This window comes from Meriones unguiculatus, chromosome 1 (assembly GCF_030254825.1).
Source record: "Meriones unguiculatus strain TT.TT164.6M chromosome 1, Bangor_MerUng_6.1, whole genome shotgun sequence".
Classification (NCBI taxonomy): Eukaryota; Metazoa; Chordata; class Mammalia; order Rodentia; family Muridae; genus Meriones; species Meriones unguiculatus.
The window spans coordinates 60,962,397-61,454,300 of NC_083349.1; the positions used below are offsets into that span (position 1 = coordinate 60,962,397).

Here is a 491,904-nt window from a genome sequence, read left to right on the forward strand (position 1 = left end):
TAACAGACCTTTGGGGTTCAGAAGGAAGGCACTTCATGAGCAAGAGGGAAAAAATTCTCTGGCAAGAATGATAAAGGGAATCCAGGATTTGAATATCCAAGCAATACTTTGCTGCAACATAAGTGACATCTCCAGAGTAACTGGAGTTATGTAGGTTCTGGGGACGCCTCCAAAAACATCTGCTTCTCCTGGCAGCCTGCCACACTGCTGCCTAGCACGCCAGGCCCAGCCCAGCCCAGGGTACAGGGAACACTGTGGCTCAGTTCCACGGTGGAACACTCGCAGAGGGTAACTGGAAACAGTGCTGACTAGGACTCTTCTAAATCACCCATGACCGAATAAATTATCCGTTCAAGAACTCTGAAGAGAAATGACTTAAACGTAAGAAAGTGACAGTGGCTGCTTCATGGTAACTCGCTGACAAAATAAAACACAAACAAACAACCCAAAACAGAAAAATAACTTGAATGTATCTGAAACATTCTCCTCCTCCTCCCTCTCTCCCTCTCTCTCTTTCTTTCCTTCTTTCCTTTTTTGAGACAGGATTCTACACAGTCCAGGATGGCCTTGAACTCAGCTACATGGTAGCTGAGGATGACCATGAATTTCTGATTCTCCTGCCTCCATCTCTTAACGTGCTGGAGTTATAAGACTGAATTCTACTCCTCAACAATGCTGTTAAACACAGAATTGAGTGATAGCAAGCCCTTTCTGGAATGAAACGAAGAATAAAGAGCAGTAAATCCTGTGATGTGGCCACAGGTACCGACTCCTTAAACTTCTGGCCTTTTGTTTCTTCAGTGCCGGGGACTGAAAGCAGAGCCTTGCACAAGCTGGACAATGCCTTAAGCTTAGACTCAGGCCAGGGCGATGCTGAGCGGGTAAAGGCACTTGCCACCACGCAGGACAACCTGACTTCAATCCCAGGACCCACAGGGTGGAAGGAGAGAACCGACTCCTGTAGGTTATCCTCTGATTTCCATATGCTCTGATCTTCATGCCTGCAGCCTAGCCACCCCCCAAAAAAACAATGGAGTTCTAAAAAGATAACTTCTTTAATTTCTGTAACCCAAGTGTGGTGGCACATGTTTTTAATCCCAACACTTGGGAGGTGATGACAGGTGGATCTCTCTCTCTCTCTCTCTCTCTCTTTAACAGATTTATTTATTATGTATACAGTATTCTGCCTGCATGTGTGCCTGCACGCCAGAAGAGGGCACCGGATCTCACATGTGGTTGCTGGGACTTGAACTCAGAACTTTTGGAAGAACAGTCAGTGCTCTTAACCTCTGAGCCATCTCTCCAGCCCCAGGTGGATCTCTTGAGATGGAGGCCAGCCTGGTCTACAGAGTGAGTTCTAGGACAGTAAAGGCTACACAGAGAAATCCTGTCTTGAAAAGAACAAAGCAAAACAAAAAAGATAAGTGGACAAATTTTGTAAGTCATCAACTTCACAGAATCTTCTAGGAATTTATTATAAAAAAGTAAAAACAAATGAACACAGACATATATACCTAGATGTGTGTATGTGTGTGCTTGCGTGTGTGTGACTGTGTATGTGAGTGTGCATGGGTGTGCACACCGATGTATAAGGATGTTCATGTTCTGGGATGTTATTTAGTTTCTGGAGTGCTTGATTAGTACACAGGAAGCTCTGGGTTTGATTCCCAGCACACTTGTACCGTGGAAAGGTTCACGTGTAATCCCTACACACAGGAGGGCAAGGCAGGAGGATCAGGAGTTCAGGGCCATCATCAGCCATATATCAGGTTCGGGGCTTAGACTGAGTTAAATCAGACCTTGTTTGTTTGTTTTTAAAAGATTTATACAATATTCTGCCAAGAGGTGCCCAGACCTCATTATAGATGGTTATTTATGAATCACCATGTGGTCGCTAGAATTGAACTCAGGACCTTTGGGAGAACAGCCCGTGAGTGCGCGTAACTTCTGAGCCATAGTCCTTGTTCAAACAAAAACAAAAGAGATGTTCATGATTAACTTTGAGTAAAAAAGATGATATAAAATGCTGTATCTCTCTTTCTTGAGACAGGGTTTCTTGTGTAAGCCTGTCTGTCCTGGAACCTCAATCTCTGACCAGGCTGTCCTCGAGCTCTGCTTCCTGGGTGCTGGGATTAAAGCCATGTTTCCCCACCCCCTGGAAAAATGCTATATTCCACATGGTCTGCTTTTCCCTTTTATTTTATTTTTATTTTTGCGGTAAATCTCACTGTGTATCCCTGGCCACCCTGGGACTCACTGTGTAGACCAGGCTGGCCACTATGTAGACCAGGCTGGCCCAGAACTCATTGAGATCCTCCTGCCTCTGCCTCTCAAATACTGGGTTTGAAGGTCTATACAACCATGCTGGGATTTTTAAACTTTAAACATACGTATCACATATGTCCATATATGTGTACAGGAAAAACATGAATGGCTACACTGCTCAAGGCTAACCGCGGCTCCTGTCTGATTGGGCATTGTCTTAGTCACTGTCCTATCGCTGTGAAGGCAACTCCTGTCAGAAAAAGCATTGATTCGGGGCCTGCTTACAGCTTCTGAGGTTTAGCCCATTATCACAGCAGAAAGCATGGGGTACACAGTCAGACCTGGTGCTGGAGATGCAATTAAGAGCTAAATCCTGCTCTGAAGGCAGACAGAGAGAGAGATGGAGAGGGAGGGGGGAGGGAGAGAGAAAGACTGGGCCTGGCATGGGTTTTTAAACCTCAAAGCCCATCCCCAGTGACACACTTCCTCCAACAAGGCCACACTTCCTGGTCCTTTTCAAATAGTGCCACTCTCCGTGACTAAGAATTCAAATATAGGAGCCTATGAGGGCCATTTTTATTCAAACCACAACAGGTGTTATAAATATTTTCTTTTTAAATTCTAAAAAAAAGGGGGGGTGGCTGGAAAGATGGCTCAGTGGCTAAGAGCACTGGCTGCTCTTCTGAAGGATCCAGGTTCAATTCCCAGCACCCACATGATGGCTCACAACTGTCTGTAACTCCAGTTCCAGGGGATTCAACACCCTCACACATACACACACACATACACACACACATACACACACACACACACACACACGCAGGCAGAATGCCAATGTACATAAAAAACTTTCTTCTTGTTTTTTGTTGGGGTGAGCACCATGGCTGACACGTTCTCTCTGAACTGGGCACATCCCCGGGACTGAACACAGGTGTCAGGGTGGCAGCAAGCCCTTTTCCCACTTTTCTTTTCGCCTGCTGTTTTGCTCTCCAGTTTCTCAACTTTACTTATTTCTGCTTTCTGAACTGACTACAGTGAATGAACACCTAATGTCTTTTCTGCTATTAAACAAAAGTACTGTAAGATGTGTTTCTAGAGAGTAAGTGTGAAACCTCGACACTATAAACCCAGCCATCTACAGCACATCAACCAAAGCCCGAGGAGGCGCTGCAACGCCGAGCTCTACCCGGAGGCTCGCTCCGCCTGCACTGTCCAAGCCTCCATTCAGTGCCTCGGCAAATGCGGCCTACTGAAGCCCTGGCCCTCTCTTTCTAGCAGAGACCCTGACGCGCTAATATGTGCTTTCAGCCTTGGGGGCTGGCCTGCTGTAATTTGCTCCTCCTCGGGCCATACATTAAATTTGTTCAGAAGCTGTAAAATTGCTCATGTGGTAGCAGTTGAAATGACTTTCCTGCAAAGAGCTGCGAATTGCTAAGACTCACAGGCCATGGAGAGGACTCACCAGCACAGCCGCAAACCTGACTCCAGGGTCTCACAGCCTGGGACAAAAATGCTAAGGCTGGTTTGCCCAAAGCCCCCATGTTTTAAAAGCAGCGCTTCTCAACCTTCCGAATGCTGCAGCCCTTCAATACAGTTCCTCATGCTGTGATGACCACAACCACAAAATTATTTCACGGCGACTGTATAATTATGACTTTGCTATGTTATGAATAGTAACATAAAGCGCTGATATGTGGGATATCTGATATGTGATCCTGTGGGGGTCGCAACCCGCAGGTTGAGACAGACTGTTTTAAAGTGACTAAGGCTCACAGGCTGACTTAGCTGACTAGGCCCAAAGTCAGGATTTCTTAGGTGCTCTTACGGGCGATGAGGCCCCCGGAAGCCCCAGGGAATTCTGGGAATTCTCCAGCCAGGCTTGGTTTTGCAGTCCCAGGCTGTGCGCACCCCATTTGCCCTTTGCATTTTGCTTGCTTGCCCCTTAGGGAAGAGGAAAGCTGGTAAAACTGGATTTAAAACCAACAAACCAGGCCAGGAGTGCGCAACTATAATCCCAGCACAAGGGAGGCAGAGGCAGGAAGAGCTCTGCGTTCCAGGCCAGCCTGGAAAGTGAGTTTCCAGGACAGCCAGGGCTACACAAGGAAACCCTATCTTGAGCTCCCACCCCACCAAACGCTCACAAACCAGGTGTTTGAAAAACTGACCCCGCTGAGCAGCAAGCTGTAGGCCTGTGAGCGCGGTGCTAGGGGAGCTCAGGCAGGAGGACCTTGAGTTGTGGACTAGCCTTGGTTATACTTGAGTTCAGGGCCAGCCTCCGGTATATAGCAAGGCCTTGTCTTGAAGAATAAGCAAACAAAAAAATTGATACGTATACATACATATATATTTGTATTATTTGAAAAAAAATGCACTAAAATAGTGTTTCTTTCAAAGTACTTTATTTCTTTAAAAAAATTATTTTTTGCAGCCAGGCATGGTGGCACATGGCTTTAATGCCAGCACTTGGGAGGCAGAAGCAGGTGTATCTCTAAGTGTGAGGCCAGCCTGGTCTACAGAGTGAGTTCCAGGACAGTCAGGGCTACACAGAGAAATCTTTCTTAACAAAACAAAACAAAAACAAGGGCAGAAGTTGGTGTTGAATGCCCCGGAACTGGAGCTGCTGGCCTCTGTGAGAGATATGCCACCTTGTGAGGGTTCTGAGAACTGAACCCTGGTCCTCAGTGAGATCCTAAGTGCTCCTAACACTGAGCCATCTCTCCAGCCCTAGTATTTTATCTTTGGCTTCTCTGAGACAAGGTCTCAGTGCCCTGGAGCTCGCTACACAGACCAGAATGGCCCAAACTTAAGAGTTCTCCTCCTCCTCTGCCTCTGAGTTACAGCGTCTGCATTGCCTGACAAAGCTTTTTTCTTCTTGATAGTCTCTGGGATCCATGCTGAACTAGACTTTACAATGTAGTCAAGGACTGTCATAAACTCTTGATACTCCTTCCTCTACCTTCCAAGTGCTGCAATTACAAGCGTATACCACCATAGTTGCCAAAAATCCATGCCATGTACCATGATCTGGGTTCTATCCTTAGCACAAAAAAAAAAAAAAAAAAAAAAAAAAAGGGCGGGGGGTGGAGCACAGAATCTAGGTAAGGCCTAAGAAAGAAGATAGAAATGTATGCACTTACATTTTAAATTGTGACAGAATATACATGGCATAAAATATATCTTCTTAACCTTTGTGGTTTTAGACAAGGTCTCTCTCTTTAGCCCTGGCTGTCTTGGAACTCTTTATAGAATAGGTTGTTTCAAATTCACAGAGATCCACCTGTCTCTGCTTCCTTAGTACTGGGATCAAAGATGTGCACTATCATGCCTGGATTAATCATTTCATTACATTAAAAAAAAGAAAAAGATTTATTTATGTATACATATGAATACTCTATTTGCATGTGTGCCTGAATGACAGAAGAGGGCACCAGATCCCATCATAGATGGTTGTGACCCACCATGTGGTTGCTGGGAATTGAACTCAGGACCTCTGGAAGAGCAGCCAGTGCTCTTAACTGTGGAGCCATCTCGCCAGCCCTCATTCTTTTTTATCAACCACATCCTACTTCTTTTCTTTTCCTTTTGGGGGGTTTTTGGTTTTTTTGAGACAGGGTTTCTCTGTGTAGTCTTGACTGTCCTGGATTCACTTTGTAGCCAGGCTGGCCTCAAACTCACAGAGATTCGCCCGCCTCTCAGCATGCTGGGATTACAGGCGTGTACCACCGAGCTCGGCTGCCACTGTCCCACTTCCTACGTCCATGATTTTGACTAGTCTTAACTATTTCACCTGCACGGAGTTTCCTCTACATGCATTTGAAATCTGGTTACTCTTAGATAATACAGGCTGCTCTCCAGAAACGTACCTTGGCAATGTATACATTTCTATCTCCTACAGCTACTGGAATTGTTAGTTTTAATAGGCAACTTAGCACTTTCTAGAACCACCTGGGAGGAGATTCCAATCAGGGCTTGCCTGGGTCAGGTTGGCCTGTGAGCACATCTGTGGGGTCAGTTACAATTACATGAACTGAGTTGGGCCGGCCAGCCCATCGCGGTTGTGGGTCCGGGACTGTGTGGTGTGGGCGGGGCCGCGGCACGAGGAGGCACGGTTGTGGATCTGCTCTCCCCCCTGCCCCTGATTGTGGGTGTGGCTCTCTGCCACAGGTCCTGGGACTGTGAGCTAAAATCAACCCTCTCCCCCTCCCCAACTTGCTTTTCTTTCGTCAGGGTGCTGTATCACAGTGACAGACAGGAAACCGGGACAGCTATTTTCGTCCTCCCTGGGTGGCAGAGCATCGGGAGCCAAGGGAGTGCTCACCTGTGTAGGTGTGATATGGCTGATGTCTTCAGATGCCAGCTGCTTCAGCAGAGTAGTCTTGCCAGCATTATCCAAGCCCAGGAGAAGGATTCGCACCTCCTGGTCTGGCGCACTTTTCAACTTGCGCAAAATGGAGAGCAGGCCCTTGAAGAATCACGAAAGAGACGCGTTACTTGGGGACAGTGACTTTGGTGTTAGCAGACAGCAGAATGACTTCCTGATAAAAGCTCCTGGTTATGGACAGCTTATTTCTTTATTTCTTTCCACTCTAACACCGTCTGTTCCAATCGCTTCCTCCTTCCAAGTCTTAGCAGAAGTGGTGTGGTAAAAGCAGTGTGGCCTGTTCCTTGTCCTCCTATAACTCTGGCTTAGCCGTCATCCCAGACCTGCAAGGGTGAAGTGCTACCGAGCCGTGCTCCTAAAGCCCTGGAGGTATACTTAAGATTCGAACCCTTATATTGGACCAGTCACTGCTCAATCCCCAGGGTCAGAGTGGCGCTTGCCTCTTGCCAGTACCTTAGACAGCTGCTAGAAACCCACCCAAGTTAATGCGCGACTTTCAAGTGGTGGCTTCTTTCTTTTGTGCTGACAGCCCTCGTGTAAACATTGGGAATGTTCCTAAAACCTGTAGGGCTCTCTCGAAGAACTGTGTGGCAACCACCATCACCACAAGTGACACAGTAGACTCTCTGTGTACTAGGGAAGTGACAGATCGACAACTAGGGGGGCAGCAAAAAGGCCTAACTACAAAGAACACTGTGCCGAGGTCTGGGCGCAGTCAGCCTCAGCCTCTCTGTAAATCTAGGAGAATGCTGGCTGCTAACAGAGATTAAAGACTGTGACCTGAAGTGATAAGAAGAGAAAAGGCCAAGTAATGTAGCTCAAAGCTGGTTGTTTGATGATGGTAAGATCATAAGAGTTTAGTCACTTGAGAGAGACAGAGAGAGAGATTGAGAGAGATAGAGAGAGAGAGATTGAGATAGATAGATAGATAGATAGATAGATAGATAGATAGATAGATAGGTAGAAATTGAGATTTAGCCAGGTAGTAGTGATGAATGCCTTTAATCACAACAATTGGGAGGCAGAGGCAGGTGGATCTCTCTGAGTTCAAGGCCAGTCTGGTCTACAAAGTGAGTCCAAGCCAGCCAGGACTACAAAAAGAAAAAGTAGTTTTAAAAAGCTGTACAAAGACACAAACAGGCCTTGTGAAACGGCAGCTGGGCTCTATAGTTAGGTTCTATGTGTTTCCACTTATGTTCATAACTTCATCTTTACAGAACAGGTGCATAATACAGAGTATCCCTGATTTTCTGACGAAAGCTCAGATGTAACAATTAGGTGATTATAAAAGGCTTTCATGATCATAATTTAACCAGTGTTTTTTTAAACACTTAATTAATTAAAATTTTCCAGACAGGGTTTCTCTGTGTAGCCCTGGCTATTCTGGACTCCCTTTGTAGACCAGGCTGGCCTCTAACTCACAGAGATCTGCCTGCCTCTGCCTCCCAAGTGCTGGGATTAAAGGCGTGTGCCACAAATGATTTTTATTGTGTGTATTCACGTGTGTCTGTGCATGAGCACGGGGACATGAGTGCCGGTACCTGGGTACCTGTGGAGGCAGGAGCTGGGTCTCCTGAAGCTTCCAGGTCATTTATGTGGGTGCTAAGAACCAAACTTGGGTCCTCTCCAAGAGCAGTCAGTGCTCTAAGGTTGTTGAACCATCTCTCTATTGACACTTTTTTTTTTTTTTTTGTACTGGGGACTGAACCCAGGGCCTTACCCATGCTACCGACCTATTTCCTCGGCCCCTAGCCCTGCTTTCTTATTAAATGGCTTAAATTTTTTAATATACTGTTTAACTGTTCTGTCCTGCAGCTGACAATCCCAGACCAATGAGGTATGGCTCAAAAAGAACCAAGGGCCAAGAGTGGTGGTGCTCACCTTTCATAATTCCAACACCTGGCAGGCAGAGGCAGGCAGATCTCTGTGAGTTCAGGGCCAGCTTGGTCTACAAAGAGAATTCCAGACCAGCCAGGGCTATGCAGAGAGACCCTGTCTCAAACAAATAAACAAACACAAATAAATAACAAAGCTGGGTGCTCACCTGCAGTCCCCTCATTCAGGGGCGGAGGCAGGCAGATCTGATTCCAGGACACCCACAGCCACTATTTTACGGGCATTTTATCTAATCTCTCGGCCACAACACAAGTTTCTTCAAGTTGAGCTTAGAATTTAGAATTCTATAAAATAGCTGTGTTTGTTATTCAGGCAAGAAGTCAAGCCAGTGTGTTGATGAAGATCAAATAATACTTCTGTGCAATAATTCTCAGCGATTAGGCCTTTGGACGATGACCCTGGAAGTGTGCAGGTGGGTTAGCACCTCCCTGCCTGTTTGCTCTGTGGCATCTGTGCTGGCCTGCTGAGGACCACCCTGATTTCCAGAAACAAAATGGAAAACTTAGTCCAGGACAGACAAATGTTACGCCAAAAGGTTTAGGACAGAGGCGGAATAAATTTGAAACCAACAAAAGACAGGCAGGATTCGTTGTTGTTGCTTAAAGAAAGATGTATTTTTGCTTCTATTTTCGTCTCATGCAACCCCGGCTAGTTTGGTTCCATCCCTTCTTTGGGCCACATTTATGAGAAGTCTCCTGGGCCACTACCGGCTCAAAACACTTGACCTTCACCCGACTTTTATAAGAACCCCAGCAGGACAGTTGCAGAGTATAGATTAACTGTCTCAGAAGAAAACAGACACAGCAGAGAGCTGGGACATTGCACAGACATTCATACACACACACACACACACACACACACACACACACCTGTTGAACAGCTCTGGCTGTCCTGGAACTCTCTTTGTAGCCCAGACTGGGCTCGAACTCACCAAGATCTGCCTGCCTCTGCCTCCGAGTGCTGGGATTAAAAGTGTGCACAGGATACCTGGCTGTTTCTTGATTTTTTATTTGCTATACTGAAACCATTCATTTCTATTGCACCCCTTCAGACATATGGGGACTGGGATACAAAAGGACCAAGAACAGGAAAAAACAGTGAACTCATCCTGAGTCCCTGACTGACTGCAGGAAGGGTCTTGCTAGCTCCTAAAATACCCTTAAAAATAGATATGCACATTAAATGACACAGGTAAAACTTTCATGCATTATCCTCTAGTATAGAAATTGTCAAGGAAAAGCCTAGTGTCCTTTTACAGAAAATATTTTACTATTTACAAAGTTTAAAACAAGCATTTTCAGTTTCTCATCAAGTTTCTCCTCACTAAGAAACCACTGAATAGGGCCAGGGAGGTGAGTCAGAAGGGAAGACAGTATACTGCTCTAGCAAAGGACCTAGGTGTGAGTCTTGCACCAATGTCGGTGGGCTCTGAACAGCTCCAGCAGCATCTGGTGCATCTGGCCTCTTAGGGCACCTACACCCATGCACACACCCACATGGAGGCATACACATACCCACATAATTAAAAAGGCAAAAATTAAATCCTAAAAAAGGAAAGAAATCACTGGATACCTATGCTGTTGCCTGAACACCGAGCTTTTCTTACATACTCCTAACACCTGAAATTGAGCAATGAAGGAGGAGACAGCATTTCTTTGTTGTGACGAGGCGAGCCAGGGCTTTGCACATGTCAGGCAGGCATGCCAGCGCCAAGCTTCATCCCTAGGCCCTCCTTTGTTTTTGTTTTGTTTTGAGAGTGAGTTCACTATGTGGTCCAGGCTGTCCTCAAAAGGGATGCTGCCTCAGCCTCCTGGGTGCTGGCATTAAAAGTGTGCCCACCACACCTGCCCCTGCTAATTTCTGCTCATTAAAGGAGTAAAGTACAGCCCAGAGAAGAAAGAAGTCATTCTAACCATAGGCACCTTTTCTTAACCTAGGAGTACAGAATGTGGTACTTCTAATTTCTAATGAACAATATTCCTTATTAGGTAATAACATCAGATGTTTCACTCTTCATTGAAATGACACAGAAAGAGAGAAAGTTCAGCTAATATGTTCTTCCTCCCGGTAAAATGAGACCTGGCTCTTCAAGCCCCGCCCAGGGAACACAAGTGCTAACGGAACACCTCATTGCATTAACCCACGCATCCAGGACAGGGATCACGGGATTACCGGGCCTTGCTAAATAGAGAAGAGGATTTTTATAGCCAGCAGGGTTCTGCCCGAAAGGTACAGAGTAAGCTGATTTAAGAGGATAGGTGAGAGAGAGCAGACAACTCCACCCTGCACTTGTGTCTCCATGCTATGCTTCCTTCTAAATGTCAAATGGAAGGATGCGTTCATTGCAAGTGCAGTTTATGATGGGGATGAGGTTTACTGCATAAAGACAATGAAATTAATTGTTACAGTGGAAGTTTGACCCAAACAACATTCATTCAGCTGTCATTAACGCCCACAAAGTGCTCCAGGCCGAAGAGGGGCAGAAGAGCGGTGATGGCTACGCAGGCTTATCCTCCCGGGGCAGCGACTACAGGCAGTGAGAAGCAGGAACGCCATCAGAGGTCTGCCTGGCACCAGCTTCAGCACGAACCAGGCATCTGTACTTCCGCCGGGCAGAGGCACCCTCACTCAGCCACCAGACATTTACACAAACGTCTCTACAACAGACCTCGAAGAGGTGCGCTCTGGACTGCAGAGTTTATCTATTTGCTTATTCTATTGATTTATTATTATTATTATTATTGAGTCAGATCTCTCTATGTGGCCCTGGCCATCCTGGAACCAAGGCTGGTCTTGGCCCTACCTAGAGTGCTGGAATCAAAGGCCTGCTCCTCCACTCTTGGCCTGGACCACAGATATTTTTCTGCCTCAAAATCCATTTAAACTCAACTCAAGGCACAGGCATTGGCTCTGACCCCCAAAACACACAAACTAGGTCATTCAGAGAAACCAAAGTGGAGGGCTAGAGGAATGTGCTGACACGTGGAAAACAGCATGACCCGGAGGACAGCTAACGTTTAAGACTGCAACACCAAGCTGCTGAGCGTGAGCACTCCCTGAGGAGCTCACTGGGATAGACTTCAGTTTCATTTCATCTAACAGGACCCTACTGATGGAAAGGCGGAACCTCGAATTCCGTTTCCTTTCTTGTAATCATTTTTTTTTAAACCACATTTGTTTACTTAACTCACGTGTGTGCATGTGTGTGTGGGTATGTGCTTAATACAAAGTGCTTGCGGAAGCCATTGGCTAGCTTGCCCCTTCCACCATGGGGGGCCCGTGATACCAACAGAAACTGGGTCATCGGGCTGGGAGGCGAGCCCCCTTCAACCATGGGGGGCCTCATCGGGTCTCAGACCTTGTGTTCTTTCTCATCATCTTTCTACTAAATGAAGACAAGGATTGTTCCCGAGGAACACAAGGAACTCGGAAGAGTGGGGTCCCGCTCAGCGGAGGCCTGACACACAGGAGGCTGCTTCTAACCTCACACTGTACTCCGCTGCCCTGCGTGAGAAACCCACGAATCCACACAGAAAACGAGAACAGTGATCAGATCTGAAGGAAACAGTAGGGATTAAATAAGGTGATGCTGTGAGGATGCCTCACAGAAACCAGGCAGACCTGCATTGTTTGTTGTTACATGTGCGGAGCTGGGGGCAGACATCCTGCCAGTCCTGTATTTTTCTTTCCTTTTGAGGCTGTGTGTGTGTGAGAGAGACACCTGTGCATATACTAGCGATTATCTGGGCTTGGTGGTGTACACCTTTAATCCCAGCACTCAGGAAGCAGGGGCAGTAGATCTTTGTGAGGTCGAGGCCAGCCTGACCTACAAAGTGAATTCCAGGATAGCCAGGGCTACACAGAGAAACCCTGTCTTAAAAAAACAAACAAACCATACATACATACATACATAACTCTTTTATTAGGACACGACTCACTTACTTGTCCAGGCTGGCCCTGAACTCACAATCTTTCCTCATCAAGCTTCAGAGAGCTCATACGACAGGGATGGGTGACCTTGGGTATATTTTCTCTATTTAGTTTTTTTATTTTGTGTGTGTGTTTTATTTTTATTTTGTGTGTGTGTGTAAGCCTGAGTGGGTGGATAGGCACGACCTGTGTGCAAGAAGCTTTGGAGGTTGGAAGAGGATGTCAGAGCCTCGGGGGTAGAGTCAGAGGTGGCTGTGGGAGCCAGGAACTGAGCCGGGTCCTCTGAGAGAATGGTAAGCTTTCAACTGCTGAGCCGCTGCTCCAACCCATTTTCTTTTCTTTTTCCATCCTGTTTTCATTATTATTTAAACTTTTCATGTGTGTGAATGTTTTGTCTGCAAGTACACAGGGCATCACTTAACTGCTGAGCCATCTCCCCAGTTCTTCCTCTTTTGTAACTATATTTTTTCATTTAACATTTTATTTTATTTTATTTTATTTTTTGAGACAGGGTTTCTCTGTGTTGCCCTGGCTGTCCTGGACTCTTTGTAGACCAAGATGGCCTCCCTGAGTACTGGAACAGTTTCTGATCTCAAAAAAACTTAAATGCAGTATAACACTGGACAAAATTCATATATGTACTGGGTGATGGTGGTGGCGGACACCTTTGATCCCAGCACTCAGGAGACAGAAGCAGACAGATCTCGGAGTTTGAGGCCAGCCTGGTCTACAGAGTGAGTTTCAGGACAGCCAGAGAAAACCTGTCTTGAAAAACAAAGTTGAGTGTTTATGACAACTACACGTAAGAAGAAAGTAGTCTATAAATGGTTGCTCAGTTGAGTTCATGGAAATAACAGTGATTTGTTATGTGCCAAATTCCTACCATCTTTGTATCTTATCAAGAATGGCTGAACACTGCCTACAGTGGGGGTTGGGGCTGGGCAGATGGCTCAGCAGTTTAGATACCGTTATTCTTTCTTGCAGAGAACCCGGTTCCATTTCAGGCACCCATATAATGACTTAGAAGCATCTGTAACTCCAGTTCCAGGGAATTCGATGCCCACTTTTGACATGCAAAACCCTCATACATATAAAATAAAATAAATCTAAAAGAAAAAGATTTATTTCTTTATTTTACATATGTGTGCTCTATCTGCATGTACACCTTCATGCCAGAAGAGGGCATCAGATCCCTGTATAGATGGTTGTGAGCCACCATGGGAATTGAACTCACGACCTCTGGAAGAGCAGAAAGTGCTCTTAACCACTGAGCCATCTCTCTAGCCCAAACTAAACCTTAAAAAAAAAAAAAAAGACAAAGACAAAACAAACAAACAAAAAGAATGTGATTCCAAGGCCAGGGTAAAACAGCTGACCTTAAATGTTCAGAGAAGCTCAGAATGTTTTTGTTTCAGTCACTCAAATATAGATAGAAGAAAAAGCATTAGCCATAGCTGAAAATTATTTGTTTGTTTTTTGTTTTTCGAGACAGGTTTTCTCTGTGTAGCCTTGGCTGTCCTGACTCCCTTTGCAGACCAGGCTGGCTTAGAACTCACAGAGATCTACCTGCCTCTGCCTCCCTAAGTGCTCTGACTACAGGCATGCGCCACCATGCCCAGCCATAGCTGAAATTTAAAGGACAAACTGTGATGGTTTGAAAAAAAGCACCTGACCCCTAGGCCCATATGTAGGACTCTCAGCCACCTCTCCAGCACATGTCTGCCTTCATGCCACCATGCTTCCCGCCAGGGTGATAATGAACTAAGCCTCTGAACTGTAAGCCAGCCCCAATTAAAAGCTTTCCTCTGTAAGGGTTGCTGTGGTAGTGTATGCCTTTACTCCCAGCATTCAGGAGGCAGAGGCAGGTGGACCTCTGTGAGTTTTAGGCCAGCTTGATTTACAGAGTGAATTCCAGGACAGGCAGTGCTACAATGAGAAATAAAACAAAGAAACAGAGTTGCCATGGTCATAGTGTCTCATCACAACGATAAAACACACACATAGCTCACTTTTCTTTCTTTTTCAAGACAGCGTTTCACTACGTATCTCTGACTGTCCTAGAACTTGCAATGTGGACCAGGCTGGCTTTGAACTCACAGAGATTCACCTGCTTCTCAGGTACTGGGCTTAAAGGCTTGTGCCACTATGCCTGGCATAGTTCACGTTTCAATTGTGCAATTAACCATAGGTGCTCAGGGGATACTAGATGTGACACACTCATGGCACTGACTGTTTAAACTCACTGTTCTACTTCCAGTTCTAAGAATAACTTATACCTTTGAAGAAAGAAAAAAAATGGATTTGTAAAATCACATAATCTCAAACTAATTTGCTTTAGTTTCTTTTCGTCTTTCTGTTTTTATTTTTTTACACAGTTTTCTCTGCACAGCCCTGGCTGTCCTGGAACTCCTTCTGTAGACTAGGCTGGCCTCAAACTCACAGAGATCTGCTTGCTTTTGCCTCCCAAGGGCTGGGACTGCAGGCATGCACCATCACCCCGGACTCTTTTCTTTCTTTCTCTCTCTCTCTCTCTCTCTCTCTGAGATGGGGCAGGGGGTCCTTAGCAAGCCTGAAACCCCCCATGCAGACCTCTAGTTGGGGTACCCGCCTGCTCCCGCCTCCCAGGGATCGACCGTGTGGACCACCATATTCCACAGCCCTGGCTCCTCACTGTTCACTTAAAAACATCTGTCCTGGGGGCTGGACAGCTCAGCGCTCCATCTGTAATTCCAGTGCCCGGGGATCTGATGCTCTTGTCTCACCCCTGAGGGCAGCAAGTATATGTGGCACACATACATACATACATTCAGGCAAAACCCAGAGTACATAAAACAAATAAATCCAATTTTTAAAGATAGTTTTAGAGCTGGAGAGATGGCTCAGAGGTTAGGAGCACTTGCTGCTTCTCCCGGGCACCTGGGTTCTATTCCCAGCACTCACAAGGTGGCTCACAACCACCTGTAGCTCCAGTTCCAATGTCAGAAACCAGGAACTCACGTGGTACATGTACATACATGTAGGCAAAATATTCACACATAGAAAATAAAATAAAGAATAACAAGTTCTTGCTCCTCTTGTAGAGGACTGGGGTTTGGTTCTCAGCACTCATACAGGGTTCACAACCCACCGCAGATGCCACGAGGTCCCCTTCTGACCACCAGGCACGCCCACAGTGCACACATATGTGTGCAGGCAAAACACTCACGCATACACACAGACATGTGTGAGTATACGAACAAACTCTGTTCTGAGCACTGAGTACTACCGTGGTATCCAACAATACTGTATACACACAGTCAATCTGTTATATAGTTATATACAGGGCCAATCTGCACCTAGAGACAGGAGCAGTGGTTCACTGTTGTGACCTGTAATTATGAATTAAGCAGTTGTGAAATTACATCTACTCAACTGATAAACTGAAGAATGTTGGTTGCCTCTCATGTTCCTCATTTACGACAAATCTCATTTTCTCTTGGTTTGGCATGTGGTTCTTTTAAGGGGATGGCTATTGGGGCAGGGTCGCCCTCTAGCTGAGCCTGACCTGGAGCTAACTGTAGCCAAGGCTGGCCTCTTAACTCATGGTGATCCTCTTAACTTAGCAGCTAGAGTCCTGGGATTACAGGCATGAGCCACCATCCAGCCTGGCAAGCCTTTTTAATTGCAGTTAGAATTATTTTCATTAAACTTAAAATTATCTCATGTAGCCCAGGCAGCTACTAATTTGTGGTCTTCCTCCTCTATCTCCTGAGTGCTGAGGTTACAGGTATGAGTGATCTTAGCCACTTTCTCAAATCCATTTTTTTTGTGTGTGTGTAAATATTTATACCTGTACTCATTTGTTAAGATAAGCTTAGCCTTTACATGGGCAGCTCAGGTATAAATAATGAAAAGAAAACACTTGTTAAAATCTGTTTAGCCTGAGGTTAGAAATAACTGTAAATACAACAAGTGTTAAATATGATTGACAACCTCAGATTAAATAATTCCACTTAACGATTTGACAATGTAAATTGACTTGAGGAGGCGGGGTCAAAATTCACTTGCTCAATAATTTGACCAAAGTAGATATGTAATTTTCCTCCTGCCCATCTATTTTCATCTTCTCCTCCTTCTACCTTCTTTTTCTTTCTCCCCCTTCTTCCTCTTTCTTTCTTCTCCTCCTTTCTCCTTCTTCTAAGAAGGTCTCATGGACCCCAGGCTGGCCTGGAAATCATTACATAGCTCTTGAACTCCTGATCATCCTGCCTCCTTCTCTGGGATTATTGGCAGGCACAATCACATTTAGTTCTATGCAGGACTTCATGCTAATCAAACCTCTACCGACTGAGCTATAGCCCCAGTCCTAGCTTTTTCTTCTTAAGTCAACAGAAGCGGCTCAATATTTTCACAAAAATAATGATGAGGGAAAGCAACAGTTAACTGGTTCGTAGCAGTTAGTAAGCCAATCAATCTACTCTAAAAGCCTTAAAATCAGATTTTCTTTGACTAGCTCTAACTAGAGCTAGTTTCTCCTTAATTAATTTCCCCTTAATTTCATTTTTACTCTCCATCTACGGGATACGAAACCAACAGGGAGGGTGGCTAGATATTCAGCAGTCATCAGGACGGACACTCTCAGGGAGGACCAGTGTTGACTTTCTGATGTCCCCTGGCCGAGTAACTCCACCCGTCATCTGTAACTCCAGTCCTAGGCGACCAAAGCCCTCTTCTGGCCTCCACAGGCACCAGGCACACTCATGGCACACAAATATATGCACGCTAAACACACATACACACAAAATGAAATCATTTTAAAAAAAAATCAGCAAGGAGCCAGGTGCGGTGGCACACATCTGTAACCCCAGCACTCTGGGAGGCAGAGGCAGGCGGATCTCAGTACGTTCAAGGCCAGCCTGGTCTACAAAGCGAGTCCAGGACAGCAAAGGCTACACAGAGAAACCCTGTCTTGAAAAACAAAACAAAACAAACAAACAAACAAAAGATAATGGTGTCTTGGTTATATGAGCGCACTAGCATACTTCATATTTTAATTTAAATTTATTAGCATTCTATGACTTCATTGATTTTATTAAAATTAGACTAATGAGAATAAAGAGTCATATAGAAAAAAAATTGGGATCAGCGAGTCCAGGACAGCCACGGCTACAGAGAGAAACCCTGTCACAAAAAAAAAAAAAAAAAAAAAAATCAAAATTCTACCCCCTCCCCCCAAAAAAAGAAAAATCAGCAAGGAACTATCTCGCCCAATCTGTCGCACACCGTAACTTACAATTTACAAAAGCTTTACTTATGGTTAACGGAGAAAAGGCTTGCTTCAAACTGATGCTCACTTTGTACAGTTTCTCTCTCTCTTTCTCTCTCTCTCTCTCTTTTTTATTTTTTTATTTTTTTGTTTGAGGTGAAGACCTTCGGTCCTCATGTGGCCACACGCGAAAGAACGTTGCAACAAGTTTGAAGGAAAAGCTAGGACACGGGAGGCTAATTTGCTTCTATGAACGTGGAGTACATACAGAACGAAAGACGGCTCATCAACAACCATTAGATCTTCACAGAACTTTCAGCGAGTTAAGTGGGACTGCAGGAGCGGTCGCAGAGCCGTGAAATCAGGCATCCGTTCCCAGCGGAACCTTTTAATTGTCGCGGGACCTAACTCCCTACACACCTCCCTCGGAGACTAGAGCATCTAGGAAAGCTAGGTTACATCTCCCGGGTGCCACCAGGGTAATCTCAAAGGCAGTGGCGCCGCGCCTCTCTCCCGCTTCTGGCCGGGTCTCAGAAGGACCCCACAGCCCTGAGGCGCCGAGAGGTCGACTCCGCAGGAAAATCTAAGCCTGTGCGCCGGGCCTGATCGCCGCCGCTCCCGAGCCGCCTTCATCCCAGTTCCCAGAATGATGATGGAGCCCAGGCGCCTTCCCCGCCCGCCAAGTCCTTCCTCCAAGCCTTGGACCCATCGCAAACCCCTCCTTGCTCCCCAGGCCTAGGCCTCCTTCTACAGGCCCACTTTGGGGGCTCCCCCTCCACCCCCGAAACCGATCTAGAACCCCCAAAAGCAAGGCGAGCGCCATCCCACGTCCTCCTCGACTTCAAGCGCAGCGCCCCGCCTTGGGGACAGGAGGGGGGGTGACTGGTCAGCTCCTGAGGGGACAGAGGCCCCCACACTCACCATCCTCAAGCCGAGTCCCTCCTCCTCCGCCTCCTCCTCCTCCTGCCTCCCCCGTTACCAGGGGTAACTGCTGCGGCGCCGCCCCTGACGTCCCTCGCACGCACAGCGGAGAAGCAGAGCAGGGGATGGGGCGGGGTTCTGTTCCTCTTTACCTAAAGTGCGCAAGCGCGCCAAAGCGTCCGCCCATTGCGCGCGAGGACTTGGGAGTGGCGGGAGGCCCCGGCGGACAGGCGGGCGGCTTAGCGGGAGGTGCAAAACCGCCCACGTGGCTGGCGGGAGCCTGAGGCCTGTGATTGGCCGGGGAGGGGGGGCGTAGGGCGAAGGGGGAGGTTGCCCGCCCAGTTGCGACACTCCAATTCAGCTTTCCCAGTCTCCTGCGCCTGGTGGCAGTAGCCCGGGTGCATCCCTCTGGGACCAGGTAAGGGGCCGCGGGTGCAGGCCAACTGCACCGCTGCTTGTAACCTCCGCGTCTCCGAGGGGAGCCCGACTCTGCTCTGTTGGTGCTGCCAGGCACTGCGTGCTGGACTTCTGTATGCACCAGCCGCGTGGCCGAAGGGACAGACCAGAGCGCCAATGGACTCCTCCCTTTTGACTCCCGTTGTGCCAAGCTTTAGGGCGCGGGAGTTATGGGCTGCGCCCCTATCTCCACAGTCTTGTTAGAATCCAAGATAGGTTGGGGGAGGTCTCCTGAGATAGAGCCACAGGAAGGTTGGGGTCGCTGGCATTGGGGTTAGCCGACAGCGGGAGTGTTAGATTGCCTGGGATCCGCTGGATTTTGCTGAGCCCTGTTGGAGTACAAGCGCTGCCTCCCCCTCCTCTCATGTACAGGACCACGGGAGAGTGAACCTTGCCTTTGTGCCACGTCAGGTTCTCCACTCGGGAGACGCCGCACTGGGTGCAACCTGTCTTCGTGGAAATTGCATTCTTCCTAGTGGAATGCTTTTGATACAAAGTTATTTCCTTACAGCCCTGAAAATTGATCACTGTGGGGAACAGAGTCGGGACAGGAACTAAGTTGTAACGTGTTTATTTCACATTGTTGCTTTTAAACATTTTGGCCCAGGTAGGAGTGCCGGCTGCCCTGGGGGCTTGGGCCGGGTAGGCAAGCGCTCTGCCACTGAGCCACACTGCATGCACCTCACCCCCGAGCTGTTTCTATCTGTTGGTAAACAGCAGATAGTCTAGGCAGAGATACTCCGTTACCTATCCCACAGGTGTCGGTTCGCCGAGGACACAGGGCAGTTTCTGTCACAAAGGAAGTGCTACACAGTATTCATAATTTAACCTGGGCTTCAGGCTTTATCTCTCTTTCCACCAACCTTGTAAGGCACAGTTTTCCTGCATGGGTTTTCAGTTTGTTGTTGTTTTGGGACGGAGTCTTCCTATTTAACTCTGGCTGGCCTGGACCTCGCAATGTAGACCAGGCTGGCCTTAAATTCACAGATCTGCCTCCTTCCTGGGTACTCCTCGGTACCGGTATTAGAGTGTGAACCACTATCACTATGCCCTGCTAGTTTTCAGGTAGCTTCACAGTTGAGTAAAGTACTTTTTATGACTTTAAAGATATTAATGTTATGTTGTAAGTGTTTTGCCTATACTCCACATGAGTGTTTGGTACCCTGGAGCTGGAGTTATGGATGGCTGTCAGTCACCATGTGGTGCTGAAAACTGAGCCCTGTTGTCCTCTGCCAGGGCAACACTTAGCTGCTGAGCCATCTCAGCCCCAGAACATCTGCTACCCTCATTCTTGTATCAGGTGCCTTGGTGAAGAAAGTCAATACTGAATCTTGACTAAAGAAGTACAAGGTGATAGTGCTCATCTTTAGGCAGACGCCTTTAATCCCAGCACTTGAGGAGGCAGAGGCATTTGGATCTCAGAGTTCAAGGCCAGCCTGGTGTACTACGACAGCCAGGGCTACATAGAGAAACCCTGTCTTAAAAAAAAAAAAAAAAAAAAAGGCGGGCAATGGTGGCACATGCCTTGGATCTCAGCACTTGGGGAGGCAGAGGCAGGCGGAACTCTGTGAGTTCAAGGCCAGCCTGGTCTACAAAGCAAGTTCAGGACAGCCAGGACTTGATATATAGAGAAACCCTGTCTGGAAAAACCAAAAGATAAAAATAAAAAGGTATACAGGATGAGCAGTTAGATTAGAGCCCCTCCCTTCCCCCTTTCCCTGTCTACTGATCTGCGGATCTGCACACCGGGCTCTTCTGGGAAAAGGCAGATTTTCTTCTGGTGGTATTACATTAGTCATCAGTTGCTTTGGAGCCAGTTGAGAGTCTGAGCTTGGGCCTGGGCCTACTGGTTTGATTATTACTGTTGTTCTCTAGCCTGCTCTAGGCAACCTTGACAGCAGGTCACTATTTCAGTTGTCTTTGGTCTTTCTGCTCTTCTCGAGTTTTGAACTGCCTGGATCTCTCAAGTTCTAGAGCCTGCTGGGCAAGTACTGTATCTCAGAACTTTGCCTATGGTTCCTTTCTGAGCTTTGATACCATTTGCTAGACGAGATCTGCTTTCTCTAGGAAGGAATTGTGTTTTGTTTTCTTCTCTTGTATTCTCTGTCTCACAATTGCTCTCTTATTTAAAAAAAATTAATATTTATTTATTTTGTGTGGGTATGGGTGATAAAGTACCATGTGTATAAAGTGAGGACATGGGCACTCCAAGGTTTGGTTGAGGAGAAGGGCTTTATTGTAGATTTGAGGGAGAGCACACGTAGAAGCATCTGGAAGAGTTCAGAGCAGGGAGAGAAAGTAGTGCATTGAAGATGGCCAGCAGAAGAGAGGGAGAGGGGAGATAGAGAGAAAGAGAGGACCAAGAGGTCAAGGGAGCGAATGGCCGAAACGACAGGGTTATATAGGAATGAGGAGCCGGAGGAAGGCAAGCCTATGAGCTGGAGAAGCTTAGTGTCGGGGTCAGGTAAGAGCTGAGAGAACCACAGGTACTGAGTGAGCCTGGAGGCCAGCAGACGCTTTGCTAATAGACACTACTGGTAGCCCTTTGTCTTCCGTTTGGACCGGATGTGTCTTTGTGGCATCTGAGGACACCTTGCAGGAGTCTGTTTTCCTCCTCCCACTGTATAGTTTGGAGAATGAACAGGTTGATAGGCTGGGTGCCAACTGCTGTTGCCCACCTAGCCACCTTACAGGCGCCTCCCTCCTTTTTTGGTTATAGTTTCAGTGTGTGCCTCAGGCTTGTCTGAGCTTGTTTTAGAATAAACAAACTTTTTCCTTAATTGAGTTGGTTGGTTGTTTTTTTTTTGAGACAGGGTCTCACTGTGTGGCTCCGGCTCTGACTCCGTAGTGCTGACATGGAAAGGGTATGCCTCCACTCCCAGCTTCCTTTTACTTTTCTGTAAGTGTTTGCCTGTGTATGTGTACGTTGCTTGAGTGTCTGGTGCTCAGAGGTCGGAAGGTGTTGGATCCCCTGGAACTGGAGTTACAGATGGTTCTGAAAACCACCATGTGGATGCGGGGAACTGAATTCTTGGGCTCCTCTGCAAGAGTGTTACCACTGAGTCATCTGTGGTGGTTTGAGGGAGAATGGCCCCGTAGGCCACCAGTTGGTGGACTGTTTAGGAAGGATTAGGAGGTGTGGCCTTGTCGGAGAAGGTGTGTCATTAGGGGTGGCCTTTGAGGTTTCAAATGCTCACACCAGGCTCAGGCTTCTCTCTCTGCCTCCTACCTGTGGATCAGGATGTAAGCTCTTAGCTATGGATCCAGTGCCATGACTGCCAGCCTGATGCCACACTTCCCACCATGGTGGTCATGGACCAAACTTCTGAAACTGTAAGCAAGCCTCTTCTTTTATTTTTTTAAGGCAAGCCTCTTATTAAATGCTTTCTTTGGTCAGCTGGGTGTACACCTTTAATTCCAGCTCTTGGGAGATAGAGACAGAGGCAGGCAGATCTCTGTGAATTCTAGGCCAGCCTGGTCTGCAGAGTGAGTTCTAGGCCAGCCAGAATTACACAGAGACCCTGTCTTCAAAAACAAACAAACAAAGGAGGGAACAAAAAGCTGCCTTGGTCGTGGTGTCTTTTCATAGCAAGAGATCATCACTAAGATACTGGCCAGCCCTGGTGTGAACTCTTGATCTTCCTGCCTTTGCCTCCCAGACACAGGGGTTCCTGGCATGTGGTTCCATTCCTGCACTTTTTTGTTTACTGAGCGTATGGTGGCTGTGTGCGTGTGAAGGGCTGTGCTCAGCGTTGGGTGTCTTCTTCAGCCTCTCTCCCTCCCCTCGCGCCCCCACACCGAGCGCTTCTGGCAGGTATAAGCATGAACAGCAGACAGATCCCGTCCTTGAGTCAGGGCCGCTCACCGGTCCTGGAGCTTGTTCAGCTACACCGCTACGCAGCGAATTCCCGCACCTTCTTCTTGGGCCTCACCTTCCTGTCCCAGCACCAGGGCTACAGGTGCATCTGTACCCGGCGCTTTACAGATTGAGCTATCTCTTTAGCCCCTCTTTCTCTTTTTTAAAGTAGAAAATAAAATGTAGTGGAGAGAGACCTGGCTAGGTGAGTTAGGGTCACGGCCTTGTGGCCTTGTTGGATTTTCCAGGAGCGGATTGGTTTGGTGTTTACCTTTCTTTCTGCCAGAAGCCTTTGGTCTCGGCCATGGGCTCAGCAGATGTCCCAAGGAGGACTGGGTGTAGCTTGTGGGGGAGGAGGCATCAGGAGATCACATCGAGCTTGGTACTGGTAGAATTGATAGTTTGTAACTGACGTCAGGAAAGCTCTTACTGTGTGACCAAGGCCAGTTCTGAGTTTGACTTAGAAGTGCCATCCTTGATGTCAAGAGACCTCCAGATAAACGGAGACGTACTTCCGACTGTTTTCAGGGGGCATGTGAGAGACAGAGAAGTGACTGTTCTAGTCGTGGTCGCAGTACTAACGGTCTTCACAGTCTGTCAGGGAGGCAGGTACCACACACACAGTAGCTGTGGGTGATAAAATCCCAGGATGCTGGGGACAGAAGGACAGAAGGATCTGAGGTCTACCTGAAGGCGTCAGGAAACTTTGCTCTTCGGGTGGATGTTTCAGATGCACAGTGTAAATTTGGAAGGGAACATTATGGTTTATTAAAAACAAAAACAGAAAACAAGGTCTGTGTGCCTTGACCTCAGTGAAGGAAGCGAACCCGATGACCTCAGCTCAATTCCCAGGGCCCACACGATGGAAGAAGAGAACCGAATCCTCAGTGCCATAAGCAGAACCCAATGGGCCATTTTGGTTGGAGTGAAACACGAGAAAGCCAAGAGAAATGCAGATAGTGGAAGCCTGCCTTGTCAGTTTCCAAAAGAAAACAAGGACCCCACTGGGAACAGGGCGAGAAATCATTTATGTGACATTCTGGCCATTAATATACATTCTGCTCATATCTTAAAAGTCTGAGTGAGGCTGTATTAGAAAGTAATTAGCTAAATTGTTTGGTGGAAGTTTGAAAACAGGGTAACATCTAGGCTGTGTTGTGGTTACTGCTCTCTGATCTTAGACCTACAGAGAGAGAGAGAAAGCAGGAGGGTGAGAAGCAGAGGGTGACTGGCTAATCCCGAGAAAGTAGCTGTGTAATTGTTAGAGACAGTGCCACTAAAGAGAAGCCCCTGCTCCTTTCACTGGGATGGATAATAAGAAAGATGTCTCAGGACAGTTTCCCCATCAAGGCTTCACTTTGTTAAATTGCAAATTTAGTTGCAAGGAGAGAGCCCCTGCTGCTTAGAACAACCACTTCCGGAATTGTTCTCCCAAATTTGGTGGCCAGGGCGCACAGAGACCGCAAGGCTGGGGATGGAAGGAGCCGGACTAGCTTGAACTCCATGTAGGATTACCGTAGTCCTTGTGGATTTCCAGGCCTCCAAAATGCAAGAGTGACAGGCTGGGAATGCTTATGCCAAGGCTTTAGAAAGCTGCTGAGATCAGGCAAATGTCGGGCCTGTCTCCTGGCTAGCCTGCGCCCTTTCCACAGATGATTCTCTGGCCCACTCCCCAGCCCCTCAGGGTGAGGTGGGAAGGCTGAAGGAGACTGGGCACCAGCATGTATCTCTCTGCTTCCTGACTGCAGACGCGACGTGCCTGGGCACCTCGCTCACCCTCCTTGCACTGTGTCTTCGCTGCCATGGTGCTTAGGCTGTGGTAAAGAGTTTCTCTGAAGGCAAGCCTGGTGAAGAGCAGAGAGCTTCTATTTCAGAATGGCCACTTTTCCTGTCTCCCTGCTAGGTGTACCATGTTCTGTTAGCTCTTGGTGAGCTCTCATTGCTGAGTCAGACTGTGCTCCCCTGGGGCAGACACTGTCTCCCTGAGTGTAATCAAGCACAGGGCTGGCCTCTAACATGGATCCAGGAACATTGGCTGGCAATTGCTTTGTTTGATCACTATTCCTAGGGGGCCCTAGACCATCACAGGAGGTGCCTAGGGTCTGACGAAAGTGGGCAGTTTCTGACTGCCAGGGCCTCTGGAGCAAACTTAGGGGTTGGCTCTCATTCTTCCTTGTTCCTTAAGTCTGCAGTTTGCGCATGAACAATATGGAGGCTGACCTGTCTGGCTTTAACATCGATGCCCCCCGCTGGGATCAGGGTACCTTCCTAGGGCGTGTGAAACACTTTTTTAACATCACCGATCCGCGTACTGTCTTTGCATCAGAGCAGGAGCTGGACTGGGCCAAGGTGATGGTGGAGAAGAGCAGGTGAGTGGGTGGCGGGGGAGGGGCTGCAGGTACCAGCACAGCACTGCTGGGATCTCTAGGGGAGGGAGAACAGTAAAGGAGCTGGCAGGGGTCTCGGGAAGGCAGGGTGGTCACTGCTGGTGTCCTCGGGTGACAGGATGGGGCTTGTGCCCCCCGGCACTCAGGTGGAACAGCTGCTGTATGCTAAGAAGCTGTATGACTCGGCCTTCCACCCTGACACCGGGGAGAAGATGAACGTCATCGGGCGGATGTCCTTCCAGGTCCCCGGCGGCATGCTCATCACAGGCTTCATGCTCCAGTTCTACAGGTGAGTCCCAAGATGGAGCAGGGGCCAGGCTAGGCAGGGGACCACCTGTCAAGACAGTTCTGATAAATCGCTCACCAGATACTGGGCCCTGTGCTGAGTTCTTGCATGAATGGCTGTTTTGCCCTCTCTGCAGCCCAACACATAGGTGCTGTTGCCATGTCCCTTTGCTAGATGGTTCTGGAGGCTAAGTAACAGTTCATGACCATAGTCAGAACCATAGGAGCCTGATGATGATGGAAACAGACCTCTGTGAATCAGTAGGCTATCCACCCTAAATCTATTATTATTATTATTATTATTATTATTATTATTATTATTATTACTATTATTACTAATGCTACTGCTATTTTGGGAGTCTCTCTATGTAGCCCTGGCTTACCTAGAACTCTGTAGCTGGAGTTTTTTTCTATTTTGTGGGTTACTTTTTCTCTCTTCCACCCTTCTCCAACCTTACTAACCCCCTAACACTAGATAGGAGAAAAAAAAAGGATAGAGGAGAAGGGGAGTAAAGTTATCATTAAACTACTTCCTACTGATTAGGGGCGTTCCTTGGGGCACGTTTGATCTTTGCCGTCAGGAAATCTAATTTCTTCTTGTTTCTTTGCCCGTGACTACTTGACAAACCGCAACCAACGGCAATCAACCACCAACTGGCCAACCACAGCGAACCTACCCCTTGGTGCCCGAGGATTTACACATCTAAACAGTTCACAGAATTCCGAACATCACACACTCACAGAAGCTAAAACCACGCTCCTGCCAGGGCACACGGCAAATCACAGTCACCTGCTGGGAAGCGGCCTCTTAGCCCCGCACCTGGCATTACAGCAAAAACGTAGTCCAAAAAAATACCATTTTTGTGTTTTTAAAACCAAAGTTACAAAATTCTCACTACAAAACTCTGTGTAGATTAGGCTGACTTTGAATTCACAGAGACTCAACCTACCTCTGCCTCTAGAGTATTTGAATTAGAGGATTAAGTCTTTTTTTAAAAAACTCTTATCAGGCAGTGGTGGTGGTACACGTCTTTGATCCCAGCATTTGGAGGCAGAGACAGGCAGATCTTGGTGAATTCAAGGCCAGCCTGGTCTACAAAGTGAGTCCAGGATAGCCAGGGCTGCTGTCTCAAAAAGCCAAAATTACATTTGTTTATTTTATTGTGTGTGTGTGTTAAGCGGGGGTACGTTCTACAGTGTTTGTGTGTGAGTATGTGCATGTACGCCTATGTGTGTGCAATTGTGCATGCAATTGTGTGCATGTGTGTGAGAGTATGAAGGTCAAAGGACAACTTAACAGAAGTATTTTCTCTTTCCATGTGGGACCTTGGGCTAGAACTCAGGGGTTTGTGTTCCAAATGTGACATCCGAGTGATAAAGGAAAAGGCCTTTGGAAGTAGCATTTGGTGTATGACGCTCTCCCTCCTCCCTCCTCCCTCCTCCCTCCTCCCTCCTCCCTCCTCCCTCTGAGTCCTCTAAGCCTCAATATTCATTTACTTAGTTGATGGTGACGCCTTGGGCCATGCACCAGGGATTAAGGACGTCAGGGTGTCCCCTCATAGGGACACAGAGCAGTATGGAGATTGGGAAGTGGTAGGTTGGAGAAGAATTTTGAGACATGGGAACAGGACACATGGAATGTTTGTCTCAGGAGGGGCAGAAGAGGGCCAGAACAGTTCCAAGACTAAGAGCATCTCAGCAGAGCAGGATTTTGCCCCTGTGTGAAAGGAAGAGGGGTGATTCCAGGCAGAGGCCTTGTCGCATCCAAAAGCCCAGGGTCATAAGGAAGAATGGAACTGCAGGTGCTGGGGTGCCCGGCACACCCCAGCCCTCGCTTCCGTCTCCCCTGCTCTCCCTTGCTTGTAGGACAATGCCTGCGGTCGTCTTCTGGCAGTGGGTGAACCAGTCCTTCAATGCCTTGGTCAACTACACCAACAGGAATGCGGCCTCCCCCACGTCCATCAGGTAGGAGACCTGCTGTCCTCTTGCCTCCCAGGAACAACCCTTCTGCTCTTGAACCGACATTCCTTCCTGAGTGGCCCCTCTGGCCAGGTGGCCGGGCTGCCTTTTCCCAGTGTTTGAAATATTCAGACCAACTGAAAGTATCTTTGCCCCAGACCATTTCAAACTGTCCATTCATTTGACTACTATGTTCTTTTCTTTTTAAAAAGATTTATTTGTTTTTACTTTTTGGATTTAAATATGTTATTGTATGTCTGTGTGTATGCACCACATGTGTACCTGGTGCTTGCAGACGTCAGAAGAAGGCACTGGATCCCCTAAAATTGGTTGTGAGCCACCGTGTGGGTGCTGGGAACCCAACCTGGGTCCTCTGCAAGGACAGCAAGTAGTCCTGAGCTTTAGAGATAGCTCAGCAGTTAAGAGCATGTCCTGTGGGCTGGAGAGGTGGCTCAGAGGTTAAGAGCACTGGCTGCTCTTCCAGAGGTCCTGAGTTCAACTCCCAGCAACCACATGGTGGCTCACAACCATCTATAATGAGATCTGGTGCCCTCTTCTGGCCATGCATGATGGCCAGGCATGCATGATGATGATGATGATGATAATGATGAGCATGAGCATGAGCATGTCTTGCTCTTCCAGAGTGCCCAAGTCTAATTCTTAACACCCATATCCAGTGCTTCAGTTCCAGGGGAGCTGACCCCTATGGGTGTGCAAGCATACATGTATATATACATAATTTTTAAATAAAAAACAAAAACCAGGCTGGGCATGGTGGCTCACACTTTTAATTTCAGCACTCAGGAGGCAGAGCAAGGGGATCTCTGTGGTTTCAGTCCAGCCTGGGCTACATGGTGAGACCCCATCTTAAGAACAAAACAAAAAAAGTGCACCTAACCAATGATCCATCTCTCCTGCCCCAAGAGAGTGTGTGTGTGTGTGTGTGTGTGTTCTTTGTGTGCTGTGTTTCTGTTTGCCACATGTGTGAAGATGCCTGCAGAAGCCAGAAGAGGGAGTAAGATACTTTGGAGTTGGGATCACAGGTGGTTGTGAGTCATCAAGTGTGGGAGCTGGGAATTGAACTCGAGTACTCCAGAAGAACAACAAGTCCTCTTAACCACTGAGCCATCTCTCCTGTTCCAAAACCTTCCTGAGTGTGTAACACATGCCAGGAAGGCTCTAGAAGCTTGCGATCTCTTGACGAGTAAGACACAGCTTGTTTAGGATGTAACAAACTGGCAGGCAGACTTCTGTGAGTTCAAGGCCAGTTTGTTCTGCATCGCAGAAACATGCAGAAAAGTCTGCGGTGGTCCAGCTTGCCACTGCTGCCGTTACAGAGATGCATGTGTGACAGGGCAGTGAAACAACAGTGGAGACCTGTTCAGACAGGCCCCCCGGGACGCCCCTTCTGTAGAGATGGCATCCACATGGGCCCTGGAAGAGAAAGGGTTGTCTTAGGGTTGCTGTGGTGAAACACCAGCATGAAAAGCAACATGGGGAGGAAAGGGTTTATTTCACTCACCGTTTGATGTAACAGTTTATCGTCAAAAGCGAGGAGGGCAGGAACTCAAGCCCGGGGCGGTCGGCAGGAGCTGATGCCGAGGCGAGGAGGAGTGCTGCTTAGTGGCTTGCTCCCTCTGGCATGCCCAGCCTGCTTCCCACCTAGGACCACCAGCCCAGGGATAGCAGCACCCACGGTGCACTGGCCCCTCCCCCATCAGTCGCTAATTAAGAATGTGCGCCAGAGGCCTGCGGTGGCCCGATCTTATGGAGACGTTTTCTTGATTGAGAGCCCCTCCTCTCAGATGCCTTTAGCTTGTATCAAGTTGATATAAAACTAGACAGTAAAAGAAATCGGGCATGTAGGAGCCCAGAAGGGTTCTCTAGACAGGGAAGAGCAATATATATGTATATATATATATATATATATATATATATATATATATATGAGAAAGTGTGACGTGTTTAAGGCACTGAAAGAGGACCAAGGGTGCTAGGCATTGAGTGATGGGAGTAAGGGGTCTGAAGTGTCCTAGAGACAGGTCACACAGGCCCTGAAGCCCCATTACTAGAGCTTCTCACTCACGCCCCAGGCCTTGCCTGAGCCACTGTGGATGTCACTTCCAACACCTATTCATTCATCCATCTGGCATTTCTCTTCCACTAGGCAGATGGCGCTCTCCTACTTCACAGCTACAACCACTGCGGTGGCCACTGCAGTGGGCATGAACATGTGGACAAAGGTATGTGCGGCTGGGGTGCTGTGGGCACACTGGCCACCAGAGGGCAGCAAAGTTCTAGAGAAAACAGCTTTCTATGCTCAGGAGTTTGAGGATCCCAGAGTGGATGACGGGACATATGTCAGTAGCAGTGTTCAATTGCTTCGCTTCTGTATAATCCAAAGCCTTCTCCACCTTCATCTTCCGCATGAGTTTGAATGACTTCTGTTGTTCCCTCCCTGCCTTCAACAGAGAGCTCCACCCTTGGTGGGCCGATGGGTGCCCTTTGCCGCTGTGGCTGCAGCTAACTGTGTTAATATCCCAATGATGCGACAGCAGTGAGTACAGGGAGCCGCCTTGTTCTCCTTCTTCCCCACAGGGTTAGCAGGGAAGGGAAGGAAGCCAAGGCCATGAGCTTCCTGGGACTGAGCGGTACAGAGAAGACTGATGGGCCCAGCCTCTGAGAGGTCCTCAAGGGCTGCCATTCCTCTGTAGTGGCCCCAAGAATGGAGGGTGATTTAGATTTAGTGTATCTGGTGTTGAGTGAGGTGGGTTAATCATGGACCTATGGGCCAGCCAATTTTTTATTGGTTGTGCTGGGGATTGAACCCAATGCCTTGCGCAAGTAAGATAAGTGCTCTGTACCTAAAGCTGCATTCTAAGCTTAGATCCTGTCTAGGTGAAAGAATGCCAGAGCTGTGAACTCTACCCCAAACTCTTAGGACAGCTTACTGGAGGCAGTGTGGAGAACTGAGCACTTAATGCTCGAACAGTATCCAAATGCTCTGGGGGAAGCAGGGAGGAGACAGGTGTGGCCCGGAGCCTGACTCAGCAAGGGGTAATACAGAAACCGATGGTATCTTACAGGTTCTGGTTCCATCTTCTTTTTAGAGTGGTTTTTGTTTTTGTCTTCAGAGAGAGGCATGCACTCTGTATCCTTGGCTGACTTGAGAGCTCACTATGTAGACCAGGCTGGGCTTGGATTTACGGAGATCCGCCTGCCTCTGCCTTCTGAGTTCTGGGACTAAAGGCATAGGCCACCATGCCTAGATAAGGATTTTCTGGCTAGTTATGTGCATGTGAGCGCAGGCGCCCACGGAGGCTGGACTCAGTGGATGCCCAGGGAGCCGGAGTTACAGCAGCTGTGAGCTGCCCTAGGTGGGTGTTGGGAACCGAACCTGCATCCTGTGCAAAAGCTGTGGGTGCTCTTACATCTCTGCAGGGCTGTTTTTGTTTTTGAGCTCCTGTTGGCCTGGAGCTAATGGTGGAGGCCAGGCTGGCCTTGAGTTGCAATGATCTCCTGCCTCTACCTCTGAGTGCTGGGAGACCAGGCAGGGAGCCATAGTCACTCCTCTGCTTGGAAAGCCAGGCAGGGACAGGAAAGTAGAGTGGAGAGATGTCCACATGCCATTCTGCAAGCTCTTCCTTCAGCGGCTGCTATGGCAAACCCCCATTTGCCAACAAAATGTGGCTGTAGTTACAGTGATGGCAGTGGCATCAGAGATAACCAGTCCTTATGTCACTCTTTAAAAAAGATGTATTTATTATTTATAGTCTTCTGCCCGCATGTGTGCCTGTATGCCCGAAGAGGGCACCAGATCTCACTATAGATGGTTGTGAGCCACCATGTGGTTGCTGGGAATTGAACTCAGGACCTCTGGAAGAGCAGCCAGTGCTCTTAACCTCTGAGCCTCCCCCCCCCCCCATGTCACTCATATTCCAGAAAAATACAAAAAGGAAAAGAAAAGAAACTGGGCTCGGGGTGCAGCTCAGTAGTCTTCCTTGTCTAGTATGTGTGAGCCTCTGGGCTCAGTACCCAGCACGGCGAGGAGAAAGAAAAAAAGAAGCCATTCTGGGCTCCAACAGAGGGAAATCAAGAGGGCAGCTAAGAACAGAGAAGCTGCTGTTTGGGGGATGGATTACAAGTCAGGCTCCGGCTCAGAACTTGGCCAGTAGCTCCAGTAACTCTCAGTAGCCTCCATGAATTAGGTGCCAGGATTATCCCCATTCTCCATGTGAGGAAGACTGAGGTTTGAGAAGGGCTAAAGGCCATTCTCAAGGTCACAGTACGATCTCAGCTTCAGGAATCTGCCAAGAGAGCATGGATCCAGGGCTTTCTTCTTAGCCACCGCTCATGATCGCATCTGAGATCCCGTTCGCTGGAAGGAAGAAGGGAGGCTGAAGGGCCAGGCTGCAGGAGGGCGCCTCCTCCTGCATCAGTGCCTTGATGCTGGAGACCTGACGCATCAGGTGCCAGGCAGATTCCCAGCCCCTACTTCCTAAAGCCCGGAAACTTCCGTTTGTTTAGGGAACTCATCCAGGGCATCTGTGTGAAGGACAGGAACCAAAATGAGCTTGGCCATTCTCAGGTGAGTAGAGGGAAACTTCCCCCCTCAGGCCCTGTCCCCTCCTAGGTGGTGTCACACGTGACCTGTGTGCCCTTACGGGTTTGAGAACACTCCCTCCCCCGTTTCTTTGTTCAGACACGCTTCCTGCATCATTTCAGGTGGGGCGGTTGGGTAATGCCATTGACTCCTGGGGGGTCACCCCACCCCTTTACCTGCTAGACTTGGCCATCCCCTCCGCCCCCACTTCCCTCTGTAGCGTAGCCTGTGTACTCTAGATGATCGATCCCTGACGACTCCTCTCTGCCCTCAGAGAGCTGCAGCTGTGGGCATCACCCAAGTGGTTATTTCTCGGATCACCATGGCAGCCCCTGGCATGAGTAAGATGGGAAGGCCTCCTTTTTGGGGGGAACCCTTGAGTGCCTAGTAGCACCTAGTAGAGGCCTCAGTTACCTCGGCTTTCAAGTGGGAGGCAGGACACCTTCCCCAGCTGGTTTCGGTGAGAGCTGAAAGCCCAGGGGAACCACGTGGTCTTCTGTCAGTTCACCTGGTTTGGGGAGCAAGTTCACGTCATTTAGCTAATATTCACTGAGTAATGTGGGGTGTCTGGGAGACAGCGGCAATGGGCAATGGCTCACTCTTGTTCCCTGAAGGGCAGATTGCAGAGTAGGATACAGGTCTGTTTGCGTGAGCCTGCAAAGCATTTTTCATTGTGAGAAGGAGGCTTTGGGTCCGGTGGTGGTGTGTGCCTTCTCCTGCTGGGGGCCGTGTTTTCGGGAAGCATGGATTCTCTGGGGCTTGGGGGAGAGTGTAGGGATGCCTGTGCAGCCTGTTTCTCTCCCAATGGCAAGTATTTTCTGGAGCTTCTGGGAGATGGCAACCCCCTCAGGCTGTGACCTGATGGCAACAGTGGGGCTCGGGGAGCGTGCCATTCCTCCTCTCAGCCCCCCTGTGTCTTCCAGTCTTGTTACCGGTCATCATGGAGAGGCTGGAGAGGCTGCACGTGATGAAGGTAGGCGGGCTCTCCCTGGCTGTGGTCCCCCAGAAACTGGGCCTTCTCTCCTTTCCCACCTTACTCAGGCAGAGCCTGTGCCAGCCGCTGCCGGCCTCCATTCCGAGACCTGGGCTGCGGGGAGCCGGGAGAACCTCTTCTCCTTCTCAGGGCAGCAGGTCCCAGCCTCTGGCTCAGCTGGTGGGGTAGGCACGGGGCCTGCTGTAAGGTATCCGAGCACCTTGTCAGTCTCTTTATCTGTTTTCTTTTTTTCTCTGTCTTGTGCAGAAAGTGAAAGTGCTGCATGCCCCGCTGCAGGTCTTGTTGTGTGGGTGCTTGTGAGTATCTCGTTGTGATGCTTTGGCCTCTTTGCCGGCGGGGGTGGGGGGGGACACCCACAGCCTGTCTTCTGACCTGTTCAGAAGTGGTCAGGCTGAGCACATGCCGTATCCTGGCACCCAGATGTCTGAGCTGGAGTTCTTCCCCCTCTCCCTCGGGTCTAGAGCAGTTTTAGAGAAGAAATAAGAACGGGGGGGGGGGCATAGACTGGTTGTGGCTGTCGGGCATCCCAGCCGCACATGGCACACGTGTCCTTAGGAGCGTGCCCTGGCTAGATAGCGTCAGTTATACCCTCCTGCTGAGAGCTCTTTTCCCTGTGTGGCACAGGTGCCTGTGACCTTGGAGTCTGCTGTTTACTCTCCTCGTTACGTCACTATTTTCTTCCCCTGTTTGAATACTGGTGTGAAGTGGAGGTTGGAGCGATGCGGGAGGGACACACGGGTTTTCTGGAATAGCTCTGTGGCGGAGTGCTTGACCAGTATGCACAAGGCCCTGGGTTCAATTCCCAGCCAGGGTGGTGGCACACAGGTATGTCCTTTCAGCAGAGGCAGGAGCAGGAGGATCCATAGGTCAGGGCCACCTCAGCTATTCTTGCCTGTGGTCCACACAACCCTGTCTCAGCATAAAACAGGAGAGAAGGGCTGGAGGGAAGGCAGGCCAGGTGTGGGCTCAGGGACATGTCCCTAACACTCTTCTCCTTTTTTCAGCCTCCTCTTCATGGTACCAGTGGCGTGTGGGCTCTTCCCTCAGGAATGGTATCAGCCATTTGTTGCCTGCTTTATCAATCACTCTGCTACTGCTCTCCAACTGACCTGCTGAGAGAGAGGGATGGGCAGGAAAGAGAATGTTTCTAAGGTCAAGTACCCATCTGCCTAACTCTGGCCTTTTAATGAGGGGTGAAGAGCACACCAGCCAGGTCTCTGGTGTTGGGGAGAACCCAGGAGTACAATTTGTTTCCACCCAGTACCTTAGAGGGATGGTGGGGACAGCAGGAGGTTTCCTGACTGCTAGCTGCGCGTTAGCAAGGTCTCTTTTGGATCTGGTCTTTAAAGCTGAATAAGGCATTTAATCTGCTTTTTCTGGCTGGTGTTTGGGTCTGTGTATGGACCTCTGCCTCTCTGCTTCCTCCCTGTTTCCTGGAGGGGAGGGTGGGAGAAGGGATGATGGGAAAAGGACATGAGCCGAAGGTCAGCTGGAGGCCGGTTCCAGGAAATAGGGTAGCTTGTGTCTGACCTGAGAGAGTAGCGTTCTCCACCTTCTGGGGTTCATTGGCCATCTACCGGTCACTTCCTGTGTCCTGAGCACTGTGCTTAGAAGCTTGTGGAGAAGACACGTGCTTAACCCAGGAACTGTAGTCCATCCAGGTAGAATGAACTAGAGGTAAAATGTAACATTTAGTCTGACAAACAGAGGCCGATAATAGTTTTGGCTGTGAGAATCAGGAATTAGGTGAGCGTGTAGTTGGAACTTGCAGTCTCACACTGAGGGTAGGTCGTGGGCTTGAAGCAGGAGGATCAAGAGTTCAAGGCGAGCCTGGGATATATGGACCCTAGCAAACAAAAGAAGTTAAAAACATTTTTGTTTTGTTTTTTCTCCAACCCTGTCTCGAAGAACTTAAGAAAAGGCCTGAGGAGATGGGTCAGTCGGTAAAGTGCTTGCCGTGCAAACCCCAGAACCTGAGTTAGAACACCCGGAGCCCACGTAGAAAAGCTGCGGGCAGTGGTATATGCTCCTAACCCAGGGTTTTCCTGGGGCAGGTAGATGCCTGAGGCTCACTGGCCAGCCAGCCTAGCTAGGTCAGTGAGTTTCTGGTTCCGTGAGAGACCCTACGCCCCTCCCCCCCAATAAAATAGAGGACAATTGAGAAAGGCACCTGAGGTTGCTCTCTGGCCTTCAGTTACACGCGCACACACACACGCACACACACACACACACACAATGGAAGGCTACTGTTAACAATCAGAATGGTGTCTGCTGTTTCTTTCTGTTGCTGTGACGAACACTAACAGCAACTTAGGGGAAGAAGGATTTGTTTTATTCGCGGCTATGTGCTGTGTGTCTATCTGCTGGTGTTAGCCAGGGCCATAAGAGGGCCTTGAGTTATGGGCAGAATTGAACTGCCTGACAGAAGCCAGCTCTCCAACCCCAGGTGTTTGGGTTGTTTTCTGATTGGCTAGTTGGTGTGTGTGTGTGTGTGTGTGTGTGTGTGAAGCAGACTAAATTTTATTCAGTGTGGCCACACTGGGAAGAAGGACAAATAGATCCAGTGAGTCCTCAAGTCTGTCTTTGGGGTCCTGTCCTGTAGAACTGTGTGAAATCTCTTTCAGGGAGACAGTTCCCAAGGGGGGGAGGATGCATTTGGCTAATACATCTGTGTTGGGTGGGAACTCGAACAGGAGCTTCAAGCAGAAGCCATGGAGGCTTGGTGCTTGCTGGCTTGTTCACACAGGCTCATGCTTCGCTTTCTCATAGAGCCCAAGGCCACCTGCATAGGGAGTGGTGCGTCTGTAGTCTGCCGGGTGCTCCCATGTCAGTCAGTAATCGACAGTTCCTCACAGATGTGCGCACGGGTGAACTTGATAGAAACAGTGAGACTCTTCAGGTGATTCTAGGCTTCGTAGAGTTGTGAACTAGGATGGGCTTCTTAGAGGGGACATGTGGGATGGGCTTTTTTTTTCCGCAGGGTAAATTGCTGATTATCTTAGGTAGTAGCACCCTCATAACCCGCTTCTGGTTTCCGTTTCAGCGAATTACCAGTGTCCTATCTAGAACCAGAGCTACAGAACACCGTTAAGGCCAAGTATGGAGAACAAGCCCTCTTTGTCTACTTTAATAAGGGTCTCTAAGTGCCCGAGCCTGCAAGGACCAACCCTGGATGGACCAGCTTTTTCCTGGCAGCTGTGCATACCTGTGTCCACATTCCTCTTGCAGTAAGGTCTGAGCCAGGCTAGATTGGAAAATAGAATAGGTGGGTGGGGAGGGGACTCCTGTTTCTATATAGGTACCTAATTTATTGGACCATAGAACAAAAGTTCAAGAGGGGATGGAGGTGGTGGTGGGGTGTAACTCAGTTGGGAGTGTTTGCCTAGCACCCACTCAGCCCTGGACCCAACCCTTGGCACGATGTGATTCAGGCATGGTTTTATACGATGGTGATTCTTGTACTTGGGAGGTAGCAGGAGGTTAGAAGTGCAAAGTCTGGGGGTAAGTGGTGGTGCACGCCTCTAATCCCAGCACTCGGAGGCAGAGGCAGCCAGATCTCTGTGAGTTTGAGGCCAGCCTGATCTATAGAGGGAGTCCAGGACAGCCAGGGCTGCATAAAGAAACATTGTCTGGAAAAAAAAAAAAGTTCCAAGTCAGCCTTACCTACATGGGCAATTTCAGGCTAGCCTGAGTTAGAGACAAGGGATGAAAGACAGAAGTATTCTGTCGGCTTTGTCCTTGACTCCTGTTCCTTGGGTTCAGAAGCCAAGGCCTTCTCAGGAGATACTTTTATACTTACATAATCTGGAGTAATTAGGAAACTTGTGAATCTTTTCCAGTCAAGACCATAGATGGACTAAGTCCCCTTCCTCTTTCCTCCCACTTCCTCCTTCCCAAGCAAGGGAAACATTTACCTATATGATTCTGAAAAGGCTTTTTATCATTTATTTTTATTTTATGTGTATGGATGTTTTGCCTTCATCTATTGTGTCTCTGTGTACAGTGTCCACAGAGGTCAGAAGAGGGTGTCAGATCCTCTGTAACTGGAGTTACCACTGTGAGCCTCGTGTGTGCTGGAAATCAAACCCAGGTCCTCTGGAAGAGCAGCCTCTGCTCTTACCTGCTGAGCTATCTCTCCAGCTTCCTATCAGGAAGAGAAGAGGGACTGGTGTGTAGGCCCTTAGGAATTCATTCTTCCCTTCCCCATTGTGCCCCAACTTGGATACCTCATTGGAAATGTTGCTGGATCTGAATTTTCAGCGTTTAGAGTCATTTGTACTAAAAAAGACAAACAGCTGGACAAATACCAAAGCGACTGTCGTATACTGATAGGAAAGAGGTACCTCTGAGCAGAAATCCACCAGGTCCAAAGAAACTTAAGAGTGTATGGGGTCGGGGTGGGGGTGCACTTCTGTAATCCCAGCATTCAGGAGGCAGAGGCAGGAAGATTGCTGAATTGGAGCCTAGCCCGGTCTACAGAGTGAGTTCCAGGGTCACACAGAGAAAAATCCTGTTTTGAAAAACAAAACAAAACAAAACAAAAAAGTGTACATAGTCATTTCACCAAATTTTGTGAAGCATCAAGTTCTATCCCTTCGATAATGACTTTATTCTGTCTTGATCCATTTCTGGGACCTTTATTTTGAGAGAAGTCTCTTCTCTAATTGCCTTCTCTGTTTTACAAGTCCTTCACTGTGAGTGAAGGCACCTGCCCCACATTCCAGTGGGAATCACATCCTGGCAGCCTCCCTTCCTCAGCCCATTCGGTCAGATACCAAAGAGCCTGGTGTGTGCTGATGGGTCAGGGAGCTGTACTCAGATCCCTCTGAGAAGAAATCCACCAGGACCAAAGAGCCTCAGGAGACACAGCAAAGGGCAACTTTAGTTCCTGCCTTATTCCTTCAGCCTTTGGGGGACTGTGGCTTACCTGGGGCCAGTGTGGATATGAATTTTGTCTGGCAAAATTTGTGACCTTGTCCAAACTCATCATTATGAACTGAATAAATGATTTGAAAGAACATGAAATCTGTCTGCAAACTAAGCTGCTAGCTCCTGATGAAAAGCAGGAACCACAGTCTGTTTGGCTTTGGCCTTGGCATGCCAGAGGATATCACAACTATAAGGGAGCCTGCCTGCTGCCCGGAGACCATCGTTCAGTCCCCTAATGAGAAGAACTCACTCGCCTGTCCTGATGTTCCACAGGTCTACCTGTGGGATATGTGTTGCCTTAGGGCTGAAATCAGTGCACCGTGGCTCAGATTCACCGGCTCCACTGTTGTCTTTGTGTGTGTGTGTGTACATGGGAGCTAAACATGCTCTTACACTTCTTAAAGGATTATAAAAAGAGAACAAGTAATGTATGAGACATGTGACATTGTATATGTGTCCTGTAGACTTTTAACATCCGCTTCCCTACCCTGAAACTGGCTTTTAGGAACTAGGCCCTCAGGACATGTCTTTAATTCCAGCACTTGGGAAGCAGAGGCAGATGGAGCTTCATGAGTTTGAGGCTACCTGCTCTACATATCTTGTTCCAGGCCAGCCAGGGAAATATAAAGACCCTGCCGTGACGGGGGGAAAAAGGAAAAGCAGGGTCACCTGAAGAGTGAACACCCAGGTGGAAAGGCTTACCCTAGCTTCCTGTTCTGTGGGTCTGAGGTGGAACCTGAAGATGCAGTTGTACCCTTCCTGGTAACATCATTTTGTTGATCTGATAGCACAGTTGCACTGAAAGTAGAGTGCATATCTGATGCTAAGATCTCAGCTGCAGTTTAATCCCACGCCCATATTAAAAAGTAAAATGTAACCTACATACCTTGAAAATGATGTTTCCTTTTTGATGGAGCCCAGGCTATGCAGGCCTCAGCCTTTCACCCCAGACATGTAAGTGATGAGATTACAGCTGAGCAACTCCATTCATCCTTTTAAACTCCATGATCTAGTAGCTTTCAGTCCAGTCACAAAGTTGTAGAGTTGTCCCTACTGTAATCTAGAACACCTTCATTACCATCAGCAGCCACACCTCATTCTGTCAGACCCCACCCCTTCCAGCCCTCGTACAATTGCTATCTCCAGATTTGCCTGCTTTAGACACTTACTGTCAATCAAAACACAGAATGGGCCTTCTGTTTCTGGCTTCTCTCTCAGTGTGTTTCCAGGTTTCCTTTATGTTCAAACGTAGAAAATGTGATGTTGGCTGGTACATGAGCAGAAAAGTCTGTTTTTCAGCCAGCTCTGGCTTCAGCTTTTCTATTCCAAAGACAAACTGGAAAAGAAACATTAACTTGAGAAAACTCCCACTGGAGCCTCTGGAAAGAGTGGCCCTCACTGGAGCCTCTGGAAAGAGTGGGCTTCACTTAGCTTTTTAGATCTACAAGCCTCTTGGCATGTCTGTGCTCACAGATGATTTTTTATTTTTGAGGCAGGGTCTTTCTATGCAGCTCTGGCTGTCCTGGAACTCACTATGTAGATCAGGCTGGCTTCGAACTCAGATCTGCCTTCTGAGTGCTGAGATAAAGGTGTGCACCACCACTGACCAGCTCAGATCATCTTCCTTTTCAGATTATGTCATGGTTAGGAGAACTTTGAGATGAGTTGATTTTCCTTTGAAGTCCCAAGACCTTAACATCAGGTACGTGTACTGCTTTTGAGGTTGTCCTTGGGTACGTGCACGGTTATTGAGGTCTATTTTGGGTACATGTATGGCTGTTGAGATCGGTCATCTCCAGTCCAGGGCACTTTGAATGCATGTCATCCTCCTTTTCTAACACCCCTGCCTTCTTTGAACTGGCCTGTAGGATGTTGGGAGGCATTATAACAAATAGGAGGGCTTTGCATGGGAACCACTAACCCAGATGTGAAGGGTTTTGTATTTCTTTTTACCGGTAACTTTCATATAAACAGAGGAAATGAACTAGAGTCTCCCATTGGTGACTGTGCCTGGCCACAGTTAGGAGATACTGTGCCGTGAAAATAATTTGGCTTTTGCCGACCGGTCAATCTTTACTTTTCTAAGGGGCTTCACTTGACAGATGGATGAATGAACTAGAGAATGACAGAGATACCAGTTGCATTTTATAGCCCCTGTTAGGGGGAGATTAAGATAGAGACAATCCCAGCATGTGAGAGGCTGAGGCAGGAAAATTACTACAACTTTGAGGCCAGGGAGTTACTTAGCTTCTGGCTAGCATGGACATGGGGAGACCCACATAAACAAACAAACAAAACCCCTAACCTAATGCATCCTGTAAATAATTGAAGTCTAGTCTTAGATTTCATTCTTTCTTTTTTTCCTTCCCTCCCTCCCTGTATCTCTTCCACTTCTCCTTTTCTTAGGTCCATACTACGGTCTGAGCTCAGGGCTAGCCTATGCAAGCCATTTATCACAGGTACATCCCCCTCCCAGCTGGACAAGTGTTCTCAAAGGTGAAGCTGCTACACAGTAAATGATGTTTGGGTTTGTGTGGACTGTCATTGCGGTGTGTGGATGGGGTTTGAGAGCGTGGAGGACTGGCGACTCTGCTGGGCATAGGGAAGCCATTTCCATTTAACTGGACGATATCACGAGTGAAGCGGCGAGTAGTGGCTATCAGCTGTTTCTAAGGAGAGCCATAAGAAATATTGTACTGGAAACATGAGATGGCAGAGCACTGTCGCTAACAGAGGTGTTATTTAATAGGGAATTCAAATTCTAAGCTGCTGCATGGGAAGAGGAATTGAAAAAGGGATTCTGATAATAGGGCTGCCGGTACTGAAGTGCCTTCGGCTGCAATTGTTTCACTCTTCAGAACTGCACCACCTCTTTTTTTCCTCACCCCTAAACCGTGGGAACCGAGCACTTCCGCCACACTCAAAATGGCTCCACGCCGTCCCCCTTTTCAGCGCGTCCGGGCGGTCATGTCCCCAGACCTCTCTACTTCCGCCACTCTCTGCGGGGCGGGGCGCACGGCCCTCCTGTACACCTCGCAGCATTCAAGATGGCCCGGCTTCCTCCCACTTTTCATTGGCTGACTCACCGCAGCACGAGGTGGGCTGGGGCTGGTAGGTGACACACAGCTATGGTGACCAATGGACGAAAATTAGGAGCCAATGAGGCAAGAGAGCTGGAGACCCTCCTCCGCATCTGGGAGGGCATTTTGCCTGGGGCGGGGTGGAGCCCAGCCGGAAGCGGGAGGGGAGAGCGAAACAGGAAAAGAAGGGAAGAAGGAAGCAGAGGGAAGAAGAGAGGGAGGAGGAGGGGTGGCGGCGCCGTGGCGGAGGAGCAGGAGCAGGAGGGGGATGGAGAGGAGAAGGCTCCTGGGTGGCATGGCGCTCCTGCTCCTCCAGGCGCTGCCCAGCCCCCTGTCAGTGAGGGCTGAGCCCCCGCAGGTAAGGGGAGGCGTCTGGGCCAGCTTGGGGGGGGGTCTTGGGTGGTCGAGGCCTGGCAAGAGGGAGTCTCAAAGAGGGTTGTTTGCAAAGAGTTGTGCGTTTTCGGAAGGGACGCCCGTGTCTAGCGGGGATAGGGTGAAGGGGGCGTTGGTGTCTAGCTGAGGGACACCTGTGACGATTTGGATGTCAAGAAGATGGCAGAGGCAATGGTGCCAGGCAACTTGAGGGTCCTTTGAGAGAGGGTAGGTATGGTAGGTGCGCTGGAGGCACTCTTCCTGGATATTGATGCACACTGGCTCATGTTGGGCTTATTTCTGCTCCGCAGTGGAATCAGGAGCCAGAGACGTGTGCACCAGCGTGTGGATGGACCACAGGCTACTGAACTGGCCCCAGAGGGAGGAGGGCCCAGCAGGGTATTTATTTCAGGCTGGACAAAGGAAAGTTCTGAGGGCGTCCTGGCCCTGTTTTTGATGCTGGAAGGCATGGCACGTTGGTGGCCTGTTGGAGGTAGGGTTCTTGGAAGATAGGAGGGATGAAGTAGTGGAGTGGAGCTGTGAGAAGCCCGGACACACACCTAGGCTGCCTGCCCTGGGAAGAACAGGTCCCTGGTGCTCATCCAAAGCGTGGTTGTGATAGCAATATCGGCAGCAAATGGAGCACCCCAGCTTGGCCTGCTGGGTGGGTGGCTTGCTCTTTGTCCAGGCGGAGAAGCTGGCTTATGCTGATTCTAGCTCTGGCGTTTCGAAACCCTAATTGAAGCGTTACTCTTGGTGCCAAATTGGGTGGGGTGCCGTAGGGGGAATCACCCCTCCTCTGTTAAAAACTGGCAAAGCTTCTATCATTTTACTTTCTTCACTTTGTTCCCATCATTGTCCTTTTTTTCAGAAAAGCATTCCCAGGCACAGGCAGCGTGGGGACAGCCTGTACAGCATAGCACTTAACTTCATGTTCTGATGAAGAGCAAAAATTGTTAGCCGAACACTCGCCTTTCCCCTTAGAGCTTCAGGGCAACCCTTTCGCCTATGCATATTGTTTTGCTCCTGAGTATCATCTTCCTAAAGCAGAAAACACAACCCGCAAATGATTGAGTTTTGTTTTGTTTGAGACAGAATCTTGCCCTGTAGGTCAGGCTGGCCTTGAACTCAAGATCCTCTGTCTTCACCCACCCAGGTTCTGTGACTTGATAGATTTTTTAAGTGAGTTGAAATTCACATAACAAAATCAAGAGTTTTAAAGTGAATCACTCAGTGGCATTCAGTACATTCAGTGTTGTGCAACCACCACCGCTATCTAGTTCCAAAACAGTTGAATCATCCAAAAGAAAATCCCGTCCCCATTAACCAGTTACTCCCTGTTTCTGCCTCACCCCCACCCTCCTACCCCAGGCTCTTTACAAGCACCAATCTGCATTCTGCCTCAGTGGATTTACCTGTTCTGGATAGTTTGTGTAATGGAATGCTACAGTATGTGTGGCGTCTTTGGTGTTTGGCCTCTGTCACTACCATCATGCTTTTAAGGTTCATCCACTTTGTAACCAGTAATCCCCTTTGTGTATATACTACTTATTTATCAGCTTATCTGTTGCTATGCCTTGTCGGGGATGGGAGTATATCTGGGAAATAATGTGTGAAAGAAACAGAGTTCATTTTATGACCTTTCATATAGTCTTTCCTAGGGTAGTTTTTAGCCTTTGTTGAAGTTCTTTGTTTTCTTAGTTAAAACGATAAACTGGCAGGAGAAATAAATTTGTCTCTTAGAAATGTTACAGCTCTCAGGACTGGTTAAGCTTAGGTGTGGACGGAATAGCATACGGAATGAACTTGCTTTCCCGTTTCTTTGGGTGTCTCTGAGGGTGGTTCCCGGTAGCCATCCAATCACCCTGTTAGGGGGCTTGACTTAGGAGTGTGTGAAGCCTCTGCAGGTGGGCTGGCCGCTAATAAGAACTGGATCCTCCTCTTCAAGGAAAAGGATTGGAAAGTGGGAGATTCCACCACGTCCTGGAACCCCATGAGGGTCTTGGGTGTAAGGCTCTAATTACAGTGCATCAATCACAGACTGTTTTCTTACCACATTTCTGGCACTTCCAATACTTACTCTGGGGACAGGGTGGCTTTTGTACTTTGTTCCTTGTTCCGTTTGGTTGGGTGTTAGCACTGGCCGCAGCTGTTGTGTGGTGGCGGACAGTTCCTGCAGAGAGGGAAAGTTTTCTTATGAGCTGCCCACTCCTTCCTAGCCTTCCCATCCGTCACCCCAACACCCTTTACACTCTCGTCTCACTCCTAATCCCCCGTGTCCTCCGTCCAATCAGTCACCAGATATCTATGGTGAAATTTGTGTTTTGGTGTTTAACCTTTGGAATGGAAGCTGCAATATAATTATTAACTTTGAATCTAGCACAGATTAGTCAATTTAGAGTTTTTTGGGGTTTTTTTTGTTTGTTTGTTTGTTTGGGGTTTTGTGTGTGCAAATCAGAAAGGGGAAAAAAGTTGGAGAGAGCATCTGTCAGGGAGCATCCTGGGGTCTTTATTTCTGTAGCGACCCCCGGATTGCTCAGGTGGCATCTTGAATTCTTTGTGGAAGGTGGTGTGGGTACCTCACTGTGTCTCCCTCCCTGAAATGTCTCTGTCAAATACCATTGTTTTCTGTTTATTTTTTACAGGGTTTAGCAGTCTAATGCCACAACCGCTGGGCCGCCTGGTAGGGATCTGTTTTGTCAGAGGGTATGGGGGGGGGGTGAGGGCCATAGTTTAGACAGGGTTTTGTTAGCTATAGCCCTGGTTAGAAGAACTCATTATGTTGTTGACCAGGCTGCTGCTGAACTTTCTGTGATGCCTCTGCTTGTAAGTGTTGGGGTGCGGGGTGCACCGCCTTGCCCACCTGCATGCACATTTTACATTTGAAATGTGTGTGCATTTGTAGGTGGCTTTTCCTATCACCAGCTTTTCACTGAACAGTTGTCTCTTGCCACACAGACCAAGAAAGTTCATCAGCCTAGGGACTTCTGTAGGTAGGAACTTCTCTGTAACTCTCTCATAGGGCATCCGTGACTCAACACGTGGGATTCCTTGAATCGGAAAAGAATAAAAAGGCTGCATTTTGCAAACAGGAAGGCCTTGGCATTTGTTCCCTCCAGTTAATTTAGGCTTGAGATGACGTAGCATTGCTTTCCCTCGGATGATCTGTAGATCCAACCAGATTACCTGACTATGTTGTTAAAAATAAGGTTTTAGTAGAAATGTCTGTGTCCATAAGGTGATGCGGCCAGTGCTCTGGGTGCAACCTCCAGATGCCATCCATGGAGCTTCTCAGCAAACTTCAAAACTGAGTTTGATTGGGCCCTGTTCTTATTTTTCTCACTATGCCTCTCAATTTCATATCACCTTTACCCCCCCCCCCCCATGTTATAGATTTTATTTTAGAGCCACTATTCCATTTCCAGGCTGCAGACTTGGTACTGTGGTACTAGGTACCTAGTGCTAGGTACTTGGTACTAGTATCCTTGAGTACTAGGGTATGGGAAACACCACATGCCCTGTTCTATCCTCCACACCCTCTGTCTCGTTGTTTCGAGGTACAGTCTCATGTAGTCCAAGCTGGTCTTGAACTTGCTGTGTAGTTAAGGACAACCTTGAACTTCTGATCATTCCAAACAGTATTTCAGGGCAGTCACTATCATAACTTCTTGTACAATGGTAGGCCTGTGTGGCTTACAGAACGTAGCCTCCTTTTCCTTATTTCCTTAGACTGTTTGGTATTCCAGAGTTAGCATTTTATCGAAGATCATTTCTGAGTTCCTGTAAATCCTCCTATTGGAATTTAGTTTAGTGGACATTTCTGAACTCCAGCAAGGTTCTGGGAGTCATCAAAGGTGGAACAGAATCCCTTACCTCCAGGATCTGGCAATCAGCGGGTCTTGGGAGAATAGCACACACATGAATTAGAACCCAGGGGGATTGTTGTGAAGTGGGGGTGCAAACATTGGAAGAGGGAATGTTGGACTGTGCTCGGGGAGGCGGAAGCTGAGCAGCCAGGGGAGTTCCATAGAGACTAGGCATTTCACCTGCTGTAAAGTTTGCTGTGCAGGACGGGCTCTGGGGGTCAGAAAGTGGGCAGAGTATGATGGGAAGGAGACGGGGCGGCGTCTGGCGGTGACACACGGCTCGTGTGGAGCCCTTGAGTGTAGGTGTGCAGAGTCAGGAAGTAAGATGACTTGGACAGTGAGGCTGTGCAGGGCGGGCATCTGGTCTCAGGCTGCACTGTCCAGGAGCTCTTCCCGTGATGTTGGGGGTGGCCTCTGTCTGGGCTGTGCAGTTCAGGAGCTGCTCAGCACCTGTGTTTTGGGTAAGGTATCTCTGAGAAACTGAGTCTGTAACTCTATTTAATTCTTATATAATTTATACTATATTTTCACACCTTTTAAAATTTGCATAAAATTCAAAGCCAGCCTGGCTTATATGAGTCCTAGGCCAGCCAATGCTGTACACAAAACAAAACAAAACAGAAAAAGCCCTTACATAAATTTCCTGTTTTCGTGTGGTCGCAGAACTGCGTAGCCCTCTAATATTTTAGACTATCTCCTCACCCTCAAGAGGAAGCCCATAGAAATTAGCAGTCCCTCCCCACCCGCACCCTTTCCAGCCCTCAGCAACGACGAGTCTGTTTGCCTAGATCTGCCTGCTCTGCACATTTCATATAAGGCATAGCCCCCGACTGGCATATCTTACCAAATATCATATCTTTAGAGTTACCCTGCGTTGTAGCATGTTTCTTTTCTGTGTGGTGTGTATGTGTGAGGTGTGTGTATGTGAGTACGTGGGTCTGTGTGCCCATGCACACGTGGAGCCCAGAGCAGGAGGGTCATAACTCTCCATCTTATTGCCTTGAGACGTTCTACTGAACTGAAGCTTGCCTTGGCTGTGCTGACTGGCTCGCGAGCTCTGGGGTCCTGCCTGTCTCCTCTGGCTAGTGCCTGGGTGTTGACTCACACTTTGCCTAGTATATCATATGGGTGCTGGAGGTTTGACTTGGGTCCCCTTGGCTACAGCACACGTGTTCTTCCTCAGTGAGCCATCTCCCCAGCCCCACATTGTGTGTTTCTATGGCATGAGTGCCCATAGTTTATATTTATCCATTTATCAATTGGTCATTTGGGCAGTTTCTGCTTTGAAGCCATTGGGGATAATGTCATGGGGACAGTGATGCAGACATTTTTGCGTTATGCGCTGTTTTCCTTTTCTCCCACATTTACTCATTTCTTCTGTGTGTGCATACATACACGTGAGTTGCATGTGGACGGGCACAATGGCTGTGGAGGTCAGAGGGCAACATGTAGAGTTGTCTCACTGATGAGTCCCAGGGGTGAAACCCTGATTGCCAGGTTCAGTGGTGGGCACCTTCACCTGCTGAGCCATCTTGTAGCCCATTGATTATTTTATTTTATTTTATTATTTCTTCTGGATTCCTTGTAGCTAAGATGCCTGCAACTCGTGGCATTCCTCTTGCCTCAGTCTCCCCAGTGCTGGGGTTATAAGTGTAAACACTGGCTTATGTTTGCAATTCTGTGCTGTGGGTCAGTTGGCAACACTGGATAACTTTTCAAAGAACTGCCAGGCTGCTTTCCAAAGTGGAAAACACGCTGTTTACTCTATATTGAACATAAATATGTTACATTTATTACAAAAATGTCAATAAAAAATACATGTAGCTATTGACTACATAATGGGCAGTGCGCAGCGTCCAGCCCATGGGTTTGGCACAGGCTGACCCCGTGTTGGGGTCATGGGGTCGTGATGTCTGAGAGAGAAGCACAGTGTGGAGAAGACTTTTAGCACAGGCTGAATGGTTAAACAGAACAGTGATCATCACTGTTGTTATTGGTGGCCCTTGGGGTGCATCATGTTTGGTACGTTGGTGGCAACTGCCTTGAGGGACTGAGGTCTGGAGTTTAACTTGACTTGCTTGAGACTGCCGTGTGTCTGGAGTTAGGTGTTCCTCTTGGTAGTGACTGTGTAGACCACTGTTCATGGTGAGGCTGAGCTTAAAGCAGTCATTCCCAGCTAAGGGTTATTTTGCGCCCTCCAGAAGACATTTGTAGTGTGTGGAGGTGTGTTGAGGGCGTCGCTGGCATCCAAAGTGTGAACCTCCGGGAATGCTCCAGCTGTTCCACACTTGCTCAGGACAGTCTCTTGCACCCAGGGCTTGTCTGGCCTGAGGTAAGAAACCCTTTGGTTTCCAGCATCTGCAGTTTGAGGTGAGGCCTCCCACCTGGAGGAGCAGTGTGTGGGTTGCACGAGTACAGGCGGGTCTTGCTGACTTACTGAGTTGCTCACTTATTTTGTGTGTGCATGCATGCTCACACAGGCACACTTGTGGAAGTCAGCAGACAGCTTAATGGGACTTGGTTCTCGTCTCCCAGGGAGTCCTCCTTCCCAGGCTGCCCTGCCGGCAGGTTTTAAGTGGGGTAGTTTGGTCAGTGATGCCCCTCACCAGTCAGCTTTGTTTTGTCAGCCAGCATTAAACACTTGGATGAAACGGTCTTTGGTTTCTGGTTCAGTGAGCAGGTGACGACCCCTCCCCCGCCTCGCCCAGTCTTGAACTTTCTACCCTCTTGCTTTGATCTGCCTTTGTGGTTTCAGTTTAACAACATAGTTTGGTTTTCCCCCAGTGAAAGACGGATGGCCAGTTATTTCCTTTTCTCAATGTCCTCTGTGGTCCCATAACCAACTCTGAGCTGAGTCATCTCTTTTCCTTTCCCCACTCCAAGGCTTGGCTCATCTTTGGCCATGGGATCACTGGTTTGTTCTCCCGCATACTTAGCTTGGACAGCTGAGTGGAGAGCCTCGAGTGGTCTCAGCTCCTTTGCCGCAGGAGAGGCCAGATGTCCTGGGTTTGGGCTGAGTCTAAAGGAGAGCCTGCGTTTAGGCTTGGCAATGCAGCTTGTCCCTGTTTGGAGCCTACAGGCAAGTCTTTCTGGGTGCTCTGGATACCTTTGGTGCTCTGGATAGCTTTGGGTTCAGAACTCCAGCTGCTTTATGAGTGGCCAACCATACCCCCAAGAGAATGTCCATATTGCCTGCCTTCATTCTTATAACTAATTTGAAGGGCCATCTGTGACCAAGACTAATTGTGTGACCCTCAGTGATGTGATTCATTTTCCATTTGGGGTACCATTAGGAACCCCGATTTCATGTTTAAAAAGCACAGCTGAGAAAGACCAGAGTTGCAGGAACAGTGTCTTTGAGGACCTGTGGCTTCAACTCCACTAGGTGGAGCCGGGTCTGGCCCCAGCTGTGGGATGTGGAAACCACAAACACAGATAAATCCAGAGCGCTGCGACCTGGGAGGTCGAGAGAGCGGAAGAGAACCCCATCCTATTGGACCTGTGGTCTGTTGAGCCAGTTTTGGGCATTCCTCGCGTGGATTAAAATAGGTCACCTTCCCAGGCTTCTAATAGCCAGTGCTGCAGCGAGCAAGCCTTGGGGGCCCAGGTTACCCAGGGACAGCCTTGGCTCAGTTTTGTTTACTTTTGGTTTTCTTATACACACTACACTTTCTTTTTTCTTTTTTCTTTTTTTTTTTTTTTTTTTTTTTGTTTTTGTTTTGTTTGTTTGTTTGTTTGTCAAGACAGAGTTTTTCTGTGTAGCCCTGGCTGTCCTGGAACTCCGGGATCCACCTGTCTGGAACTCCTAACTGTTGGGATTAGTGCTGTGCACCACCATGTCAGGCTTTGTTCTTTCTCTTTGTTTGTTTTCATAGTAACTTCTGTGGGAAAAAAAGATGCATTGTATATCTCTCTTTTTTTCGTTTGAGACAGGGTCTCACTGTCCTGGAACTCCTGTGTCACCATGGAGATGATCCTTCCTCTGTCTCTAACCCTGAACGCTGGGATTAAAAGTTTGCACCACTGTACCAGCAAGCCACCTGGGTTTCGTACATCTTTCCCCAGGCCGGTGCTGGCACGGTGCCACAGCCGTTTTGATTCAGAAACTCAAGAATTTTATAGACTTGAACTTTGAAAAGTTGTTTTGGAAAAGGTGAAAATAAAGTATAAGCCGGCACAAGAATCTTGTGGTTTGGAAGGGTGGGTCCTGGAATAACGTTACAAAAACATGTCTATTTTGTTTTTCAAATATCGAGCAAGAGGCGTCTTGTGTTGTAACTCTTTTCTTACACGTTCTTTTAGCTTGGAAGCCTGTGTTCGTGGGGAAAATGATCACACTCTGCGCATTGCTACACATGCGGTTTGGGGTGTCATCCTGCAGTTTATCGTGTTCATCTTAAATTTTTGTTTATTTTGTTTTGTTTTTGAGTCATATCTCTCTGCAGCCCTGGCTGTCCTGGCACTCACTGTGTAGACCAGGCTGGCCTCAAACTTAGAGAGCTCTGCCTGCCTCTGCCTCCCAGATGCTGGGATGAAAGGCAGTTCCACCACACCCAGCAGTCTACCTGGCAGTCTGACCAAACACAGGCAGCAGGAGACCTGAAGCTTCTTCAGATCTTTGTGGTTGGGTTGGGAGCGCAGCAACTATGTGTCTCTCTCGGCATCAGGATGCAGGGCCAGGGTGGTTCTTTGGGACTGCAACATAGAGTTGACTAGGGTGACAGTTTGAGCCTGCCTGCTCCTTTCTCCCTGTACTTGCAGTGGGTGGGAACAGAAAACCTGCAGCCATCCCACTTGGTGTCAGTGAGCCTGTGGCTGGCCCTCCACTCCCTAGACAGTCACTGCTTCCTCTGAGCTTTAAGAGACTTTTTGTTTTTTTTTAATACTGATGGTTTTAATTCCACAAAACGGCCTAGGGCGGATAATAATGAACAATGGCAAATAATACAGAAATCCGAAAATATTTAAAGCAAAAGTGGAAGAGTATGGTTTGGTGTCTATCTGGTGCCTTTTCTGCCTCTGCTATGACTTTATAGATTTATATAGGAAGAAAGGAAGTCCAGAGAAGGCCTTGCTGGAGCAGGAGGGAGGAAGAGTGACTTAATTGTGACAGTTGGAGCCAACCTCCATATCACCTGCCCAGCGTTTTCTTCAAGGACCACATGTGTAGAAATTTACATGGTGATTTACTTACATAAATAGTTTCTATCATGAAGCCAGCATGTGGTTGGGGATGCAGACCCCCGTCTTCCTGTTTACATAGCAGGCGCTGACCCCACTGGGCCATCTCCCCGCCCTCTGAGCTTTTTAAATGCCCTTATGCTGTTGCTTTATTCAACCGCTCTAGAGAAGAACAGTTTCCTTTCTGTGTTTTTGCTGGACATAGAATTGAGAACAGTAGGGTTGGCTGTATGGTGCACTTAAAACGTGGAGTATAGGGGCCACACAGCTCTTGGAGTGCTCTTGTCTGTTTTTGTTCCCACCAGCAGGGCATGCATGGACTCATTGCCCCCCTGTTTGGAAGATCCGCTCGTCACCTCTCTGCCTTCCGTGTGCCCTTGGTGGCAGGCCTCTGCCTGATGCCCAGTGCTGGCAGCTCGGGGCAATTTCAGTTGACTTCCTTGGAGGCCTGTCCCTATCTTGTTTGCTTAGCTCCAGTCTCCTTCCTGTCTACAGTTCTCAACTCCCAGGAACAAGGAACAGGGTCACTCAAGGACAGCAAGCCTGCACTTGAAGGCTAGACATGCCTGCCTAGGTGCTAGGTGGTCCTTAGACACGTGAGGCGGGTGGTGGCAGAGTGGAGTTGGCTCCAGCTGTCACCGGCAGTCATGTGTCTGTGTTCCCACACCCTCCAGTAAGGCCCTCACTGACTCCCTCTCAGTTTTCCTCCTTCTCCTTCTTCCTCCAGAGTTTCATACTTGGCCCAGGCTGGCCTTGAACTTGAAACAAGCTTGCTGCCTCAGCCTTCCAAGTCTTGGGATTATAAGCATGTCTCATCATGCCTAGCTCCATCCAATCGATTATATTCTTGGGCCTGACAAGCTGTGTGTGTGTGTGGTCATTGAAGATGTGGGAACAGTTGGAAGCCTGTTGCTAAGAGGGCAGGTTCGGGAGCCAGACTACCTGCACCAGAAAGCAGCTCTACCCCACCGTCCATAGAACATGGAGCCAGCTAGTTAACTTGGCTCCCTCATCTGTGAACTGGGAATAACGAACGTGCTGCTTATAGAATTATGGTGGAGTTCACGCCACATAGTGAGTGCTTAGTGTTGGCCTTCCTTTGGGGAGACTGTGAAACTTCTCTGTTCTCGGACCCAGGACCTGATTTCAGTGGAGTGCCTGGGATGGGGTGGCGGGGTGGGGCGGGGTGGGGTTGTCACTGTGAGGACCACAGCCGGTAGACTAACGATTCAGGAGAGGCAAGAAGGTAGTGAGGTAGTGAGGTGCAACGTGACTCAGGAGCTGCTGTTAGTTTAAACTTCGGGAGTCTCACCCCAAGTTCTTTTTAGGCATATTTAAGCACAGCACAATTTGGTGAAAACTTTCCTGGTGAGCATTAACTCAATTCCATGTGCACAATAAGGCTTAAGACATGACTCCATGGAAACCCTTTGTAAAGGACCCGTGACATCTCCCATGAGGATGGGCCCTATAGATTGACTATGTGTGGCAACTTCCATAAAGACAGGTTCTATGGATTGACAAGGGCAAGGGCATGATAAGGGACGGTTGTGGCTATTAACCCACTCCTCTCCTCTGGGCTGATAACAGGCATCTGGTTGTGTATCAGATGAGAAGTGTTTTCGAAGCTTTGTTTGCTTCTTTATTTCTTAGAGATAGGGTCTTACTGTATAGTCTCTGCTGGCCTGGAACTTGCTCTGTAACCCAGGTTGACCTCAGACTTGCAGTCCTCCTGCCTTGGCACCCTGGGTCCTGGAATTACAGGCATGTACCAGCACACCTGGCTCACAGGCAACTGTTTTCTAATAATAAAGTATGGAATCGATTATATTCTTGGGCCTGACAAGCTGTGCTACACAACACGGGCCCAATACATGCTATTCTTTCTTGCACCCAGTAGCCCTTCTTGAATGGCAGAAGGGTGACCTGGTCACCCAGTGGGGATGGGTAGCATATGACAGGCATGGGAGCATGTAGGGCTGAACCATGTGACGCTGTCAGCACTGTGACACAGAGGTTTCTGCAGAACAGCTTTGTTAAGATGTAATTCATAGACTGTAAAGTTACCCTTTTCAGGAATATGGTTCTGTGGTTTTCAGTATTTTTTAAAGGATTTGTTTATTTATTTATTAATGTATGAAGAGCTAGCTAGCATGAGTTCTTTCTTTAGGTAGATATCTTGAGTAATAACTCGTTGATGCTTGTGTCCTTTAGCACATATTTAGCTCATATTTCTCCTGTCTGTCTGTCTGTCTGTCTTTTAGCTTTTTGAGACAGGGTGTCACTGTGTAGCCTTAGCTGGCCTGGAACTCGATATGTAGATCAGGCTGGTTTTGAACTCACAGAGATCTGCCAGTTTCTACCTCAGAAAGAATACTAGGATTAAAGGCTTGCAACACCACTCCTGGCTATTATTTAATTAAACAATTATATGTGTGTGTGTGTGTGTGTGTGTGTGTGTGTGTGTGTATTATCCTTTGAGAATTCCATACACATGCACAAAGAAATACAGTATCAACCCCATCTTCCCCTCGACTCCCTGATACACTCTGCTTTATTTTGCATTCATCAGCTGATGGCCGCTAGAGCTGTTCTGAGCAGTGCTGCAATGAACGCTGATATATAAGTGCTTATATAAATCTTCAAGCTCCTGGCATCTAATCCGAGTTGCTGGATCAGATGTTGTTGCGGTAACTATGTTTAACTTCTGAGAGCTGGATGGATTGCCTGGGAAACAGCTGCATCCCCCACACCCCAGCAGCTGTAGATGAGCTCTGTGTCTCTCATCTCTTCCCAGACCTACGAACACGTGGGCCGTTCTGTTTTGTTTTGCTTTACCATGGCAGAGGGGTACTACAGTTTCTCCTTGTGGTTTTGATTTGCGTTTTCCCAGTGACTAGTGTTGACTTTCGCTATTTGTTTTGGTTGGCTGTTTGGGTGTTGGCACTGATCTTTACATCGTTATTTTCCCAGTGCTGAGAATCAGACCTAGGACCGCACACATGCTAGTCAAACTCTCTGCCACATATCCTCAGTTGGTCGTTTGTGAAAGTCTTTTGGAGAAAGACATCCAGTCTTTTGCCCATCTTAAATTCCTTTATCTGACAGAGGGACAGTGATTTTTTGATTTTTGTTTTTGTTTTTTTTTTGAGACAAGGTCTCACTATGTAGCCGTGGCTTTCCTGGAACTCACTATGTAGACCAGGCTAGCCTTGAACTCACAGAGATCCACCTGCCGCTGCCACATGAGTGCTAGGATCAAAGGGGTATGCCACCATTGGCCATAACAAATCTTTTTTAGAAAGATGAGAAGTTTGTACTCAGTGTAGCCATCATACTGCACTGTATCTTAAGGAATGAACAATAATTTATTAATATTGTAGGAGAGGATCTCATAGATGAGAATTTAAGAGCTAGGAGTAAACATTGTACTGCAAAATTGACCTCATTGTAAGAACTTTCCAGTTCTCATAAGCAATGGGTTCTTATGCTCTTCTGACTTGAGCTTCTGTGGTTGTTTGTGTGGATTTTTGTTTTGTTTTGAGACAGGGTCTCCTATGTAACCTAAACCTCTAGAGTGCCCTGGCCCCTCACACATGACTAGGATTAAAGATGTGCACCCCACGCACTGCACCCGGCTGGGTTTCACCTGAGCAGGCCTAGGAGTATTTTAATCGTAGTGAACTTTCCCTCCCCCAAACACCTCCCTTGTCATTTTCCTTGCCACAGACATCTTTGTCCACACCTTGCTTACTGGACAGTGTGAACGATAAACTCTGGACTTTGCTCTCCATTGCTAGTGTAGAAAGAGCTGCCAAAGAATCCTACTCTTTTGTTTTTTGTTTTGTTTAGTTTTGTTGTTTGAGACAGGGCTTCTCAGTGTAGCCTTGGCTATCCTGGACTCACTTTTTAGACCAGGCTGGCTTCGAACTCACAGAGAAAATAATGCTGTGAGCAGATGTTAAGAAAGGGATTCTTGGGGCCCTGTGTCTTTTATTTTTATCCTTTAAAGATTTATTTGTTATTATTTTGTGTGTGTGAGTGTTTGTCTGCATCTGTGTTTGTATACCAAGTGTGTGCCTTATGCCTGCAGAGGCCGAGTAGAGGGGTCAGATACCCAGATGGTTGTGAGCTGCTTGCTGTGTGGGTGCTAGAAAGTGAACCCAGGTCCTCTGGAACAACAGCCGGTGCTCTAACCCCTGAGCCATCTCCAGCCCTGTTATATGATGCTGCTGCTGCTGCTGCGATGTGTGTGTGTGTGTGTGTGTGTGTGTGTGTGTGTGTGTGTTGTGAATGTGCAAGTATACACATGAATGTAGAGGTCAGAGGGCAGTTTTCAGCAGGTGGTTCTTTCCTTGCCGCATGGATCTAGTGATTGAATGCAAACTGTCAGGCTGTGCAGCAAGTGCTGTCACCTGCTGAGCTGCCTTATTGATCCACAAGTCTTGATTTTGGCTGGACTCAGAAGCAGATGCTCTCAGAGTGAGGCTAGCCTGCACCTCTGGGCATTCAGTTTCTGGCATTTTTCTTTGTCTTCCTTCATTCTTCTAGCTGCACATTGAGCATATCCTGTCCCTTTTTCTTTCTCAGTACATTGATTCTTCAGAGAAGTATGCTGGTGTTTGTATCACAGGACACAGGTGTCACAGGATGCCGGATCCTGGACTTGAGGGCCTCCTACTTTCTTTGCTTAAGGGCCTTCTGACGGTATATTGGCAGCTGTCAACATTTTTCGAGAAGATGGGGTTTGCAGACTCCGCTGGTGCTTTTGGGCTTCAGATGACAGGGCATGGTAGTACCTGTCAGTTCCAGAGCACCCACCTCCCCGTAATCAGGTTGAGAACACGCAGCTCAGCCCCCACAGCGCAGCTCTGCATTCATGCTTTCTGTCTCCAGTTCCCTGTGATCTGTGACAGCCAAGCAGGCGCACTTGGCTGGATCAGGACATCCTGCCTCATGGAGAAGGCTTACCTGGGCCACACCACCCTTCCACCTTCATCCGTAGCAAACTTGTGTGCCGGGCATGCCTCATCCAAAGTGTGAAGTTCAGGGTTGGAGGGCTGGCACTTGCTCTCAATCATCTATATCTCCAGTTCCAGGGGATCTGACGTCTTCCAATCACTTCTGTGGGTCCCAGGCACAAAATATTGTGTATTTATATAAATGTAGACAAACACTCGTACCCACCTAATAAATTAGTAACAGTTTTTTAGATATGAAGTTCGTGTCCATCCTCCACTTAATTCCTTTCTGACAGCCAGCATCTGGGGAGGAAATGTCCAGCCTCATTCCTGTGTGGCCTCACACAGGCTCCTTAACTCTGAGCTGCTCGGCACAGAAATGGCTAGCCTGGGAGCGGATGGAAGTGAGGGGGCGCAGAGAGGCTAGCTGGTCCAGGTCTGTGGTGAGAATGAATGTCAGAGCTGGGTGCAGCCTGAAAGGCAAGTCTCGTGGACGTCAGTCACTAGAATCCTGCCAGGAGACCTCTGTCCCTTCAGCTAACCTGCACGTCTTCACATCTGTTCTAGCCTTCTGGCAAGCAGGGACAGTAACACCCCGAAATGGGCATGAAAATAGTTCATAGCTTTTCTGTCTTCAATGAGTTGATCCTCTACATTCTCTTGACTTGTTTGAGTTCTTGAGGGACCACGGTGGCTGGGTGTGTCTCATGGGGAACTGTTCCTTTTCTGCTGTTTTGAACACAGTGACCCTGGAACAATTTTGTTTCTCAAGAGTCCGTCAAAGAAGAGTCATGTGTATAAAGGCAGAGAAGTTGGCATCTGCTAATCTGTTTCAGAAAGAATAGTTGCTCTTTGGGAGGGAATGCATTTTTCAAAGATTGTTTCAGGATGCTGGAGAAATGGCTTCATGGTCAAGAGCACTGGCCAGTCTAGCAGAGGACTAGGGTTTGACTAACATTCACACGGTGGCTCACAGCTGTCTGTAACTGAGGTTCCAGGGGACCTGATGCTCTCTTCTGGACTCGGTGGGCACGTAGGTACAGGTAGGCAAAGCAGACACATGAAAAGACATGCTGAGCTTTGGGATGAGGCCTGGCTGACTGCTTCTGCCCTTTTCATAATTTGGACCCTGAAGAAGGTATTTTTGAGCTGTGGAAACACAGGGCTCAGGTGGTGCTGTGGCTGGCTGAGCATCCCTTGCCCATGCTGGGCCGACCTCTCAGTTCCAGCACCCTGAATTTTTGACCATATAACCTTAGATCTGGGATAGATTTCCTTACCGCTCAGGCAAGGGAAGGCATGTGTAATAGATCATTAGTGTAAGATGCAGGAAATGAGGGACGGCATAAGCTGTGCTTCCGGTTTGACCCTATTTAATTTCACCATCCTTTGTGCTAAAAGTCGCCTGATTGTTACCCACTAGGACTAGGAGACAGCTTCACCCTGTGTCCCATAATGAGAAAACTGTGTGAGGAAGTTAGCTCATGTCTTGGTCCTACCGTGGGAATGGGAATTTTGCCTCTGAGATGGTTTAAATGGTTGTAATTCCTTAGGCGAGAATTAAAGCTGAACAGACAGATAGTGAGACTTAAGGCCTTGTGGTGGCACAAGCCTGTAATTCTAACACTTGGGAGGTGTCGACCGGAGGGCTGGAAATAAAGGTCATTCTCTGTTAAGTAGCACGTTTGAGACCAGCCCGGGCTACACAAGAATATCTCAGAAAACAAATTAAAAACAAAAGGCACACACACACACACACACACCGAAGCTTTCCCAGCCCCTTCATCAAGCTTCCCAAACCCTGGGTCAGCTTCAGGGACGCCCTGGTCTTGTAGTGGTTTGTCGGGTTCCTGTGGCTAGGAAAGTGTTACCAGCACTGATGTTTAGGGATTTCTTCCTTCCTCCTTTTTTTTTCTCCCATGTGTAGTATATATGTATGTATGTGTTCATGTGCACATGAGTACATGTGGGTGTAGAGACCACATGTGTGCACGGACTCCCTAAATTGCTCTCTGCCTTATTTTGTTGAGACCCAGACTCTCACCAGACCTAGATCCATGAGACTCACTGAACCTGGGTTACATGGGGCTTTATCAAAAAACCAAAAAGAAGCACACTTTGCCTCCAAGTTGCCTCGACCTCAGCAGAGGAGACCAGCTGGGAGGAAGGAGCCAGAAGGAACAGGGAGCGGGTGGAATGCCGCTAGGATGCTTTCCCCAGACGCTGGGACCCACCCCTTTCCTTGGGCCAGCCACCATTACAGTTGCATCCCCACTGAGGAGTGGGCCACATTATTTTATCTTGCCCAAAGTTTGCATAAAAATGAAAGAAGTCAGGTTGTTGGAGCCCAGGAAGCCCTGTGGGCCCCGAGGGCGTTCAGTTTCCTGTGGCACCTGGGTGTGGATCGCAGTCAGTGTGACCTGGTCCCTCCTTTGTACCGGTCTGTTACAACCCTTTTATTATTTCATTCAGTGCTGCAGTTGGAGCCTAGGGCCTCACACTTCTCATGTACTAGGCAAGAACTCCATCCCTAGGCAAGAGCCACATCCCTGGCCCTTTCATTTCTGTGTGGGTTAGGAGGCGTGCAAAGGATCTGCAGACAGCTTGCTAATTTCCACGTAATTCTTGGTGAAGAGCCTCTTTGGTTAGACTTGAAGTATTCACAGGTCAACAAAAATACCCATATTTTGGGATAAAACTAGACTCTTCTGTCCTTCTTGAAGCTCAGGTCACAGCTCCTGGAAGAGTCACTTTGTCATCAGAGACATCCAGTGTCTTAGGAGTTCCAGAAGCTCTTGACTCAAGACGGGATATTCCTCCCTGAAGGGAATGTCTGGGTCTGATCTTTCCACTCCAGAAGGAGTCTCTTGTTGGGCTGCAGAAGTGGAAACTGTTGTCAACCAGGTTTGGCTTCTGCAACTTTGACCTCTCTCCCCCTTTAAGACATTGAAATTAAAGCCGGGTTGGTGGCCCATGCCTGAAACCCCAGCACTATAGGGAGGCTGAAGCAGTGGGACCACTGAAGGGCGTTCTCGCTACCAGGTGAATTCCAGGTCAGCCTGGGCTACAAAGTGAGACCTTATCTCAACCAAAATCAACAGACAACCCACGGAGGCTGAGCGGTCCACCTGAGTAGCTTCCTGTATCCTCCAACCCTCGCACTTAGAACAAAGCGAGCTCCAAGACCATATTGAGTGGCAAATACAGTGAGCACAGTGCACTGTGGCCTCGGATACTGAGTGCAATGAGATCGGTGGGCCTCCTGTCACGTCCCCATCCAGGAAGATGGACCGCCATGGGAAGGGACACTTGACATACTCCCGTGTGGATAGCCTTCAGCCTGTGGCCACCAACCGACCTCTGCTTTCTCTCTCTCTCTCTGGCTTTGTTTCTGTTCTTGTTTGAGACAGCTCTGGCTGGCTGTACATGCCAGACTGACCTCAGACTTCTGGTAATCCTCCTGCCTCTGCCTCCCAAATCCTGGCATTGCAAATGTGCACCACCATGCCTTGATTCTTGCCTCTTCTTTCTCTCTCACGTGCTCTGTCTGTGTGTCCATCCATGCTTGGCTCTGGCACAGTGTGCTCATTTCCCCCACATAAGCCCCACTTAGGTTCTTGCAGCCACCTCCTGTGCCATTTTGCCCCTCAGTAGCTTTTAGGTTGCTGTCTCTTCCTAATTATTAGTCAGTGCCTGTGTTTGTTTCAGTGTGCGATTGACTTTGTCCAGAACCGGGTAACTAAACGTTCTGCTTGCTTTGGCAGAAGATATACTAAAAATATCACACACACATCCCCCAGAGCTAGAAACTTGGTCACCACAGTTCCTCCAGGTGGCTGGAGGCAAGAATAAGTGTGAGATCACAGATGAGGCTGGGTGACAGCTATAATTAATAACAATACTACTTCTGTGTGTGTCAAAACCATTTTGGAGCCACACAGGCCTGGGTGGAATGCTTGTTCCTGTGAGGTGTACATCCTTGAAAGAGTTAGCTCATCTTCTAAAACTTAGGCTTTCTCGTCTGGGACGTTGGAACTCTAGGTATCTGCTGGAACCTTTCTTTTCTGCATATCATTTGATGTGGAACGAGTGATTACATATCGAGGCTACACACTGTTTCCCAGCCACCTTCCGTTAAAACCCTGGAAGAGGAGAGGAACCATGGGCTCTCAGGATGTTGTGGAAGGAACAAGCCACGTGACTCGCAGAACTCTGTGTTGGAGGTATATGATTCTTGCCTCAGCAGGTCTGCTCTGCGCCTGCCCCTGTCCAGCTCCTGGACACAGATAAGCCAGGATTCTTGGTTTCTGGCAGCCAAGCAGTGCTCTGCAGAGCTGCTTGGCAGCACTCGTGAATGCGTGTCTGGGGTTGGAATCTGCCCCCCAGCATTCCTCATGATAAGCACTTCAGGGCTGTTTTGTTGATACATAGCTTTAGGCTCATCGTAAAAAGATGCCCTCTCCCCCAACTTTTGTGGTACTTGTTTTTTTTTTTTTTTTTTTTTTTTCTTCAAGCAAATAAATGGGGTCTGTGCCCAAACCCTAGAAAGATAAAATCTAAGATGGTCCATGCTGCCCAAACTCCTAGAAAGGAAGCAGTCATGAGCCTGTAGCAGCATCACCTACCCTGGAAGCCTGGTAGCTGTCTTGTTCTGACAACACTATTTCTTTATATTTTTTGACTGCAGTGTAGACACTCCTAGACCTCTGCTATCCTGTCTAACCTTGGTGGGTCACATGACCTTAGTTCCATAATGTCCCAGAGAGGCTAGGCCCAGGAATGTATCTAGCTTGGTTCCTGTATGGGCTCTGTTATACATTGAGAACAAATAAGAACCTTAGGACTTTCTCAGTCATTACCTCTTAGAATTCAGTTCACTAAATCGTGTGCCAAGGCCCTGCCTCTACACTGCACATACTGCTGTCATCTCCTGTGTGGGATTCTGCAGCACCACTGGGCTGTCTGTGTACACATCTGCTTGGCAGTCACCTGCTCCTCTGTCAAAGGCCAGCTCCAACAGTGTGTTCAGCAATCCAAGGAGGGGATGTGAGGTCGCTGATAGAGGTAAAGCAGGCACACACACACACACGTGGATGAAGCAAGCTTCAAGTTCCAGCCGCTTTACGTATATACATACATTTGGTGGATGGAGCAAACAGTACTCCAACAGTACTTTTGCTCCCACAGATGTTATATCCCAGCAAAGTCTTTCAATCAATACAAAAATCACAATGTGGTCATATTCTGGTTTTCTTTACATGAACGGTTACAATAAGTATATGTAAGAAAAAAACATGTTCCCCAATGCCCTGACATGATCAAATGTTTTACATATTATGGATAAAAAACCAAATTATTCTCAAGAACCCACATACATACGTAACTAAGCAACCTGTTATAGATTAGCAAGAGTGTAAGCAAGCAAGGTAATATTCTCAGGCAGTTTCTCTTACTGGCAGGTTGCAATTGCAAAGAAAGGATCAATTATTTTATTATTTGTCTTAAAAAATAATCTTATAAAAAATTCTAGAATTATAGATCTAAGCTTTTTTCTTTTCTTTCTTTTTTTCTTTCTTTCTTTCTTTCTTTTTTTTTTTTTTTTTTTTTGATACAGGGGTTCTCTGTGTAGCCTTGGCTATCCTCGACTCACTCTTTAGACCAGGCTGGTCTCAAGCTCATAGAGATCCACCTGCCTCTGCCTCCCGGAGTGCTGGGATTACAGACTCTGCTTCTAGCACAGCTATTAAGAGTGTGCCTTTCTAAACTTTAAATTGTACCCCAAGATTTTCTACCTCAAAGCCATTAGCTTCTTAACCTGGGGGCTAGAGAGATGATGGCTCAGCAGTTGAGAACACTGACTGCTCTTCCAGAGGACCAAGGTTTGATTCCCAGCACCTACATGGCAGCTCACAAGTATCTATAACTCCAAGATCTGACACCCATGCAGGCAAAACACCAATGCACATAAAATAAAAATGAATAAATTGTAAAAGTAAATAAATAAAAACAAATTAAAGACCACACCTTAACCTAATGCTACTAATAGTCTACACCTCTAAATCCTTTCTGAGAGTGGTGGATGAATCATTCATCTGCTCCAGCAGCAATGCTTGAAAAGTTCAGTCACATTATAGATGCCAATGACATTGCCCAGTGAAGGGCTGAAAGGCCCCTTAGAGTTTTCTTACAGCTCATAGATTATGAGCCAAACTCTGCAACAGCATGACATCCTCAGGATACTGGCTTGGGGCTCTGGTTATGCTAACAGGTGGGCCGCATTTCATGAGTTCTAAACTCTTGCTGTTCCTCTTGCATGACCCCAAGCAGTCCTCACAACTACTTATCGAATTCACACGCTCCCCCCTCTGCCCCCCCCCCCCCAAAATCTGGTGTTCTGGTATCTTGACTCTTGTGTCATTGAAGCCAGAGCCTTCATTTGAAATCTCTTTCCCACAGCTAGCTCAATGCTCAGTACCTCAGCTTCAGCCACTTAATAGGGTTACTCACACTACATGATGGGGTTGTGGGATTGAGGAATTGGTGAGGTGGAATTCCAGAGTCTGGCTCATACTTAGGATAGAACAAATAACCAGCTCTCTGTTCCTACTCCAGAAGTGAAAATACCGATGTATAAATTGCCTAGGAAAACACTGTCAAAAGGCTTAGATGGACCACATGAAAAAGTGAAGCCTGTGACTATATGTGCTGTTGCAGTGTGTCTTAAAATAGGAAGTTAACCAGAACCCGGGGTAACGTTTTTGGCAGTGCTGTCTTGGGTCTCTAGGGAGGAGAGCGCTGAGTCAATAGAAGGGCACCCAGACAGCGCTCCGAGGCCGTGAGCAGTGCTTAACTTACGGCATTTTGACATCATAATCCTGCTTAATTCTAGTTTAGTGTGACTTCCTTTTTTTAAGTTGGTAAATTCAGCATTTAATTTAATTCTGCATTGACAGGAAGATGACGAAGATCACTTGAAGGAGGACTTTATTTTTGGCTCATGGAGTATGAGCCTGGATCACTTGAGAAAAGTATCTCCCAGCCCCACCTCCACGCTGGCAACAGTAGCCATCTTGCCTCCTAAATCCTAATGGACTGGGTTGTGGTGATATTTGTCACTAGGTTGTGGTGATATTTCTAGGGCTTGGCACAGGGTGACCTCCCCTTCCTGAGAGTGTCTGAATTAGCTAACCCCCCTTCTTTTTCTGTCCTCACCCCCGGATCTCGGTGCTTAGGGAAGGTTAGTCACCAATGGGCTGAGGCAAGAAGTAGGTTAGTGTGAAAAATTGTCAGCGCTTTTTCAGAGCTGGGTAAAATGCTGCCTTGTGCTCAGAAATGTATAATCTCGCATGGAGATGCACCCAGACAACTGCTGATTAGAAAGAAGCCCTGTCTGGGGTAGATTCCATAGCAGGATGGTTCGTGAGGAGAAAACCAGTCTGTGATGCAAGACTTGCAGATTTGCTTCTTCCCAGAACCCCGCTGATGCACGTTGTTTAGAAATGCTGGGGTTGGGGATGTAGCTCCAGCTTGCCTAGCATCTGTGAGGACTTGGGTTCTGTCCCCACCACCACAGGTGTGGCACACTCTTCTAAGCCAGAGCCAGGAAGGTGGAGGCAGGAGCGTCATAGATCAGGGTCCTCTCCAGCTGTACAGTGAGTGAGTTTGTGACCAGCATGGGCTGTGTGAGACCCTGTCTCAAAGAGGGGTGGTAGGGGGAAATGACCAGGCCTGTAATCCCAGCACTTGGGAGGCAGACACAGGAGGATCAGGGCATCCTTGCCTGAATAGTGAGTTCAAAGCCAGTGTGTGTTACTCAACTCCCCACCCCCATCAGACAAAGAGACATATGGAGTAATCCTGTAACCCATCACAGCAAGGTGTAGGAGTCGTTTAATGGCAGGCTCCCTGGCCCTGACAGCAGTGCCTGGCACGCTGTGGGTGGTCAGTGGGTGTGGGACAGGTAAAGGGGAACCTTTACATCAGGGCGGTCTTTCTTGAGAACTGCAGGTGCCTGTCTGTCTTGTTAAGTCGGTACAGACTAGAATTGTTCAGGAGAGACTGGAGACATACTTCCTACAGTTTGCTTGCCAAAGTCAAATTGTGTTTCACATGTTTTTCTGGTTCCCAGTAGTTGCCAGGAAACTGAGGAAATGGGGGGAAGGGGTTGAATGACGCCTCACTGGTCTTTGTAGCTGCCGAGCCGTGATGACCAGTCTCGTCTGCCTGGCACTGTAGCCTGCTTGCGAGGGCATGGGATAGACTGAGCGTGTCCTGAGAACTCGTTATTTGCCCTCTGGGCTCCAGATACGCACAGAGGCCACCACTTGGTACATCATCCTTTTCTTTCCTCATAACAGTAAGACTGAGGTCTGTTCTTACATGAGCCTTATGTAATGGCTCAGCCTGCTTGGCATATTCGTTTGTTAGGAGACTGGGTTTGACCTTGACTGGCAGCTGTGGCCTGTAGCAAGCACACTGTGTGTCTGGTTGGGGTCCGGTGGTTAGGCTGCAAGTGTGGCACCACACTGTAACAGTCAGGGCTGTGCATGGCGAACCCCGTAGCTGGGGGTTTGAGATGGTAATTTACAGAAATCCTTTCTGACCTCTGTGAGTCATGCCCCGCAGTGTCAGTGCCATGGAGGCCTTTTGGTATCGCTGAGGGGAAAGAATGGCAGGGCATTAGACAAAGTTAAACTGTATGGATTCTTGAGTTGAAAGAATGTAATTGGCTTGCAGTCTGTCACTAAGAAGTGACTTTGTTTCCTTTGAAAGCCTTCACAGTCAGCTCTGAGCCCTGGGAGTGCGCTGTAGCCCAGTGGGAGAGCCTTGTCTAGGATGCTGAGTCCATGCGTTCAATCTCAGATTACACCCAAACACCCAATAGTTATTTCTGCAAATCCATACCCAACCGTGGAGCTTGTGCTAGCAATGCATCTGCCATGCGTTTGGTGTAGGATTCAGGCCTGGGGAGCTCTCTAAGCACTGCTGCTCAGGATGAGAGTTGGTTGGCCTCAAAGAACAGGCAGCGTCAGGCCAGGATGCCGACTCCAGCGGCTTTGTTTCCTGGGCAAAGCTTGCAGGTTTTCTCCGAGAACTGACTTACCAAAAGGGAGCAAGGCAGATCTGCGGAAGCGAGCTTTTCTGAACCAGGAGTTGGTTTAAATATAGCTGAACTGCATTACTGGCAGCTCGGAGGGTGTGGTGGGACTTGTTGTACCCTTTGTAAGACAAGTGAGGAAAGATGCTGGCACCTGGGCGCACCCAGTTTGTTTATGAAATATAAACTCTCCTGTTCAGCAGGGGGCCCAAAGCTGCAGCCAGGGTTACTACCTAAGCTGGGAGAGGTGCCTCTCCAGGCCGCCTCTGCATTTGCCTCTTCCCAGAGAGAGTGCTAAACGTGCTGCTGTTTATTGAGCATTGCCACTGATTGGGGGGCAGTGTGTGTGTGTGAAAAGTTCCTTGGAAACTGACCTTTCACCAGGCTTGAATTTCTTTCCTGAGGAGAAACAATACCTTGGGAACCCGTCCTTATGCAGAGACGCGCAGCTCTTTAGCTTCCCAGGCCTGATTTCTCGGCCAGGAGCCACAGCAGAGCAAGGGGAGCTAGCAGGCCCCGCTCTAGGTTGGTCCCGGTGTCCCGGGCTCACTGCACATCCTCAGTGTTTCTCAGCAGCTGTCTGAAGTTTTTCTGCTGTGCCTGAACTGATGTCATTTCCCCCTTGGCAGACAGCTTGGGCTGTGCTGCGTCTGAGATATGTCACGAGAAGGTGGGGGTGGGTCGGGGCCGGGCGGGGGAGGGGGAAGAGTAGTGAGGAGAGCAGGCGGCCTGCCCTGCTGGGTCCCAGGACTCTGTTTACTGCCTCATCTCTGCTCTGGAACACCAGTGAACTGAGGGCACCGGCTGAGAGGCCAGCTCACCACGGGCCATGCTCACTGCGAGACCCTAACTGTTGCGAGCCCTTTGTTGCTAACGTTAGTGGACGATGCGCGTTCAGGATGCCTTTCCTCTGGGGGCTTAGACAGGTAACTGACCGGTTCTGAGAAGACCGTCGATCGGGCTGGGGAGGGAGGAAGGGCGGGAGCTGTTATTGTACTACTGCTGTGAGCAGAGGGCGTGTTTTAAAAAGCGTCTTTGTCCTGACAGGTTAGGTCCCACACAACATTTCCAGCCGTCTTTGCTTGCTGGTTGTTCCTAGCCTCCAGAGCCATCAGATTCTCTACCCCCGGTGTCCCTCAGGTGACCCTAAGGCTGTCCATTTCTGATTTCCCATTAGCAGCCATGAGGCTGTGTGTACAGCTTTTGTGGAGGAAACTGTTGAAGAGTGAGGCAAAGTGGGGTTCTTGCTAACCCCTCTTTTCTCCTTCTCCATTTTGATTTGGTGAGGTAGGAGAGATTTCTTCCCAGTCCACTGGTTTTGAAGGGACTGGGGGAGGGGTGAACAGAGGCTCTGAGCTCCCTGCTTAGGATGGCAGCTTCCCCGTCTTTTAACATGTGCTGTGCTGCTGAGGTACCCTGGACACCTCATGGGGCTGGGGTTGGAACTGCTTGTTTTGGCCCCGCTGACCGATGTGCAAGGCAGACAAACAGACCCCTGTGGCAGAGGCTTGATGGCTTTGTGGGCCACAGTTTTGGTGGTGGTAGTGGTGGTGGGGGTTCAGTTCCCGTTGGTACCCCAGTGTGGAATGAGAAAACAGTAGCAAGGGACCAGCTGCTGTCCCTGAGCATAGATGTCCGCCGCCCGCCCTGCCAAGTATTTGTTCCAGGGCTTCTGAGGGCCTGATCCCCCCACCCCCTCCTTGGTCTGAGAGGCGTGTCTATATCGGAATGTGTAACTGTACCCTGCAGGGACAGGCACACGCACCCTCTGCAGCCTGTCCCCAAGGGAAGCAAAGCCTCTGGTGAGCTCAGACCCCAGGTCTCAAAGGGAGCCTGGAGGGCCAGTTGGTACTCTCTGAGCAGAGTGCAAGGTGAGCGGATCTTCCAGGGTTTGCCAGGACTTCTTTAAGAGTGGCTTTGGGAAAGATAACCTGAAGCATGCTGTCACTGCTGTGTCACATCACAGTAGTCTTCTGATGCACTTGGTATAGTGGCAGCCTTGTGGGGAGCACTTGCCGGTCCCTGAGAAAAGTTGCCTTTAAGCTGTGTGCTTGGTAAGATCTGGAGATGCTGAGCAGCGCTGGGAGAGAGTGAGTGGATGAAGCGTCCCCTTCTGTCTGCAGCGGGGTGCAGTGGAAGACAGGAAGAGCCAGGCCCATGCAGCCTCCTTCAGGGCACCCCTATGGGGCGAGCCCCATATTGGAGATGCAATTAAAAATATTTTCTTGAAGAATGTGTGTAGAACACTAATACCTTGGCTGGCATTCAGTAAGCACAGAACTTGTGTGTGTGTGGCGCGCGCATGCGCTGAGAGGGTGGGACCTAGCGTCTCGCACAGGATAGGCAAGTGAATCGCTGAGCTGCAGCTCAAGCCCTTTAATTATTATTTTTATTTCTAATCTGTATGTGTGTGTGTGTGTCTATGTAGATATGTGTATGAATGTGGGTGCTCACACAGGCCAGAGGCATTAAATTCTGGAGCTGGAGTTATAGGTGCTTTTGAGGAACCCATTGTGGGTACTGGGAATCAAATCCAGGTCCTGTAAGAGCAGCACAACTGCTGAGCCATCTTTCTAGCGCCATTCACTCACTGTTACAGGACACATGACTGTGGTGGTACTGGAGCGAGAGGCAACAGGCCCCTCTGTAGAACTGACTGTCATTCAGCACCTACCACTGTGCGCTGACAGAGTTGAGAGGACAGTTCTTACTCTACCAAGACAACTTCGTGTTACATGCTGGAGTGGCCAGGAAGTGAAGGCCTGTGTCCTAGAACACCAACTCAGCTCAGAGAATGAGGTGGTGGGAAGCATTGAATTGAAATCCACAGAGCATCCTACATGACCAATCAGTCTTCTAGGCTGGTTTCTGAACAGATTCCTGGCAAAAGGCTAGACCAGAGGGAGGGCTCCTGAAAAACCCTTATACCCTCAGATTCTGCAGTTCAAACCCTGCCTGCTAAAGTGTTTGTAGCTTACCTAGTTTTCTGTATCTGACAGTCCTCTGTTGGAGTCATGTAAAAGCCAGCTGTCTAAAGTAAAGATTCCTTGGAGATAACCCGTGGGCCCTGGGATTGAACTCAGGTTGTCAGGTTTGCACAGTGACTACTTCCTATACGCAGAGCTCTCACGTACTGCGAGCAGCCCGGTGCAAGGATGTGAAGATACGAGGTCCCAGACACCTAGTTCCATTCTTCTCAGGTGTCATGAAAGTCACCGAAAGTGGGGTTTGTTCAAATGTAGATTTTGTAGATTCTTGTGGGTTGCAGGCATAGTATTTCTGTTAAGTTGTCCCGGGTGTTCATGATCCAGATTATTTCTGGCTATACTCTGAGAGACTCTGGCCTCCAGGGTTTAGAGACAAGACAGCATGCTGGCGCTATAACAGGAGAATGCCCGGGAAGAAGGTAATGGAGGGTAGTGAAGCTGCTGCACAGGCCAGTGGAGGGTGGACATGGCAGGCCTTCCTGATAAGATGTTCTTTGATCTGAGCCTCAACCAATAAATAGTTTACCAGACATCTGAGCTGGGGAAGGAGCATTCCAGACAGATCAGGTGAATCTTGGGATTGAGTTTGCCTGATACAAAACAAGAACCCTAGGCTTACCAGGGGTATCTTTTGTAGAGTCAGAAGGACCCGGTAAGGACCTTCATCAGTGGATGGATGGATGGATGGATGGATGGATGGATGGATGGATGGATGGATGATGGGTGGGTAGGTGGATGGGTGGATGGGTGGATGGATGGATGGAAGCATGGCCTGACTTCAGTGTCTGTGAAGGGCAAGTGAGCCACAGGATGTGTGAATTCTTTCATGCAATGGACAGAGAAGATTGCTCACTAGAAGCACAGTGTTGACCAGAGTACAGTGTTTAGAGGAGCTAAGGTATAGAAATTTCCTAGATGTGCTGCCATATACCAGATTTTAGGCAGAGCACACAGGCACATTGTCCTGTTGTCTGGCTAAGAGAAAATCTAGCATATATTACAGGCAGGACTTTTGGCCACTTTATTGGGTTCTTTTATCTACCACACCATCGCTTCCAACTCCCCCAGCCCCCAACACTAGGTAGGAGAGAAAGAAGGCTAGAGGGGGATGGGGTACTGATATGATTAGACCACTTTCTGCTAATTAAGGGCATCGAGTGCATTGGGGCAAATTTGGTCTTTGTTGTCAGGATATCTCCCACCAGCCACCCAGCAAACAGCAGCAGGAGGAGCAAACAGAAACCAGCAACAGCAGCAGGTGGAAGTGGGTGCCGGGCAGAGCCTTCCCTTCCAGGGCTCTGGCACTATATAACCTCTGAAGAGTCTCCAGAATTCCAAATGTAAACCATCTCAGCTGACAAAAGACATGGCCCCTGCTAGAGCACGAGGCAAATCGTAGTCAGCTAGTATGGGCAATCTGAAGCAGCCCCGCATCCCACAGCTGGGATTAAAACAAAAACACACTTCTATAATATTTCTATGTTTTTAAAGAAACCAAAACCTCTCACTCCAGCAGCAGGTCCTCGGCCTGCAGATAGGAGTGCATTCGAGTTCATGATCAAGTTAGGAGGCATTGACTTGGTAATACTAGAAGATTCTTAGCATCAGCACTCTCTATCTGAAAAGTATTGTGCAAGTATAGTTCAAAGTAGAGGCGAAAGTGCTCTCCTAGCCCCTAAGAGGTTCACAGTCTCCGCTAGAATAAGTGTGTGGGTAATGGGGAGACTCAGTAGGTACAGATCCTCCTCACGTGACCTTAAAGGCGACAGGTGGTGTGACAAGATGACCCTTGTGCAGACCATAGTCCAATCATGCCAGCTGTTGGGCAGTAGATGCTGTTGGCTGTATAGGGTGACCAGTTGTTCTAAACAATGGGCTATAGGCCAGTCCCTTGGAGACAATAATTTACATTAAAATACTGTCTTCTATGGAAGAGGCCCACTGTGCCCCAAATTTTTTACATCATGGTCATGGCATGGTGAGTTATCTTTGACACTAGAAATATGTTGTCTCCAGTGGAACTGAAAATAAGTCTTTGATCCTCTCGGAGTTTTTTGTCCATGTTGTAATTTGTCGTGACAAGAGGCATGGGAGGCCAGCTCCTGGCCTGAGGGGCTATTTGTAACCTTTTTAAAAAGTTGAGAGAGGGGAGGGGTGGTTTGCTGTATTGCCTTGAACCCTTAATCCTCCTGGACTCTTGTAGCAGGACGGCATAGGCACCCGTCATTGTTCCCGCTGCGGGTTGCATTGCTGAGTGACTGGCGTCTGCAGGTCCTTCTTGGTGTGATGCTCATGGGCCAGACAAACAGTGCGGAAAGCAGTTACTCCTCATGTGTGAAAGCCTTAGGGGCTGGGGATGGACTACTGGTTAGAGCTTAAAGCAGCCGCCCAGCACTTGCCTGGGTTGGGTCCCCAACATCATAAGCACAAAACAAGTGACCTGAGCACTGAAAAGGCAGTGATGACTCCCAGGCCAAGCTGCACGGAGAGAGCTCTGACAGGGGATAAGGAAGAGTTAATTTACTGACCTCTGGCATTGGGATTGCTGAATATTAGCCAACGTTTGTTTGGGGGGGGCCGGAACTCTTTATGACTTCAGGATCACCACCATGTGCGAAGGGTCTTATCTTCCTGTTACCAGCGGAGAATGGAATTCAAGAGGTCAAAGTTCCAGTGTCCAGATGAGTGTAGTGGTCCCTTAGCACTCTGTCTCTGTGCTCCATGGAGACCAGGCTCCGCCTCCTCGTCACCCTGACCCTTATGAGCTTAGGCTCTTAACTCCTGAGTTCAGGGCAAATTGAGCAAGCTCCAGCTGGGAGGGGGCCAGCTGTGTATTCTGCAGCAGCCACCAAGGTGACACTTGTTTGTGCTGTGGGAGGCTGAGCCAGAATCCTTATCTGCACAGATTCTAACAGTCTTGCGCCAGCCAGGGGAGCGCCCCTGTTCTGCCCTGCAGGGGTCGGAGAGGAGGCTGTTTTCCCAAGCCCCCGTGGGTTAACGGTTGAGGCCCTGGGATGCTGTGCGTCTTAGAGGAGGGTGACATGTTCTTTGTGACCTCTCATGAAAAAGCAGTAGAAAGGAAGAAAGGGCCCCATCTGTTGACTCGGACTTCTCTCTGGGACAGAGCCAGTGACAGCAGCCACTTCCTCCAGTGGCTGCCCTTGACTTTGATCCACCTCTTTCCTTGAAGAGGTAAATTTTACTCTATGAAAGCAGCAATTTGGTTATTTAAAAAAAGCCTGACTTGGTTATATTTAAAAAGCTGTAAAATTCCTTGTCTTGAAGAAATTTCCTCTCATTTCTTAGCAGACTTCACTGGTCTTTTAATTCTCCATCTCTAGCAAATCTTGCTGCTGATCTGTAAGTTGTGGGTTGAAATAACCCAAAATGTTGACCTGCCTTAATTTGTGTCACCTATGGACACTGCTCTTCTGGGCAGAGTTCGAACCCTGGGCCTAAAGGGAGGCTTCCGTTGCTGGAAATAGTGGTTCAGTCCTTCGAGGTGACTGCTGGGCACAGGAACCTAGGAGACTGAGGCAGGAGAATTGAGAGTTGGAAATTAGCCTTGACTATGCAGTAAGCTAGAGGCCAGCCTGGGCTACGTGACGAGACTGACTGGGGGGGAGGGAAGGAAAACAAAATAAATAATGATATTTCTGTATTTCTTTAATTAGTGTTCTCTTTCATGATATACATTGCTTGGTAGATTAATGTGTATATCAATGTCAAAATGTATTATGAATCATAGTTACAAATATGTACATGTAAAAGCTATAGCTTTTTCATTCTCTGTGTCTATTATAGGGAGTTTTGAGCAGTAACATCTAAAGTAGAAATAGACAAGAAAATCATTAAGAATTAAAAAGTGAAGCTGAAGAAATGGCTCAGAGGTTAGGAGCACTGGCTGTTCTTCCGAAGGTCCTGAGTTAGTTCAGTTCCCACCAACCTCATAACCATTTGTAGTGAGATCGGGTGCCCTCTCTGGCCTGCTGGCTCACATGCAGGCAGAATGCTGTATAAATAGTAAATAAATAAAAATCTTAAAATAAAGAATTAAAAAGTGGGGCTAGAGAGATGGCTTAGCAGTTAATTACACTGACTGCTCTTCCAGAAGATCCAAGTTCAGGTCCCAGCACCTACATGACAGCTTACAGCTGTCTGTAAGTCCAAGATCTGACACCCTCACACAGACAATTCAGACAAACCACCGATGCACATAAAATAAAAATAAATTGAAGCAGCAGCAGCCGCAGCCTGGGCCCAGCTCAGCACCGGCTTCTCTTAAAAAAAAAAAAAAAAAAAAAAAAAAAGTTAAAAAGCCAAGTGTGGTAGCACAAGCCTTTAATCCCAGCCCTCAGGGAGGCAGAGGCAGGCAGATCTTCGTGAGTTCAAGGCCAGCCCACAGAGAAACCTTGTCTCGGAAAAAAAACAAAAAAAGAATTACAAAGTAAATCCTGGTCAGTGACTTAATTCTAAGTCATTCATTCAACTACAGAGAAGAGTTGCTCCCCAAGAGCCACAGCCACTCTGGGAAAGGATGTTTGCTCTGCAGATGGCTGGGGTGTGACGCTCTAGCTTCTTTTCCTGGAAGCGGCAGAGGGTTTACTGGGACTGTGTTTTGTCTAAGGCTTTGTTTCTCTCTGGCTTCATATTTATTATTGTTTGGCTCTTTTGCTCAACACACATGATTTCAGGAGCGCCCGCCGGACTGTGACGCAAGGTCTGTGTCGGTTTCAGATAGTGCCTAACTTAGTACGTGGTTTTCAGTCAAGGGTGTGGAAATCCTGGTCACCCACCCACCACAGGACACCCCACCCCCACCCCGGTGTGGCTTGCAGTGTAACAGGAAGGCCTGGGATAAGCCGGGGCAGACTCCAGCAGACATGGAATGCGTGTGCAGCTACTCCGCCACCTCCAAGTGAGGTTAGAGTAAGCCTGTTGTGGCTGAAGAGCCAGGGGCTCATTCCTCACCCTTCCGGGAAATGAGATTTCTAGGCTTTAACCTGGGGAAGTTCTCTGCAGGCTGCTGCTTGAGGGACCAAGAGTGCTGGTTCGGGTTCGGGTCGGTGTTCTGGAGCATCTTGGCTGCATAGTCTTTCAAGTCCAGGGCTTTCGGGTGGGTTTTTGTTAAGAGTACGCGTGATACTGACCTCAGTTCTGCCCTTGGGGAGTTCACAGAGCACAGAGTGCGTAAGCCAATCAGGAAATGAGACTGAATAAGCACAACAGCTCTTTAAAACTAGGGGCAGTTTTGTGAGTACCCCACCCCCATGGCATTTGGCAACGTCAGACACGGTTGGCTGATTCTGGGCTCAGCGATGGGTAGGTGAAGAGCTCTAGGGAAGAAACTCCTAACACCAGTCTGCTGCTGTACTGAGGGGGTAGGGCCATGGGCCCAAGAGAGGAGGCTCACAGTGTAGCTAAGGCTGGCTTTGAACTCACAGCCCTCCTGCCTCGGTCTCCCCAGCACTGGAATGGGAGGCTGATTAATAAAGGGAAGGCAGATGCACCCTTTCTTGCTTCCTGAGGCTCCTGTGTTTATGACCGGCCCAAAGACCTGGCCTCTTACATCGATTGCCCCCTTAATCAGCAGGGACTATGTCTCATCAAAAACCAACAGCTGTTTCCTGTGTGTGGGAGGAGATACTGCCAAATCCTTCTACATCTGAAATCCTGCCTCTTTCCCTCTGTGATCTGGGTATATACCTCCTTCGGGCCAGATCAGGGTCAGGCAGCAGTCACTTTCCAAACCACAGTATCCTAGTTGAATGCACCTGACTCCAGTAACAGCCCGACCCTCCACACTTACCATTGCAGGCTGTTTTAACCTCTGCAAGTAAGGTGTCACAATTGAGAAAGTATGTTATTCTTTCTCCAGGGTTGGAGTAGATACTTGTCTTGAACAGTTTTGAACTTTTTGATACATCAATCTCCAGCCCTGGATTAGAAGCCAACAGCAGTACTACCCCCTCAGTACTGTGCTGTGTCACATCTCATTCCCCAATTTTTGAGATAGGGGCTGGGTTGAGGATACATACCGTGCTGAGTGGAGGATTATGATTAAGGAATGAGATGTGACTAGATGTTTCACTGCTAGTGACATCATGCCAGTGACATCAAGATGGCCTTCATAGCTCAGGCCCCTCTGAAAATTATGGCTTTTCTTTCTGGACAAAGAAATGGGTATTTGGGGTTGAGAGAAATGACTCAGTGTTTAAGAGCCCTGGCTGCTCTTTCAGATGACTTGGGTGTGATTCCCAGCACCCACATGGCAGCTCACAGTGACTCCAATTCCAGGGAATCTGACGGTCATGCATGTGGTGCACAGACATACATGCAGGCAAAAAGCCCACACACATAGAAATAATTTAAGGCCAGGAGGGAGAGGTATTTTGTCCATGAGCCATTTTCAGTTTTTAGGATTCAGTGAAGTCACCGATGAACTGGGTGGTCTCGGGGTTGGCTCCCTCAGGGGTGGTGTCTTCCAGGGGACAAGGGCAGGCTGGTGAAGAGCTTTGAGAAGCTTGAGTGCCCTACACGAATGTGAGTGATGTAGCACACATGTGACCTTATATGTGTGTACATGCCAACATTTGGAGAAACAACCTCAGAGGCTTTGCCATGGTACAAATCATTAAGGGGTGGGAGGTGATGGGAAGCCGAGAATACCTCAGCAGTCATGCACAAGTGAGGCTCTGGTTCTAGCCCCTGCACCACACACTACTGAATTTTATTGATTTATAGTGTATTTGTGAAGGGGCAAGATGAACTTGACCCTTTCTGTGTCTGTGGTGGGGGTGCACACGCAGGTAGCCGTGTTTGGAGGATGGAGGCCAACCTTAGAAGTTAATTTTCAGGACCTATCCACTGTGGTTTTTAAGATGGAGCCTCTCACTGAGACCTGGGCACAGTGAGTAGGCCAGGCTGGCTGGCCAGAAAGTTCAGGGATTCCGTACGATTGCAAGCATGCACCATGGCGCCCAGGTTTTAACCCAGGTGCTAGGGACTGAACTCAGGCCTTCACATTTGCACTTTACTGACCGAGCCATCTCCCCAGGCCCCTCATTCCCCAATTTTTGAGATAGGGGCTCATGTAGCCCAGACAAGCCTCAAATTTCTCAGAGGATGGTCTTGCACTACTGATCCTCCTGGGATTGTAAGGGTTTGTCGCCATGCCTGGTTTCATGTTGTGTTAGGGATTGAGCCCAAGGTTTGATGCATGCTAAAGAAGCACTTTCCCAACCGACCTGCATCCCCAGCCTGAAGGTGAATATTTAGGGATCTTTTCAGCAACAAAACTGAAACAAAGCAGGCAGTGGTGCCACAGGCCTGTAATCCCAGCACTTGGGAGGGAGAGGCAGGTGCATCTCTGAGTTCGAGGACAACCTGGTCTACAGAGTGAGTTCCAGGACAGCCAGGGCTACACAGAGAAACCCTGTCTTGGAAAAGAAAATAGCTTTTTGTTGATTTTTTTTTTTTTTTTTTTTTGGTGGTAATATTTTGTTTTACTTTTTGAGACAGGGATCTCACTGTGTAGCCCTGGCTAACCTGGAACTCACAGAATCCCCCTGCCTCCGCCTCTTGAGTGCTGGGATTAAAGACCACATGAATGCTCAGCTTTCTCTCTTCTTTTAGTCTTGAGAGTTATTAAAGTGCCTGGAAGGCAAAGTCCATTATCTGCTGGTTTTCTGTCAACTTCCAGCATAAAAATTTAGGATTGCATTAAATTTTCTCTGCTAGCGTTTCAATGTTAGATTCAGGAAATGCTTCCTAGCAGTGTAGTTGCTGAAGCTGGGTTTCTTCTTTCTTTATAAAAAGGAGAATAAGTAACAGGTAAAAAACCTCCAGTGGGGCTGGAAAGATGACTCAGCAGTTAAAAGCATTGCCTGCTTCTCCAAAGGACCTGGGTTCAATTCCCAGCACCCACATAGGGACTCACAACTGTCCGTAATTTCCAGTTCCACACACAGACATGCAGGCAAAACACCAACAGACATAAAAGGAAGGAAGGAAGGAAACAAAGAAACAAAGAAAGACCCTTCTGTGTTTGACACAGGCAGCCTGGTTCTCTCTGGTGAGGTGGGAGGGACCCTGATTCAAGAGGACTGCTCCTCCTGCAGTAGAGAGCGGCTTTTTGTCAGGTGCCTGTCTGACGGGAGATGCTGCTGTGAGCTTCAGTGTGGGAAACAAGAGGTGCTGCTGGTGCTCAGGTCTCCCCAGCCTTAACCTGAGTGAGCAGGACGCAGGTAGAGATAATCATACCTAATCCCGGCACACGTCCCCACATGACTGAGTCGAGCAAAGGAGACATGGGCCACAGGCGTGTGGTGAGGATGGAGCCACGTGCTGCTGTGCTCTTGCTTTTTCGAGAGTAACCAGCAACGTGGAGTTTAAAAAATAAATATGTTTTTAAGATTTGCTTTTGTTTATATGTGTAAGTCTGTGCCTGTCTGTCCAGGTACTCATGGAGGTCACATGAGGGCATTGCATTGGTTCCTCTGAAACTGGAGTTACTGGCGATTACGGGCCTCCTGATGAAGAGGCTGAGAATTGAACCTTGGTCCTTCTGGAAGAGCAGCAAGCGCTCTTACCTGCCAAAACTTCTCTTCAACCCCTGTGTTTATGTTCTTATCTAATGGTGCTTTCCCTCCCCTGCCCTCCCTTCCTTTCCTTCTTTAAATGAAAAATAGGGGCTGGGATGGTAGCTCAGTCAGTTAAGTCCCCTGGCACCTATGTAAAAAGCCAGATCAGGGGCTGGAGAGATGGCTCAGCAGTTAAGAGCAATGGTTGCTCTTCCACAGTACCCAGCTTCTATTCCCAGCACCTACATGGCTGCTCACAACTCCAGTTCCGTGGGCTCAAACAACTTCCTCTGACCTCTGTAGGCACCAGGCACATGGGGTGCACATACATGCTTGCAGGCAAAACATTCATATACATAAAATAGAAACAATTTAAAAAGATAAAGATACCATATGAGTCAAACCTGCCCGGTGTGTTCAAGAAGTGCCCTGCCTGCACCCCACCTGAATCCCTGCCTGCACCCCGCCTGCACTCCTGCTTGCATTCCGCCTGCACCTTGCCTGCACCCTGCTTATGCCAGCCCTCTGCTCTTCAGATGAGCCCTTACTAAAAGGAGCCATACTTCTTAGTGGCAGAGCGGGCTACCTTGAGTTGGGCTGCCTTTTCTTACAGGGGTTTCCACGGGTGGAAGAGTGATCCAATATGCTATGCTGCGTCCCTGCGGCCAGCCAGACCCCACAGGGCTGTGGCACAAGGGCCTCACCAAGTGAACTTTAAGAAAACCTTGGGGTATGTTGCAGCTTCGGCTTTTCACTTTGGGATTTTCCTATAGGGTCAGGTGACTCTGTGAGTTTGTTATCCGTGTTCCTAACAGCAACACAGGAAATGAATTTTAATCTCTCCGCTTGCTGCTCCGTTTGGTGGCTGTTTAATGAGGTCCCAGTTATGATGTGGCCTCGGCACTCACAGTACTTGCCAAGTAGGAGCTGCCTAATGAATTCGTCACTTATTCTTAAAATGTATGCTTATGGTTTATTTTATTTTATTTTATTTTTTATGAAATGGGATAGAGGGCAAATAATTTAACACGCCCTGATTCTTAGTCCGTGCTTTTGTGGGTAACTGTTGGGAGTGTTGGGAGTTTAGGAAGAACATTAGCCCTCATCTGTCTTGGAAAGCACAGACTGTTTAGCGTACGCTCACTGCACATCCAAGTGAGCGAATTTCAACCGTGAATAGATGTGACATGCATGACCTAAGGAGGGTTTTCATTTACTTCTTTAAGTTTATTTTTTAAATTTTGTGTGTGTAAGTGTTCACCTGCATACATATTTGATCATCACACATATGCCTAGTCTATCATCACTCAGCTCAGAAGAGGGCATCCAATCCCTGGGACTGGAGTTAACAAACCTCTGTGAGCTGTCATGTGGGTGCTGGGAATTGAACCCCAGTCCTCTTCAAGGGCAGCAAGTGCTCTTAACAGCTGAGCCATCTCTCCAGCCCCTTATTTTCATTTTTAAATGTGTGTGTGTCAGACAGTTTTGTGTAGCCCAGTCTGGCCTCAAACTTGCTATGTAGAGAAGGATGACCTGGAACCCTTCATCCTCCTGCCTCTGCTTCTCAGGTGCTAGGATTGCAGGCTTGTGCCATCGCACCTGGCTCAGGGAATGTTTTTGAAAGAAGAGTTTTCAGTCACTGACCCCAGAGGTTCCCACTCTACCTTAATAAATGCCGAGGAAGGGGAGGGGAGGGGAGGAGGAGAGGAGGAAGAGGAGAGGATGTGGGAAAGTCCTCAGAAGGCTAGCACACATCTGTTCCCTCAACACTCAATAGTGTGTCACTGGCTCCAGGCTTTGGTTTTACCCATTAGGGAGGGGCCTTGACTTTGTATCTAGAGAGTGAAGACCGGGGCAGAGCCCTTAAGGGGTGAACCCACAGTCAGACTTGAGCTGTGAGACTGAATCTTATCAGGCTGGCCTGCTGCCTGTCAGCAGAGCTCACTGATTTATCCCAGGCTGTTTTTTTGGGGGAACTGCTGAATTCCACCAAACAGCTTAAAAATCCATTCCCAATTCTTCTGTGCACACACAAGTCTGAGTCTTGGTTAACATCGGAGCAGTAGCTTGTTCTGTCAGAAAGGATGAAATTCACCTTTGCTAGCAAAGCTTAAAGAGTAATTGTCAGGCATGGTGTATACTGTGGAGGATACGAAATTAGTGTATGACAGTCTCGCTATGGAAGAAAGGAAGATTAGACTAATGTGCGGGAATCAACAGTCCAGGACCCCTGCTTGGTTCTTCCTTCTCCCCCACTGAGAGGGTTCCGTGAGCACATTCTCACTCTTCTCTTAGCTTTTTGCATAGCCGTAAAAATCAATATTAGGGATGATGACATGGTCGTAACTTTCTGGTTGTTAAGAATACAGGTAGCTGGGCATGGCGACACACATCTTTAATCCCAGCAAATGGAAGGTAGAGGCAAGTGGATTTCTGTGAGTTCAAGGCCAGCCTGGTGTACAGATGTCCGGAATTATCGAGGGACCCTGTCTAGACCCCAACCCCTGCCTACAAAAACAAACCAAAAAAAAAAAAAAAAAACAAAACAAAACACTAAGTAAATCCATATAGCTTTGGAAAATAATTTTTATAACCACCTATTGATCTTTTGTCAAGAACTTAAAGGGCTCGCCCTGAAGGGTCTGCGTTTTCGGGATTGGAAGATTCTGCTTGCTGCCTTTTCTTGTTTCTCATCTGTCTTATGGGAGATTTTTCTTCTTTGGTTCCAGTTCCTGAATCAGGAGAACTCTGCACCAGTGGATGGGCAGTGCTAGAATTAGTCTGTTCTCTAGAGGGCTATTCCTAGGTTCAAGAATGGGAGAAAAATTATTTTATTGTTTACTGTGCAGTTGGAAAGTAACTGAGAGTTTCAAAACTATCATTAAGTCTTTTCAAATCTCTGTAACCTAAGGGAGAGACTTGCTGAGGCCATGCTCCGGGTGGCGTTGGAGGGACTGTACAAAGTGTAGGCGCTCTGGCCTCTGCTGAGTCCTTGAGATCCAGTGCACCCACCCACACCCGCCCTCCCCAGGTCCCCGAGAACAGCCAGTGTTGTGTCTTTGCGTGTGCTTTGGCTTCCCCAACCTAAGAGCGGCGTTCATCCAGCATCTTGTTCTTCAAGGCTTAATTCAGATGCTGCCCTCTGGCATTTCTCTGTGCTCCATGTAAATGTCTGTTCTCTTTTCTGTTGCATTATTCTTGTAAAGCTGATTAATGAGGATTGTGTCTAAAATCTTCTTTGTTGTGCTGTTCATAAAATGTTCCTAGATATACTTATTCCCCCCCACCCCCAAATTTCATATTTCAATGTTCTGGATTTTTTTTTTTCAGTTACCTCTAAATATTGCCTCTCTTCCCCTCTCCTTCGTGGGCATTCTCTTGCTTTCTGTTTCCATGTTTGTTTGTTTTTCCTAATTCAATAATTGCCACTTCGCTGGGTAATTTTCTCAGATACACTCTTTTGTTTATTAATCCTTTTTTACTTTGTCAAATCTCTGTGTAACCCCTCTATTGAAGTTTTAAAAATTCTATTTATTTATTTTATATGGGTAGGAAGTCTGCATGTAGAGGTCATAGGTCAGCTTGCAAGTGCTCTTGCCTTCTACCGTGTGGGTCATGGGGATGGAACTACGGTCATTAGGCTTGGTAACAAATACCACTGAGTCATCGCCTCAGCCCTGCATTTTAACATTTATAGATGATTTTTTCCAAATCTATCTTCTCATTCTTGCTCTGCCCCCCCCCCGCCCCCAAAAGACACGGATTGCTTTATGACTTTGCATGTCATGCTTGCTCAGGGGCCATTCTGACCTCCGTATCATTGTAATTTGTCCTGCCGAAACAAGCATTGGTCACTAGCTCTCCTTTGATAACACTCTTTTCTCAGGGTGTATTCTTTTCTTTGGGGCTTTGATTATTTGAAACCACCTCTTCTCTTTGTGTGTGTTCATGTGCAGGTGAGCAAATGTGAAAGGGTGTGCATGCACCCGTGTGTGTGCACATGGAGGCAGAGAACAACCCTGGGTAGTCTTGGTTGGTCACCATTGTATCCTCTTGTTTGAGATAAACTCTCTTTTGCCTAGAACCCCCCAAGTTGACTGGCTGCATGAGCCCCAGGCACCCACTTGTTCCTAGATGCCCAGCCCTGGGATTGCAGGTGCCCCCTCGCAGATCTGCTGGGTTTTACCTGGGTTCTGGGAGTGTACCCAGGCTTTCACCACTGGCTGCCCATCTCTTGTATTCCAGTCTGTCTTTCTCCCTCCTTCCCTCCTTCTCTTCTCCCTCCCCCCTCTCTGCTTTCCTCCCTTCCTTTCTTTCATATTCTTTTCTGTCTTCTTCCTAGATAGGGTGTTAGCCTGTACCTTAGGCTATCGTTCAACTCATAGTGGTCCTCCTGCCTCAGGCTCCTGAGTGCTGGAATTATAGGCATAAGTGGCCACACATGGCTGAAACCTTTTACGTCTTCTCTGACCAATTTATTATCATAAGTTCTTTTTCCTTCCAGCTGGTATCATCCTATTATTTGTTGAATTTTTTAACTCTTGTTGATGATGGATCACGTTTTTATGTATCTTGTATTTTACTTGCAAAGTTATCTTCAGTAGAGCATTATTTGTGGGACTCTTTACTGTGTGTCTTCGTCAGTTTCTATCACTATAATAAAATACCATGACCAAAAGCAACTTGGGGAGGGAAGAGTTCACTTCAGGTTTCAGTTCCACACCACAATCCATCATAGAAGGAAGTCGGGGCAGGAATCTGGAGACAAGAATTGACGCAGAAGCTGTGGAGGGGAGCCACTTACTGGCTTGCTCCCGTGGCTTGCTCAGCCTGCTTGCTTGCTTGCTTTTCTTTTTCAGTTACTTCATTTTTTACTATTTCACAGTTGTAGCAAACAAATCAAGGTACACACAAGGTTTATTTCACATTAATATATTAACTGGATTTGTGTGTGTGTGTGTCAGATAAATAGGGAATTCTCTTTAAATAACCATGTCCTCATTTTTTGTGTCCAGACCAGGAACAAGAGCAAATCTTAGTGCATCCAGGGGCTATGAAGCTTACAGAGGGGCAGGTCACAGGTCACATGCTTGGAGGCCCTCATTCCCAGACCACAGGGCCCGATGGGGAGACATATATTCTCTATTGCCCCCTCTTGTAAAGGGAAGAGGAGAGAGGGGAAGTAATTTCCAGAAATGCTAGCAGAGGAGCCGAAGGGCTTCCTCTCTGCCACAGTGGTTTTACCTCTGATGCTACCAAACACTGAGAATTCAGGGTAAAATTCCCAAAGCCTGGAGGTAACCGAGAGAGCAAGTGTGGCAGTGTGCTGAGGCTGGAGCATGGCCAAAGGGGATGAGCCCAAGAGATGGGGTACAAGGGCTGAGGGGGCTAGACTGCAGGGAGGAGCTGCTCAGCGAGGACAGGAGTCATCCTGCACTGCTGAGAGTCCCAGGCAAGGTGAAAGGGAAGCTTGGTAGAGCAGCCTCTCACAGGCCAGGAAGAACTGGGCCCTCCCTCGCCTCCTGGAATCCCAGACGCCCCTCTGTGGGAGGCCCAGGAAAGGGTCATCAGGAAGAGTCAGGGAGGAGGACAGGGTCTGCTGGGTCTTCTTGTCTTCTGGGGGGCCAGGAGGGTGGTAGTGGTGGATGGTGTAGACAGTATGTGGGTTCCCCGGGTTGTAATGGGTGATGGCAGCAGTTTATGTAACCTTGGCCTCAGCTGCAGGAGAGGAGAGGCCACCGGGGCTGCTGACTGGAGGCTTCGTGGGCCCAGGATAATGTGCGGTGGGAGCTGTAAGTATCCCATGGTGTGTGTGGAGAACAGGGTAGCCAGGAGGGCAGGGGTAACATTGTTGTCTGGTGGGGGAAGGACATAGGTCCAGCTGGGCCTGTAAGGACACCTATAGGCTCCATTGAGGATGGCACCTGGAGCATCTGTTGCCAAGCTCAGTGGCACCCCCTGCTGTGAGCCTTCTTAGCCACCTCCTGCTTCAGCCTTCACTGTTTCCGTAATGAAGTTCAAACCAAACACTGCTTGACCTCACAGTCCATCAGATAGAACAGCATCATGAAGGATTGTGTGGCACCCCTCCCCTTAGGCAGAAAGATGACCCAGTACTGGGTAGGGGAGATGGTGTTTTCTCGGTCCCTTTGAAGGCCTCTTGCATGTACTCCATGTTGATGAGTGTAAATTTCACATGATCAGAGGAAATTAGGATGCTCTCAGTGTTTTTGACAGTCACTCCACCGCAGTCTGTCCCACAGAGCTCCCAAGACCCCCCCAGCACCCAGCCTGCTTTCTTAGGGTACCCAGGACCACCTGCCCAGGGGTGGCAAGGCTCACAGTGAGTTGGACACATCAGTCATCAATAAAGAAAATGCACTGCAGTCTTACCCACAGGCCAGTCTGGTGGCAACATTTTTTAATTTGACTTCCAGAATGACTCCAGCTTATGTCAAGTTGACCTAAAACTAGCCAGCACAATTGACCCCTTATCACCCTGACACACAAAAACATCACTATTCAACTAGAACCTTTATTTCTCATTTGTCCCCCAAGATGACATGTTAGCATCACAATATAAAACACTGTGCTTCTGGGCTAGATTTCTTTGGGATTTTGTATTTCTTTTGCAAGATGTCACAGCCTATTGCTAACCTGAGAACTCTCTGCCAATAATTCTCCAGAAGTCGGTTTTCTCCTTCCACCATGTAGGTCCTAGGGGTTAGCTCAGGTTGTCAGGCTGGGCAGCAAGCACTTTTATCCACCAAGCCATCTTGCCCTTCCAAGAACACTTTTTTTTTTCCAGAGACAAGGTCTCACTCTAGCCAGTCTCGTGACCTTCCTGACAGTTGGGATCAGGCAAACACCACCATGCTCAGCTATGGAATAATTTTTGTTAGTTTAGTTTCGTGTGTGTGTGTTTGTTTTGTTTTGTTTTGTTTTTTGAGACAGAGTGTCTCTGTGCAGCCCTGGCTGTCATGGACTTGAGCTGGCCTCACAGAGATCTACCTGCGTCTGCCTCCTGCATGCTGGGATTAAAGGCATGTGCCACTACACTTGGCCCTGGAATAATTTTTTATTACATTTTTAGTTTGAAGATTTTCAGACAGTGTATATTCAGGACAAGTCTCATGTTAGTTTGAGGGAAAGCTGTTAAAACAAGTTTGATCACATTGTGAACCCTGAAGTTGTACTATTTACTGGGGGGAAAAAACAGCCCGTTTTTAGTTGTGGTGTTAACACTCACCTTTAATCCAAGAGCTTTCTGCTGAAATACTGTAAACAGGATTAAATAAAGTCAACCATAAGTGAAGAGGCTGAGCAAGCGACCAGTTGACAGGAAGTGAACATAGGATTATTAAGAAAAAAAAAACAGCGGAGAGGAAGACGCTGTCAAGAGGATGAATGGAGAGCTGCACAGGAAGTAGAGGGGAGACAGTCAGTAAAGGAGGTCTTTAGACAGTGTGGGAGAAGGGAGCATTGCTTCTTGGACCGCCAGCTGAGGAGCAGGGTCAGCTGGGTGCTTTCTCTGCCTCTCTGAGCTAGCAGGCTTTCACCCCAGCCTCTGGCTCCCGAGTCTTTCTTGGTAAAATCGAAGGATTGAGACTTTGATAAAAACAGCAGAAGGCCCTGTGACCACGGATTTTTAAAGGAAAATTTCCCCCTCTCCATTCAGATCTTTTTCATTACCACTTTGTACTCTGAGCTTTTAAATTTCTTTTTCTGATCTGTATTTTCCCTTTGAGGGTCCCATCTCTTTTTCATATGTGTTTGTATTGTTTTGTTAGAAACACGTTCTCACTATGTAGCCTTGCCTGTCCAGGAACTTGCTGTGTAGACACACTGGCCTTGAGCACAGAGCTTTACCCGCTGGTGCCTGCTGAGCTCTGGGATTGAAGGTTTGTCACCACGATCAGTGGGTCCCATCTTTGTATACTGGGCCTCAGCTCCATCTCCCTGTTTCAGGTTACCCCAAATCATATAACTCACCCACTTTGCAGTGTAACTGGAAAGGTCTGGCCTCATTTCTGGTTTCTAGTTTCTCTCTAATTTTTTGCTTCCTGGGGAATCTTCCTTGCAAGCTCAGCTGTATAATTAAAACACTGTTGTTATGTAGCCAGTATTTCATAGGAGAACTTTTGCCTACCTGTCCTTATTGTGACAAGAGGAAACTTGCCTCCTCTCCCAACTCCCTGCTCATTTCCATAGCTGTAGCATCCTGCACGCTGCCTGGCATCTGGTTAATGTAAGGGGCATTCGGTCATAGCTAAGTGATGTGGGAGGTGGCTGCTGAATAGTTCCACTAGAAATTTGTTCTCTCTGCGGGGAGAGCCAGAAATGGGCACTCCCATGTCATTCCTATCAAATAGCCAAGACAGCGGGTGTCCTGTACACTTTAGCACTGGTGAAGGCCGTCAGTTTTCCTGGTTTTCACTCTTACCCTTTATAACTTGAGTCCTTTCCTAAGGATGTGATGATGACATTGGCTTCAGCCAGCTGCTCCCTGGTTTTCCAGCCCCATAAATTGGCAAATTAAAACCACGCCTGAAGAACCGTTTCTTCCCAGTGTCTCTTTCTTTGCTGGCACTAAGAAAGTGCTGATGTTGATTAAACTGACCTTTACAGTGGCTCAGCTAAGAATAGCAACTACTATAACAACTGTTAAGGAGGACATGGTTAGTCCCACAGCCTATTGCTGCCACCAAAGAAACAAGATAATTTTTTACATCTGTGCAAAAGATGCCTGTTCAGCCTTTTGCCATTGGAAGAGTGTTCTCAGCAGTCCCATGCTGACCTTGATTGTTTCTTCTTTGTACCGCTGTGTTTTGTTTGGTGTCTCCTGGAGCTGGTCAGAGTCTGTGTAGCCAGGACTATGTGCGTGGCCCTGTAACAGATCTGTAGATCACCACTGCTTTCTTAAGGTGAAGACCTCTGTGTAAAAGCACTTCTCAAAAATGTGTATGGGGGGTGCTGGAGAGATGACTCAGAGGTTAAGAGCGCTGTGTGCTCTTCCAGAGGTCCTGAGTTCAATTCCAAGCAACCACGTGATGGCTCTCAACCATCTATAATGAAGTCTGATGTCCTCTGCTGGCCTGCTGGCATGCATGCAGGCAGCATGTATACATAATAAATAAATAATCTTTAAAAAAGTGTGTGTGTGTGTGTGTGTGCGCGCGAGCAGTGCTCATTACGGCCAGGAGAAGGTTCTGGAAGTACAGATAGTTGTGAGTCACGTATGGATGATAGGAATTGAACCTTTGTCCTCTAGAGGAACAGCCAGTGCTCTTAACCACAGAGCCATCTCTCTAGTCCCAAAAGCACTTAGTTTTTACGTTTCCTTTTTGATATGCTCTGTTTCTCTTACTTTTTCTTTTTCTTTTCTATGTGGACTTTTGGCTGCCTTTCCTGGACAGGATGGCTGCATTTTTTGTTGTTGTTGTTCTTTCTTTCTTTCTTTTTCTTTTTCCTTTCTTTCTCTTTTTTTTTTTTGAGATTTTATTTTTATTTTATGTATATGGGTTTTGCCTGAGTGTATGTCTGTGCACCATGTGCCTGCAGTGCCTGAGGGAGTTGAGGGTAACTTCAAACATGTCAACCTGGTCTGTCTCCTTGTATTGTCAGGCCCTGGCTCACCTAAGCTCCCTACTTCTCCAGCCATCTCGTAGCCAAGGGAGTTTGCCTGTTTGTGCTGGAACTGTCTTCCCATGCCTTTCCTGTAGTTACAGACTTTCTGATCATCCTCTTCATCCCAAGGGAAGCTTGTGTCCCTCCCAGAATCCTGACCAGGCCATCCTGATTTGGCCTTCCCTCCTCAAAGCTTCATCGCTTTGAAGCTTTCAGGATTTCATTGCTGGTGATTTCATTGCCTTCTGTTAGGCTGCATGCTGTGTGAGGTTTGTGTCCACTCAGTCCTCCTCCCCAACTCAAGGCTGTCAGTAGATGTTGCAGAGAGGAACGAAGGCCTTGCCCGCATCCCATCCCTCTCTGGGATGAACTTGTTCTTCTCTCTGCTGAGTCAGACTGTAGCTTTATGAGGTCAGAAGAGCGGAGTCTCAGGCATGTGGCTGCTCCTGCAGATGAGGCACACTGGTCCTGGCCACTGTCGTTTCCATGAGGTGAACCCTTAGTATTTTGTCAGCTAAGAATGGAAAAATAGCAGTAAGGCATCGCTCACCCAAGGAGGCTGAACGCTTCAGGGCCTGCATGCAGCCGGGCTTGCTGGATTTGCTTCCAAACTTTGTGGCTGTGGACAAGAGGCATGGCCCCTTTGGGGCTCAGTTCCCGTCACTGCTTACTTGTTGTTTCTTTGACGTCTCAGTGAGGACAGTGTAGAAAGCACTTAGAACAGTGCTGGCACCAGTGCTCGCCCCGGCCCTTACACTCTCCCTCAGCTCACCCTGCTTCCTCAGAGAGCTCATTGGGCTGTCGACTCACAGTACCATGTGGTATCCTGCCCTCAGGAGAATCACAGTCCATTCCCCAGTTCACCACCTGGAAAAGGACGTGAGAGGGAGCTTTGCCATTCAGTCCTGGGCCTAGACAGCGTGTGGGTTCAGCGTGTGGGTTCCGTGCTTGAAGGGCCTGGCGGGGAGGCGGGGAGGGGCGCGGAGAGTGCTAGGAATTTCTCATCCAGACCTTTCCATTGTGTGCTCTCTACTTTCTCTTGTATGTGAAGTGCCAGGAGGCCACAGCGGGCTGTCCTGTTTTTATGAATGCCGGGGCAGGACAAAGTGCTGTTTGGATGGTCTTCCATGCCTAGCAATAGTCACGGCTCAGAGAAGAATGACGACAGGAGCAGCCCATCAGTCAACCTCCCAAGGCTGCATTCCTAATAAACCTCAAGCAGGAATGGGCTTTGAACCCAGATCCAACTCACTTTTAGCTACTCTTGGGCTCTGGGTGCTGAGCCACCGAGAGGTCTTTGGACCACCCCCTCCGAGGTGATCTGTGCCTGGGCTGCTGCCAATGGAGCACCGAAGAGCACCAGGCAGCATTCCACACCCTGGCTGCTGGCTTGAGAGGAGTCATGGGCTTTACAAGCTCTTGCATTGGCTCAAGGATGCTGTGTCGCAGGTGGGACGAGGCAGTGAGCTTGATGAAAACTGTAGACAGAGCCTGCACTAAGAGTGCACAAGATCTTCACTTTTATCCTCCAAACCCAACCAAGCAATCAAAAAAGCCTTGAGATCAAAGATGTTACAGATCCTTTTTACTAGCCCTAGGGCCATCAAATCACTTGCCCAAAGTCTTACTCCTCTGACGTGACAGAGCTGAGATGGAATCCGAGCCTGACAGGTAGGTCTCTTTCCTACCGCAGGTCTGGCTGAAGGGGTCTGCTTCTCTTCCAGGCAATTCTCCTTCAGTCTTCCCTGTTAACAGCCTCTGGCCCACCCCCTGGCTTCATTACTGCCTGCCCCCTTCCCTTTCCCATGCTGCAAAGTGGCCTGTGCAGACCGCAGGGAGCCTGCATTTGAGGGGAGCTGGGCAGTCCGGGTTAACGTGGGTTGCGGAACTGGGTCAGGGAGGCCAGGGCAGCTCTGCAGTGCAGGCAGGCAGCAAGGCAGAGTGGGGTCCTGTTTGTAACAGGCCTCTTGCCTCGGAGTGTAGGAGAGGCAAGAGCAAAGCCGACACCGCTAGGTCACGAGGGTGTCACTTGCTTAAATTTCAAGTGTGTTCGCTGCATGCCTCACGTAGGACCAGTTGGCTACCTATGGCTGCTCTGATGGATTTTCCCCAGGGCAGAGGGGTTACTGGATTCATTTGCTAGGCTAGAGGAAACATGGCCTGTCATAAAATGATGTGCCTGCTTTGAACTTGCTTTTGTAAACTAGTGCCGAGACAGTGGCACTACAGGGCTTGGTGAGCTTGGAGACCGAGATGTCCTTAGGAGAGGAGTGGTTTGCTCTGAAGCCAGTGTGGCTGGTTCTGGAGGATGCCTCAGCCCCAGCTCTGTTTTCTCCTCACACAGTGTTTCTGAAGGGGCCTCCAGCTGGGCAGCTAGCTACCTGCTAGATGGCTTTCTTTGCTTTCAGTGGGCTCAGGAAAGCAAGAGCCAAGAACCCTGCAGTACTATGAGGCTCTTATTCACCATCCTTGTCTGTGTTTCCTTCTGAACTTGTTTATCCTGAGGCATAAGAGTCCTTTTCTAAAGATTAACTTTGTTATTATTGTGTATGTGAGTGCAGGCATGACATGGCACAGCACACATACATACAGATGTCAGAGGACAACTTCGGGGGGGCATGCTCTCCTCCCATCATGGATTTGGGGGATCAAACTCAGGTTGTCAGATTTGTGTGACAAGCATTTTTAGGCATTGAGTGGCCTTGCTGGTCTGAATAGAAGACTTTGAAGGACTGCGAAAGCCTGAGGGTGTGTGGTAGAAACTGGCACTGGGGAGGGATTTGGTCTACGCTCTGCCCTTTCTTTGTCTTATCTCTGTAGCTGCAGGTACCTCCTTAGCTGCCTGGCCTCTAGACACAGACACTCACCAGAGTGCTTCGTTGATGCCTGTGGCAGTGTTGGAGCCGGCCGAGTGGCTTAAGTTTCCCCTGGTAGCCGTCTGCTGGGCTGTGCACCGTGGGACAGTAGCTGCAAAGGCAACCCTCCCAGTTGCGTTTCTTTGCCTAAGCAGGGCTTTCCTTCATAATGCTGAGCTTGTTAAAGATAGGAACAATGTTTTCTTTATCTTTGTGTTCCATTTACCCAAGATGGTGCTTGGCACAGACTGATATAGTAAATGAAACGTTGGGAGCCAGATACGGCAGGTGACGTGTGTGAGTTTCATCATACATTTGAAGTTGCTCAAAATATTTATTAGCTGAGGTTGGCTTAAGGTTAGCTAGTATGTGATTCATGTGTGTGTGTGCGTGTGTGTAGAAGCTAATGTGTCTGTGCACACGTGTGCATGTGAAGGCCAGAAGCCAACATTAAGTGTCTGTCTCCGTTTCCCTCCACTTGTTTTTCTGAGATGGCCTCTGGCTGAACCTGGAATCACCAAATCAGCTAGGCTGGCTAACCCGAAAGCCCTAGCTCCTGTCAGATCCTTGGTGTTTTGATACGCCCCTCCCTCACAATGTGCTGTCACACCCAGCTTTGTTATGTGGGTTCTGAGGATTCCGACTTAGGTCCCAATGCTTATACAGCAGGCCCACTGCCAACTGAGCTATCTCCCGTCCCTGCCTCCGCTGAGATGTCCCCTTACCCTGTGTCCTAGCATGGCTTGAGCTCAAAGCAGTCCTCCTGCCTCAGCCTTCTGAGTTTTAGGCTTACATATGTAGCCACGGTGCCTGGTTGGTATTTCAGATCTTAAGCATGAAATATGTTTAAAAAATGTTCACCCCCATCCTTACCCCCCAGTGCAATGACTAGAATCTGTCATAGAATGTAGCACTGTCAAAGTGCTACATTATTACTCGGTGAGCCCCTTATGAAGGTGCCCTGGCAAGGGACATTATGAATCCTGCATCAAGTCAAGACTCTGACTAGGTCATAGGTAAAAGGGATCTAACCCGTTGAATGGCACTAGACCATCTGAGTGGGCTTGCCACCCTTTTTCTAAAGGGTGAAGACTCTGAGAAGGTTTTATGGGTTGTTTGTTTATCTGTTTATTCGGGGGAGGGGTTGTTTTGCTTGTTTGTGACAGGATCTTGTGTAGGCCAGGGCGATCTTAACCTCTGACCCTCCTGGCTCCACCCCAAGTGCCAGGATGACAGGTGCGCGCCACCGTGTGTGGCTTCTGCAGTGGTGAGACCGGGCACATGGTTCCGTGTGTTCTAGGCAAGCACTCTGCCCGCCGAGCTGCCTTCCAGCCTGGGTTTTGCTTTCAGACCAGCGTTTGAATCTTACTGCAAACAGTCTGGGAGGGAGTTTGGAAGGGAGATTGCAGTGACTGACTAGATGGTCGTTCCAGAGTCCTGTTTGCACCCAGTATTCTGGAAATTTTCACAGAAAAGTGATTTCATCTGCTGTTAGCCCCAGAACCATCCCCTTCCTAACAACTGAGTTGGACCCTGCGTATGAAGGCCTTGTCCTAGGACATAGAGTACAGCACCCTTCCCCTGACTTGTCTGAGGGAAGCCTCGCTTTTTACCATGTGGCTGTGTGTGTTATGACCCTTCCCTCATAAAGAAGCCTTTGTTTCTCTCAATTCTGCCATGGTTGGGTGGTTCTTTTTTATCATGTTTCCTTAATGGGATAAATACTGGTGCTGGTTGGGAGACAGACAGACAGATGGCCAGCTGGAAGCGGGTCGGGGACAGACAGATGATGGCCAGGTGGAGGAAGCGGGTGAAAAGGACAGGTGGGTCCAGGCTGTGGTGTAATATGTTCCATTGCTCCTTGATTTTGTAGGATAAGGAAGCCTGTGTGGGCACCAACAATCAGAGCTACACCTGTGACACAGGACACTGCTGTGGACAGTCTCAGTGCTGCAACTACTACTATGAACTCTGGTGTAAGTCCTTGCCCAGGGGGTTCTTGGCGTCCCAGGGTCCCGGCTACTGCCTCTGCTCCTTGGGAAACCGCGGGCTGGCCAGCCTTTTCTGATTCTCTTGGGGACAGTGTTGGTGAGTAGAATCTGGTTCCTGGTTCCAGACGTGATTCCTTTCTAGAGGAGGAGGGCTTGGGCCCCCCCTGGGCACGGTGGGCTGAGGACTGGGGAATGCAGCCTGCGCCTCTCTGGGGGTCCTTAGGCAGGGCTTCCACCTGACACACTTTGTACCTTGATCTTCTTAGAACTCAGACAGGACAGAGTGGGAGGATGGTGTCCTTAGGGCAGAGCAGTCCCAGGTGAACAGACAGAGTGGGAGGATGGTGTCCTTAGGGCAGAGCAGTCCCAGGTGAACGACGCTGCAGGAGTTCCCACAGCCGTTTCTCAGAAGAAGCAACGGGGCCGTTCCCCAGAGGATTCCCATCCCTTACCTGTACCTCTGCATAAACGCAGATGTGGGACTGACCTGTCAGCCCATGCATGTCCTTCCCCTTTCCCTTTCTCTCTCTGCACCCAGTCCTCTCAGTCAGAGAACAACTAGAGGAAACACAGATTAAAACCACAAGAAGTGTGTTTTTCAGCACTTGGGAGGCAGAGGTAGCTGAATTTAGAGCTCATGACCAGCCTGGGCTACATCACAATTTCCAGGCCAACTATATGCAGAGAACGGGTCTTAAACAAACAAAAACCAAAAGAAAAAAAAAAGGTTGACCTGGAAAGGAAATTGGACTCCTGGCTGGGAAGTCTCTCTTTGTGTGAAATGCAGTGGTCTTTTAAAGCCAGCATAGGTGGGCCCTTTGAACAGGACCTCTTCCTCACCCTCACCCTTCCAGGACTGAGGCCACCGACCTACAGGCATTCATTGCAGAAAAGGACAGGGCTTCGAGATCCATGCTTATAAGCAATGGCGAAAGGATGGGGTGGGGCTGAGAAACTGTCTAAAGAACACCAAGTCCGAGCAGGTGGACTCACTGGGTTTAAATGTCTTAAAATGCAGATAACCACAGGCTTCAAATTCTGCCTCCCACCCCTTGTCAAAACAAAAGGCGAAGTCTTGGGCTGCCAAAAAACCACAGAGCTCCAGCTTGTTTTTCTGGGGCCCAGCCCAGCCGGCATAACTTATGGAAAGAAATGGAGTTGCTGATGGCCCCATCTCGGATTGACAGAGCCTCCTGGGCTGGGGGTGGGGGGGAGGGGAGGAGACTCAGTAGCCACCAGAATTGGGTTGCCAAAGTCAGTGCCAAGAGGTGGGCCAGTGGCAAGGACTAGGGAAGCAAATGGCAGGGAGATTGTCTGAGGAGAGGGGCTCTGTCTCTCTACCTTCCAGTCACAGTCAGCTAGAGAAGGGAGGAGGCTCAACAGAGCGCACACTCCTTTGTACACATCTCAAGGCTCTCTAAGTTCTGGAGGGAAAGGGACCACAGAAGGAGACATTTCGCAGGCTGTGCCCAGCGGTGGCTTCTTGGGCAGGAGATGCCCAGTGCATGCTTTTCTGTCCCTCTCAGAAAACCCCTTGCTCTTATTTGGGGGCCTAGTCTTTGTAAGAAGTATGTAGGAGGAGGCTTGAGGGTTGGAATGAGCTGTGAAGTTCTTAGCAAAACTGTACTTGCTGTTTTGTATTTTTTTCTTTTGGTTTGTTTGTTTGTTTAAGACCCGTTCTCTGCATATAGTTGGCCTGGAAATTGTGATGTAGCCCAGGCTGGTCATGAGCTCTAAATTCAGCTACCTCTGCCTCCCAAGTGCTGAAAATACACTTCTTGTGGTTTTAATCTGTGTTGCCTCTTACTGCCTTTCGGTGTCGCCAGGCATGCCAGAGTATGTCTTTGAGTCGGTTTCCCACCTCCTGCTCCCCTTTCTGTGGGAGAGGAAGAAACGAGCAGGAATCATTGGCAGGGCCAGACCAGGTACCTCTTCGTTTCACAAGGAAGGCCTGGGGGAATGCCGTTCCCACCAGCCCTTCAGCCTAAATTTACCTGTGTCCCAAAGACTGACGTATGCACCTTCTGTAGACCCGCAGGCACGCGCTGACCTTGAGTTCTGTCCAGCTGGTTTTCAGTGTGCTGTAATCTGAACCAGTCCTTGGGCTGTGCGAGGTGAGAGCTCACACTCCTGTTTTACCAGCGCAGCAGCTGAGACCCCAGAAACCTGCATTGGTGCTTGGATTAAGTCTTCTGCCAGGCATTTAGCAACCCGATTTCCAGGGGCCTGAGACCTCAGTCCCTTAGCAGAGGTTTGTTTACACACGGATTGTCAGGCCCTGTTCCATTCAGGTCTGAGCTAGACCTGAGAGTTTGCAGTTCTAGAAAGCTCTTAATTGATGCCATGGCCTCTTGTGTTCCAGAAATGGCATGAGGGAATAATTCTTATTGTGTTTTGTTTTTTTTGGGGGAAGGGGATGGGGTGGGCAGGGTTCCTCTGTGTAGCCTTGGCTATTTTGAACTAGCTTTGTAGACCAAGCTGGCCTCGAACTCGTAGAGATTTGCCTGTCTCTGCCTCCCCAAGTGATGGGATTACAGGCGTGCGCCACCATGCCCAGAATGAGGGCATAATTCTTGCACTGGGAGGTGATCAAGCAGAGAGGAGATGGCAGTGTGAGCTGGCAGCACAGAAGTGTGGAGTCCATGAGCCACAGCTGCTGGGTCTTGTTCAGAAGGAATTTGCTTTGGCCAGACAAGATCTGGGCGCTGTGAAGGGAAAGGTGGCCTGTGAAGTGGGCGGTAAGGGTAGATGGGGTTTATACACGAACAGGAGACTGCTGTCAGCCAGGGCATCAAGAAATCTGTTGTTTGTGGCCAGAAGTGGTGGAAGTGCCCTCACTCCCCGCTTCTGGGGCTCCAAGGGCTGGAAGGAAGAGGGGCACCCATCCTTAGTGTCTCAAAAGGCTTCTACACATGTTTAATTTCCCTGAAACAGGTCGAGTGAGGAGACCCCAGAAATTCAGGTGTGCCCTCAAAGCCAAAAAGCCTGACGCCAGGGTTCCCAGTTCTTGTCTGAGGCTCATTTCCATTCTATGGACCACATTTTCCTGGGAGAAGTCAAAGTTGGATTTTCTGTCCCTGAGCTAATTCGGAGGAATTTTACTCAAGAATCAGGTTTCCCTGATGTGAGTTTCAGCTGAAAGAAAAGGCGGTGGGACTTCCCGAGATGACGTCAAAGAGACTATTAGCCAATCCACTTAATGCCAACCCTCTAATACCTACTCACTTTGTGTCTTTAATTACTATATGAGAAGCTGACTGTATTTGTGGGGCACTATATGATGATGTTACGGTTTTTAGCTCTTGAGCACACTGACTGGCAGGGAACCTCCTTCTAAGCCCTTGTTGAAGCACAGCTCTCGAATGGTCCAGGCCCCAGGATACTGGCAGGATGGTCAGAGCAGGGCAGCTCATATCAGCGGACACAGCACCTTGTTCACGGCAGGGGCTCAATAAATAGGAGTGGCCTGTTTTTTCCACAGAATTTTGCCAAGAACAGAACCTAGAGGCAGACTTTGGACTTGATCCTAACCCATGTTTTTTATGGAGTAGTTTTAGAGGAGGGTCAAAGAGGATTTCAAGAATCCATCCCATCTGTGCTCATGCCTGTAAGAGCAACAGCTGTACTAGTACGCCGGAGACTGCACAGTCCACAGGCATGGCTGGGAGGGCGTGTGTTCTCCCCATTTTACACACAAGGGGAATAGGAACAAAATCTCCAAGGTTGTAGGTTATTGAAAACTGAGGTTTGAACCTGAGCAGCTGTGGTCACCCTACAGGACAGTTGCCTTATAGTTTGGATGACGTCAAAAGCCTGTGGAAATCTTCATCTCCCAAATTCAGAGCTTTTGAACAGCACCAGGGCAGGAGTCCCTGATGAGAGCCGTCAGAGCCAAGGGAGCGACCCTGTCACGTGAGAGGAAGGGAGCTAGCTCACTACAGTATCTCTGGCTCCCTGGCACAGAATTTCCTGCCATCTGAGGAGTGGTGCTTTCCCAAGGCTGTCGTGACCTCTAGGGCCCATGACTCAGTTCCTACATGGGACTGTGATTGTTTTTAAAACCCTGTTTTCTGTTTAGCTTAGCATGACAAATGCTCCGCACTGCAAGATCATAACTTGGGCAGGACTGAGAGTAGAGAATTGCCAAAAAATTTGAGGCTAGTCACAGTTATATAGCAACACCCTGTCTGAAAAAAAAACAAAACAAAACAAAATAAAACAACAACAACAAACAATAAAACCTATGTCTTTGTTTCTTAAATCTAGCTAAAATATTAAAATTTAGTCTAACCCAACTGGGACTAATCTAATATCCCATCCCTGTCTACAGTCAGTTTACAGCCTTTGCTAGCATGATTCCTGGGACAGCCCAGTGTGTAAGGGCCACAACAGCCTGCCTTCCCACCATTTCTCTGTCCCTAGACGGACTCCCAGTGTGCTGCAAGACGCTGTGTTTTTCCTTGCTCTGATCTGCACACAGACTCCTCCTGTGGTCTTAGGTTAGAGACTAAGAGGTGGTTTACCCAGTTTGAGACAAACTGGCCACCACACAGCCTCTGCGTGGTGGAGTTAGTTTCCCTCCTCCTAATGTCAAGAGGGAGAATGCGGGCCAGGGCTGCCAGTGTGACTCGCTGGCCAGCCTGGTCCAGCATCACAAGGAAAAGGAACGAAAGAGAAGGGGAAGTCGGTGTATGCTTCACCAAAGGTCTGCGTTTCATTCACTGCTTCCCCTGCTAGCCTTTTGGTCTTCCTAGTTTTTTCATTTTGTGTTTTTTGAAAAAAGAAAGCGCTTCCAATGCTCCATCAGTTAAGTGGACCTCAGCCTTGTTCTAGATCAAGAATCCCTTTAAGATTCCTCATGAAGTTGATGAGATGGCTCGGCTGTTAAACTGCTGATCCCAGACTACCGTGGTGGAAGTAAAGAACCAGCTCCACGACGTTGTCCTCTGACCTTCATACATGTACTGTGTGTGAGCACAGAATGTAATACAATTTTTTAGAAACAATTCTTGGTAAATACTTAAATCTCATATAGAAAACCCTGTAAGCACACTGTGGCAATCAGAGCAGGCTAGGTTTTGCTGTAGGAACAAACATGTCCAAGAATTTGGTTTTGTTTTTTTTCAGACAAGGTTTCTCTGTGTAGCCCTGGCTGTCCTAGAACTTGTTCTGTAGACCAGGCTGGCCTCCAACTCACAGAGATCTGCCTGCCTCTGCCTGTACAAGATTCTTTTTAAATTTATTTATTTTATGTATGAGTGTTCTGTGTTCATGCACACCAGAAGAGGGCACCAGATCTCACTGTAGATGGTTGTGAGCCACCATGTGATTGCTGGGAATTGAACTCAGGACCTCTGGAAGAGTAGCCAGTGCTCTTAACCTCTGAGCCATCTCTCCAGCCCCGCATATCTAAGATTCTAGTGACCAAACCCAGCAATTTTTGTTTGTTTGTTTGTTTTCTCACTCTTACTGTGTGTCCGTCGAAGGTGGAGTAGGGGCTTTGATCCCACTTGAGCATGTCTCAGAGCCTGGGCCAGAGTCTCAGAGTCTGGAATGCCAGTGCCAAACGATGGAAAGTTTTACACAAACATTCTCGTCTCTAAATAACATGCCGCTTTAATTTCTGTCAGTAGATAGGATTTGTCTCATAACTTCCCCCAAGCACGCAGAGCAGGAAGGTTGGGCCTGCCTGTGCACCCAAAGGGAGAGAATCAGGAAAAGCGGTGCAGGGGAGTTTTGTTTGTTGAGACAGTGTTTCCCTACATAGCACAGGTTGGCCCTGAGACTGGGGCCCTTGCCTCCATCCTGCAGGCATGCCTCACTACACCTGGCCAGGTTTTCTTTCCTTCACCGTTAAGCTTAATGCAAATGTTGTAAAAGCTGAGACTAATGCCTTGGATCATGTATAGCACAGAAAATGTCGAGAACGAGGAATACTGGGGAAGTGACTGAAGTAAAAATAACATTACATGCTAACGTTATTTTCTAGAGAGGGAATGGATGCACTTTTAATGCTGAGCTGTGAGGTGGGGTGGGAATTGGGGAGCAGAGAGCTTTGCAGTCGTGAGCTTAGTCAGCATCTTTGAGGTACCAGGTTCAGTCCCCAGGGAGAAATGATGAGGTTGCTCGGCAGCTGAGAGCATTTGCTACTCTTGGCAGTGACTAGAGTTCAGGTCACAGCTGTAACTCCAGCTCCAGGCAACCCAGTGTCCTCTTCTGGGTCAGTGAGGTGGCCTAGCAGGTAAAGGCACAGGCCTTCAAGGCTGACAGCCTAGACCTGACACCCAAACTTGTTCTCTGACCCCCACGAGCCATGAACATGCCTGCACACTCGCACACACACACACACACACACAGTCTATATGTCTATATCGGTATAATAATATAAAAACACAAATGCAATGTGGAGACAGTTCAGCCGACTTGTGCTACATGAGACCCTGTCTCAAAACAAAAACAGTGACAGTAAACCAGACAGTGAACAAAAATATCTCCTCCCATTCCCATGACCGCTTGTCTTAAAATTATTTATCAGATGAATTTTTGAGGAAAAAAAACAAAAACCCTCTTTTTACTATAGAGACATATATGTATACCCTGGGAAAATTAGGGGAAAAAAAAAAAAAAACAAACCAGGACCTGAGAACCAGTGCATTTCACCAATAGTGGCTTCCAGATGCCCACCCCCACTAGCTTACTTTAAAAAAATTTTTTTTGGCCTATATTTTATTTATTCGTCTTCTGGGTTTGTGGTGCTGGGATCTAGAAGCCACCTTGCCCACACTAAGCAGGCACTCTACCGCTAAACTATACCCCAGTCCCCACCTGGCCGACTTTAGGAAAGATTTTGCTCTTGTTAGTTCTAATTATGTGTGGTTATGGGCACATGAGTGTGGGCCATGGGGTTGGAGCTGTGGGATCACATGCTATGTGGGTCCTGGGAACTGCGTGCTGAGTTCTGAGACAGGGTCTCAACAGGTGACCCTGGCTGGTTGGAACCCCCCACGGAGCCCAGACTAGTCTTCAGCTCCCGGTCTGTCTCTGGCTTTGTCAGGGCTGGTGAGGTGGCACAGTACAAGCACTCGCCCTGCAAGCCTGAAGACTTGCTCCATCCCTGGAACCGTAGGGTGGAAGGGGATCCCTGACCTCTCTGACCTCTTGCCACAGATCTATGGCATGCACACCTCTGCCTTATACACACATTATACACACATATGGATATTTAAAATTTGTTTGAGAATTTATGAGTGTGTATATAATGTGTTTTAATCAAATGCACCCTACACATTACTTTTTAAAAATAAATTTATCATTAAAAAAAAAAAGCCAGCTGAGAGGTGATGGCACACACCTATAATCCCAGCGCTCAGGGGACAGAGGAATGTAGATCTCTTGTTCAAGGCCAGCCTAGTCTACAGAGCAAGTTCTAAAATAGCCAGGGCTACATAGAGAAATCCTATCTTGAAAAACCAAAAACTGAACAAAAGAAAAGAAAAAGCCAGTAAAAGTAAAACTAGTCACTGGTAACTTTTAAGTTGATTTTTTTCTAGTTTCATAACTTAAAAGAATAAAATAATTGAAAAAAGCTTAAATTTCTCGTAATGCCATCTCTTTTAGAAATGGCATTATTTGGGACTGGAGAGATAGCTCAGTGGTTAAGGGCGCTTGTTGCTCATGTGGAAAACACGGGCTCAGTTCCTTTCCCAACACCTGTATGGATTTTCACGATCATCCCTCTGCAACCCTAGTTCCGGGAGAGCCTACATCCTCTGAACAGCAGGGCAGCAGGCACAAGCATACACACATGTTTAAAGCCGTTACTCCTGTGTTTTTCCTTCAGGCTTTCTTCCATACGTATCTATACATGTTTAAGCAAAACTGGAACATTAACTTTTCAAGGTGCTTAAAAGCCTTCTCTGTCTACATTTCAGATTTGAGGTGTTCAGAGAGAGTGGGAAATAGAGGGTGGGGGTTGAGGAAGAGGCGGAGGCTGCCAGCGGTCCTCTGCCTGCACAGCTGAAGGGGTGGGGAGCAGATTGTCCAGGCAGCGGAGATGGAATTGTACCGGATTATAGAGGGGCAGGAAGTCATTTACACTCTCTAGGGAAGAGCGGGGCCTGAGGCAATTAAAACTTTTCCATCTCTCTGCTTAATGATTGTAGTTCACAAAGGCGCACTCGTAAGGAAAAGCCCTCTTCTCGTCCCTGGTCGGAAGAACCATAAGAATACATTTTGTTCACGATCTCTCATTACTGCCCTCCACATGCAAACCACAGAGCCAGCCGGGGTGCTGCCGTGGTGGCCTCCTCACCTGGCCACTCCCTTCCTTCTCTCCCAAGCATCTTCCATTTTGCGTGTGTGGCTTGACATAGAGTGACAGGCCCGGCTGTCCGCGCCAGCCTCAGGGCACTGTGTAGACCTTGTCTAAGAGCCGCCGTCCACCTCACTGGTCCTCACTGGGTGTGTGCCTCTCTGTCTTGCCTCCCCAACCCCCAGGGTTCTGGCTGGTGTGGACCATCATCATCATCCTGAGCTGCTGCTGCGTCTGCCACCACCGCCGAGCCAAGCACCGCCTTCAGGCCCAGCAGCGGCAGCATGAGATCAACCTGATCGCTTACCGGGAAGCCCACAATTACTCAGCGCTGCCATTTTACTTCAGTATGTACATCACAGGTCACGCTCAGGCGCCTAGTCACACAAAGCCCAGACCCAAACGCTTCCCAGTGGCCAGGACCCCGGTGAGGGGTGCCCTGTCATTGCCCCACCTGGGTCTGTCACGTAGAGGGTCACACAAGTGGCTCAGGCTACAGTTGTGCTTCCCAAGCCTCAGGGTCATTCCCAAGCTCACAGCAGCCAGGTCTCTGCTCCTTTAACAGGCTCATATATATTCACACACATATATGCATGCATACACACATACATTAATTTAGAGTCTTGTGTAGTCCAGACTTACCTCAGATTCCCTATGGAGCCTGAGGATGGCCTTGAACTGGATTTTTTCAGGCACATAGTTACTGGAAGTGTGATGCTAGAGGCTTGGGGTGTAGCGCTTGCTGGATCTGGCGCTCAGCAACCTGAGTTCCACCTGTTTGGGTTGTTGTTGTGCCTTGTAGGGTCTTCATGAAGGGGGCAGGTAGAAGGGTGGTATTGGGACTGAGAGCCAAGGAACTTGGTGGCTTAACTGTCCTCTCACGTGATCCAGGGAGGCCCAGCCAGGCAGCTTGTCTGAAGCCACCTGGCACATTATACAAATTATAGTGTCGCAAAGGTTTGGACTTCCATAGCTAGAAGGCTTAGTTGCTAGAAGGCTTAGTTGCTGAGCATGTTGCCTTATGTATATAGTAAGTGCTCAATAAGTGCTAGCAGCTTCAGGTTTTTTGTTTGTTTGTTTGTTTGTTTGGAGACAGGGTTTCTCTGCATAGCCTTGCCTGTCCTGGATGTAGACCAAGCTGGCTTTGAACTCACAGAGTTCTGCCTGCCTCTGCTTCCCAGAGTTCTGGGATTACAGGCATGTGCCACTGTGCCCAGTTAAGTTTTTTTTGTTTTGTTTTGTTTTTCCTTTGAGATTTGTTTATTTAATATTTATACAGCATTCTGCCTGTGCACCGGAAGACACCAGATCTCACTGTAGGTGGTTGGGAGCCGCCATGTGGTTGCTGGGAATTGAATTCGGGACCTTTTGGAAGAACAGTCAGTGCTCTTAGCCTCTGAGCCATCTCTCCAGCCCTCTGCTGGGGTTTTAAATGAGATGACCTGCCTCAAGGCCTTGGTCACATTCAGAAGGGAGCCCACCTGACATGCTTGTTTTTAAGGAGCCTTCATGTCACAGCCTCACTCACCCTTGGCTGTGACCCAGCGCTCCTGAGCTGGGTTTTGACTTTCCAGATCATCTTGAGCCGCACTGTAGTGAAGGAGGCCACACCTTCTCTACAGTGAAGATTTCAGACCTTCAGGGGGAAAGCCCGGAACAGGAGACATCTGTGGGGCTAGGGAAAGGATGTAGAAGGCTTATGTTAGGGTCCTTGGCCGAGGCCTAACAACTGGTAGAGGGTAGAGTCTGAGCGAGAACTGTGGGGCCAGCACCAGACAGATCCCAGCCACCTGTGTTCCGAGTCTCGCGCACCCTCTGCTGGCCTCTGTGGGCACTGCAGCTGAAGCACCCACACCCGGAGATAGTTCCATTACAATTCCCAGCAGCAGCACAATGACAAGTTACGAAGTAGCAACAAAAATGATGTCATGATTGGGGTCACCATAAAGTGAGGAACTGTATTAAAGGGTCGCAGCGGTGTTAGGGGGGGGTTGAGAGCCGCTGCTCTAGGCCTCCTCCCCTTCCCACTGCTAAGAGCCAGAGCCGGAGCCAAGGCTCGAGGGCCCCAGGGTGGGAGGGGACAATGGCATGTGTAGGGGGAACTTCGCTAGGATGCTGGCCAGTGCAGTAATTTCTTCCCCCCCTCCCCCCCGCCTCCCCGTTGTAGGGTTTCTGCCAAACTATTTACTACCTCCTTATGAGGAAGTGGTGAACCGACCTCCAACTCCTCCCCCACCGTACAGTGCCTTCCAGCCACAACAGCAGCAGCTGCTGCCTCCCCAGGGCAGCCCCGCAGGCGGCGGCCCCCCAGGCGCTGACCCGCCCCCGGGCTCCCAGGGAGCACAGAGCAGCCCTTTGTCTGCGCCCAGCAGAAGCAGCACGAGACCCCCGAGTGTCGCTGACCCTCAGTCCCCCGAAGTGCCCGCCGCCGGCCCGGCGGCCACCAAAGCCCCGGGAATGGAGTCGGGCGACTCCGTGGCCGGCCGCGGGGAGCTGGCCCCAGGGCCCTTCCTGGACAGGGATTCGGAGTGTAAGGAGGAGCTTCTGAGAGATTCAAGTTCTGAGCACGGTAGCGTGCCCCCCGACAGCAAAGACAAGACCCCCGGCCGGCACCGCCGATTCACGGGTGACTCGGGCATCGAGGTGTGCGTGTGCAGCCAGGGCCACCACGATGATGACCTCAAAGAGTTCAGTACGCTCATCGATGATGCCCTGGACGGGCCCCTGGACTTCTGTGACAGCTGTCACGTGCGGCCTCCCGTGGACGAAGAGGAAGGGCTCTGCTTGTCCTCCGAGGACCCGGCCCGAGACCCCGGGCCACCCCCCCGGCCGGCCGCGTGCCTGCTGCTGAACACCATCAATGAACAGGGCTCTCCGCGCTCCCAGCGCAGTGGCTCCCCCAGCTGAACAGGCCCTGCCTGCACCGGAGCGCGCCAGAAGCCAGGGCAGGGGACACCCACAGAGAAGCATTAAGTGACTTTCAGAAGTGGGACGGCCACTCTGGCCTTTTATTTTATTTTTCCCTTCTGTCCCACTTTTCCCACATCTCCAGGTACAAATTTGGGGTGTGGGTGGCTCCTTCCCCCCCCCACAAAAGCACAGTGTTGTAGGAGACTGAGAAGCTGGTTCTGTGACTCATTCCGCACCCCTCTTTTCAGACTTGTAGCTCACCTACCTGCTTGGCTAAGAAACATGTGTTTGGAAAGCCCTCAGTGACTGGGGTTGGCATTGTGCTATAAGCTGGGTCTCAGGACGGAGTGGATTTGTAAGAAAACCGTGTCTCAGTCTGGGAGAGACAGTTTATCTTGGCCCCAAGTAAAAAAGGAAACCCTCAGGGGCCCCGGGTTGTCACCTATGGCTGTCACCTATGCAGAGCTGGCATTGGTCTAATCCTGTGGGAGTGGGAGAGCCATTGGACAGGCTGGTGACGATCTTGTCGCTCTGACAAGCCCCAGGTGGAAAGTACACATCTGTGCATTGTAGAGGGGTCCCTTCCCAGCAGGCCTTGGCCGGCTTCAGCCTGGTAGTTCAGGTGCAGAAGGTTATACTGTGTTCTTTAAAAACAAATAGCAAAGGCTAGCTGGAAACCAGACTGCATCGGTAGGCCAGCAGGAATTCTCCTCTAGAGAAGGGAATCTTGTAGCTCTCCCCTAGACTGAGTTTCCAAGAGTCTGGCTACTGTGGGCAAGGAGGAGAGTGTGTGAGCAAGCCTGGGCCTTCTGGGAATGGAGGCTTAAGTCCGATGGCCGGTGAGATACAGCCTCCGCCACCTCTGCCCTTCGTCTATGCCCACGGGTGATTGGTGGTCCCTGCCCATCCTGAGCAGTCTGCAATCTCTGTCTCCTCATCCTCTGTAAGCAGATGGGCTGAGGGAGTTGTGTGTCCTGGGCAAGGCAGCCTAGTAGCCTGGTTCTCACAGTATTTTCTCTTGAGTTTGACTAAGCCTGTTGTTGGTGTATTTGTTTGTTTTAAACTGACCACTTAGAAGGAACACTTTGTTTATCTGTGGTTCTTGTGGCTGCCCCCTCCCCCTAGCCTGTTGGAGAGGCCTAACTCACTTTCCTGTACAGCCTGTGTAAAGAGTCCCTTGGGCAGGAGGTGACAGCCATCTCCAACAGGATGTCAGGGCCTGGGCACTATTGTCTGGCTCCCGAGACCCCATTGAGCTTTGATAGGAAGAAGAAGCATAGAAGCAGCTGAGACAAACATTCCCCACCCAGCCCTGTCCTGCAAAGAGTTGGGTTCCTTCCCTGCTCTTGAGTGACGATCATAGACTCGGCACCGTCACTATGGTGAGAAAGGACAGAAGGAAGGAGAAAGTCCATATAAACACACATCCAAGGCTGGAAGGAGAGTGCACGTCTGCATTCGGATGCCGCAAACCAAAATCCTCCTTGAACAAAAGTGAACTACACAGTGATGTTGGATGATGTGGTGTGTGTGTCCGTGTGTGTGTGTGTGTGTGTGTGTGTGTCCGTCTGTCCCCTAGCCCTGTGTTCCTGTGAAGATACTTTGAATGGTCATTCTGCTCACATTAACCACAGAGCACGTATGGCCCTCTCAAGGTAATTTATTTTACGCATTTACTGTTTACTGAACAATTGTCTGACTGTACTCGGGTGTCTTCAGCAGCCTTGTTGCCGGCAGCGCCTGTGTTCGCCAGCAACGCTGCCCGCCAGGGAGAGGCTTCTTACTCAGCTCACCACTGCGATTTGCACATTGCTCCACGGACACTCAGAGGCCTGCATTCTGTTCCCTGTACATGGAAACGTTCTGAACCAGTCCCCCTCCCTCTGCTGCTCTCAGACCGCTTGACTGAGTCTTGAGTGACAAGCGTGGACTAGCCGTGGCCCAGACATCTGCCTGCCCAGGATCACCAGGAGTCTCTGGCAGACACCTTGGTGCACCACAAGCGTGCCCCTCCTCTGCCAGGGTCCGGAGGGCTGGTGTGTGGCCAGAGGGGCCCGAGCTGCAGCCCCCACACGCCTTTCCGGCTGCCTTCTCGTTAAAGTCCCACTCAGCTCACTCAAGTGTCTCAGAGGAGAGTAGCTTTCCTCTAACGAGCCCCTCCTTAGCTAAGTGGTGGCGATGAGGCGGGGCTCTGGCCCCCGGCAGGGGTGCCGGCCCGAGAGCGCCCACCGCGATGACGGTGCCGCCGCAGCCCGGCCCCTGCTGCTTCGGGCCACCCTGAGATAGCCCTGGAGACAGTGAGCCGGGGTCAGGGACACTTGGCTGAGTCAGGTTTCCAGGTGAACAGGTGGAGGTGGGCAGGCAGAGGTCTCGGTGCTACGGTCAGATCCGCAGCCGCTAACACATTCCTGTGTGAGGCACATCCCTGTCTGTCAGCTGTTGTGAATATGTGTATTTTAAGCAATAAGATTCAGCTGCCCAGACTGCCCTGGGCGGGTCTGGGTGTGTTCTGAAGACAGAGTGGCTCTAACCACTGTGAGAAAACCCTAATAAAATCAGTCCCAAACATCCTACTGCAGTTTTCCGTGCCACACTTCGTCCCATTTACTTCCGCCTCAGACTTCCGCCGCAGACCTCCATACCAAGACCAAATGGTGTGACAGAGCAGTCAAGGACAGGGTCCTGGGCTGGCAGGAGGAATTGCCTTCAAATGCCTTTTCTGTTAGCAGATACTTTGTGGCGTTTCTTAAATATGTTTTAAAAAAAGAGGACCCCAAAAAGCAGAGACAAGTTTTTTGCAGATTCCCCAAAGCTGAATTAATTAGTTTTAGGGCTTTAAAAATTTTTTTTCTTACTATTATTTAATGTGTTGGGTGTTTCTCCTGTGTATGACTCTGTCACATGCACGCAGTACTCATGGAGGCCACAAGAGTGCATCATGCCCTGTAACGAGAGTTGCAGATGGCTGTGAGCAGCCGTGTAAGTGCTGGGAATTGAACCCAGGTCCTCTGCAAGAACAGTGCTCTAAACTGCCAAACCATCTCTATAGCCCCAGTTTTAGGTTCTTTTTAGATAGGGTCTCTCTTTAGCCCAGACTTGCCGGGAACTTCACACAGAGCCCTCGCTCACGGTCATCCTCCTGTTTCAGCCTCCTAATGCTGGGGTTGCAGGAGAGAGCCACCACACTCTGCCTTTAATGCCGAGTTGTTTTGTACCCAGCATACGTTGGAAGCTGAGGAAATGTGACATAAGCCAGAGCCAAGCACCCCATTCTCTGCAGGTGCATACCTGTGGGGAATAGCTCACAAGTGAGAGGTGCCTGGCAGAGGTTCAGAGACCACGGGAGTAGTGGGAGGCCACGCGAGGTTTGAACTGTTGAGTCAGAGGACACTGAACTGAGAGCAGCTTGCTGCGGCTGCTGAGGAAGGGTCCCCGTCAGGACTTCTCTTGAGGTGACTGCAAGTGGCAAAGCATGACGATGTGCAGCCTCTCCGCCCTCACAGAAGGGGCGCCTGCCTCCTAGGTGTGCTCGCCACAGGCCTACTCCCCTGGCTAGTGGCTGCAAGTATTGTCCTCCTAAGCCCGAAGTGAGCCCCGTTATATTTGAGAGCTTGAGTTAGCTAGGCATGGCCTTCGTCCCTGTCATTGATCCTGGGCCAAAGAACCATGTCCTGGCTTCTAGGTAATCCACTGAAATAGTTGCTGTTCCCTTACTACTGAACTGCTAGGCCCAGGCACTGCTGCTGAAACCACACTAGCTCATAAGGACAGTTGATCCGAAGCCGCTGGGAAGCTGAGTTCAGTGGTGTGTGCCTGTAGCCCGGCACACAGGAAAAGGCAAGAGGTTCATGAGTTTGGGGGGCCACCTGGGGACACACAGTGTATTCCGGGCCAACAGGAGCTATCAAGACCCTGTTTTAAAACAAAACTACCAAAAGCCCATGAAGAACTGGAGGTGCCCACCATTCCTGCTTTCTTAAAAGATAATATCTGAGTAACTCTGAAAGAAAATGGCTCAAGTCTTTGGGGCCACTTGTTCACGTGCACTTGATTTCAGCTCTTAGAACACTGGGTCATGGGAGTTCCTTTTTTAGAGGTATGATGAGTGTCTCTATTGCCTCAACTGACCAAGTTCAGGTAGAGATTGTATTTGCCCAGAAGCCCAAGACACCTCACTTTCCTGGTTCTAGTCTTCATTTTTCAGTTTCCTGGTTTTAGCCATTGAGTAGAAACTCCCAGGATTTGACTCTAGAAGAAATGGAGGCTTGGCTGAGTACTCGGGGCTCCTTGCTGAGGCCCCTGGAGAAGGACCTTGGGTTGGAAAATGTTTGAGTTTCAGGCTCCAGCAAGTGTCTGAGCCTTCACAGAGTGTGCCCAGTTCACAATCCCAGCATTTGGGAGGTGAAATCAGAAACTAATAAAAGCAGCAAAAAAGGAGGCCATGATTGCTGCTACGTGTGGTGGAGGATGCGATTTACTGTAGATAAAAAGGGGGAGCATAGCCAGACGGAGCCAGACCATGTGAGGAAAGGAGGGGGGGGGGGAGCCAGGAGACCAGACCATCAAGAGGCCGAAGGCTGAAAGGGCTGGAGTAGACATAGACCTCAGCTGTTTGTACCCAGTTAGAGACCTAACAAGAAGGATTAGAAGTTCAAGGTCATCCTTGATGATACAAGGGTCTTTTTTATATAATATATTTTTTATTTATTATAGTTTATTCACTTTGTATCCCAGCTGTAGCCCCCTCCCTCATCCCCTCCAAATCCTGCTCTCCCTCCCTCCCTCATCTCCTCCCATGCCTCTTCCAAAGTCCACTGATAGGGGAGGACCTCCTCCCCTTCCATCTGACCCTAGCCTATCAGGTCTCATCAGGACTGTCTTTCATAGTCTTCTTCTGTGGCCTGGTAAGTCTGCCCCTCCCCCCCCATCAGGGGGAGATGATCAAAGAGCAGGCCAATCAGTTCATGTCAGAGACGGTCTGTGTTCCCATTAGTAGGGAGCCCATTTGGAGACTGAGCTACATCTGTGCAGGGGTGCTATGTTATCTCAATGAATGGTCCTTGGTTGGAGTATCAGTCTCAGAAAAGACCCCTGGGCCCAGATTTTTTGGTTCTGTTGCTCTCCTTGTAGAGCTCCTGTTCCCTCCAGGTGTTTCTATCTCCCTTTCTTTAATAAGATTCCCTGCACTCTGCCCAAATTTTAGGTCTGAGTCTCAGCCTGTGCTTTAATACCCTGCTGGGTAGTCTTTCAGAGGCCCTCTTACCCAGGGGTTTTAAGGCCATTTTCTGCTTTAAATGTGACAGCTTCAAGATACATGCGAATGCGCGCCTACGCAGTCACAGACCTGCAGTATTTAATGAGCACCTGCTGTGCTAGGCATTGGGAATGCAAAGATGCATTCAGGACGGACACCTGGAGAAGTGGTAGACCAGCATGTTAGCACACAGGCGAGTTCAAGGCAGGCTCTTCCCTGGTAGGGTCCTGTGGGTCACCGAGTGCCAAGCACTGAAAGGCACAGACAGGCCCAAGAAGCCACCGGGAACCCTGAGTGTGGTGTGGAGAGCAGCATCCGGGAAGTAGCCAGAGATGAAGCCGGCAGGTGAGTAGACATACAATGTTCCAGTTGCCTTTGTCGGTGTTAGTTATTGGCTCTTCACACGAGGTGGGTCTTGGTTAAGCATTTTCATGGTTACATTTTCTCAACCGTGAAGCCTGTAGTCCAAGGTGTAACTGTTCCTGCTCTGTCAGCGGGAGGAGGGGACACACTGGGAGGGCAGGACTAACTAGGCCAAGATCACACAGCTGATAGGTAGCAGAGAGGGATTTGAAACCATTCAGTTAGCCAGAGGCCAGACAGTGACAGAGGCTGCCGTGTGAAGAGCTGGTGACATCCCAAAGGTGAGAGGAAGCCAGAGGAGGCTTGGCTTCAGTGCGAAACCTGCTGAAAGACGAGGCCAGGGCCGTTCCCTCAGCTGCATAGCCAGGGCTCACATCTTCCCCCCTACCCCAGGCATGAGCACGGGTCTTCAGGTCAGGGTTAGCTCCCACTTTGGCTGGGTGTGGTGGTGCACACCTTCAGTGCTCCACTGAGAGGTTAGAGACAAGTGGATTTCCGTGAGTTCTAGGCCAGCTGAGGCCGCATAGTGTCTCAAAAAACAAGACAAACATACAAAACAACACCCCCCCCACAACAGCTGGGCAGTGGCACACCTTTGCTTCCAGCATTAGGGAGACCGAGGTGGGGATTTCTGTGAGTTTGAGACCAGCCTGGTCTACAAGAGTTCCAGGACAGCCAGAGCTACACAGAGAAACCCTGTCTCAAAAAACCAAACCAAACAAAAAAAAATCCACAGAAAATGTTAACTTCCACAAGGAGGTGTGACCCTTGGAAATGGTCAGAATCTCAGGACTTAAAGTTGTGTGTGTGTGTGTTCGTCCTCCAGAGGAGGTAAAAATAGAAATGTCAGTATTTACAGGGGTGGGCAAATTTTTGGTTGGTTGGAAATCTCTCCTCCCTGTAAGCCTGCTACCTGCACTGGAAAATGCTACAAAACACCTGTGTGGGGACCACAGACTCTCTTATGTTCGCTGCCTGCTTCGTAGCTGTCAGCACTGCCTGGCCCTGGTGTGCAGGTAAGTTCTGGAAGGCTCCCTGACAAACCTCCCAGCCCAGCTCACTTCTGAGAAGTCTGTGCGTACCCCAGGCTCTCCATAATTACATCCACATGTTGCGGGGGGAAGTCTGTGGTCACCTGGTCTATAACAACTCCAAATTTATCTCCATCACGTGTGAGAGACTCTCCTGCCCACACGGGCCTCAGAGCGGGCAGCTTCTGTGGAATCTCCACTTTATGTGTGGGAACAAGGCAGTTCAGGAAACCAGTGGGAGGAATAGGGTGGAGAACTCGGGCTGGGAGCCAGGGACCATCACCTGAGTATTCCCAGTCTTCCTTGCTGCTGTCCCCCACTCTGCTGCCTCTGACTGGTCCCCCGTCATCTAAAGGTGGATACTTCTGTGTGTGACCACAGAGGACAGTCCTCATTTTGGGTTTTATGGCTACTAGAGGCCTCAGGAAGCACTACACATATCCTCTCTGGGAAAAGACCTCTCCCTCTAGAGGACCCTGTGGGAACCATTTTCGAAGGGTAGGAACGGGGTGGGGATGATCAGTGAGGGTGGTGGCTGTTTTATCTGTTTTATAGCAAATTTTAATTACTATTAAATGTTCAAAGGTTTTACGAGCTGCTTCTTAAACAGCCAAAAACAAAACAAAACAAAAAACCCACTAAATTAGTCCCAGCACTCAGGGAGGCAGAGGCAGGCAGATCGCCATGAGTTTGAGGCCAGCCTCGCCTACATAGAGAGTCCAGGACATCCAAGGCTACACAGAGAAACCTTGTCGAAAAAAAACCAAACAACAACAAAAACCACAACTATATCATATCGCAAACAGGCAATGAATACACAAAGTGGACTGTTTCCTGGCATTCTACACATTAGCTGCCTCCCGAACATACACAGGGCACTTACTGTTTGCAAGCATGTACCTACGCCAGTGCTCTCAGCGACAGATCCCATGCACAGCAGTAAGGCTGCAGCGAAGCTGAAAACTTCCTGTCTCCTAGTGACGCTGTCATAAACGGGAACAAACCCACCTGGATAGACAAAATGCCATCACATTGCACTTGCCCAGAGTGCTCAGTGAGGCAGCGTTCTAGCCAGTATGTAGGCCTGCTGTGTCGTGGACTGTCCTACCCACTAGGCTATACAAATACACTGATGTTCACACACGTGGAAACTATTCAGTGACATGTCTCTCAATGGTGCCCTCCCCCATGTAATGATAAGAACATGTAATGTGAGCTGGGGGCTCACCCCTGTAATCCCAGCACTCAGGGAGGCAGAGGCAGGGGGATCTTTGTGAGTCCAGGACAGCCAAAGATAGCCAAGAAACCCTTTCTTGGAGTGTGGGGGAAAGAACATATAATGTGACTGAGTTATCTCCTAATTGTTCAGTGATGTCCCATTGGTAGCTCTTGGCAAGTCCTAAAAAGTATATGCCACTCCAGAACTAGTGTTAAGCAGTGATTTACCATCACCCTGTTCGTTAAGAGTGGTCTGAGGAGCAAAGGTAAATATGGGGGGCTAGGGGTGTGTCACAGTGGTAGAACACATACCTACCAGGCATGAAGCCTGGCACGGAAGGGAGGAAAGAAAGATGGGCATGATGGTGCCTGCCTGTAATTCCAGCATCCTCAGCTATGTAGAGAATTTGAGGCCAACCTGGGTTGCAGGAGTCTCTCAGAACAAGCAAATGACAAACTGAAAGTGCGTCTCTTTCTGCATACTGCCTGCTTATCAGCACTGGACCTGAGATTTAGGGATAAGACTCCCAGGTCAGTGATTTACGAAATTTCATAGTGTCCTCTTGTGCATGTGACCGATTTGTCATGCAAGAAAATGAGAAGGCTCAGTCTCACACTCGGAGAGGAGAGCCATGTCCTTGAGATATCAGCAGTTAGGACAAAATCCTGGGCCCTGACAACCAGGCTCAGCTGCCTGTCTTCAACAGGCCACTCAAACAGACCAGAAATAGTACAGAGCAGAAAGAAAGAGATTGCCCCACCGTGAGCGGCACAGAGGTCCCGTGACACATTCTCACCGAGCCCATTTTTAGGGTCCTGAGGTTTAGGTTTAATAAGGGCAAGCGATCTGCAGAACCAAGCAGTCCTGGCCAAGGTCCCACCCGCCTTGCTCGCCTTGGTTTCAGTCTGTCCTGCCAGTGGTCCAGTGGTCACAAGTGGGCGAAATCTAACAGAGAGACAAGTTCCTCCTCTGGCTGGCACCAGCTGCCACCCTCCTTCTCCTAGCCTGAGATCCTGAAGAAATATAAGTTTCTTGGGAACCGTTATTTCAATGGAGGAGTTCAATTTCAAAGAAGGAGTCTGAGATAAGTTGTGGAGTCTCAAAGGGGCCCAGAGATTTGGTGATTCGGGTCAGTGGGTAAAAGTCTTCCAGGCAGGTGCAAGTCTGGGCAGCAGTCAGAGCTCATGAGATTATTTTCTCAAAGGACAGTTTGCCCTGCATGGTGGCCCATGCCTGTAATCCCAGTACGTGGGGAGACAGAGGCGGGTGGATCTCTCTGAGTTCAAGGCCAGCCTGGTCTACAAAGGGAGTCCAGGACAGCCAAGGTACACAGAGAAACCCTGAGTAGAAAAACAAAAGAAAGCTCTTTTCAGGAAAGCTCCTTTTCTCCTGTGGGAGTTCCCTCAACTTCCCTTCGTAAACAGCCAGGTGGATCTTAGTCTTGCCCTGTGGCCTTCCCAGAGTCTTCCAACCCACTGGAGGGGAAAGACCTCACTGCTAATGATTTGACCCTGTTCTGGCTTGCACCAGGGATCTGGGGGTGTGACTTCTTTCTAGACTAAAAGTCAAAGGTCAGTTTCTCCCAGGATGTTTGGGACTTCATGTGTAGGCTAGCCAGTGGCAAGGTTTAAAGATGCTGGATTCCAGCTGAGAAGGATCAATGTACTTAGCGCACAAAACTTGATGGCAAGCCGGAAACAGTAGCACAAGTGCGGGTGATCATAGTGTACGCCTACCAAGAGAGAGGAGGGAAGAGACAGCTTCGAAGTTTAAAGGAATTAGCTCTGTCTTCTAGTGAGCAGGCATTTCTGATTCCCCGAGTGTTTTGAATGGGGAAGGGAGAGAAAAACCAGGTGTGGCCGCTGAAGGCACCTATTTAGAAATCATCTCTTAGTGATGTTTACCTGAGGGAGAGGAGGAAGGGGCCCTACCCATCCTTGTGGACCAAGATGGCATTACTCTGAAGGGCCCAGTCTGAGTTATACATGGTCACAAAGCCAAACCTACAAAAGATGTGGGTTAGAGGAAACAAGATCAGTGGCTCTGCTTTCAAACAAACACTCAATCTTGCTAGTACTCACCACCTTCGCCCTGTGGCCAATGCCCCGCCCCAGACTCTTCATCTGTTTCCGAGGCTGGTCCAAGAGCCTCCTCCCTAATTGTTCTCCATGAAGCAGCCAGGGGGAGCTTACGGAATAACAGTTCATCTGGGAGTGATGGTGTGGGTGAGCCTGTAATCGAGGCCAGCCTCAGCCACACAGCAACTTCAAGGCTAGCCTGAGCTACATGAGACCCTGTCTCGAAATAAAAGCCAGTCACGTTGCTTCCCTTGTGTGTTTATGCTCTGCTGGTGACCTCCTCTGGATCTGGGGTAGAAACTGAACACCCTGCTCTTTATAAAGGCTCCACAAGGGCTGGTCTGTCTCCTCCACCCCCACCCGAACCATTCACTGTCTCAAACATGTTGATCTTGAGACCATTTCATCTGCTTCTCCTTCAATAGTTGTCCACACCCTCACCTCCACCCCCTGGACTCGACTCCTTGTTTCAAGTGGCCGCTCTCTCCTGGACCATTCTGGTGCAGCATCTTCAGTATCATTGATGACAGAGTCTTTACCAGTCTGCGGTTTCTGTCACTCTTCCCCTGAATGTTACCAGGCATCTGGGGTTCTCCTGGGACCACTGCGGCCAGCAAAGCAATGATCCGAATAGGGCAATTTTGGGCCATCACAACTAAGTACTCAGCATTGACTCAAACTGTCGGAGTCTGACCCCAAGTGGTTTATTTTAAATATATTTAAGCACAGCACAATTTGGTGAAAACTTTTCAGGTGATAATTAACCAATCCCACGTGCACAATAAAGCTTAAGACTACATTGCCAGGCAGGGAGAAGGCCTTTAACACCAACGCTCTCAGTTGGATTGCTGTGAGTTCGAGACCAGCCTGGTCTACAGTGTGAGTTCCAGGACAGCCAAGGCTACACAGAGAAACCCTGTCTCAAAAAACAAACAACCCCCCCAAAAACAAAGAGACATGACTACATTGAAACTCGTTGTAAAGTACACATGACGTCACCCATAAAAACGGAGTTTATAGACTGACTCCATATGACACCTTCCACAAAGATAAGTTCTATCATTTGACAAGCTGGGATAAGGATCAGGGGAGGATCAGGTGTGGTCTTGGCCACACAGATACTGAAAAGGTCACTAAGCTTTTAACCTTGTCTCTCCCAGCCTCTGGGCAGATAACAGGCTCTAAGCATCCCTCTCTGTGAAGGGACCACCCGGGTGTTTAACATTCCTGGTTCCCCTGTTCCTCCCACTCAAGTTTCCCTGTCCTGAGTCATCAGTGGTGCACAGTAGGTTCCATTAAGTGGTTTGGTTTGGTTTGTTTTGTTTTGAGAGGCGGGCAAGATGCCTCATCAGGCAAAGGTTTCTTGCTGCAAAGCCTGGTGTCCTGACTCCTGTCCCTGAAATCTAGGTGGTGGAGAGAACCGATCCCCAAGAGTTGTTCTTTCACACACACACATCTCTAACACACAAGATAAATTAGTACATATTTGTTGATGATTGGGGAAGGAAGCAAAGAAATAATAGGCAACTCAGAGACTTTTACTGGAAAATATTTAATTTATGTGTTACCACCCTTTATTGCTGCAAACTAGAAAATGGGACAGGAGGGAGAAGAATGTAGAGAGCAGTGGCAGTGGCACCTCTGCTGTTCTGCTGTGTGGCTCTGTCCGAGTTATAGTGCTAGCACAGCTAGGTGCTAGCTTCAGCCTGGGCGTTTTTCCATTCCTGGCGCACTGTGATCTTCACTTTGAAATGGTCGATCAGAAAGACCACCTTGGGGTCACCCTTCAGACAGGGCAGCTTCCCATCGTCTGACACACCCAGGTCAAACCTCTGCAGCAGCCAGGCCATGAAGAGGAAGAGCTCCTGACGAGCCAGCACCTCTCCGACACAGGCGCGGGGACCAGCTCCGAAGGGCAGGTAGCTTAAGGTGGGTGTAATGAGATGGCTTCCCTTTGGATCTAAGAAGCGCTCTGGGGACAAAAGGAAGCATCAGCCAGGGCCCAAGCTTTTGCCCAGAGAACCTTGGCCTACTTTTAGGACATGAGGAAATTAAATATTGAGGAAGGATGGGGAGAGAGGAAGAGAAGTCACCAGGAGGAAATGCTACCATCCAAGGGAGGAGGGAGAGGCCTTTTGGGAGACAGGTGCCTGCAGACTTCCACAGAATTTGAAGAGAGGCCTGGAAACCCAGCTGTGAAGAGTTTGGCTCAGTTTCCAAAGGAAATGAAATGACAACAGGCCTGTGGGGCTGCAGCCACAAGGTTTCTGGTAGCTTAGCAGGAAGGAGTTCCAGCCTGATGGAGCAGACTCCAGGCTGGCTCTGTAGCCCAGGGGCCAGGATGGGGCAGACTCACCAGGCATGAACCGATCTGGCTGGTCCCATTCCTCCTCATTGTGATGCAGCGCCCACAGATTGACGACCACATTTGTGTCCTTGGGGATGGTAAACTCTCCAATGCTGACCCAGACAGGGAGATGAAAAAGAAACGCTGTCTTCCCCTTCTGGCTCAGCCCCAAGTCACTGGGGAGGGGGCCTCTATGCCCTCGTTCTCACTCCTTTTCCTCAGCCTCTGGTTTCTGCCAGGATTGCATCTGGATTCAGTTTTATCCACTGGTCAAGCACTTGCCTATCCACCTCATATATGTGGAAATTTTGCTTGTCAGCACACAGGTATCTTGGAAACTGGTGTGTGTGTGTGTGTGTGTGTGTGTGTGTGTGTGCGTGTGCGCACACGTACACTACTGCTGTCTGATTAGATTGGAACATTGATCACTCTGTCTGTTAGCTCAGACCCATGTCTCCAGGGATAGCAGGAAGTTGGGAGGGAAGCCACATGGATCTGCCATTTGGTGGTTATCAGTGGGAGGGTGGTAGGGCAGGGTGACTGACAGCAGCTAACCGCAGCTAAAGTGGAACATGGACGGGGGACAAAATTGGCTAGCTGCATCCTAAGCTGGGTGTCTCGGGAAGACAGGCATACCGACAGTCAGCAGTAGCCCTGTGGGGGATGAGCATGGGAGCCACCGGCCTGATTCGAAGCACTTCTCGGATTGTGGCCTCCAGCATGAGGAGGTGCGTCCGGTCGCTGAAAGTCGGTGTGCGGCTGAAACCTATATTCTGATCAATCTCCATCTGGATCTTCTTCTTCACCTGTGGGCCAGAACAAGGTTGTATGACCATGTTGTTCAAGTCTAAGAAGATGGGCACTTTGCCCCGTGGTCACACCCAAGAAGGCGCCAGGGACGGCGCCCATCTGCCAGAAACTGGCTGGTTGGGTTCCATAGGAAGGCGAGAGTGAGGAGATGCGCACCTCAGGGTGGTGCAAGAGGAAAGCCACGATCCAGCTCAACACAGAGACGGTGGTCTCTATACCCGCCCCGAAGATGTCTGCCACCGTGGCGAGGATGTGCTCATCTGAGAACATGTTTGAGCCCTGGGCTTCACTGGTGTTATTATTGTCTGCGTTCATCTTCGCTTGGATCAGAATGTCAGTCAGGTTAGAGACGGAATCACTGTTGAATTTCTCCTGGGGTGAGAGACAAGGATGACGAGGCTGCTCCAACATCCCTGCCAAACCAGAGACAGCAAGGCCCCTTGGACCTGTGAGTTTGTGGAGGTAGGCGATAGCAATGGGTCTTCTGTGCCCTTCTAAGAACCATTCAGTGTTTCACTGTTCCACTCCCATTCTTTAATAGGTCAGCTTCTCGTAGTCACCTAGTGCATTCCGCCTGCCTGCCAGGTTTTGGAGAACTTACAGGGTCCAAAATGCCCCCCAGGCCTGCCCCCCACCCCTCCAACCCCACATTCTCCTCTGCTCTACCGCTCAATTACCTTGCAGTTTTCCAATATTTCAGTCAGTATTTGATCTCGAATTTTTATATGTCTCTTTAACACTTCCAAGGCTTTATTGGGAAAAATCTGGAAACAGAAAGAAATGTCAAACCCATCTATCCAGCTAGGAGAATCCTTCCTTGGAGGCAGACCTTAGCTTTCTGTTTAAGGAAGTTCCCACAGCAACCTGGACCTTCTGCCAGAAAGGCAAGATGACAACAGAATGAGATTAACCATGGCCAAGAAGGACACTTTAAGACAATGGAGGACAGGGTAGACTTCTCTTGCTTTTCCAAATTCAATTCAGCACCAAGCCCTCATAGCCATGTGCCCTCCCTCACCCATAAGACAGATGTTTGACCTCCCCACCTCCCCAAGGGAGGAGCAGCCCTGCTAGGCCACAGAGGAGGACATTGCAGCCAGTCTTGAAGATACCTGATAAGCTAGGGTCAGATGGAAGGGGAGGAGGACCTACCCTATCAGTGGACTTAGAGAGGGGCAGGGAGGAGATGAGGGAGGGAGGGTGGGAAGAAGGGTGGAACTGGGAGGGAATGAGAGAGCAGGATACAGAGTTAATAAAATGTAACTAATAATAAAAAAAATAATAATAAAGACAGACAAGCCGGACATGCTGGCATTCATCTTTCCAACAGAAGCAGGTGGATCTCTGTGAGTATGAGGCCAGCCTGGTCTACAAAGCGAGTCCAGGACAGCCAAGGCTACACAGAGAAACCCTGTCTCAAAAACAAAACAAAAGAGACATTCTTGAGACTGAGGACTTGGACACGTTCCTCAGCTGGGTTAAGCCTGATTTTCTCCTGAGCACCATGAGGATAATGTGACATATTTCCATACTTACAGGCTGCTTACTGCTGGCACATGACAATTGGAAAATAATAAGAGCCATGAATATTAAGATACAGGATTTAGGCAGGGCAGTGGTGGTGCTGACCTTTAATCCCAGTACTCAGGAGGCAAAGGCAGGCGGATCTCTGTGAGTTTGAGGCCAGCCTGGTCTATAGAGCAAATTCCAGTACAGCCAGGGCCACACAGAGAAACCCTGTTTCAAAAAAAAAAATCTAATATCTATGCCACCTATGTCTGTCTGTCTGTCTCTCTATCTGTCTATCTATCTATCTATCTATCTGTCTGTCTGTCTGTCTATCTGATAGATCAGCTTCTAGTGGTTACCTTTTATGTACTAGCCACATGCCAGGTTCTGGAGACCTCACAGTGTCCAAAATGCACCCCAGGCCTGCTCTCTGACAGCTAGCTAGATATAGACATATAGATGATTTGAAAAAGAGATCCAGCAAGGCATCAAAGCACATGCTTGTAGTCCTAGCACTTGGGACTTAGAGACAGGAGGATCAAAATTTTAAAGTTTCCAGGCATGGTTGTGCATGCCTTTAGTTCCAACACTCAGGGAGGCAGAGGCAGGCTGATCTCTGTGAGTTCGAGGCCAGCCTGGTCCACAAAACTAGGACAGTTTAGGACAGCCAAGGCTATACTTAGAAACCCTGTCTTGAAAGACCAACCAACCAACCACAAACAAATAGAAATTTTAAATCCAAACAAATTAAAAAATCCAGACAAACAAAAATTCAAAGTCATTCTCAGTTACATAGGCAAGGAGAGGCCAGCCTGAGCTACAGAGCAGCCTGCCTTGACCCCAGTGAAGTGTCTGCAGTTTTTTGTTTGTTCGTTTTGTGTCTGCAGTTTCAAGGGGCGGAACAGATGACTGTAGGATGACTTGAACAAGAAAGATGGTCGTGGAAACTGAAAGTGCCGGGACACTGTTCCAATGGGATCTGGAAGTGGAGATGTGGCTTCATTCTCACCTTCAACCAAGGGAAAATGTCCACCAGATTCTCGGTGCCCAAGCTATTCAGGATGCTCTCTGTAAAGGCCTTTATGGCGCTCAACTTTGGATCACTGTGCTCATAAGAGATGCTGAAGCAGAGGGAACAGATGATGTTGATGACTGACATGAAGATAGGCAGGGACAGGTCGATGGACTCCTCATTGTGTGCTAGCAGCCTGTCACACAGTGAGCTGGCTTCCCGGCATACTGAGGAGAGAGGAATCAATCAGCCCTTCTCACCTCTCCACCAGGGTCCATTTGTCCAGGGATCAGCACAGAGAGCTGATGGCCACTAGATGGCAGCAGCCGCTAAGAAATGGCTGGACCCAGCCCCCCAGCATCCTTTCCCAGCTCCCCAACCTTCTGTTTGCCCCGGGGCTAGCTCTTACTCACTGATAGTCTCCAGCTTCTGGTCACCATCCCTGAACAGGCCAAAGGTGCTGAGTGCTAGCTTCCGGTGCAACTGCCAGTGGCTACCAGAATCGGCAAAGGCGATGCCTTTTCCTTGGTCCGACAAGAGGCCTAGAGTCACCTTTGGAGAGCAGGGAAGGAAGGCTGTAGGGATTAACCGCGGGGATCTCTGAGGCTTCTCTCTCTACCTGGGCGCTGTGACATCCCTGTTCGCTTGTAGGGCCTAGAGTCCTGCTTACAGTTCCATGAAAAGCAGTGTAGTGAGGAGACTGAAGGAACCCTGAATTTGAATGCAAGAGCCCTGGGGTTCAATTCCTTAGTAGGGTGCCTGCTGGGCCTCTCTTCTTGGGCTTCTTCCCTGGAGAGGCAGCTAGGAGTGGAATGAGTGAGGCATGCCTGTGCTAGGGGCAGGGAGACTGAGACTTCCCAGATAGTCCTTGCCTCGCCTTGCTTCCCCCAAGCTGCTTAAGCCACAGAATCTACACTCGTTTTCTTTTCCATTCTACTGCTGGCCTGCATTGGGAGACAGATTGGTTATCCTCCTAGGTTGGACATAAGCTTGAGCTATCTCCTCTGAAAGGTCACCAGGGTCTAAAGTCTCCTTCTTAAATCTGTTAGGACCAAAGCAGGAATGTTAGGAAGCGTGCACCTGTGGAGGTTACACGCGGGCTCACAAATCACACCACGAGATCGGTTCCACGTGGGAGGTTTATTAGGGGAAGGGAGAGAGAGAGAGAGAGAGAGAGAGAGAGAGAGAGAGAGAGAGAGAGAGGGCAAGAGTAAGGAAGAGAGAGAGAGGAAGAGCAAGAGAGCGGAAGAGGAAGAAGAGAGAGAGAGGGGAGGGCTCCAGTTCTCTTATAGGGTGTCCCAGGGCATGCGCAGGTAGTTCCAGGTGGTCAGCATGTGGTCTGGGTGTCTTCACAAATGCCTGATAACTGGTCTAACTGGGGCTGCCTGTAGAAGTGCCTGCTTACTGATCCCAACAATATCCCTGATTCCGAAAAAACCTACCTGGCCAGCCTTTTTTATTCTTATTGGGATGTGGGCAGTTGGGTTTGTTGTTGTTGGAGACAGGTTCTTCCTGTGTAGCACTGGCTATCCTGGAACTCACCCTATAGACCAGGCTAGCCTCGAACTCACAGAGATCCACCTGCAGAGCTCTGCCTCCCAAATGCTAGGACTAAAGGTGTGCTGCCTGGTCCCTTTTATGCTTTTGCTTCTAAGAGGAACCTAAAACCTGGGGCAGCCTTGTAGTTGGACAGCCACTCTGGACTAGCCCAAGCTCAACAAATCAGTTCTGGCTTGCTCAAAGCTAAGGCAGCGTGCTCTGTGGGGGCAGTCAGGGGAGCACCCAAGCAAGGTCATGGGAGCATGGGTAGCATTTGTAGGATGGCTACCTAACAGTCAGCACAGTGTGGTCAGAGGCCCTGAGATAATACTCTATGTCCCTGCCCCCTGTCCCCATTCCCTCGACCCCTGCGATATCCCACAGCTGTCTAAGAGCCAAAGCCACAGGAGCAGGGAAACTTCAGTCCTAGCATCCCACAAGGCCAACTGCTTCTCCTGACATCTCTTCGCAGAGGAGGTAGCTACTGCCCTCTTTGCCAACAAAGGTAACAGTCATGCTTCTGGAGAACATCCGCTCTGGGTCTGGGCAGAGGGCTTTGCCTGCACATTCGAGAATGATTATCATATAATCGAGGGGAAGGTGAGTGCAGGGAGGGCTCCCCAGCTCTGCTGGCCCCTGCACCATCCTACCAGACAGCCCATTCAAAAGGTCTCCCTTTTATCTCTCCTTCCCAGTTTAGAGGTGGGGCAGGTCTTAGAGAGTGGTCCCACCAGTCTGATTTTGGAGGAACTGTACAACCCCAGGGACTGAGCAGGAAGGGAAGGAGGAAGAGTGGGAGGAGGAGAAGGAGGAGGGTTGCCACTGCTTACCATTTGGGGCCTACCGGAGAATTCTTTTCCCTTCTTGACTAGCACTTCCCTGGCCAGCTGATAGTGGCCAATGATCACTGTAGTTGTGGTTCCCAGGCGAAAAGAAAAGATGGGACCATATTTTTCCTGCAGCTTGAAGAAGTTGACATGCTGGTGACCACGTCTGGGGAGAAACGGCAGGCTGCCCACCAGGGGCAGGAAGGGGAGGCTCTTGGGGAACTTGGTACCAGGTATCTTTGACTTGGGCCAAAAGAAATAGGCTATGATGAGCAGCAGGAGACCCACAAGTTCCCACATGGCAGCTGGGTGGATGCGGGTGGCTAGCTTTGGGGTGGAGCTGCGCAGCTCCAGCAAGGAAGGAGGACTTTTAAAGGCACTCCTGATTGTCACCTTGAAGTTGTGTGTTATCTCTTGGCCTGTGAAAGTTTATCTTGGAATGGGATCAAGCCTAGGAAGAGGAAAGGCTTGCCAGCCTCCTCTCGGGCTGGCTCAGCTCCCTGGAGGAGGTGGCTTCCCCTCGGGCTTGCTCCTGCGTTTATGGATCCTCCCAGGGGCAAACGGTATCAGCAGGAGATCAAGGTTTCAGAGTCTGCGTGCTGTTATATCAAAAGTGCTGCATAGAAGATAATGTGGTTGTATCTAGCCAAACCTGTCAGAGATATTCAGTCTCACTAATAGTTGAGGAGCTCTTTAAGGTCACTCTGTATAAGGTCACAGAAGACAGTGATGACAAGAACCCAGAAGTCCCACGTGTTCATGGCTGTTCAGGTATGCAGAGCATCAGTTCAAGAGTCAGGTTTCTGTTAAAATTTAGCTTGGTCGTTTTTTATCTACACAGTCTTGAGTGGGATATATAACCTTTTCTGAAAAAAAAAAATCATTTTATTGTGTTACTATATATAAAACATAAGATGCATCATTTAAAATGCTTTAACTTACAAAGTGATTCCAGGACAGCAAAGCCTACACAGAGAAACCCTGTCTCAAAAAACCAACAACAACAACAAAAGACTTTCACGAAGGGCTGGAGAGATATCTCAGCAGTTAAGTGAACTTGCTGTTCCTCCAGAAGACTCCATTCAGTTCCCAGCACCCACACAGCAGCTCACGACTTTCTGTACTCACAGCATTCAGGAGGCAAGTACATGAGGGTCAAGCCAACCTCAGTTTCACCAGGCGTGTGAGGCTACCCTGTGCTATGAGAGACTATGTCTCTCTCAACAGCAACAGCAAAAAAAGTTTACCTTTAGAAGCATAAAGCTTGTGCATGGTGTTACACAACTATGAACAGGAGTCACTTCTGAAACTCCCATCATTCCATGTAGTCACTGAAGCCGTGTGCTAACTCTCCAGGTCCCCCCTCCAGATCCAGACACCTCTAGTCAACTTCCTGTGCATGAACATGCATACTTCTTGTTTTAGTTTGGTTGCTATTGCTGTGATAAAGACCATCACCAAAAGCAACTTGGAGAGAAAAGGGGTTGTTTGACCTACGTAGCCCATGGCACAGTCCACTGAGAGAAGCCAAGAAAGAAGCTGGAGGCAATAACTGAAGCAGAAACCATGGAGCAGTGATGCCGCTGGCTTACTCCTCATGGCTTGCTTATCCTGCCCTCTTACAACACAGAATTATTTGTCCATTGGTGGCACACCCACGTCCATCATTAACCAAGAAATTTTTCCCACAGATTTGCCTACAGAACATCCAGATGAGGCAATTTTTTAGCTGAGAGTCCTCTTTTCCCAGATAGGTCTAGGTTTGTGTCAAGTTGACAAATATGAACTAGCACAACCTCGACAAATTTACATTCAGACACATCACTGTTACAACATAACCTTTCCTTTCTCGTTCATCCCCAGGACCTCATATTAATATTACAAAATTATATAAAGCTGATATAACTTTTAAAAGTTCCACAGTCTTTCAAAATTTTGACATTAAAAAGTCTTAAGTTTCAGCCCAGGCATGATGGTCCATGCTAGTACTCAGGAGGCAGTGACAAGCAGATCTCTATGAGTTTGAAGTCAGGCTGGTCCATACAGTGAGAGCTCCAGGCTAGCCAAGGTTACACAGTGAAACCCTGTCTCAAAAAACCAAAACCAAAACCAAAACCAAACCAAACCAAACAAACAAACCAAAAAAAAAAATGAGTCCAAAGATTCTTTAAATGTTTCATTAAAAGTCCAAATTCTCTTAACTGTGAGGTGCCCCATAAAATAAAAAATAAATTACGTAACTTTTTTACTCCAAGAGAGAAGAATCAATCAGGGCAGTCATAATCAAATCAAAGCAAAACTCAAGACCGGAAGTGTAAAGAGCCTGACTTCTGGCACGCACCACATTTGGGGTTCCATCTTGCATCCTGTACTCAGGCCAGCTCCACTCCACAGCTGCTGCTGTACTTGGTGGGCATGCCACTGTTTCAGGATATTCGACCACACTGTGAACCCAGAGATGGTGTTGCTTGCTGGAAAACCTGGTTCTGGTCTTGGTGTGGCTCAGTCCTAGCATACACCTTTAATTTAGGAGCTTTCTGCCTGGTGTTATAAACAGGAATAAACAAGGTTAACCCTAGGTCAAGAGATAGAGCAAGCAACCAGTTGAAAGGAAGTGAATGTAAGGAAAACAAACAAACAAACAGAGTAAGATGAAGTCAGGAGGATGGATAGGGAGACACCAGAAAGCAGGAGGGAAGAACTTCAGTTTTGAGGATTTTTTGAGATGGTGTGGGGAAGGAAGTGGCCTTTTTTCTTTTGGAACATTGGCTGAAGAGAAAGGTCAGCTGGGTGCTTTCCCTGCTTCTTTGATCTAGCACCTAGCAGGGTTTTACCCCAGCATCTAGCTCATGAGTCTATATTGGTAGAATCAAACATTTGAGATTTTGTTCAAAAAATGGTAGTTGGCACTCCAATGTGTGGCACAATGACATAAAAATCATGCTAGCTGCTGGCAAACTGAGAAGCCATAAGCTTTGGTTAAGTCATCTGGGAAGTCCCAAAGGAGAAAGTTAAGAATGGAAAATACATAATACAAGGTGCTAGGACCTTATGTGATGCCACTTTAGATGACTTGAAAATAGGAGCAGAAAACGAAAAGCTAAATGACTTAACTGAACTTGACTCAATATCAATTATGATTAATCATTGCCATTTTGGTATTTTATATTTTATCTTTAAAAGCCATAGTGCATTTTTGTATCCTCTCAAAGAAAAAAAAGATTTAGAGATACAGTAAAAAGAAAAACATGAAAAGTGGCTTGATAAGCTATAAGCTTTAAAAGAACAATTAGAGAGACTTATAAATAAAAAATGAGAAAAATACTCAGACAGAGACAGAGGAATTTAGACAAGGACCTACCATGCCACTGAAACTGAAGAAGAGCAGCCCAGGGTTGTTAGAAAACCAACCTTAGTTTATCCAGTTACTATACAAGACCTACCAGGAGAAGATAGGCACCCCCAAGGTTATCAAGAAGTTACATATAATCTTATAGACATACTAGATTTGAGGAGAGTTAAGGAAGTAATCACTTCATATGGTGTGCATTCACCTTGTGTGAAGCAGATATTATGTTCATGGGCAACTCAGAACAGCATTATCACCCAAGACTGAATAGATTTGGCAACAACAATATTGGAAGCTGGTCCTCAGTTACAATGGCAAACATGGTGGAAAGAGGAAGCTAGGGCCATGGAACAATGACATAAAGTTAGAGGTGTTAATATTTCCCAAGATCAGTTGCTAGATGAAGGCCAATATGCTGAGTTACAAAGGCAGTATGAATTGGATGAGCATGAGTTACAAAGGCAGTATGAATTGGATGAGCATGCCCTTGTGTTATGTTGTTTAGCAGCTTTAACTACTTGGGACAGGGTTGAAGAATCAGAAAAGAGGTCTGAGTCATTTATTAAAATTATGCAAAAAGAAGCCTTCAATGATTTTTTTTTGCAAAGATCGATTTTAGCAGTAAATAGAATAGTATCAGATTCAAAAGCCAGACAAATATTAGTCAAATCTTTGGCTCTTAAAAAACTGCTAATTTAGAATGCAAAAGGGTGATTAGACCTTTAAAGGCAAGATCAGCATCAATAGAGGAAAGGATAAGAGATAAGCTGATATGAATCTCACATTTATGATGTTATTCTGATAGGAGAAGTAATTTCTAAAAGTTTTTAAGAAAAATCAAAATGTCAGACGTTTTAATTGTGGTAAACCAGTTCCTTTGAAAAGGGATTTCAGGCAAGGCATTCATAGAAATAATGTTTTTTTCTAGAGCTACTCCAAAGAGAAGGCCTTCTGGAGAATGCAGAAGGTGTGGCAAAGGCTGACATTGGACTAATAAATGCAAATCACCAAGGGACAGGCACAGTAGACCTTTGCCATTGAAAAATGCCTTAGGGACCCTTCCACAGGTCCTGACATCAATTTTGATTTAGTTCCTTGTCAGCATCAGAGAAACTCATCCACAGAACAATTAAAAGATTTAATGCCTGTTGTTAATAACAACACTCCTCTGGATGTAATCAAGGTCAGAACTGCTGTGGAATTATATTAGACTCCAGAGGGCTTCTTTACCCCAGCTAGTTCCCAAACAATCGAGACAGAAACAACTTGGATTTATAATAGTGTTAAAGCACAGTAACTGGGCAGGTACCAACCCTCTAAACTATTTTCCTATTTTCCAGCTACATACCCCATGCTTCTTGTTTTGATCATTCCTTTCTGGTCTGCTGCTGTTCTATCAGCCCAGCCTAATGGCCACATGCCCATGGTCCATACTGCCTCATGGTGACTTCCTTCTCTCCAGCTTCCTCTCCTCCTGCTGTATCTTCTGTTTCTTCTCTCTCCTCCTCCAGGTCTCATGGTCCCTCTGAGACCCCAAGCTCAGGAACCTAAACTCCACCTACTTCTCTTCTGCCCAGTCACAGGCTTCAGCACTTTTATTAAACAATCAACTTTAAATTAGGTAGAGCAAAGTTCACACAACAAAAATTGGTGTACATGATGAGGATGTACTCCAACCAGATCTTGGGGGCCAGTATTTACATTAGATACATAGTACCAGACCAACCCCCAATATAGACCAGCTTCAGTAGATAAAACAAAAAACTCAGGAGAGACTAGAAAAAAATGTATTTTGGCAAATTGCTATAAATGACCAGAATCCAAAGTTAAGAATATAAATAAATGGCATTGAAATTGAAGGGTTAGTAGACACAGGAGAAGATGTAACAATAATTTCACCAAATTCTTGGCATGCAGACTGGCCTCTTCAGGAGGTAAATATTCAGCTTCTAGGGATTGGAAATTTATCTCAGGTTAAAAAAAGTGCAAGGTGGTTAAGTGTATAGGCCAGAAGGACAAATAGGAAATTTAAAGCCATATGTGGCTGATATAGCAATGAATTTATGGGGATGCAATTTGTTGTAGCAATGAAAAACACGGTCCTCCAATCTCAGAAACAAACCATAAAATAAAGAAGGCTTCTGAGAAAAATATTAAAAGGTATTATTAAGAACAGTCACAGATTTTCCAGGTTATCCAAAAGCAGGACACAACAGCTGTTGGACTTTCCAATGCCACACCTTGAAAATGGTTAGCTGAAAAACCTCTGTGGTTAGAATGATGACTTTATTGCAGAAGAAAAATCACAGTTACAGTGCCACACCCACGCCAGTGTCGCCATAGTAGCATAAGCTACAGGGCGGGGGATATGATTTCCCCGGAAATAATGCCCCCTGGAAAGTCCCTGGCAAACTCATCCCACTTGGAAAAGAGACGTGTTCTGAGATTTCTACGCTTCTTCAGTTGTGGCTCTGGGGCTGGAATAATGAATTCTTTGATCTTTCCCTGTGACACCTGAAACAGCACAACTAACTTTATAAAGAAATTTATTATTAGTAGATTGTTAAAGGCTTTAATAAAAATAAGTTTAAGGAAAGTAATGAATTAGATTTAGTATTAATAGGCATTAAGAATAGTAAAATAACAATAGGCTCCTTCTTAAGAAATAATAGCATGAGAGGTGCAGCTGGCGGGAGTTTCCCCCTCCCTTCAGTGCCTTGTTCCTAGAGAAAATCATAAATCTTGGGCAGGACATATGGGAGGAGGGTTAACAAAGGTGTAGTTAGATTTTGATATAGAGAGGGACTTTGGCAGGCATCTGACTTAGCTCCTGACTTTCCTCTTCATTGGTTAGCAATAATGAAACTATATTTGAGGTTTCTTTTCCTTTGTTTGCTCTGATCAAAAAGTTTTTAGGCCAAGATTATTCGTGGGTACTGCTTTATGTTTGACTGCATTTTGAGTTAAAATGTAAACTTTGTATTCTTGGTAAAAGTCTGAATGTTCTGGGAAGTATGCCAATTTTAAGGTGCCTTTTGTGAAATCATTATAAAAATACTAGCTTGATTTCAGTAAAGTTGCAGCAGAGTCAAAACCATCAAGGTGTCTCTGTCTGTCAATTCTTCGCCGAAACCGTGTCTTCCTGTCTAAAGCCTTGTTCTCCTGCGGACGACGGGAGCCCAACTGGGCCGGTCCGTGGCATTACAGTTGGCACAGGAGCTGCTAAATACTCAACACATGGAGGCATCCACCAGCCCATGAATTCCCCTGTGTTCATTATAACAAAAGAAATCAGGAAAACAGAGGATGTTACCATATTTACAAGCCATAAATAAGACGATTTAGCAAATGGGCTCTTCACAGCCTGGAACCCCATTGCCTTCTTCATTACCTACGTCATGGCCTGTGATAATAGTTGATTTAAAAGATTGCTCTTACACAGTCTCTTTGCATGAGCATGGTAAGGAAAGGTTTGCTTTCTCAGTGCCAACTTACAATAATGGTTGATCAACAAAGAGATATCATTTGAAAGTCTTACTACAAGGAATGCCAAACAGTCCTACCTTGTGCTAATATTTTGCAGCACAGTTATTAGAAATAATTCACACACAGTTTCCTTACTCTATAATTTGCCATTATATGGCTGGTTTAGATGCAGATACCTTAGAAAAAAAATGTGTGATGAATTAAAACAAATTTTGCCTTGCTGGGAATTACAAATTGCTCCTGAAAATATTGCTAAGAGGAGATTCTGTCAATTATTTAGGATATAAGATAAGTTTACAGAAAATGCGACCACAGAAAGTATAAGTCAGGAGAGATCAATTACAAACTCTTAATTATTTTCAAAAATTGCTCGCAGATATTAACTGGCTATGATCCACAATTGGATTAATTACTCAGGAGCTAAGTACTTTATTTCACTTCTTATGAGGTGATAAGGACTTAAATAGTATAAGAAAATTATCAGCTGAGGCTGAGAGAGAATTGGCTCTGGCAGAAAAGCACAGGCTGCACAGTGGGTCACTTGGAGCCAAAGCTGGAGTGTATTTTAGTTATGTTGCTTTCTACTCATTCTCCCATGGGAATTCTTAGACCGTAAGAAGATAATGTCTTATAATGAATATTTTTAGCATACAGTCAGAGTAAAAAATTTAAAACCCATGTATAAAATGTATAAAAATTAAAGACCTATATATAAAATGTTTCTCTGGTTTTTTTTTTTTTTGTTATTGTTTTGTTTTTGTTTTTATTTTTTTAGTTTGGGATAGGACCTTTGTTGAGCTTATCCACCCGAATGAAATGTCTGTACAAAACCAAATGGTTGTTACTATAACTTCTGGATCACAATTAAAATCCAAACAATTAAAAACAAACAAACAAAAAAAAAAAACAGGCAACTCAATCAAAAACCTACTACTTCAGAATCAATAACTTCTTTGAAGCCACAGTAACACTTAAATATGACTAAGCCTCGAATACAGAAATTTGGTTGGTTCTAAGGCTAATTAAGCCTCCAACTTGCTCAAAAAGAATTGCAAAAAGGCAAAACTGTAGTTTTCACAGAGATACAGTCCATGGCAATCAGCAGCACCGGACAGCTGTTAGGAATATTTAGAGTCCCGAGATAATAAGAGATCCTTAGACGGTCTTCTGTTGTCCTTTCTTCCAGTCAGAGAGTTGTGGCCAGCAACTGTAGCCCTGATCAGAGTCCAACTCTTCATCTCCTCGAATGGCAAGTTGAAAGTGATAAGGGGTAATACACTTCACCTTTAAGCCTTTTGATGCATTTCCTGCCAACGCAAGTGGTACTTTGTACACAGCAGTGTTTGCACTCACACATCCCATGGCTGGTTGTTCTAGATTTCAGGTGTCGATGTTTGCAGCCACGGGGAACTGCAAGCCAGCTCACTGCGAGCAGAGCGGGAAACCGCCTTTGTCTTGGCCTTTCTGGAGTCCTTCCCAGTCCTTTTTTTTAAATTTACATTTATTTTTATTAATTATAGTTTATTCACTTTATATACCAGCTGTAGCCCCCTCCACCAGCCTCTCCCAATTCCACCCTCCCTCCCTCTTCTTCTCCTATGCCCTTCCCCCAATCCACTGATAGGGGAGGTCCTCCTCCCCTTCCATCCGACCCTAGTCTATCAGGTCTGATCAGGACTGGCTTCATTGTCTTCCTCTGTGGACTGGCAAGGCTGCTCCCCCATCAAGTGGAGATGATCAAAGAGCCAGCCCCTGAGTTCATGTCAGAGACAGTCCCTGTTCCCATTACTAGGTAACCCTCTTGGACGCTTGGGCTTCTTCTGTGCAGGGGTTCTAGGTTATCTCCATGCATGGTCCTTGTTTGGAGTATCAGTCTCACAAAAGACCCCTGGGGTCCAGATTTTTTTGGTTCTATTGCTTTCCTTGTAGTGCTCCTGTCCCTTCCAGGTCTTTCTATTTCCCCCTTCTTTCATAAGATTCCCTGTACTCTGCCCAAAGTTTGATTATGAGTCTCAGCATGTTTTGATACCCTTCTGGGTAGAGTCTTTCAGAGGCCCTCTGTGGTGGGCTCCTGTTAGAAGAGGAACCCTCCTCCATTGCTGGTGGCAATATAAACTTGAACACCTACTTTGGAAATCAGCCTGGAGCTTTCTCAGACAGTTAGGAACAGCGCTACATCAAGATCCAACTATACCACTCCTGGGCATATATCCAAAAGATGCTCGAGTACACAAGGACATTTGCTCAACCATGTTCATAGCAGCTTTATTTGTAATAGCCAGAAGCTGGAAACAACCCAAATGTCCATCAATGGAGGAATGGATACAGAAATTGTGGTATACTTACACAATGGAATATTACTCAGCAGTTAAAAACAAGGAAATCATGAAATTTGCAGGCAAATGGTGGGAACTAGAAAAGATCATTCTGAGTGAGGTATCCCAGGAGCAGAAAGACACACCTGGTATATACTCACATATAAGTGGACATTAGACATATAATATAGGATAATCATACTAAAATGTATGATTTGTACACCTAAAGAAGCTAAGCAAGAAGGTGGGCCCTGGGTAAGATGCTCAATCCTCATTCAGAAAGGCAAACAGGATGGATATCAGAAGAGGGAGAAAACAGGGAAAAGAACAGGATCCTTTCCAGCTTTACCTCCAGCCATCTAGACTGTGCTGAAGCTCAGACAAGCAAGGAAGAGACGAGGCCAGGTGGACACACAGCGAGATCTCAGCATCCACTCCTCCATTGTACTAAGATTCAAACTACCTTGTTTTGGGTTTTTAAAAAAATGTTTATTTTTTTATGTGTACTATGAATATTTTTATGAGTATTTTCCAGCATGAGAGTAGTACAGGTTCATTATACTTCTGCGAGAATAGAGCATCAGACCTTCTGGTATTGGAGTCAGAGATAGCTGTAACCTGCCCACAGTAAGCCTGGCCTGTCCCCATCAATCATTAATCAAGAAAAGGCTCCACAGACTTGCCAATCTGATGGAGGCAGTTCCTTAATTAATATTCCCTTCTTCTCAAATATGTCTAGGTTTATGTCAAGTTGGCAATAGAAAGGAGGAAATTCACCCCAAAGTTCTATCAACTCAGGTCCTCTGCAAGAGTGGTATATACTCAACCCACTGAGCCCTCTCCTCAGTCTAAGACCATTTTTTTTTTTCATTGATATCACTATGAAACTCAGGATGGCCCTGTTCTTGAAATCCTCAGCTGAGATTACAGGCATGCACAACCCTGGCCTCTAATATCTGTGATTTAGAAAAAAAATACTTGTTTATTTTTATGTTCATTGGTGTTTTGCCTGCATGTATGTCTGTGAGGGTACCAGACTCCTAGAGTTTCAGACAGCTGTGAGCTGCCTGTGGGTGCTGAGAACTGAACACGGGTCCTCTGGAAGGCTTAGCCACCAAGCCAGGTCTCCAGCCCACATGTCTGGGACTACAGGTGGAGGCACAAACCATTTGGTGTTGGTTTGCTTGTTTTTGCCTGGTTTCGCTCATGTATGAGAATTTTAATTTTTGATAGCTGAATAATATTTAATGTCAATACACACCACATTTTCTTTACTGAGGCATCACCTGACAGGCCCCTAGGATGAATTTCTGCTTTTTGCTTTTTTTGAGCAATGAACATTCTGCTGTGAACATTGGTGTATACATTCCTGTTTGAATCCACATTTTCATTTTTCTCAGGAGAACTCCTAGGGTATACACTATTCTTAGATTCTCTTAGCATTTAAACAATATTTATTCTTATTTATTTATTTGTGTGTTTATTTATATATATTTATTTATATTTATAAATATGTATTTATATTTATAAGCATATAAATATAAATATATATTTATAAATATATAAATATAAATGTATATTTATATTTATAAATATATAAATATATTTATATAAATAATAAATATTATTTATATTTATAAATAATAAATATTATTTTTATTTATTTATTTATTGTGTTTGAGAGAGAGAAAGAAAAAAAGAGAGAGGGAGATTTGTCATTTAGGCCTGAAAAGGCTGGAAGAGCTCTTTAGACTCCCTAGAGCTAAATCTCAATCAAGTTAGAGGCAGTTGTGATCTACTCAACATGGATGATGGGAACTGAACTCAGATCACTAGACATTGTAAGGTTTGTTTTTCTCCTCTGTTAAATGAGAAAAATAATGGAATCTATTTCTCAACGTTATTGCATTTTAATAAGCTAATTAATGAATGGTAAAACATGGTGAAACATAATAAATGCACATTTATTATTTATACATATCATATTCTACCCAATGGACTCCTTGGATTTTATTGGTAGATTGCCCTTAAAACACAATCCTTAGCTTCTGCTGGAGAACCTCAGTTCAACCTGCATAACAACAATTCAATATTTTCAGAGAATTCACAGCCCTAAGGGAATGGGCATTCCTGGTGCCAGTCATCATAGAAGGTGGTTTCCTCAAACAGGAAGCCAAGCAGAATTCTGCATCATGCAATGTAGCTCAGGGTAGACTAGCAACATAGCACGGATGGGACTCTAGATTCAGTCTCCAGGACCACAAAATAACAATAAGCTGGTGTGGTGGCACACACCCTAAGTCCCAGCACTTTGGAGGCAGAAGCATGTGGATCTCTGTAAGTTCAGGGCCAGCCTGGTCTACAGAGTGAGTTCTACAGCATGGGGTTACACAGCAAGATCCTTTCTCAAATGTAGCTTGGCACGGGCAAGGCCTTGGGTTCTACCTCTAGCACCAAATAAAAGAGTAGACCTGTCCTGGCCTCTATGATATACTCTTTAATAATGGTCATAATAAACATGGAATGGGCCTCATTTAGGTACACTGTGAAATGGTATTTACTTCCAGCTCTCTGATTCAGCTGTGTTTTCTGCACTTTCCACGTGTGTCTTGTATAGTTGGTGATATAAAGAAGAGTAATGTACTGGACAGTTTTACAAAATCCTCATTTCTTGCTTATGGTTGGGGTGAGCTGTCTGGAAACCATCTTGATTTTCCCTTTAGGAGTAGAAAGCAGCCCTCACCCAAATCTCCAGCCCTGGGCCTAACATTTTTCAGTTCCACTGTCAAACTTTCAGCGATCGTTCATTAGGTCTAGCCAGGGCACGGGCCAGACCCACCTTTAAGGTACTACCATCACTGTCTCCCTCTGCTGCAAGATGCCAATCACCTCCACTACAAGGTTGGCCTCCCGGCTTTCCATTTAAGGGCTTCTGAGACCAGTTCAAGACAGCCATTGCATTCCTCTGTCTCACAGACATCCCTCCCCCAACATACTTCCTTGGCTCCCTCAGGGCTGGTCTCAGCGCTCACACTGTTTTTCTAACCTTGCTCACTATATTGTCCAGGCTGACTTCAAGCTTCAGAGCTCAAGTTGCCCTCCAGCCTCAGCCTCCTGAGTCACTGTGACTACAGGCAAACAAACCTGGCTCCTGTATTATTTCATTTTCAAATGTGGGCACCGGGTTTGCATTCTTCCCTTCTACTCTGGCCCATCCTGGTTGGCGTTAGGATCAGTGGAAATAGTCAGCCAGCATTCCAGACTCTCGGTTCAAAGGCTGTCCTTGTGGGGGCTGCAGCGATGGCTCAAGATGAAGAGCGCTTGTTAAGAGGACCTAGGTTCTGTTCCCAGCACCCACGGGCTGGCTCAGCCCTTTGTAACTCCTGTTCAAGGAGACCTGATGTCCTCTCCTGACCGTCTAGGGACACACATGATGCATATATACATGCAGGCAAATACTCCTACACATAAAATAAGTTAAAAAAGACTATCCTCTGTCTCCTCAAATTCAAAGATTGTAATATTTTACTTAAGGAAATGGAAGCCACTAAACTCAATCTTCCTCAAAGTTCCTGTTGTCATTTGCTTTCCTATGATCCTAAGAGTGAGGGAAGCTTTCCTAACAGTCCCTTTCAACAATTTGACACAATGATAAGTTATTGGGCATTTTTTACGAAGACTGTGCACTTTGCTGTTTAATGCTTAACAAAGGCTATAGGAGAAGTGATAGCTATATTCATGCCCCCCTTTACCGTTAAAAAGAAATGGAGACAGGAGAACTTAACGAAGGTCATGCAATTGGCTAATGATGCACCAGGAAGAGACAATACAAAACTCTTAGCTTGCTCTGTCTTCCTCCATTACGTCTTACCGTTCCCCTCCTTCCCTCTCTCCTTCCCTCTCTCCTTCCCTCCCTTCTTCCTTCCTTTTGCATTTTATTCTTGTTTGTTTTGAACCCGAAACCTCAGATCTTGTGCATGCTAGGCAAGTACTCTATTACTGAGCTATATTCCCAGCTCTGGAACTCTTAGCTTTTAATTGCCATGCTCTTCTGCTTTTCAAAACACATGCTAGATTATTTTCTTATCCATGCTTTTGGAAACAATTACTCCAGTTGCAGGAACCTGTTTTGCAGAAGTTATACGGCATGAGTGCAACATCAGTTATGTGATCAGTGTTGGCCATTGTCAGCAGCACACTTCCTAGTCAAAGGAGTTGGAGCACAGTGCAGCCAGTGGAGAGGAGTACTCTATCTGCTTATATGAAAATAGTTCCAGCACACACATATGCACACACACAGGCCCACACACATACCTACATACCAGTACATACACATAGGACTTCAGCCCTTCCCTCATTTCCTTGGAGCTTATTGCTTCACACCTCTCAAAGAATGTTTGATTTGTCTTTTTTTCTCCTGCATCTCATAATTATTCTTTCTGCTTTCCTCTCCTCAGCTAGTAAAAACTCTCAAAGTGCCCCCCTCATTTGGTTTAAATTGATTTGGACAAAGTATAAGTCAAACAATATTTCCTCAGAATAATGACTGTGGACTTCAAAGCTTAACATTAAATGCATTACTTCAAAGGCATTCGTTGTATTTCACAGCAGCATCATGATAAAAGAATCCATCTAGATAGAAACAGAATCTAAGGCTAGCTGAGAATTTGAAAATCATTTACCCAGTGTCCTTATTCTGTAAAAAACAAACAAAGTGAGACTTAAAGATTAAGCAATTTGCACAAATTTACTAGCAATAAAGCTAGAAATTAAATCATTTTTCCCCTAAAATGAAGTCTATCAATGCTGTTTCCATTGGCTCTCTTTACTGAATGTTCAGGCTCTTCTCTTATGCTCTGTGCCATGGTGACGTGGCAAAGCTGAGGCGCTATAGAAAGTTGCCATGTTGGCTGTGAGGCCTGAGAGGAGCTTAGGTGTTAGCCAGGGCTCTGTGGAGATGAGGAAGGTAGTGATGGCAGGCCAGAAGTTCTCCCACAGGTGTCTGCTTAACATTCACAGTGACAGACTCATCCAAACCCCACCTCATGAAACCACCAAGCCCGTCACCACTTCAGCTCGACATGTTTGTAGTTTCCATAAAGATCCTGAGCAGCCTCCATGTGAGGGCTCCTGGAAAACAGGACTGAGAAGGGAGACTTCCTTTTCTCATCTTTAGGGACTTTGGTCTTTGACACATCTCTTGACTTCTTCCATATGAATTTTAATTTCAGTCATCAGATACAACAGAGCAGGTCCAAAAAAAATCAGGACACTGGCTTAGCACCTCATGTCCTCAAATGCTCCTTTTCCCACACAGGTGTTGTATGCCAGGTAACCCTGCCTCCTCCCACTGGCGGCTGCCTCTCCCTGTTCCCATTAACAGTGGGTAGGGTGCGGTACTTTAGCAATAAACGCTGACACCTAAAAGGAACTGGCATGACTCCCTAGCAGCCCTCCCAACGCCTTCCCCAGCTTTTGAAGGACTATGTTGTGCTTCATAGCCCCGGCAGACACTCGCTTTCCCAGTTCCTGCGTCTTCCTTTTCATTTAAGCTTACAGGTCAGCCGGGCACTTGGGGGCACATGCCTGCAATCCCCCAGGAGACAGAGGCACGTGGATCTCTGTGAGTTCAAGGCCAGCCTGGTCTACAAAGCAAGTTCAGGATATCCAAGGCTACACAGAGAAACCCTTTCTCAAAAACAAACAAAACAAAACAAAATAAAACAAAAGCCTACAGGTCATTGCCCTGGGAGCCAGACAGCTCCCACGACACTCTGAGACTCCTGAGGTTATTGATTCAACTTAGACATAACATTTTTTATGTCCTGTTATTAGTGAATCTCCTTTGCCTCATGTTCCCAAAGAAACCATAAACACTCACCCCTTCCTAGACAGCACTAAGTATCATTTTTTATTGTAGGGGAACCGCAATTATCACTCACTCAACGCAGCTGATCAGGAAATCACTGGCAGTACAAACGCCCTGGAAATGTTCTTTGGTTTGTAGACTCTGCCTCTAGGGTGGATTTACTTTCTAGTGACTGCATCATGTGCTCTCAACCAGAAGGGAAAAACAAAAACAAACCCTGGGATTGAAGGAATAGTTTAATGTGAATGGCAGGGAGGAAGCAGTTGAAGTGTGAGCTGGCATCCCTGGAGAATGGCCCTCTCCTGATCCCTGATCCCTCTGTAACACACAGACTCAAAGGCTGAGTGGCATTGGGGCTTGAGTGCTTTTTCTTTTTTCTCTTCTCTTCTCTTCTCTTCTCTTCTCTTCTCTTCTCTTCTCTTCTCTTCTCTTCTCTTCTCTTCTCTTCTCTTCTCTTCTTTTCTTTTTGCCAATGTGTCAAAAAAGCTTTATTCCCCATACAGACTCATGCTTTTTTGCCAGCTGCCTTTGAAGCAGCTGCCTTCTGGGCTGGAGCCTTCTGACCCTTCTGCTCCTTCGCAGGAGGCACTGCCTTCTGACCTGCAGCCTTCTGGACAGGGCCTTCTTGCCTGGTCCTGTTGCCTTCTTGCCTGGGACTTTAGTTTTGGCAGTAGCCACTGCTGCAGCAGCTACCCCGATGGCGGCCTTAGCAACAGGTGCCTTTTTGGGAGAAGCTTTCAGGAGAGCGGCTCTTTGGAGTTTCTTGACTTCAGGCTGTTTCTCATTTTCTTTGCCTTCATGACTTTGAAACGATCAAAATCTGTCATCTTGGCTTTCCTTTCTCTGGCATCAGTCTTCTTGGCCCATCTTGTGGAGGCCCATTTTGTACTGATGTCTGCCCCCTCCAAGCTTTTTGTACATACTTCTGGCTCACACGGTGTGGAACTGAGGATGAGGCCGGTGAGCTGCAGGCACTTGAAAGGCGTGGCCTGTCTCCTCACCCATGTGCAGTCCATCCGCCAACGCCCTGTCCTCATCAATAACATCTACAATCGTGACCAGCTTTCCAGAGTGAGGCCCAAAGCAGACGGAGGCCACCTGGCCGACCTCCACGGAAACGCCTGAACACCATGTTGGCGGTGTCCGGTGAGAAGTTTGAGGGGCATTTCAACCTCTGAGTCCCAGTGCTGGAATTCCAGGAAACAGCTGTGGGAGGGACTGATGCCCCATCTTGGGTATGAACACTGAGAGATTCCAGACTCAGAATCAAGTTGTGGGACAGTCTTGGCCTGAATTGTTGAATAGAAACACGGCCTCACTTAAGTCTCTCTGGAAAGAATGTTCTGCTGGAGATGCTACAGAGGTGCCTCAGGTGAATGAAGGGTTTCCTTCCCAGTGGCAGCAATGATTTTAAGATTTTTAACTCCTTTGTCGGGCTCAGTGGCATATGCCTGTAATCCCAGAACTCCAGAAGGCAGAAGCAAGTGGATCTCTGTGAGTTTGAGGCCAGCCTGGTCTACCAAGTGAGTCCAGGATAGCCAAGGCTACACAGAGAAACCCTGTCTCAGAAAGGAAGGAAGGAAGGAAGGAAGGAAGCAAGGAAGGAAGAAAGAAAGGAAGGAAGAAAGGAAGGAAGGAAGGAAGGAAGGAAGGAAGGAAGGAAGGAAGGAAGGAAGGAAGGAAGGAAAAGAAAAGACGAAAGATGTTTAACTCATAGTAAAACAGCTTATAGAGCTGGTGTTTCTATGTGGTGTGTGCTTTCCAGTGGAAGCAAAGACTGGAGCTCCAGCTGAAGGCTTCCTTACACCCACAACACCTACACGGAGGTGAGCGTGCCTGAAGGCTTTTCCAGACTCTTACGCAGCAAACTCTTCCTCTGGGTGTGCTTTCTCTAGAACTATTACTAAATCTCCTCTTACGTGTTAACAGTCCAAGAGCAAAGAGGCAGACCCTGGAACCTTTCACCACAGACACGGAGCTTCTCACCAGCGTGAGATCGCATAAGGATTTGAGATGGGAGCTACAGGTGGAGGCTCTGCCACCCTCAGCCTTTCTAAGGCTTCTCCATGGCGTGCTTGTGTCTATTATGTTTTAAAATCTTTACCATAGCTATCATACATTTATGTTTATTGACTTCGCTTGTGTGGTCTTGCCAGTCAATATGAAGTTCTAAAAGAAACAGTTGTGGGGCTGGGGAGATGGCTCAATGATTAAGAGCATGAGCTGCTCTTCCAAAGGATTCAATTCCCAGCACCCACATGGCAACTCACAACTGTCCGTAAGTCCAGTTCTAGAGATCCGATACCCTCTCACAGACATAAATGCACCAAATGCATAAAACACCAATGCACATAAAATAAAAATATTTAAAAAAAGAAATAGTTTTCACAATTATGGAGTTTCTCAGCTGTGGGGATTTTCTGACACATGAGATCTGCTTTCCCACCCAATGAGAGGGTCTCTGCCCATGGGGCACTTACAGATAGCTTTCCTATTTGGCATGGTGACATAGAGGCCAGAGTGTTACATATCTGAGTGTCTTCCTGCATGTATGTGTGTGCATCATGCGCATGTTTGGTGCTTGCGGAGGTCAGAAGATCCCCTGGAACTGGAATTATGAATAACTGTGAACTACCATGTTGGTACTAGGAACCCAAACTAGGTCCTCTTATCGTCTGAGCCATCTCCAGCCCCATCAGACTTTTTAATTTTAGACGTACATGTATGTATATGTGTGTGTGTGTGTATTTTTCATTTATGTGTATGTGTATGCATCTGAGTAAATGTATAGCCATGTGTATGGGTGCCCACGGACGCCAGAAGAGGGAGGGCCCCAGAAGCTGGAGTTATAGCAAGTTGTAAGCTGCCTATTGTGAGTTCCAGGAACTGATCCTGGGTCCTCAGAAGAGCTGTATGTACACTTAACCTCTGTGTCTTTTCTCCACCCTCTTCAATCAGACCTTTGGCAGAATAGTGTGACGGAGGCTGGTAATTTACTTTATTCCTCATTTATGGCAATCCGGCCTCTGAGCCTGCCATACTATTGGATCTGCTATTAATAAGGTCACCAGTGACCTCCTCATTGCCAAACGCTTTGGCTCGCTTTCAGACCTCCCTTCATAAAACACGTCACTAATGTTATTGATGATTTGCTTTTCTTCAGCCCTGTGCTGTGACAGGCAGCTCCATGTTCTTTGAAATTCTTTGATCCTCTCCTCTGTCCCACAGATGTCTACTGTATGTCAAGGTTCCTTAGTCGGCCCTTGGCCCTTCTCCATCAGCACCCCCTTTGCATGATCTTACTCCATCAAGGTCTTCACCATCACCAATATTCAACATCCCACAAACAGGAGATCTACCGACCTTCACAGAGTTTACCAGACTAAAGACCCTTATGCTGGAGACGCCAGCCATTGGCTCTCAATGCCATCTTCACCAACAGTTTCTGCACTTGTGCCTTGTTGGACTGACTGAAGCAGGAGAATTTAGCCTGCCGAGAGTCAGTCCTCAGAATAGTGGAAGTGGGGCTGCTAAGATGGCCCAGCAGGGAAAGGTGTCCGCTGCCAAGCTTGACAACCTGAGTGCAACCCCAAAACCTTGAAGGAGAGAACTGACTCTCGAAAACTGTCCTTCGCCCTCCTCCACATGTGCCATGACCCATGTGTGTACACACACACAACTAAACACATCAGTGTAGCAAAAATGGTAAACCTAGTGAAATTTCCTGTTCTTAGGGCCTGACCTTAGCCTGTCATTAGAGACGTAGGCAGTTGACTCAGGTGCTGACAGACACGTGATAGAAACCTATTTTCCAATAAAATCAAAAGCAGAGTTTTTGTTTTGTTTTGTTTTTCAAGACAGGGTTTCTCTGTGTAGCCTTGGCTGCCCTGGACTCACTTTGTAGACCAGGTTGGTTTCAAACTCACAGAGCTCTACCTGCCTCTGCCTCCCAGAGTGACGGGTGCTGGGATTATAGATGTGTGCCACCGCACCCAGCTAAGCAGATTATTTTTTATTTAATTATTTATTTTGCGACAGGTTCTCACTGTGTAGCCCTTGCTGGCTGGAACTCACTATGTAGACCAGGCTGGCCTTGAAGTCACAGAAATCTGTCTGCCTCTGCCTTCTGGGTGCTGGGACTAAAGGCATGTGCTACCATTCCCAGAAAAAGCAGGTTCTTTAAATGATTAAAACAACTGATAAATTTGTAGCCAGACTAACCTACCTATTTAAACAATGGTGATAAACATTAAAATCAGAAGCGACATGGGGTAAACCATCCCCTAATGGTTGCTTCCTAGTCTGCTAAGCTGTGGGTAGGCAGCTCTTCCACAGAGACCCGAGCCACCACGCCTTCCTCACTGAGGTGAGCTGAATCCATTCAAACCACTGGAGACGTGTAGCCAGACACTACCATGGCAACGGCTTGGAGCGCATACAATTTCATCCTTGCAAAGCAGTGAGCGTGGAAAATAAACCTCCCACACGCTCTGTGAACCTGGCCTGGCCCCACTGCCTGGTAATGAAACTGATGAAACTGTACAAGTCTTTTTGAGTAAAAAAAGAAAAAATCCAAGACAAGGCTGGGCACGGGGCACATGCCTGTAATCTCTGGATTGAGAAGGTAGAGGCAGGAGGATTGGGAGTTCAAGACCACCCCTGTTATAAAGTAAATTTAAAGACAGCTTGCCTCAAAAAAAAAAAAACCCAAAAAAAACCAAAAAACAAAAATCAGCAACCCAAAGCAACCCTCCTCAAGACAGCATCACCGATTAGCAAACAAAACATGTTCCAATCTTTTCATACTTGTTATTGTCACTAGAGCAAGATATTAAGAACAAAAGCAAAACAAAAGCAAAGCAAAACAAAACAAAACAAATTTTCAGCTGTGATTTTGTCCAATGCTAAATGTCACTTTCAGATTTCACCCATTCACTTCCCTTTACAGTCTCTAGTGAAAGTAGCACTCTTGTTATTATAAAATACGCTAATTACTTTTTTGTTTTTTTTTTGTTTTTTTTTTTTTTTTTTGAGATGAGTTTTCTCTGTGTAGCTTTGGCTGTCCTAGAACTCACTAGACCAGGCTGGCTTTAAATTCACAGAGATTCGCCTGCCTCTGCCTCCTGGGTACTGGGATTTCAGGCATGCACCACCACAAACTGGCCAGTAATTGCTTTCTTAGGTAGGTAAAATGGTATTTTGATTTTATTTTAAAAGTTGTATTTATTTATTCTGTGTGTACGGATGTCCCACCTGCTTGTATGTCTGTGCACTGCTTGGCTCTCTACTGCCCATGGAGGCCAGAAGGCATTGGGTTGTCCGGAACTGGAGTTACAGGCGATTGTGAGTTGCTGTGTGGGTGCCAGGGATTGAACCCAGGTCCTCTGCAAGAGCATCCTGAACATAGTCCACGTACATACATGCAGACAAAATTTTCATACACGTAAATAAGATTTTTTAAAAATCTGAAAAAAAGAAAAAAATAAATTGGGGCCTTTTACTAGTGGTTGCTGGACAGTAAGATGATAATAAAGGGACCCTATAAATCACTATAGGTCTGCAAATTTTAAGACATTAACTACCGAAACCCACACAGAAAGAAAAAGATATTTAAACTGATTTTTCTAAGATGTTGAATTAATACTTCTCCAAAACAGAAAGCACCAGAACATACAATGCTGTTGTGATTTATTTCAAATACTGAAGTTATGTGTCTGTGTGTGGTGTGTGTGCCTGTGTGTGTTCATGTGAGTACAGGTGCCGGTGGCAGCCAGTGGCATTGTTTGCTTCTGAAGCTGGAGTTAAGGTGTCTGTGAGCTGCTTGATAGGGGTGCTGGGATTTGAACTCAGGTCCTCCGCAAAGGAAGTATGTGCTTTAACCACTGAGCCATCTTTCTAGCCACTGTCTGGATCCTTTTTTTGTCCCCATACATTATGTGCTGGAGATTTTGTTGGTCTTCAGTGAGGCCATGTTGGGAGGTTGGACCTTTAACAGATGGGATCTAGTGAAAGGTTCTCTTGTCTATCAGAGGAGTGTGTTTGGAAGGGTGTGGGACTCCAGTCATCCTTGGCTTCCTCTTTTGAGAAATGCCTGAGGGCCCTCACCAGAACCTTTACAATTCTATTTGAACTTTTGGCTTCCAAAACTTCGAGCTAAGAAACCGCTTTATAGCTGGGCATGGTGGCACATGCCTTTAATCCCAGCACTTGGGGAGGCAGAGGCAGGGACATGGCTGAGACAAGACCAGCCCTGTCTACAAAGCGAGTCCAGGACAGCCAAGGCTACACAGAGAAACCCTGTCTTGGAAACAAAACAAAACAAAACAACAACAAAACACCTCTTTACAAGTTATCTTACCTTAAGTATTTTGCTCTAACATTGAAAGCAGGGCAAGCCAGGTATAGTTCAAGCTTACACTCTCAGCAATTAGGAGGCTGAAACGGGAGCAGCGTGAGTTTGACACCAGGCTAAGTTAAAAGTGAGATCCTTTCTTAACAAATGAACAAAAATAACCAAATGTGCCTCCCCCAAGTAAAACCCCAACAACAAAAAGACTAACACAGATGATTTTACTAATGAATCATTTAGGGGGAATGATACTGATTGTCTTTAATTTTTTAAGAAAATAGATGGTGGCACACGTCTTTAATCTCAGTGCTGGGGAGGCAGAGGCTGGTGGATCTCTGTGAGATCCAGGCCAGCCTGGTCTACACAGCGAGTTCCAGGACAGCCAGGGCTACACAGAGAAACCCTGTTTTGAAAAGCCAAAAAAGAAAAAGAAAAGAAAGAAAGTAGACCCAGAGGAAAAAACTTAACTAATTGTGTAAGGGGAACCACACCAAAAGCAGATAAGGATAGTCCCTTCTTTAAAATATTTATGTCTAAGAATGCTTTGTCAGATGCACGTACGTGCGTGTCTGCCCGTGGAAGTGATAAGAGGGAGGCATCGCCTTGGAACTGCAATTACTCCTGGCTGTGAGCCGCCACATCATAAATCCCTGGAAACAAAACTGGGTCTTCTGCAAGAGCAAGTTGTATAACAGCAAATGTCGCCGTATGCTGGCAACTACAACTGGGTTGATCGCTGGCAATTGCCATTATAATGTTTCTTTTTTTTTTTTAAAGATTTATTTCATGTATATAAACACTGTGTTTTTCATACACATCAGAAGAGGGAGTCAGATTTTATTAGAGATGGTTGTGAGCCACCATGTGGGTGCTGGGAATTGAACTCAGGACCTCTAGAAGAACAGTCAGTGCTCTTAACAGCTGAGCCATCTCTCTAGCCCCCTCATTATAATGTTTCTAATAAAGATGGAAAAAGCCTGATTGCTCTCAATAAAATTACCACAGCCTCAGTCTTGCTGTGGCCTCTCCACCCCTCGCCTGGCTTCATTCCTCACAGCCACACTAGGTGCCCCGGAATAAGCAGAGGTGCTGACAAGGGCTCCTGACCAAGGAGTCCGTCTCCAGTGCCGAGACAAAGATACTTTAAGGAAGGAACACACGGTACAGACAAAGTATCTCTCATAAACGTGTACTCAATTCCTTCAAAAGTACAATCCAAACACTTCTAAAAACAGTTATGCCTCCTGACCACGTGGTCTCTATTCCTGCTATGATGGAAGCACACTGCACTGCCGGGCATGGTGACACACGCCTTTAGTCCCAGCAATGGTCTCAGAGGCAGGTGGATCTCTGCCAGAGCCCAAGAATCCCAGGCACGTAGTCACGACGGATGCTGGCGCCGGAGGCTGCAACTAGCCTTGACCACCTGGATAGATTGCTTCCTGAGACTGAGAACCACCCCCCACCTGATCTCCCACCTGACCAGAATCACGAGATAGTCTCCCATCCTTCTCCCTCCAATTTTTTACTTCCTTATTCTTTGAGTTTAAAAGTAAAGCTTTGCCCCACAATAAACGGGACTTTGACAAGGAAAACTGCTTGGTCCCGTTCTTCTCTCTTGCCCGTTTTTCTTTCAGGCTTGGTCCTCTTCGAAGACCCCACGAATTACTAGTCCCACAGGCGGGTACAGATCTCTGTGAGTTCTAGGCCAGGCTGGTCTACATAGTGAGTTCCAGGGCAGCCAGGGCTACGTACAGAGACCCTGTCTCCAAAAAACCCACAAAACAAAACAAAAGCACGCGGCACCGTGTGCTGTATAGAATTGTATGGAGTATGTCTGTGCGACTGGTAATAAGAGGTTTGTTAATAGCACCGTTTCCATGTGTAAGGTGTGTAAGGTGATAACATTTTTAGGGATGGCAAGGTGGCTACACGGGTAAAGGCGCTTGCCACCAGACCTGACAACCTGAGTTGAGGCCCCCAAACTCACGTGATAGGAGAGAACCAACTCCTACAAGCTGTCTTCCAACCTCCACAGCGCGTTACAGTACAGAAATGTCGACACGCGCACACTAACTAGTAGCAACAATTCTGGAGCTCCAGTGGTACATGGCGTCACACCACATGCACGACTTGTGTATTGCACACACGCATATGCCTGTGTGTTAGAATAGTTTAGTCATAAAGAGTAAACATGGAAATACGGCACAGCGCAGATGAACCTTGAAACATAAAAAGCCAGGAATACATTTTTAAAAAAATCATCATTTTACTTATGTGTGGTACCTAAAATAGAAAGCAAAAAAAGAAGTTTCCAGGGCTTGGAAGGTCGCTCAGAAGTTAAGAGCACGCACTGCTCTTCCATAAAGAACCCCAGTTTGATCCCTAGCACCCACAAGAAGCTGCTCACGACCTTCTGTGACGTCAGCTTCAGGGGTCTCCAGTTCCTCTGGAGGGCACCTGCACTCACGCGCACACACACACACAATTAAAAATAGTAAGAATAAATCTCTTAGGGGGCTGGAGAGATGGCTCAGCAGTTAAGAATAGTTGCTGCTTTTAAAGAGAATCTAGGTTCAATTTCCAGAACCCACATGATGGTTCCTAACCACCCCTAACTCCAGTTTCAGAGGACCAATGCCCTCTTCTCCTTGGGCACCAGGAACTCATGTGGTACACATACATACATGCAGGCAAAACATTTACAAAATAAAATGAATAAAGCTAACTTTAAAAGCAAATTTTTTGTGTTGTTTTTTTGTTTTTTTAGACAGGGTTTCTTTGTGTAACCCTGAGTGTTCTGGAACTCACTCTGTAGATAAAGCTGGCCTTGAACTCACAGAGATCCACTTGCTTCTGCCTCCTGAGTGCTGGTGTTAAAGGCATGAGCCACCACTGCCTGGCTAAAAATAAATATTTTAAAAAGGCAAATAATTTTTTTTAAATAGAACTTTCCAAAAGGAGAGAGAGAGAAGGTTCTGGAAATAGAGATTACAGTTGTATAGCATTACTTAATGTTTTTAATTGTACAATAAAGATAATGAAAATGACACATTGTATATATATATATATATATATATATATGAGAAATATGAGAAAGTCACATTTTACTGTCTTTACAATAGTCACGTATACATACAATAATTGTACACATGAATGATCTTGGTAGCTTCTGAAATTGTAACTCAAAAGACTTGCTGTCTTAGTTACTGGTCTCACTGCTGTGACAAAATGCCTGACAAGCAGATTAAGGGTTTGTTTCAGTTTAGTTTGAGAGTGTCCATCATGGTGTGGAAGTTATGGCAGCTAGGACTTAAAGTGACTAGTCCAGTTAAATCCGAGAAGCAGAGAGCAGTGAGTGCCCACATTCAACTTATTTCTCTTTTTTCTTCAGTCCAGGACTCCCATAAAATTGCTAGCCACAATTCCAGGGGATCTTCTCATGCCATCATGCAGATTAGCCTGATGGAAATAATCCCTCATGGACACATCGGACACTAACCTGATCTAGGTAATCCTTTGCAGACAGGTCAGAGGCTTAGTTTCTAGGTAATTCTAGGCGCTTCCATCTGACAATGCTAACCATCACAGTTGCTAACGAACCTTTCTTTTTTTCCTCCTGGCAAATGAGATCACAAGATGGCTCCTGACGTGCATTCCCTACAATTACAGCGGATACAGTAAACCCATGCGACACAAGGGTGTCACAAGGGAGGAAAATGTATTTTTATGGTGTTATTAGAGTCCTAGAAAATTGCAGGTTTACAGCTGGGAAAGGAGAAAGGGCACAGTCATAACAAATTTAGACTTTGAGCATGGTTTATTGGGACTGTAACGTTTTTTTATCTAAAATATCTCTGTTGTCATGGTGCATGCTTTTAAAACACCAGCTCTCAGGAGCTAAGGGCAGGTAGATCTCTCAGCTGGAGGCCAGTCTGAGGTACTTACTGAGATCTTGTCTCAAAAACTAACAAACAGAAGTCTGAATCGGCTCTACTAACAATAGGATTAAGCTATGGAGTCAGTGTGATTGTCACCTACACCAGGCTAGATTCAAGCAAGTTAGTGATACTACTAAAGGAACATGTATAATGGGTTAATTCATAAGTGTGGCAAGCCCTGGCTATTAAGTTGCCGTGCCTAAAAGATGGCGCCCGCCGGATGTACTGACTGCTGATAAACAAGTCCATGTTTGGTCAAGGTGAGCGTTGCACTGGCCCATTGGCTGCTTGCTGCAGGTCTGATGAGTGAGCGTGGTTGGCTGTGATTGGCTGATGTGGTTGCCTATATAATTGGGAAGGGCCCGGGGTATGGGGGGAGAAGAAGCTTGCAAATGCCCGAATAAACTGCTTGAGGAAGAGCTGGTGGTTGCGTCTTTCTTGCTGGACGAGACAGGCGAGACAGGTTCTTCTTAACCTTGTGTCAAGCTTTAAGAAGAATAGTTGCTGGAAAGATGGCTCAACGGTTAAGAGCAAATATTGCTGTTGCAGAAGACCAACAGCACCCAAGGCATGTTCAACAGCTCACAACCACCTCCAACTCCAGGGGATCCAATGGCGTCTTCTGGCCTCCAAGGCCACCTACTGGCATACATACACACCCACCCCAACCCTCCACGTATTCAAATGCACAAAAGTGAAAATAAAATAAAGTGCCTGGTGATGGTGGCTCTCACCTTTAATCCTAGCACTTGGGAGGCAGAGGCAGGAGGATGTCTATGAGTTCAAGGCCAGCCTGGTCTAGAGAGTGGGTTCCAGGACAGCCAACACTACATAGAGAAACCATGTAATGAGATCTTGAAAATAAATAAAATAAACTGAGGATAGAAATGACTCAGTGGTTAAGAGCACTTGCTGCTCTTCCGGAGGATCTGAGCTCAGTTCCCAGCACCCACACTGGGTAGCTCACCCACACCTAGCTCTGGTTCCAGGGGATCGGACACTCTCTTCTGGCCTTCACAGGCACCTGCACTCACACAATGCACAAACAGAGAAGCAGGCACATACTTATAGATAGAATAAAAATTAAAAATAAATCTCTCAAGAAGCATATGAAACTATAAATAAACAAGAGTACAGCAAGGCCACTTGACATATAGTAGCTTTGTGTGTGGTTTTAGCAGTAAGTCCTTCATGCAGCTCTCAGCTTGTTCTGAACTTTTTGGAGTAGGAATTTTCTCAGATGAACTATTTTCTTAAAACAAACAAACAAACAAAACCTCTACAGCACCTCAATTCTGCATTAACTTTTCAAGTTCTATTAGTATCCTTTTCTTTCAAAGGTCCAGGTAGACCTCACTTGGCCCCAGTGCTTTGGACTTGTGGCACCGCAATGCCCCGAACTGGGAGCCTGTGGAAGAACTGTTCTTGTCATGGTTGGGATGGAAAGAGAGACAAAATGGGACCAGGGTCTCAACATCCCCTTAAAGGCCACACTCCTCCATGACCTACCATCCTTCTATTACGCCTCACTTCCAAGGTAATTATAAGCAGGGTTTTAATTAAAGGGCTATTCATAAAGAAAACTTTTAAACGAGAAAAATATTGGTGATGAGTCTGGCGGTGGGGCACACGCAGGTGGATGTCTGTGAGGTTGAGGCCAACCTGGTCTACAGACTTGAGTTCCAGTACAAACAGGACTACACAGATCCTGTCCTGAAAAACAAAACAAAACAAACAAAAAAAGTGATGTTGACCTTTTTTTTTTCACCTTAGACATTTGAACTTATTTTTCTTTGGACTGTTTGGGTCCTTTGCCAATTTTAGCAAAATATCTGTTAGAACCGAATGGAATCTCTATTTTATTTTTTAGATGTGGCCTCAGGTATTCCATGCTGGCCTCATCTTGTCATACGCCCGAGGACGACCTTGAACTTCTAATGCTCCTGCCTCCACCTCGAGAATGCTGGGATTACAGACTTGTGCTACCAAGCCTAGTTTATGCAGTGCTGGCTATAAAACAGATGAGGAACCTAAGACCCAGGGGTTGAGTACTTTCTAGCCAAAGCACTGTTGGGGGTTGTCATCCAGCTCTTCAGACTCCAGAGATTCACCTAAACTATAATCTATCCGCGGCAGGGTGGCTTGTCTAGAACTTGCCGTCCTTCCATGCTCATCAACTCAGCATTTAAAATTATTTTAGAAAGCAGTTGGAGCTAAGCGCATGCGGCCCTACCTCTTCGCATGATTGGACGCTTTGCGTCTCTTTTGGCCCTAGGGACTCGCCGTTGTCCGACTGAGTCGCTCGCTAGTTGATACGATGGCGACTGGTACGCCGGATTCGCAAGCACGATTTGGTCAGTCGGTGAAGGGGCTTCTCACGGAGAAAGTGAATACTTGCGGGACCGACGTGATCGCGCTCACCAAGCAGGTGCTGAAAGGCTCCCGGAGTTCCGAGGTGAGCGGACCGTGGACTCTCTGGACCCGGTACTCCCTGCTTTCGCCCCGGTAGAGGCAGCGCATTGCATCCTGGGGAGTGTAGGCTTTTGGCCCAGGCGCGTGTTGCATTCTGGGTGTGTTTCTTCAGTTAAGGTTGAACGTCTGTGGCAAGAAGGCGGATTGTGATGGGAATCTCTGTTCTAGAAAGCGGGGAAGAAGCACGGGCGGACGAAATGAGCTGCCTCTCCTACACAGTGCCTGTGTGTGTTCGGGGGCGCCTGTAATGAACATCAGTTCCCTTTCGAAAGGGCTTGGCGTTCCTCTCAACTTTCAAGATTCCTTTCACCCCTTTGTGGGTTTATTTGTATTTCTGGCCACGTTCTTCATTGTTTTTTAGAATAGCGTTTTCCTTTGCCCTGTTTTCCTCTCTCTTTCTCCATCTTCCCCCTGATTCTATGACTGGAGTGATTTGATGGTATGTACACTCGGCCTGTTGAAGTAGGTATTTACCCTAGAGAAAGTGTGTGTCCGTCCACAGACATGTGCATATTCATATGAAACAGCAAACCCACATGCTCATCGACAGGTAAACGGACAAACGAAAGGCAATGACCTCATCATTGGCATGAATTTACTGAAGGGAGAGTCAGGATGCAAACCTGTCATCTGATCCCCTAGGCCAAAGCAGGAGGCCTAAAATACAGAAGCAACTGTTTAGAAAACTAAAACCAAAAAAATTGAAGCGCATGTCCATTTTGCTAGATGAACCACCCAGGCACGGCTAAGACTTCCAGTTCTGCCTTTCTTGAAATGGAGGCCTATAAAACAGTCAAGAGCCTAGGATCTTTTTTAAGATTTCCATGAAATTCCCCTGCAGACTTGTTCATTATCTTGATTTTCCTTAAGTTAGTAACACTTTTGTCTTAGCTACCCATCTTCAACAGTGTTCTTAGAATAGCACGTCTCACTTTTACACACCTGTTCCCCATATAGTTGCAGTAACGGCACAGTATGTTCTCAGTTCTTTGGATTTGTGTGTGACTGTTCACAGCATGTGACTTACATTAATTTAAACCTGCTGTGTAGCTAGCTTTTACTGACAGTGGCTACAAAACAAAACAAAAATCCCAACTATGTAGGAAGTGCTTGTCCTTACTGTGTAACACAGCTGTTGAAGTCTCTGCTGATCTCTGGTGACATGCTCTGTGTGAGGGTCCATTTGACACACCGCTTTTAGGATTCAGTGTCAAGGGAAAGTCTGAAAAAATTAAAGAACTGTTACATTGCTTTTTCCAAATATATATTATGCAAATCATGGTTTCTCCTTTTGACACTATCATAGCTTCACAGAGTTCCTGTGCAGTTTTGTTGGCAATCATGTTGAATTTTTTAGTGTGTGGTTTATAGATTCTGTATCATTTGTAGGAAATGTCTGTGTATGCAAAATATGACATACATCATACAAATGTAAATTGGGGGAAGAGATACTATAAATATTCTTAAACTTTTAAAAGGTCGGTTTTGGGCCAGTGAGATGGCTCAGCATGTAAAGGGGCTTGCAACCAAGCTGGGCTGTCTCAGTTCTGTCTATCCTGAGACCCGTGTGGTGGAGGAAAGAATAAACCTCTGGAAGTTACTGTCTAGCTTCCACAAGTATGCCAGGGTACACACATCCCCCTCTCCTCTTCACAGAATAAATAAATAAATAAATAAATAAATAAATAAATGTAATTAAATGTGTTTTTTTTTAAGCCAAGTATAGTAGCACATACCTTCAATCATAGTACTTGGGAGGCAGAAGCAGGCAGATCTCTGTAAGTTTGAGGTCTACAGAGTGAGTTCTAGCTTAGCCAGGATTACATAGTAAGATCCTCTACCCCCGCACCCCAAATTTCTAAGAGATGGTTTTATTTAACTCTAGTATGTATTGAGCACCATAATGAATTTATCATTACATGGTACTAGTTGGATAAGCTACCAAAAGTCACTGCCATCATTGTTTGCCCCTAATGTAGCCTGTCCTTTCCCATTCCTCATCTTTGTATTTCTCTCTCATATGAGCATCTTTTCTTGTAGGAGAGTTTGAGTGTGATCTCATTTAAATAATATGGATTAAATCAAGTTGAAGTAAGCCTCACATAATTTCACAGTTCTCCAGACTTTGTCTTCATTGGATTTCTTCTATAGCTCACATAGCATATCACCTCTGCGATTTCCTTTACTAGTTTATGAGGTGGTTGAGTGTCACAGTGACTTTCTAGTTCACAGCTTTTATTTAACAAATAGTTTCAAATGTCTGCTTTGTGGCAGGAATTGTTCTAGTTTCAAGGGAGTCAGTCCAAGTACTCAGGAAGCTTAGTATTTTTGGTGGTAGTGGTGTTGGTCTTGATGATTGAACCGAGAGCCTAATTAATAGGAGGCAAGTGCGTTATCACTGAACTGTACAGCCCAGTCCCAAAGCTTCCGATGAAAATGCAGCGGATTGCTGGATATGACAGTGTTTCCTGAATGCCTGTAACTCTAGCTTTGGGATTCCTGAAGCTCCCTGGCAACCAGCCTGACTGACTGGTAAGCTCAGATTTAGCGAGAGACTCTGTCTTTCAAAGCAATTACATAGAGTGAGTGAGTAAAGAAAGATAACCTGATGTCAGCCCTCCACACACACACACACACACACACACACACACACACACACACACACACCCTACACTCAGCCTTGAATAGTGATGACAGTGATGGCCAGTGCTGCTAACTCCTCTTCTCCTTCTCTTTCTCCTCCTACTTCTCCTCTTTCTCCTCCTATCTTCTACCTTCTTTCTCCTCTCTTCTTTCTTTTCTTCTTTGGTGGTGGGGATCAAACTCAGGACCTTGTCACATCGTGCAGTCACTCATCTCTCCTCGTCTCTCCAGGAGACCTCCGGTCCTTGAGCTCTTCCCATGTTCCTTCTTCCTTTCTCTCATAACCCGAGACTTTTTTTTTTTGAGACAGATTTTCTCTGTGTAGCCCTGGCTGTCCTGAACTCTGTAGACCAGGCTGGCCTCAAACTCAGAGATCTGCCCACCTCTGCCTCCTGAGTGCTGGGATTAAAAATGTGTGCTGCCACTGCCTAGCTAACCCATAGACTCTTCAGTCTGCCCCCATTTTTCCTTTCTCTTTGGAACAGGGTCTTTTGGAGCCCAAGCTAGCACAGAGCTCACTGTGTGGCTGGAGATGACATCAAAGGTCTGATCCTGCTGCTTCTCCTCTAGCATGCTGGGCCATAGGCATGTGCCACCATCCCAGAGTTATGTAGTGTCGGGTAATGATCCAGGGCCTCGTGCACCCGAGGCCGTCTACTAATTAAACGCCATCAGCCCGAGTCTCTGTTTTAGATTTATATAATTTGTGTGTGTGAGTGTTTTGCCTGTGTGTGTATGTGCACCGTGTGTGTGCCTGGTGCCTGCAGAGACCAGAAGAGGGCATCGGATCCCTTGCAACTGGGGTGTGGGTGGTTGTGATACACCCTGTGGGTGCTGGGAACTGAACCTGTTGTCTCTGTAAAAGCAGCAAGTTTTCTTCCCCCCTGCACCATTCCTCCAGCTCCCCTAAGCTTGTTTTTAAAGAGTCAGAAGTTGGTGGTCCAGCCAAAGCAGTTTTGCAGACTTCTCCCAGGCTGTACTCGTCAGAGCTGTGCTCAACAGAGCTCAGTTGCTCTGGAGTCCTGACTCTTCAGGAGCGTGTAGCTGTGGAGCTGCTGCTGTTGCAGTGAGGATTTTTTTTTTTTTTTTCTCGGAGCTGGGGATTGATCCAGACCTGCCAGGCCAAATCACCATCCCTTCTTATATTTTCTTATTTTGAGACAAGGCTCACTAAGTTAGCCACCCTTACTTTGTAGTCCAGGCAGGCCTTGAACTAGTGAGCCTCTAGCTTCAGCTTCCCTAGCAGCTGGGATTACGGGCCTGTACTACCAGGCCAGTCTCCCTGGGGGGAGTCTTGATCATAATGCTTTATTTCTGTTCTCTAGCTACTGGGGCAGGCAGCTCGGAACATGGTACTACAGGAAGATGCCATCCTGCACTCAGAAGATGTAAGAAACCATTTCCTTCATGAGTGTGTGTGTGTATGCATGTGTGTATGTATGTGTGTATGCATACATGTGTTTGTGCATGTGTGTATATGTATGTGTGTGCGTGCACGTGTGTGTGTGGGGGGGGGTATGACCGCAGGAAAGTGTATCATTCTGCTTCTTTCTCTGTTGTGCAGAGTTTAAGGAAAATGGCAATAATAACGACGCATCTTCAGTACCAGTGAGTATGTCCCGACCTGCCATACCCTTACCTCAGCCTGGCCATTTCTCTTGTGTGTCAGCACATCTTTCCATAGGGGCGGAGCCTGGCAGAACTGTGCTACCACTGCATGGCCCTGGGAGACACTTGATGGGTATTTGTCCACTCTGTGCCCAGTGTGGTTCCTGCCCTGGAGGATGGGGCGGGGTGGTAACTGGCTTCCGGCATATAACACAGTACCAGCAACACAGAAATCATTCAGATCTTGAAAGACACGGACAGCACCTTTGTTGTCATTTTGAAGAAAACTGTAATTGAATTTGCCTTTTATTGTATTTTTTTCTTGTCTTGTATTTTATGTGGTTGATAAGATGCTTGCGTACCTATTGGGATCATATGTCTGAGAATTCGAGTCCTGATAGCTAATGCTGAGGCTGTGTCTTAGGTGTGTACATATTAAATATGTAGTTATTTGGCTGCAGGTAATTATACTAAGTTTAAGTGTATTCTTTCTGCCTGTGTGATCTGTTCATGCTAACTTCTCTTGCCTCACCATGTCTCTCTGTTTCTTTTCTTCTTTCCCTTCCTGATTTAGGCAAGAAGCTATTCAGAAGAAGTAAGTGACCTCAGGGATGGTGGGTGGGGCAGCCTGAAGCATGTTGGGAGTGACCCTGCTGTGCCCAGGATCTGTGAAAAAGTGGTTGACATGTGTCTTTAAATGACCACTGTTTGGCATAGCCTGTTTCGGATGTAAAGAACAAGGTGTATTTTAAGGGTGTACATGGTTCACTGCCTTTAAGTTCTAGAAGTGACAGGGGGCAGAGGCCCCTTGGGAACACACACATCTGTTTATATTGGTAATAATTTGTAAATAGAGCAGACACACTGAAGTCACTAAATTATCTCATTTTCTTAAGTTTCATTGTGCTAGGTTTTTGCAAGCCTTTTTTTTTTTCTTTTAATTTAAGGCCTCTTACTATATGGCCCAGACTAACTTGAAATTCACAACCCTGTCTCCACTTCCTGAGTGGTGGGATTGCAGGTGTGTGCCTCCATGGCCATCTGCACAAACCCTTCTTCATGGTTTACTTTCTCCCTGACCTTAAGATGGGATCATATTGAGTTTCCATGGTGGTCTCGAACTTTTGGGTTCAGGTGACCCTCCCCTGGGTAACTGACTGGCAATTGTGCCATAGTACCAGACTGAGTTTAAACACTTCTGGGCCCAACTAGACCGAGGTCAGTTTTGCCTTAGACTGATCAGGCAACACATTAAAGGAGACATCCTACAAAGAAGTGTCTTTCCTGCTCATTTCAGACAGTCCTGTCCTCTCTTTTGGTTTCTAGTGTTGAACAGTCACCTGACCTGCAGGACCAGTTGAGTCGGTTACTGAAGTAGCGCGTCAAAACAGTTATTGACTTCTCTGCCCGATGCCAAGGACGATGTGTCTTACACAGCCATCAGGCTGTGTGCTTGCTTTCCATTTTCATCTCCAAAAATTCGTCTAGAAAAGACTTGTGGAAAGAAGTCAGGTGATTGAACTTGGAATCACTGGTTAAATTGCATTAACCTGCACTCTTATCAGATATTTAAGTTGTTTCATATTAAAATAAAATTCTTAGGTTCGGTTGTTAGCACTGAAAAAATTAAAAGACACCTTAACTTGTTAAAAACTGTATTGGCTAACATGATCCTGAAGCACATTGCTGTGCCTTTTTTTTGACAGTATGTCCCTGTATAGCCCTGGCTTTGAACTCTCAAGTGCTGGGATTACAAATCACCACAGCTGGCCGCCGAGTAACATAGAGTCTCAGATACTCGGGAGGCTAAGCAGGAGGCTCACTTAAGCACAGAAAGCTGCGACCATCCAGGGCAACACAGAGAGAGCCTGTCTCCAAGAAGACAGGAGATAGAGGGGCGGGTGTCTATGTGAGCGGTGAGAATGCTTCCTATTTAAAAGATGTTTAATCATTCGTTCAAGAATCTTCATTTAATGGACACAGGATGTGGATAAAGTCTGCTGTCTCCTTGCTCACTGCAAGTTCTTATATGAAACTCAATCCTCTCTGGCCAGCTGCGGCTCCTTGCCTTGACCTTTGTTCCTGGCTCCTTTCTTTCTGTGACTCTTGATTAAGTGACCTTCCTTGGTTCATTTTGTAATCATTTATAGCATTCCATTTCCTTCACATTGGCAGTAAAGTCATGCAAGTGGATCTGCTGATAATTAAGTAAAGTCATGAAATGAACCACATAGAGAGACCCAGTCTCAAACAAAACGAAAAGGATAAAAACGTATAAAGCCAGTGAATAGTTGTTAGATATTAGTTTAAGTGTCACCTCAACCATTAAAGTATAAATTAATAAATTTATCAGTGACTCTGACATGTATAAAATGAATTAGATTTGAAAGAATTCTCTCAGCTTCATGTAGAAAATTTGATCAACGTAAAAATGTCTGGCTCCATTACAAAGCTACCATTTGAAGGAATGTATCCATATCAGTTAAGAGAGATAATCCACAAAGTGTTAAAGAAGGAGCCCTTAGTGTGGCATTTGATTGTGGTACCGTTCCTGTGACTTCTACAGTCTGTCAAAAAACAATATAAACATATAAAACATGACCAGCATATAAAACATGACCACTAAAAAAAAAAATGCTAGTGAGATGGCTCAGCAGTTCAAAACACTTCTGCTTTTGGAGAGGACGCAGGTTCAGTTCCCAGAACCCACTTCATACAGCTCATAGCTTTCTATAAATATAGCTCCAAGTGATCTAATGTCTTCTTCTGGACTCCTCAGATACCTATATTTGAATACAGACACATGCTGATATACACAAATAATTTTTAAAATTATTAAAGCAATTCATTTGCTAAAGAAAATGTAATTTTCATCTAAGAATAAAAAGGAAGATAAAACAAAATTTAGACCAATCATTTATGGATGTTGATGTTTACTATTGTTCGGTGTGTGGATGTCTTGCCCGTATGTCTCTCTGTCTGTACCACATGTGTGCAGGACCTGAGGAGACCAGAAGTGTCAGGTCTCCTGGGGCTGGAGTTATAGACCATTGTAACCCATGATGTAGGGTCTGGGAATCGAATTCAGATCCTCTGGAAGATCCAAGTGCCCTTAATTGCTGAGCCATCTCTTAAGCCCCTGAAGACTCTTAGGGATGCTGGCTACTTTTGAAAGCTCTATTTTGTTTTTGTTTTTTAATTACAAAAAAAAAAAAAAAAATTCAAGGTGGCCAGGGCTCTGTAATGAAGCATTATCTCAGATTTTCCCTTATATTTCTTTGTTGTCTGTGTGGGGGTGTGCGTGCATGGAAGTTGGAGGAATAACTTATGGAAGCCCTGGTGGTTAGCCTCAGCTCATCAGCCTTGGTTCCAAGGGCCCTTACCTGCTGAAACATCTTGCCAGACAAAAGCTCTGTATCATGAAACATGGTTCTGTGTGCTTAACCAAAATCTGTCTTCCCGGTCTGTCTTGCACTTGCTAGCTCAGTAATTTCTCAGGCCAGCATGTGGAGATAAGGGAAGAAACAGGAAAATTTCTATATATGCTCATCTTTTTTGTTTGTTTTGTTTTTTTTTAATCTTAAAAAAATCAAGGTGCGAGCCAGGCTTGGTGGTGCACACTTTTAGTCCCAGCATTCAGGGAGGCAGAAGCAGGCAGCTTTCTGTAAGTTCGAGGCCAGACTCGTTTACAAAGTGAGGCCAGGACAGCCACACAGAGAAAGCCTGTCTTGAAAACCAAACAAACATAAAAGGTGGTTTTTCTTTCTAATGTTTAAGACATAGTTTGAAATTGTTTCTGACATGAACTCATGAGCTTCCCCTCCCTCCTGAGGGAGGAGCAGCCTTGCTAGGCCACAGATAAGGACATTGCAACCATCCTGAAGATACCTGATAAGCTAGGGCCAAGCGGAAGGAGAGGAGGATACCCCCTCTCAGTGGACTCAGAAGGGGGCAGGGAGAAGATGAGGGAGGAAGAGGAGGATTGGGAGGGAAAAAGGGAGAGGGCTACAGCTGGGATACAAGTGAATGTATAAAATTATTTAAAAATAAAAAAAATTAAAAAAAGACATAGTTTGATAGGAGAGCTCAAATAGAAAGCCTGCCCTTCAGCAGAGCTGATACATAGAACACAGGGGCTGTGTTTGTGGCCCAGTGGTGGGTCCCTGGAAGGCATGAAATCCAAGGACCACTCTTGAACAATAGGTAGCATCCTCAGCCAAAGCAAACAAACCATGGCAGCTGAGGCACCAACCAATCCAAAATCAGCCCAGTGTGGCAGATGCCAAGGGAGAGGACTGGCAGCTGGTAAAGCTGATAGTGGTTTGCCTATTGCGGTTTGTGTGGGTGTGATTATCAGGTGATTTAGACCACAGACGGAAGATAGTGGCCCAAGTGAAGCTGAGGACATGCTCTCCCTGCCTTCTGGCTCAGACAAAGCTGTCTCTAACAAGGAGAATGTAACTGGTTCAAAGAACTCGTTTTAAGGGGAGAATGTCTTGAAAAGTGATGTTCAGGAGAGCTTTTATCTAAGTGCTAAAAATTACTCAATGCTGATAAAAATGGTCATTTTTTTAAAAACACAATAGTTAAAATGTCCCAATATAAAAATATTCCAGCAAGAATTGCCAGTGGTCTTTTTCTTAATGATTTATTTTTATGAGCATTGGTGTTTTGCTTGCATGTGTGGCTGTATAAGGTGCCGGATCCCCTGGAACTGGAGTTACAGACAGTGGTGAGCTGTCATGTGGGTGCTGGGAATTGAATCCTGGTCTTCTGGAAGAGCAGCCAGTGCTTTAAACACTGAGGCATCACTCCAGCCCCTGGTTTGTTTTAAACATTTAAAAGAAAACTTTACATTTCTTTATGCATGCATGTATGCTTGCCATGGTCTGTGTGTGGAAATCAGAGGACAACCTGCAGGAGTTGGTTTTCCTGTGGACTCCAGGGATGGAAATCAAGTCTTCAGTCTTGATTTCAGACACCCGAACCCACTGACCCATCACACTGTCACTCTAAACTTTCAATAACAAGAACAACAACAGGGAATTTGCAATCTTACTAGATGGATTTCAACCATTTTTTGAAATTACAAATGGAATTGAAAACATAAGACATCTAGTTAGACATTTCTGTTTAGACATCTTTTCTTTTATACCTCAATATCTCCTTATCTTGATGAATGGGAACATTTGTTTCATCCACAAAGCAAAGACATACAAAGAAATGCAAGCTGATTAAGACGGCATAACTGTAAAAACTAAAAGCGTTTGTCACACAAGCCTAATTCTGGGTTCCCAGAGCCCATTGTGGAAGAGAGAACTAACTTGTGCAAGTCAGCTGTTCCCACACGTGGGCATGGTGCCCATGCTCATATGCACACAGAGAACAATTTAAAAAGACATACAGACGTAATGGCTGGAACAGAAATACTTTGTTTTGTTTGTTTTCATTTTTTTTTTCAAGACAGGGTTTCTCTGTGTAGCCCTGACCTCTGTAGACAAGACTGGCCTTGAACTCACAGAGATTCACCTCTGCTTTCCAAGAGCTGAAATTAAAGGCATGTGTGGTTATAGACAATGATGAAAATCCCAACCATTCCATTTTTACCAATAAGGACTCAGGAGCAAGATCCAGCTAGCTCAGAAAGCTAGAGAAAGCACCCAGCTGACCTTCCTTCTCAGCTCAGGTCCAGATGGAAAAAACCCAAAAGCCTCATTAGTACAACTGACAGCCCAGGAGGAAAAAGCCAAAAAACCCAAGGCCAAAGCCTTGCTAGTTCGAAGCCCAAAAAGCCAGGGAGCTGAGGAGCTGAAGCCTAAGCTAAAGCCAGAGTTTGAGCTAAAAGCTCTGCTTTTTCTCCACGCTGTCTCAAATACCCCTTAACTCAAAGTCCTGCCCACTCTTTAATCCTTGTCAGCTGGTTTCTTGCTCTGCCTCTTGACCTAGGGTTAATCTTATTAACAGAAAGTTCTTGGATTAAAGGTGTGTGTTAGAACTCAACAGCACCAAACAAGAAACAGGGTCTTACAGTTCACAATTTTGGGTTTCCAGTGGGATCAAATATCCTGCAACAGGCATGCACGACTGCCCTGCCCAGCTCCTTTTTAAAATCTGCCACCTGGCTGGCAAGGTGGCTCAGCAGGCAAGCCCTACCACATAGTTCTCTTCCTGCCCCACAGTGTGGAAGTAGAGAAGCAACTTCCTAGAAGTCCCTCGGCCACACGAGCACCAGAGCACCCTCGCCTGTAAGTATAGAAGATATGGTGTGAGCAAAAGCAGTGTGAGGCAGAGTGGCAGCCCATGGGAACTCAGACAGTAGTCAACTGTGAGGTAGTAGAGTGGGCACGCTTTTCTACATACAGCTGGACAGTGGCCACACCGTGATGGGTTTGTCCCTGAGACATTCCTGAAAAGGCAAAGCCACAGGGAGAGAGAGCCAAGTCGGTGTTTGCTTGGGGCCCGGGTGTGGAAGAAGGAATTTCCTATCAAGGGCACACACAAGCAAGCACAAGCTTTCTGAACCAGAAAGCCGCTTTCTTGGGGTATTTTGAGACAGGCTTTCCCTTTGTAGCCCTGGATGTCCTGGAACTAGCTCTGTAGATCAGGCTAGCCTCAAACTCAGAACTCTGCCTCCTCTGTATCTGTCTCCTGGGGTGCTGGAGTTAAAAGGTTATGGCTTCGTGCGTTTTGGTTGTAAAGTGCCTGTTTGTTGCACTAAAGAAAGGTGAGTATCATCGATGTAAATGATACCTCAGTGAACGACTTTGTGAGACTGATTAAGGAAAGGTGATTTCATTCCACAAGGAGAAAAATCTATGGCTGCTCATTTAAGGCACACACAGAATTTACAAATGAAACTCAGTGGATCAGTAAAGGAAGATGTCAACTAATAAAACTATTCTTCGGGATGCAAGGACTCAAAGCCACCAAAGTGACAGGACCCAGAGGTGTGTAGAGTTTAGCCAGCTAGCCAGGGTCTTGCAAAGCTCTGAGGTTGTCCGTAGGCCAGGGGGCGTGGCTTCGGCGAGCTGCTCCGAAGAGGGATTGAGGGGAATTCCGGGTTCAGGAGCGTGAGTCAGTGAGTGTCTTCCCTCTGGCCTCCTGGCCAGTCCCCTCTGACCTCCGCCTTCCCACAGGCCCTCAGCAGCCCCCATCCTGTCCCGACCTCTGGGCGGCCCAGCTCGTTTCTGGTGCCTCCCTGCCTTCCCGGTTCCCTTCCACTCCGCCCCCGTGTGCAGCTATCCCTCCATCTTGGCCTCGGGCCCCACTCTCAGTGTAGGCACCCCGTTTAGTTTCTCTTCTTCCTTTGCCAGTGGCTGCTCCCCGAGAAGCTGAAATCCACAAGGACGTTCAGGTGAGGGTCCCAGGGAATGGCTGCGTGGGATCGCTGGGCCTAGAGAAGAGCTGCCAGCAAGAGGCTTGGGCAAGCTGGGGAGGCCAAGGCAGGCCAGACCGGGCCACGGGGTTAGAGTTTTGCCTTGAGCAAAGGCCAGTGGGTTGTAATTAGGAGCGTAGTGGAGCCTTCTCTGCAGGAAGCAGGTCCAGTCCTTTTTCTCCTGGCTTCTCATTTTGGCTTCTGTGTCAGAATTACTACGGGAATGTACTGAAGACATCTGCAGACCTTCAGACTAATACTTGTGTCACCCCAGCCAAGCTGATCCCCAGGCACATCCGGGAAACTCTGCAGAACATACATGAAGATGTTACTTCAAGGTAGAGGGTGTGTTCTTTCCCCTTGAAGCCTCAGACAGTAGTTTTCTCAGACTGGTCACTAGGGAACTTAGCCATCTCTGCTGGCCATCCTGCTTGCCATATCTATGGTAACACCCCCAAAGTTCTGCACTGAGCTGCCCATTCTCAGCTGTGGGAAGACCCACAGCTGAAGACCCCTTATCTGGGTGTCCCTTGTTATTGCAGGATTCATTCAAGCTCCCTGGGGCCTGACAGACATTAAAGTTTGTTAATAGACTGGCTCAGGCTTTCTAACCAGCCACAGCTCCTGCTAGCCTTGCCTTTCCCTGACACAGTATTGCCTACCCAGAGAGCAGTTATCAAAGAGGGTACCTCCCCCTTGCCCTCCCTCACCCCACTGAAGTCCTCCTTCAGTCACGAAGCAGACCCCTCCTGCACTTCTCCCTGCTGGCACTCTCTGTAGTCATGGTTAGCATTTTTTTTCCCTCCATACTGTAGTTTTTTTACCTCTCAAGTTACAGTCCGTACACCTGGGGGACAGAACACTTTTCCTCAGTTGTTACAGACCTGAGTTCGAATTTTTCAGCAGCCAGTGCCTTAGATGTATCTACTCAACCAATATCTTAGATGGTTTACTTAAGTCTTGCTACCTTGCATGGTGCCTATGACACTGTGCTATGGCAGGCATAGCCCCCATTTAGTGGGGAGACAAGACAGAAGGATAGGTGGACGAGGGAAAAACAGAGGGAGGGAAGTATAGATTTCATATTTGAGAATTTTCTAGCCTCTGTTTTTAATTATTTATTTATTGGTTTTTTGAAGCAGGGTTTTTGAGACAGGCTGTCCTGGACTTGGTTTTGTAGAGCAGGCTGGCTTCGAACTCACAGAGCTTCTCCTGCCCCTGCCTCCACAAGTGCTAGGATTACAGGCCACCACTGACCTGCCTAGCCTGTTGTGAAAGCACACCGTTTCTGCATCTCAGGTATTATGGCTGTGGTCTGGTTGTTCCTGAGCGCCTGGAGAACTGCCACATCTTGGATCTGGGTAGTGGAAGCGGCAGGGATTGCTATGCGCTTAGCCAGCTGGTTGGTGAGACGGGACACGTCACTGGAATAGACATGACTAAGGTCCAGGTAAGGCAAGGATTTAGGGGAAAGGAGAGGTTTCTCCAAGTCATTCTTTGGGGCCTGAAACTACTTCCTGGTTTTCCTCAAGGTAATTGAAGCAGGCTGGGTTTTTGTAGCCTTCATTTCTGCCTCGAATAACCTAGAAGTTGAGGACATTGGTCAATCAGTAACTGTCCTGGAGAATTCAGTCAGAGGTCTAACCTGATAGAGGAGCTTGTGATATCCCTCTGGCACTTCCTCTTCTTCATTCTTCTGCCCTGACAGATTTGCCACAGGAGAAGACTTTCAGGGCAGGGAGCTTCTGTCCTAGGCTGTTGGAATCCTTAGTGTCTCAGGAATCTTGCATATCTATCTAAAATAACCCAGGGTAGGGAAGCCTATGGCATTAAGAATAGGACAGGTTTTAGAAAAAAATGCTTTATTTTTGAAAGATGTTGATTATCAAATCTGTATTTTTCTTTCTCTAGGTAGAAGTGGCTAAAGCCTATCTTGGGTACCACATGGAAAAATTCGGTTTCCAGACACCCAATGTGACTTTTCTTCATGGCTGCATTGAGAAGTTGGCAGATGCTGGGATCCAGAACGAGAGCTATGATATCGTCATGTAGGGCAGCCTTTCCGTTATGCGTAAAGCCCGTTTCTTTTCGAGTACCCAAATGCTGCCACTTTTTGACTAACTGACTCTTGTTTAGGGACTAAACCAAATCTAGCAGGTCTTTGTAAAGGAAGGGAGTGCTCTCTGTGGTCCATTGCAAGGTGTGTCTAGTCTCTTAACACAAAAACATAAACTTCAAAGATCGTGAGTTTTTCTTTACTGCCCCTTGGCTGCACATCTTTGGGTGAGTTCAGAAGAAGGCAATGTTGTGTTGAGTGACAACACATCCGCCCACCAGATGAAAGCTGGTGTATTCCCCAAACCAGCCAGACGGCAGCATGTGCTCCGCTTCTCTGTGGCTGTGGGTCTTGAAATGACAGGGACCTATTGTAAGAAATTGGTATTGGAGGATTTCCTTCTTATGTGGGCATCGGTGGGTACCTATCCAGACTTTGGTGCTAGAGCCCACTGCACACCGAGGCTATGTGGTAAACACAAAATAGCCAGCCAGTTGCTCCCAGGGCCGGACGAACAGAGCACCCCATCAATTCAGACCCAAGAGCTGATATCCAGAGCTAGGGTAGCCATTCAAGATGTGTGAGGCTGCTATTGAGAGAACTTAGCAGACTGTTTAGGGTTTTTTGTTTTGGTTTTTTGAGACCGAGTTTTTTTCGTGTAGTCCTGGCTATCCTGGAACTCAGGATGTAGAACAGGCTGGCCTGGAACTCACATAGATCCTCCTGCCTCTGTCTCCCAAGTGCTGGATTTAAAGGCATGTGCCACCACCACCTGCTCTAGCAGAGTGGTTTACAGTGCTTTTTCTTGCAGGCAGAATGAGTTCACCGTAGAATAATGCTGAAAGCTTAGTAAAGGCGGGTCGCATCGTTGTTGATTATCGCTGGGTATGGGGCACTGCAGCACCGAGGTGCTGAGCCTTTCTGCACCCAGCAGCCGCCGTCTTAGCATCACCTCACACACTTTGCTGTTTCACCACCTAGTTGCTTTGGCTATTGCGCTACTGGGCAAAAACAGGCTTTACTGTAATCTTCTAAGACTACCATCATTTTTTTCCTGTCCTTTTGTTTGTTTTGAGATGGGCTCTTACTACGTAGTTAGGGCTGGCCTGGAACTTGCCATGTAGGCTGATCTGCTTACCTTTGCTTTCTTCCTAAAGGCATGCACCACCACATTTGGCAATGACTGCATCTTTCTTCGTCTTCTTTTCCTTTTTTTTTTTTTTTTTTAATGGCAAATTATGGTATCTTGCCTTTTTCATTTTCCCAGAGTCATTGTTAAATCATGCCAAGGTGATGGGACTAGGCTGTGTTCTTTTCTTTGGATGCTGGGAATTGAACCCTCAAGAAACATTTTTTCCATTGAGTCAGCTACACACATAGCCTCAAATGAAAATGCTGGGAAAGCACTTTTGAGGAGCTTTGTTCACCTGGGCCTTGAACGCCTTGCTTGATAGGCATCTGAGTGCAGGTTTTGTTGCCTGGTGAACCTGAGGACAAAAGCAAGGATCATGCTTCATATTCAGTCTTGCACATTTGTATACACTGGCTGCTTAAACAGTTTTCCTATCGCCCTTGTCTTGGGGGAAGAGATGAGTATGAGGAAGAGAGGAGAGTCAGGAAAAATCAGGTAGCCTGGTTGGTAAACTGTAGGTACCTTTTGGATTTAAAGGACTTAAATCCTTCAACATCTGCTTTTTCTTTCTCACTTTTATAAAGATCCAATTGTGTTATCAATCTTGTTCCTGATAAAGAGCAAGCTCTTCGGGAGGTGTATAGAGTGCTGAAGGTAAGGGGAGGAGGGAGATAATCCTTAAACAGCAGAGAGGGCTGACGAGGTTATGCTGTCTTTTGGAACTAAGACTTCAAATTCTTGATTTATTCATTAAATTAAGAGAGAGCTAAGCTGGTCATGCTGGAAGATCAGGAGTTCAAGACCTTTGCCCTGTAGAGAGTTCAAAACCAACCTCAACCATTTGAGATGCTTTTTCAAAAAACAAAAAAAGGATGCAAAAGGTGAGGTCCAGTCAGGTGAGAGTAGTGCCCTAGGTAGGGTTTATTTTCCTGTCAGGATGCAGGCCATTGGACCGTCCACATGTTTTCCTTCTGTCCTGTTGTTCCTGGTCGCTATTGACTGTGACTCTCAGATAATACCTACAAAGTCACCAACCTACTCTGATAAGTTTCTATGAATTTGCCTTTTCTAGAACAGAGAAACAGGACAGGGTTTCTCTGTGTAGCCCTGTCTGTCCTGGAACTCACTTTGTAGAGCAGGCTGGCCTTGAACTCACTTGCCTCTGCCTCTCAAGTGCTGGGATTAAAAGCATGCCCCACTACTGCCTGCCTTTATTACCATAACTTCTCAAGGGCTAAGACTTAATTCCATGGACGTCATCTGTCAGTTGTATAGACACCTTGGGCTGTATTCTGTTTGGACTCACTAAAAATTTGGGCAATCTGAATGTATTTTAGGGGAGAGACTCATGTTTTTCTCGCCTGTGTTCTTGCTTATTTAAAAACTTTTTAAAAAGATTGACTTATTTTACACGAGTGTTTTGCCTATCCACATACCTGTGTACCACGTGTGTGCCTGGTGCCCCCAGAGGTCAGAACTAAACTTACAGATGATCGTGAGCCACGATGTGGATGTTGGAGACTGAACTTGGTGCTGCTGCATCAGTGGTTCTCAATCTGTGGGTCATGACAAATTGAGATCACATCACACATCCTGCTTATCGGGTATTTACGTTATGATTCATAACAGTAGCAAAATTACAGTTATGAAGTAGCAACAAAATAATTTTATGGGTGCCGGGGAGATTGCTCAGCAGTTAAGAGTGCTTGCTGTTCTTCCAGAGGACCTGGGTTCAATTCCCAGCACCCACATGGCAACTTACAATTGTCTATAACTCCAAGATCCAACACCCTCACACAGACATACATGCATATAAAATACCAATGCACATAAAATAAAAATAAATAAAATTTTTTAAAAAGTTAAAAAGATAATTTTGTGGTTGGGGTCAGCACAACATGAGGAATTTTATTAAAGGGTTGCGGCATTAGGAAGGTTGAGAACCACTGCTCTGCATTCTTGTTGTGTCTACAAGAACAGCAAGTGCTCTTAAACTGGGTTCCTGCTTCTGAGTTTCATTATGCCTGTGTATAGTGTGTGTGCACGCGTGTGCGTGTGAGACCAGAAAGAAGGTGATATCAGCTGTCAGGTGTCACCCTCAGTAGCTTTCACCTTTATTTTTTGAGACGTGGGCTCTCACTGAATCTAGAAATCACCAAATTGGGTAGGACTCCCAGCTGATCAGATGGGACTTACCCATCTGGGCTGGGGTTGTAGACGCAAACCTAGCCGGCTTTTGTGGATGCTGGAGACTGGGACTCAGTAGGTACTCCCAAAAGCCGGCACTGTACCTGACCATCCATCCGTCCAGCCCCTCATTGGAACATTTCCGCAAGTGTAGCAGTGCTCTCAGAGGACATTCATCCTCTCCTTGTCCTCTCAGGCTTCTCCACTTTCCCTTGATCTTCTTGAGTTTTAGAAAGCAATTTTATGTTGGATAGGGCACCAGAGAATAAAATACCTTGTCCCTGTGTGCTGATTTTAACAAGGGAGGCAGCTGTTATTTGTTGGAAGGTCAGCTTGGTCAGTATCAGCTCAAAATACTGGGATTTTGAAACTGATCTTTTGTACTCATCAATTTTTTTTTTGCCTGTTATCTAGGGCCATTATAATCTTTAACCTTGCTCAGATGCACACTGTTCTCTTTCAGCATGGTGGGGAACTCTATTTCAGTGACGTCTATGCTAGCCTTGAGGTGCCAGAAGACATCAAGTCACACAAAATTTTATGGGGTACGTGTGCTCTTGTTTTATTCATATCAATGATTATTGACTAGTGTAGTATAAGTTCCAATGAGACCACTGGATGGGAGAGCAAATGGCCCAAGGCCAGGAGGTTCTCCCCCTTTTTTTTCCCCTGCCACTCAAAAGCAGGCCACTCAAATGAGGGCTAGGAGATGGCACAGTGGGTAAAGGCATCTGTGGTTCCTGGCTGGCAATCTGAATTTGATTCCTGGAACTCATGTAAAGTTGGAAAGAAAGAACAAATTGCATAGAGTTAGTCTCTGACCTGCGCCCTGCATGTGTGCACACACACACTATAAATAAACTGTTAAAAAAGTGATGTGATCTTAGGCAATTTCATTAATCTGTTATTGTTTGTTAAACTGTAAAATGAAAACAGTAACAGACTACTTTTAAAACTATTTTGAAGAATAAATGAGATTGAGTATTTATTCCTTTGTTGCTGTTTAAGGCTCTCTAGAAATTGAGATAAACGAATACTCATGAACGTTTAGGCTGGGAGTGGTACACGCCTGTGCTCTCAGCTCTCTGGGGATGGAAGCAGGAGAATCAAGGCATATTCAAGGCTAGCATGGGCTACACAATGAGACAGGCTCAAAAAAAGCAAATCTTGTTTTTAAAATAAATTGTGTTAAGTTTTTCTTATTATACAATAATATAAACCAGTGATCTCTGTGAGTTCAAGGCCAGCCTGGTCTGCAAAGTGAGTCCAGGACAGCCAGGGCTACCCAGAGAAACCCTGTCTCAAGGAAAACAAAACAAAAACACAAACAAAGAAAAACTGAGTTTGATCCCCAGAATCCTCATGGTGGAAGGAGAAAACCACCCCCTGAAAGCTGCCATCTGGCCTCCACGTGTGCACCATGGTCTGCTGTCTACACACAGAAAACCGAAAAGCGTGTAAGCACATATATAAGTAACTAAGCCAGCTATTGAGGTGTGCACTTTTAATTCTAGCCCTCGGAGGCAGAGGCAGGCAGATCTCTGAGTTCAAGGCCAGCTCTGCATGCAACAGTGGTTCTCAACCTGTAGGTCACAGCTTCTTTGGGGGGCAAATGACCCTTTACAGGGATCGCCTAAGACTACCAGGGAACACAGATATTTACACTATGATTCATAACAGTAACAAAATTACAGTTATGAAGTAGCAACAAAAATAATTTTGTGGTTGGGTGGTCACCATAACCTGAGAAACTGTATTAAAGGGTCACAGCATCAGGAAGGCTGAAGACCTCTGACAAAGAAAGTTATCATCACTATTACTATTATTTGTTTATTTTAAGACAAGGTATCATGTAGCCCAGGCTGGCCCTGAACTCCTCACTGTACCAATGCCGGGGTTACAGGTGTACGCCACCCTGTTTGGTTTTATGCGGTCCTAGGGATCAGATCTGGGACTTTGAGCATGCTCAGTAAGCACTCCACCAGCTAAGCTACACCCCCAGCTCTTGTGGTTTTGTTTTCTTGAGGAAGGGTCCCATACTTGCCCAGGATGACCTTGAACTCTTCATCATCTTGACAGTCTTCACATGCTGAGATTATAGATGTGCACCACCTTGGCCAGTTAGGCCCTACAGCTGGATACTGTGTTCTGGTTAATTGTACAGGCTATGTATGTCCTCAGTACTGCTTTTTATATTGATTGCTCTGTGATTTTTTTTTCTTTTAAGGTGAATGCCTGGGTGGTGCTTTGTACTGGAAAGACCTTGCCATCATCGCCCAAAAAATTGGATTCTGCTCTCCTCGTTTGGTCACTGCCAATATCATTACAGTTCAAAACACAGAACTAGAAAGTGTCATAGGTAGGAAACAGCGGCAGGGAATCGGCAGTGTGAATGGTTTCTGGTCAGTGGTTAGTTTATGAGTGAGTCCCACCGGGAAACTGCATCTTCTCCAAGTGTCCATTTTGTTTCTGAGTGTCCACGTCCAGCCCCTCCCCCAGAGGGATATTTAGTAAAGTGTTTCGAAACCAATCAGTAAATGGATGGAAGTGCCCAGAAAGAAGGTTGATGGCCGGCAGTGAAGAAGGTCACCTTCCCAGTGTGTGCCACACTTGGCTGTTGGCTGCTGCTGGGTGCCAGAAGTGAGCTGTGCTTGTCTGCTTCCAGGTGACTGTCGCTTCGTGTCTGCCACATTTCGCCTCTTCAAACTCCCTAAGACAGAACCAGCCAAAAGATGCCAAGTTGTTTACAGTGGAGGAATCACAGGGCATGAAAAAGAGCTCATCTTTGATGCGAATTTTACATTCAAGGTAAAAAAAGAAAGAAAAGAAAAGCTTCCCACTATGACATGATGGCAGTATGGCTCAGTGGTACAGCACTTGCTAGCATGTGCAAGGCCCCATGTGCCACTACTGCTGCTTTTGTGCCCACCCCTTCCTCCTAACTCCCCCAGCCCAAGTACCTTCCTGGATTTTGAATTTGACCTTGACTTGCTTCCCACTATTCTGATGTCTGTTGGTTTGTGTAGTTTTGTTTTTTCCTTTATCAAAGTCTCCATTTTACGTGCAGTGGAGTTTTATGCCTCCTTCTCTTGACCAGTGGTTCAAAGGTATAGAAATTAGCCCTTTAAGTAGTTAAAAAGATCTCTGGTTTAAGATGTGCTTCAAGTTTGGAGTTTCTAATAAGAGCACATTATCTGGATGAGTGAGGCAAACTCTGTAAGATGCTGCAGCTGCCATAGGGGGCAGAGGCTACCTTCAGAGTGCCTCAGAAATCGGGATGTCATAAGCACGCTGCTTTGTGTTCGGTCCTATCCATTAGGGGTTTGAGTTGTTTTTCCTTCCATGAGGACTTTGTCAAATGTCTGTCACCTGAGATTCACAGCTTCGGGGCTACTCTGATATGTGACATATGTGGGCCATATCCTTGAAGGCCACCTGTCAAGATTCTGCATGGCTGTCAGACCCTCAGGATCACTTAATCTCCCAGTGAGCCCAGGCAGTCCTGCCATTCCAGCGATTCATTCCTGCTCCATGCATTCCTTCAGAAAACTTACCAGACTCCCTTGTCTTTTGGCTTCTTTCTCCCTTTGGGCTGTGTCCTACTCTTCTCCAGCCTTCTTGACCCTTCCTCTCTTTTCTTTAGACTTTAACCTTTCATATTCAATGTTCTGCAATTTTGGGGGGCCATCAACTGAATTTCTTTCAATCTTTGTCGTAATCCAGTTTACAGACAGGGGCAAGACGCAGGCTCTTTTTTCCTGTGGTTTAAGAGTCTACATACTTGAGTTTTGTTTGTTTATTTATTTATTTGAGACAGGATTTCTCTGTGTAGCCCTGGCTGTCCTGGACTCCTTGTAGACCAGGCTGGCCTTGAACTCACAGAGATCTACCTGCCTCTGCCTTCCAGAGTACTAGGATTACAGGTGTGTACGTTACAATACCGGCTGCATGCTTGGGTTTTCTTTCTATGGCTCTTGTCATTGTCTTGAAAGGAGGCATTTGGCTTTTGTAAGCTGACAAAGAACACTGTCTTTCCAAATGCTGTCATTTAGGGCTTTTGTGGCTACTCTTTTCTTTTCATTAACTGATCTTGGGTATTTCCACCCCCTCTTTCTAAGCCTCCCTTCCCACCCAAATCAGGGTCTTACTATATATATAGCTCTTGCTGGTCTAGAACTCACTGTGTAGACCAGGCTGCCCTAGAATTCAGAAAAATCTGCCTGCTTTTGCCTCCTGAGTGCTGGGATTAAAGGCTTGTGCCACCACCCTGGCCTCACTACCCCCACTCCCACCTCACCCCATTTCTTGAGAGGCACTGACAACTGCTTCAATTGTACCTTCCCTGTCAGTTTTTAGACTGCTTTTATCATTCAATGGCTTATCTGTCTTTGTTTTCCTCTGGCTCTTCCTGTGTTTTGATTCCTTGAATTTTCTTCTGTTTAGTTTGATGAGTAACAGGTGGCATTTACCCCCACTACACTCTTTCCCACTTTATCTCGAAACAGATTTCTGTGGTGTATAGGACACTCTGATCTAGCTGACACCCCTCTCAAATGCTTGAAGTTCTCACTCTGTAGAGGTGCATGGTGGGACATGGGTGATGCTGAGGAGGCCAGGGGTTAAATTTATTTTTATAAAATTGTGTTTGTTTCTCAGTTTCTCTCATACCCCAGCTATTACCCAAATAATTGAAACTCTGTTATATTATTTGTTTAATAAGCTTCATGGTACAGCAACTGAGCAGTTTTAATCTGGTCTCAACCCTCTAAGCTGGTAAACCCAGATATACTTACACTTTCCCGCCCTCCCCGCTCAGCAGCGCCGTTGATTATAATAGAGTTGAAAACGCCCTATCTCCTAGACAGTGGGGGTTAAAGGCCTGCACCACCATGGCACAGCTTCTCCTTTTTTATGTGCATGTGTTTATGTGAATGTGTGTGCATACATATGTGGAGGCCAGAGGTCGATACTCAGTGTCATTTTAACATCTTGACATTGGTCAATTGACCATCTGTAAATATATATGAAATTAATTGATGGTCTGAAGATGAGAGACTAGCGAAGGCCTGGGGTGGTGCGTTACCCCCAAAATGCCACTCAGTCATAAGCTTCTGGGTATTTACTTTCTCTCTCTTCCTTTCTTCCTTCCTTCCTTCCTTTCTTTCTTTCTTTCTTTCTTTCTTTCTTTCTTTCTTTCTTTCTTTCTTTCTTTCTTTCTTTCCTCCCTCCCTTCTTTCTTTCTTTCTCTCTCTTTTTCTATTTTTTTTTTTGTTTGTTTTGGATTTTGTTTGCTTTGAGATAGTCTTTCTGTGTAGCCCTGGCTGTCCTGGTTCTGTAGACCAGGCTGGCTTCAAGCTCACAGAGATCAGCTTCCTGAGTGCTGGGACTAAAGGCGTACGCCACTACCGCCTAGCTTAGGATATTTTCTTTCCAATAGGATTGAAGCGCTGGGCTGGCAAGACGGCTCAGCAGGTAAGGGCGCTTGCCTGTGCAGACCTGGCGATCTGAGTTTGATTCCCAGAGCCCATGGAGGAGAGAACGCATACCTCAAGATTACCCTCTGTTCCACTAACCCCAAAAGAACAAGAAAGAGCAAAATGGCATCTTTTGATACTCATTTTATGCTGCCCTTTAGGAAGGTGAAGCTGTTGAAGTGGATGAAGAGACAGCCGCTATCTTGAAGAACTCACGTTTTGCTCAGGATTTTGTGTTCACACCCACTGGAGCCGCACTGCCAGCTCCCCAGGGAGGTTCTGAATTAGAAACAAAGGTTTGTTTGACTTTCAGTTCCCTTCTTCAAACAGGTCCCTTAAAACGACAAACTACAGGCTTACAAAAACGATAGCTTTCTTTGCAGCTGGCTACCACAACTCATTTCTAGGCTACCTGTGTGCATAGATGATTTGATTTTGTTATATATATATAGTTGTTTTTTTTTTTTACTTAAAGATTTATTTCTGTTTTATGTGTGTGGGTGTTGTGCTCAAATGTACGTCTGTGCACTGTATGCAATGCTCACAGAAGCCAGAATTCCTTGGAACTCAAGGAATGGTTGCCACAAGGGTGTTGGGAATAAAACCTAGTTCTTCTGGAAGAGCAGCCAGTGCTCTTAACCACTGAGCCACCTCGTAAGCCCATAAATTCATTTTTCCTTTAATTCCTAACCACAAGCCAATAATAACCTTTGAGATTTTGGGATATCTGTGAATCAACTGAAGGTATCTATAAGGCCCCTACAATTGTGTTTATATATATAATTTCTTGGGAAACTATCTGTTGCTTTGATCAAGTTTTCAAAAGGGTCCATATACAAAAAAGAGTTACCATAGAAGCACCTTACATGCTGGACTCAGTACCTCAAACCCATAATCCTAGCGACTAAGAACGAGGGGGAAGCAGTAGTTGAATCCAAGAGTTTAAGACCTTGGGCAATAAAGCAAGACCTTGTCTCAAAAACGAAACCGGGTGCGAACACTTGCAGCCAGTGCTAAGCTGTCTCTCTAGCACTAAAAAGGAGCTCTCACCTTTGATTATTTATTCAGTTATTATCTCTGTGTGTGTCACAGTGTGACGATGTGTGTGTGTGCGTGTGCAGAGGTTAGAGGTCAGCCTGTGGGAATCAATTCTCTCTCTTTGTCAGAAGGTGTTCGGGAATAAACTGGCCCTCAGCTTTGACAGAGCACCTTCACCTGGTGAGCCATTTTGTCAGCTCCCCATCTTAAGCATTTACAAATGTGTAGCTCAGTGTCATTTAGGTCACTCACAGGGTTGTATAACCATCAAGACTCTTTACTTCCAGAACTTTTGCGGCCTCATCCCCGTTGAGCAGCCATTTCCCAGTTCCTCCTCCCACTGGCTCTTAGCAGTGGCTCATGGTTTTGACCCACGGGTCCGCCTGTGCTTGAACTCACACACACATGGCCTTTTGTATCTGACCTTTTCACCTGGGTTTCCAGAGCTTCTTCACTGGGGCTGTTCTGCTCTCTCCGAGTAGGGCTAGAACACTTGGTTTATCTGTCCCCCACCTGACAGGCATTGTCCTGCTTCTTGAAGATTAGAAGCAGTGCTGTTAGGAGCGTGAACTTGCAAATACTTGCTTGACTTTCTGCTTCCAAAGATGTTGTGTCGATACCTAGAAATAGACTTGTTAGCTAGGCTCAGTGGTGCACATTGTAGTCCCAGCACTCAGGGAGGCAGAGGCAGGTGGATCTCTGTGAGTTCGAGGCCAGCCTGATCTATAAAGTGGGTCTCAGACAGCCAAGGCTATGCAGAGAAACCCTATCCTCAAAAAAACAAAACAAAACACAACAAGACAAAGAGTGGAATTGTTTTTTCCACATTTCTAATTTTTGATGGCTTTTGATGTTGTTTGTTTTGAGACAGGGTCTCACTATGTAGTCCTGGCTATCCTGGAACTCAGTATGTAGACCAGGTTGGCCTTGAACTCACAGAGATCTGCTTGTCCCTGCTTCTAGAGTACTGAGATTAAAAGGAACATGCCACCATGTCTGCCAGATTCCTAGCTTGTAGAGAGTGGCAGGCCTGTCCTTCACAGTACCTGATCAACTCTGTATACCAGTCACCACACATGACAAGAGCAAGGACAGTCTGACTTGTGCTTATGCAGAAGCAGGTGATCTAAAAAGGCCCTGGGCTGCCTTCCCTTATCTACAGTAGCAGGCTCCAGCAGAACAGGGAAAACAAAGGCGGTCATCCTTAGTGTGTTCTTGCCCTCTTGTCAAGGTGGCCAGCCTTGTCCCTGAGATCTCTGATGTCAGTGACTCTGTCCTTATCACCGCTTACCCCCTTCCCTTATTCTGTGAACATCTGGCCCAAGTCTAGTCAGTTTCTTCCTTTATTGTCCTTGTCTCCTTCAGGGTCATCTGGCCTAGGAAAGGAACTGGAACAGACAAGCCACTAACATTGTGTGTTAAGCTAGCAAAATATAGGCTGTAAAAGTGCTCTCCCCCGTCTCTCCTGCCCCACGATGTATAGTGGCTCTGGAAGCATGGATGGATGAGCAACAGCTCCTTGTGGCCATGCAGCCTTCTCAACATTTAGGGTTTTTTTCCAGAACAGAGCAGTGCAGACCAGTGCATGGCCTATGCAACAGCAAGCAGCTGTGCCAAGAAAGATTTTCATTGCATATTTTTCTGGGACAGGGTTTCTCTGTGTAGCCCTGGCTATCCTGGGACTCAGTCTATAGACGAGGCTGGCCTTGAACTCAGAGATTCACCTGACTCTGCCTCCTGAGTGCTGGAATCAAAGACATGCACCGCTACCACCCAGTGAAAAGATTTTTAATAGAGGAAAACTGGGAAGACTTCCCTGAGACTGGAAAGTTCAGGAGCCAAAACACAAGAAAAGACAGATAGAAACTGAAGAAATCAGCCCTCCATTTCATTGCCTGGATTGGCATGAACTTCTGATCCCCCCTGTCTCTACCTTCTAAATTCTGGATTACAAACATGGACCACCATGCTAGGTTCACATGGTTACTGAGGAGGGGCTAAGAGGGAAAAATCCTAGGAAACAGCCATGTGGGCTGGTCTGTGTCCGTGTGTACACGTAGGTGGGTCAGTAGTGCCCTCCCTCTGGAATACAGACTGACTACATCTCTCCTGCAGCCCCTTCCTTCCTCTCCCTTCTCATGACAGCCACCACTGCCTAATAATTTAAAGCAGCCAATAACAATATGTGTAGCCATATATGGGAGACAAGCCAAAAATGTATAAGAGCCTCAGTCTTGAAGCATTTGGGACCTCTAGTATTTGGATAGGGTCCCTAGATGCCTGAGGGCATAACGGGGGGCATAACTTCTGGTAGAAGACGTTTTGGGCCCCATTTTTAAATTAACTTTTGATTTTTTTATATATTAATTACAGTTTATTCATTTTGTATCCCAGCTGTTGCCCCCTCTTTCATTCCCTCCCCATCCCACCCTCCCTCACTCCCTCATCTCCTCCCAAGCCCCTCTCCAAGTCCACTGATAGGGGAGGTCCTCCTCCCCTTCCATCTGACCCTAGCTTATCAGGCCTCATCAGGACTAGCTGCAATGTCCTCCTCTGTGGCCTGGCAAGATTACTCCCCTCTCAGGGGAAGGTGATCAAAGAGCCAGCCATTGAGTTAATGTCAGAGACAGTCCCTATTCCCATTACTAGGGAACCCACTTGGACACTGAGCTGCCATGGGCTACATCTGTGCAGGGGTTCTAGGTTATCTCCATACATGGTCCTTGATTGGAGTATCAGTTTCAGAAAAGACCCCTGTGCCTGGATTTTTTTGGTTCTGTTGCTCTCCTTGTGGAGTTCCTGTCCTCTCCAGGTCTTACTATCTCCCCCTTCTTTCCTAAGATTCTCTGCATTCTGCCCAAAGTTTGGTTATGAGTCTCAGCATCTGCTTTGATACACTGCTGAGTAGAGTCTTTCAGAGGTTCTCTGTAGTACACTCCTGTCCTGTTTCCTGTTTTCTCCTTCTTCCAATGTCCATCCCATTTGTCTTTCTGGGTGAGGATTGATCATCTTACCCAGGGTCCTCCTCCTTCCTTAGCTTCTTTACGTGTATAGATTTTAGTATGTTTATCCTATATTATATGTCTAATATCCTCTTATAAGTGAGTATATACCATGTGTGTCTTTCTGCTTCTGGGATACCTCACTCAGGATGATCTTTTCTAGATCCCACTGGGCCCCATTTTTTATACTGCAGAGCCTGTGACATTTCATTCCAAATATCAACTAGTCCAAATTTTGCTTCATTTATTAGATAATAATTATATCTCTACTGTTTTGAAATGTTGTCTTGTATAATCTAATCTTTTTTTTTTAAAGCGACAGTATTTGATTACATTTTTATTTTAATTTCTGTGTACATGTTACGGTCAAAGAACAATTTATAGGTTTCAGCTCCCTCCCTCTTTTTAGGATTCTTTTGTTTTGTTTTTGTTTTTTCAGGACAGGGTTTCATTGTATAGCCCTGGCTGTTTTGGAACTAGCTCTGTGGACCAGGCTGGCTTGAACTCAAAAATCCCCATCTCTCCTTCCTAAGTATTGGCCTTAAGGTGTATGCCACCACTGGCCAGCCTTTTCAGGATTCTGTTATTGTTCTTCCATGTACCCTTTACTGTGGTCTCAAAAATTATCTTTCTTCAAAGTTTTTCACTTTCATGTTGTTTTTACTTTATTGTAGTTTACGTCAACATACACTTACATCAACATACCAGTAAGCCTTGTGGCATTTCCCCCTGCAGTCTTTAAGAGAGCCAAGTTTATTAGAGATCCGCTGTGAGACCGCTCAGTGTCTGGGGACTGATGCAGCGTGCCGAGGGAGAGGCAGACAGAGCCAGGTCTGTACACAGGGTAGTTTACTGATGGACTTATGGACAGAAGTGTGGGCCTAAGCAGCAGCAACACTGGTTGGAGCCCCAAAACGTGGGCCAGAAAGAGGACATGTATGAGGATGGAGACTGACGTGACCTTATTCTAGCCGGAGTGACTCCAGTTCTCTTAGGAGTCTGCCAGAGCTGTTGCTGCACCCCTGTGCCAGGCTGTACTGCTGCTCTCTGCATGCCCTAATGGCTCTTGTCTATTATCACTTGTTAGAAAACCACTGTGGATGGTGATTTGTGGGTGTACCTTGGGAAACAACCACGGTAGTTACAGCTGGAGATGGCTGCAGTCATAACAAGCCCAACCTTTTGCTGTTTCGAGACAGGGTCGCACTTTGTAGTCCAGATTTCCTAGACTTCACTATGTAGACTAAGCTGTCCTTGAACTCACAGAGATCTGCCTGCCTCTGCCCACTGCCCCCAACCCAGTGCTTCGATTAATGAGTGTGCTACACCATCAACTCCAAGACCAATCTTTTTTTTTTGGGAGAGATGAGAGATAAAGAGATAGAAAAAGAGAGCAGCAGGAATGGTTTCTTTTTCCAAAGCCAATCTTTGCACAGCATTCCTTATGACCCTTTCTGTCTCCTGTGCCTTCCTCTGCCGCAGTGCACCCTGGTCCTACTGGAGGCTACAGCACTGTGCTGGCGGTGCGGGGAGGTTGTTTGTTCAGCTTGTGAAGAAAAGTCCACAGCAACAGGAGTAGTGCTGTGTGAGAAGAGACAGGGCACATGCAGACAATAATAGTCAGCCTTTCCTGCTGGAGTCACCAGGACAGAATCCTAGCATGCCTCCTACAGAAAGGGTACGGAACTAGCTAAGCACTAATTTAGGTTTGCTAATAGCCCCGCTTTCAGGACACACACGCACACCTCAGTGGAGCCAAAACCAACTAAAGATCACAGTGATGAATGGAAACCTAAATGCAAATTTCTAATAAACAGTGGCTATAAGTCCAGGGCCTAATGGGATTAATATGAACCATGCTGGAAGAGCTGGAGACACCTCACACAGCAGCAAGAAATAGCTGATCTAGGGGACCCAGGTCACTGAGCACAGGCACTACCACATTGTCTCCATCTCTGCATTTATTTATTATTTATTTTGAAAATGATTTTTTTTTTTTTTTAAAGACATAGGCTCACCAAGTAGCCCAATCTACTCATTCTCCTGCCTCCACTTTGCCAGGTTCGAGATCAGGGCCGTGAATACTTGGATTCAATGCTTACAGTGAGTGGAATAGCTGCATGGTCTGTCTTTGTCTTAACTCTGTAGACTCTTTGCACAGCTTGGGCGTGGATGGCCTTTGGGACAGGCCTTACAACCCCCAAGCATTCATAAGGATCAGAGGTGGCATCAAGGTTGTTCTCCAGGGACTTCAGCCTAGCCAGCCAAGGCGAGCTTCAGGCTCTGAATCAGTTATTTTAATAAGCGGTTCTTTCTGTCTCCACCAAGCCTGCTGCCTAAGGGTTCTGTGGCAGATCGGAGTGCCATGATGTGTTTGAGTGTCATCCCTAACAGCATGTCCTGGGAAGCTGACGGTCTGGGTGCTGTCATTCTCCAGCCCTTTGACGGTCTCCCTCAGCTGGAAGACTTGGTGAAGCCAGGAGGCGTTTTTTTTCACTGTGCCATCCACAATATCAGCGCTCCGTACACTGCCCGGTCATCAGTGCGCTTGACTTGCCTCATGTGCCAGTGAAGGTATCAGGCATCCCTCAGCCTCTCTGGCATTCTGCTATCAGGGCCAGACATGTCTGTAGTAGGCTGTGCTACAGGGTAGACACTTTGCCTTCTCTATGACCTAACTGCATACCTCCCATTTTCCAGAGTCAGTTAAACCCCATCCCACTCTATGCCCTGAGGTGGTGAGGCAGCTTCGTAAGTAACTGGGCCCCAGACTTTCCACTGCCTAGAAGTAGTGAGAGGTCTGCCCTCTGATGGTTCTCTGGAAGGCCAGTTTACACGGTGACCAATGAAGACTCTGTGTGCTCTCCAGTTATGTCCTAGGGCATTGTACACGGATCTATCCAGTTTCAGCCCCCTCCAGAGATTTGAGCAAGGTACCTCCTGTTTCTGCCAGAGAGCCCAGCTCATGCCATCTGTAACCTGGAAGAGGGGTGCCCAGAATTTGCACCTCAGCTATCCCTGTACATGTCTGTATGTTCTTTGCCAGCGGGAGGTACAGGAGCCTTGTATTTCATCTTCTGCTCTGCCTGGAAACAAATGAGTCTTATCTGATCTTGCCACCCCATAGGAAACTCCTGGGTGGCCTGGGGCCTTGGATTTTGTTGGAGTTGATAACCCTTTGTGAGAGGAGATATACCTTCATCCTACTGAGTTCTGAAAGAGACTATAACCTTCCTTTTTTCCATGTGGGACCAGATCACATTAGCTTGAAATGGGGCCCTAAGTCACTAGGCTGTGACAGGAAGAGACTGAACAGGTATTCCCGAGAAAGAACCAAACGAAGGCAAAGTCACAGAGCCAAGGTAGGGTGTGCCTTTTTATCTGATCCCCAGGTAATGTAGGTACCTCAGCATAGGTGCTAGGCCTTACCTTATTTAGTTCCCTATAATCCACAGCCATTCTCCAAGTTTTGTGTGCCTTGTTGGAGGTACTGTGGGAAGGCATTGAAGTCCCAGCCCGCTCTGCTTCCTTTGCTGTCTCTCTAATCTTAACATGTCAGTTCTGTTTTGTTCTACTATCCATCTAAAGGCAGTAGGATGAACCGGGTCCCAATTTGCTTCCCCTCTCATTACCATCTTGGCTCTTTGAACCTTGATTCCAAATTCCCTGCAGGAGTCCCATGCCTTTCCTAATGGAAGAGCACCCGGGAGTGCCCTCCAGGATCAGGAAGCCTTCCAGCAGTCAGCACCATACTATTGATTGCTCTGATGGAGTTGCCCTGGTGGAGCATTCTGGGTTGCCTTGGAGCCATGTGCTTTCAGTGTCCACACATCAGAGAAGAGTTCTTTTCTCTGTCTCTGAGAACCAACTAAACAGTCAGCTCCATGTGAGGCTCAGGTCATTCTACAGCCTTTGCTTCGAGGTATCTTCAACCCAGGGAGTTGGTATATCCATCTAGTTTTGCCATTACTGTTGGATTATAGAACTTCCTTGTCTTCCTAGGAAATGTTCTTCCTTGTGTTCAGGCTTAAGATCTGCCTCAAAGCCTCACAAGACTCCAGCATCCTGTGGGGTGGGGGGAGTGTGTGTGTGTGTCTTTTCCATAGGAGAGCTGCCACTAAGCAAATCATGTCCTCTTATGTTACCCTAACCTACCTTCCATTTCTTTTTTCTCTTTCTTTTCTTTTGTTGTGAACAGAGTTTCTCTTTGTAGACTTGGCTGCGCTAGACTCGCTTTGTAGGCCAGGCTGGCCTTGACCACCCTTCATTTCTTATCTCTCTCACTTCGATATGCCCTTTTCCCCTGGCAGACTTGATGACAAATCACATTCTGCCGAGGCCATCGTTCCTCTGTCCCAAGTTGGCAATAGCCTGTCCTGTGTCAGAAACACCCTGTCAAATGAGGAGGGGAACAAAGAGGACGATAATCTTCTGCAGGAGTGTTTTTGACAGCTTGTGTTTGTTTTTGGTTTTTTTGAGACAGGGTTGCTCTGTGTTGCCTCCACTGTCCTGGACTTGCTTTGAAGACCAGGCTGGCCTTGAACTCAGAGATCTGCCTGCCTCTGCCTCCCTGAGTGCTGGGATTACCGGCATGTGCCACTATGCCCAGCTCCTCAGCTTGTTTTCTATTCTGCCTGTAAAAATGTCTTCATTGAAGCTGGGCATGGTGTCACACACCTTTAGTCCCAGCACTCAGGAGGCAGAGGCAGGGGCTTCTCTGTTTGAGTTGGATCTGAGTTCGAGGCCAGCCTGGTCTACAAAAGCCATGGATGTTACACAGAGAAACTTTGTCTAGGAAAAAAAAATACCTCTTCACTCAGTCCCTGAGATGGAGGCATAAGTAGTTTGCTGCTGCTCAGTCTTGCAGCCCCCTGGGCTTTCTCTGGGCTTTCCTCTTCTGTGTGCCCCTCCTCCCACCCCCATTCAGTCACGCCTCTCCCATGCTCACTGTGATCCAGTCTGCAGCACAATAATTTCTTTGGTTGTGGTGGGCACCATACAGGTTCTGCCTAAGGGCCAGAAGAGTTGGCAATGTTATTCATTTCCTCAGCTGTATTTTGAGAGAAATGCCACAACCTCCATGTTCCACCCATCATTTTCAGACTCAGTGTGGCAGTGTCTGCAGGGTCCATGGACTCTACAGTGATACAATATTAGGGAGTGGACAGCCCTCCAGCATTGGCACATGCTGTGCCCTGTTGCTGGACTCTTTACCCCTATAAGGTCAAGGAAAAAGCAAAGCTCATAGGCAGAGAGTCCCGGACCTCCACCATCAGCCTCAGTTTCTCTCTCAGGCCTCTCTCCCAGGTGTGCTACCTTGTGTATCCACACTCACTGCAAGACAGCCCCTTGGAACTATTTCTTAGCCCACTCCTCGCCTCCAGCCCACCCAGCAGCAAGCTAGGGCCTTATGTTTGATCTCTTGTTTTCCCATTTTCTAAGTAAGGTTGGAGGCAGAGACAGAAGTAGAGACGCGCTATCTCTTTCGAGTCATAGTTCTTCCAGTTTTGTTTGCAGCCAGCTGGACATCACGATGGAACAGCTGTGTGACCCAGAGATACAGCCTCACACTCCGGAGGGGGAGGGGATGCTTATTATTTTTTTTAATGGGAGAATTTGATGATAAACCGTGGTGTACAGAGAGTGTGGGCAATTGTGTATTTGTCCTTTTCCCCTTCCTCCTCTCTTTCTTCTTTCTCCCTCTTTTCTTTTCTCTTTCTTTCTCCTTCTGTTCCCCCCCTTCTTTTTCTTCTTTTCATTTCTGGGGATTGAACTCATGATGTTTTGCATACAGGGTAAGCAGACTTGGTTGAGCTGTGTCCCTAGCCCTCTGTCTTCTTTTTAATCCTGACAAGCAAAGTTTCCCTATTTCATTGTTTCATTATTGTTACATTGTGCCTGGGTGAGAGACATAAGCGGGAGGACCAGGAGTCAAAGGTCATTCTCAGCAACATATTCAAGGCCAGCCTGGATGGTAGAAGACCCTGTAAAAAAAAACCAATCAGTCAGTCATCAGCGAGTTACATAGTTGAAATGCAGCAGCATCTGAAATGATGCAAGCAGGACTCCTGCAAGGCCACCTGGCTGCAGCGGGTAGTAATGGTGGTGGTAACGTGAGCAACAGGTGGACTAATTTAGAGATGAGTTTGACAGAACAGCCATGTGTTCGAGGTGCGGTGTAGTCCTTACAGTGCCCTTTGTGATACTCAGCCCACGCATGAAGAAGCTGGGGTGCAGGGAGATGAATGTCTTCATCCACGGCACATGGCTAGAAAGCGAATTAGAACTCACACCAGCTTCCAATGGGCTCTTTAAGCATCTCACTGCATCCCTGCGAAGGGGTGTTTGCCCAGATGCCCTCTACTCTCATTTCACCCTAGTCTTTCAGGACCAGAAACGTTTGGAATGATGTTGGCATGTCTTCCCACTAGTAGATAGGGCACTGGAAGGTAAGATGGGTATGGAAAATCATTCGTGTGTGTTTGGGTGGTGCCTGCATGTGAGTGTGTATGTGTGTGCACATGCAGAGACTGCAGGTAAATGTCTGGTGCCTGCCTCCACCATTCCCCACTGTTGTTTAGAGAGAGAGAGAGAAAGAGAAAGAGAGAGAAAGAAAAAATGAAAGAGAGAAAAAGAAAAAAGAAATGGAGAGAAAGAAAGGAAAGAAACAAAAAGAAAGAAGAAACAAAAAGAAGAAACAGAAAGAGAGAGAAAGAGAGAGACAGAAAAAAGAAAGAGAGAGAGAAAGAAAGAATGAAAGAAAGAAAGAAAGAAAGAAAGAAAGAAAGAAAGAAAGAAAGAAAAAGCCGTTTTGTTTTACCAGTGAAGACTCATGAGCCAGATGCTGGGGTGAAAACCAGCTAGCTCAGAGAGGCAGAGAAAACACCCAGCTGACCTTCCTTCTCAGCTCAGGTCCCAGAAGGAAAAGGATGGACGAAAGCTCCAAGCTAAAAGCTTGATAGCTCAGCTGATGGCTTAGTAAGAGAAAGCTAAAAAATAAACAACAACAACCAAACCCAAGGCCAGAGGCTTGCTAGCCCAAAGCCCAAAAGGCCCAGAAAGCCTTAGAGCATATGCCTAAGCCTAAGCCAAAGAGCTAAAACAAAAAAAGCCCTTTCTTTTTCTCCACACTGTCTTAAATACCCCTCAACTCAAAGTCCTGCCTGCTCTTTAATTCCTGTCAGCTGGTTTCTTACTCTGCCTCTTGGCCTAGGGTTAACTTTATTAGATCCTATGTACAGAAAGTTCTTGGATTAAAGGTGTGTTCTAGGACTAGCTGAACCACACCATCATCACCTCTTTACAATAAACAGAAAGCTCTTGGATGAAAGGTGTGTGATAGGGCTCAACCACACTAAACAAGAAACAGTGTTTTACAGTTCACAATTTCAGGGTTCACAATGAGATCAAATATCCTGCAGCACTCCACCCTATTTTTTGTTTTGAGACAGGGTCGTGCACTAAACTTGCAGCTCACTGTTTCCTGGAGGAGTGAGCAGTGAGTTCCAGGGATCCTCCTGGCTCCACCTTCCCCAGTGCTGGAATTACAGGCATGTGTAACCATATTTGGCCTTTCATGTAGATGCCGCTGTCTGAACTCGGGTCCTCACACTTATGCAGTGAGTACCCACTGAGCCATCTCCTGGCCTCTGGAGATCATTTTTGTGAGTCAAAGAGAAGCATGGCTAACTCTGCTTAGCACGAGCCCCTGGTGCTCCTAAGAGAAAGACATGCAATGGACGTGAGGGCTCAGCGGCGCCAGCAGTATCCCCGAACACAGGTTTTAGTCTGCTGGACAGGAAGTCCAGGTCCAGGGTGCCTTTTTGACATTAGAAGGGTGGAAATGGGCTGGACAGATGGCTCACTAGGTAAGTACACTTGCTTTTCTTGCAGAAGACCCGGTTTGGTTCCCAGCACCCACATGGCCACCTTCAACCTTCTGTAACCTCAGTTCTGAGGGATCCGGCCTCCTGTTCTGGCCGGTACAGGCACTGCACATCTGTGGCACCCAGACATTCATTCAAAGAAAGCACCCATACACTAAAATAAAAATAAATCATTAGCAAAAACGAAAGGTGGGGCCTGAAGGCGAGCAAGGTCATGGCCCCCATTCAAATGAGGCTACCAGTGTCTTGAATGTAACAGCCTTCCATGCTCCTGCTGGAATGTTCATCGTTAACAGGGTATAAACTAAAACTGTATCACTCTTCAGGTGACTTGGTCATGCTCTGGGTTCTCTGTCTTTGGGCCCAGTTGGCCCTTGGTCCACTGGTGCCCCTGGAAGAAGCAGCTCACTCAGAGGCAAAAGGAGGAAAGAGAAAGATAGTTGTTCCTCCCAAGAGCACGGTACTCTGCTCTAAGGTCAGGGTGGCTGTTGGTGGCCATCTCTAACCTGGACATTGGCAGCTGTACTGCTATCTCCAATTTAGCATTCTTATGTAATATTTCCAGAGAATACGGCACAGGAAGGGAAGTTTTAGCATTTCAGGATTTTAGTTCCAAAGGTAAAAGGCACATGCTTTGGAGAGTTTCACAAAAGAGAGCCAGGTGAAATCAACTCTCCTGGCCCAGCAGAAAACTCTCTTTAAGCAGGGTATGGTGGCTTCTGCATTTAGGAGGCTGAGGCAGGAGGATCACCATGAGTTCCAGTCTAATCTGGTCTACAGTGTAAGACTGTCTTAAACTACCACAACAAAAGCCACTTTGGGGCTGAGGTCTGGTTCCGTCGCTGGAGTTGTTGCCTGTACGAGCCAAGCCCCAGCCTTGGCCCCAGCGCTCTCTTAAGTGTCATAGTGAGCTGAAGGCCAGTCTGGGCTATGTGGAACCCTGTCTGAAAACCAAAGCAAACAAAAGCTAGTTCCCCCTACCTTGAACAGTCTTTAGGTAAAGGTTGCCTTGGAGGAGTGATAATCTAATTAGAGCTTCCAAAAGAAAGGGCCATCTTTTGTTCCTTAGTTTGTAGCCCAGGCTGGCCTCCAGCTCACCAATGTAATCATGGATGAGGAGACCCTAAGGTCTAGACCCTTCTGCCTCTACCGTGACAATGCTGGGGGTGGGGGTAGAATTATGTGACATGAGGCTTATCTTAAAAGGTCATTTGAATCCTAGAATGGGAATGCTGCTCTGAGGACTGGATGGTTTGGTGTGTAACATTTTATCTTCCGCCTTGGTAAATCAGCCCACATCAAACAGAAATATTAGCGTCTGAGCCCTTCAAACCCCTGGCCCCTTTCATTCTGGTTTGCCTTTTGACAGGTTATGATCAGAGATCCATTCAAGCTTGCAGAAGAATCCGACAAGATGCAGCCCCGACGTGTGCCTCAGGGCGCTGGAGGCTGCTGTGGCAAAAATAAAAGCTGCTAGATCTCCAGCTGGCACGGAGCCCACTGGGCTCGAGAGGGTGGCCAAAGAATGGGTCACATCGACTTCTGAACCCGCTCTTCCCCGGTGCACAGAGTATGGGAAGACGGCAAAGGCACCACATGATTACTGTCAGGAATGAGTGATTTTTAGAGGGTGTTAATTTAAAAAAGTGAGATTCACCTGTTTTTTCTACATCACTATTTCAGAGTTCTGGTGCCACCTGGTGGTGAGGAATAGAACTAGGCGCCTTAAGGTTTACTCAAAGGCATCAAAATTGGAGGATGGTGAGAGGACATCTTTCTGGCTTACCCCAGGACACCTCTGGACATTTCTCTGTCTTTACTCAGGAAGCTGGGTACTTACTAAATTTATGCTAACTATGCTAAAAGATTGTCAAGTCAAATTTGGTAGGCGTACTGTCTTCAAACCTTTTTTCCCCCTTTTCTGTAATTGAATGAAGAAATGAAAAATAAATTTGACTTCAGTTAACCCTGATGATTGCTGCCACCCTGACTGTCTGTAATATGTCTTAACTGGTGTTTTTGAAGAAAGGAGAGCTAAGCAATACAAATAGGATTTCTCTCTCCTTGTAAGATGCTCTTTTGAAACTTAGGGAAAGGCTGGGTTTGCTTCTAGGACCGTGTTAAGGAAGTATGAGCACTAAAGGAAAGGCCAGTGGTAGTTAGTTGAAGGGACACAGAAATCTTGGTCTTTATCAGGGGGTTGATAATTCAGACTTACAGCCCTGGGGCCGGCATAGTTCAGCTGGTAGAGTACTTGCCTGGTATGAGGGAGATTCTGGGTTTGCTCTTCAGTACCAGGTGACACCAGGTGACGCAGCTACACACACCTGAGGTCCAAGCACTTGCACTCCGGAGATAGAGGCATGAAAATCAGAAGCCCCAGGCTCTCCCTCCTCAGGCACACAGAATTTGAGGCCAATCTGGGGTGCTGGAGAACCTGTCTCAAAATGAACGAGTAACAACCTTCAACCATGGAGGACTTTGACAAGGAAATCTTGATTGGATTGAGCTGCAGGCAAAAAAGAGCTTGGGCAGTAGGGGAAGAGGCGGGGTTAGCATGGCCCAAGAGGCTTTTAATTAGGAATTTGAGAATATCTAAGCCTGTAAAACACTGGGATGGATTCTAAGAGCAGATTCATCTTTTTATTTTTTTAAGATTTATTTACTATTTATACAGCGTGTGTGCCTGCACACCAGAAGAGGGCACCAGATCTCATTATAGATGGTTGTGAGCCACCATGTGGTTGCCAGGAATTGAACTCAGGATCTTTGGAAGAATAGCCAGTGTTTTTAACCCCTGGGTCATCTCTCCAGCCCCAGATTTTTTTTTTTTTTAAGAGATTTGTTCACAATGGGAATCCCAAGAACTCTGAGTACTCTCCTCCTTGACTTTCTAGACAGTTTTTCCTGCTCTGCTTGTTTCAGTAACCTTGATTCTACTCAGGCTGTTGGTTCCAGGGCTCCTTATGTGCCCAGTTATAATCCATCACAGTGCAAGGCTGGCAAGGCTGAGCACTGTGTCTCCCCGAGTGCAGGATGGCCCCTTCGGAAGGATATGATAGAGAAAAAAGGTGGCCTAGCCATTCTGTTGATTACACTTGTCTTTCATTTCTTCTTTCTTTCTTGTATTTATTTTTATTTTTATTAATTACAGTTTATTCACTTTGTATCCTCCCTGTAGCTCCTTCCCTCCTCCCCTCCCAGTCCCACTCTCCTTCCCCTTTCTCCACCCATGCCCCACCCCAAGTCCACTGATAGGGGAGATCTTCCTCTCCTTCCTTCTGATCCTAGTCTATCAGGTCTCATCAGGAGTGACTGCACTGTCTTCCTCTGTGGCCTGGTAAGGCTGCTCCTCCCTCAGGGGGAGGTGGTCAAAGAGCAGGTCAATCAGTTCATGTCAGAGACAGTCCCTGTTCCCATTGCTATGGAACCTACTTGGACACTGAGCTGCCATGGGCTACATCTGTGCAGGGGTTCTAGGTTATCTCCATGAATGGCCCTTGGTTGTAGTTTGGAGTTTTTTTTTGTTTTTTACAGAAATGAACACACTTTTTTTTTTCAATTTTTTATATATTTTTTTATTTTTTATTTTTTTTTATCAGTTACATTTTAGTAACTCTGTATCCCAGCCGTGTCCCGATCCCTCATTCCCTCCCAGTCCCTCCCTCCCTCCCTCCCTCATCTCCACCGTGCCCCTTTCCAAGTCCACTGATGGGGGGGACCTCCTCCCCATTCATCTGATCCTGTTTTATCAGGTATCTTCAGGACTGGCTGCAAAGCCCTCCTCTGTGGCCTAACAGGACTGCTCCTTCCTTCGGGGGTGGGGAGACCAAAGAGCCAGTCATTGAGTTCCTGTTAGAAATAGTCCCTGTTCCCCTCACTTTGGGAAACCAATTGGTTATTGAGCTACCACAGGCTACATCTGAGTGGAGGTTCTAGGTTATATCCATACATGGTCCTTGGTTGAATGTCAGTCTCAGAAAAGACCCTGTGCCCAGATAGAAATGAACACACTTGCTGCAGGCTAGGGAGGTCTAAAATGGAAGGTCTAAATGGTCTCCTAGTCTTTCAGTTCCTTTAGTTCTCTGGTGGCAGACTCCACTGTGACAACAGAAGAGGTGTTGAAGGTCCAGGCCCCACCAGCCACTCTCCTCTTGTGGGAACCACAGTGCCCGCTGCCCGCTGCCAGTCTCTTCATCTTGGTCTTGCCACAGAAGGAGCGAAGTGTACTTGGCATGTTGGCTGATCTCAATTTTCTTCACCTGTTTCTAAGGGAGGCACCGCAGTGGTTTCAGATTTACTGAAGATCTCAGCTTTCTTGGTGCATTCAGCCCTGATACTGTGACTGGGGCCTAAGCCTGGAAAGGTATTCGATTTTTTTCTAAGCTAAAGGGTGAGGACCAGGGATTAGCCTTTTACATGCCATTCTTAAGTGCTTTTAAGAATTTGTGTGTCAGGCTGCGCTCGGTGGCGCAGGCCTGTAATCCCAGCACTTGGGAGGCAGAGGCAGGCGGATCTCTGTGAGTCCGAGGCCAGCCTGGCCTACAAAGTGAGTCCAAGACAGCCAGGACTACACAGAGAAACCCTGCCTCAACAAAACTAAAAGATTAAAAAAAAAAATTTGTGCATCGGTGTGAGTGTATGCTGTGTGTGTCCAGAGAGGGTTTTGGATTCCCCTACGCTAGAGCTACAGGTGGTTGTGAGCCACCTGACATGGGTTCTGGGAACCAAACTCAGGTCCTTTGCAGGAGCAGCAAGCACTCTCAACTGCTGAGACATCTCCCCAGCCTACCAACTTTAACTAAAAAAGGTAATTTGTATTTATTTATTTGTATGTATTTGTGTGTATATGCAGCCCACTTGTGGTCTTGTGGAAGACAAAGGAAGGTGCCCTGCTCTTTGCTCTCTGCTTTATTCCCTTGAGACAGGGTCTCTCATTGAGCCTAACGCTTGCTGTTTTGACTAGGGCGCCTGGGTGGCCGGCAGCACCTGGAGCCACTGGTTTCCACGCCACCAGTGCTGGGGCTGTGTAGAAACGTGTGAAGCTGTGCTCAGCTTTTATGTGAGTTCTGGAGATTCTACCTCAGGTCCTCATGCTTGGCCAGGAAGTGCTTTACCCATGGAGCTGTCTTCCCATCCCCTGACATCATCCAGAATGTTTTGCTTCAGAAAGAAGTCAGGCATTCTTTTTCTGTTATTTGTTTTTTGTTTTGTTTTGTTTTTTTTCAAGACAGGGTTTCTCTGTGTAGCCCTGGCTGTCCTGGAACTCACTCTGTAGACCAGGCTGGTCTCAAACTCAGATATTCATCTACCTCTTCCTCCCAATGCTGGGATCAAAGGCATGTGCCACCACTGCCTGGCCACATTCTTTTTCTGAGACTAGCATATTTGATATATTTTCCAATAAAATGTATATTTTAAGAATTATGCTTGGGGAGGTAGTTCAGTTGGACAGTAAAGTGTGGGCCACACAAGTATGAGGACCTGAGTCTGTATCCCCAGGACTCACATAAAAGCTGAGCATGAAAGGAGTCATTGCTAACCCCAGTGATGGAAATGCAGAGGAAAGGCAGACCCCTGAAGCTCACTGGCTGTCCATCCTAGCTGGATGGATGAGAAACCCAGCTAGGAGAGGCCCCACCCCAGGGCCAAAGCGGCAGCAAAGCTTCTTCCTGCTGGTGACTCTCGCCCCCCCCCCCCCCTTGAAAGCCACCGTGGTTGTCACTGATGCACACTCCGATGGGAGGTGTCTCCATGACTGATGGGAGAAGTGGTGCCATCTACCTAGTCTTCCCTTATTTATTAAGGCTGCTGTGGGGGCTGCAGAGATGGCTGGGTGGTTGAGCACTCGCAGCTCCTGCAGAGACAGGGATTGGCTTCCCAGCATCCACATTGGACAGCTCACAACCTCCTGGACCTCTAGTTCCAGGGGATCTGATGCCCTCTTCTGGCCTCCTTGGGCACAGCATGCATATTGTGTGCAAACAGCACACACCCACATACCCTTAAATAAAAATAAAAATGCGTAAGTCTTTTATCTAGGCACTGCCCTGTTCACTGGCTGCAAAAATGTAATGTTAGGAACTGGTAGGCCAAGAGAACCAAAACAACTCAATGTGGTTCTAAACCCTGTGGGCCTGTGTCTTGACCCCTCTGAGTAATCAAATGTCTTCAACAACCTATCCCAATTTGGGCTATAAAAGGGCTCTTTTAAAGATTTTTGTCCTAGGATCCAGTAGACACAGTGCTTATGAATTCTGTAAATGTGTAGGCCAGAGGTTTACTTTGGGTGTCATTCCTCAAGCACTGTCTACCTTGTTTGTTTGAATTGGGGTCTCCAGTTGGTTTGGAGCTCGTATGCACACACACAGAATTTATTAACTTTATATGTGTGCTGGGGACCAGCTCAGGCCTTCATGTTTGTGTAGCAAGCATTCTGCTCACTGAGCTGGCCCCCAGCTACCAGACTGGCCTCATTTGCAAATGTGAAGCTGGAATTATACAAGCCTAAAGCTAACCTGTGACATATCTTTAATTCATTACAAGTGGCAGCCAAGCAGGCTTGTGGAGCCTCATGGGGGGCCTCTTGGGAGGGAACCACAGGGCTGGAGCCACTTATGGTAATTTGACATATAGCTCAGAGGCTGACTGTGTGGAGGGAAGTGGCCTGGACGGGTCAGCCTCTGTTCCGGGAGTTAACAAGCGTCTCCCGTATGGCTTCCTTTGAGAATACTAAAGGAGCTTCCTTTAGAGCACACAGCACCTCAAATGTCAAGTGCAGGGGAGGGAAGGTCCGCACAGTAAGTGCAGGATGACTGTGTGGCTTCTGGGCCTACCTGTTCATCTTTTATTAACTGTCCTTACTCTCTTTTTATCAATTAACCTTATTATTCCTTTCAACTAGATCTGCCTACAGAAGCAAGGAGATATCTTTTTTCCCCCTTTTAAATAATGTAGCAGAAAGTCACAAAGTCAGTGCAACCCTTCAGAAATGGCCCTTTCTTGTGGTGGAGTTCTGTGTGGATCCAACCATGCCACACAGCCAGAGTGCATCCTTACTGAGAACAGCTCTCCTACACCTTCTTCCCAGTGCTGCTTTTGCAGATTTCATGGAAGGAGAAGCCGCACTGTGGAAATGATCTGAGTGGTGGGGCTGCTGTCAAAGCGTTGGCACCAGGACCAGAACCAGGGCTCCTGGTGCCTCGCCCATTGCATCAAGTCTTTGGTCTCCTCCAGGGGCTTCCTAACTTAAGCAATAGAGTAACTGCTGGACCTGGTAACTCTGGCCTCTGTCCCCAGTTAGTTTTGAGGCTGAGCAAAAGGATTGAAAGGTCAAGGACTACCTGGCCTAAAAAGTGAGTTTAAAGCCAGCCTAGGCAACTAGAGTGAGACCTTGCCTGTAACATAAAAAGAGCTGGGCTGTAGCTCAGTGTATTGCATTCTGTAACACATGTGAGGCCCTGATCCTCCATATGAGGGTGGGGTGGGCTGGGAGGCCTGAGGGGGGGGGAAGGGAAGGGGAGAACAAGATTTTAGAAAGAAGAGCAGTGATCACAGCCTCAGCGGAGGAGGAGTGTGGTCTGGTGATGATAACTCTTGCCATGACAGATTACTGTAAGATAGAGCTAGGGAGATGGCTCGGTTGATAGAGCTCTTGCCACGCAAACCTGAGGCCCTGAGTCCACACGGAGGTAGGTATGTCAGTGTGCCCTGTGGCCCAGAACTGTGGAGGTGGAGAAGGGTGGGTCTTTGGGGCTTGCAGCCAGCCCAGCCATCAGTGGGCTCCAGGTTCAGTGAGAGGCCTTGTTTCAAAAAATAAAGTAGAAAGGCGATTGAGGATATTGATCTTTGTCCCTTCCCACACACGAACACACACAGATGCGAACACAGACACACTCATGCACATCCCTGTCCACAATTACTATAATCTGAGCATACTGTTTGCCTTCATCTGGAACCGTTCTGCTCTAAGCTTTAAATTGGGGTGATTATTAAGAGTATCTTTTCTTTCAAAAGAGTTCTGTGCTTGGGTGATTTTTAAACATTTGTAATTATTTACATGTATGAGTGTTTTGCTGGCATGTATGTAGGAGCACCATGTCTGGTGTCTGTGGAGGCCACAAGAGGGCATGGGATTCCCTGGGACTGTGGTTAAGCTGCTGTATGAATGCTGGGAACTGGACCTGGGTTCTCTGCAAGAGCAGCATGGGCTCTGAACCCTGAGCCATCTCTCCAGCCCCCTACTTTGTCTTTTGAGAAAGGCTCTTACTCTACAAGATGATCTTCCTGTCTCAGTCTCCCTAGGGATTATGGGTATGTGGTATGACACCTCAGCCTAAACATTTTTAAAAGCTTAAACAGAATATATCAGGAAGTCTGGCCTATGAAGAGGAGTCCAGGCCAACCTGGGAAACTGCATGCTTGGTCTGAAATTCCTAATTCCCATTGCGACCCTGGGGCCCATCCATACTTGGATGACAGGCAACTGGGGACAAGAGCCTGTCATCCAAGTATGGACTTCCTGAATGGAAGCTGTGGTGTCCCATCCAGCCTTTGGAGACTCTTGTGAACATATATTGGTCTTTGTTTCTGTCCTATCTGTGCCTGGAGAAGGAGCATGTCCTAACTGTGAGGGGCAGTTTACGTTAACGAAGCTTTGTACCCATAAAGTGATGGTTTAATCAAGGATGTCTGGAGACATGATAGTGGCTGCTTAGGATCATAATAGAGATGACTAGAGACATGCACAGCACTAACATGCACATGCTTCTCCTCCAGAGGATCTGGCTTTGGTTCCTGGCACCCACATACGGTGGCTCACAAATGCCTCCATTTGCTGGGTATCGAATGCCCTCTGGCCACTGAGGGCACCTGCAAAAATGTGTTGCGCACAGACTCACATGGGCACACATATACACACATTTTAAAGGATTATATATAACACATTTTAAAGGATTACATATAATGTGGAGCTGAACATTTCCATTGCTTAATAACATATAGTGTCAAATGTCACAGGACAAAGTGTCATTTACACGTTTGTGATGCTACTGGAGTAAGCAACCCTCCCCCCACCACACATGTAAGAGCAGAGCGCACACAATTCTGTACAGTACATGCTGTCTGAGAATAAGTAACTATGATCCTGGCTTTATTGATTGTGTGTGTGTGTGTGTGTGTGTGTGTGTACATATACATTTGAAGCAGGTTTTGCTTTGTAACCCAGGCTGGCCTAGAACTTACTATCTTCTTGCCTCAGCTTCTTGCTTTTTATTATATTTTTTGTTGTTATTTTAAAGTGTTCTCCTTTTACTTACTAAAAAAAAAAGTCTACTGGAAGACAGTATGTTATGTGAGTCTGGTGGAGCCTTGTATCTCAAGGTGCCGATGAGAGGCCACACAGAGTGGCTAGCCCATACCAGGTGTGTCTGTGTAAGTGCACTTGACATTTACAGAGTGATGAAATTACCCAGCAACTCATTACTCGGGGTGTATTCACACCCTTAAGTTATGAAGGAGAAAGTGCTTTGTAAATTGCACAGGTGTTTTCTACTCAGTGGCAGGAGTTCATATTTGGGCCAGGCACATGCATGGTCAGGAAATTGCTCGCCCACAAGTATGAGGACCCGAGTTCGGGTTCCCAGCACTATGTAAAAGCCACGTGTGGAGCTCATCCATAGCCCCAGAGCTGGGAGTGCTGAGACAGGTGGGTCCCCGAGCTCATTGTTCAGCCTTGCTGAGCCTTAGGTTCAGTGGAGCGTGACAGGGAGACAGTCAGCGTTGTCCTCTGGCCTTTAAAAGCATATGTATTCTCTATTCATGTGTATATTCTCCCATACAAACATGCACATGAAATGCATACACCCACAGGAAACAAACAAATGAAAATGAAGCCCCCTAAATTTCTTGTCCTGGTACCTGCCAGGGCAGTCTTCCTATGAAGTAGTTCTTTGAGAACTTCTCTTGACTCCTGACTCCTACATGGTAAAACCTTACCTTTGGAAACTTGGTATTCGACCCATCACACAGACCAATCCCAGCGATTCCCAAAGCTCCCTGCTGGCCTTCTTCATGGACAATGACTCTCCAACCACACGCTGCTTTAAAGTTAGCGTTGTCTCTCCAGCTTCCCCCTCTCTCCCATTGGCTAACATGGCTTTTCGTTTTCCTCTCCATCCCTTTGTTAGGATTAAGATTCATGTCACTCTCCTCTAGTCGTATGTTGAACCATACTTTTTAGTGTGACTACATTTTAAAATGGACACTAACCCAGATTTGGTGGCACAGGTCTGTAAATCTAGCCCTTGGGAGGCTGAGGCAGGAGGATTGAGAATTTAAAGCCAGCTTGCACTAAATAGGGTAATTCTGTCACGAAACAAAACCAAACCAATTAAAAAAGAAGAGGAAGAGAAGGCGGGTGCAAAGGAGGAGAGAGAGAGAGAAGAAAGAGAGGAAGGGAGGGAGGAATTTCTGGTGAAGTTATAAGGGTTGGGTGCACATAATCACAGTAGCCCAGGCAAGTGCACCTTTCTTGGAATATCTTGGAATGCATGTGTGTGCATGCATATATGTCTGTCTGTCTGTCCTTTCTTCCTTTCTTTCCTTCCTTCCTTCTTTCTTCCAAGACCGTTTCCTTATGTAGCTCAGAATGATTTCAATTTGGGATCCTCCTGCCTCAGCTCCCAAGTGTGAGATAACAGAGAACTCTACTACACCTGACTTAGAACCTCTGTTGTTCAAGGAACAACCTGAAGACCACGATGCTTTCCTCAGTTTTTAAAAACAACTGAAATTTTAACTTACAAAAGAACATTTTCCTGTCTCTTCTCAGTAACAATGTCCAGAAAATACCTAGAAAAAGGAGGGAAATGGGAAAATCCTAAACAAAGCCTGCAAGGCCTCTTGAGAATGAAAGTGGGCTGCAGAGTTTACTTTAACTGATTGTTTTTTATGAACTGTGGTGAAGATTTCTCCTTTTGCCCAAAAGGCTTCTATGTATTTAAACAAGTGCATAGTGTCACTTCTGAGAGATTCTGGGCCAACAGAATGGATCCCAGGGCAAATTCGTGTAATTTCAGTGTTTTCCTAGTTCCTGGCTTTCCTCTGAAGACTGTGTTCTGGTGGCATTCAGACGTCATTCAGCAGCAGAACCTCTATTATGTTCAAAGCCTTGGGTTCTAGCCCCCAACCCCAAGTCCCATTTAGAGCATTAACTTTGAATACTTTTCTACAAACCACCAAATTTCAGGACAAAAATCTCCTCTATCAGTTATACCTATAACAAAATGTATAGAAAATCATTTGTATTTTCCTTGTAATCTCTTAGAAAATCCAATGTATCAACCTTGGAGAGACAGTTGGGTCTGGCTACAGAGCTAATTCCCGAAGCTGCAAACTTGGGAGTTTCCCTTCTGCTCGGAAGAAAATTGAGCTGTCATTCTTCTATTTTCTAGTGAAGGATTCTGGGAGGAGAAGTTTAGTTAAGGAAGGTATTTGCAGGGAGGTTTTAGCTTAGCCTGAATGACTCATTCTATGTCAGGTAAAGTCAAACCGGAGCAAAGGTTAGACATTGGTGGGCACCCTTTATCTCAGTCCTTTTGGCTTTTTATGGGTGAAAATATGGTCAGAAGTTAGGGTTTTGTGGTGGTGTTTTCCCCTCAAGATTTCCAAGTTCAAAATTTCCTATAAACACCATCACCCTTGCCTTCTACCCCTAGAGGGACAGGTTGCGACGTCCGAAGTTACTGACTGCAAACCCACACCAGCAACTTCTCTCTGAGGAAAGAGCAAGTCTCTGAGCTTAAAAAGCCTCTGAGCCTGAAGGACAACGTGCATGGAAGGAAACTGCTAGGCTCAGGTGTTTAGACAGCTTGTGTGTCATGAGAGGACCAGCCCACACCCACCACTGAGTGTAACGGTCACTCAGCGATGGTGCCCCTGCCTTGTGAGTCTGAAACTGGCTTATTTTGTGGTGTCTGCTAGGAGGTGCTTTTCTGTTTTGCTCAAGCCTTGAAATTCTAGCTGGCTTCTAGATTGCCAAGACTGCACTTTCCTGACCGTTGCTTACTCGGTATTCACAGGAAATGTCTGTAGGTCTGGCAAGCACTCCTTCCTGTCTCCACACTCCCAGTTCAAACCGTGCATTCAATATTTGAGAACCTCTAACCTTCTTCCCTATTAGCCCAGAAAACACTCCTGGTCACATTTTCAATCAGCTGGGTGAAAAGGACTGTGTCTGTCCTTAACCCTGTCAGACAGCCAAGAAGCCCAACTTATAAACTGTAAATGCCACTCTTATAAATGCACAAGAAACCTAAGAATTAAATTTTCATATGAGCTAATTTTCCCACTATAGCAGTATGAGAATTGGGAAGTACGAGAAAACACCAGAAGTCAGAGGGCTAGGACTAGAGTTGAACATTTATTTAAAATAAAGTAAAAGCTCCTTTATTTCCTTAACAGTTTTTATGTGATGTTTTGAGTATCTGTAGTTGCTCTAGGCCTTGGTGATGTAACAGTGCATGACAGACACAGTTTTTGAGAGAGGACAGGTTATCAACCAAATGAATAACTGTGAAAAAACAATAAAGGCCATGTGGAGTGTGGTGGTCTTCGAGCACAGCCTTGAAAGAGGGCCATGCTGGCATCTAGAAGTTGGGTCCCTCCCAAAGAAAACAGCAAGTGCAAAGACCTCAGGGAAATCCCCCTGCAGTGACTGAGGAACAGTTAGGAGAGAGGCTGGCGGGGGCAGAGCTTGCAGAACGATGGAGGCCTTCCGGATGCCTGGGCTTTTACCCCAGGAAAATGAGGATTCAGGGGAGGGCGCAGGCAAGGACCAGCAGGTCCTGATTTGACAAGTCACTAGCTGCACGGCCGGCGGGAAGGGAAGAAGCCAGACATAGAGGAGGAGAGACTGGGAAGGAGACCACTAAAATGAGCCCAGGAATGAACTGTCCTGGAAATTATAAAAATGCTTTGGGTGTTGACAAAAAGAATTGTGATTATGGACTACAAAGTAGGAAACATTTTTTAAGGGCTTAAGTTGTGAAGCAGAAAGTTCGGCTTGGCAGCCACTGTGCTAGCACATCTACTCTTGATGCAATGGACTTGAGAGGTCTTGGTGATGCACGCTCCAGAGTCGATCATCTCCAGACCTGGCAGCATTTGGCCAGTGTATTTCAGAATAAGCTTTTATGGGCCTTCTCAGGGTGGTCTCTCCCTCCTAGTTCCCAAAATTGCCTGAGTGGACTTAAAAAAAAAATAGGTCCCGTCTCACTCTGTGTTTGTAACACGACTACAGGAGAATTGCTATGATTTCAAAGTTTGGGAAGCAGAGCACACTTCTGAGGGTTTATTTACTGAGGTGTAGAAACTATTGCAAGACGTCCGTGAGGGCCGGCAGGTGGCGCCACGTGATCGCGAACGGCTCAGAGGCGCGGAGCCGGCGGGTCGGCGGCGTTGCTAGGGCCACTCTGTCGCCGCGAGCCTCCCGTGAGGAGCGGCTTGCAGGAGCAGTGGCCGGGGGCTTGACCAATAATCCGATTTGGTTTTAGGCTATGAGCCCCCTAAGCCTTCTCCAGTCGGCTCCGGTGCTCCCAGAGCAGGAGCGCTCAGCCCTGTCCGCACCGACACGGAGCCCCGTGCTGCCAGGCCCTGCAGCAAGGACCGCGGCCTCGCGCCTCAGGGCGGTATCGCAGGGCTGCCGAGCCTAGCACGGGGGAATCTACTACAGAGACCCCACGGGGAGCGCCGCACCCGCGGACCGCTCCTCTCCATTGGCCGCCTGGAGGAAGACCACGCCCCCTCTCCTACAGTGCTCATCTTTGACTGGCTGTTGGGTCCGGGATGGCCACGCCTCCTCCCCTCGCATACACAAGAGTCACGCGCCTTTCAGTTGGAAACTTGGCATGCTGAGGAGGACAGTGGCCCTCGTGTCCCCGCCCACCTCCCGTGCCATTGGTGCGGCACGCCGAGCGAGACCACGCCCCCATTCCAGCCCCCTGGCTGGGAAGGCGGGCACCCGCTCTTGATTGGCTGGCCGGCCTGCCTCTCGCGGGCGAGGCTAGCACTCCCCTCCCTGCCCTCCCTCCAACCGCGAGCCAGGGGGTTCCTCCGCTGGCTCAGTCCGAGTCCGTGTCATTCAGAGAGGCGGACTGCTGAGTGCGGGGCGCGGACGCACGCTTCCAGTCCTGCTCGGGCGCCGCTGCCTGCGCTCGCGCCGCCGGGTGGGAAGGATGAAGCCGCAGCTGGAGCAGCCACCCTATGATTGGCTGTGGCGCTTGTGAACCCGAAGTAAAGATGGCGGGCGGGCAGGCAGCCGCCGCACTGCCCACTTGGAAGATGGCGGCGCGCCGCAGCCTCAGTGCCCGGGGCCGGGGGTTCCTGCAGGCAGCTGCGGGCCGGCTGCTGCCGCTGCTACTGCTGAGCTGCTGCTGCGGCGCGGGCGGCTGCGCGGCGGCCGGCGAGAACGAGGAGACCGTGATCATCGGGCTGCGGCTGGAGGACACGAACGACGTGTCGTTCATGGAAGGGGGTGCGCTGCGGGTGAGCGAGCGGACCCGGGTGAAGCTGCGGGTCTACGGGCAGAACATCAACAACGAGACGTGGTCCCGCATCGCCTTCACCGAGCACGAGCGACGCCGGCACACGCCCGGCGAGCGCGGGCTGGGGGGCCCCGCGCCTCCGGAGCCGGACAGCGGCCCCCAGCGCTGCGGCATCCGCACCTCAGACATCATCATCTTGCCCCACATCATTCTCAATCGCCGCACGTCGGGCATCATCGAGATCGAGATCAAACCGCTGCGCAAGATGGAGAAGAGCAAGTCTTACTACCTGTGCACGTCCCTCTCCACGCCCGCGCTGGGCACCGGCGGCTCCGGGGCTGCGAGTGGCGCCGTCGGGGGCAAGGGTGGCGCGGGGGTGGCCGGACTCCCGCCTCCCCCGTGGGCCGAGACCACCTGGATTTACCACGACGGCGAGGACACCAAGATGATCGTGGGCGAGGAGAAGAAGTTCTTGCTGCCCTTTTGGCTGCAAGTGATCTTCATCTCGTTGCTGCTGTGCCTGTCGGGCATGTTCAGCGGCCTCAACCTGGGGCTCATGGCCCTGGACCCGATGGAGCTGCGCATCGTGCAGAACTGCGGCACGGAGAAAGAGAAGAATTATGCCAAGCGCATCGAGCCGGTGCGCAGGCAGGGCAACTACCTGCTGTGCTCGCTGCTGCTGGGCAACGTGCTGGTCAACACCACGCTCACGATCCTGCTCGACGACATCGCGGGCTCAGGCCTCGTGGCGGTGGTGGTCTCCACCATCGGCATCGTCATCTTCGGGGAAATCGTGCCCCAAGCCATCTGCTCCCGACACGGCCTGGCGGTGGGGGCCAACACCATCTTCCTCACCAAGTTTTTCATGATGATGACCTTCCCCGCCTCTTACCCAGTTAGCAAACTGCTGGACTGCGTCCTGGGCCAGGAGATAGGCACGGTCTATAACCGGGAAAAGCTGCTGGAGATGCTCCGGGTTACTGACCCCTATAACGACCTCGTTAAGGAGGAGCTGAACATCATCCAAGGGGCGCTGGAGCTCCGCACCAAGACGGTGGAGGACGTCATGACGCCCCTCAGGGACTGCTTCATGATCACTGGCGAGGCCATCCTGGACTTCAACACCATGTCCGAGATCATGGAGAGCGGCTACACGCGAATCCCGGTGTTTGAGGGCGAGCGTTCCAACATCGTGGACCTGCTCTTTGTCAAAGACTTGGCCTTCGTAGATCCGGATGACTGTACCCCCTTGAAAACCATCACCAAATTTTACAACCACCCCCTGCACTTTGTTTTCAATGACACCAAGTTGGACGCAATGCTGGAAGAATTTAAGAAAGGTGGGAAATCTTGCTGTGTTTTAACTGATTTCGCTCTTTCTGTCTCTATCCTCCTCCCTCCCTGAGTCGGCCACCCCCAGACCCACCCCCCAAGGAGAGTTGACCGGAATTTCTCCTCCTCTTAATTGCAAAGTTGAAAGGGTGGCGTGGACTCGGGGACTGACTGAACTGGTGAGCATATCTAGGTTTCAAAGCCCAAGACTGTCATTCCTTTTTCAGACCATCCAAAACAAACAACCAAACAACCAAAACACAGGCATTTTAATTTCAATGCTTGAACCTTGCCCCCCTTGGGGGATTCTGGTCTTGAGGGATCCACTTCATTCATTGGGTCCTGAATAGGTTGACGAAAGTACAGGCTGGCTCCCTAGATGCCCTTCCGTTACATCTGATCACAGACATTTGGAAGACATTTAAGTACCCTTTCAAAACCCAGTGTAATCCTTTTCTCTTCCTTAAACATGCATGTTGACGTTTCAAAGACTGGAAGTACAGTTTTGATAGATTTGTTTTTAGCTATGTGGCATCCTGCAGGGAACTGAAGAAGGTCTTTGAGGGTGGGGCGGGGGTAAAGAAAATACCATTTAAAAAACCCACGTTATTTGGACGTGACTTCTCTAGCTGGAAAAAAAAGGGGGTTGTTTTGTTTAAAGGAAACTCAGTTATTACTATATAACTTGGAACGACTACAGGTAAATTAACTTTTATGAGGCTATATCTGTCTTACTTTCTTCACTGTTCATGTTTATCTGACAGCAAGTAAAACTTCCTAAAGCAAGTGTGGTTTTGGCAGAAAGCTTGAACCTGTGACACTGTTATGAATAACATTCTTTATTGTGATCTATTTCTTGATTTTTCCCCAGTTTAAAAAGTGTTCTTCTTTTAACCTTGATCCCTTGATAAATTAACATGAAGTGATTTATGTCTCCAAATGAGCTGTCCAGGCTCTCGGGTGTTAGCTGGGAAGAGGCAGAGGCCCAGTGTCTGCCTATGAGCACTCACAGCACATCTTTTTTTTTTTTGCGTTGTGGTGTTGTCTGTCGTATTTTGTCACAAATAGGTGAATAGCAACTTTGAAAGTTCCCAGTAAATAGCTGGTGTTGTTGAAAACCAAGGGATGCTGAGTTTGTCACTGGTGCTTGGCACGCACCGGCGTTGCAATGTGTGTGTAACCTTGCCTGACCTGAAAACTAAGTTCTCATTCTTCACATGGAATGTCAATCACTAATGGGGTCGCTACCCTGACAAGGCCGTGTGTACCTGGTGATAGCTCCCTGGGGGGGTGACTTGAACATACAGCGTGTGTGCGTGTCCTCACTCCCTTTTCTTGGATGAATGGTGTCCTCTCTGGAACAGGACCACAATGCAGTAATTTTCATATTAAAAAAATAGAGCAGAATGTGCTTCAGGGCTTAGTAATTTGCATTTAAAAGCAGGAGGAGAAAAAGAAAATGTCCAGTATCTCTGGCTACAGAGCTTTTGGGGTACCCGTTCACTGCCAAGCTGTTTATTAGAGCACTGAGCTAGTGTCTTCCTTCACTCTGCAACACAGGGAGGTGTCTTGAGGATGCCTCTGAATTCCCAGTGCTGGCACAATTTATTGTGTCTGTTGTTGTTGTTCACATTTTTGCAAATCACCTTATAGATTGCAAACACAAGGCCGAATCAGACATGATGATGTAGTTCCAGGTGCTTGGGAGGCAGAGGCAGGATGATTGCTTGAGACCACGGTTCCACATAGGCCTCGTCATTTAAAACAAAAACCAACAAGCACTAGTTCGTTCTAGTCTGGACCCCGGCTAGAGGCTTTTCTTTACCTCTGTATCTTCATTTTTTAAGAATTTAGTTGTTTCTTCCTACTCCTGCTCAAAGTTTAGGAAATTTTACATGATATTTGTCATTGGTTGATTGTGCTTGAACCAGTTTTCTGTGGCTGATTTAATGTTTTTAAATTTAATTTTAGGAGGAGCTGTTTTCCCCTCAAAATCACCTCTCACTGATAGCCCTGTCTCTTAAGGGTCTGGCGAGGAGTTTCTGTGTAACTGACTCTTTGGAACGCATGGCCCTCCTGCTTCAGTCTTCCAAGTGTTGGGATCACAGGTGCTCATGCTGCAGCCTGGCTGGCAGTGCTGCCTTTTGAAGGGTGTTCTTCAAGTGGTGAACTTATTGGTTCTAGAAAAATAACAGAATACTGCACTTTAATTCTTATCCAAGGACACGTGCAGTGTTTGAGTAAGAAGTCGGGTAAATGGAAGATACATTCAGTCTACTAACATATTCTGAAAAGCAAAGACAGTGCAAATTGGATAGTTAAGCCATGTTTTTTTTTTTTTTTAAGGGAAATGCATTTTTATTTTCAAAGAACGTGATACAATTAAAAATATACACTTTAGGTTATAACCATGAATGTCCTTGGTTGGAGTATCAGTCTCAGAGAAAGACCCCTGTGCCCAGATGTATTTGGTCCTTGTGGACCTCCCGTCCTCCAGGTCTTATTATCTCCCCTCTTCTTTCATAAGATTCCCTGCACTCTGCCCAGAGTTTAGCTATGAGTCTCAGCATCTGCTTTGATACACTGCTGGGTAGAGTCTTTCAAAGACCCTCTGTTGTAAAGCCATGTTTTTGAATGAACAAAATGGCTATTTGTTACTTAGTTGCATTCATTAAAATTATTTATCTAATTTCACGTGATTATGTGTGCACCTGAGCATGATGTATGTGCACCGAGCACTTGCAGGACCCCTCAGAGGCCAGGAGAGCTGTCAGGTTACCTGGAACTGGAGTTACCGGTGGTTGGGGCAACAGCCATGTGGGTGCTGGGAAGTAAACTCGGGTCCTCTGCATGAACGTAAGTGCTTAACCACAGAGCCATCTCTTTAGCAATCTGGGTTTTTCTTTCAGAAAAAAGTTTATGAAACCACATTCAACTCTCAAAAAAAAAGAGAGAGAGAGAGAGAGAAAAGAAATTCAGAAATTGAAACAATAACGTTTGTATTTTGATAGCAATATATTTTGACAAAAATAGGAAAATATATTTTGTATTTATTATAGCAGTGATCTTCACAATACTCTTCATACTCTGGAGTAATATATACATTCTTTCACATACTATAAATGGTGCTATGTTTGTTTGGTACACTAACAAAGTTGTAATTAAACTCACAGATACTTTTAAAAGCAGGCATTAATATATTGCCCAGATATTAGTTCCTTTTAATGTACGAGTTACAGTCATCCACCGGATTTTCTTTTCATGATTTGCTGATGTAGATATAACTTCTTCTCTTATGTATTGGAGATTGAACTCATGGCCTCCATGGTAGGCAAGCCCTTTGCCAGTGGGCTACACACTCAGCTCTGTGAAATAACTAAAAGATTATTTAAAGTTTATTCACTGTGTGTTTCTATGTGTGTGTGTGAGTGTGTGTGTGCAGAGATCAGAGGACTTCTTGGAGGAGCTGGTTCTCTCCTTTCACCCTGGATTTGAACTCAGGCTTGCCATCTGTTTTATGTGTATGCTGAATAGCACATGGTGTGTGGGATGCTCTGAAAACTTTCTTCTCCTTTTTTTCCTCTTATCTCTACGTCTAAAAAAACAGAAAGAGAACAAAACCAAGACTCCCCAGTCCCATTATAACCCCAAACTGGTTAGATCTCATTGTTTATTCCCTTTATATCTGAGCTGGTGTCTGTTGTTTTTCTTGTCACTGTTGAGAATCACTCTGATTCGTTTTTCTCTAAAGTGGTGGAGCAAGAAGGTTTGGGGAATTGGAAAGAGATGCTGCAGTAGTGTAAGCGTCTTGAATGTCTTCTTTCTAGTGGCTAGAACTTTTAAACCGTCTACAGGTAGCTTGTAGCTTTGCTTGAGGGGGGAAGGTAGTAATGGTGCTAATTTTGTAGTTTAATCATCATGGTTGTAGTAAAGATAGTTTTGTGCCTTTACTTACTGTCTTGCAGGCACAGAGCTGAAGGTTCTTCTGTGAAGAACCCTGTTGAAATCTCATGATGTCTGAATGGAGTGTCATCCCTATTTGTTTTTTGGTTCTTTTGAGGCAGGGTTTCTCAGTGTAGCCTTGGCTGTCCTTGAGCTCGCTCTGTAGACCAAGCTGGCTTTGAACTCACAGAGATCCACCTGCCTCTGCCTTTTGAGTGCTGGGATTCCAGGTGTGTGCCACCACTGCCTGGCTGTTATCCCTATTTTACCAATAAGGACAGTTGAGGCTTAGATTGAATCATTTGTTCAAGATCACGTAGTAATTCACCGACTTGGGGCTTTAGCTCATGTCTGTTTAGTCTACATGCTGAACTACTCCTTTAGTCCCAGAACACACTGTCTTAATCATTCTCTTAGACTAGCTTCAAATACTGATTTTGCATGATTTTCAATTTATTTATTTTATGTATGCGTGTACGTATGGAAGTCAGAAGAGGGCATCATGTTCCCTGGAGATGGAGTAATGGATGGGTTGTGAACAGCCACGTTGGTGCTGGGCACTGAACCTGGGTTCTCTACAAGAGCAGCCAGTGCCCTGATCCGCTGAGCCATCTCTTCACTCTTCAGCCCCAGTGTTTCTGTTTTAATGAGTGTGAGATTTGGGATTTTGTCAAAACATTGCTTCAGAGCCTGTTGGGCAATAGGCTTCTACATGTATTTCCGTGAAAGGTGTGTTTGTTGCTTTTAGAGCCAGTGCTTTGGTGATAGTGGATAGGGGTTGATGCCCTCTTTTTAAATATTGTAATATACTAATGCTTTTGCTGTGTAACCCTAATACCGAGAAACTATTTTTGCAAGAGCTACACATCCAGCACTGAGATCCCTGAAGCAGAGGTTTTACAGTAACATTGTTGCTTCAGTGCTGCTTTAATGGTTGCTTTGCAACTGTTTTCTTTTGATTCTTTTATGTGTATGAGTGTTTGTCTGCATGTATGTCTGTGCACCCACCACATGCGTGTCTGGTGCTGGAGGAGGTGGTGAGCCTCCATGTGGGTGTTGGGAATCCAACCCTGGTCCTTTGAAACAGCCAGTGCTCTTAAACACTGAGCCAACTCTCCATCGCTACAGCTGTTTTCTAATGGCTAAATTATGTAATAAAGCTTCACCTGCTTTCTTACCTGCTTCCCATTTGAGAGTCACACAGTAATTTGTGAGGCTCAGTTTTCTGTTTCAAACTTGATTTTGTCTTCATTTTTTTGTTGTTGCCATATTAATGCATGGCCGCTAATGCGCACCCTTTTCAAGCCCCTTCCTCGTAGCTCCACCAGTCATTACTTTTGTAGTTGCTTATAAATCTAAATAAGAAAATAAGCTCAGAAATTTGTATTAGAAGATTATGAGAACTCTATAAAGCTGTCTAAAGCAAAATAATGTAGCAGGAAGAAAAGCTCAACAGAAAGCTGCTTGTTTTGTGTCTAGAAAGCCCGTCAGGCTCCTCTTTTACCTGTCATTACCTTTTCAAAAGACTGTGAACTCCCAGTTATCTACACTGAAGTGACTTTGAAGAATTAGTAACCAGTTCTTGCTCTTTTCCCCCCCTTCTTTCCTCTTTCTTCTTTGTAACAGTTGCATTCCATTGTTGCAGGAGTCATGGTTTACAGCTGTGTAGGACTTGGGATTCTTTTCTGCCTGTTTCTTAGAAACAGGCGAGCGGGCTAATGTTCCTCAGAGCAAGGGTGCATGTGTAATTGCCATATAAAACATCAGGTATGGACTGGGGAAGCAGCTCAGTTGGACCGGTGCTTACCTAGCATGTATGAAACCCTTCGTTCAATCCCCCAAACCATATAAACTGGGCATGGTAGCACACATTTGCAATCTTAGCACTTGGGAGGTGGAGGCAGAAAGGTCAGGAGTTCAAGGTCCTCCTTGGCTACATAGTAAGCCTAGCCTGGGCTATCTATGTACAAGTATATCTCAGAAAATAAACCCATTAGGTATATATTTTTTTCTGTAACAGTCCAGTGAGTCCTTGTCTATTACTATGTTAAGAACGTAATATGGGAATTTTTTTTTCTCTTACCAAATTCAGTGTTCTACTTGTCTAGAATGTAGGAGGATATTTTAAAATTATGTTTAAAGGCGTGAATGGTGTCAAAAGGGGTGGATCTATGTATTTCTGTGATCTTGTTTTTTGTGTGTGCACTACCATACATTAAACTATTATAATTTTGCATGATTGTCTAATGTAACTTTGAGAGATCAGATAGTATAGAATCAGGAGTGAGAAGGTGCACAGCTCAAAGATTTTTCTAGTCTAGTGTTTGCTGATGTTTTTACCAGGTGACAAGATTTATCTGATCACGTATGAAGGGACGATTCTAGGCCTCCCTCAGCAGCTCCATGACCTGTAGGCTCTGGGGCAGGGGCTGTGGAATCCACCACTGTTAAGTTAGGGGAAGGCCTGGGTGGCAAACATGGTTCCTTAACCCCTGGACTAAAGAAAGTAAACCCTGGAAAGGAGAGTGTTTGGGGCCATACCTCACTACCTAGGCGTATCTACTGGACCAGAACTCACATCCCTGACTTCTAGGCTAGCGTTCTTTCCACACTTCTGGGCCAACCCTTTCGTTCCTTATTCAGAGTTAAAGGTTAGCCACATCACTGAGAAATCAAGTTTTCAGGCTTGCCATTGGTTTTGATCTTGGGACTTTGATGTCAGTATTTTAGATATCTTGCACTCAAACAATCGTCAACTGCCATTTTGTTACATAGATAATAGGTCTGATTGTGTAATCGGATTATATGTTGTGTTTTACTTTAGCTTAGTTGATAACTGAGGTTTTACTTTATTATGTAGAGTGGGAGGGTATCTGGGGACATGGGTATTGCTCTGTAGATTGCTCAAAGCCTCCTGCTGTTAAATATAAGCACTCCTCTTGACTTAGTGACGTATTTTCTCCTTAGTTGGTTTTTCTTTTAGAGTGATGAAGGTTGGATTTAGGTCTGTGAGTAGAGGCTTTTTGGCTGTTTTCTGCTCATAGTATATTCTGTTGAGATGTTCATCAGGGCTGGGTTGTCACACAGTGTCAGCGCTGGCTTGGGAACAGGAGATAGGGGGCAAACACTGGAACATACATTGTTAAGCCAGATTAGGTGATGATGGGTAATGGCAGTGCCAAGAACTTCCCCTGTTTTGATTTTATTTACTTACCTATTTGTTTTCAGACTTGATGTGAGATTTATTAGTAAATAACGACAGACATAGTGGGGTAACAGCACAGGGTAAGCTGTCAGGGGTATAGAGTCTACCCCATGTCCACAGCCCACAGCCCTCAGGGATGAGCTGCTTCTCAGCTGGGGTGTCTTCAAATTCATCAAATAGGGAGCCCTGCTTCCCTGAGATGTGGATCTTCTGGTGGCAAGGCAACTTGAACTTGGCACTACACAGGACCTCAGTCACATGTTTCTTATTCTGCAGCTTGGTGCAGATGGACCTGATGACCTGGTCAGGTCACATGCCCTGGGGATTTCCGGTAGCACTCACATACCTGTCTGGAGTCTAGCACTGAGATCAGATACATGCGGACCCAGCAGAAAACTCTCCCACGGTCCCTTAGGAGAACCCGTACAAGCAGCAGGCTGTGTGCACCATCGTGGAGGCTGCTCTTTGCAGCCACCGCACACTAGACCCCATGGGGAAGAGTCCCTGCTGCCTTAACCGCCCATAGCCTTCCCCTGTTTGGTTTTGCTGCCACTGATCATAAATACGGCACTGACTGGGGTCTGTCTGCACGCTGATACACAGTCAGACTGGGGCCGGAGTGTTTTGTTTTGATTTCGCATGCTGCAGGAAGAATGCCACTTGTTAATGTAGTTGAGTCAAGTAGGCTTCTCTTGGATGTGCTTTGGGTAGTAACTTACCTCTTTGGCCCAAGTAGAAAATGGAGATTTTTTTTTCCACAAAATTATTGAATCTTCCTAAAATTCAATTCCCATTTTAATAAATAATTCAACAAGAATACATTTACCGTGAGGGAATATTTTGCAATAAAACAAGATTAAGTAGATAAATCAGTTCCTAAAATACTGGAATTCCTAGAGAACTGATAAAATTAGTTAAACTGAGAAAAAATACCTTGAAAGGCCAAGAAAGAAGGAATCAAAGATACAAAGTTTACTTTATATCTCCGTGGATAACATGCAACAGTATTTAAGTTTCTGAAAATTCTACTAGGATGTTCAGTTTCATTTCCTACTCAATGGAGAATGGAGATGTTTTACAACTCATATAATATGCAGTAAACTAATGTGAGTCAGGCAGGGTGATGCATACCTCTATTTCTAGTGCTTGGGATGCTGAGGCAGGAGAATGGTAATTTCATTTCTACCTGGGATGCATCGCAAGACCTTGGTTTTAGAAGAAAAAAAGTGAAAGTAAATGTAAAAATGTTTCTAACTGGGCCTGGGACTTAATGCCAAGTTAGTTATCATTTATATTATAACAGTACTTTATTGGTAATTGTATTCATGGCAGGAACAGACTAAGTTCATGCTACTCTAACAAAATTCCAGAAACTGGTGAATTTGTAGTAATCCTCCGAGTTCTCTAGGCTGGGTTGTCTAAGATCCAGGCATTTGGTGTCTAGTAAAGGCTTTTTTACTTTGTCCTGATATAACAGAAAAGTGGCAGGACAAAAAAGAGCCTTAGGCTAGCTCTCTCAAGCCTGGTGATAAGGGCCTGAGTTATTCTTGAGGCCACCCTTATGACCTGCCCTGCTCTGAGGGCGCCAGCTCTTAGTACCCCCATGGTGGGGATTAAATTTCAACATGAATTTTGCATGGATGCAGTTCTTAGTCCAGACTGGAGATTGACAGGCAGGGAGAGCATAGCACAGTGACTTATAGTGCATTAAATGCTAGAAACTGGATTTAGTGTAGTCTAGGACCCTCTCCCTGCCCACCCTGCCGCCGCTTTCTTTTTTATAAAAAAGTTTTCTTTATTATCATTATTAGTGGGTAACTAAGTGTGCATTGGCACAAATGTGGAGGTCAGAGAAGCTGGTTTTCTCCTTCCACCATGTGGGTCCGGGGATTGAACTCAGACCGCTTGGTGGCAAGCCTCTTTACCCACTGGCCATCTCACCAGCTCTTTTTCAATGTGATTGAATTCTGTGCTTGCCCTGTTCAGACTGGACAAGCTGGCCACAATTTATTACATGTTCTATTTTCTCTAAAGTACAAATACCAAGAATACAATAATCACTTTTTAACTGTAGGTGATAGGAAGGAATAACAAAGACACAATGTCTAAAGCAAGTTCTCATGGATTTTGAAATCTCTTGAATGTCCCAGGTTTTAATACAAAAGGAAATTCTCGGATTTGCTGATAAATGGTTTCAGCATTGATTATATCAAAAGTATAAAAAACAGTGATGTTAATACGGCAAGTTTGTGTTACTTAGAGCAGTATAATTGTGACACTTTTGGGAGACATTCAGGAGTCCTAAAAATATCCTTTGCCTGAAATCTTTATTCAGTGATTGAAGAAAAGAAAAGGGTCATGTTGGCCTTCACATTCATGTACGTTGTAACATTATGTATGAATGATGAAATGACACTTGAAGACAGGGCATAGAGGGGAACATTAAAGAAATTAGAGATGTCTGCTAATTACAATCATTTCATGATAATTTTGAAGGCTGTGTGAGAAATGTAGGGTGATTATTTGTAAGGATTATAGACTTGTAAAAATATGCACATGCCTAGACTAGAAGGGGATGTGAAAAAAGTAAAAGCAGTTGATGGGTATGGGTGGGGTAATCATAGTTGATCTTTGCAAAATTCTGCTTCTTAACTTTGTACAATGATACACTTGGAAAAAATCAGATGTGCTAAGAACATGATGTGTCTCGGTCTTGGAAAAACTCACCTTTACTCCTGCTAAGAAACTCAATATTACTTCATTTCCCCTTGGAGTATTTTATTGCTAAAACAAATAGGTAGTTTATGCCTTTAAGTGTGTAAGTCATGAATTTTAGTGTATTCTCAAGGTTGTATAAGCATTACTGTTGTCCTTTCAAAACATTTTCATCCTCGGTCATAAGAATCCCCACACCCGGAAACAGCCATTCCCCACGTCTGCTCTCACAGTCCCTGCTACCACTATCTGTTTTCTATCTCCGGGTGATCCCGTTCTGGACATTACATCTAAATGAAGTGCAGCCTCAGGCCTGGCTCTTTTTTCTCAGCAGTAATTGCATTCATGGTCCATTCATGCTGCAGTGTGAATCAGCACCTCACTCTTCATCTCAAGGATTTAACACATCTTGTTTATGCATTTATTTGTGGAACGACATTAGTGTTGTTTGCCCTTTTGCCTTATGCCTTATGCCGCTGTGAACATTGGTGCACAGGTTTTTTTTTTTGTGTGTGTGTGTGTGGACATAGGTTTTCAGTTTTCTTGGGTAACTGTAGCAGTCATGTGGTTACTCATTTGTTAACTTTCTGAGAAATTTCTAATCTCTTTTCCAAAATGACTGTCCCATTTTATTATTTTTGCCAGCAGTGTATGAGGGTTCCAGGCTCTATTTTGTTACTCTTCGTAACCCCCCCTCCCCATCCTTACAGACATTCTGGACAATGTGAAGTGATATTTCCTTGGTTTTGATTTGCATCTTTGTAGTTATAAAGCTGTTGAACATCTCTTCCTGTGTTTACAACCACCATCGTATCTTTGAGGGAATGTCTGTGTAGTTCCTTTGCCTGTTTCTTTATAGTTTTAAATTGTATGATAATGTATATGTACTCTGTGTGAGTGTGTGCATGTGAATTCAGGTGCTTACAGGGGTCAGCATCGGATCCCCTGGGGCTGGAGGTACTGATATTGTGAGCTGCCTGACATGGGTGCTGGGAACTGAACTCCAGCCACCCTCTATAAGAGCTCTTTATTTTATTCTTTTTGTTATTAATTATTTTATTTTTATTAATTACAGTTTATTCACTTTGTATCCCCCCTGTACCTACCTCCCTCCTCCTCTCCCAATCTCATCCTCTCTCCTACCCCACCTATACCCTCCCCCAGTTCACTGATAAGGGAGGTCCTCTTCCCCTTCCCTCTGATCCTAGTCTATCAGGTCTCATCAGGAGTGGCTGCATTGTCTTCTTCTGTGGCCTGGTAAGGCTGCTCCCCCCTCAGGGGGAGGTAATCAAAGAGCAGGCCAATCAGATCCTGTCAGAGACAGTCCCTGTCCCCATTACTATGGAACCCACTTGGACACTGAACTGCCATGGGCTACATCTGTGCAGGGGTTCCAGGCCATCTCCATGAGTGGTCCTGGCATATCAGTCTCAGAAAAGACCCCTGTGCCCAGACTTTTTGGATCTGTTGCTCTCCTTGTGGAGCTCCTGTCCTCTTCAGGTCTTACACTATCTCTCACTTTTCTCATAATACTCTAGGATAAACATACTAAAATCTGAACGCCTAAGGAAGCTAATAAAGAAGGAGGACTCTGGCTAAGATGCTCAATCTCCATTCATAAAGGCAAAGAGGATGGACATCGGAGGAGGGAGAAAACAGAGAACAGGACAAGAGCCTACCACAGAGGGCCTCTGAAAGGTTCTACCCTACAGGGTATCAGAGCAGATGCTGAGACTCATAGCCAAACTTTGGGAAGAGCTCTTTTTATATGTGGAATGCTAGTCAGTTGTCAGCTATAAGATATGTAAATATAATCCCATTCTGTAGTTACCTTTTTACTTTGAAACAGGAAAGTCTTTGATGTTAGTAAAGCCAATTTGTCAGTTTTCTTTGGGCATACTTTTGTGTCATGTGAAAGCACAATTACAAGATCCACAGTCGTGAAGATTTAGGCTTATGATTTCTCCTTTGAGTTTTACAGTTTTAGTTCTTACGCTCAGGTCTTTAATCCATTCTGAGTTAATGTATACAGTGTTAGGGTTCACTTTCATTCTCTTGAGTATAGGTATCCAGTTGTCACAGTACATTTATTGAAAAAGACGTTCTTTCTCCATTGAATTGTCTTGACATCCTGTCAAAAATTAGTGGTCCATAAAAATGAAGGCTACTTCTGAGCCTCAAATTCCTCTGCTGATATTCTGATGCCGACACCATACTTTCTTGGTTCATGTAGCTTTGTAATGAGTTTTTAAATTGGGAAGAATGCACCTTTCAATCTTCATGGGTCAACTTCTCCATTTCTATTTTTTAAAAATGATGCTTTTGGTAGGGATTGCCCTGCATCTGTAGATCCAGGAGAGTGTTTTACCTTGATAACAGAAAGTCTTCATCCAGTAATAGGAAAAATCCTCTCATTCATTAGGTCTTTTTTTTCCTTCCATATACAATTTTCCTTTTGTAAAATTTATTCCTGAGCATTTGCTTTGTTCTTTATACCACAGTAAATGGAATTCCTTCATTAGCTTTATTCTCTGACTGTTCATAGCTAATGTGTACAGATCCAAGCAGTTTTTTTAAATTGATCTTACCTTCGTAGATTGATCTTACCTTCTGTAACCTGTTGAACTTATTAGATAACAAATGTTTTTGTTTGGTTGGTTTTTTTCAAGACAGGGTTTCTCTGTGTAGCCTTGTCTGTCCTGGACTCACATTGTAGACCAGGCTGGCATCAAACTCACAGAAATCTGCCTGCCTTTACCTCCTGAGTGCTGGGATTAAAGGCATGCACCACCATGCCTGGCTAACAAATGGTTCTTAAAAAAATGTTTTAAAAATTACATGAACTGAGCTGGAGAGATGGCTCAGCAGTTAAGAGCACTGACTGCTCTTTCAGAGGTCCTGAGTTCAATTCCCAGCAACCACATGGTGGCTCACAACCATCTGCAATGGAATCCGGTTTCTTCTGGTGTGCACGAAAACAGTGTTCATATTCATAAAATAAATAAATCTTTAAAAAAATATATGAACTTCTTGACTTGGAGAGATGGCTCAGTGCTTAAGAGTACTTGCTTCTCTTGCAAGTACTGCTCTTGCCTAGACTCAGTTCCCAGCTCCCATTTGTAGGCTCACAGCCAACTTTAATTCTGGTTCTCTTCGGACACCAGGCATGCATATATGTAGATGCAGGTGAACGCTCATACACATAAGAATAAAACTTAAATATTTTTCAACAGCATTTGCCTTTTTTGGGGGTTATCTTACATTGACTTGTTTCATTTAATTACAGTAAATTTTACATTTTTCTTTAAAATTTTAGGCATGGGGGATATTGCACAGTTGGTAGAGTATTTGCTTAACATACATGAAATCTTGGGTTTGATCTCCAGCACCATGTAAAACAGGTGTGATGGTAATTCCTGAACTTAGAAGTGGATGCAGGAGGATCAGAAGTTCAAAATCATCCTTAGCTACATAGCAAGCTTGAGGCCAGCCTGGGGTACGTGATGGCTAGAATTAATATCTCTAGTGGCTCTGCAGCGGTCCAGGGATATGTGATGAGTTCAGAGAGCAGTCCGGCTGATAGCCACCTTGTTTGACAGTGCCTTCTTCAGGAGGGTTTTCTTTCTGAGAGGCTAAAGCAGCCCTGGCTTAGCCCCTTCACACTGCGGGCAGCAGTGGCAGTGTGCTGGACACCAGTGCCGTGGCCAGCATTTGGCTTTCCAGCTCACTAGAAACGAAGACGGACCTCTGCAGTTCTGAAGTGAACTCCAGCGCCTCGTGCATGCCGGCAAACACTCTCAGAGCCACTTCCCAGCCCTCTTTTTCTTCGCTTTTCTCCTTCCTCCCCCCCTTTCTCCTTTCCTTCCTTCCTATCAAATGCATGTGTGTGTGGGGGGTTGTAATCTGAGAGGGTCATTGTTTTCCCATTCACCAGAGACAGACTGAGGGCATCTTCATATCTTTACCAGAGTGCGCAAAGCCTCAGTTTTTCCATTTGCCAGTCTGTGATCCTACAATGTGCTGACTCAGAGCCTCTTAGAGTGGCATTTGGGTTTACATAGTCCTGACACTCAGGCTACACTGGGGACTGTTTGGGCAGACTTTATGGTGAAAAGTAGGAAGAAAAACAGCTAGAACAATACAACATGCTCTGCCATCTCTTCTAAATTGAGTTTCCTTTTGTCCTTGATTTAAAGCTTGTCAGGAATAATGTCTTCTCTGCAGAGTTGATTACTGAACAGAGAGCTCAGCTTTCCATTACCTTCTGCATTGTGTGCTGTCACATCAGGATGTCCTTGAAGACTTGGGGTTCCAGAAAACCAGGGAGGTACAGTGAAGCCCTCTGACTTTTGTGTGTATGAAATGAAGGGATTTGGGTTTGAGGTTGCATTGATTTCAAAACATGTTATCAGATAAACAAAGTCCAGTTTATTTTAGCCTGTCTGGAATACAGTTCTTTGGTACGATAGCTCCGATGAAAGGAAAGATTGGTGAAGGAGCTCAGCTCTAAGAAGATGTACTTTTAGCATAAAGCTGTGCAAGGGGATAGTTGAGATTATGGGAATGGATGTGTCCATTGGTCTGTAGAAATGACCGCTGCAGACACAATCAAGATTGTGCAAAGGAGACAAAAGGGTAAAAGCTCTGCTATGGAACCCCGTGCTACGGTACGCTTAGAAGTTTCTAGACCGTCTTACGCCGACTACCAGAATAAAAATACCTTTTAACCTTGGTAAGGACCGGGTATTACTTTAGTTCTATAAAATCTTGTATGGCTTCATATAAAAACATGATTTTTTTTCCGAATCCATATAGCAGCTTTCTGTTTAGTTGCAGTCACATGGCATAAGGCACTGTGGTCAGTGCTAAAGAACACAGGACGGCGGTCCCGTCAGATTAGAGTGGAGCGGAGGGACTCCTGCTTCTGCTTCCGTTGTAATGTTGTGGTGGGCCGTGCTCACGTGTTTGTGTTGATGGTGTTACAGATGCTCCCACTGCACCGCCAGGCATAGGGAAGCATACACACAAAGCATGTAGTACCTGTCTGATAAAGAACGAATATGGTCTTGGTTGTGTGTTTATTATATTTCATGCCACTCATTTAGCATGTATTCTTTCTTTCTCTCTCCCCATGCCCCCATCTCTTTTTCCTGGTTATTTTGAGACAGGGTTTCTCTGTGTAGCCCTGGCTGTCCTGGAACTCACTCTGAGACCAGGCTGGCCTTGAACTCAGAAATCTGCCCCTGCTGGGATTAAAAGCATGTGACACTACTGCCCAGTACTAGAGTAGCTACTAAAATGTATCTTAGTTTGAAACAATGTATGGTAAAGCATTGTGCTGTGTTCTGCTGTCAGCAACCTCTCACATCTCATTTACACTCTTTCTCGTGATTGCATTATGCTTTTTTCATAGCTTTGATTAAATATGTTTTTTGAAAAATTCACACATGTATATAATATGTTCTAGTTGCTGTCACTTCTCACCCCTTTCCCACCCTTCTCTCTCCAAGTCCCCTTTTCTCATTATGTCTTTTTGTTTTATTTCGTGACCCACTGAGTTTAACTAGGGCCGTCTGTGTGGCAATGGGTTTGAAGCGTCTCATTGGAGCCTGGTGGGCTCATCAGTGCTACTCAACTGAAGACAATGATTGTCTCTTCCCAGAACCCATCAATAGACAATAGTATAGCTAGGTTTGATTTAATTTTGTCTGTTTTTGACCCAAAAAAGCAATAGGACATACTGTGTGTGTGTTATTCAGGATGTTTGTATAAGTCACTTAAAGATGTGATTTTTTTTTTTATTGTATTCTTGTCACAGGACAAGTAAGCTATCATGTAGGTATCTTTACTAAAATCTTCCTTTAAAATACAAGATGATGATAAATATACTTGTCTGTATTCTGTTAGCTAACTTAAGGAACACAAGCGGTTTAGGAGGAGAAGTTGATGTTTGCTTTGCTGACAGACAGCATTGCCCCTACGTATTACACAAACAAGCATTTACTATTTACTCCATTCCTGGCTACTTAAAAGTATGTACCAGGTTTGACCTGATTCCTGGATGGTGAAGCCTACCAGTTAGCACAGACCTTCTGGAAGCATATTTGTGCCTCCCCCTGGAACAAGAGTGGATTGTGATGTGTTGAGATGATGGAGGATGTGTTGGTTCTCCAGCACATCCGAAAGGGGTGAAGGGACCACAGAGGCTGAAGCTAGCTTGCTGGCGAAAGAACCTTAATTGGTTTAAGCTGGCTTAGCTCCCATTAGCTAAATATCCATCGGTTCATGCTTTGTCCATGACCTGTAAAGACCACTCTTTAAGCCAGATATTAGAGAAGATGCAAATTTTTGCTGCCCTTTCTACAAATGGCAGTGATGTCCCTACTTGTGAGGCCCTAGCTATACTGAATGTTATAAATATATCCATAAGGGTTACTTGGTCACACACCGGTTCAAAGGTAAATAAAGATATTTCTGGCAGAGTTCTGTATTGTTAGTAATCATTACCTATTTCTCCTTTCTTTTCTTTTCTTTTCTTTTCTTTTCTTTTCTTTTCTTTTCTTTTCTTTTCTTTTCTCTTTCCTTTCCTTTCCCTCTCTCTCTCTCTCTCTCTCTCTCTCTCTCTCTTTTTCTTTCTGCAAGATTTCTGAAGAAAAATAGCTAGTAACTTTCTTTTCTTGCTCACAGCTTCAGCTTGAATTCTCAACAATCTGGCTTCAGACAGTCTTAGCCAATGATGTCACTGGCGTCTTGGTTGTCATCCTTCCTAGCTGTTTTGGCTCCTTCGCTGAGGTTGGCAGTAGCTGTGGGCCACTCTCCTCTCCATCTTGGCTCTCACAGTGCCTCTCCTCTCCTCTAGCCTCTCTCTAGCCTCCCAAATATTCCTCCCATCCCTAAGGCAGCATTTTCTGAGGTTTTTGTCCTTGTCGCTCCCTCTCATGGATTTTCTCCATGTTCAGAAAGCTTCCTTTGCTTTATTTATAATCTGTAAGCTTTATTGTGTTTTCTAATAAAGAACTATGGGCAATACAAAGTCAAGTTAGACCCATTTTCTGTAATGTGCTATATATGTGAATTTATACTGTCATATCTTTGAATCTTGTTAGTGATTTGCTTTTAAAATGCTTAAGTTTTTTTTAATTCCCTTTGCTACCATCTAGGCCCTTGGAATTATTTTATTTATGCCTGCTATGTTTTATAAATTCCACAAGTGCATTTTGTTTTCAAATTAAATTAATGTATTTTTTCTTTCTTCTTCCTATGTATTTTTCCATAAAGGCTTGTAGTGTAACTCAGCCTGACCTTGAGCTAGTGACATTCCTGCCTCTACTTCCTAAAGGCTGGGATTTTAGGTTTCCATCTGTATGCTCAACTTATTAGTCCGTTTAAAATGAATTAGTGAGGGGTTCTGTCTTTATCTCACTTGATTCTTGCACAATTTCTAAGGTGATTTCCTTAATTTTGTTTCATGAAGCATGACTCAGCCAGAGTGATCACCCTTGAATATAGCATTGAACCAGATGGCAAAAAGTTTCCTGTCTTTACAGAGATAATCAAGTTGGAGAAAAATAATGTCAAGTTGTTGTGGGCCATGAGGTGGAGCCCCTCCAGCTCCACCCTTCCTTCTTAGCATCTGACTCCTGCTCCTGCACACTGCTCTTTCTGCTGTTTCGACAGCACAGCAGATACTCCAGCTTGTTCCTTTGTAGCCACTTCTCCCTTTCTCTGGAATGTCCTTGCCTGAGAGAGCATTGTAGCTGTCACCCTTTCTTAGGTCAAGTTTTCACTCAGAGGTCACTCTAATGAGGCTGTGGCATTCCCATCGAAAATTCCAGCCCCTTCCCCAAAACACTTTTGTGTCATTGTCCTTTTAATTTTCCCTCTTTACACACGAGGACCTGGCGCAGGGAGGGAATTGTTGAGGGAATAACACTGACAGGTGGTGTGACTTGAGAGCTCTTTGTAATACCGAGGATAGTGGTAGAGTTGGCCCAGAAGGTAGCGGCCATATGTTTAGGATCCAGACACTTCCTTCTGCATCCTTTCCCTAGTAGTTCCACTCCAGACACTGTGATCTCAGAAACCAGTTAGCAACTGAAAACATAGAGTGTTCATCCAAACATTTTACTTATTTAAAAATTGTGGTAAAGTATCTATAACATCAAGTTTTCCATTTTAGGTGTGCAGGTCAGGAATATTAAAGGCTTTCATAAGGCTGTGCAACCTTTGTAAAACTTTCTGAATCTTGCAAAGTGCAAATTGTATGTCCATTGAATATTGAGTGCTTACTTGCTCTTCCACATGATAGTTCCCCACAAAAACTACTATTTTGCTTTCTCTCTCTCTCTCTCTCTCTCTCTTTTGTTTGTTTTTTGAGGCAAGGTCTTACTATATAGATTTGGCCTGGAATTTGCTATGTAGCCCAGGCTAGTCTAGATCCACCTGTCTCTGCCTCCTGTATGCTAGGATTAAAAGCATGTGCTACGCCTCCTGGTCCTACTTTCTGTCTCTGACCATCCTAGGAATCTTATAAGTGATACTAAATAGTATTTGTCATTTTGTGTGTCTTAGTCCACTTCTCATCATATCCTTGAAGCTCATCCATGTTGTGCATGTGTTAAAATTAACTGAGTAGTATTCTTTTGAATGGGTATAACCCTTTGGTGTGTCTGTCTTCGTGGACGCTGGGTCACCTCTGTCTTTAGGCTCTTTTGAATTATGCTGCTATGAACTTGAGCATGGGTATTCAAATATTTTAGTCTCCATTCTTCAGTTCTTTGCAGTACACATCTAGATGTGAAATTGTTGGGTCATATGATAATTTCTATTCTGTATATAATTGCTACACACACACACACACATACACACATGCATGAATGCACACCCATGTAACTCTGGCTGGCCTGGAACTGGCTATATGACCAGGCTGTCCTCATACTCACATACTCACATAGATCCTTCTGCCTCTGCCTGCTGAGTGCTGAGATTAAAGACATGTACCATTTCTCCCAACTTAAATATTTTAAAGTAATTTATTTACTGTGTATGAGGCACATGTGGAGGTCAGTGGACAGCTCGGGGCAGTCTGTTATCTCGTTCCATCATGAGGGTTTTGGTTATCAAATGTCAGATGCCAGATTTGGCAGCAAGCACCTTTATCCAGTGAGTCATCTTGCTGCCCCCACCCCTTTAATTTGGTTTTGGTTTTTGAGACAGGGTTTCTCTGTATAGCTTTGGCTGTCTTGGACTCGCTTTGTAGACCACATTGGCCTTGTACTCAGAAAGATCCACCCACCTCTGCCTCCCTGAGTGCTGGGATTACAGGTGTGTGCCACCAGGCCCAGCCGTTGCCCTGTTTTTTAAAAGATTTGTATTTATTTTATGTGTTTGCCTTTGTGAATTTGTGTGTGCCAGGTGTGCAGGAGCTCTTGGAGGGCAAAAGAGGGGTCAGATTCCCAGGAACTAGAGTCACAGGTGGTTGTGACTGCTGTGTAGCTTCTGGTAACCAAACCTGGGGCTTCTAAAGAAGCATTAGGCACTTTTAATGCTGAGCGATTCTCCAGCCTTCCTAAATATTTTTAATAACAAAAAATTATAAAACAGGAACTGGAGAGATGTCTCTATAGTTAAGAGCATTAGTTTTTTCAAAGTCCAGCACTGAAGACTGGTTAAATAGCTCTGAGCATACACATACCACAGAACAGTTTAATCACAAGACTTTAATTTTATTAAGACAAATAACTACTTTGGGTGAAAAGAAAAATATTATTTCTTTTTTTAAAAAAATATAATTTCAACTTGTCTTGAAATTCTCTAAGGTGGCAGGCATCTGTGGTCCCAGCTACCTAGGAGGCTAAGGCTTTCTTGAGCCCATTTTGGACAACAGATTGAAGTGAGACCCTATGTTTTACTTTAAAAATAAAAAAAGAAAGAAAAAAGAAAAAGACTACTAAGGGCCAGAGAGATGGCTCAGTGAGTAAAGGTGCGTGCTATGAAGTCTGAAGCCGAATTCCATCCCAGGACTCAATGGTAAAAGCAGAGAACTGATTCTTGTAGCTTGTCCTTTGACCTTCGCAAATGTGCACTCTTACAATAAAGGTTAAAAAAAAAAAAAAACTTGTAGGAAATATTCTGAAGTGTTAAAAAATGAGATGATTGTTGTCCTGATTGATTTTTATGTCACCTTGGCACAAGCTAGAGTCATCTGAGAGGAAGGAGCCTCAATTGAGAAAATGCCTCCATAAGCTCAGACTGTCGGCAAGCCTGTAAGGCATTTTCTTATTAGCGATTAAAGGGGAGGCCCAGCACCTTGTGGGCGCTGCCACCCTTGGGCTGATGGACCTGGGTTCTATAAGAAAGGCTGAGCAAGCCTGTAAGCAGCATCCCTTCGTCCTCTGCTTTGTTCCCACCTCTAGGTCCTTGTCTTGGGTTCATGCTCTCACATTCCTCAAGGATGGACTACAAACTATAAAATGAAATAATTCCTTTTAATCTCAAGTTGCTTTTGGTCATGGTGTTTTATTACAGTAATAGAGACCTCAACTAAGACAGTCATTAAATTCATTGCGTACATGTTTGTACGCCCTAAATTAACTAGGCATTTATTATTATTATTATTTGGAAAAAATTAGTAAATGTTTTCCATCATTCCTGTCAGCTCCTGCATAGAATCTAGACACTGCTGAGGGCTTGAAGAGCTCTCCCTTCTCTGGGTCTAGGCCCTGCCTTTATCTGTTATCCAAAGCAGTTACTCCATGTCCACATGGCGCATAGCATCAGTACCCATGTGTCTGGCCAACACCTGCTCATGCTCCCGTCCACCTGAGACTCTGCTCAGCCTTTAATTCCTAGTTAAAATGTCATTTCCCCTGAAATGGTCCTGGAACTAAGACCCCTTCCTTACCTATGTAAATCAAAATAAAATGAAAATTTTATATTTCTCTTTTAAAATTTTTATATATTTTAAAAAATTTTAAGTGCAGTGGTATTTTGTCTGCATATATGTCTGTGTGAGGGTGTCAGATCTTGGAGTTACAGTTGTGAGCTGCCATGTGGGTGCTAGGAATTGAACCCAGGTCCTCTGGAAGAATAGTCAGTGCTCTTAACCGCTGAGCCATCTCTCCAGCCCCAATTTAATATTTCATAATTCTTTTTAGTCTTTAAAGTCTTCTCCTTTTCATGACTATTATATTTACCTGAAAGATTCCTTTTCGTTTTCTATATTAGTCTCTTACTCTCCTCTGCAACCAAAGTTGAATAATACAGTGAATTCCTATAAACCGTTTTCCTAGATTCACCACTTGTTAAGATTTTATCACATGTCTCTTCATATATATATGTTTGTGTGTGCGCGCAAATACTTGTATCTTTCTTTCCATACTTCAGCATGTATTTTTTAGTAAGTAGAAGGAGACTGGAGAGATTGCTGCACTGGTAAGAGCATTTGCCGTCAGCATGGTGGAAGGAGAGAGAACCGAATTCTGCAAGTTCTGACACACACACACACACATGCACACACATGCACACACACATACACATACATGTACATACACTCACATGAATAAGTAAATGTAAAATAAAAAGTTAAGTGTCAGAGGTTTTCCAGTATTTAAAGCAGTATAAGCGTATTGTCTGATATTCAGCCCATATTCTCTTGTCTTACCTCTTTAATGGCTTTTTATCTAGAAAAGTTCTCTGCCTTCTGTCTTTCACTACACTTTCCCCCGTTACCTCCTCTTCCTTGTCTCCCTTTCTCTCTTGTTTGTTTGTTTGTTTGCTATGGTAGGAAGACACTGACATGTGATTTGTAGAATCTAAGCTAGTTAATTTGAATAAGGTTTTGCAGTCTGGAGTTGTGACTGCTTTACAATCAGAATTAAGGTTTGTTTTGTTGATTGTTTTTTTCAGGAATACCATGTTATAATGTATATAATAATATACATGTTATATACCATGTTTTTCTCTCTTAAAAAAAAGTTACATGCTGGCTGTGGTGGCACCTGTTATCCCAGCACTCAAGGAGGCAGAGGTCGGTGGATCTCTGTGAGTTTGAGGCCAGCCTGGCCTACAAAGGGAGCCCAGGACAGCCAGGGTTACACAGAGAAACCCTGTCTCGAAAAAGGAAACAAACAAAAATTACATTGTGTGTGTGTGTGTGTGTGTGTGTGTGTGTGTGTATCCCTCCCATGCATTGGGGGTCACATTCTCTCCCACTGTGTGGGATTGGCAGCAAGTGCCTTTACCTGCTGAGCCATCTCACCGTCCCCCTTCTTAGTAAGTCAGTAATTTGGGGAATGATAGTTTGAGATTGAACACATGTCCTGTAAACGCCACAAACTTTTATCCAGTGATTTGGTCATCTTTTTCTCTGGAAAAAAGTGTCTTTCTGTAAAGTTTCATGTTTCTGCTGTTGTCTAAATTAGCTGTGTCTTGTGGATGAGGGAAGAAAATGTAGTAAATGCATTTATGCATATATGCACAAGAGAAATTGTGTAGTGACAGGATGAGCACTCGGAGCTGAGTTTCCTGGTTTGGGGGGAGGTAGGTAGGACAGTCTTGAGGTTGGATGCTTGGGCCTTAGATGTGGCAGGCAAGCGCTCTATGACTGAGTGCCCTCACACTCCAGCTGCCTCTTATTACATGTAAAGGAATGTGAAATGGATATTTATTGCCTCCACTAGAGGGGAACTTCTCTTCAAGAGAGTCAAAGTGGCCCACTCCCGGGCCTGTCACCTGTCCTTCAAACTCTGACCACCTGGCTGTGGGGTTCCAGGCTCTTATCTCTCTTGCCTTCTTATTTGCTGTTCTTGGCTGGCTACACTTGTCTTTCCTTTCCTTCCTTCCTTCCTTCCTTCCTTCCTTCCTTCCTTCCTTCCTTCCTTCCTGCCTTCCTGCCTTCCTGCCTTTCTTTCTTTCTTTCGTTCTTTCTTTCTTTCTTTCTTTCCTTCCTTCCTTCCTTCCTTCCTTCCTTTCTTCCTTTCTTTCTTTCTTTTTCTGACTGTTAACATGATCTGGATTCTGCAGAGGAAGCCTTTCCCACTAACCTTCATCCTGAGTTCGTTTCTTTGGTGTGGCAACAGGACCCTGCTCATGCCTCAGAGATCTTGGTGCAGGTGTTAATTTTTCCTGTGGCTAACCATTGTTTTCAGTGGTATGCTCTTCTACTGGATCATGAACTCAAGGGCAGGAATCTTGTTTAGTTCACCTTTGGGCTTGCCACTTGGAAGTTCTCGATAAATGCTTGCTGTATCAGCTAAAACATGCCAGCTTTGTGGCCGTTGGTTGCTTTACCAGACTGACAGGGCTAAGTCTCAGGCCTTTGAGTCTTGTCTGACAGCTTCCATAAATATCTGGCCCAAAGTACAAACAACAGGGTAGAAAATGGAAACCTATTCTACCTGCTATGCAATACCTCAAGGAATGGAGGGGAAAGTCCTTGTAGTGGTTATGAAAAGCAGGAAGAGTTAATCGGTGCTAGAGGGAATAGTCAGCAGTGCTTTAGCAATGTAGAAAGGAGGTGTTTTCAGGACAGGCCTAAAGGAGGGCAAAGGCTGTGGTGAGGGTCAGGACATCTCAGTGGGAGGGAAAATACTGGAAAGGCAGTGTCAGGGAGGTTGTGTTAGGAGCGCTTTGAGCTCCTAATGAGCAGATGGCCATTCTTTGTATATGTTGATTGTTGCCCAGAGCCCTTTTGCTTTTCTGGATACCTAAAAGCATCTAGTGATACTAATTGGATATCTGAATTGACAGAGAAGTTGCTTGTGGGGCCAGGCCACTCACTACAGAGGACTTTTAAAGTCCTATGCTCATAGGTGTCCTAATGAAAGCTTTTTTTTTTTTTTTCCTAAAGTGTGTTCTCCCCAGCTTGTGCAGCTCCAGTGAGCCCAAAGTCTTGCCAGGTGCACTAGGTGGGTGTTCCCTAGGGGAAGTACATTAATAATTGAATACCTCTGAGGCATTACTTCAGTGTTTGTGTAGCCTTGCAGGAGTTCCTTAAACCATTTGATTTATAACTGGGCTAGGACCTTAAGCACTTTTGGGAAAGGCCTGGGGACTTTGACATGGTTCTTATTTTCCATCTATTTACTTTTCAGACAAGGAGTAAAAGCCTACAACATGCTAACACAGGTACCAACCTGAAGAAAACAATGTTGTCTTCTGAGACAGGACTGGACATTTGTCCCATTTAATATATAAAATCTCTCTTTTTCTTTAAAACACTAGTGAATATATTTATTATCATGTGTTAACATATAGTAATTATATATATAACATATGTAGCAATGTCTCACTGAATGCCAGAATTTCTCGCTCATGGTAAGAGTTGATAGGATGGGAAGAATCTCCACGCCACTGAAGAACTGATTTTTTTTTTTTTCCAGACTAGTAGTTTGCTCCGCTCTAGCTACTAACTTCACTGCCATGGATTCCTCAGTCATGTTTTGTAATCCCTTCTTTGGCATACATCTTAATCTTTTTCTTACTGCTTCATAGGTGCTATAATCCTTTTATAGTTCCATGGGTTTTAAAATAACTCTATAAAAGGCACAGTTCTATATTTAAGAGCCACAGTTCGTGTTGCTCTACAGTTTTGAATAGGTTCAGACAAAGCTGTTGATTTAGAATGCTTTTTTTTTCTACACTTTAGAAAAATGTATTGGTCCCCTGGTGTTTTCTCCATGATGCTTTTAAAATTATGACCAGACTTTAAAAACTGAGTGGAAGAAATGTACAGAGTAATGCAGCACACACACATGCATACAAGTGCCCAGGTCTTTCATAATTTTCTATTACTAAGCTTAAAAATAACTTATTTTTTTAAAAAAAAAAAAACCAAAAAAAAAAAAAAAACCCAGGTGTTTCTTTTTGTTGAGCACAATTGTTGTTCTCAGGTCACATATGATTTGGGGTTAGAATGTGCCCCCCAAGCTCTGGTAGGTGAGATGGGAGGGGGAGGGGAAAGGGGAGGAGGAAGAGGGGGAAGGAAGTGGTGTCTGGGTGAGCTAGGATTTGACAGTTAAGTACATGTTACGTAGGGGAATTTGGGTGTGAGAAAGAAACAATTACAGGGAGATATGATAGTGAGATGTGTCATTGTATGTACAAGGAACATGAGTGTGACGGCTAGAAAGTGTGTGTGTATGTGTGTGTAGTCCTGAGAGGTAGGGTGTGGATGCCATACGGCGTGTCTGGAGAAGTGAGCAGGGTTGGAGCAGGTAAGCCTCTTGAGGCAGTGCTCAGGGTCCTAGCATTTCTCCTGGGAGCAACAAAGAGGACTTCTGAATGCGTGACATGGGGATACGTGAGTGTGGCATGACTAAATCGCCCTTTGGAATGGTTTAGTTTCCTCTGTGTGGAAAATCTGTAGAGGAGGAGGGATGCGAGAGACAAGTGTTTGCCAAAGTCTGCTGAGAGTGTTCTGGCACGACGTAGAGAGATGAGTTGATCTGAAGACTCTGACAGAGACCCCTCTGAAGTGGCACTGAGGGGCAGGGCGCTGGCATTTTCCTTAAAACCTCACCAGAAGGGTCAGTACTCAGGGCTTATGTGCAGACATTTGGCACCAGTGTGCAGACATATGGCATAGTAGTGTGCAGATGTATGGCACTAGTGTGCAGGCGTGATACATGAATGTGCAAGTGTATGGTGCTAACATGTGGACAGATGGCATTGGTGTACACACATATGACACAGTGTCTTTTTAGGAACCATGGTGTCAGTCTGGAGAACTCGGTTTTGACTGCTTGCCACCCGACCACTGCAATGCCCAGCTCTTGTGCATTCAAGCTGACTTGTGCATTCAAGTCATATCTGACAGCAAACACTGCCTTGTCAGGCTCTCTAGATGTCGTTTTAGTCACTGATGTCTCCATCCCATTTGGCTGAGGATAGGTCTGTGAGTAGTGTATCAGTCTGCTCGTAATGGAGATATTGATATACTGTCCAGTCAGGGTCTTAGCTGTGACCATTTCAGTGCCTGAAATGTGATCATGTAGAATGCACTGTCTCACAGAGCATCAGTCTTGGACAGTTAATGATGCTGACTTTGGTGGGAGAGTCTCAAGGAATAGCTTCAGGCTGTTGTAAGTAGACAACAGCCCACTCACAGCCATTGTGGCCATTACGTGGTGGCACTTTATGAATGAGGGGACTAGAGGTGTTGCTAGGCAAAGGTGTCCAGGGTGTACTCAGTTGTTCATTAATTTGGAAGAAGGAAAATAGTAAGGTAAAAATGAAAAATTCATAAGCATTGATGTTTCTAGTTGATAAAGAAATCAGCTAAGTTGGCCCAAGCCCTGCTTGCTGGAAGCCATGTGAAAGCCAATGTCAGCGTTCTCAGCTGGGCCCTTCTCTTTATGCTAACACCATGTAGTCTCCGGCATGCTATGGATATTTGTTGGAAAGCGAGTGTGTTCTTTTGAAAGTGATTTGGGAAACTCAACTCTGATGCAAAGGAGATATGTGTTGTTGGTTTTCCCAGCCCACTAGTTGTAAGACAAGTGTTGCATTCACAGAAACTTTAGAACAGGCCTCTATCTTTCAGTGAGGGCCGTGTGCGGTTCCTCTTCTGCAGTATTCATGTTAGTTTCTCTTGGGGCAGTGAAGGCTCTTTCTTTTCAGCTCAAGTCACTTTGAGCATTCTTGTTAAACTCAATTTGGCTATCGTGTTATGTTTTGTGGTTATTTATCCAAACTTCTTAGAAATAAATTTTATTCTTTTAAAATGTTTCTTGGATCTCCTTTTCAATAAGCCTGCTGGAATTTACTGCCATATCACTGAAGAACATGAGTATTGGTTGCCCAAGGAACCATGTCTAGCATGACATAACATGCGTGGCTTCTGATGGAGGCTTCTGGGATGTGTTTTATAGGTTTGTAGTCAGGACAACTGTGACTAAGACATCATTCTGAATTTGAACAGAAGCTCTGCTGGAAGTCTATAGGGTTGCCAGTAAGGACTGGTAAAATGATGGTGATGCCATGGCCAAGTTGGTAGCTGTATTACGTGGAAACAACTGGGAATTACAGCTGGAGTCATTGCCTACTGATGCCATGCAAAGGAGGAACAAAACGCTGGTGTGTGTTGAGTTACCTGCTGTCTTGAGGAATTGTACTGAACTTTAAAATGTCACCTTTCCACCTACCAGCTATAGGCTGAGGCATGAGATTTCTCAGTAAAGAATTACAGAAAATAAAAGTCTAAAAGAGAATCCTATTTTCAGGTACTACTTAGATTATTACTTAAAACTTTTAACCTGATGAAAGGGGAGAGTGTTTAGGTGCTAAGAGCTCCCTTTATTGAATTTTCACGGCATTCTGGTACCTGCTTTTTTTTCACTTGCCATAGTCTTATGAAGTGGTCACTGCTAGTTCTGGTTTAGTCAGGACAGAAGCTTATAAAGACCAAGTTATTTGCTCAGGTTACTCAGCGAGTGGCAGAGTTAGAAGTGCTCATTAAAGTACTCCAGGACACTGAGCCTTTCTGCAGTTCTGCAGATTAAATTGTGTTGTTATTGTAGATGATGATGTTGAGACAGAGTTTTATTATGTAGCTTTGGCTGGCCTGGAACTCACAGAGATCTGCTTGCCTCTGCCTCCCGAGTCCTGGGATTGCAGACATGCAGCACACCATCCCCAGCTTAAAACTGTATTTGCAGTTATCATCAATGAGTGTGTTTTTGTAAGTTTATGAAGCCACTAACAAATATCTGTAAGACATCAAGGAACCTGATGCAGCTTCATCTTCGGTTTGTGCTGCGGCACTGTTCTGAGGCACCTGCTCAATCGCTGTATGCAGTGTGCTGCTCTGTGAGGTGTGTGTGGGTGATGCAGCGTAAGGAAGCCCTGACCCTGTGTTGTCCACGAATGTGCAGCGTTGTCTTCATTTGTAGGGAGCACAAATCTGCCAGTATTTACTGGCTAAACTGGTATTTTAAGACAGAGAACACAGTGAGGTTGGATTTTAAAGAGGGATCGCTTTCTGAGGAGTGTCCTGAAGAACCAACAAGGCTTCTGCAGGAGATAGAGGGGTAGCAGGGCTGTTTCCTCTTAAATGAGTGAGCAAATCTAAAGTGGAGAGAGAATTTGGAGAAAGACCGGAAAGCTAGACAGATCTACAAAGGGAAGGTCCTGAGTGCTAGGGTCTCTAGTTTGAACCTTGACCTTTATGTACCAGGTAATATTTTCCATCAACACTTGCCAAGCACATACTATGTTCAGTTACATTTTTATAACATACGAGCAAACTATTGTTTTGAGAGTAATATGGCTTTCCTTCTCACCAACATCAGCTCTTGTAGCCTTCCTTATATTAGAACTTCTTAGACATCTAAGAAATTAAGCACTAACCAAAGAAAACCATCTTTTTAAAACACTGTTTTCTGAGTTGAATTCTGTCAGTGTGAGCTATATTAGACTGGGAGACTGCTCACTTTAGCACCATAGCTGGGTATCCCTTACCCACAGTGCCAGGGACCAGAAGGGTTCAGGTTTTGGAGTTTCTCAGATTTTGAAGAATTTAATAGAGTTTACTGGTTGAGCATTACCAAAACCCCAAAATCCAAACACTGAAACCTCAAATATCTTTATTACTTTATTACTTATTTATTTATACTGTGTGTGTGTGTGCGTGTGTGTGTGTGTGTGTGTGTGTGTGATGTACAGGCACCACAGTGCGTGTGTGGGGGTCAGAGGGCAACTTATAGGCGTCAGTTCTCTCGAATTATATGGGACCCAGGGATCAAACTCAGATCATTTTATTATCCTGTGCTCCATTTAACTGGAGACCATCAGTGGGAATGTGGACGAATGCGCCAAGTCTGCTCAAGACAGCTTCACAACCTTGTGGTAGAAGTGGGAATGGAGTGTGTAGTTCAGGAAGCTGCAGTCTGTGGGGTCTGGCTACTAAGAAAGACCAATAAAGGAAAGTGTCTCATGGTCAGAAGCATGGCCTTGGCCACAGTCCACAGGCCTCAGGCTCTACGTCCTGGCCCTCCTGCTTCACGGCTGCAAGGCAGCAGAAGGGCCTCATCTCTGACGTGAGAGGGTGGTAAGACCTTCTAGAGTCGGGAGTGGACAGACAGACCACCTAGTCCACAGGAAGGGCCCGGTGTGGCTTAGTGACAAAGTGCTCCCTAAAGTCTTTGAAAAAAACCACTTGTGTTCTTTTATTTGTAATTCATTTGAAACTTTTGGTGCACACACATGTGTTTGTGCATGTATATCATTAACACAGGATCTCATTTTGTATAGCCCAGGCTAGCCTGGAACTCACTATGTAGTCGCATGCCTCCATTTCTTGAGTGTTTGGATTTTAGGTATAGACCCCCATGCCTTGCTTAACCTGGTGGGAACTTTAACCTTCTACTTTGATGTGCCTGTCACTGGCACATATTTGGCAGGCTATGACTGAAAGGTTGGCAGAGGGGTACTAACTAAAGTGTTGTGAAATTTTCTGGGGTTACATGAATGCAGTTCTGTAAAGCAACCAACATTTAACTACTGAAGCAATGCTGTGCTCTTCAGCTGTGTCTTAATCACAGAGGGAAGCTGAAACATGACACATGTTCCCCTCCAGCTTACTTGTTATTTACTTATCATGCTGAGGATCAAATCCAGGGTCGTGCACACGCGAGGCAAGCTCTACTACTGAGCCTCATCCCTCCGTCTGTCTCTGTTTTGAATACGGCCAAGATTACAGTGTTGTACTTTGTTTCCCACGTGATATGTCTGAATGTGGACATATCATTTCTGAGTAGCTCACAGAAACATCCTGCCACAAGTATCAGCCTCTTCATGCTTCCTGGCTGCCTCTTGTCCAGCAAATGATGCGACCTAATGCAGACAGCACCATGCTGGAGCCATGCACTGGGTGACCTGCATCGTGTAACGGAGACTCGGGCCTTCATGATGACGAAAGGTCTCTTTCTTACAAGAAGCAGCTGTGGCGAGGAAGAGAGAAAGGCTTCCTGTGCTCAATGACTTACTGTAGTTTTACTGTAGTTTTTGGCAGAGGTGAGGCAGTTTCTCTACTAACTCCCTTCAAGCGTGTCTTATGAAAAATATTTACCTTTTTTTTTTTTTAACAAAGGGAAAAAATTACTGGAAGCTATAGTCTGTACCTGGAATCTGAATGTGAAGTGTTTGCTTAGTTTATGGTCTCAGCTTAGTTCCTAATGTAAGAATCATTCCAGGGTCTGTAAAATTGGGTTAACTTAGATGAACTCTTGTTTATTTGTTTTAGATTCATTTATGTGTCGGATGGTTTTGCCTGTATGGATGTGTATGTTACAGAGTGACTGGTGCCTGTGGAGGTCAGACAGGCTGTTGTAGTCCTTAGAACTAGAGTTATACATGCTTGGGAGCCACTGTGTGAGTGTGATGAATTGAAAATGGTGACTGATTGGATAGCTGTTAGAATGAGATTTCTGTTTTTTTCGAGACACCTGCCTCTGTCTCCCAAGTGCTGGGACTAAAGGTATGCGCCATCACCACCCGGCCAGAGTGAGACTTTTAAAACATCAGTAATATCAGGCTGGAGAGATGGCTCAGAGGTTAAGAATACTGGCTGTTCTTCCAAAGGTCCTGAGTTCAATTCCCAGCAACCACAATCATCTATATTGAGAACCTGTGCCCTTTTCTGACCTGCAGTCACACATGCAGACAGAATAATGTATAAATAAATAAATCTTTAAAAAGCCAACAACAAAAACCCCCATCAGTAATAATGGGAATTTCTCAATATCATATGCATTGTATGTATGCATGCTAATTGTGCAATAAAATACTTGCACAAAATAATTCTTTTTTAAAAAACTAGAGAAACAGAATATCTTTTCAGCTATTCTAGATGAAATAATCAGAGGTGAATAAATCTACAGACGAATACCCTACTTCATTTCTTCAGCTGACCAGAGTTTGCTGTATGGATTACAAGACACTGTACTTGGTAAAGAAGTGGCCTGGTAGCATTTAATTGTGCTTATCGTCATTCAGTAGCTCTTCACTTCTAAAAAGATATCATATAGGTAAAGTACCACATTTAGATGGGCAAAATTAAATCCTGAGATTGTATCTAAAGTTGAATTAGTTCAGTGAAGTCTAAACTTCTTTGTGAGAACTTTGGCATAGTTTCACCAATTGTGTGAAAACACCTTACATTGTAGAATAAATGGTAAGGATAAGTAAAATGAAATGAAGACTGAGCAGTTCCAAAAATGGGAAACCTTTTAAAAAGGGGCTGGAGGTTAAGAACGAAGACTGAAGTTCGAGTCTTAGCACTCCCAGGAGAGCTCACACCTGTCCACAGCTCCACCTCCAGGAATCCATTGCTCTCCTGTGGCTCTGTGGGCACCAGGCATGCATGTGGTGCACATACACAAGAGCAGCCAAAACACTCATACACATAAAATAAGAAAATGTTTTTAAAGGGGGGGGAGCATGCCCCCCCATACCCACCCTCACCCGGCCTGGCTGGAATGTCAGCAACATCGTGGCCCCTTCCCCTTCAAGCGGCTATCAGTTGAGGTCCAGATAGCCATCTACTGGAAAGTAGACTCTTTAAGAACAGCTTTCCTCTAGACAGCCAATATCGTGTTTGTTCAGTTGGCTTGTCCAAACAATTTTTCTGTGTTTTCACCGGAGCAGTATCAACTTAGCATGAGGATTAAAGCTGTCCTCCTTCTGCTCTATCTGCCGTTCTTAATTAGAACCTGATGACACAGGTCAACTTTGATTCAAGGCTGATTGTTGACGGGGAATCTCATTCTTATTGCAGACATTTGTATTTATTTATTTTACTTTTTAATTAAGCAGATTGATTTTAAGCATCTGTATGACAAAAACATAGGGGAAAAGAGGTCTTTTTTTTATCAATTAAACCTTCTGTGGAGTCTATATTGGATGCTAAGAAGTATATTAAAGTTCCTCCATGTTATGGAGAGGAGGCAGAGCACAGGCGAAATGGTTTAAAAACAAATGGAAGGTGGCAAACACTCAAAGGCACAGGTACAAGTGTGGGAACTAGACTGGCTATTTCTGGTCTTGGAGTTGTTTCTTAAAAATTAGGCAGATAGGCCCTTGCTCTACTTTGCTTTCAATAACAGAAAAAGGCAAATATTTATCCACCTTTCCTGCAAGTAGTGGGTGTCTAAGTCCCAATCTTTTAAACAATATTCTGCAAGTGTTTGTTGGGTCTGCCCTCGGGGCCTTTACAGTTTGCTAACTTTAATGAAGGGTAATTTTGTAAACAACATAATGTAACATTAAAATTACTTGACATACACAGTTAATTAGGGCTAATTAGATGTTAATTGAGAAATGGCAGTAGTCTTTTGCCAGGTGGCCTGTGATTGACCAATTCCTGGGGCTAGTTAATTCGCCAAATTCAGCCTAAGAGATATGAAATGGTAGAAACAAAGCTTGTCTGTTGCTTCATAGTTTCCAGCCAGGTTAAACTTACTTTCTTTTCTGTCGCTTAGTCTTCCCACCGTTTAAATGCCTAGAGGAGCCTTGTTAGGATTAAGTGAGTTGTGTATTGAGGTTTAAATATGCCACCTCCAAATTCAGGTAATGAAACATAAAGGTTGTTGGTCTGAGAATCTTAAGAGGTGGCACCTGTAAGTGGCCGTTAGTCCACAAGGTTTGCTCATGGGTGGGATGCAGGTGCGCATAAAGGAGTCTGGAGCAGCTGCGGCCTCTCTGCTCTTTTGCCATGTGAAGTCCAGCCATCCTCGGTCCAGGCTGTGTTAACAAGGGAGACTGGCTTTCGCCGGATGTGGAACTTGCTACTGTCTTAAGCTTGGATGCTATGGCTTCTAGAACCATGGAAGTGAGTTTCTGTTCTTTCCAAATTGTCAACTATTCCATTATAATAGCACAGAACAGGGTGTGTGCGGAGCATCTGGTGTTAGTTCTCAGCTAAGGATGTGTTAGTCTGCTGTCCTCCAGCCCTCCTCCTACCCCCTCGCAGGAGCAGCCATTAGAAATGAAACATGCAGGCTCTCAACCCCCACCCCACCACAGCACCTCTCCTCCTTTAGGGTGTGCCTCTTACTGTCGAGTTGAGGTATGTCGAGTTGAGGTAATTTAATAAGATTACAGACATTTCATATTTTCTATTTTTGGAAGCCTAAATCAGAAGAGTGGCACCCTGCTCCCCCCCCCGTGTTGTCTGCCTCCCTCATTGTTCTAATAGTTAATACCTGCTGTTCCCCTTAACTGAACTTATTAATCTCAGTGACAGCTTCATTAGAGAGGGCCCGAGACGGCATTGAATCCCTGTAGCACTGGCCCTGAAGCTTGTTTTTCTAAAGTGACAAGTCGGCAAGGTTGGGTTTTTGTTGTTGTTTTGTTTGTTTGTTTGAGACAGGGTTTCTCTGTGTAGCTGTCCTGGAACTCACTATGTAGACAAGGCAGGCCTTAAACTCAGAGATCTGCCTGCTTCTGCCTCCCAAGTTCTAGGATTTAAAGGAGTATGCCACCACTGCCCAGCTTAAGTTGGGAGGGTTTTTTTTTTTTGTTTGTTTGTTTGTTTTTTTCTTCTTTGAGACAGGGTTTCTTTGTGTAACCCTGGTTGTCCTGGACTTGCTTTGTAGACCAGGCTGGCTTCGAACTCACAGAGAGCCATCTACCTCTGCCTACCTGGGTGCTAGGACTATAGTCATGTGCCACCGTGCCCAGCAAGTCGGCAGTTTTATGGTGAGCAGGCCTTGATAAGTTCTGTCTCTGTGAGGCATTTGGTTTGAAGATGATTTGCGATGTTCTTTGAGAATAAAAGCAATATTTTCCAGAGGTTATTTAAGAAGCAGAAAACCCATGTCTACACACTGAGGTTGCTGAAGTTTCTCCAGGATTCTCTAAGCCTTGAAGTCTGTTGTCCTCTTCGGGAAGATCATTAGGTGCTGACGATGTGAGGAGATAGGTGCTATTGTCACAGCGAAAGCCTTCATTCTTGACTCTCATCGTGCTTGAATGAGAAGTCCAGCTTCATGTTAAGCTGAGGACATCGATGATACTGAAGCTATGAATACACTGACCACGAAGACCTATGCTTTGACAGTTGGAAGGTTTCTTGTTCACTTGTCAAAGATTTGTTTGCACATGCCCGGTGGTGGTAGCAGATGCCTTTAATCCCAGCACTCAGGAGGGCAGAGGCAGGTGGATCTATATGAGTTTGAGGCCAACCTGGTCTACAAAGTGAGTCCAGGACAGCCAAGGCTACACAGAGAAACCCTGTCTCAAAAGACCAAACCAAACAAAAGAGAGAGAAAGAAAGAAGAAATATGACATCTGTATGTGTCAGCTTAGATTGGAAGTGGGGAGGGAACCTCTGGAATTAATAAACTAAACTGTTTCCTAAAAAAATGTTAGGGAATTAGATAATTATTTGGATGAGAGGGTGGTAGGACTTACATTTTTTAAAATTACAATTTATTTTGTTTATGCACATATGTGTATGGAAGTGAAGGAGCAACTTGTGGGAGTCAGTTCTTTCTTGTGGGACCTGGGGTTTGAGCCCAGGTCTTCAAAATGTACAGGTGCCTTTGCCATCTTGTCGGCCCTAGGAATTTTAAAAGTATTCATTTTTGCCATTGTTCCCGATAACATGGGATGACTCTTATTTAAATGGTGCCTTTCTGTATAGTTTTTGTGACTCAGTATTTGTGCAGACTAGTTTTATGTTAACTTGACCCAAGCTGTAGTCATCTGAGAGAAGGGAACCTTGGTTGAGAAAATGTCTCCAAAAGATCAAGCTTTTGGCAAGTTTATAGAACATTTTCCTGGCTAGTGATTGATGGGGGAGGACCCAGACCATTGTGGGTGCTGCCACCCCTGGCCAGGTGTTCCTGGGTTCTAGAAGCAGTCTGAACAAGTCATGAGGAGCAAGCCAGTAAGCAGCTCTCCCCTGTGGCCTCTGCATCAGCTCTTGCCTACATGTTCCTGTCCTGTTTGAGTTCCTATCCTGACTTCCTTCAGTGATGAACAGTGATGTGGAAGCAGAAGGCAAATAAACTCTTTCCTCCTGGAGTTAGCTCTGGCCATGGTGTTTCATCATAGCAATAGAAACCCTGACTAGGACAGTATTACAAGGATTTTGCATGACGGATATGTGGTAAAGACTGGACTGACAATTTCATAATTCTTCCTCTGTCCAAGGAGTTCGTCAGGAGATTAATCAAGTTAGGAGTAAAGGAGATCAAGATACATGTGCTCTTTGTCCTGGAAGTTTCAAAGGTAGGCATCATTACCTTGAGAGGCCTGGAAGTAGAACCTGTGCCTGGAGAAGTTCTAGGAGGTGACTGGCCAAGGAAGTTGTCTTCCTTGGTAGAACAAATGTCTAGCATCAAGGAAGTACCTGCAGAGTACAGAGAACTATGTGAGCTTCAAACTAGTGGGTCTTTCCGGCTCTGAGAGTCCCTCTCTTCAAATTGAAGTGATATTTACATACCATAAAAATCTACTCCTTTTCACTATCCAATTTATAGTAAATTATAGAATTGTACAGCCCCCCCACCATCCCTGCTTGGGAGCATTTGCTGTATGCCTGGAAGTCTTCTCCTCTTGGTTTACAGCCAATCTGCTTGCATCTCCAGCCCCAAGCAGTCACTGATCTATTTTACAGATCTATTTTATCTACATATTTCCTGCAAATGCAGTCTTTTTTCTGTCTGGCTGTTTGCACTAGGAGCAGCGGTTGGGAGCTAAGGCATGTTTAGGATGTGTCAGTAGTTGCTCCTTTTTCTGATTAACTCTGTCCCGTGGATCAGGCACTTTGCATTTATCTACTTGATAGTTGATGGGATTTGTCTTGTTTTCAGATTGGAAGCATTTGAAGAATGCCCCTGTGGACATTTGCATACACGCTGGGGTAGATACGTTTTCATCTTTCTTGGGAAGATGTCTAGGAGTAAAATTGTAGGTCTTAGAGTATGTATGTGTGTACTTAATGTTTTAGGAAATGAACTGTTCCCCAGAGTGGATGTGTCATTTTCCAAGCCAGCAGTATTGGAGGGCCCTGGTCTACAGAGTGAGTACATGACTGCCAGGGCTACACACAGACACCCTGTCTTGAAAACCAAACAAACAAAAATTTTTGGGAGTAAAGTGCTCTCGTAAAACTGGAACCAGACATTTCAGTACAGTTGAGTCTGTCATCCTCTCTCTCTATAGATTCTGGCTGTAGGTTTTACTGTTAGGAATTTAGTTCGATTTTAGAACCTTTTTTTGTGCAAGTACATACTTACTTAGATTCAGTGTATGCTTGTTTTTCTTTTTCAAAAATGGTAGCTTACCTTAGTCTATGCATATGTACAGATTCAGCTCATTCATGCTTACAGCTGTTGGTGACATTTTAGACTGTTCAGTGACGTTCGTGTGCTTCAGTTTTCTTCCTCTTTACCGTTCTTGACACTCATTGTCATAATTGCTGGTATTTCTGTGAGAGTAAGCATGTTTTGGCCCTTGGTACTTGGAGGCATTTTGTGTAGTCGCTGTTTCCTTTGAGTTCTCTCTGTCTTCTCTCTTACACAGGGTTACCTGCAGACATTAGTGCTTTATGGACAAGTGTTTTTTCATTATTTACATGTTTTTCATGTTTATAGTATTGTTCCTTATAGAAGGTTTTACATTTTTGTTATCAGATCTAACACTTCCAGCTCTTGACCGTGGAACTGCTTAGAAAGGGCTGCCATGCTTTGAGTGCACCTATCTTCTAATTCAGTGACCCTTTATCATGGGACATCAGGACAGCTCGGTGTTATGCTTTTCTTTCAATACTACATGCAGTCCGCGCTGGCCTCAAGCTTGCCGCACACTGCCCCCGCACCCTCCGTACCAGGACTGCAGTCTTTCATCTTAGGAACTGTGCATTGGAGAAGTTAGTCCCCAAGAGAGGCATGCTCTCTTGGTAGATCAGTTTTAGTTTGAAGGGAGAAATGGCAACTTCCCAATGACTCATTAAAATTCTGCCTAAACCCCAGCACTCTGGAGGCAGAGGCAGGCAGATGTCTGTGAGTTCTTACATAGAGAAACCCCTTTCCAAACAAAACAAAGCAAGCAAACAAGAAACTCTGGTTAAAAAATGCATAGTGTGCAAGTGTTCCACGGCAGTAGTTCCACCGCCGCTTTCCAGTTGGCGCTATGATTTTTTTCCTTGAGACCGCGAAGGCTGTGCTGCTGGTTCACCTGTGTTCTCTGTTCATATGCAGGTACAGAGACGTGGAGAGCTGTTGTCTCGTTGGTCTTGTTGCGCCCTGAAAACAACCAAGTGTTAAGCCCAAGGCCACTGCAGTGTTGTCGCTTGTCAAGCGTCACACTTGTCAGAGCTGTGGAATTGAGCTGCCAGCATGCCCTGCTTCATCTGGCAGCATTCTAAGTGCCTTGGTGGTAGTGGCACATCTTGTCATCTTAGATTCAGTAAAATGTGGACAATTGGCTCCTCACTTTTGTACCTAGAGTACTCGGCACAAAGAAGAGAAAGGGCCTTTATGGTCCTTGTGTGCTCCTGTTTTTTGTGGTCCTGATTGCACTTGTTTTTGCTTTTTTTTTTCTATGCCAATGCCAGGTTAATCTTCCAAATGGTGTTTTGTTGTGTTTTTTTATTAAATCATGGTAAGATAACTTTTAAAATAATTTTAAAATGTTTATTATTTTATTTGGTGTGTATGAGTATTTTGCCTGCATGTATGTTTGTGATCATGTGGGTGCCTGCTGCTCATGGAGGTCAAAACCGATCATCAGGTCTCTTGGGACTGGGGCGACAGGGCGTTGTGAGCCACGCGTTAGTGTTGGAGAGGAACTGATTCTAGGAATGTGCTAAAGGTTTTCTGTGACTTGGATGGAGGAGTTGGGAGTGTGCGGCAGTGTTTGGCCTTACAACATAGCCTGACCAGGCTTCTCCCCTAGAAAATGAATTTGAGACCTATAGGGCAGCTTCATGTCCAAACTGGAACACAGTTATATTTTGGTCAAACCAAAATTATGGACTAGTTATGATAAAATGCGTTTTAATGGATGAACGTAAGTTCTGTTTTGGTCATAGAACCTATTGCATAAATGAGCACAAGATGCTGCTGCTGGGTATGCGGCTTGGAGGTAGCATTTGGGGGTGTTGGTCCCCATCCAAACATGAGTCAGTAGTGATGTATCAACAGAAAATGTTACATCTCACTGCATCTAAAATCGGAGGAGCCAGTGGTTTTGTGCTATTCTGCGTTAAAGCATTAAGGTGGAGACAGCTGTAGGACTGGGGCCAGTTCTAGGAGAGGGATTTTGGCATGCATTTAGAGTTAGTGAAAGGACAAAAAGCCACTTAGGGAAAACCAACTGAGAGAGTATTTACTGTGGAGATCGCAGGGTTTGAGGGAGAATATAATCAAGTCATCAAAAAGTTGTAAAGGAAGATTTGTGCCGCCGTGTGTGTATGTGTGGTGATTCAGTTAAGACTCAGTGACTGTGGAAGACTTCTGATGGCACGGACAATGCTAAATTTCCTTTCACTGGAGGTGTGAAGGTCTTAGTTGAACACACAATGGGTAGTCATAGGTGGGGACTAATAACTGCCTCTTTTCCTCAAATGGAAAAGCAAGAAGCTTGTCAGGTGGTGCTGGCACACACCTTTACTCCCAGCACTTGGGAGGCAGAGGCACAGAGGCAGAGGCAGAGGCAGAGGCAGAGGCAGAGGCAGAGGCAGAGGCAGGTGGATCTCTTGAGTTTAAGGCCGGGCTGGTCTCCAGAGTGAATTCCAGGACAGCCAGGGCTACACAGAGAAACCCTGTCTCCAAAAACAACAACCACACATGCACGTACGCACGCACGCACGCATGCAAGAAACTCTTAAGTTGGCTCTCAAATTTTAGGATGCTGTATTGACAGGGACGTGCTGTCACCCCTGTCATTGTGCAGCTGAGTGTGATCATGTTTGAGCATGAGCAGGGAGATGTGCTTCAGTTGTGCTTGGCACGGAACTGGGCAGAGTGGGGTTATGAACGTGCAGGGTGCCTGCTGGAGCAGGTGTGCCCCGATGAACTCTGTAAGCTGAGATTAAAAAGACAAAAGCCCTTCACAGAGCGACAGCACAGCGATTAAACCATGCAAACACAGAAGCACTTGGGAAGTAGGAGGAGCTCTCTGCTAAAGTCTCCATGAAATTAATTCTTTAGCACACAGCATTTGAATGTCTTGTGCTGGCACTTCTCTGGATCATGGTCAACAAACCACTGCACCAAATGATTAACCTGTAATGACTCTTTCCAATGGTAAAAGTCTTTGGTATATCATCTTGTAACAAGTGGCAGGCAGTAGTTTAGGTTTATGGAGTAAGAGAAGCAATGTATGGCCAGTTAAAATGATCTAGGTGGATTGTAATTGGTCCCTCTGGACTCCAGCCACCACTTAGAGGTTCATACTTATAATCACCAGTTTGCAACATGTTTTCTCTGGGGAGAGAAGAGCCTCTTCTGGTACCTCTCCAGTGGCACGTGGGCCATTTTCAGCCTTAACTTCCACTTTTGAAAGAACCATTCTGAATTATTGCCATTCTTGAGAGGCAGGAAATTCTGGAGAGATGAATGAGAGCAGCAAGGGTGTACATAAAGTCAGTAGCAGACTGAAGGTGTGGATGCTGAGAAGGGTAGTGAAGCAGCCTGATCCCTAAAGAGACTGGTAATTCTCCACACGAAACACAAGGGCAAGGGTTCAAGGGGGAAGAGTGGCAAAATAAAAAGAAGGTTAAGATCATGAAGAACTTTGTAGATTTACGCAGAACTGAAGACAGACAGATTCCCACAGACGATGATTGCGTGTGCATTAGGTGCCCACCTTGGTGCCTGCTACACTGTGTGTTCTGGAGCTAAGCAATGGTGCTTTTCAAGCCTCCTATCATAAGCTCTAAGGAGGCAGGGACCATGTTTGTCTCTTTGACTCTCAGTTTGGGCCATATAATAAGGGTTTGTTAAAATACTTTACATAGGAGTTCTGGCCTTCTTTTTCATTGTGCTACTTCTGTGTTTTAGCGTTTTGAGAGATTGGTAACCTTATCATACAACTTGTCCAGGTTATTAAAGACCACCTCATGTATGCTCTTGTGTCCCAGATTGGCCTTGAACTTAGTATGTAGCTTAGGGTGACTGGGAACTTCTGATTTTCCTACCTCCAGCTCCATAGAGCTGGGATTACCATCACAGACTCAATCTGGGGTTTCATGCATGCTAGGCAACCCTCTGCCAACTGAGCTACCATCTCAGCCGTGCTTGCTTGTAATTGGTTGTCTTTGGATTTGGAGTAGAAGGAGGCTCTTGTACTACTCTCCATACTAAGAAAATTAAAGAGCAGTTGCCTTGGTGGGGCCTGGCTGGTTCTGCATGTGTTGCCTGTACTAAAGCTTTGATTAGGAGCTACTTGTCTGGCTTTAGGGCCTTTTTTTTTTTTTTAAAGATTTATTTATTTATACATATAAGCACTCTATTTGCATGTATGTCTGCATGTCAGAAGAGAGTATCAGGTCCCATTATGCATGGTGATGAGCCACCGTGTGGTTGCTGAGAATTGCTCTTAACTGCTGAGCCATCTCTCCAGCCCTGCTTTAGAGCCTTTTAGGCAGTTGTGTTTTTTTTTTTTTTTTTTTTTTTTTTTTGTTGTTGTTTATTTTTTAAATTTCTTATATACTGTTCTGCCTGCATGTGAGTCAGTAGGTCAGAAGGGGGCCCCAGATCTCGCTATAGTTTGTTGTAGACACCATGTGGTTGCTGGGAATTGAACTCAGGACCTTTGGAAGAACAGACAGTGCTCTTAACTGCTGAGCCATCTCTCCAGCTCTAGCCAGCTGTTTTTTTTTTTTTTTTTGTTTTGTTTTGTTTTTTAATCAGTGTATTGATTTTGACTCTTAAGATGCTTGAGCAGCTGGAAACAAGCAGTTCTTCTTGAGTATATCAATGTTTGTGTTTAGAATTAGATGGCAGTTCTTGCAATGTTTAGGGAATACAGTTTAAGTTCACTCCTGCACTTTAGTGTAATTTTGTGACTTGAATTTATACTCAGTAAATTTGTATTGCAGGCTAAACTTTGGAATGTATGAAAAATTAACGTTAATAAGGTTAACTTGAGCCAGATGTGTTGACACACACCTTTACTCGGGAGGCAGAGGCAGGTGGATCTCTGTGAATTTGACCCCTGCCTGGTCTGCAGAGTTGAGTTCTAGGACAGCCAGAGCTACATAATGAGACCCGGTCTTGAAAACAAACAAACAAACAAAGTAAGTTCACCTAAAGTACAGAAAGTCTGCAAGGGAACAGAGGCGCTAACTGTTAAAAACTAAACTCCGCATCCCCATTCTGGAGATGGAACCTGTAGCCTCAGTTACGCTTGGCCAGTGCTCTGCACCCTCAGCTCTACTAAGTTAGTTGTTAGTTTATCTTTTTGAGACAGGATCTCACTTTTAGTGCTGGCTGTCCTGGAACTCACTATGTATACCATGCTGGCCTTGAACTCATAGAACTATCCTGATGCCTCAGAGTGCTATAATTAAAAGTGTGTACCACCATACCCAATCACTACTTAGCTTCACTTTAGTTTTTACATTTATTTATTTTCAGTGTGTACATGTGTCAGCATACATGTGGAGGTCCAAGAACGAATTGTAGGAGTTGGTTCTCTCCTCCAGCCATATTGCTTCTAGGGAGCAAACTAAGGTCCTCAGGCTTGGCAGCAAGTGCCTTTACCCACCAAACTGTCTCACTCCTACTCATATCTAAACGACATCACATAGTCTATGTGTTTAATCATTCCAACTCAAGGTTTAAAAGAGGAACTGAAGGCATGGCTCAGAGGTTAAGAGCGCCAGCTAATCTTCCAGAGGACCTGGATTCAATTCCCAGTACACACACAGGCAGTTCACAACCATCTTGTATGTGACCTCAGTTCAGGGGGTCTGAGGCCACCTTCTGGCACCAGGTGCCTGGCACACAGCTGGCGCACAGACATACATGCAGGCAAGGCACCCATGCACACAGAGTAAAATTTAAAAATAAAATAGTTGGAAGTGATCCATATTTTGTGGCTCATTATATATTTAGTTCAGGTATTGATTTTAGTTTTTAAGAACTTGTTATAGAGGGCTGGACAGCTACTTTGCAGTTAAGAGTGCGTATGCTCTTGCAGAGGACCTGGCTTTGAGTCTGAGCCCGTGTAAGGTAGCTCACAGCTCTAGCTTTGGAGACTCGTAAGAGCAGAATATCAAATAAGAAAGTCATGTTTAAAAGCTTGAAACAGGAAGTAGAACTACTGGAGAAGATTCCAAGGAGAAAAATCAAAGGAATTGAGAGAACTAGAAAGGAGTTCCCAAAAAAGTTACACAAGCCGCTAGCCAGTGAGAAGCTAATAGCCACACAGATATATGATACAAAAATTCGTTTTTGTGTGTATTTCATGATGATACTTGTGTTTGGTGTCTGTATGTACTTCATAAAAAGGTTGATGTGTGTCCAGTACTTTTGGTACATACAAAAATGGCCTGAGACCACTATTCTGAAACACTTTGCTCTTCTGTACTTCGATCTCTCAAACCTACTTTTAGAAATACTCAAGTATTGATTGGATACTTACTTTCACCTAACCACAATAAAAGATTAATGAAAGATTTTTCTAAAAGTATAGATGCTAGGGTCCCTGGCTTTGGTTAAGAGGAGAATCTGGTAATTCCTGCCTAACGACTCCAGCTGCAGTGCTAGAACAGCCAGCCGTCTCAGCGGTCCTGATCTGGCAGTTCAGGGCATTGTCAGAGTTGATTTGCTTGCCTCGCTGTGACATGGTTCATCTCCACGCTGTCCTCCCTTGCCACATGAGCCATCTCCTCCAGGATTTTCTTCTTATGTCCTCTTCTCTAACAGGATGGCTGGCGTTTCTGATGTGGGTCTCCTTTTCAGAGAGTGGAGTTTCTGCTGTCTTGGGATGTCTAACCTGGAGTTGCCACTGCGGTCACTTCTGCTGATTCTTTTCCCCTTTCAGATAGGCTCTTGCCGTGTAGCTTTGGCTGGTCCGGAGCTCCCCGAGTAAACCAGGTCTTGAACTCAGAGATCTGCCTGCCTTTGCCTCCTGAGTGCTGGGATAAAAGGTATGTGCCACCATTCCCAGACTTGGTGATTACTGAGATAAAAGCAAACTTCGGGTCAGCTCAGGGTGGAGGGAGAAGAAATAAACTGTTTTTGCTCGAGCCATTGCATGCCTGCAGGGTGTGGGGGAAGGGATGGTTGGCAGTTCTCGTCCCAGATCTGTTACAGGCACCCAGACAGTCATTTGAACTGATAGAGAATCAAAGCAAGAATCGGTATAGATTCTGGGTGAAGACTGAATTGAATATGAGTGTACTGCCTATTAGGACGTAAGCCCTATGAGGGCAGGGATTTTTTTTAAACCTCTGTATCCATTGCTTTATTTCCAGAGCCCAGGGCATGGACTTGCTTGTGACTGGGACTTAGGTTTGAGTAGAAGGAAGGTGGAGGTGCCCTAGGAGCAGCTGAGGGATTGGTACAGCCAAGGTTAGCCAGAGAAGGGTTAGAGATAACAGTCTGGTGCCAGAGCTTGTAAAAGAGAGATAGCTTTACCTCAGCACCTCAGAGGAGAGTACACAGAGTCTGTTCACTGACAGCCTGTGCCATGTGCCGGAGATCCAAAGATGTGCCAGAAAGACCTTTGCTTCAGATAGGAAATTGCTTAGTAAGTAGCAGGAGCTGTAAGACACGAAAAGGAGACACCTCAGAGCTTACACCTACCATTGGGCTGAGTGAGGGGCATGTGAGCAAGGACAGGTCTGCCCTCAAGAGACAGCTGGGTAAAGAATAATGCCAGTGTGTCCCAGAAGGTTGGCAAGCCTTGAAAATAGTGAGCTGTAAGTTTAGTCATGGCTCCTATGTGTATGATGACAAAAACTGCGTTTGAATGAGTTTGTGGTTGCTTGGTGCAAAATAGTTCTGCAGTAATGAGAGTCATGGTGGAAGGCTGGCCATTCAGTACAAGAACTTCAGAGTTAGATATTTGTTTTGTTTTTGTTTGTTTGTTTTGTAATGCTATCATTTGTGGTGATTTGTAAGTTTAAAAGACCAGTGATTGTATACGCAGGGATCTACCCTAGTTTGTGTTAAATGAGCTCGAGGAAGAGAGTGGTTGAACTAGTTACCTGAACATACTAGAGAAAAGGTGTTACCTCTGAGAAGTGTGGGTTTTGTAGGATGCTGCTGTTATGAGGGTTTCAGGGTATTGGTGCACTGTGCTGTGTGTGCTTTTCTGCTACTCCCATAAGACTCCTCCTGTAAGGTGCTGGTTTTGTTTTGGTTTGGCTTTTTTGTTGTTTTTGAGACAGGGTCTTTCAACATAGCTCTGGCTATCCTGGAACTCACTATATAGACCAGGCTGACCTTGAACTCAGAGTTTCTGAGATTAAAGGCCCTCCCTGCTTTGTTTCTCTCTGTGTGTGTGAGTATATGTGGAGGCCAGAGGGTGACACTGGTTGTATCACTCATTGCGTTATTCAGTTGAGACAGGATGGTGGCCAGCAAGCTGCAGCTGTCTTCCTGTTTCCATCCCCCAGGCTGGGGTATGGTGTGGCCACACCCATCCTTCACATAGTGCTGGGGTCTGAACTCAGGTCCTCATGCTTGTGGGACAAGTGCTTTTACGCATAGAGCCATCTCCCCAGCCTTAGGCATTTCTGTTTGTTGCTTGTTTGGGAGGCATTGATACTTTTTGGCACTGAGATGCAGACATTAGCATTTTTGGTTTAATGTTGTCACTGCTAATGCTTGCATGAAATGTGAGACAAATACTGTTCTCACACAGAGGAAACTGAAGTTTTAAAGAGAGTAAACAGGAGTCAGGGGCAATAGTCCTTGTCTTCTTTGAGGTCTTGGAATGTATGCCAGAAACATGGCCATGGTTAATTCTGGAAGCTAGCTTGTGTGAGGTGGAAATTAACATACATGTTGCAAAAGTGGCTTCCTTTGGCCATAAGGAAATCCTCTGTCAACTGTAGACACGTACTTTTCCTTGAAAAAAAAAAAAAAAAGAGTGGAGTCTTGTGTGGATTTACTGACACTTTGACTACAGTTTTAGGGACTGTCTAGGTTCTGTAGAACAGATAGAGCATCTAATGGACCCAGCTCATGAATTGGTAACTTTACAAAAGTTAAGTGGGTTAAAACATTCTCTTTGATCAAATGTGTTTCCTTTTTGCAGTTCACTATACTTACAACTAACATTTAACTATTCCATCCATCATCAAGGGTTAGCGTATTAATCCATTATGGTGTGTTGGTCGGTCAGCGTGTTTTCTAGGAAGCAAGACTTAACGTTGGTCACCAGCCTTCCCCTCAACTGCTTCAGAAGCCACCTCTTGATGCGTTCTCTCAAAAGGAAAGGTTTTGAGTTCTGAAATAAGTTAAGCTGATAGGTCAAGGGCATTAGGCATAAAATGCAGAGCAAACGCTCACACTAGAGTTAGCGGCATTGGCTTTTGTAGTAAGACACTTTGTTTTTCCTTATTTTCTTGGCTTCCTGGGTGTACAAGCCAGGTGCAGTTTAAATTCTGAATACTGCGGTTCATTAGGTGGGTGGGAACAAAGCTGCCTTCACAAGCAGCTTCTGGCCATCTAGTGAGCAGGCTTCTGCTCCATGCCTGGCAAGGAGGTGAGGAGGAGTAAGGGAACCTTCCACTACCTCCTTATCCGTCCTGGTAGCTGTAAATAGTTGAGATAACATTGTCTTTGAGCTGTGACTAGTGAAGGCTGAATCACTCTTCAGCCAGTAACTGCGGTCTTTCCTAAACACTTAGGCGTGGTTGCCTTTCTTTTTATCCTTTCAAGGGGATTGGTGTGGTAGGAGGTGAGAAATACTTCAGCAAATAGGGTTTATTTGGTCTTTTTTGTATGTAAGAGAAGATACTGGATTTATATGGGTTCTTGGAGTGAGTATGACTGACTGTGCTTAGAGAATAGTTCACCTAAGTATTGCGATTTAAAAAAATTAAGGCTGTGTGTGCGCTTGAGTATAATGGGTATCTGTATACCCACTGTGTGTGTGGAAGCCCGCGCCAGCTAGGGAAGGGCATCGGATCTGGAACTGAGTTACAGCCAATGTGAGCTGCCCTATGGTGCTGGACATTGAATGTGGGTCCTCTGCACCAGCAGTAAGTGCTTTTAACTGCTGGGCCATCCCTCCAGCCCAGTGCACTGGCTTTTATTTAATGTCCTCTTGACCCCTTTCACTATAAAGTTTCTGATGCTTCATGATGAGTAGTGACCATAGGAGCAGTGTCTCATTTAGCACTGACAAACCTTCTATTTCCATTAAACTTTCAAGGAGACAGAGCACCGGGCCAGTGCAGAGGATGGGAGAGAACAGCATGCTGCCTGTTTAACTGTAGATCAGTGTTCTCAAGTATTTGGGGCTACTTAGAAAAGCTCTCAACTGTTTAACTGGTGTCTCTGTGTCAGCTGCCTCAAACTCTGGACCCTCTTTCCTTAGCCTCCTTATGTTGAGATTTAAGTATCCCACCACGGATGGCATCAGTAACCCTTAATTTTAAAGTGATGGCTGACCTCTGTCATTAGCAAACCCTTTTCTCCATAAATTAAAGGTAAATGTAACCTAGCATTCCTCTCTGCATATATGTATATGTACACCATATGTACAAGTACATAAACTGTCCTATCTGCACACAGTTTACATCTGTACAGTATATGTACAGACACACATACTGTTCTGTCTGTGTGCGCACACACTTACATGTGCATCTGTAGCGTGATTCCTGAGCAAATGACTGTGGGCGATTTGAACAAATAATCTTTGTGTCTAAAGCAGACAGATGGAGCTTTCAGATGGCAGAAGTTTCCTTTTTGGGCATTCTTGCCTTGCTCCCAAAGTAAATACATTTGCTAAAGATTGCCCAGGTGCCCTCCTTGGTGTTGGTGTGTGGTGTTGTGTGGTGTCAGCCTTTTTCTGGGAGCCAGCACCAATTCTGCTGGGAGGCTGAGCTGTGTGCCTACCTGACTGTGAGGGGGAATGTGATTCCATGACCATCACTACTTCTGCAGCTTGCCCTGTGTGTACCTCAGCCCATAAAAACCTTGGAAATTGAACCTTGGTTTTGTCATTCTGCAGCTATGAGAATCTCCCCTGGCTTTATGTTCCTCCAGAAAATGGGGGCCAAAATTACAGCCTCGCCAGGGTGAGCATATGCCAGGAGGTAAATGGGTTCTTGACTTACAGCATAGGCAGATGAGTTTTCCTCTCATGGGTCTTTCTAAGTAGAGCCCTTTGACCAAGACAATGTCAAACGCAGTTGTCCCTCACTCTGTTGTAATCTCCTGTCCCTGTCATATTTATTTTAATTGGCTTCCAGATCTTGATACTCAGGAGATGTTCACTGAATGCATAGCTGGTGCATCTTCTTTGAAGAAGATGGTGGCTTTAGGTTTTTAGAGTGTGGTGTCTGGTTCATCTCCAGTGCTGACAGTGAGTTATTGATCTAGTTTGGCTGTTGAGTGTTTCTAGACTTCCTTCAGGTTGCTATCTGATTTTCTGAATGTGACTTTTTTCTGGGAAAAAGAGTAAGACCTTTGTTTTTAGTTATACATTAGCAGGGTTAGTTGATCCCATTTCAACCTTTAAGTGTTCAAATGTATTTGGACTGTTGTAACTTTTCTTCCAAAAGAACTCTGCTATCTGATGACTTTGGAGTTTGATTTCTTTCTGTTTCATCTGTCGCATTTGCTTATACTGAACTCTCCCTCTAATTGTTTATGATCTGGGTTCCTAAATATCTCTCTCCATACACTGTCCCTCGAGGAGCTTCATCTCTGAGTCTGTATGCTTTCCTCAGTTTCAGAGCCATGCCCACCTGTCTTGATCCATACTAAGGTCACACCCCACGTGTCTTGCTATGGAGCTAGATCCTAGACATTGCTCTCACAATGGTGAGTGACGCTATAGAAGCATCAGATGCTGTGGCCGTGTCTGGCTGTCCAAGTAGCGGAAGCTGCCCTTTTATTTCCTTCATACCACACAAGTACATGGGATTGGTAAGCCTGACCATACCAAGAACTTTAGCTCTTAGTGCACTAGGGTCTGGGAAATGGAACTTTTGTTTATGTTTGTAGGTGTGGATGTGTGTGCACATGTGCGCACCAGTACACATATGAGTGTGTCCTATGTGGAGGGCAGAGGACAATCCTGGGGTGGTGTTATTCAGGTACCATCTACCTTTAACTTTTTTCTTTTTATAAATTTTGAGGCAGGATCTTTCACTGGCCCAGAATTCAGCTGTAGGCTAGGCTGGCTGGCCAGCAAGCTCCGGGGATCTGACTGTCTCTGCCTTCACAGTGCCAGCTTTACAAGTGTGCCACCACATCCACTTGACCTTCCCCTGGCCCTGTGGGTCCTGGGGCTTGACTTCATGTTTTTAAAGCAAACACTTTACTGAGTGAGCTCTCTCTCCAGCTTAAAATACAGCTTTTGACTCCCCAATTTCCAGAGGAAAGACGCTTGAGGAGCAAGCAGAGTGGATGATAGATGCCAGTTGCCCCCTCCTCCATGCCTTGCTTTCTTCCCCATTCTCTGTTAACTCCCTTGGCAGCATCTCTCCAGCTCCAGAAGGGCTCATCACACCAGTGCCTAATCTCTCCGCTTCTCTGGCACCTGAGATTTTCCCCTCTTGCCAATATAACTTCCCCATTAGAATAATGTTGAAACTATTTTAATTTACTTTCATCTAATTGCTTTTTGGAAACAAGGTGTCTTGGAGTCCATCCTGGTCATCACTGGATGTGTCTAGCCAAGGATGAGCTTCAATTTCTGATCCTCCTGTCTCCTTTCCCCACGAGCTGACTTGACAGGCATGCCCTAGCACATCTCACTGGCTTTCAAATGGAATTTACATTTTTGGGGCATGTAGACCATACCCTGTCAGATTTAGATGTCCCTAGTTTGCAACTTCTTAATTAACTGTAGTATTTTCATTAGTTTGTTAGAAATGTGTTACACCTGGCTGGGGTGGGGATTGTGGAAGGATGACTGTCATCATGTTGACCTCAGGTTTTTAGATTATAGTTCTGTGTACTGACCTCTTACAGACAGCATGCTTGAATAATGGAATAGTGAAGGAATGTGATTTATTTATTTGACACACAGTAAAACTGACTTTACTTGCTATACTATGAATGTTTTTGTCTTGTTGTTTTGTTTTTTAGAGATGGGGTCTCAAATTGTAGGTCTGGCTATCCTGGAAATCACTGTGTAAACTAGGCTGGTTTTCCGCTCACAGAGAGATCTACCTGCCTCTTCCTCCCGGGCGCTGGTGTGCGCCACCAGTCTGGATTCTTTTGTTGTTCTGTTTTGAGACCACATTTCACCAAGTAGCCCTGGACAGCCCAAACTCCCAGAGATCTGTGCACCCTACTTACGATATTAACAGACTTGCAGATGTGGCTCCTGGCTCTCAAGATGAGGGTGCAGATGTTTAGCCCTGCCTCTTGCAGTCAGCCTACCCCTCGAGCATGATTGTTTTAAGGAGGTCTCTGTAGATAGTCAGATTCTTGTGCATAGGGACAATTTGTTTTCTCCTTCGATCTGCATGCTTTCTCCTTAACAAGCTGAAGTTCTTAAGCGATAAGCAAGAAGTAGTGGTGACCACCCCTGCAGCCTCCCAGTCTGAATGGAATGCATTTAGTCATATGAAGTTGGATGTTACTTAAGAGGTTTTTATCAATACTCTGGTGAGGATGAGCAAGATCTTTTCAGTTTGTGGGCAGCATTTTTTTTTTCTTTTAATATCAAGAATGTTTTGGATTTTGTTAACTATTTTATTATCTGTAGTTACAATCTTGTGGGGTTTCTTTAGACTGTTGACATCATGGGATTCTTGAAGAAGCCCTCTATTCTCAGGGTCAATTCCACTGGGTCATGGAGTGTTGTCTGCATGTATTGCTGGATCTGCTTGGCTAATACCTGTGTTGAGGGAGTTTGTACATGTGTTTATAGGCAAGACTAGACTGCATATTTTGTTTGTTTTCTCATTTTGTTCTATAGTTTCCTTGTGTTTTGTCTGCATAGGTATCAGGTTAGTGCTGACCCCACAAGTTGTGAAGTATACCTTCTATTTCCTAGAGACACTAATTGATATTAGTTCTTTAAAAACATTTGGTAAATGGGTATGATGATACATGTTTTAATTCCAGCACTCAAGAGGGAAGCAGGTAAATAAATCTCTTGAATTTCAGGACAACCTGGGTTTCATAGAAAGACTGTCTCATTAATAAAAAAGTAAAATTTACCAGTGTAACCATCTGAGTCAGGAATTCCCTCCTTCCCTGAAATGGCTTTTAACTACAGTTAATTATTAATATAGTTCATGTTTTTCCGGGCATAGTGGCACATGCCTTTATTCCCAGCACTTGGGAGGCAGAGACAGGTGGATCTTGTGAGTTCAAGGCCAAAGCGAGTTCCAGAACAACATATATATATATATATATATATACATATATATATATATATATATATATGTATATATATATATATATATATAATTACAAATTTCAGCCATCTCAGACACATTTTGATGTACTACTTCTTTAAAACACCAAGACCTGGGCGTGGTGGTTCAAGCCTGTCATCCCAGCAGAGGTGGGGAAGGATGAGAACCACTGCAGATCTGAGGCTGGCTTGGGCTACAGAGCAAGACCCTGTCTCAACAAACTAAAATGAAAATGCCAAAGAGCTCCATACAGCTGTCTGGCTTGAATTTATGTGAGTAGAATCATTCACAGTATTGTCTGATCCTTTCCAGTGTCTGGGGTCTGTCATCTGGCCTCTTTTAGTCTTGATATTATTTTTGCTTATATTATTTTTTATTTTTGTATATATAGTTTGTATTGTCTCCCTTTTTTTCTTAGTTTTTCTAGAGGTTTTTGAAGTTGAACATTATGAGAGATTCAACGTTTGGCTTTATTTATTCTCAGCTATTGAAAACCAAAAACAGAGAAAAAAGAGTAGTTCCTTTACCTTTCTGGGGGAACTCCACTGCTTGCATGGTCCTTGTAGAAGAATAGTGGACGAACAGCCCCCAGGATTGGAACATGGCCATCTAACACCCAGCTTTGTAGAGGATGGGTATGGAACATCGAGGAGAACCAGAATTCCAGCCTAGTCAACTGCATCAGTTAAATCACCTGATGCTCATTGCAGGGAGTACCCTGGCATCCTCTGTTTATTTCATGCCTCTTGTCTTCTTAGTCTGTCATATTTCTTTTTACTTTTCAGGGGCTTTTAAAGAATAATCAGAGCTGGTAAAATTTTATTCTGTAATTCAACATGGATGCGACTTCTTTGCTTTGTGTAAAGATTGAATCTAGCAGTTGAAAGTCACTTATGTTGTTATGTGTATATAAATGTTCACCTCAAGTGGCTCCTGGCAGCACAGACATGCATACCAGATACTCAGGAGCCCCACAAGTTCAAGGCATCGGTTGAAGGTCAGTGTCCTCAACTTAATGAGAACCTGTCTCAAAATTAAAAAGTAAAACTGATTACATGTCCTTTTTTTGAGATTCATTTATTTATTTAATGTATATGAGTGCTCTATCTGCATGCACACCTGCATTCCAGAGGAGGACATCAGATCCCGGTGTAGATGGTTGTGAGCCACCTTGTTAACTCAGGACCTCTGGAGGAACACATAGTGCTCTTAACTGCTGAGCCTTCACTCCAGCTCCCCACATGTTCTTTCTTGCTATTTTTCCTAATTACCTTTCTCCCCTTGAGGTATTTACATCTTTATGTTCTTAATTGTATTGGGATTTGCCCCTGTATTATAATGTTGTCTATTACCTCCTACCGTCAAACCTGTTTCTTAGAGCCTGTTGCTGTTTCAAGCCGGCCTGTCTTCTCCACAGACCCTTTTTAGAGCTGTTGTCCTGCTGCTTCCAATGGTGGCATTCCTGGACTGTCTTTTGGCTCCTAACTTGTCTCCTTTCTTCATCTACTCTGTGCTTTTGGTAGAGGAACATATCCTTAAGGACCACCCTAAGGAAAAATGCATAGAAAGTACAAAGAATGCTCTCTCCCTTCCTCTTCAGCCAGGCCTCACTGTGCAGCTTGACCCCTGTGCTTGATGTGTTGTAGAGTTATCAATGTGTCTTGAAGATCTTTTAATTTGTATTGGCTGTTGGAAAGCAGCTGTCACTGAAGTTGAATGCCCCTCCAACCCCCATACCACTTTGATTTTTCTTTTCTTTTTCTGGAATTCACAGTTGGCTTTTGGAACTCTGTCATGGTCATGGATTCTGGTTTAATAGTCTGTCCCCAGAGTTAGTGGTTTATAAGCTTCCATTTTGCTTGGAGATTCTGTGCTTGAAACAGAGCACCTGTACATGGCTTGCTTGTTCTGTACCCTGGAGTCTGGAGACTCAGCTGAGAAAAGTTGAAGGGCTGGGAGGACCCACATAACTGGGAATGGGGTCATCTGGAGACTTCTTGTTACATGTGATTGGGCTGGGAGTCTTGAAGGCTGGACTCGACCTGTGACTCATCAGAGGACTTCCACTCAAAGTCCTGGATAGAACTCGGGCATCTACAGCATGTTGCCTGGGCTCTGAGCATAGATGCTGGGCAAAGCCTTTGGCACTTGAGCACCCAGAGGTTGGTGAACTGAGAGCCAAGGTGGAGGTGCTGCTTTCAGAAATCACATCATCTCTGCCATTGTGTTGGCCACTAGCAAAGCCAGGAGGGCGAACTAGAACCACAGGGAAGGGAACTAGACTCTACTACATGATGGGGAAGAAAGTACAGCACTGGTTTGGACCCCACATGGTGGCACTTTTTCTGCTACAGAGGGTGTACACTTGTGATTTCAGTACTTGGGAGATGAGGGCAGGAGGATCAAGAGTCAGAGATTGTCATCTGCTGCATAGAGTTTGAGCCAGCCTCAGCTCAAATGCCACCCCCAAACACCCTCTTCTTTCCCTCAGTATTGGAACACTTAGATTTCGTGAAACCATGCAGCCTGTCCCAGTCCCTGAGCAGTGTTTCTTATACTGGGGCCTACCCATGGGAGAAGAGAAAGGGCATAAACATAGTCCTCACTTAGAATTTTAATTTTGTTTTATGTATCTAAGTGTTTGAATGTAGGATAAAATACCTGTGTAGGCCAGAAGAGAGGATTGGATTCCCTAGAACTGGAATGTTATCAGTGGTTGTGAGCTGCCATGTGGGTGCTGGGAACTGAACTCAGGTTTCCTACAGGAGCAGCCAATGCTCCGAACCACTGAGCCATCTCTCCAGCCCCAAGATGAGCCATTTGGACAAGCAGTGTATAGATTCGAGGCCTAGGACTAGGGTAGAGAATGACAACACTGAGGCTGAGCATTTTAGGAGAAGGGTTGTGGGAAGTAACCAGGGTAGCTGCAGTGGTAGGTCACAGCTGTTCAGAGTCAAGTGAATGGGGGAAAGGATGTGCAGACAGGCCATCTGCTCAGGTAGAGAATGTACTGATTGCCCCATACATCCTCAGGAACCAGGCAGTAGTCAGTAGCCTGTCCACAAGGTGAAGCCTTGCTTGATGCCAGAGGTGAGGAAAAAAGTGATTGGCTGGGTTTTGGTAATAGTATGTATGTTTACCTTTCTGACAAGCCTGGTGTTCTTGCTTTTGTTACCGATTTAATTGTGTGTGATTATAAATGCAGAGATCAGAGGACAACTTGTGGGAGTCAGTTGTTTCCTTACACCGTGGGTTTCTGTTATTAAAATCAGATAGCCTGGCCTGCACAGCAAGCTCTTTACCTGCTGAGCCACCTTGCCAGCACAGGAGCCTAATGTTTCATTTCAGAAGTAGAAAAATTGTAATTTGAACGAAACACTTGAATTAGGCAACTCACACCAGGCATTTGGAAATGCAGGGTATTAGATAAATGCCCCTTCCAGCTGCGGAGTGCGCAGGCCCTCTAGGCCTGAATGCTGTTTATGGTGGTTATCCTGTGCGAGTACTAGATACTTTTCTAAGTACAAGATAAATTTTCTTTTAGGTTTGAATTTGAAACATGGCATGGGAACTCCAAAAACTATAACCCATCTGAGTTGTTAGCATCTAGCATGACCTTTGCCACGTTGGGCTCACGAGTTTTCTTCAGTTACAAAGTCATTCATAAGCACAACTAAAGCTTTGGTCCAAGAAGAAAAGTTGTATTACTAAAGTGCCCATTTCTCTCACTTTCTCCTCTTGTTAAATTATTTAAATGATGTTTAGGTTTGGAAAGAAGGTTCAGAAGTTGATGGTGTTTGCTGCTCTTCCAGAAGACCACATTGGGCAGCTCACAATTATAGGATCTGAGAGCTGCATCCTGATCCATAGGCAGAGACCAGGAGACCAGAGACACTGAGCCTGGCTTCCTCCAACAAGGCCACACCTACTCTAACAAGGCCAAACTCCTAATCCTTCTATCGTATCAAAGAGTCCCACTCCCTTGTGACAAAGCATTCAAACGCAATGGCCTATGGGAGCCATTCTTATTCAAACCATCACAAGAAGCAAAAGATCTGTAAGGTAAAAAAATAAAACTACCGTTGAGTTCTGTGTATGTTAGTGTTGGCCATCTCCTGCTGGGTGTGGGGCCTACCTTTAGGCATGGTTTGGCTACCCAGTGAGACTCCATTAGAGAAAATGAGTTTTTCCTTTGCAGGTGATTATCGTTTGGAGACAGCTTCTGGGTTAGGGATGAGGACTGTATCCACTTCCCCTCTCAGCACTGGGACCCTAGCTGGCTTAGACCTATGCAGCCCTGTGCTTGTGGCCTCAGTCTTTGTGAGTTCGTATGTGCTGTCAGTCCTGTTGTGTAAATATGCATAAATAAGTGTGCTGCCTGTCTTCCTTATTTTAATATTTAGAGCATTGTCTAAAATGTGGAGGTCACATGCCATAAACTATAAACTATTTAAAGCTGAAGTGTTTGTGTATACACACACACACACACACATATATGTATATAAGGAACTTAGAAAGTTAAAGGTGTCAGCTGCCAAGCCTGTAACCCAAGCCTGGAGCCCTCATGGTGGAAGGAGAGAAATTGCTGCATGTGACATATTTGACGTGGCTTTTATTGACCTGGATACGCAAATAGTCACGCCTTCTGTCCACATTTAGACATTTTCATTTGTTTCTAAGTCAGAGTCTATAAAATCTCTTCTGATGTCACATTACATTTCTGCCACGCAGGCAGGCAGCTCTTAGAACGTTTTCTCTGGCACTTGTGTCTCTGTCGTAAAAGAGGATTCGCCCTGCCATTTCCCTGAGCCCTGTGTATGGTTATCCTCCTGCAGTTAGGACTTGAAGCAGTTGGGTGGTGCTCAGTGAGTACTCGCTCCTAATGCTTGCTAGCCAGTCTCCTGCACCTAGGGCCAGGAAGCCCCTCTGATCTTTGTTGGATAGATGGCAAAGTGAATTAGAATAGCTTGGCTAATGACATCAGTATGTATAATTGACAGGCTACTCAATACTTGAAAGATAAGCACTTTCCACTTTCTCCGCTATCACACGCATGTACCGCCATGTGCAGTTGTACTGTAAAGCATCATTTTATGGCTACTGTTTTGTTATAGATCCTTCATGTGTGTTTAGTGTCTAAGAAACTTGAGAAACCTTTCTTGCCTCTGAGCAGTGTGAGTTTTGAAGTTGTCAGTGTGATTATAGTGGAATGAATAATGCATAGCACTTAAGGGAGAAGGTACCTGTACTGGAAAGGATGCCATGAAAACCATCCCCACTGAGAGATAACACAGAAGATCCAAGGGCAAACTGATTGGAAGGAAGAAAGGGTCACCAAGAACCGGATACATGAGCATGCTGAAATCACTTGTATGTCTGTCTATATGTTTGTGGTGAAGTATCTGACAGTAGAATGAATATCTCTCCTTTTTAGAGTATTTATTATTTGATGGTTTCAAACATGTATACAGTGTGTCTTTTTTGTCCTTAAATCTCCTGCTTGTGTTCCCCTTGACTTCCACATCAAGTGTTCCTCGCACCTTGAAATCTTTTTTTCTTCTTTTTTTTTATTCTTTATTAATTACGCTTTATTCACTTTGTAACCCCCTGTGGTTCCCTCCCTTCTCCCTTCCCAGTCCCTCCCTTTCTCCACCCTCTGCACGCATGCCCCTCCCCAAGTCCACTGATAGGGGAGGACTTCTTTTCCTTCCTTCTGATCCTAGTCAATTAGGTCTCATCAGGAGTGGCTGCATTGTCTTCTTCTGTGGCCTGGTGATGCTGCTTCCCCCTCAAAATCTTTTTTTTTTTTTTAATAGTCCTCTGAGTCCAGTTAGTGGTGCCAGCATATACATGGGTGTGGGGCCATCCTCCATAGCATGTGCAACGTGCCATCAGCAATTAGAAAACAAACAAACAAAAAACAATCATACAATACAATAGATAAGTAAGAAAATGCTGTCTTGGTTAGTGAAATTAAATAAGATTTTCATTATGGTTTTTTTATAAATTTTATTTCCATTTATTTACATCCCAAGGGTGCCCCCTCCCTCCTGTCTTCCCAGTCTCCTCCCTGTTACTCTCCTTTCTCCCAGAGAAGGTGAGCTCCTGTGCCCCCATATCAACCCACCCCAACACATCAAGTCACATCAGGACTGAGCATATCCTCATCCCCAGAGGCCGATCAAGGCCACACCTCCTAATAGTGCCACTCCCCACAGGCCAAGCAAGCATTCAAACACATGAGTCTATGGAGGCTACCTATTCAAACCACCACAGTCCCTTATCAGGTGGCACTGATCCAAAAGCAGGCATCAGAGTCTATGTTAGAAACAACCTCCCCTCCACTCACTGGAAGACCCACATGAAGACCAAGCTGCCCATTGGCCGCATATGTGCAGGGAGCCTAGGTCCAGACCATGCGTGCTCCTTAGTTGATGTCTCAATCTCTGTAAGCCCCCGTGTGTCTGGGTTAGGTGTTTTGGTTGGTCTTCTTGCGAGGTTCTTGTCCCCTCCAGGTCCTTCCGTCTTTCCTTCAATACTTCACAGCTCAACCCCATACTTGGCTGCCAAGTCCCAGCATCTGTCTATATCTGGTGCTGGCTGGAGACTCCCAGATGACAGACAAATTAGGTCCTGTCTGAAGCAGAGCAGAGCATCATTAATAGTGTCAGGGGCTAGCTCTCTACCCTGGGGTGAGTCTCAGGTTGGGCCAGTTATTGGTTGGATGTTCCCTCAATCTTTGTTCCCTCTTTAGTCCTGTACTTCAAGAAATGAGCCTGTATCGTTCATGGTGAGAGAAATGAGCTATGTACTGCATGGCATTTTGGTTAAGAAGAGACTGCATACACAACAGTAGTCACATAGATCGTAATGGAGATTAACAAGCCCTGCCTTCTAGTGACATTGCACCTGTCTGTCGTATGTCACTTGTGTGTGATAATGCTGGTGTGAAAAAACTTCACTTACACTCATGTGAAAATATAGCACATGTAGCTATGTATAACCACCTGATAAGGGACTGTGGTGGTTTGAATAGGTAGCCTCCATAGACTCATGTGTTTGAATGCTTGCTTGGCCTGTGGGGAGTGGCACTATTAGGAGGTGTGGCCTTGTTGAAAGTACATCACTAGGAAGTGGGCTTTGAGGGCTCAGAGGCTCAAGTTCACTTGCTGTGGATCCAGATGTCGAGCTCTCGGCTACCCCTCCAGCACCATGTCTGCCTCTGTGCCACCGTGCATCGTGCATCCCACCCTGACATTAGTGGATTAACCCTCTGAACTGAAAGCCAGCCCCAATGAAATGTTTTCTTTTATAAGAGCTGCCGTGATCATGGTGTCCCTTCACGTAAGAGAGGCCCAAGGACTTACATAGAACCAATAAGACAGGACTTACTGGTTTGTGTGTCACTTTTGTCATTACCATGTATTGCTGCTTCCAGGAGTTCTACTGTGAACTGTGTGCCGAGCCATCCCAGCTATGGCGTCTTACGGCTTGTGTTGACCATTTGCCTTGACTGCAATGAGGCTGTGTAGAAATAAGTCAGAAAATCTTGTACATCCTTAGGAGAGCAATAGCAAATTATATATGTAGCTACTATTTCCTTCCCTTTATTATATATGCCACTCTTAAATGCCTTAATTTCTGTGTGTGAGTGTATGCTATGTGTGTAAATGTAAGTGTGCACATGCTTTGCTGCACATGTGGGAGTCAGAGGACAATTTCCAAGAGTCACTCATTCTCTCCTGCTGCCTTGTCTCTTATTTCTTCTGCTCTGGGTGCTCCAGGCTGACTGTCCTGTGAGCATCTTGGAAGCTCTCCTCCTCCACCACTTGCTGTAAGTGCAGGGCTTACAAATGTGTGCCTTTTCATCTGGCTTTTTTGTGACTCTGGGGATAAAAGTCAGGTCACTGGACTTGTGTGGCATGTGCTTTTGCTAGCTGAGCCATCTCCTTGGCATCATCATATTTAGAATAAAAATTTAAGTTCTCATATAAAGTAATGAGTTTCTTTCTAGCATTTTCACATTCATATATAAGTCATTATACGTTGTTCGAATATGTGTCCCTCCCTACTGTTCTCCATGCAAATATCATGCAATATATATGTCTCTGTACCTTACTACCTCCATTCACAGTATTTTTTAGAGCTAGTTTCTTTCTATGATTTTATTTATTTTTTGAGTTTATGTATATCGTTGTTTTGCCTGCATATGTGTCTATGTGAGACTATTAGCTCCCCTGGAGCTGGAGCTACAGACAGCTGTGAGCTGCCATGTGAGTGCTGAGAGTTGAGTCTGGGTCCTCTGCAAGAGCAGCCAGCACTTTTTTTTTTACTATAATTTTTATTTTTTTAATATTAATTTTTATTAATCACAGGTTATTTACTTTGTATCCCAGTTGTTGCCCTCCTTCCTTATTCCCTCCCAATCCTACTCTCCCTCCCTCATCTCCTCCCTGGCCCTTTTCAAGTCCACTGATAGGGGAGATCCTCCGCTTCCATCTGACCCTAGCTTATCAGGTATCTTCAAGATGGGCTGCAATGTCCTCTGTGGCCTAGCAAGGCTGCTTCTCCCTCAGGGGCGGTGGGGGAGCTCAAAGAGCCAGCCATTGAGTTCATGTCAGAAATAGTCCCTGTTTCCCTTACTAGGGAACCCACTTGGATACTGAGATACGATGGACTATATCCGAGCAGGGGTTCTAGGTTATATCCATACATGGTCCTTGGTTGGAGAAACAGTCTCATAAAAGACCCCTGTGCCCTGTAATATATTTGGTCCTTGTGGAGCTCCTGTCCTCTCCAGGTCGCACTAACTCCCCCTTCTTTCCTATGATTCCCTGCATTCTGCCAAAGGTTTGGTTATGAGTCTCAGCATCTGCTTTGATACACTGCTAGGTAGAGTCTTTCAGAAGCCCTCTGTGGTAGGCTCCTGTCCTGTTACTTGTTTTCTCCTACATCCAATGTCCATCCCATTTGTCTTTCTAAGTGAGGATTGATCATCTTACCCTGGGTCCTCTTTCTTGTTTAGCTTCTTTAGGTGTACAGATTTTAGCATGTTTATCCTATCTTACAGGTCTAGTACTCACTTATAAGTGAGTATATACCCTGTGTGTCTTTGTGCTCCTGGGATACTTCACTCAGGATGATCTTTTCTAGATCCCACCATTTGCCTGCAAATTTCATGATTTCTTTGTTTTTAATTGCTGAGTAGTATTCCGTTGTGTAAGAGTACCACAATTTCTGTATCCATTCCTCCATTGATGGACATCGAGGTTGTTTCCAGGTTCTGGCTATTACAAATAAAGCTGCTATAAACATGGTTGAACAAGTGTCCTTTTTGTGTACTTGAACAAACGTTGGGTATATACCTAGCAGTGGTATAGCTGGATCTTGGGGAAGCGCTATTCCTATTTGTCTTAGAAAGCGCCAGATTGATTTCCAGAGTGGTTGTACACGTTTACATTCCTACCAGCAGTGGAGGAGGGTTCCCTTCTCCACATCCTCTCCAGCATGTGTTCTCACTTGAGTTTTTGATCTTAGCCATTTTGATGGGTGTAAATCTCAGGGTCATTTTGATTTGCATCTCTGATGGCTAAGGACGTTGAGCATCTCTTTAAGTGTTTCTCTGCTATTCTATATTCCTCTATAGAGAATTCTCTGTTTACAGCCAGCACTCTTAACTGCTGAGCCCTGTAGATATCTTTCTTAATGGAACTTCATTCCCTTCTTTATTGTTCTTGCTTAGTGTTTATAGTACTGATGTATCAACAGCAACTTAACTAGTCACAGAATATTTACATTGATTCCAAACTATTTACACTGTTAGTAATGTAGCAAGCAATCTCCCTGTTCAAATTTTTCATACTTGTGTAATCCTAGAAGTAAAAATTTTTAATCAAGGTATGCCTATGTCTGCAATTTTGTTAGCTCTGTATAACTGTAGTGAAATACCTGAGATAATCTACTTATAGAGAGAAAGAACTGACTTTTGACTCTGTTTTGGAGCCTGCAGCCCTGTATCTTTTCAGTCTCTGGGAGAACAGCAGTATGGAAGGAGCATGGGCAAAGTCACTCACAGTTGGGGTGCTTACCTCACGGCTGTGAAGTGAGGGAAAGACTGGGGTGGGTCCTACAGTCCCTTCAAGGGCATGCCCTCAGTTTCTCTAAGTCTTCCCAGTGGGGCTTAGGAGAGGGTTTACTGGGTAAAGCACTTGCTGAGCATAGGTGAGGACTTGAGTTTGGGTCCCCAGAACCCCAGTGCAGCTGGCTGCAGCTGGCTGCTCACCTGTAATCTCCTGCTCCTGTGGTGAGATTAGAAGTGTTGATAGCTTTCCCTGGATGCTCTTAGGTGTACCGGGTGGTAAACAATAAAGACCCTGCCTCAAACAAGGTAGAAAGCAAGGATTGACACCTGGATTGTCCACGTGCACAGACATACACACTAAAAGGCAACAGTCACAAAACCTGTCTGGCTTTAAAAAAAAAAAAAAATATATATATATATATGGTGCTGGTGATTGAACCCAGGGCTCTGTGAGTACTTGACAAGCCTTCTACCATCGGCTACATTTTCTTGCCTTATGTAATGTTCTTCCACTTCCTGATACTGTCACATTGAGGACCAACCCTTTAACACACGAACACATGGGCTTTTGTGCAACATTCCAGATCTGAACTTATATCTGCAGTTTTGTAAATTGAGTCAAATTGGCCTTCAGTAATGTTATGGTAATTACTACCAGCAATGTAGAGAAGTTATAATTTCCGAGATATGATTGGTATCCATTTAGCCACAGTGCCTACATAGCCAGAGGGCACAATTGTGGACAAGGATAAAGTATATACTTGTGTCAAAAGAGTAAGAGTTAAGGCTGATTGCAGTTTGGTGACTGAAGTCCTGGGCACTGTGGAGAGGGAAGGGGAAGCTTGACAGTGTGCTTGAGCATCTTTACATCCTTGTGGTGGTTGGAATAAGAGCGGCCCCCACGGGCTCATCTATTTGAATGCACAGGGAGTGGCTATTTGAAAGGGTTAGGAGCTATGGCCATGTTGGAGTAGGGTGTGTCATCGTGCCAGGCCCAGTGTCTCTCTCTTCCTGCTGCCCATGGACTCGGCTGCCATGCCTGCTGTATGCTGCTGTGCGCTGCTGTGCTCCTTGCTATGCGGATAATGGACTAAACCATTAGTTAATGTTTTCTTTGATAAAAGTTGCTTTGGTCATGGTGTCTCTTCACAGCAATAGAACAATGACCAAGACAATTGTTATATCTGAAAAACTGATACTTGCCATGCATATATAATATGGGAAAGGATTATATTAGAAAAGGATAATTTTAAAACTTTGAAGGATGACTTGGGACTCTTCCTTTTGGAAAGACAAATGAAAGCTTAGGATGAAACAACTTTATAAAGCCATGAGTGCCACACACGTGCTGCTTTCCGGTAAACAGATCATCTTAAGAGTTTTGGAGCACAGGGCCACATAGAACATTCAAGAGAACAGGTGGCAGCTCAGACCGGAATGAAACCCAGGTGGGTCTTTGTAGGAGAAGATATTACTGTAATCTCAATTGGGAAGGAAAAAAATCCATAATTCACGAAAGGAAATCATGACAGGTTTGGCTGTAATCCATAAACTATGTTAAAAGGAAAATCAGGATAAATATTTGCAAAATAAATGATAACACAGAGTCTTTGCTTTACAAAGAGCTTGTAAATTAAATATCTTTAAAAAGCACACCAGTAAAGATACAAGATATAAACAAAAGAGGAAATACCAGTAGCCAATGAAGGCGAGACTGTTAAATCTCCCTAACAACTGGAGGCATGCCAGTAAAACAGAATTTCACATTTTATGCACTGCTTACATGTGAAGATGGCAGAATTATATCAGATGTTGAAGTCACAGGAAGATAGGCCTGGGTTTGTACTCACTCAGTGAAGGACGTACAGGCATGTTCACATGATTTACTTGGTAAAATAAATTCGTCCCAGCAATTTTCTGAAACCGGGAGTATGAGTTCCTACAGTAGAGCATGAGTGGGGCTTTGTATCACATATTACTTTCATATCATGTCAAGCTGAGAATTAGGTGGTTATATACTTTTAATGTAAGAATGTAAGATTAAAATGTACTGTTCAAGTTCCAGGAATATTTTTTTAATATTTTTTAATTCTTTATTAATTACACTTTATTCACTTTGTATCCCCCTTGTGGTTCCCTCCCTCCTCCCGTCCCAGTCCCTCCCTTCCTCCACCCTCTGCATGCATGCCCCTCCCCAAGTCCACTGATAGGGGAGGTCTTCTTTTCCTTCTTTCTGATCCTAGTCAATTAGGTCTCATCAGGAGTGGCTGCATTGTCTTCCTCTGTGGCCTGGTAAGGCTGCTCCCCCCTCAGGGGGAGGTAATTAAAGAGCAGGCCAATCAGTTCATGTCAGAGACAGTCCCTGTTCCTATTACAATGGAACCTACTTGGACACTGAACTGCCATGGGCTACATCTGTGCAGGGGTCTTAGGTTATCTCCATGCATGGTCCTTGGTTGGAGTATGAGTCTCGGGAAAGACCCCTGTGCTCAGATTTTTTGATTCTGTTGCTCTCCTTGTGGAGTTCCTGTCCTCTCCAGATCTTACTGTTTCCAACTTCTTTCCTAAGATTCCCTGCACTCTGCTCAAAGGTTGCCCTTAAGTCTCAGTATCTGCATTGATAGTCTGCAGGGCAGAGCCTTTCAGAGGTCCTCTGTGTCAGGCTCCTGACTTGTTCCCTCTTTTCTCCTTCTTCTGATGTCCATTCTCTTTGCCTGTAATTTTTAGTTGATATGTGTTAGTGAACTTGAGATTTTAATTTCAGAAAATATGACTGCTCTTTGAAGTGTGTCTTAAATCAAGGCTTTTACAAAAAAATTAAGAGGCAGATAGAGATGCCATCATTACAGAGTAACATGGGAGGCTGGGGAGGTGGCTCAGTGGTGAAAAGCACTGGTTGCTCTTCCAGAGGACCTGAGTTCAATTCCCAACACGTACGTGTTGGTTGGCTTGTGAGTTGCTTGACTCTTGTCCCAGGGGATCGATGTCCTCTTTTGACCTCCAAGGGCACTGCACACATACATGTGGTGCACAGACATACATGCAGAGAAATACTCATACACAGACAATAAAAATAAGGGAAAAGTTAAAATCTGGTATAAGTGGGTATCTTTAAAGTGTGTGAAACCGAGTTTTGTACACTAGATTTGACTTTGAAAATACTTACTAGTAAGAATTACAGAATGAAAATCTGTAAAGATGGTGAAATCCCACTGACTTAAACTAAGCTGCGTGCCTGGCATGGAGGGGCTTGCAATAGGCCCAGCCTCTCAGGAGACTGAGGGAGGAGGGCTGCTTGAGCATGGGAGTCAGGGCCAGCTTCATCAACACAGACTTCATCTCAAAACACTGTGAACAGGGCAGAGCCTGGTGTTCGTGGGGCAGAGCCTGGTGTTCGTGGGGCAGGGCGTGGTTTGGGTTGGTGGTGGTGGAACACGGTGTGGGGCAGGGCACGGTATGGGGCATGTAGCAAAGTGACCCGTGGGAACCAGCTCCAAAACAAACAAACAAACAAACAAAACAACATAACTTGACATGTGTGCTTTAAAAATAACCTTGATGGAAAAGGAGTCGGGGAAGGCTGAAATTACTTACTAGCAAGTTCAATAAATTTTTGAAGATCTGAAATCACCAGAGAATCTTCTAGAAAAGATTCAGTACTTAACTCATAATTCATTATGACTCTGGCCAGTTTGGTACATTCTGCTGAGAAGATGAAAGGCCTTTTGGAGAGGTAGTTTGCCTTGGCTTTTCTGTCTTCTCTTATTTTCCTTAGCTATTTTCAAATATAAACCAAGAAGTACAATACAGCCTGTCAAGCAGATTTTTCTTTAGCAGAGGGTGGAAGGGGGAGTTTGATGAAAAGCCTCCTTAAATGTTTAACTAGAATAGTCAAGTGATAGTATAGATTAGGAATTCTAATTTTGTTTACTTCTTAGCTGTATACTCAGAGAGAGAGAGAGAGAGAGAGAGAGAGAGAGAGAGAGAGAGGGGTGTTGAGGATAGAACTTAGGACATGAAGTATGATAAGCCTGCAACTTAGCCATACCCTCTTCCCCTGACTTTATAAGATAAGGATAGTAATTACAGCACTTTGTTTTATATGAAGAAACTATTTTGACTAATTTGTTAGAGTCCTTTGAAGGAAGGAAGAGAAGAGAAAGCTAGGAATGTTAGTTGCCTTTTAAAATCTGAATATTGTGACTAATAAAATGGGATTAATGATAGTCTTTTCATCATGAGGTTCTATGAATAATTATACGAGTACAGAACACCCCCGATAATTGTGTAGTTTATTACTGTTAGGGCAGTCATTGGAGGTCTGAAGGAAAGGAGCCTGTAGGGACTGCATTTAAACTCGGAGGAAAGGCAAGCCCGCTGACCTGGTGGGCTACAGAAAGCACTTTGCAGAAAGGTAATTAGAAGGCATGTACTCTGCACTCGGTGAGGTGTGACATGGGGTGCCAAAAAGAATGGGGTTTGAAGTAACAGCCCCTTTATCCAACCAGAAAGCAGAGCCTGACGCAAGCAGTGCTTTCTAAATGGCTGTGAATGGAACAACCTACCAGGGAAAGTTTCCATCTGAAGGACTGGTAATTACCTCGGGTGGGACACACTGCTGGGAAACTGCAGAAGCAATGGAAAATAGAAAAGGTGCCTGCAGTGGACGAGTTAAGACTGTCTCGCACTTGTTTTAGTGGTTGGAAAAAGTTAAGGTAATTAATTCTGGTGTAAACTGCTACATGAAATTTATTGGGGGACATCTAAAATTTCATATTAAATCGGTGCAATTCCAAATCAAGGGTCAAGATCAGATCCACTGTTACCACAGAAAGCCAACAAATTCTCCTAATGCAACTTGTACATTGAGAGTCTCCTTATAAAGCCATTCCAAGAGGCAGATCTTGAAGCCATAAAATTGTGGGCTCTTTTTTATTTTTCTTCTCTTTTTTCCCTCATTCCATTTCTTTCCACCTCTGCTGATTATCTTGTTTGTTCTCTTTATATATTATAACTTGAAACCTGTTGAAGTTGAGGGTAAGCTGTCAAATTCAGGCAATACCTTCTTGATAGAAGACCATACACTAAATGTCAGGAGCAGATAAGACACTCCTCTCGCCCTGAAGGTGCTTGATCAATAACAGTGCTAATGATAATCATAGGTACCATTCATAGGGCATCTATAATTTGCTCTGTAACTGTCTTGTTGATTTCTATGTACTAACTCATTCCTCATCAGGATTTGGGGGTGCAGATGCTATTATTTCATTCTATAGGTGATGTTATGGTTTAAATATATGCTTTCCTCTAAAATTCTTGGTCCCTCACCAGTGGCACTTTCTTGTCCCTGGTCCCTTCTGTCTGTCTGCTTCCCAGCTGCCGTGAAGTGGGCAGCTGTGCTCCATTACACACTTCCACTGTGGTGCTCTGTCTCTGCAGAGCTGACGAGGCAGGCAGCCATAGCAAGAAATCTTCAGAAGTATGAGCAAAATTTAAAGATGTGTGTGTGTGTCCATCCTCGCCTGCCTGCCTGTCTGAGTATATCCATGTGTATATGCTTATACATGCTCAAAGGATGGATGAATATATCTGGTGTCCTTTCTCTGTCACTCTCTTGTCTATTTTTTTGAGGCAAGGTCTCTCAAAACCTAGCCCTCATATTTTCTCAGGTATATGAAAATAGCATAATGAACCCCATTACTTTGGGTATTTAGAAAACTGTCACTGCTGTTTGTTCATTTAGGGCCCCAGCTTTGGTTAGCCAATCAAGGGATGAGCAATGTCAATACTTAGCACTGGGCCACAAGGCCAGGTTTTGTCTCGCTGGACTAAGTCCTCACAGCACAGTGATTGTCCAAGTTCCTGCCATATTTGTTTTTTAATCTTGTACTTCCTCAACTTTGTGAGTATATTGTGTGTTCACTCACATAAGAATGGAGTTCCTGCTACATGCTAATCAGTGCTCAGTGAATAAAGTCATGTCTCTTTCTGTGTGGATTCTGTATTTAAGCATAGAACAGACTAAATGTAAGATACAGTGTCACACTGGGTGTGGTAGTGTGTGCACATCTTTATTCCCAGCACTCAGGAGACAGAGGCAGGCAGATCTCTGAGTTCAAGGCCAGCCTGGTCTACATAGTAAGCTCCAGGTCAGTCAGGGTTACACAGTGAGACCTTGTCTTAAAAGAAAATGTCCTGTACTGTAGTGCAGTATATGTGGCCCAGCAAGAAGGCATAAATGGCAGGACATCAGGGGAACTCTTCCAGATTGAATGGTTGGTGAAGGCTAGAGATGCTTGAGCAGAAACCTGAATAAAGTGGGGAAGTAGAGAAGAGTGATCCACAAAAGTGCAGGCAGGAAGAGCAGGAGAAATCTTGGCATATTTAAGGAACAATAAGGAGTACCTGTAGATAAGCAAGTGAGGCAAAGGGCCGTAGGAGATGATGTAAGTGTGAGCAGGGACCAGTGAAACCTTCCCAGTGCTGGTGGTGATGTGTGCACACACGTGTTGTTGGTTTTGTAATACTTGGTAGCTATCCAATGACCTCCAGCGTGCCAGATAAACAATCTTTCACACCAAATCATTCCCACCCCCTTCCCGAGTATTGCTTGTAGTTCAGGTATTAGGAGGAGGTCTTTATAACCGCTGAGGGTTTTTGAGAAACAAAGTGACAAACCCAGTTAGCTTTAGAAAGGGTCACTTTATATCCTCTAGAAAATTCATTGGGGAAAGCAAAAGTAAGGCAGGGGTCAGTTTGTAAGCTCAGCTGTTGTGACTCAGGGGATAGAGTGTTGACTTGGATCAAGAAGTCAATGTTGGATGGTAAGAAAACAGCTTTTTTAATTAGAAAAAGAAAAGTTTAAGATGGAACATAGGTGGGTGAATGTGGGTGCATCTGCCCCATCTTTAGGATGAGAGACAGATTTCACAAAAAAATAAGGTTTTCTATGCATGGCAGAGATATTGTTAGCTAGCAGATGGTTATTTAAATATAAACTCGGAAGAGCATTCTGGGTAGAGACAGCATGGGCAGAGACAGCAGGGATGGTCATGAACAGATAGAGGACACCCGGGAGAGTGTAGTAGAGAAGTGAATCAAGATGGGAAGGGATAACGAGAACTCTACTTTCTAGAAGTCAGGGGCATGAGAAGGCCCAGCTGAGGGGGCCAAGACAGAGTGGTCAGTAAAGAGAAGACCATGAAAGTATGATGGAATCTAAGTTAGCATTAGTAGAATATGGTCAAGTAAGATGAAGGCAGGAATGGGTCGCTGGCTCTTGCAAAATGAGAGGTCCCTTGGAGGTCTCCACGAGTGCTTTTGTTGCACAGGGTTATGGAGAAGTAAATGTTTGCAAAGATGGCAGTAGCTCAACCTCTTGTGTAAGTCCTGGAATCACTCAGGAGAAAAACAGCATAGAGGTAGTGGGGGTAGCTGCCCCATTATCCCAATGGACTACTCTTTTGGACTACTATGCAACCACTAAAAATTATCAAAAGGGAGCTGAAATGGCAATGTGTACAAATCTCAGTTACTAGGAAGGCTAAAGCAGGAAGATCACTTTGGACCCAGGAAGTTGAAACCAGTCTGGACAACACGGTAAGACCCACATCTCAAAACAAAACCAAAAACAAAACAAAAAAACCCAAGCCAAGGTTCCAGTTTGGGCTAATATGGAAATATTTTCAAGACTTAGGTGAAAGAGCATTTTTGTAAGCTGGCAGGAATGCACACCTGTCATCTACCAGTTGAGGAGTAGGGGCAAAAGGATCAGGAGTTCGTTCTTGCTTATATAGCAAGTTGTGGGCTAGCCTGGGCTGCATGGGGCTCTGTGTCATTAAGGAAGTAACTAGCTAAATAAATAAATAAGACAATGCATCTTCTTCTTTAAAACAGTCTCTTCTGCATAGGAGGGATCAGTTCTGGACGTGCACATCACTTTCCCTGTGAGGACTGTTGCTTGAATTCTTCCTCTGAGCATTAGGCTTTATTCATCTATCCAACACACATCTAATGGGTGGCTCCAAGTATTGGGGACTGTTCTAGATAAAGAGAAATAGAGCCAGCACAGCCGATGAGAACCCCTGTCCCCAAGGAACATTTGTTCTAGAAACAGTAAGATAAAAATAGAAAACACCCACTCTTTCTTAGGTAGAGTTGTGGTTCATGGCCCAGATTTATTCTTTTCTAAAATGACTAGAAAACTACAAACTATTAATGCAAGGATTTACAGACAGGAGACAGCAGGCAGTATGGAGGAGAGGGGCATCTTGGGAAAAGGTGTTCCCCTCTGAGCTGCTGTTCTCCTCCTCAGGTCCTGTGCATGGAGGGGCACAGCTGAGGATTCAGGGAGGCCAGCCCTGCTCGTATTCATGGAACGCTGGATGAGAGTGAGCTCCAGAGACCCTTGGGCTTCTGTCTTTATCAGGCGTTTATGTGTGGAAGCCACAGGCTAGTAGGAAAGCCAGGGATGGGACTCAAAATGCTGAGCTTCTTAATGGCGAACAGATGGGCTTAGTCTTTCTGGCTCCAAGGCAGACAGTGGTCGAGACTCTGAGTGTGAACCGGGAGGGACAGAAGTGGTCTTGCCAAGGCTGGGCCCCATTGGACTTGGATGGATGAGACCTGCAGGGAAGAGTCTGCTCTGCCATCACCCTTGATCTCTGCTGCTTCGCTGGGCTCCTGCTGCTGGAGCTCAGAGTCCTGCAGGGAGTTGACTCATTGTTAATCATCATTGCTGGTGACATCCCTTTTCTAATGGGATTTCTCTCACCCCAGAAGAATGTGGCTGTAATTCATGGGTTAAAAATGGGATCCACTTAACAAACTACTAGCAAGTAAGTGAGAAAGTAGTTTCTTTTAAGAGTAACTGTTTTGTGTACATGTGTGTTAGTAGGAATTTCAACCTGAAAAATGTTGCCCCATCAAACGAAGACTTGGCAGAGACCAGATTGGAAGTCCTAAAGGTCATCTTTCTGTACTACTGGAAGTGGCCCTCTCATGAACTGGCTCCTGCTGGCCCATCCTTCCAGTCTGTTAGGTGACATTATAACTAGGACTTGGCCATGGTAGGAACATTTACACCATGGTAGTTGTCACATGCTACAAACCAGAGTTTTTTCCCTGAGTGCCTGATGGTTAAGCACTGCCCAGCACAGCATTGTTGGGGCTCTCCCTCTGACTCTTAGTAAACAGCCAAGTTAGCCAAAGTATGGAAATATGAAAAATCGCACATGCATAACTCAGATAGTACAGTGGAATAAAGCAGATTTCTACTTATTTGACAAACTTAAAAGCCTTTTATTATGAAAATATTAAAATGCAAATAGTAAAATAAGCTCTTACCTGTTTCCTAAAGCTGGTTGCAGTTAGTGTGTGTGATTTTTGTTGTTTTTAAATTTTTTTTAAATATTCATGTATTTATTTATTTTATGTATATGGGCATTGTGTCTCTACAGCGGAAGCTGGCACCGAATCCCATGGGACTGCAGCCATGGCAGGTGCTACCTGCATGCGGTGCTGGGACTTGAACACAGGGCCTCCATAAGAGCAGTGTGCTCTTAACCATGAAGCTATCTCTCCAGCCCTGATCTTTTTGGTGGTTGGGTTGGTGGATAAAGGTTTCAGATATTCTAGGATGGCCTTGAACTGGTCTTTCTGCCTCCATATCCCACGTGCTAGGACTACAAGTGTATGCTACCTGTGGCTTTATTTTCTTCTCAAATGGTATAAGCAATGCAGCCTATTTCCGTTTTCAGAGTTCCTTTGTTCCTCATTCAATATGCTTCATGTTTGTCTTTGCTAGCAGCTTTTGCCAAGTCTTTGTGGAGGATGGGCCTCTAAGTAGATCTTCCTCTTCTGCACCTGTCGCATTACATGGGAGCAGTACTTTTAACTGAGCCTTTCCTGGGTTTTCTTCTTTGACATCGTTGGTCTTTGAGCTTTTCTCCACTCTCTGCCAACCCTCTTGACCGCCCTGTGTGTTTCGAGTCAGCTGTGCAGCCACCATCCAGGTCTGTGACAAAGACACGACAGCAGATGTGCAGCAGTTGTGCTGGCGGTGCTCCGCACACAGGTGTGAGTCCTAGGGACGCAAAGCTTCCTTCCCTCCGTTCTGGAGCTTAACCAGTGGGAGCTGAAGTCTTCCGTTTCTTCACAGAGGAAACATGACAAAGGCAGTGGCCGTACTCGCTTCCTTCATGGCCGCCCTCCCCACTGCCTCATCCAGTGAGTGGGAGCAGCTACTTCTGGAGGTGAGAGGGAGGGAGGATGTCCTCCAGAACCCGTGGGGCCCGCCTAGCTGCAGAGTTGTATCTCTGAGAAATAGCGAGCAGTTCATGGAGTTGTGAGTTGAGACAGCCTTGCAAACACTTTCCTCAGACTGAGTGTATGCTCGGGTGGTCTAAATGATGGCTTGGACCAAAGCTTGTCATTTAGACTTCTGAGGAAGCTAACTGTGGCTGAAGAGCCCAACCCAATGTCTTGTTTCTATAGATACTGGGGAGGTATCATGTACATTTGATGTGACTTTTAGCTTTCAGACCCTGGAAAAAGTTCATCAGTAAATCTAATCATTATCATTTGTGGAGACCTTCCTGTGTGCCAGGCACTCTGTCAAATCCTCACTGTTTCCAGGGTAAATGTGGAGTTTGTCTCAGTTCTGCAGATGACTGAAGTGAAAGGTTGTGGGGAGGGTAAATGACTTGCCCTCAGTTGCTCAGTTTGGATTACACCCAGCCCTGTCTAATTTTAGTTTCAGCTTGTCATCATGGATGATGTTCTCTGGGGGCCTGTCACACATATTTGAACTCTTAAAAACTGTGACTTTTTTGGTGTGACAAAGGACATCCTATCTTCTGGTTGGTAGGCCAGGAACCAGGGTGATGTCCTGTTGCCTGCTCGTCTAAGGCTTGTGACATGTGGTGGTTTTGAGGGAGGCAGATCTTTTTTCAAGGATCTTTATGAAAGCAAATGAATGCTGAGTTCTTTTGGCCAATCACTCATTCATTTGCTCATTTATTTGGTAAAGTAAATGCACAGCTTTTTTTTTTTTTTTTGACAGAGCATCCTATTTGAATATTAGAGTCTTGAAGTCCAGGCCAAATTCATGTTGTATATTTAAGAAGACAATGAAAATTCTTTGAAGATATTCTCAACCTCAACAGGAAGGAGCCTAAGGCTTGATTTCTACGTGTTTTCTAAACTGCCTCTGTCTGGGACAAATGCTATTGTAACTTGTCTAGAATTTGGTGCCAGTTGGAGTGAAAATGATAAAACCAGCACAATTAAATTAGGAAATGAATGCCTGTTTATGTACAAGACCTTAGATTAAGTAACAATTGGTCAGTCTTCTGGGAAACAGTTGCTAAAATTACAGTCAATTGACAGTCACTCACTGGCCTCATTTATAGCATTCTGTTACAGGAAGAAAAAGTCTCTTCTTACGACAAGGTCTTATAAAGTGCACAACACCTTTCTCTTGAAGCTTGATGACACCTTTCCTTCTTGATATTGATCTGAGCTAGTTATTCAACATGTACGGAGACAGTATGCCAGGCACTCCTCTACTCTCCAAGGCTTGAGCCATGAAAGTTAACCTGGTCCGTAAGAACCTCAGAGGCTTGAGAGAGATTGCCCCAGAGGGGAGAGGTGACTGTGTGTGATAAGATGCCGTGCTATACAAGGCTACTGCACCCCACCAGTGGTGTGAGTGAGGTTAGAGAGCCACCCAGGAGGATGAGGAAAACTAATGTGTGAAGGAACCCAGGGGAGGCCCACGTTTGCCACAAAGAGAATAGCATTATCTAGTTTTGGGAGTTGCAGGAAGTGTGCCTTGGTGGAATGAGAAGATTCTAAGACACGTGGCTAGAGAAGCCTCTTGTCATGACAGGTGGTGAGGTCACATAATGCATTGGCATCCTACATGGAATGGACAACCCTGGTGGAAGGCAGAGGACTCACATTCCTTCTTGATTTCAGAAAGACTCCCTTGGCAGCAGAGAGATGCTTTGAGGGGATAAGTCTGAAAGATTTCAGGGTGGTGGCGCTTGGGAGAGGCGGGTGTGGAGGCTTAGAGCCAGAGCGGGCTGCTTCTAAGAGGGGATGGTGAAGGCAGGCACACACAGGAAGCAGTTACCTTCAATTCAGAACAGTAATAGAATGCAGTGCAGTAGGTCACAGCAGGATAAAACCAGAAGGACACAAGGGAAGGCTGGATTAAATTGGGCCAAGTCACATGTGACTCAGAGTGATGGATTATAGGAGGAATGGTAAAGAAGATGATAGATTTAGCTTTGAACATGTTGAATTTGGGATCCCCGTGAGGCAATTAAAGATGACTGCATGAACATATTTTTTTAATCTATTTTTTTGGTAGGGTTTTAGTAGCCCAGATTGGCACCTTATTAAGATTATATGCATAAACCACCATGCCTGGCTAGATGGATTGGAGGTGGGGTTCATGTATCCCAGGCTGGCCTTGAGCTTAATATATAGTTGAGAATAACCTTGAACCCCTGAGCCTCCTGCCTTCATCTCCAGTGCTAGGACTATAAGCATGTGTCGCTACACCAGCTTTGTAAGTGGGATATTTTTATGTCTAAAGTTTGTGAGGTTGGCTGCGGAGAATGATGCGTAGGTCTTAGAGTTTCCCGTCTGTACTGTGTCTATCTTTTGTTGCAGCTATTGATTAGTACATAATCAGTAAATTAGTACATAATAGGAAGTAAATGGAGCTCACATGACATGTGGTGGCTTGAGCCATTCTAGGTCCCAGGGAGCTCTCTGGCGGGTATGTTTGTGTGACTGTATGTCTTCACAAAACCTGAAAGCCTAGATACTTTTTTTTTAATTTATTTAACTTTATTTTATGTGCATTAGTGTGAAGGTGTCAGATCCCTTAAAATTAGGGTACAAGACAGTTGTGAGCTTCCGTGTGGGTGCTGGGAATTGAACCTGGGTCCTTTGGAAGAGCAGACAGTGCTCTTAACCATTGAGACATCTCTCCAGCCCAAGCCTAGATACTTTAACAGTTAGCCACAGTTATTCTTTCCACCCCAAGTTTCCCCTTTTCTCCTTTCTGTTGCTGCAGGAATCCCAGGCATTCTGAGGACCCAGCAATAAAGCAAATTAAGCTGGGGTGCACTTGGTCTGAGCCAAGTGATGTCTGTCTATAAGTCTGCAGCTACTCCAGTGCTTGGGAATTGCTGGGCATGCCAGAGTAGGAATGACATCCAGAGGAAGCCTGCCAACGAGCCATCCCATGTAGTACATGACATAAAGGAGCAGGACCTGTCTTTTATTGGAATGTAGAGCGTGTCCAAGGCCTCCGGTATTGAAATCATTTAAGTAGAACATGTAACATGTGTGCTAAGCCAAAAACTGAGCAATAGAAGAAACTTCAACTCAGCTTGAAGTCAGCTTGAACATCAGTCTGACAGAAAGGCGTAGCCAGAACTCTTCCTATGAAACACAATCCCAGAGAGCTAGGAAGTGAAGTGACAGGCAGAGGCAGAATGCAAAGACACCCTTGTCTTTGCTCCAGGCAAGAAGTGTGCAGCCTTGCTGGGAGGCTGGCGAAATGCTCTCAGAACTCGGTGCTTGAGTATGGAAGGGGAAGTGTTCCTCCCACGGACATTAGTTCTGCCCTATTTCTGGGCTCAAATGCATAACTACAGTTTCAAGAGACATCCCAAGGCAGGAAGTGGGAGGCACATTGAGCTGTCTGTCACAACTAAGTTGATGTCTACTTGTGGGGTTTGATGCATGTAGAGCAAGTCCACACCCAAGTGTAGCCTGCCGGTGGACACCTTGGCAAAGGAGAGAGGCAGAGGCTGAGCATTTTGAAGAGGACTCTTTAGGAGGCCTTATATGACTAGCCAGAAATGGTGGCACATGCTTGTGATCCCAGAACTTGGGAAGTGGAGGCATGTTGATCAGGGGTTCAAGGCTATACAGCAAGTCAGGGGCATGAGTGTTCAACTCTTAACAGCCTGAGTCTGCTGCCCAGGATGGATAGAGCCAGTTCCGGCAGAACTATGGTAGAGCTGATGAAATCCATTTGGAGGAGGAAAGACTTGCTGTGGCTCGAGGTTTCAGGGGGACTCAGCCTGAAGATACTTGGCGCCATTGCCTCTGGGCTTCTAGTGACACAGGACAGCTGGGGCTCACCTTCAGGAAGCACAAAGAGAGCAAGAAGGAGAAGGACAGAATGTTGCTTTCGAGTACATACTCTTGGGGCTGGGGGATGTGCCAGTGGTTAAGAGTGCTTTTCTGTTCCTCCATAGAGTGACTTCTAACACTCATATTGGGTGGCTCAAGACCACCTGTAACTCCAGCTCCACGGGATCTGACCCAGCCTTCTTGGCTTGGAGGGCACTTGAATATATGTCACTTACATGTGAAACACACATGCACAGAGGATTAAATAAGAATCTGAAAGCCTGGTATGTGGATTTTTAGTTCCATTACTTGGAGACGGAGGGCAGGAAATTCTCTGTATGTTTGGGGCCAGGTTGGTCTAGTCTACATAGGGAGTTTCAGGCTAGCCAGGGCTACATTTGAGAACCTATCTTTTTCTTTGTTTGTTTCTTTCATGTGGTGTGTGTGTGTGGTGTGCATGCTTTAAGCAGGACCCATGTCCTGTTTCCATCGATTCTCAATAACTCATCAGATTATGACCTCACTGTTGGATTGGCCCATCAGGGAGATCAGCATCCCCATGATCCGGTCACTTCCCCAAAACCCGTCTCTGCACATTGCTTCACCAGGGGCCTTCATCACGCAGCATCTTGGTGGATACTTCAGATCCCAACCATGATTTTGGGTGCATTTCAAGATATATGGGAGAGGAAGCAGTCAGTAGAAGGGTGGGAAAGGATGGTAAAGGGGCTTATAGTAGGTATTAAAAGTCATCAGATTACATTTTTTTCTCTTTTATAACAATGAAGTGTTTGAGGTTTCTGGGGACAGGAAGCAAAAGAGTAAGATGCCAGAATTTATTTTAATCACGACAATGAGGAAAACCTTGAAGTGTTTCTCCCTCCATGGTTTTCAAGTTTATCATGTGTACAAGATTTGCAGAGGAGATGATGACCACATTAGATAAGATTTTGAACTTGATGACTGTTTCTTCCAAATCCAGGATTCAGGGACAAAAAACAAAACAAAACAAAACAAAAAAACCGTTCGTTGATAGCTCTTTTCCTTTGTATTATGCAATTATAAATAATAGTACACGAAGTATGGAATGACACAGGAGCAGTTTCAACCTGTTCCTGTTGCAAATTGCATTCACCTGGAAGGACTTCTTAAAGAGGGAAGACACCAGGATGGAAAATGCTGGGGTTCCAGGCAAACACAACCACTCCTGGCTTTTTATGTGCTAGGGATCCACAGTCAGGTCACCATGCTGAGGTGACAAGCAGTCTTACCCACCGAGCCATTTCCCCAACACTAGTAAAGTTTTTTTGTTTTGTTTTTGTTTTTTATAATAAAGCTCATACTTGATTTCTCTTTTGAGCAGATTGTGTGTGTATGTGTGTGGGGGGCATTGAACCCAGTGCCTTGAACTTGCAAGCAAGTGCCATACCACTAAGGTGATGTGGCCATCCCCTTTAAGCCAATTTACAAAGAATTAATGACTTCCTTTCCTAAATTTTCCACTGTTAGGCACATGTACACTATGATTTGGTATTCAGCATTCTTTCAGTTTTTGTTTATGGTCCTGGGGATTGAGCCTCATGTATACTGGGCAAGCACATCGCCATTGAGCCACAAACCCAACCCTGGGGTACAGTACTTGTGAGCATGGTGTCTGTGCTTAGATCATTATGATCCACTGTGAAATACCACAGCAGAACCCATTTTGTGCTTGAAGGTATAATTGCATGTCTTAACTTTTATAGTAGAAACCATGCAAAAGGTGAGGTTAGCTGATATAAAATGTGCAGCTCACAAAGTTCTAAATGATTGTCAGCCTGAAAATTAAAGCTCAAGGAAGTAGTAAGAGTCATAAGACTGAAGCCAGAGGAAGTATGTTCTTTCTAAAAATCTGTTATCAGCTGTATTGGACCATTACTAGTCTGTGGGACACTTACCTAACTAGTTACCTGGCCACATCCATCATCTTAACCAAAGCTGAGTCTAAAGGAAAGACAAAAATAGTCTTGTTGGCTTTAAAATGAGCCCTGAGTTCTATAGAGGAGCCACCTGTCTCTTGGGAAAGATGAGAAGGTTCCCATCATCTCAGCCCAAGAGCCATCTTTTGTCTTAGCCATATTTTCCATTGCTGATCATTTACTAGGAAAACATTCCAGTGCGTGTTACAGCCCACCAAAAAAGATGAAGTGGAGATGCCCGACATGCCTCACTATTTATAAGAACATATTTCCCCAAAAGATGGGAAAATCCAAGCCCTTAACTACTCAGAGTGAGGGAATAATGGAAAAACTCTTCAGCCTCTATCCTAGTGGTTCATGAGACCTTCTCACAAATCATTTGGATAGGCCAGTAAGCAAGTCGCATAGTGACTGGAATTTTCTATTAATTACCTCACTTTGGGTTCCCAACTAAAGGCTCTGGCCACAAGACTGAAGAACAAGCAAGACAGACAGCGAGCTGCTGGTGGTGTGGGAATGTGAGCCCCTCCATGGCTTATGGCTGGAGCTCAGCTTCAAGGCTGAAAATAATGGGATAGTAGGGAGAGACTTGGTTTCTTGTAGTCTAGGTTAACCTTTTGTCGTGAAAGGGTCCTTTATTTGCTCTGTTAGCTGCTTCCATGGGGCAATTTGTTGAGTGGATTTGTCTCATTGTGGCCTCACTCATTCACTTGTCTGCACAGGTGATCTGTTGCCCGTTGTCTTGGCTTTGAGACCTGAGTCCTTACACTGTTTAGTTGTAATTTTTTTTTTTTTTTTTTTTTTTTGAGACAGGGTTTCCTCTGTGTAACAGGCTTTGTAGACCAGGCCGGCCTTGAACTCATAGCTCCTCTTGCCTCTGCCTCCTGATAGCTAGTATTGAAGTTGTAGGCATGCGCCGCCACCACCATCCCCGGGTTAGTTTTACCTTTGGCATCTACTTGCTACATCTCTTTGTGGTAGAGGTCCAGAATCTGTCAGTCATGGTTCAGCCAGAGAAACAGAACCAGCAAGTGTGCATGCACTTGGGAACTGGTTTATGTTTCATGGGGCTGTCTAAAAGTCCAAAATGAACAGGACTAGCAAGCAAGAAAAGAAGGTCCTCTGCAGGCTGGAGCCCACAGGCACCATCCGAAGCAGTCTGCATCAGGTGAAATGTCTTCTCCCCCTCAGAAGGCTTTCTTCCAGCTATTTGAACCAGGCTCACCCAGAGTAATTCCCTTAAAATCAGCACAGTGGGGTCTTTAACTTGCATCCACAAAATCTCTTCACAGCAGCACCTAGGTTTGATTTACTGGGCGCTCTTACATTTGGCATGCTGAGAGAAGCCATGGAGAAGCAGTCAGGAAATTTAATAGTGCCACAGAAGTACCTCTGCAGACACTGGGGGCCATGGCTCAGGACTCTACTGCTCTCTAAAAGCATTGCCTGAGCATGGCTTATAACACTCCCGTGTGCTTCAGCTAGGGAAGCAGGATTAGATTGGACCCTGGGTGTTCACAAGTTTCATGTAGCCAGATACATATGTAATTCCATCTGCTCAGGAGGAGACCAGCTTGGGCAACATAATGAGACCGTAGCTCAAAAATAAGATTTATATGATACAAATTCTTTTGTTTGGAAGATGTTCTATTGATAACTTTTTATTTCTTTTTCCTTTTCTCTCTCTCTCTCTCTTTCTCTCTCTCTCTCTCTTTCTCTCTCTCTCTCTCTCTCTCTCTCTCTCTCTCTCTTTTCTTCTCCTTGAGATAGGGTCTCACTATGTAGCTCTGGCTATCCTGGAACTCACTTATGTAAACCAGGCTGCTGGCCTCAAATTCATAGAGATCCACCTGCCCCTGCAACCTGAGTGCTGGGATCAAAGGTGTGCGCCACTATGCCTGGCAACTTTTTCTTTTCTTAAGACTTAAATGGTAAAGTTTTAAAGCCACAACCAGTAGAGGCTAGATGCTTATTTCATCAAAGAAAATAGTATAGTTCTCTTGGAGCCAGAACATGGCGGCGTACGTCTGTAGTCGTAGCGCTGGGGAAGTCAGAGTAGAAGGATTGCCATGAATTTGAGGCAAACCTAGGGCACAAAAGAAAAATGCACCGGGAGGAGTCCTGTGAGGAGGGTGTTCTGCAGGGTTGTTGCTGGCATCTGCTTGTTCTGTCCTTCCAGTGTGGCAAGGTGTTCCAGGTAGAGAAAAAGGGTTAAAGCATATGAACAAAAACGTGTGGAGTTTTGTTTCTTGTAACTGTGAGTTTTTTTTATCTCAGAATTAAAAATTTAGTCAAGTGATGCAGAGTCTGGAGATAGAACACTCTTCTATAGTTGGTAGAATGCTTGCCTAGCATACATGAAGCTCTGGGTTTGATTGCCAGCATGAATAAAATCAGGTGTGGTGGTACATGTCTGTAATCCCTGGACTTGAGGTGAGAATTGGGAGTTCAGGGTCATCCTTGGCTGCATGGAGAAGTCAAGGCCAGCTAGGGTAAATGAGGCTTTGCCTAAAAACAAAAACAAAAACAAACAAACAAAACCACAAAGCAAACCAAAACAAACCCACAACTTTCATAATATGGGCACTCATTTTCTAGCTTGTCTTTTTAAAACATGCTTCTCGTGCTGGGTATGATAGCAAAATATCCTAGCACTTAAGAGATGGAGACAGAAGACTAAGAGTTGAAGGTCAGTGTTGGTTATATAGTAAATTCAGGCCCAGCCTACACTAAAAGACCTTGTCTCAAAAAAAACTTCATGTTTTCTTAAAGACAGTTGCCTTTGGCTAGTCCTGTAATCTAACTGGAAAAAAATATAAGTCAAAATGGGAGGAATATAGGGAATGTATATTGTATATAATTCTATAGTATAATTATAAAAGGAAGCTCCAAACAATAGTCAGGCCCTTGAGTGCCTGCATTCATGTGGCCTGCTGTCTTTGACAGCGTACTTCTTTCTGAACTATACTGTCACTTCAATTTTGAATAAGGTTGCCTTGTACCTTTGCAAATCTGTGTGTGCTTATTTCAGTTCTTTGAATAAGACATAAAAACCTAGAAGCACATGGCCCAGATCTCAACTACCAGTAACATGGTGACATACACCAGTAATCCCAGGACTTGGGAGGTAGGTACAGAATCAGGAATTCAAGGTTATCCTCTGTAGCATAGTAAGTTTGAGGGTAGGTAGGTCTTCTTATGATTCTGTCTCAAAATGGCCCCTCAGTGTTCCAGATATTTAAGTTCATTTTTAATTTGTAGAGTCACTGACACACTAAGTATTTGTGCACATGTATGTGTGCTAGGCAGTATGTGAAATTCCGGTGTATTTCAGGAACTGTCCTAGGAAAATGCTGACATCCTTGAAGGAGCAGCGCCTCCCCCGAATCTCCCCTGATAGAACCATACCTTTGGTGACCATGTGGCCTGGTTTGTCTCCACAGACAGTACTTCTGATCTTATTACGTAGAGTTTTTCATGGGCAAATAAAATTCAACCGATCAGTTTGAAAACTCTTTAACAACTCCACAAACAATTCTTTTAAACACTGTCTTAAAAAGTATCTGCAGGCCTAGGGTGTAGTTTCATGGTAGAGTGTTGGCTTGGCATGAGTGAGGCCCAGTTCAGTCTCCAGCACCACACATTCCCAAAAAAGATGCTTCAACTCAATTGTCATTTTCCATTTCCCCAGGAATTTTCAGACCATGAGATTCTAAGTTAAAGAACATAGAGGAGGGGTCCATGCTCTGCTTCAGGGTTAGGAAACCGGCACTTACGAGAAGTGGATGGAACTTTGAGAGGCTCCCGAGGGCAGCAGTGTGGAGGGTTGGGTCTTGTGAGAAGTGGATGGAACTTTGAGAGGCTCCCGAGGGCAGCAGTGTGGTAGGGTTGGGTCTTGTGAGAAGTGGGTGGAACTTTGAGAGGCTCCTGAGGGCCTCAATGTGGAGGGTTGGGTCTTGCCAAGGAGCTTGAGCCTGAGGCTGTCCACTATGTGCTCAGCCACTGGTAGAAAAGACTTCTTAACTTTGTTTCTCTTGGATTTTGGTCTGTTTTGAGGGAGCTTTTCTCAGGGGGTGCTAGGGATCCAGTTCAGGAAAGCTGTACTGCCAGTGAGGCCCAGCCCCAGCTTTTCCTGAGCCATCCATATGTACCCCATAGGGCATGATCACCCAGTCAGTTGCCACCATTCTGATCTCAAGAGTTGCTCCATCACTTACAGGGTAGGAAGGAGCAAGCCCACCACTGCAGACTCCGCCACTCTGCCCCTGTACAGATAACTCAGATTCCTAACAGCTGCGTGGTCTCCTCAGGAGGGAGTATCTGTGCCACACAGCCTGTCTCCTCGCTGAAGCTGCCCTGGCAGCGCAGGCCCCACTGGGAGTGCGTCACGGTGCCTGGTGTGGAGTGCGGCCCTGGGAGGAGGTTTGGATAGCCACTTATTCATCAGCCTTTGGGGCTTTTGGAAATAGTAATGCTTTTGGTAAAGGGGAGCTTTTGTGTCCTAGAATAGCAGCAGCTATCATCGTTTAGACCCAGTAATTTCTATATACAGCAAGTGCTTCTATATATACACGCACACATTGTTTACGGAGCACTATTTTAAGATCCGTGTCACATTTTTCTGGTTACTTTATGGTGGGAAAATTCAATTGGAAAAAATGTACTTAGCTCTAGTGGGGACAGTAAGGTAAAATAAGCACTTAAAAAAAAAAACCCATGAAGTTTGCTGTTTTATTTTTACTTTAGCTTTAAGAAGTGCAGAAATAGTTAACTCCCTAAATTAAATTTATTCACATTACTTCTTTTTTGGCAAGTTAAGCCACTGTAGCTCCTATTGTAATATCAATTCAATCACCATAGCAGACAGTAGCTCTACAAGGTACGTGTAAAAGTGTCCCTGTGTATTGCTAGAAAAACCCACAAGAAGGTTGCTCTTTGTGTGAGTTGTATGACTTGTAATTGAGGGTTTTTCCCAGGGTTTCTGCATCTGCTGAGTTGAGGGGGAAATGGGTGAGGAAAGGGCCCACTTCTACATTATCAAGAGTGACAGCGCTTGAGAGCCCAGGTGTGGCCGTGGTAGGGCAAGCTTGCGTATGGTAGTGAGTGAGGAGTTGGGGGTCCTGTGATTGCTAGCCTCCGTCTGCCTTCTGTTCTGTGCCGAGAATGAGCATCGGGCTTGGTGCTGTGGGAGAAGAGTGGGAAGTAAGGTCCTCACAGGAGAGGAAAAGGACCTCAGGGTAAGGTGGAGAGAGGCAGGTATTTGGGAGGATGGCAGTGTTTCAACATAGGGGAAGATGGAAAAGCTGCCTGATACACATCATAGGTAGAGTTTTAACTCAGGGAGGCTCAGATGCTATCGAGAGCCTGACCGCCTAAGGTGTCCTAGGTGATGGAAGATTCTAACTCCCTGCCCACTAGTACTTTTCTAGAGAGGCGACTGTCTGTATGAAGAGCCGCTGTGCCCTCTACCACCCAGGTGGACATCCTCTACGATGCCGCCTTCCCCCCCAGGCTGAATGGAGCCCTCTGACTCAGCAGCCACGACTTCTCCGTGGCCTTATCATGACCATTGTAAATCTTTTCCACCACCCTGGATCAGTACCACCACCCCCCCCAACTTGGGATTCAGAGTTGTGAGTTGTAACTGGTTTGTGCTGTCTTCTGATTCACACTCCAGGGACCTTTGTGACCCCATATCTTGCCCTCTTTGACTGTCTCCTGGATCTCTTCCCCTTATCAATGGTTCTAAACAAGAAACCTATGATGTTGTCTCTTATGTGGCTGTCTACCTGTCCCCAGTATTGCCTGCAGTTCCCTGGAGCTCTGGGCAGTCTCCTACCCTCTAGCTTCTCATTTTTAGTCCCTTTAATGTGGCACTGTGGTGCTTTTAGCTGCTTAGGAAGTGGACCAGGTTATCTGGCCTTGAGGTCAGGAAGGCCGATAAAGGTTGTCTCTGTCAGTGGTGTGGTCCCATCTGCCAAATAAATCTCCCCATAGTCTTCCCGAGAGTCTGTCACAGTTTTGTGACAGGTCTTGGTGCTCACTAAATATTACCTACCTCCTGACATGGGAGAACTGCAGAACTCCCAAGATGACCTCTCTGGTCCGCCCTCCTTTCTGGTGCTGGATTTTGTTTGGGTCCTGCCACATACCAGTGGTATCTTGCAAAGCCATGGGTGAGTCTCTAGCCAGATCCACCTGGCCCCTTTGAGTTAGCTCTGTCATTGTAAAGCTGCTAGCCCTTTCGTTTGAATTCTGAGTCTCTCCACTGGACGACCTATCTTTGGGTGGGACCTGGACAGGAGTGTCACCTCTTCAAAATGTCCCCCTTAACATTCCTGGAACTGGTGGATTTCTGTGAAAACAGTTAACCCCTGAAGCAGTGGGTCAGGAGGTGTGGGGGACATTGGAAAACTGAGATTGAAATTATTTTTTTTAAATGTTTCTTATTGTTTATATTAGTAACACACACAGTAGAAACCCAAAAGACAAATATACATCTTAAAAATTATGTTTGTGTATGTATGTGGTCATGTGAGTGCTGTAGTCCATATGTGGAGAGCAGAGGACACCTTGTGGACATTGGTCCTTCACTTCCACCACGTGGGTCTCAGGGATCAAACCCAGGTCCTTATGTTTGGCCAGTGTTTTTACCCTGTGCCATTTTCTCCATGCCACTGTCTTCACTCACTCGAACTATGAAGTATCTTCCTGTCTGGCCTCGGTGCTTCCACCCTGCTGCAATGCTCTTTTCCAGCAGCTGCCCAGCAGCCAGGATGACTAAAATGCTATGGAGATCATACCCCTGTTCTGCTCAGAACCTTCAGAACCTGGGCCTGCCCTTCCCAGAGTAAAGGCTGACATCTGTATCTTGGTGTGTTAACTTTTTCACTGCTGTGACCAGATACCTAACAGAACACTGTTGTTTGTTTTTTGAGACAAGGTTTTTCTATGTAGCCTTGACTTTCCTAGAACTCTCTTTGTAGACCAGGCTGGCTTCGAACTCACAGCATTCCTCCTGCCTCTTCCTCCCTAGTTCTGGGATTAAAGGTGTGTGCCATGTGCCTGGCTACAGAACACAACTTAAAGGGAGAGGGTTGTTTTGGTTCATAGTTTGAGGATACCTTCTGGCCATTAAGGCATGGCAGCTGAGTGTGAGATGGTTGTTACTTTGTGCTTACATTGGGGAAGTAGAAATTGATGAATGTTGGTGTGCTTGTGCGTGTGCATGAGACGCACGCGCGCGCACACACACACACACACACACACACACACACTTTATGCAGTAGGAAACCCTAGCCTGTGAAAACCTCCCTGGAAACTGTCAAGATAAGCCCAGAGGTGAATCTCCTAGGTGACTCTAAATTGGTCAAGTTGACAGTGAAGGTAGCCATCTGATTTTTTTTTCTCTGCAGTGCCCCAGCCCTGCCTTTTAACTCCTTCCCTCTGCTGGCTCTGTTCCAACTGCGCTGGCTTTGTCTCTCTTCCTCCAGCACAGAAGCATTCCCTTGTCAGGGCTTCTGCTGCCCCTCTACCCACACACTACCCTGCCCGCCGACTTGTTTGGCTTCTTCGTGTCCCTCAGTTTCGCTTGACAGGAAGGCCTTCCTCCATATTAAATGTGACCCCACCACCTTTTCTCTCCTCACAACACATCACACACAGTCCCCTCTGCCTTTTTGTCTATTTCTCTTAGTGTCTGCCTTCCTGCTAGAATGTTCCTAGAGAGACAAAGCTTTGTTCTGTTTCCTGTGGGGTGGGCCTGGGCATTTAGAACACACCTGTTGAAAGAATAAGTGAACTCATGTGACTGTTGAGCTCTTGACGCTTACAGAGTATTTTATGACCTATGTGTGATGATCTAGGCAGATCTCTCCTGACCAGTCTGTTCACTTCTAAGTCAGGTTAAACACGTGATATTTAAAGTGTGTTGACTTCCTTGACTAATTTATACTAGGTCTGATTTCCTTGGGAGATCTTTTTTTTTTTAGATTTATTTCTTTTTATGTGCATTGATGTTTGCTTGCAAGTATGTCTGTGTGAGGGTTTCAGAGCCTCTGGATCTGAAGTTAGAGACAGTTGTGAGCTGCCATGTGGTATTGAACCCAGGTCCTCTGGAAGAGTAGCCAGTGCTCTTGACCGCCGAGCCATCTCTCCAGCCCTTCCTTGGGAGATTTTAACTACAGCCATTATATTTCACATCTTAGGTTGTTTATTAGTACTATGGGACCAGAGCTCAGGCTTTGGAGAACACTCATTTCTTTCATCATTAGTCCCATAGAGCTGACTCTTGGGAACTTTATTGATATCTGTTTATTGAGTTCCTACTGTAGCTTTGTTAGGAGGCCTGCCAAGCATTTCATTTGCTCTGTGCTTGGTGAGCAAGGGAATGATGACGTCCCATGCTGACAGTGGACCCCTGGAGCCATGCAGCGCAGCAGTAATGGTGATTCTGAAATGCCAGCTTGTTTCTCTTTACAGGATTGCCTGTTTATTTACTTCCTGCCCTGAGTCATGTCTGAAGACTCCACAGGCTCCCCTTGCCTTGTGCTCAGATCATTAGGTCTTTTTGACTACTGGATGTCATTTTTTTTATTAGTACAGCTGTGTGTGCTTGTTCCCAATTTGGTCTACTTCATCCACCCCCTTGGATCCCTTCCCCAGCTGTTTTGGTTTGTCTACTGCTGAATTTCACGTCATTGCCAGCAACGAAGAAGAGCAAAGGTGGCTGTCTGTTCATCAGGCAGTGGATGACACACACTCTTGTCAGCCCAGTCCTGTTGGGCATTGACATCGGCTGATGATCAAAATACAGATTATATCTATTTGGGTCTAGCAGCATGCTGATGTGGTAACCCCTTATCACTCTAGGTTAACCCCGGTGCACAGAGAAGACACACATAAGAAACTTTGATACATGGGACAATGGAGCAGAAATCTGACCCTCAGTCTACTTCCCTTGGTTTAGCTCACATGAAGACTTGCTTCTTAAGTCCTAGCTGTGCAAGCCTCTGTCCTGGGTACATACAGTTAGGGAGCCATCAAGCAAATGACTTCATAATCATGTCTTGTAATTCTGAATGGAGCAGCGATGCAGCCATAAAGCTCTGTTCTTTGGTAGAGGCTGATTAGGTGTTCCTCTTTTACTAGGAAGCGAGAGGTTAGAGGTTTAAATACAGAACAGTTAAAAAGTAGTTGTAATGTTGAAACACCTTAGACCTGGGCCACAGAAGGCCCTCTCCAAGTTCTCGGGCCAGGAATTTGTGCCCCCCCCTTTTTTTGGAGAGTAGGTTCCATATAGCCCAGGCAGGCTAGCCTGAAGCTATGTATGGAACAGAGGTGGTATGTCTCTGCCTCCTTAGTATTGGGGCTACAGATGTGTACCCTCACATTCTGTCCTGTGTTGTGCTGGAGACTGAAGCCGAGCATTCTATCAACTGAGCTCTGGCCTTGTGTTTTGTTTTATTAATTATTCATTTAGTTTATTTAACCTATGATCTGTATTTAAAAATATTAGCAGTATTTGATACCTGAAATCACAAATGTTGTTGACTTTTGCTTTTTGTGGAGGGGTATGTGAATATGTGTCAGGCTTGCTGGCAAGCGCCTTTCCACATTGAGCCTTCTCACCAGCCCTGTATTTTTTTCTTTAAAGTTAGAATATCCGTTGGTTTTTTGCTTTTTTTTTTCTCATGTTTTCATGTCTGAGGTTTGTCTTGTTTTTGTTTTTGTTTTGAGACATAGCCTCATGTGATTCAGGCTGGTCAAGAACTTGATATATAGCTAAGGATGACCTCAATTCCTTATCCTCTTGCCCCTGCCTCCCAGATGGTGGGATCATAGGTTTGCATCACATACCCAGTTTATTGACCCTTTATTTGTCTCAAAGTTGCTTTTCTGCTTTCCATCCCACCTTAATTCCTCCAGCCTTACAGCTGAGAATGGTCCTGTTCTGGTCGAGGCAGGAGGATTGCTGTGAGTTTGAAGCCAGTCTGAACTACCGAAGGAGACCCTTCCCCAAATCAAAAGAAAAAGAAAGTTCACTTTTACAGTTTTCTTTCCTAGAACGTTGTTTGCAGTTTTCTCTTATCTCCAGGTGAGGCCTGAAGGCTCAGGTTCCTACAGTGAGTGGTTGGTGGTGCAGGTGCCTGAAATGAGGGTCTCCAAAGGCACCCCCTCCCACTCTGCGCTGCACACCAAGAAGTGGGTTCAGGAAACAGGACTTCTCATCAGAAATTCCAGAGCTGAGAGGATAGGGCTGTGGGGCAATTCAGAACTTCAGAGTAAGGGTGACGGTGGCTGCAAAGGGCTCGGAGAAAAACTGCATTTTCAGTCCAAGAAGCCTAATTCACAAAAATGGCTTCTCCTGGAGTAAGGCCCTCCCCAGACTGGGGGTGGGGGTGCTTTGGAGCTGGTATTTCAAGTATGTCCATATGCATGCAAACGAGTCGCTCCAAGACAATCTGATTATGCAGTAGTTACTTTGGTGAGAGTAGCGCCTCAGTGCAATGGAAACTTCATTTTGTGTCTAATATTAGACCTTGCTTTGGAAAATTCCTTTTAAATGATCACAAGCTGGGAATAGCAAAAGAATTTAACTTTGGACAGACAGCATTCACCAAGAATTTTTAACTGCTTATGTGGGGTCCCTGGGAAGGCAGATGTGAGAAGCCTCCTGGCCCGCTGACTAGACCGGAGCTGCTTGGGCTCTGCAACCTTTCTGTCTGTGGCTCGCCCCCAGTCTCAGAGGACTTCGCTGTTTGAATGGGAGCTTGCTGGGGATGAAAACTGTTAGAAAGCCGACTTGTCGAACAATCCGAATCTCTAGGCTTGCACACCCTGTCACCTCAGTGGTGACCAGCTGGCAGGGTAGGGGCATAGATTTGTAGGTGCAGCAGGAGCAGCTGTCCCCCAGGGCCAGGGTCTGAGCCAGCTGGGTTCCAGAGATGGTGTGGAGTTGGGCTGGCAGAGTGCAGGTGAACTGACCCAGACCCAGCCTTATAGCTAAAGCCCTCCCGCCCAGGTGTCATGTCAGTTTTTACAGTCACATAAATACTGAGTTTGAGGTTTCTGTGTCGCGTTTATGTTCACTTCCTTTATAGCTATATTTTAGATGCTTTGAGAAAACCAGTATTATGTTTGAGAGATGTCTTTTTGTGTTTTAAAAGACTATTCTGAAACTGAAACATCTCTCTTAATCATGATACACGTTTAACGTAGGTTCTCTTTCCTCCAGATAAGCTGGTAGTAAGTTAGACTGTGGCAAATGTGTCCCCCTAACCATGAGTTACTGGTTACTGATCACCCAGTGATGGTGGACACCGCCTCTGTTGGGTGTCAGCCTTCCCACCAAACCTGAGCAGGAGCAGTTACCACAGCCTGGTTTTTGAGATAAGGAGACTAGAGCTCAGAAATGCTACTGTGGCTCCTCAGTTATCGGGTCCTGATGTTGGGCGCATGGGGGGAGGGAGGACAGCCAGTTGCTGGAGTTCAAATCCAGGACTCTTGAACTTGAGAGTCCAAGTTCTTCCTTGGCCCTCACCTATCCCCCAAAACAACAATACAGAGTATTGTCACATGATCTACTTTAATTTGTTGAATTTAACAGATCCTTTAGACGCATAAAAATTGACAGCCAGAGAGATGACTCAGCAGGTAAAGGCGCTTGCCGGAAAGCCTGCTGACCTGAGGTCAGTTCCCGAAAACCACCTGGAGGCAAAAGAGCTCTGATTCCAGATTCCAAGGAGCTTGTCTACACACACACACACACACACACACACACCCACCACAAACCATGATAAAAGACCCTTAAACTTCAGTCTATATGAAATAGAACTTTTGATATTTACTGTATATGAATTTAAAACCATGAAATTGAAAACATATTTACCTATCCAAGCATTTTAAAGGCCAATCATGAATCCATTGTGTGTTAACAGAAATAACATTTTTATTAAATGTAGCTGTTTTCCAAAATGAAAATCTAGGAGTAGCATCAGTGCATATGTGGTTTGGTCTGTGTTATCAGCGGAATGAGAGGTGGCTGGATGCTCCCTCGCCCACCTTTACTCTGCAGTGCTGTGGCTGTGGGAGTAAATGGAGAAAGTCTGGGCTTGCAGATAGGTGAGAGGCATTTTCCACCGACAAAATGAGCCAGTTCAAGCATAAAAGCAGGTTTATTGGGGGCAGCTCTCAGGCAGGTTCGCTGGTCCCAAGGTACAAGGCCAGGGAAGTCACCATACAGCTAAGAAAAGCAGGGTCGGGGGCTGGTGCATGCAGAGAGAAAGCAGGCACACAGAGACTCAGAAGATCTGGATTACATAGTGAAGAGCCTCTGGGGGAGAGAAAGCCCAGCCCCTGGGCTGGAAAGTTCAGGGTAGAGAGCGGGGTACGCCAGCCATGCCCTGTAAGGACTGAAGGATGCTGGGAGAACCTGGAGGCCAGGTCCACTTTGGTTTTAAATAGGATATCATGCCAAAATGTCCTTTTGTTGTGTGTGGGGTGTGGATGCATTATATGTGCTTGTTAGTGCAAGTGCATACGTTTGTCCATGTGATGGCCAGGGGCAGACCCTGAGGTCCCTCTTTTCAATCCCTTTACCTTTTTCTTTTTTGAGACACAGTCTCACTGTATCTGAAGCTCATCAGTTCAGCCAGACAGGTTGGCTAATGACTTCGAGACTGCCTCCCTCTGCTTCCTCAACACTGGCATTGCCGACAGGCGCGGCCAAGCTTGGCTTGATCCACATTCTGGTCCTCATGTTAGTGTGGCACACACTGAGCCACTTCCCCAGCCCAGGAGAGGTTCTGTTTCCTTTCTTTTGAGACAGAATCTTTTTATCTAGCCTTAGCTGTGCTAGAACTTGCTCTGTAGACCAGCTGACCTCAGATTCACAGAGATCCATCTGCCTCCGCCTCCCAAGCACCCGTATCAAAGGCGCACGCCATCACATCCTGCCCAGTACAAGCTTCTTTCAGGTTGTCTACCCTGCCTGTGGGTGTGGGGCAGTCAGAACTGTCAACGCTCCTTTGCCTGGAATCTTTGCAGAAAAAAATTTGAGAAATATCCCCTTTGCAAGCAACTCATGCAGTGCCGACTCCTTCCTTTGGAGGTGGGATCTGGTTGGTGACTGGAGAGGGACCTGAACAGTGCACGTCAGGCTGGGCTGATCCAAGTCGTGACACACAGACTAATTAAGCAGCTGCAGAAGGGCTGAGGAGACTGGGAGATGTGCGGCTGGTCTCTGGGTGCTTGGTTTGGACAGTGGAGCAGGGAAAAAAATGTTTTGTTTTTGTTTTTGGAAAAACCAGTGAAGTCCAAACGAAGTGTCTGGAGTTGAGACATAATATATGAATGGCAGTGTGTTTGTCTGACTCATGGTGATGCAAGGTGTAGCAATGGGGAACCTGGTGAAGACCTGTAAGGACTCTCTGTAGAGGATTTGTGACTTTTTAGTATGTCTAAAATTGTTTCCTTTTGGTTTTAGTTTGTTTATTTGTTATTTGCGTGTGTGTGTTCAGGGAGAAAGTACAGGTCTGTAGGTGCAAAGGAACACTGTGGAGGTCAGAAAGCAGCTTTTGGAGCCAGTACTCTTTCTGCCATGGGATCCAGGAATCAAACTTAGGTTACGAAGTCTGCAGCAAGGCGGCCATTTGTGGCCCTTGGGTTGTTTGGTTTTCTTTTCTGAAACAATCTCTGTAGCCCAGGCTGGCCTGGAACTCATGGCATTCTCCTGCCTCAGCCCTTACTCGTCTGTTAGTGTTTGCTTTGAGAAGTCTGCTGTGGGGCTGGAAAGGTAATGGATGGTTCAGTAGTTAAGAGCCCATAATGCTCTTCCAGAGGACACTAGCTCCCAGAGCCCTTGGTAGGCTGCACAGGCTGCCTGCAACTCTAGCTCTAGTTCGAGTGGATCTGGTGTCTTCTGGCTTCCACAGGCACCTGCACTTACAAGCACAGACCCACAACAAACATGTTTTCGTACACATAATTAAAAAACCTTTTTGAAAGGTCTATTCTTCCACCTAGTACTCCAGATTATTTATCCTTGCATATTTTTTTCACATTATTGCCATAGTCGGTTGAAAAATTAGTAGGGCTGGAGAACTGGCTTAGCAGTTACGGACACTGTGGCTGCTCTTGCACAGTACCGACCGGGGTTCAGTTCTTAGCACCCTCATGGCTGACTTACAACTCCAGTCCCAGGGCATCCAACACCCTCTTCTGACCTTCATGGGCTATACATGTACTACACAGACATATATGCAGACAAACATCCATCACGTAAAAGTCAATCTAAAATGAATTGGCTCACCTAATTTTGTAGCTCTTTTAAAAGTTGCTGCACCAGATTTTTCAATATTTTAAAGGTAACTCTCACTACCCATCCCATCAAAGAAGTATTTACTGAGGGGCTGAGGATATGGCTTGGTAGCTGAAATGCTTGCTACGAAATAGGAAGCCCTGAGCTTGGCTCTCCAGCACTCATGTAAACAGCTGGGCACGGCAGTACATGCCTGTAATGCCAGCCCTGGGAGGCAGGGCCAGGTGGCTGTAGGGGCTGACAGGCCACAGTCTGGCCAACTGGTGAGCTTCGAGTTCCATGAGACACCTGTCTCAAACAGGAAGGTGGAAGTATCAGTGAAGAGACACACTTGGCCTCCACAGGTGGCACATTCATGGGCATGGACACACATACATACACATACATGTGCACAAAAGCATTTTACTAAGAAGGTATCAAAGTCATGATGATGGACGTGAGTTTTTTAGAATTATAATTTTCTACTGAAATTACAGTGTTTTAATCATTAACATCAAATTTTGCCCATGGTTTTTCTTAACCAAATAAGTTCACTTTGCTCATTTCCTTGAAAATGTCTCCCAGATGCCCACGTCTAAAGCATGTTCTTCATGTAAAAGCAAGTAAAAGTGATGTTTAATGAAATCAGCTTGACCTGCGTGGATGCCTGCTTGGTGGTAGAGCCTTCACGGGCATGCGTGAGGTCCCGGCTTCCTTCCCTAGCACAACAAAGTGTACAATGTGTTGAAGGCAACTTACAACCAAGCCAAGTTGCCTTTCTCTCAAGAGAACCATTGTTACGTTAAGACTGTTATGGCGTGTCTTGGGTTGTCAAGTAGAATGTCCAAAGAGGCCCACTCAGGTAAGGATCTACTTTGTACTGCTGTAGTGCAGACATTCTTAGAGACACAAGCTCTGCCCTCCTTGTGTGGTGTATGGTGGTGGGTAGTGGTGACTGCTGCTTGTTTCCATGGTGGCTTTCTGTGAAAAGTGAGGGATCCTTGCACTGTGTGGCCCAGAATCAGCACAGTGAAGGCCAGCAGCATTTTAATACTTGGGAGGAAAAGCGCTGTTGACCTTATAAGGAGGGTCTTGGACCTCTCTGGAGATCTGTAGAGTTCCTTCTCCTTTTGAGAGAATTGCTAATGCATCACAGAGGAAGAGCTGGTGGTGCTGAATGTCCACTAGGAAGCAGAGAGCCGGTAGGTACAGGGCAGCCTATGGTAGCACTCCTCAGCTGTCTTAATGACTCGTGAAGCCTTGTCCATTTGGTTGTGGAATTGGCAACACCATTAAAAATGCTGGAACATAGGCTTTAATAACTTGTTATCAAATTTTGCTGTCTCCCCACCACCACCACCACCAATGCTACCAGGGCACTGTAGAAGATAGCTCTATCAGCAAAGTGCTTCGGTGCACAGATGTTAGGAACTGAGTTTGCATCCCCAGCATTCATGTGAAAAAGCAAGGAGGCACAAGGGCTAGGGAGATGGCTCAGTATACAAAGTGCTTGCCTCACAATCAGAAAGATGGTTGAGATCCTCAAAGCCTGTTTAAAAGGGGCTGTTGTGGTAGCTTCTGGAGGCAGAGACAGGAACCCTGGGATAAGCTGGCTATCTAGACTAGCCAGATTCTGTGAGCTCTGGGTTTAGTGGGAGACCTTGGCTTAGTAAAAAGAAGAGTGATCCAAAGGCTATCAGATGTCAACTTCATGTCTCCATACACACATATGCACATATGTGCACCCACACACGTGCAAACAGGTATACATACACATATCATTCTTATATACACACACAAATGAAAGAGAGAGCGAGTGCCAGCTATTGCCGTGTGTGCACTGGGAAGGTGCAGACAGGAGGAGGGTTCGAGGCCCTCACTGGCCAACCAACCTGGTGAATCAGTGGGCTCTAGTTTCAGCTAGAGACCCTGTCTCGATGTGAGGAGTGATGGAGGAAGACAAGCAGTGTTCGACCTGGACCTACACACATACACGTCCATATACCCACACATGTGCTGGTGCTGGGATGGTGGTGTGGCCCAGTAAGAGAGCAAACAGAAAGAGAAAACACAATAAGGCATCTAAGAAGCCTGCTAAGGAAACCAGGCAATGACCTCTTCAACTCTGTCTTCTGTCTTTAAGGTAAATCTCACCTGGCCATCGTGCAGCGAGTGAACAATGAAGGTGAAGGGGACCCTTTTTATGAAGTTCTGGGAATTGTCACCTTGGAAGATGTGATTGAAGAAATCATCAAATCTGAAATTTTGGATGAGACAGACCTGTACAGTAAGTGGCAGTGTCTGTGTGTGCCTTCCCCAGACCTTTGCTGCTGGCCTGCCCCTTAAGCCCTCCTCCCCAGTGCTGAGCCTCTCTATTATAATTACACACTGTGTGTGCAGGCTGTGTGCTGTCTCTGTGTCACCTAGTGCTTTTACCATCGCAGAGGGAGGGGCGGAGTCAGCGACACTGAGTGGCAGCCTTCTCTTCAGTAAGCAGCTTCTCCTGGCCATGAATCCACACCCAAGACGGGAAACGCTGCTCTCAGTTTTCAGGCAGACTTTACATTCTACGCTGGTTCATGTTACACAGCTAGGCAGGGAGTTTTCAAACAAATTTGTTTCTCCTTGAGTTTATAATTCACATATTTAACAGGAGAATGTGTTTCATTAAATTGAGGGATGACAGCTGATGACCTTTCCATGTTCCAGAACCTATGAGTCAGGGCATGTTAACTGAGCAGCGTAGTTGACTGGGCCAGTAACTCGGGGTGTTGCACAGGAGTGGGACTTGGTAATGTACGCAGTAAGAATGTGAGAGAATGGCCCAGGTGGTAAATTGATCGCTGTGCAAGCATGAGGACGCAAGTGTGGCTTCCCAGTGCCACAGAAGAAGCTGTGTGCCAGTGATTTCAAGCTGGGGGTGACTCCTCAGGCCAATTGGTGAGCTCTAGGTCCAGTAGGATACCTCTTTTCCAAGACAAGTAAATAAAGTAGACAGCAGTAGATGAGCACATTCAAATGTTGACCTCTGTCCTCCATAGATGTGTGCACAGGTACATATGCGCTCCCCTCATCACACAGAGTATAAATATAGTGTTCTTGTGTGCTTCGCTGCCGCCTCTGAAGGGCAGGTGGGAATGGAGAGTATTTAGACCAGGAAGTGGGAGGCCGCAGGCGTGAACTTGACCTGAGTGTCGGCCCTCCCTTGCCTCCGTGGGGTGCACAACTGCCTCACTGTACCAGGAAAGGAAACATCAGTCCTCACCCTCAGCCCCACTTTTATCAGATGAGGCTTTCTTTTTAAAATTTGTTTTGTGTATGGATATTTTGCCTGCATGTGTGTCTGTGCACCACATACATGCGTGCAGTATCCTAGAAAGCCAGAAGAGGGCTTTAGATCCTCTGGGACTTGTGGAAGAGCCGGCAGCGCTCTCAACCACCGAGGCAGCTCTCCAACCCCTATATGAGGCTCTTTGAAAAGTTAGTTATGCCGAGGAGGGCCCAAGGTTCCTGAGGCAGGAAAGGGATGCCTGGACTCTGTTCATCCTCTCAGCTTTGAAACAGCTTGTGGACTTGAGCTGTCCTAGTGCCCTGCAGCATTCCAGGAATGCCTTGCTCAAAAAAAGTGATTTTTATCTAGTCTTTTTACAATGGAACATTACACATTTTAACACCTCCAAGATTTTGTAGGACCTAATGAATGAAAAACTTTTAAATTGTTAAGAATTATCTTTAAAATACGTGCTCTTGTTTCCCTTACATCTGTATAGTATTCTTGGCTGTTTTATGCTTTTGACATTTAGAAGGCAGTCCGAGACTTCCTAGTAGAGAATATTATTGTTTTTGTTCTTTCCTTCTTTTACGATCCTGTACTATGGATGTGAGCCCACATGTGCAGGCCTTATGTGGGTTCCAAGGACCCAACTCAGGTAGGAGGCAAGCGCTTCACACACTGAGCCAGCCATGTCACAGACCCCTTTTCATGCAGGTTGATGTGTTTATATTCATCTTTACCCTGGGGTAGTCCTTGCCATTGGGAAGACAATGTGAATGTTCATGAAATCTTGGATATTTTTTTAATGGAAATGTTACTAAATGTTTACTAAACTCTCGGTGTACTGACTCATTTTATGGAGAAGTGTTGCGTGACATGACCTCTTGGTATGAAGCGCTGAACTTGTGACTTAAGGGTTAGTCTCAGTCTAGGTGAGAGGTCAGCCATGGTAACAGCTAGTTTCCATTGGAGAACTATTTCTAAATTTGATATTGGCTTATAATTTGTGATTTTCAAAATAATTTGCAATCTGAGTATAAGCCCCTAATCATTGATATTTTACCCTGGGCAGATAGCAGTGCTGACTCTTAGGGACAGAGAAAGCAGCCGGAGCCTTGTTCTTTGTTTATTTGTTTTTCTCCTTTCTTTTGGGGGGGGGCAGGGAGGGGGACAGGGGTTGAAACAGAGTTTCATGCTGTCCCTATACTGGCTTTGACCATACATAATTCTCCTTCCTTAGCTTTCTAAGTGCTGGAGTGACAGGTGTTCTCCATCATACATAACTGTGGGCTTGTCACATTCATCTCTCTCTCTCTCTCTCTTTTCTTTTTAATCAGCATTTTATCCTTAAAAAATGGCTCGTAGGAGATTGCTACCAGATCAGAGGATGGCAAATCATAGCCCATGAATGCTTGCCACCTGATTTCATATGGCCCACAAGGCAGGAATGGCTTCTCATGATTTTTTAATGACTAAGAGAAATATCAACAGAAAAATAATTACTTTGTGATATGTAGAAATTAAACAAAAAGTGAAATTTCCATAAATGTTGCTGTGCTCGTTCACGTACACACAGATGCTTTTGCAGAGAAGCAGCTCAGAGTCGGCAGCAAAGCTGGAGCCTGGGTATTTTCCTCTCTGGCCTTTTGCAGAGGAGACTGGCTCATTCCTCCCCAATCACCCCATGTTTGCCTGACCTTGAACATCTCATAGTCTGGGGCAGGAATGAAGCAGAGATGTTGAACAGGGCATTCCTAGAGTGAGGCTTCTTCTTGAGGAGTCTTGTTTGTGTGTTTCTTTTCTTTCACCTGAGGCTGAGAAGCCCTCTACAAGGCAGAAACAACTTCCTTCTGGTGTAGCCTGTGGCATTTCCTCCCAGGAGTGGGTTTGGTAGCACTAGCGCTTGCAAGGGCCAGTCTGCTGCTGGGTGATTCTGTCCTGTGTGTCCAGTCATATCCTGTAGGAGCTCTCTAAGGCAACTGCACACCCAGCCGTTCCCTGTGCTCTCTGTCCCTTCTGTGAGATTTCCATGATGTCCACTGGTCCCAGAAGGGATTCTAGCTCCTTTCAAAACAGTGTGCTTTGTTTCTTTCATCAATAATGAGCCCTGATTTTGTCTTCTCTTTCCTCATTTCCATCTTAGCTGATAACAGAACAAAAAAGAAAGTGGCCCACCGTGAAAGAAAGCAAGATTTCTCTGCCTTTAAGCAGACGGACAGCGAGATGAAGGTTAAAATATCACCGCAGCTTCTCCTGGCCATGCACCGTTTCCTAGCAACAGGCAAGTGTGCTTATCACAGTATGAGATCTACAGGCCCTAAAGCCTTCCTCACCATGCTGACTGGAGGGCTGGGGGTGGAGGCTGGGAAATGGGGTGACAAGTAATGCCACTTTGTGTTTTGTTTTTTTTTTTTTTTCTTTTGTTTTGTTTCTGTTCTGTTTTGTTTTGTTCTCTTTAAATTCTCTCCTCTCCTGTGTTCAGTGTCGGCATGAACCCTCTGAGACACTTGCCAGGGGTGGACCAGTAACTTAAAATTGGTCTGAAAGGTAAGGACAAATGTTAGTGGCGCACTGCATGTGTTCGGTAGGCCAGGTCGCCTCCCTCCAGCTACGCCCCACGGGCGAGCCAGCTGGCGGAGGAGGCTGACAGTGCAAGCCAGGCACCACCTCGTGTGATTGGACAGTTGAGTAATTCTCTCTTCAGCTTGCCTTGGAAGAACAGGTGGACACGAGTGGTCACGCAGGCGCTAAGACTTACAAAGAAGAAACACAGGCATCCAGAATTAAATCCTTATCTTTTATGGTTTTGATAAAATGAAAGCTTTACTGAGTTTTGGCCTGGATTTCCTGGTGGCATCTTCAAATCAGCTTATTAACTGGGGTCCCCATCCAGAGGCAAATGTTTACAAGGTTAAAGCCACTGGGCCAGCCAGCATTGACTGCTTCCAAGTGGTCAAGGCTGAAAGATCTCAGAGACTGACTGACCCTCTCACATCCTCGAATGGCCCTCTAAGGTGAAGGGTCCGCTCTTTTGGCCATGGAAGGCGTGGGTAGAATCTGGAAGCTCCCAGAGGCTGTAGAAGACATCTGTCTCCAAGATGGGCCAGTGAGTTTTAACCAGGTGCAGTGCGTTTACACTAGTGCCCTGAAAGCTCAGCAGTGCCCCGTGGCAGGAGGTCAGCCACTGTCAGGTACACGGACGTGTTCACTCTTCACATTAATGGAAAAGTGTCCATAACTCCTGTCCAGTAGGACCCTTAGTCCCTGGACATGAGAGTGTGTGTATCCCAGGACCACACTTGTGGGTCTGTGTATACATATTCACACAGGTACACAGGCACATATGCCTAGGCAAAGCACTGGAAAGAAATACTCACCAACTTGCTCTGAATGGCTAATCTAAGCAGTCAGCTTACAGATGATTTTTATTTTCTTTCTTTTTCTGTATTTTCCAAATTCCCTGCAATGTATTGTCTTACTATGAAAACATCACAGAATCCAGAATTTTGTAGCTTTTGTATATAGCATCTAATTAAAGAAAATAAGTTAAAAATATTTTGCTATCATTATCTTCCTATTCTGGTACTGTTGTTGTTTACTGTGGAAGAATCACACTTGAAACCCAGTGTTACCTACTCTGCCTCGGGTGGACCGTGAAGTCCACCTTTACACTAGTACCCTGTAGTCTGCAGCTGTGATTTTTCTGTTGTTTTAGATGAAATGACTGTCTTTTTCAGTGCCGACCACCATCTCCTTTTTGTTGTCAAGTCGGAGTGCATGTTGATGTGTGCACGGCCTTGCTTTCAGTCTGAGTCTCTCCCTTGGTTGTTCCCTGGAATTTCTCAGGAGAGTGGTGTGGGAGAGCAAGAGGTGGAGCCCCGTGCTACGCCCAGTACTAACCCACCCTCCATGCTTCCTGACCGTGGCTTCCTCCTTTGGCTGGTGGTGACAGGCGGACTGCTGTGGCTTGAGTTGAAAGGTGTCCTGGCATTCAGGGAGGGGTCTGCTGCTGATAGGTTATCCTTCCCATCAATCAGAAATATAGGGCACCCTATGGGATAGAAGCCAATGGTTCAAGCCACAGGTTGAAAAGGAAAGTATAAAAAGGACCAGACATGAATATCCCACTGTTGTAATTTCTCCCAGGTAATCTGACCCCAGTGGATCACCACACGGAAGTCTGGTTCACCTGTGTTGTATCATTCTGTCGTCAAGGGTTCTTCTGCTCTGAGCACCTCAACTGCTAGCACGGCCTTTGCCCTTCTTTGAAGTGTAATGTCAAGTTGTGTTTGTGTCTATAGAAGTAGAAGCATTTAGCCCATCCCAGATGTCAGAGAAGATCCTCCTAAGGCTGCTAAAGCACCCCAATGTCATCCAGGAGCTGAAGTATGATGAGAAGAACAAGAAGGCCCCCGAGTGCTACCTCTACCAGCGGAATAAGCCCGTAGACTACTTCGTCCTCATTCTGCAGGTCAGGAGCCCCTCTGCGCGGCTCGCCTCACTGAGCACCATCTTCTCTGCTCTGAGGAGGCCTGGTGGAGGCGAGTGGGTTTGCCTTCTTAACTTTACATGTGTGTATTTATGGGGGGGGGCTTTATGTCCACTTACATAGCCGGGTGATGATTCTAAGAGGAGGCAGTGCACTCATTTCATGTCCGATACCAAAAGGCGCTTGAGGCTTTGCTGTTGTGTCAAAGGCAAGTGACATTAGAGACTCTTAAGGCATGTAGTAATGTGCCTGTTTTTGTGCAGACCTTGGTGGGCATTTGAAATGGGTTCTCTTTATATCATCTTTTCCTTGTCCCTTCCTCACTAGGACTTGGTCTTTTACAGTGACTGAGACACGCTTGGACTGTCTTCTGTTATCACCATACCCCAGTAACACCACAGGCAGAATCATTTAGTGCTTATGTTGCTGGTTGCTAACCAGGCTGTTTGAGTAGGGACCACTGTAATAAAGATGGTCGCCTGAAGCATTGGAAAGTAACTGTGACCAGTGCCCTCTCACTAATGTGACATAACCCCAAGAGTGGTGGGAGGCCATTGTTCCCAGCCCTCTTTGAGGACTTGTGATAGCACAATTGCATAGAGCAGGCACTGCCTGTGGTCACCCTGAGTAAAACTCTAGTTTTGTGGACTTTTGTACATCTTCCGTAGCAAGTCACTTTTCAGAAGTCACAGCGCCTTTCAGTACAAGGACACTATGTAAGCCTCCTCATATTTCATGCCACTTCCCGGATATAGACTGGAGCTATCGGAAAAGCTTGATTAGTACTTGGCAAACCCTAAAATTTCCATGTGTTCAGCAAGGCCCCAGTCATCTCAGCGGATGCAGTACTCTGCTATGTAGGTGTCAAACACAGGCAGGTGTGCGGCGCGTGACGAAGCAAGCAATAGGAAGAGGCACCCATGGGATCGCTGCTCATGGCCGCTTCCTCAGAGGCTGTCAGAAACCTGTCTTAAAGGGTTACTTTTGTGGGCTGGAGGGATGGCTCAGTGGTTAAGAACACTTGCTGATTTTGCAGGCGGCTCACAAACATTTGTAATTGCAGTTCCTGGGGATTACAAGAATCCCCAGCCTTCTGGTCTCTTCAGGCATCGGGCACACATGTAGTGCACACGCATACATTGCAGATAAAACATGTACACAATAAACACTTAGAAAATGAACTAAATCTTTCAAAAGCTTTATGGAGGAACTGGGGGTGTGGCTATAAGACCCTAAATTTAATCCCTAGCAGCTCATAAACAAGGCCTAGTGGCATAGGATTTCAGCAATGGGGAGGCAGGCAAGTAGGATCAGGAAGATAAAGGTTATCCTGAGCAACAGAACAAGTTGAAGAGCAACCTGGGATATTTAAGACCCTGTCTCAAACAAGTAGATAAATAAAAAAAAAATATATAGGGAAGTTATAATCTTTTTTTTTATTATTTCTAAGTATATCTTTTAGTACAACCTGTGTCTGAGCGCCTTGCATGTTGGTTACTATGACTTGTTTGTTGATCTGATAAGTAGTGTATGTGGTTAATGAACAGGCCTATGGGGGTATTTAAGTTGCAGACTTTGGCAAAACCCAAAGTTCTTGCAAACTAGCCAATTATCCGAGGTACCAGAGAATAACAGGACAAAATACCATGCCACCCTCGGTCAGTCTGGCATAGCTGTCATCTTTTGCCAAGTACATTCCACCCTCAAATTCTGCCACCCCAGCACAATTCATGCCAGTGTATAGAGCATGCTCTCTGCATTTCAGGAGCATGCAGCCAGAGGAAAGCAATGCCTACTGCCTCCAGAAAAGCTCTTTAGGCAGGTGATTTGGAAACTAGAATTACATGAAGACTCACATAAGTTTACTATTAGTATTTGTAACAGGCTTTTTTTTTTTTTTTTTTTTTTTTTCAATGCAGTTTATTCAGGAACATTGAACAATCCTCGGACCCCGGGGAAAGCCAGCCCACAGCTTAAATAGCCTCTGGGTAGCCAACCCAGGCGTGCCACGGGGGCAATGCAGATAGGTCCACATACATGGAAGCAAGCCAGATCCTCGGCCTTAGCCAAATGTGGAGTTGTTCATGACAGAGAGCACTCACCATCGGGAAGGTGGAAGGCGGAAACCAGCTCCATCTTTAAGGCATAGCATTCCGCAGCTCTCTACAGTTCCCCCTTTTTGTTTTAGACGCATCAGGCAAGAGTAGAGGTCTGATCTCTGATATTAGAAATAAATTGGGACTTTGTACAGATGTTCATTTAGGTGTCATCCACCCAAAGAGCATCAGACCCGTCTGATACCTTTTTCTCAGAGTGTAACAGGCTTTTGTGTAGCCTAGGCTGGCCTCAAACGTCCAGTGTAATTGAAGGTGACCTTGACCTTTTTTTCTTTTTCACATATGTATGGTATGCACATTTTTCATGTATGTGTACACATACATATGTTCCCTTTCTCATGGGCGGGAGGCCCAAGATTCATGTTGGGAATCGTCTTCTAGGGTCTTCTGATTTTCTTATTAAAGCAGGACCTCTCAGTCAAACCCAGGGCATGCTGTGTGGCTTGTCTTGTTGGCCAGCTGGCTCTGGGTCTCCCTTTGGAGACTGGAGTTAGAAGCGGGCTGTCACACCCAGCTGGCATTGATGTGAGTTTCTGGGGGTCCAAACTGTCTTCATGGCTGGGCAGCCAAGTACTGAAGCTCTACAGCATCTCCCAGCCCTGATTTTGAACTTCTGATTCTTTACTTCTCCACTCCTGTGATTCTATGCATGTACCACTGCACGCTGCTTACATGGTGCTAGGACCAAACCCAGGGTTTTGTTCAGGCTTGGCAAGCTCTCTGTCAACTGGGCTGTCTCTCTTTGCCTATCATTTAAAGTTTTTGGTTTAAGTCCCATGTTAAACCTCAGCTTATTCAAAGTAATGATTTAAGTGAACTTAATTAAAAGAATATTTTGTCGGGCTGGAGAGATGGCTCAGAGGTTAAGAGCACTGTCTGCTCTTCCAAACATCCTGAGTTTAATTCCCAGCAACCACATGGTGGCTCACAGCCATCTATAATGAGATCTGGTGTCCTCTTCTGGCCTTCAGGCATATATGCAGGCAGAACACTGTAAACATAATAAATAAATAAATCTTTTTTTAAAATATATTTATTTATTTAATATAATGTTTTGCTTGCATATATGCCTGCACCCCAGAAGAGGGCACCAGACCTCATTCTAGATGGTTGTGAGCCACCATGTGGTTGCTGGGAGTTGAACTCAGAACCTTTGGAAGATCAGCCAGTGCTCTTAACCTCTGAGCCATCTCTCTAGCCCATAAATAAATCTTAAAAAAAAAAAAAATACTTTGTCACATAACAAAAGACAAACTATATATGAATAACAATAAAACTTAAAGTTTTTTAAAGTAGAGTTTTAAAATACGTTAATGGATTTTAGTAAATGAGATAATAGAAGTATGATAAATCACAATGGAATCTGATTGACTCTGTGTTTTCAAGAAACGTGTCTCTAAAACTAGAACTGTGACAGGAGCAGGAGCATAGTTGGTAAAGTGTTTGCCTGGCCTGAGTTCCTCCCCCGAACCCATGTACAGAGCTGAGCGAATGGTGGTGATATGCAGTCTCAGCACTGAGGGTGGGGCAGGGCACACAGGTGGGTCCCTGGGGCTCTTTGGCCAGACAGCTAATCTGTGAGCCCCAGAGCAGGGGGAGACCTCATCTAAGAGAGTAAGGAGGGCTGAGCCTAAAGAACACTAGCCTCCACAGCACACACCTACGTGCCCAACTGCACATACGTGTGCATGTGCCATGGGGAGCGGCAAGTGGAGGTAAGAGGTCAAAGGTGAACCATGGGAGTCTGTTCTCTTCTACCGTGTTGGTTCCAGGATCCAAGTGTAGTCCTCGGGTGTTATGGCAGATGTCTTTACCTGCTGTGCCCCCAAGGCACATGGTTGATAGCAGTGTTTTTCCACCAACATACCAAGAACAATTAGACAATAATTTTAAATTATATAACCAGTAAGATAAAATTAAGATTTAGAGATAGCCAAACATAGAAACCAGAGAAGTGAACTTTTTGGAGGAGTACTTTTGCTTTTCTGAGGCAGGGTATCATGTATTGTCAGGCTGACTTCTTACTTGCTATGTAGGTAAGGATGACCTTGAACTTCTGATCCTCCTGCCTTTACCACCCAAGTACTGGGAATACAGACATGAACCACCACATAGGTGACTTACTGTGTCCCAGTAAATACAAAAAAGACAAGTTTGTAGACATAGCTGACTAGATTGCGGGGAACGAGTAACGCACGGCGGCAGGAGGCACACCCGTTACTAGAGTGCTTGCCTTCGTGCCCAAAGCCCCGGCTCTGGTCCCAAGAGCGCACACCGGTAGTCCCGCCCGTGGAGACGGACATAGGAGGCTTACAAGTTCCAGGTCATCCTCAGCTGCATACCACATTTGAGGGCTGCGTGAGACTCTGCCTCTTTAAAAAAAAAAAAAAAAAAAAGTCTTGAAAAATATGTAATATGTAATTAGGCTCTTAGTTTCCAACATTATATACATTAATGTATACACTTGAGATAATTAAAAAGATCAATGAATATAACACATTCTCATTTGTGAAGAAAAAAAATCCCCCTGTTCTTTCACAGAGCGTTATCCATAGAGCTATGGGGTTCACTGCTCTGCCCTCACTGTCCCACACCTTGCTGGCATTACAGATGTGTACAGCTGCACCTGGCTTTCATGTGAGTTTGGGGGTTCAACCCCAGGTCTGCATCTAGTCCGGCATGCAGTTTACCCACTAAGCCATCTCCCCAGCCTCTCTGTTCTTCTATTTTGATTACAAATTGTTAGCTCAAATTGATTAATAGATTTCGCAACACTTCTGTATGTGGACGTATATACTTTGATAAGTTCTGTCTTCTGGCCTCTTCTCAGTCCCTCTATTCTCCTTCCCTGTTAGCCTCTTTGTATTTTCAGATTGTGTTTTTTTGCTTCTGCATATGACAGAAAACTATCATCTTTTGACTTTAGGAAAAAAAAACTATTTTGAAAACCAAACTGTAAAGCGCAACATGTAGCTCAGTGGGTGAAGGTGCCCGTCACTAAGCTTGATGGACCTGCACGGTGTAAGGGAGAGAACTGACTGTGTCTCCCATGGTGCACTGTGGCATGCATTCCCCCCAAATAAGTGTGCTAATAATATAATTTAGGTTTGCTTCTTTTTTCCAGACAGGGCTTCTCTGTGCAGCCCTGGCTGTTCTGGAACTCTCTCTGTAGAGCAGGCTGCCCTCAGATTCACAGAAATCTGCCTGCCTCTGCCTCCCAAGTGCTGGGATTACAGGCGTGCGCTACCACTATTTGGCTGTAATGTAATTTTTAAAATAAAATTAAAAACAAAGTACAAATAGTAAGCAGAAAGGTGCTTAAATCGACTATGCTTCTTAAGTTAACAGTTTCATGTATAAGCCATTGTTTCTCAATACTATCCATGAAAGCATAGAGCAAATCCATTGTAAAATGGTAGAAATGGCTCACGTGTCTGCTAGATGAAGTTTGAGTTAACCACGTGAGGGAGCCTGTGTAGTACAGAAGTGGAAAGCATGTACAGTCTGTCAGGTTCAGGCTGGAGAGATGGTTCAGCAGGCAGAGCACTTTTTGCTCATGCAGAGGAATCAGGTTTGCTTTCCAACACCCACCTGGCAGCTCACAGATGCCCGAAACCTCAGTTCTAGGGGACCAACGCCCTCTTCTGACCTCTAAGGGCATGCACGTGGTGAACCTATAGGCAAAATATCCATATCCATAAAATAAGTCAATCTAAAAAGTTTTGAATTGTGTATGCACAGTAGCTGTAACTGCTGGACACGGTTTTCCTGATCAAAAGGCAAGATGCACTAGATGGCTGTAATTGTACGGCTGGTGTTTGCGGTGAAGAGGTAACACGTGTAAGCAAGCCTCCTCTTTTCAGCTGTCCCATGCATACTTTTAAAGCTTTCGATACAGATTTCAAAGATGTTTTAAAGTAGGTTTTGCGCTTTTTCAGCTTAGCGTTTAACTCTAACCTCTGAGTCCTTGGCTGCCTTTGAACAACTCTGAGTGTCTATTCAGTAAGAGCTGCTGTTAGCAGACCTGCCGCGGCCATGCCTGAGCTGTCTCTGTGAAGTTCACTCTCTCTTCTTCTCTCCTGCTCAGGGTTTCTCATATCCTGAACACACCCGGGTCACCCCAACTCTTTGTCAGGTGCTCCCACTTGGTGCAGAAACGGGTTTAGTCATTAGGATTTGAGTCACGCCATTTGACACACCGGTGTGGTTGTAAGCACCCAGGCAGAGGGCCAGCCGGATGACTGAACATGTACAGATTGATAGTTGGCCACTGATGTTTAATATATCACTTGATAAAAACATTCCTGAAGTAAACTGGCAGATTCTCAGGCTTCCTTGTGCGGCCACGAGACAGAAAGCTGTGACTATAGAGCATTCCAGGGCGGGAGCCACACAAGGAGCAGATGGCATCTTTGAGTGGCATGGCAGGAAATAGCCCATGTTTGTGCTCTTGGCATCCAGTTGCCCTTGCTTTCTTTCCGTTTTCTCTTTCCTTCCCTCCTTTTATCTTTCAAAGGATATCACACAGCCCAGGCTGGCCTTGAGCACCTGATAGACTTCAGTGTGCTCCTAAATTCTGGGTTTGCAGGCATCTGCAAGGCTTTATGGGGATCAAACTCAGGGCTTTGTGTATGCCAGGCAAGCATGCTGCCAACTGAGCCACGTCCCCTGTTACTTCCCTTCTGATAGCCCCAGTGGTGGTTTTGTGACCACGGCCTAAAACGAACTCCAGCACAGGAAGCACCCAGCCTGAGCGTGAAGCCGCCACACTAACCACAAGGTTATCCACTGCAGGGTTATTGGGCCATACTGACTCAGACAGCATCGGGTCTGACTGTGAAGCCAGAGACAGGCGCTGACTAGCCACACAGGCACTTAGAAGAGAGTCAGCTAATACTTCATCCAGAGGAAGGGGCATTCTGTGCCTGAGTTCTCACTGAAAGCCATCCTTGCTGCACTACCGCACCTCCTTCCAGAGCCTTTCAAAAATGTTACTAAGAACTAGTTTTAGCCAGGGCCTTACTATGTAGCCCTGGCTGGCCTTGAACTTGTGATCTTCCTATCTCTGCCTCCTGAGTTGGGATCATAGTGGTGTGCCACCATATTTGAGTAGACCTTTTTGATCCTAGCTCCTCTGAGAAAGCCTGCAGTCCATCATGTCCTGTTCTATTTTTTTTTTAATTTTATAGAGTAAGCTTGTGAATTTTTCAAAAGTAAGATCAATAATGTAGATTCTTTCCTATATGGAAAAGTTGTATGCAAAGACACCTACCTGATTCTAAGCCATTTCCCATTAGGGATGGCCCCAACAGCATACTGGTGAGGTTATTTGAAATGATCCTTTAAAAACTACTGTCACTCAAATGAAAACCTGTTCCTGGTGTCCCCGAAATCGCCTGTCAGAAAAGCTTCTGTCTGCAGAGGGCAGCCTGGGTGGCTCTAACTCTAGCAAATGGAGACTCTCAGAATGCAGGAACTGCAGGAGTCCTTCAGTCCGTTGTGATGCTAATTGTTTTTTATTTATTTTGTTATGTGTCATGAATGTTTTGCCAGCATGCATTTCTGTGTACTGTGTGTGTGCTTGGTGCCCTTGGGGGTGAGCAGAGGGCATAAGATGCCCTGGAGCTGGAGTTACAGATGGTTGGGAGCTGCCTTGTGGGACCAAACCTGAGTCCCCTGCCAGCAACAAGTGCTTCAGACTGCTGAACGGACTGCGCAGCCTGTGCTGATTTTCATGTGTTACTTTCTATAATCTGGATACTGGATACTGTTTTCTTGTTTGTTTTTGAGGGTTTTGGTTTTGTTTTGTTTTATGCTGAAACTGTGTCAGAGCTTGTGTGTAGAGGTCGGAAGGCAAGCAGAGGTCAGTCCTCTCCCTCCGTCGTGCAGACCCTGGGGAGTGCCCTTGGGTGGTCAGGCTTGGCACCAGCCACCCTCCCCTGAGGAGCCACCTTTCCCGCCCTGTCTTCTCAATATATTTTTATTTGTTTGTGGAGGACTTCAGTGTTTGCACTGTATTTTAGTCATGCTCACTGCTCCTCAGACTTCCTCAGAGCTCTGTCTCCCCACTTTCTGTCGTCTTTTTTAATCTGCTGTAATTTTGTAAGTGGTTTCTGGGTGCTGCTGTGCCACTGTCACCAGTTAGAGGAAAAGAAGAAAAGAAGGACAACTACAGGCCATCTTTCATGGAGCGATTCATGTTCAGTTTGAGGGCAATTGTGTTTGTTCTTTTGAAACTACATTTTCTAAATTAGAGGGGGCAGTTACAGTCTGTGGCCTTTTCTGAAATGATGGTGGCAGGAGATAATGAAGAAAAACACGATGGCCCTTATCTGCTGCCACTTCTTGGAACCCAAACACGTGGGAGCCACAGCCCAGCATGTAGACTGCTGGTTGGAACTCCTGGGCATCTGAGAGGAGAGTAGGTGCTGCTCCTGCCTGGTGCCTGCCCTGAAGGACTGCAGGACGGCTGTAGTCTCAGTGGCTGTGGAATCTCTCTGTAGCCATCTTTGATTGATTGGTCAGTAGACCTGGCCCCTGTGCCTTTATGGGAGGGAGTCTTTGAGACCAGAGAACAATTTCCAGACCTGAGGCCATTGTTCACAAACAGCCAGAAAATGAGACTCCAAACCTCACACATTCCTGATGTTACCTGAAGAACTTCTGTTCTCCTGTCCAGTTCACATCTCATACTGATGAACCCAGAGCGCCTGAGTGCGGAGCATGGGAGCTGGGGCCAGCCCCTGGGACCCTGTGCTTCTGAGGTTACTGTGAGGGTCCCAGCACAGCCCTGCCGGGTTGTCAGCTGGCTTCCTTCCTGAGAGTCTGGCTCTGGTAGGGAGACTACTGCCCTTTTGGTTCTAATGGTTGATCACAAAGTGGGAACTCACACTCACTTGCAGAGACAAAGTACATAGACTTCATGGATTGTGAAAACAACCCAGATCCTTTGGAGGAAGAAGTCGCTTTGTGGCTGTGGAATGTCTCCACCGTTGAGTAGAGAGGCTGCTTCAGCCATCTCCGAAAGCAGTGTGTGGTAGTGCTGTGTACACCAAGGCTCTTCAGGACGAGAATGTCGTGGCGCCTGTGCCACTGCGTGCTGCTGCTGCCTTTGCCTTCTTTAAATGTCATCTCTTCCTGCCACTACTTCCCTTTCTTTCCCTCTTGGAAGGGCCCACCCCTCAAAGAACCCTCCCCTGTCAACTGTGCCCAGCACCCTATTCTAGCCACTTCATTTCCACACCAACTTTGAAATGCTCCTCAGCTGCTTCTCCTGCTCCTCCTACTGACTTCTGAGTAGAGGTGTTCTTGCTGGCTCAGTAGTTCCTTGTCAGAACCCTTGTGCTCTCATCACATCCCCGTGATGGCTGTCACTGCTAACTGTTCCTGTGCCGGGAAACTTCACTCGCCTGGCTTCTTTGGTGAGAATTTTTCTGTCAGGGCCTTTTTGGTTTCTGGCTTTCCTCGTCCTGTCAGTCAAAGATGACAGGCTGGTCTTTGTCTCTCATTTTTTTTTTTTTTTTCTATTGCCATCCTTCCCATCACCCCTGGATCTCCAGCTCCAGCTGGAGCCTTCCTTCTCCTCAGCCACCAGACTCTCTGCAGAAGACCTGGTCCTGGAAATTGTTCTCAATTCTCAGCCTCTGGTTTCCCACCAGGATGCCCATGTTTGAGGCCCTCAGACGAACACTTCTATTAGAATTGCTTCCTCCCATTTTCTTTTTTGACAGCTTTACCAAATTATGTATGTTCCTCCCGTTGGCTTTTCTCAGCACAGCCACACTAACCTGCACTGTGCTAGCTCCTGAACCCATGTCCTTAGCCATTGTCCCAAGAGCTCTGTGGTCCCGTCTGTCTGTGTAGGCCTGGAAGCCTGTCTGCTGTCTCCTGCCTCAGACTTTCCTTCATACCAATGGGTCAGCCAGATCCTGCCCATCCTTAGACTTCCTGCAGAAAGTGTGTCCTCATGGCAGAACAGGAAGTAAATGGGTCTCTCTGAACCCCTTATATTCTTTTTGTTCATTTGCTTGTGTGTGGGCGTGGGGGGGTAGGTACTGTGGGTGTGCATGTATGCGCAAGCATGTTGGTGCATGTGGAGGCTGGAGGTATTTCCCATTATTGTTTTCCACCCTATCTTTTGAGGTCTCAAACTGAACCCAGAGCTCATCAACTAGCTAAAATGACTGGCCAGTGAGCTCCAAAGATCCTCCATATCAGTACCCGCCATGTGCTAGGGCTTCAGATTGATTGGCACTTGTCTCTTCCGTGGGTGCTGGAGAGCCAAACTCGGGTCCTCTTGCTTGTTTGGCAGGCACTTTACCAACTGAGCCATCTCTTCAGCCTCCAGTTTGGGGAGCATTTGTTTACGTAGGGCTTCACTCTGTAGCCCAGGAGGCCTGGAACTTTTGCTGTGTAAACCAAACTGGCCTTGAACCTGTAGCAATCTTCCCACCTCTGCCTCCTGAGCACTAGGCCTCTAGGCACGGGCTACACGGCATGTTGGTGTGAAGCCTTCTGCCTCTAGTTCTCCATGCTGCCTTCCACCCACTGGAATAGAGCTCCTTGGGGCTTGCAGCACCTCCTTGTCTGGCTGCACATCTAGGAAGCTTTAGCTCTTTCTCCTTTGCAGGTTGCTTAAAAATTACGGGTTTAGATCGTGGGGGTGCACCGAGCAATGGAGTTCTTGCCTGGCATGCACAGGGGGCAGGGTTAGAGCTGCGAGCACCACGTACAGAAATGCTCTGCATCCCACCTTCCTTCCCTCTTAACAAGAATTAATTGGGATCAGTCAGCTAGTATTTCCTGTGCCTAAACAAAGGCACAAATGGCTTTCTGAAGATGTGATGTTCAGAGGAGGGTCTTCTCTAATCCAGCATTTTAATGCACTCAAGTGGGAGGTGGTCCAGGGACCAGAGTTCACATTAGCAGGCAGCAGCTCTTGAGACCTCTTCTTCCATCACCTGCCTTTCCTGGCTCCTCTTCCCCAATTGGTCAGATGGGTCAGCTGGGTCTCCCTCCTAGCGCTGTGAGCATTAGTGAATTATAAAGCACAGTGCAGTGTTAGCCTGTGTGCCTATCTGCCTTCCCTCTCTTCCTCCCTTTCTTTTCTCTCTTCCTTTCTCCTCCTCCTCTCTCTTCTTTTCTCCATCTCTCTTCTTTTCTTCCTTTCCCTCTCTCTTCCCCCTCCCTCTCTCTCAATTCTTCCCCTCCCTCTCCTCTTCTTTTCCAAGACAGGTTTTCTCTGTGTATCATTGGCTATCCTGGACGTGCTTTGTAGACCACGCTGGCCTCGAACTCACAGCAATCTGCCTGCCTCTGCCTTCCTGAGCACTGAAGATCAAAGGTGTGCACCACCGTGCCTGGGTCCCCTTTCTTCTTTTGACAGTCTCATATTGTCCAGGCTGGTCTTGGGGTTCTGATCCTCTTGCCCCTACTTCCCAAGTCCTGGGAATATAGGAACATGCCACCATGCCTGGTTTAATGGTTCCCTTGTAGCAAGTGGTAGCTTGCTGTTTGCTCCTTGCACAGGAGGTTCTGGGGGAGGCAAACTGGGTGATATGAACGCTACTGCACTGACCCTTCACTGGGAAGTGTTTCCCGGAACAGGCTGCCGAGCACCTACTCTGAAGGCTGAAGGCCGCCTGTAAGGCCGCAGGGATGGGAGAGGTGATGGAGGATGAGCAGTCTCAGGCATGTAGAGGGGAAGGAGAACGGAGGCTCAGAGGAGTTTGTTTGGATGGAAGGAGACTCTCTAGGGTTGCTCTCCCTCCACAGTGCCCCCGGGAGTCGGGCAAGGTGTCTGCTTGGACACCCAGACACTGGGCTCGGAGAGGAGGTCCCTGGAGCCGGTTCATGCCCCTCTGTTCCATGGACACAAAGCTGCCCCTTGAGCGTGCTGCCTCTCAGCTCTGGCCCCTCCTGGGGCGGCCTCCACCAAGGTGCTCCTCAGCATTCGTCTCAGCAATTCTTTTTATTACTGGGGGCCCTTATAGAGCTGGGGCATGGGAAAATGTTAAGTGGACCCGCCGGTACTGGCCCTTTTATTGTTACCTCCACATGCCCACCTTGATCCAGCTCTCCAGTTGAGAGGAATCTATCTGCCCTTTACTTCCCAAAGCTTGTCTGTCTTGGGCACACTGGAGAGGAGTATAAACCAACTCAGGAAGGGCTAGCTTTAGTTCAAACTGAAAGTCCCTCTCTTTTCTTCCCACAGGGGAAGGTGGAAGTAGAAGCCGGGAAGGAAGGTATGAAGTTTGAAGCGAGTGCTTTTTCATACTATGGCGTGATGGCCCTCACAGCCTCTCCAGGTGAGTGCTTCCTGCCTCTTAGCGCAGGACTTTGACTCAGGATCATCCTGTCAGTCCACCCCACACCCAGCCCGCTTAACTTCTCCCTGACATGCATCATAGACAGAGGCTGTCCACATCTGTCTGTGCGTACATAGACACATGTGTACACCTTCATGGGTTTCCATACGCAGTGAAGACAACTGAAAACCAGGAGAGACAGAATATTAAGGACAGGATATTAACCAGCCTTCCCACCCTCCTCTGAATCGCTGTCCCCTGGAGGATCCCTCTCCCTTCTTGAATGTTGTAGGTATAAATGGCTACAGAATGCAGTAGGTCGAATTTGGCATCCTCTGCCCAGTGCCGTGCTGCCACGGTCATCTGTGTCACCCCTCCCTACTGTGTGCTTGCCGTTTCCCCCTGAGCGATGCATTAAGCCGCCTCAGGCTGCGGTGGCAGCGTGAAGCAGATGGTGACACAGGAGGCAGGAAGAGACGAATGCTGGTGCTCAGCTCACTCTCTGGTGGTCAGTCCAGGACCCCAGGCTGTGTCCCCCTACTCAAGAGCGTGTGCTGTTTCCATTCAGTTACACCTCCCCGGAAATACCCTCGGAGAAATACCAGAAGTGTGTTTCCATGGTGATTGTGAACCCAAGGGAAGCTGACACTTAGGTTACCCTCACGGGCTGTTTCCTGTGAGGGCATCTATGTAAACTCCATGCATTCCAGTGGGGGTGTGCGCTCAGTTCTGCTGAGTTGCTGGTTAGGTTTAAAACTTCCTAGAAGTTTAGTATTTCCTGGAAGTACTGTGTCTGCTATGCTCCTGCCTAGCATGGGAAGTGTCACCTGATCACCCAAAGTCTGAGGCCAACATAGTAGCTCTTCTGGGGGTTCCACTTTGCATCTTCCTGAGGATGAAGGAGGTTGCCCCTGTTTATCTCGATTGCTGGCTGTTTGCGTGGGTGGGTATGCCACGGTGACTGAGGTTCTGAGATTGAGATTCTGCGGTACCTGCAGGAAGTGCCTGTTCCAGCCGGAGAGTTCATTCCCTAGCTCTGGATCTAGACACTCCATTGCTTGCCTTCCCTGGCCAGGAGCAGATCAGGCAGGTAAATGGAGGTGCTGTAGTGCCACCTTGTGGCCAACATGCAAAAGGACATTTTGCATTCACAAAGCCTGCCTACCTACAAAGCCTGCCTACCCGAGCCCACCCAATCTTAAAGGAAGGTTGTCAAACTGAAACAGTCTTAACAGGGATGGGGACCTTCAGGCAAGTTTGTCTTTGTGACATTTATCCTCTCTTACTGTCCTGCCCAGCAGTGTAACAGACATAAGGGTATTACTGTTAGAAAGCCAGCCAGCTGTCAATATTCCTCACTCCGCCGAAGGGCACACTACCACCATTGCCACCAGCCACCAAGTATGTACGTGGGTCTGGGTCCCTCCCAGGAGGTCCTTGTTGTAAACCTGAAAGTGATCTCCATTTCCACTGCTTGGCGACACTGAGGGGAATTTTGTAACTAGGCATGGAAAGACCCAGCCACAGCCTGAGACACAGGTGTGTGACATTGAGAAAAGGCCCTTGGTGTCCTGTACTACCCAGGAGAGCTGAGTGGGGTGCTGCGTATACAGTGTGGTAAGACGGTAGAGGCAGGAGAACTGATACAAGTTCAGCGTCAGCATATTCCACTCTGTGAGCTCTAAACCACTAGAAGAAAACCACATCACGGAAAGGTGCTAGCATTGTCCCACTGTTTTGAGACTATGTGCCTCAAACTAGCCCAGGTTAACCAACCTCCATCTATAAGGCAGCTCTGAAAAGAGGTAAGAGCAAGATGTTTTTCCCCCCCTGGTTATTTAGACCTAAACAGTAGCCCAGCACACATTGAACATAGCATAAAGAAAATCCCATTAAAAAAAAAAGATAGCAAAAAGCCTGGGAATGATGGCCACACCACTAGTGCCAGCCCCTGGGAAGGAGGTGGGTGAACCAGGGGTTTAAGGGTAGCCTAAGCTATGTAGTGAGTTTGAGGCTAGCCCTAGGCTACAGGAGACGTTTTAAATAACAGTAAGCAGGACGCCCACCTCATTCATTTCAAAGGCTGACCAGGGTCTGGGAGCCTGACTGTACAGTGCGATTATCCGCCGAGATGTACAGTCAGTACAGTACTGCCACAGACCTGCCTGTGTGTTCAGATTAGCTGTGGGGCTGGTGAAGTGACGTCAGCAGGCAAAGGTGCTTGTAGCCAAGCCTGGCGGCTCTTAATTCCCGAGATCCACAACTGACCCCACAACTTACCTCTGTTCTCCTCCTGGGTCATGGCACATGCGCAAGCACAAATAAGTGGAAAGTCAGTTGTTGACTAGGGAAACAGAGGCAGAAGGATTGCTGTAAGTTTAAGGCCAGCCTGGCCTACAAAGCAAGTTCCAGGCCAGCGAGGGCTGTGCGTTGAGACCTTCTCTTGAAGCAGGGTAGTAAAGAAAGCCTACAGTCCTTGGGACGTGCGGAAGGCATGCCCCTGCCCTCATGGCCTGCCCTTGGGGTGTTCCCTGGGGTGGGGCTCGTGAGCAGTGTTGAAGCTAACCTTTGTCTGCCGTTTCAGTCAGCCTGAGCATAGCACTCTACACATTTGCCTCTGTTTTGAAATCTGCAATCATCCCAAGCAAATATCAGGCCAAAATTCAGAAACCAAGGAGACCAGTGAGTCGGGTGACTAAGGGCTCGCTAGGCTGTGTGGTGAGTGAGCACTGCAGTATGGCTTAGGCCTGTTCTTAGAACCCCTACAGCCGAGCCTCCAGTTGTGTGGCCAGTTGCGACTTGGACCTTGAGAACAGCTTGTTTTGGAGCTGTGGACCCCAGTTGGGTTTTGGGGGGGTCTCAAGAACATGGCAGAAAAGAACACAAGAATGAGATTCTTCCTGGTGGCACACTCCCTGCCTTGGTCTTCCCAGAAGCTCTTTTGGGTCCCTTCCTTTTTATAACACCATGTGGGCTTTGGCACTTCCAGAGTGGAATGCTCACGTTAGTGAGGCACCGTCCGCTCCCATCCCTTGGATGTAAAGCTCTCTTTCTGCCTTTCGATGCAGTCTCACCTTGTCTTTCTCCATTTTTCAGTTCCTTTGTCCCTGTCTCGTACCTTTGTTGTCAGCAGGACAGAGGTGTTAGCAGCGGGCTCTCCAGGTAATTCTGCATGCTTCCTTTTCATAACCCAATTGCATCAGTGGCCTGCCTTGACCCCAGGAAGCCTGGCCGCCAAGGCTGCGCTCTGTGTCCCTAGTGCTCTTCCCCGTTTCCTGCCCACTCTAAAACTTTAAGGTTGCTGACTAAGAGGGAGCTGTCCAGGAAAACATAAGCCAGAGGGCTGAAAAGGAACTCTGGGCTAGGAGCCCCGGTGACCTGGGCTGGGGAGAGTCGCTGTGGTGGCCGGCTGGTGGTTAACACCCATCCCCTGCACTGGCCTGGATCACTCAGGTCTGCCCAGAGTCTTACTCTGTCTTCAGCATGTTATGAGATGTGGAGTTTTGCAGAGGCTTGGGGGCCTCGGAGCCCAAGTCTCAACTGCTTTCATTTCCCAGAGACTCCATCTGGGTGAAATCTTGGGAGAATATGAACTTTCTTGACAAGTGAGACAGACTGCACCCATCCTGATCTGGGGCTTTTCCTCTCTGAACTTCCTCTGAAATGAGGGCTCTGCATTTCCACCCTCCTCAGGCAGATGGCCCTGCTGCTCCCGGGGTCGCACCTGTGTTTTGGAATTGGTGCTGTGCACGTTCCTAACTGGCTGCAGATTGCCTCCCTGAAGGAGAGCATGGCCACACCTGAGATGAGGAGCCACTAAAAAGAAAGGCTTTAATCTTTCTTAATTAAAATCGCACAGCCTTAATTGAGCTTGTTGTAGTGCATACATGTTTCCTAGCACGCAGGAGTCTGAGATGTGAGTTACATATATAGGGAGACCTGTCTCAAAGAAAGATTATCAGACATCCATGTTGGGTAATGCAACTTTTCTGTGTTGCTTTTTTCCCCATTATGTTTGTATTTTTAAAAATATACTTTTAAGAAAAAGATTTATTTATCTATGCATATGAGTGCTGATTTCATGCACATTAGTAGAGGAAATCAGATTCCATTACAGATGGTTGTGAGCTACCATGTGGGTGCTGGGACTTGAACTCAGGACCTTTAGAAGAAAAACCAGTGCTCTTAACCGCTGAGCCATCTCTCCAGTCCCAAGCTTGTATTTTTTTTATCTGACTAAAAAAATTTTACGTACAGTTCAATTTCAGTCAAACTCTAGAATGCTGACACTTAAAGGAGGCAATGCTTATCTGAGAGGAAAATTAATGAGTGTTCCCTTAAGCTGCTGCCAGAGAGGTGTGCTCTACTGTCTGTGGTTAGAAGGCTAAAGTACGCAGATTGCCCCGCGTTGAAGAACAGCTCGGGCTCCTACATAGTGAGTTTGAGGACAGATTAGCTATAGAGTAAAACCATGGCATCAAAAAACCCAAAATAGGGCTTCAGAGATAGCTCAGTTGCAGAAATGCTTGCTGCAAGAGGATGAAGACCCAATCTCCAACTCCCAAAAGCTAAGCATTTGTGATTCTGACACTGGGGAGGTGAACACAGCAGGACCCCTGTGCTCACTGGCCAGCTAGCTGAGCCAAATCAAGGGGCCCCAGGTCCCAGCAAGCAAAAAAATGTGGATAGCTCCTGAGGGGCACTCAGTGTTGACCTCTGGCCTACATACACACATACACACACACATGCACGCACACACTCACACACATTTTGCTCTTAGAATTTGGCAAGTCTGAGCATAAGATATTGGTGGAGCTATTTGACTCAAACCAGCAAACAGTGCACACAGGCCTCTGCACGCATTTATATTTTTCTTCCATTTATTTTTTTGGCCATGTTTACTCTTTGTTTAAAAACTTGCAGGAGTACTGAAGTTGGTGACTCGAGCCTGTTAAACATTCGCATTTTACTTTACCTGTAGAATTTGAGGTTTCTTTGCTATGCCTGCTCTATCTGGTGAGGAAGAGACAGGCCTGCCTCAAAGGTCCTAGCCCGCAGGCCTCTGGCATTGCAGTAACAGAGCAACTTCATGAGTGAGTGTTAGACTAAGCCAGCGATGCCCCGTCCCTTCTCGAAGGTGCCTATGGTCGCACAGGAGGCCTGGCTCATTATTGTGCCTGCTGGCTTACTGTCAAAAGAAAAGATTCCCAGGTAGGAAAAAAGTGAAGAAAAATAACTGAATCAAAAAGCCAGAAAAACAAAACAAAACTGAAAGGGTTTGTTTGGTTGTTTGGGTTTTGAACTAGGGTCTTAGCCCTGGCTTTCCTGGAACCTGATGTGTAGACAAGGCAGATCTTGAACTCACTGGGTCCCTCCCCCCACCCCACCCCCCACCTCACCCCCCACCTCTGCCTCCTGGGTGCTGGGATTAAAGGTGAGCATCACTCTGCCTGGCTTGAAAGGTTTTGATTTTGTTTTTGTTTTGTCTTGTTTTTTAAGACAAGGTCTCTTGTAGCCTAGGCTGGCCGCCAACTTGGCATTGCTGTGTAACTGAAGGCGACCTTGAAGTCGGTATCTGCCGCCTCTGGATCCTGGTGCTCAGGAGTGCGGTCGGCTGCCGCCATCCCAGCTAAAACTGAAGTCTCGCCTTGATTACTGTCTTAAAACCTTGGCAAACAAACTTGATAGCAAAACATGAACCTAAGCTTGGGTGGGGCAGCTGCTTCTGCCTCTGCCTCTGCCTCTGCCTCTGCCTCAGGGGTTCGGGCCTCTGGTCTTACTGCAGGGGAGTTTGAATTGCAGTGCTGTGCCAGCGCTGCTAAACAGGCTGTGTGATTTATGGTGTGTATGGACCAGTTTACATTCAGAAATTTAGTCCTCCATCTTAAAGATTTTGGGTAAAGGGTGTAACTGGTTGCCCCACTCACTGGGACTTCCAGAGTGCACCAGCAGCAGCAGGCGGAACTCAGGCAGCCCACAGGAATGCTGCTCCGTTTAGAACTTCATTAGAAAGCTCTATTCCCGAGGTCCGGTGTGGATAACACTCTAGAGATGCGTTTGTGAAAATCTTAGAATTAAAAGCTACTGTGGATTAAGTGGAACCCACTGTCATCCCACGGTGCGATAGGGGAGCCAGTGCTTACAGCAAGAGGATAGGACCAAAATGAAATGCATCTTGGAGGCAAATACTCTCTTTTGGGGTGGGTAAGCCTCTGGCCTGTTGGTTTTGGTCACACTTTTGATTGGACACTGTGTGTCCTTCAGATGTCTATCCTACTCAGGTCTTAGAATAGTGAGAAGCTCCCCAGAGCCTGTTTGCATCAGGGTGCAGCCTGGAGGACAGATTTCTAACAGCTTCTTGAGAGAACATGCAGCTTCCATCAATGAGTAGCAAACAACCACCAACCACAGAAGAGCAGCTGAGTGTCTTCTGCCCCGCCTGCAGATTGTCCTGCATTGTCATGAGGGTCCAAGTCTCCCCACTTTTCACAATAATTTTACATTCACTTAAAAAGTGATTAAACATTCCTGGCTACTTTTGGTAAGCAAAAGTTGAGTGTGAGTCTGTTGGAAATGGCAGGCGACAGAGTTGTCTTTCAAGATCTGCTGCTTTCCTGTCAGGGAGGGTTAGCTAGTGTTGCTGGCCACGTGATGTAAGCTCACTCTTCCATTAGTTGCTATTAGGATTTTAATATTGTCCTTGAAATGCTGAGGAGGCAGGCCCCCAGCCAATTGTGTCAGGCCCCTAGCTCTGTAGCAGTGGTATGGGAAATGGGTGTCTTCTCCAGACTGTGGCTATAATGAAAGGCAAAGCAAGGGGTCCGTCGCACGCACACACGTACACACACTCCACCCCACCTCACCCCATCCTCCCACCCATCCCCCACACGACCAGAAAGCAGTGCTTACTAACAGGAAGCCCAGAAGAATCCCAGCCCTGACCTCCAACTGGGTGTCTGGCCAAGAAGCCATGAGCCTGCCAGGTGCCTTGCCTGTGACATCATAGACATAAACACTGTTTCAAAAATATGTGTGGAAACATGTGATTTGTGGCTGAAATTTAGAGGTACAGCCCCAGGATTCCTTGTTCAAAAGAAAGATATGTCCTGACAGGTGATGTCACCATTGTGCGGAAAGGCCTGATCCAGGAGCGTGTGGTGAGGTGTGGGAAACGCTAACAGGAAAGAGAACCTGTCATCGGGGCACATTTATCCAGCGCTCACTGGGTGTCGTGCTGAGCTCAGCACCGTATCTTCCTCTGGGCCCTGAGACCACGTGAGCTGGGTGCCACTGTGCAGTTTCCGGATGCTGAAGCTGCTCAGGGTTGGGTTACCCGCTCTAGTTCCAGTGGAAAGCACTGGCTATTGCCACACGGTTCTCAGGAGGTGGCAGGGGCAGTAGGGGGCGCTGCTGAGCTGGATGGTGCCTGGCAATGGGAAGCCAGCAAGGCCATCCGGACCTGTGACAGCTGCTAGAAGAGAGGGAGTCCTGGTGACCTGCTGTGTTCTGTCCTAAGGGGGATTACCAAATGGAGACGGCAGTGAGGGTGGGCTGAGGGCTTGGTGCCACTCTGAAGGGAGGAAAGCTTCAGGGGACATAGTGTTTCAGGTCCTTCAGGGTTTCAAGTTGCTCGGTGGCACTGCACGAGCCTATCACTTGAAACGGGTAGACTGCGGCCATCGTGACAGATCCGGCAGTTGAAGGGCAGGGCCTGCTGCAGGCTGGTTCTTCTCTGGGAGCATCTAAGGACACTGGAAGATGGGTGAACAGGTCCCCTCTCCTCCTGTGGCATTCTGTATTTCAGAGCCCATTTAATGTGTGCAGTTGGTTAGAACAGTGGAATAGAAGCCTCCTTGGTGGGGAAAGTGAGCTTTTATTTATTATTTCTTTGTTTGGTTGGTTTTGGTTTTTTTGAGGCAGGGTTTCTCTGTGTAGCCCTGTCTGTCCTGGAACTCCCTCTGTAGACCAGGCTGGCTTTGAACTGAGAAAGTCACCCTCCTCCGCCTCTCAAGTACTGGAATTGAAGGCATGTACCACCACACCCAACTGGAGTTTTATTTTTAACAGTTCGTCTTTAAAGCTGCAAGGAATGGGGGCTGGGAGAGCTCTGTGTTTGAGTACTTGTTTTTCCAGAGGCCCAGTTTCAATTCTTAGTACCACCTGGCAGCTTAAAATCTGTAGCTGGAGTGCCAGGGGATCGGTGCCCTCTTTTGCCCTCCATGGGCATGCCCAGCCTGTGGGACATAGACCGCAGGCAGAATACCCACGCGCATTTAAGTAAGAAGCTGTGAGCAGTGCCCTGAGCAGCAAGAGCACTGAGGTTCTCCTGCTCTTCTCCCCTCTCTTTCTGAACGCTTGCTCCAAGGAGTTCACTGCAGAAACCCATAGCAGCAAGACACTGGGCCTGTCAGTGGTTTACGGCCACCTTCTGTGATGGCACACCTGAGGGGGCTGTTGGCTAAGAGGCGAAGGACACAGGCCGATGGGACTTTATTTGTTTTGGCTTCTGGAAAATAATGAAGAGCCTTTTTATGTTCCTCGTTTATACCAGACAGCTTCCGTGTCCTGGCTATGTCCCCAGTCCCATCTGGTACCTAGTGATGTCCCCTGGAAGGTGGGTTCCCAGCTACAGAGCCTTGGCCTCTATACCCAGAATGGGGTCCAGCACAGCTGAGACACGTGGTCTGTGGGAGAGATGCAGTTGTGCTTGTGTACAGCCTTTCATGTGCAGCAAGCACTCTCCATTGGCTCTACCTTCAGTGCTTTTTAAAGGCTGTTTTCTCCCTTTTCTAGGTGAAAATAAGTCACCTCCTCGCCCCTGTGGCCTAAATCACTCAGACTCTCTCAGTCGGAGCGACCGGATTGATGCCATGACGCCAACCTTGGGGAGCAGCAACAACCAGCTCAGCTCATCATTCCTACAGGTCTACATCCCGGATTACTCAGTACGAGCCCTCTCTGACCTACAGTTCGTCAAGGTGAGTGGGGGAGGGCTGCCTGGCTGAATCCGGCAGGCATGGCTACGTCCCTGACAGCTTGTCCACTCAACGTGAGCTTCCCTTGGCTGTCAGAGCGCCTCACCTCCCTCTGCTGGGCCCGGCACACAGCTTGGGACACACATTGATCTTGGTTCCATCGCATGAGCAGCCAAAGCAAACGTGGTCTTGCAGGAACCGGGGTGAGGGAAAGCCCTCCTCAGTTCTCTGGGACCCGTGGCTGCCGGATCTGCTTGACCTGCAAAGCGCTGAGGTTGCCTTCGGCCCTGGAGACAGGGTCTTCTCTTAGACATCTTTGGGAGACTAAAGCAGCTTTACCCGCTGGAAGCTCATCTCCAGTCTCTAGTCTCTGAATGTAAGAGGCCAGATGTAGAAGTGGTTCTAGCGCGGGAGCTGCCTGGACCACTGGGATCAACCTGAACTTCAGAGTGCTCGGTTTCTTCTCAAGGATGATTTTCTCCTAGAGCTCTGGGCCTTTTGGGGTGTTCGGTGTGTGATGCGGTGTGAGAGACAAGAGAACCTGAAAATAAGTGTTCTCTCGGTTTGTTTTCTGTGTCCTCTTGTGGTCCCAGATCTCCAGACAGCAATACCAAAATGCCTTGATGGCGTCCCGGATGGACAAAACCCCTCAGTCTTCAGACAGTGAAAACACTAAAATTGAATTGACTCTCACGGAGCTGCATGACGGGCTGCCGGACGAGACGGCCAACTTGCTCAATGAACAGAACTGTGTGTCGCACAACAAGGCCAACCACAGCCTGCACAGTGAAGGCGCCATCTAGGGCCCCTCAGGCCTCCGTGTCCAGCCCTCCTGGCCTTGGTCTGACCATGACTCCCACTAGTGTGAGCTTGTCTGCCATGCTGCGTCCTACAGCATTGAGACCAAAGACTTTGCCCCTTTCCCTGGAAGCCTCAGAGGACAGCAAGCTGCGGGGGACCGCATGGGGAGGGGTGGAAACTAGACACGTGACATCGACAGCTGGGGCATGGCTTTCAAGAATTCGGAGACAAACTTCTTCCGCCCAAATAGAATCATGTTTATTTTTTCAGCACCTTTTATCATTTCTTTCCTCCCTCAATTTGCATGAATTTAAAAATTGTTGGCATTTATTTTTTTTCAAGAGATCATGTTTTTGTTTTTAAGTGTCTTGCAGAGTTTTAAGTAGGTCTGTCTGAGCTAACTCTGCTGTGACCCCACAATGTGACCCTAACAGGATGGACTTGCCCCTTGAGTGGCCTTCCTTGGCTGTCCCCAGGAGGGAGACGTTTCCTCTGTGCCCACGCGTGTCGCTGTGGAACTTGATGGGTGAATGAAGAAAACCATGACATTGCAGAACGTGCCAAGTCTGTCGTCACTGTGGGTGTCGGCAGAAGCTGCAGGTGCCCTGTCTGCAGTAGTGTTGCTGTGGAAGCCTGTCTAACCCGTCCCTTCCCCTCAGGAAGGCCGCCGTTTGCTTGGGATGTGATTTTCCTCCCACCCTAAGGAATTTTTATCACCAAAATGAATGTTAATGAATTTTAAACCCATGGTTTATCATTGGCAAGAGGCAATGACTTCCTCCCACATTCCTGTAAACTGGGGAGGCCTGGGACATGGCCTAGTCCCTCCTACCCACCTTTCTGGCCCCCACTCTTGCTAACCCACGCTGCTGCTCCAGGTGCCAAATGGAACCCCTCCTTGGGGCTTGTGAGTGAACATGTGGGGCTGTGGCTGCACTAGTGCCTCTTTCCCGCTGGGGTTCGAGGGGCGGCGGAGTGGGGCGGCGGAGTGGGGCGGCGGAGTGGGGCGGGTGCACGCAGTACTTGGCATTTCGAAATCTGCGCTTTTAATGGAAGGAACAGGGGATTGACTGCCTGTCCTTCTGTAGAGCCAAGGGCCCCCTCCCATCCTGTCCCTGGACTGTGGGGCTCAGCAGGGGCCGTGGCCCCGCTCAAGGGTGCCTCCAATGAGAGCAGCCCGGACAGCCAGTCAGCTTGACCCCGAATGGACTCAGAAACCAAATGTGCGCTGTGACCGGTTCATGTGTGTCTCTGTCTTATTTTAATACCAAATTTACCATGTGTTGCAAAATTCACGCCACAGGGCCACAGGTACTGTTCGGGTGGCCTCGTCCTTACTTAGCTTGTTTTAGGGGCTATCTGCATTTGCTGGCGACGCTTACACACTGAAATGAACTCCTGGTCATAGTGTTCAAGAGGATTCTCACTACCCAGGTCACTTCTGGAGAAGAGAGCCTTCGTGTGCCTGGGCTTCCTGCACAGGGAACCCTCAGGCTGAGTGTCAGCCTCCTCCTCCAGGTAGGGGGTCTGTTAGCCCCAGGTTGGGCTCTGGGAGGGTGATGTGTTGGGTTGGTCTCCTGGGGGGGGGGGTGAGTGTGTGTGTGTCTGTGCATGTATGTCTGGAACCCACAACTGTATGCACGCTTGGCAGGTGCTCTATCCCTGCCACACCTGCAGACCTTGGCTCGGGCGTCTGGTGCCATGTCCACTGACAGTGTTACGCTGGGTGGCGATCCTCCTGGCGTGCTCTCAGAAGGCAGACTGCCTGGCAGAGAAGGTGCCCTTAGTGGAGGGTCATGGGGAGTGGCCTGCTCTTGGTACCTAGCCTGCCACCTGGGGATGAAGTTCCCAGGATGGAACCCAACACTGTGAGTACCCCTCTTCAAACACATGCAAGTGAAAAAGTGTAATTACTAAGGAGCGTATTGTGTACACTGTGAGCTCTCCAGGTGGTCAGCGCTCCACCCTGTCAGCCTCCAACAGCCTTCTCTGGGAGAGAAACACCCTTGGACCCCTGTCAGAGTTTCACTGCGTGGATCTGGAGTCGAGTGCTTATTGGGAACCAAGAGAGCATCAGCCACCACCCACTGTGGCAGCTACTGTAGAGGTCTCCTGCAAAGGAGCTGGGGAGTGGGGTTCTCAAAGACTGAGACCGGCCTGCCAGCTTGGTGTTCATTGCCCATTAGTGCAATAACCAGGAATTCAGAATAGTTCCTGCGTGCCCAAAGGTGAAATGGCCCTAATTCTAGCTGCTCTGGAGAGAGCTCTCAACCTCCAAACAGAGCTGGCATCTGAGTGAGCAGCTCTTCAGGTCTTCCCTCCCAAACAGACTCCTTAGACAACTGAAGGAGATGCTGGCTCTTCGCCCCTCTGGGTGGGTCCTGGCTAGAAGGGCACATACCATCTGTGGCCTCACCCCATGGGCTTCACAGCCAAGAAAGACCGGCAAGTAGTGGAATGGCCACGTTCAGGGGCTCTTTCCTTGTAGCTCTGGCCTGTAACCACTCCTGGGCTGCTGCATGTGCAAAGATGGAGGTGGAGGGGTCACCCAGGCCAGACTGAGACCAGAGGACAGGACAGCAGCTGGAACTAGATGACCTATGTACAGACATTGCTGTGACACTGTCATTGCAAATGAGGGTCTCTTCCTCGCTGCCCTTTGTCCATCCTCCAAGTCCAAACTCTAATAAACTCTTAGGAAAACAGAATCTTGAAATTCATACATGAGTATTGGGGTGCTAGTCAACTAGCTTAAACTTTGGTTTTGAATTTGAAGGTGCCACCTCTCATACTCTCTATGGGCATAGTTGACCTCATGTGAAGGGAGCTGAGCCACAAACCACTTTCTCTAAGAAAGTTATTCTAAGAAATGTGTGCAGGTGTTCAGTGCAGAACTTCACACTGATACGGAACACTAACTGTGAAAAGTCGCCTTGCCACCCAGCTCTGTACAGCTAACAGACCAGCTTTTCAAGTCTAGGAAAAACATGGCATGTCCAAATGCATTAAGAAATGGAGCAACAGGATTTTGAGTGAAGCAGGGACCATGAACTTCAGCCCTCAAGTTATTTGGGTTAAGGAGCAAACCAAGTAGGTGCTGGCTGAGCCTGTGTCCTAGCTGGTGAACATAAGCACCTCTGTCCTTTTCTGAAAGCCACCAGGGATCTGCCAGTCGCTGTGCCTGGACTGAGGGGATGAGGTCTCCCAGGGGTGAACAGGCAGGTTAACTCCCTGGACTGGTGCAAGTACACACTTATCCCTGGGCTAAAGAGCAAGATACACCATGTAGTCCAATCCCTGTGGCTTGGCATGACTCCCTCCATGCTCTGATGTGCTTTTCTTGTGAAGGGCTGGCTGATAGCTGTTCAGGCACTTAGGTACCAGTATGTCCTCTCTTTCTGAGGGATCAGGCTCTTTCCTGGGTTATGTTTGCTTCCAGTCTGGGCCATAGGCTTGTGGTGCTTCTGTCCAACAAGGACAACTGGATAAGTTGTAGGCTAGCCCAGAATTAGGAGTTTAGAGGTGAAGAGGGAAGTGATTGTAGGGGGATTTGGAAGTTTTTTTTCCCATACAGACTTATCAGTAAGAGACCAACTCAGTGGATTTTTATACCTCAGGGCCATTTACCTCTGTGCTTGAGCGGCTGATGGGAAAGGTGAACGCACTGAGGCTCATTTGCTTCTAACTTGAGGATGAGTAGTGCTCCCAGGCTGAGCTGCTGTTACTGGTCTCAAGCCTGGGGTGAACAGGCCTTCCTCCAGCACCCTCCTGCTGGAGTTGATGCTGATTTGCTGGTTTTCCTTTTGGAGGGCCCCATTGTCCCCCACCTCCCTCCAGCCAGGCAGCGGGAGCAGCCAAAGTGAGCATCTGGGGACCTTTGCTTCTTGGTTCCCTGTGGCTGACTTGGCTCCTCCAACTTTCTTATAGCAGAGCCATTGAGACATCTCAACTGCAGTCGTTTTAAATGCCTTTTGCTGGGGAATGCCAGGCAGTACTTGAAGCATTATCCAAATGGCAAGAGTCGGGTCCTAGTGTCTGTGTGCACACAGCTGGGACACTGGAGAGCTGGACGTCAGTGTTTCAGATGACGATGGCTCGGCTCTCCCTGGCTTCACTTGGAGGGCACCTTCTGGTGCTGCTCACATCTGAGCCCTATGGATTTACTTCGGGTGCTGGATTCTTCCAGAACCACTCTAAAGAGAACCATCAAAGGGGCCTCACAGACCTGAGTGTCTACTCTTCTTGGAGACACAGGTTTCTGACATACAAACCGCTGGGTCCCAGGTCTCTAGAACAGAGGGAAGTGGGGCAGAATGGTTCTTAGGACTCATTCCCGAGAGAGCCCTGCCAAGCTCCTGATTCACTACTACCCATGTCTGGTCTACTGTGAAGAGTCTATCAATATATTGACTTTTCTTATTTTTTTCAGTCCTTTACATCCACAAATGTATATGCTTTATTTTATATTATTTATTATGTACATATGTCTCTACTGTTAGTCTATCATCTGTGACTAAGACACTGTTTTGAAGCCCCTCATCCATTGAGCCTAGGGTTCTGTTGTCCCTTATTGGGTGAGAGGGTGGTGGTATCTTTGTTTGTTTAAAAGGAAAAAAAAAATTGCTGCTCTTACACCAGCTTCATTCATTGCCTTACCCCAAACCATTCCCGATGGCCAGTATTTGGGAGGTAGCTGGAGGCAGGACTCCTCAGGTCTCCATGGTATTACTGAAGAAGTGGCTTTGTGGGGTTGGGTCTCTTCCCTGTGCAGTAGTAGCATATGGCTGAGACCAGAGCCTCCTTCCTCATCCCCACCCAAGCCAAATCAGTTTCCTGGTCTCAAAATGATGTTCTCCACTCACTTGGATTACAGAATCTGAATCATGGAAGCTGCCTGGCCATCTAGGCTCTCAACATGCCTCTTCCTCGTGTCACGGCCCAGTTACCAACGTTGCTGTGGGCCTAAAGCAAGCCCTACGTTGTCTGATTTCCACCCTCCCCAGCAGTACCCACTGTATCACAGTGTCCATTTCATGCATTTCAACAGTGGCATCAATGGAAAGCTAAGCAAGCACAGGTCACGTGCACAGGCTTCACGAGCTGACTGTCATGATGGACGCGTTTATAATTCAAATGTTGTAGATTTACAATACCTATTTATTTGTACCAATTTATTTGTAAATCTTGTGATTGTTTTTAAAAGGTTTTGTTTATTTCTATTATTCTATTTAGATAAATGGTTTTCTGTTCACCCTTTTAGCAGATGTGTGTGCCCTCTTTCCTCTGTTTTACACCAACTATTTTGTTTTCTTCAGCCTTGGTCCCTGCCCAATCACATGGCTTCCCTGGTGGGAAAGCCTGGACTGGATGATATCAGGGCATCTCCTTTGGACAGACCCTGCAAAGTCTCATGTTCAGAGAAATGCAAGATGAGTGCCTCCAAAACACAGCTGGTTCTGGGGAGTGTGCTTCCAGGGAGTGAGGTCTGCCCCCATCAGCTTGTGTCTGCTTGACTTGCCCAGTGACGCACGGCAGCTAGGCAGACAGAAAGGCTAGCTTTTCCTTGGCAGTAACAAAAGCCTTGTACAGGCTTCTCAATTGGCTACTTGGGTCCTCTAAACCAGGGAGGAAAGTCAGCCCATGGGTGAGTACCCTCAAGTGAGATGTGGCAACAGGTATGGGAGGCATATTAGACGTTCCCCGGCGACTGAGGATGACTTCTGCCATCACTGCAGAGCTATTCCGTTGATCCCTCCTCACTCAGGTGAGAAGACCCCAACACCTGCTTGGGGATCCACTACTTGACCCTTTCTGAAATCTTTTTTCTATTTTCTATTCAAATAAGCCTATGCTTTGATAGCCAAGCCGTGAGTGGCCCCTCAAGAGCCCTACTGCATTTGACTATGATGTTCAGTCTTTTACTCAACCCCTGATCTATGTGGGAATGTCTCAGTGGAGTATTGGCAAGGCTAACTTGAAACCTCTCTCTCTGATCATTACATTCCCTGAAAGGAAAATGAATGCACCTATGTCCCAGTGGAGTGTCTGGCTCCCTTCCCCTAGACACAGGGCACAGACCAGCAGGTCAGGAAGATGGCTGCAGCGCGTTCCCTCAGCTAGCTTCAGTGGCTGCATTTTCATCTAGAGGAGTCCTGAGGGGAACAGGCAACCCCGTGCAATCCTGACCACACTCCTGGCTTCTGAGTTCACTTCTGAGCCGTACTGAGCTCAGTGCTTCGAAGAAACAGAAACGAAGACGACCCTGCAGAAAAAGGGGTAGAATGAACTTTCCCTAGCCTGGCTGTGACTTCTGGCAACTTGTGCCTTTACTTGCAATGCTGGGATCAAGCTGCACAGGCCAGGCAAGTACTCTACCATGGAGCCACACCCCACCTATTTTAATATTTCTTGAAGGCAATGCAATTTAATGAGACATATATTTCTCATTAAAGCCCCCAAAGTTTAATTATATTAGATTGCTGATTAGCTCTTTTGCTATGTGGTTGCTTCACTTTGCTTCTTCGGGCCTCATATCTGTGCTCATGCTCACAGGCACGAATGTTCAGGGAGTCCTAGGATAAAGGAATGAGTACATGACCCTTGTCTTAACTTTGACGTTTGTCCTGGCAGATGGTCTGAGGAGCAATGGAAGCAGGACTGTGGTGAAGAGCTTCCTGCTGTTCTGTTAGTGGCCCTGAGGTGCTGAAAGCACAGGAAACACCAGGCAGGCAGGGGTCCTGAGACCGAGTCCATTTCTACATCCGACTTGGTGGTCACGTGCTTCGATCACATACCCACAAGTCCAACGTTAACTACCAAGAACCTCTCAGTAAGGAATGGCCCTTTAATAAACTTTGCAATGCTGGGAAGGTTTGCTTGGCCAACTCTCAGAATTTGAGACTTGAAGGGTAATCGCTGTATCCACGGAACCGATGTATGCACTGCACACTGGCTCCTTCAGTCCTCTGGGTCTCATCTACAGGCCCTTGGGAGGAGCCAAGTGTGAAGCAGCTACCCTGCTCTTCTTCTAGAAACAAGATGGAGTTTAGGTACTGTGCCCCATGTGAACAAACCCCAGGATCAAAACTGGGAATTTCATTAAGCTGGAAAATACTGATTACTAAGACATGTGGTGTCCAAGTCTGCGAGTCAGAGATGGCTTAGTTTCCCATGTTGTGGCTCTACGAGGAACCTGGGGGGACTGTGCACACTCATGCATCATTCAGTGGGAAAGTGCCGAGAACTCTGTCACTAGGCAACCTCCCGGGAATAGCACAGCATGCCCTTTGACAAACACACAGTCGCATCAGCAGACAACAGAGCCTATGGGGCCACTGGAACCCACGGTCTGTTGCCGACTGACACTCGTGTGGCGCGTGACTGACTGCATTTCTCGCAATGGCAGTGTTTTGTCAAACCTTTTACGTGGTGCCGCATGTTGAGAAGCATGGTGAGTGATAAGGATAAAGCTGTTAGTTTTGTAAATGAATAGTCTTCCTAGTCATCTGCTTCCTGCTATTTCTGGACAGCAGTGTATGTAAAGGACTGTTTCTCTGTTAGTGGAGATAGGTGGCAGGCCGAGTGCTCTGCCGTCATCAGGCTCTGCTTTTTGGCTGTCGCACACATGTGTGCCATCTATGCATCTCATCTGTGGTAAGGATTCCAGACTCGGGCATCCTATATGTGTGATCAGAAACTGTTCCCTCTGAGGAAAAACTTGAGAGAAGTGAATTCTAGTCACAACGAAAGAATCCACGAAAAACCAAGTACTGAGAACTTAATTCTCAAACCACACGGGGAGCAAGGCTGCTAACAGTATGGCAATAGATGGTCTTAGTTACGACTTTTCCCACCATCAGGAAGAGGTTAAATAGTTTCCATAACATGGAATGTGAGCGAAGTTCCTGTCCTAATACAGACTTAAATATGCAGTTGTTTATCTCAAGCTATTTGTGGCGAATAAGCAGAGTCTTTAAAAGTGCTCAAGAAGCCTTGGAAAAATTGCAGGACTTTAAAGTTGTTAAACAAATAAGTCTGATTTAGAAATCTCTAAACATGGACACGCTACTTTTAAATCTGAAATGTAACTGCATGCAGCTTTTGTAAGCAGCTTCCTAAAAACAATGTGACTTTAAAGATCAGATCAGTAGCTCAGTTCTATTTTAAACAAAATTGAAAAAGCACCTTGCAGTAGCTTGAAGGGGGTAGCTTAATTTATAATATCAGAAGATCTATGCTTATGGTTAAAGAGAATCTTGGGCATAAAACAACTTTTTCTGCTTCAAGTGGTTTCTGAGATGTCTATGCTGTACCAGAACGCTTCTGCGGAGGTGTGCATGAGGCAGCTACTGTGGCCATGGTCCCTACTGCCACACATTCCAGTCTGGAAGTTCAGGCTAGCACTGAAGAAAGGGTACTTAAATTTTGATGTGAAGCCTGCACAGTCTGAAAACTGAGGAGTGTTTTCAGAATCCCTAGGAAAGGTTCTCCAGAGTGATGGAAGGCCTGCCATTTTTGTCCTGAATCATTCAGGTTTAAGAAAAACAATGGAGAAGTTTACTGATAGCAGAGAATTCATACTTTGCATTCCAAAATGTCCCAGTCACAGCTACTCAGTCACCTGCCATACTGGCTGCCCAACACGTTGTGTGTGTTAGGGAGGGGATCACCTGCTGGTCTCTTACAGAGCCCTCGCTAATTAGCAGCCCTTTCTGGTGACCCTGAGGAAAATGTGACTCGACATGGCGTTCTTCCAACTGTGTTCTCTCCACCCAGTGGAGTGTCATCGCCAGTCACAAATGTTATAGACACAACACACAAAAACGCAGAAAGCAAGCTGAGTGGCATCCACCTGTGCTAACACAAGGTGATTCTGCAGCCGTCATATGCCACGTAGAGGGGATCTGGGCTTGAAAAGACAACATTATCAAATGAGGTGACGTCCTCAACATCAAAGAGAAGGACTAGTACCCAGCGGGTGGCTAGGAAACCCGAGATGATGCCTACCTGCCCATGTCTGTGTCACAGAGACCCCAGTCCAAATGTGTGTTCCTTGCTTACAGGACTTGGTACACAGCCACAGCTGGTAGAAGCTGTGCAGTTGCTGAGCTGTGTTTCAAACCTATCAAGTAATTACTTTTTTAAAACAAGCCAGGCATGGTGGCACATACCTTTAATCTCAGCTCCCAGGAGCAGAGGCAGGCACATTTCTGTGAATTCAAGGCCAGCCTGTTCTACTAGTGAGCATAGTATCAGGAAAGCTAGAACTATATAGATAAACTTTGTTAAAAAAATGCCCAAAACCTTGGTGAAAAAAATCTTTATGCCTATGAAACACTGTACATATAAGCACATTTGTAACTAAAAGTGATACAGATATAGTTAGCAATTTTGAAAATGTGTATTTCCCTTAAGAGCGTGCCAACCCTAAGCCTTCTGAAGACCAACAGCTGTGACAGTTGACTGTTGTACTACACAAGGACCAATGTCAGCATTAGACACTTTACTGAGTTCTAGATCAGCCAGTGCCCTCATCACCAGGGCCAAGAATGGAAGAAAACAATTGAAAGTTAAAGCAAGACTCTATAAGAGCACTGTGCAGTGGAGCACGCCTTGTCATCCCAGCACTCAGGGAGGCAGGCGAATCTCTGAGTTCTAGGCCAGCCTGGTCTACAAAGTTGAGTCCAGGATAGCCAAGGCTACATAGAGAAACCCTGTATCAAAAAACTCTAAAAGATTCCAAGTGTCAAGTAAGTCCCTGCACTGGCAGCGCCGTCACACGCCTTCATGTTTACAGGTTCTTGCTTTATCCGGAGCAGGTAGTTCCCTCCTGCAGCTCTCCAGTGAACTGCCTGCCTGCCTTTTGCTGCAGAGCCCCTACCAACTCAGTGTGGGTGGGAGCAGGGTGCTCTTGCAGGCCACGCTGTAACAGCACTTGCTGGTCTTTGGGAACTTGCTGTATTCCCCAAAAGGACTGTTTCTGAGACAGCAATTCTCTGTGTAAGCCTGGCTGTCCTGGACTCGCTTTGTAGACCAGGCTGGCCTCACAGAGATCTGCCCGCCTCTGCCTCCCACAGTGCTGGGATTATAGGCATGCGCCACCTTTATATAACAAAAAAAAAAAAAATCATTTGTTACATACTTTAAACAAATGAAGCAAAGGCCGGGCAGTGGTGGGGCAGTGGTGGTGCGCGCTTTTAATCCCAGCGCTCGCAAGGTGGTGGCAGGAGGGTCCCTGTGTGTTCAAGGCCAACCTGGTCTACAGAGTGAGTTCCAGGACAGCAAGTGCTACGCAGAGAAACCCTTTCTTGAAAAACAAAGGTGGCAGGAATGAGGACTTTTGCCTCAAATCCCCGCAGTCTAGTCTAGAATCACCCGAAGCAGGGAAACCCACAAAGGCACTGACACAGCAGCAGCCACGCCAGGGCTACCTAGGGAACCCAAAAGCTAATGGAAGGGAACTCGACCTCAACAGAGGACCGACTACACTTGATAATGAAAACATGTATTTCTCCACTGATATACAACACTGTGTAATGCACGGAAAAAGTGGGGGTTTGGAGCAAAAGCACAGTTTGTAGTAATACAGATTTGTGGATCACCTCTTCCCTCAGTCCCGTGGCCCTGCTCTGAAACCCTTTACTACCTTAGTGTATCCAGATGACACACCGACGACGAAGACAGACAAGGGACACTATCACAAGCCACAGTGGTGCCGTCTGCATGCATTCCACCTGGCTTTTTACCTGTTCTTCCTATACAGCTTCAAACTATCTGCAGAGAATACAGACACACAAAACTGAAGTAAGGAGCTATGATCAGAATTACTTAAAGCCTTCAGAAGCTCTCCAAACGTACCTCTGATGGAGTCCTCCCACCCTCCCTAGTACAATCCAAACAAGGCCACCCCTTGCCCCGTGAGTTGTGCCAGACTTGGTGGGTGCTCAGGATTTTAGTCTGCCTTATTCTTCCTCTTCCTCCTCTTCATCATCATCTTCATCATGGCAGTGTGTGATCTCCTGGGGAGCCAGTGGGAAGAGGTTGGGGGGCTTGATCTCACTAATGGACCTCGTAAGCTGGTGTCGTTTGTAGTCGGTGTCTTTGAAATCCACTGACGTGCGGTTCCGGGTGGCGAGCGGGGACTCCATCTCGTTGATGTCCACGTGTGTGTGCTCCACTGTTGATTCGTGAGGCATCTAGAACACAGCACAGGCTCAGGCAAAGCAGAGATGAGTGCTATCCTAACGGCTCTTATTTCCCAGTGGCTATGCAAAGTTGAGTCTACAAGGGATCAGAGGCAGAAGGACCTAAGCTGCCAGACCATTTCCTCCAGCATGGAAGTGACTAACACAGAAAAGCCTTACTTTCTATTTTTATACTTCCCAAACCAGTTCTGCAACAGCAGTAGCATGACATATGGCATACATATAAAAGCATTAAGGGTTTATTTTGTTTTTAAAGACGGGGCCTCTAGATTTAGCCTTGGCTCAGAGACCCACTTGCCTACACCTCCTAACTACCGAGGCTAAAGTTGTACACTACCACACCTGGCTTTTTTTAAACTTTATTTTATTAATTATACTTTATTCACTTTGTATCCCCCCATAAGCCCCTCCCTCCTTTGCGCATGCCCCTCCCCAAGTCCACTGATAGGGGAGGTCCTCCTCTCCTTCCTTCTGATCCTAGTCTATCAGGTCTCATCAGGAGTGGCTGCATTGTCTTCTTCTGTGGCCTGGTAAGGCTGCTCCCCCCTCAGGGGGAGGTGATCAAAGAGCAGGCCAATCAGATTATGTCAGAGGCAGTCCCTCTTCCCATTACTATGGAACCCACCTGGACACACTAAACTGCCATGGGCTACATCTGTGCAGGAGTTCTAGGTTATCTCCGTGCCTGGTACTTGGTTGGAGTATGAGTCTCTGGGAAGACCCCTGTGTTCCAATTTTCTGGTTCTGTTGCTCTCCTTGTGGGGCACACCTGGCTTTTTTAAAGACAGGAGTTGAAGCTGGCCTTGAACTCCCAATCCTCCTGCCTATGCTGAGCTGAGATTACGGATGAAAGCCACCATGCCCTGCTCAAAAGAGGAGAGTCTTCACTATTTAGAGTAACTTTACAAAGTAGTATGCTAGTCACTAAGTTTCTATCTTGGTATGTTTTCCTTACTAACCACATGAGTCCTTCATAGTTTTCACACAATCTCATCCCACAAAGCTGGCTGCAGATAGGACTCTACAGTACATCTGAACTGTCAGAAACAACTTGACTCACCAGGACGTGGGCAGCTCTGAAGAGGTAGCTGAATGGGTAGTAGAGCAGGTTGATGAAGGATGCCGCATAGAGGTCAGCGTAGCGCATCACTTGACTGGCAAAGAGTGTCTGCCGGGAGCCGCTGCGGAACAAGCTCCCCATCATGCCGTAGCACATGTCCATGTCGTGAGTTACTTTCTAAAGAGAAAAGGGTCTCAGCTTATGCAACTGTCTGTTAGCAGCTACATACACGTGCCTGCGTAAAATCACACAGGAAAATGATTTAGACATGACTCCCCACGTTTTCTCCCAAATCCCATCTGGATACCTTAATCCTTCTCTGAATGGAACTAATGTCGGGGCGCTCATTGCTACTGCTGTCAAGGTGCCTGGGAACAAGAGGAAACAGTGAAAATCTCTTAAGAAAACACACCTTACCCCTATGTCACTCCTGAGAGGTAGGTGGTTTTCAGAGCATTAAGTTGTAGAATTGGGAAACTTACTTGTAGAGTTCAGCCAAGAAAATATCCAAGCTCTGAAGTTCTTCGAAAAGTGCTAGTTAAAGTTTGGAAAGGAAAAGAAAATGTTTTACACAAATCAAGCAAAAGTACCCGGCTTTTAAGTGATGCTCAAACTAATGAAATTTCAGATATGACCAAAAAGTGTAACCTGGTCCTAACGTGCGAGAATCAAGTGTATAATCACCTGCATCTCCTTCAGGGAAGCCACTGACCGTGCGGACTCTGCCTATAGAAGAACACTACGATTTCCTTGTGAACTGCCTTTCTTCCTACATATGGCACGCCCACAACTCCCCTTCCAGCCAAGTGCTCATTCTGGGTTTCCAAAGTATCAACTTCTACTCCCTTGGGTGCAGACACCAAAGCCACTTGATATCTGACTTTAAAAAGAAAAACTTTGTGTGTGGAGGAGTGTAGGAGTCAGAGGACGTCACGTCAGCTGTCAGCATGTGGACGCTGAGGACTGAGATCAGGACAAGCTCAGCAGCAAACACCTTTTCCCCCGGAGCCATCAGCTGGCCCTGATGGTCTAGAAAAAAGCACTAAGAGTTAGGTGACTTGTCCAGAGTCACAGGTCAACTAGACTTTTAAAACTTCGCAGATGAGAAGCGTAAAATGTGCGGGCAGCAGGACAACAGCAGTCAGCCTCCACTGCATGCTTCCCAGCTCCCCAAGAGGAAGCCACAACTCACTTAGCTATTGAGCAGAACAGGTTTTCTTCTACCATCCTTACAGTCAGGAGTCATTCAAATTGTGTTCTGTCTGAGAAGAAAAGCCATCTCTCTTCTTACAGTCATACTACCTTGGTGGAGACACCAGCTTGGCGGCAGACACTACTATTCTTGCCATTTTCATACATGGGAAAATGACGTAAGGCCTTAGCTGCAAGCAGATTTTGAGCAAATGAGCTGGAGTTCCCATCAACGTAGGTCAAGCTGGCAGAGTTGGTAACTTTGGCCACAGCAAGAGTGACACTAGGACCAGATGAAGAGCCTGCCTATCAAACGCCTTTGTGCAGCTACCTGTAGCCCAACTGGAGGCCGGTGGCCACACGGTTTAACAACGTGATCTGGGCTCTGTCTTCACGGATACCAAGTGATTAGCATTCAGAGCCGCTGCTGCCCCAGAATCACAAACCGTGTTAGAGACACAGAGACCACTGGATGTGGCTGGAAAAACACGGACTGCAGACCAAAGTGCAAGCTGCAGTTCACAAACGCTTACTGTATTTTAACTCAGGACAAAAAGAGTCTACACTACCTCCAAGATTTTGAGAATTTAAACAAGATTTTATACACACATGCCTCTGTATTTATGCATAAACAAACTCCAGAGTTGTGTGAGATGACGGACTATCTTAAAGGCAAGGGGTGTCCAGGGCCTACCTTTGATCACACCTGAGGTCTTGTATACAAAGTAATGGTTTATCTAAGAGAACTGAGTCAAAGCTTTCATGGAAGGTACAAACTAGTTGTGGAAAAGATTTGAAAGTAAGAGTGACAGTTCTTACAACTCTTGTCAGTCCAGACATGGAGCTCTTGCGCAAGCTCAGGAATCACCAAGAAAGTTCTCCACCCTTGCCGTTTCTTTGACTTCAAAATATCTCCAAAAATGTGATCTCCAATATACAAAATGTCTTTGCCCTTGGCTCCCAACAGGTCACAGATTGTATCCGATGAACCTGAAAGGAGTAAATGAGGAAAATGTTTCTATATTTAAAAAGCATTCAAAGCACCACAGCCATATAGTAGAGAAATGTATAATTATGGAAAAGAGGAGCCTTTCTTTTTTTAATTTTTTATTAATTACACTTTATTCACTTTATCCCCCCTATAGCTCCCTCCCCTCCCAATCCCTTGTTCCTTCCTCACCCTTCTCCACGCATACCCCTCCCCAAGTCCACTGATAGGGGAGGTCCTTCTCTCCTTCCTTCTGATCCTAGTCTATCAGATCTCATCAGGAGTGGCTGCATTGTCTTCCTCTGTGGCCTGGTAAGGCTGCTCCTCCCTCAGAGGGAGGTGATCAAACAGCAGGCCAATCAGTTCATGTCAGAGACAGTCCCTGTTCCCATTACTATGGAACCCACTTGGACACTGAGCTGCCATGGGCTCCATCTGTGCAGGGGTTCTAGGCTATCTCCATGCATGGTCCTTGGTTGGAGTATGAGTCTCAGGAAAGACCCCTGTGCTCAAATTTTTTGGTTCTGTTGCTCTCCTTGTGGAGCTCCTGTCCTCTCCAGGTCTTACTATTTCCCACTTCTTTTGTAAGATTCCCTGCACTCTGCCCAAAGGTTTCCCATAAGTCTCAGTATCTGCTTTAATAGTCTGCAGGGCAGAGCCTTTCAGAGGCCCTCTGTGGCAGGCTTCTGACTTGTTTCCTGTTCTCTTCTTCTTCTTCTTCTTCTTCTTCTTCTGATATCCATCCTCTTTGCCTTTTTGCATAAGGATTGAGCATTTTTAGCCAGAGTCCTCTTTCTTGATTAGTTTTTTTAGGTGTACAGATTTTAGTAGGCTTATTTTATATTATATGTCTATATGAGTGAGTGTCTTTCTGTATGCGTCTTTCTGCTTCTGGGATAGCTCACTTAGGATGATCTTAAAGATGGAGGTTCACTACTCTTTGTAAGGCCCTGGCCAAGGTTTTAAGCTCTACTGTGCTGCCCAGAATTCTAAGTAAGAATTCCAGGAACACACTATCAGAACACCACAGCTGGGCTGCGGACAGAGCCCAGCAGTGCAGTGCTTATCTGGCATAGAAGAGGCCGTAGGTAATCCTCACATCTACCAAAGGTGCCATAACCATTTTTCATCACAAAACTATCATCAAGTTGGCTCTATTCAACTATTTCTGACGCCTGACATTAAATGCTTCTTTGTGGGCTTGACTGATAGTCCTCTGAGAAGAAATATACATAAATGATCCCAGAACACTGAGACAAACCCTTAAAGAACAAAAGGATCTTTTCAATGAAAATGAAACTCAGCCCCTTGACTTTCATCGGCAGATGACTGCTGCCTGTCAGTGAATGACATGTCTGGTCCTGAAGAACTGTTACGCAGAACTACGCTGAAAGACCCTGGGACTTTCCACAGTGAAACTGTACGGAGTGCTCTAGCGACGATGGGCGCAGAACAAAGGGAAGCCACAGCTCACCTCCTGAGTAGACGATGCCATACTGCAGGGGGCCTGTGTAGGTGCCAATTTTCAGTTTTCCGGTTTTCTGGATAAATAAAATAAAGACTGAAATGTTCTGTCATTTTATCACAATCTACTCACATTGCTACTTGACCCAGGCACTCATTATTCTCAATGAGCACTTTGTTGGGCTACTTCAGTTTAGATCAAACCTCCCAACTTCAAAAGAGAAATAATGGCCATTAAGTTAAGGAGAGGGGGGTGAGGAGAGGAAAAACAACGGATAGTGTATGAGAACATATCACCTTCTCAACTTACAGTATCCACCTGACGTAATACTGTGCCTTCTCCAAAAAAGAGTGGCTTCCGTGCATCCACCAAAATCAGATCAAAGTAAGACTGCCATGGCCGATGGGAGCTCCCAGGCTGGTAGAACAGAATCAGCAAAAGCCAGAACATCACTGCACATCTCACACTTAATCTCACTTAAACACAAATAATTTTAAAGTAAGTTTTTTTGGAAGTTAACAGGTATAATAAATATCTTTGATAAACTCAAGAGTTTGAATTATTTAGTTTCTGAAGTACAGTAACTTATTTCACAGTACTTCCAAACATGAAGTATGAGAAAAGCTAGGCAGTTTTAAGCTTCAATTCAAGGGACAAACTGAGACGGTCTGATCAGCAGCAAAGTGAAGATACAGAAGGCAACAATGTGCTGAGGAGGGTTCCACTGGTTATGACAAGGACAGCTCTAGTCAACACTGGCCTCAGTCACTGCAAACGGGACACTATACCAACTAACACTCTTTGCATTATGAAATGGAACTTTGGTGCTAACCTTTTCAAGCCAACCTGAAAGGTACTATATGCTGTAACTCTGGTATTTACTGGAACTTATTCACAGAAGTCTAGGATTAAAATTCTCAAGTACGTGACTAAGCTACCATGTTTGTCCTTTGAATCTGAGCATAGTCATACTACAGAAAGACTTCTAAATACCAAAATTAACTGCTTTCTTTGCATAACACTCAACACTTGCTAATCTAGAAATTGTTAAGAACATTCACACTGAAATTACGTTTCTGTTAAACTGGTATCATTCTCAATCTAGAATTCCTCACAACACAAACACCAATTCTGCTTAAGAACTTGTTTTGAGCCTATTCACTACAGACCACATGAATATTCATTTTCTTTCTATCTAGTAAATATTTAGATCACCAGAGATTTTAAATTCTGCTCACCCTGGATTACTTGTCTTAATGCTGATTTTAAAATAAGGCCTTCTAAAACTAAGACTTTTCTAGGTAGATCCTGGCCATTTTTACCTTTAGTGTTCTAAAGTTATTCACTGTACTCATTTTTAGTTAACAAGTACATATTAAATTAGTTAACAAATGACATATTAAATTACTTTAATACCTTGGGCCCATGTGGGAAATCAAACAGGTAAGTCATGATTTTCTGGGAGGAAAAAGAAAGGTCCATAAATGACTTTTGCACAAGACATACATAAGATTTTTATTCAGTATAAGATTCATGATGTTCTTGTTTTCTCTATAGCTTATAAAATCATAGCAGAGGAAGTTAAAAAACAAATGCTTCACCAGGCAAAGGGTGGATGGCTACTCATGAAGGACGGAGCTCTAGGTGCTCTGTACACATTCACCCGTACACCCTATCCAGTTCTCCTGAAATCGCGTGTGGAGATAACTGGAGTAAGGGCTCAGAGAAAATCAATGGCTCACAGGAGATAACACACCTCCATTTCAGAGCAGAGTACTGGGGGCAGGGACAGAACTTGCTAGGCTTGTTACCCTATAATTGCATCAGCAGAAATAAGGCACTTAAATTTGGTCTATGTTTTTTTTTCCCCGTGTCCTTTACTCATGATTTTTAAACATGAGAGGTAGTAAATTTTGATTCCTAAGATTCAAAACACCATTGAACCATCTCTCGTTACAGGATTTTGAACAGCGAGGGATATAAAAGACAAGGTATGATTTTTCAGATCTAGATAAATAATGCTCTAAAAATGCAGAGAAGCCATTCTGTTAGCAGAATTTTTTAAAATAACTCCCCAAATGAAAACCTTTAAATAGCCACTGTAATAGTCAAAAAAGAATGCTTAGGAAAAATGACAGTAACCCAGCCTCTACCCACGCATTTATGAGCCCCTCTCGCTTCTCACAGTCCCTTACAGTTGTATAAGCACGTAAGACACTAAGTACTTACATCTGTGTATTTATAGTCACTGTTAGTGGCAAGAAACACTTTCCCTACTTCCTTCATCCGGCTCAGAAGCAGTGGCAACTTCCCCTGAAATGGTGACAAAGGACTTCAGTGTTGTGAGCCACAGACTGGAGTTCTGCCCACACAGGGGTAGGGCAATGAGCCTTTCTAAGTTAGTTTTGGTTTTCAGAATTTTACATTTAAAAATCCCACACCGTTAGGTTTTAAAAGTATTAATATATAGAATATATACTTTTCATAACTTTTCATGGCCATTAACAAGAGATCTTTACCATCTTTGCCTCATGAAGAGACGTACATTATTTTGTGATTCCTCAAGTATGGGATTTAAGTGTACTAAACATCAGAAGTTAATTTTAAACTATACCAAAAATCTGTATGAAGGTTATTAAATATCCCACTGTAAACACTGGTTTTATAAAACTAACTGCAGAAAAGATGACAGGGCGCAGGCGCTAACTAGAAACACCCACGCTCAACTGACAAGATGGGAATCCCATCACCTGATGTGCCTAGAGACAAAACACCACTTTCCACAAGATGCCTCCTTTACACAGACTGGACTCAACTGCTCGGCGTTCATTCTTCAAACAGTAAGAAAAAGGAGGCTGCAGCAGGGGCAGGGGTTGACATGGGGGATGGGACAGTGACATAAACCCTGAAAAAGTACCACTGCATTCTCTTTTACTCTACAGAAAAGTAAGTGACTGTATGTTAGGACTCTGTATGTGGATAAATGTTTTTTCCTTAACTTATTTTTAATTATCAAGCTCTAGGTGTGTGCATGTGAGCGCAGGTGCTGGGGAGGCCAGAGGCAGCAGGTCTACCTGGAGCTAGAGTTACAGGCAGCTGTAAGCCACCTGGTATGGGTGCTAGGACTTGAACTCAGGACTTCCGAAAAAACAGCAAATGCTCTTAACCATTGAGCTATCTCTCCAGCCCAGGTAAAATTAAAAACAGAACAAACAAACAAAGACCAGTTCTGGAGCTTGTGCCTAAGACCTTGTACACACTCAGCAAGTGCTCTACTACTGCTGCACAACTAACCCGTAACGCGTCAAACACACCCACACTTCCCACGCAGTCTTCCTGCACTCCTTTAACACTACACTGCAGCATGCCTGCAGAAAATTTAAAGTCAGTTAAATCCTGTAACTACAGCTATTTTAAAAGTATCCGCTCATCTTTACTGTATCTGAAGGCTGTGCTCATTACTCTTTGCTAACAGGGTGAAGACACTTAGGTCACATCTACGCACATACACAGTAGGTCATCCACAGAGCTTAAAATCTGGGTGTGCATACTGGCTGACTATATACGAACTGTGTGACCTTCCACATGAAGTTTAAGCATTTCTTTATTCCACAGTGTCTGCGTCTATTAAAAAAAAGTAACAACAGAGTGTAACTCACAGTTACATGAAGAGTAAATAGTATATAAAGGCACCAGCCACTGCAGGGTGATATGCACACAGCAACCCTCTAGCGGTTGGTATAGAGTAAAACAAACACTGAGTCTTCTTGCTTCTCGGCAAACAGGAAAGACCAGTAAAAGTACACACTGGTAGACATTTTTGTGCTTATGCTACAAGTATCTTTCCTTATCTATGTCACGATAAACAGGCTCATCATTCACTTCTTTCCAAGGCAAAAAGAGCCACCATGCAGATTTATTTCTTCCTTCAATACTTACATCTTTGACTACATACTTCTCAAGATTTTCAACTGTCTTTTCCTTAAGGGAGCCCTAGAAGAAAGGAAAAAAACTAAGAAAAGAATAAAAGCAGAAAAAAAAAAGAATAAAAGCAGGCATTTTCTTTCTTTTTTTTCTTTTGAAACAAGTTCTTGCTCCATACCCCAGGCTGACCTCGGATTCATCATCTTCCTGCCGTAGCCTCCCAAGTGCTAAGATTACAGATCCACTACATCATGTCCATCTCACAAATTAAGGATGTTTGAGACAAAGCTTCACTTTGTAGCTCAGACTGGTCCTGAACCTGAACAGGTATGCTACCATACCTGACCTAGAAATCCATTTTTAACTTTCACTAGAAAACTTTACTTACTATCAAACAAATAAATCTGTTTATCAAAATGAAAAATGTTAGACAAGAAAAAAATTCAAATATAAAGTTATTCACATTTTAAATAAAAATTAAGACTTTTCATTTTATTAAAGTTTATAGTAAATATAAATCTAATACTAACTAGTTGATGTTATTAGTCAAGTTGGAGTTATTTAGACACTATTTAAATGAACTATCATCCATAAAAGATATAAGTATAATTTCATATACTAAAATTCTTGTAAATGTTGCAGAAATGCAAACAGTAAATGTAAAAACTGAGCCTTAGGCCTGAGGAGCATTGTCAGCACACCCAAATGAGAATATATGGAGGAAGCAAATCTCTCTTAACCCCTTTTTAAAATGTAAAACGTTAAAAAAAAAAAAAAAAGATTTACTTTTCTGTGAAATGTGCACGAGCATTTTGCCTATATTCATGTCTGCACCACGTGGGTGCCTGGTACCCATGGAGGCTAGAAGGAGGGTGTCAGGTCCCCTAGCACTGGAGTCACAGTGGCTGTGAGCTGCCGCATGTGTGTTAGAAACTGACTGGAGGTTCTCTGCAAAATGCAGCTGGTGCGCCTAAGTTCTAAACCATCTCTCCAGCCCCTCTCCACTTTCTTCTTAAAAAGGAACATTCTCCTTTATTTCTACTTGCAAAGTTAGTATCAGACCATAAACATGTGGCAGAGAAGAGGAAGTAAAGCAGGGGCTTCTAAGTACCTTGTAGTGGACCCAGTCGACTGCGTCTCTTACATCCTGGAACATACTGCGGTAGGACATAAAGAGGTCCCCATCTTTAAATCCTGTGTCACAACTACAGAAAGATGAAAAGAACATGACAGGGAATCCAAAAGAGAGCAAATAAATCAATGTCCAAACTGACCAAGGGACCCAAAGGTTCCACATCACGAGGTACAGGCTGCGCTTAACTAGGAACTGCTCCCTAATCAAAATTCATTTGAGCATTAGAAATGGCCAGAATATTGTATAGATGGAATATAATATTTGTGAGCAAATATAAGGTGATAGGATAATATATTGGATGGAAATTAAAAGGCCAAATTCCCAAAATGCCAAGTTCATCACTTTCAGAAACAGGCTCTCACTGAACAAACAGAACGTAGGTTCTTTCTCCCTGACCTTTCTGGAACTGTCCCTAGGTACGTTTGTCTGTGACTCTGTTTTCCATGAAATCAAGTGCCCTGAAGTGGGTAAGGTTTCAGATACAAAGTGAGCACACTCTACGTAGAAGTCTGTTCAAGCAATGGCCACGCAACTCCCCCAAAAGGAAAGGCTAAGCTGTGAGAGACTCACGCAGAACTCTGCTTTAGAGAAAATTAACTGTTTATTCTTTGATGAAATCTTGCTGGGCCTGGGAATGAAACTAAATGACCATCCCTGGATGGTTCCTGGGTAGCTGCTGTGAAATGAGTCGGGGGTTTTAGTGTAACTCTGCTCGGACAGATAAGCATCACACAAACCTCCCACTCAGTTGTCACAATTAGCACCTCTGCTGGCCGTCTTCATTCCCAGTCACAAGTGGTCCCTTCCAAACATGGCTGCAGCACACTGGCAAGGAGAGGGGCCGTGTGGGAGGTGAGGGCCTGCATGGAGCTGCTGGTGCTGTCCATCTCTCAGGCTGGCAATGTAGCATCTCTCACTAGCACTAAATTCACTTTAGAAAAGCAGAAAAGACCTACAATGGCCAGTTCTCTAAAACCCTGTACATTAATTTAAAAATCAACAGGATAAAGAAAATTGTAGTATAAACATACCTGGTATATCTGGGACAATTAGTAAAAAAATCTACTAGGCAGGCCAACAGGTAAGTCTCTGAAAAACGAAGAACAGGTATTAATAAGATGTAAGTAAAATGATCAAGCTGGTTTAACTAGCCCCAGTGAGTAACAAGTGGTCCCAGGAGGAAGGGACAGCAGGTAGAGTAAGCAGAGGGTAGTCTACCTGGAAGATTGAACAGTGTGTTCAGAATGTAAAACCGTTCAGTGTCATCTCGTTGGATAAATTTATTTGGATACTGCTCTCTAGTTTCTGGTCTGCAAGAAAAATTTAAAAATTATTTGACATACAAAAAGTTAACAATGGTGGAGAATAGTCATTCAAAATTTTATTAATATGTTTTGACAGCTTTGTGAAGGACAGAGTTCACACATTAAATCCGGACAGCTATGAAGATGAACAGGTTCAGGGTGAGCCAAAGAGAGCTCTTTGGAGACGACACTCAGGGTTCTCACTGTGCTAAGGGACATACCACCCAACTACTATCAGAAAGCTGTGAGGACTGTAAGACTCAAGGGGAGCTGGTCAGCTGAAAGGTTTAAGGAAACGGCCGTAAGCAGGGAGCTCACCCCTGTAATCCGCTACTCATGGCCTGGGCAACACAGAGAGCGCTAAGCCAGCCAGGGTGACACAGTGAAACCCTGCCTCAAAATAAGTAAATAAAAACTTAATATAAATATATAAATAAAAGTAAAAGTAAAGAGTAACTGTGAAGAGAGAAAAGCAAGGATAATCTAGAAAGATATCGTGGAAGTGGTGGTATGCTGGCCTCTGCGTCAACACTTAGTAGTTGAGTGCAGAACAGAAAGCAAGCCTTCCGTTACCGTCAGAGCTGTATTTTCCTCTGTTCCTCTTTGTTGAAAGCAGACCAGTTTCTGAACTGACTTACTTAACTTGAAATATCAGTAAAGTGCTTGTCACTTAACCGTGAGGTGGGATTGCTCCGAATCCCAATACCCACATAAACGCCAAGCATTTGCAGTATGTGCTTGTGACCCTAGCAATGGGGGAGGAGGGTGGAGGCAGGAGTGGATAGCTCTGGCTAGCCATCTCAGCCAAAGCAGTGAGCTCCAAGGACACTCTGTCTCAAAACTAAGATGGAGAGTAGCTGAGAAACACACCTGTCGTCAACCACTGACCTGCACATACACAAACATCCCCATAAAGAAGGAAAAGCAGTAATAAAAACAATTCAAAAGGGAAAAATCTAAAATACATAAATAAAATTCTCATGGTAAATATGAGAATTCACAAATATAAAGAAAACCAAATTTAAAGCTTATACTTAAGTATAAGTTGAATAAATTTCTATTTAAGTTACTTAACTTCAAATGGTATGGACTTCAGTTAGGACCATAAAATCATTGGTTTAGTCACCTCCTTTATCATCCTTATGGAACAAAGCTTCTAGTAAATAAAGACTGAGTACAAAGCCACCTCTTCAGGCTTTAGGGAGAAGGCAGCAGCAACCACACACCCTACTCCAGTCAGTGAGCCATGGTCTCTACACAAAAACAGATGCAGCTCCTTTTCAGCAATGACAACTCAAAGTGGCTGATAAATACAGTCAGCCATTGCATTTCCAGCTAGAGAAAGACAAAGCACCACACCATAGGGAACAATGTATTTGGAGTTGAAAAGAAAGCAGTTACAATACTGAACACTGGTGACTTTTTGTGACCTACAGCCCAAGCTAACAAGATAGGACAAAGCCAGATGGATGCCCACCTCCACCTCAGCCATACCATCACTGCACGTTAAAAACCACTGCCTCCATGGCTATTCTCTCCTAAAGAGTGTTTCCCTAATTATGCTACGCTTGACTGAATCTCCATTTATTCACAAATGACATTTTTTTAAACACTACAAAAACCATTTCCAAAGAAGCTACTTTGAACCCTTAGTAGGGGACACAGCAGGTTGGGGAGTCTGGTGTAGTCCAATGTGGCCCATGTAGCCACAGATGACTAAACTCCTATCCTGCCAGGATTACAGATGTGGACCTCTACCCTAAATTTAGGCCTGTGCATCTGGATTTAGTAAGTTTGGTTGTAAAATGACTGTAGTGAATTGCTGCTCTTCATTTTTTTTTCTCTGCCTTCCTTTCGACTAACAACCAGAGTAGTGCATCCCTGTTCAGGCATAAACACTAAATAGAGCATGGTTCACTTTCACTGGCTCCTAGGTAGTAGTGACAGGGTCTGTGCATGAGCTTAGGCTGGGGTACCATATGCAGTCACTTTCCTTCTAGAGTCGGCTTCCTGATACAAGAGTGCCCTTTCCTGGCCTGCTCAGGTCAAGGTGAACACTCACTCCACTGCACTCTCACAATGGACACTGAGACACTTTTGAGCCTCTGTTATGCAGTAAAGCTCGCTGAACTGCACTGTGCCACGTGTGTGTCAGTTCTACTCGGGACACTGCTATGATTTAAAGGGTGTCTGGACAGAATTTCAGTTAGCATATACCTCTTAGAAGAAAAAGTATTTTGCCAAAACCACTGTCTTTTTAATTATTCCAATGTGACTATGACAACTTTACCACTTTACCATCAAGAATTCAGAAAGATCACACAAAAGTGCAATGTTTTTCATTTCAAGTTGCAGTTATGACCCTAATAGTTTCAAGCTGTATTTTTTATATTTTGTTTTTTAGATTTGTATGCATGACTGTTCTGCATGCATGCATGTATGTATGAATGTGTGTATACACACCGTGTGCATGCTGGGTGCCCGTGAAGGCCAGAGGCACTGCACGGGTCCCCTGGAACTGCAGGCACAGACAGCTGTGTGCCACCACGTGGGCACTAGAAACAGAGTGCGGGACCTCTGCAAGAGCAACAAGTCCTCTTCATCACTGAGCCATTCCTCCAAGTCCCAAACTCTGTGGGTATGTTTTATTTTTTTTTAATAAAAACCCTGGGATGTCTCACAAAAAGAGTACAAAAAAAAAGAGAGAGAGAGAGAGACAGAGAGACAGAGAGAAGAGGACTTACTAAGAGGAAACTCTCCAGTTAGCAAAGACTGTAAAACTTTATAAAAAATGTCCCTTGTTTTAAGTTGTTAGCCTCCTCTTTTCACTTTCCCCTTCTTCCTTCCTTTTGCAGTGCTGTGGATCAAACTCAGGCCTCCTACATTCTGAGTAGATGTTCTACCATTGAATTGTTTGTTTATTTGAGAGAGGGTCTCTCCCTGGCTGTCCTGGAATTCACTATGTAGATCAGGCTGGCCTTGAACTTACAGAGATCTGCCTGCCCTCTGTCTCACAGTGCTGACATTAAAAGCATACACACCACACCCAGCCTCTCTCCCCATTTTTTTCTGATTTCTGAGATGGCTCTTGTTATATTACCCAGGAACTGGCGCAGAACTCCTGAATTTGAGAATCCTCCTGTCTCAGCTTTCAGAGCCGTCTGGCACTACAGGCTAGCATTACTGTGCCCAGCACTACCTTGTATTTAGGGTTCCCAGTATTTTTAACCCTGTGTTTTAATTTTCATTATACAAATGTCTGAAGATATTTATTCGAAGACTGAAATGTTCTAGCAAAAAAAAAAAAAAAAAAACTCACTCATTTAAATTGCTATATAGTTCAAAAAATTTCAAATGACTTTCATATGCGTATTTCTTCTGTATTAAAAAGGAAAACTAACCCGGGAAGCACTGGCACACGCATTTACTCCCACCTGAAGTGAGACAGGTGGCTCTCTGAGTTTGAGGCCAGCCTGGTAAACAAAGCAAGTTCCAGGACAGCCAGGGCTATACAGAAAAACCCTGTTTCAAAAAATAAATAAACAAATAAATTTAAAAACAAAAACAAAAAACAAAAAAACAAAAGGAAAAATAGCCAGGTGTAGTGGCACACTAGACCAGCCTGGTCTACAAAGGGAGTTCTAGGACAGCCAGAGCTACACAGAGAAATTCTGTCTCAGATAGATGACAGACAGATAGATAGACAGACAGGTAAGTAAGTAAGTAAAAATAAAAATCTTAGCTGGGTGTGGTAACACACCACACCTTTAATCCCAGCACTCAGAGAGGCAAGAACAAGTAGATCTCTGTGAGCCTGAGGCAGCCTGGTGTACAAAGTGAGTCCAAGACAGCCAGGGCTAGAGAGAAACCCTGTCTCTAAAAAGCCTAAAGCAATCAATCAATCGATAAAAATCTTAACACTTAAAATAAGACTAAAATGTAATTTGTTTAGCAAGTTTCAAAATTAGCTGTTATTGGTGGTATATAATTAGAAGACAGAAACAAATATAATTACTAACTAACTACGTTTATGTAAAGGGGTGACCCGTATGACAGGAGAGGTAAGTGATAAGTGTCCTTTCACTTGACCACTAAAACACCAGAGAGGCTACGGCACTAGCACAAGCAGTGCCACTTGCCATAAAAGCACAAGGCCCTGAGACAGTCTGAGAACCCACGAGTTAAACAAAGGGCACAGAGGCACATGCCTGTAAGCCCAGCTCTGGGGAGGCAGAGACTATTACATTCTCACGCTTACCGACCAGCTGGCTAGGCTAGCCTACTTGCCTGCATCACCTGAGGCTCTGTCTCAAAAAACAAGGAAGAAAGGGCTACTCTAAGAACTTAATGTGCAAGTCTGATGACTAAATTTAATTCCTAAAGGAACCAGCAATGAAGAGAAAGAACTAACCTCTAAAAGTTGTCCTCTGACCTCCTCTCACACGTGCTGTGGCACACATGCACACTCACATATACATACACAAAATAATAATAAACAAAATTAAAATAAGATGGACAGTTCCCAGGGAGTAACCCTCAAAAATTTCCTGGGATGTACACAGAGACACACATACTCTCTCTTTCTCTCTCTCACTAAAAAGAAGCTAAGGGTTTTTTGTACTCACCCTCTTATGAAGTTAAATCCATGTGCACAAACCAAGAGGTTCCCATAGGCATCAACTTTCAAAAGATTTCCATAGAGTGTGTCAAAAACAAGTCCTCTACATGAAAATGAAGACATTATAATGCAAAATAATACATGTAGCAATCTTATGCATGAAACCACCATACAAGAATTTCATCCAACTCAAAGTTTGTAGCAACTCAGTTATACCCCCAAAACAAAATAACCATATATGCTAAGTGAGTTCATGCATTTTAAAAAATAAATCACAGGACTGGAGACAGAGCCTGTTGTGTTTGAATCACTAGGATCCATCCCAGCCCTTGTGGAGGGAGATGGATGGTGGGAGGAGGATGACTCTCAGAGCAACTAGTAACACCTATTCCATGTATGTATATATTCACAATTGTCTTGGAATAAGGGCTCCATCAAACAAGCATGAATCACCCTTTATAGGGTGGAAAGATAGACAGCTGCTATGTTTCTATAATACTCCTTAAATTTCTTTAGACACTGAGCTGCTTGTATTTCCCCACATCCAATGTTGCACATGGGACAAATGTGACAGTTATTTCAAGCAAATGTCCTTCATGATCTTAACTCTCCCCTATCAATTCCAGAAGGTTCTCCTACCAAGTTAAAGATACTAGCAAAACATACAGCTGCCTGCTCCAGATGCAAGCAAGGAGCAGGCAGGACACCCGTGCTCATCCTTTGGCCTTAACAACCCCTTTCTTGCCCATCAGTGGGTCTTCCTGAGTCAGCTCTGTTCAAGAGTACAGAGAGCTCAGCACTAAGTGCTTGGGAGTCTAAAGCAGGAGGAGCAAGCTTGAGGCCAACCTGGGATACATATACTGTTGAGAGACGGACAGGAAAGAAAAAAACAATGGGAAAGGGAAGGGGAAAGAGAAAGGAGAGAGGAAGAAGGGGAGAGAAAGAAGGAAGGAAACACAAGAGAAATAGTGGGATGGTGAGGAGTAAATGTATAAAAAGTTCTGCTAATTTTGAAAACAATACTAGCATTTATTTTTGCAGGGACAGGGATAAGTTTGGAGTTCATAATTTTGGGACTGGGTAAGAGATCTTAATCAAAAATTATCTTGAAATTTACCTGGTAGGGAATGTCGAATCATAGGCAAAGCTGAGGAGCTCCTGAGGATAGCCAATGGAAACTAATCTCTCCACAGTAAGCTCAAAGCCCAGGGATTCGTATTCTGGAGACTTGTACACTGCACAAAGAAGAGGCTCATTAGTCAGCACAAGAACAGCCCTGGGAAGACAGGCCATGTGAATGGGTCTCTACTCTCCCAATTCCTCTTTTCTTCTTCCCCTCAAACTTTGTATTCTGTATTATATCCAGTAATTACGAAAATTCAGGCATTAGCAGAAACGGGCTCTATCCAAACAGTTTTGGTCTTCTGTAAACACTTTTCCTGTATCTACTCTTTGAATCCCACAATTTAGTGCTGGGGGAAGAAATCTAACTGTACACAACTATGACCTTAACTATGAAATTGAGTAACTAGCAAACTAGGTAAGAGAAGTATGTATTTGTTGAAGGCCTTACTCTAACTGACACAGCAATAGTCAGAATGAGTGTTCTCCTCTTGTATTTATACTTTAATTTTTGCTTTTTCTGGTAGTGCTCTATAGTCTTCTACCAGTTTATCTGTTCTGCCTGTCAAATGTGTCTTCTTATCAGCCCAAACAACAGTTAGGCCCAACATTGCTACCACCTTCAAAACCATACTTGGTAAGTGTCACTGCAAACAAACCTTAAGGAAACACACCTGAGACAATTAGGAAAATCAATTTTGTGAATCAGGAATTAGACATTATATTCTGACTCATCAGACATGGTCACAAAGATCACAGCAGGCAGATACATACAGGCGTGTGTGTGTGTGTGTGTGTGTGTGTGTGTGTGTAAAACTACTTATTTCTCCTCATCTGCTTCAAAAACATGCTGTTTACTAAAAGGCAAATAACACGGGTTTTAGGCTGTGGGGTTTCTCTTCACTATGTCTAAAATTGTACACAATGATGCTTGAATGTCATCCCTGCAGCTGAATAAAATGTTACTCTTTCAAATGTACTTCTTCCAACTGAGGAATTTATGTGAGCAGCCTTCCTGGCCTCTAAGGGCAGGTAAGTCACATTACAAACACCAATAACATAAAAGGACCTGTTAAGTTCCTAAATGTCAGCTAAGACAAAGGCATCCACCCAATTCTTAGTCTTATAAAAACTAGTCTCAATTACTGTTAAGTCATGATAGCTCTTCCATATTCAAACTGGACTTTGCCATTTGTTTACTATTTAAACTGGTACTGTCAGGACTCAAACCCAGGACAAACTCAAACTGCTCAGGTGCCTATTAACATAACAAAGCAGAGTCTGGCTGCCAGCCTCCCAGAGTCCCTGTTGGGTACAGAGTCCTCCTGGCTGGTACAGCCCACCCCCACCCCAAACTCCCCAAAAGCCCCTTCCTCCAGCTGCTGTTCTTCCCTAACCTTAACTCTGGATACTTTCTTTCTTTTTTTCTTTTTTGGTTTTTTCCAGACAGGGTCTCTGTGTAGCACTGACTGTCCTGGAACTCGCTCTGTAGACCAGCCTGCCTCTACCTCCTGAGAGCTGGAAATAAAGGCATGACCACGCTGCCCAGCAAGTCTGGATATTTTCAAAAGCAGCTAGACTTCTTTCCTGCCTGACTTCTACTTTATCCTCCCTATGCTCTGGCCCTTCAAAACAAAGTAAAGCCTTGCAGCTTCAATGCAAAATGATGCACCCTGTGGCCAAGGCAAAGACAGCATGGTCATATGCACCACAGTAGGTGCTGGTGACCAGGACAGCATGGTACCTGATACACCGAGAAATCAAAAATAGCATTCCTCACCTACCTTCCCAGCCATGATGTCAACCCAATTCCATGTAAGGGCCCTTTGATAAATTTTCTAGAAAACCAAGTTAACTTCCCCATCTTAATCGAAATCCTACCTAGTTCAAAAATATTGAAGGAAACAAAACTCCAGTACAACTAACAGTTTTTCCTTCTAGGATCTGGCCCATGTAAAATAGTTTTCAATGGTTTGTGTTTGTTTGTTTTTAGGTTTTATTTATTATACATACACTGTTCTGCTTGCCAGAAGAGGGCACTAAATCTCATTATGGATGGTTGTGAGCCACCATGTGGCTGCTGGGAGTTGAACTCACGACCTTTTCAATTATTATTTCAAGAAAGATAATTTGCTGAATATGCCCTCAAACTGAAAATAAAAACTAGACCGTATTCCCCCCCTTACTCTCAAACTCACCTCTAAATTGACAATTTCATGTTGTGAATGACTTATAATGGATTGATAATTGAAAATTATATCCATGAGACAATTTGAACTGAAGGTCAAATTAATTTAGCATTTTTACTTTTGTTGTTACAATTTTTAAATTAAAATAGTTACATAATTTACCCCTTCCCTGTCCTCCAAGCCCTCCTGTGTTTTTCTCTACTCACTCTAAAATTAATGGCTTCTTTATTGTTATTGCTGTTGCATATACTTATACATAAATGCAACCTGAGTCCATTCAGGGTGGCTTGTGATATGACTTCAAGGCTGGCTACTCTGTATTGGATAATCAATTAGGGGCTGTCCTTGGTAAAGGGTGATTTTCTATCCACAGGCATTAGTGGCCTGTAGCTCTTTAACACGGGACCCGCGAGGTGTCCCACTTGTGTGTCCGCGTGTCTATGATTTTGTCCTTGTTCCAGTCTTTAGGTGGCAATATTGCTGAGATGTAGCTTCCTGGCATTCCTAGGAGACACAATCTCACTAGTGAAAAAATGCAGAAAAAAAGTCTAAATTCTAAAATAACAACAACAAAACCAAAATACCACATTTACACTGCATTCAGAGGGCAAAACGTCTCAAATATTTAATTATGGTGACTTTCTATAAATTCCCCCTTAGAAGCACTAAATTCCTGTCCCCTAAGTGAGCTCAGGGCACTTCCCAGAAACACAACGTATCCTCTGCATTCTCTGACCTAGGCTGGAATTCAAGTGTGCCTGAGTCCCAGCCAGGATTCTTTGTGCTGGGGTCTGTAAGTGTTGCTAAGAATTTCCAGGTATGCAGACCTTCAAAGCTTGAGCTCGGAGGATGAAGTACACTATACTTTTCTAATTTCTTCCCACTGGGCCAGAATAGTCTGTCCTAGTCTTAGATGGGAATAGATTTATCACAGGGAGTCCAAGTTCTTCTTTGACAACACTATCTATTTCACTAAGCTCTATATTAATCAGCAAGACAGACGAGCCATTGACATCTCCTCATAAGCTTCTCGGATAATCATTTCAGCAGAGCATACCCCAGGTCACTAACTCATCTGTGGAGAGCCACAAAAACATACCCACAGCTGAACAAGTAGAACTGTAGTGTACAGAGCAGGGCTTTAGATGGTTCCTCTGAATGCCCTTGGAAATAAACACATTTATTCTAACCAGGTTGCAAAATGTCCTTCCTCCAAAATAAAAGTAAAGAAGCACTCGAGTCAGAGGCAAGCGGCAAGCATACCTCTGTGAGTTCAAGGCAAGCCCACTCTACACAGTCAGCTTCCGGCCATCTAAGGCTGCTAAATGTGACCCTGTCTCTTTAAAGTTAAAAAATTAAAAAAAAAAAAAAAACTTCATTTTTTTTCATCAACTAGGCCCTTTAAGCTGGCCACAGATACCTGCAGGGACCAGAATCTATCCCCTCAAACTTCTCACAGCTGCAAAAGCTCTAACATCAGTTTTTCTCACAAAACTGGAAAGTGAGTAATCCAAACCTTCCAGCCTCAATCTCACAACTAACTTCCCATGGTTCCAACACCTGGCCAAAGGTTTCTGAGCATAGGTAATCTTACACGAGCTGCTCGCTTATTCTCTGAGGAGATTCTGTGGCCTCGCCCAATTTACCCAAAATCCAAAGACAAAGAAAGAAATTATTTTAAGGGCCAGAGTCCAAAAGAAATAGGAAAAAAACAAAACAAAACAAAACACACCCTGCTTCAGCCACTAGGACAGCACACAGTGTTCTCAGGTTACGTAACAAGACTATAAAAGGAACAGCCAAAGCTTTGAAAGTTGAAGCTACTGAGTGCATTTAAAGATATTCTTTACTCAATAATCTGCAAGGAAAAACAGCTCTTTAAAAATAACTGCCCGCTGTGGAGAAAGCTGTGCGTCTCCTCTGTGTGGAAACTGTTCACTCAACCAAAACAGAGCTGACATTAGCAGAGGACACTCCTTTGGACTAAGCAAACTTTCTGCCAGGAGTTTGGAATGCTTATGCATCTTTTACCACTGTCACCAAGACACACACTGTGTAGTAGCTTACAGGTTTTAGAAAAATGAAGGGCAAACCTCGGCAGAGGTTCCAGCCCAGCAGGGTACTGCTGCCCAAATGAGGACTCACATGAGGCAGATGCAGGTAGTGTGCCACTCCAGTCCTGAAGGAGTTACACTGCTCCCCTGTTAAAAACAAACAAACAAAAACAAAAAAGCAACAGAACAAAACAAAAACAAAAGCTGGTTTGAAAACTGCTGTGATGAGCTGGAATGGAGAGACAACAATTGGAAATTGGTATTTACAGAAGTTACCACTGCCCTCCAATCTAGAAGCCTCCAACCACCACTAAAATTAGCTCTAATTAGCTATAACAAAACATGAGCATTGAAAATAAAAGTAAGTATTGTATATTATTTCTTTTTCTGGCACCCTGAGTTAGGAATACAAGCCAACTTTGATAATAAAATTTTAGGCCAAAAGTGTAAGAGAAAACTAAACCCATTTGTCTCTGTTTTCTTTAGCGGCTTTTGGGTTACTATTATATAAACTGACTAGTAAATGATGCTTAAACTGGACTACCGCTGGTAAAATGATTAAAAAAAAACCAAAAACAACAAAAAAATGAAGACACTGCAACTAGGAGAAGCCATCACTACCAGACAGCATGTAAAGCAGGAACTTATGCACCCACCCAAGAGGTCATTAGCTTCCAGGCTGTACATGAAAAAATCTCCATCAAAGTTCTTTCTATTTAGTTGTCAGGTTATGTGGCATTAGTCCTCTGTAATTAGGACTAGCAAACACATTAATGACCATTTTTAAAGAAAAAAGACTAATAATATCTTTCTAGTGCCACATAAACAGTTATCAAAGGACTTTTTCTGCTATATGGAACCACCCAAAAACTGACCCAGCAACAGACACAGGCCACAATTTTTCTCTAACCTAAGAAATTACAAATGATCTAAAAGGTAGAAAAATTCTTTAAACTACTTCAATTTTAATTTGCATACAAATAAAGAAGCTAGATACCATGGAACACATTTAGTAACATTTTTAAAACCATCCAAGTTACTAAATATGTAAGTAAATAAGTGAGGTTTAAGATGCTGCTGATTTTTCTGTTCTTGAAAAACAAAATTCAACAGTTCCTACGAGACGCCTTTGTTTAAAGTACCAGGCCAGGGAGCAGGTGGCCCAGTGGCTAAGAGCACCTCTTGCTCATCCAGAGAACCGAGGTTGAGGTCCCAGCACCCACATTACCTATAACTCTAGCTTCAGGGCCTCCAACAGTTCTTACCACCCTCCTTCGTTACCCACAGATAAGACACACACATTCACTCAGACATGTGTGTACATGTTTCTTAAAAGTATTAAGCCAGACACGATGTCACATGCATGTACTTCTAGCACCTGAGGAGCAGAAGCAGCACCGTCCGGAGTTGAAAGCCAGCCAAGTGTACAGAGTGAGTATGGGCCAGGTAGAGATACGTAATAAACACACAGGCAAGCAAACAAATACAAGCAGGAGTATTAACAGAAGGCTTATTTTAAAATAAAAGGAAAAATAATAACTTAACTGAAGAATTTTCCCTGAGAATATCTACATACTTATCAGAACCTTGTATCTTCCCTACTGTTTTTAAGACTTAAAGAAACTGAACATTTTCTGAGATATTTTAAAATCAATGCATTTTTTTCCAAAAACAAAGAGCTTTTAGCTTTGAAGGCACACACAGTTCATGCTACACTACAAGCACACACAATCAGGTATTTTTAAGTTTCAGAAGATGACATGACTTTAAAAGTTATAGACAAGGCAGAAGAAAAGCCAATTACCTCAGTCTAGGAAACCATGTGTTTAAATCTTTGTATGCTGTAGCCAGGCTGATGCAAGTAACTGATTTTGATAAAGCTTACCTGTCAACAGCCCTAAGATTCAGACTCTGCTAACATCTTCCAAACACCTACATCATGGTCAGGAAGCAACAGAAGCATGTGAAGTGGTTAGGGAAGGATGTGCGTCTTGCCTGAAGGAAGAAGTTAACTATTCAACTACAGCTGACTTGCTTGAGAATGAAGACCAACTACTGCCAACCTAGATTTTTCATCTCTAATCTTTCAGTTTTAAAATAGAACCCAACTAAGCAAACATTAAACACGCATTCTCTGAGCCAGCCTGAGGTCTTCCAGCTGAAAACAGATCCATGTAGTCTAATGTGCTAGCCTGTATTTCAGGCCACAGCTCCTGGTGATGGTTTTCGACCCATCTAAGGTAGTTTAATACTAGATGTGAGGCTAGAAAAATTTGGCAATACTAGAAGGTTTCTGAATGGGGAGTCAAGGGCGATGCATCTGAGGTGCATTAGGTAGTGGCCATCCATAGGATGTAACAGGAGTTCACTGCACACTTGTTCTGAACACATGGCATGTCCACATTCCATGCGCACGCTGTCACGCCCCACTAGGCTCAGACATGAGACTACTATGTGCTAGGAGTTAGTGTTTTATGATACATACAAAGTTTTCTGTTCTTTTAGAAATATAATGGTTTGATTAAAGAAACAGACTTTTAATATGCTCATACCATAGTTTTCTCATTATGTACATATCAAACGTTAGATGAATTCAGTTAGAATTTTTATTTGAAAAATTGCTATTGCTGACTTGGTTTTCATCTTTAAAATATTAAATAAAATTTGACTTGGGATTAGAACAGAATTTCCAGCAATTTCTGGAAACGTCCTAAACGTACTTCTGCCACTTTGTATTATGTATTTCTATGAAGCAGTGTTCTCAGCATGGATGATTATAAAATTGAAATGTCCAGCAATAGGAAAAAACACTGGAGATGCTCTACACATTATAGCATTAACTATTTGGCCAAGGTCAGACATGGTGTATGCCTCTAACCCCAGCACCTGGAATGTAGAAGCAGGAAGATCTCTGCGTTTCAAGCCTAGCCTGGTCTATATAATGGATTCTAGGCCAGTAAAGGCTACAGTGTGGAACCCCCAAAATAAATAATTAAATAATTAATTATTTTCTAATATTAATTTTATATATAAATAAATATTAATTTCTATAAAAAATATTAAAGTAAATAAATATTAAGCCAAGACTTGGTTCTTTCATGTAAAAATCACAAGCATATGTACCTCACTAGATATATAAATTTGCCTTTATCTTTAATAAATGTATACCAAAGTATTCTTAAATATTTTTTTATTATTTATTGTCAATAAATGATTTGTATCCATATTTTATAGACCTATACACCCAAGGTCATGTGAAATTTTTTTCAGTTATAAAGGGAAAGTGAATAGAAAACAATGTAAGAAGCTCTGGCTTCATAAAGTTATCCTATTTTTTGAAATGTTATTATCTTCTTCAAGGAATCTTAAGGAAATAAAACTCAGGTACTTAACAAGTTGGACATATAGTCGGAAATAAGTTAGCTCTTCAGAAACCACAAAGTATCCTGGAAGTTTTAAGAAATAAAGAACCTGAAGCAGGGCGTGGTAAACACCTTTGATCCCAGCACTCAGGGAGGCAGAGACAGGCAGATCTCTGTGAGTTCGAGGCCAGCCTGGTCTACAAAGTGAGTCCAGGACAGCCAAGGCTACACAGAGAGGCTAGCCTGTTTCAAAAAATCAAAAAACAAAACAAACAAACAAAAAATAAAAGAAAGAAATGAAAACAAAGGCATAGTCACTGCAATGCCTTGACAGTAATTTTCCCTTGAGGAGCTGGAGAGATGGCTTAGAGGTTAAGAGCTGTTATTCCAAAGATCCTGAGTTCAATTCCCAGCAACCATATGGTAGCTCATAAACAGCTATGATGAGATCTGGTGCCCTCTTCTGGCCTGCAGGCACAAATGCAGGCAGAATACTGTATAAATAATAAATAAATTTAAAATAATAATAATTGTTATTATTATTATTTTCCCTTGAGTCTGATTTCTTCATTAAGACTTTTGGCACACTGAGTGACAGAAAGGAATCTGCGATCTTAACACTAGGTAGAGGCGGGAGAATCAGAAGTTCAAGGTGATCCATCCTTAGCCACATCAGAAGTTTGAGACTCGCCTGTGGTAGAGACCCTCACTGTCTCCTCACAACAACACAGGTTAGCAATATTAAGCTGTATGTACGTGCACCAAACGGCGGGGAAAAGCCCTGTGGCGTCACGCTCTCTGAGGGCAGCATGCCAAGAGCGTAATTCTCCTTGAGATCGTTTTCTCCTCACTTTAAAGGCCTCCACTTCCAGTGAGTGCGGCGAGTGAGGGTATACAATTGCTGACAGAAACATGATGAGTGCCCTGGACTCTAGTCCGAGGAAACAAGCCACAAACAAATGTTCATTTAAATGTCAAGAAGGTTGAGTCCATTCCAGTAACAATAAAACGAAATTTACTATGTATTTATTAAAGGCTGATGATGATCAGAGGTCCTGGGATGCTTCTGCTACCAGCAGAATATTGGGGGCTAGTTCTAGTTTTTCTTAATTTCTTTCCTGGTACTCTTTAATAGCTTTATTCTGATGCTTTTCTCCACGCTTATAGAAGTACTTTAAAGTACTCAAGTTTCAGATAATTGGGTTTCACCCATGGTAGCTTAATGACATTGCACAGACACAGACAAGGGCAGTAGCTCAGATGTAGTTTCTAGTTGTGGATGAGGTTTGACTGAGAAAGGCCCTACAGGTTCTTAAGTGAATGCTTGGTCAGCAGGAAGTAGCACTATTAGAAAAGATTAGGAGGTGTGGCCTTGATGGAGGAAGTGTGTCATGGGGCACGTGCAGGGGGATGGGGGGGGAGGGTGGGAGTTTACTTTATAGTTTCAAAGGCCCATGGCAGGCCCAGGTGCCCGCATGTGTTCACATGCTCTCACTCTCAATCTCTCTCTCTCTCTCTCTCTCTCTCTCTCTCTCTCTCTTGTTCTCTCTGTGTATGGATCAGGATATAGCTCTCAGCTACTGTTCCAGTGCCTGCCTGTAGGTTGCCATGTTCTCTGCCATGATGTAATGGATCAAATCACTGAAGCAAGCCCTCAATAAAATGCTTTCTTTGGTAGGATTTGCCTTGGTCACAGTGTCTCTTCCCAGTAAGACAACAGCCTCTCTCTAATTTTCTTAATTGAGAAATTATATACAATTTACTCATAGTATTTTAAAATACTTGAAATAAGCTATATAGCAGACTTTTTCCTTTAAGATTATTTCTAAAAATTAAGTAAAAGTTAGGCACTAGCCCTCATCTTGAGAAGCTACCGACTGTTAATGTCTTCTAGGATAGAGACAGTCAGTTTTCTTTAACAGTGTGGCTCTTAATAGGTTAACCACTCTAGTAGCTAGCTTCATACTCAGGAGTACATGGGCAGCACAAATTGTACTCACTGAGCTTTTTTTTAAAAAAAAAAAAAGAGAGAGAGAGAGAAGAAGAAGAAAAAGAAAAGAAAGGGGAGGTGAATGTTGGAGATAAGAATTAATAAATTGTGTGTCCTAAAGTAAGCTAAACTATCTGGGCTGACAGTGTTCCCCACAGACTAACAAAATCCCCAATACCAGGTAGGAGGAACCTCCTTTTGAATGGCTGGTAAGGGTATTCCAAGTGATTCTCAAAGCAACAGAGACTACCGATGCCTTGGTTGGCTCTCAGGGGTTGAGGGTAGCCCCTATTGCTGAAGACACTGAACACTTAAGACACAAGACTCAAATGATTCAAGTTCGATCTGATCTGAAAACCTCCTTTCCCCCCAGTCCTAGAAAAACACTATGCAAGCTAACAAAGGTGGGAAGCAATTTATTTAGCAGTCCTACCCAGCTGCAACACTGTGAGCCATGACAATTACCAGCATAGCTAGGTAGCTGTAAAAAGTGCAGTAAGCGTCACTCACATATCAGTGGTAACCAACTGCTGTCTAGTTGGACTCCCCATTCAACAGGAGGCAAGTCATACCTGCTATGGAAAACCTAGTCAGCTTCCCAGAACTAGTGAAGTCATGGACATTAGAAAAGAATGATAGAACACCACTTTGCTAGGCTAGCAAAATTCCTCACTCTATTTTAAATGCTAGCCTTATACGTAGAGATACATATACCCACCACTACTCGAAGAAGCCTCTCTTTAGGGCAGATGGAGACGACCACAGAAAAATCACAATAGGACAAATGCAGAGGGCAACGGACTGTGTGTAGCCCAGCCCCAGTGATGCGCATCTACAGCAAAGCCCCTGCTTCTACAGCTCGGGGAACACTGAGGTACAGAGGACAGAAAGACTGTAGGTGCCAGAATACCAGGAAGTCTGCAGTCAGTCTCTTAGAATGGTGGAATAAACAAGACATGTCAATGTCAATGGGTGTCTTAACATGCAAAGGGGAAATTTCATGGGGCCCTACCCTATACAAGAAACTATAAGCAACTAATGACTGCTGAGAATTAGCCTTAGCTGTCCAATGCAGAGTAGTCAGCCCTGAAGCCATATACTCAACAACACAGACTTATCAGGTTATATTTATATATTCGTGCATATACAGATATATATATGTATTACTGTATATATAATGGTAATAAAGAAAAAAGAGGCAATCAACTTGAAAATGACGGCAGCACACGGGAGCAGCTTGAGGGGAGGTATCTGGGAGGACCTGGAGGGGGAAAGTTATGTAATTCTATTTCAATTAAAATCATAAAAGCAAGAGAGAAATGGGCTAGGTCTGTAGCTAAGTGATAGAATGCTTACATAACAGGCGCAAATCGCTGGGTTCAATCTCTAACAACTCAAATGTACACATACACACTTAAGTGAAAGGAAAAAGACAAACTGTCACACTATCTACATGCTAAAGAAAGGGCTACAATCCAAATTGTAAGGAAAGGGGATTTCTGTTCCAGGCAAGATTTTCATTTGGGGGGGTCCCAAAATAAAATAAAAAAAAAAACAGAAAAGAAGAAAGTTCATAGTTTGTTTGTTGGGCTTTTTGTTCTTTATTTGGGGTCTTTTATTGATATTTACAGATTACTGGATAATTTCTGTTGTCTTAAAAACTTAGACCATATGAAAATGGAAACTGATTGAGGTTTAAATTCCCTGAGTTTTAAAAGTCAGTTGCCATCCAGGTGTGGTACACAAGCTTGTAATCCCAACACTTAGAAGGCTGAGGCAGGAGGACTCCCATGAATTCAAGGGCAATAAAGTAAGTACCAGGACAGTAAAGGCTATGTAGCAAGACTGTGAATAATAATAATAATAATAGCCAGGTGCTAGTTACTGACAAGGTTCAGGACACATTACCTCAAATACTGTCTCTTGAGACCCCAAAAAACTAGAAACAGAAAGTCTATCCTATCTCCACTCTCTCCCTTTGAAGCACATCATAAAACCCCGGGACACCAGTTTCTTAAGTCCCTGATTTTACAGGTGAACTCCCTTCTAGGAAAAAAAGGAATATCCTTCTCTTTGAAGGTGCAGGAAGGATCTGAATACATCCTTGTCCAATCATATTTCCCCATGACTGTCTTTGTGACAAATCTGAGCATAAAAACACACAAGTTCTCTCATTTGTCAGTCTTCATTTCCTTAGAAGGTTCCCATGTCTTCTTATAAAACAAAAGAATGTTTTTCCTTGTTAACCTCTCTTCTGTTTTATGGAGCCTTGGCCATGAACTTAAATAGGAAGTAAAGATACTACATTTCCTTTTATATATATATAAGTCCTCATATGTCTTGACTTGGCTTCCTTTGTGAACTGAGTGACCACTGGCTCAATGAGCTTGAAAATTAAAAGGCACACTGTTCATAAAAGTACATTTTCTAACAGAAATATGTGGTTTATAAGTGTTATTCTTGTCTGCTTGAAAGTTTCTCAAGAGAGTTTGTGGGACACTAGCCACAGTACCCATCTGTTCTAATGGAACACATATGTGTATCACTGAATTTATGGAACCTGAACATATTAGAGTTGGGGAATGTAACTTCCTGTCAATTACAGTGCCTAAGAATTAAAAGTGAAACCAAACCAAAACCAAAAAAAGCCCTTCAAACTTCCAAATTGGGGGAAGGGGGGTTGATCAAAATGGCTTCCAAAATGAACAAAATTAGAAGTAACATTTTTCTGTTTATTTTTGAGACAGAGTCTTACTACATAGCTCTGACTGTGCTGGAACTATGTAGATTAGGCTGTCCTCAAACTCACAAAGATCCACCTCCCTCTGCCTCCTGAGTGCTGGAATTAAAGGCTCAAGCTACTACACCCATCTGGCTCAATTTCCACAGTTATAAACTAAGAGTGAATGTATCAGTCTATATTTATGAAGGAACTAAATAAATATTAATAACAACTTCTAACCCCAAATACTGTCCTATTCCCTTAGGACTTCTGGAGAAGTGTGCACACGTGTGTGTATGCACCTCCCTCAAAAAAAGTATATAGATAACTATATCTACTTCAAGAGAGGCTTTCAGCCGCCAACATGATAAACAAACCTATTTAGAGCTGCCCATATGATTAAAATAGCATATTCGATCTTTTAGATGAAATTAATAACTATTTTTTCCTTTACTTGTTAATAGAAAACCAAATGTTTATTGAATGTCTTTTATTAGGCAAGGAAATACACAAAGGTGTAGCTAGTCTTTTGCTACTTAGTCGGTTTTTCTTCTCCCCATCCTTCCTCCCCCCTCCCCATTTCACGCACTATCACTAGATAGAAGAGAAAAAAATGATAGAGGAGAGAGAAAGATCTGCAAATCTAATTTCTTTCTTTTTGAACATGACTACTAACAAATATCAACCGACCCCCAGCCCCATGACCACCAACCACCAACTCTGCTTCTTGGGGCCCTAGCACTTATAATTATGGGAACTCTGAAAAGTTCCCATAATTCCAAATGTCACACAACTGTAGAAACATTTTCAATGAAATAAGCACTTTTTGGATCAGTGGCCAACGGTTTCAGGCGACCTCTCCTGCGCAATTCTAATTTTTATCAGTCCTGATGGTATCCAAAAAGCTTTTCATTTCCTGTGGAAATATAAACACATCTGAGTCCCCAATACAAGAGTCTTGCTGGCTTCCATTCTGATGTTAACACAGCCTTGCAGTATATAGGCTAATTTAATTCCACATTTTTTTTCTCTATAACCCAGTGTCTCTTGGCTGCTGTTGTTCCTTTCTCATTAACATTCAGAAAATTTAAAGTTAGCAGAGCACTATTTAGTCATCCCTGGGGGTCTTCATTTCTTCCATTTTGTTTTATAAGCATTTCCTTTAAGGTGCAATTAGATCTTTCTACAACTGCTTGTTCTGTAGGATTATGTGGTATGTCTGTAATGTGCTTTACATTATAATATGCAAACAGCTGCTTCATCTTATAAACAAACATGTTAATGCTCTGAGGAAACTTACCAGATGTCAGAATTGTACAGGGAATGATTCATAAAGAATATAGACTCACACCAAGTATGTCAGCTCATACCTGTGATCCCAGCACTGAGAAAACTGAGGGAAGATAATAAATTCAAGGCCAGCCAAGCCAGATAGCAAGACCCACCCTGTCTCAAAAATAAATAAGTAAATAAATACATACAAACATACATACCAAGAGTATTTAGCCCAAACACTCAAACCTTAAAGAGAAACACAAACACATACCTCTTTATTTTATCACTGTACCTCAAAGCATATTTTTCTAATGAAAGCCTTCTAACTTCAAAGGGATTGAGTTTGTTTCTGTTTTGCTCTTGTGTATTTTAACAGTGTCAAAAGAAGTTACTCAGTTACTTTTAATGACAACCATTCAGGAAAGTAAGTTTCACATTTTAAAGTTCTGTGTATTTAACATTTCCTTTTTAAAGAAAGATCTCATTATAACCTACCTACAATGGTCTCAAACTTCTGGACTCGAGCAATCCTTTAGCTTCCTAGGTGCTGAGGCTATAAGTGCATACTGCTATAGCTAGCTAATGGCAATTTTTTTAAAAAGAGAATTTCTGGAATTTCCACCTGAGTATTGTAACTGCAACTGTATGTGTTAAACACATGTATAGGTGTTCAACCTGATCTCTCAAACCTACTACTCTTAAGTTAAGTGACATCCTGACAATGTTATCAATATTTTAAGTTCTGAAGAGAAAAACCTATAGACTGACACCTGGCTATTTCAACTATCAATGAGAGACAGAAGGGAAGAAGTACGATGTTAATCTTTTCAGGAGACTGTATGAGCAAAGCTAACACCTCTAGTTTTTAGGAAGTCTTTTTGTATACTGTACATGCAGCCATTTGATGGAAAATGAACAGTCGTCCTCTGTCTACAAATAAGTATTAGTGGGCTAGAGAGATGGCTAAATGGTTAAGTGTGTGTACTGCTCTTTCAGAGCACCTATATTTAGTTTCCAGCACTCAAGTCAGGACACTTACAACCATTAGTAACTCCAGCTCTGGGGATCTGTTGCCCTCTTCTGACCTTCGTGGTCACCTGCTTTCATATGCACATACCCACACACAGATACATACATGCACACTAATTAAAAATAAAACAAATCTATAAAAAAAAAAAGAGTAAAACGTTATGAATCTGAAAGGTACAGCTCAGTAGTAAATCATTCGCCTGACATGATCAAGGCCCTAGGTTTGACTCCTAAGCATTATAATCAAACTAACATGAAAAGGGTTAAAAAATGTTGCTGGGTGTAGTAGCTCATGCCTGCAAGCCAAGCACTTACAACTCCCCCAATCCCATAATAATACTTAAAAATTTAATAATTAACTTTATAGCAGAATGAGAAATCCAAAAATTCATCTTTAACCTGGGCATTGTGACACATGCCTATACTCCCAGCACTTAAGAAGCAAACGCAAAAGATCCATGCACGTTTCAAGCCCACAGGAGTTCCAGCCTACCCTGCATGAGCAAGTCCCAGGTCAGGTTGGAGCACAGTGTGATACTTGCTCAAAAAAAATGTTTTTTCTATTTTTGAAAAACAGCTTAAAATAATTAGAGCCAAAAATGACCAAATAGACACATTAATGTATTCATCAATCTATACTTTTATAAAAAATTTTATGAGTTTTAACGTAAGTTAGGACTTTTTCTAACTATCTCTACAAGCTCAGGAACACTGGGTAACTTCAGTGTTCACATATCTCAATGGAAAGATAATCCAACACAAGCTTCTCGCAGCCAAATCAATGATTACATGAACTGCCCATGGACCCATTATGTTGTATTAAGATCAGTAATTCTTAAGAAATCAAAAATCATTACTCACCAGCAAGGGTATAATCCATATCAAAACCAAAACACTTTATTTTTTCCATGGCTAAACTTCTGTTCACAAACACCCTATGGAAAAAGTTTAAAAAAACGTATCTTGATTAACATTGAAGTTTAATTAAGTTACTTTCCTATTTTTCTAGACTGCCATCTATTTTATTTTTCCAGCTGACTTCGTTATTGTATATATTTAAGCTGTTTAACTTGATGACTTGATGTTACATATATACAGTGACTCCTGGGGTCAGCAACTTAAACACGCCATGCGCTTAGTTCCCCTCCCTCCCTCTTCTGCCTCCCTGGTGTAACAGACCACTACCTGTGCTCACACTGTACTTACATCTCAGACAAATGTGTCCTAGGTACCTGCAGTTGTGTATCTCACTCCCAACCACTAGTTTACTCTCTACATCTATGTATTTAATGTTCTTAAATTTTACACAGGATATGTTGCAGTGCTTTTCCTGTGTTTAGTGTATTAACTAGGTACAATATCATCTAAGTTCATCTAGATAGCTGCAAATGGTACATTCTCCCTTGTAAAGCTAAATAATATTCCTCTGCTTTATGTATAGAGTTTATAGCCACCCTGCATCTATGGATAAATACTGCAGTCTTTCTATATCTTGATTATTGGGAATAATGATGCAATGAACACTAGAGAGCAGCTTTACAAGATGGGTGACCTCATTTTCTTTAGGTACTGCTGGTTCGTATTACTTTGATTTTTTTGAGAAGCTTGGTGACATTTATACTGGAGATACAACAATTTATGCCGAACTTTTGTATATCTAATTATGGTCTTAATTTGAACTCCCTATTGATTAGATCACCTGTGATTTTAAATACTTTTTCACGTATCTGTTGGCAATTTGTAAGTCTTCCTGAGAAAAAGTCTATTCAGGTCCTTTGCCTATTTTTCAACTGAGTTTTTTGTTTTTCTGATATTTGCCTGTTTCCATTTAGGTAACAAGGGGTAGGTAACTTCTAACTGCTTGGTCCAGTGGTAAAGGTCAGTCCAGTGCTGAAGTGATCAAGAGGCTAGGGCAGGAGTAGCATTGGATCCCAGGAATTCAAAGCCAGACTGGACAAAGATACGTAATAAACAAACAAACAAATAAATAAATGGCTGGACATGATGAAGATCCCTTTAACCCCTGTAACCATAGCAGGAAGTCCAAAGCAGGAAGATCACAAATTATAGGCCAGCCTGGGCTGGCTACGAGCATTCCAGGCCAGCCTGAGATACACACAGATCCTGGCTCAAAACAAAAGCCCAAGTAAGTAAATAAGAGGGGAAGTAAGCCTGGTGTGAAGGCGTATTTAGGGGTTGAGGAGGCCAAGCTCATGACCAAGGCAGTCTGGGTTACATGGTACAGACTGTCTAAACTTAAAACAAAACAAAAAGCCTCCAAGGTCTGAGAAGCACAGCATACACAACACCCTAGGTTCAATCACAAGCATTACAATAAGCCAGGCATGGTAGCATACACCTGTAATCCCGAGTGGAGGTAGGAGGAGCAGAAGTTCAAGTTCACCCTCAACTGCAGAGTGAATTCAAGGCAAGGCTAGAGACGACAGGTGACCCTGTCTCAAACACACACGCACGCAACATAATTTTTAAAAACTTCTTCACAAACTCATAAACTTGGTGTTACAAACTGTATTAAAACGGTTAAAGAACAGGTTTTCAAAGATTTGCTTAAAATAATTCATTGAAGACTTATATGTAAAACGGTCATTTATTTTCCCTGAAAACCACGAAAATCATTTGTATCTCATGGGTGTAACTGCTGCCACACACAGGTCAACTCCATAAATCTGTTAGTTTCTGAAAGAAGTGTTACATAAAGTAGTTATACTTTCCCTTTTTTTTTTTTTTTTTGGAGGGGTGGCAGGCAGATCTCTTTGAGTTTGAGGCCACATTGATCTACATAGTTCCAGGTCAGCCAGATCTACTATAAAAAACCAATCAACCAACCAACCAACCAATCTAGTTTTTACAAAATCACTGTTTATTTCATATTGACTTACATACAGTAAGGGAAGAAAAAGAATGCTGACAGCTGTAAGAAGAAAGAACTACATGAGAAATGATACTACCCAAGCCTTTTTGTTTTGTTTCCTTGTTTTTATTATTTTGAGGTGCTAGAAAAGCAAACACAGGGCTTGCACATCAAGCACTCTATCACAAAGCTACAAACCTAAAAACAAACGAACCCTAAAAACCACAAGTATTTAACTTCAGATACCACAGTGATCCTCCCAAGTTTTAGCCTGCTTTTTACTAATAACAAAAATCTACTTCATTACTGACAATCCCCACCTACCTAAATCCTTAGAAAACAACAGAGGTGAAAGACACAAAATAATGGTTCTAACTCTAAAAGTTACAAGCTAGTATGGCTGCTAGAGCTTTTCCAACAGGCTCAAGTCAGGCAGAAGGGCTGTTAAGAGTTTTAACAGCTGACATGCCTAAAATATCCTAAGGGAATACAGGCAGGACTGAGTTGAGGAAGATTTTTCTTCCACGCTATATACTCTAAGAAAGAGATACAGAACCACATAATTTTTAAAACAGTTTCAATTTTGATAGAAAAAAAGATATTAGCTGGTTTTAGAGGCAGCTGGCATAGCAGGGGAAACATTAAAGTTTCAAGCAAACATCCTTTCCCAGTCAGAAAAAAAAAGACGGCACCTGCACAGCCATGGGCGTCTGTCAGAGCACACGTGTTTTCAAACCCAGCAAGAACAGGGCATCCTTGTTAACTCCGGGAATAACATACTCTGGGAATACAAATAAATAAACAAAATCTGTTTTTGCCAAAATAATCACTGCTAAATATCCATCAAGTCGTATTTCTCATTCCTCTTTTACTTAACTAACCACATTACCTACTCAATCGACCATTTATTGGATATGTGCTATAACACACATTTCATTTTGTGATCTATATCATGGAAGTTGTCTTTTGGGGGTAGTCAGAGCTACAAAACGTTGTATGGTGTAAAAATTAGGAAATAAGACCTAGCAAATGGGTAAAAGCACTTGCTGCCAAGCGTAACAAGCTGAGTTCAACCTTAGGAACACGATCAGTTGTCCTTTGACCTCTCCAAGTGCCTGCAGTGGCATGCCTTCCTACATACACATGTGGACATGTGCATACAATATATTAACAAAAACAAAACATTTTAATTAGAAAATACCTTTTACAAAAAACGTCCACCAAATATCCTTTCTCTTTTTATACAAAACTAGTACTCTAATTCATAGACTCAATTCCTAAACTTAAGAATCACTCCTATGCCCTCCTCCTTTCTGTTAGGATCTTTATGTGAAAATCTCACATATATTCTCATCTTTCCTTTTCTTTCCCTAACTTAAACTATGAAACACAGAAGGAGTTATACAGAATGAAATCTAATTTGCTCCATAAGCAAAGCCGTAATAACCAAAGGGACAGCTGTATTATACAGAACTAAGCCAAATACAGTTACTGCACGTATATGCTAAGCTTTACAAAAACTATAAACACCAACGCTAAAAGAGAAGCCTTTGGCGCAGGAGACAACTTAAACCCGACAGAGCACATATCAGGACAGTCTGCAGCACTTCTCTCTCAGTCTGAGACTAATGGCGGCTCTCCACTAAGCTCATAAACTAAACAGAGTGTAACACATACAAATGCAAGGTAGCGATGAAAAGAGGAGTTCACTAACACACACATTTCAACACAAATACATTTATGTACTTGGGAAAATCAAATTTTCTATGAGTCCCAAGACCCTTCTGCAGATCTGCCAATGCTGGTTTATTATAACCTTTTACTAAATTAGTAACTAGTAGAATAATTTCACCTGTGTTCAAGAGCATGAACATATCTGTAAAAATCAAAAGCATGCTTTAAAATGTGTAATTATCATCTAAAACCTCAGGGTTAAAGTAAGCACCCAATCATAAGGCAGAATCCCCACAGGTCAGCCACTGTGAGCCGACATCTGAGCATTTAACAGGAGATATGTAGGAACACTGTAAAACTAAGCACAGACTCCGATAAAAACATGTTTAACAGTATTTACTATCATATCCCACAGCAGTAAGGCAAAAAAAAAAAATTGAAGAAATTCCATTCAAATACAGATATTAGCTGTAAGAAATAAAATCATTAGGAATGATTTTATTAATCATTAGCAATACTGTACTTTAAGAATAGGGATCTAAGAGTTTCAGACTTAAGAAAAGCATGCAACTTACTATATTTGAAATTCTGTAAACAACAAATTCTACGGGGTTTGGATTTGAGTATAATTCAAAGCAGAATTACCTCATCTGTCACTGGCTTCCGTTTTGCAAACTGAAACTATCTGGGTAGTTTCTGAAGTCACATAACAAGATTCTTCTTAAAATCCCTACTATGATTTTTACTGTTTGATGTTAACCTAACTTCAAAGAGACTGTTTAGCCTGAACCAGGACCCTCAACACCATGTATCTTCTGAGACCGTGTGAGAGAAAACACCTCTGCGTCTAATTTAACTTGTCATTGGATATCACTGTTGCTCCACACAAATCCATGTGGAATAGAATTTCTCTGGCAATGGTGAACTTTATCTGTAACTCCTCCCTTTGCTTAGGAGTCACAGTTTCCTGGCCAAGTGCCCAACAACAGTTACTGCAACAACAAATGAGAGCAAGAATCCAACTGTAAAATGCTCCTGGCCATCCGCTTTCACTATGAGCAGCTGCCGTTGTGCACTCAGACTGCTAATCAGAAGACTCTACGCTCATCTTAGTAGGCAAATTCAAGTTAGGGACTATAACAATCAGTACCATGTCTCCAATGTCCACATTTCAGCTGAGGGAAAAGAACTGCCACAAATACTGCTACAGGTAACATGTGAAGGTTTAAGGCTCTGCCTCCTCAGCACAGGGAGCAGTACGCCAAGCCTCAGAGGAAACCCAGTGCTTAAAGCGAACACAGAACAAAACTTAAGATAATTCCGACTCACGATAGCACCAATTACAGAGCTTATCTGCAGTGCATACAAGCTAGAAGGGTGCGTGTCCAGGGAAAGACGGCTTTAGAGGGAGACCGCATAAAGCTGGGCTCTCGGGGGCTCTAACCAGACACAGCTTAGTATTAGCAGAAGGCAGATGCAGGACAGATGCAAAGATCACAGGATCAAATAGGAAATTGATAGATGCTATGTGTAGTCATGGTTTTTAGCAATGAAACCAGGGATTTTAGTGAAACACAGGGATTTTAGGAGTCCACAGAGAAACGTGTGCATTTCACCTTCAACACTGTGCTAAGGGAGAGGAAGAAATACCCCTCGGAAGTGAACAAGTCTTATATATAGGTTGTGGTCTAAGGTCATACTAACAGGATGGTTGACGTTGCTCCAGCTGACTGAAAGAAGCAAAATTCAATCTATCTGAAGAACTCAACCTGAATTCTCGGTGGTGTTTTGCCCAATTAAAAAAAAAAAGTTAAAATTGGAAAAAAATCTTACAAGAACTAAAGAAAACATATAATGTTTATCATCTTTTTACCAAAGGTCTCAAAAGTGCACTTTAAAGAAATTCATTTAAAATGGTGGGGAAGAACCTGTACATAGGTGAAGGGCCTGCCAGCAAGCTTGAGGACTCATGTGGCAGGAAAGAACTGACTCCCACAAGTTGTCTTTGGAGCTCCAATACACACCATGGCACAAGTGTGTGATGCACACATGTGCACCCCCAAATCAATTACACAGATAAAGGTATAAAATTGTTGGGGGTTGCAATGTCTGATCACTTGCTTATCATGCACAAAATCCCAGGTTTCATGAAAATGGGGAGCATTCTAACAACTTTAAGGTAGAGTTTACCCATTTAAAAAATATGCTGTCATGCAGCACCATACATACATCTCTAAGGACGTATGCTTTCATTTTTCTTGAGCAAATATCTAAAAGTGGAATTACTAGGATGATACAGTATATATATTAACTTGAAAAGATACTGTCACCTTTTAGCTTGCACTCCCAGTAGCAATGCATGAGATAGCAGCTGTTCTACCCTGTCAGTGTTCTGACTGAGTTTGCTGTTAGGGCAGCAGGCAGAGCCCCACACATGCTGGCCAAGCATTCTGTCACTTAGTTACTTCCCTGGTACACACATACTCCTCTTAGTATTTTTAACTTTAGACATTCTAAGGTGTGTGCAATGGCATTTCATTGTGTTTCAACCCACAGTTCCCTGATGAATAAGCATCTTTTCACATGCATTTCTTGTTTTTTTTTTCCTATTCAAGTGGGTTTTCCCCCCTATTTTTAAGATGTGTTGTTTGTCTTATATGCAGTAAGAGTGGTTTTTCATATAGTTTGGATATAGGTTTGCGAGAACACACAACATTATCAGTTACAAATATGAGAATTTTTCTTGTAGTCTGCGGCTTTCCTTTTTATTTTTTTCATGATATCTTTCAAAAAACAAGTTTTTGTTTTGATGAAGCGAAATTTATCTATTTAGTTTTTTATATATTTTAATTAAAAAATGAAAGCTTTTGCTTATTCGAGGTGACAACATGCTGTTGGGTCTATCATTCATTTTGCATTCTTTTTGTATGTGTGTGGCTTGTTTACAAAGCACCATCTCAAGACAGAGGATGTAGTTGGTACGATGCTTAACCTAGCATACATAAAACCCTGAGTTGCTCCCCAGCATTGCATAAAGTGGGCGCATGACTGTCACCCCAACATTTGGGAGGTTGAAGCAGGAGCATCAGAAGTTCAAGGTTATCCCTACTACCTAGCAACTTTGAAGAAACGCTGAAATACAGGCTCTGTCAAAAACACCCCAAACCAAACAAACTAGCATCTCACTAAAATCCCTGCTTTCATTGCTAAAAACCATGACTACACATAGCATCTATCAATTTCCTATTTGATCCTGTGATCTTTGCATCTGTCCTTCTGCTAATACCAAACTGTCTCAATTGTCATGGGTTTACACAGACTCAACACATTCATCATGTAATGATGCCCACATCACATGAACATCAGACGGTGTTTACACAAACATGGATGGATGGCATATGTCAATCAGTCCACACGGTCTCAACGTAATCACGAGGTGCAGTGAGTATGAGCTACATGAGGTTGCTAGGAGAATGACACAGCCTTCCTTTCTTTACAGCAAACTTATTCTGTGTGTTTTTATGTGTATGTTTGTGTGTGCATGTAAAGATGGATATGGCCCACAGACCCACTTGTCTCTGATCTCAGGGCTGGCATTACAGAATATACTACCACTCTTGATTTTTTCACACAGGTTCTGAAGATCAAACACAGGCTCTCCACCTCTCCAGCCCCAACATTTTTTTAAGTAGAAAGAATGCACTCTAAAATAACAATTTATAGCCAGGTGCAGTGGGACACGCCTTTAATACCAGCACTTGGAGAGGCAGAGACAGGTGGATATCTGTGAGTTTGAGGCCAGTCTCGTCTACTGTTGAGCTCCAGGACAGCCAGGGCTACACAGAGAAACCCTGTCTGGAAAATAATAATAAATTATCATTATATTATTGTGTGCACCATAATAAATCCATAAAGTACTAACATGAGTATTGCTAAATGAGTATTATATACTATACATGATTATATAGGCTTTACTGGCAGCACAACTGATCTGTTTACTCCAGTATCACCACAAACACAAGTAATGCACTGTGCACTAACCTTAATCACTAGGCAACAGGGAATTTTCACCTCTGTCATAATCTTATGGGGTCACTCTCAATTCATGGTCTGTTTCTGTGAAGCATCATTTTGTGGCATACTAAGTATTTCATAGGTGTCACAAAGTAAGAGACTGCTGAATATTAATGATAAAAACAAGTGACTATAAATTATAGATTCTAAGCAAGTCATGCTATTATATACTTAAAATCCCAAAACTTAGAAAGTAGAGGCAAAAGGACTAAGAGTTCAAGACTAGCCTCAGGTACAAAATAAGTTACAGTCCAGCCTAGACTACATGAAACCTTGTTTCAAGAAAAAAATTCCAAAACACAAAATTTATCCACTTATTTCTAAAAATAGCATAACTAAAAAAGATAATTGATTCTGTTACATAACCCATGTTCTTTAAAGGCACTGTCCCATCAGCCTAAAAAAACTGAAAAGACCATCTTAACTCTCTGTGGTCTTTTTGCTCTATACTCAACTTTCTAACTATGTATCTCTAACATCTGCTTTCTGTGTGTGTGTGTGGGGAATAAACAATAATTACCTGCCCCACATTTTAACTTCATCTAGAAATATAGTTCCTCCTAAATCTACAAACATATTTTCTAAATAAGAGCTCTGACAAATATGCCAGCATTTGTGATAATCCCCATCATAAAATGCTTTATCAACTGTAATCTGAAAAAGTACTGGAAGTAAAAAACAAACACGAAAACTTAAAGAAATAATCCTTTTACATTTGAAAGAAACTGTTCAAATTCAAGTGATGTCATAAAAATATCAAAATACAATACAGAATTATTTATACCCTGGTTCTTCTCTTTATTCAGTAATGAAGTTTAAGAACAGAAGTAAAATTTAAGGATAGCAACAGTAAAATGGATCAATTAATTTTTCTTTGCCCATATAAATAATGATTCAGTAAACTGACTAAAGACCCTAGAACCATTTCAAAACTCCACACAGGACAAAAGAACTGGCGAAGGGACAGCTCAAAGAAAAGGCTGGACATGAGACAACCACAGCACCTGGTAATTAACTCGTCACTTCATTAACTCATGGTAATTAATTCGTCACTTCATTAATTCATTATACAGGTAACAAAAGGAAAAGCAATAACTCAAAGACTCTGAATCATCCGAGAAAATAATACAAAAATAAAAACTAACACAGCTATTTTCTATTATAAGCTGAAAAGGAATAAGGAATTACACTTAAAGTTATTTTTGTCTCTACACCGTCCAGAAACAGAATCGGAGGCTGCTTTTCAATCTTTTGCCCTACTTTTTAAAGGTACAATTTATTTTTAAATGCCTTTAAAGTCTTAAACCTCACTCAATTCTTTGTAGGCCACCACTGTTTGCTTCTAATCTTGATAAACAAAAACCAGAAACAAGTTCTATCGGAGGAAAAGCAGGGTACTTAATGCTGTCTTTCAAAACAGCATAGTAACTTTACAATAGATTACATATTAACACACTATAAGCTTTGGTTGAATTTTGGTCAATCTGACTCTACCTCCAAACTCAGACTGGCAGCATTGCTTATTAATCTTCAAATTACTCAGATAACATTTCTTTACAAAGAAAAAGCCAGAGAAAGTATAAGAAGCACACTTACCCTTCCTTAGACATTCTCAAAAGACTACTTCCTCTGGATAAGAATACAGGATCAACAAACAAGCTCCATTGATCTCTTGAGAACTGTAGCTTATTTGTTAAAGCTGAGAACACAGGCCCTGAGAGGCCCAACAAATTCAGGCACAAAGCCACTAGGCTGTATCTCAGGGACCAGTATCTTCAGCTTTAAAACTTGGAAACCTACTAAGAGGTAGGGGGTAGAGACCCAGAAATTTTACTAATGGCCTTGAATGTTTAACACTGGCCAGTTAAGGAAGAAGACGGCCCAAATGCAAGGTTCTGTATGAGACAGGAATTGTTATTGGCACACACAGAAAAAGCAAATTTACCCCCTAATGAGGCCCTCCAACAGTACACAAACAATGTGACTTTCACAGAATGGAGCAGCCGTAGTCAGTGAAAATCACTCCACTCCCACGTACTCAGAGCAGGAAAAGACCAAAGAAATACTTTAGTTTTGATGAACAGTTCAATTACTTTCCCCTTAGAAAATAAACAATGTAAGCTACAAGAAAGAAGTACTTATGTGCTGGACCATATTACTGGGAAAATTAAAGTATCTACACACCAAATTTCCCCCCCTGCTCTTATTACTTGTTTTTAAGGAAACACCTGTGTTAAAAATATATCTCATTTGCCCAAAATATTCAGCTTATGTGAAAAGATACTTGCAAATCTTTGATACAAAGGACAAATCCAGAACATTCTAAAAGTTAATGACAGATCTCAGAGCAAGCTAAGGTTTGAAAGAAAAATATTTGCAACATTCCTGTCTCCTGACAAATATAATGCATAGGATTTATGCAACAGGGGAAAAATACATAAAATCTCAACTTCGGAGAAAATCTGAAGTTCAAGGCCACAGTGATTTCAAGGTCAGTCTGGGCAACTTAAGACATAAAAAGTGGGTTAGGGTCAGGCATGGTGCCACACACCTTTAGTGCCAGCACTCAAGAGAGAAAATCAGGCAAATCTCTCTGAGTTCTGGGCCAAAAAGGGGTATAAGGTGAGACAGTGTCTCCAAAACATAGAAACAGAAAAAGAAAAGAAAGGAGTAACTACCTCATGAGTGAGAAGTCCTGGGTTTACTCCCTAATTTTAAAAGAAAGGAAGAGGAGAAGGAAGGAAGGAGGGGAGGGGACGAGAGGGGAGGGGAAGGGAGGAAGAGAAGGAGGAAGGAAGGAAGGAAGGAAGGAAGGAAGGAAGGAAGGAAGGAAGGAAGGAAGGAAGGAAGGGGGAAAAGGAAGAAGGAAAGAGAGGAACAGCAAGGTGGAAAGTAAATCCTTTAATACAAATTGAAAACAAACAATGCAAGTTCTGGGTTGAAGACGGCTCAGCTGACACAAAGCGCTGCACTCACTGCCCTGCACTGCATAACCAGGCATACCGTTATCCTCCAATACAGCATTCAAGAAGTGGAGATAGGATACAAAAGTTCACGAACCTTGGCTACATGGTCCCATCTCAAAAAAGACAAAAAGAGCTAGTGAGATGGCTCAGTGACTGAAATCGTGTGGCGTGTAAGCCTGACTGACCTGAGTTCAACTGGATCCACGTACAGGTGAAGGGAGAAAATTGACTCTACAGTTGTCCTCTGACCTCCATATGCACGCTGGGGCACACTTGTGTAAACACACACACACACAATTCAATTACCCTTCATGATAAAAAGAACTCAGTAACAGGACAGCAGTAGCTTCCTCAACCTAATAAAGAGCAGCTCTAAAAACAAACCTGGGGCAGGAGGGCTGGCTCTGTGGTTATAGCACCAGATTGTCTTCAGAGGACCTGGGTTCAATTCTCAGCACTCACAAAACAGTGCACAACTGTCCATAATTCCAGTTCCAGTGGCTCCAATACCCTCGTTCGACCTCCATGGACACCAGGCACATATGATTCATTTACATGTAAGTAGGCATATATTTTATTTAAAAATTTTTAAGAAACCCAAGAACTAAAAAGCCATCCATTCTCACTTCCTTTATACTATACATTCTATACAAAGTAGGCAAAAAGAAATCAAAGTTCTCTAATCAAAAAATAAGAAAGCTACCTCTTGATGAAGATGACAGGTTCTAATATCTGGAATATGTTGAAACACAACTTTATTGGAGCTAATAAACAAGCTCAGGAAAACTATACTATGTTTCAAAACCAGAAACAGTTCTAGGGCTGGAGAGAGGGCTCAGAGGCTGAACCCACTGGCTGCTCCTCCAGAGGGAGGGTTCAATCCCCCCACGCACACGGTGGCTCACAGCTCCAGTTCCTAACTCCAGTTCCAGGGGATTTGAAGCCCTTCTCTGGCCTCCCTGGGTACCAAGCTTACAAGTGCTGTACAGACACAAATGCAAAACATGTATACACTTAAAATAACAATGATAATAATAAGAGTATCAATGAAAAACCTAAAAACAAAATTAAAAGAGGCACTGTCATGTTCTACACCACCAGAAATAACAAAATACTTCCAAAAAAATCTAACAAGAAGCACAAGATCTACATGCTGAATACTATAAGATAACACTGAGAGATTAAAGACCTAAAAAATGGAAAGACCCCATACATTCAATACTATTGAAGTAGTAATTTCCTCAAAATGATGTCTACAGATTCAATGAAATACCAACTAACTCTTTTATAAGAACTGACAAGCTTATTATAACCAGGTAGATATAAATGCACTAGAATAACCAAAACAATTTTGAAAGAGAACCCTTTAAAAACATTGCAATTTCAAACCTCACTGCACAACTGCAGTAATCAAGACTCTGTGGTATTGGTGTAAGGAGAAATAAATACCAACCACACATAACTCAAAGTACATACCTGATTTTTGATGAGGATCCAAAACCATTCAACATTAAAATAATCTTTCAACACGGTCTTGGGACAACTAGACAGTCCTATGAAAAGAATTCATCTGGACCACCCCCATCTTACACAATAAACAGAATGTAACTAAAAATGTACCTAACACGTTAAGTGCGAGCACTACAAGCTGTGAAACTCTGGATCTGTGGAGCTCACTCTCTCCATAAAATGCTTGGCCTGTAAGCTCAAGGGCCTGAGTCTGGATCCCCACAATCCAAGTAAAACGCTCAAAAGACACACCTGGCAGGACATGCCCAGAGCCCCGGTGCTGGGGGCTCAGGGCCTGGAGAGCCTGAACTTTGTGGCTGGGTAGTCTTGCCAAACTGGTAAACTCCAAATTCAGTGCAAGACGCTGTCTCAAGTAAAGTGGGAAAAGTAACCGAGAAAGACACTTGAGGTTGACCTCCACTCCACACACACATGCACACGAGCGAGTGCCACATGCACACACACCTCCACCTCACACTCCTACACACACACACACACACACACACACCTCCACACACACACCTCCACCTCACACTCCTACACACACACACACACACCTCACACTCCTACACACACACACACCTCACACTCCTACACACACACCTCACACTCCTACACACACACACACACACCTACACACACACACCTCACACTCCTACACACACACCTCACACTCCTACACACACACACACCTCACACTCCTACACACACACACACCTCACACTCCTACACACACCTCCACCTCACACTCCTACACACACACACCTCACACTCCTACACACACACACCTCCACCTCACACTCCTACACACACACCTCCACCTCACACTCCTACACACACACACACCTCACACTCCTACACACACACACACACCTCACACTCCTACACACACACACCTCCACCTCACTCCTACACACACACCTCCACCTCACACTCCTACACACACACACCTCACACTCCTACACACACACACCTCCACCTCACACTCCTACACACACACCTCCACCTCACACTCCTACACACACACCTCCACCTCACACACACACCTCCACTTCACACTCCTACACACACACCTCCACCTCACACTCCTACACACACACACCTCCACCTCACACTCCTACACACACACACACACCTCACACTCCTACACACACACACCTCCACCTCACACTCCTACACACACACACACACCTCACACTCCTACACACACACACCTCCACCTCACACTCCTACACACACACCTCCACCTCACACTCCTACACACACACACCTCCACCTCACACTCCTACACACACACACCTCCACCTCACTCCTACACACACACCTCCACCTCACACTCCTACACACACACACACCTCACACTCCTACACACACACACCTCCACCTCACTCCTACACACACACCTCCACCTCACACTCCTACACACACACACCTCACACTCCTACACACACCTCACACTCCTACACACACACCTCACACACACACACACCTCCACCTCACACTCCTACACACACCTCCACCTCACACTCCTACACACACACACACCTCACACTCCTACACACACACACACCTCACACTCCTACACACACACACACCTACACACACACCTCCACCTCACACTCCTACACACACACCTCCACCTCACACTCCTACACACACACACACCTCACATTCCTACACACACACACACCTCACACTCCTACACACACACACCTCACACTCCTACACACACACACCTCACACTCCTACACACACACACCTCACACTCCTACACACGCACACCTCACACTCCTACACACACACACACACCTCACACTCCTACACACACACACACCTCACACTCCTACACACACACACCTCCACCTCACACTCCTACACACACACACCTCCACCTCACACTCCTACACACACACACCTCACACTCCTACACACACACCTCCACCTCACACTCCTACACACACACACACCTCACACTCCTACACACACACACCTCCACCTCACACTCCTACACACACACACCTCCACCTCACACTCCTACACACACACCTCCACCTCACACTCCTACACACACACCTCCACCTCACACTCCTACACACACACACCTCACACTCCTACACACACACACCTCCACCTCACTCCTACACACACACCTCCACCTCACACTCCTACACACACACACACCTCCACCTCACACTCCTACACACACACACACCTCCACCTCACACACACACCTCCACCTCACACTCCTACACACACACCTCCACCTCACACACACACCTCCACCTCACACTCCTACACACACACACACCTCACACTCCTACACACACACACCTCCACCTCACACTCCTACACACACACACACACCTCACACTCCTACACACACACACCTCCACCTCACACTCCTACACACACACCTCCACCTCACACTCCTACACACACACACACCTCACACTCCTACACACACACACCTCCACCTCACACTCCTACACACACACCTCCACCTCACACTCCTACACACACACACACCTCACACTCCTACACACACACACACACCTCACACTCCTACACACACACACCTCCACCTCACTCCTACACACACACCTCCACCTCACACTCCTACACACACCTCACACTCCTACACACACACACCTCCACCTCACACTCCTACACACACACCTCCACCTCACACTCCTACACACACACCTCCACCTCACACACACACCTCCACCTCACACTCCTACACACACACCTCCACCTCACACACACACCTCCACCTCACACTCCTACACACACACACCTCCACCTCACACTCCTACACACACACACACACCTCACACTCCTACACACACACACCTCCACCTCACACTCCTACACACACACACACCTCACACTCCTACACACACACACACCTCCACCTCACACTCCTACACACACACCTCCACCTCACACTCCTACACACACACACCTCCACCTCACACTCCTACACACACACACCTCCACCTCACTCCTACACACACACCTCCACCTCACACTCCTACACACACACACACACCTCACACTCCTACACACACACACCTCCACCTCACTCCTACACACACACCTCCACCTCACACTCCTACACACACACACCTCACACTCCTACACACACCTCACACTCCTACACACACACCTCACACACACACACACCTCCACCTCACACTCCTACACACACACACACCTCCACCTCACACACACACCTCCACCTCACACACACACCTCCACCTCACACTCCTACACACACACACCTGCACCTCACACTCCTATACACACACACCTCCACCTCACACACACACCTCCACCTCACACTCCTACACACATACACCTCACACTCCTACACACACACCTCCACCTCACACTTACACACACACACACACACCTCCACCTCACACTCTTACACATTGAAGTAACTTAGTTTTAAAATACTAAAGATCTGGGTGGCATTTCTCAAAGGAAAATATATGCACTGTCATGAAGAGCATGGCCCTGGAGCTGCAAAGGTAGCGCAGGAGGGAAGCCTGCTCTTGCAGAGGACCCGCATTTGGAGCCCAGCATACATGCTGTGCAGCTCCCAACTGCCTGTAATTCCAGCTCCACAGAATCTAATACCCTCTCCTAGCCTCCCAGTGCACCTGCACACACACACACACACGTGTACAAATACATATATACTTTAAAAATAATCTTAAAAAAAAGCATGAAATATAAGGCACAGTGGCTCACAACTGTCCTCAGAGCACTTGGAAAGCAAGGCAAGACAACCTGGCTACAGAGTGAGAGCCTGTCTGGGCCTTCTTCTGTTTTGCTTGAGACAAGGTTTCATAATTTCAGTTGGCTTTGAACTCACTAGAACTCCTGATCCTCCCTGCCTCTATTCCCAAGTGCCAAGATTATAGGAATGGAACATTACATTAAGTAAGAACCGCCTTTACCAAAAAACAAAAACAAAAACACCATGTAGAGCTATCCAACCAACCTCATAAGGAAATAAAGACTGAAACTATGAGAGATGTACACTAAGACGGCTATTCCAATCAAAAGATGACAACGGCAACCGTGTAAAGATGCAGAGAAACTGCAATGCTCACATACCGCAAGGAGGACTGTAAAATGGTATGTTACCATGAACAATTAATGTATCAATAACCTGAGCCTGGTTACCACATAACCAAGCAAATTCTACTCTTAGATACATGAACAAAACTAACATCCATATAAAACTTCACACAAATGTTCATGATACTGTATTTTAATTTTAGGTTTCTACTGCTGTGATTAAAAACATCACCAAAAGCAAGCTGGGGGTGGGGGATTTAATTCGTGTCCCAGTAACAGTTTCATCACTGAAAAAGGACAAGGCAGGAACCTAGAGGCCATGGAGGAAGACTGCTTACTGGCTTGCTCCCTTTGCTTTATTATATATCCCAGAACAAGGTGCCATTCCACAGAAATCATCAATTAAAGTTGTTCCCTACCTCTTTTCAGATGACTCCAGAAATACAGGATATCTATATAATGGAATGTTGTTAGGCCAGTAAAATAAGCATTTACATGGATAAACCTTAAAAACATTCTGCTTGCTAGGCACAGTGCTACATGACTGTAATCCCAGCATTTAGAAGGCAGAAACAGGAAGACTGCCAGAAGTCCAAAGTTAGCCTCATCCACACAGTGTGAGAACCCTGTCTCAAAACACACACACAAAGTAATTTTTAAAGATATTATCTTATGTGTATAAGTGCTTTTCCTGACTGTATGTAAGTATACCATCTGTGTGCCTGGTGCCCACAGAGATCAGAAGAGGATGCTGGATTCTAGTTATAGACAGTTATGAGCCACCATAGAGCCACTAAAAAAAAAAAAATTGAACCCAGGTCCTCTGCAAAAGCAACAAGTGTTCCTACCTGACGAGCCATCTCTCCAACTCCATAAAAATAATTTTTCAAAATATTTTTGTAATGCTAAGTGAAAGAAAAATTCACAATGTAGCCAAGGCTTGCCTCAAACTCCTAGCAATTCTTCTTGCCTCAGACTCCTGTCTGTTCAGATCACAGGTGCAAATTATTACATGAAGCTGCACTTTTTTTAAAGCAAGGCAAATGACTGTTTAACTACAAATGCACAAGCTCAATTATCAAATTTTACTTCAGCATAATAAAAACTACTAAATTCATAAATCTATGTTCACAAAGAAAAAGGCAATTCCCTATGTTAAAGAAAGTTTGCTTTATTATAATTATCAGACCTTCAAAAATGGTAAATCCAAATACCTGATTCCAGCATCAGAAGCAGAGTCAACATGAGGAGTTGATGAAAAATCAAATGGTTCCATTCTGGATTTGGTAAATATAAATTCTGATCTGTACTGAACACTATCTTTAGCACTAACACTAGATATTAAACAAAGAAATGATCTTCTAATGTGTCTCTTTCAGTCACTATGACATCTAAGCATCTTGGACTACCTTCTGACTATAGCATAACATATACCAATGAAGGGTTTGGCCAGATGATTATCCTCAAGTCAGAAACTAAGCAATCATAACAAGGAAATGAAGGCAGCGCAACACTCACATGTGGAAGGTCAGTTTCCTAATGATACATCACCACCATATCTATGTTGAGATGCAGAACACGAAACAAATAATAATGGTGATGATGAAGCAAGGCTGTACACTGGGCATGTAATTAACTAAGAGCATTTAACTTCTGGGAATGGAAAGATGACTCAGTGAGTAAGAACACATCCTGAACAAACATGAAGACCCAACTTGACATCCCTAACCCACATAAAAACGCCAGTCATGGCTATTTGCACCTGACTGAGGGAAGCAGAGACAGGAGGATCACTGAGGCTTGCTTTAGGTTCAGCAAGAGGAACAGATTCAAAAGAGTCAAAAAGAATGACACAGCAGGACACCCACCGCCATCCTCTGGCCTCCGTGTGTACACCACACTCACTCACATATACGCAAGAATATTTAGCTTTTTCTAAAAGAAAAAATGTAAAACATCACATATAAAGTAGAGTGTGTGAGAAAGATCGCTGCAGTCTGCCTACTTCAGCAATGGCAAACAAGCAACTCAAATATCTTTAATAAAGTTTCAAAAACAATACAAGTTGACTTAACTGAAAAAACAACCACAACAAAAACTATATAGTGTAGACACATGGCTCAAGAGGTAGAGGGCCTGGCTTGTACAACATAAAAAGACTTAAGTTTGAACCCCAGGACCACATAATACTGGGCATGGGGGCACAGACTGGCAATTTCAGCACTCAAGAGATAGAGGCAAGAGAATCAGAAGTTTACTGTTTTTTCAGCTACTGCAGGTTTGAAGCCAGCTTGGGATACATAAGACCCTGCTCAAAAATAAATACACAAAGGGAGGGAGGGAGGGAGGGAGGGAAGAAGGGAGGGAAAAAGAAAGGAAGAAAAGTAGTAAAACTAAATGGTTTCCATCTGTTCTCTTGAAATCCTCCAAGATACACTTCTATCTTGGGAAGAAGCCTGAAAGGTACATGATGTTCTAAAGATAGGTGAGCCTGTTCAGTCCTGCAGGGATGCTAGTTAGGCTCAGAGAGTACACAACTCAAAAGCTTCATGAAGTTCCAGAAACTTACCAGATGCATTAGGCCCTTTCTTCCCCCAAGCATAAATAAGTAAGCAGAAAGGACCATTGGGAGATAAACTCAGACAAGGAAAGCTGCTTCTAACAGGTTCAGATAGGCTAAGCGGCTCTAAAACACTCTCCAACAAGCCGAGAGGCTCAGACCATCTGAACAGTCAAGTAGATTCTCCACCTTTCAAGCTGCCTAAGTACTATACAGTGAGCTCCGACCCCAGCTTTCAAGAGCCATCACCCATGCTGGGATGGACTTTTGGTAAGAGAACTTCATTCGAGTCATTTCTGCTCCTAGAAGTAACCCCAAAACTCCCTGGTTCACCAAGTTGGATTCTGGTGGCGCCCTTAACTCTGGTCTGCTGTCAGTTCCCTAGTGGAGGAGTAGATGTTTGTTGATTATCTCCCCAGGAAGAGCGCCACACACCACCACTGAATACATTTTCTTTTTTAAACTTCTGGTTATTTGAGAGGGTCTCATAGAGCCTATGCTGGCCTCAAACTGACCCTGGTAAACTGACCTTGAACTCCTAATCTTCCTGCCTCAGACCCACAAATGGCATGATTACAGGTGTGTGCCACCATGCAGGACCAATTCACTTTGTGGTGGGATGGGGGATCATTTGAAGCAAGGCCTCATGTCTCAAATTTTTCATCAACTAAGAAAATAATATTTGAAAGATTGGCTCAAGATATCTATTTTACAACATGGTAATAAAAGTTAATAATAAAATACTGTATACTCAAAATGGTGAGGAATCTGTTGCATTTTCCTTTTTTTTTTTTTTTTTTCTTCTTTTGGAGTGGAGGATGTTATTTGAGACAAGGTCTTATGTAGCCCAGGCTAGCCTTGAACTCATTATGTAGCCAAGACCGCCCTGAAACTTCAAGTGATCTCACCACAAAATAGTTAATGGTGTGTGTGTGTGTGTGTGTGTGTGTGTGTGTATGTGCATGTGCAAGTACATGCACTTCCATAAAAATATGTCCTTCTGAACAGACAAATGTAGGTGTAGTGGAAGTTTTGGTTTCTTTAAAAACTCACTTATGTTATGTAAATATGTTTTTGTTCCCAAGTGTGAGACTTCAGTCTGCCCACAGTTGATAACGGCCTCCTGTGGGGCATGGGCTTTGCCAGCTGGTAAGAGCCTCATGCTGCACAGAGAGGGGCATGGTCTAGGACTCTGAGGGCGATCAATAGGTGAGCCCAGAGAGAGAAAGTGGCGATGTGGTGAGTGGCAGTCTGGAGAGACACAGCAGAGACGTGATTTGGTGCAGTGGCCTGGAGGAGACTGCTGACTGCACTGGCTGTTGACGAAGATTGGTACAGCCCCAAGAGAACCCACTCACCCTCAACAGCTGGGACAAGTAAAGGGGTCTGTGTCCCCTCTCCTCACTAACCTTCTCTCTCTTACCTAGGGTTAAAGGGTTGGTGGAAAGGAAGTGGAGGATTAAATACCCCCAAATAGGATAGTTTAAAAGCAAACACAACATACAGGCATGTGCACACAGACAGGCTGGAGTCAGCTTCAGATATTATTCTCAGGTATCGCCTACTGTATTTTTTGAGACAAGGTCTCTCATCAACCTAAATCTTACCAAGTAGACTAGCCTGGCTGGCCAGAGAGCGCTAAAAGCCTCCTATATTCACCTCCCCAGTACACCAGACCTGGTTTCTGTTTTTAATGTGATTTCTGAAGATCAGTTCACGTTCTTATGGCAAACACCTCACCAACTGAGCTAACTCCCCAGCCCCAAGTTAATGAATATTAGTTTTATTTACCCATTTCACACTATACACCTATTTAAAATAAGTTTGAAATCATATACATAATTTTTGTCAATTTTAGAAATAGATGCATAACTTTTAAAAAAGAAAATATTTGCAAGAGTCTAAGACCCATATTTTTAAATTAAAAAGTGTTTTATTAGGACAGAGTGATATAGCTCAGTATTTAAGAGTCATGGGTTCAAGCCCCAGCAGAGCATTTACCTAGCACATAGGATCACATCATACTACTCCAGCTTCACACAACAACCAGTAACACGACAAACACAATTTGTAAATGGACTAACAAGGCCTTCTGGAATACATTTATAACACCAGCAATCAGAAATCCAAGGCAGGAAGGTTATGAGCTTACACATAGTGAGCCCTCATTAAAAAAAAGACAACAACAAAAACCTTTGAGAGATGCTTTATTATATTGTTATTTTCATTGTTTCATATCACTCCTACCTTATGAAAAATGTAGGGTGTGGAACCTGTCTAAAGTATTACAAGAAATACCATTTGAAATGAGTCAGAAAGTATTTGAACTAAGGCATACTATGCAATTAGGATGCTTACCAGATGACGTCTGCTAGAAATGTAATATTGATCCCTTCATTGTGTACGTTTAGCCCTGTTTCCCCTGCTGAAAATGCTGCATCCACTGAGCAGCAGCTCTCAGCCTGGGGGTCACATATCAGATACCCTGTATATCAGATATTTAAAATACAGTTCCTATCAGTAGCAAGATTGCAGTTATGAAGTAACAATCAATTTTATGGTTGGGGATCAGCAGAACATGAGGAACTGCATTAAAGGGTCACAGCATTAGGAAGGTTGAGAGCCGCCGGCCTAGAGCCTAAAAACCAACCAAAGAATGGAACATGAGCACAGAGAACGGCTGAATTCTGCAGAGTATTTGCGCTTCCTTTCTCAAGATGGGGTCTCATGTAGTCTAAGATGACTGCAAACTTGCTATGCAGCTGAGGAAGACCTTGAACTTCTTTCTTTTTCTCCTGTCTTTGTCTTCAGGGTAATGAGCTAACAGGCATGTGTCTGCATGTGTCCCCATGTGCTTTGCTAGGGATCAAACCCAGGACTCTGTGCAGCTAACAAGGCGCCCTGACGACTTTGCTATATCCACAGCCCTGTGTTTTCTCTACACATATTAACATGTTGTTGTAGGGCTCATGTGGGGGCTGCAAAAATGGCTCAGCGGTTAAGAGCACTGACTGCTCTTCCAGAGGTCCTGGGTTCAAGTCCAAGATCTGACACCCTCACACAGACATACATGCAGGCAAATAAAATAAAAATAAATTCTTTTAATTAAAAAATAATTAAAGCCCAGAAGATGGCTTACTGGGTAAAAATGCTTGCTGCACAAGCCTTCATAACCCGAGTTCAATCTCTGGAAACCACAGAAGAAGGAGAGCCAACTTCTGAAAGTTGTGACCTCCATACATGAACACCCACACTCACATGCGTATCGCATACACTCACAATAATAAGATAAGCATTTGAAAGTTTTAACATTCTGCTCTATACTTGAATTCCTATGGCATATACCAACCCAGCACACAGAAAGGAGAAGTCATCAATACTCGCTATGTAATTTGGAGACTTGACAGGAACCAGAAATGCTTTCACTTTTGCATGGGTTAAGGAACAATGTCCTACATAGTGGCCTACATTAGCAAAGCATCATCAGCTTACATTAAAACCAACCACTAACCAGGCTACATGCCTGCTCCTTAATTCTACTCTTTTCTGTGTAAAAAGGCAAGACCAGAACCATGTAACATTTTTTAAAAAATAAAAACTACTATTGTGAACAAAACTGTTATTCTGAATTTTGTTTTTTTTATCTTCGAGACAATGACTCATGTAGCCCAAGCTGGCCTTGAACTTATGATCCTCCTATTTCTACCTCCCAAGTGCTAAGATTACAAGTATGTACTGCCCCTGGGTTAAGTAAACACAATTTTAAATTCTGTCTAAGAGTTATAATCAATTTCTGGCAAACAGCAGTTAAGAGTTTCATCCTCTACCTGGAGATGGCGAAGCGGTAAAGAGCGCTGGCTGCTCTTCCAGAGAATCTGCGGTCAATTCCCAGCACCCACATAGCAGTTACTGTCTGTAACGCCAGTTCCAGGGGATCTAACACCCTCACACAGACATTCATGTAAGCAAAACACCAATGAAAATAAAACAAACTAAATAAATTATTCCTTTAAAAGTTTCAACCTCAGCAGGTTAGAGCAGTTGCTGCACAAGGCTGGTGACCTGGGTCCAATCCCGAATCCAATAAAAAGAAAAGCAAAAAACAAACATGTCACAGAGATGTCCTCTAACTTCTACATGTGGACTGTGGCATGGTCACATGCACGTGCACGCGCGCACACACACACACACACACACACACACATACACACACACAACCACATCATCAGCGTAAGTAAGCTTTAAAAAACAATTTCTATCTTAGGTAGGCATGGTGTGTGTGCCTGCTGTCCTGGCTACTTGGAACACTGAGATTGGAGGAACACTCAAGGCTGTGTATTCAAGGCCAGCCTGGGCAACTCAGCAGACACCATCTTTAAAGAAAGAAAGAAACCTAGATATGGCGGTGCATATCTATAATCAGAACTTGACGAGCTGAAGCAGGAAGACGGATGTGAGTTCAATCCAGCATGGGCTATGTGAGACTATCGAGAAAAATGGGGAAAAACTACAGTTAACTAGCTGCAACTTTCTAGCAAATAAAGACTTTCTTCATGATTTTTACTAGTAGCTGTAAGACATATACTGGTGTGAAACAGTTAAAAGCCTGAATGTCACTAGATCTGAATCACAGGCTAGCTCTATGCTCTGTGATAAATGACTTAACATCTCTGTACTGATTTCATCACCTGAAGAGTAAGGGAAGAAAGTATCTGCTCCCTAAGGTGGAGCTATCTTACCGGTGATAGGCTTCTCGCCGATACTTTTTCAAGGCATGCTTATCCATGTTAGCAGGTACATCCGCTGCGTTCTGCAGGCGATCACTCCAGGAAGTTGTCATTTTATTTGTATGATGAATTCTAGAAAGGAAAATCAACAATTTAGTGGTTTGATACTGGCACTGTATACTAATATGCCATTTAAAACCTATTTTTTCAACTGTAGTGTAAGCGTACACCTTTCATCATATCAGTAAACATGAGGAGCAGATCAAGCAGCTGAGTATCTTTGCATTAAGCACTTTGACAACTAGGCTAGTCTTAAATTCCACTTTTCTTGAAGTTTTTGCTTGGACATTATTTTGCTATGTTTTGATTTTACTACTGCTAGAGATCAAACCCAGAGCCTCACATAACTAAGCAAACATTCTAAAACTGAATTACACATTTATTAAAATACTAATGCTTGTATAAAAAAACATCTATAATAGAGCATTCTGAACATGTTAATATCCTACTGTGAAGCCAATTGTAATTAAACCAAGTCTGTAGCTGTTTAAAAATATTCAGGAGATATTCACATAGGAAAAGCAAAGCTGGGGCTGGAGAGAGGCTCAATGGGTAAGAGCACTGTCTGCTCCTCCAGAGGTCCTGAGTTCAATTCCGAGCAACTACTTGGTGGCTCACAACCATCTACACTGTGATCCAATGCCCTCTTCTGGCGTGCAGATGTACATGCAGATAAAGCACGTATCTGTAGATATAGATATGACATGAAAAGAAAGCTGTAAAGTAGCTGTGTCCTCCAAGTTGAACATAACTATTGCTTTCATGAATCAGTGTAGCTGTGGCATCTCCCACTCTGAAGACCACCAAAAGATCAGACCTACTGACATTCCTTCATGGAGGGAAGACTTAGGGCCTGCATAAAAACCACACCTTAAGACATTATGTGAAGGGGTGATTCTTCAGTGACACAAACTTTTGTTGAGCAGTCCCTACTGTCACAGAACTTTATAATGGTACAGCTGCCTGAGGATCTCTCACAAGACTAGACAAGTCACAGGCCTCGGAGAGAACATACTCTCATGCTGCTAAATGGACGTGTATCAAGCCCACTCCTAGTGACTTAGTGCTGTATTCAGATCAGTGCATCTCTCAGCTTCTGTCATACAGCACAATTAACAACTGAGACCAGAGGCGGCTCCATGCACCTGCCTGCAATACTTATGGCCCTGGGTTTAATCCCAACATCATGAAAAATCAATTTTTGTTTTCATCTTTTGGTTTTCGTTTTGGTTTTTGGTTTTTTTGAGACAGGGTTGTCTCTGCCTCCCAAGTGCTAGAATTAAAGGCATGTGCTACCACCAGTAGCCAAAAATTTTTAAAGTTGTAATTAAATCCTGAGCAACAGCTTTTTGACCTACCCTTTTTTTTTTTTTTCAGTGTTGGAATATGCTATGCAAAGCACTCTACCACTGAGATCCTTTCATTTGTTCATTGTTTTTTACTGTTGTTTTATTTGTTTTTGTTTTGAGACAGTTTCCTTGTATAGTGCTGGTTACCCTGGAACTCACTCTCTAGAGGAGGATGGCCTCAAACTCAGAGATCTGCCTGTCTCTTCCTCCCAAGTGTTGGAATTAAAGGCAAATGCCACCATTGCTCAGATAGTTTCATTGTTTTTATCTATAGACATATCATTTGCACCAAGTTCTACAATAAATTGTCAAAGCCAACACTCAGATTTTTTGTCACAGGGGTGGTGAGATGGCTCAGTGGTTAAAACTGAGTGCTGCTTTTGACTACAGTTCCCAGCATCTACGTCAGACAGCTCACTATACCTGTACCCCATGCTACAAGATGTGATGCTGTCTTCACCTGTACATGCAGCACTCACACACACACACACACATAATGAGTCTGCATACCAAAGGGATGGTTAACACCTTCCAAAGTGGGGGTGAGGTGGGAACACAACTCATATTTTTGCATATAATAGTTCCAAATGCTAAGTATGCCTTTGCTAAGTCCCTCAGTGCCTGTCTCTGTCTCTCTCTCTTTCAACTAGAAGCCCCATGAAGTTGAACTTCTATTTTCAGCTCTAGCCCAAGCATCATGCAAAGCAAACTTAATACACAGACAAAAATATGCTAGCCTCTCCCATGTACAAGCATGGTGGTTTACACTTGTAATATCAGCATTTGGGAGGCCGAGGCAAGAAAACTGCCAGAAGTTCAAGCCCAGCCTTGGGCTGCATAGTGAAGCCGAGAACAGCCTGAGCTAAGTGGAAGACCCTCTTTCAGCAGCCCCCACCATGCATACACGCAAATATGTGCAATAAATTCACTTCTAAGCCTCTACATTTCAAGCTTTTCGTGTTTCAAAAGTTAATTTGTGTACAAGCGTGAAAACCCCAAACTACTGCTGCCCAAGTTCCTTTTAATGTTCTAAATGAATCTGTAAAACTCTTATTCTTGGTTCAGGAATGTTTTCGAATCATGGCTTGCTTAATGTAGTAATATTTTGCTAACCTTTCAACATCAGGCTTTAGAACAAAGGCTCTTGTTCTCTGGCAGAAATGACAAGGCCCGAGAAGACTGTCAAGTACCTGTTACCTTGACAATCTGTTTTTCTGTTTCAAGCAACAGCTTTCTCCTGTCTGTACTTGGAAATTCTAACTAGAAATAAAATTTAGCAGGTCATATTGGACTGTAATCCAGCACCTGAGAAGTAAAGGCAAGAAGCTAAGGAATTCAAAGCCAATTGCAGCTTCAAAGCAAATTTGAGGCCAGCCTGGAATACGTGAGACTCCGTCTCCACAAAAGGAGAAGTATAAGGTTCTAAGAACAGAAGAACATTCAGAAGCACATAATTTATAATGCTTGAACCTATAATATTTTAATACTTAAGGCTTCTGCACTAAGCACTTTATGCTTAGAAATATGTATAACCAATTTCTACTCTCAGGCCCAAAACTTCACAATTCCCACCACATGCCAAAGGTTCTTACCGTATCATAAAATTTTCCATGTCAATTTAAATATATTATATTTAATCTACTACCCGCAGACAGAACTATTTCAAGAATTCACTCATAAAATCTACCTCAAAAGTAAACCAGAGGCAGTAGTTCAGTCAGTAATGTGCTTGCCTCCAAACCATAAGGACTTTCCTCCAGAGCATAAGACCTGAGTTCAATTCCCAGAGCCCACTGGACAGAAGCTAACAAAAGACTCTGTTTCAAAGGCGGTAAATGGCATTTCTGAAAATGACATCCCTAGTTGTCTTCTGACCTTCACAAGATGCACAAAAATAAATAAAAATTTAACAAACACAAAACAAAAAAATAAATAAATAAAATAAAATAGGACTAAGGTACAGGACAGCTACTGGAGTGCTTGTCTAACAGGCATGAGGCCTTGAGTTCTAATCCCAGCACCACATGAACTACACAGACTGAGATCAGGTTTAGGATTTCAAGGTCATCCTGAACTGCATGGGGAGTTCCCAGCCAACGTGGGCTACATGGAATGTTGTTATAACAAATAAGTGCTTTGGGCTGGAGAGATGGCTCAGAGGTTAATAGCACTGGCTAATACTCCAAAGGTCTTGAGTGCAATTCCCAGCAACCACATGATGGCTCAACCATCTACAATGAGATCTGGTGACCTCTTCTGGCCTGCAGGTGTACATGCAGACAGAACATTGTACACAGAATAAAATAAATAAATAAACTGTATATAACTCAGCGGTAGAACACACACTGGCCTCTTATGCACAACCTGGGAAGTTCAGTCTCCAATACTGCAAATAATAATAATAAATTGGGGGCTGGGGATATAAAGTTAGTAGAGTGCTTGCCTAGCATGCATAGAAGCCCTGTGTCCAATCCACCATGTGGCCTGGAATCCCACCACTCACAGTTGGAGACAAGAAACTTCAGGCCATCCTCAGCCATGTAGAGCTTGAGAATTAGCTGGTTACATAAGAACCTGACTCAATATAATAAGATAAAGAAATGAAAACTTCCACATTCCACATTCTACCTGTTAAGATCATAATGAAACCTATCTTGTTTTTATTAGCTTACAGTGTTATTTTATAACAAATGCAATGGTGAAAAGAGAATGTATAAAACAAATGCTACTTAAGCATCATATTAAAGAAAGACAAAGCAGAAAAAGAATTGCCTATAAATTTAAGTAAAAAAGCAAAATTTATAAAACTTCTAGAAAAACACAAAGATAGAAAGAAAAAGACACAGTCCATAGCTGGGCAGTGGTGGTATATGCCTTTCCAACACTGAGGAGGCAGAGGTAAGCAGTTCTCTTGAGTTTGAGGCCAGTGTGGTCCACAGAATTCCAGGACAGCCAGAGCTACACAGAGAAATCTTGTCTCTGAAAAAACAAAAACAAAAAACACAGTCCATAACTGTATTAATGTCTCATTTATTCCAAACACACACATTTAACCTAAATGTAAGCATAAGAAAACTATTAAGCAAATCCAAACTGAAAGGCATTCAACAAACCTAAGCTATACTCAAAATATATTAACACCAAAAAAACAAGCAAAAAGTTAGAGAGTTGTACCTCAAAAGTAAATAAAGGGAGCTGGAGAGATGGCTCAGAGATTAGGGGCATTGGCTGCCCTTCCAGAGGTCCTAAGTTCAATTCCCAGCAACCACATGGTGGCTCACAACCATCTACAATAAGATCTGGTGCCCTCTTCTGGCATGCAGGCATACATGCAGGCAGAACACTGTATACATAATAAAGAACTTTCTTTAAAAAGAGTAAATAAAGGTGGGGCAGAGGGCTCAGTGTAGTCTAAAGCTCTAGGTTCAGTTCCCAAAACAAGCATGCACATGCGTGCGCGCGCACACACAGACATACACACACCAAAAAAACAAAAACCATAAAAGCCTAAAGGGTACTAAGTGCAATGAATGACTAGGTCCTGGACTAGTAGCCAGAATGGTGACATCACCTAGTCCCAGGCAACTGAAGAAGCAAAAGCAGAACAGAACTGTCAACCTGGGAAATATAAGGGACCTTACTTCAAAACAGAAAACAAACAAAAAACAACTCCCCTATGCCAAAAGTTCCAAATCAGTGCTAGAAATGAGAAGTAACCATAAAGGCCATTACTAAGACAAGTAAGTTTTTAGTTTTATGTTTGTTTAGTTTTCTGTGCCCACCAGGAAAGCCCTCTACCACGGAACTGTATATACTGCCAGCACCAAGAAACGTTTAGCTTAGCTGAAAATTAGGTAATAATGTTATACTCATTTTCAAATGTTTACTTGTGTGTAAGGGTGTTTTGTTTGCACGTATGTCTGCACCATGTGCATAACTGTACCTGATGAGAAGAGGGCATCAGACATACTGGAACTATAGGAATACATAGTTGCATGCTACCATGTAGGTGCTGGGACCTGACCTGGGTCCTCTGGAGAACCACTAGTACAATTAACCACTGAACTATCTCTCCAGTCCAACCTTACACTAAATTCCAATGTTACACTAATTTTTAAAGTGACAATAGTACTGCAGTTTTGTAGAACAGGCTTCTTATGAAAGTCAAATCGAAATTTTCAGAAATGAAACGTTCTTATGCCTTTAAAGGCACAGGAGCTGCTGCCAGGCATGACAGCAGCCTGAGTTTGACTCCACAGAACCCATGGCTGAAGGACAAACAAAACAGATACATTTTTAAATGTTTAAATTATATGCAAAAATAGAGTAAGATGCCCAATGTTACTTACTGGTAAATTGGGTGGAAGATATAAAAGAACTCATTACACCATCACTGTAAATTTTCAAATGAAAATTTGGGATAAACATGTAAAACTGATATACACACACAGAAAAAGAATACTGAACACCACACATGAGCTATTTGAAATACCACAACTGAAAGAGGGCTTTGGAATCAGAAATCAGTGGTGAAGGTGGGTGCAATGACACACACTCTAATCCAATATTTGGGAGACAGAGGAAGGAGAAACAGGAGTTCAAGATCATCTGGACTAGCCTGAAGAACTCAGGCTGTCTCAAAAACAAAACAAACAATAATACAAAATCAATGACAGAAAATTGAGTTAAGTTGCCCAGAAGATAAAGGAGAGAATTGGTTAAAAGGAAAAAAAAATGCTTGGGCATAGTGGCACTTCCTGGAATCCCAGTACTTAGAAAGTAAAGACAGAAGGAGCACCTGGAATTGAAGGCCAGCCTAGTCTAGAGTCAATTCCGGACAGCCAAGAGGATTACTTCAAGAGGTAGCTACTTTGCATAGTGAAAGTCAAGCTAGCCAGGACTACCACTGAAAACCCTGTCAAAAAAAAAAAAAAAAAAGGAACAAAATAGACCATCCAGATCACCTGGCAGATACAGGTGTTGGCCACCAAGCCTTATGACCTGAGTTCAATCTCTGAGTCCCACACGGTAGAGGGAGTGAACCAACACCCACAATTGTCCTCCATCCTATACACACACAAAGACATGTTCCCATGTATGCATGCATGTGGATGTGTGTTTGCACACAGTAAATAAAATGTACTTTAAAAAAGCAAAACAAAACAAAAAAAAAAAGGTTTACCAAAAAAAGAGGAAGGAAAGAAAAAAATCTTATTGCACTTATCTTGAGAGGGGGCACACTTGTGCCACAGGGTGCAAATGAGCATCAGAGAACAACCTGTGGGAGGTAATTCTCTCCTTCATGTGGGTCATGGGGATCAAACTCAGGTTGTCAGGACACTGCCTTCACCTGCTGAGCCACCTCTCGAGCTCAAAGAAACTTTGAGTATGGTGAAACTTTGGGTATGGTGGCAAAGGCCTGTAATCCCAGATATTCTGGAGGCCGAAAGCTGGTAGAGTTTAAGTTCAAAGTTGGCCTGGGCTACAGGGCAATTTCTAGGACAGCCTCGACAACTTGAAAACCCTCATCAAAGTAAAAAGTTTAGAGGTCGAGGCGGGACTGGGAGGCTGGGGTAAGTTCAGTGGTAGCGCACTTGCCTAGCATGCATGCGGCCCCTAGTACCACAAGGTAATAGTAATAAATACAGTAAGACATACACATTATGTATTAGATGTTACATCAAACTAAAACAAGGAACTTTCAAAAACATTTATTTCCCCCATAAGCCATGAACTAACAAAAACCTTAGTACCAGGTCTGAGAAACATCTTTTAAAGCTGTTGGTCAGGAAAGTCCAAGAGACCCTAAAAATAATGCAAGCTACTGCCACTGCCCTTCATAGTCTCCCAAAAATCAAAGGTAAGGCTGTACCCATGAACACTCAACAATTTGGTTGCCTGAATAAGATCTGAAAAATATCACTACCAACTGACATGCTAACATGGGTGAGGGAAATATCCCAGGGCCCCTCCCTATATGCAGTACTAAAGGGAACTAAATGGCTGGTAAGAAAGTCAGAACCAGTCTTCTCTAAGGATGAGCCCCTTGACAGGTTATTCAATTCCAAGCAAATTAACTCATCAGGTTCTATTTATAAATTTGTGTGTGTGTGTGTGTGTGTGTGTGTGTGTTTGTGTGTGTATATATGTAACAATAAAAAAGAATAATAGACCAATGAATTTGAGAAGGAGGGGCACATAGGAGGAGTTGATGGGGGTAAAGGAGGAGAAAGATTGTATACAATAGTCATATAGGAAATTCTCAACAACAACAAAAAAGAAACTGATGAAATAAATTATTACACCTTGAGCTTCTGGAGAGATGGCTCTCAGAGATTAAGAGCATGTCTGCTCTTCCAGAGGTCCTGAGTTCAATTCCCAGCAACCACATGGTGGCTCACAACCATCTGTAATGAGATCCTGTGCTCTCTTCTGACATGCAGGTGTACATGCAGACAGAACAGTGTATACATAATAAATAAACAATTTTAAAAAATTATTACACCTCAAAAAAGAAAAAAATACATTCCACTGGTTATTTGAAATGACAGCATGCTAACATTGAAAATGCTTGTTTGTTTTCTGAGACAGGGCCTCACCAATCCTAGGCGGTCCTTGAATTCCATTTGTACCATCACCTTAATCCTAGATCTTCCTGCTTTTGCCACTACTGGCCTCACTTTTTTTTTAAAGAAAAAAAAAGGACCTTAAGTTTCAGGTGCCAGGTTTTCCAAGTAGATCCTGCACACAGGCTCTTTCATCTGACATTCCTGATAAGGGTTCCCAGCCAACAAAGACACACAAATGAGAGAACAAATAGCTCATTACTCTCCAAATCAACTGAATCTTTCTGATTCTGTATTCAGTATAAAAAGGGGAAGTATTTTTGCTATCCTCCTACTAGGGAATTTTCTGTTATTGCTGTTGGGTTTTTGTTGTTGCGTTACTGCTAGTTATTTTCCACAAAATTTGGCAACCGATCACTATAAGGTGCAATCAGATTTCAATGAGTTAGTTATATAAAACTCACATAAAGTTATATAAAACAGGGCATGTTAGCCCTCACCTATAATCCCAGGCCTGCAGAGGCTGAGGCAAGAGAATTGCAAAGTGGAGGTAATCGTGAAGTACTGAGTTCCAGACCAGCTTAAGTCACAGTAGGACCGCATATCTCAAACCCCCTTTCCCTAACACCCCTCAAAACATGAATCATTTAAGACTTGGTGGGGCTGAAGAGACAGCTCAGTGGTCAAGCACACCTGCTGCTCTTCAGAAGAAACTGAGCTCAATTCCTAGCTCCCACATGGTGGTTCACAACCATCCGTATCTCCAGTTCCAGGAGCTACAATGCCCTCTTTTGATCTTGATAGGCACCAGGCACACAAGTGGTGCACATACATACATGCAGCAACACACTCACATACAAACTATGAATAACTCTAACATAAACATACTTAAGTCAAATGACAAGATTTTAGTACTCCGTGACAATGTATTACCAACTTCATTTAATGAAATTAACTTCCTTGGGTTTGCACCTAAAAATCTCAACCCAACCCCCCAATTTTTTTTTAAAGGGTTCTCTTTATTTATTCTTCTCTAGCGGCAAAGAATCCAAGTAGCATTATCTTGTAGGGTTTAACAGAACATATCTTTCTGGCTTTCTCCAGTACTACTGCCCTGAAAGTGTACACAAGGCTGTCTCCTGGCTGAAAGTACAGTTTCTACTGCTCACATGTCACTTAGCATATGCTCTGTGATAGTTAGCACCTCATGTAGAAGATGTTGTCATAAAAGCTAAAAACACCACATCAACAAAAATTTACTGAAAACACGTGTGCCAGGCACTGCCTGCTACAGTGCATACAGGCCTGTTACAAAAGGAAATTAGACAAATTCCCTAGAAATGTGGACAGTCCAGCAACAGTGTGCACACAGCAATCATCAGTGAATAAAAATCTACATGTGAGATCACCCATAGTGGCTCACTTGGCCATCCAAGCATGTGAGAAGCTTATGCAGTTCGACTACTGCTAGTCTGAGGCTAGCCCAGGCTACAAAAGAAGATCTCTTCTCAAAAAGCTAGAAAACAAAAAATGGTAAAACATAAATACCACAATAAGATTTAGGTAGGTTGTGTTTTTGTTTTGTGTTTTTGAAGAGAGTGAAGCAGTAACACAGAATTCCCCTCGGCCCCCCTTTTTTTCAAGCCCAGGCAAGCATGGTGGCACATGCCTATAATCCTAGCATTTTGGAAAGCTGAGGAAGAAGGATCCCATATTGCAGGCTCGGCTAAACTACTCAGTCAATTCAAGGTACGTGGGTGGGTGGGTCAGGGCCTGGGGAAGAGGGGTACAAAATGAACAGCTTAATAAGGCTCTCTCTCAAAAAAAGATCCTGTTCTGTGCACAACTTTGCTCACAGCAGAAAGAGTCGGGTCACATAAATAAACACTCTCCTAACAGTCCCCAATAATCTGGCTCTCCTGAGGAAGGCCAGCAGGTTCTCTAAGCACCTGTACTAATTGTAATAACTGACTAACTGTACATTTTCATACAACAGGACCCTGAAGGTCATCATGTTTTACAGATTAGCCGGTTCTAAATTCTACATTGAGAATAATGCAACAACCAATACTACTGAATTAGGATTTTGCTTTTGTTAAGTTTTTTTTGTTTGTTTGTGTTTTTTTTTTTTTTTTTTTTTGGTAAGCGTGAAGCAATAAAACAGTTTTTCAAGCCCAGGCATGGTAGAACAAGCCTACTAATACCTGTGTTTAGGGAAGCTAAGAAAGATGCCAATGTCGAGGCCACTAGAATGCATGGCCTGTTCAAGGCCCACGGAACAGGTTCATAATGTAATGGAAACACTCTTCAGAAGCACGCATGGGTATCAACAGCCCCGCATAATCACTTTGCCACTGCAAGGGACCCTCAAAGATTTCGTTAAATTTTTAAGTAGCTGGTTTGTTGAACTGAACCTACAAGCCCAGATGTCCTCATCTGGATAAATTCTTAGGCACTGATGGGAAACGCTAAGGCGGCCATGTGGAAGACCTGAAGCCTCTCTACTCACTACGTCTACGATAAATGGCGCTGTCTTAACATCCTGCCCTTCACATGACGGCCAAAGAAATTTGCATCCCTTGCCTTAAGAAAAACTAATAGTCTATGGTCATTTTGAAAAAATGTGCGGGCGGGCAAGCGCGCTGCGACGTGGTGGAGCACACGCAACCGTGTGTAGTGACTGGTCATTTCGGAACTGTCTGAGAGCACTGCCCTCTGCAACCGAGGCTGTGAAGCAGACCCGACACAAACCTTCATCCAGTGCTTTTAAAGGCTGCGGCCGGGCAAAGCCAACCGTCCAAAACGTTATTCTCGTAACAGGCCCCACGTCTGCAGCTCGCCCTGCAGGGCTTCGGGGGCCCCCGGAAAAACGCAAGGGACAAACCGCCCCTGAACGTCTCTGGGGGAGACTTGCAATCGGTGTGAGCTTTCCAGGAAGTGCCGCACAACACCAAACTGGCTCGTGGGCCATCCCGCGGGCCGGCCCTGACCCTGCCAGGCTCGCGGCCCCGGGGGGAGGGGGCCGGGGCCCGCTCCACGGGAGCCGAGGAGAGGCTGCCCGCTCCCGCGGCCCGCGGCCAGACAGGGGGACCGAGCGCGGGGCCCTCCCGCTCCGCCAGAAAGGCGGGGTCCCAGCGAGCGGACGCTCGGAAACAATGGCGCGAGCGTGACGTGGGCCGGGGGCGTCGCCGCCGCGCGGGGAAGGGGCCGCGGAGGAACGGGGGCGGCCCAGGCCGGGGGGCGTGCGCCCGCCCGGAGCGCTGAGGCCGCGGGCGCGCGGGCGGCCCCGGGCCCGGGCGGAGGGCCCCGAGGAGAGGGACGCCCCGGGCGGGTGGCGGGGGCCGCGGGGTCGCGCGCTCGGCCGCGCATCCTCCCCAGGCTGCTCGCCCGCAGCCCGCTCGCTCCAATCCCCCTCCCGCCCGCCGCGGGCGCCGCCGCACTCACCGGCCCCACCGCACGGCAGCAATCCTAGCGCGCAACTGCCGCAGCCGCCTCGGCGCGCGCCCTCCCCGCCCCCGCCGCCCCGGCGCCGCCCCCAGCTCGCGCCCGGCCAGGGACCGGCGCTCTGTTCCTAACCCGGGCTCCGCCGCAGAAGCCGGACGCGGCTATGCTCCCTGGCAGATGGACCCGCCTCGACCCCTCACGGGGCTCGAGGAACTTCGGACCGCAGAACCTCCGGTGCTGCTGAGCTCTGGGGGTGACGCACGTCAACAACCTATCCATTTCCTTTGGATAAACACCCCTTGGCGTTTTGTCTGCGCCCCTCAGCACCGTGCTGGCTACCCAGCTCCTACCTTAGGTGACCCCGCCTACTCTGCGGGAGGGTTTTCCCTAAGGTGGAAAGAGGGTCCCTTATTCCTAGCAGGGCAGTCTTGCAGACAAACGACCCAGTCTTGCAGAGGGCCTCCCCAGTCAGATCTTGAACTCCGTGGCAGGCAAAAAGACCAGCTTTGGGGATCACCAGAATGACTTCAAATCCCAGTTTCACCATTTATCTAGTGAATTTGACCAAGGAACCTGACTATACACAATTGACTCATCGAGATAATATTGACAAAATGAAATAATATAGAGTTCAGGCTTAGTTCTGGCTCATGCCAAATAAGCAGTAGTAGTTATATAGACACTCATTACCGCATCTCACCACAAGATGAGCCCTCAAAGTCAGAAAGCCCACTATGTCCAGAACATTGCATTCCTTAGACTGGGTATCCCTGGAGTTCCATCCCAAAGACCATGTCCTGGAAGCCTCTGAAAACAAATTGATCTAATGGTCCTTGAATCCCGGAACTTTTCCCAGTATCTTCACCGAGTTGGGGATACTTGATTCCTTGTGTTGTTTTAACTCTGTCCTAATTCTGAGGATCTTTTTCTTTCTCCTCAGGCACTTGGCTGACTGTAATTCTTTTAGATGGTATCATCCAAGACTAAGCCAAGTTTTTGTAGTACCATCACAATCAATCAAGACTATGGCTTCCACTTTGTAACAGAGCCTTGCGTTTGTGCAGTAAAAATCTTGGTGCATACTGACAGAAGCGGCTTCCCAGGAGTCCTAGCTACTGGAAATGCTAGGACTGGGGCAGGAGGATTACTTGAGCTCAGAATGTGAAGCTATGATAAGCAACATGAAAGAGAAAAAGGAAGGAAGGTAGGGAGGGAGGAAGGGAGGGAAGGAGGGAGGGAGGGAAGAAAAGGAAGGAAGGAAAAAAGAGAGAAAGAAGGAAGGAAATAAAGAAAAAAGGAAGGAAGGAAGAAAGAAAGAGAAGAAAGCGAGAGAGAGAAAGAAGGAAGGAAAAAGATCAGGAAAGGAATAGGAACAGAGGAAGCAGAGGAGGGAAAGAGAAAAACAAGGAAGAAAAAGAATGAAAGAGAAGAAAAGGGTAAAGAAGAGAGAGTTCTTGGCAGACACACAACTGACTCACATTAAACTTGCAGTCAACTAGAGCAGTCTTTTTTAGTAAGAGTCCTGCTTCACCGTTTACGTTTACCTCGGTCTTTATCCTGGCGAGGTCAGCTGAGGATAAGCCCTGTACCTTCACCTTTTAGTTTTCAAAGTGTGAAAATGGTGCATAAAGCAGTTTGCAGTTCGTTTACCATTGCCTTTAAACCAAGTATGCATTTCTTATGAAGCCTGATTTTGTAGGTCTGGAGTGGTGGAGCATACTTTGAATCCCTCTCCAGAGGCAGAGGTAGGTATCTGTGGTCTACAGAGCACGGTCTGGGCCACCCAGGCCCATGAAGCAAGACCCTGTCTCAAAATAAATAAGTAAATAAATGCCCAGTTTTGTGTCTAAAGAAACTGAGGTACTAAGCTGTCTACACATGTAATGTGATCACAAGGGGGAAAAAAAGGCAGAGTACACACAGAGAGTACAAAGAAATATGTAACAACCGGGTATGTTAACAATGGTCTTCTTCTCTCGGTGACAAGAGTTACGGTATATTTTACTCTTTCATTTTTCTGTTTGTTTGAGTCTCTGTAGAGCAGAACAGCCTCACACTCATGGGAACCCTCCCAGCTCAGCTGCAACTACGAGCATGAGCCACTATGTCTGGCTTTGCTTTGTACTTCTTCACAAATTTTCCTGCATTGTGTTACTTTTATGATTAAGAAATCTAGTTTAGGGTGATGGCCCAGGAAGTAAAGTGCTTGCTGCTGCAGCATGGCGACCCGAGTTCCTCTCTAGCACCCACATGATGCCAGCATGGCTCTGTGTGCCTATAATCCCAAGGCCAAGAGTTGGAAACTCGAGGATGCACTGGGCTCCCTGGCCAGCCCGTCTAACCAATTAGTTACCAGGGTCAGTGAGAGACCCTGTCTCAAAACAGCTGGTGGAAGGCTAAAGACTCAACAGTTAAGAGCACTGACTGTCCTTCCAGTTACCAGCTTCAGCCACAGCTTCGGGATTTGACCCTCCCCTCTGCTCCCACTGTCATTAAATGCACGTGATACAAACTGCCTACATGCGGGCAAAATACCCATATACATTTAGAGATGGCTCAGTAGGTAAGAGCACTTGCTGCTCCTTTAGGGACTAAGATTTGGTTCTCAGTATCTACATGGCAGCTCACACCTGGAACTCCAGTTCCAGGAACTCTGGCCTCTCTGGGCACCTGACACACGTATGTACTTACACGCATACACATACACAAACAAACACACACTTGAGCACATATGCACATAGATAAACACAAATTTTTCAAATTAGGTGAAGCTCAATAGAGAAAAACACCTGACATTCACATCTAGCCCTATACACAGATTTGCACACCCACACACTTATATAAACACACGTGCACACACACAGGTATGCACTCACGCATGCACAAGTCTGCACACCTATACACTTATATGCACACACAGGTCTATACATCCATACACTTAAACACACATACGGAGTTGGATGTATAATAACTTAAATATTGTATATATATATATATATCTATATATATATACTAGAAAATACAAAATAATTTTTTTATTTTTAAAATCTTTTTGAGACAGGATTTCTACATAGCCCTGACTGTCCTGGAACTCATTTTGTAGACCAGGCTGGCCTTGAATTCAGAGATCCCCTTGTCTCTGCCTCCTGAGTACTGGGATTAAAAGTGTGTACCACCATCACCTGGATAAAGTATATTTTATATTAAAAGCATATAAAATATATGGCTGAAAAGAAGGCTTAGTGGTGAAGAGCACTGGATGTTCTTCTAGAGGACCCAGGTTTGAATCCCAGTACCCACATGGTGGTCACAGGCATCCCCAGTTCCAGGATATCCAATGTCCTCTTTTCCTAGGACACCAAACACACATCCAGTGCACGGACATCAATGCAGGCAAAATATCTATACCCAAAATTATCTTGATCTATAATTACTCATAAATAATATACATATATATTCATACACATACATATATATGTCCTCTGAGTGAGGATATCACTTAACTCAGGCTAGCCTTAAATTTCTAGGTGGCCAAGGATGACCTTGAACTTCTGCCAAGCTAGGCTGAGTCTAACAGAGAACTAGGGAAGCTGAGAAATCACAAGGGGCTTGATTGGGATTTCTAATCTGACACTAATTGAAGAATGTAGGCATTGCTCGGGCCAAGAAGCCACTCCACTGTGGCCTTAGATGGCCCAGCACCACACTGCCTGCTAAAACACCCGCTTAGCTGGCCCATCCAGCCCTCTGTCTTACTTGAAGTTTCTGTTGCTGTGAAGAGACACCGTGCCCATGGCAACTCTTATAAAGGAAAACATCTCATTGGAGCTTGTTGACCTTGTTTTTATTTTTTTTTAATAAACCTACTTTATTTAGGGTTATTAAATGCTCTACCTCCCTTCCAACCCCTTAACACCGGGTAGGCGGGAAAGAATGTTAGTGGGGACAGGGGCTGGAGTTCTCTCTCCTACTTCCCATTGGGTAGGGTCGTAGGATTCTTTTGGGGGCAATACCAATGTCATAGTCCAGAAATATCCGAAGTCCAGGTAGCCAGCAAATCAGCACACAGCAAATGCAGCACAGGCTGAACCCGCAGCAGGCAGTCCTCCTCCAAGCAGCCGCGCCTTCTTCCTCTGGGCTGTCATGTTTATACCCTCAAAGTCCTCAGAATTCAACTCATTCCACCTGGCAAAGACCCACACTCTTCATGAGTCACTTCACAGGTATGGACAAACTAAAATCCCCAACTTGAAATTATAACAAAACATGTTTACATGTCATAAACCGAAATATCCACAGAAGGAGCCCGCTAACAGTTCACGGCAGGAATCATGATGGCACACAGGCAGCCATGGAACTAGAGAAGAGCTATGAGTTCTACACCTGGATCTGCAGGCAGCAGAGAGAGAGAGCTGGGTCTACTTTGAGCATCTGAAACCTCAGTGCCCACCGCGGATGGCACACTTCCTCCAACAAGATGCACCTACGGTAACAAAGCGACACCTTCCGATCCTTCCCAAGTAATGCCATTTCCCAGGAGGCATCCCTATGGGGTCATTTTCATCCAAATGGCAACCAGCATCTAATCCACACCATTATTTTTTTAATACAAAGTACTATAAGCCCTGATTCATCCAAACTGTGACTAGCATTCACATCTTAGCAGTTTTTCTGCTCCTTGGTAGAAACCTTCCTCACGAATGTGTGTTACACACTAACTGGTGCCTGACACTGATGAACCCAGATGTGAGGGACTGCATTCACAGAGTTTGCTGACAATCCAGAAGGTGAACTTTGAGAAAAAAAAGGGCTGAAGATACAGCTCAGTTGGTAGGATACTGGCCTAACACGAAGTAATGCCTGGCACCTATAAAACTGGCCGGGACCAGCTTGCTGCCAACCCAGACATCCTGAACTCAATTTCTGGGACCCGCGTGGTGGAAGGAGAGAACCAACTCCACGAAGCATGCATGACACCTCAACATGCATGTAAGTAAGTAAATGAACATTAAATGTTAAGGGACATGCTTGGTGGCGCACCTGTACTCCCAGCACTGAGGCCGGGGGGGGGGGCAGGAAGATCAGGAGTTCAAAGCCATTCTTAAATACAGATCTAATATGTGGAAGGCCCTAGGTTCAATCATCTGTACTATAATACAACAAAAGTGGCAAAAAAAAAATAAAAAAAAAAATGTCCCGGAAGGAGGCAAATCTCTGCACCACTGATGACCTGGAGCCCGACCTTCAGGACACTGGAGAAGAACTCAAAGGCTCAGACAGAGGAGTGGCAGGAATGAGACTTACAGCTTAAACCTTATCCACCAGCCAATTACCTCCCTAAGTAATTACAAAAAGTAATTCATCTGAGTCAGGTGAAAACCTGCTGGAAAGTTCTGCTGGATATCTACAACATGAGAGACAATCTACAACTGTTAGCAAAATCATTTTATTTCTTGAACGTTCAGCAGGCAGAAGACACTGGAGAGTCTTTGGCTTCTGCCCATATCCTGTCTCAGAGCTGCAGCACAGCTACTTAGGAAAGGAGATATTTGAGTAAAGCCTGAGGAAAGGTCGATATTAGGCCTCTCCCAGATCAGTGACCCCAACATGCTTTGGAATCTCAGGACAGACTGTTTCACTTCATTTCCTCATTATCTCTGTGGGACTGTGGTTAAATTTAGGGTCTTGTACATGCTAGGCAAGCAGCACTCTGCCACTGACAGACATCCTCACACACCCTGGGATGCCCTCCTGTTTAGACAGAGCTCAGTAAGCTACCCATGAGGTACTGAGTCTGCTATCCTCCTCTCTTAGCTTCCCCAGCAGCTGTGACTACAGAGCTGTGCTACCAGACCTAGGAGGACTCTAGAAAAATCAAACACAGAGATGCTCTGTCCTGAGCATGGTGGCCATACTTATAATCTCTATGCTGCTATGAGTCCAAGGCCAGCTCAGGCTACATAGAGAAAACTCTGTCTCAAAAACCGAAAATGAACCAAAGACACCACACCATCCCCATGATGACAAACAACAAAAACAAAGAGTAGAAGCGTTAGCAAATGTAAATAAATTTTAATCCTTATGTTTATGAACTGGTGATGGAAATGTAAAAAAAAAAAAAAAATTGCAGAGCAAAACAAACCAGCAGCTTTGTTTTTTTTTAAGTTAAACACAGAATTGACATAAGGCCCAACTATTCCATTTCCAGGTAATATTCACAAATGTCCACTAACACAGGAATGGATAAAAAATGATATATACATACAATACAACTTTCCAGCCATAAATATGTTTTGATAATGCTACAAACTGGATAATAAAAATGAGTGTGGTGGCACACATCCATAACCCTAGTATTCAGGAGGTGGAAGCAGAATGCCCAACCATCCTCAGCTAGACAGTGTGCTTGAGGAACATACGAGATGCCATCTGAAAAATACATAGTTTTTAAAAACAACCAAATTTTGAGCCAGGTATGCTGGCGCATGCTCATAATTACAGCATTTGGGAAGCTGAGAAGGTTGTAGGTTCACGGCCAGCCTGTGATACACAGTAATATCTTCTCAGAAAAAAAAAAAAAAAAAAAGAGTAAAGTTTGACAGGACTTATCTGCACCTGAAAACAGCACACTAAGTGAAAGACACAGAAACAAACGGTCAGATGATGTACTAAGGCAGGATAAAATGACAGGAAAAATTAGGGGTCATGAAAAAGGGAAAGAGGCCTTGCTCCAGAACTTTCTAAGACCTTCCATCCACACTTTGTTCCAGAATGACTAGACAGGCTGTGAATCGGAAACTTCAAAACACCCAATAAAATCAAAACTGCCTACAGACATGACGACTGTTTCGTAAGGACACCTCAAACAGAAACATTTGACACAATAAATGAACAGTGAGTACTTAGGACCAGAATGCTGAGACTGAATCACTGTAACTGAATCAGTGCTCCTGTCTCAGGGCTAAACCTATACAGTGCAGCTTATAAAATGATAATTTCCGTTCCTTCTCTTTATCATCAAACTACTGAAACCCACTGAACCGTGAGCCAAAATAAACTCTTTTCTTAAAAAAACAAACAAACAAACAAACAAAAAACCTACGAGTTCATTTACAAGGAAAATTTTTGTTGTTTTGTTTATGTTCTGAGATGGGGTCTTCTGCTAGAGAAATGGTTCCGTGGTTAAGAGCACTTGCTACAGCTCTGGAGGGCCCGGGTTTGGTTCCCAGCCCCGGCACGGCTGCTCACCATCTGTAGCACCGGTTTCAGAGGACCTGATACCATCTTCTGGAGTCCAGGATCACCAGGCATATGTACATGGCACATTTACAGGCAGGCAAACACTCACATTAAAATAAATCTCTTTTAAACAGGGTTTCGTGTATCCAGGCCAGCCCTGAACTACTTACCTAGTAGCCAGGGATGGTCTTGATCATCCTGCCTCCACCTCCACCATGCTGAGACTATAGTCCTGCGATACCATTTCTATATCATGTCTAGTTTATGCAGGATCTAAAGATACAGGACATTGTGTATGCTGGACTAGCACTCTACCAACTTAGCTACATCTCCAGCCCCTGAGAAAATTCTTCAACCTTTAAAAAGAAAGAGGGAGAGAGAGAGAGAGAGGAAGGAGGGAAGGAAGGAAGGAAGGAAGGAAGGAAGGAAGGAAGGAAGGAAGGAAGGAAGGAATTCATTGTAATCCTGGTACTTGGCAACAAAGGCAGGGACCATTTTTGTAAGTTTAAGGCCAGCATGTGCTATGTTGTGAGTTCAAGGTAAAAAGATAAATAAAGCATCTCACGTGTTTACTTGTTCTTTAAACATTGCCTAACATCTAAGCGATTACTTAATTTACTTGTGTCTGTGTTTATGGGACTCACGTGCCCCCAAAGGACAACTTGCAAGAGTTGGTCCTAGAACTTGACTTCAGGTCACCAGGCTTGGTGACAAGCACTTTTATATACTAAATTATATTGATGGCCCAGACTTTAATTTTTAAGCTAAAGTTGTTAATTATATCTTTGGAGCATAGCCCATAAAATCACGTTTAGCTATTGTGAAAACACTCAGATTCAACTCTCCCTGTACCCTGTACCTGAGTAGTTCTTAAGTTTCTAAGTTTAAATCTGATTCATTAGCTTTCATGCTATCAAGAACATCCTTATCAACATATTGAATTCAAGGCCACAAAACCAAAAAGAATTAACTTTCTAAAAAGGAATCAAATACACCGCAGAGCTCTCTCCTCCGTGCTCACCTACAGCACGCTGTCTCATGTTCTCTCTACAAAGAGCTTCAACCTTCCCGGCTCTCATTAATCCTGAAGCCCTAAACTCAAATACCAGAGAAACCTTCTCAACGCCTTGACCCATCCAACAGAACTCTCCACTTCTTTTTGTTTTGTTTCCTGAATCAGGGTCTAGTTCTACAGCCTTAGATGGCCTGGAACTCACAATGTAGCCTGGGTTAGCCGCAAACTCACAGAAACCCTTCTGCCGTGGCCTCTGGAGTACTGGAATTATAGGAATGCGGCACTGGGCCCTAACCCCCTACTTTCTTTCCTGTGTCAGGTGTACCTTCCTTTCCCTCTGCTAACGAGCCACAGGTGCAACAAAGCAAGTATGTATGTGTCTTTAGCACCCTCCCTGTAATGTTCTCTAATCCGAGGAGGAAGAAGAGCCACTTTATCTTGCCACCTCAGAAACACACAGCTCTTAATCTCGCATCTGACATATCAAAAACGACGTATAAAGTACATATATGTATAATGTGTATGCATATATATACACATTAAAATTTTTTAGATTTATTTACCCTATGTGTTTAAATGTTTTGCCTGAATGCATGTCTGCTGACCACATGTGTGCCTGTTTGTTGCGAGTCATCATGTGGTTCCCGGAAATAAAACCTGGGTCCTATGCAAGAGCAACAAGTGCTCTTAACCACTGAACCATGTCTCCAGTCTTGCAAATCTTATTTTTAAGACAAGATCTCATATATAACTGGCCTCAGACTTACTATATAGCTGAGGTTGGCCTTGAACTTCTGATCTTTCTCTACCTCCTGAATGTGCACATACATTTTAATCAATTTATTAATAGTATACTGTATACTGAGCTTATAAGCAGATTTTTAATGCCTTTTGATTTTATACATGCATACATACAAATCATTCATATGTATAAGGTAAATAAATCTAAAAAAGTTTAATGTGTATATGTATGTATACACACACCCTTTCCATCCTTCCTCTCTAAATATCCACTTAAATAATTGTCCCGAGTCAGTCTGAATTGTCAACATGGCATAGCCTAGTGACATGTAAGGGAGTTGTGTCAGCTGGGCATGGCCCACAAGCCATGTTTCCAGGTAATGACCCTGGGGTCTTTCGTATGTCAGGCAAGTGCACTGAGCTACATTACTAGATCAATGTTCAACATTTCATTGGATTATTAGGGGCTTAGGGAGAAGGAAGCAACCATGTCTTTCATGCTTTTTCTAAGATTTATTTTATTTTTTAAATTATGCATCTGTCTGTATCCCAGTGTGTGAATACGCATATGAGTACACGTGCCCAACAAGGCCAGAAGAGGGCATCATATTCCCTGAGGCTGGCTGCCTGATGTGGGTGCTGGAAACTGAATTCAAGTTCTCTGGAAGAGAGTGAGTGCTCCTAACTGCTAAGCCCTCTCTCCAGCCCAGCTCTCATTATTATATCCATGCTTCTATCCTGTGAAGTCCTCAGCCCTTGGCCCAAAATTGAGAACAGAACAATTTGTTTTTAGTAAGACCTGACATATCACCCTCCCTTTTGAAAGTCCTCCCTAAGTATCCATTTAAATAAGTGCCTTATGTCAGTTTTAATTATCAACTTGATATAACCTAGTGCCATATAAAAAGGGAATCTCAGACGGGCATGGTGGCGCATGCCTTTAATCTCAGCACTTGAGAGGCAGGGGCAAGTGGACCTCTGTAAGTTTGAGGCCAGCCTGGTCTACACAGCAAGTTCCAGGACCTTGTCATTAAAAGGGGGGCAAGGGAGTGGTCCTCAATTGAGGGATTGCCTAGATCAGACTGACCTGTGGGGACTGGTCTTGTTATTTGGTGGGGGGGAGGGGTCCAGCCTGCTGTAGATGCACCTGGGAAGGCAGCCCTGGAAAGTATGAGGAAGCTGGCTAAGTGTGAGCCTGTGAGGAAGCCAGCACCAAGTCTTTCTCCACCGCTTCTGTTTCAAGTTCCTGCTTGAGTTCCTGCCATGACTTCTCTCAGCTATGAACTGCGACCTGAAAGCTGAAATAAACTCATTCCTCCTTTAGATTTCTTCTCATCAGTGTTTCATCACAGTGACAGAACCAGTGGGGAGTTGGGGGCGTGCTCCTGCTGACCAGTCCAGGCTGGTCAGGAATGTTCAAGTCTAGTTCTGAACATGTTTACTCAAAGCTGTAAACACATCAGCTCCCCTTTCTCGGTCTAAGTTGACCAGCCCCAAAGTAGGGAAGGGGTTCTGCCTTATCCCATCATAAACACTTTACCTGAAGCTGTGTCACTTTCAAATCTCTTCTTTGTTTTGACCAACCCAAAACTAGGAAAGGGGAACCCCAGCCACCCAAAACACTACCTGGTGCTCTTGGAGACCAGAAGAGAGCAATGGATGGCCTAGACTTGCATTCTGTTATGAGCTGCTGTGTAGGTGCTGAGGATCAAACCTGGGGCCTTTAACCCAGGTCCTTTGGAAGAGCAGTAAGTGCTCTTAACTGCTAAGCCATCTTCTCCAGCCCTTTCTTCTAATTCCTTCATTAGTGGAGAAAACAAACCAATCAAACCCCCGGGCAGTAACAAAGCTAGAGCAATAAGTGATAAGTTGCTGGATTTATCACTGTGAAATCAGAACCAGCAGGCCCCGTGCAAAGCACTTCAGCCTGCTTGGGCACTGTACTTGACTTGTTAATCAGTATCCATACTGGAACCACCGTCTGAGCCATGCTAGAAGTAGAGATCATTTACCCATGTATTTGGAAGCCAATCTGATGACAAATATGGGTAATTTTAGACTTTCTATTATTAGTCAGCGAAAGCGTTTCCTCAATGATTTCATTTCCCAGCTTGGCGTTCCACTTCAACAACAGTAAACAATTTTCTGGATGGCTACCAGGAAGCTACACAAACATAATTATTTTGTAGACAAGAAATGCAAATAAAAGATTTAACAAATTTGTTTTCTGGACACAGACATTTGTGGGAAGTGAAAGGTGTGACAATATGGGGTGGGGAAGCTTGCTCATTAAGCTTTCCTTTAAACAAGGTTTCTCCCGCCCTCCCTTTGCTCTCAGCCCAGTCTTTGCTTTTAACATTTGTACATTTTTACATATATATATTGCATAAGCCAGGGAGTACAAGACAAACTCACGACCACATCTGTTAGGAAACTTGATCACACATAACAGGAAACCTGGTTAAAATAGGCTTACACCACACATGGAGAATGGTAGCCACTGGGGTGGATGAGAAGTCACCACATTACCAATAAGGACCAAGTTTCAACCTGAGGGGTACAAGGCACCCCACCCCCAAACAAACAAATATCAGCCTTTTGTAAGGAAAAAAGTTGCTCTAATTCAAAGAGGTGAGAGGGATCTGTAACAGACGTGCTGTTTCCTTTAATGGTTCTCATTCTCTGTGTGTATGACAACTATGTTTTTTCGGGCTTATGTCAAGGTCTCATGAAATCCAGTTGTCCTCAAACTCACTATTTAACTGAAACTTTTCTAGAATTATAGGCAGGGGCCACCACACCTGGCACTGAGAAATTTTATGTATGTCCTTCTGTGTGTGTGAATGCATGCGCGACATACAGGCCACGTGAGGACCAGCAGCTAACACCTGAGGTCTTTCACTGGGACCTGGGGCTCACTGATTCAGCTAGATCGATGGTCAGTGAGCCCAGCACATCTCTCCAGCACTGGGATTACAAGAGCATACCACTAGGCCAGGCTTTCACAGGAGCACTGGAGATTTAGCTCAGGTGCTCAAGCTTACACAGCAAGCACCTTCCTGAGCCATTGCCCCAGGCCCTGGGAGTTTTCTAAAAGGTAGATTCTAGACCCTGGCCCCATTCTACCAGGGCTTTTGTCCCTCACTGGATGCAGCCCTTGGGAGAGTGGGCCCTGCACCTCACCTGCGGCAAGGTAAAGCTAGCCATGGTAGCAGCACTACTGGTAAGCTGGCCCCAAGAATGGGAAAGCAGGAGAGCAGGCAGGCTGACCAGCTCAGATGCCTCTCAGACCCAGATCCAGAATTGGCCCACCCCAACATCTACTCCATCCATGAACTGCTGGAATGCATAATCCCAAACTACAGGATCTCCACGACACGGGACAATAACAGAATAGCCGAGAGGAATCCTACCGAGATTCCAGTACTAATAGCGTAGCAGAAGACAGAGGCCTCCAACCAGACCAACAGGTCACTGCAATGAAGATTTGCAGGCAAAGAAGTGTGAACAAAAGAGCATACTGCAGGGCACGCTCTGACACACTACAGCTTCCACAAAGAGATTTCTTTTCTCTGATGGTGGGAGCTTTCATGGGTGGAGGGTAGGTGCCAGGGAGAAGTGGAGATTGGGGTGGATGATGTGGAATTCACAAAGAACCAATAAACAGGATTTTTTTTTTTTTTTTTTTTTTTTAAATCTCTGGCCTAGGTCCTAGGAGTTCAAGGTTTAAGCCACAGTGGCAATCCGGAGTTCAAAGCCAGCCTGGAGTAATTCTGGAGCTCAAGGTTAGCCTCAGCTACATGAGATTCTATGTGTAAAAAAAACCAAAAACTGAAGATTTAAACGAATTCCCAGGTGACTCTGAGGCAGGTGGTCCATCCATGTGTTCTCTGACAACATTAACTGTTTACTTAATGCCTGTTTGTGACTGAAATCAATGTTACCATGGTAGCAGCCGATCTGAACTACTCTAGGCTGCCTGCTGCCCAGGCAACAGCTGACTCCGTGGGCTTCTTTGTTTGCTAGCTCAAGGAGACATTTTGAACAATAATCCCCTGAGTATTTGCTGCAAAAAGTACAGAATGGATCCAAAACAACTGACAATGGCTGCAGGCCCAGGGATCATAAGTCCCTGTCACTCACCTTCAGAGCACCTGTCTCGAACCTCACTTTTGTTTTTACCGGTTGCAGGTGCCGGTCCCCAGCCACTCAGCATGAACAGGATACAGCCTCCAATTTACCTCCGAGGCACTCCAGCTGTACCAGAAGTAGGGAAAGGAATGCAGTCTATAACCATGCACTCAAGGGGGAGGGGAGAAAGGGGGTGGCCCCAAGGCAGAGGGATCATTTCATGTTTAAGGCCAGCCTGAGCTACATAGCAGGCTCAAAGCCAGCCCATTTATACATTGAGACCCTGTCACAAGAAACAAAACAAAGCAAACAAACCAGCAACAACACACATTCACACACAAAGCCATCTCTGACATCGTCAGCAGGCGAGGACTAGAGCTTGCTGATGCGTCCGGGCAGCCTGCGGGCCACCCTCTCAGACCTGAGGCCTCTACGAAGGTGCACACAGTCAGTTCCTGACAGACTGCCACCGAAAAGAATTCCAGAGTGAGTCAAAGTGGAACGAGGTTTATCAATTCATTATGCAGAACGGCAAGGCATGATCAAAGAATCACGTGGAGACGTTCGCTGTCAGTACGTCTGACGTGCGCAGCAGAAACTATTAAGTATGTGACGTGGCGAGGCTACTTAAATCAGCAACTGCGCTTATATATTTGGCAAAATGTGTGCTTTTTCTTATCCACAGGGTTCTGTCCTTGAAGAGGAAACGTTTGTTGGATACACAGTGCAGGCCTGCAGCTGGAGAAGGGAGTGCTAGCAGAGATAAAACACTGATCACATGGCTCACTGTGACATACACAGGTCATAAGAGGTTGTGCTTAAGGCCAAATCATTAGTCGTTGTGTGTATGTACATGTTTGTTTACTGTTTATGTGTGTATTTGTGTGTGATCATGTGTGCATACATTCGCACATGTGTGTTTAAGCACAGAGGGCATAGATCAATGTCTAGTGTCTTTCTCAGTCACTCTCCACTGCAAGCCATGGGTGGGCATGGTGGTCCTGTCATCCCAGCACTCTGGAAGGGATGCATGAAGATTAGAAGTTCGAGGCCAGCCTGAGCTATGTGAGATCTAGTGTCAAAAAACAAAAGCCTAGCAAAGGAGAAGTGGGCATCAAATAAAAGTGACTGAGCTAACCTGTGTGTATATATGTACACATACATGTTACATATGCATATATATGTATATGATTAACTACACTTGGGTCTGTGTTTGGAAAAAAAAAGCTGGTTGTTTTAAAAATTGTTTTTGGCCGGAGCTTGAGATAGCTCAGCAATTAAGAGCTAGGGCTCAGTATGGTGACCCACACCTTTAATCCCAGCACTCGGAGGCAGAGGCAGACAGATCTCTGTGAATTTGAGGCCAGCCTGGCCCACAGAGTGAGTTTCAAGACAGCCAGGAAACCCTGTCTGAAAAAAAAAAAAAAAAGCAACAGTGTTTGCTGCTCTTGTAAAGGAGTTGAGTTTGGTTCCCTCAGGCTCCCAAGTCAGATAGCCTATAACTGTCTTGTATCCAGCTCCAGGGGATCCAATGCCCTCTTCTGATCTCTGCAGGCATCTGTACACGTGTGGCACAGACACACAGAAACACACATGCAAATAAATAAAAATACATATAAATCTTAAAAAGGTTTTGGGCTCAGGCAAGCCAATGGCTGGATATTATTAGAAAATATGTTATAATGCTGCAGAAGTCAGCAAACCGGGGGCAATGTGAGGTCAGACAATACATGAGTCTGAGATGGGAAAGAAGCTACAAGGCTTCCACAGACCCTGATGACAGGATATTTCAAATCAGGAGACCCTGGAACCTGACCACGAGGCATCAGCTCTTGCCTAAGGAACAGTGGATGAAATATGAAGGTAAAGCCTACCCTGAGCCATGTCTGAAGACCTTATTCAGGAAAGAAAAGCAAGAGAAGGGCGTAGAGTAAGCTTGAGATCTGTGATGTGACTGGTCTCGTGTTTATGAAGTTGCCTCAGCCTGAATCACAATTTCAGAATGGTCTGTTCTGCAGATACTTCACCCTGAATAAATGTCTATTGCAATCATTTAAAAAAATGTTTTTGGGAACTACTAGCCCAGGCTATATCTTCTAAGGTTCCACACTCCAAGGACTTATTAACCTTATGTAAGGTCATTGCTTTGCTGCTGTTGGCTTTTATGATGTGCCAAAGGGATGTCCACTTGCTCTGACTTCACCAGGTGGAAACACCTCAAAAGGGGCTCGCTGACAGCAGCTCAGCAGGGATCAGGCAGCTTATTCCACAGGCACTTCTGTCTACGGTATCAGAGGCTAAATATGGATCATTACATACCAGCAAAGTCTAAGTTGCTCTTTAACCAGGCATACTGATATGGGGATTAAGAGCATGGATTCCAAAGCCAACCTCTCTTGGCTTCAATTCCTGGATCTGTTAGTGTGACCTTGAGCAAGTTTTTTAATGTCCTCGTGCCTTCGGTTTTTTCATCATTAAAATGGAAATAACAAATAAAAGCAAATTATTGTTCATTTAAGATAAAGTCTTTGTTATATTGCTTAGGCTGATCTTGAACTCTTGAACAATGATCCTCCCGCCTCAGCCTCCCAAGTAGCTGGGGTTGCAGGCATACGTCACTATGTCTGATGTTTCCTTTTATTTATTTGAGTGTGTGAGTTGTGGTGGTGACTGAAGATTGAACCCAGATCTCACGTACCCTGGGCAACCATTCTATCACTAACAACAGATCCTTTCTTTCCACATGAATTTATGGGTAGTAAAGGCCCCAATTCTTCCACTGTTGTACCTATTTTCAGCTCTGTCAGGAGAGACCTCTGCGGCCTCCACTCAGGTTACAAGGCATTACTTCTGACACTCCAAAGTGATGAGTGGTTAACATGTGGGGTTTCTTGGATCAGTAACATTTATGGGGAATTCTGTTGTTTGTTTTTAAGACAGGATCTTACTATGTAGCCTCAGCTGGCCTGAAGATCTCTATGTAGACCAACATGGCCTCAAGCTCACAGAGCAACTGCCTGCTTCTGCCTCTCTTATTTGTTTTGTGATAGGGTTCTGTAGTTCAAACTGGTTTTCAACCCCCTAGTAGCTGAGGCTGACCTTCCATTTACAGTCATCCTCCTGCCTCCTCCCAAGTCTTGAGATTATGGGCATACATGCCACCATTCCAAGTGAGTTAGTAACATTTAAAAAGAAATGATGGGCTGGGCAGGGGTGGTGCACACCTTTAACCTGAGCACTTGGGAGGCCGAGGCAGGTGGATCTCTTTGAGCTCAAGGCCATCCTGGTCTACAGAGTGAGTTCCAGTACAACCAGGGCTACACAGAGGGAACCTTCTCTTAAAAAAAACTAAAAGACTTGCAGGGAATCATATGAAAGAAGGGGAATTTGATGTGGAAAGGATAGGAGCTCCACAAGGACCAAACATATCTGGGCACAGGGTTTTTTCTGAGATGGACACTCAACCAAAGACCATGAGAGGATAAAACCTAGAACCTCTGCTCGGATGTGACCCGTGATAGCTCAGTAATCAATTGGTTTCCCATAGTAAGGGGAACAAGGACTATTGCTAACAGGAACTCAATGACTGGCTCTTTGACCTCCCCACCCCACAAGGGAGGAGCAGTACTGTTAGGTCACAGAGGAGGACTTTGCAGCCAGGCCTGAAGATACCTGACAAAATGGAGTCATATGAAAGGGGAGGAGGTCCTCCACTATCAGTGGACTTGGAAAGGGGCAGGGAGGAGATGAGGGAGGGAGGGTGGGATTGGGGAGAGAATGAGGGAGTAGGATACAGCTGGGATACAGAATTAACAAAATGTAACTAATAAGAAAAATAAAATAAAGAAATACAATAAAAAAAACTAAAAAACTTAAAAAGGAAGGGAGGAAGAAAGGATGATGGATAGACAGACAGACAGACAGACAGACACAGAAGTCAGGTTAACTAGTGGAAGGGAGTTCTTCCCTACCATGTGGGTCCCAGGAGCTGAACTCAAGCTCTCAGGCAGGCACCTTCACCCACTGTCCATCTTTGTTTTGTTTTTCCAGACAGGGTTTCTCTGTGTAGCCTTGACTGTCCTGGACTCACTTTGTAGACAAGACTGGCCTCAAACAGAGATCCGCCTGCCCCTGCCTTCCCGTCTCATCAAGTGCTGGGATTTCAGGCCTGCGCCACTGGGTCTGGCTTTTTGCTTTGTTTTTGAGACCGGGTTTTTTCAGTGTAACCCTGGCTGTCCTGGAACTCAACCTGTAGACCAGGTTGGCCTCTGAAACTCAGGGCTCTGCCTGCCTCTGTCTCCTGAGCGCTGGGATGGAAGGTGTGTTCCACCCCCCACTTCCCCACCAACTGATCCATCTGTCAGTCCTTGTTTATTTTTGAGATACCACCTCCTGTACTGTAACTCAGGCTGCTGCTGCTGGCCTTGACTTTTCCGGTGCTTGTCACCAAGCCTGATGACCTGAGTCCCATCTCCTGGACCCACATGGTGGAAAAAGAGAACTGATTCGTGCAAGCTGCCCTCTGCCCTCTGCCCTCCACACATCACTTTAATGTGTGTGCACCCACACACTGAGACAGAAAATCATGAGGCCCAAGTGAAGCAGCAATTGTAAGCAGGCAAGCAAAAAAAAAAAAAAAAAAGAAGAAGGGCTGGAGGGACTAGTGAGCGATTAAAACAGGGTTGCCCTGTGGGTGCTGGGAATCAGATCCAGGTCTGATTCCCAGCACCCACAGGGCAGCTCACAGCTGTCTGAACCCCAGTTCCAGGGGAATCTGATGACCTCTTCCGGCTTCCTTGGGCACTAGGTATGAACATGATTCACACACAGGCATGGAGGCAAAACATTCCTAAGTATTTTTAAACAAATCAAAAACAAAGGAGCAGGAGGCAGAAGCCGGCAGTTAAAGCAGTGCCCATCCGGCAGTCGAGGAATCTGACTGAGGACATTGGCACAGCAAGGGCTATGCCAGCTCCCCAGCTGTTGCACAAATACAGGCACATCTAAAGCAAAGTGCAGCTTTCCTGGAAGACACGGTGTACAAATGTTTCTCCGGGTTCTCCGGACAAAGTGTGACTACGCAAGCTCTCTCCACGAGGTGAGGTGAACCGATCTGCTTGGGAGCAGCCTGCTGTCCTTCTGCCCTTCCTTTACACCCTCCCTTTCCTTCACTGCAGAACTACTCCATGTCTGAGGTCAGCCTGCAAAAGACGGAGGATCTACCCAGCTATGACATCACTACTCTTCATTTTCCCCCTACTCAGCCATAAAGCAGAGGTCACTGGCCAAGTCCCGTCTGTGACACAGCCTTTGGTCAATGCATTCTAAGGTCCCTCAAGACAGGACAGTGGAACAGAGGAAAGGGAAAGGACATGGGAAAGGGAAAGAGCCCCTCACCCCAGGATCTGTTTGAAGCTGCTTGCCAGCTTAAAGGGAACAACTTCCGAACAACCAGAACAATTTACTGTGAATGTTGCCCACTGAGACGATGTTCGTTTGACACGCAGCATTTGAAGCAAGGCCACTAGGGTAGCATTAGGCATGCTTTAGGCTTTAGGCCTACGGGCATGTGACCTTCGGGTTTAACCTTACTCTTTTTCCAGCTATAAACCTGTAGTTTTCTCAGATTCCTCACAAACAAAACTGCAGATTTTCTTTACATTGAATACACGTCTTAACTTTTTTATAAGCTCATTTCTACTTTACGTGGATGAGGGTTTTGCCTGTATGTATGTTACGCTTGTATGTGCACCACATGCGTGCCTTGGAGGTCAGAGAGGCCTCAGATCCCCTGCAACTAGATTACAGATGGTTGTGGATGACATGTGGGTGCTGGGAACTGAACCTGGGTCTTCTGCAGGAGCACCAAATGATCTTAACTGCAGAGCCCTTTCTCCAGCCCCTAGCTGAACTTTCTCGTGACCTAGCATAGTGCAGATTTTTTACTCCTGTGACCTGTCCTGCACAGTGCATCTCAGGAACTACCCTCATGATCTCATCTGAGGAGAGGGTGTCCTTAGCAACTCTTTAGAGATCCAGGTGTGATAGCTCACATCTGTAATCCCGGCCCTTGCGGAGCAGAAGGATTACCACTGAGTCTGAGGGCAGCCCGGGCAACAGAACAAGACACTAACTCTAACCCTAACCCTAACCTTAACCCTGAGAAAACCACTAAAATCATACAAGCTGGGACTAAAGGTGTGTGCCACCACGCCTGGCTCAAAGTTTTACATTCTGAGCCATCTTGCTGACCCCTGGCCTTCTTTGGTTGGTTGGCTTGGCGGATTGTTTGTTTTTGAGACAAGAATCCCAGTGTAGGCCAGGCTGGCCTCAGACTGACAATCGTCACCTGCCTCAGCCTCAGAGCTGGGGCTCAGGCATGCAGCGCCTCACCCAGCAAGGCCTCTCGTGAATACACTCCAGCCTTGCCTCAGGCCGGTTGGTCCTGAAGTCCTTCTCTGTGGCGTCGTGGTCAAGCCTCCCAGCTTCACCTGGGTGGAGGGCTCTGTGAGAACGCGTCAGGCTGCTACAGGCACCAGTAAAGGGCTGCATCTCCTGATCTTGCTGACGCTGCCACAGAAGCACTGAGTGTCCCTGGACACTCTGAGGGTTTTCACTAATATGTCCCTAAATGATCAAGCTTCAAAGCCAAACCAAATATCCCAAACTTTGCAAAGTGGAAGGTACTTGCTAAAGCTCCCAGAGTGAGAGCTACAGTGCTCAGAGTTGGGCACACCACATGGGGTTAATAGACGATACTGTAATTTCTCCTGATAGCATATGACAGAACCACTTAGAACCTGGACTCCAAGTCCAAGGAAGTCTATCAGAAACCGGGCTGGACAGAATGTTAACTCTGTTTAGAGTGGACATTCTAGGCTCTTGGTGTCATATTCAAGGAATTAAAATAAAGATTCACACTGTTTGCAAAGTAGCAAGGCAACTTTATTCAAACACAAAACAGTAATACAGATCAGTGATGTTGTTAAGAATGATGATGGGTGAATGAATGCTCCAGGTTGGGCCACTGAGATGACTCAGATGATAAAGTTGCTAGGTAGGCAAGTCCTGCGGCATGAGTTTGCTCCCCTAAGCCCACATAAAGGTCAAAGCAAACTGACTCAACAAGGTTGTTCTCTTCCACTCCATGCATTCCAGCCCATACATACCACAAAACCAGTCTAGGTGAGATCAACCCCTTCACTTCTATTCCTGGATAGAGAAACTATCCCAATTGTCCCAGAATGGACATTGTTAGGAGTGTATATATAGCTCAAAGCAAGTGGAGTCCCAGGTTGCTAAGTTACTCCCTATGCTTACCGGCTTACTGATTCTACTGCTAACACATAGTTTTTGTTAAGCTTCTTAGTGACTTGGAGACTTGATTCTATTCATGTACTTGGTTTTTAAAAACATTTTTATTATCTATCTGTCTATCTAGCTATCTAGTTATCTATCCAGCACCTATAGTTTGGAGAGGGTGCACCATGTGGAGGTCAGAGGATCACTTTCAGAAGTCAGTTTTTTCCTTCCACCATGTGGGTCCAGGGATCAAATCAAACTATTTGACTTGGCAGCAAGTGCCCTGAGCAAACCACCTCACAGTCCCTTGTTCTGTTTTTTATTTGTTTGAGACGCCCTATCCTTCAGCCTGACTGGAGCTCTGTGGTTCAATACTCCAGTACATCTAGATTCAAAGCTCAGAACAGCCGAAGCAGAGGTGGGGAGGGCAAGGTTTTTCTCTTTCCCAGACAGGGCTCCTCCATGTCTCTCCCACTTGAAGTCAGCTGCTAGATTTAAACTTTCAGAAATCCACAAGCACTCTTGGAACTCCAGCTTAACGAGTCTGTTCAGCAATGCTTCCAGCTAAACCAACAGCAGGTGAAACCAAGACTATCTGGAGACATTCCACTCCCCAGCCTCCAGGGAATCCTGGCAGCTAGAATTTCTCCTGTCTCAGAACAGAAGAAACCTTAGATCAGTGGTTTTCAATTATAACTGAGCAATGGAATAAAAAAGCAGGCTAGCTTTTAAGAAACACCTATGCTCAGGCTCTACGTCATTCAACTAAACTACAGCCTTTGGGTTGTGCGTCAGACTTCCTGCTGTTTGTTGCAGTCTAGAACGGAACCTTGGGCCCTGCACACATCAAGCACAATCACACTCCATCACTGAATTAACTACACCCCCATGCCCTACAAATTTTAGTCTTGGGGGAAGGTTGTTTTATGGTAGTTTTTTTTTTTTTTTCAATAGGCAGTATCATATAGCGTAGGCTGACCTCAACCTTAAAATGTAACCAAGAATGAACTCAAACTACTGACGCTCTTGCTCCTCCGGAGTGTTGAGATAACAGACATACACCTCTGTTGGAAAAGGATATTTCTGTGTTGCAGAAACTCATGAACAAGGTGAAAGTAACCTAGCAAGGAAATTCCTTTTGGCAAAAGTGTGCGGCATGACCCGAACTAGGGGAGCACACTGGGGTCAGACATTTACTTAGTTCTTATTCTAGTGAAACTGGTGGCTATGTCCCATGCACTGGTGACAGCTTTGCTCTGCGATGCTAGTCATTTGAGAAATTGTTTAAAATTCACTGTAACAAAGGCTGGGACAGGGAGGGTATAGCACAGTGGCAGAGTGCCTCCCTACCGCCATGCCTCAGGCTCTAGGTTCAGTCCCTCATAACACACATACACAGATAGGCAGGCAGGCAGAGACAGACATGCACACACACAGTAAACACAATTTTAAAAAAGCTTCAATAAAGCAGGTAGTTCTTCTGTTATTGTCCTTGCCTGCTGCACTCTTGTAGTTTACCAAGTAAACTTTTCTACTGGGTCCTGGCAGGTGAATCCTCCCACTACCTGTTCGTTCCTGACCACCTTTTGGTGTTCTGTATAAAACACCGACTCTTCACGTCTATTTTTTTCTAATCTCAAGATGCTATGCTCGTTTTTTTTTTTTTTAAACTCTATTTTATTTGGGGGTATTCACGCCTCTACCTCCCTCCCATCAACCCTTCAGCCCTCGGTAAGAGAGAAAAGATTAGTGGGGAGAAGAGGCACAAAACCCTTTACTTCTCCTGGCTGTTTAGGGTCAACAGGTTTTTTGGGGCTATCCCAGTCTCAACAGCAAACACAGCAAACAGTCTCCTCCATCTATCTCCTCCAAGCCACTGCACCACCAAGTGTTTCTACTGTGTCTCTCCTGTGTTGAGACACAGTCTCTCTGTGTGTCACACGGTCCCATGCCCCTCTCCATGCTGCAGGAGGCCATTCCCAGCTGTGGACAAACGAAAGCCCAAACTAAAATCCCACACTTGGGATTAAAACGAAAACACATTTACATAACAGAACTGGTTTTTAAAGAAGATTTACTTATTTTATGTATGTGAGTGTGCTATCTGCATGTACACCTGCATGCCAGAAGGGGGCATCAGATCCCGGTGCAGATGCTTGTGAGCCGACTTGAGGTTGCTGGGAATTAAACTTAGGACCCCTGGAAGAGCAGACAGTGCTCTTAACTGCTGAGCCATTTCTCCAGCCCCCATAACTGAGTTTTTAAAGAGACCAAACTTTCCATTGCATCAAGACCTTTGGTGAGCTGTACAGGCACAGAGATGGCTAAAGGCCGTCTGCAGTGTGGCGGGAGAGTCTCTATGTTTTAGTGTGTGCTCACCACCACCCTTAGAGGTGAAGGATCCAGTCTCCCCTGGAAACTTTTCTCCCTCACCCCCCCCAAAGGACTCTCTTGAGGAATGGAGAGTAGCTTCTGGACAAGTCTCCAGTGCAATGCAGTTTTCCCTGTCCTTGTAGACAAGTCCCACAGTTCCCCAGTGAGAAACTCAATCTCTTTCACAGACCTCTCAGTGGAAAAGGTCTCCCTCCCCCAGGGACTGAAGATTCTGGTCAAGGTGACTCGAGTGAGATTTGAAGATCTGAGACAGGGCGGCCCAAGAACTTAGTGAAGGAAGGGTAAGGACTGTCTTCTTTCTCTGGTGTCTGACAGTGGCTTCTAGACAAAGCTGCGTGCTATGGCAGGGACTTCTCTAAGCTCTATAGCTCCTCTTCCACATGTCTTCTTGCCAGCCTTCTTGAGATGACTCCATTCTTCTGAGGACTGCCCTATAGCAGAGTTCAGCAGCTCTATCTGCAGATGGTACTTAAGCAAAGCCATCAACCTCTACCATCAAAAGGTTCATTTCCTGGGCTGGGCATGGTGACACATGACTATACTCCTAACACTTGGGAAGTAGTAGCAGGAGAATCAAGAATTCAAGACCAGACTTAGTTACATAGTGAGACTGGGGGCAGCCTGGGCTATGTGAGACCCTGTCTCAACAAACAAAAAATAATAAAGAAGCCCCATTTTCCTTAAGCCTTCTGGGTGAGGCAATGGGAACCTTTGACCAAAAGCAGCCCTAAGGATGGTCTTCTTTCCATGGCATCCCATAGCTCGCCTGCCCAGACCTGAGTCACCCTTTCCTAGTTTAAAGAAGATACTGGAAGAAAACCTCTGACTTCCCAAGATTGGGTCTACTCTGTTGGAGCAGTAGGGGTGGGTGCTGTGGCAAAGACAAGGCTATAAGTAATGACCAGGAAGGAATGCAAGTCTCCCAAATCATGAAGCATCCCTGATAACACAATTGAAGAAAACAGTAGCTCCTTTCCAGCCAAACCACAAACAGGGGAAAATGCTGACTGCTCATGGCCAACCCAAAGGACACCATATTCTATTACAAAGATGCCTCATCTATGTTCAATGCTGCTGTATTCTCAATAGCTAGAAAATGGAATCAGATCATGAAAATGTGGTACATAAACACATGGGATTTTATTCAGCTCTAAGGAAAAATGAAATTATAACATTTGTAGGTAACTAAATAAAACTGGAAAAGTTTATACTGGCTGAGGTAACCCAAGACCAGAAAGACAAATGCCATATGTTCTCATATGCAGATCCTAGCTTCAAATTTCTAGTTTTGTGTGTTTCATACCTACAGAAGCCAGAAAACCAGAAAGAGGCCATTGGGAGAAAGAGGATGCCTAAGGAGAGGGAGGATAATAGAAGGGGTTAGAAATGTTTAAGCAAGGAGGTAGGTGGGGAGGATGAGAAGGCAAAGGGGCTAGGAGGTTAAACAAATTGAAGGAGGTATGAAGAAAATCATATGGAAACCTAATACCTAGTAATACAATTAAACATGTAATTCCAGTGTTGAGAGAAGGATCAGCAGTTAAGACAACCTGCTGCTCTTCAGAGGATAGGAGTTCAGATCCCAGCACCCATGTTAGGCAGCTCACAACCGTCCAAATGAAGATTCTCAGGGCCCACCAGCAGCTGTGGTCTGGGGCCGAGGAGCTACATTCTAAATTCAGTTGCTTTGGGGTCCAGAAATCACGTCACTAGTGACTCTGGAGAAGGTGGCTCACGAGCACTGAGAAGCCTGATAAGCTGATGTTGCGCGGAAGAACAATGAGTTGGCAGAAACTTTGGTCAGCTCTGTATTGTGTGGAGGAATGTGGAACTCACTTCATGAGCTTTCTTTGGGGATGAAAACACTAATGACTTGTGTTTTAGAAACTCCAGGAAGTTTCAATGACAAGGATGGCCACACCCAGAAGACACCTGAGGGGTCTCCCCAAGGGAGAGGGATTGTTCAGAGATAGTTCTGCATCTCTTACCCACCTGCACCCTCCTGGACTCCGAGGAGGCAACCGTGCTGAGCAGATCAATGGTGTGGCCTGTAGCAACCCCCCAGAAGGCCCGCACAGAAGTCAGGGGGACACTGCCTGCTGTAAAGGCCTGCCTGAGCCACCCCCCATGGGAACCAGCTTCTCCTAGCCCCCCGTTTTCTTCACTCTCTGTGGCTGGGCTCCCCAGTCTCCAGGCAGCAGGAGAAAGAATAAATATTAACCACAGCTGTGGCAGGGTGCCCAGGCCCTACCCTCCTATCTGCCCCCTTGCTCCTTGTCCCAGAGGCTGGGACCAAATGCTAAGCTCCCAGCTTCATGATATGCTTGGCTGCTCCTGCAGAAAGAAGGGTAGAGGTGAGCATTTCCATGAATAGCCCTGGATGGTAAGCCGCCATTTGTTGGTGAGAAGGACCTTTACAGATGGCTAAGGTGGTCACCACTGGGGCCTAGGGGATGCAACTGGCCAAGCAGCTGACCTGTATGATCTCCGAGTCAGCCAAGGCCCATGATCCTTCAGTTCCATGAAGAAATAACTTCATAAGACAGACACCTTCCAGAATGGGGAGATGGTCTAGCGGGCAGTGTTGCCTAAAGCCCTGGATCTGGGTCCCAGAACCCACTGTAAAGCCAAATGCAGGACTGCGTGCCTGGAATTCTAACATTTCTACAGCAAGGTGGGAAGCAGAGACAGGAGAGTCCATGGAAGCTTGTGGCTCACCTGCCCTGGTATGTGCACCAGGGAACAAGAGAGAGACCCTATTCCAAACAAGGTGGAAAGCTAGGACCAATGTCAAAGCAGTTTCTGATCTCTACACATGCACCATGGCAGGTGTGTGCCCACACTCACAGATATGAAAACACACACGCACCAGAGATGCATACAAACACATCAAGATTTAAAAATGAAAGTGGGGTGTGTGTCTCATGCCTTTAACCCCAGAACTCAAGAGGCAGAAGCAGGCAGATCTCTATGAGTTCAATGCCATCTGGAGAACAAAGCAGGTTGTAGGCCAATCAGTGCTACAAAATAGATACCATCTCAAAAATTAAAAAATAAACAGATTTAAAACACTTAAGTAACACACTGCTGCTCCTCAGCACCAAGTCCTGACATCACCACACAGGTTGCTCTTGTTAGGGATCTGTCACTGCATTCAATGTTACACAAGCCATAGACCCTCTGAAGCCTAAATTGGGCAAGGAACAAGCTGTTGGTCCATACTGCCCCCTAGTGGCACTCACCAACTAGACAGCGACATTGGCCACCAAAGCGTTCTCAGGGCTCTCTGGGTGACTTTTAGAAACTCTAAATCCCTTGCCCCAGGACAGCCCCAGGCTCAGCCCCAGCCAAGATCTAGCCAGCTCTCTGTGTAGCTTAGTCTTTGTACTTTGTAACTGGTACTCACCTAACCCCAGCCAAGAGCTAGCCTGCTCTGTGTGTAGCACAGTCTTTGTACTTTGTAACTGGTACTTATCTGGACCTTAAAACGTCAGCAAACTTGTGCATATCCTGACTCTTCCAGAAGAATCCTGAACCTCATCAGCCAGGATCTCCCCAAACTTTCTTTAATGCCTCCATTATTGGGTTAGTTGCTTGTATGAGTTATTTCTAAACTTTGGATTTTTTTTTTATATATAATTTCCTGGTTTTACAAAAACTGTTCAAACAATTTTCAAAGCCTGAGCTGACCTATGGATGTTCTTAAGAACCACACTTTTTGAGTGCTTAGTAAGGACCAGATACATACCCTCAATTACTTTTCATGATTATTCTAATGAAATACTACTGTAAATTTGATAGTAGCTCAATTCATAGCTGAATAAAAAAAAGGAGCCTCAAAAAGGCTAAGTGGCTTGCTACTGACCAAACGGCTAGGAAGGAGTGCAGTGAGGGTCTAAGGCTGTGCACCTGGTGATAGGTGCACAGAGAAAACCAACTCTCCCACGCTAACCTGCCTAGAACTGAGAAAGAATTCAAAGGCCTGTTCTTAATAAGCTGAAAGACGAGCCTTTGAAGCGGGCCCAGACTGCCTGTTTCCAGGAAATGCTTTAAAAGCTCCACGTTGCTGAAACAAACTCCCAGGAGAGGAATAAACATTCTAATTAATTTCTTTAAGATCAGTTTGTGTGGGACAGAGAGATGGCCTGGCGGTTAAGCACACTCCTTGCTCTTCAGAGGACCTGGGGTCAGTTACCAGCACGTGTGGCTCCTAACCATTCTTCTCCCCATCGTCAGAGGGCCAGAACCCTCTTCGAACTCACGCAGCGGTGCATGTCGAGACAAAACAGTCATACATATAAAAAATAAATAAAATTTTAAGAGTTAAATAAATGTGTGTGCTCATTGGACATGTTAGCACACAGCAGTAACCTCAGCAGACAGAAGGTAGGAGTAGGAAGATCAGGAGTCATCCTCAGCTACATCCTGGGTTCAAAGCCAGCTTGGGCTATACAAAACCCTGTCTCAAAAATTAAAAAAAAAAAAAAAGAACTGTGAGCAATAAAAAATATAAGTCACTAGGCATTCATTTGTACAACCACCAATGAAGTGTGTGAAGCAACAACACAGAAGGAATGGACAGAGGGTCTCAAGTTGAAACAAATCTCCCACCCACATCGGGTGAAAAGGGGTATAGCTCCATTGAAAAGAAAACTCGGATTCACAGAGGGCCACCGAGAGGGTCCGCAGGGAAGGATGAGAACCCGACTGTTCGCTTGGGCTCTTATACTTCTCTGTCCTGGTCCTGGTCTCCAGAGAAGCTGGGGGAGGAACTCTGAGAACCAGCACGGTCGGGATCGCCCTGCAACCAGCCACACGCAAGAGCGCTTAAAATACAGCCAACTTGACCTCACGCGTGTGCGTCTAGTAAACACACTGGGATCATTCTCACCTCACTTTGAGGCATCTAACATGCCTGGTTCCTTCACTTCCAAGTGCTTCAAGGACAGAGAAGGAACACGATTCTGTTCATCAGAGAACGTGTCTGTGGGCCTGGTGTGTGGCTCTACGCACCTGGAGAGAGGTACACAAAACTGAGCGCACCACCCAAGCCGCATGTGCAGCTGCTGAAGGCTTCCCCTGAAGGGATGTGCTGAAGCCCAGAAGTCTAACGCTGGAGGTGGAGGCTGGAGTTCAAGGCCAGCCTCAGCTCCATGATGAGTTTCAGAGCAGCCCACATGAGACCCTGTAGAGAGGGTTTGGGGTGGGGAGAGGGAGAGAGAGAGAGGAGGGAGGGAAGAAGGGAGGGAGAGAGAGGAGGAAGGGAGGGAGGGAGAGGAGGGAGGGAGGGAGGAAGAGAAGGAGAGCAGGGAGGGAGAGAGGAAGGAAGAGAGGGAGAGGAGGGAGGGAGGGAGGGAGGAAGGAAGGAAGGAGAAAAAAAGAAAGTACCCCCATCCCATAACCCTGAAGATGCTGCAGGGGCCTTCCTGCTCTGGGTTCTGTAATGACATGCTTGGCCATTGTTTCTCAGGTTGGAGGTGATGGATGACTGAGAGGTTTCCAATTAGAACTTCTGCCTGATGGCTACCACCCACCACCACCTACCTTAGTCACCAAATGTTAAGTCCAAAGTGCATTTTCTTTGCCCATCTCTTGCCAGTACACATTATTCAGAAAACAGAGAGGTGAGGAATGTCTGGTCTCTACCAAGATTCCATGACGTTTATTTTCCCCAAATTTCCCCACCTTTTGCCCTATTGCACCACCTTCAGGTTGCAAAAGGATTCTATTTCCTAACCCTGCCCTGAAGCAATGGTGCCTCTTTGCCTCACACGCAAGTAACTAAGGACAGGTGGAGCAACTCAGGGGCCAGATGCTATATTTAGAAAATCTGGTCCAGTTGAACTTGCCTTGCCTCCAGTTACAGAAGTGACAGAAAGGCAACTTTTCTTTTATTGAGACAGGGTCTTGTGTAGCCTAGGCTGGCCTCAAACTGACGATGTAGCCAAGGCTAGACTTGAACTCCAGATCATCCTTGCCTTTACCTTCCGAGTGCCACTCATTTTTTTTTTTTCTGGCTTATAACCAACTACACAAAATCCTTTTCCCCACCTTTTTATTGAAAACGGATTTTTTTCTAATACAATAAATCCTGGTTACAGTTTCTCCTCTCTCTCCTCCCATCAGGATCCACTCCCTTTCTGTCTCTCATTAGAAAAGACAGTCTAGCTGGGCAAAGGTGGTGCACACCTTTAATTCCAGCACTCAGGAGGCAGAAACAGGCAGATCTCTGAATTCAAGGCCAGCCTGGTTTACAGAGGGAGATCCAGGTCAGCCAAGGCTACACAGAGAAACCCTGTCTCAAAAAATCCAAAAACAAACAAAAACAAAAGATCTTCTAAAAATAACAACAAAACATAACAATATTAAACAAAAACCATCATATTAAAGTTGGACAAGACAAACTAACAGAAAGAAAGGAGCCCCCTTTGATCATCTCCCCCTGAGGTGGGGGCAGCTTTACCAGGCCACAGAGGAGGACAATGCAGACAGTCCTGATGAGACGTGATTGGCTAGGGTCAGATGGAAGGGGAGGAAGGCCTCCCCTATCAGTGGACTAGGGGAGGGGCATGGGAGAAGAAGAGAGAAGGAGGGTGGGATTGGGAGGGGATGAGAGAAGGGGCCACAGCTGGGATAATTGTAATAAATTTTACAATTGTAAAAAGTGAATAAATTTTACAATTGTAAAAAGTGAATAAATTTTAATAAATCTTAAAAATAATAAAAAGAAGAAAAGAGCTCCAAGAGTAGGCACAAGAATCAGAGAGACCCTCTTGTTTGCATACTCAGGAATCCCATAAAAATACTTAAGCTGAAGCCTGTCACAGTGGCACACACCTGTAATCCCAGCACTTGGGGAGGCAGAGGCAAGTGGATCTTGGTGAGTTTTAGGCCAGCCTGGTCTACAAGGCAAGTCTAGGATGGCCACAGCTACAGAGAGAAACCCTGTCTCAAAAAAAAAAAAAAAAAAAAAACAAAACAAAAAAACCCAAAACAAAACAAAACAAAAAAAGCTACAATATACACACAGAGGACCTGGTGCAGAACCATGAAGGCCCCATGCTTCCTGCTTCAGTGTCTGTAATTCATATGAGCATTGCTCAGTTGACTTAGAGGACTTTGTTCTAGTGTCTTCCATACCCTCTGGCTCTTACATTCCCTCTGCCTCCTCTTCCATAGGGTTCCCTGAGCTCTGAGGGGAGGAAATTGATGAAGGGATCCCATTAAGAGCTGTGTGTTCCAAGGTCTGCTCCTCACCCTATCCTCTCACATCCCCCACCGTGTGCATGTGTGTGTGTGTGTGTGTGTGTGTGTAATTTCTGGCTGTGAGTCTCTATAAATACATCTGCTGCAGGAGGAAGCTTTTCTGATGATGGCTGAATGTGGCAGTGATCTGAGAAGAGCTGAGTATCATGAAGAGTCACTTTATCACCGCTTTTCTTCTTTTTGAGACCCTGCGTCTCTGGGCTATCTAGTTCTAGTTCTTGGTCACCCTAGCAGTGTCGGGTATGGGTTCCATCTTTTAAGATCCAGTTCACGCAGTCTAGACAGGCACTCCAGAAACTGTTCTGCATTCCACTGCAAGAACTCTACCCCTACTTTCCAAAGCGCTGCGGATTAGGATGACTGTCTTCATGGAGGTTGCTCATCACTCCTTGGAAGAGAACTGGCTTCCTGTTTGGCTTCCTTTCTAAACCACTGAGTGGTCACTGCTATAGCCCAGGCAGATGGGGGGAAGAGGCAGACAGCTCTGGTCCTTCTGTGAGGTCACTGGTCGGGGACTCTCACTGCACGGCAACAGAGGGAACCTCCAGAGGTTCCCAGCTCCTTCTCCCTGCAGAGAAGGAGGGCACACACGATGAGGTCCATGGCAGAACTACCTCAGCAAGAAGGAAAAACTTCTCCTAGGCCAGGACATTCACGTTGTGAGTGTCAGAAACTATAAAAGGGAGTAGTTCTGAAGACAGGAGCTGACACCAGCCTGGTTTATACAGTGGTCCTGGGCCAGCCAAAGCTACACAGTGAGACTATGTGAAAGAAAGAAAGAAAAGAAAGAAAGAAAGAAAGAAAGAAAGAAAGAAAGAAAGAGAGAGAGAGAGAGAGAGAAAGAAAAGAAAAGAAAAGAAAGGAAGGAGCTGGCATGACATTTCTTAGAAGTCTTGTAACCATGGGTGGCCATGATGGAGCCTTAGTGGGAAACAATAGACAAGACAGTAGCCATGAACAGCATGGGGGAGGTACTGAAGGCAGAGGTACTTTTAGAGAGCAAATGGGGTCTCTAACTCAGAAAGGTTTCCAGAGGTGCCTAAGCTCCATACCATGTGAGCTAGCCTGCTGCCAGGTGTTACAGGCGGAAAAAGTGGGGCCATCAAATATCACGAGCTTGCCCAGACAGGACGGCAGCTTTATGTGCAGCTATATCCAACATGTCAGCCTCAGACAACTGGGAATAAGAAGAGGAGGAAGAGAGGAGGAGCAGCCTTGCTAAGCCACAGAGGAGGACACTGCAGCCAGTCCTGAAGATTCCTGATAAGCTAGGATTGGATGGAAGGGGAAGAGGACCTCCCCTATCAGTGGACTTGGAAAGGGGCGGGGAGGAAATGACAGGGGGAGGATTGGGAGGGAATGAGGGCTACAGCTAGGATACAAAGTTAATAAACTGTAACTAATATTAAAAAAAATAAAAATTAAAAAAAGAGGGCCAAAAAAAAAAAAAAAAGGAAGAGAGAAAAGCAACTGCCACAGACAGAGCCACAACAGCAAATCCCAAAGGCAGAGGATGCTCTGGCCACTAAGAGCAAGAAGCCATGTATTCAGTCCCTGCTGCTGAGAAGCCTTTCAAATAGCCCTGCATCTTCCTATGGCACCAGGCTGGACTCTCCTGCAACGCCCTCTGCAGCCTTGGCATCGCCAGCTGCCCCTGTGGCCACCCACTCTGAGCATGCTCCTATCCCCCGCCAACCTGGAGGCCTGGGCCCAGCTGGCTTTCCACTCAGCTGCCTTCCTGTCAGCTAAGGCCACAGCCAGCAACTCCAGCCAGATGGGCAGCCAGCCCTACTGCTACCCAGGCCCTTGCCCCTGGGCTCTGTGCCCATCAGGCCCTCCCTGTGCTACAGGCCCAGCCTCTTTCCTTGGTCCCCAAGTCTGCCCACTAAGCTGCCCCCTGTTCTAGGCAGGGTGTCTCGGGACTCCTCCAGGTAGTAATAATTCAAAAGAGAGAAAGGTGGAAAAAAATAAGAGGAAACATTGCTGGTCGATATCTGAGCACTCTGGACTGTTCTGTAAAGTGACTGGTAAGAGCAGAGCTTTATAAGGGTAGATGCAGTTCATCTTCAAGCTTTTGAAAAACCAAAGCAAAACCTGCCCCTCCCTTCACAAGAAAGCACTGGAAAGCACTGTGTTGCTCTCTCCTGATGTGCTGTAGTGGGTGCCTCTCTACTTCTCCCGACTCGGCCTCCTCTTCGCATCGCCAGCCCCACCTGCCCTAGCTTCCCCACCACAACCACAATGTCGCCTGGCCTGGAGTTCAAGCCTGGCACCCTTTCCTCCAGGTCACTCCTGACAACTCACCCAAGTTTTTGTCACATGTTCAATGCCATTTCATGACCCCTTGTCCTCTGCCCACTGTTAGGCCACGGCCATGTGTGTGTGATGACATTTTGGCCCGATCAGGTCCCACCAGCATCCCTCCTCCAGCTCCAACGGCCAGCCTCCAGCTTGTGGTGGAGAAAGAGGTCCTTCTTCTGAGATGGTCCCCTGCCATCCCTGCATTTAAAGTGACTCAAGGTGCCTGGCACTGCCTCTAGGAAGTATGAGTTCCTCTCTGGTGCCCAGGTGAGTTTTCCCACTTCGCAGTCTCAGAGTGGCAGGCAGGGCCAAGACCCCAAGTCTGGCTGTTCCCCCGGCCTGAGCGAGTATAACCTACAGAGGTCCTAAGACCCTCTCCCCCCACCTCACAAGCTTCTGCATCTATTTCATTTTGGTTTTATGTTTTTTTTGAGCTATTTAAACTTCCAGATTATTTTTACAAAATTAAAATAAAATTACAGTTGAAAAAAAAGAAAGAAGTAGGGTCATAATTCAAGGTTGACTTGGTCAGAGGCAGCAATGGGAGACAGGCTGGGTACAGCGGGGCTTGCTTCTAGCATGCAGAGACGAACCAGGACTACAGAGAGGTCCCAGGCTGTTTTGACTCATAAAGTGCTTAGTCTAACAATGGGAAACATACATCTTGCAATAACAGATGAGTTACAGAGTTTAGCCAATCATAGAGGTACCAAGCACAATAACTAGTTTCAGAAAATTCACTACGGAATCCCAGTTCCACCTAGGTCCAGAACGGTGCTGTTCTCACAGTCCTCTCGTAGACATTCAAAGACGTAAACCTAGAGAAGCATCTTTACTATAAAGATCATCCATGTGAAAATGGCCCATGCTGGGCAATGGTGGTTCATGCCTTTAATCCCAGCACTTGGGAAGCAAAAATAGGCATATCTCTGAGTTTGAGCCCAGCCTGGTTTACAGAGTGAGTTCCAGGACAAGCAGGGCTACACAGAGAACCTATCTCAAAAAACCACCACCAACAGAAAGCCCAGGTGACGAAGTCACTGTATACTCTGCTGTACGGCACCTATCACAGTGGCCACTGTCCAGGGGACCACAGTCACCACAGCCACTTATCAGCTGTTCATGTGTGTGTAGAACTACATACAGAAAAGCAGACTGTGCCTCTCCATTTCACCAGCCAGTAAGATGGCAAGGCCTGGTGAGGCATACCTTTCACTGCAGCACTTGAAAAGCAGGAGCGGACAGATCTCTAAGCTCAAAGCCGGGCTGGTATGCAAAATAAGTTCCCGGCCAACAAAGACATAGTGAGACTCTGTCTAAAAAAAAGAAAATAAAAATAAAAATTTAAGTCTGAAAACAGTATGGTCACAGTTACCTGCAGGTTGGTGTCAAGGAAGCCATGATGGAAGAACCGTATACCAACAGTCAGTCTCCAAGTAGTGGGTCTTGTGTTGAGCACTAAGGAGAAGTAGGTCAACCCCATTAAAAACAAACAAACAAAACTGAGGCAGTCAGACTGGCCACCGAAAAAGAAACCGAAAACGGATACTGCAGCTGATGTAGGTTGACGCTACAACATAACGGAGATGTGGGCAGGGACTCCGAGTCCCATTACCAGCTTGCTGGCTGGGTCCCATTCTGTGGAAAGACACTTCCACCAAGGTTATGAGAAAATAATGAAGTCCCTGTCGAAGCCCGAGGCTCAGGCGCAGCTGCGAACTAATGAGGGCTGTGAAACCGGAGGACTGGACAGAGAGGCAGCTTCCGTGACAAGACTGTGTTTGTGGGCAACGATGTGGCCTCAAACTACAGTGCCAGATACAGGAGCCAGCACTTGCTGCTGATAACCACATCACCCTTGCCTTCTGCACTCCTTTCCCATCTCATCTGCAGAGCTTCCCATTGCGCCTCTGAACCAGGCAGCCTGCAGGGTTCCAGTGACCTGATGCATATCACATTTTCTTTTCTTTTTGTAGATGTCCTTCACAAAGCAAAGAAGTGCCCTCCGATTTCCATCCCAGTGTTTTTATTATGAAAAAGGTGCTAGATTCTGTAAAACTGTCTTTCCTGTATCTACTGAAATGACCATGCATTGTCTGTCTTTTATTAATACGGTGCATCACATTGGTTGATGCACCTAAATTAATGGGCTAAATCCCATTTGGTCACTAAATACAGTTCTCTAAGTAGGCTGCTTAATTGAGCTTGCCAGCACTGAAGATTTCTGTGTGCAGAACAGGGACCAGGCTGTAGTTTTCTTTTGGAGATATGTTTGTCTGACTCATGATGTTGAATACTGTTCTCACATAATAAGAACATGTTCTCTGCTCTTCTGTGTTCTTTCCAAGAGTCTTAAAATACTATTGATTTTCCTTTGATCATTTATAGAATTTACCAATAAATAATATGCTCCTAATATTTCTTTTGTGGAAGTTCCTTGATTATTGATGAAACTCATTGCTTAGCACAGGGTTATTTAGATTTTCGATTTCTTCATGAATCAGTTAGAACTTAAGAAGTGGTGAATTTTTTATATTTGTTGGTGGCTTTTATACTCAGATTGTGTGTGCATGTGTGAATGCATGTTCAGGTGTGTACTTGTGTGTAAAGAGCATGTACATATGTTTAAATTTGACTTGCTAATAACTCAGTGTACCCTGTGTTCCAAATGTCTTCCTGTGACTGCAGACTTGGCAAGACAACTGAAAATAGACATTCAGTCTTAGAGAAACACTCCTATCCAGAAACCCAGGAGGCAGCTAGATGTGAGCTGAGCATATTCCAAGCAGCTCCAAACTACGCATACCATATGGCAATAATTCGTATAATCTAAAAATAAGTGTAGAAATACGTCTGTAAGATGTTATCAGCTCAGATTTGATGTCTTTGCGCCCCGATTTGTGACGCCTCAGAAGCAGGTGAAGGCTGCCTGCTAAAGAACCGCCACCGGCCTGGTCATGGCACAGGCCAGCTGATGTACATGGGGAGGTCAATCCCGGTCTGCACATCGCGTGCTGTTACTTCCCTCAGAGCAGCCGGGTTTTAACCAGGAGCGGCCAGGCTCGGCAGCATGTGACTCCCACCCAGAAGACCAAGGGCCAGCTACAAAAACAGGCAGCTTCTAGGGTAAGTGACAGGAAGCATCCGGATATTAACAAGGGTCAATCAAAAAAGAGAACCGAGATCTTTTTCAGGTTTTCCATTGACACAAAGAAATAAAACACAGCCTATCACTGAAATGATAGAAACACAGACCTAGTAAAAGTCTGGAGCTGGCTTTTTATAGGGCATGGCACTGCTGGATACACGTGCCGGATCACACGGAAGGCAAGCACCAAGCAGAATATTGCTATGTTGACACAATGGTCAAATATCAGAGACAATAACCTATTACTACTAAGAAATATTTTGAAATATGAAATATTTTGGTCCCCAGCCTCTTGCCATATGGCTGACATCAAACTTCTGGGCATGAAATTTCTCCATTTGGAAAGGTTGCTAAAAATAATTCCCATCACTTCTGGTGACCTGAAGGAAGCTCTCTCATTTGTAATCACAAGACCCTATTAGGTCCCAAAGAGAAAAGAAGTCCTCACACATGCTACAACAGCGATGGATCTTGAGGTTGTTTAAATGAGAATGCCCCCAAGAGGCTCACATCATTCAATATTTGGTCTCCGGTTGGTGGAACTGTTGGGAAGACTAGGAGGTGTGTCACTAGGGTAGGTTTTGAAGTTTCAAAAGACTTGCACCACTCCCGGTGTTTTCTCCCCCGACACTGTTCTCTCTGCCTCCTGCTTTTGGATCAAAGTAGGAGCTCTCTGCTCGTCCTGGCCTCTGCTCCACCATCACAGACTCCGCGCCTCTGAAACTGTAAATCCAAATAAATGTTTTCTTTTATAAGTTACCCTGGTCACGTGTTTGGTCACAGCAACAGAAAAGTCATGTAGACGTTGTAAGTGAAATGAGCCCGATATGTAACGACAAATATTATCTGATTCTATACACATGATTGCAGAAGAGGGACGCAGAATATTCAAATCCATGGATAGGGAAAGTAGATGTTTCCAGGGTGTGGAAACAGAGAATAGAGCGGCACTGCTTAGTAAAGTGTTTCTGTCTGAGATGACGGAGAAGCTTTCATGGTGCTATCCATACAGCACTATGGTGTAACCAATGCCACGGGCTGGCACACTTAAAATGGCTAACTTAGCACACACAGGAAAAAGTCCCAACTAGTAGTATAATGTTTAGAAAGAAACCCTGCTGGAGCTAGAGAAATTTAAGACTCAGACCCACCATTTTCTAGCTGTGCCACATTGAACAGACATGTCACCAATCTTGTCAGTTTATTAATTGGAAAATTGAGGACAATAAAACTCTTTGTTGTGATAAAAACAAACACAAAATATTACAAAAATTTCTCTTGAAAACATGTTTTCTGGCTTCTGAATAAGATGGTCGCTCTGGATGAGACAAGAAATGAAAATTTCTACCTTAGGAAAAGCACTCAAGCCCTCAGAGGCCTTGAACCCAGTTGTGGGTTTGGTGGAGCAGGAAGTACTGTAGCAGGCAGGTCAGAGGTGGAAACTAATCCCATTTTGTCAGACTATGTGACCCAGAGGGCAGTGGGCCAGGCACTTTCTCAGAAGCATCAATGTGTCTTGCACCTGCCTCAGCGCCTGGACACAGGAGGACCAGGGAAGGCAGTGCTGAAGAACAAGAGGACACTGGCAAGCTGAAGGGCACAGCGGGCAGGAGGCCTGACTGTCAGTGCTGGGAGGAGTCTCACCAGCTGAGGAGAGCCTGGAGTCTGAGGCTGCTCCATCTGAGATCATCAGGTGGACAATCCTTGGAACTGGCTCCCACTCCCAGGACGCTTGAGAGACCCCTCCATGCTCACCCCTCAGGAAAGCATTAGCTACTCCAGGAGGTACGGTCTGAGGAGTGTCAGGGTGGTGAGGCAATTTGTCCATCTCACAGACTGCAAAATTAGATAAAGACCAGAAAAGGTCTCTGGTACTCAAAGAGGGAAAACTGCCACGATGGACCAGTTCTGATGGGTATCAGACAGCTGTGCAGTAGACTGAGCAACAGCAGAACCACTGCAAAGACCTGAGGCCCAACTGACTCTCCTACGTCCATGTTCATAACTGCTGGCCTCGGCCTTAGAACCATCAAACTTCAGGATACAGGAAAAAAAAAAGAAAACCTGCTCCATCACCACTTGCATTTTTCAAAACTCTGGTATTTACTCCCCCCGTCTTTTTTTATTTTTAATATAATATGAGTATTTTTTACTTTAAATTTTACTGATTTAAAAAAGTTATTAGCTAGGCATTGGTGGTGCACACCTTCAATCCCAGCACTCAGGAGGTAGATGCATGCAGATTTCTAAGTTTGAGACCAGCCTTGTCTACAGAGTGAGTCCAGGACAGCCAGGGCTACATAGGGAAACCCTGTCTTGAAAAATATTTTTAAGTTATTATTGTCATTATTGTAATAATAGCTAGAATAAAAATTACTACTACTAGCAGGGGCACCGTGCATATGAGTACCGTGCATACGTGTGGAGGTCAGAAGTCAACCTTATGAAGTTGGTGTCTTCATTCTACCTTCACATGGATTCCAGGGATCAAACCCAGGTCATCAGGCTTACACAGCAAATACGTTACCCACTGAGCCATCTTGCCAGTCTGTTGGTATAATGTTCTTGTGGAATGTATACAATTTACCCTTGTTCATTCAAATGCTGATTTCTCTACCCCACTATCTGGTTTCAATCCGGACATTGCATTATGATGCTTATTCTAAGCATCACCTGTCTCAAGTTTGTGTAAACATGCCACCATTTGTTCTCTGTATTGTCAATAAAACAACCAGCCACAATGCTAAGCAATGGAGAGAATAGGGTGGGACATCCTGATCCGGAGGGGAGGAGAAGGAAACCAGTGGAAGGGCATAAGAGGAGATTCGGGAGGAGAGCTCTTGGAACCATGAGGAGAGATGAACCAGACCTAAGATATGACTAAAAGCAAGTATAAATTCTGAATGGGAGGAAGCTATGCGGGCTTGGGAGGTTTAGGATGGAGTAATCATTGCCCAGCATTGTGCTCCTGATTAACTAAATACATCCTTGTCTTTGTGTGGTAATTTGGGTATACAGCTGGTTTAGGGATAACCACTGTTTAACTAAAAGATAAATCAAATACAAATATTGATAATAACACCAGTCCAATGTCTATTTTTTATTATTACCTTTCACACATCCTTAAGTTTTTGTTGGCTTTTTTTTTAAAAAACTTACTCACTGGTTTTGCCTTTTTGGGTTTTTTTTTTTTTGGGGGGTGGGGAGAAGAGTTAACACTTTTTATATTTATTTACTGGGGGATATGTGTGCTATAATGTCTGTGTGGAGGTCAGAGGACAACTTGCTGCAGTAGATTCTCTTTCTACATGTGAGGAATCAAACTCAGATCAAAAGGCCCGGCAGCAGACGGCTATCTCAACAGCCTTTTCTTTCTCTCTCCTCTCTCTCTCTCTCTAAGCAGAATCCCTATGGCTTGGATTGGCTTTGAATTTACAATGTAGCTAAAGATGACATTTTACTCCTCATCCTCCTGCCTCTGCTTTCCAGGGGCTACAAGATTACAGATAAGCACGGCCATTTGGTTGCTCAGTTTTGCTTTGTTGGAGACAGTCTCACTGTGCAGCCCTGGATGGTTTGGAACTCAAATTCTGGGATTAACGCTGTGCACTGCCACACATGGCTTTACATTTTATAATTTATCTGTTTTAATTTTATGTATATGGGTGTCAGGTCTCTGAGTTACAGACAGCTGTGAACTGCTATGTGGGTGCTGGGAGTTGAACCCAATTCCTTTGGAAGAGCAGCCATTGCTCTTAACTGCTGAGCTATCTCTCCAGACCCAGACCTTGTTTACATTTTAAAATACCCTCCTGTCTTTATTTTACTTTTAAATTTATATAATTTTGGTTTTGAACTTTTCATTTTTGATAACTTTAGTTTGGGTTTTTTTTTCATCTTTTTTTTAATCCCTTATTCTTTTCTCCTTCATAGCATCCTTCTTCAGCCCTCCTCTTGTTTACCCTTTCTTAAAAAATAAAAATTATTTATGAGCTGCAGAAAGCTCAGAGTACTTGCTGCAAAGGACCAGAGTTTGGGTCCCAACACCACCCAACAACCACCTGTAACTCCAGCTTTCAAAGGATCCGATTTTCTCCTCTGGACTCTGAAGCCATCCAAACACATATGGCACACACACACACACACATATGAGAGTACACAGAAATAAAACTAAACTTTTTATAAAATGTTATTATTAGCGTGTGTTCTGAGGCATGTACATGTGTGCCATGGCACACACGAAGGTCAGAGGGCAGCTTTTAAGAGTTGGTTCTCTTCTATCATGTACTTCCAGGCTCGGATTCAGCCTGTTAAGTTTGTGAAGCACTTGCATTTTACCCTCTGAGCCGTCCTGCAGGCCCTTTTACTTTTCTTTAATCTTGTTTTTTTTCCTCTGGGCTTTTCCCCATGATTAGAAATAGGGACAGACAGCTCAGTAAGAAAGAAAAGCATTCCCATGAATGGAAGTGAGCAAGAACACTGAGGAAACAACCCCCAAAGGATCCAGCCATGGGGTCTACAGTCCTTTATAGGACCTTTACAGGCCTTCTCTCCTCTGCATCTCATGGTTGTGTGTGCGCGTGCACATGCTCTGCTGGTCAGATGAAGCTAGGTGAGGAGCAGCTTCCAGACTTCCTCTGCAAACTGACTTCTTTCATATAGTGATCGTTTTTTAAAATATGTACTTTTGAGGCACAGATGGGCGGGTCTCTGTGAGTTCTGGTCTACACAGCAAGCACCAGTCCAGTCAGGGTTACACAGTGAGACTCTGTCTCAAAATACCCTTATTAAATTATGCATGTGTCAGTGGGTGGATATAAGCGCATCAATGCAGGTGCGAGGAGTCCAGAGGTCATTGGGTTCTCTGGAGCTGGAGCTGTGAGCCCCCTAACATGGGTCCTCTGAAAGAACAGGAAGTACTCGTAGCTGCTGAGCCATCCCTCCAGCCTCCCCGCCCTCCAGCCTCCCCGTATGCTAACTTGATACTTCACCTCAGTCCGTTCTGCCACAGAACCACTGTCTGACTTGGTGCCCACTGCGCTCTGAAGTCAGATCACACAGACAGCTGCGCTTTGCTACAATGTACACAGCTGCAGCACAGCTGTACTTGCTACTACTCACCACAGCCAGGAAATGGAACCAACCTAGATGCTCACTAACAGATGAATGGAGAAAGAAAACGTAGTATGTGTCCACAACAGCATTTTAATCACCCATAAAACATGAAATTATGACATAGACAGGAAATAGATGCCACGGGGAATGATTATGTTGAGCAAAATAAGCCAGACTCAGAAAGAAAACACTATCCTTTTGAGGTGAAGAGGCAGCTCAGTGGTTAAAAACACGTATTGTTCTTGCAGAGGAGTCACGGTGTAAACCAAATTGTGCTGATTTTCCTGTGGCTGCAATTAACAGGCCTACACACACACACACACACACACACACACACACACACACAGACATGGAAGACGCACTCAGGGATGCAGAGGCAGCAGATCACTGAGTTCAAGGCCAGTCTGGTCCACAAAGTGCGTCCAGGACAGCCAAGGCTAGACAGAGAAACCCTGTCTCAAAAAACCTAAACAAACAAAAACAAATAAAATACCACCTTTTCTCACATGCAGAACCTGATTTTAAAATTAGTTATGTGTGTGTCATTAAACTAGAAACAACTGTTAGAGAGAGAAAAAGAGTTTATGAGAAAAGGAGACAGTGGAATGTACATGACAAGAAAGTAGAAGGGGGACGGTCTGAAGGAAGGGAACCAGTGCTGGGGGCATGGGACACGAGGGAAAGCAACAAGGAAGAAAAACAGATAAACTTAAAGAAAGCACAACAACACATATGTAGGAAAATGTCTTAACGAAACCCATTACTTTGTACGCTAAAGAATAATTTAAAACAGAAAGAGGGAAGAAAGGGCCAGTGAAGTGGCTCAGAGGAAAAGGTGCTTGCCACCAAGCTTGGCAACTTGAGTTCAAGCACCACAACCTCCATGGTGGAAAGAGAAACTCAACTCTCTCATGTTGTTCTCCAGCTCCACACATGCACCATGGCACATACACATTCGTGCGCACTCACAATATTTTTAATTAAAAAAAAAGAAATGTTTGGTTTTTCTCCTTTTTTTTTAATTAAATAGCCTGACAGAAGCAACTAAAGGCAGCTGGAACTCAACTCATCTGCTCATATCCCACACACGATCAGAAGGCAGAGCGTGAGAAGTTCGTGTCCAGTTGCTCAGTTCCTTCTCCACTTCCATGGCCAAGCGGCATCACCTGCAGCTGAGCGCCTTCCCACCTCAAACGAGAGACCAAGATAAGCCCCTGCAAGCGTGCTGCGACCCTAGATTACGACAGCTGACAATTAATGGCAGCTGTCAACAACTCTCACGCCTCTTTCTTTGCCTCTGAGCGTAAGGAAGCAGTAGATCGCCAATGTCAGGAAAGCCTAAGATATTGTCACGTGTACTCACACACATCTGTGATTCCAGCACCTGGAAGGCCAAGGAGAACTGCCATGAGACGGAGTGGGCAATACAGTGAGCATCAGGCCGGCTTGGGCTAGGTAGTGAGAAGTTATCTCCAAATAAAAGAAAAGAGAAAAGAAAAGAAAGGGAAAGGGAAGGAAAGGAAAGGAAAAGAAAAGAAAGAAAAAGCCCAAAAAACAAAGAGCAGGCATGGTGACACAGGATTGTAATTTCACCACTTTGTAGGCAGGTTGATGTGCATTTTAGGCCAGCCTGATCTACACACACACACACACACACACACACACACATTTAAAAGTGTTAGATGCACCCTTTAACTGTGTGTTCAGGGCACACTGGTATGAGACGTGTAAAACTCCGCATCCTCCCCAAATCCATGCTGACTTTCCCTCCTAGCCTTTGTGCCTACCCTCAGGCAATGACATTCCTTCCCTATTTCCTAGAATCTACTAGTGAAGAACTGATTTCCGTTCAAACTAGAATTCTATTTCTTTACAGTCACTTATTTTCGGGGGGGGGGGTGCATATATGCACCAAAGAACACACGTGGGGATCGGAGAGCAACTTTCAGGAGTCCATTTTCCCCTTCCACCATGTAGCCTCCATCAATTCTTGGTGACAGATGTCTTTACTGCCACCTCACCAGCCTCCTCAGATCGGAATTCTTTCTTTTTTACCTCCCAGAGTATATCTGCCTTCATTCTGAAAGATTTTTTTCTAGCAACAACAAACCTGTAAGTGCAGGAAAATCTGAAGATAGATAAATCCTTGGGATTGTTTGTTTCTTCCCCGCAAGTTAACAAATTTATAATCGTGGACCATCACAACAGGAAATCTTTCTCTAAGAATAAGCTAAGAGTCTTTCCAATTCATTCTGATTCCAACTCTGTGACGTCTGGAACCTGGGCACACACCACAGGGATGACAACCAAATGTGTGAATCCATCAGGGGAGGAAGAGAAAAGGCTGGAAGAGAGAAAGAAGATGATGGAGGTCTGGAGCTGTCCAGGGTACTGACCAATGCACAGGTCTTCTGTCCCCCTCATCCTGGGGCTCAGAAACTTGGGTGCAGCCTAGCCTAGGGCTTAGAAGCAGATAAATGAAGAGAAAATTCTAAAGATGAGGGAAGGGAAATAGAGAAGAGAGACAATAAGTGTGTGACTAGATAGATTGAAGTACCAAGAAACTGCTTGGGCTGGCTAGTTTTCTGTCACCTTGACACAGGCTATAGTTACCTTGAGAGGGACCCTCAGTTGATAAAATATCCCACCAGGCTCGTCTCCAGGAAGGTCTGTAGAGCATTTTCTTGATTGATGATTGCTGTGGGAGGGCCCTGGTCACCGTGGATGGTGCCACCTCTAGGGAGGGGTCCTGGTAAGAAAGCGGGTAACAGTCCATCACTGAGGCCATGGAGGGGTGCTGCAAGATATGAGGAGCAAGGCAGTAAGCAGCACCCCTCCATGGCTGCTGCATCAGCTCCTGCCTCCAGGTTCCTGTCCTGAGTTCCTGTCCTCCCTCCCTCAGCGATGGACTGTTATCTAGGATAGTATGCAGAGTTAACCCTTTCCTCCCCAAGTTGCTTTTGTTCGTGTGTTTTATCACAGCAACAGAACCATAATAAAGACCCTGCTGAAGTGTAAACACAAAAAATTTTGTTTCAGTTTATTTTTTAATAGTCTTTATTTTTTGTAGATGAATGTTTGATCTTCATGTACACCTGCACGCCAGAAGAGGGCATCAGACCTCAATATAGATGGTTATGGGCCATCATGTGGTCGCTGGGAATCGAACTCAGTTCAGTAAATAATGCTTGTCACAGGACTATATTTATTTATTTTTATTAAATAACTCCAAGAAAAACGATACCGAAGTTCAGTAACCATTCTAGATGACTACAACATCAAGTAGGAACACTGTGAGTTCCGGCCTTTCCCTGTTACTCCGAAATAGGCAGGCTTTGCCGTCGCTGGGTAGGCGGGAGTGGGAGAGCACTTTATGATCAGTCCACAACAGACTGTTAGACTGAGGGTTGCTGGAGCAGTCCTGGCCTTGGATGATACTTCCCTCTTGTCTGCTTTATATATATATATAAATTTTCTTAAACTCACCAACCATTAACCCTTCATGTGTGTGCGTGTGCACATGTGTGTGCGTGTGCGTATACTACTTTTGCCAAACATTTGAAAGTGACATAAACTTCATGACTGAAGCCCTAAATGCTCCAACATATCCCTTATAAGAACATTTCCCTATATTTATATATGTTGTACTTTGAAATAGTTTTAAGGCTCACAAGAAGTTAGAAAAACACAGGAAGTTCCCATGTATGGCTTACCAGGCTCCCCATGAAAACTTACGTAACTACAGTACACCATCAGAAGCAGGAAATGACAATATACTAATTCAGCTATAGACCTTAGCTGGAAAGCTCTTTCTCTCCCCACCCCCTCTCTTCCACTCTTATTATGTGTGTTCATTTAAGTAACAACTGTCCCATCACACACAAAATACTCCCTCACATAACCTAATAAATCCCTTCTGAGTCCTAACCCTGTCAAGCATTATTAACTTAACACTTCCAGACTATAATAGGAATAGAATACCAAAATACCTAATACTTAATTTTTCACTCAGAAAAATGTTTGATTGTTTCTGAAATGGGGTCTCAATATACAATTCACACAAAGCTGGAGCTTGCCATATAGCCCAGACTGGCCTTGAACTCAGGATCTTTCTCAGTCTCCTGCAGGATGGACTCACAGACATGTGTCCAAGTCTCCCAGGTCGTCATGTGTAGCAGTGGTTAATTCTTTTGAATCCTGAGTAATATCTTACTGTATGGCTTAGAGTGAAACTTGTTCATTCAGTCATCTGTGGAAACCTTGTATCATGGGCTCTTTTCTGTGTTAGTCTATTTTAGATAAATCTGTTATGAACACTTATGGACACGTTTTTATGTGAACATAGGTTCATTTTTCTAGACTAACACCAATGGAGTAGCTGTACCATTTTCACAGCTGTTCTGAACGCTCTGCATTTTCGCCACTGTGGCAGGTAAGGAATGTTACATCATTCTTGTTTTACTCTGCATTTCCCTAAGAGCTGTGATGGTGAAACTATTTCCAAGTGCCCATTTGTCACCTGAATATTCCCTTTGTAAAAATATCTGTTCAGGACTTTCTTCTACTTTGTATTTGGAATGTGTTTTCTTACTGCTATGCTTGAAGGGTTCTTTATATGTCCTAAATACAAATCTGTCCCTGTGACCTCTATTGTTTGACACCCAGTCTGTGTCAAACCTTTTCATTTTTCTGACCGAGCCTTTTATAGAGAGCAAAAGCCTGTTAATTTTGATGAAGTCAAATTTATTGATTTTTTTTTCCTTTCAAGATCTTATTTTTGGTGTCAGGCCAAAGACTTTCACAAGGAGTTGTACTTTTTTCCCATTGCACAAGCCTTTACTACTGCAATGCATGCTGAGAGGGGAATCTAAATGCAGAGGGGGTGTAAAGAGCCCTTAGTGCATATTAGAATAATCACAGCAGATGATATGCAATCATGAGTCATGTCAGTGCTACAAAGGAAAGGCTGTACAGATGGAGGAGCAAGGGGAGGAAAAGGAGAGTTCATTATAGATACCAAGGAAGGCTTCATGGAGGAAGTAACATTTGAGCCTTAAGGATGCCAAAAGTTGATGAATAAGAACAAAATATAATGACATATATGTATTAAAGCGCCAGACTAAAAGGCCAGGGAGATGGCTTAGTGGGTAAGGTGGGTAGCCTCCCAAGTCTGAAAACCCAGTTTCAATCCCAGGAACCACATTAAAAGCTGGATATGGCTGGGCATGGTGGTGCACACTTGTAATCCCAGGGCTCAGAGCCAGAAACACGGAAGATCTGGGGCCAGGTGGTCCACATAACTAGTTCTACACTAGACAGAATAACATGGTAAGACTCTGCCACACACACACACACACACACACACACACACACACACACAGTAATCCCAGCACTCCTACAGGGAGGTGGAGACAGGACAACTGCCCAGAAGCTAGTAGACTAGCAGCCTGACCGAAGCAGTATGGTAGAAAAAACAAGAGAGAGACCCTGCATTCATAAGGGGAAAGGTGGCATTGGCTTCTGAAAGCTGTTCTCTTACTTCCACAAATGTGCCACGGCATGCATACCCACACACACATACACATACACACCCTGAATAAATAAAAAGTTTTAAAAGAAAATACCATAATAAGCCAGATGGGAGGCTGAGGTAGAAGGAATACTGAGAGCTCAAGGCCAGCCTGGGCTGCACAGCAACACACTATCTCGAAGAGTAAGTGTGGGTGGGGAAAATGCCATAATGAAACCCATTACTTGTACATTAAGCTTAAAATTAATTTGAAGAAGCTGGGAGTGTGACTGAGTGAGTGCTCAGCATGCACGAGGCCCTGGGTTCCCAGCCCTACATTAATTAACTGGGGATAGTGGTGCACACCTAAACTCCAGCACTTGTGAGGAGGCAGGAGGATCAGAAATTCAAGGTCATTTCTAAACACTATATGATACATTTGAAGCCAGCCTGCTCTACAAGAGACTGGGTCTCAAATTAATTTCATAAAGTAAAGTTTCAGGTGGGTAGCAGTAATACACGCCTCTAATCCCAGCATTCAGGAGGCAGAGGCAGGTGGATCTTTGTGAGTTCGAGGCCAGCCTGGTCTACAGAGAAAGTTCCAGGACAGTCAGAGCTACACAGAGAAACCCTGTTTCAAAAAACAAACAAATAAAACAGGTAGAGTTTCATCTAAGACTCTTGATGTACCATGAAAAACTTGGTTGATGAGTCAACCATTTGTGGCTACCTTACACTGAAAGTATAACACTTTTTACTTCCTGTACAAGAATAATAAAAAGCTTTGTAGATAAAATATTGCCATTAAAACATATATTTCACACAAAAGCGTATTTCAGTGGGTTTGGTGGCACATGCCTTTAATCCCAGCACTTGGAAGGCAGAGGCAGGGAGATCTGTATGAATTCCAGGACAGCCAAGGAAGACTAGATTTGTAAAATAAAAGTTACTGCAATAGCTGAGGCATGGGAGAAATTCCAGAAGAGAGAAGCACATAACTGAGGAGCAGAGGTAGCATGAAGGTCAAGATCAAATCATGGGGAGGGTGACCCCAGAGGGAGATCATTTATTTATTTATTTAAGGATGTTTGAGACAAAGTTTTGCTGCATAGTCCAGGCTGGCCTTGAACCTGCCATATAACCCAGACTCCCCCTGAACTCAGAATCCTCCAGCCTTAGCCACCTATGTTTGGGATCATAGGTATACACCCTCACCCTCACACTTATTTACATTCTTCAAGAAGAATCTCACTGTGTCACAGGCTAGCTCTGCCTCCTCTGCCTTCACCTCCAGAATAGCTGAGACCTGAAGTCTGTGCTACACCATGTGTGAGTTCACTCTCAACAGTGACCAGCAGGTACTCATGAGGCACCAGATACCAAAAGGCCACTGAACAGAAACAGAGTCAGAACTCATCATCACAGGTCAGGCCTTGATTACAGCCTCCCCTAACCCCACCTGTCATGCACCTGCTCCCATGCCTGGCACACAGCGAACATTCAGTGACTGTTTGCTGACTGAACTGAAGTTGGTACTTCTGTATTATTAAATAGCCACACTGCAGGCCTTGAGACAGACACTTGGTACACACAATGTCAACTAAACCACACAGCACTCTCTTGAGAAGTGAAGTCTGAGGAGCTGATATTAAGTTTTTAGGCCATTCTAAATTATCAGCCAGATCTAGAGATGACTCACACAGACAGTTTCATAGATGAATACACTAAAGTTTAGTAAAATGTTCAAGGTCACATGGATAGGAAGAACCATGACACAAATTTAGATCTCTCAGCAAAACTTTACGAAGGGTCTAGCCGACTTGGGAAGCCCTACTATGTGAAAAACAGAGCTCCAGGGGAAGAACGGAAGTTTGAGAACTGAAGCCAAGGAGAGCAGTAAGCCTGCCCAATGCCACAGAGACTGTGGAAGGAATATGGGCGACTGACCCAGCCTCCAAGGGCCTGAGTGCTGACAGGAGGAGGAAGACAGTCCTGGCACAGCCAGGGCACTCCCTCAGGACAACAGGCCAGCTGGAAGGAGCTATGAAGGTGCAGCCAAGGTAACTCCTGTGTAGCACAAGCCTGTGTTAAAGTTATTAAAGCCAAATCCCTGGGCTAGTGGGATGGCCAGAAGGGAAGCAAAGGATGGAGGGGCAAAGTTTAGGGAAGCTGTTGATCAAGTGCAAAATGTAGCCCACCCTAAGGTTCTCAAGAGCACTGCCACCCGCTGGGCTTTACGCCGTTTGCTTCACTTTCTTCTGCTCTGTGTCCATCTGTGTGTTTGGGTGCATCTTTGTTGAAGGACGGAAAGGAAAAGAAAGGTGGAATTCCAACTGGAACACAGATGATGCTAGTGATCCTGAAGCGAGACTGGTGTGTACGTGCAAAGGAAGCTCTGGCTGTATTTCCGCTTCCTGCAGTTGTTCAAGCCAGGCTGGTGCCACAATCAGGACTGGCTGGGCTCTGTCCCTGGAGCAGCCTAGAAGTCTGTGCACAATGAAGTTCATAGCTTCCTGCAGCCTTCAAATCCTACTCATGCCCTTTGTTATGAATTTAAAGTGGTATCCCACCTGCAAGACAATGGTGATGATGATGCCGAAGAGATGGCTCTGTGGTCAGGAGCACTGGCTCCCCTCCCAGAGGACCCAGGTTCAATTCCTGCACCTACATGGTGACTCACCACTGTCTCATAACTCCAATTGCAGGGAATCTGCCTTCTTCTGATCCCCAGGACATCAGGGACGTACGTGTTGCACATGCATACTCAGACATACGACAGAGAATGCAGGTGATGAGGGACTCCTCATCCAGAAGCAGGGCACGGCACAGCCGTGAGCAGCAAGTCAGCCTTCCGCCACCAGAAGAGGTAAGAGCTGTCACTTCCCTCTTATGCGGTCAAAACGGGAGGGTCGCAATTCAGAGCCATCACCTCTGACCAAGTCCACTGGTTCTTCCAATTATAAACCTCATCACTCGTTACTGGCTAAAATTCTCTGAAGCCCACTTGGCCCTATTCTGACTAAGAGGAGTTATGTGTTGAGGAAAGAATGTATGCCTCTACTTACTGGCGGTCCTGGGCAAACATGCTGTTCCTAGCCTCAATGTCTCATCCATAAGACAGGAATGACAGCCATCTTGAAAAACGGCCAGAGAAGGAAAACCACACTCACGTGCGGGCACAATGAGTGACAGGCAGTAATTCTTCACCAGGGTCAGTGCTTCTCCAGCATCCCACTTCGCTTCCCACAGCATTTTAGACCCCAAAGACCCCAGAATTGCTTTTAGGTCGGGTCTTCCATGAATGATAAGGAAACAGTACAGCTGTGGCACAAAGCCAGGGGATATGCTTCAAAGTCTCATAGAATTCTTTCCGGCTCCCACTCTTTGTCCTCACTGTATGGTGAGGACGGCCAGCTCTGCAAGCGCTGCTCCTCTACCTCACTCCTGGAACTGAATCTTTGGTCCATGGATTAATCTCCACAGAAAATGGTTCTCCAGTCTAATTCAGAATGGAATCTCAAATGCACACAGGGCCAGACAGATGAAATAATGGGTCAATACGCATGACCCTGGAAGTGATGGGAATTGTGGGGAAGAACTCACTTAAGCAACGGGCACCTCATTTCCTATATTTTCAAGAGTAGCAGTGGCTGAGCGTTAAAAAGTCAAAATCAGTCAATCAATCCAGTTTCTTTTCAGATGAAACCTTCTGGCTAAAAACCTCATTTTTGAAACGTTTTAAAATCTACTGTGTTTTGGTGATGGTGGGTTTTTGTTTGTTTAAACCAAAGCCTGTAGCTTCATTTCTACCAGCCTGTGGTCCTGGCACAGGACCTCAGTGGAGGCCTGGGAACGAAGCCGGCTAATTAATTCCAGTGCTTTGTCCTTTTCCAAGACTGGCCTCTTTCCTTCCCTGTAATCCTTCGCACCCTCGGAATCTCAGGCTCTCATTCTTCACCGATCCAGAGCATCTCAAGCTCTCTGTGAATCCTCCCATCTCCCCGGACGCTTTCTGAAGTGGACCCAGTTTCCCCCGAAGACAACTAGGAGACTCCTAGGGCAGGAGAAAACGGGGGAGGGTGGATGCCCGCTCTCTCTGAGAAACAGGGCCTCACCCTTGAGAACTCCGGGATGCGGATGAGAATAGAGGACATCTTTGAAAAAACAAAAAAGCAAAACCTACTCTCCATGTAGAAAACAGGGCAGGCTCTGAAGCCGCCAAAGAGCTGAGTGCTCTTGGCTGGGAAGCCATGGCTGCTTGGGCATTCCCTCTTCTCCGGTCATTCCCAAGGCAGATTCTTGGGGCGCAGGAGCTGCGGGCAGGGAGGGGCTCGTACCGACGGCCCAGGTCGGTGGCGCGCAGCTGCGGTGGCACTGCGCTTCCCCGCCCCCGCAGGCCCCCCTTCCTCTCCCCGCTCCATCTGGACATGAAGCTCCGCCCCTAGCGCGTCGCCCCAGCCCGGCGCCTTAAAAACCCCGCACGCCGCCCCGCCGCACCCAGGCTTGCCGCACCTTCGCGTCCTCGCCACGTCCCGCCGCAGCCGCGCGCCCAGCCCCGACCCCGGCACCATGAGCTTCGGATCCGAGCACTACTTGTGCTCCGCCTCCTCCTACCGCAAGGTGTTCGGGGACGGCTCGCGCCTGTCCGCGCGCCTCTCCGGGGCCGGGGGCTCGGGCAGCTTCCGCTCGCAGTCGCTGTCCCGCAGCAATGTGGCCTCCACGGCCGCCTGCTCGTCGGCCTCGTCTCTCGGCCTGGGTCTGGCCTACCGCCGGCTGCCCGCCTCCGACGGGCTGGACCTGAGCCAGGCGGCGGCGCGCACCAACGAGTACAAGATCATCCGCACCAACGAGAAGGAGCAGCTACAGGGCCTCAACGACCGCTTCGCGGTGTTCATCGAGAAGGTGCACCAGCTGGAGACGCAGAACCGCGCGCTCGAGGCCGAGCTGGCCGCGCTGCGGCAGCGCCACGCCGAGCCGTCGCGCGTCGGCGAGCTCTTCCAGCGCGAGCTGCGCGAGCTGCGCGCGCAGCTGGAGGAGGCGAGCTCGGCGCGCGCGCAGGCCCTGCTGGAGCGCGACGGGCTGGCCGAGGAGGTGCAGCGGCTGCGGGCGCGCTGCGAGGAGGAGAGCCGCGGGCGCGAGGGCGCCGAGCGCGCCCTGAAGGCGCAGCAGCGCGACGTGGACGGCGCCACGCTGGCCCGCCTGGATCTGGAGAAGAAGGTGGAGTCGCTGCTGGACGAGCTGGCCTTCGTGCGCCAGGTGCACGACGAGGAGGTGGCCGAGCTCCTGGCCACGCTGCAGGCGTCTTCGCAGGCCGCCGCCGAGGTGGACGTGGCTGTGGCTAAGCCGGACCTGAGCTCGGCGCTGAGGGAGATCCGCGCCCAATATGAGTCCCTGGCCGCCAAGAACCTGCAGTCAGCCGAGGAGTGGTACAAGTCCAAGTTTGCCAACCTGAACGAGCAGGCGGCGCGCAGCACCGAAGCCATCCGAGCCAGCCGAGAGGAGATCCACGAGTACCGGCGCCAGCTCCAGGCGCGTACCATTGAGATAGAGGGCCTGCGCGGGGCCAATGAGTCCCTGGAGAGGCAGATCTTGGAACTGGAGGAGCGGCACAGCGCTGAGGTGGCCGGCTACCAGGTAAGGGCTGGGATGCTGCCTAGGAAAGGGTGCCCTGTCCCTTTCCGCACATAGCTGCACTCCCTGTAATGTGGGGCCCCGGGAAGCCAGGGGAGGGAAAGCGGGGAAAGAGGAGTGTTGACTGGAGGTGTTGGCAAACAAACAAACGAATCACGAAGTCTCATGCATGCGGCCTCAAATGTGAACTGCATGTGCCTGGAAGCTCTTCAAACCCTGATGTCTCTGCACTCGATTTTGGGAGATGGGGGAGTTTTAGGCAACGAACCCAAGTCTTCATTCATGTGCTGGGCATGTGCTGTGTCACCGAGCTACAGACCCCACCTCTTGTCTGAACTTTTCTAACAAAGGAGTCTTTAATCTTTTTTAAACCTCTGACTGTGACTTCCTGTCACCAAGAGTGCAAACACACTAGCAGAATAGTCCCAAAGGGAGCCCAAAGAAGACAGGTCACAGTCTCTGTGAGGTCTGGTCCTTAAGTATCTGCTTTGTTTAATTGGCTTTGATAGGCTTTTTCTGAGCCTTGGGAACTGGGCTCATTTTCTTGAGTTTTGCTCTACAAAGGAGTGGGATCTGGCATAATTCAGCTAATGACAACTGCCTTGCTCCACCCTTGCTATCCCCACCCCACCCATCCCCCCGCGCCAAGAAACTCCAAGCGACACAGGCACACAAACGCCCTGCGTTCCCTTCTGTATCCACTGACATTTCTAAGCAAGCTTTGAGCTAGTTCAGCTTTAGAACGGTCGGGGCGCTGTCCGCGGTGCTGATCCCGTGTTCCTGCCACGGCAGAAATGTCTCCAAGCTGTCCCATTTAGAAACTCCAGGCCTCAAGGCAATTAACTGCTTCGCTTTTTTTTTTTTTTTAAATCAGTCTTGGCTACCTGAAGTTAAAGTTCATGTTGTAGACAGCATCAATTTTCGCCTTCATGGATGGCTTTGCACGTAACAAAAACCTTTTAAATGTTCCCCACAGCTGTGAGGTCCCACTTGAAAATTCCCATTACCTTAATATTTGTTTCAACTTACATGCACGTGGCAAATTACAGAGATGGTTTCTTTGTTATAGGAGACATTTTTTCCCGTCTTTCTCTGCCCTGTAAGCTGTATGAAGATAATGATTAATGATTGGCTCTTCCCAACAAAGCCACTGTGTCCTCAGTTTCACTACACTGAACATTCTGGGCTTGTGACCACAAAGGGTACAGGGACAAAAGACAGGATGAATGAAAAATTTAGGAAAAAAAAAATTACATGGTTTAAGTACATGGAGCAATAAAAACTCTTGACTAGAATGTCAGTAATTCAGAAACTTCAAATAATTTATTCTACCTAGGATTGACTTTTACATTTGATGAAATTAATGTGTTCGGAGAACATTAAGAAAAAAATAGAACTGAGAAATGGCATAATAGTCCAGAAGTACCATTTTAATCAGAAGCTAAAGAATTATTGATGTGCAGGCATTTACTGTCCATTATGAATGGCTCCCTTTCATAATGGGAAAAGGCCTGTTTGAAATGTCTGTTTCATGAGTCTGATACTACAGTCTTATTCAAATAAGTGTTTCTGGTTTGCTACAAAATCTGTAAGTCAAACTTTTGAATATGTGTCGAAAGCCCTGGATGATCTGAATTAATCACACGGAATTCATATTTCTTCTCTTCTAGAAGCCTCAAATGTTGACTTAGGTAGTCTCCTTGAGGACAAGTCCAGTACTTCCACAAAAAGGATAACTTACCCCCAGACTGCCAGCTCGACTGGGCTTTGCCACGCCCTCCTTTTGCTTGCCTGATCCCTTACAGTGTCAGACTCGGTGCTGCTCTGGCTTATTTTCTCTAAAATACAGGCTTTCCATGGTAGAAAACAGTAGGGTCGTCTAGACCTCGCCTGCAGGAGACAAAGGGCAAGAGACTCTGAAGACTCTGCAGCTCTGTGCTGTCCCCGTCAGCTTTAGCCTGGGGCCTCAGTGGATCTGCTGAGGGGAGGAGACAGCCAGACAACACAAAGCTATTTCGTACCCCTGGGGACCCACTGCTGGGGTGGGGCTCACAGACCTGCAAACACTAAGGCTCCTATTGTTTCCCATGATCTCAATGCTGGTTAAAGTGGAAAGTCATTGTCTTCTTGCCCTTTTACCCAGCTTCCTTTTTCACTGCAGTGGTAATGGGAGATGTTCTTTCTTTCTGGTTCAGAGACTCATAGTGGGCACATTTTTCCTTTACAAGCATCCAGTCCCTTTCTCAAAGACAAGAGAAAGTGCCCATTAAAGTCATTTTCCCTGCCCCAGAGAGCTGACAGCCTATTTGGAGACAGAGCGCTTGATATACTTTGAAAAGGACAAAGAGTGATTCAAGGTAACGCAGTATGCGAACAATAGGAAGAACTAGGTGTTGTCTCACAGACCAAAGACGGCCGCTTCAAGTGGGGAAACAGGGCTTTCCTTTCATTCCTGACAGAGGATGCTCTGGTCCCTGCATAGCTGGGGCCCTACCATTAGAGTCCTTGTCATTACTAAACCTGGGCAGAGACGGGCTCTGGGAGACTGGCTTTCAGACCTGTGCTGTGGACGTCCTTAGAAAGCCAAAGCTTTCCTTGAAAGACCTTGCTGAGCAGTCAAGATCACTTCTGGCTAATGTTCTCCAGGGAGATAAGCCAAGTGTGCCCTCCTCTCCAATATGAGATTGGAGCCCAGCCTAATTAAGTAATAGGAAAGGTCTGGCCCTTGGGAGACCGGAAATGGGAGAGGCTACATATAAATCTATAGCTTGAGAGATCCATTTCTGAAATTAAGGTTCAAAAGAGGAAAAAAAATCTCATTTTTCAAAGCTGTTCCATCTGGCCCCCGCCCCCACCCCTATTACCCCACCCTCACCCTATCACTGTCACCTGGACTACTACAATAGCTTCTTTGCAGGAATGAATTTAAACCAGTGATCCGAACTCCATGACACACGGAGACCTAGGAGCAGCATTTTTAATAGATTCTTTTCCGACCACTTTTGAAGACATGGATTGGATATTTTCTAGATGGGGCCAGGACTGTGCTTTTTACTCTGTTTCGTGAGGCACAGTTGCCCTGTAGCCTGAGCTGGGGCTGACTTTGCAGTGCCCCTGCCTTGGCCCTGCAAGTCTGCTCTGTGCATGTCCCAGCACACCTGCTAGGAATGTGCCTTTCAAAGAAAGGGCTCCACCATTTGCTCTCAGACTGACTGTGGAGCATATTGGCCTAAAGCACGTTTTCTAGTAAAGTTTAAGGGTGCTGGAAGGCAAGGATAAAGCAGAGATAGGCGTGAGAACAAGGACATGTGTCTTCTGCAAGTGACCATGCATTAAAATCCTCTCTCCCTGTCTAGCTGATTACGCATAACAGTGGTTCTGTTTGCCTGGCTGAGGTCTCCCCCTTCCTCCCCTGAAATCAGGAAATGGGCACACGGTTTTTCCTGTTCTCCACTGCCGTGCTTTGTCTTCTTTCCAACCAGCCCTCTTGCAGTCCTCGGCCAGATGCTTAGCTGCTCCAGGAGAGACCCCAGCTGGAGCAGGGAGTGCCTTCTCTCTCCTGCTCTACAAGCTAAGGCAGCAGTAGCTGCATGGTTGGGGGAGGGGCAGACTGCAACGCTCTGCTCACATTTTCCGCTAGAGGCCATCTTTGGCAGGCCTTGTGAAGGGCAGCAAGATAGCCCAGGGTGGGGAGGAGTGTGCAAACAAAGGGACCAGAGCTTGGTGAGCATCCTCTGGTCAGCCGGTCAGTCAGCTCCTTTTGGAAGGAGCTGTCAACTCTGATCCATAAAGTAGCCACACAAAATGCATGACGTACAAGAGCAAGAAACTCTAACCCATCTAGAACTCAGAATCCTTTTTCCAAAAACAGCTGTGAAATAGAAGTGCTTTTTAATAAGCGGTCGAATTAACCTGCTGAGACAAAACATCTACCTCTAATCCACAGAATGGGAGCTGACTGCACTGATGCCCCTAGCCTAACCATTTGTAACATGATTCTAAAAAGAAACAGATTTTTATTTGGGTTTCAGGCCTGTCGATGGGAGACCACTACAGGCATTGTCAGGAATGCCTAGCACCCATAGGGCTACCTTTCAGGACAAAGAAAAGTAATAAACTGTAACATGAAGATAAGCACTGCTCTTTGGATCCATTTAGGACCGAAATAAACAACCCCAGATATATCTGAAAGATGACAGGCCTGACATTATAAAAAAATAACATCATTTTCATGACCCTTGATTGCTGGGAAAGATTGTATTATGTTTAATGTTCTAACAATAAGTGGCATTCTGCAGTTTAAAATGGCTTCATTAAAAATTATCATTTTGAGGGATGTCTGAAAGAAGGCTCAGCGGTAAAGGCACGTGCTGCCAACCCTGACAACCTGAGCTGATACCCAAACCCCATCTGATGGAAGGAAAGAACAGACTCCACACTCATCCCCAGAACCCATCTGGTGGAAAGACAGAGCCAACTTCTGGCTTCCACATATCTCTTGTAATACATATATGCCCACACACATAAGCAAGTAAATAAATAAATAAATGTAAAAAATTAAAATTGGAGGCTGGAGAGATGGCTCGGCAGTTAAGAACATTGTCTATTCTTCCAGAGGACCTGAGTTCAATTCCCAGCAGCCACATGGGGCCTCACAACCATCTATAATGAGATCTGGTACCCTCTTCTGGTGTGCAAGCACACATGCAAATAGTGTTCACTTGTATAAATTAAAAATTAAAAAATAAAAATTCAAAATTGACATTTTTTTAAATATGGTGCTTTAAGGAGTATGAAGCCTCTATCAGGTTTGATTACTAGCACCCACATGGCAGCTCACAGCCATCTGTAACCCCAGCCCCAAGGGATCAGACAGCCTCTTGTGGACTTGGAGAGTCCCTGAACTCATACATGCGTGCGCGCGCACACGCACGCACGCACACACACACACATACACACACACACACACACATTAACATATTATTTTAAAAGCAAAGAAGGAAGTATCCACAAGGTCATGTGTCCTTTGGAAGTTCCCAGCCCTTAACATGCGTCTAAGTTTCCCATGGATCTGTAAGGAAAAACGCAAATGCTGTGTCTCTTCCCCAGAGCAAACGAAACAGAATCTAGGCTGGACCCAGACTGCTATGCCGGGATTCCGTTGGTTCCTTACATGCTTTGAATGTGAGGTCAGGGCTGAGATCCCCGCCTTGTGGAAATGTCAACGAATTTCTGCTGCTTTGGTCTAAGCATTTTGGACATGTACTTTCCAGGATAGCATTGGGCAGCTGGAGAATGACCTAAGGAGCACCAAGAGCGAGATGGCACGCCACCTTCGGGAATACCAGGACCTGCTCAATGTCAAGATGGCCCTTGACATTGAGATAGCGGCTTACAGGTACGCCAGGGGCACGTTTACCCCACAAAAAGCCTCCTCTCTGGAGGTGACGCTGCTACATAAGTGGTTCTGTGTGGTCTGTTCTGACCGGCAAGGCAGGATGGGAGGGTGCCACTGTCTGGTCCATCTGAGCTGACCCCTCAATCCCTCTGTTGGATATATCCTCGCTTTGTCTTGCTAGTCCTGGCATATTCTGCACAGCTCTACTGGGCCCTTACAAGGTAACACAGGCTTCTAGAAGTCAAAACGGAATTCTGTCAGACTCTGAAAATAGGGGTTGGGGCTGGGATCGCTTAGTAGTTAAGAGCACAGACTGCTCTTATGGAGGACCTGAGTGTGATTCCCAACACCCATGTCAGGTGGCTTACAACTGCCTATAACTTGCTCCAGGGGAATCTAATGCCTCTGGCCTCCTCAGGCATCAGCACTCACTTGCAAACCCACACTCATATATACACAATTAAAGATTATAAAAATGAATCTTTAAAAATACGAGTGGAACGCAAAGTGATCCGAGGGGACGGCTGAAATGACACTTGCCTTTTACAAAGAAAAGTAACTCCGGGTGCAGCTTTTTGAATGACCGCTACATGTCAGAGCCAGGTCAAACACGGACCGTAACTCAAAGTCCCCGCTAAGAGGTGGGAGCTGGCCTCGTCTAGAGTCCGGTCTCACTGCAGTTGATACAAACGTTAGTTGATATCCATGGGAGATCTCCCCTTTTCCGAAGAGAAAGGGAGGAGGAGTGGATTGAGGGGGGAAGGTGAAGAGAGGAAGGACTAACAGGGAAGAGGAGAAACTGTAGTTCGGATGTAAAGTAAATGAATAAACTTATAAAATTTTAATTAGTTAAGTAAATACAAGTGAAAAAAGTGGCATCCCTCAGATTCAACCTCAGGTCAGTGTGGACATTTTTAATATGGAACACTTCATGAATTTAGATGTCATCCTTATGTTGGGCCCATGTCATTTTTCTCTGTATCATTCCAATTTTAGTATATATGCTGCTGAAGCCAGCACATTTTTTCCTCTTCCACTATGTATACCACCTACTTCAAAATAAGGTCCCCAGAGTATTTAGCCTCAGCTACATACCAAGGCCAGCCTGACAAGCAATAACAAAAACCCTATTAGAGTTACGAGCAACAAGATTAGGTATGCACCTGATCGGGTTAGTCTAGGCTGAGTGGCCACTAGTGTCTCAATGGCTTCTGTCACTGCTTGGCCCATTCCGTTTGTACCTCCACACGTGGAAAAGGCACACATCTCTAGGGTGGTTCGGACCAGGCGAGTCATTTCTTGATCTTCTGTGGATTTCTCGATTCCTTACGCCTTTACAGTTAAGGTGTTAATTAGGGAAATTACTTCTTTCCAGAGCTTTGGAGATTCTAATTGCCAAAAATGGGTGTCTAATGTGACCAAGGGAGAGTTGTATGTTTTCCTACAGGAAATCAGTTTGTGAATGGGATAGGTTCCTTTGACCATACTTTAAGCAGCACTGATATTGGAGAGAATTTCTACCCGTATATGCTAATCCCAACCCAATGCAGTATCACTGGTCTCCGTGTCATGAAGAAATTGCAGTGTTCTTCAGAGTCTCTAAAATGAAAAAAGACTGAAGAGTTAAGTTCTTAAACACAACTAGTAGTCTGGTTCCTAAGAGCTTCTTCTCTCTGTTGAATTTACAGGAAACTGCTAGAAGGCGAAGAGACACGATTTAGCACCAGTGGGTTAAGCATTTCAGGGCTGAATCCGCTTCCCAACCCCAGTTATTTGCTCCCTCCTAGAATGCTTAGTTCTACAACCTCCAAAGTCTCATCCACTGGGCTATCACTGAAAAAGGAGGAAGAAGAGGAAGAGGAAGGGGCTTCTAAGGAATCCTCTAAGAAAACATCCAAGATAGGGGAAAGTTTTGAAGAAACTTTGGAGGAAACGGTAATATCTACCAAGAAAATCACTGAGAAGTCAACTATAGAAGAAAGCACCATTTCAAGCCAAAAAATGTAGTTCCATTGCTTAAAATAAGTTAATGCCTAAGAGGGAATGCACTTGGCTTATTCACAGCTTACTCCTGAACCACAGCACCTACCACCGCTATAGAATGTCTCCAAGGCTTCACTGTCATATTCAGTACCGAATCCTTGCTTTCTCCACTAGGAAAGCCGCCCGTAGATGGAGCAGTCAGAGGAGTTCTCTAAGAACGCAGCTTTCTCACCCGCAGCCCAGGCTTCATAGTGACAGGTGACTCAGGGACAAAGGAAGTTCCAGTGGAGGTGCTAAACCTGGTCATCATCCTCTGTGGGCTGAAGCTGAAACCTGTTTATCCACTATGCCACACCAGTACCCAGCTATGGGATCTTACTGTAGATGCCTAAAACCATAAAGTCACTGCCGAGGACAAATTAGTGGTCCAGACACCATTACCCCATTCTGCTCTGATAGAGCTGAGTCACAAATGATAGGTGTTTCTCTCGTGGGCACGTTTCTTTCACTCTCCTCAATTTCATATTTCCTCTTCTTCCACCCAAGAGTAGGGGAAAAGGCTAAGTGTAGTATTCCCTTCTAAACTCACATAAAACATAAACCCTTTAGCTCTCTTTGCGCAGTGGGTAAAATTAGATGCATGTTGATCATTTCTGTGATTTGTGTAATAACTTATCCCTGCCCCTTTCATGTCCTTTCATATTTCTAGCTTAAAAAATTAATGATAATGGCAGTGATTGATTTTAAGGGTTTTACAAAAATATGAAAGGGATCTCTAGATTTTAGGCTTCCAGCTTGTCCAAATTCACTTAATTAGAGGGGGGGAACACTACCTTAAATGGTGTAGCTTTTCACTTTAACGTTAGAAGCACAGTGATAGTGATGCTACGCTGTGGTTAAGCTGACCTTAGACTTAGTAGAGTAAGGAAAGGAGGTGAAGGACCAAGGTCTCCTCCGTGTCGGTTTCCGTGTAGTGGGATAGAATTAGCTTTTTCATACCCATGCCCTAGAATCTGCATAGCCCCTTCCCATGAGCCCAGGTCCTCAAGAGACCTTGCTTTGTAAGAGTGCTACGTGTAGGACATTTTATCACCACACACAATGCTACTGCCCAAAAGTGAAAAAATCACAAGCACTTCTGGTCAGTCCACACCAAAACCACCAGCAAATAGTTTTTTTAAAAAAGGAAAAATAAATCTCCCTCAGAGTCTTCCCCAGCAGTGTGGCGTTGCTCCAGAAGGTGGGTGTCCCCACCCCTGAGGAAAGGCAGATGCATTCAGGGTCCAGGAGGTGCATGGACACTCCTCCCCTGTCTCAAGGAGGCAGCCACATGTCCCGTGTGCCCCGTGTGCCAAATTTGATGCAGGATTTGCCCTTTCTCTCTAACCAGAGCTATAGAGCTGTCTATCCTGTCCCCGCCACCTCATCACAAGTTCTGTGCTGATAAGGACATAATGCTTCTACTGAACTCTCATTCTAGCACACGCTTCAATAGTTCAAGGAACCGGAGAGGCACTTCCTGACCGATCCCCTCTTGACCCCCCCCACACACTTACTGTAAGACATTAGTAATAGAGAAAATTAAACGTCATTAATCCTACCAACATGGTTCGTGTTCTGTGGTTTCTATGAGTTCCCTGAGGAAAATGCCATTTGGTTTGACAGGTTGCCTGGCCCTGTTTACTTCTTATCTCCTGTTTTTGATGAGTTGCCACCAATCACCTGAACCAAGAGTAAAAGGACGTTACAGGTTGAGCACAGTGGTAAATGTCTATAATCCCTGCACTCTAGAGGCTGAGGTAGGAGAATTGTATATTTGATGTCAGCCTGGGCTATAAACTGATTGCCTGACTCAAAAACAAGAAAAGGGGGCTGGGAGAAAGCTTAATTCATCAAAGTATTTGCTTGCAAACATGAGGACCAAAGTTTGATCCCAGAATCCCTGTATTAAAAAAGGAGAAGCTGGGTGTTGGTGGCATATGCTAAGTAGTGCACACTTGTACCCCAGGGCTTGGGGGCGGGAGTCTGCACACTTGTACCCCAGGACTTGGGGGGCGGGGAGTCTGGTGGATCCCTGAGGCCCACTCACCAGCGTGACTACTTGGTGTGCCCTAAGCCAGTGAGAGATGCTGCCTCAAACAAAAAGGTGGATATTGGTGAACAATATCCAATGTTGCCCTCTGGCCCTACACACATGTACCCGTGTGCACAGACACGCAAACACATGATCTTGCATATAATGGAGACATGGCTCAGCTAGTAAAGTGCTTGCCTGGAATGCCTGGGGCGTTGTGTTAAATCATGTAACCTAGGGATGGCAAGTCCTACAGGCAATCTGCGTGCCTGTAACCCCAGCACTTGGGAGGTGAAGGCAGGATGACCCAAAAATTCAAAATAATCCTCAGCTACAAAGCAAGTTCAAAGCCAGCCTCTAATACATGAAATCCTGTCTCAAAACCGACAACAACAAACAAGAGGATCTTATGGATTTGGTAAATGATTAAGTTGGAACAAGAGGTAACAGGTAACGTGGACAACATTCAGAAACTAAGCGAAGAGAAGGGAGCAAGAGACACCTGCTGACAACAGGGCAAAAAAATGAGTTCAAGGGATGGTGGGAAAGCCATCTGGCAAGGCGATCAGTGATCCCCAAGATAACCTCCAGGGTCCTCAGACTGAGGTCCCTTTCACCTCACCGTAGGTGTATGCGGTCTGTGCGTGTGCCCATGTGTGCAACATGGAGGCCAGAGGTCCGTTGGATCTCTCACTAAACCTGGAGCTTATGGATTCAGCTGCATTAGCCAGCAAGCTGCCGAGACCCAGCTGTCTCTCCCTCCCCAGCAGGAGGTGACGATACATACCACCAAACCTGGCTTTTTTTTTTTTTTTTCTAATGTGGGTGTTTGGGAATCAAAACTTGGGTCCTCATATTCATATAGCAAACACTCCACCCACTGAGCTGATTCTTCCAGCCCTCCCTCTCTGTATCCTAAGACTTATCTGTTAATACCTAGACTCATCTGTTAATACCTACTTAGTGTAATAAATGTCAAATACCATACTAGACAGTAAACATAGAATTATCTCATTTAAATCTCACACCCACTCCTTAGGCATAGCGTTTGCACTATGCCTATTTTATAAACCAAGCAATAGAAGCTCACAGTGGCAGATTTCAGCCTGGGTCCTTGCAGGCTGTCACACAGTAAGTGGTGAAGCTAGGATCTAGGTCTCCCCACCGGAGTCTGCAATGCTTGCCTCTCCTCCCAGGGAGCATGGTGGTGCCAGCCTACAACCCCAGAGCTTAGGAGGCTATGGTGGTGCTGCCACAGGGAGGAGGAGTCTTTTTTAAATCCCCTCATCCTCCTTCCCAGCAGGTCTCCCAGAACTTTTGGGACCCTCGGCAGTACCAAGTCCCACAGGCAATCTGCTACATGTGCAGGCTTCCTCAGCTCCTGCCTCCCTGCATGGCAACCAGGCGGCAGTGGAAGTTCAAAACTGGTCCAATGTGCTGGCACATGCCTGTAGTTCCATTAGCTGAGAGGTAGAGGCAAGAGGATCAAGACTATCCTTGGCTCCTGTCTCAGTCAGTGTTCCATTGCTCTGAAGAGACACATGACTAAGGCAGCTCTCATAAAAAGACTTTGGGGACTTGCTTACAGTTAAGCACATTACGTTGTGGTGGAAAGCAACAGGCAGAAATGATGCTGGAGAAGTAGCTGAGTTCGACATCCTGATACGATGGCTGAGAGGGACTTGGGGCTTGGCACAGACTTCTGCAACCTCAAAGCCCATCCCTAGTGACACACTTCTTCCAGTAAGCTCCACACCTCCTAATCCTTTCTAATAGTGCCAGTCCCTGGTGACCAAGCATTGAAGTCTCAGCCTATGGGGTCATTCTCACTAACCACCACAGCTACATACCAAATTTAAAGCCAGCCTGGGCTACAACGAAACCCTATCTCAACAAAAAAAAACCCAAAACAAACAAGAAACTGAGCTCTGATCGAGGCACTGGTGATATGTACTTATAACTCCAGCATTTGGGAGGCTGAGGCAGGAAGATTTCAAGTTCAAGGACAGCCTGGCCTACACAGACAAACCTTTTCTCAAATGTTTAAAAAACAAAAACAAAAACAAAAACAACCCAATAGTGAGAATAACCCAGGATCCTGGACCCATTCAACCATGGATTACTTATTTTCCTACAAAAAAAAAAAAAAAAATGCTAGACAGCTGTGGAGGCTATTTCCCTAGTAAAGGCAGGACGAGCAGGACTTCTTACAGCTTTGCAATAGGGACATAGCTTCTATCAAAGGGCCTGGGAGGAAAGAAGGAAAGAGATAAATCTTCAAGGAACAGTTAACCCAGACAGCTTAAAATTCATTGTTCTGCACTAGCCAAAGAGGGATATAAGAGTTAAGGAATTATCTGGAAGCTACAATCCAAATTAGCTCCAGGATTGCTGAGTCACAAAAAGTCACGGTAATAAAGTTCTAGATTTTACCTGTGAGCTCAAGCAGAAGGCTAGAACCACTGCTTTTGGCTTTAAAGGCAAAAATGAAACAGGTTTTTAAATGTTTTTTTATTTTTTTAACCCACTAGAGAGCTAGGATGTAGCTCAGTGGAAAAGCGTTTGCTGAGGATGTACAAGGCTGAGTTTGAGGGTTTTTTATTTGTTGGTTGGTTTGGGTTTTGGGGTTTTCAAGACAGGGTTTCTCTGTGTGTTGCCCTGGCTGTCCTGGAACTTGCTCCGTAGACCAGGCAGTTCTGGAACTCATAGAGATCCACCTGCCTCTTGAGTGCTGGAATTAAAAGTGTGTGCCACCATGCCTGGTTTAAGGCTCTGAGTTTGAACCCCAGAAAAAAAAAAAGGCAGGGTAGAAAGAAGGAAAGAAGAAAGGAAGGAAGGAAGCAAGGAAGCAAGGAAGGAAGGAACAAAAGAATGGGGATCCCTGGAACAGAGCAGATTGGTTGTTTCCAGGGTGAGAGAGAACAAAGGAGAGTGACTGGCCAGTGAATAAGCATGTCATTTTGGAGGAAAATGTTCCGAAATCAGGGGAGAAGGGCAGGTGCACATCACTGTAAACACACCAAATCTCTTTTTGGTTGTTAAAGACAGGGTCTCCCGGTGTAGTCCAAGGAGCCTCAAGGTCAGGATCCTCCTGCCTCAACTTTCTGGGTCCTGAAATGACAGGAATGGACCACCACACTAGCTACTGAATCATTGATTTTAAAATGAGTGATTTAAGCCCGGCACGGTGGCGCACGCCTTTGATCCCAGCATTTCAGGAGGCAGAGCAGGCAGATCTCTATGAGCTTGAGGCCAGCCTGGTTCAGAGAGTGAGCTCCAGGTCTGTCTCAGACAAATGAATAAAATGATTTATTTGTGTGGGGGGCGCCTGACATGTATGTGTGTGCATATGTCGGCCTGAGTTTGATGTCAGGTGACTTTTTTGACAAGCAGGCCACCACCTGAGCTTTTTCCTTCGGCCTGGGTGATAGAAGCAAGCACTCTACCCCCAAGCCAACTCCCCAGCCCTAGGAAGACTGTCTTTTATGCATATTTAAACTCGACTCTAAAAACCCATCAATAAGGGAATTTATGAAATTATCAGGAAAAAAGGCATAAAAGCCTATTGCACCTTCTGCCCCCCAGGACCATAGCATATTTCCACCTTCCCCCAGGCCTTCCCCAGGTGGAAAGAATCCCTTCGGGGAAACAGAAAGCAGATCCAACAAGAGTATTGATTGTAAAGTAAAGCCTGGAGAAAAAGCCAGAGATCACCCTGGGTGTAACAGAAAAGAGAAAAAAAACAAAACAAAACAAAACAAAACACAATAGGCAGCATTGCTGACTTCTAAGCTCCCGAATCTGCTTCTGAAGTCATTTTCATCACACTGTCATCAGAAATCTCCAAGGTCCTGAAAAACATCTAAATGCAAGATTACACCTTTTTTCTTCTAATCAAATAGACCTATACACCTAAAAGCAAAGAGTCATTTAAAATGAAAAGTAACTGACAGGTGGACCACATGAGCTGTTAAAACAGCACACATGTGAAATACTTTCTTCACAGAACATACTACATTGCCTTTGAAACATTTTCCAATTTGATATGCAGATTAGATTGTGGTCGTCACCCATTTCGAAATTTCCAAACATCTCATGTGGATATGCCATTTAAATGGTGGAAAGACTCCTCAGCCCAGCTGAACAAAGGACTGTTTTTATTACGTTACCATGCTCCGATGCACTTCTTAGAAGACAATGATTGCTCCCCAGATCAAAGGGCTTCTCTCCTCCTCTATCGATCTCCTAGAAGATAATTTGATTGCTCCTGCATTTTATGCTCGGATCTTACAAGCTCCAGGCTGGGATGGAGATGAGCTGAGATTTATAAATCCTTTCTCACAAAGAAACACACAGAGTAGGATTATATTTCAACAGTAAGTCATGCTCCAGGTTTCTAAAGTTTTATGTGTCTGTAAGACCTCAGTGATTCCTCATAGCTCTGGATACAAAGGGAGAAAAATGAAGATTGATTGCGGAGGATTTTCTCATCTGTCTTCTTCATGATTCGTCACTGTAGCTACCAGATGGCCACTCTCTTCCCTGATGAGGCAGGTGGCCTCTGCTTGTGTCATTTCATTCCAGCTCTCTAATGGGTTCTCAGGGGTTTTAGAGTGTCCAGCAGAGTGTAACCCAGAACATGGAATAAAGGCTAAAGCTTTGGAATATAATCAGTAACCGGTCTAGCCTGTTGTTGGCAACTGCACAGAGCAAACTCCAAAGGTGTGTTTTGTTGTGTTGTTTGGCTGTTTAAGACCCTATATCTGAGGCTGAAGATATGGCTCAGCAGTTACAAGCACTTGCTGTTCTTGCACAGGACACAAATTCAGTTCCCAGCACCCACCAAAAACGAAACAAACAAAAAACGAAAAATGAACGAACAAACGAAAAATCCAAACCAAAACAAAAGGTGCACAACTACCCAGCTCCTGGGGAACTATGCTGCCCTCTTCAGTCCTCTGTGGGCACTGCAGTCACACTCAAGCATAAATCCTCACACTGACACGTGCTTACACCATTACAAAATAAACCTTTTTTAAAAAGAGCCTCCATTGACTTTTTCCCCTTCTTTTTTCCAGACAGGACCTTATAGCTCAAACTGGCCCAGCGCTTGCTATCTAGCCCAGGTTAGCCTCAAATTCAGACTCTTCTTAGCTCCCTTCTCCTTCCCGCCCCCCCACTCCACCCCCTCCACCCCCCGCCCCACCCCCCACCCTACCCCCGCCGCCACATGTTGGTGTTATAGGACTATGCCACCAGGTCAGGGTTAGACCAGTTTTGCCCAGGCTAGCCCTCAACTCGTGGGGTCTTGTGATTCTTCTGCTTCAGATGTCCAAGTAACTAGGACTATAGCTTGAGACACCAGCAGTGCAAATTAAAACAAGTTTACTGCACAAAGTTTCATCTGCTTTGTATATTAATGAAGAGACTGCCCAGTCCTTGACTTCCTGACCTAAGGACTCATACATGATATTAAGAATTCCCAGGCTGGAGAAATGGCTCAGAGGCTGTTCTTCCAAAGGTCCTGAGTTCAATTCCCAGCAACCAAATGGCGGCTCATAACCATCTTGTTATCTGGTGACCTCTTCTGATAATAAACAAATAAATAATTTTTTTAAAAAAAAGAACTCCCAGTCAGCTGTAGTGGTAGACACCTTTAATGTTAGCATTCAGGAGGAAGAGGTATGCAGATCTCTGTTACAGGCCAGCCTGACCACACAGCAAGTTCAGCGAGACCCTGTCTCAAAAGTTTTAGTTAGGGTTTCATTGCTGTGAAGAGACACCAGGACCGTGGCAACTCTTATAAAGGAAAGCATTTCACTGGGGCTGGCTTACAGTTTCAGAAGTTTAGTCTACGATCACCGTGATGAGCAGCATGGCAGCATGCAGGCACACGGTGCTGGAGTTCTACATCTTGATTTCCAAGATAGCAGGAGACTGTGTGCCACACTGGGCAGAGCTTGGGCACATAGAAGACCTCAAAGCCCACCCCCTCGGTGACACCCTTCCTCCAACAAGGCCACACCTCCTAATTGTGCCACTTTCTATGACCCAAGCATTCTAACACATGAGTCTTTGTGGGACATCTCTATTCAAACCACAACCTCCTGTAGAGCTAATTGATTCTTAGCTGAATGAAAAGAGTTCCTCCGGTACCTGAAACTGTCCATGGGACACTCTAGCCCAAGTATAAGCACAAAAATCAAGGTTAGCATCAGAGTGAAAGCAGAATGCAGGAGCTCCAGCCTCAGAGCCGAGCTGTTAATCACCAAGCTCCTTAATCACCTCTCCTGCTTAGTGATAAATGTAGGTAAAGCAAGAAGGGGGGAAAAAGGGATTCTGTATCAGTCTCATAGGATTAACGGACAGATCCCTTACTCATTAGGAAGGAACTGAGTTACCAGACATTGTAGTACAAACCTTCGTCTTAGTACTCGCAAGTCTGAGGTAGGACTGAGTTTGTGCAGCCTAGACTGCAGTGAGAGCCTTCTCAAAAAACTGGAGGAGGAGGACTTGCCATGTATGCAAGTGCTTGGCAGACATTCAGGAGATCAATATGGCATTTCATTTGTAAAAGACTATTAAATCTCTGCAGGAAGTTAATTCAGATTTCCCCAGTCTGTTTTTGAAGAGAAGCCAACAGTCACATTTATTTGTACGCTACCACATTCAAAAGATAAAAAGTAAGTAAGAACCTTCCTATTCTTTTTAGAGACAGAGTATCATGTATCCTGGGCTGCTGTCTAACCCTGTCTCAAAACAGTGGTGAGCTGGAGAGATAGCTCACTCACGCTTGCTGTGCAATCTTGAGCACCAAAGTTTGGATCCCAGTACTTTTGTAGTGATCCAAACTTCTGACAAATGCTTCTAACTTCTGCTCTGAAGGATGCAACACTCTCTTCTGGCTTCTACCTGTATACACAAGTTAAGTTCACATACATACACACAGAGACATCACACACACAAATACTTTTGGCGGTTTGTGTCATTTTGCTTTGTTTTGTTGAAATGGAGTCTATGTAGTCCTGGCTGTTCTCGAACTATGTATATCAAGCTAGCCTCAAATTCAGAGCTGTCTCTGCCACCTGAGTGCTGGAATTATAAAATCTACCACCTGCCTTGAATTCTAGCTCTGTTTTACAATCCAGATCTCAGGGGTTTGGGAGATGAGTCAGCAAAGTGCTTGCTAGGCAAGCATTAGAATCTGAGTTCTATCTCTAGCACCCACATAAAAACCTAGATGTGGTGGTATGTCCTTGCAGTTGAGTGCTTGGTAGGCAGAGAAATGAGGATCTCCGGGGTCTGCTGGCCAGCTAGGTTGTCCAAATCTGTAAGTCCCAGTTGAGAAACCCTGTCTTAAAATTAAAAAAAGTGGCTAAGTGGGCAGTTCCTGAGGAAAGCACCTGAGAGACTTAACCTCTCTGAGACTTTACATCTCTGAGAGATGTAACCTCCATACCCAAACCAGAATTTCTTTTATTTTTTAATTTATTGTATGTATATGTGAATGAGTGTGCCATAGCAAACACATGGGGGTCGGGACTATTTGTAGGAGGTGGCTCTCTCTACCATGTGGGTTCCAGGGATCAAAAATCATCCATCAGGCTTGGCAGCAGGCGACAGTACCCATTGAACCATCTCCCTCTGGCCCACAAATCAAGATTTCTGGCATGTGACATTATACAATGAAGGTTTACTTCCTCAGGCTTTGATTATCTGTGTACATCTGTGGTTTGGAGTCACATCATAGTTCATGGAAACAATGTAACTTACTGTGGACAAGTTCTGGGGTATGAATAATCAAATCACCCAAATCACAAATATTCTACGTGCCTACTCCCAACAAAAACTGAATACTTCAGTGACCTTGTTAGCAAAACATCATTACACTAATATCTGAGAATTAAACACTGTCTCTGCGTGACAATTGAAATAGGACAACTAGAAACTTGTATGTGGTTTTCCTCAGCTCCAAGAAATATGCCTACTGCCGTTGCTGACTTTAATGTGCATCCTCTGGCTTTGATGACTCTATGAATAAAAGCTCCCTCAACCTGAAGATGGCCGTGGAAATCCCTAAGTGGATGCTGGCATCACTTGAGTAATTAGTGAACGAAAAATCGAAGTGGCAATGGACTCTAGTTGTCTATTATCAGTAACATCAGCTTAGCACAACACAGCATCAGTGAATGCAAAGGTGCTGATTAAATGACTATTTATGGAAGTTTATCTTTAATTCAGACACCCTGCTTTTTCAACTGTTTTCAAAAATCCAGACATGGCTCAGTGGGTAAAGGTACTTGCCACCAAACCTGACTACCTTTGAACCCCAGGACTCCACATGGTGGAAGGAGAAGACTCCCTTGCTCTCCTTCTGTAACACTATGGCATGTGCACACAGAATGAGAAAATAAAGAAAAAAAATGTCAACACACTTCAAAATTGGCTAAAATAATTTTTTATTAAATGTCAGAAGAGATTTATGCACAATTCACAAATTCTTTACAAAAACAGTTGCCAATGTAAGTCCAATTTTGTCAATTTCTGTACAGATTTGGAAATTTTGCAGTAAAATAAGAGTCTACAAAATATTTTTTAGAAAGCAGTAGATGCTAATTTTAGGCAAAATAATGTTTAAAACTAAGTCTTTGTGAAAAGCAAGGTTCTCAAAGACTGATTCTTTATCCCAGTGACAAGAAAACAAACATTAAAATATGGAATCAGTTATGCTAAGTGACTGAGAAAACAATAAGGATTCTGTAAACTTCTGGTAATTCACCTGAATTTTTTTGTTTTTTTTTTTTTTTTTTTTTTTGCTACTGTTAGAAGCAGTGCCATTATCAAGAGCCACAATGAGTACCTTGTGACACCTGTCCCAGTGGCATGGATATATGCAAATAACCCATCACAAAGAAGCACCTCATATGTAAGGGATGTTAAGAAGAGCCTTATCTAACAGAAGACAGTGCCTCCAGTCGCAGAGCTAAGTGACACTGCTTTAGTAGTATTTAGTTCAGAACAGGACAGGAACCTATTGTGGCCAGTAGTTTTGGTGCTGAGCGTGCCCTGCAGTCCAACAGACTGGCTTTGAATTTAAAGCAAGGCTGCTCTGCAAGGACACCTGCCCAACCCACGCAGCGGGAGGACAGATTCCTAGCTGCCAGAAGACCAACCTACCTCAAAGACGGGAAGCAACCAGCAACTTCCTCGTATTTGGAATCACAAGGAATTTTAAAATTCAGTGTTTTCAGTTTTTTCCCCTGAGTTTTGAGTGTTTTGTTTTTTACATAGTCTCTAGTGTAGCAGATACATTCTATTGTTTCAAGTTGTACACACAATGCTAGGGTTCTGGAGCTGAAGACAGAAGCCAGCTTGTAACAGCATGAAGTAGTGGCGGCTACATGCTTTGTGAGAATCTTTGGTGCAATGTAGACCTGCAGAAGCCTCTTCACTGTGTTTCTTTCTCATATACCCTTGAATCTTCAAGTTATTTTCAAAGGAGAAACCACAAGACCATAATGAAGAACAAGCAAACCATCCTGAAAAGAAGAGAAGGGAGCTATTTTATAGTTCTTTGAAAACTATAATATATGATCAAACCAAGACTAGCTGATTTTTCATAATCTAACAGTAATGAGAAATTATTTAATGTTAAAAAACAGAGTATAAGATAAATATAACTTATTTACTTGACATTAAAAAAACTCCTTATCACTGTACTTTTTTTTCCTTTCTTTTTATTCCCAGCCTGAGTTCCTCCTTGCCTACCTTTCTTTCTCTTTTTGAGACAGTGTTGCAATATGGCTGGTCTTGTGGGCCTGTACCACCATGCCTCTCCTCTTCTTTTTCTTTAACACTTAGAAGAGAAGGTGTATCAAAGCCTGGGAGCTGGAGCTGCAGGACAGTTATGAGCTGCCTAACATGGGTGCTATGAACCAACTCTCTACAAGAGCAGTACATGCTACTAGTTGCTGAGTCACATCTCCAGACTCTTGGTCCCTTTTTGAGATGATCTCACTGTGTTGCCCAGCTTGGTCAAGAATTTCTGGGCTGAAACAACTCTTTTGCCCCAGAGTCCTGCAGCTCAGCTATAAGTGACCCATCCCAACAGGTCAATGTGATGACTCTTAGAAGCCAATTTGTGACTCTCATATAACATAGTTAGCCAGGGGCATGCACTTATGACCAAAAACAACTGAGAAAAGACCTTTCCTTGTCCATAGACTATTTAACAGACTGACTGAATACTGGGTCTATGTAAAAAGGACTCAAATTGTAACAGGTTCAAGAAATAAAATGCTGGGATGGGAGTGGTGGTGCATGCCTTTTATCCTGGCAGACAGGCAGATCTCTGTGAGTTCAAGGTCAGCCTGGTCTACACAGTTTTCAAAGACAACCAGAGGGGGCTGGAGAGATGGCTCAGAGGTTAAGAGCACTGGCTGTTCTCACAAAGGTCCTGAGTTCAATTCCCAGCAACCACATGGTGGCTCATAACCATCTATTATGAGATCTGGTGCCCTCTTCTGACATGCAGGCACATATGTAAGCAAAACACTGTATAAATAATAAATAAATAAATCTTTAAAAAGACAGCCAGAGCTACGGAGAAACCCTCTCTCGGAAGTGAGGCACAGAGAGGCAGACAGAGAAATAAAAATGTTTAATGTACATATACAGCTTACTATTTTTTAAAGATTTATTTATTTATGCATATGAACATTATTTGCCTACATGAGAGAAAAGAGCATCAGAACCCTTTATAGATGGTTGTGAACCTCCATGTGGTTGCTGGGAATTGAACTCAGGACATCTGGAAGAGGAGATAGTGCTCTTAACCTCTGAGCCATCTCTCTACAGCCCCACAACTTACTATTGTAATAAAACTTTTAACCTCACACCTATATGATGACAATACATTTTATATATTTTGTTTTCTCTCTGCAGACTGTCATCAGTTGTATACTAAATATTTCAGACGCTGTCTACAAGTCTTTGTATAGACTTTCTGTCTTGTATGTTGTCTCCAAGTCTTTGTATGGGTTTTCTGCCTTGTTTTTTTTGTTTTGTTTTGACTTTTATTTTAATATGTTTTTACCTGTTCGTTTATTTTTGAAAGGTGAGGTGTTGCTTTAAAGAGAGTTTCTTGGGGCTGGAGAGATGGCTTTGCAGTTGAAAGTGTTTATTGCTCTAGCAAAGGACCCACATGGCATATCACAAACCACCTAACTCCAGCTTCAAGGGATCTGATGCTCTTTTGCCTCCTGCACTCTTGAGGTACACATAAATACATTACAGGTGTGGTCTTCCTCACTTCTAAACAAAACCCCTTAAACCTCAAAAGGCAGCTTAGGCAGGCCTAGAACCCTCTATGTTGAGAGGATGACCTTGAACTTTTTATCTTCCTGTCTCTCCCTCCCAAGCGCTAAGACTGCAGGCAAGTACTATCACTTCTAGTCTAGTCTCTTGCTCTCTTCTTCCTTGAGACAGCGTTTCACTATGTAGCCCTGGCTGACCTGGAACTCAAGATTTCCTGCCTCTCCTTTGTGAGTGCTGGGGCTAAAGGGGTGCACCAACAGGACTCATTTTGAGACAAGGTTTGAGGATCTGAGCACGTGATCCAGGTTAGCCTGAATTCAGATACTGACTCACCTTTCCAAGAACTAGTCTCAGGTGTGAGCCATCTCGGTGTCAGGTCTTACTACTGTGCTCTCACTAAGGATGCACCAAGTAAGTAACCCGCCCTTACAAGGCCCTTCTACTTGCACTGCTACTTTCTAATCACTAGAAAACTGGCTAAAAGGACCTCATGGAAACTGTACCAAGGACCCATTTTAAGCAACACAGAAAAGGTAACTGGCATGCAAGCTTCACAGTCCAATCTTGCTCTCATATTTTCATTCTTTGCTAAGGTTTCCCAGACGTGGTAGTTTGAACGGGAATGGTCCCCAAAGACTCATGTTTGGTCCCAGTTGGTTAAACTGTTTGGGAAGGATTAGGAGATGTGACCTTGTTGGAGGAGGTGTCAGCGGGGGAGGGCTCTGAGGTTTCAAAAGACTCATGCCATTCCCAGTGTGTTCTCTACCTCTTCCCTCCTGTCCAACATGTGACTTTAGTCTACTCCTGCCACTGTAATCTTTGCTCCACCATCACAAACTAATGCTCTGAAACCATAAGCCCAATTAAACTTTCTTTTGTACATTCCATTTGGCCATGATGTTTTATCACATCATAGGAAAGTTAATTAAGGCATTCATGAAGTACAGGCTGGTGGTTCTCTGGGAGTCTGAGGCCAGCCTGGTAGACATAGTTAGTTCTAGGACAGCCAAGGCCACATAGAGAGAATCCATCTCAAAAACACCAAAATAATAACCATAGCTTTATTTCTTCATTTCTCATCCACTACTCAACCCATTGCAATCTAGCTTCTGTTTTGTCTACTCCAGTAAAGATGTCAGGATCCTACAAAAGGATTTAAAAATTTAAACGCTCATGAAGACCAGGAAAGTGACATAAATGAAAGCATATCAGGCAAATGAGAATGACAAAGAAAAGGGTATGACAAAAGGCAGATGCCTATCTGCAGGAATTTAAACATTTAAAATAGAGAATAGGTCAAATAAAAGATAATGCCATGTCATGTTTGGTCCATGAACCATCTGCTCTAAACTAATTAGCATGATCAAAGTGAATGTCCATATAATACAAATACAAAGATCCCACTATCAAATTTATATGCATACAAATGACACTTCTGCAATTCACTGTTATCGTTCAGAAATGAAATGCAGAACAATAAATTGATATGCACATATAAAACTCAAAATGTAGCTTCCAAGCTGTCTCGAGATCTCAAAATTACTTCAGTGCATATATAAGAACATATTTTATAAAATAATTGCTTGTAGTTTAAGTGTAATCTAAATTTCTATATTTATAGTTTGTATAAATATGTATATGTATGCATCACTGAAATTTATGTTTTCTATTCATATCTCTGTCATAATCTTTAACTTTTAAGTATATGCCAGTTTAGCCAGGGTTTGTCCTTTACAGGTTCAAATGCTGAAAGCTTAATTCCTAGTGTACAGTGTTGAAGACATGGGGCTTAATGGAAGGTAATTAGATCAAGGGTTTCTACTCCCACAAATGGATTAAAGCATCTTAGGAGAACTGGCCAGGTCCCCTGAGACTTTATTGAAGACCTGAGTGTGGGTCTGGTTTGTTATTGTTTTTGAGACAGTGTCTCAAATAGCTCAGCCTCAAACTAGCTTATATAGCCAAGGATGGCATTAAACTCCTGATCCTCTTGCTTCCACCTCCCAAGTGATGGTATGTGTATGCCACCACACCCAGCAAACATGGCGTGTTATAAAGAAAGTTCAGCTCTTCCAACAGCAATCTTGAATAATAAATCAGATTGTTACTTAATCCCAAGAGTTTTGTTTATGAATCCTTGGTTTTGCTTGACACAGAGTCTTAAGATGTAGCCCAAGGTCCTCAAACTCTACAGCAAACCTAGAACCTCTGTAAGAGCATGCAGTACCCTTAATCTCTGAGTCATTTCTTCAGCTCCACCAGCACAGAATTTTTATAATTCATTAAATATTCTTATCTGTTTAGCCTAGGCCTGATAAAGTCCAAGACCTACCTGCATTGCTGCATCACCTATTGCACGCCGGATTTCCCGTAGAGTTTGGTACCGTTCCAGTAAGTGATCACCACAGATGATATCTACCTATGGAAAAACAATGGGTTATCAGACCACATTCCTGCTTCAAAGGACATGAAAGGGGAAAGTAGCATGATTACTTCCAAGATTGCATTTAACTATTTTATAGTAGACTTTTTAAAAATTAGAGTGTTTGCTTTGTGTGCACACTTAAGCATGAAGCCCAGAAGTTGGCAGGTGTTTTCTATCACTTTCTAACTTATTTTCACTGGACCTGGCGCTCACTAATGGATTAAGCTTGATGGCCAGTGAGCTCAGGGAATCTACCTATCTGTGTCCCTGGCCTGGCTTTTACTCAAGATAGGAATCCAGGTCCTGGTGTTTGTCAAACTCTTTTGATAAAACATTCTCAAGAAAAGTTTTTGAGGCAAGCATGGCAGCATGACAATGGTCCCCAATGAGAGGGCTTAATCAAGAGGATCAAGAGTTGAAAGTGAGTTTGGACAAGTTTGCAAGATCATGTCTTAATATAAAAATTTAGAGGGTTAGAGAGATGACTCAGTGGCTAAGAGAAGTTGCTGCTCTTGCAGAATATCTTGGTTTTTGTTTGTTTGGTTGGTTTTGGTTTTTCAAGACAGGGTTTCTGTGTAGACCAGGCTGTCTTGGAACTCAAGAGATCCACCTGTCTCTGCCTTCCAAGTGCTGGGATTAAAAAGGTGTGTTACTATTGCCTGGCCAGAGTGCCTGTATTTAATTCCCAGCATTCTAGCAAGTATGAAAGCCAGTATTGCACAAAGAAACAAATTAACTGCTTATTATTTACCATCTCTAGAATTTTTGTTTTTGTTTGTTTGTTTTTTGAGACAGGGTTTCTCTGTGTATCCTTGGCTGTCCTGGAACTCTGTAGACAACACTGGCTCCTGAACTCAGAGATCCACCTGCCTCTCCTGAGCGCTGGGATTAAAGGTGTGCGCCACCATTGCCTGGTCATGTCTAGAATTTGGAAAGCTTAAACAAAGTCACAAGTACATGGGTCTACATATTTGATAATCTTTACCATTATTTCAATATTTTGAAGAAAATGATGTCATGAATATTACAAGGTATGTATGTACTAACAGTAGGAAATATTTACCTACAGAATTAAAGGCTGGAAAAATTAAAAGGATTACCGTATGTGTGCAAGATTTGTGTATATGAACCTGTGTGCCACAGTGATTGTGGAGGTCAAAGGACTATTCTGTAGGGTAAGGTTTCTCCTTCTACCATTATGTTGGTTCCATGGATTAAATTCAAGTGATCAGACTTGCCAAAAAAGTCTTTACTGAGAAGCCACCTCTCTGTCCTAAACTCACATTTTTAAGGATCATAATCAACAGTTACTGAGCAATGCATAATAGTTAAGTCTGATGAATGAGAAAGCAAAGCTATATAAAGGTACATTTTCAGTTGACAGATAACTAGAATTTTGGGTATGTTTTAATTTTTAGTTACATGCAAGGTTTGATGTTTTCTAACTTTCAACACGAAAATACTTCATAAGTAGGAGGCATTTTTCAATATTTCAAAAGCTAATAGGGTCTATATGAAGTATTTCAATTTTCTAGGTATTTGAGTTTCCATGTTACACTTCCAACGATGTTTTCTGATGGAAAGTGGAAACTAAGTAATCTCTAGTTTTATTACCAACTGCAAAAGAGCTAGAATTGAGGTCTTAGAAATCTGTTAGTATTTCCCATATTTCCAGTTTTTCTGAATCCAGAAATGGCCATCAATCGCAATAAGAAATGGAGCGTATAATGGCTAATCTTGGCTGCCAATCTGACTACATCTAGGATCAATTAAAACCCAAGCAATTGGGCATACACGTGAAGATTTTTAATTAGGGCCTGGAGAAACGGCTCAGTGGTTAAGAGCACTGTATGCTCTCCCAAATGGAGCCAGGTTCAATTCCCAGCACCCACAAGGCAGCTCACAACTGTCTGTAAAAATAAAAAAAAAAAAAAAAAGATTTTTAATTAGCTCATTTGTGGTCAGAAACCAACCCTAAGCTTGGGCCACAGCTTCTGGGTGAGAGCCTTTCTCACTAGCAAATTTATCTCTTTTGCTGCCGAGGTTTTACTTCCGTGTGGTTAGTACACAGACCGAAGACCAGTTGTCTTAGCCTCACGGACTGACCAACTACCAGATTCTTGACCTTTGCGTCAGAAGACAGCCATTGTTGGACTAGCTGGACCACAGCCTGTAAATCATTCTTATAAATATCATATATATATAATATACGTTATATGTGTGTGTGTGTATATTCATTCTATCAGTTTTATTCCACTGGAGGACCAGATGTGACTGTGTGGAACTCACAAGGCATCAACAATCCATTAACAGTCACAATATCTACAACATCATAAAAAACCACTACCTAATTCTATAGACAATTCTTTCTTAATATGTCAAAGGTAGTCTTGCAACCTCACCTTTCCTTTTACATACATGTACTGTACCTGACAAGCTGGATCAAGACCCATTTTTCTTCTAAGAAATTTTTCTACATGCCCAATAGTTGCCTCTCCTGAAACACGCACAAACTTCTTTTCCAATGGCTACAAAAATAGATAAAGATTTTTCAGATTATGTAAATGTATACATACATAAAATGTATAAACTTTAAAGCAAATTTTAGAGCAAAGATGATTCAGTGGGCTCTTAAAAGAAAAACTACTAAGAATTTGAGTCAATTTGTAATCCAAAGAAAAAATAGAAATTCTTCAAATCTTTTAAATATATGCCAACAAAATTTTTAATAGACAGACTTGTTAGTTTACTTAAAAAATAAAAATAGAAAAATAAAAGTCCATAAAAGAAAAAGTCCAGGGGAATGGTACATGCCTGAAAAACTACCACTTGAGAGGTGGAGGCAGAAGGATTGTAAATGATCAGCCTGAAGTATATAGTTGGCATCCTATTGCAAATATATATACATATGCATGACAAAACAGGTATTGAATGACTGCTTGTAGTTTCATCTACTTAGGAGAAAGTGACATAAGAGGATCTCTTGAGTGTTAACCTCGATCAAGGTAGTACATGCCTGAAGTTCCATCTACTTGAGAGCCTGAGGCAGGGGGTTAAAAGCCAAGAGACAGAAGGAGAAAGACAAAGAAAGAGAGAAAGAAATAGAAAGGGAAAGAAAGAGAAAGAGAGAAAGAAAAAGAGAAAAGAGAAAGAAAGAACAGAGAAAGGGAAATAAGAAAGAGAAGGAAGGAGAGAGAGAGAAAAAAGAAAGAAAGAGGAAGAGGAAGAAGAAAAAAAGAAGCAAGGCATAGTAGTTCATACCTGGACTCCCAGTGCTTTGGAAGCTAAGGCAGAAAAACTGCAGCTAACAACAGCCTAAGCTATCAGCCTATCTCAAATAATAAAGATTGTGGAGGGAGATTTTTTTCTTTTTAAAGTTTAAAATGAGAAGAAATCTAGACACAAGGTGGCTTGAGCTATAGGCAGTTGTGAGCCACTCAATGTGGGTGCTGTGAACCAAACTTTAGAAACTCTGCAAGAGCAGTATGTTCCAGATTCCCCCAAAACATCTGAAGGTCTCCAGGAAAAGGTCAGTCACCTTAGATTCTAGGTACTAGAATCACCTCAGACAGATCACCCCACTGTGAGAACATCATAGCCAGAAGCAATCATCTCAAGAGAACTAAATGTCTCTTCAAACAACAAGTACTTCTCTGAACCACCTTGAAGAGACAGGTCTAAGTAAGATAAGATCCATCAGACCACAATTTGACCAAAACTAAACTGTATAGACTTGTTGCCTCCTGGCCAAATTATTCTTGTATTTAAACCTAAAGCTGCCACGCAGGGTGACTCATACATATAATCCTGGCACTCAGAGACTAAAACAAGCACACCGCCATGGATTCAAGGCCAGACAGGGATACAGGAGTTCCAAGTTAGTCTACAGAATCAAAACCCATTTCAAAAACACAAAACAACCACCACAAAAAGCCAGTGACCTGACAACAGATGGGAGTCACAGAACCTCTTTATCTGTTCCTTTTCCTAATGTGGCAATATTGACTAAACCTCCTTTTAACGCTTTTCATCAATACTTCTTTTTTTCCAGACAGGGTCTCATGTAATCCAGGGTTGCTTTGAACTTGATATGTATCTCTCAACACTGTTTATGAACCTAGGGCTTCACGCATGGTAGACAAGTAAGTATTGTACCAGCTGGAACTAACTCCCTAGCCCCAAGCACTCATTTCTTTAAATGTCACAATGGAAGGGACAGCTGTGCCCTGTGTGTTGTGGACTCCTCCAGCCATGGCTCCCCTAAAACTCTAGAAACAGGAACCACAACCAAATAAAACAACCCTGACCTTTTCTTAATAAAATTAAGAGTCTATATCACAGAGATACATCACAGAGATTTTCTTTTTGTAGGTGTAGCTTGTTATATGCCTCAGCAACTGACAAAGTATGATACAAAGTAGTTTATTCTTACCTCAAATCTCAGTGAATGCTTGAAGTGACAAGTTAAGGAAGGTTAACTTCAGCCAAAAATGTTAAATATAAAAGTTTAAATTTCACGTTAAACTCTAAGGACCAACTACACAAAAGACACTTTGGATTTTTATTTACTTTTTTTGAGACGGGTCTTACTACAATAGCCCAGGCTGGCCTTGAATTTTGGATCCTCTTGCTGCATCTTTCAAAGTGGTAGGAATACAAGCTTATACCACACCTGGCTCTTATAATTTTTTCAAATCATCACATTAAAGTCAGGCCTAGCGGTATATGCTTATAATCCTAGCACTTGGAAAGTAGAGGCTGGAGGTTCAGGATTTCAAAGTCATCCTTGGCTATATAACAAGTTCAAGGCCAGCATGGGCTACATGAGACCTCTCTCCAAATATAAAATAAATTACCACTGAATACAATGTTTGATTTTATAGATTACTTATTTCCTTACTTAACTGGTTTGAATAAGTAATAAATCCCTATTTAATATCTCTTACCCTAAGAAACTAATGTAGCATTACTGTTGAATTTCAATAACTTACTTGTCAAATATTTATACATTAATTGAAGATAATCTTGGTTGCTAATCTATTCAAAAATTTTATATCTACAGCATCCTCTTACAAAGTAAACAATAAAATAAAATACCTTAAAATGTCCTGTGTCTTCATTAGCACTGAAAAATTAAGAAAAAGTTAACCAAACTTAATAATTTAAGTTACATGCTTAATCATATATATAAATATACAAACATTTCATAGACAGCAATTCATTTAACTTGAAAAAAATTTTTTGTTTGGTTTTGGGTTTTTTTTGTATTTTTTTGAGACAGGGTTTCACTGTGTAGTCCTGGCTATCCTGGAATTCTCTCTGTAGACCAGGCTGTCCTAGAACTCAACCATCTGCCTTTGCCTCCCAGGTGCAGGGATAAAAGGCATGTGCCACCTTGACCCACTAAAAACCTTTTTCACATGTGTTTATTTACAATGACACTCATGCTGCTGCTCATGTGGAGGTCAGAAGACAATTGACAGGAATCAGCTCTCTCCTTCCGTTACTCGAGTTCCTGGGATCTAACTCAAGTGGACAAGCCAGGCAGCAAGTGCCTTGCCCTGCTGAGCTGTCTCGCTTTTAAAATTATGTTTGAGGCAGGAGCTCATGTATCTCAGGCTTGCATGGAACTCATTACGTAGTTGAGGCTGACTCTGAATTCCTGCCTCTAGCTCCTGATTACTGGGTTTTATAGCTGTGCTACCATACCCAGCATTTTCTTTTGAGACTGAGTCACTGAGTAGTCTAGCTGCCCTGCAACTTGAGATGTAAACCAAGCTGACCTCAAACGCACAACCATCTGCCTGCCTCTGTCTCCCAAGGGCTAGGAACAAAGGCATGAGCTACTATGCCTGGCCTTATTTTATTTTTAAACTGTTACCTAAATCTTTAAGAAATAAAATTGTCACTTCTGCCACCTAGTGGTAAAACAAAGGCAGTTTAAGCAGTATTTTAAACTTGCCACACTTGATTTCCTAGGGGCTGTGGGGGGAATTTCTGAGACCAGTCTCACTAGGTAGCCTAGATGGCCAGGAACTAAAGGCAAGTGTTTACCCATACCCAGTCTAATGTTAAATTAAAAAAAGGCAGGCAGGGTGGCACACACCTGTGGCCCCAGCACTCAGGGAAGCAGAGGCAGGTGCATCTATCTCAGTGAGTTCATTGCCATCCTAGTCTACAAAATCCAGGACAGCAATGGCTACACAGAGAAACCCTGTCTCCAAAAGAAAGAAACAAAGACCTGCATTGTAATTGATCAAGAACTGACCTTTCAGTAACCAAATAAAAACCTGCAAAGGAATGAATGATAAGTACTCTTCAGAGTGTGGTTATTAAAGCTGGGGGAAGGAAACAAGCCGTCATATAGTTAAGGCTTCTACTATACTAATAACAGTTTGTTTCTTGGTTGATTTTGTTCTATTAGTAATGGTCTTTGGGGATGTAGGAACAAAAGCAGGCAGGGCCTTGCTGTACAAGGCTCACCATGATGAAGGGATCCTCCTTCATGTTAGGCCACGTGTGCTACTTTGAGATGAGGAGACCAGTGGTTACCATCTTTTTAACATGTTTCTCAATCTTAAGTATTCCATAATTTATTATTTCATAACTGTTGGATTTAATTTGTCTGCTTCTTTATCGAGGCCTGATGGCACAAGCTTGTGGTCCCAATATTTGGGAATTTTAAGGTCAGCTAAGCACAAAAAAAAAAAAAAAAAATCTAAGCCTGACTGTGGTAGTGTATACCTTTAATCTCAGGTAGGCCAGTCTGGTCTACAGAGTGAGTTCCAGGACAGCCAGGGCTATACACACACACACAGACACACAAATCCTTTCTTAAAATAAAGAAAATTTCTGGGCAGTCAATTATGGGCTAAAATAAGAAAATTATCAAGAAGAAAACTCACTACATTAAAGCTAAAAGGCAATTTTCTTTCTTTAAAGAAAAAGAATTAGCCAGGCAGTGGTGGTGCATGCCTGTAATCCCAGCACTCAGGAAATCTCTGAGTTGGAGGCCAGCCTGGTCTACAAAGCGAGTCCAGGACAGCCAGGGCTACACAGAGAAACCCTGTCTTGAAAAACCAAAAATGATTTGGGACTAGAAATGTATGGTTTGGCAGTTGCTCTTGCAGAAGACCCAAGTTCCAAGCACCCACATAGCACCTCAAAACTGTCTATAACTCCAGGAATTTCAACACCCTTCTCTGATCTCCTTGGGAACCAGGCATGTACATGGTACACAATCATGACATACATGCAAGTAAAATATTCAGATGTAGAGGTGACCTTCATTCACATTGTATTAAGGTGTATCTGTATATTCCACTGTTAATTGCTGAACCTGCAGTGAGCTAAATGCTAACAGCTTCTAGTATTGTCATGGCTATTGAGGCATCTTTTATCTCAACATTGTGTAAAAATTACTCCCCAATTATCTGAGTAGTTAATAAAAAGACTGAAGCGCCTATGACTCAGCAGAGGAGTAATTAGGTGGGACTTCTTGTCCCAGTGTTGCAGGGAGGGGAAGGAAGGAAGGAAGGAAGGAAGGAAGGAAGGAAGGAAGGAAGGAAGGAAAGAAGGAAAGAAGGAAAGAAGGAAAGAAGGAAGGAAGGAGAAAGTCAGTCAGTCTCTGGGCCACGAGGAGCAAGAGGCTGTAAGAAGTGCCCATAAGGACAAAGATGGAGCAGGAGGGGCCAGAGCAAGACTAGATGGCAAGTAGCATGGGACACAAGTCTAGGAAGTAGCTAAACTAGTAGACAGGTTAGAATAGATCTGTATTTGGCCAGTTATGGTGCCTGAAGCTTATTTAAAAATGTAACAAGTTTCAATTTCATTATTTGGGAGTTAGAACAGGCATAGAAAAAAAAAAAACCTTAATTCAAGTGGGACATGGTGCATGCCTTTAATTCCAGCACTCAAGACAGGCAAGGGCAGGTGGATTGCTGTGAGTCAAGGCCAGCCTAATGTACAAAGTCTAGGACACAGAATCTAGGACACGAACTCAAGGCTACACAGAGACCCTGTCTCAAAAAAAAAACAAAACCCAAAAATAAATAAATAAATAAACAAACCAAACCCTTAATTCCAACATTTACTCACACACACAAAATAAATACACCTTATTGCTTCAACGTGCATCCTGAGTGTATACATGTGCACCACATGCCTGCAGGTGCCTGACAAGGCCAGAAGATGGTGTCAGATCCTCTTCAACTGGAGTTACAGACAGCTCTGAGTTGTGAGCCATGCGACATGATCTGGAACTAAACCTTTTCAAGAACAACAAACGTTCTTAACCACTGAGCCATCTCTATTTACAAGCCCAGCACGGTGGTTTACAAACTGCAAACCAAACACAAGAAAAGAATAGTGCCTTGCGGTCACATCTAGCCTAGGTTACAATGTAAAAAACTTGCCTCAAAATGCCAAAAATAAGCAAATGATAGATTTTTAGATCACTCACCCAATGAACTCAAGTAATAAAGACATATCAAGTTCAGGTGGAATACGAAACACTGACTCTAGGACTTTCTTAGTTCTTCCTTTGCTTGAAGGGACTGGCTGTGGAACAGCTATTTGAGACAGAAACAAAGTAGCAGATGTAGGATTAAAATTTTCACAGATTGAGATCTTTTAAGAATGAAACACACAAGTATTATAGCTCTGTAACTAAGTTATTATGAAGCACTGATTAACTCTCCTTTTCCTTAATAACATCAGTGAATCTGTCAAAAATCACTAATTTTAAGGTGGAAAAAATGGCTCAGATGGTAAAGGTGCTTGCTGCCAAGCCTCTTTGCCCTAGGACACACATGGTGAGGTAAGTAGCTGACTTCTGCTGTGGGTATCTGTGCAAGAAAGTACAAACACATGTGTGCATCCATATACATGCATTATCTCTCTAAATTAAAAAAAAGTAAAGAAAAACAGTAAAATTAGCTGAAAGCTGAAGGAACACTACACAATGGAAGGCAGATATGCGACTGGTTTATCAGGGCCAGAGTTCACTAAAAACAATAACAGCACGTACAGATAACACTTTAAAAATACCATGTACAATACTCTTGCTTAGCACATTACATGCACTCTCATTTAATCCTTACAAATGTACTATATCAACACTTCAAAAAAAAAAAAACCAAAACAAACAAACAAACAAAAAAACCTCACATCATAAAGAAACTGAGCCTTAGTAAACAATTTGCCTAAGGTTACCAGGTAACAGAAGAACCAAGAGTTAAACCCCAATCTACCGACTTCCATGTTGTTACTAACATCATAAAAGTTAACATGTGCCCAGCATTATTATTAAAAGTACTTGTGTTGGCTAGGCAATGGCAGTAGCTGCCTTTAATCCCAGCAGTAGGGAAGCAGAGGCAGGTGGATCTCAAGTGAGTTCAAGGCCAGCCCAGTCTATAGAGGGAGTTTCAGGACAGCCAGGGCTACACAGAGAAACTGTGTATGTGGGTGGGTGACAAAAAGAAAGTACTGGTATTAATCAATGTTTGTTTAATAAAGTGTGAAATTCATCTTTACTTTATAGATGTCTGTTAATGATATTATTTTGTAATGTCACCTAACCTAATAAAGTGGCAGTGCTAGGGACAAGCTCACAGAATCTAGCTCCTGAGTGTGTCTAACACACACATTGTGTCTCATTATGTTGTCCAGGCTGGCCTTGAACTCCTGGCAATCCTCCTGACTCAGTCTTCTGAGTGCTGAGATTACAGGCTTGCACTATTACAGCCAATCCTCTTAATTCTTACAAACTGTTAGGTTACCTTCAAAATATTTCTCTTTGATAATATAACTAGATCCCAACAAGTACCTGTGACGGTTAGTTTTAATTTTCATTCAACTTAACACAACGTAGAATCACCTGGGAAGTCTTAATGAGGGATTGTCTATATCAGGAGGCCTGTGAGGAATTTTTTAGTATGTTACTCTATCTGGGAAGACCCAGCCTAAAAAAGTAGGTAGTGTAATTTCCCTGGATTTTGAATCAACTGTATAAAAGAGAGCTGAGCAGCAGGAATGCAGGTATTAACTAACGTCTCTCTGCTCTTGAGTGTGTTGTTACTAACAGTTCCCAGCTCTCACTGCCCTGATTTCCCTGCAATATGATGTGGCCTGAGCTGTCAGCACCTCTACCAGGTCTATTCTATCATGTAACACAACGGAAATTGACAGCGTCCCGAGGACACAGTTTTATTCTTTAATCTGTGAATACATTACAGTACACATCCAAACTTACCAGGCTTAGGTACTTCTAGACCTCGTTCTTTATAGAAATCATGCATTTGCTTTTTTTCTCCTAAAAAATGATAAAACACAGACTAAATTACATTTAAAATATAACTAATAGTCAGAAACTTTGGGATTCACAACTATGAAATAAAAGATACTTACTTTCCTCTAGATTGATCACTAATTTGTATACTATGTCTTGTAATTGTCGGTCCAACCTAATAAAAAGAAGGATGGAGATTATCTCAGAATTCAGAAAAATTAATTTTGGTGCAAAGCAAATTCCCTGTTTTCCCTCAGGAGCAGATACCTATTTTAATATTTTTTATTTATTTTATTTTTTGGGTTTTCAGCGTAGCCCTGGCTGTCCTGGGACTCACCCTGTAGACCAGGCCAGCCTCTAATCACTGAGATCCACTTGCCTCTGCCTCCTGAGTGCTGGGAATAAAGGTATGCATGCTACCACAAACAGGTTAGGAGTCAGACGTCTTAATTCATTAGAATGAGGCAGTACTCACAGTGACTAAAATATATTTCATCTCAGAAAAACCAAGGAATTATATGTAATTATAAGTATTCACCAGGTGGTAGTGAAGCAGGCCTTTAATCCCAGCACTCCGGAGGCAGAGGCAGGTGATCTCTGTGAGTTGGAGGGCAGCCTGGTCTACAAAGCAAGTTCTAGGACAGCCAAACTACCCAGAGAAATCCTATCTCAAAAACAAGAAAACCCAAACAAGGTATTTCATAGATTCTTGAACAGTTAATAATTGTTCCTTGGTCTTGTATACTCAATAAGAATGTGAGCTTGAGGATGGAAACTACATTTTAATTGCTGTGTTCCATCTCCTCTGGAGAGACGTTAAAAGTACTAGATGCTCTTTCAGAAGACGTGGGTTCTATTCCCAGCACCCACATGGCAGCTCACAACCATCTGTAACTCCACTTCCAGGGGATCCAATCCCCTCTTTGGACTTCCAAAAGCTCCAAGTTAAAAAATAAATAAATAAAAATACTGAAGCCTGGTGCAGTGCTATACTCCTTTAATCCCAGCACTCGGGAAGCAGAAGTCAGTTTGAAGCCAATCTGGTCTACAGAGTTCCAGGACAGCCAGAACTACACAGAAAAACCCTGTCTCTAACTTGCCCTTCTTCCTCTCCAAGGAAGCAGCATGAGATGAAACTTCAGTTAATATGCTATAATGATCAACTAGTAAGGATAGCTGTTTCAGGAATTCTAAAACAGTGATCTAAATGCTGCAGAGTGGAAATGACCGGCTTAAACATCCCCACCTTCACTTGATTAATTAGGTTAAAATACCTAAAAATCCAGTGTTTGGTTTCATTTCTTTCTCTTTCCTTCCACTACCTACCACCTTTGCTGTTAAACTCTCCAGATCTCACAGTGCCTCGTATGCAGTCAGTGCCCCACACACATTTCTTACACAGTTCCCTTTCTTCTGACTTTAATAGCATTCAGGAAATTAACTCCTAACTACACAATGTCAAGATTAAAAAACAAAAAAATTAAACCTTAAGATTATTACTGTAAATGTGAATACATTTTAAATGCATATAATCTTACCTTATATTGTAAAGAGGCTGAGTCTGGTGGACAACTATGTTGCATTTTGGGCATCTGTTGCTATAGTAAAAATGTCTGACAATGCAGCTTTTACAAACTATTGGAAGAGAAAATGTTTAATTTACGATGGTTTAAAGACATTTCAAACTTTTAAAAATACTATTCAGAAACGTGAACTATATGCTTACATGTATGAAGACATTCTGTAATGGTAGTTGCATCTATTAAGTAACCTTTGCAAATGGAACACAAGATGTATGGGGTCAGTTCAGCAAGGTTAATCAGGCGCTGTAAATGCAACGGTAACAGTTTTAGAATACAAGCCTTTGCCTTCTCACACTCACAAACCAGCTGGGTGAGGTAGTTTATATTCCTGCTTACTCAAGTTAGCTGAGACGGAAGGAACTTTTAGCCCAGGAGTTCAAACCCAGGCCAAAGCAACACTGCAAGGCCTCATTTCAAAACAATTTAAGCCAAAATCTCAAGATTTCATTATAAGAAATGTAATTTAATCGCACCTCCAACCCTTCAAAATACCCAACAAACAGAAAGCACTGCTTCTAAGGGGTCCCAATTCTCTGGCTTATACTTTACACTGACAGTGAAGGGCACCTGCTCTTTTGTCATTTTACCAAAAGCCCCTATACCAGCCTGGACTCCCCACATTAACAAGGATGACCCTGAACTTGCAGCCTCCACCTCACGCATGTCGGTAGTAACGGTATTACAGGCGCCCGCTACCGCATCCAGCGTAAACAGTGCTGAGAATCGAACTCAGAGACTCCTCAAGGCCAGGAAACACTGTACCAACCGGGCTACACCCCATCCCCGGGATGCCTTTCTTTACACATTAGTTACAAAAATGGGCAAACTACACCACGTTACAAAAACCAAAACAAAACCCAAGCCCTCCCCGTCATTACTGAAGGATTTACCGCCCTCTCAACGCCCTGCACAAAGTGAGTACGTTCCTGTCTGACTGAGACGTCTAACCCCCTTCACGGCACGCAGAGACTTCTTTATACAAGAACCAGGACCCAGAGCGCCCTAAGTGACCTGCAGGGACTTCACAAATCAAGATTCAGCCGGGGGCCACGCCTGGGTGGGCGGGGATGGAGGGCTACCCAAGCGCTGCGAGCTCGGGCGACCGCGGGCGGCCGCGCTCCGCGCCCCGCTCGGTCCCAGGGGCCGCCGGGGGCAGCCAGGTCGGGCAGGGTCGTCGGTACCTCCTCCTCGTCCTCGGACTCCGGCCGCCCCGACTCCAGCCGCAGCGAGAAGTGGCTCATCTCTTCCTCCTCCTCCTCTTCCTCCTCCATCTCCTCATCCTCTTCCAACTCCTCGTCGAAGTCCTCGAAGCGGCCTCTCAAGCGGCCCAGGCTCCGCTCGGGCTCCAACTCCGGGGGCCGAGATCCGGAGCAGCCGGGACCGCCCGCCTCGGGCAAAAACGCCGGGCCCTCCTCACCGGCTGCGGGCGCCGGGGTGAGGGCGGGCGGCGAGATGGGAGGCGGCATGGCCGAGGCTCGCTCGGCCTCAGATGCGCGAGAGTTCTCCGTGGCGTCCGTCTCAGCCTCCTCCATGGCGGGGATCAGAAACGAAGCGGGCTGACCGCGAGGCAAGCCGAGGCGAGGCGAGGCGAACAGCTAGCGCGCGAGTGGAGCACGCGCCCCTCTCGGGCCAGTGCGCAGGCGCCGGCGCTCCGCAGGGGCCGCTGGGAAATGTGGTTTACCTAGGGGTTGTCTAGGTGAGGCGGAGCTGCTCAGGTGCGGGCGAGGCTTGCGGGCTGCGCCTCGAAAGGAACCTCACTCAAATTTTCTGGTCTGAGGCTTGCCATGCACTTTTCAAAAGGTCTGAAATGCTACAGTGCCAGTATTTTACTTGCAGCAGCTTATTATTCGTAGAGCATTAAAGTTTAGATGCCATGTGATGTTGAATTAGGAATGATGATTTCATTTTGAGTACTAATTATGCTTTTTCTTCCGTGGCTAATGGTATCCGTCTACTTAGTGAGACCTTTTTTCAAAAAACAAACAAAAAAGCTAAGATGCCTCAGCAGGTAAAGGAATTTGCCACCAAGCGTGACGACCTGCGTTCAATACCCATTATTCACGTGGTAGGAGGAGAGAATGGATTCCCAAAAGTTGTTGTGAGTTCCACTTGTGTCCAAGGCTCATGTGTGCCCCAGCACCACCACCAAATAATAGTAGTAATAGTAGTTGCTGTAACAGAAAAAAAAAAAAACAACAACTCCCCCATTGTAGAAGTTTATAAGACCCATATCAAATCAATTTCAAGGCATTGGATGGATATGAAAAATAAAAAATAAAATGACTGAGGCCGAAGATATAGCTCAAAAGAAGAGAGCACTTGCTTACCCTGTGTGAAGCCATGATTTCTCTCCAGCACCAAAACCGTGACCCAGAATAGCAAAAAAGAAAAAAAAAATCTGAGACATGAGAAAAAAAAATTAGAGGACAGCGTCAATAAGAATAGCCACATGAAAGGCTGGAGAGATGGCTCAGAGGTTAAGAACACTGGACGCTATTCCAGAGGTCCTGGATTGGTGGCTCACAACCATCTATAATGAGATTTGGTGCCCTCTTCTGGCTTGCAGGTGTACATGCAAACAGAACACTGCATAAATAATAAATAAATTAAAAAAAAATAGCCACTGTGCTGACATGTTTATTAATCGCAGCGTTCATGAGGCTGAAGTAGGCAGAATATTACAGTGTAGGAATCTGAGCCACCTGGGCAGCAACAACCATGTCTCAACAACCATGTCTCAACAACCATGTCTCAAAAAGGAAACAAACAAACAGAAAACAATAACAACAACAACAACAAAAAACCAAAACAGTGACTGTCTCAAGACCTTATGTTGGCGTCTTTATTTTGGATTCTTACATCTCTGCCTCTCTTCACCCCAATTCCTTCCAACACTGCAACACCAGGTAGGGAAGAAAGGAGGTTAGTGGAGAAGAGGGGGCGTAGTTCTCTTTAGCTACTTCCTGCTGCTTAGGGTCATTGGGTTTCTTGGGGCAAATCCAGTTGTCTTTTAGGGTATCTGCAACTTCTCTTCAAAACACAACAACAGCAACCAGGAGCAGCAGGAGGGAGAAGCAGCCACCTTCTTCCTTTCTGAGCACCTGTTCCTCTCTGGGTTCTGGCACTTTATTCCCTCTCAGAGTACCCAGAATTAAACTATTCACAGCTGGCAAAGATCATGCTGCTCTTAGAATAGTATGGTACTTCGGGCAGTCTAAAGCAGCCCCATATCCCACACCTGTAATTAAAACAAAAACATGTTTACATAACATAACCAAGTTTTAAAAGACACCAAACTCCTACTACAACCTTACTGAAGTGTGTGTACCACTGTCCTTGGACTTTTGAACTCTATTGGTTCTATGAAGATGTCCCGTTGTCTGGTGCTGGAAAGGTGACCCGATGGCTAAGAGCACTTTGCTGCTCTTGCAGAGGGGCCCTGCTCTGGTTCCAGCACACACACTCACAACCATCTGTGACTCCAGTTCCAGAGGATCAGGTGCCTTCTCTCCTCCCTGGGCACCAGGCATGCACATGGTGAACATACATATATGTAAGCAAAGCATGCTTACACACAACAAAAATTAAAACTAAATAAAATACATTTTTAAAAAGACTTGGAGCTAGAGAGTGAAGGTGCACCTGCTTAAAAATCAGCACTTGAAGGCAGAGGTAGGTGAATCTCTGAGTTTGAGGCTAGTCTGGTCTACAGAGTGAGTTCCAGGACAGCCAGAGCTACATAAAGAAACCCTGTCTTGAAACCAAAACAAACAACAACAACAAATGATTTGGAGGCTCCCTAAAGTTGGACTAAATACATTTTTTCCCACTATGAGATAACCCAAGAAAGTGTGTGGCCTAGAAAGCAGAATGTTATGGTTTGAATATGTTTGAAAACTTGGTTCCTAACTGATGGTCCTGTTTGGGAGTTGTGAAACCTCTGGTTTGTGTGGCTTAGCTAGAAGTGGTGGTAACTGCAGGCAGGTTTGAAAGATATCCATTTCTGGTCCTACTTTGAGCTCTCTGCTTCCTCCTTCAAATGGCATAGGAGGAGCTATGTCACACACTCCTGGCACCACAGAGATGCCCCAATAGACACTACATAAATCTTTTGAAGCCATGAGTCAAAGTAAATCCTTTCTTCCTCTTAAAAAAAATAAGAAAAAAAGACCAAATTAACAAAACATAAAAATTGCCACATAGATCAATTGGAATAAAGTTAAGAAGTCAGAAAAAAAAAAAAAAACCCTCACATTTAAGTCATGTAACCCTTGAGAAGAGTGCCAAGATAATTCAAAGAGGGAAAAAAGTCTTTTCTTTCTTTTCAGTTTCGATGACATTTATTTATTGTGCCCGTGTGTATGTTGCATAGATGCAAGTGCAGGAAAATAGAGGACAACATGATTAAGTTGGTTCTCTTGTTCCAGGGATGGAACTCAAGTTATCAGGCTTGGCAGCAAATGTCTCTATCTTTGAACCATCTCACTAGCCCTCTCCTGTATTTTGTTTGTTTGAGGCAGAATTTCTCTGTATCCCTGGCTATCCTGGAACTTGCTCTGTAGATGAGGCTAGCCTCAAATTCAGAGACCCGCCTGCCTCTGAATGCTGGAGTTAAAGGCATAGGCAACCATACCTGGCCTCTGTTTTGTTTTTCTGAGGCAGGGTCTTGCTCTGCAGCCCAAGCTGACCTAGCATTGAACCCAGTGATCTATTTGCCTCAGCCTCGCAAGTGCTGGAATTTCAGGCATAAACTCCCTTGCTATTCATTTTTTTAAACTGTCAAATGACAAAAGAAAATATAGATTAGAAAAATAAAAATATAGATCTTTTATACTTATAAACACCATAAAGAAAAAAATATTGTGATGGATACCCTCTTAATCATTGAACATTCCATAAACCTTTCTGCCTGATGTCTGTATATCCCATTGTTTGAGTAAGCCTGAAACAAGAGAGAAAGTCCAGAAAGAAATAAGAGTGCTCAGAGCCTGGGTAAGAGTGGTGTCTCACGTCACTGAGGCAGATACAGACTTTCCAAAGGAGGGCTTTGTGAAAACAGCCATCCAGAGAGAAAAGTTAAAAGAGCAGGGGAAGTTGCAAAATGCTTATTCTTTTCTATCGTCAAGGAAATCTAGAACTGTGATTGACCCTTGATCAACCCCTGGAACTGTGGTCATTAGTGTTTATTTCCTGTCAATGATTGATAGTTTTGATGTCTACGCCTGTGGCAATGAACCATGTTGTGCCAGTTTGTGACATTGTTTTGTACAAACGACAGGATTTATAATGTTCATGAATTTGGTTTCATTGTTGGAGAACTGACTTTTTGAGACACAGTTGTGGCTAGCTATGTAGCAAGATACATAGCTTTTTGTTTTGTTTTGTTGTTGGTTTTTTTTTTTTTTTTCTGTTGTTTTGAGATGGGGACTTGCTATGCAGCCTTGGCTGGCTGGAAATTCACTATGTAAACCAGGCTGGCGTCAAAGTCAGAGAAATCCATCTGTCTCTGCCTCTCAAGCAAAAGGATTAAAGGAGTTCACCACAGCTGGTCCTGACTCTTGTCTGTATTTTCAGAGGATTATCAGGTTTTTGAAGCCATGGAACTCCTGGAATACTTTTTCAACTTGATTATTACCATCATCATTATATTAGTGTGTGTCTGCATGTGTGTATGATGTCTGTGGGACAGAGTGTGTCCAGGTGAGAAGTCAATTCTGTAGAATTAGGTCTCTTCTTCCACCTTCAAGCACCTTTACCTGCTGGGCCATCTTGTTGGGTTCTGTAAATTCTTAAAAAAAAAAAAAAAAAAAAGCAAAACAACAACAACAACAACCACAAACAAAAACAGACAATTAACTTTATAAAACCCTTATGTGGTAGCCATAGCTGGAGCCTGGGTCCTCCAAACAGAGACTCTGGTGTGGGTTTTCACAAGATAGTCAGTGAATTGCTGACAAGGAGACTTGATGAACAGTCTTTTTCCAGAGATCAGGGCCAAGTAGCTGTAGGTCTTGGAGATGGCATTAAAGGTGGCCTTGACAAAATTGCCCAGGGTGGCAGTGCAGCCCCTGGCTGATGTGTAGCAGTCATCAATACCGGTTATTATCAGTAGCTTCTTGGGCACAGAGGCAAAGACCATACCAGTGCCTCTTAGGGCAGGGATGAGACCCACCAACACAGAGCCATAGCAGCCTGTCCTTGCATGGAACTCTATGGGCCTTGCCAATCTTGTTCCCCAAGTAGCCTTTCCAAACAGGGATGATGGAAAGCTTGGCCAAGGTGATGGCTCCTTGGATGGCAGAGGCCACCTCTTTGGAGTACCTAACACAAAGAGCAATGTGAGCATTGTAGTTCCCAATAGTGACAAAAGCCTTGAACCTGTCCTTTGGCCAGCCTGAGTCTGCTTCTGTGCTGGCATGATCTTTAAAATCTCATCCTTTAAGGATGTGCCCAGAATAAAAGTCCATAATCTCAGATTCCTTAATGGGCAGGGAGGACAGGTAGATCTCCTCCAGGGGCTTAATCTTCATGTTCTTGACCAGGCAGCCCAGCTTCCACTCCTTGTCTTCAGGTTTACCTCCATGACTCCTGCAGCCTTGACCATGGGCCTCAACCATGACCTCATTCCCTAAGACACCTCCCTCCCCCACTTGGTGTTTTCCCCAAAAAGAAGAAGCTTCTTAGATACTTTTGATTAGATCTGCCCCCTTCACTTGGCAGTACTGGAAAGCGAACACAGGGCCCTGAAAATGCTAAGCGGTTGTTCTGCCACTGAGACACATTGCCAAATAATGAAAAGTTTTTGCAAAAAACATTTAGATGCATATCTTATACTATACACAAGATTAAATCTAAACTGATTCGTGAACAAAAGAAAAAAGAAACCAAGCAGCAGAAGAAACCACGGGTGAATTCCTTCTTAACCACACTGAAAAGAAAGGCATCCTACCTATGATTCTCAGTTCAGATGCAGTAAAATATAAATTTGACTTCTTGTAAAAGCACACATGAAAAAATTACAGCTTCCATCTCAGATAAAAAGCTAATTTTGAGCCAGGTGGTGGCGGTGGCAGCGGTGTTGTGGTTGTTGTTGTTGTTGGTGGTGGTGGTGGTGGTGGTGGTGGTGGCAGCCAGCCTTTGATCCCAGGCTGATCTGTGAGTTTGAGGCCATTCTGGTCTACGAAGTGAGTTCCAGGACAGCCTGTTCCAGAAACCCTGTCTTGAAAAACCAAAAAAGAAAAAAAGTAAACTAATTATTTTATTGATATATAACAGTATGTTTTGGGGGTGCATTGTTTGTTTGTTGGTTGGTTTTACTTTGTTTTTTGAGACAGGGTTTCTCTGTGTAGCAACCCTGGCTGCCCCGAGGTTGGTCTGGAACTTGCTATGTGGACTACACGGAATTGCTTGCCTCTGCCTCCAGAACGCTGGGATTCAAGGCGTGTGCCACCATGCCTGGCCTGTAATAGTATGTCTTCTGTAGTGGAAGTTTTGCTTTCTTTAAAAACGCAGTTATGTAAGTATGTTTTTGTTTGAATCCCAAGTGTGGGATATGGGGCTGCTTTTAGTTTGTCCACAGCTGTTAACTCTGATTGCCTCACGGGGGCTCAGAAAAGGGCATGATGTTTGCCAGCTGCCTTGATTCTGAAGACTCTGGGAGGGTATAAATAGCAGAGCACTGAGAGGAAGCGGGCTGCTGCTCGTTTGT

At 45.4% G+C, this 491,904-nt stretch overlaps 10 protein-coding genes, 1 long non-coding RNA gene, 1 other non-coding gene and 2 pseudogenes across 35 annotated transcripts in view; 6 read left to right on the top strand and 8 right to left on the bottom strand.

Moving 5' to 3' along the window:
• Arl3 (ADP ribosylation factor like GTPase 3) overlaps nucleotides 1-18,798 on the bottom strand; it is a 46,705-nt gene extending 27,907 nt beyond the window's left edge. Inside the window, exons 1-2 of the mRNA XM_021650415.2 lie at nucleotides 18,639-18,798; nucleotides 6,584-6,727 (exon numbers count right to left, since the gene is read on the bottom strand). Of these exons, the coding sequence (XP_021506090.1) occupies nucleotides 6,584-6,727; nucleotides 18,639-18,641 (147 nt within the window). The 5' untranslated portion in view covers nucleotides 18,642-18,798. The remainder of the gene's footprint in view (nucleotides 1-6,583; nucleotides 6,728-18,638) is intronic.
• Nucleotides 18,799-18,909: 111 nt separating this feature from the next.
• Sfxn2 (sideroflexin 2) lies at nucleotides 18,910-38,203 on the top strand. Of its 3 annotated transcripts, XR_009594127.1 has the most exons (13): nucleotides 18,910-19,056; nucleotides 25,136-25,319; nucleotides 25,456-25,626; nucleotides 27,489-27,587; nucleotides 29,749-29,824; nucleotides 30,053-30,138; nucleotides 32,109-32,169; nucleotides 32,459-32,525; nucleotides 33,108-33,157; nucleotides 33,425-33,474; nucleotides 34,183-34,230; nucleotides 36,222-36,410; nucleotides 37,182-38,203. XR_009594127.1 is itself a non-coding variant. In XM_021650450.2 (12 exons), the coding sequence occupies exons 2-12, from the start codon at nucleotides 25,150-25,152 to the stop codon at nucleotides 36,319-36,321; spliced, it is 978 nt and encodes a 325-aa protein (XP_021506125.1). In that variant the 5' UTR covers nucleotides 18,910-19,056; nucleotides 25,136-25,149; the 3' UTR covers nucleotides 36,322-38,203. The 3 variants fall into 3 exon arrangements, 2 of the variants coding, with proteins under 2 accessions (XP_021506125.1, XP_060246625.1); XM_021650450.2 differs by having other exon boundaries at nucleotides 36,222-38,203; XM_060390642.1 differs by lacking the exon at nucleotides 18,910-19,056 and adding an exon at nucleotides 22,327-22,427 and having other exon boundaries at nucleotides 36,222-38,203.
• A 3,151-nt stretch (nucleotides 38,204-41,354) lies between these two features.
• Nucleotides 41,355-104,500, top strand: Wbp1l (WW domain binding protein 1 like). Of its 7 annotated transcripts, XM_060390649.1 has the most exons (5): nucleotides 41,405-41,545; nucleotides 41,871-42,052; nucleotides 90,589-90,803; nucleotides 99,203-99,364; nucleotides 101,185-104,500. In XM_060390649.1, exons 3-5 carry the CDS (start codon nucleotides 90,680-90,682, stop codon nucleotides 101,922-101,924), a joined length of 1,026 nt encoding a protein of 341 aa, XP_060246632.1. In that variant the 5' UTR covers nucleotides 41,405-41,545; nucleotides 41,871-42,052; nucleotides 90,589-90,679; the 3' UTR covers nucleotides 101,925-104,500. The 7 variants fall into 7 exon arrangements, with proteins under 7 accessions (XP_021506108.1, XP_060246632.1, XP_060246628.1 ...); XM_021650433.2 differs by lacking the exon at nucleotides 41,871-42,052 and having other exon boundaries at nucleotides 41,355-41,545; nucleotides 90,589-90,691; XM_060390645.1 differs by lacking the exon at nucleotides 41,871-42,052 and having other exon boundaries at nucleotides 41,408-41,545.
• An 8,908-nt stretch (nucleotides 104,501-113,408) lies between these two features.
• On the bottom strand, nucleotides 113,409-147,594 carry LOC110556807 (steroid 17-alpha-hydroxylase/17,20 lyase). The gene is made up of 9 exons (XM_021650760.2): nucleotides 147,459-147,594; nucleotides 119,920-120,782; nucleotides 117,964-118,102; nucleotides 117,548-117,777; nucleotides 115,707-115,793; nucleotides 115,186-115,401; nucleotides 114,856-115,025; nucleotides 114,229-114,332; nucleotides 113,409-113,844 (listed from the first exon to the last, which is right to left on the bottom strand). The coding sequence occupies exons 2-9, from the start codon at nucleotides 120,214-120,216 to the stop codon at nucleotides 113,561-113,563; spliced, it is 1,527 nt and encodes a 508-aa protein (XP_021506435.1). The 5' UTR covers nucleotides 120,217-120,782; nucleotides 147,459-147,594; the 3' UTR covers nucleotides 113,409-113,560.
• Nucleotides 134,921-138,513, bottom strand: LOC132656391 (large ribosomal subunit protein eL14-like; annotated as a pseudogene).
• Nucleotides 147,543-154,861, top strand: Borcs7 (BLOC-1 related complex subunit 7). 2 transcript variants are annotated; one of them, XM_021650466.2, is made up of 5 exons: nucleotides 147,543-147,680; nucleotides 151,666-151,728; nucleotides 151,905-151,948; nucleotides 152,523-152,543; nucleotides 153,275-154,861. In XM_021650466.2, the coding sequence occupies exons 1-5, from the start codon at nucleotides 147,543-147,545 to the stop codon at nucleotides 153,324-153,326; spliced, it is 318 nt and encodes a 105-aa protein (XP_021506141.1). In that variant the 3' UTR covers nucleotides 153,327-154,861. The 2 variants fall into 2 exon arrangements, with proteins under 2 accessions (XP_021506141.1, XP_060246642.1); XM_060390659.1 differs by having other exon boundaries at nucleotides 153,250-153,372.
• A 3,114-nt stretch (nucleotides 154,862-157,975) lies between these two features.
• On the top strand, nucleotides 157,976-184,070 carry As3mt (arsenite methyltransferase). Of its 3 annotated transcripts, none has more exons than XM_060390670.1 (11): nucleotides 157,976-158,193; nucleotides 159,262-159,302; nucleotides 159,534-159,668; nucleotides 160,623-160,773; nucleotides 161,235-161,371; nucleotides 163,096-163,165; nucleotides 165,162-165,243; nucleotides 166,926-167,057; nucleotides 167,364-167,506; nucleotides 170,334-170,468; nucleotides 183,468-184,070. In XM_060390670.1, the coding sequence occupies exons 3-11, from the start codon at nucleotides 159,643-159,645 to the stop codon at nucleotides 183,573-183,575; spliced, it is 984 nt and encodes a 327-aa protein (XP_060246653.1). In that variant the 5' UTR covers nucleotides 157,976-158,193; nucleotides 159,262-159,302; nucleotides 159,534-159,642; the 3' UTR covers nucleotides 183,576-184,070. The 3 variants fall into 3 exon arrangements, with proteins under 3 accessions (XP_060246653.1, XP_021506152.1, XP_021506160.1); XM_021650477.2 differs by lacking the exon at nucleotides 157,976-158,193 and adding an exon at nucleotides 158,924-159,026 and having other exon boundaries at nucleotides 159,534-159,661; XM_021650485.2 differs by lacking the exon at nucleotides 157,976-158,193 and having other exon boundaries at nucleotides 159,033-159,302.
• LOC132656399 (uncharacterized) lies at nucleotides 161,371-164,978 on the bottom strand. Of its 2 annotated transcripts, none has more exons than XR_009594130.1 (3): nucleotides 164,803-164,978; nucleotides 163,948-164,067; nucleotides 161,371-162,866 (listed from the first exon to the last, which is right to left on the bottom strand). It is a non-coding gene; the product is annotated as an uncharacterized LOC132656399 (long non-coding RNA). The 2 variants fall into 2 exon arrangements; XR_009594132.1 differs by having other exon boundaries at nucleotides 164,708-164,978.
• A 12,078-nt stretch (nucleotides 184,071-196,148) lies between the features above and the next one.
• Cnnm2 (cyclin and CBS domain divalent metal cation transport mediator 2) lies at nucleotides 196,149-324,071 on the top strand. 3 transcript variants are annotated; one of them, XM_021650496.2, is made up of 9 exons: nucleotides 196,160-197,981; nucleotides 290,993-291,136; nucleotides 294,267-294,404; nucleotides 296,425-296,594; nucleotides 308,943-309,036; nucleotides 312,133-312,198; nucleotides 317,830-318,014; nucleotides 318,605-320,330; nucleotides 323,686-324,071. In XM_021650496.2, the coding sequence occupies exons 1-8, from the start codon at nucleotides 196,361-196,363 to the stop codon at nucleotides 318,812-318,814; spliced, it is 2,628 nt and encodes an 875-aa protein (XP_021506171.1). In that variant the 5' UTR covers nucleotides 196,160-196,360; the 3' UTR covers nucleotides 318,815-320,330; nucleotides 323,686-324,071. The 3 variants fall into 3 exon arrangements, with proteins under 3 accessions (XP_060246666.1, XP_021506178.1, XP_021506171.1); XM_021650503.2 differs by lacking the exon at nucleotides 312,133-312,198 and having other exon boundaries at nucleotides 196,159-197,981; XM_060390683.1 differs by lacking the exons at nucleotides 308,943-309,036; nucleotides 312,133-312,198; nucleotides 317,830-318,014; nucleotides 318,605-320,330; nucleotides 323,686-324,071 and adding an exon at nucleotides 294,606-294,670 and having other exon boundaries at nucleotides 196,149-197,981; nucleotides 296,425-296,503.
• LOC132651449 (small nucleolar RNA SNORA70) lies at nucleotides 205,515-205,642 on the bottom strand (annotated as a pseudogene).
• Nucleotides 324,072-329,300: 5,229 nt separating the features above from the next.
• On the bottom strand, nucleotides 329,301-448,148 carry Nt5c2 (5'-nucleotidase, cytosolic II). Of its 6 annotated transcripts, none has more exons than XM_060390687.1 (19): nucleotides 448,011-448,148; nucleotides 385,931-386,050; nucleotides 362,306-362,379; nucleotides 351,106-351,213; nucleotides 346,819-346,936; nucleotides 345,709-345,804; nucleotides 340,998-341,089; nucleotides 340,811-340,868; nucleotides 339,756-339,849; nucleotides 338,660-338,713; nucleotides 336,950-337,033; nucleotides 336,137-336,178; nucleotides 335,030-335,137; nucleotides 334,730-334,796; nucleotides 333,087-333,257; nucleotides 331,559-331,610; nucleotides 331,384-331,444; nucleotides 331,077-331,253; nucleotides 329,301-330,007 (listed from the first exon to the last, which is right to left on the bottom strand). In XM_060390687.1, exons 1-19 carry the CDS (start codon nucleotides 448,067-448,069, stop codon nucleotides 329,774-329,776), a joined length of 1,869 nt encoding a protein of 622 aa, XP_060246670.1. In that variant the 5' UTR covers nucleotides 448,070-448,148; the 3' UTR covers nucleotides 329,301-329,773. The 6 variants fall into 6 exon arrangements, with proteins under 6 accessions (XP_060246670.1, XP_060246674.1, XP_060246684.1 ...); XM_060390691.1 differs by lacking the exon at nucleotides 448,011-448,148 and adding an exon at nucleotides 397,338-397,416; XM_060390701.1 differs by lacking the exon at nucleotides 351,106-351,213.
• Nucleotides 448,068-458,114, top strand: Ina (internexin neuronal intermediate filament protein alpha). Its single transcript, XM_021650543.2, has 3 exons — nucleotides 448,068-449,132; nucleotides 454,403-454,527; nucleotides 456,216-458,114. The coding sequence occupies exons 1-3, from the start codon at nucleotides 448,068-448,070 to the stop codon at nucleotides 456,532-456,534; spliced, it is 1,509 nt and encodes a 502-aa protein (XP_021506218.1). The 3' UTR covers nucleotides 456,535-458,114.
• Nucleotides 455,441-455,547, bottom strand: LOC132651176 (U6 spliceosomal RNA). The gene has a single exon (XR_009589017.1). It is a non-coding gene; the product is annotated as a U6 spliceosomal RNA (small nuclear RNA).
• Nucleotides 458,115-467,026: 8,912 nt separating the features above from the next.
• Nucleotides 467,027-485,817, bottom strand: Pcgf6 (polycomb group ring finger 6). Of its 5 annotated transcripts, none has more exons than XM_060390760.1 (11): nucleotides 485,378-485,817; nucleotides 484,340-484,439; nucleotides 484,152-484,248; nucleotides 482,733-482,788; nucleotides 482,578-482,637; nucleotides 480,787-480,895; nucleotides 477,423-477,450; nucleotides 476,758-476,775; nucleotides 474,755-474,853; nucleotides 472,233-472,315; nucleotides 467,027-468,123 (listed from the first exon to the last, which is right to left on the bottom strand). In XM_060390760.1, exons 1-10 carry the CDS (start codon nucleotides 485,726-485,728, stop codon nucleotides 472,250-472,252), a joined length of 984 nt encoding a protein of 327 aa, XP_060246743.1. In that variant the 5' UTR covers nucleotides 485,729-485,817; the 3' UTR covers nucleotides 467,027-468,123; nucleotides 472,233-472,249. The 5 variants fall into 5 exon arrangements, with proteins under 5 accessions (XP_060246743.1, XP_060246728.1, XP_021506238.1 ...); XM_060390745.1 differs by having other exon boundaries at nucleotides 472,233-472,319; XM_021650563.2 differs by lacking the exon at nucleotides 476,758-476,775.
• Between the last annotated feature and the right edge of the window lie 6,087 nt (nucleotides 485,818-491,904).

Bases quoted from the DNA above. Each gene is read 5' to 3' on its own strand.
- Sfxn2 (XM_021650450.2), top strand. From the start codon at position 25,150: ATGAACAATATGGAGGCTGACCTGTCTGGCTTTAACATCGATGCCCCC. The intron at 30,139-32,108 runs GTGAGTACAGGG...CCGTTTGTTTAG, and splicing joins ATCCCAATGATGCGACAGCA to GGAACTCATCCAGGGCATCT. The intron at 32,526-33,107 runs GTAAGATGGGAA...TGTGTCTTCCAG, and splicing joins CATGGCAGCCCCTGGCATGA to TCTTGTTACCGGTCATCATG.
- Wbp1l (XM_021650433.2), top strand. From the start codon at position 41,456: ATGGAGAGGAGAAGGCTCCTGGGTGGCATGGCGCTCCTGCTCCTCCAG. The intron at 41,546-90,588 runs GTAAGGGGAGGC...TTGATTTTGTAG, and splicing joins TGAGGGCTGAGCCCCCGCAG to GATAAGGAAGCCTGTGTGGG. The intron at 99,365-101,184 runs GTATGTACATCA...TCCCCGTTGTAG, and splicing joins AGCGCTGCCATTTTACTTCA to GGTTTCTGCCAAACTATTTA.
- LOC110556807 (XM_021650760.2), bottom strand. From the start codon at position 120,216: ATGTGGGAACTTGTGGGTCTCCTGCTGCTCATCATAGCCTATTTCTTT. The intron at 115,026-115,185 runs GTGCGCATCTCC...TCTGGCCCACAG, and splicing joins TCCTCTTGCACCACCCTGAG to GTGAAGAAGAAGATCCAGAT. The intron at 113,845-114,228 runs GTGAGTCTGCCC...TTTTGTCCCCAG, and splicing joins GCCAGATCGGTTCATGCCTG to AGCGCTTCTTAGATCCAAAG.
- Borcs7 (XM_021650466.2), top strand. From the start codon at position 147,543: ATGGCGACTGGTACGCCGGATTCGCAAGCACGATTTGGTCAGTCGGTG. The intron at 151,949-152,522 runs GTGAGTATGTCC...TTCCTGATTTAG, and splicing joins ACGACGCATCTTCAGTACCA to GCAAGAAGCTATTCAGAAGA. The intron at 152,544-153,274 runs GTAAGTGACCTC...TTTGGTTTCTAG, and splicing joins CAAGAAGCTATTCAGAAGAA to TGTTGAACAGTCACCTGACC.
- As3mt (XM_021650477.2), top strand. The intron at 161,372-163,095 runs GTAGGGCAGCCT...ACTTTTATAAAG, and splicing joins GAGAGCTATGATATCGTCAT to ATCCAATTGTGTTATCAATC. The intron at 163,166-165,161 runs GTAAGGGGAGGA...GTTCTCTTTCAG, and splicing joins AGGTGTATAGAGTGCTGAAG to CATGGTGGGGAACTCTATTT.
- Cnnm2 (XM_021650496.2), top strand. From the start codon at position 196,361: ATGATTGGCTGTGGCGCTTGTGAACCCGAAGTAAAGATGGCGGGCGGG. The intron at 296,595-308,942 runs GTCAGGAGCCCC...TTCTTCCCACAG, and splicing joins ACTTCGTCCTCATTCTGCAG to GGGAAGGTGGAAGTAGAAGC. The intron at 312,199-317,829 runs GTAATTCTGCAT...TCCCTTTTCTAG, and splicing joins GTTAGCAGCGGGCTCTCCAG to GTGAAAATAAGTCACCTCCT.
- Ina (XM_021650543.2), top strand. From the start codon at position 448,068: ATGAGCTTCGGATCCGAGCACTACTTGTGCTCCGCCTCCTCCTACCGC. The intron at 449,133-454,402 runs GTAAGGGCTGGG...TGTACTTTCCAG, and splicing joins CTGAGGTGGCCGGCTACCAG to GATAGCATTGGGCAGCTGGA. The intron at 454,528-456,215 runs GTACGCCAGGGG...TTGAATTTACAG, and splicing joins ATTGAGATAGCGGCTTACAG to GAAACTGCTAGAAGGCGAAG.
- Nt5c2 (XM_060390687.1), bottom strand. From the start codon at position 448,069: ATGGTGCCGGGGTCGGGGCTGGGCGCGCGGCTGCGGCGGGACGTGGCG. The intron at 351,214-362,305 runs GTGAGTAATGAT...TGTTTTTAACAG, and splicing joins TATGGATTATACCCTTGCTG to GGGAGCAGTGTAACTCCTTC. The intron at 331,611-333,086 runs GTAAGAACTGTC...AACTTTAACTAG, and splicing joins TGTCTGGACTGACAAGAGTT to CACTTTTCGAAGAACTTCAG.
- Pcgf6 (XM_060390745.1), bottom strand. From the start codon at position 485,728: ATGGAGGAGGCTGAGACGGACGCCACGGAGAACTCTCGCGCATCTGAG. The intron at 484,440-485,377 runs GTACCGACGACC...TTGCATTTACAG, and splicing joins AGTCCGAGGACGAGGAGGAG to CGCCTGATTAACCTTGCTGA. The intron at 482,638-482,732 runs GTAAGTATCTTT...ATCATTTTTTAG, and splicing joins AGTGATCAATCTAGAGGAAA to GAGAAAAAAAGCAAATGCAT.